This window comes from Mobula hypostoma, chromosome 6, assembly GCF_963921235.1.
Source record: "Mobula hypostoma chromosome 6, sMobHyp1.1, whole genome shotgun sequence".
NCBI lineage: Eukaryota > Metazoa > Chordata > Chondrichthyes > Myliobatiformes > Myliobatidae > Mobula > Mobula hypostoma.
The window spans coordinates 171,619,788-172,138,729 of record NC_086102.1 but is presented as its reverse complement, the minus strand read 5'-3'; the positions used below and the strand labels follow the sequence as shown (position 1 = coordinate 172,138,729).

At 41.6% G+C, this 518,942-nt stretch overlaps 1 protein-coding gene across 1 annotated transcript; it reads right to left on the bottom strand.

Annotated features, from left to right (window-relative positions):
- Window positions 1–86,967: 86,967 nt before the first annotated feature.
- Window positions 86,968–486,915, bottom strand: galnt13 (UDP-N-acetyl-alpha-D-galactosamine:polypeptide N-acetylgalactosaminyltransferase 13). Its single transcript, XM_063052267.1, has 12 exons — window positions 486,480–486,915; window positions 478,945–479,224; window positions 375,913–376,081; window positions 256,163–256,329; window positions 230,305–230,512; window positions 217,148–217,318; window positions 201,268–201,385; window positions 172,207–172,387; window positions 144,205–144,344; window positions 142,234–142,332; window positions 132,046–132,180; window positions 86,968–87,120 (listed from the first exon to the last, which is right to left on the bottom strand). Exons 2-12 carry the CDS (start codon window positions 479,084–479,086, stop codon window positions 86,980–86,982), a joined length of 1,671 nt encoding a protein of 556 aa, XP_062908337.1. The 5' UTR covers window positions 479,087–479,224; window positions 486,480–486,915; the 3' UTR covers window positions 86,968–86,979.
- Between the last annotated feature and the right edge of the window lie 32,027 nt (window positions 486,916–518,942).

Sequence of the window (518,942 nt, the reverse complement as noted above, 5' to 3'; positions counted from 1 at the left end):
TTAAGAGTACTTTGTGAGCGTTGCCCACAGTGTGGGACCTCATTAATGGCAGATGCTTGTCTTAAGTTGTTAAGCGTAATGACAGATGGTTTCAGACTAAAGGCGTCGAAAACTGCAAGATTGTAATTGTCATTCAGGGTACACTCTGCAGCCTGCAGTGTGTATATTATTTAATAAACCTGAATGAATGTCAAGACCGATTATAGGTAGCTACAGTATTCTAAGGATGAATGGCTGCTAATTCCAATGGAAATTCCACTCCTTATTAGAATTCACTTATAATTCCATTTTTTCAATTGATCAGGTAAGATATTGTTTCATTTGAGGGGCAGGGCCTAAAATCACCCCAATTTGTTGCTTATTTGGACACAAGGTCCAGATTAAGAGCAGAAATAAGCCTCTCTGCCTTGTTTTGCCATTCACTAAGATTATGGGTGATCTGATATATTACTTCGTTCATTCCTGCCCATCTACTGGTAATCCTTCACTGCCTTTCCTATCTAACTGCCTTAAACATATTGAAAGGCTTTGACTCCAGTGTTTTGAGACTTTTGACTCACTGAAAGAGAACAAAAAATCATCTCAACTCTGTCATAATTTGTCTTTATTTTTAAGCAGTGGCACACAATTTCCATGGGGAAATTTCCTCTCCACATCCACCATGTCAAAACCGTTCGGGGTTTTATGTGTTATAGTCAAGTCAATTTGTGAAAATGACAACACTCTGTTAGTTTTTTTAATTATAATATGCTGATATGTGAATATTTTTGTCAATTGTGCAATGGAGTACTGATCCCTCTGCTTCACAGTGCCATATCTCTCACTATTTAATTAATATGCTTTTATTGTTTTGTAATAACCTTTGAAGTGGCACTTTTTTAAATCCCTCTGAATATTTATATCCAACAGTGTACTTTAAACGTGACACACGTCAATCTCCAAATATTTGGTCAAGCATGTTTTTCTTTACACAGAAGCCATATTGACTTTGTCTCTTTTAATTTTCTTAGTGTCCTGCAATATCATTATATGAGCAACACACATCAAAGTTGCTGGTGAATGCAGCAGGCCAGGCAGCATCTCTAGGAAGAGGTACAGTTGACGTTTCAGGTCGGGACCCTTCGTCAGGACTAACTGAAGGAAGAGTTAGTAAGAGATTTGAAAGTGGGAGGGGAAGGGGGAGATCCAAAATGATAGGAGAAGACAGGAGGGGGAGGGATGGAGCCAAGAGCTGGACAGGTGATAGGCAAAGGGGATACGAGAGGATCATGGGACAGGAGGTCCGGGGAGAAAGACGGCCGGGGGGGGAGCCTAGAGGATGGGCAAGGGGTATAGTCAGAGGGACAGAGGGAGAAAAAGGAGAGTGAGAAAGAATGTGTGTATAAAAATGAGTAACAGATGGGGTACGAGGGGGAGGTGGGGCCTTAGCGGAAGTTAGAGAAGTCGATGTTCATGCCATCAGGTTGGAGGCTACCCAGACGGAATATAAGGTGTTGTTCCTCCAACCTGAGTGTGGCTTCATCTTTACAGTAGAGGAGGCCGTGGATAGACATGTCAGAATGGGAATGGGATGTGGAATTAAGATGTGTGGCCACTGGGAGATCCTGCTTTCTCTGGCGGACAGAGCGTAGGTGTTCAGCAAAGCGGTCTCCCAGTCTGCGTCGGGTCTTGCCAATATATAGAAGGCCATCTCCCCCTCCCCCTCCCACTTTCAAATCTCTTACTCACTCTTCCTTCAGTTAGTCCTGACGAAGGGTCTCGGCCTGAAACGTCGACTGTACCTCTTCCTAGAGATGCTGCCTGGCCTGCTGCATTCACAAGCAACTTTGATGTGTGTTGCTTGAATTTCCAGCATCTGCAGAATTCCTGTTGTTATCATTATATGACATCTTTTAAGTTAGCTTCTAAAATTTTCTCAGTGACAAGTGCTAATTGGGACATAGTTTTCCTGCTTTGAACAAGCGTTGTTACATTTGCTTATTTTCCACTCTAGGGAAATGCAGTGAAGTTTGGTTAATTAAAACTAGCATACAAGTCATTTCAGTAGCCACATTTTTTAAGATTGTAGAATAACAAGCATTAAGACCTGGAGACTTTCACAGCAATTTGCTCAATACCACTTCCCTGGTGTTTGTAATTTTTTTCTGAATTCCTCACTTCATTCCAGTTTCTGATTTGCATCCAGCTTTGGGATGTTACTTATGTTCTCCAAAGTGAAGACTGATGTAAAATATCAGTTTAATTTATCTGCCAGTACCTTATTTTCCATCATTAATTCTCCAGAATTGCTTTCTTTTGGAGCTGGAGCAATGCTCACTTCAATTCAGAATCAGGTTTATTATCACCAGCTTATGTCATGAAATTTGTTAACTTGACAGCAGCAGTACAATGCAACACATGATAATATAAAAAATAAATCAATCAATTACAGTAAGTATATATGTATATTAGTTAAATTAAAAATACTGCAAAAACAGCAATAATTTAAAAAATGAGGTAGTGTTCATGGGTTCAATGTCCATTTAAGAATCAGATAGTAGATGGAGAGAAACTGTTCCTGAATCGCTGATGTGTGCCTTCAAGGTTTTCTTTCCTGATGGTAGCAATGAGAACCTGGGTGTTGGGGACCCTTAAAAATAGACACCACCTTTCTGATGCACTGTTCCTTTGAGATGTCTTGGATATCATGAAGACTAGTACCCAAGATGGAGATGATTAATTTTACAACTTTCTGTAGCTTTCAGTCCTTTGCAGTAGTACCCCCACCCCCATACCAGACAGTGTTGCAGCCTGTCAAATGCTCTCCATAACATAGCTGTAGAAGCTTTAGAGCAACAAACCAAATCTCCTCCAACTCTTATGAAATATAGCCACTGTCTTGTCTTGTCTTTACAGCTGCATCGATATGTTGGAACCAAGTTAGATCTCAGATACCTTGACACTCAGGAACTTGAAATTGCTCATTCTCTCCACTTTTGATCCCTCTATGAGGATTGGTTCATGTTCCCTTGTCCTACCCTTTCTGAAGTCCAAAATCAGCTCATTGGTCGTACTGACACTGAGTGTAAGGTTGTTGCTGTGATACCACTCAACTTGCTGGCATATCTTGCTCCTGCACACCCTCTCATCTCCATCTGAGATTCTAACAACAATGGTTGTGTATCAGCAAATTTATAGATGGCATTTGAGCTATATCTAGCCACACAACATGGGTATAGAGAGAGCAGAACAGCGGGTTAAGCACAAATCCCTGCAGTGCGCCAGTGTTGATCTTCAGCAAGGAGGAGCTAGTATTACCCACACAGATTGTGGTCTTCCTGTTAGGAAGTCGAGGATCCAATGGCAGAGGGTGGTACAAAGGCCCAGGTTCTACAGCTTATCAATCAGGACTGTAGGAATGATAGTGTTAAACGCTGAGCTAACAGCATTATGACATAGGTGTTTGTATTATCCAGGTGATCTAAGACCGTGTGAAGAGCCAGTGAGACTGCGTCTGCCAAAGACCTACTGTGGAGGTAGACAAAATACAGTGGGACCAGGTCCTTGCTGAGGCAAGAGTTGATTCTAGCCATGACCAACCTCTCAAAGCATTTCATCACCGTGGATATGAGTGCTACTGGATGATAGTCATTAAGGCAGCTCACATTACTCTTCTTGGGCACTGATATAATTGTTGCCCTTTTGAAGCAGGTCGGAACTTCCAACCGTAGCAGTGAGAGGTTGAGAATCTCATTGAATACTCTTCGCCAGTTGGTTGGCACAAGTTTTCAGGACCTTTATAGGTACTCCAGCAGGGCCTGCCACCTTGCAAGGGTTCACACTCCTGAAAGGTAGCCTGACATCGGCCTCCAAGACAGAGATCACAGGGTCATTGGGTCAATTCTTTTCTAGTTTAATTACTTTAGAACCTCATGCCAACTGTTTTCATATCTCTGGCTAGATTAAACTTTTATCCTAATTTTTCATTAATCCTTTTGTCATTTGCTTTTGTATTCTGTCAGATCATTTGATCTACTGTCTATCTTCATGCGTTTATGTTATTATCTTTAACTTGGATACTATCTTTACATTTTGTGATTAACTACAAGTGGCAACTATTTCCATTTGCTCTTCCTCTTCCTCTGTGTTCTCTGAAAAGTTCCTTTACACTCTGTATGTCAACCTAGAAAGCCCCTAGCCTTTGTCAAAGCTGGAGACCAACCACAGCCTCAGCCCAGGTCACCAGTAGGCTCACTCGCCACGGTACCTGACTGGAAACTGAAAGTCGATCTTGGCCAGCAATTAAAGTTCCCTGAGGCTAATATGGTCCTTCTGTCAGAAACCTCGAAGCAGGTTGTGATGGTAGAACTGACAGCTCATTGGGAAGACCGGATGGAAGAGTTGTTTGAATGTAAGAAAGCCAAATACAAGGAGCTGGTAGACCAGTGCCAGAGATGGGGCGCAGGGCAAGAACTGAGCCTATAGAGGTGGGGTGTAGAGGTTTCACTGGCGGCTGACTGTGTAGAACCTACTCTGTCTTTGGCATTATGGGAGCTGCTAAGAAAAGAGCCATCAGGACCATCACGGTGGCTGCTGAACGAGCCTCCAGGTGGCTATGGATCTCGAGGTGTGACCCATGGACCAAAACTGCTGGGACACAAGCCAGGGCCTGATCAACCCTAGGCAAGGAGGGGGGGGGGTGGGTGGTCTTGGTGAGATTGTTTGATGTTGAAAGACACAAAACATCCGATGACCACAGGTTGCATCACTGTTGATATGACTTAGCGCATTCTAGGATGTATCTCAGCATTATGTGCAACTGGGTTTTAATTGACTGATCCTTTAACATAATATTCTTGGAAAAGGTAGCTAATCTATTTTCCTGACTATAAACTACTATATTGGGACATTTTAAAAATAACACTCTGGATATTTTTTTGTTGGCTTGCTAACTGGCTGGATTCTAGTTTGTAATTAGTTGTCTTTCTTTTCCATGAACTGCAATGGAATGGTTTAATTAAGGGTGATCTATTTTTCTGCTCTTCTTTTCCCTCAGAAATTTTGTAGATGCTTCAATTAAAGTTGGCTGTATTGTGATTATGCATATATTTGACTTGGTTCTGTTTAAACATTACTTGCGTACTCTAATCTGAAAAAAAATGCCAAATCATATACTAAATTGCAATGGAAAACAACGTTTAGGACCCAATTCATTCCCTCAGCAGCAATAATTTGTACACATACCTTTTAATTGGAGCAAAGTATCCACCATACCCAAACGCAATAGTATGTTAAAATGTCAAAGTGAGATGAGGAAAAATGCCCAAAGCTGAGTTGAGCTGACGGGGTTTAAGAAGAGCCTTAAAGTCAAATGGAGAGTGATGATTGTGGATGGGGGAAGGAGAGGCATTGAGGGAATCCAATGTATAGGATATCTATGAATGAAGGCATATCCTGTAGTCATGTGTGGTCTGGAGAGTAGTTAGATTGGTTAAGAGGTGGTGTAGATGGAAGAGCTGTTGGAGCTGCAGGAATTCACAAATAACATTGGAGAAGATATAAATATTTGTTTCCTCCATGCCTAGTTTGCCATTAAGTAAGATCACATTTAATAATAGAAAGATCGACAGACAGATACTTTATTGGTCCCAAAGGAAATGACACTGTCACAGTAGCATTACAGATGCACAGGTATACAAATATTAGAAGAGAAGATAGAAAGAATATAAAAAAAATAAATTACTTTAAAATAAGATGTACTGCATTTATAAGTCAAAGATTACAAGGTTGACAAGCTTTCCGAGATCACACTGATAAGATGGTAGTGCAAGAATTACCGTAATATTATACACTAATGAGTGCCCATTCACACTGTCCAGATGAGAAGCGATAGTAGTATTACACAGGATGTCCACAATAGCAGGGTGTGGCAAACAGAGCTAAAAAGAGCTCTGGTAAACAGAGGTTAATAATAGTCTAACAGGAGGGGGTCATCACTTCCCCAGCTATAACTTGACTCATTACAGAGCCTAATGGCCGAGGGCAAGAATGACCTCATACAGCGCTGTTTGGAGCAACGCAGTTATCTTGGTCTTATTACTGAAAGTGCTCCTCTGTTCAGTCAAGGTGACAGGCTGCGGGGTGGGAAACGTTGTCCAGAATTGCCAAGATTTTCCAGAGCCACAGCCTCCAGTGTGCCTAGTTCAACTCCTGCCTTTCTATTCAATTTATTAAGCCTGTTGGCACACCACCGCATAGAGGTTTGTACTGGCAACAACAGACTGGAAGAACATGTGAAGGAGAAGCCTGCATACTCGAAAGGACCTCAGTCTCCTCAGGAAGTAGAGGTGATTCTGGCCTTTCTTGTACACAGCCTCTGTGTTGATGCTCCACTCAAGTCTCTCATCCAGGTGCACCCCCAGGTACGTGTAGGTCTTCACCACAACCACATCCTCACCATCAATAGTAGTAGTGCAGGCTTGGTCTTCCTAAAGTCCCTCACCATCTCCTTTGTCTTACTGATCTTGAGCTGCAGATGATTCAGCTTGCACCATCTGATAAAGTCCTCCACCAGGGCCTTGTATTCATCCTCCTGACCTCCCTTTATACACCCAACTACTGCTGAGTCATTGGAAACTTTCAGCAGATGACATGACTCAGTGTTGTATCTAAAGTCCAAGGTATATAGTGTAAACAGGAAGGAAGCCAATACAGTCCCCTGTGGGGTCCTAGTGCTGCTTATAGCCATGTCTGACCATGGCTTTGAAGCCACAAAAACTGTGGCCTGTCTGTCAGGTAGTCCGTTATCCAGGGTGCAATGGAAGTGCCAACGTTTTTTAATTTTTTTTTTAAATTGAGTGCAATCATGAACAATAGCCAGATCAGAAATGCTGATCAGGTCAACTAGTTCACAAAGAGAACTCTGATAGGCCAATCAGATGGTTCACTGCTGCTCAGCGACAGTACACAAAACAGGCACAAGGGTCGCTAGCCCCGTACCCCAGAAACACACCTGAGCGGTGCGGCAGAGGTATGTGCTATGCATGACCTGATCTGAAAGCATCATGTTAACAGATCGTGTTCACGGTGGAACAGCTTAGTCAAGAATGGAGTGATCAGCACAGATGGACAAAATTATACCTCCATTACCCCTAACATGCATTGAACAGAGCTTTTCCCCCAGCAATGAGGGCTGTCTGGTATTGAAGGTGCTAGAAAAGTTTCTTAAAAATCATGATCCCCACACTCCTGACCTGCTTCTCCAAATGGGAGTAGGCTCTATTCTTCAGGCAGATGACAGCGCCATTGGCTCCTATGTGCTCCTCATAGGGAAACTGCAGGGGATCTAGGACTGATCTGACCAAGGGTCAGAGTTGAGCCAGGACCAGCCTCTCTAGGGTGTTTATGATGTGTGAGGTCAGGACACTGGACAGTTGGTAGTCATTCAAGATGTTCAGTAGGCCCCTCTTGGGTAGTGGGACCACACATGATGTTTCCCACACAGTTGGGACCTTTCCAGTCTGAGACTCAGATTGAGAATTCACTGGAGAACTCCACAAAGCTGCTCAGCACACTCCTTCCGGACTTTGGGGTTCACACCATCCAGTCCCAATGCTTGGGCGTGTGTGAGCTTCCCCAGAGACCTTCTCACCTGCTCAGCAGTGAAGGCGAGTCCATGATGTCTGGGGAGCTGGTAGAAGGTGGGGGCAGGGGGAGGTGAAGATTGGGACAATAGCATTTGGTATGTGAAAGTGTGGATGGTCGCTGCAGGGGAAGGAGGGTGTGTACACAGTGTGTTGTTCATCCATGTAATTTACCTCAATGCTTTTTCCTATACTAAGCCCAACATCCTTCACATCTCAATCCATCAGTCTGTGTTTTGAATGTACAGTAAAAGCTCTGATAGCTATCATATGCCCGATTTAATAGGTTAGTCAAATGTGCCATTTAATAAGATGCATCCTAGATCCAAATGCTAGTAACTTCACCACGTTGGATTGTGACTTGCCAGATAGCTCTGCCTTTGCTCTGCTCAGCCTCTGAAGCTCCACAGCTTTCTTGCACGGAGGATTCCAAATATTACTCACCTATTTTCTGGCAGCAGTTCCATGTAAAGACATAAAAATTATGATAAATTACAAAGTAAAAAGAAGTGCGACTTCTCAGAAATCTAATGGGAGAAGGGTTGTTCCTAAATAATTGCATGTACGTCTTCAGGCTCCTGTACTCCTCCCTGAATGTTGAAGGTCATTAGTGATGGCTGCCTCCACCCTAAGGCCCCACTTCTGGAAGATGTTCTCAGTGGTGTTCTTGATCATAGCCGTGATGGAGCTGACTGAGTTTATGACTTTCTGTAGCCTCTTGAGATCCTGTGCACTGGAGCCTCCATTCATTTATAAAATTGTAAGAGTCTTTAGTAACATACAAAATCTCCTCAAGCTCCTACTGAGGTAGAGCCACTGCTGTGCTTTGCATCTTGTTTTGAGCCCAGGATGGACGCTCCGTGATGTTAACAACCAGGAACCTGAAGCTGCTCATACTTACCACTGCGGACCCGTCAATGAGGACTGGTGTGTGCCCTTCCAATTTCCTCTTCCTGAAGTCCACAATCAATTCCTTGGCCTTGCTGAAATTGACTGTGAGTTTGTGTTAACACCCAAACAACGAAAACACATCTTTCTTTTGTTTAAACAATTTTACTTTCGATGTCTCCACTCAATACCTGAGGGCCGCCACCTTTACATCCCACAATTCCATTCCCACCTCCCACATGCATTCTGTATAACAGGGAGAGTGCACATGCATACTAAATACTTGCACAGTCCAAGAGAACTCAATAATCTCCCATCCTTTTTATGTATGTATTAAAAAATTAAACTTGAAAAAAATTAAGACCATTCAAATGTCCATTAGGATATAGGAATTAGTTCTAACCCGTGAAGTGAATACAATTCTTAAGGAACCAAAATGCCTTCACCAGCACAAGAGCTGGAGCTCCCTTCTCTGTGAGACAGTCAGCTAGTTGTTCCTCTGTAGTTGACCATAGCACGTGATGAATCTTCTGTGCTTGGACAAGTTCTTTGATGCTGCTTATCCCTAGATCCAGCCTCTTCTCTGTAATGGACTTGGTGGATTTAAAGGCATCAACCAAAGAGTAGTTGTCTGTGACTGAAGTTATTTGTAAACTGTTCTTCGTTGGGTAACCATGGACAAGCTCAGAATAGCGTGTGGCCAGGAAAGCAGCATTGTCAACACCTTCAGAAATTGTAAGGATTTCTCCTGCAGCTGTACTTCATACAACTCTTTGGATTCTTTTTGGTTGCCAATAGAGAGGTGAAAATCTTCCCTCTTCTCCCATCAGTACAATAAAATGTCCGCCTGAGTACCTCCATCAGGTAGGTTTCCAAGTGAGGCATTACTGAAGTCAACAAGCCTCAGTGAGCTGTCTTTTCCAAGCTGTTGAAATTTAAGACTACGTACTTTTTCAGATTGAATTCTGCACACGATCTTGTTCGTCTCATGTAACGTTTGTATTGTAGCATTTTTTGTGCTGGATGCCAAGTTGCAGCCGTCAAACATGATATCAGGTCTGCTCTGCCTTGTCACCCATAGAATCTGACCTATCTTTGACCTGAGTTACTCAGCTTCAGTTTCACTGAAGGGTGTTGTGAGTCACTAGAGGATTCTGTGCGGATGATCTGAAGATTCCTGATGTAGCTTTCTTGGTGCAGTTAAACTGCTCCATCAACAACAAGAATGTTACTCTGTACATAGCAGAATCTGTCATGTTCCTCCCGTCCAACCCGAAAGCCTGATTTAGCTGAGGGATAACTCGCGGCAAAGTTTTGAGAGCTTCCCCATGTGAAGTCATCTACATGACAGGCAAGTGTTCCAATCACATGATATCCTGAATCTTACCAGTGAAAAAACAGCTAGAGACATCTTTTCAGTTGCTTTCAACATAATTTCCTTGACCTTTTTATACCAGTAGAGTGATGCATCTGCTAGGCCATACACACACTTTTAGAGTATCCACAGTGTTCCCTCGGTTCTGGCGTCAGGCGAGATTTTAATGTAAATGTCACGTGACAGCTCCATTCCTCGTAAGAATGCAGGTTTTATGTCCATGCAATGGGGTTGCCAATGCTTTTGACGTATCACTGAGGGAGGTAGTCAGAGAGACTCTGATGCACATGTTGGTGAGTCTTTTTGGAGTCCTTTTATGTTCAGTTCCTCAAAACCTCCAGCCACCAGACATGCCTTTGGTATAATCCCTGTTGGGGTTTCTTTCAGGGTGCACACCTATCTTGCAGACACTATGTTTTGGCCAATATCTCTGGCTTCCTCAAACTCTCTATTATTTCTCCAACTTCTGATTTCATCCTGTTTTGCAGATTCAAGCTACACTTCTTCAGTTACTAGGATATCTTCATCTTGACATTTCTCAAATGGTCTAGCCTGATCTATACTTGATTCAATATGAAGTCTGTCTACACATGACATGACCACTGACTCTGCAGTACCAGTAACAGTGACTGGTTCCAGGTAATTCAAGTTGTACCATCTTTTGTTTCTCCCAGTGCCTGTCTTTGTTCATCCATTCAGTACTGTCGACTCTTCTGTAATACATTTTGGCCCGTGTCATATTTGTCATTTGTAGGAGGGTCCTGTGCCTTCTGTGCTCTTCGAATTCTCTCTGCACAACTTCAGTGAAAGCCTTCCTTGATGCATGCAGTGCTGAAATATGTTTCCATCCCACTCACTCCTTGTAGTGCCCACCAGAGTAGGTGGTCTGTCAACCAGTATGGAAGGAAGGTTTATTTCTGGCCCAACACCAATTGATATGGGCTGTAGCCGTGTACATTATGCACGGTATTCTTCACCATTAGGGCCCAGTCCTGGGCTGTGTTCCAATCACAGCCATTGGTTTTCTATACCTTCAACATTATTTCAGTAAGCATTTGATTGTGTCGCTCCAGAAGTCCATCACTCCAAGGACTGTATGCCGCTGTTGTCTTTGTTTCAATGTTTATGTTCTCTGCCATATCTCTGAATTCATCATTATTAAATTCACCACCATTGTCATTGAATACTTTCCAATTTGGGCTATGCACACTTATCCAGGAATGGATGAAGTTTTTTACTATCTTTGAGGATCTCTTTGTATTTACAATGCTGCCAGCACTGAAGCTTGTGAACTCATCAATGATCATTGATAGGATGCAGAAGTGGGCTGAGAAGTTGCAGATGGAGTTCAACCCGGAGAAGTGTGAGGTGGTACACTTTGGAAGGACAAACTCCAAGGCAGAGTACAAAGTAAATGGCAGGATACTTGGTAGTGTGGAGGAACAGAGGGATCTGGGGGTACATGTCCACAGATCCCTGAAAGTTGCCTCACAGGTAGATAGGTTAGTTAAGAAAGCTTATGGGGTGTTAGCTTTCATAAATCAAGGGATAGAGTTTAAGAGTCACAAGGTAATGATGCAGCTCTATAAAACTCTGGTTAGGCCACACTTGGAGTACTGTGTTCTGTTCTGATTGCCTCACTATAGGAAAGATGTGGAAGCATTGGAAAGGGTACAGAGGAGATTTACCAGGATGCTGCCTGGTTTAGAGAGTATGGATTATGATCAGAGATTAAGGGAGCTAGGGCTTTACTCTTTGGAGAGAAGGAGGATGAGAGGAGACATGATAGAGGTATACAAGATAATAAGAGGAATAGATAGAGTGGATAGCCAGCGCCTCTTCCCCAGGGCACCACTGCTCAATACAAGAGGACATGGCTTTAAGGTAAGGGGTGGGAAGTTCAAGGGGGATATTAGAGGAAGGTTTTTTACTCAGAGAGTGGTTGGTGTGTGGACTACACTACCTGAGTCTGTGGTGGAGGCAGATACACTAGTGAAATTTAAGAGATTATTGGACAGGTATATGGAGGAATTTAAGGTGGGGGGTTATATGCGAGGCAGGGTTTGAGGGTCGGCACAACATTGTGGGCTGAAGGGCCTGTACTGTGCTGTACTATTCTATGTTCTATGGGGAGATACCACACACTTTGCTCCAGCTCATGTAGATCTATGGCTACTGTTTCATTGTATTCAAATGATAGTGGCAGACCAACTGCGGGCTTGGGCTTGGGCTTTCCAAACTTTTGGCACGTCTCACAGCTGTCAATTATCTACCTTAGAATGGAAAACTAATCTGTATCTTTGATTCCTGAACTCCTGAATAGTTTCTGAAGTCGATAGATTGAAGCATGTCCAAACTGCTTGTGAAATTTGAGCAATACATTGCATTTCACATCGATGGTCATGTTTTGTGTGACAGACACTAGACACTAGAATACTACAGCACAGTACAAGCCCTTTGGCCCTCGATGTTGTGCCGACCCATATATTCCTCAAAAAAAAACATACTAAACCCACACTATCCCGTAACCCTCTATTTTTCATTCATCCATCTGCCTGTCCAAAAGGCTCTTAAATACCCCTAATGTTTTAGCCTCCACCACCATCCCTGCAAGTCATTCCAGGCACCCACAACCCTCTGTTTTATTAAAACAAAACTTACCTCTGATGTCTCCCCTAAAATTCCCTCCTTTAACTTTGTACATATGCCCTCTGGTGTTTGCTATTCGTGCCCTGGGAAACAGGTACTGACTATCCACCCTATCTATGCCTCTCATAATCTTGTAGACCTCTATCAAGTTTTCTGTCATCCTTCTACACTCCAAAGAGAAAAGTCCCAGCTCTGCTAACCTTGCCTCATAAGACTTGTTTTCCAATCCAGGCAACATCCTGGTAAATCTCCTCTGAACCCTCTCCATAGCTTCCACATCCTTCCTATAATGAGGTGACCAGAACTGAACACAATACTCTAAGTGTGGTCTCACCAGAGATTTGTAGAGTTGCAACATGACCCCTCTACTCTTGAACTCAATCCCCCTATTAATGAAGCCTAGCATCCCATAGGCCTTCTTAACTATCCTATCAACCTGTGCAGCGACCTTGAGGGATGTATGGATTTGAAACCCTAGATCCCTCTGTTCATCCACACTCTTAAGTAACCGACCATTAACCCTGTACTCAGCCTTCTGGTTTGTCCTTCCAAAAGGTATCACTTCACACTTATCTGGATTGAACTCCATCTGCCACTTTTCTGCCCAACTCTGCATCCTGCCTATATCCTTTTGTAACCTTTGACAACCTGCAGCTCCGTCCACAACTCCTCCAATCTTCGTGTCTCCACAAACTTACTCACCCATCCTTCGGCCTCTTTATCCAGGTCATTTATAAAAATCACAAAGAGCAGGGGTCCCAGGACAGATCCTTGCGGCACTCCACTAGTCAGCGACCCCCAGGTAAAATACTTCCCTTCCACTACTACCCTCTGCTTTCTTCCTTTAAGCCAATTTTTTATCTGAACACTGATCCCATGCCTCATGACTTTCTGGATGAATCTCTAGTGGGGGACCTTGTCAAATGCCTTGCTAAAATCCATGTAGACCACATCTACTGCCTTACTCTCATCAATTTCTTTTGTTACCTCTTCAAAAAAACTCAATTAGGCTCTTGAGGCATGACCTTCCCTTCACAAAGCCATGTTGACTATCCTTGAGTAGACTGTACTTCTCCAAGTGCTCATAGATCCTATTCTTAAGAATCCTTTCCAATAGTTTGCAGACCACCGACCTAAGACTCACCAGTCTATAGCTCCCAGGACTCTTCCTATTACCTTTTTTAAACAAGGGAACTACATTTGCCATTCTCCAATCCTCCGGCACCTCCCCTGCAGCCAAAGATGATTCAAAGATCATAGCTACTGCTCCAGTGATCTCTCCGCTCACTTCCCACAGCAATATCCCATCCGGCCCTGGGGACTTATCAATCTTGATGTTTTTAAGAAGATCCAACACTGCTTCTTCCATAATCTCCACATTGTCCAGCACACAGGCCTGTTCTATTTCGACCACACCCTGATCTGAAGCAAAGTATTCATTTAGGACCTCCCCAACCTCCTCCACCTCCAGGCACATGTTGCCTTCTTTATCCTTTAGTGGCCCCACCTTCATTCTTGTCATCCTTCTGTTCTTCATATACACATAGAAAACCTTGGGGTTCTCCTTAATCCTGCATGCCAAGGCCTTCTCATGCCTCCTTCGAGCTCTCCTAAGTCCTTTCTTAAGCTCCTTCCTGGCTACTCTATATTTCTCATGAGCCCCTCCTGCTTCCTGTTTCTTATATCTAACATATGTTTCCTTCTTCCTCATGACAAGTTGCCTCACGTGTCTCGTCAGCCATGGTTCCCTCGCAGGCTCAGCTGCCGCCGGGTGCATTTCCTCCACCAGCTGTGTGCCGCGACCGGCTCCGGGTCGGCTGGGAAGGCCGAGGGGAAGGGTGTGAAACCGCTAAGAGAGACAGTTAGTACTTCATTCTCACATTGGCTCTCAATAATGTCTTTATCTAGAATATTCACTTAGTAATGTCCAGAGCTTGTAAGCTCAAGAGACACTGGCTTTTGAAATATTTTTGCTCGGCATTCTCCATATCCAGTACTGCTTCCGCTTTGTTTAGGGAAGATTTACTCAAGAGTAATGGATGTTCACTGGTACTACCTCTGTTCCTGTGCAACATTTTGTCTGCTCTATTTTTGCAGAAATTTTCACTCTTTTGGTGGAATGTACAATCTTTCCATCTCCAAATTTGAAAGCTTTGTTACTAGGTGTGTCTGAGTTCACCAGTTTCTGCACTTCATTCTGGTTTAGTTCACTTCCATAGCTTTCAAGCCATTTTCCTCCACACTCTGTGCTTGTGCATGTGTGTCAATAACAGCAGATCCTAGAGATTCCATCATCAAAATCTCTGCCTCAGGTGTCTCTGCATTGGTAAGTGATTCCTTCACAAATAATGTGATATAAGCATCTGGGGGCCCGTTTCAAGAGTTAATGTGGGGCCCTACCCCTGCTTCCCAAAAAAGAAGAAAGAAAAGAAGGGAATATTCAAGTTGGTTTGCGTCAATAATGGTATAATTTCAGACTTAAATGTTGATGCATTATATGCACTTTCAGCATAATGGGCAGACAGCTCAACATAATCAAAATAATTCTCTTAATTAAAAACTGAAACAATGACATTTTTTGCTTTGGAGTGAGAAGCCTCGCCCTTTTCAGCAACTAGTCTGCATTGAATGACACTGTGTTAGGTATCAACTGACATAAGAACAGCTCAAACAATTTCCCTCTAATTAAATTAATAACAAAAGCAATGTCATTTTTAATGAAAATTCACACTTTGTTTATTCAATGAACAGTGTCTGAAAGTTAACTACTGGAAGTTTACAACAAACTGCGTCTCGCGCTCTTTCAGTACCACGGTCAGCTCATGTAAGGTCTGGAGAGCGAACAGGAGGACAGTGAGAGAGAGGGGATGCAAGTGGGAGAGAGAAATTACGATATGTGGAAATGCCACCTAATCGGCTATACACATTTTGAGTGAAATACTTGGTTTATTTTATTATTTTAATTATAAACTTTATTTCTGCTAAAAATGTGTTAAAAGACTTACCACTAGAACTTCACCACCCTCCTGTGCTTGAGTGCTAAGAATGCTTTAATGAGCTCTTCTTTGTCCAGCGTTCTTGTTATTTCATGCTCAATTGATATCTGAGCAAGATCTGACAGAAGCCCCTGGAGCAGGGTTGTCCTCAGATGCGTTTTGATGAGCTTTAGCCTCAAAAAACTTCTCTCTCCACTCGCTACAGTCACAGTCACAGGCACTGTCAGCATGAGTCTTAGAGCAATGGTGAGGTTAGGATACAGTTCAACCAGATTGTTGCTGTAAACGTAGCTCAGAATCTGCAGGCCAGTGGTTTCTTTTGCAGGCACGGCACTGACAGCAGCCAACACCTCACGCAAAAGGTCCTCAGCATCCACATCACCAAGTGTCCTCTCCATGTTTACGCAGCTGTCTTTCAGTGTGCAACTTAGGGTGATTTTTTTTCATTTCCTCTCTTCCATAAATGAAGCCAAACAAACTGTAAAATGACTCTTATCAGCTTGAAGCGCTCACTAATGCCTGTGATGGCAGAGCCACGAGTGGAAGGAAACCTTCTGTCTTGTACCGTTCGTCAGGTGCCACTGTCAGGGAAGGAGCTGCACTTTGGGACTCGTACTGGAACAGGCATTTTGGTTTTCTGCTTCGTGCAGTAGGAAAGACCATTGGCATCCCTATCTCTTCAGCTATGTCTCTGGCATCTGTTTGGGCGAATGAAAGGCTGTTCTCTCTGTATTCCTTGAGAAATTTCAGAACATATTCCATCGATTCCCACTTGTGGGCTGTGGAGCAGTTTGCTGGCACAATTCACCTCAGGTAAAACGTTGTACCAGATGATAACAGTCAGCAGGAATTTCCATGACATGATCTCCTGTTCTAGGCCCCTGGCTGCAGATGTGGTTTCACTGTCACCTTTCTGTGTGGCATGTTCAATCAGTGACAGGAGCGCATTGCCAACGTTGGGAAGCTGGTAGCGCAAGACTTTCACACTTTCCACGCGGCACTCCCATCGCGTGTTGGATATGGCCTTGAGGGCCATTGTGACACCTTCTCCTTGAAAAGCTCCCATCTCTGTGTCGATGAGCTGAATAGTGTGTATAGACGTTGCAGCACCCCAAAGAAGCTCTCAGACTCCACTGTTGATTTTGCAGCATGGACAATGACTAGGTTTAGGCTGTGGCTGGCGCTTGGCATGAACAGTGCTTTTTTGTTAATATCTAGCACCCCGCTATTTTTCCCCCACAAATTGCTCCTGTTATCATATGCCTGTCCCTGCATTTTGAGAGGTCTAATCCTAACTTCTCCATATGCGTTAAGAAAACGTCGGTTAGGCCTGCACCTGTTGTGTCAAGCACTGGTAGGAAACCGACAAAATGCTCACTAACAGTAGCATGTGACAATGTGCAGTGTCACAGAGAGCTGCTCTATGTGTGCAGCATCAGTGGTACAGTCCATTATCACCGAGTAGTAATGTGATTGTTTTACTCTCTGTTATCACCTCCAGTGTCTTGTCTTCAATAAGTGCGATGAACTCATTTTGTATGGTTTTCCCCAAGTAGTTTTCAGCAATCTCTTTTTTCTCTGCTCACCTGACATGTTCACTCATCACTGGGTCGAAATCGGCAAGCAGCTCCACCAGACCTAGAAAATTCCCATTATTTAGTTCATGTCGGGTGGAATTGTGGCCACGGAAAGCAAGGTTTCATTCTGCAAGGTGACAGACTGTGGCAATGAACCTCTTCATAACATCATTCCAGTGTTTTTTCCAGCATTTGCATTTCTTGGTACATGCTGTCAATGGCACGGTGCGTTCTTAAGCGCGTTTCCAGCTCACGCCAGCTATCCATGCTGGCACGGTGCGCATTTGACTTCTCATGCTCCTGGAGTGTGAGAGTGAGTCACTCCCACACTCTGAAACCTCCACAAGTGAGACTGTGATTTCGCTTGCCAAATAGGGTACAGCAGAAACAGAAGATTGAATCAGATGATTCTGAGTACACTAACCATGACCTACGAATGGTTTCTCCATTTTTCATCTTCCTAAGATATCAGTCCTTGGTAAAACAATGGCGTGATTGGCTCTGTGGAAAGTTAATGTCCTCTAACTGAATGGGACCTCTCCTAACAATGTCGATCCGTTGGTCACTGGTAATATGCATTGGCCAACGTGCCGGATCGGTCTCTGTGAATGATAGTGGGGCTTTCTCTCTGTCTGGTGTGCTGGTGGCGGCATCTCCCTCACTTGTCTCAGTTGTAGGACTGTCATCGTGATGTGATGCTTGTTCATCAAACAAAGTTTGGTCATCATTATCACCATCTGTTTGAGTAGAATTGTTCTTCTCATTTTCATTGCTCTGATTATCAACATCTCCTGTACCGCTTACACTGTCACTTGGCACTGCAGCCCCATGCTGTGACGATGGTGCAGCAGCGACTGCAGTCGGGGGGCCTTTTACAGATGCTGGACCAAAGAAAGATGTAACTTTTGGGAGACTATTGAGACATTTTGTTTTGTTGTCTAATATTTTCCGTTTTTCAGTACCACTAGGATAGGAGCGTTTCATTTTCCTCTCATTGAAAAGTAACCTTCTTTGCTAGGAGCAATGTTTACAAGTGAAGTAAATATTTTAATGTATTATCTCAGATGTCAGTCAGCAAGCGCCCACCGGTGGTTCGGCTGGCAATAGCAGGAGAATATTGTGGCGTCTGGGAGCTGTGCATTAAATTTTTGCATGTCAGTCGGAGGCCCCTGGGAGGGCTGGGCCCGTTTCAGTTGAAACAGGTGAAACATAGCTAAGGCCGCCTATGTATGGCACTCTTCTACACCTTCGGATTTGTTTATCTGTTAGCCAAATTAGTTCGGTTTGTGTGGACAGTTTCCTGCCCAATGATAAATACAAACGTTTGTACTTTGACATACTGTACATTTCAATCTCTTACCATACTTCTATATTGGATTTATGTCAGATAATGGTACGCTTGCCTGATCCCTCTGGTATCTATACTTGCTATACTCTTGTATCTGCTCAGGGAAGTATGTAGTTTCCTGACTCAAACTAATTCCAATTGCTATCTTAGAGGCCTCTTCAAATCTTTTTCAGTGATGATTTCATGGATGCAAATGCAAATTCTGTGCATGCAGTTAATGCTGGCTGCCAGTCCTTTATGTCTTGACACACAGTATCCAACAATTTAATAGCTAATACAGCATCAGGGAGTTCTATTTCATATTTACACATGCGACTCTAATTTTGTTCAAAATCAGTAATATAATCAGCCATATTTTTATAATTGTCTCTATAAATTTTGCCCAAGTCCAAATATGCCACATAAATCCGATCCTCTTCTTCCTCCAAAAAAACAGTCAGTCTTGCTCCTCATCACCATCTGAGATTTGACCAACGGCAGTGGTGTCATCGGTGAACTTACAGATGGCATTTGAGCTGTGCTTGGCTGTGCCTAACCAGACAGCCAAGGGCATAGAGAAAGTAGAGCAATAGGCTAAGCACACATCCTTGAGGTGTTCCTGTGTTGATGGTCAGTGAGGAGATGATGCTGCATGATTGCAATCTCCCAATAAGGAAATCAAGGATCCAGACGCAGTAGGAGGCTCAGAGGCCCATGTTTAGAAGCTTGGTGATTAATTCTGAGTGATGTCTTCTCATCTCAGCACTGAATGGCCAACCCTATTTAGGAGACTCTGCCCCCTGGATCTAGTCACCCCAGTCCAGAAAAACTATTGTTCTTGCATTCACTTTGCCTCTCCAGTAAATATTTTTCCATGTTTCAATGGAATAATCTTTTATTTCCTCAAAACTCCAGCGAATACTGGCTTAGATTGCTTATTCACTACTCCAAAGACAGTCTCCTCCATCTTGGGTATCAATCTGATGACCCATTATTACATTCCCCCTATGGTAAATTCTTCAGAATATTGCAGATGTGCAATAGCCTCTATACATTCAAATCTGGCAAACATGGATGTATTATACTTGGTCCCCTCCTCTAACTTATTGATATAGATCATAACCAATGAGGACCAAATTCCAATTATAGACAGCAACCACTAATTACATTTCCCAATCTGAAAATAATTCATTTATTTCCAGTGTTTCTGTCCATTAACCAATGTTTAATCCATTCCAGACTCCCGACCCCCTAATTCTTTTATTCACGCTATGGGTGGCACTGAATTGAAAGTTTTCTGAATGCCCAAATATGCTATGTCAACTGGTTCTACTTCAGCTACTCTGCTTGTTATATCTTGGAAGAGATCACATAGATTTACCAAGTGTAATTTTCCTATTTACAAATCTGTGTTATTTGTATTTGTCTCCTATTAACACTTCTTTAGTAATAGATCGGGGTGTCTGCAACACTCTGTGAAGAGCGAAGGCCGTGACAAGGCTCAGAAGTCACGGTCATCCGGTGCAACCAAGGAGACCTTTTATGATGTTTGTTTGAACCACCAGACACAGACTTCTCTGAGATGCAACTGTGCCAGTGCAGTGGCTTTTTCACTTAAAACTCTCCTGCACACGTCTCCTGTCATCATTGGCACAACAGACAACCACCAAGTAATAGATCTCAGCAATTTCCCTACAATCAGTGTCAGTCTCTTAAGTTCATTGTTTCCTGCCTTTATCTGCTCTTCCTTACACACTGAGGTTACATTTACTACCTTTCAATCTGCAGGAACCATTCAGGAATCTACAAAATTCTGGAAGGTACATCCACCATTTCCAAAACTGCCTCTTTCAAAAGCTGGGGCTTCAAGTCCATTAATTTCTCCAATGTGTTTGTTTAATTAATGCTAATTCCTTTTGAGTTCCTCATTACCTATAGACTGGTTCTCCTCCATTATCTTACCAGGTGGTGGAGAAGGCGGGGGAAGGGGCTAGGGAATTGGAGAGAGGTGATGCAGAGGTTATGAGGGCAGAGGAGGAAGAGAAGTGGTGAGAGTGCTAAAACAAGGAACAGCACAAAAAGTGATGGGTGGCGTGGAAAGAGGGGAATGGTTACTGGAAGTTAGAGAAATTGTGTTCAAAGATTCAAAATATAAACCACGTAGATTAGACCTTGCCCAAGACTCAGGTCTTCCGCGCCATCTTCCAGCAGCATCGAGTGTGAGGGGAAGAGAAACTGTTAGAATGCAGACACCTTCCTCTATCAGCAGCAAGAGAGAGGTACCTGTCATCTGTGGGTAGTCGGCGCTGAACACCCACCCACCTTCCACTCTTGTCCTTGTTGGTTTCAATTTTCCTTGATGCTTTAATTGGTGAGAAATAGATTTGATTATGGGCCTGTACCCTGTCTGCAGGCTTCTTGCTATCCAGGCCTCACATTTCACAAGAAACCTCACCAAACCCACTTGGAGATAGCAAAGTGCCAGATCACTCAATTGGCTCAAAAACACACTACCAAAATGGAGATCACAGGCTTCAACAGCAGCAGAACCACATTTGAAAGAAAAAGGAAGACATGAAAGAAGTAGCTTCATGAACCATCTGGAAAATGTTGCCTTTGGTGGCGTTGTTTGCTGGCACCATCTTCTTCCGGTCCTACCATCAGGAGACTACTCAGATGGAATATGAGGTGTTGCTCCTCCAACCTGCATTTGACCCCATTATGATATAAAGGAGGCCATTGACAGAAACTACACTCCTCCCCCATCTGTTCTCAGCTACTACCTGCTAGCTGGAACTCTCCCACCTCACCACCAGCCCATTCTGCTACTGTCCCCTTCCATTTCAGTCCTGAGGAAGTCTCTCAGCCTGAAACATTGATTGTGTATTTCCTTCCACAGATGCTGGCCAACTTGCATAGTTCCTCCAGCATTCTGAATGTGTTGCTCAAGTTTTCTCAGCAGAATGGAATCAGTGGGATAACCTGACAGAAGTATAATGAACAAAGTACAGTACCTATAAAAAGTATTCAACCCCTCTGGAAGTTTTCATATATTGTTTTACAACATTGAATCACAGTGGGCGTAATTTGGCTTTTTTGACCCTGATCTGATTGTGTCAAAGTGAAAACAGGTCTCTATAAAGTGATCTAAATTGATTGCAAATATAAAATGCAAAATAATTTATTGCGTAAGTATTCATCCCCTTTAGTATCATGCACCACATCATCACTGGTGCAGCCAATTAGTTTTAGAAGTAGCATAATTAGTTAAATTGAGATCACCTGTGTGCAGTCAAGATGTTTCAATTGATTGTAATAAAAACATATCTGTACCTGTGGAAGGTTTAACTGCCAGTGAGTCAGTTTCATAGGAAAATTTCCAATTGAGAATTTATGGCTGGACTTGAAAAGAGCTGTTCACTCATGATCCCCATGTAATCTGACAGAGCTTGAGTAGTTTTGTAATGAAGAATGGGGGAAAATTGCAGTGTCCAGACATGCAAAGCTGATAGAGACCTATTCACACAAACTGTGCATCTACTAAATCCTGACTTGAAAGGTGTAAGTAATTATACAATCAATTTTTGTGTTCAATAATTGTAGTCAATTTCAGTCAATTTGTAGAAAATAGTTTTCTCTTTTGACACAGGAGAGTTTTTCTGTTGATCAGTGTCAAAAAGTCAAATTGAATCACAGTTGATTTAATGCTCTAAAGGAATAAAACATGAAAACTTCCAAGAGGTTGAATACTTTTTTTCTATAGGCACTATGAGTGGGTAGATAGTCAGTCTTTTTCCCTGGGTCAAATGCCAAGAGCATAGCTTTAAGCTGAGAGGGAACTATTTTAAAAAAAAGACATCCGTTAGTCTTGCGAGACCATGGATCTGCGCCTGGAAAGTCTTCACTCTCCAGGGCACAGGCCTGGGCAAGGTTGTATGGAAGACCAGCAGTTGCCCATGCTGCAAGTCTCCATGATACCAATGTTGTCCAAGGGAAGGGCATTAGGACCCATACAGCTTGGCACCAGTGTTGTCGCAGAACAATGTGTGATTAAGTGCCTTGCTCAAGGACACAACACGTTCCCTTGGCTGCGGCTCGAACTCATGACCTTCAGGTAGCTAGTCCAATGCCTTAACCACTTGGCCACGTGCCCACACTAAGGGAACTATTATAAATGTACAAACCAAGTTTATTCACACATTGTTGTGAGTGCCTAGAAAATGCTGCTGCGGGAAGTAGTGGCAGTATATACAACAGCACCAGTTTAGAGGCATCTAGTCAGACACATGAGCAGGCAGGATTGGAGGGATAGAGACCATGTGTAAACATATGGGATTACTGTGGATTGGCTATACATTGTTTGCTGAAGGATTCACTCCTTTGTTGTACCATACTATGCTCCAAGCTGCATGGAAATTCCACATATATTTGGTTTTACAGGGTCCCCAGTGATCTTGTATTTTCAATCTTGTTGCATTTCCATTGAGCATATTCTCTGAAGCCAAGGACACAGCAGCAGAAATTTCTACAGATTCCTTTGCTTTTTAGCAGCAAACAGTGTACTCTACAGTTAGCTCTATGATGGAAATGTAGAGTTGGTAGAGATTCCTAGAAGATGTGACAGGAGCAGAATATGTTCAGTAAAGGAAAACAGAAGTTGGAGAGTAATAGAAGATTAAAATGTAGCAGTTTCTTTGGGTTCACCCAGCAGCATTTGGGGTTTTAGGCTTTTGGTTCCTGCATAAAATGCTAACCAGGCAAATCTGGGTCTCCTCCACAAAGTGCTGGAGGAGCTCAGCAGATCAGGCAGCATCTATGAAAAGGAATAAAGAGTTGGTGTTTCAGTCTGAGATCCTTCATCACCACTCCAAAATGGCAACTCCTTATTCTTTCCCATTGATGCTGCTGACCTGCTGTGTTCCTCCATCATTTTGTGTATTACTCTGGATTTCCAGCATCTGCAGAATCTCCTGACTTTATGATTTGTTTCTCCTCCTCTTGTGGTGCTTTGCTACTTCTGATTTACAGTATAATGTTATCACCTTCTGTGACGTTTGGTAGTCAGATGGAAAAAGAATGTGCCTTTATCTGCTTTTGTCTTGAGAAAAGGCATATTTAAGTGGATCAGTTTAAGTTTACTCATTCAGAGTTGTAGACAAAGCATTTTTGCTAACTCAATGTCTTACTGGATTATTTCAGATGTATTTTGCAATCAAGAGTTACTTCCTCTTTCTTGGGTACTTGAATGTGTTCTCAGAGGTACTTGGGGTGGATAATAAATGCTGTCTGAGGAACAGCAAATGGAAGTGAATATGAAGTAATCACCAAAAACAAGTCACACTTCTGATCTTGTGAGGGAAGGAAGATCATTGATCAAGTGGCTTAAAAATTGCTAGGCCAAAGACACTAGCTTGAAGATGTCCTGCAGTGAAATCTTTAGAATGGGGTTTTTGACTTCCAAAGTCCGCAATCATTTGGTGCAGGATATGATTCAATGAGCAGAGTGTTCTCCCTGGATGTTCATTGACCAATTTTACCAAGCCTCCTTGATGTATCACAGTCAGATGTTGCCTCAATATCAATAGCAGTCTCTTGTCTTGTCTCTGGAATTTAGTTCTTTAGTCCAAGGCTGTGATTAAAATCTAGAGTAGAGTATTTAGGCAAACCTAAAACTGGGCGTCAGACAGTAATATACTGTATTTCGTTAGAACATTTTGTTAGTACAGCATACCCATGGGAATATTTCACACTGAATCTAGTGTTACAATTAAATCAGAATTGGGTTTAATACCACCGGATATATTGGAAAAGGGATAGCTAGTTCAGGAGGTGCTTTCAGTGCTTTTGCCAGGAAGTTGGTCATGTAGACTTTGGTCTATCTAATGCTGTGTCTTTATATTCATGAAATTAATAGTATGGCTTAAGACTGCCTTTCGTGATGTTGGATGTCTCACCTCACTGGTTTAGCAATTTTAGCTAAAGCTGGTTTTGGATATTATAGTATTGTAGGACCCACCATTATTGAGGATAGAGATGTTGTTGGACGCACTATTATCTGTTTAAATTGTTTCATCACTATCAGGAAGTAGTTGTGCGAAATGATGACCTTGATCTGATGAAATAGAGTAGGATCATTTAGTTCTGTCTGTTGCACACTGGCTTATGCTAGTTAGCAGATATGTAGCCCTGAGTTTTGCCAGGCTGGCTGAGTTTCAAGAGCCATTCTATATCTGGTACATGGGAACTATGGAGTTTGCAGCTCTCTTACAGGTTACTTTACAGAGCTAAAGAGTAGGTATGTTTATAGTGCAACTAGAACTGACTAGTTCAGTTCTGGGATCACATTTGTGCAGTGCATTTCATTTTTTTTCTGTCTACATCAGGAGTTCCCAACCCTTTTCTTTATAGCATGAACCAATACCATTATACAAGGGGTCCATGGACCCCAGGTTGGGAACTCCTGGTCTTTAGGGAATGGTATCAGAGAAAGCCAGAATAGTGATTTTTTTAAAAAAAATAATTATTATGTAGGAAAAGGAAGCTACATTGGCATGTTGACAAGATAGAGAATGGAATTGGTGACAGAGTAGGATTAGCAAAGTGAATGTAGTTATATTTTAAAAGTAAGTAAGCTTGGTACTGTGAAAGTGCAGAGGCCTTTGGGACAGAGAACATTATAGGCATTACTTCAGGTTTATATAGACTTCAAAGAGATAATTGAATTGAAGATTTTTATTTCAAAATATATGGAGTAAAAATAATTCAAACAGAACCCATTTAAAATCTTAATAGGACCTGTCTGCAATTTTGAGCTGCAAGACTATTGAGGCTTTCTTCAGCATGCAATAAATGTTCACTTGCAATCTGGTATAATGAACAAATACAAATTCAGATCATATTCCAAATTTGATTTTTTTTTGTTTGTTTGAACAGCATGGCAAATTTCATGACACATGTCAGTGATGATAAATCTGATTCTGATTCATAGAACATAGAATAGTACAGCACAGTACAGGCCCTTTGGCCCACAATGTTGTGGTGACCCTCAAACCCTGCCTCCCACATAAGCTCCAACCTTAAATTCCTCCATATACCAATCTAGTAGTCTCTGAAACTACTACACTACTAGACAGTGTGTTTGCCTCCACCACCGACTCAGGCAGTGCATTCCACACACCAACCGCTCTCTGAGTAAAAAACCTTCCTCTAATATCCCCCTTGAACTTCCCACCCCTTACTTTAAAGCCATGTCCTCTTGTATTCAGCAGTGGTGCCCTGGGGAAGAGGCGCTGGCTATCCACTCTATCTATTCCTCTTAATATCTTGTATACCTCTATCATGTCTCCTCTCATCCTCCTTCTCTCCAAAAAGTAAAGCCCTAGCTCCCTTAATCTCTGATCATAATGCATACTCTCTAAACCAGGCAGCATTCTGGTAAATCTCCTCTGTACCCTTTCCAATGCTTCCACATCCTTCCTATAGTGAGGCGACCAGAACTGGACACAGTACTCCAAATGTGGCCTAACCAGAGTTTTATAGAGCTGCATCATTACATCGCGACTCTTAAACTCTATCCCTCGACTTATGAAAGCTAACACCTCATAAGCTTTCTTAACTACCCTATCTACCTGTGAGGCAAGTTTCAGCGATCTGTGGACATGTACCCCCAGATCCCTCTGCTCCTCCACACTACCAAGAATCCTGCCATTTACTTTGTACTCTGCCTTGGAGTTTGTCCTTCCAAAGTGTACCACCTCACACTTCTCCGGGTTGAACTCCATCTGCCACTTCTCAGCCCACTTCTGCACCCTATCAATGTCTCTCTGCAATCTTTGACAATCCTCTACACTATCTACAACACCACCAACCTTTGTGTCATCTGCAAACTTGCCAACCCACCCTTCTACCCCAACATCCAGGTCGTTAATAAAAATCACGAAAAGTAGAGGTCCCAGAACAGATCCTTGTGGGACACCACTAGTCACAATCCTCCAATCTGAATGTACTCCCTCCACCATGACCCTCTGCCTTCTGCAGGGAAGCCAATTTTGAATCCACCTAGCCAAACTTCCCTGGATCCCAAGCCTTCTGACTTTCTGAATAAGCCTACCATGTGGAACCTTGTCAAATGCCTTACTAAAATCCATATAGATCACATCCACTGCACTACCCTCATCTATATACCTGGTCACCTCCTCAAAGAACTCTATCAGGCTTGTTAGACACAATCTGCCCTTCACAAAGCCATGCTGACTGTCCCTGATCAGATCATGATTCTCTAAATGCCCAGAGATCCTATCTCTAAGAATCTTTTCCGACAGCTTTCCCACCACAGACGTAAGGCTCACTGGTCTATAATTACCCGGACTATCCCTACTACTTTTTTTGAACAAGGGGACAACATTCTTCTCCCTCCAATCCTCCGGTACCATTCCCGTGGACAACGAGGACATAAAGATCCTAGCCGGAGGCTCAGCAATCACAATAAGGAATTGTTAATGGTAGATATACAAGTTTATGTAAATAATTATCTTCATAGTTGCCAAATAAAGTCTTGAGTTTTTGACTAGTTCCTGCATCTAGCATTCATATTCTTGACACTGAGCTAATATTTAATAGGAATGGTACTTACTGATAGTACAACATTTGTGGAAATCTTCAGCATAAACATTCTGTGTAGTGCTTAAGCAAGATGAGTACAGTATCTACCTCCCTGAATCTTTGGGAAACCAACAATCTGAACCTACACTGCTTGATACTCCATCCTTCAGGAAAAGTAAATAAATTCTAGACTAGTTGAGTAGAAACCATCCACACCTTCTCCTTTCTAGTGGTGTGTTGCATCTGTCACTTGCCACTGCTTGAAATGATTGAAGGTTTGGAGATTCAGGACGATAATAACATTTACCCCAGCAAACAGATGAGTTTTAGCCAAGTAAGTATGGAGGTTGTTTAGGGAGCACTAGCATGGAGTTCTAGATAGGCTTGTCAACATAGTTCCTTCATCCTACCCTCCTTTTCTGTCTCAATGAGATAAGAGGTGTGAAACACTTAGTCAAGAGGAAGAAGGATGCAAACTTAAGGTTTAGGAAGCAAAATCAGACCGTGCTCTTCAGAGTTAAGGTAACCAGGAAAGAACTTAAGAAAGGACTTGGAAGAGCTAGAAGGGGGCATGAGGAAGCCTTGGTAGGTAGGATTAAGGCAAACCTGAGGCAGTCAACACATCTATGAAGAACAGGAGAATGCCTGGAGTGAGGGTAGGACCGATCTAGGATAAAGAGGGAAACATCCCAAGAGGCAGAGAAAGTAGCGGAGGTCCCTAATGAATACTTTGTTCCATTGTTCACAAGGGAGAAGAACTTTGATATATGTGAGGGTAGCATGGATCATTTTGATGTGCTGGAGCATACTGAAATTAAGAAAGGGGCAGTACAGCAGTGTCTAATATACATGAGGATAGATAGGTCCTCTGGGCCAGACCTGATATTGCCCAAGTTATTAGTGGAAGCAAGGGAAGAGATTGCTGGGGCATTGACCATGGTTTTTGTGTCCTCCCTCAGCACAGGAATGTTAGCTGAGGAATGGAGGATGGCAAATATTGTTCCAATGTTCAAGAAAGGTAATGGCAATATCCTGGGAAATATGGACTCGTGAATCTTGTACCTGTGGTGAGTAAGCCAATAGAGATTTATGAACATTTAGAGAAACATTGTCTTATTGGGGACAATCAGCATGGCTTTGTAAGGGGCAGGTTGTGCCTCTCAAGCCTGACTGAGCTTTTCAAGGAAAGGACAAAATAAATTGGTGAAGGTAGAAGAATGGATGGGGGATATGTAGATTTTAGTAAGTTACTTGACAGCTTCCACATGGTAGGCTCATCCAGAAAGCCAATGAGGCGTGGGATCCATGGGAACATAAATGTGTGGATTCAGACTTGGCTAGCTCAATGTGGGTGCTAGTTGTTCTTAAGTCCATCACCTCTACTGTGGCATCAGCTGCTGACAGAAGCTTGCCAGAGTTCTCAGTCCTGGGCCGAAGGTTGATCAGCCCAGTGGCTTTCGCTTTCATCATATGACTTCGTACGTCTTCTAGGTGAAGATCCTTGCTCTTCCAGGGTGGTGCTTCAGTAGCTCTGAGTTTTTGTGGGAAGGGGTTGCTAGCCCCATGTCTAACCCTTCTCCTTTTCAGCCAAGTTTGGGATTATCCACAGTGGAGGTAGGGATCTTGTAGATAGAGCATATTCTATCTGGACGTCAGTGACATGTAGTATTCCTCAGTAAATGGTTCTGAGACCCCCGCTCTGTGTGCTTTTTATAATGCTTTGGGTAATGAAGTGGAAGTGTGGGTTAGTAAGTTTGCATATAACATGAAGGTCTGTGTAGATAGTATAGAAGGTTTTCATGGGTTCCAACATATAAACAGAATGCAGAGCTAGAAAAAGGCAGTGGTGGGGCTCATCAATGAGATGGCCTACAGAGAGGAGGTGGAGGAGCTCAATGTCTGGTACTAGGCTAGTAACCTCTTCCTTTATACTGACTTCAGAAGAACTTTCACTACTCACATTCCTCTTACATCAGTGGTACAGCAATGGAAACTGTTAACAGTTTCAACTCCTGGAAGTGCACTCCTTGCACAAACTCTCATGGTCCCAGAATACATCCCACACAAACAGAAAGCTCACCAACGCCTCTACTTTCTGAGAAGCTGAAGAGAGCTGGGCTATGCAGATCTATGCTCTCATTGTTCTGCAGGTGTGCAGTAGAGTGCATCCAAACAAGCTGCTTCACTGCACTACTACTACCAGTTGTAGAGCACTCTACAGCTGGTGGTTTAAACAGCCCACAGGATCACCAGCACCAGCCTACCCGTCATAGAGGATATCCAGACAGTAAGGTGTCAGAAGAGGGCCAGTAACATCGTGAAAGGTCCCACCCACTTTGCTCATGGACTCTTTAGTCCCGTTCCCATTAGGGAGCAGACTACAGGGCATCCATGCCAGGACCAACAGACTCAAAAGCAGTTACTTTCTCCAAGTAAAAAGATGAATTAACACCCCCATCCACTAACCCACCCCTCCACAACCCCAGCCACTACTATTTTATCATTTCCAGTCAGTTACCTTCTGTACAGACACACCTATGCCTAGCATCACTTTCATACATACAACCAGTCTATGTATATAAGCTATCTTATGTATTTATTGTGTGTGTTATTGTTTTTTTGTGCTCCATTGGATCCAGAGTAACAATTATTTTGTTCTCCTTTACACCTGTGTACTGGAAATGACATTAAACAATCTTGAACCTTGAAGTGGCAAGGAAATTCAATCTGGAAAAGTGTGAACTTTGGAAGATCGAACTTGAAGGCAGGGTACAAAGTTAATGGCAGGATTGTTCACAATGTGGAGGAACAGAGAGTTCTTGGGATCCAAGTCCATAGATCCCTCAAAATTGCCAGACAAGTTGACAGGGTGGTTAAGAAGTTGTATGGTGTGTTGGCCTTCATTTGTCAGGGGTTTGAGTTCAAGACCCATAAAGTAATGTTGCCGATCTATATAACTTTGTTAGACCACATTTGGGGTATTGTGGTCAGTTCTGGTTGCCTCATTATAGGAAGGATGTGGATGCTTTACAGAGAATGCAGAAGATATTTACTAGGATACTGCCTGGATTAGAGAGCATGTCTTGTGAGAAAAGGTTGAGTGAGCTTAGGGATTTGTCTTTGGAGTGAAGGAGGATGAGTGATAACTTGGTAAAGATGTATAAGATTGAGGTGCATAGATAGAGTGGACAGCCAGTATGTTTTTTTTCCCCAGGGCAGCAATGGTCAATACCACAGGACATCTTTTTAAGGTAAGTTGAGGAAAGTTTAAGGGAGATGTCAGCGAGGTTTCTTATCCGAAGAGATGTTGGTGCCTGGGAAGTACTGCCAGAGATGGTGGTAAAGACCAAAACAATAGGGATATTTAAGACACTCTTGGGCACATAGATGTAAAGGAGGGAAAAGGTTATGGGCTCTATATGGGTGATTGAGCATGGAGTAGATTCATATAGGTCAGCACTACATTGTGAGCTGAAGGACCTGTAACGTGGTATTCTATTCTATATTCAATGTTATGAGAACTTACTGAAGATTATATAAAGTACACAAAACATTGTGCATGAATACAAAGTATTGAAAAACTGCATATGGAGGAAATCTGAAATGAAGAATAGAAAATGCTAAAATATTCATTAGCGTTGTAGGCCGTATCTCGGGAAATGATGAGTTTAAGTACAGAGAAGAAATTAAGAACCTGGTGGCATGGTGTGAAGACAATAACCTATCCCTCAACATCAGCAAGACGAAGGAATTGGTTGTTGACTTCAGAAGGAGTAGCAGACCGCACGACCCATTTTACATCGGTGGCGCGCAAATGGAACAGGTCAAAAGCTTTAAGTTCCTCGGAGTCAATATCACAAATGATCTGACTTGGTCCAACCAAGCAGCGTCCACTGCCAAGAAGGCCCACCAGCGCCTTTACTTCCTGAGAAAACTAAAGAAATTTGGTCTGTCCCCTAAAACCCTCACTAATTTTTATAGATGCACCGTAGAAAGCATTCCTCTAGGGTGCATTACAACCGGTATGGAAGTTGTCCTGTCCCAGACCGGAAGAAGCTGCAGAAGATCGTGAACATGGCGCAGCACATCACACAAACCAATCTTCCATCCTTGGACTCGCTTTACACCGCACGCTGTCGGAGCAGTGCTGCCAGGATAATCAAGGACACGACCCACCTAGCCAAAACACTTTTCGTCCCTCTTTCCTCCGGGAGAAGGCTCAGGAGCTTGAAGACTCGTACGGCCAGATTTGGGAACAGCTTCTTTCCAACCGTGATAAGACTGCTGAACAGATCCTGACCCAGATCTGGGCCATACCCTCCAAATATCCGGACCTGCCTCTCGGTTTTTTCACTACCTTACTTTCCATTTTTCTATTTATGATTTATAATTTAAATTTTTAATATTTACTATCGATTTGTAATCCAGGGAGCGGGAAGCGCAGAATCAAATATCGCTGTGATGATTGTACGTTCTAGTATCAATTGTTTGGCGACAATAAAGTATAAAGGTCAGGTAACAACTCTAGAAAGAAAAGTATGACTTTAGATCAGGGACTTTTTAATAAGACTTTATAGTTATTAATTTCTTTTTAATAAGACTTAAATCCAACAACCTTGAGCAGCATTATCCTTGGCTGTACTCTTAACTTGAATTTTCATATACTTTGCTCTAACTCTGAATCCAATTCATTCTGATCATCATTTAGAAATGGCCATCGATACAAGTTATCACCTTATCTATTGTTAATGTCTTGTATGGTTCTCTTTAACTCCAACAATTTTGAATATGACTCAGAATTATTGAGGTACTTTGGGAGATCAGATGCAAAGAGACGATACACAGTTAGGACCCTTAACAACATTAATGTACAGAGTGATTTTGGGATCCATGTCTCTGTATCTCACTGCAAGTGACCGCACAGGTTGATAGGGTGGTAAAGAAGGCATGTAACATCCTCTCCTTTATTACTGAAGGTACTGAGTTTAAGAGCCAGGAGATCATGATACAGTTTTATAATAGTCTAGTTGGGCTGCATCTGAAATATTACATTCCGTTCTGGTCTCCCTATTACAGGAAGGGTATAAGTTGTTAGGGTACAGAAGAGTTTTACCAGGATGCTGCCTGGACTGTAGAAACCATGTGCTATAAGGAGAAGTTAGACAAACTTGGGTTCTTTTTTTTTCTTCTTGAGCGGCAAAAGCGAAGGAGAGACCTGATAGAAGTTTATAAAAATGATGAGATGCAAAGCAAGGGTAGATAGCTGTTATCTTTATCCCAGGGTCAAAATGACAATGATACCAGAGGGCATTGAGGAAGGCAAGTTCAAAGGATATTTTTAGGACATGTTTTTTTAATACAGAGAATGGTCAGTACTCCAAGTGTTCAGGGGTAGTAGTGAGGACAAATATGTTGGGGCATTTAATAGGCTATTAGGCACATAAATAGAGTCATAGAATAGTACAGCACAGAAACAGGCCCTTTGCCTCATCTAGTCTGTGCCAAACCATTTGAACTGTGTATGGAAATTGTATAGGCAACATTGATTGGTTTTATTAGGCACTTAATTAGTTAGGCATAACATGATCTGGAGGGACCATTCCTGTGCTAAACTGTTCTATGTAGCTCACCCCTGCTATTACTCAAAGGTATGTGTTCACATGTTTATAGGGGATTATTCCAGTCTGCAGTTCCTTTGCAAGTAGCCTAATTTCTGGCATGGACTCCTCATTCTAACATCCCATTGAGCTGTCTGGATTACTTACAACATGCTGGGATGAAAATTTTGATCAAACTTTAGCCAGTGTTGGTTTATTATCAGTTAAGTGCTGAAAGTCAGCTACGAGATATTTTGATGACAGATCCTCTGCACTGTATCACTTGTCTACTGTGATACTGAACTGTGGAGTGCCAGTCAACAAAATATACCTTTTGCATCAGGTCCTGATAAGTGCAGGTATGCGTAGACTTAGTGGGGATACAGAGAAAATGGCTGAACTGTTCTACCATGGTCAACAATTGATTTTGTGCAGTGCTCAGTCTTGTAATGATTTTAAACAAATGTAATGTGGTTCAATTCTAAGTGGTCCTGTTACAGACTCTGAGTTCAGTAGTGGGGTGGTTAGCCAACGGATTCCTAACCTTGTCATCATAAGATTAAAATAAGATAATAAAAATATAAGAACCTAAGGTTCCAGCAGAGTTGCAGACCTGCAAGAGCAGCATAACCTTGTCGCGGTTTGGAGGCTTGCCTGGCTGAATAACCCAGAGAGCTATGTTGGCTGGAATCCGGGCTTTGTGTTCTGGCTCTTGGTAGGGTCACCCATCCCAAACAGGTCAAAGGGTAGAGGCCAGACCAATAGTGGTCCACCGGTCCTCCAGGTTCAGGGGCTCAGCTCAGGGCTAACAACCCTGACTGGTAAAACAAAATCATTGTAGAAACAGCAATGAAAATCCCTTCTACATCTGAGTGCAACGGTATTCCTGAGCCTCCACCTGGGACCTGCATGACTGACAGTAGTGAAAACCAAGAGGAAGCTACTGACATGATGAAGGAAGCCCAGAGCACTGCCAGACAAGGAGGACCTTCATTGCTGCCCTAAATGCCGGTGGTGTAACGGGCAGCAAGTAAGAGTTGCAGATCAGGGTAGAGCAGGGGAAAAAAATCAAGAAGAAAAATAGGTGCTTTGGAATTTGAAAATCTCAATTTAAAAGGACATTGTGGTTTGAGTTGTTAATTAATAATACAAAGGCAGGTTTTCTTTATATTCTGTCTGTGGGATAATTATTCCTGGCAACACCAGAGGATATTAGACTCCATTTAGAACTCCAGTGGGTATTGCAGGAGGATGTTAGCTAAGCAACTGTCTATAGGCCTCGTGCTTTAATACTAAAGGATCGATGTTAACTCAGGAGATGTTGCCACTTAAAGATCTTTAATGAGGTATCTGAAAATGTTGAAGAAAAATTCCACCACACAGAACATTGGCTACATGTTGCAGCAATTTTTTTTTTGATTAGACAGGAAATAGAATGCAGCCAGTTATTCTATTTGCAACTCATTGTTAGTTTATAATTAGTTAGAGGATGCATTTAACCAAAATTAGAAAATAATACGAAGGTTCAGGAGTATACCACAGAGGCTGGATTATTTAAGACATAATGACATGGAGAGACAGCTCAGAAATTTAATGAATCATAATATAGCATACAGTAACAAGCTGATGGCACTGAATTGAAGGAAGTATTAGTGAAAACATAGAACATAGAATAGTACAGCACAGTACAGGCCCTTCAGCCCACAATGTTGTGCCGACCCTCAAACCCTGCCTCCCATATAAGCCCCCACCTTAGATTCCTCCATGTACCTGTCTAGTAGTCTCTTAAACTTCACTAGTGTATCTGCCTCCACCAGTGACTCAGGCAGTGCAATCCAGGCACGCACCAACCACTCTCTGAGTAAAAAAACCTTCCTCTAATATCCCCCTTGAACTTCCCACCCCTTACCTTAAAGCCATGTCCTCTTGTATTGAGCAGTGGTGCCTTGGGGAAGAGGCGCTGGCTATCCACTCTATCTATTCCTCTTATTATCTTATACACCTCTATCATGTCTCCTCTCATCCTCCTTCTCTCCAAAAAGTAAAGCCCTAGCTCCCTTAATCTCTGATCACAATGTATACTTTCTAAACCAGGCAGCATCCTGGTAAATCTCCTCTGTACCCCTTCCGATGCTTCCACATCTTTCCTATAGTGAGGTGACCAGAACTGGACACAGTACTCCAAGTGTGGCCTAACCAGAGTTTTATAGAGCTACATCATTACATCGCGACTCTTAAACTCTATCCCTCGACTTATGAAAGCTAACACCCCATAAGCTTTCTTAACTACCCTATCCACCTGTGAGGCAACTTTCAGGGATCTGCGGACATGTACCCCGAGATCCTTCTGCTCCTCCACACTACCAGGCATCCTGCCATTTACTTTGTACTCTGCCTTGGAGTTTGTCCTTCCAAGGTGTAGCACCTCACACTTCTCCTGGTTGAACTCCATCTGCCACTTCTCAGCCCACTTCTGCATCCTATCAATGTCTCTCTGCAATCTTTGACAATCCTCTGCACTATCTACAACACCACCAACCTTTGTGTCGTCTGCAAACTTGCCAACCCACCCTTCTACCCCCACATCCAGGTCGTTAATAAGAAACCAAACTCTCAAAAATGAATGTAATTAACTAAATGTAAATGCTTTCATTTCAGTTTTGTTTTGAATTGATGTTTAACTCATTGTCTTGAATTATTTTTATGTGGAAGCAAAATGGATTTGGTTTGTATAGTTTACTGCAGCACTGATAAATAAATGAATAGGTCCAAATGAAGATAGAGAGCAGCCGATTAGAGCTCTGTGGTTGCGCAACTACAGATAAACAAATTAAACAGTTTTTAACCACAAGGTAAACGTCTCACTACTGAAAACCAAGACCAGGTAAGAGACAGCTGGACCTTTGCAGAGATCATGTTTGAATATTCAGATGAAATTCTAATTATAAATAGGAAAAAAAATCCTGAAGCGCTTCTGTAATATGGAACATGCAGAATGCTATTACAGCTTAGACCCCTGTTAATTGACAGATAATCTGAATATTTCTAAAAACATATTTAGCAGAAAGATAACTGTTACTTATTGTAATTTGAATGTAAAATCAAAATACCAGAGATGAACCTTAGACAGATGTATCCAAAAGCTACAAATGAAATTCATTTTGTTTTTCCAAATTGTAAAGAAAATTTGTCAGGTATCCTCATTGAAACATTATTGTATCTTGCATTTGAAATATTGAACAATATCTTTTGAAATTTTTAAGAACCTGTAATTTCATGTTTAATTACTCTTAATTTGATAATTAACAGAGTGAAATTATTAGAGCAACACAAACAAAATGCTGGAGAAACTCATCAGGTCAGTCAGCATCTATGGAAACAAATAAATAGTTGACATTTCAGGTGGAGTCCTTTCTTCAGGACTGGAAAAGAAGAGAAAGACACCAGCATAAAAATGCGGGGGGCGGGGCGGGGGCGGTGGGTGCAGGGGAAGAGGACAAGCTAAAATGTAGGTGGTTGGGAGAAGTTGGGATGAAATGAGAAGCTTGGAGATGATAGGTGGAAAAGGTAAAGGTCTGGAAAAGAAGGAATCTGACAGGAGAGGAATGTGTACCACAGATGAAAGAGAAAAAAGAAAGGGGGAGAAAGAAGTTACCAGAAGGAGAGCTCATTGTTCATGCCATCAGGTTGGAGGCTACCCAGACAGAATAGAGGTAAAGATGTGTCTGATGGTAGGATCCCGTTGAAGATGGTGGGAGTTGCCGAGAATGATGTATTGGATGCAGATGCTGATGGGCTGACAGGTAAGGACAAGAGGAACTCTATCAAAGTGACAGGAAGATGGGATGAGTGCTGATATGTGGGAAATGGAACAGAGGTGGGGTGAGGGCAGCATCAGTGGTGGAGGAAGGGAAATCCCATTCTTTGAAGAAGGAGGTCAGAGGGATCAATAAAAGGAAGAGGGGTGTCAGAAATGGACGAAGTGAATTTAAGGGCAGGGTGGAATTTGAGGGCAAAGTTGATGAAATTGTTGAGTTCAGCTTGAGTGCATAAATCAGCACCAATGCAGTTGTCAATGTGGCAGAGAAAGAATTAGGGATCATTACCAAGCAAGGCCTGGAACATGAATTGTTCTATGTAGTCAATGAAAAGGCGGACATAACTGGGGCCCATGGTGGTGCCTATGGTTATCCCTTGAGTTTGGAGGAAGTGGGAAGGGCAGAAGGAGAATTTGTTGTGGGTGAGGAGCAGTTCTGCCAGATGGAGGAGGATGGTGGTGGAGGGGAAGTGGTTGAGTCTGATTTCCAGTTTGAATCGATTGAAGATAACTTTATAAAATACTTCCCCAACCCCCCCACCAATTAAAGAAAAGGCCGTTGTCAAATTTTATTGAAAAAAAGCATTTTGGATTTTGAATTAGCAAAGCTAGAATTCAGTAATAAATTCTACAGTTAGTTTTGTGAATAACTGGTCAATGTTTCCATGTGAAATGTGTGTCTGTTTAATACATGGTTAATTTTTTTTCAATTCCAGTTGAATTGATTGGTGGAAATTTGTTTGTAATCCATCAAAGAAAACAAAATCTTTTTGGCATTTATGTAGGAACTCCCATAACCTGAGATGTCCTAAAACAATTCACAGCCGGTGAGACACACTAAAATGAGATCATTTTCGAAATACAGAACATGAAGCTAATTTACCCAGAGGAAAATTGCTCAAGAATCAATATTTTTATGAAATAATAATCATTTCTTAGTGATGTGGATTCTGTATTGGCTAAGAGTCACTTTTTCCAAAGAGAGCTATAGATTTTTAAGTTTATTTGACGATGGTACTGCTGCCAGGTTAGAGCTGAGTATAATGTCTCATTTAAAGAAAATTACTCTCAGACTAAGTAACATCCCATTCGTGCTACAATGCTATGCCACCTATATTTTTGTGTTCAAGTTTATTTATTTGATAAATATTTTGGTCAGCTCTGCAATATTTGAACTAATCTTGTGTCCGGAAGAAGCTGCAGAAGTTCGTGAACACGGCGCAGCACATCACACAAACCAATCTTCTGTCCTTGGACTCACTTTACACTGCACGCTGTTGGAGCAGTGCTGCCAGGATAATCAAGGACACGACCCACCCAGCCAGCACACTTTTCGTCCCTCTTCCTTCCGGGAGAAGGCTCAGGAGCTTGAAGACTCGTATGGCCAGATTTGGGAACAGCTTCTTTCCAACTGTGGTAAGACTGCTGAACGGATCCTTTCCCAGATCTGGGCCGTACCCTCCAAATATCCGGACCCACATCTCAGTTTTTTTGCACTACCTCACTTTCCATTTTTCTATTTTCTATTTGTGATTTATAATTTAAATTTTTAATATTTACTATTGATTAGTAACCCAGGGAGCAGGAAGCGCAGAAACAAATATCACTGTGATGATTGTACATTCTAGTATGAATTGTTTGGCGACAATAAAGTATAAAGTAAAAGTATAAAATATCTTATTAAATAACTTTCTTTCTAATTGTACTCTTCACTCTAATATTTTGTATTACAAGTTTTCCATTTTTTAATACATTTTATTGCTTGTGCATGCAAACCTGGAAATTAAGAAGTTTCCGTCCTTCCATAAAGTTTCTGTCCACAAAGTATTCAGAGATAGATTTGGCATATTAAAACTTCGTTTTCTTCTTTTGCGTAGCGTTCAGGGCCGCAATGAAGGTCCTGCATCTCTGGTGGCTTTCGCAGCTTCCTCTCTTTTTACTGTCACACGCAAGTCGCAGGTGAGGACTCAGGAATACCGTTACACAGAAACATAGAAGGAAACTTCATTGCTGTTTCCATAACAGTTTTGTTTGACCAGTCAGCGTTGTTGGCCATGAGCTGAAATCTCAAACCTGGAGAATCAGTGGACCACGCTTAGTCTGGCCTCTACCTTTTGACCTGTTTGCCAAGGGTGACCCTACCAAGAGGTGAAGCATAAGGCCCTGACTCCAGCCAGCACAGCTCTCCGGGCTATTGAGGCACAGAAGCTTCCAGGCTGTGACAAGGTTGTGGTCCTCTTGGGGGCATTTTAAAACAGTTCCCTGTTAATATTGACAAAATAATTCAGGGCTGCTCCAGCCACAACCTGTATGACATTATGTTAATTGATCAATTGGCATCTTTGCTTGATTTTAGCTTGTGCTTAATTCATCCAGTCTCTTTTCCAATCTTTATTGCCTTTCTGTGTTTTATTTAGAACCAATTTTTATTTCATGCTTTATGCTGAGTTATGTCATCGGCAGAAATTCTCTGATGACTCAGCAATAGTTGGGTATATAAAGGGAGGGCAGGATGATGAACCCAGGGAGGACTTTGTGAAATAGCAGAAGCTGAATCATCTGCAGCTCAACATCAGTAAGACAAAGACGGTGGTGATGTATTTTAGGAAGACCAAGCCTGCACTGCTCCCTGTTACTATTGATGGTGAAGATGTTGATGTGAGGACCTACAAGCAACCTGGACAACATACTTGAGTGGAGCACCAACACAGAGGCTGTGTACAAGAAGGGCCAGAGCCGTCTCTACCACTTGAGGAGACTCGGGTCCTTGGAGTATGCAGGCCTCTCCTTCCCATGTTCTACCAGTCTGTTGTCATCAGTACAGTCTTCTATGTGATGATGTGCTGGGGCATTGGCATCCACAGGGGTGATGCCAACAGGCTCAATAAACTGATTAGGAAGGCTGGCTCTGTTATAAGAGTCAAACTGGACAAAGTGGCTGTGCTAGAACAAAGGACCCTCTGGAAAATCCTGGTAATTCTGGTCAATGATTCTCACACTCTGCATGCCACTTTCTCTAAATAGAGGAGCAATTTCAGTAATAGACTTGCAACTGTGTTGCTCCAAACAGCACTATATCAGACATCCCACCCTGCAAAAACTCATTTCAGGGAGGTAGCACCATCAATTTGCGGGAGACTTCCGGGAGAGGTGGGATGTCTGCAATAGAGTAGCTCCTTAGCAGCCAGCCAGCTAGTTTAAATAATGTTAGCTATGCTAATGAACGAATGACACCTGTTAAACACACCTCAACATGTCTTTTACAGTCTTAACCGCCACGGGCAATAGAAAAGTCACTGTTGCAAACAGTGCAGCGAGCAACACTCTCATTATTTTTGACCCCTATTAGGCAGGGGTACACTTTAGTGACATACGTTTTATATATATTTTTTTGGACCACTCTGCCATGGCGCGCTCTCGCTCGCTCTCTGTCTCTCTCATGGTCGCGCGCGCGCTCTCTCTCTCTCTCTCTCTCGCGCTCTCACTTGCTTTCTCTCTCTCTGCCTTGCGCACTCTCTCGCTTGCCTTCTCTCTCGTTCTTGCTCGCTCTCAAAAAAATTGATTTCCGTGATATTGTATATAATTTGCGGGTATCAGGGAGCCACCATTCATATGTGGGAGACTCCCGGAACTTCCGGGAGAGGTGGGATGTCTGCTATATGAGGTCACTCTTGCCCTCCACCATTAGGCTCTATAATGAGACGGCCTAGATACGGGGAACTGGTGACCCTCTCCTGTTAGACTGTTGTTAATCTCTGTTTACCACAGCACTGTTTAAGATCTGTTCAGCTTTGTTGACCACACCTTGCTATCGCAGACACCCTGCACAATACAGTGCAATGCTCCCATCACTTCTTATCTGCACAGTGTGAATGTGCATCCATTACTGTATAATATTACAGTAATTCTTGCACTACCATCTTATCAGTATGAATTTGTAGATCTTGTCATCTTGGACTTGTAAATCATGTACATCTTATTTTTAAGGCAACTTAATATTAATTCTTACTTCTCCTCTAATATTGAAAAAGCTGCAGGTCTGTGTGATCCTGTCACTTGTTAAGCAGATTTCAGTCAACCTGGTATACTAATTTAATATCAAGGATGCCAACTTGTAGCTCAAAAACGCACCTCTTTGAATTCGGTGCACAAAAAATAGTTTAGCAGGAGGAAGAAGAAACCTTAGTATTTTTTCATGTTGATGCTAAATGATACCTGAATTTTGTTTCTATTCGGCTAGTATTTGTTGCCTCTAGCATTTAATGCCAGTTTCAGGGCAGAGAATAAATAAGGTATCAATATCTACATAGACCTGATAGTTTAATATGACTTGCAGCTCTCGGAGTGCTTTAGTAACCACCTCTTCTTGAAATAGAGCATCTCACAGAAAAAGCAGTAGATACACTATTTAGGATGAGGAGTAGGAGGAGGCAAAAAGTTTCTCACGACAGTGGCCTGTCTGCTCACAAAGAATGATGCTCGAGGTATTTGCAATTAAGCAAGGCTGTTCTACATGCAATATGCTATGCATTTCAGCCAGAACTCCATGGCTCTGTAACCATTCATTTGAGTATTGACTTGTCATTCATCGCCATACCTGTCTCCTCCCTTGCAAATGCATGCTACGTATTGGGTGCAGCCTTCATGTAAATGCTGGATCAGAACAAATTTTAGCTACAAAGCTCCTGAAACTTGGACGACTGTCAATAAGAAGAATAGTGCATGCTATTCCTTCTCCACCAAGCACAAAATTGAAGCCTTAAATTTATTTGGATTATTAGATCAATTGTACTGAGCAATTTAGAATTTCTTAATGACTAATATATTTGTGCATGCATATCAAGTTATTTCTATAGATAGAATCAATGTAGGTTTTAGGACTGGATAATAAATATGAGGTATGATAGAGCACAGAAACAGGCTCTTTGACCTTCTATGTCCATGCTGACTATCTGATTCTATCTATAGTAGTACTCGTACTTGGTCTGTAGCTCACCGTGTTTTAGTCCCGATGCCTCGTAAAAGTTGAGAGTATCTGCCTGCACCAAATTCTCAGTCTGTCCAAGGTTGCAAAAAAGTGCTTCTTCAGATACCTCTAAATTTCTTCCTCCTCAGCATAAACTATGCTTGCTGGTCTTGGATACAAATGAGAGGAAAGTTTCTATTATCTACACTAAGTAGATAATTTTCTATGTACATATCTCTATCAAGGCCCAACTTGACCTTCTGTGCTTCAAGAAAATAATCATATCCTGCCTATCCAATCAGTCATCATTTAGGAAACATTCCATCCCAGGCTATCTTCTCTGTATTCTCTACAAAGTAATTATGTTCTTCTCTTGACGTGTCAATTAGAAATGCACACATTATTCCAGCTATAACTGAAACAATGTTTTATAAATTTGTACCAATTTGCTCTAATATATTTTGCCCTAGTTAATGAAGGAAAGTATCCTCCTTCTCCACTCTGTTTAGCTGTGATGCCAGTTTTTGGAACCTGTGAATGTACATCATGGCCATTTGTTCATCAATACACTCTAGGGGACAGGTTCACAACCATGTTTATGCCAGGGACCAATATCATTAAGCAAGGGGTCCATGAACTGCAGGCTGGGAACTCTTGCTCTAGAGCCCTGTATATATCCTATTTACATTGTGTGTTTGTGTGTGTGTATATCCTATCTGCACTATACATCCCAAAATCCATTACTTCATACCTTCAGGGTTAAATTGCACCTATCATTACCCTCCCCATTGTACCCAACAATCAGTAATTTATTGTATCCAAGGACTGCCTTCCTATCGACCACACTTCAAGTTTTTATGTCATCTGTTAACTTACCAATTACACGCACTGTACACATATCAGTTGTTAATGAATGTAATTCATCTCTTTTATACACTGTCTTGGGCTTCCGTTCATGAAAGAAATAACATTTCATCATGAGCCTCTGCCTCCTATTACCAAGCTACTTTTAAATCCAATTTGTCAGCCTAGATTGAACCCATAAGCTCTAATCTTTCGCACCAGTCTTCCATATGGGACCATGACAAAAGGCTTGTAGAAGTCCAAGTAAACCACAACAACCATTCTATCATCAACATATTTGGACATAGAACGTAGAAAACCTGCAGCACAATACAGGCCCTTTGGCCCACAAAGCTGTGCCGAACATGTCCTTACCTTAGAAATTACCTAGGGTTATCCATAGCCCTCTATTTTTCTGAGCTCCATGTACCTGTCCAGGAGTCTCTTAAAAGACCCTATCATATCCGCCTCCACCACCGTTGCCGGCAGCCCATTCCGCGCACTCAGTACTCTCTGCGTTTTTAAAAAAAAATGTACCCCGATATCTCCTCTGTACCGACTTCCAAGTACCTTAAAACTGTGCCCTCTCATGCTAGCCATTTCAGCCGTGGGAAAAAGCCCCTGACTATCCACATGATCAATGCCTCTCATCATCTTGTACACCTCTATCAGGTCACCTCTCATCCTCCATCGCTCCAAGGAAAAGAAGGCTGAGTTCACTCTATGTATTCTCATAAGGCATGCTCCCCAATCCAGGCAACATCCTTGTAAATCTCCTCTGCACTCTTTCTATGGTTTCCACATCCTTCCTGTAGTGAGTGCACCTTCTCCCTTGTGACAGTAATTGCATACACTTCTCTTTCCTCACACACTACAACATCTAGCACACTGCTAGTATCTTCCGCAGTGAAGATTGATGAAAAACACTTATTTAGTTCATCTGCCATCTCCTTGGCCCCTGTTATTATTGTTTAGAGACTGATATTTCAGATAAAAAGAACTGTGCATGCGCACCAACTTTAATCGTCTGCTCATTGAGTGCATGTTCAAGTATATCATAACATCCCCCTTTTTATCAAAACAAAAAGGAACAATTGCATTAACAATTAATCTCTCTGAAGTCTGCTTTCCAGTGTACTTTCATGGAATTAACTTACAAAGCATTCATTAATCATGCCTTATGTCTCTTATGCCTGTCAAAAATACATACCACTAATTATTTCCATTTGTATGAGTATATATACAAAATATAAAACATACTAAAATTCGACTTTAACTTCAAACTACACAACCTCAAATAGGACATGGTCCTTCTTTGAGTATAAACATGACATTACAATGCCAAATAGTGTCACAGACTTATTGTTCAATTGTTCATACAAGTATTCAATGTGGGACAAAGTCTTCGAGATATTGTGGCTTTTTCACTGTGTGACCAGAACGAGTTTATACTGTTTTGTCCGAGTCCTGTTGTTTGTTATTTGCATCTTTCAACGTTTGTGTTCGTGATTGTGTTGTGTCATTAGCCTCTGCCAGTGTTTGGCTGTGTGCATTGGATGCGGTAGGCACTCTGTGGTCATTGATCTTGGTTCTTTGACCTCGTTTTGCCTGTTCAATATGTGATTAGCTTTTCAGGCGGTTTCTCAGCCGTCTTTCGTAGATGTGTGCGATTACGTCGGTAGATCCCAGAGGGGGTTCGAACTACATATGAACGCTCATCAAGACGCCGACACACGATTGCTTTCTCCCATTTCTTTTTACCTGGCACCAGGGGTAGCATGCGCACGGTATCCCCTTTGTCGAGTGGGGTAGGATCTTTGGCTGATTTTTTGGAATTGCCGGCCTGCTGCTGGACGCGTTGTTTCATAAACTCACGTTCACATACAACTCTGGGTTCCAGTAAACTCGCTGTTGTAGGCAGGAGCGTGCGCGTGCGGTGATCCATCGAACGCTGGGCAGGACTCGTGCTGAGCCCTTGTGAAGGGGTGTTGCGATGGTCTAGAAGTGCGAGGTAGGGATCTGCTCACGATTTGTTGCTCTTCGTGAGGATCCGCTGCGCAGTTTTAACTGCTGATTTAGCTTTTCCATTCGCTCTGCTATTTCCGGGGCTGCTACACAAGTGCTCAAAATCCCATTCTCGTGCAAATCGCTGACGAGTATTGTGGCCCATTCTCACTAACCACTTGTGTTGGGCTACCATATCTCGCAAAATGAGCTTTCAATTTGTGAATAACGGCTACGCTGGTCGTATTGCAAAGAAGATCTACCTCAAAGAAATTGCTGTAATAAACAACGGTGATGAGGTACTCTTTTCCTTCGAATGTAAACAGGTCGGTACCTATCTTTTCCCACGGCCGAGCAGGTACCACGTGACTCATAAGCGATTCTTTCTGCTGACTCATTTCGTATGTGCGACAAACATCACATGCAGCAGTATATTGCTTGATGTCGCTGCTCATGCTTGGCCAAAAAAGACATTTGTGTGCGTGTCTGAGGCATCCTCTACGCCCAAGTGTGACGAATGAATTCTTTCCTTCATTTGCTTTTGCTCACTTTGCGGTACGATGACACGCTCACCTTTGAAGGTTAAGCTGTCTTGGACTGCGAGCTCATCCCCATAGCTATAGTAAGGTGTGAGTTGCTCTGGTAGCGCATCATGTTCGTTCAGCCATCCACTAATGATTACACATTTCAACATCTGTAATGTGTCATCTTTTGCTGTTTCTATGCAAATCTGCTCTGGACGCTCATCGCGGATTGGCAGGTGCGATAGCATGTTGACTTCGTTGAAGCTGTTCTCCTGGCCTGGAGTACCGCTAACTGCTCGCAATAGCGTATCTGCGAGGTGCATGAGCTGCATGTCAGTAGGTGATGTCGAAGCAGGCGAAAAAGCATTCCCTGTAGGTGCTTTGGTGCCTTCACCAACGGCTTCTTAACTATCATTTCAAGCAGCTTGTGATCGCTGAGTACTTTTGTGAAGCGGCCAAAAGTGTATTGATGAAAACGTACAAGTGCAAAAACGATTGCGAGCATTTCCTGTTTGATTGCTGCGTAATGCGATTCTGTGTCCATTAGCGCTCTGCTTGCATATGCGATCGGACGTCCATTCTAAAGGAGTGCTGCCTCTAGGCCTTTGTTGCTGGAATCACACTGGATGGTTAGCTCTTCCTCAGAATTGTAGTATGCTAACACCGGTGCTTCAGATACCATCCGCTTGATCTTGGAGAGAGTGTTTTGCTGCTCAACTGACCACTCCCGTGCTACATCTGGCTTTGTCAGCTGTCTTATTGGCTCAAGGGTATCTGATAGGCTTGGTAGAAAACAGCTCAGGTAGTTGACAAATCCGATCAATCGCTGCACTCCCTGCACATCCATGGGTGCTGGCATGTTGAGAATGTCAGCGACCTTTTTAGGATCAGGCTGAAGTCCCTCATTTGTGATTAGATGCCCCAAAAAGGGTATCTCTGTCACTCTGAAGACAGATTTGTTCTTGTTGAGCCTGATGGGCTGCCCTGCACAACGCTGTAATAGCTCCTCAAGTTTCACATCATGATCGGCGATTGCCTTTTCCTGCGTTTCCCCTTTTCCGTACACCAGAATGTCGTCTGCAACGCAGATCACTCCCAGTAGTCCTTCCAGCACCTGATGAAGTCTGCGCTGGAAGATCTCTGATGAAACACTGGTTCTAAAGGGGAGTCTGAGCCATCTATACCGCCCAAAAGGTGTGTTGAAAGTGGTGAGCACGCTTGATTCACTGTCCAATTTCACTTGCCAGAATGCAGAACTCACATCAAGCTCGCTGAAAACCTTAGCCTGGTCAAGATCTGGCAAAATGTCCTCTATCACCGGAAGAGGGTAGTGTTCTCTCCTCAGCGTTTTGTTCAATGGTCGACAGTCAGTGCATATACGAAGATTGCCGTTCTTCTTCTCTGCGACCACTAACTGGCTGACCCACCTTGTAGGTTCATGGACTGCAGCTATCACCTTGCGGTCACCAGCTGATCAAGCTCAGCTTTCACTTTCCGCTTCATAGCGTGAGGTAGACGTCGTGGGGGTAACACTGTGGGTTGAACCTCCTCATTAATCTGCAGGTGGGCTGCACCCGGAAGCTCCCCGAGGGCATCATCGAACACCTCTGCATAGCGTTCTTCTGGTGTGCATTGTTTTTCTTTAAGTGTAGATGCATGCACCCGGCGAAAGTTGTCATCGTTGACCTTAATCAGCTTCATTTACTGGCTGGCCCTGCTTCCCAGCAATGGTGTAAAGTTGTGGTTTGTCATGGGGTTAAGCAGTTTCACTCTGCACATCTCTTCTGCATCCATGGTGGTCTTGTTCCACATCATCAGCTTTTTTTGTGCATTGTCTTAGTGTCTGGTCTACTCCCTCCAAGTATTTGTGGGGTAAAATGTTAACGCTTGCCCCGCTGTTGACTTGGAAGTCTATTGGCTTTCCATTGATGAGCGTCTGTGTGAATACGTCATCCTTTGTCTTCAGACTGTTGACCACCAGTATGACGTTGTCGATAAACTCGGTGCTGCTGTCAATGTCGGATTGGTCATTGCTTTGTGCTTCCACCCCGTGCACGGGCTTTTGCTTGCATACCCAGGCAAAGTGATTTCCAACGGCACACACCTTGCACACCTGTCCGTGTGCTGGGCGTTGTTGCTTGTCTCTTGCACGTTCCGTGCCACAGTACTTGCAAGGGTTCACTTTGCTTCTGTGGCTGTTCAAGGTGCCTTTTGCTCTGGCTCCACCACTAGCACTAGCCTTCTGTCCAGGATGCTTTGAACCTTTCTTGTTAGTGCGAGGTTTTATCCCATGGACCGTAGCAGACCTGCGATCTGCAGCTGTACTGAATGCTTGTAGGTATGATTCAGCCATTTCTGTGCTTTTACAGATGTCAATGCAGTCATTGAGCGACAGCTTTCTCTCTTGTATCAGATGTTTTTTGGTCTTGGAGTCATTAATGCCCAGTACGATCTTGTCTCTCAGCAGACTGTCTGACATACACGAGCAAAATTACATGTCTTTGCAAGAGATCTAAGGCTGGCAAGAAACGATTCAAAGGTCTCACTTGTTCTTGTTGCCACTTGTTGAACAAGTACTGTTTGTGTGTCTCATTTTTCTCACTGATAATATATCTGTCAAATGCAGCTAACATCTTTGTGAGGTCTTGGCCTTCAGCCTCATCTGCGAACACCGAACTGTTGTAGACCTCAAGTCCTGATGGTCCAATCGTATGTAAAAATAATGCCGTCTGGTACGCTGGAACTTGTTTGTGCAGTTGTGCTACGACGCTGTAGTTAGTCCACATCTGCCACCATGCCTTCCATCCGTCTATCACTCCGCGGTTGACCGTCACGGCCGGTGGGGGTGGATGCCGCTGACTGGAGGAGGACTTCTGCCCCGACCGTGGTTCCCCGGCACGGGGTCGCCCGCGGGTGCTGGGTGCCGCTGGGATTCTGCTATCTCACCTCCAGGCACTGCTGCTGCATCCGTCTCTATTTGTGGCTGGTTGCTCATCTCGGTCGACATTTTTCTACTCTTACACTCACCCTCTGATGTTTCAGAGTTGCACTATTATTATGCTGCCAACTGCAAGTTGAAAAATTCGGATGCTGCGGTTGACAAACAGCAATTTCCTGAGCCCCACTGCTGCCACCATGTTTAGAGACAGATATTTTAGATAAAAACAACGGCGCATGCGCACCAACTTCAATGGTCTGCTCACGAGTGCATCTACAAGTATATCATAACAATTATTTCTCTGGCCTCATTTTCTACTGGCCCTATATCCACTCTCGCCTCTCTTTTATTTCTACATAATTGAAAAAGCTTTTACCATCCACTTTGATATTGTTTGCTAGCTTGCTTTCATATTTCATCTTTTCCCTCCTAGTGACTCTTTTAGTTGTACTCTGTAGGGTTTTAAAAGCTTCCCAATCCTTTCTCTCCCCACTAATTTTTGCCTTGTTGTATGCCCTCTCCTTTGCTTTTACATTAGCTTTGACTTCCCTTGTCAGCCACGGTTGTACAATTTTGCCATTTGATTATTTCTTCATTTTTAGAACACATTTACCCTGCACCTTCCTCATTTTTCCCAGAAACTCACCCCATTGGTGCTCTGCTGTCATCCCTGCCAGCATCTCCTTCCAATTTACTTTGGCCAGCTCCTCTCCCATACCACTATAATTTCCTTTACTCCACTGGCTATTTCAAGGGCAAAGAGACAATTTCAAATGAGGTTGGAGGCAACGTCGGATGTACGACAACTCTGGCAGGGTTTGCAAGACATTACTTCCTACAAAGCGAAATCCAATAGCATGAATGACAGCGATCCTTCAATACCAGATGAACTCAACACCTCCTGTGCCTGCTTTGAAAGGGAGAATAGAACTACAGCTGCACCCGGTAACCCTGTGATCTCTGTCTCGGAGGCCGATATTTAGCTGTCTTTAAAGAGAGTTAACTCTAGCAAAGTGGAAATTCCCGATGGAGTACCTGGTAAGGCTCTGAAAACCTGTGCCAACCAACTGGCGGGAGTATTCGGGGATGTTTTAAACCTCTCACTGCTAGAGGCAGAAGTTCCCACTTGCTTCAAAAAGGCAACAATTATACCAGTGCCTAAGAAGAATAACGTGAGCTGCCTGAATGACTATTGCCTGATAGCACTCACGTCTACAGTGATGAAATGCTCTGAGAGGTTGGTCATGACTAGACTGAACTCCTGCCATAGCAAGGACCTGGACCCATTGCAATTTGCCTATCGTCACAATAGGTCAATGGCAGATGCAATCTCAATGGCTCTTCACGTGGCTTTAGACCACCTGGACAACACAAACACCCATCCCAGGATGCTGTTCATCAATTATAGCTCAGCATTTAATGCCATCATTCCCACAATCCTGATTGAGAAGTTACAGAACCTGGGCCTTTTACCTCATGCTGCAATTGGATCCTCAACTTCCTAACCTGAAGACCACAATCTGTGAGGATTGGTGATAACATCTCCTCCTCGCTGACAATCAACACTGGTGCACCTCAGGAGTGTGTGCTTAGCCCACTGCTCTACATTCTCTATACCCATGGCTGTGTGGCTAGGCATAGCTCAAATACCATCTATAAATTTGCTGATGGTACAGCCGTTGTTTGTACAATCTCAGATGATGATGAGAGGGTGTACAGGACTGAGATATGCCAACTCATGGAGAGGTTCCGCAGCAACAACTTGGCACTCAATGTCAGTAAGACGAAACAGCTGATTGTGGACTTCTGGAAGGGTAAGATGAAGGAACACATGTCAATCCTTATAGAGGGATCAGAAGTGGAGAGAGTGAGCAATTTCAAGTTCCTGGGTGTCAAGATCTCTGAGGACCTAACCTGGTCCCAACGTATCAATAAAGTTATAAAGAAGGTAAGACGGTGACTTTACTTCATTAGGAGCTTGAAGAAATGTTGGTATGTCAACAAATACACTCAAAAACTTCTATAGATGTACCGTGGAGATCATTCTGACAGGCTGCATCACTGTCTGGTATGGAGGGGCTACCGTACAGGACCGGAAGAAGCTGCAGAGGGTTGTAAATCTAGTCGGCTCCATCTTGGGTTCTAGCCTACAAAGTACCCAGGACATCTTTAAGGAGCGGTGTCTCAGAAAGGCAACGTCCATTATTAAGCACCTCCAGCACCCAGGGCATGCCCTTTCCTCACTGTTACCATCAGGTACGAGATACAGAAGCCTGAAGGCACACACTCAGCGATTCGGGAACAGCTTCTTCCCCTCTGCCATCCGATTCCTAAATGGTCATTGAACCCGTTAATATATATTATTTATGGCCTTTGTACGATTTTTAATCTATTCAATATACGTATACTGTAATTGATTTACTTGTTTATTTATTATTCTTTTTAAATTTTATTATTATTTTTTCTCTGCTAGATTATGTATTTCATTGAACAGCTGCTGCTTAGTTAACAAATTTCACGACACATGCCGATGATAATAAACCTGATTCTGAAATACTGCTACGTCAGACTTTACTTTCTCCCCATCAAATTTCATATTGTAATCACTGCCTCCAAAGCGTTCTTTTAACTTAAGTTCCCTAATCACCTCGAGTTTATTACATAACACCCAATCCAGTATAGTTCATCCCCTAGTAGGCTCAATGACAAATTGCTCTAAAAAGCCATTTCATAAGCATTTAATAAACTCACTCTCTTGAGATCCATTTCCAACATGATTTTTTTTCAACCGACCTGCATGTTGAAATCTCCCATGACTATGATAACATTGCCTTTTTAACATGCCTTTCCTATTTCCTGTTGTAATCTATGGTTTACATCCCAGTTACTGTTGGGAGCCCTGTATATAATAGACAGTAAATTAGTCCAATTAGCTGTGAATGTGGGGGAAGATCCACCAGCCAAAATAAATGAATGGAAGAAAAAAGGATGAGATGAATGGCAAGTAAACGTAGCCAATTCTGATACAAACAGTAAAAAAAAATTAAAAGTTGGAGAACTCTGTATTAATACAGAGTCCTGATGCCTGCAGCATGCTTTGAGGTATTGTTCCTCAGTTTTAATTTGGTCTAATTGTAACAGTGCAATAGGCCGTGGGCAGAAGGATTAGGGTGAGAATTAGATTAGATTATGAAGACATGTAGTCCTCTTTTATTGTCGTTTAGTAATGCATGCATTAAGAAATGATACAGGTGCAGATTTAAAGTAATAGGTAACCAGAAGCTAAAGTTCACTCCTTCAGACTGGGTGAAGTGATCAAACAATCTATTTGTTTTCTGCGATTATAGAGGTGCCACATTGTTCACAATGAATGTGGTATGCGAGTTCAGGAGTGAAAGTGTATCAGTGCCTCACCTGGATATACCCTCGGAATCACTGGTGGTAAAGAGGTAAAATGACAAGTATTTCTCCTGCATTTTATTGGTGAAGTGCTATATGACACTGCATATTAGACAAGAATGGAAGAGCAGACCAGGGAGTCAGGAAGTGAGCAATCCCATGGTAATGCTAGGGGAGTACAGTATGTGTTCTTATTCTAAAGTATGCTACCTGCAAGAGTGTTAAGTAATCAGTCACAGACTGGCTTGGGTACCCAGTGTTCTTTGAATTCCAAACCCAAGAGTCTCTTCTTGCAAGTATCAGAATTTGTACTGCCCCACATTTCTGTAAGGAGTTGCATATAGCTTCCAGGACCCATCTCCCTGTATCCTATATTTCAACAGGACTATCCTGCATTATCAGTCTTACTCGGTCTGATCTACTTCAGGTATTAGAATTGCTGCGTGGTGGGAACTAAACTAAAGAGATAGAGGAAGGGGCGTTTGGCTCACAAATAGAGAAAGCTTGTAGGTAGTGTGAGAGGGAGGATAGGCAGGTGATAGAGAAGGCATGTGCTCAGACCGATGGTTTGCGATGTGTCTATTTTAATACAAGGAGTATCATGAACAAAGTGGATGAGCTTAGCGCGTGGATCAGTACTTGGAGCTATGATGTTGTGACCTTTTTTCCTTGTAGCGACGGAGGATGAGAGGTGACCTGATAGAGGTGTTTAAGATGATGAGAGGCATTGATCATGTGGATAGTTAGAGGCTTTTTCCAGGGCTGAAATGGCTAACATGAGAGGGCAGAGTTTTAAGGTGCTTGGTTAGAAGTAGTTACAGACGAGATGTGAGGGGTAAGTTTTTTTTACACAGAGAGTGGTGAGTGCGTAGAATAGGCTGCTGGCAACGGTGGTGGAGGTGGATATGACAGGGTCTTTTAAGAGAATCCAGATAAATATCTGGAGCTTAGAAAAATAGAGGACTATGGTTAACCCTAGGTAATTTCTAAAGTAAGTACATGTTCGGCACAGCATTGTGGGCCGAAGGGCCTGTATTGTGCTGTAGGTTGTCTATATTCAATATTCAGGAGGGATAGACATGAAAGAAAAGGAGGTGGGGTGGCGTTGCTGGTTAAAGATGAGATTAACGCAATAGAAAGGAAGGACATAAGTCGGGAAGATGTGGAATCGATATGGGTAGAGCTGTGTAATACTAAGGGGCAGAAAACGCTGGTGGGAGTTGTGTACAGGCCACCTAACAGTAGTAGTGAGGTCGGAGATGGTATTAAACAGGAAATTAGAAATGTGTGCAATAAAGGAACAGCAGTTATAATGGGTGACTTCAATCTACATGTAGATTGGGTGAACCAAATTGGTAAAGGTGCTGAGGAAGAGGATTTCTTGGAATGTATGCGGGATGGTTTTTTGAACCAACATGTCGAGGAACCAACTAGAGAGCAGGCTATTCTGGACTGGGTTTTGAGCAATGAGGAAGGGTTAATTAGCGATCTTGTCGTGAGAGGCCCCTTGGGTAAGAGTGACCATAATATGGTGGAATTCTTCATTGAGATGGAGAGTGACATAGTTAATTCAGAAACAAAGGTTCTGAACTTAAAGAGGGGTAACTTTGAAGATATGAGATGTGAATTAGCTAAGATAGACTGGCAAATGACACTTCAAGGATTGACGGTGGATATGCAATGGCAAGCATTTAAAGGTTGCATGGATGAACTACAACAATTGTTCATCCCAGTTTGGCAAAAGAATAAATCAAGGAAGGTAGTGCACCCGTGGCTGACAAGAGAAATTAGGGATAGTATCAATTCCAAAGAAGAAGCATACAAATTAGCCAGAGAAAGTGGCTCGTCTGAGGACTGGGAGAAATTCAGAGTTCAGCAGAGGAAGACAAAGGGCTTAATTAGGAAGGGGAAAAAAGATTGAGAGAAAACTGGCAGGGAACATAAAAACTGACTGTAAAAGCTTTTATAGATATGTAAAAAGGAAAAGACTGGTAAAGACAAATGTAGGTCCCCTGCAGACAGAAACAGGTGAATTGATTATGGGGAGCAAGGACATGGCAGACCAATTGAATAATTACTTTGGTTCTGTCTTCACTAAGGAGGACATAAATAATCTTCCAGAAATAGTAGGGGACAGAGGGTCCAGTGAGATGGAGGAACTGAGCGAAATACATGTTAGTAGGGAAGTGGTGTTAGGTAAATTGAAGGGATTGAAGGCAGATAAATCCCCAGGGCCAGATGGTCTGCATCCTAGAGTGCTTAAGGAAGTAGCCCAAGAAATAGTGGATGCATTGGTGATAATTTTTCAAAACTCGTTAGATTCTGGACTAGTTCCTGAGGATTGGAGGGTGGCTAATGTAACCCCACTTTTTAAAAAAGGAGGAATTATAGACCGGTTAGCCTAACGTCGGTGGTGGGGAAACTGCTGGAGTCAGTTATCAAAGATGTGATAACAGCACATTTGGAAAGCGGTGAAATCATTGGACAAAGTCAGCATGGATTTGTGAAAGGAAAATCATGTCTGACGAATCTCATAGAATTTTTTGAGGATGTAACTAGTAGAGTGGATAGGGGAGAACCAGTGGATGTGGTATATTTGGATTTTCAAAAGGCTTTTGACAAGGTCCCACACAGGAGATTAGTGTGCAAACTTAAAGCACACAGTATTGGGGGTAAAGTATTGATGTGGATAGAGAATTAGTTAGCAGACAAGAAGCAAAGAGTGGGAATAAACGGGACCTTTTCAGAATGGCAGGCGGTGACTAGTGGGGTACCGCAAGGCTCAGTGCTGGGACCCCAGTTGTTTACAATATATATTAATGACTTGGATGAGGGAATTAAATGCAGCATCTCCAAGTTTGCGGATGACACGAAGCTGGGTGGCAGTGTTAGCTGTGAGGAGGATGCTAAGAGGATGCAGAGTGACTTGGATAGGTTGGGTGAGTGGGCAAATTTATGGTAGATGCAATTTAATGTGGATAAGTGTGAAGTTATCCACTTTGGTGGCAAAAATAGGAAAACGGATTATTATCTGAATGGTGGCCAATTAGGAAAAGGGGAGGTGCAACGAGACCTGGGTGTCATTATACACCAGTCATTGAAAGTGGGCATGCAGGTACAGCAGGCCGTGAAAAAGGCGAACGGTATGCTGGCATTTATAGCGAGAGGATTCGAGTACAGGAGCAGGGAGGTACTACTGCAGTTGTACAATGCCTTGGTGAGACCACACCTGGAGTATTGTGTGCAGTTTTGGTCCCCTAATCTGAGGAAAGACATCCTTGCCATAGAGGCAGTACAAAGAAGGTTCACCAGATTGATTCCTGGGATGGCAGGACTTTCATATGAAGAAAGACTGGATGAACTGGGCTTGTACTCGTTGGAATTTAGAAGATTGAGGGGGGATCTGATTGAAACGTATAAAATCCTAAAGGGATTGGACAGGCTAGATGCAGGAAGATTGTTCCCGATGTTGGGGAAGTCCAGAACGAGGGGTCACAGTTTGAGGATAAAGGGGAAGCCTTTTAGGACCGAGATTAGGAAAACTTCTTACACAGAGAGTGGTGAATCTGTGGAATTCTCTGCCACAGGAAATAGTTGAGGCCAGTTCATTGGCTATATTTAAGAGGGAGTTAGATATGGCCCTTGTGGCTACGAGGATCAGGGGGTATGGAGGGAAGGCTGGGGCGGGGTTCTGAGTTGGATGATCAGACATGATCATAATAAATGGCGGTGCAGGCTCGAAGGGCCAAATGGCCTACTCCTGCACCTATTTTCTATGTTTCTATGTTTCTATATTCTATGTAGGTATCCTTGCCCCTTAACAATTGTTTGCCACAGTGACGCTGTCTATCAATTTTACAAATGTGTAGCATCTTCATTATTTTCATTGAATCCCAGTCTGATATGTTTATTCTACAGTTTTAATTAACAAATGTAGCTTTTATAAATCAATTCCTGAATCAAAGTTCCATCACCAATTCTAGACAATTCACTTCGGTTGAGTCCATTATCAATCCCTTAATGTTCTCAGAGAGCTTTACAGCCATTAACTGCTGCTGTGTGCAGTCACCTCCAGTTGTCTTTTCAGGCTACATGGATTGTCCATTCTTCTATTCTGTGATGAATGGACCATCTGTTTTCCAGTGAACCTTAAGTCTTTGCTCAGGGGAAGTTGCAAAAGAGATTAGCATTGCACACTCCACCCTAGCAAGCTACTTGAACTAGAAGCTAGGCATCCTGTTGTCACTTGTTTCTCAATTGATAAAAAAATCTCCACCACCTGCAAGAGCTGTCTTTGAATGTCCTCCACTTGTCTGAATGGACGTAGCTGCCAAAACACCTATGGTCTATCACAGTTCCGTACAAGCAACCCACATGGTAAAGACTGTCTATTGTTTCAGACGGTCTCTTTCTTCTCCAGCTACAAAGTACAATAGCTGCAGGATGTCCAACGAAAATCCAATTTCCCCTGGGATCAATAAAGTATGACTATGTATTGCAGCAAATTATCAAAGCCTTTTCCAGCATTTTTAAAGTGAGACATCAGTTAGATATTCAATGTGGTACACCAATCTGGGCGGGAAATCATGTAACGGCCATGCAACCTCTTTGTTCTAAATAGTCATATGCAATACGATGCTGCAGTTTGTCACCAACAAGATTTATTCACATTCACTCTGATATAATTATCAAGAAACTTTCAGGAATTGAAGTAGATGTGAAAATATGGGGGAAAGTCTTCCCAATTAATATAGTTCATGAAACCATAGGAGAAACTGGATATCTTGAATATGATGCTATCCAGAAGGATGCTTCTCCCATTATTATTATAGAATAGAAATATTGTAGAACAAGTATTAATCTGGTCCCTGGAGTTGGTTGAAGTACAAGGAGACTTTTTGCATTGCTTCTCAGGAAGAGCAGTATCTGGGAAACATGTGGCCACAAATTTGCTTTGGGCAAATTGAAGTGCAAATTTGGGCATGAAGTGGAGAGATAACGTCAGCAGCATGAGTACAAGATGCTCAATGATCAAGGAACGTAGCCTGGTAATAGTCAGAGTCCATTTGACAGATTGATGCTTCTTAAACTCCATATAAGGTCTATTTTTTGTGTCCACACAAAACAAAGCTGGATATGGTAAAGACAGGAAACTGGGAGGTTACAAACAGATTTTTAGCAGTCTCTGCTTCTCCTACAACTAGTATCATGCAAATGACAGGAAATTGATGGCTGTGACCCATTGAGAATATAAGTCAAAAACAACATAATTTCTTGATTAGAACAAAAATGAGAAAAAAAACTAGATGAGAGTGGTTCTTCCTACAAAGAGGTGGGGCAGACCAATAGGACTAGATTATAAAAGCAATAGGTTTCAATGGGTACATTTAATGTCAGACAAATGTATACAATATACATCCTGAAATTCTTTCTCTTCGCAAACATCCTTGAAAACAGGGGAGTGCCCTAAAGGATGAATGACAGTTAAAACATAGAAACATAGAAAATAGGTGCAGGAGTAGGCCATTCGGCCCTTCGAGCCTGCACTGCCATTCAGTATTATCATGGCTGATCATCCAACTCAGAACCCTGTACCTGCCTTCTCTCCATACCCCCTGATCCCTTTAGCCACAAGGGCCATATGTAACTCCCTCTTAAATATAGCCGATGAACTGGCCTCAACTGTTTCCTGTGGCAGAGAATTCCACAGATTCACCACTCTCTGTGTGAAGAAGTTTTTTCTCAACTCGGTCCCAAAAAGGTTCCCCTTTATCCTTAAAGTGTGACCCCTCGTTCTGGACTTCCCCAACATCGGGAACAATTTTCCTGCATCTAGCCTGTCCAATCCCTTCAGAATTTTATACGTTTCAATAAGATCCCCCCTCAATCTTCAAAATTCAAGCGAGTTTAAGCCTTGTCGATCCAGTCTTTCATCATATGAAAGTCCTGCCATCCCAGGAATCAATCTGGTGAACCTTCTTTGTACTCCCTCTATGGCAAGAATGCCTTTCCTCAGATTAGGGGACCAAAACTGCACACAATACTCCAGGTGTGGTCTCACCAAGGCCTTGTACAACTGCAGTAGTACCTCCCTGCTCCTGTACTTGAATCCTCTTGCTATGAATGCCAGCATACCATTCGCCTTTTTCACTGCCTGCTGTACCTGCATGCCCACTTTCAATGTCTGGTGTACAATGACACCCAGGTCTCGTTGCACCTCCCCTTTTCCTAATTGGCCACCATTCAAATAATAATCTGTTTTCCTGTTCTTGCCACCAAAGTGGATAACCTCACACTTATCCACATTAAATTGCATCTGCCATGAATTTGCCCACTCACCTGACCTATCCAAGTCACCCTGCATCCTCTTAGCATCCTCCTCGCAGTTAACACTGCAGCCCAGCTTCGTGTCATCCGCAAACTTGGAGATGCTGCATTTAATTCCCTTGTCTATACCATTAATATATATTGTAAACAACTGGGGTCCCAGCACTGAGCCTTGCGGTACCCCACTAGTCACCGCCTGCCATTCTGAAAAGGTCCCGTTTATTCCCACTCTTTGCTTCCTGTCTGCTAACTAATTCTCTATCCACATCAATACTTTACCCCTAATACAGTGTGCTTTAAGTTTGCACACTAATCTCCTGTGTGGGACCTTGTCAAAAGCCTTTTGAAAATCCAAATATACCACATCCACTGGTTCTCCCCTATCCACTCTACTAGTTACATCCTCAAAACATTCTATGAGATTTGTCAGACATGATTTTCCTTTCACAAATCCATGCTGACTTTGTCTGATGATTTCACCGCTTTCCAAATGTGCTGTTATCACATCTTTGATAACTGACTCTAGCATTTTCCCCACCACCAATGTCAGGCTAACCGGTCTATAATTCCCCGGTTTTTCTCTCCCTCCTTTTTTAAAAAGTGGGGTTACATTAGCCACCCTCCAATCCTCAGGAACCAATCCAGAATCTAAAGAGTTTTGGAAAATTATCACTAATGCATCCACTATTTCTTGGGCTACTTCCTTAAGCACTCAGGGATGCAGACCATCTGGCCCTGGGGATTTATCTGCCTTTAATCCCTTCAATTTACCTAACACCACTTGCCTACTAACATGTATTTCCCTCAGTTCCTCCATCTCACTAGACCCTCGGTCCCCTACTATTTCCGGAAGATTATTTATGTCCTCCTTAGTGAAGACAGAACCAAAGTAGTTATTCAATTGGTCTGCCATGTCCTTGTTCCCCATAATCAATTCACCTGTTTCTGTCTGTAGGGGACCTACATTTGTCTTTACCAGTCTTTTCCTTTTCACATATCTATAAAAGCTTTTACAGTCAGTTTTTATGTTCCTTGCCAGCTTTCTCTCATAATCTTTTTTCCCTTTCCTAATTAAGCCCTTTGTCCTCCTCTGCTGGACTCTGAATTTCTCCCAGTCCTCAGGTGAGCTGCTTTTTCTGGCTAATTTGTATGCTTCTTCTTTGGAATTGATACTATCCCTAATTTCTCTTGTCAGCCACAGGTGCACCACCTTCCCTGATTTATTCTTTTGCCAAACTGGGATGAACAATTGTTGTAGTTCATCCATGCAACCTTTAAATGTTTGCCATTGCATATCCACCGTCAACCCTTTTAAGTATCATTTGCCAGTCTATCTTAGCTAATTCACGACTCATACCTTCAAAGTTACCCTTCTTTAAGTTCAGAACCTTTGTTTCTGATTTAACTATGTCACTCTCCATCTTAATAAAGAATTCCACCATATTATGGTCACTCTTACCCAAGGGGCCTCTCATGACAAGATTGCTAATTAACCCTTCCTCGTTGCTCAATACCCATTCTAGAATAGCCTGCTTTCTAGTTGGCTGATGCTTTTTTTTGCTGGTGGGGGGAGAGGGGATCGTTGCTCGCTGCCGCTTACGCATGGGAGGGAGGGGAGCTCGGCCTGGGGACTTTGGGGTTCTTACGTTTAACTGTCATTCATTCTTTGGGGCACTCCTCTGTTTTCATGGATGTTTGTGAAGAAAAAGCATTTCAGGATGTATATTGTATACAATTCTCTGACAATAAATTGGACCTTTGAACCTTTGTGTCTGTAGTGAGGAGGGCAAATGCAATATTAGCATACATTTCAACGGAACTAAAATATAAAAGCAAGGATGCAATGTTGAAGTTTTATAAAGCACTGGTGAGGCCTCTCTTGGAGTATTGTGAGCAGTTTTGAGACCCCTTATCTTAGAAAGGATGTGCTGAAACTGGAGAAGGTTCAAAGGAGGTTCACAAAAATAATTCCAGGATTGAATGGCTTGTCATATGAAGAATGTTTGATAGCTCTAGGCCTGTATTCACTGGAATTCAGAAGAATGAGGGGTGTCGTCATTGAAACCTATCGAAAGTTGAAAAACCTTAATAGAGTGGATGTAGAGAGGATGTTTCTATGGGGGGAGGGGGAAGAGTCCAAGACTGGAGGACACAGCCTCAGAATAAAGGGGCATACTTTTAGAATGGAGATGACGAGGAATTTCTTTAGCCAGAGAGTGATGAATCTGTGCAACTTGTTGCCACAGGCAGCTGTGGAGGCCAAGTCATTATGCATATTTAAGGCAGAGCTTGATAGATTGTTGACTGGTCGGGGCATGAAGGGATAAGGGGAGAAGGCAGGAGATTGGGGCTGAGAGGAAAATTGGAAATGCTGTGATGAAATTGTGGACCAGGTTCAATGGGCCAAATGGCCTAATTCTGCTCCTATATCTTACAATCTTATAATATCAATTCCAACGTTAGGATGTCAATTTGCAGCACAGTTAATTCTAAAACAGTGGAATCTCATTTAATAACCTCACTGGTTACTTAATTCCTTTTCAGCGTATCTGCCAACCCTGAACTATAAACTCTTAATCTCCTTGGGCAATATTGTTTTGCCAAAATCATCCATATCTTTAAGTCACTGAAATTCTTATGCCAGAACCTTTAAAAGCACAAAAATAGAATTTCTATTCCTTTCTTTTGAAGAACTGGCTTTAGTTTCAGAAATCAGTCAGTCATCAATTTCTTAGGATGCTTTCCCTTAAAATAATGTTACAAAAGGTGTTAATATGAAGGAGCCCCAAAGGGAAGAATGGATTGGCTGTAAAGGAGAGATGGTCGCAATGACAGAGCTGATAGCACCCCCGAGGAAGAAGGAAATGCAAGAAGCCTTTCAGGATAATTGGGTCTTTGAGTCCAGCAACCTAACCTTTGAATATTTCCTAATGCTGTGCAACACACACACAAAATACTAGAGATACTCAGCAAGCTAATTTCCTCCAGTATGTTGTGTGTGTTGCTCACGATTTCCGGCATCTGCAGAATCTCTTCTATCCCTTATTCTGTGCCTGTTTTTTAATCTATGCAGTCCTCTCAGAGAAAAATATGACATAGTGAGAGGATTAATTTCTGACAGACTGCAATGTGGAAAATTCTTCTTTATCTGTAATGTTTTAGCTGATAGTGGTTAGTCTACACAATACTGGGATATATATCTGCAACTCACAAGATGAGGATGGCACATAACAATGACCAGAACAAGATGCCCAGCAGCACATCCACATAGAATGTAGAGCCACATTTCTATTAACTCGAGGGTTATTTAAATCTTGCATCTTCTTGCTCGAAGAAGTTAAATGTGCTAGTAGACCAGAGGTTTTTGGTGCATGCATGAAGTACTGCCGTACATTATCATCTCTCTGAATGGTATAATCACGTGGAATATTTTTTCTTTTTTTGAAATAACAAGTTCAAGTTTAGTGGCCATTCAACCGTTATGAATACCCATGAATACTGCCAAATGAAACAGTGTTACTCTGGAGCCAAGGTGAAAAGCACACTACCATCAATCATTCACAGCAGAAGGCACACATGGGACGTATAAGACAGCAGTAAAATACAGTCACACACAAAATAGTATATAGTCCAAGTCCCTGAGTCCATTAATGTTGCAGCAGTCTGCAGTCAAACGCAATACATCTTGTCTTCTGCAGAGCAAACACTGGAAGGCAGCACCAACTCCAGCATGGAGACCACACCACATTGCCTCCAATGGAGCACGCCGACTCCCATGCCACTCTCCTGGGTGGGTGCAAACAGGCGGCACTGCTGTTTGAGGCTTAGTTCTTACTACGACAGAGACCACGCAGGTCTGTGCCATTTGCCAACTAAACAGTGAATTAGACTTGCAGCATTCCACATTAACAATATCCAACAGGGTCTTGTGATCACAAGAAAAGCAACTAAGACAAACACTCGCTGTTAGGTCGCGCACTGCCTTCACACTCCGGTGCCTCTCAGGCAGCAGTGCGATCTGCACCAAGTCCAGATTCTTCAGTTTCTTTGCCAACGAGCAACTCACTGATGGGGTAGATCAGCAGTACCTTAAATTTTTTAATATCCAATGGGGTCTTGCAATCATAACAAAAAAGACGATAACACCTTTGTTTGGCTCCGTAGAAGACACTGTGTTTGAGTGGCTGACTCAGTCAGTGCTGCCCTCCAGTGTTTGTTCAGCAGAAGACAGGATGTATGGTTTTCATCTGCAGACTGCTGCAATATTAATAGACTCAGGAACTTGGACTGTACTTTTTTTTGTGTGTGACTGTATTTTACCACCTTACTGGAAGTAAGAATTTCTTGGCAATCCATACACTGTTGTTGACTATCCTTTACTCCTGTTTGATTAACAATTTTTGCTTGCTATCCTTTACTCCTGTTTGACTGCATTCTAAGCCTTAGGCCATCAGCTCTAATAGTAAAGTGATTGACTAATCATAATTGGGTTTGTTATCAAAGGTTAATTTATTATCAAAGTATACAACTTGAAATTATTCTTCTCCAGGTAGCCATGACACCAAGAAAAATAAAAGAAAGGCATCATGATCATCAACTCCCAAATGCCTCCTCCCCGCGCAAAAAAAAACAAACAAAAACAGAACAGACAGCTTAGCCCCCAAATCCTTCCTCCCACACAAAAAAAAACTAAATGGAACAGGCACATTGACCCCCCACACAAAAAAATGAGAAAGATCGGATGAAGAACACAGAATATAATAAAAACTATGTCTGAAAAAAGTATATAGTCCAAGTCCACATGCAATAAGCAGAAAACCTGGGGAACACTCTCCGGGCCCAGCGGCAGACTTTCTATCTCCATAGCAGATTGATCAGAAGACAGGCAACCAGCACTCACCCTCCGCACTGGCCTTGATGCTTCATTCTTTCTTGTTGCTTTAATTGGCAAAATGGAGTCAGACAAGAACCCCACAGCCTTCTGACCGCGGAGTTCGCACACGCTGCCTCTGCCTCCCAGAGTCCTCTTGGAGACTGCAGAGCGCTGAAGCACCCAAACAATCTCCAAACTTCTGCATTCGCCTCCATCTTTCAATCTTCCTCATCGCTTTAATTGGCGAAATGGAGTCGAACGTTGGCTCGCAACCTGCCTGCCATGAGGTTTATGCACACTGCCTCTGCCTTCTGGAATCCCCTCGGAGCGCTGGAATACCCAAATGATCTTCAAACAGTTCCATCATCACATCCAAGATGAAAAACAAACTTAAAAGACACGAAAGAAGTGAAATATATGATCCAGAAAATGTTGACCGAAGGAACGTTGTATGCAAGGGCCATCTTGATGAGAAGTCAAATATGTCAAATCACTGTCAAATGTGGGATTTGTTCTTCTGCGCGTGCAGTGCAAAGTTATGAAGTTGTTCTAAGTTACAAAATAAATTAATGCAAAAAGTAATAATGAGACAGTTTTCATGGTTCATGGACCATCCAGAAACCTAATGGCAGAGAGGAAGTGGGCTGTTGTTAAATTATTGGGTGTGGGTCTTCAGGCTCCTGTACCACTAGCTCGATGGTAGTAAGAAGAAGAGGGTATGCCCCGGATGGTGTCACCTTCTTGATGGTTGTGCCTGTGATGGAGCTGACTGATTCTACAACCCTGTACATCCTCTTGGCATTCCTGTGCGTTGGAAGTTCCATAACAAGCAGCTTGTCAGGATGCTTTCCTGAGAATCAGAATCAAGCATATGTCATGAAATTGGTTGTTTTGTGATAGCAGTACGTAAAACAGTAATTTACAGTAAGTATATATATTAAAAATGTAAATTAAATAAGTAGTGCAAAATGAGGGATAAAAAGTAGTGAGGTAGCGTTCATGGGGTCAGTGTCCATGAGAAATCTGATGTCAGAGTGGACGAAGCTGTTCTTGAAACGTTCAGTGTGTGCCTACCTCCCTGATGGTAGCAAAGAGAAGAGGGCATGTCCTGCATGATGGGGGTCCTTAGTGATGGATACTGCACTGTTTTTTGAGGCATTGCTCATTGAAGGTGTCCTGGATGCTGAGGAGGCTAGTGACCATGATGGAGCTGACTGAGTTTACAATTTCTCTGCAGCTTCTTTTGATCCTGTGATGTGCCCCTCTCCCATACTGGACAGTGATGCAGGCAATTAGAGTGCTCTCCACAGTACATCTGTAGGAATTTGCGAGTGTCTTTGGTGACCTACCAAATCTGCTCAAACTCCTAAACTTAATCTGTACTTTAACAAATTTGACAGTGTGGCCCCATCCATCCCACACATGAGCCATCTGTTGTCGGCCCCCAACCAACACATATCCCACTCTCCCCTCCTACCCCTCCTCACAGTCCCCCACCCTGCTCTCATGACTATACCCCTTCCCCACACGAAACCACCACAGTGGGCTTCACAGCTGTACAGGTGAGAAGACAGCTGAAACATCTCAACCCAAGCAAGGCTGCAGGACTGGATGGTGTCAGTACCAGTGTGCTCAAAGCCTGTGCCCCTCAGCTATGTAGAGTAATTTGTCATGTATTCAACGTGAGCCTGAGGCTCCGGAGGGTTCCTGTGCTGTGGAAGACGTCCTGCCTCGTCCCTGTGCCAAAGACGTCGCGCCCCAGCGGCCTCAATGACTACAGACCGGTGGCATTTACCTCCCACATCATGAAGACCCTGGAAAGACTCGTTCTGGAGCTGCTCCGGCCTATAGTCAGGCCAAACTTAGATCCCCTCCAGTTCGCCTACCAGCCCTGACTAGGGGTTGAAGATGCCATCGTCTACCTGCTGAACCGTGTCTATGCCCACCTGGACAAGCCAGCGAGCACTGTGAGGGTCATGTTTTTTGACTTCTCCAGTGCGTTCAACACCATCCGCCCTGCTCTGCTGGGGGAGAAGCTGACAGCGATGCAGGTGGATGCTTCCCTGGTATCATGGATTCTTGATTACCTGACTGGCAGACCACAGTACGTGTGCTTGCAACACTGTGTGTCCGACGGAGTGATCTGCAGCACTGGGGCTCCACAGGGGACTGTCTTGTCTCCCTTTCTCTTCACCATTTACACCTCGGACTTCAACTACTGCACAGAGCCTTGTCATCTTCAGAAGTTTTCGGATGACTCTACCATTGTTGGATGCATCAGCAAGGGAGATGAGATTGAGTACAGGGCTACGGTAGGAAACTTTGTCACGTGGTGTGAGCAGAAATATCTGCAGCCGAATGTGAAAAAGACTAAGGAGCTGGTGGTAGACCTGAGGAGAGCTAAGGTACCGGTGACCCCTGTTTCCATCCAGGGGGTCAGTGTGGACATGGTGGAGGATTACAAATACCTGGGGATACGAATTGACAATAAACTGGACTGGTCAAAGAACACTGAGGCTGTCTACAAGAAGGGTCAGAGCCATCTCTATTTCCTGAGGAGACTGAGGTCCTTTAACACCTGCCGGACAATGCTGAGGATGTTCTACGAGTCTGTGGTGGCCAGTGCTATCATGTTTGCTGTTGTGTGCTGGGGCAGCAGGCTGAGGGTGGCAGACACCAACAGAATCAACAAACTTATTCGTAAGGCCAGGAATGTTGTGGGGATGGAACTGGACTCTCTGACGGTGGTGTCTGAAAAGAGGATGCTGTCTAAGTTGCATGCCATCTTGGTTAATGTCTCCCATCCACTACGTAATGTACTGGGTGGGCACAGGAGTACATTCAGCCAGAGACTCATTCCTCCGAGATGCAGCACAGAGCGTCATAGGAAGTCATTCCTGCCTGTGGCCATCAAACTTTACAACTTCTCCCTTGGAGGGTCAGACATCCTGAGCCAATAGGCTGGTCGTGGACTTATTTCATAATTTACTGGTGTAATTTACGTATTACTATTTAACTATTTATGGTTCTATTACTATATTATTTATGGAGCAACTGTAACGAAAACCAATTTCCCCCGGGATTAATAAAGTATGACTATGACTATAAAGAAACAGATAGCCCCCATTGTGCCTTATATGTAATTGCATCAATATGTTGGGCCCAGGATAGATCCTCAGAGATGTTGATATCCAGAAACTTGAAACTGCTCACCAATGGAGGGGAGGAGAAGATGGCGGCACGACGCAGCGTGCGCGGCTGCTCCAGAATGATAACGTATTTGTTAAGTAGGTACCGTGCACAATCCTGATTTGATGGAGACAGACGTGAGAAGCACGGAGGAACATCTGGAGGAACTTCTGAAATGTCCGCTTCGCTGCCACTGCTACTGTGCGATAGAGAATCTCCGAAGGGGAAGGCCCCAAATCCTCGGCTTTGCCTGTTGCTGGCCGCCGGGGTCAGGGTCGAAGCACTGGGCAGAGATGGTGTTCAGTGTTTGAGGGCTGGTCGGAGGCTCTAAGTTTTCGGACGGACTCAAGAGTCGGCTGTGGTCGGGTGCTTCCAGGGTGCTACATCGGCAAGTTTGCGGCGCTGGAGGTTCATGGCAGGGAGAGTTTTTCTTCCTTCTACCATCTGCATGAGGTGATGGGACTTTCGAGAGACTTTGAGTTTTTTTTTTACCGAGCCCATGGTCTGTTCTTTATCAAATTACGGTATTGCTTTGCACTGTTGTAACTATCTGTTATAATTATGTGGTTTTTGTCAGTTTTTCAGTCTTGGTTTGTGTTGTGTTTCTGTGATATCATACTGGAGAAACATTGTATCATTTCTTAATGCATGCATTACTAAATGACAACAAAAGAGGACTGCATGTCCTCATAATCTAATCTAATCTAATCTTTCCACTTCTGATCCCTCTGACTGGTGTGTGTTCCCTCGTCTTAGCCTTTCTGAAGTTCGCAATTAATTGTTACTGACATTGAGTGCAAAGTTGTTGTGACAACACTCAACCAGCTGATCTCTCACTCCTGTACACCTTCTTATCACCACCTGAAATTCTGCCAACAGCAGATTTCTAGATGGCAGCTGAGCTGTGCCTAGCCACACAGTCATGGGTGTAGAGAGGGTAGGACATTGGGCTAGGCACACATCCCTGAGGTGTGCCAGTGTTAATTATCAGCGGGGTGGAAATATTATTTTCAATCTTCACAGACTGTGGTCTTCCAGTGAGGAAGTCAAGGCTTCAGTTGCAGAGGGAGGTACAAAGGCTCAGTTTTTGGTTTCTTTCAAAGTTCAAAGTAAAATTTATTATCAGAGTACATGCATGTCACCACATATAACCCCTAGATTCTTTTTCTGCTAGCTTAATTAGCAAATCTACAGAACAGTAACTGTAAATAGGATCAAAGGACAGGAAACTGTGCAAATGCAAATATAAATAAATAGCAATTAATAACAAGCAGGAATAACAAGATAATGATTCCTTAAACTGAGACCATCAATTGTGGGAACACCTGAAGTAGAATGAGTGTAGTATTCCGTTTTTGTTCAAGAGCCTGATGGTTGAGGGGTAGTAACTGTTCTTGAACCTGGTGGTGCAAGTCCAGAGGGACCTCTACCTTTAACTTGATGGCAACAGCGAGAAAAGAGCAGGGCCTGCGTGGTGAGGATATTTGATGATGGATGCTGCTTTTCTACGGCAACATTTCGTGTAGATGTGTCTGTAGTTGGGAGGGTTTTACCTGTGATGTACTGAACCAAATCCGCTACCTTCTGTAGGATTTTCTGCTGAAAGTCATTGGCATTCCCATACCAGGCCATAATGCAGCTAGTCAGCACACTTACCATCACACGTCTATAAACGTTCGCCAAGAACTTTGATGACATGCCGAATCTCTGCAGACTCCTGAGGAAGTAGAGGCACTCTCATGCTTTGTTTGCAATTGTGTTTTATGATGGGTCCAGGGTAGGTCCTCTGAGATTGTGACACCCAGGAATTTCAGGATGTATATGTCGAATTATCGGGTGAACAAGTAGTCTTTGGGGTACTGCAAGCCTGTGTCCTTATTGATGCTTCGCTGCACGCTTGAGTGCTCGGTGGTTTGCACCGATGCTATTTTTGCTGGTGGCGGAGGGGGGATTGTTGCTTTGCTACTGCTTACGTGTTGGAGGGGGGAGCTGAGGGGGGCTTTGGGGTTCTAACTTTTAATTGTCACTCACTCTTTGGGGCACTCCTCTGTTTTCATGGATGGTTACAAAGAAAAGGAATTTCAGGATGTACATTGTATTCACTTCTCTGATATTAAAGGTAACATTGAAACCTTTGATCTCCACCTCTTGCCCTCTGATCAGACTCTTGGAATGATTGTGTTAAGCTATGTGCTGTAGTTAATAAACAGCAGTCTGGCTAAAGTATTGGTATTATCCAGGTGATCCAAGGCCATGTTATGAGCCAATGAGATCAAATTTGCTGTAGACCTATTGTAGTGATAGGCAAATTGCAGTGGGTCCAAGTCCTTGCTTAGGCAGGGGTTGCTTTTAGCCATAACCAACCCCTCAGAGAACTTCATCACCGTAGATGTGAGTGATACTGGTCGATAGTTGTTAAGGCAGCTTGCACTGTTCCTGTTGGTCAATGGTGTGATGGTTTGTATGATGGATGATTCTTTTGAAGCAGTACATCTATAGAAATTTACCAGAGTCTTTGGTAACATACATATCGCTTCAAGTTCCTAACGAAGTGAATTCTTCGTGATTGCATCTGTGTTGGGCCTGGGATTGAACCTCCCTGACCTGTTTTCTGAAATAAGGCTAGCAAGAGACTGAAGAGCCAGAACTTTTCCTCAACTTTCAGCATTTCTGTAACCAAGTCATGAAATATTGATGTTGATATGTCTTTGGAAGTTGATCCTAAACATTGCTGACAATTTTACATCTATACTTCTAGAAATCTTGGGGGGGGGGGGGGGGTCTGCAGAATCATCATTGCCATAGTAGAATTTAGAAGCGGTAAGAATGTGATTTACTCCAGCATGTTTTAGTATTTTAAATAATACACCTTATACTCTAAGATATAATAAACTGTACTTGGTTGCAATGAATTTCTTTTTTATGATTTAATGTGAGAACTAGAACTTCATGTTGTTTCCTTACTATCATCTTGAAAGATATTACTGCATAAATTTTAAGGAAAACAGAACACAAGCATTAACAAAATTATGAAATCATTATTAATTATATAATGTTCTGAAAGAAATGTCGTTACTTAATGAGGTTTCTGTTTCCTCAGTAGTATCATAATATTTGACCTGAAGTGCATCTTTGTCTTAATCATTATCATCATTATGCGCCATGTCATGTGATGTCTTTCCATGACCATGACTGTTTTTGGCAAATTTTTCTACAGAAGTACTTCGCCATTCCCTTCTTCTGGGCAGTGTCTTTACAAGATGAGTGACCCTACCCATTATCAATATTCTTCACAGATTGTCTGCCTGGCGTCAGTGATGGCATAAGTAATAGTTGTGATATGAACCAGCTGCTCGTATGAGCATCCACCACCAGCTCCCATGGTGTCACAGGACACTGATCAGGAGGCTCGGCAGCTGCTAAACCTTGCCCGAGGGTGACCTGCAGGTTAGCAGAGGGAAGGAGAGCCTTCTACCTCCTTTCAGCAACACGTCTGCATCCTGTTACTGTTTTGTCTTAAAACTTTGTCAAAATGTTTTCATCTTTTTGCTGGGATGTGAGATTTAATGAACTATTTACAGATATTGCTACACTAGAAAATGTATTAAGTTTTCATGAATATATGCAGTGTTTTATATAAGTAAGTTTTTTATAATGCTGAAAATACCCAACAAATGAGGCAGTATCAGGAGAAAAAATCACCAGATTTCCAGAATCAGTCTTGTGATAATCAAGTTCTTGAAGGAAGAAAGATGCATCACCGTTTTAAATTTTGGGAGGTTGGAAAACTTGCAAGCTGAAGACATACTACTGAATGCAGCTATTAAAATTATGGGCTGAAATAGCAGCAATGCAGATAATTAGGACATTTATTTATGTTGCCTCTGGATGGTGGTACCAATGACCAAGGGTCCACACGATCCAGAACATGCCCTCTTCTTGTTACTACCATCAGGGAGGAAGCAGAGAAGCTTGAAGACCACACTTAATGACTTAAAAGCAGCTTCCTCCCCTCTGCCATCACATTTCTGAATGATCCATGAGCCACGAACACTGCTCATCATTCCTTCCGGCACAATTTTTTTTGGTAAGTTAGAGTAATTTTATGACTTTGCACTGTACTGCTGCTATAGAACAAATTTCACAACAAATGTTACTGCACGACAGTGATAATAAACCAGATTCTGATTAGCCAGTCATCCATTACTGTCAAAGCTTGCCAAACCTTGCAATATACCTGAAGTAACACATTGAGATCATGGGGAGAATATATTGCCGGCAATTTTATAGCTGGAACTAGATTGATAGGAATAGAATCGTGTGACTGTGGTCTGTAGGTGTGGATGACTTTACAAGACAAATTGAAACTCGAGTTTATTTTTAATGTCTTTTTAAATCTATCACTGGTTCAATTACGTTTAGAAGGAAATTCAACGTACAAAGGAGAATCAAATAGTAATACACAACTGGCAATCGAAAGATGACGTTATATACAAACAATTGACCTTGGGGCAATTAAAGATGATACAGAATAAATTATCATTGACATAAGACCATAAGACAAAGGAGCAGAAGTTGGCCATTCGGCCCATCGAGTCTGCTCCGCCATTTTATCATGAGCTGATCCATTCTCCCATTTAGTCCCACTCCCCCACCTTCTCACCATAACCTTTGATGCCATGGCTACTCAGGTACCTCCAACGTCAGCACATTCTTTCGTAAATAAGGAGCCCAAAACTGCCCACAGTACTCCAAGTGAGGTCTTACCAGTGCCTTATACAGCCTCAACATCACATCCCTGCTCCTATGCTCTATTCCTCTAGAAATGAATGCCAACATTGCATTCGCCTTCTTCACTACCGACTCAACCTGGAGGTTAACCTTAAGGGTATCCTGTACGAGGACTCCCAAGTCCCGTTACATCTCCGAACTTTGAATTCTCTGTTCATTTAAATAATAGTCTGCCCGTTTATTTCTTCTACCAAAGTGCATAACCATACACTTTCCAACATTGTATTTCATTTGCCACTTCTTTGCCCATTCTTCCAATCTATCCAAGTCTCTCTGCAGACTCTCTGTTTCTTCAACACTACCAGCCCCTCCATCTATCTTTGTATCATCAGCAAACTTAGCCACAAAGCCATCCATTCCATCATCCAAATCATTGATGTACAATGTAAACAGAAGCGGCCCCAACACGGACCCCTGTGGAACACCACTGGTAACTGGCAGCCAACTACAATGGGATCCCTTTATTCCCACTCTCTGTTTCCTGCCAATCAGCCAATGCCCTATCCACGTATGTCACTTTCCCATAATTCCATGGGCTCTTATCTTGTTTAGCAGCCTCATGTGTGGCACCTTGTCAATGGCCTTCCGAAAATCCAAATACACGACATCCACTGCATCTCCCTTGTCTAGCCTACCTGTAATTTCCTCAAAAAATTGTAATAGGTTTGTCAGGCAGGATTTTCCTTTAAGGAATCCATGCTGAGTTCTGCCTATCTTGTCATATGCCTCCAGGTACTCCATAACCTCATCCTTGACAATCGACTCCAACAACTTCCCGACCACCGATGTCAAGCTAACAGGTCTATAATTTCCTTTTTGCTTCCTTTCCCCCTTCTTAAATAGCAGAGTGACATTTGCAATCTTCCAGTCCTCCGGAACCATGCCAGAATCTATTGACTTTTGAAAGATCATTGCTAATGCCTCCACAATCTCCACAGCTACTTCCTTCAGAACATGAGGGTGCATTCCATGTGGTCCAGGAGATTTATCTACCGTTAGACTATTCAGCTTCCTGAGTACTTCCTCTGTCGTAATTGTGACTGCGCACACTTCTCTTCCCTGCCACCCTTGAGTGTCTGGTATACTGCTGATGTCTTTCTCAGTGAAGACTGATGCAAAATACACATTCAGTTCCTCCACCATCTCCTTATCTCCCATTACAATTTCTCCAGCATCATTTTCTACCAGTCCTATATCTGTTCTCACCTGTCCTTTACTCTTTATATCCAGTACTTGAAAAAGTTTTTAGTATCCTCTTTGATATTATTTGCTCGCTTCCTTTCATAGTTCATCTTTTCCCTCTTAATGACCTTCTTAGATTCCTTTTGTAAGCTTTTAAAAACTTCCCAGTCCTCTGTCTTCCCACTAATTTTTGCTTCCTTGTATGCTCTCTCCTTTGCTTTAACTTTGGCTTTGATTTCTCTTGTCAGCCATGGTTGCATCCTTTTTCCATTCGAAAATTCCTTCTTTTTTGGAATATACCTGTCTTGCACCCTCCTCACTTCTCGCATAAACTCCAGCCACTGCTGCTCTGCCATCCTTCCCGCTAGTGTCCCTTTCCAGTCAACTTTGGCCAGTTCCTCTCTCATGCCACTGTAATTTCCTTTACTCCACTTAAATACCGACATATCGGATTTCAGCTTCTCTTTCTCAAATTTCACAGTAAACTCAATCATGTTATGATCACTGCCTCCTAAGGATTCCTTCACCCCAATCTCTCTAATCACCTCCGGTTCATTACACAATACCCAATCCAGTACAGCCGATCCCCTAGTGGGCTCAACAACAAGCTGTTCTAAAAAGCCATCTCGCAGACATTCTACAAATTCTCTCTCTTGAGATCCAGTGCCAACCTGATTTTCCCAATCCACTCGCATGTTAAAATCCCCCACAATTATCATACCACTTCCCTTCTGTCAAGCCTTTTCTATTTCCTGCTGTAATTTGTAGTCCACATCACTGCAGCTGTTGGGAGGCCTGTATATAACTGCCATCAGGGTCCTTTTACCCCTGCAATTTCTTAGCTCAACCCATAAAGATTCAACACCTTCCGATCCTATGTCACCTCTTTCTAATGATTTAATATCATTTCACATCAACAAAGCCACGCCATCCCCTCTGCCTACCTGCCTATCCTTCCAATACACTGTGTATCCTTGGATGTTCAGCTCCCAGAGACATGCATCGTTTAGCCACGTCTCAGTGATGGCCAAAATATCATACCTGCCAATCTGTAGCTGTACGACAAGATCATCCACCTTATTCCTTAGGCTGCGTGCATTTAAGTTTAACATCTTAAGTCCAGTATTTGGTACTTTTTGCTTTGATTGCACTGCAACTCATCCCAATGGCTGTAAATTTGCCCCATCACCTGCCTGTCCTTCCTGACATCTTTACTGCTCACTATCTAGTAGAATGTCTACTAGATTTATTTCTATTTTCCCTTCCTCTGCTCTATCATTCTGGTTCCCATCCCCCTGCCAAATTAGTTTAAACCCTCCCAAACAGCTCTATTAAACCTTCTCACCAGGATATTGGTCCCCTTCGGGTTCAGGTGTAACCCGTCCTTTTTGAGCAGGTCATATTTCCCCCAGAAGAGATCCCAATGATCCAAGAATCTGAAGCCCTGCCCCCTACACTAGTCTCTCAGCCACACATTCATCTGCTGGATCCTAGTATTCTTGCCCTCGCTAGCAGATGGCACAGGTAGCAATCCTGAGATTACTACCCTGGAGGTCCTGCTTCTCAGCTTCCTTCCTAACTCCCGGAAATCTCTCTTCAGGACCTCCTCCCTTTTCCTATCTATGTCATTGGTACCAACAAGTACCAAAACAGCTGACTGCTCACCCTCCCCCTTCAGAATATTCTGGACCCAATCCGAGACATCCCGTACCCTGGCATCTGGGAGGCAACACACCATCCGGGTATCTCTATCAGGCTCACAGAATCTCCTGGCTGTTCCTCTGACTATGGAATCCCCCACGACTACCGCATTCCTCTTCTCCCTCCTTCCCTCCTGCACAACAGTGCCAGGCTCAGTGCTAGAGACTCGGTCTCTGTGGCTGTCCCCTGTCAGGTCATCCCCCTCAACAGCATCCAAAACGATATACTTGTTGCTGAGGGGGGCAGCCACAGGGGTGCTCTCCACTATCTGGGCATTTTCCTTCCCTCTCCTGACAGTGACCCAGTTTTCTGACCCCTGTAGCCTAGGGATGACTACCTCCCTGTAGCTCCTGTCTATCACCTCTTCACTTTCCCTGATAAGCAGTAGGTCATCAAGCTACAGCTCCAGATCCCTAACACTGTATGTCATAAAGTTAATTATTTTACAACAGTAGTACAGTGCAAGATGTGTATTTAATATTTATGTAATATTTGAGTAATCTTGTGTGTGTGTGTATGTATATATATATGTGTGTGTGTGTGAGTGTGATATGTGAGTGCCTCGCTCTAAGTAAACAGGAAGTTGGACCCACAATTTGTAACTTCTATGCATTCCTTTGAATTAGTTTAATGTTTTGAAGTTACAAAACATAACACAGGACACAAAATTACTGTAAGTTATAAATAAATAAATACTGCCAAAGAGGAATAGTGAGGTAGTATTTATGAGTTCATGGACTGTTCAGAAATCAGTTGGCGAAGAGGAAGAAACTGATTCTAAAATGTTGAGTGACAGCCTTAAGGCTCTTGTCCCTCCCCTCTGATAGAAGTAATGAGAAGAGGGCATGTCCTGGTTGGTGAGGGTGTTTGATGCTGCTTTTTGAAGATGTCCTCCATGTGGTGAGGGTTCTGTCTGTGTTGGAGCCAACCCTCTGCAGCCTCATTTGTTTCTGGGCACTGAAGGCTCCATACCAAGAAGTGATGCAACCAGTCAGAATACTTTCCATCTAACTGGAAATCGGTTAGAGTGTTCGGTTACGTGCCAAATCTCTTCAAACTCCTAATGAAGTAAAACCACTTGCTTGGCTCCTTTATGATTGCATCAATGATTTGGGCCCAGGAATGATCCCCTGAAATATTGACGCAACTTGAGGCTCCCCCTTTCCACTGCTGCACCCTCACTGAGGACTGGTGTGTGCTGTCCTGATGTCCCACAATCAGTTCCCTGGTCCTAAGGTTGTCGTTGTAACACCACTCAAGCAGCCAAACTCTTCCTGTCCTGTACACCTCCTCGTTGCCATCTGAAATTCTGACAACAGTTGAATGATCAGCAGATTTATAGATAGTGTCTGAGCTGTGCCTAACCACACAGTCATGGATGTAAAGAGAGTAGAGCAGTAGGCTAAACACAGTGTTGATTGCCAGTGAGGAGTAGATGTTATTTCTGATCCGCACTGACTGAGGTCTCCCTACCAGAAAGTCAAGGATCCAGTTGCAGAGTGAGGTGCAGAGGGACAGGTTTTGAAACTCATTCGTTTGTTCTGAGGGGATGATGATGTTAGATAACAAATTGTAATTGATAAACAGCAGCTTGGGGTTAGTATTACTGTTGTCTAGGTGCTCCAAAGCCAAGTGAAGAGACAGTGAGATTGCATCCACTGCTGTGGATCCAAGTCTTTGCCCAGGCAAGAGTTAATTCTAGCCATGGCCAAATGTTCAAAGTACTTCATCACAGTAGATGTGAATGCTACCAAGCCATAGTCATTGAGGCAGGTCACCCTACCTTCCTGGCCTTTTGTAACAGGTGGGAATCTCCAACTGCAGCATCCTTGTATACTTCAGCTAGTTGGTTGACACACATTTTCAGAATCTTGCCAGGTACGCCATTAGGGCCTGACACTTTGTGATGATTCACCCGCTTGAAGGAAGCTCTTATGTTGGACTCCGAGATAGAAATCAAAGAGTCTCATCAGATGTTGTATGGATTCGCACAAGAGTAGAGTTATTCTCCCTTTCAAGAAGTGCATAAAAGGTGTGGAGTTCATTGGGGAGTGAAGGATCACTGTGATTTATGCTGTTAAGTTTCTTGGATGTCTGTGAAGAGTAAGAATTTCAGGTTGTAAACTCTGCTCATTCCCTGATTAAAGGTAACCATCTCAGAGTAGGTTAACTGGTTGGCCTAGCATTGTGCGCCGAAGAGTCTGTACTGTGCTGTAATGTTCTATGTTCTAATTGCAGCAAATTTCTAAATGGCTGCTTGTCAGCAACTATACTGCATGAGTCATAAATTAATTCAGTTTTTATCCTGATTTATTATTGGAAAGTAAGCAAGTAAATAAATAAATAAACTGTAACATGGAGTAAGCTGTCCCATCCAACACTCTCGTAGCATAATTTTAGATTATACTACATCTTTGGTATTTCTTTCTTTTCTAACTGAGGTGTGTATCTAACTGAGGTGTGTATTCAAACTAGAATAGCAATTATGCTAGGTTTCACATTAATGCTGTGTTTTATTAAGAGTAGATATGCAATATTATTTTCACACTCCAGATACTGAGCTAATTTCATAAACACTGAAAATGATGGACTATTTCTGCGCTGGTCGACTGTTCCCTCTTTTCCATAGACGCTGCCTGGCCTCCAAAGTTCCTCCAGCATTTTGTGTGTGATTTTTGTCAATATGTATCTGACTGCTTGCCTTTCAGATGGGGAGTTAATTATTGAACATTAAGATAGAAAAGCACAATGTCATACTTGATAATGGCTCAGCCAATGAGAAAATTAACATCAAGGCAGAAATTCCACCTGGATTTTGCTTGCTTGCTTGCTTTCCACAATCTCAAAGAACTTTTGATTGCTGTCCCACAGACTTCCTACTTTAATAAACAATCTGTGATCTGATAGGTGAGGATGGTGTGAGTATTCATCAGCATTAACCATTCTACTTCGACATAGCAGCTTCCTGAATATCGTCGCAATGATATTGATCAGAACCACTGCTTTGGTTGTGTTGCCACCATCTGCTGCACATAACAGTAAAAAATAAGGTTTGCACTCTTGACTTGGCCCCATGAATATAGATGTTGTTTTACACCTCCAGGCATTGGGGAACCAAATGGAAAGAATTGATACTGCATAGCGCAGTGATACTTAAGGTGAACAAAAAAAACCCAGAAATGCTGAAAATCCTCAATAAATAGATAGTATTTTCTGCAGTTATCCATAAACCTGGATGAATCACAAGTTTGAATTCAAATTTAAATCAAGTAACATATTGAAGGATTACAAAGCCATTCTCAATTAAATCTGAACATAAAACTGCCCAGATGTCATAAAAACAAACTGTCTCTTAAAGAAAGGAAATTAAACATTTCAAGGTCAGGATATTATTAGCAAAATAAAAACAGACTGCTGGAGGCACCCAATGGGTCAGGCATTGGACAGTTGACATTTTGGGTTGAAAGCTTTCATCTGCACCAAAAGTATGAGGTGAGGGGAGGGGAAGGGATGGGAGGGTACAAGAGTTGGCAAGTGATAGGTGTATCCAGGATACACCTGGATAGGTAGATAGGTAGATATCCAGGATAGGTAGATAAGTGATAGGCAGATGAAGGAGGGAAAAGTGAATTTAGCAATAGACTGGGAGATGGTAGATGGAGTTAAAGGACAGCAGATGATGGAATTTGATGCAGAAGGAATGTAGAACTCAAAATCTGATTATATTTGGCTTACCTAAATAATTAGTTATTTCCTCTTTGATTACTGACCCTAATATCTTAGTCATACAACATGAAAACAGTTCCTTTTGCTGACTAATGTACTCTATCAAAGCTGGTACTTAGCCATAACCTCCTTACCCTTTCCTCTCTGTGTACCTGTCCAATTATCTTTTTACATTTGTTATTGTACCTGTTTCAACCACTTCCTAAAGCAGTGTTTTCCACATACACACAAAAATCTACCTTAAATAAAAGTTGCCACTTAAAACCCATGCTCTTTAGTGTTTGATTCCCCAATCCTGAGAAAAAGACTGAGAGCATTCACCCTATTAATGCTTCTTGTGATTATTATATGTCAATAAGGTCACCTTTCAGTCTCTATACTCTAAGGGAAATACCCTACCCTATTTCAAGGAGCAGCCTGGAAGACGTGCACCTTCAGGCTGTAGCCCTGTGGATGACCCGAAGCATCGCAGGAGATTGGAACATCAAGATGGCAGTCTATGCTGCTGTTGAAATAAGTGACTCTGCAGACCGTAACATTGAAACAGTGAACTGTTGGTCTCGTCTCTCGCTGTAGCAGAAGCAATACCTCTCATTCCCTCATTAGAGAGAGAGAGTGCCTGTGGCACGTTGATCTGTTGGGATGAATGGTGGTTTTTGATGGACTCCAGATCATGGTCTCTTTAAGGGCTTTGCTATTGCTTGCATGCTGGGAGGTGGGGGCTGATGCTTTTGTTGAGACTGGTGGTGGGGGGGAGGTTGATACTTTGCTGCTGTTTCTGATTGGGAGGGGGAGCAGCAGGCTTTGGGGTTCTAACATTTTCCTGTCATTCATTCTTTGGGGTTTTTCTTCTGTTTTGTGGATGTCTGCAGAGAGTAAGAATTTTAGGTTATATACTGTACATATTCTCTGATATTAAATGGAACCATGGAACCACTTATCCAAGTGTTGACTCACTTGTGCCTTGTACATTTGCAACGTAGCATCCCAGCTACTTTGCTGAATGATTAATGAAGGCCTGTGTGTTCAAAAATCTTATTCACCACCTTGTCTACTTATGACTCCAGTTTCAGGATCTATGTAATATGTTAACCAATTTCTTACTTCGTTTTTGAACAAGGGAAACACCTTGGCCGCATTCCAGTCTTCTGGTATCTTCCCAGAATCCAATGGGCATTGCACATTTTTCAATGATTGAGTCCATTATTTCTGCAGCCATTCCTTGGGTGCAGGCCATCAGGTCCCAGTTACTTATGTTCATCTTTAGCCCTATGTGTTTCTGTAAAACTTAATCCCATGGTTAGGATCTTTAAATGTTCCTCCATGTTATTTGTAATTGACCGATGTACATATTATCTTGCAGATACATGAAGTACCCTCCATTCTGAAGACTGGTGTAAAAAGTTCATTTGACACATCTGTGCTTATGCGGCCAAGAAGAATTTAAATATGAGAAGCTGATAGAATGGGGAAATCTTTAGCCCTGCTGAATTTCTCTCCCTTATTTCTCCCAAGATTGAGTCTGCATTGAAAGACTGAGTGAGTCGGCAGAATATTAACCATGCATGAAACTTGCTAATTCATCATTATCCTTGGTATGACTTTTTTTTAGTAGGTGTGTGATCACCTGAGTTGATTATGATGTTCTGTCTATTGGTGGCTCCTCGGGTGGGTGCAGAGGCCGATCTGGGACCCACATATTCTGGTGCCGTGTGGACACAAGTAAGTGCTAGGTATGGTTATTGGTTGTTCATTCTTTCCTTTCACAGCTGCTGCTTGTTCAGCTTTTTTTTAAAAAAACTTTTTATGTTATTTCTAGGTAAGAATAATCTCTATGTAAGAATAATTATTTTCCAGAGTTCTTGATCATTTCTATCCATATCACTTTGTCGAACCCCATCACTTGATATTTATCAAGCTACTTTTTTCTAAAGAGCTAATTGACACAAGATTAATTGGATTTAGTAAAAGTAAAATTTGTACATTTACATTAGAATGGGGTTTAATTCTCATCTCGGGTCATATTTGAATGTATGTTCATGCTTTTTAATTGATTGTTGAAGTTGAACTACCAGTATGTGCCTGTAATATGTAGTGCAAACAGTCGGGCAAGCAGCATCAATGCTGTGCAAGATAAATAACAAAGTGAAAATGAAAGAAGATTTAGATCTGATAAGGGACAGCTTGTGGGAAAACCTTTTGTCGTTCCTGCTTGCAGCAGTATCCAGAGAATGGAAAGACCTGATTTCACAATGTTGCTTCTATTTTAGTCCTTGTGCCCCACTTCTGAGAGGTGTTGATGGGTCTAGGTGAAAGTGTTAAAAGTGGATCACATTTTAGTGATGTATCGAACATTGGCTATGTAACAGGAGAGAGAGAAGTGGCTGATTGGTGTTAACTATTAAACTGGAGATAGTAACCACTGCAGGCCAGTTTGTTTTACATTCGGTAACAAAAAGAATGGAAAGGGAGAGGGTAAGTTGTTGGTAGGTAAATATTAAAACATAAAGAAAATAAGACAGGAGCATTTGATAGGATAGGATATTTGGGCCTTTGAACCTGCTCTGCCATTGGATCATGGGTAATCCATTTCCCTCTCAATCCCATTCTGCACCTATCAACCTCCGCCATAGATACACTCAATGACCTGGCCTCCACAGCTGCCAGTGGCAGCAAATTCTACATATTCACCACCCTCTGGCTGAGGAAATGCCTCCCCATCTCATTTCTAAATAGATGTCCCCCTGTTCTGAGGCTGCACCCTCTACAGGAAATGTCCTCGCCACATTCACTCTATCTAATCCTTTCAACATTCAATACCAAACAACACTAGAGTGGCTGGCTGTCTGGTGTGACAAGCTATGATGATAACATTCAATAGGTTTCAATGAGATGCCCATTTATCTGAATTCCAATGAGTACTGACCCAGAGCGACCTCCTTTGAACCCTTTCCAATGTCAGCACATCCTTTCCTTGATAAGGGGCCCAATATTACTCACAATACACCAAGTGAGGCCTAATTGGTGCGTTATAAAGCCTTAGCATTATTTTTATATGCTAAGCTTCTCGAAATGAATGCTAACATTGCATTTGCCTTCCTCACCACCGACTCAACCTGTAAATTAATCTCTAGGGAAGCCTGCACAAGGAATCCCAAGTCCCTTTGCACCTCCGATATTTGAATTTTCTCCCATTTAGAAAATAGTCTATGCTTTCGTTCTTTTTATCAAAGTGCATGACCATACACTTCACGACACTGTATTCCATCTGCTGTTTCTTTGCCCATTCTCCTAATCTGTGCAAATCCTTCTGCAACCTCCCTGTTTCCTCAACACTATCTGGCTCTCCATCTATCTATGTATAGCCTGCAAACTTGGCCACAAAGCAATCAATTCTGTTATCAAAATCATTGCTATATGATGTAAAAAAAAACATACAAATCCAAAACCCTGTGGTACACCACTAATCACCGGCAGCCAATCACAAAAGGATCCTTTATTACCACTCTTTGCCTCCTGCCAATCAGCCAATGCTCTAACCATGCTACTATCTTTCTCGTAATACCATTGGCTTTTATCTTGCTAAGCAGCCTTGTGTGGCACCTGGTCAAAGGCTCTTTGAAAATCCAAGCACACAATGTCTACCAATTCTCCTTTGTCTATCTTGCTTGTTATTTCCTCATAGAATTGCAACAGATTTGGTAGGCAAGCTTTTCCCTTCAGGGAACCATGCTGACTTTGCCCCATTTTACCATGTTCATCCAAATACCCCAAAGCCTCATCCTTAACAATTGACCTCTACATCTTCCCAACCACTAAAGTTAGGCTAACTAGCCTGTAATTTCTTTACTTCTGCCTCTCTCCCTTCTTGAAGAGTGTGTGACATTTGCAGTTTTTCAGTCCTACAGAACTATGCCAGAATCTAGTGATCCTTGAACTGCCTTCACAGTCTCTTCAGCTACCTCTTTAGGAACCCTGTGGTGTAGTCCACCTGGTCCAGGTGATTTATCTGCATTCAGACCTTTCAGCTTCCCAAGCACCTCCTCCCTAGTAATAACAACTGCACTCACTTCTGTCCTCTGACACCCTCGCACTTCAGGCTATAATTTCTACCCCACATCCTGGCTACTGTTCAGAGGTCTGAACATAACTCCCACCAGGGTCTTCTTACAATTGTAGTTTCTTAACGATACCCACATTGATTCTACATCTTCCAATCTTATGTACCTCTTTTTAAGGATTTGATTTCATTTCAGCAACCCTCTCTACCTGCCTGTCCTTTTGATACAATGTTTATCCTTGTACGTTAAGTTCCCAACTATAAACTTCTTTCAGCCACAACTCAGTGAAGCCCACATCATACCTGCCAATCTCCAACTGTGCTACAAGATCATCTATCTCATCTACCTCATGCGATGAGGTGGAGGATAAATGCGTGGCTGAGGGATTGGAGCAGGGGGCAGGGATTCAAGTTTTTGGATCATTGGGACCTCTTTTGGCGCAGGTGTGACCTGTACAAAAAGGACGGGTTACACTTAAATCCTCGGGGGACCAATATCCTGGCAGGGAGATTAGCGGGGGCTACTGAGGTGACTTTAAACTAGCATGGTTGGGGGGTGGGAATCAAATTAAAGCGGCTAGGTGTGAGGAGGTTAGTTCACAACAGAGGGATGGGAACCAGTGCAGAGAGACAGAGGGGTGTAAAGTGAGCGTAGAAGCAAAAAGTACAAAGGGGAAAAGTAAAAGTGGCAGGCCGACAAATCCAGGGCAAGCATTAAAAAGGGCTAAGAGAGTTGTAAAAGAGTGCCTGAAGGCTTTATGTGTCAATGCAAGGAGCATTCGTAATAAGGTGGATGAATTGAAAGTGCAGATTGTTATTAATGATTATGATATAGTTGGGATCACAGAGACATGGCTCCAGGGTGACCAGGGATGGGAGCTCAACGTTCAGGGATATTCAATATTCAGGAGGGATAGACATGAAGGAAGGGGAGGTGGGGTGGCGTTGCTGGTTAAAAAAGAGATTAACGCAATAGAAAGGAAGGACATAAGCCGGGAAGATGTGGAATCGATATGGGTAGAGCTGCGTAACACTAAGGGGCAGAAGACGCTGGTGGGAGTTGTGTACAGGCCACCTAACAGTAGTAGTGAGGTCGGAGATGGTATTAAACAGGAAATTAGAAATGTGTGCAATAAAGGAACAGCAGTTATAATGGGTGACTTCAATCTACATGTAGACTAGGTGAACCAAATTGGTAAAGGTGCTGAGGAAGAGGATTTCTTGGAATGTATGCGGGATGGTTTTTTGAACCAACATGTCGAGGAACCGACTAGAGAGCAGGCTATTCTGGACTGGGTTTTGAGCAATGAGGAAGGGTTAATTAGCGATCTTGTCGTGAGAGGCCCCTTGGGTAAGAGTGACCATAATATGGTGGAATTCTTCATTAACATGGAGAGTGACGTAGTTAATTCAGAAACAAAGGTTCTGAACTTAAAGAGGGGTAACTTTGAAGGTATGAGACATGAATTAGCTAAGATAGACTGGCAAATGACACTTCAAGGATTGACGGTGGATATGCAATGGCAGGCATTTAAAGGTTGCATGGATGAACTACAACAATTGTTCATCCCAGTTTGGCAAAAGAATAAATCAAGGAAGGTAGTGCACCCGTGGCTGACAAGAGAAATTAGGGATAGTATCAATTCCAAAGAAGTAGCATACAAATTAGCCAGAGAAAGTGGCTCACCTGAGGACTGGGAGAAATTCAGAGTTCAGCAGAGGAGGACAAAGGGCTTAATTAGGAAGGGGAAAAAAGATTATGAGAGAAAACTGGCAGAGAACATAAAAACGGACTGTAAAAGCTTTTATAGATATGTAAAAAGGAAAAGACTGATAAAGACAAATGTAGGTCCCCTGCAAACAGAAACAGGTGAATTGATTATGGGGAGCAAGGACATGGCAGACCAATTGAATAATTACTTTGGTTCTGTCTTCACTAAGGAGGACATAAATAATCTTCCAGAAATAGTAAGGGACAGAGGGTCCAGTGAGATGGAGGAACTGAGCGAAATACATGTTAGTAGGGAAGTGGTGTTAGGTAAATTGAAGGGATTGAAGGCAGATAAATCCCCAGGGCCAGATGGTCTGCATCCCAGAGTGCTTAAGGAAGTGGCCCAAGAAATAGTGGATGCATTAGTGATAATTTTTCAAAACTCGTTAGATTCTGGACTAGTTCCTGAGGATTGGAGGGTGGCTAATGTAACCCCACTTTTTAAAAAAGGAGGGAGAGAGAAACCGGGGAATTATAGGCCGGTTAGCCTAACGTCGGTGGTGGGGAAACTGCTGGAGTCAGTTATCAAGGATGTGATAACAGCACATTTGGAAAGCGGTGAAATGATCGGACAAAGTCAGCATGGATTTGTGAAAGGAAAATCATGTCTGACGAATCTCATAGAATTTTTTGAGGATGTAACTAGTAGAGTGGATAGGGGAGAACCAGTGGATGTGGTATATTTGGATTTTCAAAAGGCTTTTGACAAGGTCCCACATAGGAGATTAGTGTGCAAACTTAAAGCACACGGTATTGGGGGTAAGGTATTGGTGTGGGTGGAGAATTGGTTAGCAGACAGGAAGCAAAGAGTGGGAATAAACGGGACCTTTTCAGAATGGCAGGCGGTGACTAGTGGGGTACCGCAAGGCTCAGTGCTGGGACCCCAGTTGTTTACAATATATATTAATGACTTGGATGAGGGAATTAAATGCAGCATCTCCAAGTTTGCGGATGACACGAAGCTGGGTGGCAGTGTTAGCAGTGAGGAGGATGCTAAGAGGATGCAGGGTGACTTGGATAGGTTGGGTGAGTGGGCAAACTCATGGCAGATGCAATTTAATGTGGATAAATGTGAAGTTATCCACTTTGGTGGCAAAAATAGGAAAACAGATTATTATCTGAATGGTGGCCGATTAGGAAAAGGGGAGGTGCAACGAGACCTGGGTGTCATTATACACCAGTCATTGAAAGTGGGCATGCAGGTACAGCAGGCGGTGAAAAAGGCGAACGGTATGCTGGCATTTATAGCGAGAGGATTCGAGTACAGGAGCAGGGAGGTACTACTGCAGTTGTACAAGGCCTTGGTGAGACCACACCTGGAGTATTGTGTGCAGTTTTGGTCCCCTAATCTGAGGAAAGACATCTTTGCCATAGAGGGAGTACAAAGAAGGTTCACCAGATTGATTCCTGGGATGGCAGGTCTTTCATATGAAGAAAGACTGGATGAACTGGGCTTGTACTCGTTGGAATTTAGAAGATTGAGGGGGGATCTGATTGAAACGTATAAGATCCTAAAGGGATTGGACAGGCTAGATGCAGGAAGATTGTTCCCGATGTTGGGGAGGTCTAGAACGAGGGGTCACAGTTTGAGGATAGAGGGGAAGCCTTTTAGGACCGAGGTTAGGAAAAACTTCTTCACACAGAGAGTGGTGAATCTGTGGAATTCTCTGCCACAGCAAACTGTTGAGGCCAGTTCATTAGCTATGTTTAAAAGGAAGTTAGATATGGCCCTTGTGGCTACAGGGGTCAGGGGGTATGGAGGGAAGGCTGGGTTCTGAGTTGGATGATCAGCCATGATCATAATAAATGGCGGTGCAGGCTCGAAGGGCCGAATGGCCTACTCCTGCACCTATTTTCTATGTTTCTATGTTTCTATTACGTATACTCCATGCATTCAAATACAGTACCTTCAGTCCTGTATTCATTACCCTTTTCGTTTTTGTTCCTGTTGCACTGCAACCCATCCCACTGACTGAAATTTTGCCCCATCTGCCTGTCCTTTCTGACAGTCTCACTATACAGTACCTATGCTTGTACACCAACTGCCCCATCCTCAGCCCTATCAGTCCAGTTCCCATCCCCCTGCCAAATTAGTTTAAACCCCCAACAGTTCTAGCAAACCTGCCCGCAAGGATATTGGTCTCCCTTGGGTTCAGGTGTAATCCATCCCTTTTGTACATGTCATGCCTTCCCCAAAAGAGATCCCAATGATTCATAAAGTTGAACCCTTGCCCCCTGCACCAGATCCTTGGCCATGCATTCATCTTCCAAATCATCCTGTTTTTACCCTCGTATGCCACATGGCACAGGCAGCAATCCAGAGATTACCACCATGGAGATTCTGCTTTTCATGGAGGTTCTAACTAGCTCCCTAAATTCTCTTTTCAAGATCTCCTCCCTTTTCCTAACGACATCTTTGCTGCCAATATGTACAAAGACTTGTGGCTGCTCACCCACTCCATTTAGAATGCTGTGAACCCAATCCACGACATCCCTGACCCTGGTACCTGTGCATAATCTGTGCAAAAAGGTGAACTGTTCCCTTTGTTGAGAGAAATAAATGGTATATAGTAAATGATTATGTATGGTGGGATCTAGTGACTAATTGCATTAAGAATGCAATTAATGGAAGCAATTTATAAGATGAATACTATGTTGTCCTTTAGTGAAAAAGGGTTGTAGAATAAAAGTAATATGCAGTTCTCCAATTTAACTGGAGTTTGGCGAGGCACACCTGAAGTATCATGTGCAAATTGGTTTGATATGATGTGTTTCCAACCACTGGTGTGGCACATATTGGCAACATTACTAGGGTGAGTGTCTTGTTCCATGAGGACTGACAGGTGAACCTGCAGAAGTATAAGGGGCAATCAGTGAAATTGAGGGGGAGGAAAGGGGAGAGGATAGGAAGAGGGACGCAGAATGAAATGCAAGAGATCAGTAGTAGTTGTGTTCTATAAGCATTCTATATAATTTGTTACATGTTAAAGATTAAAACCATTTTGATTTTTCATATAATTTAATTTCTACAAAAAATGTACAAATAGCTTAATTTACAGCAAAGTATGCAACAGCATCTTGAGCATATTCCCGAAGAAGCAACCAAGTAAAAATGTTATGAATACTGGCCAGGGTTTCCTAGTTGTGGTGTGGTACTAAGTGGTCCTATTCATGCTTTATAGCTTGAAGCAGCATTATTCCCTTTGTTTTCAACCAACTCTAAACAAAGATGAAGCCAGTTACATCATAAACATCCCAAATTTAGACTTAAAGTAGCATCAAACAAAATAAGGATTATTTCACTTAATATCTATTGCTAATAATGTCACTTAAAATATCTGCAGTATGTTGACCCATCAGTATTCACTTGTATAACATTTTATTCATCTAAAATTCTTACGTTATTTCAAAATTGTAAATTAATGTTAAAAATTGTTGGTAAATGCTAACATTTACAACCTCCAAATAGGGATCTCGCTAAAAATATAAAACAGTCAACAATATATTCTGATATTTTCTCATCCAATAATCTATGCTCTGCTGTTTGAATATTCTCAGTAAGTAGTTTCTGATATTTAATTGATATTGAGATGCAATTTGAACTGTTTTCTATACTACTTTGAATATTTGATAAGTTCAGCAATGGACTGTGAATTGTAACAACTCTATCGTTAAATCACTATGATATTGTTATATTTCTTGATAATGTATTGTCACAATAAATCAGTAGTGTAAGCAAGGAAGCAAACAAGATGTTGACTTAATTTAAGGATTGATTCAAACATTTTAACAGTAATTAGATTTCATTTTTGCTCTCAAAAATACGTTTAATTTATTTGAACTATTATTTTTAAGGCATCTGACCACATAGTCTTTCCTGGGTGAATCTGTAATGACATTATTGGGTAATCTGATTTTCAGTACATTTCCTTAGAAGACTGAGGATTTAAGTCAACTGATTCATTTCAAGTGTTTTATAGTATTAGCAACAGCACGCATCATGCTATTTATAGATTGCGATGTGCTTTCTCCCAAAGTAAATGCAAATTAAGTGTGGGCACATGACATGCCATATTGAGATATGAGCAATGCCTAATAGGCTTTCAACCACTCAGACAAAAAGCTTCCAAAATTTGTTTTAGTCACTCAGGACCATCAACAGCCAGGAGTTCATTGTGGATTTTGTATTAAAAGTTGGAACGCCAATGGAATTGATCCATGAAGTTTCTTCCTCCCTCAAGCACTCAGAGTCATGTTGCGGAGCAGCCACTGTTGTGATCGGATTCCACTGCAGTCCCTCATGGTAGGAACCATTTTATCTTCCTCAGATGGCTCATCCAGACACTGGTTACTATTTACGTGCCGTAGTGTAAGTCTCTGGCGGATGGAAATAGAAAGAAGAAACAACCAATGAGCTGAGAAGATGTAAAATCTCCATTAAACTAACTAAATTCATTACAGTGCATTTAACAAAGTCACAAGGAACTTGAAAGGAGGGTTGACATTTGGTACTGAACAACAAAAAGATTGACTGATACATGGCCAAATGCTTGATTAAACAAGGAAATTTTAGCAATTGTCAAAATGATTAAGGAGGAAGTTTCATAATTTTTAGTCCAGAAAGCTGAAGGAGTGGCATCAGTGGTGGAGCTATTCAAAAATGAATGTGTATATTAATGAGTATAGATCTGAGTGAAGGGCTGGAAGACGTTGGTCAAAAATCCTGGATATAATTGAAACGTGAGATTTCAAAATTGGCTGTCATTAGCCTAAGAGCCAAGATAGATCAGGAAATAGGGTTGGAATTTCTGCTGCAATGTTCTGGGCTTTAGACGTTTCAAAAGGGACAAGGAAAGAGGTAAAAAGGGTGGGAATGAGATTAATAATCAGGGATGGTATCACAGCAGGGGAGATTGTCTACAGAATCAGTGTAAGTGGGAGTCAGAAACAGAAAGGAAGCAATCACTGTACTGGGAGTATTCCATAGGCCTTCCAATAGCAACAGGGTCACTGATAAGCAAATCAGTAGGCAAGATTTTGGAAAAGTGCAAAAATAACAGCTTTGTTGACATGGGTGACTTCAATTTTCATAATATTCATTGGCACCTCCTTAGTGCAAGAGGAAAAGATGGGCCATAGGGTTTTAGGTGTGTCCAGGAAGGATTCCTGACACAATATGTGGACAAGCGAACTAGAAGCCATACTAGGCAATGAACCTGGTCAGGTGACAGACCTCATGGTGGTCTATCATTTCAGAGACAAATAACCACAACTCCCTGACATTTGGCATAGCCTTAGATAAGGATAGGAGCTGATAGTATGGGGAAGTATTTAATTGGGGGAAGGCTAATTATGATGGCAGAAAGCAAGTGCTTGGGAATGTAAACTAGGAACTGACGTACTCTGAGAAATGTACAAAAGAAATAGGGTTTGGGGCACAAAGGTAGCTTAGCTGTTAGCTTGACACTACTACAAGGTGGAGCATCAGAATACAGAGTTCAATCCCAGCGTCCTCTTTAAGTTTGTACGTCCTCCCCGTGAGCACGTGGGTTTCCTCCGGGTGCCTAGGTTTCCTCCCACAGTCTAAAGACTTACCGGTTAATTGGTTATTGCTAACTGTCTCTGTGATGAGGCTAGGGTTAAATAGGTGGGTTGCTGAGTGGTGCAGCTCGTTGTGCTGGAAGGACCTGTTCAACGCTGTAACTCTTAATTTTAAAAAAATGTGCAAGTTGTTTAGCGAACACTTATGTGGGGTTGGTCCCATTGAGGCCGGGGAAAGACGGTAGGTGAAGGAATCATGCTTGACAAGAAAGGTAGAACATTTAGTCAGGAAAAAGAAGCAAGTATTCTTACAGGCTAATGTGCTGCAGCTTGATGAGGTTGAGAAAGACAGTGTTGTAACATTTGGAGAAGATTAGAATAAATAAGATATATTGCAGGTGGTATGGCAGTGGGTATGCTAGCGTAATGCTATTACAGCATCAACAACATGGTTTCACTTCTGCTGTCTATAAGGTGTTTGTCCATTCTCCCTGTGAATGTGAGATTTCCTCCCACACTCCGAAGACATACGAGTTAGGTGATATATTTGATGAAGTATGAGGGGTGATTGATAAGTTCGTGGCCTAGGGTAGAAGGAGATGAGTTATTAACTTCAAACTTTCTGCATAATCACTCAAAGAGTTGAACTGCATGTGCCTGTAACAAGAGCTGTATAACTCATCACCTTCTACTGTAGGCCACAAACTTATCAATCACCCATGCTGTGGACACTTTGTGGAGGTCCAAGATCCGTATGCTCCATAACCGCTGGAGTAATTGTGTAAATGTAGGAGGGGACTATGTTGAAAAAATGTGCTAGGTTTTCTAAATCTGACTCCTTCTACCTTAGGCCATTAACTTATCAATCACCCCTCGTATATAAGCTGATAAGAGGCACAGACAGAGTGGACAGCCAGAGACGTTTTCCTAAGGCAAAAATTTTGACTGCGAGGGGGCATAATTTTAAGGTGATTGGAAGTTTTATTTTAACACAGGGATTGGTGTGTCTGCCAGTGCTGGTGGTAGAGGCAGATCCATTAGGGTCATTTCAGAGACTCTTGGACAGGTACATGGATCAAAGAGAAGTGGAGGGCGATGTGGGTGGCAAGGGTTAGATTGACCTTGGAGCAGGTGAAAATGTTGGCACAACATCATGAGCCGAAGAGCCCGTGCTGTGCTGTACTAGTCAATGTCCTGTGTTCCAGTCGTCACATGGGTGTAACCGGAGGCACAAACTCTTTGGGCTGGAAGGCCCAGTTACCACACTCTATCACTAAATCAATAAATAAAAATGTCTCTCGCACCATATGGGATACACCCCAGGTTACTACTGAAAGCGAGGGAAGAGATTGTTGCACCATAGGCATATATCTTTGCATCCTCATGAGCCACAGGAGTAGTAACAGAAAAATGAGGGATTTCCTTTTGCCTCTCTTCAAGAAAGGTAAAAGGAATAATCCAGTGAGTCTTACATCAGTGATGGATAAAATGCGAGAGAGGGTTCTTAGAGATGGGACATACAAGCATTTAGAGAGCATCGTCTGATTAGAAATATTAGCATGGCTTTATGAGAGGCAGGTCATGCCTTGCGAGCCTGACTGACTTTTTTAAGAAAGTAATAAAACAAATTGATGAAGGTGGATGTGGTGTTTAAGGCGGTCAACAAGGTTCCTTGTGGTGGGCTCATTCAGAAAGTCAGGAGGCAGGGGATTCAGGGAAACTTGGCTGCTTGGATTCAGAATTGTCTTGCTAACAGAAGACAGAGGGTGGTAGCAGATGGATCATATTCTGCCTGGAGGTCCGTGACTAGTGGTATTCCACAGGGACCTGCTCTGGGACCCCTGTTCTTTTTATAAACAATTTAGATGACAAAGTGGAAGTGTGCAAGTTTGCAGATGACACGAAGGTTAGTGGTGTTGTGAATGGTGTAGAAGGCATCTGGACATTGACAGGATGCAGAGCTGGGCTGAAAGCTGGCAGATGGAGTTCAATCCAGGGATCCTTTAAGGTTGCCAAGCATTGATGGATGGTTCAGTAGGCATGTGGTATGTTGGCCTTTATTAGCTGGGCGACTGAGTTCAAGAGTCACAAGGTAATATTACAGCTCTAAGTATTGTCTTCAATTCTGGTCACCTCATTATGGGAAGGATGTGGAAGTGTTAGAGAGGATGCAGAAGATGCTGTCTCAATTAGCACATGTCTTATGAGGAAAGATTGAGTGAGCTAGGGATTTTCTCCTGGAAGCAGAGGATGATGGGAGGAGGCTTAACAGATGTGTATAAGATAAGAAGCATAGATAGAGTGGACAGCCAGCGCCATTTTCCTAGGGTGGCAATGGCTAATACACCGGGAGATGCGTTTTAGGTGATTGGAGGTACATATAGCGGGGATATCAAAGGTGCAGTAGGTTTTCTTTTAACATAGGGACAGACATACTAGGGACATTTAAGAGACTCTTACAGAGGCACATGGATGAAAGAAACATGGAGCACTATGTTGGAGTAGGTTAAAAGGTTCTGCACTGAAGGGCCTGTACTGTTCAATGTGCTAATATCAAGCTGACAGATGAAGTAGTAGCAGAATTTTTCATCTCAGCTTTACAGTACTTGAAATGGCAAGTTAAAGGTTATATTTGGAGCCTTTTTAACTGCAGCAGGAAGTTTCATCTGCTATGCTACAGCAATAATACCTAACTGCATTCTGAACTGAATTTGTTCTCTTATTTTAGTTTTCCACTCCAAAAAGTGATCTCAGATTTTTCAGAAAGTATCAAAATATCACTGCAATTAGTGGAGTCCACACGAATGCAGGCCCTCAGACTCTTCAAGTAAGAACATGGTCATGAACTCAATTTTGCTACCTAATCCACACAACCCTTGACCCAAGAAAATCAATCTGACACTTGAAGTGTAATGTCTGAGTCATTCATCATCCATATACAATTAAATATAAAGATGATACACTTACCTGAAATGTATACAAGGTAAAATTTATATATACAATTTCAAAATACTAATATTTAATGGTTATTGTTCTAACACAGCACTAGCAAGGATTTCCGATATTTCTAACATGTTTCAGAATCAAGATAGCTAGACCACAAAAAATGATTTAAGCAATTTTTAGATGCACATTAGAACTGTTTTGATTTGTGTCAAGTGCACTGTGGTTCTGAATGGATGATAAGTCAATGTTTGCTCTTTCTCTGTCTACACGTCTCAAAGGAGCTTAAGAAGTATGTTAATTAATACGCTTCAAATCCCATTTTTCTCTACATCTATTTTTTCCAGATGTGAAATGATTGGAAAACAAAGCTGTGTGCCAAAAGCATACATTCGTGGAATTATCCCAATATGTATCACTGGGAACTTAAAACTGAAGTTTGTGGTTTCAAATCCACGTTGAGAGATTCAGAACAGAAAAATTTACACTGATGCTCCAGTGAGAGACCGAGTGAGTGCTGCACGGCTGGAAGTGCCGTCTTCAGGAATGGATTATTAAACTGTGACCCCATCAACTACTGAGAATCCATACCTCTATTTCTTTTAGACACCTGGCTTTCTGGCAGGACAGCTTCCTGAATATAGACCATCCCCTTGGTGGAAAAAGAATAAAAACTGCAAATGCTGGAAATCCAAAACTTAAAACTAAAACTAAAACACTGGGAAGAGTCTGTCGTTCCGATAACATCTGTTTAGAGAGAAACAGTTAATATGTCAGATCAGAACTAGGAAAACATAGAAATTCACGTTTTAAGCTGCAGACATCAATAAAAGGGATGTCCATGTTAGGGTGGGGAGAAAGGACAAAATGATTGATGCAAGTGGTAGTGATGCTGGCTGAATGAGAGCGAGGAAGAATTTTAACTACAAATGATCTATTTGGAAAAGATGAACATAGATTGAGAAGTGAAATAATACTGGAACTGTGAGATACAAAATATTGCAATTAATCGAAATTTGACCGAAGGGAATCCACTCAACACTCTATATGCCAGGAAGCAACTGTCAAGGGAGAAAGAACTGGCCAGTTCTGATGAAAGGTTCGTAATGCAAAAAATGTTAAATTCAATGTTTCTTTGTATAAGTATTTCTGAATGTCCTTCCAAGACATCTAAAACAGTTCAAAAGCAGCTATTTGTAAAATGTCCTTTCAGAGGGCAGGGCCTCAGTTTCCACAGGCCGCACACTTCTGCATGCGGGGCCCTGTCATTAGTCTGGCATCACAGGCTCTGAGGCTTGGCTTCAGGCCAAATCCACTGACCAGAATCTAATCCACTGATTTGTTTTTAAAGAGTACCAAATATACCAACTGTGCCTGAACACCAAAGGCACGTCTGTACTACAAATCCAGGTGTATTGTGAGAAAGACGATCATTTTTATCAATAGACAAATACCTGAACATTTTTTGATTCCTTCTCAGAATGTAGTGATATTGTGATCAAATTGTCTCCTAAAATTTCCAGAAAGTGAGCTGCACAGAAAATACTTAATAATCTGTTTACTAAGATCTAACAACTTTTATAATAGAGGAAAATTTGCAGAAGAAAGCAATTGTATCTTTCCCCTTATCTAATTTTCTTTCATGTTCCTTAAACTCTACTTTTTGAAGTGTCTGATGCAGGGACATGGCCTGCAAGGTTAATTTGAACATATACATTATAAAAGCTTCATGTAAACTACTGTATTTACACCCCACTAAGTAAATCCGATCTGGTAACAGAAGTACAAGATAAGACTACTAGGACCCAGTGAAGCAAGTAGTAATTAGAAATACAGGTCCATTGCCATAGTAATTAAAGCGTCTACTGAACAAATAGATATTTTTGGCATGAGACAACTAGAAAAGTCTGTGAGTAAGACAATCATACAGGGCAGGTGGTTTTAGAAACTACTGATGATGTGCTTTCTTGCCTTTAGTTTATCAGAAAGTGATAGTCAAATGTGGAAGCACTGGTGGTATTGAGATATTTCTGTTTGACTTAAAGATGGACCAATATACGACACTTTCTGGTAGGTAAATTTTAGTTGCAAAGTTTGCGTAGATTTTGGATTAACATGAATCCTAAGGAAAGATCTGTTAGTGCTTCTTTAATAAAATTTAATGCCTACTATCCAGCTCTGGGAAAAGACTGCTAGTAGATGTTACCACTTGTATCTTAACACTTTGCAATTTGTTAATGTTAAGATTCTGACCACCATTTTTAATTTATTGTAGTTTTAACTTTTATGGCACTATTCATTGTCAGCCAATCATATGACCAATCTTTTATGAAAAAAATCAAGCCACTCTTCAATGAAATGGAACATTGGGAATTTTGCTGCTCAGTGATAAGGCAATAATGTTCTGTTTCAACATACTGGGGTACTTGAGTTACATTTACATCTGTTATTTAAGCTTGTAAAATGTTATAAAATTTTTAGAAAGTTATGGAAATCTGCAGATCCTGGGTCGTCTCCTGCAGATGCAGTCTAAGATGAGTTGTTTTAAATCAATCAGGAGGTGCTTATATTAAAGAAGTCATTTGAATTCCTATGTTGCTAACTAGAATGTCAATCTGAGACTGAAAATGCTGAGTCAATGACATTTTGAATCCCCAAGACATGAATAAGCAAATTACATTATGTATTTTGGAGATTTTTAAATAACTCTTCAGAGACCCAGAAACAATAATTATTGGTGTTGCAACTATCACTAACATCAAATACAAAGTGAAATTTGCCATTTTGACCATAACAGTATGGAATTGGAGAGGGAGTGCACAATTTCACCAAAATGCAAAACTTTGCACTCACGGGCAACGTTACAATTGCAACCTACCCTGTGAAAGCCCAAAACTGCTTGCATAAGGTTCACTGGTGTAAAGCACATACTAATGACACTGAGCAAGTTTCAAGTCATTTTAAATCAGGGCTTCCTAACCTGGGCCCACAAACCCTCTGGTTAATGGTAGGGGTCCATAGCATTAAAAAAAGTTTGGAACTGCTGCTTTAAATGACCCCATGACTTTCTGAACCAACATCCCAATTCTAGAATCTTTATAATGTCTATTAACAGCTAGCTATGTATTGATTTACATTAGCATGTATTAGGTTTGTGCCGTTTCAAAGTCAATTTCAATTGGTCATGAAATATGCTTAGAAACTGGGTGTAATTCAAGGTACAATTCCATGCATATGTAACCTTAAATCTGTTTAAGCACGATTAGGACTATCAATAGAAAGATGCAACAAAGAATCTCTGGCATCTTTAAATGTGCTTTCTGTTCGTATTTCCTATTCTTTGTCATCTCTGTTATCTCAGATGTGTATCAGATTTTGACAGATCCAATGCTTTAATCATCTAGGCATACTCTAGTACCATAAAGCAAATAGGCATAACAGGTGAAACTTCCAGCAGAAAATCTAATATGCATTTCAAAAGAACAAATGAGAAGTTATTCAAAAGGGGGGGGGGGAAGAGGAAATAAATAAAATTAATGAGTATATACATACATTTTTGAAGAAGGCAAAATAGCAAAAAGATCACGGGAAACAAATGTGGAATATTTGGCTTTATAAAATTTAAGGAAAATATGCTGCAACTTTTAAGTCACTAGATAGGCCCTAACTGGAACATTGTGTACAACTCTGAGCAGAACAATTTGGGAAGAATGTTAAAGTTCTATTGTCAGTGCAGAAGGTATTTACTAGAATGGTACTAAAGATAAAAAGGGTTTTTGTTATATGACAGCCATGAAAACCTGGTGTGTTCTCGTTAGATTAGAAAAAATAAACTAGTAGTTGAGCAGGTTTGATGGGGTTTAATTAAGTATACAAGAAGAAACTGTTTCCACTACTGAGAATAGTCAGTAACTTTTGAGATTTAAGGGAGAAGAGTGGGATTGGAATTAGTTTATGGTTTTAAAGAAAGTTATGACCCGGATTGCACAACTTAAATCAGAGTGGAAATATATTCAACAGCAATTTTAATTCTGTATAAGGATGAGGACGGAAGCACTGAAGAGATTTCCATTAAGCCCAAGCTCTGTAACTTGCAATCCTAATGGCACTGTCTCTCCTTATTTTGTTACATTTTTAATTTGGTGGAGGAATCATTTCCCTTGAAGGTCAATTACTTAATAAAGAGAGAAAATAAAAAGGTAATTCGGCAGTTAAGTTTTGATTAATTTTCCTTTGAATAAATACTACTGAAGGATTGTGATCAGGGTGATTATGATGCTTCAAGGATCCCAAAAGGCATGTACAGGTAAATCATCAATAACATGAGCTGTAAATGCAATGTTTCGGGCCGTTACTCAAAAACATATCTATGAAGATGCAAGACCAAATAACATGACATCAACAAAATTTTGAGCCATTAGGAAATCAAGCAAATGGAGTTTGGAACTGCAGACTTCAGGAGCAGAACTGGATTTCACAAAAGCCCAGTGAGAAAAAACATCAGTATTTGGATCTTGAACTATAGAAATCTTAATGGACAATAAATGCAGCATTGAATGCAAAATAATAAGCCACTCCCCCCCAATCTGTTTAACCAGAGGACTAATGTAAAGTGGCAGAAACCTAGAGAACCAGAAAATAACGGTTTCTATCTATGTACCTTATGAGATACTGAAGTGATGACAAAATTTTGTAAATGTATATTTTAAGGTATATTTAAAATATATTTTAAGGCAGTGGTTCCCAATTTGGGGTCCATGGACCCCTTGCTTAATGGTATTGTCGATGGTATTTTTTAAAAAAAGGTTGGGAACCCTTGTTTTAATGGAAGACATGATTGGTAATTTTGTTTAAAATGCATTGTAAAGCAAAGTACCTGTACCAATATTTATGTCCACCAAGAGTCTTGTCCTAATTTATTTCATTTATACTTCTAGTATATCCTTCCATTCTTTCTCTCCGTAATTGTAAATCTGGCTTCCTATTTAATGTACTGTATCAATGTGATCAACTTCATGACACCATACGATCAAGAGTTTCATATTCCACCCTCAGAGAAAAGACCTTTTCCTGAAACACAAACTGAACTTCATAAAGTGCAGATTCATTATGTGCCATGTCATATGACGTGGGTGATCATGGTCTTGTCTATGACTCTCTTAACCAGGACTTGTGATATACACCAGCTGCTTATATAACCATCCACCACCTACCCTCATGGCTTCACGTGACCCTGATCGGAGCAAGGGTAAGAAGGGGGACAAGCTGTTACACCTTGCCCAAGGATGACCTGCAGGCTAGTGGAGGAAAGGAGTGCCTTACACCTCCTTTGGTAGGAATGTATCTTCACCCAGCCACCCAAAGTACAGAAACATGTCTTATTGCTCACTTGGTTCTACTTACCAGTACTTGAACCATAACCTTGGTAATTCAAGTGTTCATCCAGGTACTCAAATATTGTGAGGCCACGTGCTTCCACCATCTCCTCAGGAATTGTGTTCCAGTTCCCAAACTCCATCAAATCCTCCATCCCTCCATGCCAGGCAATATCCTGGTGAATCTCCTCTGCACTCTCTCCACTGTAATCACATCCTTCCTATAGTGAGGTGACCAGAACTGTATGCCGAATTCCAGTGGTTTATAAATCTGTATTATAACCTCCATAGTCTCATGTTTTATGACTCAGCTATTATATGCTGCCTTCACCACTCCATCTAGTTGTGTTAGCATCTTCAGAAATCCTTGGGCCAAAATGCACCATTGTGCACTCATCAGTATTAAATTCCATCTGCCATTTGTTCTACCCATTTTACCAGCTGGTCAATATCTTCCAGTAACCTAAGATTATCCTCTTTGCTATCTGTACCAAAATCAAATATTGCCTTATTTATCATACCTCCATTTACATCCAAACCATTAATGTAGATGCATCAGTCCCTGTAGCACATCACTGTTCACAGCCTTTCAAAAAAAAACCTCCACCATCACTTTCTGCCCCTAAAACCAAAGCAATTTTGGATCCAGTTTGCCAACTGGCCCTGGACCTCATATACTCTGGACCAATCTACCAAATGATACTCCATCAAAGGCCTTTCACAAGTCCTTGCTGACTATATCAACTGCATTGAACTATTGACATATTTTGTTACCTTTCTGCAACATTCAGTCGAATTGGTCAGACAGGATTTCCTCTTAGAAAGCAATGCTGACCACCTTTGACTAACCTCAGCCTTTCTAAGTGTACAATAATCCTAGCCCTCAGAAGCAAGCAAGAGAAAATCTGCAGATGCTGGAAGTCCGAGCAACATGCAGAAAATGCTGGAGGAACTCAGCAGGCCAGGCAGCATCAATGGAAAAAAAGTACAGTTGACGTTTTGGGCTGAAACTCTTCGGCAGGACGGGAGGAAAAAACCCCTCAGAACTTTTTTCTCTAATATCTTCCCTACCAGTGATATTAGGCTTATACACCTGTGATTAATGGGGTTATTTCTGCAGTTCTTCTTCACTATCATCCATTGCCAGTAAAGATGAAAAAACCATCAGAATGCCAGCAATCTCCTCCCTCGCCTCCCATAGAAATCTGGGCTATATAGAAACATAGAAAATAGGTGCAGGAGTAGGCCATTCGGCCCTTCGAGCCTGCACCGCCATTTATTATGATCATGGCTGATCATCCAACTCAGAACCCAGCCTTCCCTCCATACCCCCTGACCCCTGTAGCCACAAGGGCCATATCTAACTTCCTTTTAAACATAGCTAATGAACTGGCCTCAACAGTTTAAACACAAAATAATCTGCAGATGCTAGGATCAAAGCAAGACTCACAACACGCTGGAGGAACTCAGCAGGTCAGGCAGCATCCGTGGAAACGATGAGTCAATGTTTCGGGCCGGAACCCTTCATCAGGACTGAAGAGGGAAGGGGCAGAGGCCCTATAATATGTGCCAAACCCCCTGGATCTTGCATCAACTATATTGCTGATTATCAGAGTTTTAGTGCATTAGGGAAGAGAATGGGGGGGGGGGGGCGGTGCTTGGAGAGAATTTATTTCTGCTGTTGGGCAAATACAGTCAAGGTGACATAGATTTAGAGCCTGGCCTATTTAGAGTAAAATAAGGAAACGCTGTGATAGAAAGAGCACAGTGGGAATTTGTAAGTTTCCCACAAATTGTAACTAGTGCAATGTTAAACTCATTCTGATTAATTTCTGTTATACACTCTTGGATATAAATACTTCGAGTCTCTTTAATGGTACATGGATGTAAAAAAATGGAGAGCTATATAGGGTATATATGGAGAGCATTTTTACTGGCTGCACCACCGCATGGTACAGGGTGAGGAGGTGTGCACTGCACAGGATCAAAACAAACTGCAGAAAGTTGTAAACTCAGTTGGCTCCATCATGGGCAATAGCCTTCTCAGGATCCATTATGTCTTCAAGGAGCGATGGCTCACAAAGGTGGCATGTATCATTAAAGACCCCATCACGCAGGACATACCCTCTTCTTATTGCTACCATCAGGGAAGATGTACAGAAGCCTGAAGGCACACACTCAAAGATTCAAGAATAGCTTCTTCCCCTCTGCCATCAGATTTCTGAATGGACATTGAACCCATGAACACTACCTCACTATCTTCTTTCTCTTTTTTTGCATAACTTATTTAATTTAACAGTATATTGACTGTAATTTTGCTTTTTATTATGTATTGTAATATACTGCTGCCGCATAACAACAAATTTCACAACATGTGTTGGTGATATTAAGTATAATTCTGATTCTGCTTCTGAGCTTAGTCTCGGAGTGGGTTGAGTAGGTTAAAGGTCAGCACAATATCATAGGTCAAAGGGCCTGTATTGAGTTCTATGTTCTATTTACTTGGGGGAGGGAGAAAGGTAGGTGTAAGGGTTTATTCAGTGGCTGGCCACCCCCTCACTGAACTGTAACACAATAGGACTAAATAGCCCTCTCTTGTTTCAATGTTCTTCTGTTTTACCTTCACAGAAGGTTGCAAAGGAAGTTTTTACTTTGCTAATCTTTCAGCATCTTAGGGGCAAACATCCAAGCATAGTGTACAACATGAGCCTGCTGTTAAACTTAGGCCATAGCAAGCACACACACTGGAAATGAAATTTGAAACAGAACATGCTTTATTCTCTGTAACTAATAATTTGTATAGCTGCAGGAAGGCTGCCTTAATATATGTAAATTCTAAGTGTTTTAAATAAAAAGAACAATGTGTCATTTGATAAACAGTGATTTTAAGTCCCATTTTAAGGAATAAAACTTGTCAAACATTAGGAATTGGAGGATTATGGAAAGCAAGCATTTAAGAATGGAGCCAGTCACTCAGAGATTTAGTTTCTGCCAACCAACAGTTCCTAATGTGAATTCTTTCTGCCCAAACATCAAAATATCACTACAAAATACAAAGCACACAATAATTCTATTTAGTACTATAACCACACTTGCTAATCAGCTACAACACAACTTTACAAGAGATTATTAAATTACTGACCTCTATAGCTTATGAAATGTTAAGGAAAATAATCAGTTGGGCTGTAATAAATATTCCTGAATACTTCTTGCCGACTGTAGTTCCTTAGAATCCACATGTGCGAAGGGCTGTCAGTACAGCTCTCTGCAGCTGGAACATACATTCCATTGTCCAGTTTCCTAGCTGCTAAGCATAAGTGGCTAGCTACATGAACAAACAGGTGCTTCTGTGTAACAAGAGAGAAAGTGAAAAGCTAGAAAATGCAGTAATATGATGCAACTCTAAACCAATTATAATGAACAAAATGAATAAGCACAATAGCTTTAGAAGTGTAGAGAACCAATCTGCTAACAAGTTATCTTGTTTAATTAAAAAAAAATTATTGAGATAAAGAATGGAATCGGCCTTATAGGCCCTATGAGCCTAATCACGAGGCAATTTACAATATACTAGCCAGTACCTCTTTGGATTGTGGGTGGAAACCAGGGCACCCAGAAGAAACGTACAAATGTACAATGGGAGAATGTACAAACTCCTTAGAGACAGTGATAAGAATTGAACCCTGGTTGCCTGGACTGTATATAGCTATGCTAACCACTACTCTACTGTGCCACTATGTATTTACACCCAATATTGCTAAGCCAATCAATTTTTCCCTCTAAAAATGGCCTTGCAACACCAGGTGTCTGTAAAGACCATGCTGGGTGATTCCTGGTTTTTGCTTGTGCTTTCGTGATAAACAGAGGGACATGTTTGTACAGAATTGATCCATTTCCTTCACTGCCCCATCCTGTATCTCTCCATGTACCACAGGTAAAACATAAACCCAATATCTTGGGATAAAAAACTTCCTCACATGTTTACAGACCATATGTCCGCTGAGACACAATTCTCTTTCTGGAGGCCATTATACTTCTAAACATGGTGCACAATATTTGCTATATGAGTCCCAGGATGAATTGAGGAATTGGTGTGAGTCAGTAGACAAGATCCTAACACTGGAAAAAAGCACATTTTGCACAGCAGCTAGTAAGTAAAGTTTTGGAAATAGCGGAAGAAAGCCTAGTAAAAATAACAGAATTACATAAGGGAGGGAGGATCCGCATTTACACATAATATTGATCTTAGGAATGCAATTGTCCTTCAGAACCAATTTACCATGAAGCAGATAAAAAATCTCAGAACACTATACAAAATCCTTTATCAAATATGTGTTTAATATTTAATAGTAAAACTTGTGTTACCTGTACGATTGTATTTCCACAGTACCTCTGGATTTTGTGGCATCCCATTACTAATTTAGAAATTATGATATTTCTAACAGCTCATTTACTGCTATCTCATTTGCACTAGACAGGGTACCAGGTAGTTTTCACATATAGCAATTACAAGAAGAACTCCTTAAATGCATAATGATTTAAAACCAATCATTAATTTCTAGAAATATTCCCATTTTCTCAATGAATATATGTGCAATGCATTAAAATATAGTCAAAATAATAAAAGCCCATGTAATACTTCTTATAATTGCCTTACTGCACATAGCTCATATTATAAGCAGTTAAAAGAATGATATTTTGCTGCTGAGGGATTTGTACTGGGAGGGTATTTCACAGAACATTCATCAGTGTAGAATATTTTGGTTTTATTTTGTTATAACTAGATATCCAATATGTTTGCAGGGATCTGTTCCATGTCAGCACCAAGTTTCATCTAAAGTTAGTCTACTTCAAAACACGTGTTCACTGCAGTTGACAGAATACATAGAGGGTCAAATCTTTCTTTGGTACTTACAAAAACAGAGATGAATAAATCAGTGGTCTGTAAGACGATTCATTGGTTAAGAAAATCTGGTTGAATGTACAATGTCCATTATACTGTACCATCCGAGAAAAAAAGTATTTTCCCATGGTTTCTACATGGAAATAAGTTTCGCGGGTGTAACTGTGAACTGAGGATTATTATTTTAGCCATAGACATGCACATTCAATCAAGAGATTTTACATAATGAAAAATAATCTAAAAATTTCACAGAAAATAATTTAAATGAGTTGTGTTGTAAAACATTTAAAACAAAACCCCTTCAATCTAATGCTTAATGTAAAATTAAAAAAACAGAAAATGCTAGAAACACTCAGCAAGTGGAGCATCGTCTATTGAAAGAGTGGAAGTTACAGGTCAAAGTCCATTCTTTAGAATGGTGAAAGTGAGAAGTCAGTTTCTATTTGCAGAGAGGGTGTAGTAGGAAATGAGTTGGACAAAAGGAAAACGCAACAGATTCTGGAAACCAAGAGCAACAGATAAAACTGCTGAAGGAAAACAGCAAATCAAGTAGCATCTATGGATGCTGCACAGCTGAATTCCTACAGCATTTTGTGTCGGACAGAGAGAGGAGAGAGGAGAGAGGCAGGAGAGAGAGAGAGAGAGGGGAAGGAGAGAGGAGAGAGAGAGTGGGGAGAGAAAAAAAAACACCAAGAGCCATACAAAAGCTGTAAAATGCAGGTCAAACCTGAAGCAGAGACTCAAATCAAACTGAAACAGTGGGAAATGCCCCAAAGGTCTGCCACTGACTATAGAGACACAGATAAACTTAATTAATATTCAGATGGTAACAAATACACAAATAAAGTCCTAAAAGACTGCATGGCTTGATGGAAAGTGAGCTTACATTGAGCTTTGGCCTGAATGGAACAGTGAAGGAAGGTCAAATGGGGAGTAGAATGGAAAATCAAAGTAACTGTTAACCGGAAGGTCAGTCTTTACCTTAAAGACCAAACAAAGGAGCAACATGAAGTGATCACCCAACCTTTCTTGGGTACGAACAAAAACAGGCATGAATAAATCAATGCTCTGTAATATGATTCATTGGTAAAGAAAATTTGGTTGAATGTACAATGTCCATTATACTATACCATCCAAGAAAAAAATATTTACCCGTTGTTTCTACATGGGAATGAATATTCCACCCACCCACTGAAGTGATTCCGATGGCCCAGTGAGCGGCAAGTGCAGAGCACAGCGAGGAGGTTTCTCGCAGGTCAGCGATGTTTGTCTAAAAATACGGAAGGGACAAACAGGGCGGCTATTGTTGTGAGTAGGCCAGTGGTGAGTGTAGGAGTATCATGCTTTGGCACAAAAGAGGCATTGGCTCTGGGTAACTTTCTGTTAGGATTCCCTTTTTTTCTTTGTACCTAGTGTAGTAAATGGCCAATGTATATTCTTCATGCCGGATGTTGGAGTCCTGGGTGACCCGTGAAGTGCATCCAGCTGCAGCTCCTTGAAGACCGTGTTACGGATCTGGAGCAGCAGCTGGATGACCTTCGGCTTGTACGGGCGAATGAGGGGATCATCAATTAGAGTTACAGGGAAGTAGTCACCCCTAAGTTGCAGGACGTGGGCAGCTGTGTGACTGCCAGGAGAAATGACAATGTGAATAGACAGTTAGTGCTGAGCACTCCTGTGGCCATTCCCCTCAATGTATACTATTTTGGATACTGTTGGGGGATGACCTCCCAGGGAAATGCCACGGAGACCAGGTTTTTGCCACTGAGCATAGGACATGGTGCAGATGGAAAGAGGGAGAAGGGGGGAGTGGTGGTGATAGGGGACTCAATAGTCAGAGGAACAGACTGGAGATTCTGTGGACATGAATGGGACAACCGAATGGTATGTTGCCTCCCAGAAGCCAGGGTTAGGGACATATTGGATTGCGTCCACAGCATTTTGGAGGGGTGGGACAGCAGCCAGATGTCTTGGTACATACTGGTACCAGTGACATAGGAAACAAAAGAGACAATTTAGAGAGCTGGGCTGAAAGCTGAGAAGCAGGTCCTCCAGGACAGTAATTTCTGGATTGCTGCCTGTGCCATGCACCGTTGAGGGTAGAAACAGAATAATTTGGCAGATTCAGGCGTGGCTGAGAAGCTGGTGCGAAGGGCAGGGCTTCAGGTTCTTGGATCATTGGGACCTCTTCTGGGGAAAGTATGACCTGTACAAAGGTGAACCCAAGTGGCACCTGAACCCAAGGGGGACCAATATTCTCGTGGACAAGTTTTTTAGAGCTGTTGGGGGTAGTTTAAACTAATCAGGCTGAAGGGGTGGGAATTGGAGTGAAGTCAGGATAGGATGGAAGGTAAAATGAAAAGACAGCGTGCAATCAGACTGTCAGGAAGGGCAGGCAGATGACAGGACAAAATTGCAGCCAGCAGGGTGAGTATCAGTGCATTAGGGATGCAGAATCAAAAATGGTAGCAACTACAGTACTCAAAATGTTATATCTCATGCAAAGAGTGTAAGAAATAAGGTGGATGATCTTGTTGCACTTTTACAGATTGTCAGGTATGATGTTGTGGCCATCACTGAATCGTGGCTGAAGGATGGTTGTAGTTGGAAGCTGGAAGTCCAAGGTTACACGTTGTATCAGAGGGATAGGAAGGTGGGCAGAGGGGGTGGCGTGGCTCTGCTGGTAAAGAAAGGCATCAAATCAGTAGAAAGAAAGATATTGAATCTTTGTGGGTTGAGTTAAGAAACTGCAAGGGTAGAAGGATCCTGATGGCAGTTATATACAGGCCTCCCAAAGCTTAAAACAGGAAATAGAAGAGGTGTGTCAAAAGGACAATGGGAGATTTTTAACATGCAGGTCGATTGGAAAAATCAGGTTGGTATTGGATCTCAAGACAGTAAGTTTGTTGAATTCCAACGAGATTACTTTTTAGAACAGTTTGTCGTTGAGCCTACTAGAGGGTCAGCTATACTGGATTATGTGTTATGTAATGAACCGGAGGTGATTAGGGAGCTTAAGGTAAAAGAACCTTTCGGAGGCAGTGATCACAATATGATTGAGTTCAACTTGAAATCTGATAGGGAGAAATAAAGAGTGACATAGCAGCATTTCATTGGAGTAAAGGAAATTACAGTGGCATGAGAGAGGAGTTGGCCAAAGTAAACTGGAAGGAGATGCTGGCAGGGTTGATAGCAGAGCAGCAAAGGTGTGAGTTTCGGGGGAAAATAAGTAAGGTGCTGGATAGATATATTCCAAAAATGAAGAAATACTCAAATGGCAAAATAGTACAACCACAGCCGACAAGGCAAGTCAAAGCTCATGTAAAAGCAAAGGAGAGGGCATACAACAAAGCAAAAATTAGCAGGAAGACAGAGGATTAAGAACCTTTTAAAAACCTACTGTGACGACAAACCAAGTTATCAGAAGATTGATGCTAATGAGAGAGAGATAAGGGAGACAATGGAGAAACGTTCAAAATGTTAATGAGAGAGGGGAGAGAGATAACGGAAAAGAAACACAATTCAGAATATTGACAGACCGGTTGCTTTGAACCTGAACTGTTTGAAGTTTGATGGACAGGCGATACCCCAGCAGGGGGATAAAAAGAACAGGTTCGCTAAGGCATAGGACACCACGAGATCATGAGACCCTGGAAGAGCGGTGTGCCCCCACAAGTTGGTGAGAGTTTGGAGGTCCGGTTCGCGGGAACCAACCATAGACTCACAGGGTGCAAAGGTACGATCGGTGGGAACCTGGTGTGTGTGTCCGCCCTTGCCTGGGTGCTGGGTTCACCGCAGAAGAACGGTCGTATCCAGAACGGAGGGGGTCACAGTTGGTGACCACAGCGGGATAGAAGACATAAAAGGGTCCGCCAGAAAGCGGATAGAAGACACAAAAGGGTCCACCCGAAAGCCAACTGCGAAGAACATCAAAGGTCTGCTTGAATCAAATTTGCATTCCCCCCCCCACCTCTCTCCAATGGCACAACAGCGATTACTGCGAACTGCACTAAGCTGAACTGAACTCTGCGTCATTTAAGACTGATCATTTTACCCCTAGACTGCGATAGAGCTTGGTTGATTCCTATTACCCTAGTTCTGTGTACATGTGTATTTTATCATTGCTAACCTGTTGCATTTATATCCTTACAATTAGAGTACTGTGTTACTTATTTCTTTAATAAAACTTTATTAGTTTCTAGTAATCCAGACTCCAACTAGTGATCCATTTCTGCTGGTTTGGGAACCCAGTTACGGGGTACGTAACATTACAGAGAGCAACTAAAAGAATCATTAGGAGGGAAAAGATGAAATATAAAAGCAAGCTAGCAAACAATACCAAAATGGTTAGTAAAAGCTTTTTCAAGTACATAAAAATTAAAAGAGCTGAGAGTGGATATAGGACCAATAGAAAATGAGGCCAGAGAAATAAAAATGGGGGACAAGGAAATGGCAGATGAACTAAGTGAGTATTTTGCATCGGTCTTCACTGTGCAAGACACTAGCAGTGTGCCAGATTTTGAAGGGTGTGAGGGAAAAGAAGTGAGTGCAGTTATAATTACAAGGAAGAGAAGGTGCTCACAAAGCTGAAAGACCTAAGGGTAAATAAGTCACCCGGACCAGATGAACTGCTTCCCAGGGTTCTGAACGCAGTAGCGGTAGAGATTGTGGAGGCATTAGTAATGATCTTTCAGAAATCATTGGACTCTGACATGGTGCCAGAGGACTGGAAAATTGAAAATGTCACTCCATTCTTTAAGAAAGCAGGAAGGCAGCAGAAAGCAGCCTGACCTAAGCGGTTGGGAAGATGTTGGCGTCAATTGTTAAGGGTGAGGTTATTGTGTATTTGGTGACACAGGACAAGATAGGACAAAGTCAGTATGGTTTCCTTAAAGGAAAATCTTGCCTGATTAACCTGTTAGAATTCTTTGAGGAGATTACAAGTAGTATAGATAAAGGGGATGGAGTAAATGTTGTATATTCAGACTTTCAGAAGGCATTTGACAAGGTGCCACACATGAGGCTGCTTACCAAGCTAACAGCCCATGGTATTACAGGAAAATTACTAACATGGTTCAAGCATTAGCTGATTGGTAGGAGGCAGCGAGTGGGGAAAAAAGGATCCTTTTCTGGCTGGCTGCCTGTGACTAGTGGGGTTCTGCAGGGGTTGGTGCTGGGACCGCGTCTTATGCTGTATATAAATGATTTTGATGATGGAATAGATGGCTTTGCAGATGATATGAAGATTTGTGGAGGGGCTGGTAGTGTTGAGGAAACAGGTAGGGTGCTGTAGAACCTAGACAGATTATGAGAAAGGCCAAGAAAGTGGCGAATGAAATACACTGGTCATGTACTTTGGTAGAAGGAATAAAGGCATAGCCTATTTTCTAAATGGGGTGAACATTCCAAAATCAAAGGTAAAAGGGAACTTGAAAGTCTTATGCAGAATTCTCTAAAGGTCAACTTGTAGAACGGTCAGTAGTAAGGTCAGCAAATGTAACATTAGGGTTCATTTCCAGAAGACTGGAATATAAAAGCAAGGATGTAATGTTGAGGCTTTATAAGACATTGGTCAGACACACATTTGGAGTACTGTGAACAGTTTTGAGCCCTTTATCAATGTGCTGGCATTGAAGAGGGTCCAAAGGAAGTTAACAAGAATGATCCAGAAAACGAAAGGGTAACATACGGGAAGTGTTTGATGGCTCTGGGCCTGTACTCACTGGAATTGAGAAGAGAGAGGGGGATCTCATTGAAACCTATTGAATATTGAAAGACCCAGTTAGATTGGAGTGGAGGGGATGTTTCCAATAGTTGGAGAGTTTAGGATCAGAGGGCACAATCTCAGAATCGAAAGACGTCCCTTTGGAACAGAGATGACGAGGACTGTGGTGAATCTGGGATAAGAATAACCTCTTAACAGCTGTCTCTGGCAATGTAGAATCCATTTCCAGACTGCTGCAGAGGCCAAATCTATAGGTGTAGTTAAAGCGGCGGTTGATAGTTTCTTTATCAGTCAGAGTGTCAAAGGTTACAAGAAGGCAGGAGAATAGGGTTGAGGGGAATAATAAGTCAGACATGATGGAATGGCAGAGGAGGCTTGATTGGTCAAATGGACTTAGTCTGCTCCCATTTCTTATCACTTTATGCTCTAAATATGCCCAGTAAAAAAGTCAAAACCACAGAAGCTGGAAGGAAATTCTGAAAAGGCTCTGCACATTCAGGTCTTTGCACTACGCTCGAATGGAAAGTTAATGATCTGAAACATCACTTCTGTTTCCCTCTGCATGGAAAATGCCTCAGCAGCAGAATACTTTCAACATTTTCTATTTCATTTCACAACAAAACAGGCTTCGATGAATAATCCTCTAACAGACTTTTAGAAACAGATTCTGAACTAAGATAATATGGAATTTACAGTGGTCAGAATTCTATAAGATAAAGTATTCAACAATTTTAAACACTATGTAAGAAAAGTTGAATTTAAGATGTTGGATATTCAGCACGTATTGTAAAAAAGCATAAAGTTGTTACAGTGATATTTTGCATGGACTAGCAGAATCACTAAAATGCAGAAACTGCATGTGTAACATACATTAATTACTGTTTTCAAAAACTATTATTGTAATAAACATCCATTACTGTGCAAAAGTCTTAGGCACTACATATAAATGTAGAAGAAGTATAATTTTTTGTGATATTTATTTAACTGGGGTCTCTTTATCTAGTTTTAGGACACGTGAAGATCTGATCACATTTTAGGTCATATTTATACAGAAATAGAGAAAATTCTACAGGGTTCACAAACTATCTAGCACCACTGTAACAGTCTATTTTTGTAATTCCTTTTATGGTCCTGAACGCATCTTTGATAGAGCACGGTAAAGAAAAATACAGCAAGTAATATCGATCAATATAGAAGCTTCTTATGACCAACTACAGTTAGATAGAATAAATATGCTTAATTATGCTGCATAGTTGCTTCTGAACAAAATATTTATGATTTTGAATAAATTACCTAGAGGTCAACTAGAAATGGATCTGAATAAAATTATCAGGGCATTTAAAAATATAACAATTGATGGAAAAGTGTGCTAAATGTTGTGCAAAATTAAAAGTATTTTGGAACATTGCAAAATCATTCAGGTATTAGGGATGATTTCACAATAAACTTACCTCAAAATCATATTCCCACGTCCCTGTGCTCTATTCATAAGGAAGCATAACAATTTAATCATCTCAATTATCATCACTCTTCTGGTCAGAGACCATCCTTGCTACAAACCTTAAGCAAACCATATTAATTATCAGGGCTTTTGCTGTTGCTTGCATGGTGGGGGGGGGGGAGGGATGATTGGTGTTTCTGCTGGGGCAAGTGGGGGGAGGGGGAGTGTCAATGGGGCTGCTGCTTGTGTGCGGGAGGTGGGCCTTTGCGGTTCTGATGTTTCTATCATTCATTCTATGGGGCTTCTTGCTTTGTGGATGTCTGTGAAGTGTAACAATTTCAGGTTGTATACTGTATACATTCTCTGATATTAAATTGATCTATTTGAATCTGATCAGAATTTCACACCTGCACCACTGTACTCTGCAGCTATTTTAAAACTTAATCCACGTTATATACTAAAAATAAAACATTGCAATTGTTGACTAAAGGATAAATTATAATGATTGGTAGATGTTCCGTGCCTTTTGATATGGCCATTATTTTCATGACCATTATTGTTCTTGGCAAATTTTTCCTACTGAAGTGGTTTTTTCTTTCTTTTTAAATCTTTTTATTGAGTAAGTATACAAAAAAGGTAAGCCATATAAACATTAATACAATGTTAAAGTATAATAAAATTCCAAAAGATAACAATACCAAAAAGAAAATACTACAAACAATGTAATTTAAGCATAAGAAACCAAGATAACATAATAGTATACTAGATTTTATATATATCAATGGAAAAAAAAAGAAAAAAAAAACCCCAAAAAAAAAACCCACCGTGCAACTAACTAAAAGCAAAGCAAAGCAATGGGCTAACTTGAAACCAAACAGAGTTAAACTTAAAATCACGTCCTCAATCCCGACCTCCATTAAAACAGTGAAGAAAAAACAAGAAGGGTAAATATTACATTAAATGAAAATATCGAATAAAAGGTCCCCAAATCTGTTCAAATTTAAATGAAGAATCATAAAGGTTACTTCTAATTTTCTCCAGATTCAAACATAAAATCGTCTGAGAAAACCAAAAAAAGGTAGTTGGAGCATTAAGCTCTTTCCAATGTTGTAAAATACATCTTTTCGCCATTAAAGTAAGAAATGCAATCATTCTACGGGCTGAAGGGGAAAGATTACTAGAAATTTTAGGTAGTCCAAAGATAACAGTAATAGGGTGAGGAGAGATATCTATATTTAATACCTTAGAAATAATATTGAAAATATCTCTCCAAAAAGTTTCCAAAGTAGGGCAAGACCAAAACATATGAGTTAAAGAGGCTATCTGCCCCGAACATCTATCACAGAAAGGATTAATATGCGAGTAAAAACGCGCTAACTTATCTTTGGACATATGTGCTCTATGAACCACTTTAAATTGAATTAGGGAATGTTTAGCACAAATAGAGGAAGTATTAACTAATTGTAAAATCTGCCCCCAATCATCCACAGAAATGGTAAGCCCCAATTCCTGTTCCCAATCTACCCTAATCTTATCAAATGGAGCTTTCCTAAGTTTCATAATAATATTATAAATCATAGCCGATGCACCTTTCTGACATGGATTAAGGTTAATTATCGAATCTAAAATATATATAGGAGGAAGCATTGGAAAGGAAGTAAGTATAGTACTTAGGAAATTTCTAACTTGTAAATATCTAAAAAAATGTATTCTTGATAAGTTATATTTATTAGATAATTGTTCAAAAGACATAAGGGAACCATCTAAAAATAAATCCAAAAACCGTAAAATACCCTTAGTCTTCCAAGTTTGAAAAGCGCGATCCGTAAAAGAGGGAGGAAAAAATATGTTACCTAAAATAGGAATCGCTAACCCGAATTGATTAAGATCAAAAAATTTTCTGAATTGAAACCAAATGCGCAAAGCATATTTAACTATCGGGTTAGAGACCTGCTTAAGACGTTTCGAATCAAAAGGAAGAGAGGAACCTAAAATAGAACCAAGTGTATAACCCTGAACAGATTGTAATTCCAATGCTACCCATTTAGGAATAAATAGTATGTCCCGGTCAAGTAACCAAAATTTCATATGTCGAATATTAATAGCCCAATAATAAAATCTAAAGTTAGGTAATGCTAAACCTCCATCTCTCTTAGCTTTCTGTAAATGTATTTTACCCAGTCTCGGATTCTTGTTCTGCCAAATAAATGAAGAAATTTTAGAGTCAACTTTATCAAAAAAAGATTTAGGAACGAAAATTGGTAATGCCTGAAACACATATAAAAATTTTGGCAAAAAAAACATCTTAACTGCATTAATACGACCAATCAAAGTTAAATATAAGGGAAACCATTTAGATGAAAGTTGAGTAATATGGTCTATTAATGGTAAAAAGTTAGTCTTAAATAAATCTTTATGTTTACAAGTAATTTTAATCCCAAGATATGAAAAGTAATTATTAATCAATTTAAATGGAAATTTATAATATAAGGGAAGATGTTTATTAATCGGAAAAAGTTCACTCTTACTAAGATTTAATTTATAACCTGAGAAAAGACCAAATTGTGCTAATAACTCTAAAACAGCAGGAATGGATCTCTCAGGATTAGAAATATATAAAAGTAAGTCATCAGCATAGAGTGATAATTTATGGGACTTTAATCCCCGAGTTATCCCAGTAATATTTAAAGATTCTCGAATAGCAATTGCAAGAGGTTCTAATGCAATATCAAATAATAGGGGACTAAGAGGACAGCCTTGTCGAGTACCACGAAAGAGAGGAAAAAAAGGTGAGTTTAAGGAGTTAGTACGAACCGAGGCTACAGGGGAGTAATATAACAGTTTAATCCAGGATATAAATTTCAAGCTAAAATTAAACATTTCAAGCACCTTAAATAAATAAGGCCATTCTACTCTATCAAAAGCTTTCTCGGCATCTAAAGAAATAACACACTCAGGAACATTTTGTGAGGGAGTATAAACGATATTTAACAATGTACGAATATTATAAAAAGAGTAACGACCTTTAATAAAACCCGTTTGGTCTTCCGAAATAATAGAAGGAAGTACTTTTTCTAGTCTATTTGCTAATAACTTAGAAAAAACTTTAGAATCAACATTTAATAAAGATATTGGTCTATAAGATGCACATTGAGCAGGGTCTTTATCCTTCTTTAGTATTAAAGAAATTGATGCTCTATTAAAAGATTCCGGAAGTTTACCAAGTTTCAAAGAAGCCTCAAAAACCTTATAGAGCCAAGGAATCAATAAAGAAGCAAAACATTTATAAAATTCAACGGTAAACCCATCAGGGCCAGGAGCTTTCCCCAGATTCATAGAAAAAATAACATTCTTAATCTCATCCATTGTAATGGAAGTATCTAATAAAGAAGACATATCCTGTGAAATCAGAGGGAAGTCTAACTTATCTAAAAAATCATTCATATATTTAGAATCTCGAGGAGACTCTGATTGGTATAAAGAAGAATAAAAATCACAAAAGGTTTGATTAATCCCCACATGATCCAATATCAATCGATCATTTTGGTTATAAATCTGATTGATTTGAGATTTAACATAATTAGATTTCAATTGATTAGCCAGCAGCTTGCCAATTTTATCACTGTGAACATAAAAATCACTTCTTGTTTTCTTTAATTGGTTTACAATCGAGGACGAGAGTAATAAACTGTGTTCCATTTGAAGTTCAGTTCTTTGTTTGTATAGCTCCTCAGAAGGAGCCATAACATATTTCTTATCAATTTCTTTAATCTTGTCCACAATTACCATCTCCTCCTGCTTCTGTTTCTTCCTCAAAGCAACGGAATACGAAATAATCTGACCCCGAATATAGGCTTTAAAAGTGTCCCAAAGAGTGTTAACCGAAATATCTTCTGTATGGTTAATTGTAAAAAAAAAGCTCAATCTGTTCATTCATAAAATTAACAAAGTCCGAGTCCTGAAGCAACAGCGAATTAAAACGCCATTGTCTATTGTTTGGTATATTGGCCATAATTTTAATAGAAAGCTTAAGTGGAGCATGATCCGAAATGGTTATAGAATCATAATCACATTTAATCACTGAAGGAATGAGACGAGAATCAATGAAAAAATAATCAATTCTTGAATAGGAATGATGAACATGTGAAAAGAAGGAAAAATCTTTTTCCTGAGGATGCAGAAAACGCCAAATGTCCGTCGACCCAGAATCAGAAAGGAAAAAATTAATCAAATTTGCAGATTTATTAGGTAAAGTCCGTAAAGGAGCCGAACGGTCCAAAGCTGGAGATAAACAGGTATTAAGATCTCCGCCCCAAATCAATGAAAACTCGTTCAAATTCGGAAACTGATCAAACAATGATTTATAAAATTCCGGACAATCCATATTAGGAGCATAAACATTAACCAAAACTACTTTTTTATTAAATAATAAACCACTAACCAATAAAAATCTACCATTCGGATCAGAGATAATATCCTGTTGTATAAAAGTAACTGAGGAGTCTATAAAAATAGAGACGCCTCGAATCTTAGCATTGGAGTTCGAATGAAATTGTTGGCCCTTCCAAAATTTGAAAAAACGTAGTCTGTCCCCCCTCCGTACATGGGTCTCTTGTAAAAATAAAATTTGTGCTTTAAGTCTCCGGAACACTTTAAAAACTTTTTTCCTTTTAATAGGATGATTAAGACCATTAGTATTCCAGGAGACAAAATTAATAATAGACTCCATAAATCCTAAAGTCAACCCATAACAAGGAGGATTGACAATAGGCGCGACCCACAGACCCGGAGAGGAAACAGAACATACAAAAGATACCGGGGAAAAGGACGTAACCAATACTTCAATAATGTATATAGCCCAAAGAGAAACAAACTAAAACGTGAAGCCCCTCCCACCGCCCCCCACCCCAGGACCCCAAGGCGAAATCTAAAGCAGACCCGCCAGAAAGAAGCAAGCGCTAAAACTACCCCCATGACTTCCGGTATACGCTCCCTAAAAAAAAGGTATAAATATGAAAAGGATCAGCTAATTGTAAAACAGTAAAAAAAATAAGTAAAAAAAAAGTTAGCTCAATTAAAATACACACAGAACAGAACAAAAGCCGGAAAGTATATATTAAAAAAAAACCACAATAAACCTCAAACTCATGAATAGACACAGCAACAAAAAAAATAGGATTATTAACATAAAATGATTATAAAAAGCAAAACAGAATAAAATTTAAAAAAAACTACAAAATTTAAGGCCGCACAGGAAATACGTAAGATGACAAAAGGGAAGTAACCACCCAGAATCCCCTGGGAAAAGAAAGAAATGACGCAGTTAAAAAGAAAGTTTAGCAGCCATATTAAGAAATCGAAAGTAAACTTTTCTGCCCAAATAGGGCACAGAAAAGTTAAAACCAACCAATTCACAGCCTCCGATCAACGGAGAAAATTAAAAAAAGGCAATTAAGATGTTGAAGATGAAAGTTGATCCAGATAACTCTGGGCATCCGATGGAGAATCAAAAAAACGAAGAGCTCCATCTAACATGCGAATCCTTAGACGTGCAGGGTACAGCAGCGCTGGTCTTAAATCCATCTTATAGAATTCCGACATCACGGATCTGTAACGGACCCGTTGGTCCCAGATTGGTTTACTGAAATCTTCCACGAATCGGAACCTAAGATCCGAAAAATCAATGAAACCTTTAGATCGAGCGAATCGAAACAGTCTCTCCTTGTCTTGAAAGTAATGAAAACGTAAGATAACATGCCTAGGTCTATCTGACCTAGACGAGTATGATGGGATTCTGTGAACACGATCCAGTAGCGGTGGTTGGTCAGGAAATACAGTAGGGAATGCATCTTTTAAAAGTTGGGAGAAATATTTCATAGGGTTGTTAGCTTCCACGGCTTCCCTGACGCCAATCATTCGTAAATTCTGCCGTCGCATTCTAGATTCCAAGTCAGAGTTTTTAAAAGTCAAAAAGTCAAGTTTCTTCTTCATTACATTAATTGTTTCTTCGACTTTCCCCATCTTAAGCTCACTTTGTTGCGCGGATTTTTGAAGACCAGATATAGCCGACTGATGTTCCGCAATACATGTTTGCATCTTATCAATTAAATCGGCAATTTTCTGGAACTTAGTTGAGATTTCCATATGAATCAGGTCTTTAACAGAGCCCATAATTTCTGTACGAATCATCTCCCTAACAGAGGTTGAAATTTCCCTCTGAATTAACTCCGATATAGCTTCCAAAGTCACCGGTGATTCAGTCGGAGGGAGATCCGTAGCTTTCGGTTTAACCGGAGGTTTACCATCCTTGCCGTCTTTCCCGTTCTTAGACATAGCCGATCTCAGTATCATCCAATTGTCAGAGAATTCAGTTTAATTCAAAGTATTGTAAAAATTGATGCCTTAATAGTTAATTAAAGTATAGCTGACCATAGAGAGAAAAAACTCAGAGGTAATGGAGCGAGTCAAGAACGCGACTTCACTCCATGAGCGCTACCGGAAGTCCCCACCCTGAAGTGGTTTGCCATTGCCTTCTTCTGGGTAGTGCCTTTACAAGACAAGTAACTCCAGCCATTATCAATATTCTTTAGAGATTGCCTGCCTGGCTTCTATGGTCACATAACCAGGACTTGTGATCTGCACCAGCTGCTCATATAACCATCCACCACCTGCCCCCATGGCTTCACGTGACACCAATCATAGGGCTGAGCAGGTGCTATACCTTGTCCAGTGGTGACCTGGAGGCCAGCAGAGGGAAGGAGCACCTTATACTTCCTTTGGTGGAGACGTATCTCCACCCAACTGCCCAGGATTGGTAGATTACCTAAATGAAAATATCATACTAACAGCAGCTCCATTGACCATGATTTAATTCCCTTATATTTGTCTGTATATGGTGAATTTGGTTAACTGGGAAACATCAGGACCAGTACATTTTGGCACAGTTAAGCAGCTGCCCAAATTTTCTAATGTTTCATGGAAATAGTAAAAATGGTATAAAAAAAGATAAACTACTATATAACTGAGTAACAAATTATATATGTAAATGAAATACAGAACAAAATAAAGCATTGTCAATACTACTACAGTGCTATAAAACTGTGCATTAGTTCCTAATAGTTATTGACGGAGGAATTCATCCATTGTACACTGTTGTGTTCCTATGATTGACTGTAAATAAACAATATTAGTATGGCCACCTAGTGTAGATAATATACTTTATACTTTATTGTCACCAAACAATTGGTACTAGAACATACAATCATCACAGCGATATTTGATTCTGTGCTTCACATTCCCTGGATTACAAATATTAAATATTATAAATATTAAAAAATAGTTAAAATGAGTAAATATTAAAAATTTAAATTATAAATCATAAATAGAAAATAGAAAAATGGGAAGTAAGGTAGTGCAAAAAAACTGAGAGGCAGGTCCGGATATTTGGAGGGTATGGCCCAGATCTGGGACAGGATCCGTTCAGCAGTCTTATCACAGATGGAAAGAAGCTGTTCCCAAATCTGGCCGTACAAGACTAGACAGCCTTTATACAATACTTCAACAATTGCATCCAACAAATTTTCACTTTCATTAGAACATTCAAGATGATTGTTGATACATTCAAATTTTTCGTAGTTCCTAACTTGTTGAAGTAGTGAAATCATTTTTTATTTTCACTCCCGGCAGTTTCTGCCACCCCCAATCCTGAATGCTTGAAATCACAGTAAGCAAAACAATTCTGAATTGTCCTACTGCTTATTTTTTGCCAACTAACAGTGACAAAATCACTGCTTTTTGAACAAAAAGACACGCAACTGATGCTATTTAAAAACTGATCACTCCAAGCATTCTGTAGTGTCTAATGGCCCCACAAGTGCATACAGCTGACACGAGTTAGAGACTGTTTGGCAACAGTCTCCTGTCCCAATTGAGTGCCATTGTGTCTCAAATAAATGAAGGGAATCCTGGCTATTTTCTCAATTAGCTTTTGTTCTTTAAGAATCATCACAAACAAGCCGCTGTCCCAATTAACTGATGACCCAATACACCAGAATCCACTGTATTTGTAAGATTTATTTAAATATATTGATACTATTAAACTCAATATTTAATAGTAATTACTCACTTCTCTGTGTCTGTGGTCACACAGAGAAATACAGTGCTTCTTTGGAAGATGGTGTGTTTGCCTTATAGTACAATACACATTTCAAAACCAAAGCAGTGTGTTCTGAGGAACAGGGAATGGGCCTATTTCTTTACACATTGATAAAATTCCCCTCTGCTTTTGTCCAAATTGTATATTTAGGAATCAGTTTTATTATTTGATATTTAAAAATTTTACATGTTTAATAGTTTACAAGAATTTCAAAGCATCTAGTTGCATTATTTAACTAGTTAAAGATATTTACTTAATTTTGTCCAAAATTCACAAGCATTTCTTGCGTTTACGAAATAAAGACAAGAAAAGAACAAGCCATATATCTCATCTAGACCATCATCATCATCTTCATCATCATCATCAGGGGCCAAGCCCAGATTGAGCTTTGGCTGCCAAGGCCCACACACTCCTGTTTCAGGTCAAGTGGATGAATTCATTGGTATTCATTTCCAGTTCTCTGGCTGCTGTCTCCATCATCATTTGGCTTTGTCTTCCTCGTGCTTTCTTCCCTTCAATCTTTCCCATGATTACCGTGCATTCTACCTCCTCTTTCCTAATCACATGTCCAATGAAGTTACGTTGCCTCTTTCATGATCTCATACATTATTTCTCTTTTTGCGCTTGCTCTGTTCATGACATCCTCGTTAGATATTCTTTTAGTCCATGATATTCTTTGCATCCTCCCCAAAAACTACATCTCTGCTGCTTCAATTCGTTTCCTCATGTTACTAGATAATTGTCCAACATTCTGATCCATATAACATTACTGGATAAACCTAACATTTCAGTACTCTGAGGCGGGTTGTCATGCCTAGTTTAGTATTGGTCATTATACTCTTCATTCTCGTAAAGGTGTCTTTTGCCATCCCTATTCTTCTTTTGATGCCCAAGTCACATCTGCCATCTGATGTCACCCAGCTTCCTAAGTAGCAAAAGTTCTGTACTTGTTTTATGTCTTCCCATTTATTCTCAGCCTACAGATAGGATTCCCCTTCTTTTTGGTTATCACCATACATTCTGTCTTTTTGTGATTGATAGATAGATCCATTTTTGCACTTTCTTCAACAACTATATCAAATTAAGTTTTGTAGTTCTTCCTCCGTACTTGCAATTAACACAGTGTCATCCGCATATCTGAAATTATTGATGTTTTCACCCCCAACTTTGATTCCCAAGATATCTCTTATATTTTGTGATATTGTTTCACTGTACACATTAAACAAATCAGGGGAGAAAACACACCCTTGTCTAACACCAACAACACCCCCTTATTAGCCAAGAAGGCACAGCAGAGTCTCCACTTTCTGAAGTTTGAGGCATACAAGCCCTGTTCTCAACCTAACAGCATTCTGCAGGAGTACGATCGAGAGTGTCCTGCCTGGCTGCATCATTATATGACACAGAAGCTGCATGGCCTTGGACCACAAGACCCTACAGAGGATAGTAAAAACTGCTGAGAGGATCACTGGGTCTTGCTCCCCTCTATTTGTGACATTTACCAGAACCGTTGTATAGAAAGGGCCCAAAGCATTGTTGAGGATCACCACCACCCACTCCACAATCTCTATGACCCACTAACATCAGGATAGAGGTACAGGAGCATCAGGGACAGGACTGCCTGTCTGGGTAACAACTTCTTCGCCCCAGACTGTGAGACTAATGAATACCCTGCCATCACCAAGCTCTTGTCACTCGGACAGCAAGGTGCTTGCTGTAGTCTAGACTGTTTACCTGTGCTGCATAATTCACTTGCATTTTGAATTATACTTTATTAACTTATTTATGGTAATATTTTGTTTTATGTGCTATGAGTGATACATGAGGTCTGGAGGAACATTGTTTCATTCGGTTGTATGTATGTCCAGTCAGATAACAATAAGCTTGAATTTGAAGTTGATCAGTATAAAATGACTATCACAAAATACTTTTTTTTTTCCACCCTAGGATCTTGATAGTACAAAGCTGCAAAGGGTCATGCTCTTTCATTTGAATGTTATTTTGCCTTTTATTAATCAAGTGCCCTTTACGTTGCTCTCTTGCAGCAACTAATGCTATATTATTTCTTGTTCCAAGAACATTTAGTTCAATAACCTATAATTTAAACTCCCCTTTCTTTTGAAGAGCAATCCAATTTCTATTTGATGCCACACGCACACGTCCAAATAAAAAATTGGGTGGATTTCTTTTATTTTGGTCAGAACTAAATATATCATGAACAATCACCCATTTGAGATGCTTCCTGAGGTAACTATCATTTCCTGGAGTACAACATCAAAGAAACTTACTCAAGCCATAAGCACTTCTGACATAAAGCAGCAAATGGGAGTCTGCTCTAAGTCAGACAGAAATGGTAAGATTTCTGGAATAGATATTCATAACCAAATAAATTTTAGTTTCCATAGTAACACCAGGCCTGCAAAGGATCTAAACTTGTTTCTAGGGCCTAAGCTTCTTTTCAACACTTACTTGGATGAACTGCTTTGTGTTCATCAAAAAAAAAAGGATGTGAATGCTGGAGAATGGAACATTTTCCTATTCAACCCACGGTTTTTCAGACATTTCCAGCTTAACTATCAATGTGAGTTGGAACTGAACCTTCACATTTACACAAATTTTAGCCTTAAAATATAGTACAATTATCTGTCCTACTCCCATGTTTTCTTTAGTTGAATTAGTTCCCAATTTCTCTGTTAATTTTGGCAAAAATTGAGCAGTTTTAATGCCATGAAAATGCCTTTTTCAAACTGGGTAAAACAAAAGAAAATGACATAACTTTCATTGCTGTTCACATTTCTGTGTATGATGCAATTGAACCTTGATGTAAAAACAAATTAATAAAAAAATCCACCGTCACTTTCTGCCTCCTAAAACCAAACCAATTTTGGATCCAGTTTGCCATCTGGCCCTGGATCTCATATACTCTGGACCAATCTATCAAATAGTACTCTATCAAAGGCCTTACACAAGTCCTTGGGGACTATATCAACTGCACTGAACGATTGACACATTTTGTTACCTTTTTGCAACAGTCAATCAAATTGGTCAGACAGGATTTCCTCTCAAGAAAGCAATGCTGACTATCTTTGAGTAAACTCTGCCTTTCCAAGTGTAGAATAATCCTAGCCCTCAGAAGCAAGCAAGAGAAAATCTGCAGATGCTGGAAATCCGAGCAACACACACAGAATACTGGAGGAACTCAGCAGGACAGGCCGCATCAATGGAAAAGAGTACAATCAACATTTTGGGCCAAGACCCTTCATTAGGACTCCATGTAATAACTCAGATCTTATTAGGGAGCTTAATGTAAAGGAACCCTTACGAGACAAGATCATAAGGTGCAAGGTGTTCACAAGGCGCAGGATTGATATGTCCCACAGAAGAAGTTGTTCTCAAATGGCAGGGCTAGGTATCTGTGGCTGACAAAGGAAGTTAAGGACAAGGAAAGGACATATAAGGTAGCAAAAGTGAGTGGGAAGCTGGATGATTGGGAAACTTTTAAAATTCAACAAAAGGCAACTAAAAAAAGCTATAAAAAGGGAAAAGATGAAGTATGAGTGCAAACTAGCCAATAATATACAGCAGGATACTATAAGTTTTTTCAGTTATATAAAGAGTAACAGGCAGGTGAGAGCTGATACTGGGCAACTAGAAAATGATGCTACTGAGGTAGTAATTGGGAGACAAAGGAATGGCAGATGAACTTAATGAGTACTTTGCATCAGTCTTCACTGTGGAAGGCACTAGCAGTGTGCCAGAGGTCCATGTGTGCCGGAGAGCAGGAGTGAGCATCATCATTATTACAAAGAAAAAAAGTTCTAGGCAAACAGAAAGTTTTAAGGTGGATAAGTCACCTGGATCAGATGGACTACATCCCAGAGTCCTGAGAGAGGTTGCTGAAGAGATAATGGATGCATTGGTTATGATCTTCAAAGAATCACTTGATTCTGGCATGGTCCCAGATGACTGGAAGATTGCAAATGTCACTCCACTATTTAAGAAGGGAGGAAGGCCAAAGAAAGGAAATTATAGGCCAGTTAGCCTAACCTCAATGGTTGGGAAAATTTTTTCAGCCAGAGAGCAGTGAATTTGTGGAATGCTCTGCCACAGACTGCGGTGGAGGCCAAGTCCGTGGGTATATTTAAAGATGGAGGTTGACAGTTTCCTGATTGGTCAGGGCATCAAAGGATATGGCGAGAAGGCAGGTGTATGGGGTTGAGTGGGATCTGAGATCAGGGATCAGCCATGATAGAATGGCGGAGCAGACTCGGGCTGAATGGCCTAATTCTGCTCCTATGTTTTATGATCTATGTAAGACTACTGTGTCCTAATTGAAAGGTTCAGGCAGTTCCTTGGAACAGATATAGCAGTGCAGTGCAGTAGAGTGAAATAAAGATTTCAATGATGGAGTATTTTTCAGTTGTGACGTAAGCAGGTCAGCAATAGGACTCCTGTCCAAAGGCTATCAGCTGCCTTGTATTGAGCTATCAGAGATCAACAAGTGCTGTTCCGAGCTGCAGACTGTGGAGGAAATGCAATGAGTTATGCCAGGATTGCATCTTTGAAAGAGGCTTCAGCATTGTTGGAGGATTTCCATCGACATAGGTGCACCACAAGGCTGTGTGCTTAGCCCCCTCTGCTCTACTCACTTTACACGTATGACTGTCAGGCTAAGCACAGCTCCAAAGCCGTATCTGAGTTTGCCGACAACATCGCTGTCATTGGCCGAATCAAAGGTGGTGATGAATCAGCATATGGGGGTGGGGTGGGGTGTCGTGATTGAAAATCTGGATAACAACAATCTCTCACACAGCATCAGCAACACCAAGGAACTGATTATTATCTTCAAGATGAGCAGCCCAGAGGTCCATGAGCCAGTCCTCATTGGGAAATAAGAGGAGGACAGGCAGCGAGTGCCCCCACTTCCTTAGGAGTTTACGAAGATTCAGCACGACATCTAACATTTTGACAAACTTCAATGTGTAAGGAAATAGGCCATTTCCTGTTCCTCTGCTTTTCTGAATTCCCCTCTTCTTTTGTGGAAATTGTATTTTTAGCAATCAGTTTTATTATTTGATATTTAAAAAATTTACATTTTTTCTAGTTTACAATAATTTCAGAGCACATAGCTGCAATAAATAGTTGAAGATATTTACTTAATTTTGTCCATAATTTGCAAGCATTTAATGCTTTTATGAAATAAAGACATGAAGAGAACAAGCCAAATATCTAACCTAGATCAACAATACCTCCTCATTAGTCAAGAAGGCACAGAAAGCAGTGTCTCCACTTTCTGAATACGAAGGGCCTGAAGCATCACCACCACCCACCCCACGATCTTACTGACCCACTAACATCAGGATAGAGATACAGGAGCATCAGGAACAGGACTGTCTGTCTGAGTAACAACTGCTTGCCCCCAGGCTGTGAGACTAATGAATACCCTGCCACCATCGAGCTCTCATCTTGCTGCTGCCATCAGGAAGGAGGTACAGGAGCCTCAGGACGCACACCACCACGTTCAAGAATAATTATTACCCCTCAACCATCAAGCTCTTCAAGCAGAGGAGATAACTTCACACGTCCCATTACTGAACTATTCCCATAACCTATAGGCTCATTTTCAAGGATTCCTCACCTCATTTTCTCAATATTTATTGCTTATTTATTTGTTATTATAATTTCTCTTTGTTGTCTTTTACACAGTGGTTGTTTGTCCGCCCAGTTGGGTGCAGTATTTCATTGATTCTATTATGGTTCTTGGATTGACTAAGCATGGTCGCAAGAAGACAAATCTCTGAGTTGTATATGGTGACATGTATGTACTTTGATAATAAATTTACTTCGAACTTTGAGATGTGCCCTAGAATGACCAGTAGCATTTACAGAAGTGTTAATTGATATCAGTTTACTTCATATGTGCAACAATTCAGTTGCTTTCCATACAAAACAACTGCACACTACATCACTAAGAAAAAAATGTAAAGAAATTAGCACCACCAGAGAGCAGTTTACAATTTAGGTATACAGTACTGTATTTGTTGCAACTGATGTATAACACTATACAAGAGAAAATAATTTTTAAATCCAGAATGAAACTTGGAGGCAACATTATGTTCAAATATCCAGTGATAAAAATAAATAAAACAATAACTTATTTAAAATTTCAGCACGTTAATATGAACCATAGATTACCCTATCAGTATTTACTAGATGACCAGCCCAAAACTGAATATATTTAATGATGTACATCTATCGCCATCTGCTGGTTGACTAAAATATTTCTGTTTGATTGGAACTAAATGCATTGTTTATTGCAGCGGTCCCCAACCACCGGGCCGTGGACCGGTACCAGGCCGCAAAGCATGTGCTACCGGGTCATGAGAAAACGATAGGAGTCAGCTGCACCCTTCCTCATTCCCTGTCACGCACAGTTGAACTTGAACATAGGGTTGCCAACTGTCCCATATTTGCCGGGACATCCCGTATATTGGGCTAAATTGGTTTGTCCCGTATTTCCCCTGCTAAGGTAGAGTGTTCCTATGAAACCTTTCGTGCCAAAATGGCGTAAAGCGAAGAAGCAATTACCATTAATTTATATGGGAAAAATTTTTGAGCATTCCCAGACCCAAAAAATAACCTAACAAATCATACCAAATAACACATAAAACCGAAAATAAATAACACTAACATATAGTAAAAGCAGGAATGATATGATAAGTACACAGCCTATATAAAGTAGAAATAATGTATGTACAGTGTAGTCAGGAAGATGAAGGCAAAACCGATATGCGGGGAAAAAAATTGGCACGTACGCGCATATGCACACAGGTGCCCACGCAAGGCTTCATGGTCATGGTAGTCTTTCCTGGGGTAAGGTGTCCCTGGATTTGACTGCTACTTTTGTCCTTATTTGGGAGTGGGAAAGTTGGCAACCCTAACCGTAAAAAACATGTTGAGGTGAGTTTAACCCTACTTGAACACTCCCCCCTCCCCCCAGGGTCGGCCAGTCTGGAAGAATATTGTCAATATTAGACCGGTCCGCAGTGCAGAAAAGGTTGGGGGCCCCTGGTTTATTCTTCCAAAATAAATTCAAGGAATGCAATAGCGGCCCGAATTTTGATGGAAAAACAAGTTGGTAATTCTGAATGAATTAACTAAGGCCAAGAGACTGGATTGTTGGGGTTCTAAACTAACAAACAGTATCATCACAACTGCACTCCACACGGAACACTTGCAGCGCTCAATCCTATGGAGTTTCTGCAATATTTAGACGAGGGAAAATTAACTCTTGGATCCTATGCCAAGTTAGATCTAGCACGTGATCATTACTGCCATCAGTTTTAATGGGAATCATTCAGAGAATAAGAAAACAAATTATTCCTTTTTGATGAAGCATTTGATTTTTAATTAAGTTTAATATTATTTTTGCTAATTTTGTAAAAATAAAGACAAAATTAGCAAAAGTCATCTTAAAATTCTTAATTAAAAATGAACAATTAAATCTCAATAGTTTTAAAATTATGAATGTCTAACACTTGTCTATGAATTCTAAACCTTATTCTGTGAAGTGAAGAGTGACAGAGCAGCCCAGCCTCACAAACTATAAAAGACACACAACTACCGCATTCAGTCACTGGGCTCGCCCGATGAGAGGTGGCGAGCGATGCACGTCATTTATGCATCCTTCTTCCAACTTCTCTCTGACAATGTGTATCTTCCCTCTTATTTACTAAACTTCCTTTCTCTTTTCCCTCTAAATTAATTATTTCATCAGATGCCACAGTAAACCTATCACCCTCTTTTAATCTTTTGGATGAATCTTTGGTTTTCTGGATTTCCCAACTCGAATTTTTCATACAGAAATAAAGGCACTGAAACAGCTTTTTGGCTGCCACTCTATCCTCATGATAATCCTTTCTCTATCCTCTTCAGTACAACCTGGGTAGAATGTGGTGAGGACGGGGGGTGGGAGATGGACTTTGCAAGTGTTCATGATCTCCAGTGTTACATCATGCCACAAGGGAAGACAGAGCCACAAACACAGTGCCATTCAGCACAGAAACAGGCCCTTCGTGCCACCAAATCCACCACATTTCCATGGACAAGTATAGTTCTTCACTCCTTAGTTAGTTGTCCCTTCACTCAGTCCATCCCTGCTCCTGGTTCACCTCACTCAGTCTACTACGCCATCAACCTTTCAAGTCTGCAACCACCCTGGTGCCTTCCATTCAGACTTTCATCCCACCCTTTCACTCCAACCAGCCGGGTGCACACCCAATTTACCGGGTCATCCTGTTGCCTCTGGGCTTCTTCCTGCTGCTCACTATTTCTGTGCCCTCGTAGTTCATCTTCACTTCCACTGCCTTCTCAGATTTTCAAACTTCACCCTACCTGGTATGGTAGCTCACTGCTCTGCCAATCTTCACATTGCTCACTCCACTTCCAATCGGCTTCAACCTGTGACCGATTATTGTTGCACATTCCTTGGTTTATTGCCCCTACTCCTGGTTCACCTTCCATGCTCCACCAGGTTGACACTCTGTCAGGTCCCAATCTGTTGCTATTTTATGAGGAAATAACAAGCAAGATAGACAAAGTGGATTTTGTGTACTTGCTCTTTTAGAAAGACTTTGACAAGGTGCCACACATGAAGCTGCTTAACAAGGTGAGAGTCCATGGTATTACAGGAAAGATACGAGCATGGATAGGAGATTGGGTGACTGGCAGGAGGTCAATAAAGAAAGAAGATAAAGAAAGCCTTTTTGGGTTGGCTGCTGGTGACTACTGGTGTTCGGCAGGAATCTGCATTGGGACTGATTCTCTTCACATTATATGTCAATGATTTGGATGATGGAGTTGATGGCTTTGTGGCCAGGTTTGCAGACAATACAAAGATAGGTAGAGGGGCAGGTAGTGTTGAAGCAGGGAGTCTGCAGAAAGACTCAGTTTGGGAGAATGGGTAAAGAAGGGGCAGATGGAATATAATGTATGGTCATGTATTTTGGTAAAAGGAATAAAGGTGTAGACTATTTTCTAAATGGAGAGAGAATTGAAAAATCAGAGGTGCAAAGGGACTTGGGACTCCTCATAGAGGATTCCATAAAGGTTAACTTCCAAGTATAGTCAGTGGGAAGGAAGGCAAATGCAATGTTAGCATTCATTTCATGAGGATGAGAATATAACAGGATGCAAGGATGCAGTGCTGAGGCTTTATAAGGTGTTGGTCAGACTGCTTTTGGGAAAATTGCAAGCAGTTCTAGGCCCCTTATCTAAGAAAAGATGTACTGGCTTTGGAGAAGATCCAGAGGAGGTTAACAAGAATGGTCTGGGATTCAAAGGGTTAACGTATGAGGAGTGTTTAATAGGGCTGGACCTGTACTCATTGAAGTGTAGAAGAATGAGGGAGGTTCTCTTTGAAACCTATCAAATACTAAAAAGTCTTAGATATAGTGGATATGGAGAGGATATTTCATATAGCGGGGGCAGTTTAGGACCAGAAAACACAGCAACAGATAGAGGGAATATCCATTTAAAACAGAGATAAGGAGGAATTTACTTAGCCAGAGGTAGTGAATCTATGGAATTTGTTACCACATATGGCTATGGAGGCCAAGTCATTGGGTATATTTAAAACAAAGGTTGATAGGCTCTTAATTAGCCATGGTGTCAAAGGTTACCAAGAGAAGGCAGGAGAATGGGGTTGAGAGGAATAATACATCAGCCATGATAGAATGGTGGAGCACACCCAATGGGCCGAATAGCCTAGTTCTGCTCTTTTGTCTTACACGTGTAAGCGCTGGTTAAGATTTTCACTGCTGTGCTGTAGGTATTTCATTTTAGCAATCTATAAGAGCAGTCTGTTTGGGTTTGAGCTAAAGATAAGGGGTAATGATGTTCATGCTTAGGAATGTAGTATCATCCAATCAGGACGGCGGAATTGGGAAAAGGTTCTTGAGAATGCTAGGCGGAGAGGTTTCTGTGACAGTCACTGGTGTGGGTTGTGGTCTTTTTGGCAGAAGCTGGGAGAAGGTAGGAGGGAAGATGGCCGAGGATGACATCCCCGTTGCACAGGTGCTTTGTGCAGATGAAGAGCTTCAAGGAGGAAGGACGAATCCTCCCACAGGGGAGCCTGTTTGTTCAAAATTGATTTCAAGTGACATTCGGAAGGTGGTGTGTACTTTCACACAGACTGTGGGTCCAGTGTGTCAGATAAAGACAACTTCAAGATGAGCTCCAACTTATGTTCATATTAGCTATAATGGGCCCTTTTTATTTTTATTTTTTTCTTTTCCTACTAACTGCTCAATTAAGCTGAAATTTGTAAATATACTTTCTTTATAATTGTATGCAGTGCACTGTCTGTTATTTCTTGCTGACGGCTAATTGCAAGTGGGCAGCATTTACACAGTATTCACACAGACCGGGGTTCGTGTGGGCGAAATACCCCAAACTCCTGGGTCTGGTGGGACCCAAGTCATATCGGCCCTGGATGTACAGAGTTTGAGAAAGGTGATTTTCTCACCGCTGAGTCCAGTAGCTGTTAGCGAGGGGCTAACAAGCCGCATCTCTGGAAACGCCTGGTAAAAAGGGATTTCCACATGTTTCCACATTAAATTTTTCTCCATCTTAACACAATTGATGCCTTTGTAATTTTAAATCCACTAATAATCCACCAATCTGATTTTATTGATACACTTCATCAATCTTTCAGCCTTCATTTCCAGAGACAGTATTACAATTTTCTTTTTCAATGATTGTTTATACCTATTTCAATAAATAAGATGATCTCATTCTTCATAGGATCACTGTCCTTCATTTCTTCCTGATTTCTCATGGTCACTTACTCAACTTTCCAAGGTCCCTTACCTCCTACCATCAACCACAGGTCCATGTTCCACATCTTCCAATTCCTATGCTCTTCCTCCAACTTTCCACAACTCCTATTGCAGATTCTCCATGCTTTAGGTACACTTCATGCAGTTCTTTCTGCAGATCTCACTGAACCATATATAATCCTCCGATTTACTTTCTCTCTTCATGCGAAAAATTTGATTTACTTTCTCTCTCCATCTCCTTGCAACATCTGCTTAATCTTTTCTTTCTATACTTGCAATATTAACAGTTTCACATTTTCAATCCAAAATTGTAATCCATCTCCACCTCCTTCTCCCAAGAACCTTTTGCATTCTATCCCTACCTAATTCATCCATTTAACCCCTGTGCTCCATGAACTAATGGATTGTTACCAAGAGTTCTGACTCTTTTCCCTTTCCCCTTTTCCTTCCTAGCACTTATTCCAATTCCAACGTGCTCTTTCCCTTTGCTTGCCCTTCTTTCCCCTCTACATTTTGCCCCTTTCCATCCTGTCTGCTCAAATTCCTTTTTCATCTCTTACAATGCTTTTCACTTCTTTCCTCTCTTCTGTCTTTTCCCTCTATCTAATCCTCACTCCCTTTCTTCTTCTGTTCATAACTTGCTTCAGCTAGCTGACTCTGAATCAATTTGTTCTGAAAGGTTAGTGTAATTGTATTCCCAATGTCCTGTAGCTTAGGACATTAGCTAATATCTAATTCATATTTAAAGAAATGATATTTATACACTTCTATTTTCAGTCTGATTTTCCTACTGCCTTAGCATCTTGAACTTCTTAAAAGTAGTTTGTGAAATTATCACTTATAACCTGCCCCCCCCAACCTGCTCTGTTCTCTGAGTCTCACTCAAATTTTTCGCATGAAGAGAGAAAGTAAATAAGAGGATTAAATATGGTTCACTGAGCTCTGCAGAAAGAACTGCATGAAGAGTACCAAAAGAAAGTGTCAATATGATAATAACCAGGATACAAACTACAGAAGCACAAAGCAACAGAAAGATCTAAGCTTTTTCACATTCAGCTGATCAGATGAATGCAGTGGAGGTTTACCATATCTCAGTGAGAACTGTGTCAGATTCACTGTAAGGGGCGCCATGGTAACGCAGTGGTTACATCTCACGGCGCTCCTGAATTTGGAGTTCAATCCTGGCAGCGTCCGTATGGAGTTTGCACCTCCTCGCTGTGAGCACGCAGGGATCCTCCAGGTGCTTTTGTTTCCTCCCACAATCCAAAGACACACTGCTCAGTAAGTTAAATGATCATTGCAAACTGTCCTGTGATTTGGCTTGTGTTAAATGAGGGTGGGGAAGAGGGCCTGGGCAGTGTGGCTTCTTGGGCCACAAGGGTCTGTTCCTTGCTATATCTCCAAACAAATGAATCAAATAAGCAAATAACTTGCAGCAAGATACATCTGCTTCCTCAGGAACCCTATATCTAACTATGAAGGTCATGGCTTATGTAACTATAATTATCTTCAGCAATGTTCTCTCTATTTTTTTACGGCTACAAAGACCAGCCATTGCTCGAAGCAGGAAATTTTTACACGGCCTGAAAACTGCTCAGCACTTCAAATGTCTTTGTTTGTAATATGCATACTTTGAATACTTAGAACGAAAACTGAAAGATCACATACTTTTGATTTTATTTATTGTATAATGAAATACAGTTGTTGTTGTTGTTCCTTTACACACCTTGTGGTGCACCAGGCGACGCTCTCGCTGTTTCTGTAGCGTTGACTGTTTTTTTACGAGGCCGAGTTGGCAGCTCAATGCTCAACCCAACACAGATGGGAAGTGTGCAGGAGGCCAGCTGGATTCGAACTCAGGAACCATTCGCCTCGATGTCCAGTGTTGATGTCACCACACCACTGGCCGGCTAATGAAGTATAGTACAACAAAGAACATTTTTCACATCTTGTAACCCTTTTCTAGCTGCAGCCAATTCCAGCTGCGCAGCAACAAGGACGGCACACGGGGGCATTTCCGTTACTGCCCTGCTTACAGGGAACAGTGATCTTCAGCTGAGATTTCCAAGAACGTGATCCATTTTGAGTTCCTCCTGATGATCCTCACAACCACGAGACCTAATTGTCAGTCATATATACCCCACATGATATCAAGAAACTGTTGTGCAACAAAACACAGCAAAGGCAATGTGCAGTAACAGCATCTCTACTGGGTGCTGAGAGTTTGTCACCAGCCTTTGACGGGGTAATAGCCAATCATCATCTTCAATAGGGGAACATAAACACCCACGTTTGATTCACCATCTCCATAAACACCCATGTTTGGCCTTCAACAGTATTATCATTACCAACATCCCTATTTTCAACAAAAGAACGAGCTAGCATTGGGCCAGAACCTTAACCTGTCACAGAAATGCTGCAGCTATGAGTCTATGCATCCTATTTCTCAGTTCTTGACTCTCCAAACTTAGTTCACTTTCTGCACAGCACAATTCCGGTCAAACACAGAATACCCCACGACTTCTCAAGATGTTTCCAACTACACTCAAGAAGCTCAACAGCATCTAGTACAAAAAAAGCTAGCACCCTGCCAACTCCCTCCATCAGCAGTGACAACGATTGCAGCAAGCACCATCTAAAATAGAAACAGCAATACCTCTTCGACAAGGCCCATCAAGCCCGCAGAATTTTAACTGTGGAAAATTTATGGAACATCAGTAACAGGTGGCAGCCCCTACAGGGCATATATCTTGACTTTCATTGTTCAGCCAAAATCTTGGAACTCTCTATCCAACAAGTCTGCGAGAATGCCTTCACTACCAGCTGCACCACAGTACAAAGCCACAGCCCACCATCATTTTCTCAAGGGGAATTAGGGCAATTAACTATAAAACGCTAATCTTGGCAGCTGTGCCTACATTTCCTGGATGGATAATCTCATAGAAAAGCCAATCAAAAGGAAGGGGACTTCTATGAAGAAAATTGGGACACTTCCACAGGAAGAAGAAAAAATATGCAATCAAGTGGAGATTTTGCGGTTAAGTTTCTGTTTAATTTCCATATGGAACCAAGCATAGGGGCGCCTCCAACCCGATGGCATGAATATCGATCTCTCCTACATAGAAAAAAAATCTCTTCCCCTCCCCTCTTCTTCTATTTCCCATTCTGGCCCCTTACCTCTTCTCCTCACCTGCCTATCACCTCCCCTTTCCTTTCTCCCATGGTCCACACTCCTCTCCCATCAGATTGCTTCCTCTCCAGCCGTTTACCTTTCCAACACAACCTGGCTTCACCTATCACCTTCTAGTTAGGTTTCTTCCCTTCCCCCAACCTTTTTATTCTGTCATCTTCCCCCTTCCAGTCCTGAAGACGGGACCTGGCCTGAAATGCCATCTGTTTGTTCATTTCCATGGACGCTGCCTGACCTGCTGAATACCACCAGAATTTTGCATATGTGTTCCATACAGTAAAAATAATTTCTTTAGTTTGACAGTAAACCCTATAAAACATTCTTCTGAGAAATTCTTCCCGTAAAACTAAAAACAGTTTAACAGCTGCTAAAGCTCAGTTTAATTGAAGGCTATTGAGATACAGCACAAAATGCTGCTCTTATACTGTACTCCCTAGTAACGGCTGGGGATGCATTTCCAGAGATCTCTTTGTTGTACCTATTTCCTTAGCATGTGTAATCTTGAAATTTAAAAATCTTTTGTCCACGTCTAAACTCAAGCTTATCTCCTGTGCTCAAGGAGACAACATTATAATAAAGTAACTAATTTGTGAAAGAGATGGTGGAAATATTGTGATTAATAATATGACCTCTATTTAGTCCAAATCTCATAAAACATCAGGCATACCTGTAATGTTTAAACAGTTTATTGATCCTAGTTGCATGGTATAATTGATTTGAAATAGAATGGAAATATTTTACTTAACTGTCAGCAAAAAAAATCAATAAAATGCCATTCAAGTGACATTTATTGAGTTACAGTGTGGAACAGGCAAGCCACTCCATCCAGCAATCCTCGATTTAACTCTAGCCTAACCACATGACAATTTACAATGACCAATTAACTTACCAACTGGTACGTCTTTGGACTGTGGGAGGAAACTGGAGCACCCGGAGGAAACCCACACACTCACGGGGAGAACATACAAACTCCTTACAGGAAGCGACGGGAATTGATCCCTAGTCACTGGTACTGTAAAGAAGTGTGCAAACCACCACACTACACAACCATGCTGCACCACAACGCAGTAGTTCATCCTCCTGAGGAATTCCTTTTGCTTTTCTCTGCATTGAATCACTAATGCTTTAAGATGATAAATGTAGACTCTTGAGCACACTTTATAAACCATGGCTAATTAATCAATAACCTACCTGTATATCATATTCCCACAACTGGTTCCCTCTCATGTGATGGCACTTAAGCATTACAACTGGGCCATTAAGCCTAGACACATCCAGACACAGATCATCCGTCCTGATCTCTTTATCTGCTGTATAGGAGAATACCTGGAGGGAAAGGAAAAATTGTATAAATAATACACATGAGCATACAAAGTGTGAAAAAAGTGAGTGCGATAACTTCCTGAGCTTCTTCAATACGATTGACTGTAACCTCAAATACAAAGACTCTTTCCACCCCAAAGGTGCAACCAGGGATCAAATAGATGTGAGAAACAGCACCTCCTAATCTGTCTTGGTGGTCTCCAACCTGACGGCAAGAAAATGAATTTCTCTATCAAGTAACCACTCCCCTCTATTTCCCCCTCCTTGCTTTTCCTCATTCTTGTGGTCCTATTGCTCATCACTTCCCCTAATGACCTGCCCAGCACCTCCCTCCAGTTCCTCACCTCGATGGGCTGAGTGGCCTAAATTCTGCTCCCATCTCTTAAGGTCTTTCACCTCCTAGCTGCTCACATTATTGCCTTCCACAATGTCATTCCCCCACCCAACCATCTTCCTTCTCATCCATGCTGATCTATCACTAGCTTGCGCTCCTTCCCCTCCTATTCTGAATGCTGCTCCATTCCTTTCAAGTACTGATGAAGTATCTCAACCCAAAATGTTGACCATTCACTTCCCTCCTCAGATACTGCTTGACCTGCTGGGTCCCTGCAGCATTTTTTGTGTGTGTAGATCAAATAGATGTTAAAGATCCCCTGCAGGAAAAATGGAATGGTTGTAGGTAGCAGGTATTTTGCCACTATAGGAAACCTGAAACAAGGAGGAGTTGTTTCCCTACCTAAATGACTTTGTTCACCCTAAAAGAATAACAGCACTTCTGCAATAGTCCACAGTATTCCTTAAGGCCTCTACTACCCCATACTTGTTCTCATTCTAATTTCATCTTCCTCTACCCAAGGACCAAATAGATTGACCTATTGAAAATCTGGCTGATGTAGGGTAGGAATCATTAAACCATATAACCATATAACAATTACAGCACGGAAACAAGCCATCTCGGCCCTTCTAGTCCGTGCCGAACGCTTACTCTCACCTGGTCCCACCGACCTGCACTCAGCCCATAACCCTCCATTCCTTTCCTGTCCATATAGCCATCCAACTTTACTTTAAATGACAATATCCAACCCGCCTCTACGATCCACACAGCTACCACTCTCTGAGTAAAGAAGTTCCCCCTCATGTTACCCCTAAACTTTTGCCCCCTCTCAACTCATGTCCTCTTGTTTGAATCTCCCCTACTCTCAATGGAAAAAGCCTATCCACATCAATTCTATCTATCCCTCTCATAATTTTAAATACCTCTATTAAGTCCCCCCTCAACCTTCAATGCTCCAAAGAATAAAGACCCAACTTGTTCAACCCTTCTCTGTAACTTAGGTGATGAAACCCAGGTAACATTCTAGTAAATCTTCTCTGTACTCTCTCTATTTTGTTGACATCTTTCCTATAATTCAGTGACCAGAACTGTACACAATACTCCAAATTTGGCCTCACCAATGCCTTGTACAATTTTAACATTACATCCCAACTCCTATACTCAATACTCTGATTAATAAAGGCCAGCATACCAAAAGCTTTCTTCACCACCCTATCCACATGAGATTCCACCTTCAGGGAACTATGCACCATTATTCATAGATCCCTCTGTTCTACTGCATTCTTCAATGCTCTACCATTTACCATGTATGTCCTATTTTGATTAGGCCTACCAAAATGTAGCACCTCACATTTATCAACATTAAACTCCATCTGCCATCTTTCAGCCCACTCTTCTAACTGGCCTAAATCTCTCTGCAAGCTTTGAAAACCTACTTCATTATTCACAACACCACCTATCTCAGTATCATCTGCATACTTACCAATCCAATTTACCACCCCATCATCCAGATCATTAATGTATATGACAAGCAACATTGGACCCAGTACAGATCCCTGAGGCACACCACTAGTCACCGGCCTCCAATCTGACAAACAGTTATCCACCACTACTCTCTGGCGTCTCCCATCCAGCCACTGCTGAATCCATTTTACTACTTCAATATTAATACCTAACGATTGAATCTTCCTAACTAACCTTCCATGTGGAACCTTGTCAAAGGCCTTACTGAAGTCTATATAGACAACATCCACCGCTTTACCCTCGTCATAATATCCTAGTAACCACTTTTAAAAATTCAGTAAGATTTGTCAAACATGACCTTCCCGTACAAATCCATGTTGACTGTTCCTAATCAGACCCTGTCTATCCAGATAATTATATATACCATCTCTAAGAATACTTTCCATCAATTTACCCACCACTGACGTCAAACATACAAGCCGATAATTGCTAGGTTTACTCTTAGAACCCGTTTTAAACAATGGAACAACATGAACAATATGCCAATCCTCCAGCACCATCCCCGTTTCTAATGACATTTGAAATACTTCCGTCAGAGCCCCTACTATTTCTACACTAACTTCCTTCAAGGTTCGGGAATATCCTGTCACGATCTGGAGACTTATCCACTTTTATATTCCTTACAAGTGCCAGTACTTCCTCTTCTTTAATCATCATAGTTTCCATAACTTCCCTACCTGTTTCCCTTACCTTACACCATTCAATATCCTTCTCCTAGTGAATACCGAAGAAAATAAATTGTTCAACATCTCCCCCATCTCTTTTGGTTCCACACATAGCTGTCCACTCTGATTCTCTAAGGGACCAGTTTTATCCTTCACTATCCTTTTGCTATTAACATAACTGTAGACTCCCTTTGGGATTTATTTTCACCTTACTTGCCAAAGCAAATTCATATCTTCTTTTAGCTTTTCTAATTTCTTTCTTAAGATTCTTTTTACATTCTTTATATTCCTCGAGCACCTCATTTACTCCAAGCTGCCTATATTTATTGTAGATATCTCTGTTTTTCCGAACCAAGTTTCCAATATCCCTTGAAAACCATGGCTCTCTCAAACTTTTAACCTTTCCTTTCAACCTAACAGGAACATAAAGATTCTGTACCCTCAAAATTTCACCTTTAAATGACCTCAATTTCTCTATTACATCCTTCCCATAAAACTGTCCCAATCCATTCCTTCTAAATCCTTTCCCATCTCCTTAAAGCTAGCCTTTCTCCAATCAAAAATCTCAACCTTGAGTCCAAACCTATCCTTCTCCATAATTATATTGAAACTAATGGCATTGTGATCACTGGACCCGAAGTGCTCTCCATCACCTGACCTATCTCATGCCCTAACAGGAGATCCAACACTGCCCCTTCTCTAGTTGGTACCTCTATGTATTGCTGCAAAAAACTATCCTGCGCACATTTTACAAACTCCAAACCATCCAGCCCTTTTACAGTATGGGCTTCCCAGTCTATGTAATCTCCCACAATCACAACCTTGTGCTTACTACAAATATCTGCTATCTTCTTACAAATTTGCTCCTCCACTTCTCGCTCCCCATTAGGTGGTCTATAATACCTTCCTATAAGTGTTACTACACCATTCCCATTCTTCAATTCCACCCAAATAGCCTCCCTGGATGAGCCCTCTAATCTATCCTGCCAGAGCACTGCTGTAATATTTTCTCTGACAAGCAATGCAACACCTCCCCCTCTTGTCCCACCGATTCTATCACACGTGAACAACAAAATCCAGGAATATTTAGTTACCAATCACACCCTTCCTGCAACTATGTTACACTAATAGCTACCACATCATACTTCCAGATATCAATCCTTGCTGTAAGCTCATCCACCTTTCTTATAATGCTCCTAGCATTAAAATAAATGCATTTAAGAAATTTTCCATCTCTTACTCTCTGTTTATCACTAACAGTGCAAACAACTTTACTATTTTCTTTTTCTTCCTTCTCCCCTACATCTGTTCCTACACTCTGGTTCCCCTCCCCCCTTGTATCTAGTCTAAATCCACTGGAGCCTCTCTAGCAAACCTACCTGCAAGAATATTTGTCCCCCTCCAGTTCAGATGCAGACCGTCCCGCCAGAACAGGTCCCACCTTCCCTGGAAAACTGCCCAATTATCTATAAATCTACTCCTACACCATGTCTTCAGCCACGTGTTGATCTGCGCTATCTTACTATTTCTAAACCCGTCTGCATGTGGCTCTGGTAGCAATCCTGAGATTGCTATCCTGGAGGTCCTGCCTTTAACTTAGCGCCTAACTCCCTAAACTCACCTGTCAGGACCTCCACACTCTTCCTACCCACGTTATTGGTCCCTACATGGACCACGACATCCGGCTGCTCACCCTCCCTCTTGAGAATACTGAGTACTCGATCTGAGATATTGCAGACCTTAGCACCAGGGAGGCAACAGACCACCCGGGATTCTCGATCTCTTCCACAGAACCTCTTATCTGTCCCCCTAACTATCGAATCCCCTATCACTACTGCTTTCCTCTTTTCCCTCCTTCCCTTCTGAGTTGAGGGTCCCGTCTCGGTGCCAGAGATGCAACCACTGCAACTTATCCCTGGTAGATCGTCCCCATCAACAGCATCCTAAATGATATACTTATTATTGGTGGGAACGGCCACAGGGGTGCTCTGCTCATTCTGTCTATTCCCGTTCCCTCTCCTGACAGTCACCCAGATATCTGTCTCCTGACTCTTAGGGGGTGACTATCTCCCTGTAACTCCTGTTTATTTCTGCCCCTGCCTCCCAAATGATCCGAAGTTCAGCCAGCTCCAGTTCCCTAACTCGTCAGAATTATTGTAAAAGCTGAAGTCCAGGTTTTAATCTGTATCATACTCTGCACTTAGCTTATGCCAGGTGCTGGAATTGTTTCCACTAACATAACAGATGGTTTGTGATATTTTACTTTCAAGAAATAAACATTTTAAAAAATGCAAATGTATTTCTTAAATATTAAATTGTGAACATCAAGCCAAGTGTCATTTGGTGCCAAAATTATGTACTGCTATTTATTTTCAACAGCTGCAGCCTAATTTGAGACGGTATAAAACTATTTATGAATAGGCCTGACAGCCCACACGTTTTTATGTTATTTATGCAGGTCACCTAATTCAATGGCATAAAATCAGCAAAATGTTATTTTGCCCTCAATAACCCAGTTGATTCTTGATACCTTGCACTGGTTTCGAAGCTCCTTTTATTCAACTGCCTTTTCATAATAAAGTGAGGACAGCTCATCAGAACAGACCAAAAGCCTAACTGTGAAGCAGAAATTTTGCCAGACGAGCCTTGTGCAATGTCAGCAATTCCACTTACTTTGCATTTTTAACATTACCCCAAATGCCTAGTGTTTTACAAGAGTGTAGCAGACAAAACATTGTTGCCAAGCAACTCAAGGAGATTTTTATTTTGGATTATTTGTTCAAAGGATTTGGACATTGATGAGAAACCCAACATTTATTGTCAATCATTAATTTTCTCTGAAGCTATTTCAGAGTCAACCAGAAGTCACATATTGGCCAGAGCAGGAATCTTCTTACCCAAACAACATTAGTGAAACAAATGGGGTTTAGTTAGATGATAAAGAATGCATTCACAGTAACCAATATTGAGACAATCTCATTCTTTATATAAAAAAGCACTTTAGAGTAATTACATAAACATTTTATAGAAATGCTTTTTACCAAATTGATGCTTGCTGATATATCAATTTAACAAAGAGAGTTTCAGCATTAGTGACGGGAGACTGCACGGGAACTAGAGAAACACCGTCTGTAACTTCTTCTGGAGGTTAGGTGACACTAAGGAATATAGTAAGATGGGGCCATAGACTTGGTTGGATCTGTGGCATGGCTGGCAGATTGGCAACTAAAATTACCGTGAAAAAAGCCATCCTAACTTTAATAATGATTGAGAGCCAGGATTATCTAAGAACCTAGTAGTAACAAGTTGTAATGATCATTATATGATAAATTTGACATCAAGTTCTGAAAAGTGGAGAAAGTCTAAAGTTAAGATTTTAAATTAACAATTTTTGAAGAAATGAAATTAGCAGAAGTTGTATTTCTCTGGGAAAGCTGTAGAGGTGAAGAACTGAGATAAGTAGTAACAAGTTCCAGCTAAAAGAAATAGATTATACAAATGCAAGGAAATGTGGAAGTCTAATATTCTGAGTGATTTGAAAAGAAAGGATAAAAATAAAGAAGGATAGCAAGAAAGTAATTAGGGACTATAAAAAGAATGACATCAGGGAAAACAAATCTCCAGAAGATGATAGTCTCCACCCGAGCCAGAGGTGTATAAAAGCAGATGGATGAGCCCACTGAAGATGCACAGTTCATAATTTTCCAACTATCTTGATTCTGCAATTACCGCTTTGCTTTCAATATTACAAAATTCAACACATTTAAGGAGGGAATAGAAGAGAAACCATGTAAATACTGGTGAAAAGGATTAAAATACTGATTTGGTCATTGAGTTTTCTTTACACTTTTATGGATTTCTCAACAGGGAAGACAAATTCGATTTGGAGAGAAGTATCTTCTGAATCCTAACCACTTTTTGGGAGTTTTATAAGAGTCTTACTGGTATATTAGATTCAGAGATCACAAATATGATTATGAATAATGTATCAAGCAAGGGTACATGTTCCCTTTGCTCGTGAAATACTTTCTCCATCTACAACTTAGAGATTATCAACTACCATGCAAAACATTCACTTTAATGTCAAAATGTCTTGGTAAAATAGGCCAGTGGAACACTGCATGCAGCATATAACTGAGGAAAAGGTAACAGGGGCAAGACCAATGATGTTCATTGAGTTGATCTTGAAATTAGATTGTATTCCATTGTGCTTAATAAGAATTGTAAATAGAAACTAATTGTGCTGTATTCTGATGAGACGGGTTCAGTGCTAGCTCGCTCGTATTAGATTAATAATTCACTCTTATTAGGTATGGAAATACCAATGCCCTGAACAGAAATTCCTCCAGTAAGTAGCGAATACAGCCCAGTCCATTGTGGCCACCCTCCCCACTGAGCACATCTACATGAAATTGCAGGAAAGCAGCATCAATCATCAGGGACCCTCAGCACCCAGGTCATGCTCTCTTCTCAATGTTGCCATTGGGAAGATGATGCAGGAGCCTGAGGACTCACACCACCAAATTCAGGAACAGTTATTAGCTCTCAACCATCAGGCTCTTCGACCAAGCGGGTTCGCCACTCAACTTCACTTGACCCACCAATGAAATGTTCCCAGAACCGATGAACTCACTTTCAAGAACTCTTCATCTCATGTTCTCAATATTATTCATTGTTTATTTATTTATTATAATTTATGTTTGTATTTGCACAAGTTGGTGTTATTTTTCATTAATTCTATTATAGCTATTATTCTATTATGGATTTATTTATTAAGTATGCCCACAAGAAAATGTGGATGGAGACATCTATGTACTTTGATGATAAATTTACTTTGAACATTGAAGTGAATATGAATTGTTTCTACGACATGCAATCAGACTAGCACATTGAAGATTATACATTCTTCATAAAGATTTAATTATTATTTGAAAGGCTAGCTAACTGGATATCAGAATTTCATTTTCTAGAAGTTACTTTTGAGAAAATATTTAAGCTAAAAAATCCTGTAACTACAAAAAGGAAAAATAAATGATGTACGAAACATGCTATTTTTTAGTACAATATGTATTGTATATCATGCTGCTTGTAAAGCCACATGCATTCTGGAATTTTTGCAATTCAAGCTTTTGGCACATTGGGCTTCATAAATCAAAATACTGAGTACAGGAGACGGGATGTTTTGTTGAAATTATACAGGACATTGGTGAGGCCTAATTTGGAGTATTGTGTGCAGTTTTGGTTACCTATCTTCAGGAAAGATGTAAATAAGGTTGAAAGACTCTGTAGAAAATTTACAAGGATGTTGCTAGGAGTGGAGGACCCAAGTTATAAGGAAAGTTTGAATAGGTTAGGACTTTATTCCTTGGAACCTAGAAGATTAAAGGGTGATTTGATAAATGGAAAAAAAAATTATGAGGGGTATAGAATAAACAGGGTAAATGCAAGCAGGCTTTTTCCACAGAGGTTAGGTGGGACTACAAATAGAGGTCATGAGTTAAGGGTGAAAGGTGAAAAGTTTAAGGAGAACATGAGGAGAAACTTCTTCACCCAGAGGGACAAGAGAATGTGTAATGAGTTACCCGTTCAAGTGGTGCATGCAAACCTGATTTCAATGTTTAAGAAAGGTTTTGATAGATACATGGATGGTAGGGATGTGGAAGGCTATGGTCTGAGTGCAAATTGATGGGAATAGGCAGTTCTAATGGGTCAGCAGGGGCTAGATGGGCCAAAAGGCCTGTTTCTGTGCTGTACTTTTCAATGGCTCTAAATATTAAACAGGAAATTAAAAAATTTAGATTTTGCACGGTAATGAAGTGCTGGATTATCAAAATTTGTTATTACCAAATACTTAACACTCGTTAAAGATGCCACTAAATAACAGAATCTCTGAGATGCTTTTGCTTTGGTCACAAAGTTGTCCAACAGAAAATAGCATGATGCATATGAATCTGTAATCAAATCAATCTGACAATTGTTACCAAGTTCATTCCACTTATTGCAGAGAGAATTTAGACTTGGTAACATCCCAGAGTAGGCTCTAAAATTAAGGGTGTCAGTGTCCAACACTATGCATCTTACCAGCATGAAGCTTTGATAAGCATCCTATTTTCAAATCCTCATATCTTAGCTCTTAATATTAGCAGCATTATCTGCAGCCCAAAGCAAACATTTTCAGTCTGTTAGGAGAGATATAACACCCAAGTTGCCTTGATAAATCAAGCTGGCTGATAATGTTACAAAAAAATCAGCATTATGGATTATTTTTCAATTATTCTACTGAATTCAGCTCATCTCTTGCTCTCTGTGTTGTTGCCAGACATTATGGAAAATCTCTGACTTCTGCTTACAGTGTGCCGAAGTCCAGGAATTACTCACGGATTGATGCAAGACCTAAGCTGAGATCCTGAAAATTTCAACAAGAAGTTGAGGGAAAAAATGCAAGGTGGAAAATGTACAAATTACTTTTTTCAAACTTTCTTTGGTTTGTCTCTAAATTTTAATTTCATTGTTTTCATTAACGGCCTGGTTCAGATTTAATCTCTGAACACTAGAGACATTCAAACCACTTCCGGCTTTCCCAACTGGTGGAGCTCCATCTCTGGCATCGCTTGCTGTCAGGGGCCTAGCTGGATATCACACAATTAAAAGAGCTGAACGCCAGCAAGGTCAGCCCCATGTCCACTCTTGGGAGTGTGAGTGTGCAGACACTATCTAGGAGAGGGCAGGGGGAATTTAGTCCAATATCCAAAGCCCAGCTACCTAGAGAGTCAGACAGCAACTGTGGAAAGAGAAACTGAGGTAACGCTGCAGGTCTGGTAAAGGATCTTTGATCTGAAACGTTAACTCTATTTTCCTTTCATAAGCACAAGAAACTCTACAGAAAATGCTGGAAATTTGAAGCAATACACACAAAATGCTGGAGAAACTCAGCAGGTCAGGCAGCATCTATGAAAAAGAATAAACAGTCGACATATCTATTTCAATGATAGTAGAAACCATGAAACTAACGTAAATTTAAATAACAGTTAATACTATACTATTTAACTGCATAAGTTTTGAGTGGCTTATGCTAGGCTACTGCAAACAATCCAATAGACTCGTGATCAAAATAAATAAATTTAAATTTCACAGCTGCAGAGGTGGGATTTGAACTTCGTCTAGGATTCCAATTGCTGGTCCGAAAACTCACAAATATATGACTATTTTTGAAATGCATTTCCCTTTTCTGTAGGTCCCCTTTGGATCTTCACATTTAGTTCCCAGTCTGCTTGTAACCCTACCACCTGATTATGTTTAGGATCAATACTGATGAAAGGTCATTACCCTGAATAGTTAACACAATTTTACTTTCTTTACTGCATTTTCTATTTTTATTTCAGCTTGTTAATTTGTCCTCCAGCTGAAGAGTAAATCAAACAATAAACCTCTAACAATATTGTGCCGTTGATTTTGAAAGTATACACAAACCCCTCCTCTTGCCCGGTTTCCTGCCCTGCTTACACCTCCCCACAAATACAATAGATATCTTACCTGGTTTCCCCCCATGCCGTGGCAATTGAAGATGCCAACCTTTTCATTCTCCTTCCGTCCCATGTTATCGAGGCACTGGTTTGTAACGACATTCCTAATCTGGGAATAACCAGATAATATGGGTTATAACAAGAACATGTATTTGCCAACACTGGAACTTCACGCTATCTAAAAGTGAAATTCATATTTTATATACCCAGCTATACAACTGCAATATACAGGAATAAACATATGAATTTCTTCTCACTGAGTCATTGATGCATGAATTAAATTCTAATCTAAAGCAATTGATACATTTATTACAGTACAAATATAATGATAAAGGTTACAATTTAGTAAATCAAGGATAATTGTTGTAAAATGATACATCATGTGGGGTGCTTTGGCTTCTGAATTCACTTTTAAACCTTGGAATTTACATGGATTGTGTTTTACTTCATTCTTTAACCACAAGAATAAGTTCATAGAATTACTATAATACCAGCAGTGACTATTTGGCCAACTTAATTAATGCTGGCTCCCAGTACAACAATTCTTCACCCCGATTCCCTATAGAACTAGAAAACACACTCAAGGGCCATTTTATTAGGTACAGAAGTGGAACTCAGTGTCGTCCTCTGCTGCTGTAGACTGTCCACTTCAAGGTTCGTTGTCACGTGTATTCAGCGATAATCTCCTGCACACCATCATTGTAACTCGTGGTTATTTGAGCTACTGTCACCTTCCTGTTAGCTTGAACCAGTCTGAACATTCTCCTCTGACCTCTCTCATTAACAGGGCATTTTTCCCCACAGAACTACCATTCACTAAATGATTTTTTTTTAGTTTTTCACTCGATATTCTGTCAACTCTAGAGACTGTCGTGCGCGAAAATCCCAGGAGATCAGCAGTTTCCGAGATCAAGTGACCGCAACTCAGTGCATAAAAGCATGCAGACAGCGTCAAGTCGTTCAGTTGTTGTTCTGACTAAATATCAGACTGAGGAATAAATGATCTAAATGGCTTTGATCATAAAATGATTGTTGGTGCCAGACTGGGTGGTTTGAGTTATCTCAGAATGGTGATGACAGGTAAGGACAAGAAGTACTCTGGTACCCCAAATAGTCCTTGCAGTTGAGACAGTACTCCACCAACAGGTCTGTCAGTATCACCTACTGCATCCGGTGATCCCAGTGCAACCTCCTCTACATCAGTGAGACCCAGCATAGATTGTTGAGTACCTTTATTCCGTCTGCAAAAACCAGGATTTCCTGGTGGCCGACCGTTTTAATTCCACTATGCTTTCCCAACATGTCAGTCCATAGCTTTCTTTACCGCTAAGGTGAGGCCACTCTCAGGTTGGAGGAACAACACCTCATATTCCATCTAGGTGGCCTCCAACCTTACGACATGAACACTGATTTCTCTAACTTGCTGCAATATCCACAATTCCACCACCACCCCGCCACCACTCCTCTATTCGCATTCCTTATTCTGCCTCCCTTCTTACCATTCTTTTCTCTTGCTCAGCACCTCCCTCTGGTGCCCCTCCTCCTTCCCTTTCTCCCATGATCCACTCTCCTCTCCTATCAGATTTCTTCTTCTTCAGCTCTTTACTTTTTCCACCTATCATCTCCCAGTTTCTCACTTCATTCCCAACCCTCCCCGAACTACCTACCTTCTCCCTCACCTGGTTTCACCTATCAACTTCTGTACTCCTTCCCTTCCCTCCACCTCCTTATTCTGGCGTCTTCCCCTTTCCTTTCCAGTCCTAATGAAGGGTCTCGGCCCGAAACATTAGCTCTTTATTCCTCTTCATGGATGCTGCCTGTTTGTTACATTCCTCCAGCATTTTGTGTGTTACACTGGATTGCCAGCATTTTTAAAAAATTTTAAATTTTTAAAAATGTATTATTTTTCTTTACTTAATTATTAATTGAAAAAGGCTGTTACAGATGATTAAAGGGATCGGAAGTTTCTTCAGATTCCTACCTCACCAAGTAGGTAGTAATGCCTTGGGATCTGGGAATCAGGATAAATATTTTCCAAGTACCACGAGAAAGATTTACACTTCAGTCTTTCTCTTAGTTGTCTTCTGGCTGACACATCTCCGTAATCCACTTTAACAACACCTGGAATTGTAAAGATACAGATTGCATCAAGCTACAGGAATTGGCCTAAAATCGTTACTCCCATCATGGGCATATCCGTGTCCCACAACCATATCATGTAATCTGGAAGAAATACACAAGATCAGTCAAGTTGTGGAATAATAAACAAGGTGGAAATTTGGGTTAAAATATGTGAGTTCACAAAGCAAACAAGTATCAGAAAATGGAAAACAGGAGACTCAACACTTGACCTTTTACCTCTTCCTTTCCCACCACCCAGGGCCACAGACAGCCTTTCCAAATGAAGCTGCAATTCACTTGCATTCCTACTGATCTAATGAACTTGATTTTTTTCAAAGTACACTGAGGAAGCCCAACACAGAATGGTGACTGCCTTTTGGAGCACCATGCATTCAGTCTGCAGGTGCAACCCTGAGCTCCCTGTTGTTGGCCACAGATCGAGGAACAGCATCTCATCTTCCAGCTGTGCATTTGCAGCCTTCAGGATCCAATATCAAATTCTACAAATTCATACAGCATATTTTCAGAATCAGGTTTACTATCACCGGCATATGTTGTGACATTTGTTAACTTTGAGGCAGCAGCACATGATAAATATTGAAAAAAAAACTGAATTACAGTAGTGTACAAATATATATTAAATAGTTAAATAAGTAGTGCAAAAACAGAAATAAAAAGTTGCGAGGTAGGGTCCATGGGCTCAATGTCCATTTAGAGGGGAAGAATCTGCTTTGTCCAAGGCAGTGGAGTTAATTCCACAGCTGGAAACAAACTGCTACAGGTGATGGGTGTTAAGGGGCAGGCTCTCTTCAGTTTTTAACATAGTTTCTGTGGCTTTTGTGAACAAACTTGAAAGGAAGATGAAGGAGAGCTTCTCTATTTTCAAGAGGCAAGGAACCGTCAAGGCATATTGCCAAGTTATAATGGGAACGGGCAGCATTTGTCACAGCATGAGGAGTCAGGCCCAAGCCCATGGATGCAGGTAAATTAAATTTTGTCTTCACTTCAGCGGTCAATTCAATAACGCCTTTCCAAATGCCACTGCTCAGAAAATGCACTGCAAGCTTCAAGTATTGCACAATTCCATTCCCACCCACTCAAATGCCAATTATCTATATATCAATGAAGATTCTAAATGAACGGCCTCATGCACACAGCCCACAGTATGCACACATTGCCAAAGACTCAATTATGACAGGCATGTCATTCTGACACATTGTACAATACTAACTAACTCACTTCACTCTCACCAAGAGGGCAAGGTGACACAGAACCAATGCCAGAAACAACTCACAGTAGTGTACTCCAGTCACTAAGCTCCTCATGGAACATGCATCAGCAATAACAGGGGCAGGGGCTGACAGTGAAACAAATACGTGAAAATATTATGACAAGCTTCTGCCCAATCCCACTCCTCTAACACATTTTTTTTCGTCAACACACAACTGCTTTTGATTTTCAAGCTGCAGGTGCAGGAATATTCCTCTTAACTACCCTAGAGTCCACAAGGATCTAAATAGCACTGCTCCCAAAAGACAAGGATGAGCTACTTGGCTAGGAGAAGCAGAATAGGAGAGCACTCTGTCCTTGAGTGGTTTGCATGGACCAGCTCAGAGCTGCCCTTTTCTATGCATTGCTCAGAAGTAGGATATGCACATTTAAGGGTAATCAGCATAAGTGGGGGGAAAAAAAACATCCAGGGTGTTAAGCTCCTCAGCTGGTAAAGTTATAGATAGTTTCAATGGTTGAGAGTTCAGATAAAGACATTGGTAATGCAGCGGGCTATAGATGACAGATGGAAATGTAGAGCAGGGTGTAATGTTTAGCCTGTCTGTAAGCTTGTGATATCGGTCAAAGAGTAGTAGAATAATTCATCTTCAATCCTGCACGAGGTCTTGCGCAGTCTGGAACCGTGGATAGCTGTCAGCCTGACAAGAACACTGGGAGGCCTATCATGCAAGGTCAGTGTTGCAGCTTCCACTGCAGCACAAGCCAACGCCAACCAATAACTGGGTGCTGGAACAGACGCTCAGACCTCTGTTCTGGGCACCAGCACTGGAAGAGGTTCTGAGTATGCCTCAGCAGACGTCCAATGAACCGGTGAGGCAGTGCTCCAAGGAGCAGTCGTGGTCCACTGCAACCACAACCAACTCTCCTCTTTCATATATGAACTCCAGCCATGCTGCTCTGGATAGAAACAGCAGGAAAGGCAAAATCTACAAGCGACAGCTTCTAAAGAAGAGCACAAGGGTGAGTGGTCATGTTTTGAAGGATGATATTGACCAATGGTTCTCAACCACCAGCCCAGTCAGCATAGTGATCCCACCCATGTGACATACTATGCGTTAAATAAAAGTTTTGCATGGGTTCACATTGACGAATTACAGTTTTCAAAATACTGAATTTCATTTCCATGACATGTGGTGGAGGGGGAGAAATCCCATTAGATTAGTCACAGAGGAGCATAATAATTTCCTTTAGAATCAATAAATTATCGATCTATCTAGTTCTCCAAAGTATCCACATTCCACACCCATCCCCCACCTCCCTTCCAAACAAAGCAAGGATATTTGGAGTCCTACTGGGAAATATTAACCTCCAGAGTTCCAACTTCTACTTAATGAATTCATTTTACTTTTTTCCAGTGAGATTTAATTGGATACATCAACACTATATGCTGTTCTAAATGAGTATCTACTGCTTGAATTAGAGTGCTAAATCAAGAGAGTTAATGATAATTACAAGGTTCAAATTCAGCAGTGCACTTTCAGTGGGTTATTTTGTTTATGCTAATCAATTTGTGCTAACAGATAATTTAAATTTAGGGCTATATCAACAGTGCAAAGCATGCTGAATTGAGGACCAGGAATGAAGGTAAAACTACTGATGTCAGCTAAAAGGCATCAAAACAGGAAATGAGTATTGTGATGTTACAGCCATCAAGTTTACCACAGTCAATTATCATCAGGAGAGTAGAACGTGCATCAGTAAGGAGCATCAAAACACTATGACATTCCCTTGACCACCATTGCAATCGGCTGAATACAGAAATTTCAGTCCTGATTTGTTTTAGTATTTTAGAAAGTTAAATCCTAGAGGCCCTCCAGCCCGATCTACAATTCAAGGCATTATACACAGAATCATCCAGCATAGAAGCAGACTGTTGTGAGATGCCCATCTGTAATCCAACCCGGTTTTCAGCACTCCATTCACTGCCGTTTATGCAATGACTTTCTGTTAGCCTACAGGGTATTCAACCTGAATACTTACACCTGGCTTTCTTTCCATGGGTGCTGCCTGAATTGCTGAGCGTTTCCAGTGTTTTTTGTTTTTATTTCAGATTGCAGGTTTTTGAAAATTTTCATTCCCACCTTTTCCCCATATCTCTCAAAGCCCTTACCCAAGAGAATTGTAATAATCTCAATATTATAACATAACATCCTCAGGCTTTTGAGGAAGCAAAAGTTCATATTTCCATTTGGTACTTTAAAATGGTAATTTTTACTCTGATAGATTTGCTTTAATTTTGTGGTTATTGTTCTTTCTCAGGATTTCACCATCAGAAGAAATAATGTCACTGTAGATCTTTCTGATTAATATGCCTCGTTTTTAGATCACTGTTTAGAATCAATCTGACCTAATAATTTAACTCTTTAATCCTCAATATCAGTCTGGTGAACCTGAGGTATAACCACTCCACAACTACCTCAATATTGCCAAGTCTGAACAGAGCAGCATAATTCCTACCTAGTTGAGCTAACAATCAATGCTACATTAGATTTTACAACCAGCTACTTTTCAGTAATCCTTCCCTTACACCCAGAACGATAAAGACACTTAAAGGGTCAAGTACCCTACTGCCAATATTGAAGTAAGAGAATTCTAACAAATAATGCATGACAGCACCAAACATCTTTATGCAACTGGGAAGCATCTCTCATTTTATGCAATCATATCCAACTGCGTAGCATCACCCATTTATTTGAGGCCACCGTCAGTGCTTGAAACGTATGAGGGGTGATTGATAAGTTCGTGGCCTAAGGTAGAAGGCATCAATTTTAGAAAACCTAGCACATTTATTTTTCCTACATTTACACACTTAGTCCAGCAGTCGTGGAGCATACAGATCACTTCTTTGTAGAAATCGGTGTCTTGGACCTCCAGAAGTGGTCCACAGCAGGGGTGATTGATAAGTTTGTGGCCTAAAGTAGAAGGAGATGAGTTACTAATTTCAAACTTTCAGCATTTTCACTCAAAGAGTTGAACTGCACATTCATGTAACGAGAGCTGTGTAACTCATCTCCTTCTACCATAGGCCACAAACTTATCAGTCACCCCTGCTGTGGACCACTTCCTGGAGGTCCAAGATGCCAACTTCTATAAAGGGATCCGTATGTTCCACGACCGCTGGACTAAGTGTGTACATGTAGGAGGGGACTATGTTGAAAAATAAATGTGCTAGGTTTTTTAAAATTGACTCTTTCTACCTTAGGCCACAAACTTATCAATCACCCCTCGTAATTAATGTTGCACCAAATGAACTGATGAATGGTGAGTTGCTGGTTGTGCGCTGTGCTGCACAGTGATTTGCAAGGAGGAAATTGGTGTGCTTCTGATTCAGTGTTGGTGTAGTGTGTTATGCTGATATTGCTCACAGTGAATTCTTCAGATTTTAGACAAGTGTTTCCACCAAGTCACAGTACAGATGTAATATGTCTTACTCCAGTAATTTTCAGGAATGACTGAAACTGTTCTGCAACAAACTGTGGTCCATTGTCATTGACTAAGTCCTCTGGAACACCAGTCCTTGAGAAGAGGCTTCTCAACACATCAACATCGTGGAAGCTGTAGTAGAGTTTCTTGGAAACACTTCTGGCCACTCTGTAGCTACATCCACTACTACCAAGAAATTTGCATCCATGAATGGTCTGGAAAAATTCTCATAAATCCTCTGCCAGGGCAATGCAGGCCATCCTCAGACATTGAGAGGCAATGTCCTTGGCAAGCTGCTTGATCTGCTGATCTGTCTCAGGGAATCAGACAAGCTTTCATTCATGAGCCAACACTTGCATTTTGATGACAATTAGATGACCTCCAACACTTCAGCTCTCAGCTGGAATGGTACAACAACTCTCATTCCCCATGTTAGGCAATCTCTGTCAAGGGCAGGTTCATTACGGTGCTGGTAAAAGGGGCAGGGGACTGGGATTTCTGCTGCACATTCCAACATTCATGCTGCTGCTGTAAGTGGAACACCCTTCTGTGGATTGAACATGGACACTAGTAGTTGGTGATCAGTAATGAGGGTAGACTCACTCCCATTCAAGTACTAGTTGAGATGCTTTACACCCCAAATGAGACTCAAGGCCTCGCTTTCAATCTATGCATAATTCTTCTCTGCAGCGGTAAGGGAACATGATGCAAAGGCTGTGGGGCGTTCACTTCCATCACTCAAAGCATGTGACATGACTGCATCTATACCATAAGGCAAAGCATCACCGGCAAGCTTCACAGGACGATGCTAATCTCAATGTGTGAGTACAGTGTCTGACATCGCCATTTCCTTTACCTTTTAGAAAGTTACCTCACACTGCTTTGTCCATTGCCATTTCTTCCCAATCTGTAGTAATGAATTCAAGGGGTGAAGCACATTAGCCAGGTTTCCCAGGAACCTGTTATATTAAATGACAAATCTTAAAAAAGGATGCAACTGTGACACTTCCTTAGACCTTGTTGCATCCAACATTGCATGAATTTTCTCAGCGCATTTGTGTAAACCTTGTTCATCAATGGTGTGACTGCAGTAAGTGATGCTTGGCTTAAAGAATTCACATTTCCTGTGGTTGTGCTCTGAGCCCATTATCTTCTAATTTTTTTAACACCGTCTTGAGATTTTGGAGATGTTCTTTGTCATCCTTACCGGTAAAATTATGTCATCTGGGTAACACTGAGTGCCTACGCAGCTTCGCAGCACCTGGTCCATAGCTTTCTGCAAGAGTACGGATGCTGATGCTACTCCAAAAATTTGATTTCAGCAATAAAGCCCTTTGTGAGTGTTTATTGTGAGAAACACTTTGGAATCTTCTTCCATCTCCATTTGTAGTTAGGACTCAGCTAAGTCCACTTTGTTGAGGTGTTTCCCTCCGGAAAGATTTGCAAAGATATCCTCTATCATGCGTAGAGGGTATTGATCTATTTTCAGTACTGGATTGATAGTGACTTTAGAATTATCACAGTTCCTGACAAGCTCACCCTTCCTGACTACTGGGAGCTCTGGCATTACCCATCGGTTCCACTCAAACTCAGAAAGAATTCCTTCAGCCTCCATGCGATCTAGCTCACTAGCTTCTTTATCAAGGATGTATAAGGAACCGGACAGATTTTGTAAAATCTGGATGTGGCATTTTCATTTAACACTATTTTACCCTTGATACATTTGAGTTCTCCAATGCCATCTTTGAACACTGCTGTGGCACCATCCATTACCTTTCTTAATTCACTTTCAGTTGACTTTATTGTAGAGGATGTGACATGCTCATAGGTCCCTAATCAAGTTGTAATTGTAATTATCTCCACCAATCACATTCCCAAAATGCTGGCCCTCCTGTTTTTGTCACATATAAACTCAATGCGGCTTACTGGTTGCTGCATTTCACTGTTATAAATGTTACTCAAGATTCAAAGATTCAAAAAACTTTATTGTCATTCTAACCGTACATCAGCTCTGCAGGGCAGAATGAGACAGCGTTTACCAGGAGCAGTGCAATCATAACATAACAAACGCAACACTAAATAATAAACATAACAATAAATAGTAAAACACAACAACCACATGTCAGTTAAAATCAAGTTATAAGTGTCCAGTGCAAGTTAAAAGTGTCCAAAGCAGAGTCAGGTAGAGCAGCTACTTAGCAGTCTGACTGCCTGTGGGAGGAAGCGGTTTAGTAGCCTTGTGGTTTTAGTTTTGATGCTGCTGTAACGTTTGCCTGATGGCAGAAGAACAAACAGCTCATGGAGAGGGTGTGAGGGGTCTCTAATGATGTACTGTGTCTTCTGGAGGCATCTACTCTGAAAGAGGTCTTGCTCAGAAGGTAGGGAGACCCCAATAACCTTCTCTGCTCCCCAACCACCCTCTGCAAGGCGTTTTTGTCGACAGCACTGCAGCCGGAGTACCAGGTTATGATGCAAAAGGTCAGCACACTCTCAAACACGCCTCTGTAGAATGTAGTTAAGATGTTAGTGGGGAGTGATGCTTGTTTAAGCTTCCTCAGAAAGTGCAATCTCTGCTGGGCCCGTTTCACAATCCCAGTGGTGTTCCTGGACCAGGTGAGATTGTCCGAGATCTGCACCCCAAGGAACTTGATGTTCTCCACTCTCTCCACTGTGGAGCCGCTGATGCTGAGGGGTGTATGCTCAGGCTGAGACCGTCTGAAATCAGCGATTATCTCCTTGGTTTTGGTGACATTAAGCATCAAGTTGTTATCACTGCACCAGCTCTCTAGGTGTTTGACCTCCTCCCTGTACATTGTTTCATCATTTTTGCTGATGAGCCCCACCACTGTGGTATCATCAGCAAATTTAATGATCAGGTTCTCCTTGAATCTGGCTGCACAGTCATGTGTTAGCAGTGTAAACAGCAATGGGCTAAGCATACAGCCTTGTGGGGATCCAGTGCTCAACGTGATGGAGTCAGAGATGTTCCTGCCAACACGGACTGACTGTGGTCTCTCTGTCAAGAAATCCAGAATCCAGCGACACATGGCACTGCTAAGGCCAAGCAGCGACAGTTTCTCCACTAGGCTCTGCGGGATGATGGTATTGAAAGCTGAACTGAAATCAACGTACAGCATTCTGGCATAAGTGTCTTTGTTGTCCAAGTGAGAGAGAACTGTGTGCAGTGTGGTGGATATTGCGTCCTCTGTAGAGTGATTTGGACGATAAGCAAACTATAGAGGATCTAGCGATGAGGGGAGGCCGGCTGTGATATGAGGCTTGACAAGCCGTTCAAAACATTTCATCACTATGGGGGTCAGGGCGACGGGACGGTAATCATTCAGACAGGCTACAACTGATTTCTTTGCTACAGGGATGATTGTGGAGGTCCTGACGAAGGGTCTCGGCCTGAAACGTCGACTGCACCTCTTCCTATAGATGCTGCCTGGCCTGCTGCGTTCACCAGCAACTTTTATGTGTGTTGCTTGAATTTCCAGCATCTGCAGAATTCCTGTCGTTTAGGATGTGTAGTCAGTAGCTCACTGATGGCTTCATGTAGGCCTCCCAGTGCTTCGTTACCATTAGCCTTAGCATTGGCACTGGGAGCTACGTAGACAGCTGCCACAAGCATGATGGTGAATTCCCTCAGCAGATAGAACGGCCGGCATTTCACAATGAGAAATTCAGCCAGCGGTGAGCAGTGTTTAGCAGCTACTGTAGCGTTCACACACCAGTCTTCGTTTATATAAATGCACAGACCTCCTCCTCAGCCCTTACCGGAGCTAGCTGCCTCTCTGTCCGCACGAAACAATGCCATTCCCTCTAGCTGTACTGCCACGTCCGGTATGTTGTCATGGAGCCAGGATTCCGTTAAGACATACACACAGCAGTCTTTAAATTCCTTGCGTGTTTCTCTCAGCAGACGCAGCTCATCCAGCTTGTTGTAGATGGAGCAGACATTTGAGAGCAGGAGGGACGGTACCGCTGGCCTGGTGGTTACCGGCCTTCTTACCCCTCCTCTGTCTTCTCTCACAGCGCTTTCACTTCCTCCTCCCTCAGGAAGCAGCCGGCTTGGTGGCGGATAGTAGTCCGTAGCGACGTAAACTGTCCATGTCACACCAGAACTCGTCAGTTTTCCCAACATAGTATGCCCTGATGTTAACGAGCATATTCCAACTGTATGTTATGCGTCTAGGACAAACAGAACAAACACTAGATACGCTTATCACTCCCCGAGGGGCCGCTGCGTCCATGCGCCACCATCTTTATTCCCACAGGAATTTTTTTTTGCCAGTACAACTTTTTAATTGGATATCTTCAGATTTCAGTTCAGTATCTTTGAAATGGCATTGAAACTCATTTAGTAGGATGACTGAAACCACGAAGCAGGTGTCCAATTGCATTTTAATTAATTTGCTGTTCACTTCTGCTGTAAGCAATATTGCTTGCTCCTGTTAGTTTTCACATTGTAAATCTCAAGGCAGCTCAGTCCCTGCCACGCTCATCATTGTCAGATTTTTCTTCATCATCTGGTCTTCCTCTGATGCCATTTTCAAGGAACTATGTACTTAAACTCTCCATGTCTCTGTTACCTACAACACTTCCCAGGGCTCAACTATTAACTGTGAAAGTCTGAGCCTCAATTATTGTCCAACAATGCAACACCCTATACTTATGCAAATTAAACTCCATTTGCCATTCCTCGGCTCATATACCCAGCTGATCAAGAATTCTCTGTAAACGCAAAAAATCACCTTCACTGTCAACAACAACATCTACTTAGTTTTATCAGCAAACTTACTTACCATGCCTTACACATTTTCATCCAAACCGTTGATATAGATGATAAACAGCAATTGTCCCTGCACCAGGTCCTGGGAAATGCTATTAGTCATGGTCCTCCAATCTGAAAAAACACCTTCCACTATCGCCTTCTGCTTTATACCAGCAAGCCAATTCTCCCTGGATCTCACGTGACCTAACTTTCCATAACAGTCTACTGTAGCTCCTGCCAGCAATGTTAGAGGCAATCATACAGGAGAGGTAGTCTTTAAGGGGAAGCAAACAAGAACCAGCAATAATGGGCTCTATGGAATGTAGCATTTGCAAAGACTCGTTTGCTGGTTGTCTTGGCAAAGGCATATCACAAATGTACTTTTTTTCGGATTGTCGAAATGAGCAAAACAGGCACCAATTTCCATCTATCTGTAACTTGCCTTCGTGATCTATCACAGATCTCATTGTCCAGTAAACTAAATATCCATCTCATTTTAGAATCCTGCTCTCCTTAACTTAGAAAAAAGCAATTTTCAGTTTTATGAAGTGTGAAACATAAAATGGATGTTCAATTTATAACACCCCTTTGAAATAATAAACGATCCAGTGTTCTGAAGAACAACATACTCCAAATTTTTATGTTTCGCATATTTTAAAGCACTTCTCCTTTTTCTTCAAGCTCTAATCAACTTAACTAATGAGCTGCATCAATGCAAATCTTCTGCAATTATTTCATTCTCCTTAATCGATATCACAAGTGTTTCTAGTACAAGCTAGATAATATGATTTCTTAACATACAAGGGGGATTTCAAAAAAATACTATTAGCTTAAAAATACTGGAAATTACTAGGACTTATTGCAGAAATTTTTTGGCTAGCCCTTACTGTGATCAAGTCACTACCGATGACAGTATGATTATACACCATATTTTCTCAAAATCTGCTCGCAATTTCATTTTTGCTGAATAGTGTTTTCAGAAATTACCAAAAAAGGGTACAAGTATACGGGAAGTAGCATGACTTCATGGCTGCTGGCCAAAGGTCAAGCTGAATAGGCCACTGGGTACAGATATATGGCATTTATGCCAGTCTTATTCAAGTATAGAATATTCAGTAATGTCACTTTTGGTTCCAAATAAGAAAAGCAACAGATTAATATCTGGTAAATGCAACCATTTGATTGATATCTGGTAAATGCAATCATTATCCAACAGATTGATATCTGGTAAATGCAACCATTTGATTATCACTGCGTATCAAACTGCGGTTACGAAACATCAGCCTAAATTCTTAGCTGCTTGACAGCAATGGGTTGTAAGGTCTTCAGAATACAATTTGTCTTTGTAACCTTAAATTCCATAACCCAGCAAAAAAATTGCTTAAAACCACCGGGCCAAGTACAGTTTATTCCACTCCCCAAATAAGCAGTCATGAGTGAAATGAAAACCTGGCTGTTTCTACAAGGCCCAAACTTTACAGATGAAACCGACCAATTCTTTAACTATGCAGCATTCACTTGTTTTGTTTTTAACCAGAGCAGGAACTTGGATTATATTTAATCCTTTGAGTGACACTTGAGTCTACATCCTGTTGACTCAGAATTTCAAAACTGATATATGGGGTGAAGGCAAAATCATAAGAAATTTATTTCACAGCAAATCTGCCTCTGGGACAATATACAGTTGACTGATTGCATTAACACCAACAACAAGCACAGTATTTCAAATATGAAGCAACATACATTTTACCTGCATTACCACTAGCTTTCACTAGATGGAAACGAAGAACTTTTATCAAACTCGTACATCACAACTTCATTTGAAGTCTAAGAATGATCTTGAAAGATGTTCATGTTTTTCATCAGGTCCAAAATTAATTTTTCTAGGTTTTTGCAATGATATTGTACAGATTGAGCTACTTTGCCCAAAATATCTAGCACCAATTTTTGCATGGCTCCATTCTTAACTAAGAGCTTTATAAGTCCTTAATGAGCCCTGGCACTCCCGAGGGCTGTGTGCTCAGCCCACTGCTGTTCACACTGCAGTGGTCGGCCTTATCAAGAATGGTGACAAGACAGAGTATCGAGAGGAGGTGGATTAGTGTGAGAACGACCCAAGCATGAACATGGAGGAGACAAACGAAATCATTGTAGACTTCAGGAAGGTGCAGATGAGCCATCCCCCTCTGTGAATACGTGGCTCTTTTGTAGAGAGAGTTAAGTGCACCAAGTTCCTGGCAGCTCATTTCACAGATGACCTTAGCTAGTCCCTTGATATCACAATGATAAAGGACATCATATTATATGTTCGCAGGTTTCACAGACCATAGATTTCCTCAGAGATGCTAGGATTAATCTTCCAAGATAACTTTGCCAAAGTTATATTGGAACTGATGTCTGCCTGCATCAATGGAATTTTTACAGTCATTCTCTCAAAGCTTGGACCTTGGGGTAGCAGTAACTACCAAGGGAATACTTGGCTATTATTCAACTAAATCCAATAACATCATGTATCTGCTCCACGCCATCTGCCAAAAGCAGAACTTCCTAGTGGCTATACATTTGAATTCCAATTCCCATTCTAACATGTCAGTGCATGGCCTCCTCTTGTGCCAAGATGAGCCAAGAGAGGAGGAGCGACACCTTATATTCCATCTGGGTAGCCTCCAGCCTAATGGCATGAATATTGCTTTCTCCTTCCGGTTTAAAAAAAAACATTCTTCCTCCCCCTTCCCTCTTCTTCTATTTCCCACTCTGGCCTCTTACCCCTTCTCACCTGCCTATCACCTCCCCATGATGCCCCTCATCCTTCCCTTTCTCCTATAGTCCACTCCCCTCTCCCATTAGATTCCTTCATCTTTCCTACCCAGCAGGTTTCACCTGTCATCTTCTAACAACCCCCACCTTTTATTCTGGCATTTTTCCCCTTCCTTTCCAGGCCTCTGAAACAGGGTCTCTCAGATGCTGCCTGACTTGCTGAGTTCCTCCAGCATTTTGCATGTGTTGCTTTGGACTTCCAGCAGCGGCACACTTTCTCCTGTTTATCATTTATCTGGGTTCCTTTTACAAATCCTGTTGCTATATTCCTTTGGAGACCTTTGACCTTAGAGTCTTCTTTGCGCTACTAAGTTCAACTGTATGTGCCACAAGGTTCTCCTCTCAAAATCTTATGTAAACCACCATCCCTCGCCCAGCTTTTACTTCACGTTTAGCCTTCATCCTTCCACACAGCCAGGTAAGTATTTTAGAATCCAGCATTCCCTTTCTCCTCGTTGCAGCACTAGAAGAAGGTGGTTAATAGCAAATTACTGGCACGATGCCGATCTGAGTATTGTATTAGAATGCTTAACATAATGTGTATAATCAATGCAGAGCTGAAACATACACTCAGTGGCCATTTTATCAAGTACAGAAATGGAACCCAGTGTGGTCTCTGCTGCTGTATTCAATACACTACAAGGTTTCAGTGGTGTGCTTTTCTGCACACCACTGTTGTAACACGTGGTTATTTGTGTTACCGTCACCTTCCTGTCAGCTTGAAGCAGCCTGGCCATTCTCCTCTGCCCGCTCTCATTAACAGGGTGTTTTCACCAACAGAGCTGCTTCAACACTGGATGTTTTTTGCTTTTCACCCCACTCTCTGTAAACTCTGCAGACTGGCAGGTGGGAAAATCACAGATCAGTTTCTGAGAAACTCATGACAGTCTCTAGAATTTACAGAGAATGGCGTAAAGTGCAAAAAAAAATCCAATGAGCAGCAGTTCTGTGGGCAAAAATGCCTTGTCAGAGAAAGATCTTCCAGTTTAAGCTGTTGTTGGTGAAGCTCAGGGACAGCTTGCTGGTGACAAGTAAAACAAAGAAAACAACTGAATACTTCCTTAATAACACTTTTTCTGATAAAAGATCACTGCAAACACAAGACTGTAACTGTTCTGAAGTTTCGAAGATGCAGGATGACTGTGGCGCGGTGTGTATGGGCAGAATCAAGGCAGTGTGGTCCAGGCTGGGGAGCAGGGAATGCGCCAATGTTTGACTGTTCCCAGAGCGAACTTGGAGACAATTCGATTCAGCAGAACTGAGGCAAGGCTGGCAGAGGTGATGTGCAGTCAGAGGCAGCAGGGCCTGGACCCGGGCCTGAGAGTGAGGAAAGACCCAAGGTTTGATCGATTATTGAAAGAATTGGAAAGGTTGGGTACGAACCGAATTGAGGGGGTGGAGCACCGGCCCAGGAGCGTATTGAGTTGGCAGGGTCTGGACCGAGAGCAAGGTGTGGATGATTTAAGTGCCAGGCCAGATTGAAAAGGACAGTGTGACGGGACTAGAGGCAAGGGATGGGCCAATTCAAATCACTGCTCTGCAAGGTGTACTCATCTCCTTGTTGAACTTCTACTCGTTACTCTGCGAGGTACTCTCATCTCTGCACTGAACTGTGGCTGTGGCCTGCTAGTATCCGTGCAAACTCACCTTTGTGAACTTCAGTTCAGAATGCTATTTGCTTACTGCTATCCTTTGAACAGCTTTTTTGTCCTTTTCTTTCTCTGATCATTGGGTGTTTGATGGGCTTCTTCTGTTTTAATGGGTTTGATCGGGTTTCTTTGTTTTGTAGCTGCCTCTAAGGAGACAAATCTCAAGGTTGTATAAAAAATATACTTTGATAGTAAATGTTCTGTGACTTGAATTCTGGCCAGACTGGTTCTAGCTGTGAAGAAGCCTACAGTAACTTAAATAATCATGGATTACAACAGTGTTGTGCAGGTGAGTATCTCTGAATGCATAACACATTGAACCCTGAAGTGGATGGGCTATGGATCAGTGGCCATTTAATAGGCATCTCATGCATGCAGTCTACACGTTCTTCTCATCAAACTGCATACCCCACACTTCCCTATACAGTACTCTATCTGCCACTTTCTGCCCAAACTCCTAATCTATCCAAGTCCACGTTGCAGATTGACTGCCGCCACATTAGCATTTGTTGCACTTTTGATAAAATCTGCAAACTTCCCGTAACTACTATACCTAGAGTGTGAAAAGACCGTCCACATCCCTAGATAGCCAAACAAAAATATGCATGCATCAATTTAAAATAAAAACAATATTTTTTGTTACAAAGCAGATGAGTAAAATTTCACTGACATCAATATCATGGAGGCAAAGTCCAATCCACTGATTTAAGTGCATGTAATATTTAGTACCAACAACTGTGACGAGATTTCAGCTCTCTGTTTTAAGAAGTTATGTCCATGAGTACTTCAGCATATACTAAAGTAAAACCATAAGAACTGAAGAGAAAAATTCAATTATATAGCTATTGATACAAAGGGCCCGAAACATGGTTGGGGATCCCCATCCCTATCCCACAATCTCTTTGACCTACCACTGATAGGAAGGAGATACAACAGCATCAGGACTAGGACTGACAGACTGGGTAACAGCTTCTTCCCCCAGGCTGTGAGACTAATGAATACCTGCCACCACTGAGGTGTCTTCACTAGGACAGAGAGCTGTTTACCTGTGCTGCACACTACATGTATTTAAAATATTTTATCAACTTATTTATGGTAATATTTGTTCTACGTGCTGTGTCTGATATGTGTATTGTGGGAGCACTGTGGCCCGGAGGAACGTTGTTTCGTTTGGCTTCATATATGTACACTCACATGACGATAAACTTGAACATGAGGCCTATTTAGGGTAAAATAAACACAGCTAATTACATTCAGATTAAGAATTTTCCAACTATTACATATTATTATAAATACTGCACAGGGTCACAGAGGATTACAGGCTTAGCCAGCCCCATCATGAACACAACCTTCTGCACCATTGAGGACGTCTTCAAGTGGTGATGCATCAAGAAATTGGCATCGATTCTTAAAGACCTTCAACACCCAAGACATGCCTATTTCTCGTTACTACCATCAGGGAGGAGGTATTAGAGCCTGGAGACCCAAACTCAACATGTTTTAAGGCAAACTTCTTTCCCTCTCTCTTAGATTTTGCTTTATTTATTGACTTTAGTAACTATAGTCATCTTTATGCCCTGCACTGTACTGGAAAATCAAAACCAACAATACTTCACAACATATGTCAGTGATGATAAATCTGATTTCGATTTTGAATTCACTACCCCTCCACCCCCCCCCCACACACATATATCTGGAAACTAAAGTAAAAGATGTTTACTCCCAGCAATTCTATAGTAGCACCCATCTCCCTTTGCCACTGTTTTATTGATATGATACCACTGCTTGATAAAAGCTTACAGGTCTAAAAATAAACTTAACTTAGCCAGCACTCCCAAGCAGCTAGAAATTAGAATTCCACATTTTCAGCAGTCTTTGTGAGAAGAGAGAGTATAAATGTATAAAGTGTAACTTGTTTAGATTAGATTAGATTACGAGGACACACAGTCCTCTTTTATTGTCATTTAGTAATGCATGCATTAAGAAATGATACAATTTGTTCCTCCAAATTGTTTAATCTTCTGTGACTACATTATTTGTTGAAATATATTGGAACATTTAGGAATTAACTTTATTTCTACAAATTAGAAACTTTCTTCACACTATCCAGGCCTCCAAACAGCTCCTTCAGGTCGCCAAGCCTAAATTAACATTCACTACTCCAATCTTCTAAATTCTTCAAGTCCAGAACATGACCCATCATGAACAGTTGGAGAAAGGTAATTAGATAAATTGGGGATAAGACTCAATGAGCACCCCTTATTCGTTAACAGTGAAAGCTCAGTGTGCTAGAGTACAGGTGCCAAAGGTCAAGAGTTTGCAACTGTGTTTACCCAAGAAGACTATTAATGTTTCTTCCCAAAGTCCCAATCATCAGCGTATGAGCTTCACTCACACCCAGAATTCCATGTGATACCATGAAACAGTTATGGCAGAGAACAGGAGCCAAACTGAACTGACTAACAGACAGCCACTCGTTTGTTCGCTTGACTCAGCTTTCTGCTCATGCTTGACGGGATTGCAAAACCACAAAGAGCTAAAAATTGTTATTGGATTCACTATTAAATCCACAAAAGGAGCAGTAAAGTGCTGCAGTTCCTACCTAGCCCCTTAGCATTACAGCAGAAACAATTAGCAGACAAACAGAAACAAAGTTCAAAGTAAATATATTAAAGTGTATATATCTCACCATATACTACAGCAAAGTTCACTTTCTTGTGGGCATTCACAGCAAATACAGAGAAACACAGCAGAATCAATTAAAAACTGCACACAACAAGATGGAAAAATAACCAATGTGCAAAAGACAATATACTGCTAATACATAAACAAAACAAACAATGAAATAATAACAAAGAAATAAGCAATAAATATCGAGAACATGAGATGAAGAGTCTGGAGGTTATTGGAACAGTTCAGTGTTGGGGTGCATGAAGCTGACTGAAGTTATCCCCTCTGGTTCAAGAGCCTGAAGTTTGAGGGGCATTATCTGTTCTGAACCCGGTGGTGCAGGGCCTGAGGCTCCTGCACCTCCTTCCCGATGCCAGCAGCAAAAAGCGGGCATGGCCTGGATGGTGGTGGTCCATGATGATGGATGCTGCTTTCCCGTGGCCGTGCTTTTGTAGATGTGCTCATTGTGGGGAGGGAGTTACCTGTGATGGATTGGGCCGTGTCCACTACTTTTTGCAGGCTTTCCCATTCGAGAGCGTTGGTGTCCCCATACCAGGCCGTGAGGCAACCAGTCGGTATACTCTTCGCCACACATCGAGAGAAGGTTGACAAAGTTTTAGATGTCATGCCAAATCTTCTGAAAAAGTAGAGGTGCTGCTGTGCTTTCTTTGTAATTTAAAGTTCAAAGTAAATTTATTATCAAAGTACATCTATGTCACTACATACAACCCTAAGATTCATTTCATCTATGGAAGTTTCAGAGAGTTTTAGATGTCATGCTGAATCTCACAAACTCCTAAGGAAGTAGAGGCACTGCCAAGCTTCCTTTGTATTTTCACTTAGCTGCTGGGCCCAGGAAAAACCCTCAAAAATATAATAGCGAGGAATTTAAAGTCTCTGACTCCCTCCACCTCTGATCCTCCAGTGAGGTTTCCTAGTTTCCTCCTCCGGAAGCCAATAATCAGTTCCTTAGGCTGATAGCACCGCTCAACCAGATTTTCAATCTCCCTCCTATGCTGATTCATCACCACTGCTGATGCAGCCTATGATGGTGGTATCATCAGCAAACTGGAATATGGCATTGATTAGCCACACAGTCTTAAGTGTAAAGCCAGTAGAGCAGGGGACTAAGCACACATCCTTATGGTGCCCCTGTGCTGATGGAGATTGTGGAGGAGATGTTGTTGCCAACTCGATGTGACTGGGGTTTGCAGCTGAAGGAATCAACGATCCAATTGCACAAGGAGATATTGAGGCCAATGTCTTAAAGCTTGTTGATTAATTTTGGGGGATGAAGGCAATGAAAGCTGAGCGGAACCCAGGACAGATCCTCTAAAATAATACCACCAAGGAACTTCTGCTGAGCCTCTCCACCTCTGATCACCTGATAAGGACTGGCTCTTGAACTTTCGGCTTCATATTCCTACAGTCAACAATCAGCTCCTTGCTTTTGCTGACATTGAGGTGAGGGGTTGTTGTGGGCACCGCTCAACCTGATTTTCAATCCTCCTTATAAGTCAAGATGGCGCTAAACGGCGACTCCTTTGCTTGCCGCTTCGGAAACAGCTCTATCTCTATCTTTGATTTCTCTTTATTTTTCCTTTTCAAGGTTCTTTTGAAGACACTGACTTGGAGTTACACTCTGACTTTAGTTCTTTGTGGGAATGGGACCTGATCCCAGAGCCTCACAACCAGCCGCTTTTTGATATTCCAAGGCCGTGGCCTGGAAGACTAGTGCACCTTCAGGGTGCCGGATCTTCATGGCTCTAAAGACGGGCTGCTTCAAGGCCGGTGCTCCTGGCTGAGGCGTCGCGGGACAACACAGAACATCGGGAGCAGCGGGTTAGCTGCAGTGGGCTGTGCGTCCAGAGACCTGAGCCCTGGGGCCAACTCTCTGGGCGCAGAGCTCGGGAAAAGCGATACAACAGACTTTTAACATCATAAATCAGTGAGTTGTTTGTTGTCTCCCCTCTCTCTGTGAAACAGGGACATCTCTTTTTCCCATGTGTGTGTGTGTGTGTGTGTGTGTGTGTGTGTGTGTGTGTGTGTGTGTGCATTGGGGTTCTAACGTTTAACTGCCATTCATTCTTTGGGGGCATTCTTCTGTTTCCATGGATGTTTGCAAAGAAAAAGAATTTCAGGATGTATATTGTATACATTTCTCTGACATTAAATGTACCTAGTGATCCTATTGATATGCTGATGCATCACAACTTTTCATTTGGCCGAAGACAGTGGTGTCATCAGCAAACTTAAATGTGCCATAGGAGCTGTGCTTGCCCTTACAGTTGTAGTCATAAATTGAGTAGAGCCCAGGGTTAAGCACATAGCCTCGTGCGGCACCTGTGCTGATGGTGATTGTGGAGATGTTACTAATCGTGGGCACGTGGCCAAGTGGTTAAGGCATTGGACTAGCTACCTGAAGGCCATGAGTTCAAGCCCCAGCCGAGGCAACGTGTTGTGTCCTTGAGCAAGGCACTTAATCACACATTGCTCTGCAACGACACTGGTGCCAAGCTGTGTGGGTCCCTTGGACAACATTGGTGTTGTGGAGAGGGGAGACTTGCAGCACAGTCAACTGTTGGTCTTCCATCCAACCTTGCCCAGGCCTGTGCCCTGGAGAGTGAAGCCTTTCCAGGCGCAGATCCATGGTCTGGCAAGACTAACGAATGCCTTTACTTTACTCTGTTACTAATCCAAGCTGACTGGGGTCTGTAGTTAGGAAATTGAGGATCCAGATGTCCAGGGAGGTCTTAAAGCCTAGGTCCTGGAGCTTATTGACTGAGAAGATGATAGTATTGAAGGCAGAGCTGAAAAGCATCTTCTCAATCCAGATGTTCCAAGGTTGAGTGAAGACCCAATGAAATGGCATCTGCTGTTGACCTGTTGTGCCGTTAGGCAAATTGGAGCAGATCCAAGCCACTCCTCAGGCAGAAGTTGATATGTTTCATCACCAACCTCTCAAATCATTACATCACAGAAATCTTGTTGTCAACATATGTCGCTTGGTTTTATGTTGTAGGAGTTGATAGCATTCAAGCCAAGCCACAGCTATCGAGCATCCTTCTATGATTCTGGTTTGGTCTGGAATTGCTACTTTGCACGTGAGACGGCTTTCCTGAAGCTTTACCTGGACCTCTTGTGTTTTACTTGGTCACCTGACCTGAACGCCACGGACCTGGCCCTCAGCAGGTTGCAGGTCTCTTGGCTTGTCCAGGGCTTCTGGTTGGGGGAAATACTAAATGATTTTGTGGGACACACTCATCCACAACTGATTTTATAAAGCCTGTGACACCCATGGCACGTACGTTCAGCGGAGCTTAGGAGAGATAATGGCACCTAACAGCGACTCCTTCGCTTGCATCTTTGGAAACAGCTCCATTTCCACCTTCAATATCTTTATTTTCTCCTTTCAGGGTTCTTTTGACAAACAGGCTTTGGCTCTTTGCGGGAATGGGACCTGTTCTCGGGGTTCCATGACTGGCCGTTATTTGACATGCCAAGGGTTTGGCCTGACAGTCTTGCTTGTGTTTGGAAGCCTAAGATCTCAGAGCTCTGGAGACGGGCAGAACGAGGGTCGGTGACACGGCAGGAGACTCCTGTGTTGTCGAGGAGGCCAGAAAATGGTTCGCCGTTGGCCTGAGGACCTGAGGTCTTTGCGATCTTCAGACACAGAGCTCGAAAAAAGCGATGAAACGAACTTTTAACATCGCAAACTAGCGGGTTACTGTTATGTCTCCCGCTCGCTGTGAAAATGGGGGACACCTCCCTCTCCCTTACCAGGGAGAGAGAGAACCTGTGGTTTGTCGAATGTCAGATGAAATGCAAAGCCTTTGGTGTAACTTTGGTCTGTGCCTTTGCTATTGTTTAGCACACGCTTGGGCTCAGTGATGGTACCAATGCTCTTTATTTTTGCTGGTGGGGAAAGGGGGTCGTTGCTTGCTGCCGCTTATGCGTGGGAGGGGGGAACTGGGGAGGGGGCTTTGGGGTTCTCATGTTTAACTGTCATTCATTCTTTGTTTTCAAAGGATGTTTGCACAGAAAAGCATCTCAGGATGTATATTGTATACATTTCTCTGACATCAACTTGCACCTTTGACCCTCTGAACTGACTCGAAGCCGTCCCATAGCTGCCCCTCTGTCCCTCGCAGCCATCTCCTTGATGAGAAACGGGCAGGGATTTCTTCAGGCAAGCCTGACTGAAATTGCTGGCAATGATCTGAAAGGCATCGGGGTAGGATGCTTCTTGTTTGCTAATTGCAGTGCTCAGTACATCAAGGGCTTGCTTAATACCTGCCTTTGGCAATATGTAAAGCAGGAATGCCTCTCAAAGGCAGTTGTGCTATTTTAGTTCATTTTAAAATACTGACAAATATAGGGAGGGATCTGTAGGAAGATGCATTACAGATTATGGAGATTGTACTAAGAGAGGACAGCTTGGAGGGCTCATCCACCATGACCGTATAGGAATAACTCAGGAATAAGAAAATTGCAATCATCATGATGAGGCATGCAACACAGCTCAGCACATCACGGAAACCTGCGTCTGCTCCATGGGCACTTGTCTATACTTCTCACTGTCTCAGTAAAACAGCCAGCATAATCAAGGTCCCCACCTTGGTCATTCTCTGGTCACGCCCTCCCACTGGGCAACCCCATTGAGAATCATGAAAGATTTCTTTAAACATTAACAAATATATTAATTTATTGTCCATTTTATCTGAGCAAAATTCACTCCTCTTTCTTATGTAATTCAGTTTAAGATTCAAAGTTTGAACAGATTTATTTTTTTCAAAAAATTAAATTTAAAGTTCTAACACATTGTGATGATCATATTTTTCCCACAAATCCTTTACCATGGGATTACTGTGGGATTGATTTTCTCACGTTACACACTGCTTTACTTTGCTCCTCTCAGAACTTTGCACAAGGACTCCCAAGTCCCCTTCTGCCTCAGATTTTTGTGTTTTCTCTCCATTTAAATAAAAATCTACCCTTTCATTTCTTCTACCAAAGTGCATGCACAAACACTTCCCGACACTGTATTCCATCTGTTGTTTCTTTGCCCATTCTCCGAATCTGTCTAATTCCTTCCGTAGCTTACTTCCTCAAAATTTGCAGAAACCCATCAATTCCAACATCCAAATCATTATTGTAAAATAAATCAGTCCCAACACAGGCCCCTGTGGATAACTACTAGTCACCGGCAACCAACCAGAAAAGGCTCCCTTTATTCGCACTCTTTGCCTCCTGCCAGTCAGGTTATGCCTCTGTGCCTTGGGTTAAAGATCTAAACTGGGTGGCGGGAGGAGGGAGGATGCTGGAGAGTGAAGTCGAAGGCTAAGTACAAAGAATAGGAGCAGTAGGAACTGTATTGGGAACAACATATTTTGTGTCCAAAGGCCATTTGTGTGAATTCCTAAATAATACGGCAACGAATAAACATTTCTTGGGCTTGCAGCTAGCTACAGGTATCAACTATAACCAATATTTCAATGACAAAACTCTACCATCTTCATCAGAGATGATGCCTGGGCATGTCTGGTCTGGTGGTATTTATATACTCGTCATCCATCCCTCCTGATTGGTTAGTCCTTATCCAATCAGGTTTCCGCTGTCCCACCTTGTTTACAATCAAATTCCAGTTCTTACTTAGAGTGACTTTCATCTTTGTTAAAATTCTATTTCTCTAGTTTCATTTCAATGGCTTCCTCCACCAGCCATCGGCTGAGCACAGTAGTTTTGTGCCGTCAAAGTCAATCCTGTGGCCATTGCAAATGCAATGTTCCACTACCGTCGATTTCTCTGGGTAACCCAAATGGATACACCTCCTGTCCTCCTTGATGCGGGTTTCCACCGTGCATCCCATCTGGCCAATAAATGCTGCTCCACATTCACAGGGAATCCTGTAAACGCCAGTCGTACTGAGTCCCAGCTCATCTTTGACCAGTATAAGCTGTGATTTGAGTTTCTTTTTGGGTTTGTGGGTGGCATTAATCCAGTATTTCTTCAGGAACCTGGCAACCCTTCCTGAAACTGTGGAAATATAGGGAAGACAGGTAGTAGCAATGGGTTCCTCCTTGTTTTTAGGTTTCCTGGTTTTTCCGTCGGCCCTTGTAATGACTCAGTTGGTTTTCTTCACCTTGTAGCCCTTCTGTAGGAACGTCGTGCATAATCGTCTTATTTCCTCATGGAAACTCTCTGGGTCCGAACTAGTTTTCACACTGTTAACCAAAGTAGAAAGAACCGCTCTACGTGGGGAGGAGTGACGGTGGCTGCTATTGTTGAGGTATAAATCCGTGTGAGTGGATTTCTAATGGATGCTATGTCCAAGGCTACTGCCTGGTTTGTATCATATTAGAATATCCAGGAACGGGATGCAACCATTCTTCTCCATCTCCATTGTAAATTGAATGTTTGGATGTCTGCTGTTCAGATGGTTGTGGAACTGTTGGAGTACCTGGAGTCCATGAGGCCACAGTAGATGTCATCGACTATCTGAAGAAGCATTTGGGGGCAAAAGGGCAATGAACTTAATGACTTTTCCTCAAAGTCTTCCATGTAGAAATTAGGAACAGCAGGCGACAAGGGCAATCCCATAGACACTCTCTATTCACAGTAATTCCCGTTATATAGGAAGAACTTCAAAGAGTGTGTTCAAACAAGTCACTGGTACCCTTATCAAACCTTGAACAGAGAAGGACCAAGCTGTCTTCATGGGAACTCTCATGAACAGGAACCCTATATCAAAACTGACCATTATGTCCTCCGGATTCAGCTGGTTGTTGGTTATCGTTTTAACGAAGTCGGTTGAATTCATGATAGGAAACTCACAGCCCCAATAAAGGGAGATAGCATGGTTATTACTACCTCACTAAGGTAGTAAGTCAGAGAATCTATCCCACTGACGATAGGACTCGGGGGGAACCCTCCTTGTGTATCTTAGGGAGCCCGTAAAGTCTTGGTGGTACCAGCACCTGAGGCAGAATTGTCTTGCATATGTCTGCTGGCAGTCCGCATTTCTTCAGTAAGGCAGAGGACATCCTGACAATCGAATCTGTGGGGTCCCTCTTTAGAACTCTGTAGGCGAGTTCATCCAGATCTGTTGGACTTTCCTGTGGTATTCTTCCGAGGAAATAAGAACTGTTACATTTCCTTTCTTTGCTGGTAAAATCATGTTGATTGTGCTTCGCCATAGTGCATGGAAGGCCAGTCACTCTACATTTGCACTGTTCGGTTTCGGCAAAATGACACATTTGAGGGCCACGTAGACCTCTATCCTTAACTCCGCCACAGTACCCGGTGGTAGTTTGCACATTGTTTGCTCTACAGCGCCAATGTAGTCCTGATAAGGAGTAGCACTGGGGACCAGAGTGATACTTAGCCCCTTGGCGAGGACCGATTTAGTCGCCTTATCGATGCTTCATCTGGTTTGACCAATGACAATCATGTCTGGGTCCAATGGGGGTGGAATGAGCGCACTTTGTTTGGATAGTTTGTTGTATTTCCTGACCTCCCTCGCCACGTTCCCTCGTGAAACTAGTTCAACTTGTGCAGCGGTGGACGTGTCGATGTTCTCCCAATCTCGGGGAGACAAAAGGGTTGACAATTCCAGGTGAAGAGACAGTTGTCTATTCATGTTCATGTCCAGAGCGGATCTAATACGCTCCCTAATCTATGCTTGGCTAGCTCATTGTAGAATACGTTCAGCCACCAGAAAAACCACCACGGAACACAACCTCAAGAACCTACGGATGATGTCCTTCTCCCGGCATCTCAGAAGGAAGGCTAAAGAACAAAGAAGCTTCGATTTCTCTTTATACAGTGACAACCATTTCATTGGTCTGTCTACTGCTGTTATACTGCCATTCTCCCATTATCTAAACTCCAACTGTTCTGAGGGAGATCAATACAGAAGAAATTGATACAATTGCTGGGAGATGGGAACCAAACTGAAGAGATGGAGGAAGGGATGGTTGGCTCACAATCAGAGAAAGCTTGGAGACAGTATGAGAGGGAGGATAGGCAGCTGAGAGAGAAGGGATACGCTCAGACTGATAGTTTGACATGTGTCTATTTTAATGCAAGAAGCATTATGAACAAAGCGGATGAGCTTACAGCCTGGATCAATACTTCGAGCTATGATGTTGTGGCCATTACAGAGACTTGGCTGGCTCAGGGGCAGGAATGGTTACTTAGAGTGCCAGGTTTAGATGCTTCAGAAAGGACAGGGAGGGAGGCAAGAGATGGGGGTGTGGCACTGCTGATCAAAGATAGTGTCACAGCTGCAGAAAAGGAGGAAGACATGGAGGGATTGTTACTGAGTCTCTGTGGGTGGAAGTTAGAAACAGGAAGGGGGTCAATAACTCTACTGGGTGTTTTTATAGCCCATCCAAAAGTAACGGGGACAAGGAAGAGCAGATAGGGAGACAGATTCTGGAAACTGTAAAAATAACAGTGTTACCAAGGTGAGAAATTTTAATTTCTCAAATATTGATTGGTATCTCCCTAGAGTAAGGGGTTTGGATGGGGTGGAGTTTGTTAGCTATGTTGAGGAAGGTTTCCTGACACAGTATGCAGATCAGCCTACAAGAAGAGAGGCTGTACTTGATCTAGAATCGAGAAATGACCCTGGTCAGGTGTCAGGTCTCTCAATGGGACAGCATTTTGGAGATAGTGATCAGAATTCTATCTCCTTTACCATAGCATTGGAGAGGGATAGGAACAGACAAGTTAGGAAAGCGTTTAATTGGAGTAAGGGGGAATATGAGGCTATCAGGCAGGAACTTGGAAGCATAAATTGGGAACAGATGTTCTCAGGGAAATGTTTGGCAGAAATGTGGAAAATGTTCAGGAGATATTCGTCTGGCATTCTGCATAGGTACGTTCCAATGAGACAGGAAAAGGATGGTAGGGTACATGAACCATGGTGTACAAAAGCTTTTGAAAATCTAGTCAAGCAGAAAAGAAAAGCTTACAAAAGGTTCAAAAAACTAGTTAATGATAGAGATCTAGAAAATTAGGAGCTTAAGAATGAAATTAGGAGAGCCAGAAGAGGCCATAAGAAGGCCTTGGTGAGCAGGATTAAGGAAAACCCTAAGGAATTCTACAACTATGTGAACAGCAAGAGGATAAGACGTGAGAGAATAGTTTAGGGAGATAGGCGCCAAGTTAAAGGACAGGACCTACAGGATAGCAATCTCAGGATTGCTACCAGTGCCACGTGCAGGCAGGTTTAGAAATAGTAAGATAGCACAGATCAACAAGTGGCTGAAGATATGGTGCAGGAGGGAGGGTTTCAGATTTATAGATAATTGGGCAGTTTTCCAGGGAAGGTGGGACCTGTTCCAGCAGGATGGTTCACTTCTGAACTGGAGGGGGACAAATATACTTGCAGTTAGATTTGCTAGATAGGCTCCAGTGGACTTAAACTGGATATAAGGGGGGAGGGGAACCAGAGTGTAGGAACAGATGTAGGGGAGAAGAAAGAAAAAGAAAATAGTAAAGTTGTTTGCACTGTTAGTGATAAACAGAGAGTAAGAGGAGGAAAATTTCTTAAATGCATTTATTTTAATGCTTAGGAGCATTATAAGAAAGGTGGATGAGCTTAAAGCATGGATTGATACCTGGAAGTATGATGTGGTAGCTATTAGTGAAACATGGTTACAGGAGGGATGTGATTGGCAACTAAATACTCCTGGATTTAATTGCTTCAATTAAATAGAATCAGAGGGACAAGAGGGGGGAGGTGTTGCATTGCTTGTCAGAGAAAATATTACAGCAGTGCTCTGGCAGGGTAGATTAGAGGGCTCGTCTAGGGAGGCTATTTGGGTGGAATTAAGGAATGGGAAAGGTGTAGTACTCCTGCCCTTCCCTCTCCTGGCTGTTACCCACTTATCTGTCTTCCTCAGGCCTCATTGTGACTATCTGCCTACAGCTCCTATCTATCACTTCCTCACTTTCCCTGACCAGATGAAGGTCATCGAGTTGCATCTCCCTGAGGAACTACAGCTCAAAGCACCTGGCGCAGATGTGGCCGTCCGGGAGCCTGGGAGTCTCCCGGACTTCCCACATCTGACACTGATTACAGAACACTGGCCTCACACACATTCTTCTTGTCTGTATTCTGCACAGGTAACCTACCTCGCCTTGACCCATTATCATCGAAGCCCCGTTGAGCCAAAACTTTCCTACTCTGTTTCCCTCTACTCCGTCGCCCGCTCCTCCGACGCACGCTCTATAAAGCTGTCTCCTTTTAAACTCTTCTCATTGTTCTCACTGTTTGATGTCCACACCCTGATCAAACTGCTGAAGAAATAACCCTTCTTGATCGTGTGGATAGTCAGTGGCTTTTTCCCAGGGCTGTAATGGCTATCACAAGAGGGCACAGTTTTAAGGTGCTTGGAAGTAGGTACAGAGGACATGTCAGGGGTAAGTTTTTTTACGCAAAGTGGTGAGTGCATACAATAGGCTGCAGGTGATGGTAGTGGAGGCAGATACGATAGGGTCTTTTAAGAGACTCCTAGATAGGATGTGGAGCTTCAAAACATAGAGGGCTATGGGTAACGCTAGGTAATTTCTAAAGTAAGTACATGCACGGCACAGCATTGTGGGCTGAAGGGCCTGTATTGTGCTGTAGTTTTTCTATGTTTCTACGTCTCTCTCAGTACATATATTGGAACAAGAGAAAACACAGCCTTGATACATTGCATTGTAGAAGGACAGCTCTGTTCTACTGATCTTTACAATAAATACAAAATGTATTCTGTGCATAAGGAACTGTGATTGCAAGTGAAGCAGGTAAACCTGCTCATCAGAATCAGATTTAATATCACTGGCACATGTCATGAAATTGGTTAACTTTACAGCAGCATAACAATGAAATACATGATAAATAACAGTAGAGAAAAAAGCTGAATTACATTACGTATATATATGCTTATCAAATAAATTAAGTTAAAGTAAGCAGTGCAAAAAAAATAAAAAAGTAGTGAGGTGGTGTTCATGGGTTCAATGTCCATTTAGAAATCAGATGGCAAAGGGAAAGAAGACATTCCTGAATCACTGAGTGTGTGCCTTCAGGCTTCTGTACCTCCTTCCTGACGACAATAACAGTGCGAAGAGGGAATGTTCTGGGTATTGACTTTTACAATATAACCAGCTTTCAGAAACAGTTCATGTAAAAAACAGTTCTAAAATCTTAAGCCTGGCCATATCAAACCAAAATGAGTGAGAGTACCTGGAGATATAATGTAAAAGAAGTCTTTGAAGTCATCCATCCAGACCTCTGCCAGTCGCCGATTGTTCTTGTTAATTACATGCCCCGTACCACCAGGAAATGTATATGGAGTTGCCTTACGGAACACATGCCCAACATGAGAACATGTAATAATTTCCAAGGAACCACCACACTGCCATATCTGAGGAACAAAGGAAGATTTAAATTTTATTTGATCACCATCAGTTCACTTAAATCACCCATGTAAATTCAGATCAGAACATCAGTGGGGCTGGGCCTCATGATGCAATTTTATCAATACATTTAGAATCAAGATATGTTGCTAAAGCAAACAATCAGTATAGCTGTGAATATACTTATACACACATACAGCCCCCTTGTTCAGACATGGGTATGTTCAATGGGATGTTCAACATTTAAACTTTAAACTGTAAGAAGTCTAAGCATGTGTCATCATATGAAGATCCAAAGTTCAAAGTAAAATTTATTATCAGAGTACATACATGTCATACATCCCTGACATTCTTTTCCTGAGGGCATAGTAGCAAATCTATAGAACAGTAAATGTAAACTGTAAATACGTTGCCTGGATTGGGGAGCATGCCTTATGAGAACTTGGCCTTTTCTCCTTGCAGCGACGGAGGATGAGAGGTGACCTGATAGGGGTGTACAAGATAATGAGAGGTATTGATCATGTGAATAGTCAGAGGCTTTGTCCCAGGGCTGAAATGGCTAGCACGAGAAAGCATAGTTTTAAGGTGCTTGGAAAAAGGTACAGAGGAGATGTCAGGGGTAATTTTTTTACTCAGGGACTGGTGAGTGCATGGAATGGGCTGCCAGCAGTGGTGGTGGAGGTGGAAACACTAGGGACTTTTAAGAGACTCCTGGATGGATACATGGAGCTTAGAAAAATAGAGGGCTATGGGAAGCCTAGGTAGTTCTAAGGTAAGGACATTTCGGCACAGCTTTGTGGGCCAAAGGGCCTGTATTGTGCTGTAGGTTTTCTACGTTTCTAATATCAAGAACTATAAACATTAAAAGAACCCTGCAAATGAAGGTACAAATAAATAGCAATAAATAATGAGCATGAAATAACAATCTACAGTAACAGAGTCCTTGAATGAGTGTAGCTCTCCCCTCTCGTTCAAGTCACTGATGGTTGAGGGGTAGTAACTATTCCTGAACCTGGTGATGCCAGTCCTGACGTACCTGTACTTTCTACCTGATGGCAGCAGCGACAACAGAGCATGATGTATTTGGCTGAATCCACTACATTTTGTAGGATTTTCTGCTGCAAGGTGTTGGTGTTCCCATACCAGGTTGTAATGCAGCCAGTCAACACACTTTCCACCATACATCTATAGAAGTTTGCCAAGATTTATAATGACATGCTGAACCTCCGCAGACTCATGAGGAGGTAAAGGCGCTATCGTGCTTTCTTCGCAATAATATTTTTATGATGGGTCCAGGTACAGGCCCTCTGAAATAATGACACCCAGAAATCTAAAGTTACTGACCCTCTCTAGCTCTCATCCTCTGATAATTACTGGCTCGTGGACTTCTAGTTTCCCTTTCCTGAAGTCTACAATCCATTCTAAATTTCCTGAACAAGAGACAGGGTGCAGTCATGGAGATTTTACGCAGTGCAAATGTGGGTTTTCACTTCTCAAATCCTGTACAGGATCGTATACCCCATTTATTTCTGTGGTTTTTGTAAAGTAATTGGGAGACAAAGATGAAGGCTTGGATGGCAAGTTTAGTGGAGGGTTGAGCATTGGAAGCCAGATATGAGTGGAATCACCTAGGTAACAATGGCAAACTTGAGGTTTCGAGCAGTGCAAGTGCCAGGGTAGAGGTGAATGACGTTACTGAGGTACAAAGAAACAAAGTTTAAAATGTGCTCCAAAACTCATCTCAGCATTAAGTGCACAATGAAGATGGGGAACAGTCTGATTCTGCCTCAGGCAGATGCAGGTAACAAGGAAAGATTTCACTGCAGGAGGTAAAACAATATTCGCAAAGTGTTGGGAATGCCTGCTCTGCTATTAGTAACAATATAGTAAGGAGATGGAGTTGATGAAGTGAGAATCAACGAACATCTGGACTTGAAGCTCTATTTCCTGATGATGTCGATGAAGCCAATAAGAGACAAAGCCTATAGGTAGATTCTCATGGGACAAGACAGAGCAGATAAATGTAGAATGAGGAAGTGAGGTTTGACTAGTAATGCTCTAAGTATGCTAAAATATTTTTTATTCTTTCGTACTTCCCCTCAAATATTGGTATATTTGTATATCTGTGCAATTGTAATGCTATTGTGACACTGTAATTTCCTTTGGGATCAATGGAGTACCTATCTATAAGAAAGGAGTATGCTGTGATCAACCATGCTCGAGACTATAACCAGGTAAAAGGATGATTGCTTCCCTTTTTCACAGTCACATTGTATCACATTTATGACTTCAATCAGATTATTCAGCACTTCACCGGGAAAGAAACCCAATTTGACAGACTTGAACATTCAGTTCCCTTTGATCTTCCATTTCTGGCACAGAGTTTGGGGAAAATACTATTCTCTTCACACACAAATATAAATGTGTCAATTGAAATTAAGATGTTCTGTTTTTGTTCCAAATCTATAAATGAACTCAGCTACTTTATGAAATATACTTTCATTCAGCAACTTTTTACCCTTTTTTCTTCAACATATTTGCAGCTCTTACAATAGTAAGCAAAAGATTTTCCAAACATCATCCTGCTTATCAAACATTTTCATAAAACACGAACTCTTATGTCCAATTGTATAATTCATGTAATTTATATCTTTTTCTTGGGTCTCTACGCTGTGTATGTGAAGCTGCTGTAAGTTTTTTTACTGCACCTGCGCATGCATATACTTGTGCATATGACAACAAACTCAACTTTGATTTTGAGTTTGTTATGAAATAACAACAATAATTATCTCACCCTTTTGAAATATTTTCTATGTAACTGTAAAGTAATGAAGTAAACCATTTATTAATGAGAATGGCTTACTGAGAAATACACATTGTAATTTCCTTCTACCACAAAACTGACTTCTTTTGGATCCATGCTGCAGATGTATTGCACAATGCCTTCATTGAGAAATGCATGAAAATGCATGTTAGTAAAAGAAACAATGGTGCGGAGTATTACTAAATAAGGAGAAGATTCAAACATTAAACATGCAGAGGAACTTAGCAGTCCTCATGCAAGACTCTCAAAAGGTTAATTTACAGGTTGAGTCTGTAGTAAAAAAGGCAAATGTAATGTTGGCAGTTATTTCAAGGGAAATAGAATATAAAAACAAGGAGATAATGCAGTGGCTTTACAAGAAACTAGGCAGGCCACACTTGGAGTACTGTCAACAGTTTTTGGCCACATACCTCAGAAATGATGTGCTGTCATTGGAGAGAGTCCAGGGGAGGTTCATAAGGATGATTCCGTGAATAAAGGGGTTAATGTATGATGAGTGTTTGGCAGCTTTGGGCCTGTACTTACTGAATTTAGAAGAATGCGGGGGATCTCATTGAAACCTACCAAACGTTGAAAGGACTAGATAGAGTGGATGTGGAGAGGATGTTTCTTATGGTGGGGGTATCCAGAACTAGAGGGCACAGCCTCACATTTAAGAACAGAGGAAAGGACGAATTTTTTTTTAGCCCGAGAGTAGTGAATCTGTGGAATGCTCAGCCTAAAACTGTGGTGGAGGCATAGTCCATGTGTATATTTAAGGCAGAAGTGGATTGTTTCCTGATCAGTCAGGGCATCTAAGGATATGGCTAGAAGACAGGTGTATGGGATTGAGTGGGATTTGTGATCAACCATGATGGAATGGCAGAGCAGACTCAATGGGCTGAATGGCCTGATTCTGCTCCTTTGCCTTATGCTTTTAACAAGAGTGCTACCCAACACGCCTATTACAACTGCATAGATTTTCTGCACTGCCATAACTGACTTAACTTCCAACAGTCTCGATCTCAAATCTCTTCCCCTATAATCAACATGACTCCCTTTCCACACCATCTCAGAAGTGCCAAAATTTTCTTCCTTTCACTCTCAGCAAATTCCCAGTCGCTGACGTACTATTCCAACCTCCTGGCTACCAAGACTGTGCATAAGACCATAAGACATAGGAGCAGAATTAGGGCATTCGCCCCTCCCCACCCCCAATGAGTATACTCCACCATTCCATCATAGCTGACTTATTATCTCTCTCAACCCCAACCTCCTTCCTTCTCCCGATAACCTTTGACTCTCTGATTAATGAAGAACATATCAACCTTTGCCTTAAATATACCCAATGACTTGGCCTCCACAGCTGCCTGTGGCAATTAGTCACACAAAGTCGCCACCCTCTGGATAAAGAAATTTTTCCTCATCTCTGTTCTAAATGAACGTCCCTCAATTCTAAGACTTCCTCACTATAGGAAACATCCTCTCCACATCCCCTTTATCCCGACCTTTCAATATTCGATAATTTGAAATGAGATTTTCTCCCCTTGTTCTTCTAAACTCCAACAAGTACAGACCCAGAGCTATCAAACGCTCCTCGTAGGTTAATCTTTTCATTCATGGGCTCATTCCAGTGAACATCCTCTGATCCTCTCCAATGCCAGCACATTGTTTCTTAGCTTTGTCATCCAAAATTGCTCACAATACTCCAAGAGCAGTCTGACTAATGCCGTATAAAGCCTGTGCATTGCATCCTTGCTTTTGTATTCTAGTCCTCTCGAAATGAATGTTAACATTTCATTTGCCTTGCTAACCACTGACTCAGCCTGCAAGTTAACTTTTAGGAAATCCTGCACGAGGACTGCCAAGTCCTCCTGCACTGCTGAATTTCCTCCTCGTTTAAAATGCTGGAGGAACTCAGCAGGCCAGGCAGCATCTATGGAAATGAATAAATAATCAACATTTCGGACTGAGACCCTACATCAGGACCTGATTTTCTCGTGTTTGCGGTGCTACGCCTTTATTCTTTCCAGCAAAAGGCATGACCATACATTTCCCTAAACTATATTTCATTTGCCACTTCTTGGCCCATTTCCCCAATCTACCCGTCCTTTTGCAGACACCCTGCTTCCTCAACAATACCTGCCCCTCCACCTATTTCCATATCATCTGCAAACCTAGCAACAACGCTATCAATTCCTTCATCTAAATCACTGACATGCAACTTGAAATGAAGTGGTCCCAACACCAACCTCTGCAGAACATCACTAGTCACCGGCAGCCAACCAGAAAAGGCCCCCACTCTTATTCTCAAACTTTGCTTCCTGTCTGTCAGCGAATATTCCAGCATCTTTCATGTAATTATCAAGGGCTCTTATTTTGTTAAACACCCTCATGTGCAGCACCTTGTCAACGGCCTTCTGATAATCCAAATAAACAACACACACTGACCCTTCTTTTTCTATGCTGCATGTTATTCCCCCAAGGTATTCTGACAGATTCTTCATGTAAGGTTTCCCCAAAAGGAAGCCATACTGGCTTTGGCCTACTTTATCCTGTGCCTCTAAGTACCCTGAAACCTCAAATTTATTATTAGACTCCAACATCTTTCCAACCACTGAAGTCCGGCTAACTGGGCAATAATTTCTGCTTCCCACACTTCTTAAAGAGCGGAGTGACATTTTCAATTTTCCAGTCCTCAGGAACCATTCCAGAAACTAGTAATTTTTGAATGATCATTACTAATGCCTCCACAATCTCCTCAGCAACCTGTTTTGTAACCCTGGTGTGTAGTCCATCTGGTCCAGGTGACTTGCGTAACTTCAGTCTTTACAGCTTCCCATGCACCTTCTCCTTAGTAATAGGAATGACACTCACTTCTGCCCCAACAAGCTTGCATTTCTGGCATTCTGCTAGTGTCTTCCACACTAAAGTCTGACACAAAATAACTTCCTTAAGTTCCCCCTCCATTTCTTTGTCTCCCATTACAACCTCTCCAGCGTCATTTCCTGGTGGTCCAATATCGACTCTCGTCTCTTTTTATATATCTGAAAAGCGTTTTGTGTCCTCTTTTATAGTAATGGCTAGCTTACCTTCATATTTCATTTTTTCTCTTTCTATGGCTTTTTTTTAAAGTTGCCTTCTGTTTGTTTTTAAAAGCTTCCCAATCCTTTACCTTCCCACTAATTTTTGCTATACGCCCTCTCTTCCGCTTTTACGCTGTGTTTGACTTCCCTAGTCAGCCACGGTTACCTAAACCTCCCTTCAGATCATGTCTTCATCTTTTGGATGCATCTTTCCTGCACCTTCCAAATTTCCCCCATAAACCCCAACCATTGCTGTTCCGCCATTATCACTGCTAGTGTCCCCTTTCAATCACCTTTAGCCAGCTCCTCTTTCAATACCTCTATAATTCCCTTTACTCTACTGTAATACTGATACATCTGTCTTTATATTCTCCCTCTGAAACTGCAGGGTGAATTTTATCATGTTCCAATCACTGTACCCTGAGGTTTCCTTAACCTCAAGTTTCACAATCAAATCTGGGTCATCACATAATACGCAGTGCAGAATTGCCTTTACAATAATTGGCTTAATCGCAAGCAGTTCTAAAAAGCTATCTCATAGTCATTCTTCAAATTCTGTCTCTTGGGATATAGCACCAATCAGGTTTTCCTAATCTACCAGCATATTGAAGTCCCCTGTGGTTATCACAACTTTGTCCTTTTTACGTGCCTTTTCCATCAGTTGATTATTTAAGGTGTTATAGCCAGGGGTGATAATGGGGACAAGTTCCCACTAACTAATAAATGCTCCCAATGGTGTGTGCCTCAAATACACACTTCATCTAGTTCTATACCAAATGCTCCCTCCTTAGCCCCATCACTCTAGTTCACAACCCCCTGCCAAATTAGTTTAAACCCTCCCCCAACTGCTCCAGCAAAGCTGCATACAAGGATATTGGTCCCTTTGGGTTCAAGTGTAACCAATTGTTTTTCTACAGATCATACCTTCTCCAGAAGAGACCCCAATGATCCAAAAATCTGAAACCTTGCCCCTTGCACCAATTTCTCAACCCCAAATTCATCTGCCAAATCAGCCTATTCTTATCGCCATAGTCATGTGGCACAAGAAGCAAGCCAGAGATCACTACCCTGGAGATCAGGATTTTCTGCTTACTTCCCAACTTCCTATGTTCTCTTTTCAGAAACTCCTCCCATTTCCTACCTATGCCGTTGGTACCAACATGTACCAGGACGTCCTGCTGTTCATCCTCCGCCTATAGAGTGCTGTGGACCTGATCTGAGACATCCCTGTCCCTGGCATCTGGGACATAACATATCACTCAGATGTCTTCTTCGTGTCCACAGATTCTGCTTTCTGCTCCTCTAATTATGGAATCCTCAATCACTACTGCAGTCCTCTTCTTCCCCCCCACCCCCGCCCGCTTCCCTTCCGAGCCACAGAGCCAGGCTCTGTGCCAGAGACGAAGTCACACTGGCTCTCCCCATGTGGGGCGCTTCCCCCACTGCCCCCCCTAATAATATCCAAAGCAGTATACTTATTATTGAGGGAAGAGCCACAGGGATACTCTGCACCGGTTGCCTATTCCCTTTCCCTTTCTTGACAGTCACCCCAGTAGCTGCCTTTTGCAACCTAGGGGTGACTACCTCCCTGAGGCTCTGATAACTGGCAATTATTATTAAAACAAAGTAGAACCTCCCTCCATGGACTTTACAGAACATAGTTTAGGTCTCACAGTCAAAGTTCAGACAGGCTGCACAAAAGATTTATGCAAATGTGACCAGGGCTAAAGGACTTCAGTCATTCATAGAACTAAAGAAGCAGAGGTCATTCCCCTTAAATCAGTGCAAGTGTAAATCAATAATATATTCCATAATCTTGAAGAGCTTTGATGGAGTAAGTGAAAAGGACTGTTCCACAGGTAGAGGAATCGATATTCTACAGTCAAGGATCTAAGGTGCCTGGCAGAAGAACTAGAATGAAATGAGTTAATGAGTTCATGGTCTAAAATACTCTGCTTGGAAAAGTGCTGGAAGCAGATTTAATAACAACTTTTAAATCTAGATAATATATTTGTAACTAAAATCTAATTTCCTGGGGGAAAAACAAGTGGTATAAATAACTGGATAACTCTACCAAACAGGAGCAAATATTTTGTTCTATGCTCAGGTATTATAGCTGCATCACAGAACAAAACTCAGCTTATTTCTTTATTGAGTCTTGTCCTATACTACCATTAAGATGTAAAGACTTATAGTTCTAAACTCTTTATATAAATATACTTTGCAGATCAGCTGCTTCGCTAATCTATCAGTTTCTGCCAATGTTTGGTTCCAACTTCACAAATACCAACATGTCCATCTTCTACCAGCATGGCTCCTTCCAGAATCCCTCCTTGCTTCCTCTCCACCCCGCCTCAATGTCCATTCCCATTCCAACACCCCATTTTACTAGTCTAAAGGATTAATTTTTTGGCGGTCAAGAGATTCTTGGTGGTTAGTGACAGAGATATGTACAATCACTCACCACTTTAAATTTGCCTAGAAATCCCCAGCAGAAAAATAGCTTCATAATTTGCCCACCCCACATACTCGATCGGTGCTTTAAACCATGACAAAGATAATACAATTCAAGAAAATCCAGAAGAGAAGAATAACTAAATGATGGGAAATAAAAAGCCTGTATGCCAATAATCACAATATATTGTTGCACAGGAACTGAGTAAACCAAGCTGTATCTGGTGCACATTAGAGATGGTGACATCCGTTAGTCTCGCGAGACCACGGATCTGCGCCTGGAAAGTCCTGCTTCAGTCTGTGTTAGAGCAGCATCTGTTGTGGCTGTAGAGGCCCACACGGGAGTGACAGTCTTGGCTGCAGCAACTGGACTTGAAGGCGCTGTCCTCCAGTGTTGTCTTGGTGCTGTTTTTCCGACGACTGTGCTTTTCTTCAGCAGCAAGCCTCAGCTTCTCTTCTCCTCTTTTTAGACCTCTGCGTAGTTCCAGCCTCCAGTGAGAGCGATCGCTTGCGATGTCCTCCCACCTCTCGACGTTCGTTTCCAGTGACTTTATGTCTCTCTTGCAAACGTCTTTGAAACAAAGATGGGGCCGCCCTTGTGCTCTCTTGCGGGAGGCCAGTTCCCCGTACAGCAGGTCTTTCGGGATCCTCCCGTCTGACATGCGGTGTATGTGGCCCAGCCAGCGGAGACGGTGTTGTTGGAGCAGGGTGAAGAGGCTGGGTATCCGGACACAGGCCAGGACCTCATTGTTGGTGACTCGGTCAGTCCACGTGATGTCCAGGATGCGTCTCAGACTGCGAAGGTGGAAGGCGTTGAGATGCCGCTCTTGTCTGTAGTAGAGGCTCCAGGTCTCGCTGCCGTAAAGCAGTGTGCTGAGGACGCAGGCCCTGTAGACGGCAACTTTGGTGTACGTCATCAGCTTTCTGTTCTCCCAGACTCTCTTTGTCAGCCTGGCGAATGTTGAGGCTGCTCGTCAGATCAGTCTGCTGATCCCAGGGTCTAGGGAGAGGCTGTCCGTGATGGTGCAGCCAAGGTATGTAAACTCGTGAACTACCTCCAGCTCGTAGTTGTTGATGGTAATGGCAGGGGGGTGCTCAACGCATTGGTTTTCTTCAGGCTGATGGTCAAGCTGAAGTCCTGGCAGGCTCTTGAGAAGCTGTCCATGAGGTGTTGCAGTTGCCCTCCAGAGTGTGTTGCCAGTGCCGCGTCGCCTGCAAACAACATGTCCCTGATGAGTACTTCACGAACCTTGGTTTTTGCCCTCAGCCGGGACAGACTGAACAGCCTCCCGTTCCATCTGGTGTGGAGGTAGACACCATCCGTTGATGTTCGAAAGGCATGTATCAGCATGAGTGCGAAGAAGATGCCAAACAGGGTGGGGGCAAGCACACAGCCCTGCTTCACACCACTGCGGATGTTGAAGGCCTCCGAAGAAGAGCCGTCGAACTGAACGACGCCCTTCCGGTCTGTGTGGAATGACAGAACTATCCTGAGGAGCCTCAGGGGACAACCAACCCTGGCAAGGATTTTGAACAGGCCGTCTCTGCTCACAAGGTCGAAGGCCTTCGTGAGGTCAATGAAAGCGACGTTGAGTGGTTGTCTTTCCTCTCTGCATTTCTCTTGTAGCTGTCGAAGGGAGAAGATCATGTCGATTGTGGAGTGTTCTGACCTGAAACCGCACTGAGACTCGGGATATACCCTTTCAGCTATTTTCTGCAGTCTGTTCAGAACCACGTGGGCGAAGACTTTCCCAACGATGCTCAGCAAGGAGATTCCCCTGTAGCTGTTACAGTCGCTTCTGTCCCCTTTCTTCTTATATATGGTGACAATGTTGCAGTCTCTCATGTCTTGCGGCACTGCTCCCTCTATCCAGCTCTGGCACAGTAGTTCGTGCAGGTGGTTCAGCAGGCCACATTTGATGGCCTCTGGTGGAATGCCATCCAATCCTGGTGCCTTCCCAGTGGGCAGGCTGTCCATGGCTTTACTCAGCTCTTCGGCAGTCAACAATGCATCAAGTTCCTCCATGACAGGCAGGCATTCCACTGCGTCTAGTGCGCTGTACAAGATGCTGTTCTCTCAGGAGAAGAGTTCAGAGTAATGCTCCACCCATCTCTCCATCTGCTTGCCTTTGTCGTTGATGGTCTCGCCTGTTATGGTTTTCAATGGTGCTGTCTTGCTCTGGGTTGGCCCGATGGCTTTCTTGGTCCCCTCGTACACTCCACGGATGTTGCCTGTGTCAAATGATGACAGAATGCATTTGCATAGTTGTAGCCAGTAGTCATTTGCACAGCGGCTGGCTGTTTCCTGGGCCTTGCTTCTTGCTGTCCTTAGCGCTTGCAGTGTTGCCTGAGTGGGGTGGCGTTTGTGCTCTAGTAGTGCAACACGCTTCACCTCGATGACAGCGGTGAGCTTACTTGAGTTCACTTCAAACCAGTCCTGTGTCTTGCCCCGCTTCTTCCTGAAAGCCTTGAGTGCAGTGCTGTGGATAGTGTCCCTGAGAGAGTCCCATCTCTGCTGAGCATCTCCTTCTGATGGGTCTGCAAGGAGAGCATCCTCCAGTGACTTGATGAACTCTGCAGCTTTTCTGGGTATTGTGTCTTACTGGGATCGATGCGCTGCTTGCCTGGAGGCTTGGCGCAGTATCTTCTTCAGCCGAAGTCTGACCTTGCAGCAAACCAGAGAGTGATCCATGTCGCAGTCGGCACTCTGAAAGGAGCGAGTCATGAGCACGTTTCTCAGGTGACGGCGTCTTGTGATTATCAGGTCCAACTGGTGCCAGTGTTTGGAGCGGGAATGCCACCAAGACACTTTGTGCTGAGCTTTCGTCTGGAAGTAGGTGTTGGTGACACACAATTCGTGGAGCATGCAAAGCTCGAGCAGTTGTTGCCCGTTGTCATTCATGCTGCCAATCTCATACTGCCCCAGGCCAGGAGTCGTGGTTGGCACCCACTCTGGCATTGAAGTCGCCAGGTAGCAGCAACTGTTCCTGACTTGGGATCTCCTGTATCATCACTGAGAGCTGGTCGTAGAACTTGTCCTTTGTGTCTTGTGCAGAGTAGAGGGTTGGGGCATAGACGCTGACAAGGTTGACAGGCCGGTCAGATGTGTGGAGTCAAAGTGAGAAAATCCGCTCTGTCCGTTTCTCGCTAGGCTCTACCATCTTCAGCAGCGAGTTCTTCACGGCAAAGCCGACCCAATGCTCTCTGGTCTCGTCTGAGCCCTTCCCCTGCCAGAAGAAGGTATAGTCTCTTTCACATAGGGTTCCCGATTCTGCGAGACGTGTCTCTTGGAGCGTTGCGATGTCCACTTGGAGTCTCGACAGTTCACTGTTAATCACTGCTGTCTTACGTGTGTCGCTGATCTCGCGAAGGTCATCTGATATACCAGCACATTAGAGAAAGCCAGTAATAAGGGATAAGGGTAGGGTGATGGACAGATGTAATCAGCTTCTGAAGGGATAAGGGAACCAGTGGGTGATGGCATGTATTTAGTTCTACTCATCACTTTCCTTCCTTACCAGATTCCAAAATCTGCAGCCCTTTGCTGTCTCCCTTATCTCATTCCAGCTTCCATCTCTCTTTCTCCACCCTCTGCTCCCCAAATCTGGCCATCACCCCCCTCCTCTCCTGATTTCACATATTGCCTGCCAGCCATGCCCCATCTGCCTCACCCCTTTATGCTGACTATCGCTCCACTACACTCTCAGCCCAGACGCAGTGTCTTGACCTGAAACCCTCTACCACCACAGATGCTGGCTGACCGGAGTTCCTCCCGCATATTGATTATTTAGCTCCAGATTCCCATATCTTTAGTCTATTGTGCTTTCACTTATATAGTAGTTATCATGATAAAATGGCACAGGATATTGTAAAGCTTTGTTCAGACAAAATCTCACAGCAAGCCACGTTAGCAGGTGTTAAAACAGGTTAGCAAAAAATTGTGCTAATGTTCCACTAGGCACTATGCAAAAATATCCATTGGTCTGCAATGGCTGCAGTGTACACCATTTTCAAAATTCTATCAATTATTCCACTAGACTATTACAGCAGCACATCCACATGCATACCTTGAAAAACTGAGCCTTCAGGTACGTGACAAAACCAACCCTTGAACATCTCCTTCCAAGTCACACACCATTACTGGCTTGGAGACGTATCACTGTTCCTTCAGTGCTGTTTTGTCTAAATCCTAGAATTGCCTCCTCAGAATTGTATTACTACCTTCTCTTGCAGGTAGTAACTTGCTGAAGGCATTTGGAGATGGGTAATAAATTTTGGCTGTGCCAACAAAGGTCAGACGTTAGAAATCAGTGAAAAAAATAGCAGTTTTCTATAACCTGTAATGTTACTTTCATCACTTACCTTTCATATTTCTTATTTATTCAAGGGATGTGAGCATTGCTGGAAAGACCAACATTTATTGGAGAAGACTACATGCCCTGAAAATGTACAGTAACTGCAGCAGGTTATGAGAGATATATAAAATTGTTAGGTACAATGATTCCTGGAAGGAGCCAAGCTTCTTAAAAGTTATTGAAGCATCCACCAATTTAGGAGTAATTTGTCCCTTTCTTGACTTCTGTCCAGCAGATGGTACAGAGGTTAGTGGATATTGAGGATATTAATTCAGACCTTCTCTTGCAGCAACAATAGTGAACTGTGTATGTCAATAGTGGAGGACTCTGTGGTGGTAGTGCTACCAGCTGGCAAGGGCAGCTGATTAGAAACTGTCTTGTTATTAAAGATAAGTATGTGTGTGGCACAAATACTAATTGCCACATCAGCCAAGGTTTGGATGTTGTTCAGATAATGCATTACATGTGAACAGAATGTATTATTATAAAAGGAACTGAACACTGTGTCCAATCACCTGTGACCATCACCAGTTCTTCCAGAGGATCCCACAGGATTTTAAAGCTTTGGAATTGTCTACTCTGGAGAGGTCCAGAGAACCGTGAATGCTGAATCACTGAATATGTTCAAACAAGGAAGGTATTTTTGGTTGAATCTGGAGCGAATGGGAAGAGGCAAACGAGGGACCAAAATCAGATGAGTCACCACACTGAAAGACTGGGCAGGATTGAGAGACCATATGCCCTACAGCTGCTGTTAATTTCTACACTTTTAATTCCTTATTTCACAAGCCAAGGTTCTCAGAGTCAATTACTTTCAAACACACATCAAGTGCTATTATCTCTGTGGAGTTCTTCCCTGCTTGGCAAATCCATTGATACATGAGGAATCTGGGACTCAAGTTGAAAGGTTGGAACAGATTATGTCAAGCTGCTTGCTTAAGATGCACGCCATACCTCTCTCAATTAAAGTAGAAACCACAGATGTTGAGTAGGGTTGGCAGAACTCTATGTGCCTTTGCTGTAACTTAGCCAGTACCTAAGTTAATGCTAAGTTGTCTGTCTGATTACATTATTGCTTTGTGTAGCAGTCTGATACAACCGATTACATTAGGCTTGGAAACTAATCTATTGAGTTTTTCTACCTATTCTAGTAATAGTAAGCTACAATTACTAGCTAAGTACTGTACAAAAATGATAAAAATAAAATTATAATGTTGCTAATGCAGCACAGTGGTTAGCACAACGCTTTACCGTACCAGCGTCCGGATTCATTTCCCACCACTGTCTGTAAGGAGTATGTACAAGCTCCCTAAGATCGTGTAGATTTCCTCCAGGTGCTCTGGTTTCTCCCCACAGTCCAAAGATGTAGCAGTCAGTAGGTTAATTGGCTCGTGATTAGGCTATGGTTAACTGCATAGCAATGGAAGACTGGAAGTTGGGGGGAGGAGGAAGGGAGAGGGAGGTGAGGAGGGCAGGTAAGAGGGAGGACAGGAGGGAAGGAGGGAGAGTAAGGGAGGAGGGTAGGAGGGGGCAGGGTAGAAGGGAGGAAGGGTTGGAGGGAGAGAGGGAGGAAGGGTTGGAGGGAGTGAAGGGAGGGAGGGTTGGAGGGAGTGAAGGGAGGGAGGGTTGGAGGGAGGGAAGGAGGCAGGGGTGGATGGATAGAATGGAAGTACTTTTTAATCTTTCCATTTAGAATTTCCCTCAATTTTCATCATTTCATTTCTGTGCGTCTAGAAAATCAAAAAGAATGAATTCATTCTTTTATCAGCCTGTACTGATTATGATCCCAGAGATGAAGATTTCCCTCCTTAAAGGACATCAGAGAATGAGATAGTGCTTGATGATGTGCAGTAATTGCATAGTCATCCTATTACAGTGATAATGAACCTGATTTCAATATCATTGAAGACAGATTTAATATGCTGATCTTGATTTCTACATCTCAAAAGATTACTTGCCTAGGCCTTTAGATAAATAATCTAGACATTATCAGGGTTATTATCAATATCAACAATTCTGTTAATTCAGAGCCTCTCCTTCAAACGAGAAACAGAACGTTTCTTAATATGCAACAAATGTTACTGCATGGTAAAGCCTTCTGGGTCTATGTTTTCAATGAACATTTTAAATATCTGATTCTCCAAGCTCCATGGGTAGAATTGTGAATTCATTCTTTTAAAAGCCAGTACTGATTATGATCCATATTTATTATTAAAAGCATTTACATTGATGCTTAGAGCCTTATTAGATTTTTGGTTTATCCATAGACAGCCATCCTTTCAGCTCTGGATATAACTGTACAAACTGACTCAGTACTTTTGCAATTGTAAGGAAGTAGTGTGATCAATCATGTCCTCCCAAAATCTAAGAGGAAGAAAATTGAGCGCAAATAGATAAAAACAAAGATTGCAAAATAGTTGTACAAAAGCACTTTCAACACATTTTTGGAACCTTGCCAGACCTTTCCTCAACCTTTGTAATATTTTTGTCTATACTTCCTCAAAGCATCAATACAATTTTCATCCTTTCTTATGTTTGCCGTTAATAAACTTTAGAAACTGGAGTGGAGGCAAAAGATTAACACTGAGGTATCCAGTGTTCACTGCAGCAGTTAAGGATTTATCAATATCCAAAACACAGGGCTGTATAATCCTGAGTGTAGCCACATTGAACCTGGGCACTGCATTGAGTTCAGGGTGTTTCTGAACAACATGACCTGTGAGAATTGATGCATTTTGTCCATATGCTTTTATGCCAGCTATACCTTATACATCTGTGATCATGATTAAAATAATAAGGGAATGAAAGTTGTTTATTCTTTATTGTATTTATTAATATTTAAAAATTACTTCAGTTAAATTATTTTTTTCTACTAATCATTTCTTAATTATTTATTTTTTCAACTAATTCTCATGTGTCTGATCCATAGATCCACCAAGACAGCCTGTCAGTGTTGGCTCAAGCTGTGATCCAAAGTTCTAGTCACCACCATGGTCCACACTAGCTCATGGAATAGGTGCTGGAACAAAACTATTCCAAAAGGCTGATGAATCTGTGAAGTAAATGAGGCATGGGCCAGTTTCTGCATGATCCGGCCCATTATAAGTTTGTGTATTCAGTCAATGAATTTGACAAGTAAGTAAGGCTATCCCTTCCCTCTAGAGTGCTCTAAATGTTAGACGTCAGCCTGCTTTACATCAATTTGTCTTCTAAAAGCATGAATTTTTCAAAAAGCCAATTTGAGCTTTTATTGTATTATTGTCCATTTATTATTAAAATAATCATTAAAATAGTGTGACTCAAATTATGGCTGAAAGCATTACTGCTCAGACACTTCACCCACGGACAAACAAACATTAACTCATTTCTCTGCATATTAGGGAAGTCATTTCCAGATCACTTAGCACCTACCAGAACCTGGCCTGGAGCCACTTCCCGTGAACATAAATGATATTTTCCAGTCAGCATCAATTGGGCAGTTCATGTTTACTCCACTGTCCACAGGGTACAAGACAACAGGAGGAGGAACCGGTCAGCAACCTCAGAAGCCTACCCCGTCGATCAATATGATCATGGCAGATCTGTTCCAGGCCTCATCTCATTCATGCCAGTTCTTCACAGTCCTCAATCCCCTGGCGTGTCAAAAAATGTGCCCACTTCCTCTTCAAATATTAAGTATTAAAATATGACCAGCTCTCTTTCGTTAACTTCAGTTGAATGTTATTTGCCTACTTTTATTGTTTGCGCAATTTATTTTTCTCCTCTCTGCACATTGGATGTTTAACTGTCTTCTTTTTTTTTGTAATGGGTTCTTTTGGGTTTCATTGCTGCCTGTAAGGAGATGGGTCTCAAGGTTGTATAATGTATACATATATTGATAATAAATGGACTTTGAACTTTGAAATAATCTCTACATTCCTAGAATAGAGAATTCTAGACATTTACCACCATGTGCAGGATGCTCCAATGTAATTCAGTTTAACATTATTATTCTCTAGTCTTGCAATGAGGTCCTCCTGTTCAAGAAGTCTTCCATTAATGGGAACTTCTTCACATTAACCGTCAAACACCCCTCCCCCCCATTAAAATCTAATATGGTTCAGTCAGATCATCCCTCATTCTTCTATATTTGAAATAGATACAAATCCTATTTCTTCAGTTCTCATATAGGACATTATTTCATCCCAGAATTAGTCGAGTCAATCTCTTTTGGACTGGCTCCAAGGTTAGCATATCTTTTCATTAAAAAACAGGAGCAAATTTGTGAGATGTATCCTGACCAATACCATATAGAATTGTAACAATACTTCCCTATTTTAGATTCCAACATTCCTGCAATCAAGGCCAATAATGGCATTTTGCCTTCCTAACATATTGTTGCACCCGCTTGTTCATAGTCATAGTCATACTTTATTGATCCCGGGGGAAATTGGTTTTCGTTACAGTTGCACCAGAAATAATAAATAGTAATAGAACCATAAATAGTTAAATTGTAATATGTAAATTATGTCAGTAAATTATGAAATAAGTCCAGGACCAACCTATTGGCTCAGGGTATCTGACCCTCCAAGGGAGGAGTTGTAAACTTTGATGGCCACAGGCAGGAATGACTTCCTATGACGCTCTGTGCTGCATCTCGGTGGAATGAGTCTCTGGCTGAATGTACTCCTGTGCCCACCCAGTACATTATGTAGTGGATGGGAGACATTGTCCAAGAAGGCATGCAACTTAGACAGCATCCTCTTTTCAGACACCACCGTGAGAGAGTCCAGTTCCATCCCCACAACATCACTGGTCTTACGTATGAGTTTGTTGATTCTGTTGGTGTCTGTTACCCTTAGCCTGCTGCCTTAATTTTTTTTGTGATTTGTATATAAGAATACTTGATCCCTTTCTACTCACCTGCAGCCTTTCTCCACCTATATGACCCAATGCCTTTTGATTCCTTTAAAGAACTGCATGACCTCACTCTTTTCCACCCTAGGATGTCATAGCCATAGAAAAGTACAGCACAGATACAGGCCCTTTGGCCCATCTAGCCTGTGCTGAACTATATAAACTCTCTACTCCCATCAGGGAACATAGCCCTCCATACCCCTTCTATTCATGTACCTATCCAAACTTCTCTTAAATGTTGAAATTGAGGTCGTATGCACCATTTGCACTGGCAGCTCATTCCACACTCTCATGGCCCTCTGATGGAAAAAAAGTTTCGCCTCATGCTTAAACTTTTCACCTTTCACTCTTAACCCATGATCTCTACTTGAAATCTCACCCAACTTCAATGGAAAAAGCCTGCTTGCACTCACCTGATTTATGCTCTTCATAATTTTATATATTTCTATCAAAACTCCCCTCAAACTTCTATGTTCCAAGGAATAAAGTCCTAACTTATTCAATCTTACCTTATAACTCAGATCCTCCAGTCCCTGCAACATGCTTGTAAGTTTTCTCTGTACTCTTTCAACCTTATTTACATACTTAGGTAGGTAGGTGACCAAAACGACACAGAATTTTTTGTTTGTCACATTTTCTCCACACACTCAACCTATCTATATATCTTGTTACAATGTGCAAATATCCTCACGACCACATTCTCTCCCACCTATTTTCAAGTCATTGGCAAACTTGCACCTTGCACTCTGCCCCACCTCCAGACCTTTAATGTAAATCACACATAACGTGAAATTCAACGACTAAACCTTGCATTACTTCACTTGTTACATCCTTCCCAATTGAAAAAGGTGCATGCTGGAAAATGGCACCTCGGTAAAGAATTAGTTACCTAAAGATGCAGACAAGATTGCTCTGGCTGAAGGTTGAGATCAGTGAAAATCCAAACCAAGTTATCTCAAGCATTCTAGTTTGAAATGAAGTGTAACAAGGAGCTGTTCAGCATCATGTAATGGTGGTGGGGGTTGAACGTTTAAAACTCTTGTAGTTTTTAAAAAATTTTGTTTAGAGTACAGTCTGTTTTTAAAACACTGCCAACTTGGGGTACCAGGACCAAAAGATGACAAGTAATTTAAGATGACAATGAGAAGATGGTCTTTCTCTCAAGCCAAACAAGCTCTCCTTTACATCATTAAACCTATTCCTTTTGGTCTATCAGCATCTACTTGCCCCAGACCAGTTCTGACAACTCCATCCCTGACCCTAATGGAACTTCTATGATCAGACCTTAAACGCCATGACACCATTACCATCTTTCCATAAGTGGCTAACTGTACGAAACAATAGAGGGCAATGAACACAGAAAGAAATAAAACAGTGCTGAGCAGAACCTGGCAGAAAGTCAGGTATAAAGAGGACATTGGCTCCATACATGCATTGCAATGTTCTTCGGAGCTGTGATCTCACTTAGCACAGATTAAACTCTGTAGCATCAAAGCCTCAGAACAAGTTTATGCTTATTTGCACACTCAATGGTTAAGTCAAAAATATGAAGCATATTACCAAGGGGACATTACTTTGTGGATCCAGAACTTGCTTGCCCACTGAAGGCAAAGAGTGGTTGCAGACAGGTCATATTCTGCATGGAGGTCGGTGACCAGTGGTGTGCCTCAGGGATCTGTTCTGGGACCCTTTCTCTTTGTGATTTTTATAAATGACCCGGATGAAGAAGAGGAGGGATGGGTTAGTAAATTTGCTGATGACACGAAGGATGGGGGTGTTTTGGATAGTGTGGAAGGCTGACAGAGGTTACAGGAGGACATTGATAGGATGCTAAACTAGGCTGAGAAGTGGCAGATGGAGTTCATCCCAGATGAGTGTGAGGAGGTTCATTTTGGTAGATCAAATATGATGGTAGAATATAGTATTAATGATAAGACTCTTGGCAGTGTGGAAGATCAGAGAGATCTTGGGGTCTGAGTCCATAGGACACTCAAAGCAATTGTGCAGGTTGACTCTGTGGTTAAGAAGGCATACGGTGCGTTGGCCTTCATCAATCGTGGAATCGAATTTAGGAGCTGAGAGGTAATGTTGCAGCTATATAGGACCCTGGTCAGACCGCACTTGGAGTACTGTGCTCAGTTCTGGTCACCTCACTACAGGACGGATGTGGATACTATAGCGAGTACAGAGGAGATTTACAAGGATGTTGCCTGGATTGAGGGGCATGTCTTATAAGAATAGGTTGAGTGAACTCGGCCTTTTCACCTCGGAGAGACGGACGATGAGAGATGACCTGACAGAGGTGTATAAAATGATGAGAGGCATTGATCATGTGGATAGTCAGAGGCATTTTACAGGGCTGAAATGGCTAACACGAGAGGGCATAATTTTAAGGTGCTTGGAAGTAGGTGTAGAAGAGGTGTTGGGGTAAGTTTTTTTTTTACGCAGAGAGTGGTGAGTGCGTGGAATGGGCTGCCGGCAACAGTAGTGGAGGCGAAAACGATAGGGTCTTTTAAGAGACTCCTGGATAGGTACATAGAGCTTAGAAAAACAGAGGGCTATGGGTAACCCTAGGTAATTTCTAAGGGAAGAACGTGTTCGGCACAGCTTTGTGGGCTGAAGGGCCTGTACTGTACTGTAGGTTTTCTATGTTTCTATATTAATTGTGATGAAAATCCTTAAAATACTGGCGACAATCTAGAAACATAGAAACATAGAAAATAGGTGCAGGAGTAGGTCATTCGGCCCTTCGAGCCTGCACCGCCATTTATTATGATCATGGCTGATCATCCAACTCAGAACCCTTCACCAGCCTTCCCTCCATACCCCCTGATCCCCATAGCCACAAGGGCCATATCTAACTCCCTCTTAAATATAGCCAATGTACTGGCCTCAACTGTTTCCTGAGGCAGAGAATTCCACAGATTCACCACTCTCTGTGTGAAGAAGTTTTTCCTAATCTCAGTCCTAAAAGGCTTCCCCCTTATCCTCAAACTGTGACCCCTCGTTCTGGACTTCCCCAACATCGGGAACAATCTTCCAGCATCTAGCCTGTCCAAGCCCTTTAGGATTTTATACGTTTCAATCAGATCCCCCCTCAATCTTCTAAATTCCAACGAGTACAAGCCCAGTTCATCCAGTCTTTCTTCATATGAAAGTCCTGCCATCCCAGGAATCAATCTGGTGAACCTTCTTTGTACTCCCTCTATGGCAAGGATGTCTTTCCTCAGATTAGGGGACCAAAACTGCACACAATACTCCAGGTGTGGTCTCACCAAGGCCTTGTATAAACTGCAGTAGTACCTCCCTGCTCCTGTACTCGAATCCTCTCGCTATAAATGCCAGCATACCATTCGTCTTTTTCACCGCCTGCTGTACCTGCATGCCCACTTTCAATGACTGGTGTATAATGACACCCAGGTCTCGTTGCACCTCCCCTTTTCCTAATCGGCCACCATTCAGATAATAATCTGTTTTCCTATTTTTGCCAGCAAAGTAGATAACTTCACATTTATCCACATTAAATTGCATCCGCCATGAATTTGCCCACTCACCCAACCTATCCAAGTCACCCTGCATCCTCTTAGCATCCTCCTCACAGCTAACACTGCCGCCCAGCTTCGTGTCATCCGCAAACTTGGAGATGCTGCATTTAATTCCCTCATCCAAGTCATTAATATATATTGTAAACAACTGGGGTCCCAGCACTGAGCCTTGCGGTACCCCACTAGTCACTGCCTGCCATTCTGAAAAGGTCCCATTTATTCGCACTCTTTGCTTCCTGTCTGCTAACTAATTCTCTATCCACATCAATACCTTACCCCCAGTACTGTGTGCTTTAAGTTTGCACACTAATTTCCTGTGTGGGACCTTGTCAAAAGCCTTTTGAAACCATCCAGAAGCTGTTACTGTGAGATAACAAGGGTCAGAGCAGTCTCTATTTCCTGAGGAGACTTAGGTCCTTTAACATCTGCTGGACGATGCTGAGGATGCTCTACGAGTCTGTGGTGGCCAGTGCTATCATGTTTGCTGTTGTGTGCTGGGGCAGCAGGCTGAGGGTAGCAGACACCAACAGAATCAACAAACTCATTCGTAAGGCCAGTGATGTTGTGGGGATGGAACTGGACTCTCTGATAGTGGTGTCTGAAAAGAGAATGCTGTCCAAGTTGCATGCCATCTTGGACAATGTCTCCCATCCACCACATAATGTACTGGGTGGGCACAGGAGTACATTCACCCAGAGACTTATTCCACCGAGATGCAACACAGAGCGTCATAGGAAGTCATTCCTGCCTGTGGCCATTAAACTTTACAACTCGTCCCTTGGAGGGTCAGACACCCTGAGCCAATAGGCTGGTCCTGGACTTATTTCCTGGCACAATTTACATATTTACATATTACTATTTAACTATTTATGGTTTTATTACTATTTATTATTTATGGTGCAACTGTAACGAAAACCAATTTCCCCCGGGATCAATAAAGTATGACTATGACTTTGTTTCAAAGACTTATACATTTCTAAGATTCTTTCGTGTCTTTTTTCGGACATGCAATAGGCATTATTAAACACTACTTCTAAGGTTCTAAAATAGTACAGGTCCTAAGTTATTGACTAGATAGGGATCTAAATATTTACATATATTTCACTATAACATATTTATGCATGCATTTTCACCAAATAACCTTCACTTTTTAGATAATTGTGGTCAACTGGAGCAACCATGGAAATCAAAGTATTAGTGGTTAGCCTTGGGTGTTATTACAATGTCATGCATAGCTGTTCCTTATTTCATGAACTGCCCTTTCTCAAACAATTCTCTTCCTTTAGTCAATGGTCAGCTCTTTTGTTTTGCTGATGTTTCTATTTTCTTTCTGTACTCTGACTCACTACTATTTGAGAAACAGCCCTCAATGGTGTATCATCATGGAAAGAGAGCCAGAGCAGAATATTGCCACACAGTCACCAGTGTACAGGAAGTAGAGATGGGCAACTAAGGCCACAGCCTTGTGAAGAATTCTTAAGGATGAGCTTATGGAGTACTTGGTGACACAGGATAAGATAGGACAAAGTCAGCATGGTTTCCTTAAGGGAAAATCTTGCTTGATGAACCTACTGGAATTCTTTGAGAAGATTACAAGTAGGATAGGTAAAGGGGATGCAGTGGATGTTGTATATTTGGACTTTCAGAAGCCCTCTGACTAGGTGCCGTACATGAGGCTGCTTAACAAGTTAAGAGCCCATGGTATTACAGGAAAGTTATTGGCATGGTTAGAACTTTGGCTGATTGGTAGGATGCAGCGAGTGGGAATAAAAGGATTCTTTTCTGGTTGGCTGTCAGTGACTAGAGGTGTTAGCAGGGTCAGTGTTGGACCGCTTCTTTTAAAGCTGTATATGAATGATTCAGATGATGGAATAGATGGCTTTGTTGCCAAGTTTGCAGATGATTTGAAAATTGGTGGAGAGGCAGGTAGTGTTGAGGAAACAGGAAGGCTGAAAAAGGACTTAAGACAGATTCAAGAATGGGCAAGAGACTTGGAAAATGCACAGTCATGCACTTTGGTAGTAGAAATAAATGTGTAGACTATTTTCTAAATGGGGAGAAAATCCAAAAATCTGAGATGCAAAGGGTCTTGGAAGTCCTTGTGCAGATCACCCTAAACATTAACTTGCAGGTTTAATCTGTGGTGAGGAAGGCAAATGCAATATTTGCATTCATTTCAAGAGATCTCGAATACAAGAGCAGGGATGTGATGCTGAGGCTTTATAAGGCACTGGTAAGGCCTCACCTTGAGTATTGTGAACAGTTTTGGGCTCCTCATCGAGGAAGAAATGTGCTGGCATCGGGGACACTTCAAAGGCGGTTCACAAGGATGATCCCAGGAATGAAAGGGTTACCACACGAGGAACGTTTGATTGCTCTGGATCTTTACTCACTGGAATTTAGAAGGATGAGGGGGTATCTCATTGAAACCTTTCAAATGTTGAAAGGCCTAGACAGAGTTTATGGGGAAAGGCTGTTTCCCATGTGAGGGAGTCTAGGACAAGAGGGCACAGCCTCAGGATAGAGAGGCATCCATTTAAAATAAATATACAGATAAATTTCTTTAGCCAGAAGGTGATGAATTTGTGAAATTTTTTCCGACAGGCAGCTGTGGAGGTCAGGTCATTGGGTGTATTTAAGGTAGAGATTGATAGGCTATTGATTGGCTATGGGTCAAAAGTTACATGGAGAAGGCCATGGAGTGGGGCTGAGGAGGAGGAAAAAAGATCAGTTGTGATTGATTGGAAAAGCAGACTCAATGCACCAGATGGCCGAATTCTGCTCCTATGTCTCATGGAATTATTGCTAAAAATAATCATGGAAGAGGTGTTATTGCCTATTCTTCCTGCTTGCAGTCTGTTGTTCAGGAAATCAAGGATCCAATCCAGTTGCATGGGAGGTGCTGAGTTCCATGTCTATTGGATGAGCTTGCTTGGAATAACACGGATTGAAGGCTGAGTTGTAGTCCATAAACGATAGTCTGACATAGGTGTCTCTACTGTCCAAGTGCTACATAGATAAGTATAAAGCCAGGGAGATGATGTCTCCCATAGATCTGTTTTGTTGGAAAGTGAATGCAGTGGTTTTAGTTTAGTTTTATTCTCCCATTCAAAGAATTCATAAAAGACATCGAGCCCATCTGGGAGTGAAGCATCACAGCCATTCATGATGTTAGGTTGGCCTTGTAGAAAGTAGTGGCCTGTAAACCCTGCAAAAACTGACATGCATCCGATTCCATCTCAAATATCAACCCAAATTGTTTTTTTGCTCTTACAACAGCCTTCCTTATGTCGTACCCGGACTTCTTATATAGTTCTGGATCACCAAACTTGAAATCTGCTGATCAAACCCTCAGCAGACTACTAATCTCTTGGTTCATCCATGGCTTTTGGTTTGTATATATGTCTGGTATGTTCTCGAAGGCACACACTCATCCACACAGGTCTTGAAGAAGCTGGTGATAACGGAGGTGTATTCATTCAGATCTGAAGATGAATCGTTGAAAATGGTCTAGTCCATTGACGCTAAGCAGTCCTGAAAAGCTCCTCCACCTCCCTTGACCATAACTTCTTTGTCTTCACCACTGGTACTGTGGTCTTTAGTCTCTGCCCTGACGCCGGGAATAGAAGTACACCTGGGTGATCGGACTTTCCACTGTATGGGTGTGAGAGGCCATAGTTAACATTCTTGATGGTTGCATAATAGTAGTCACGTCTGTTGGCTCCCCTGGTTTCACATAATGCTCCCCCCAAGGTGTGCGCCTTTGTGCGCACACTCATCTTTTACTTCTAGCGCACAAAAAGTAATTTAAGCAGTGCACAAAAGGTTGCAACCCTCCACCTCATTGGCGTGTTAAGAATATTTCACAATTACACACAATCACATCTCCTTTTCCAGCTTCTGATGCAGACGGTGCTGACAATGTAGAGTTTGCGATGATTTGTCTGCAGGTTTTAGAACTGGCTTATGTTTCTATTGAAGAAATTATTGATTCACTATGTCAAATACCAAAGAAGCAAAGAACGTGAAGTGCAAAAGAACTGCTAGCTCACTTAAAGTGGAATGGCTTAATGAAACAGTAGAAACTGCTCCACTGAGAGCTCATGAAGTCAAGAACGTGCAGCTACGAGAAATATTTATGTATAATCCAGAAAATGGTGTTATCTGTGTGTATTGTCACGATGCAAAAGTTGCTGGAGAATTTGCATGTGGGAAAAAGTGGAGTGATATTTGGAAACTTGACATTTTAAAGCATCATTTAGCAAGCAAATCATATATAGATGCTGCATACATGCTACAGGCCTTCCTTACCTGCTGCAGGCCTGCTATGTATGATTTTTGAGGGTGCACATGTTCAAGAGCGAAAAAGATCGAACCCAGAAGAGATCAAAGTTCTTTTTGACAATATTTTTCCAGTTGTTAAAATGATTACCTCTATATATAAAATTCAGTGCAAGCATGCTGTTGTCATTGGGCAAAAAATTGCACACCACAAGATTCTTGCGCACACTATTTATTACAAATTAGAGGGAGCATTGGTTCCACAGGTGATATGTTGATAGTAATTGTTCAGGGCAGATAAGATCCTCAAATTAAAACAGGAAGAGGTTCAAAATGTCTGCAAATACCCCCACCAGTGGTTCTGCTCAGGATCTAACAACACAGCAATGGACACCATCTGGGCAGATGTTTTCCACGGGTTCACTCCCCAAAAGACTGATCTTACATCTGCACTGGTGACTATGGGTTCAGGTGTATTGGAAGCTGTTAGTGTGGTGGTGATGTTCCAAACCCCTTCTGTTGAAAGCGTGCAGAGAATGCGGTTAGCTCATTGGAACGAATGCACAATTGTCAGCGATGCTGCCCAGCATTTAATTTGCTCACCGCTTACAGCAGATAGGCCTGCCACAACTAAGCACTAGTCTTGGACTCTGTTTTGGATTGGTATGGCCTTGGCAGATCTGGTAGCTGAATATCCTGAAAAACGAAACCCAATTTCTTGTACGTTGGGGGGAGGGGGGTCACCTGATCTAGAAGCCATGTATTCTGTGTAATGTGTTTATGTTTATTATGGTAACTAGTCACAGGAGTAGTGGGGGGGGGGTGTTAAAAGTGAAGGGAATAACTTATGTATTCTTGCTTATTTCATGGCAGTTTGTAGCTTCGGACCGCAGAGATCATATCTTTGCAGACCTACAGGAATAATGTTCAATAGTGCTTAATTGTATGTTTGCTAATTGCTAATAAAAGATTGAAATAGGGAATTCGACTCTTTATAAGAATCATTGGAGCTGTGGGAACGTCATGCAGGCATAACAACTCTGTGGGGTCACAGGCTGGCACAAGTTGTTTTGTTTTGATTTTGGATCAATTTTTGCCACTACACCTGAGTTAAACGCCATAGTCCCAGACTTCATCGGGCAGTGGATTTCTCAGTTTATCCATGGGAAGCTGATTGTCCACTTCAGTACACAGTCCAGCACACTTACTTATGAAGTTTGTGACAGTGGTGACATATTTATCTAGGCAGGCACCTGAGTCTTAGAACATGGAGCAGTTCACCGACAAAAAGAAGTCACATACTGCTGAAGTTCATCTATTTCACCAGACTGACTGCATGACTTTCTGAACGGGGCCCTCACTTTTCAGTGTGGGCAGGGCGGGTCAGTATGTATTTGGCTGTGCAGCAATGGTCAAGGATGTTTGAACCCCTGGTGCGACAGGAGACATGCTGTGGTAGTATTTTGGTAATGTACTCTTGAAGTTGGCCTCGTTAACATCACCAACAATGGTGAAGGGAACCTCAGGATATCCCGTTTGAAGGTCATTGAGATCAGGCCACACATCTGTCTGTTGTGAATTGTAGACTGCCATCAGGATAATTTAACATGACAGGTAGCAGAGGCAACCATCAGATATTGCAAGCTGCGGGAGCAGGAACTCACCAGGACTATCTCGTCTGAGCACCATAGGCGTTGATCAGGAATCAGAGCCTTTCACATGGGACTTTTCCTGAGGATGCAGTACGGTTCATCTGATGAACTGTATGGTGCAGTCAGATGTAGCAGGTGTAAGCTTTGTTTCAGTGAGTCAGAGCGCACATCAGCCCAACGGAACAACAGACACAATGCTATGGAGGGGATTAAGCAGTCAACATTTTGGGCCAAGAGCCTTCATCGGGGCTGAAAAGGAAGGAGGAAGAAGCCAGAATCCGAGGATAGTGGGGAAGGGAGAGTGCCAGCTGGCAGGTGATCAGTGAAACCTTGTGAGTGGGAAGGTGGATGGTTGAAGTGAGAAGCTGGGAGATGATAGGTGGAAGAGATAAAGGACTGAAGAAGAGGGAATCTGGACAGATGGGTGGACCATGGGAGAAAAGGAAGGAGGAGGTACACCAGAGGTGTTGAGCAGATGAGGACAAGGGGTAAGAGAGAAGCCAGAATGGCGAATGGAAGAAGAAAGGAAGGGAAGAGGGAGAAATTATCTTAAGTTAGAGAAATCAATGTTCATGCCATCAGGTTGGAGGCTACCCAGATGGAATATGAGGTTTTGCTCCTCCATCCTCAGAGTTGCTTCATCATGGAAGTAGAGGAGGCCACGTATCAACATGTCAGAATGTCAATAAGAAGCAGAATTAAAATGGGTGGCCACTGGGAAATTCTACCCTTTGTGAAGGTGCTCAATGAAGCAGTCCCCAATCTTCGTTGGGTCTCATCATTGTAGAGGAGGTCGCACAGGAGCACCATGTACAGTAGATGACCCCGACAGATCCACAGGTGAAGTGTCGCCTCACCTCAAAGGACTGTTTGGGGCCCTGAATCGTGGTGAGAGAGGAGGTGAAGACACAGTTATAGCACTCCTCCAGCTTGCAGTCTCTTCTGATAGCCATTTTCATTTCTATCAACGTTATACAACGCTACTTCTTGTCCTACAGAAAATTTAACTATTCTGAAAATAGAACTAGATATGCTTATTTTCATATTTCCAGGTTTCTAATATCACATATATTAAGTACCATGACAGTTTGCAGATATTTTCCATCTGCATTGACAGGTGAATTACACAAGGTAATGTACCCTGTACTATAATGTTTGCCTATCTGCTCTATCTGCCACTCTTTCATTCATTCTAAACACCAAAGTTCATCTGATTCACACAAACGACCTTCCTGAGTTCAGTGTCTTACTCCTGATCAAGCTGCCACTTACGCAACTTTAACAAATGTAAATGAGATGCAAACGTTGAGAAAAATACATCAGTGGGTGGCCATGACTGACTTATTCAACTGAAGAAAGCACGGCTCTTAACAGGCAACAGTGGGTATTATCAAGTTTTTGGAGGATAATTATTAATAGTCTCTTTTGTGGCAACATTATCTCACTTCCAGAAACAATGCAGCAGTATTAGAGCAAAGCTTCATCAAGATAATAGGTTTCTTCATTATTTGAAATGCCAGTTACAGCACACATATAACTCAGCAAATGCCACCTGTCACATCTTTTCAATACCAGAATGACAGAAGATACGTCCAGCTGATGAATGACCAAGGGCGGTGAATCATGCAGGTCAAAGCCCAGTTTCCTGTCACAATGCTTTCATTCGGCAATTTTCCTCTTGCACAAATCCAATTGCCAACTGTGCAAAGGGCAGCCAGTGACAACATGGAGACACAATGCTCATTAATATTCATATATGTAAAATTATGCGTTATATGAATGCAAACATCTGAAATAACATGGAAGGTTCACTCACCCTAAATGACATCTCCAGATTCTCTCCACCCCATATATCCATTCCTGCATCATAGGTTCCAATTTCTTCAAAATAATTCCTGTCTATTGCAAACAAGCCTCCTGCCATGGTTGGTGTCCTAATGGAAAGATAAGGAGTCATATTTAAATCCAGCACAGACAACAGCAATTCGTGGTGTATATATAAGACTTATGAACAAAGTATTTGTGAGTCACTTAATATTAATAATATAAACTTCTGAAGGGTTTTTTTTACATTTGTTAAGTTTACTGATGCTTAGAAATCCACCTTTACAGCAAGAATTTTCTACTTCCTGAACTGGAAATGTTGGTTGAATGTGTGTGTCTGGTACAGAGAGTGTGCAATTTAAGGATTATTAGCATATACATTTAAGTTTCTTACTTATTTCACTGGTATTAAAATATTTATTTAATTCACAGCTATTTTCCACACATCTTAAAAATAAATACTACATGTCATGAATAAAACATCTAATTGCTTAAACTGATTTCAGAGTGGGAGTGGGAGACTGGTGGACCTGATGTACTAAAAAATCACAATGACACTGATTAGAAGTTTGTAAGAAGCCTGCAAACACATTGCCATGATTCACCAGCCATCATCTTGGACGGTCGAGAATATTTATGCTTCCCCCCCAACCCCCCCCCACCCAAAGAACAAGAAAACTATCCTATCTAAATAAGAAAGGCCTTTAAACAATGCATTTGAGGTACTTTTTTGATTTGTATATTCTCCATGTAGAAGCATAGCAGTAAGATTCTCATATCATTTGCAATAAACACAAATTGTTGAAGGAACTCAGCAGATCAGGCAGCATCAATGGAAATGAATAAGCAGCTGACAGTTCAGGCTGAAACTCTCCTTCAGGACTGGAAAGGAAAGGGGAAGATGCCAGAAAGAATTTGGATTTCCAACATCCGCATTTGTTGGAACAGACAACTGATAAAGAGGTTTAGTTGTAGACAAAATTGATTTGCACATTCTAGTGTGATCCTTGAAATTTATTTCAGCTTAGAAAATGCAATTGAGAAGCATGTATGTTTCTACAAATCAAATACTGTACTGAAATATTCACCTGTTCAAAAAAATCACATCAGGTGACATTAAATTCCAGGAAAATCTCAAATAAAGCTCCCACGATTATTTCTACTGCATTATGAACTTCACATATGAAAAGTTTCCAATCTACACTCTCCATTTTGAGATATTGGAAGTGAAATCCTATTTAGAGGATATGGCATCGAGATTGGTTAGTGTCTCCAAAGCAGGAGATGCCTTTTGATCAACAAGCAATTTCTGGCTTAAAATTATTTGGAATTATAAAACTTGTTTAGGGAGTAGAAAATTGTGTTTGTTATGCAGCCAGTGGAGTTAAAATCCAAGGACCATTGCCACAATTGCAATTGATACTAGCTAGTATCTTCCATCTAAACGGAGAGAATTTTCCAAATGATCACTGGTACTACCCTCCCTGTTCCCATCAAAAGATTCTGTAGAAAGTTGACAAATATAAAACAGGTCTTCCACTGTGATCTCATGAATGTTCAGCTCACTTAGAGGCATCATCAGTGACTCATTATAAGAACTCTCCAAGACCCAGAAGCTCACAAGAAGTAAAACTTTCAGCCACACACTTGATAATATGGAGAGGCAGGAAAGGGTTGATGATCACCAAATGGGGAGCGAGAATTGGAGGAGATAGCAGATATTTGTAGTAAGCACAAGATTGTGATTGTGGGAGATTTTAATTTACCACACATAGACTGGGAGGCCCATTCTATAAAAGGGCTGGTTGGTTTGAAGTTTGTAAAATGTGTGCAGGATAGTTTTTTGCAGCAATACATAGAGGTACCAACTAGAGAAGGGACAGTGTTGGATCTCCTGTTAGGGGATGGGATAGGTCAGGTGACGGAGGTTTGTGTTGGAGAGTACTTCGGGTCCAGTGATCACAATGCTATTAGTTTCAATATAATTAAGGAGAAGGATAGGTCTGGACCCAGGGTTGAGATTTTTGATTGGAGAAAGGTTAACTTTGAGGAGATGTGAAAGGATTTAGAAGGAGTGGATTGGGACAATTTGTTTTATGGGAAGAATGTAATAGAGAAATGGAGGTCATTTAAAGGTGAAATTTTGAGAGTACAGAATCTTTAAGCTCTTGTTAGGTTGAAAGGAAAGGTTAAAAGTCCGAAAGAGCCATGGTTTTCAAGGGATATTAGAAATTTGGTTCGGAAAAAGAGAGAGGTCTACAATAAATATAGGCATGGAGTAAATGAGATGCTCGAGGTATATAAAGAATGTAAAAAGAACCTTAAGAAAGAAATTAGAAAAGCTACCTTTGATAAGTAAGGTGAAAATAAATCCCAAGAGTTTCTACCATTATAGCAAAAGGATAGGGAGGGATAAAATTGGTCCCTTACAGAATCAGAATGGACAGCTATGTGTGGAGCCAAAAGAGATGGGGGAGATTCTGAACAATTCCTTTTCTTTGGTATTCACAAAGGAGAAGGCTATTGAATTGTGTAAGATAAGGGAAACAGGTCGGGAAGTTATGGAAATTATGATGATTAAAAAAGAGGAAGTACTGGAGCTTTTAAGGAATATAAAGATGGATAAGTCTCCGGGTCCTGACAGGATATTCTCTAGGACATTGAGGGAAGTTAGCGTGGAAATAGCAGGGGCTCTGACAGAAATATTTCAAATGTCACTAGAAACAGGGATGGTGCCAGAGGATTGGCGTATCGCTCATGTGGTTCCATTGTTTAAAAAGGGTTCTAAGAGTAAACCTAGCAATTATCGGCCTGTGAGTTTGACGTCAGTGGTTGGTAAATTGATGGAAAGTATTCTTAGAGATGGTATATATAATTAGCTGGATAGACAGGGTCTGATTAGGAACAGTCAACATGGATTTGTACGTGGAAGATCATGTTTGACAAATCTTATTGAATTTTTTGAAGAGGTTACTAGGAAAGTTGATGAGGGTAAAGCGGTGGATGTTGTATATATGGACTTCAGTAAGGCCTTTGACAAGGTCCCACATGGAAGGTTGGTTAGGAAGGTTCAATCGTTAGGTATTAATATTGAAGTAGTAAAATGGATTCAGCAGTGGCTAGATGGGAGACACCAGAGAGTGGTGGTGGAGAACTGTTTGTCAGATTGGAGGCCGGTGACTAGTGGTGTGCCTCAGGGATCTGTACTGGGTCCAATATTATTTATCATATACATTATTGATCTGGATGATGCAGTGGTAAATTGGATGAGTAAGTATGCAGATGATACTCAGATAGGTGGAGTTGTGGATTATGAAGTAGGTTTTCAAAGCTTGCAGAGAGATTTAGGCCAGTTAGAAGAGTGGGCTGAAAGATGGCAGATGGAGCTTAATGCTGATAAGTGTGAGGTGCTACATTTTGGTAGGACTAATCAAAATAGGACATACATGGTAAATGGTAGGGCATTGAAGAATGCAGTAGAACAGAGTGATCTAGGAATAATGGTGCATAGTTCCCTGAAGATGGAATCTCATGTGGATAGGGTGGTGAAGAAAGCTTTTGGTATGCTGACCTTTATAAATCAGAGCATTGAGTATAGGAGTTGGGATGTAATGTTGAAATTCTACAAGGCATTGGTGAGCCCAAATTTGGGGTATTGTGTACAGTTTTGGTCACCGAATTATACGAAAGATGTCAACAAATTAGAGAGAGTACAGAGAAGATTTACTAGAATGTTACCTGGGTTTCATCACCTAAGTTACAGAGAAAGATTGAACAAGTTGGGTCTTTATTCTTTGGAACATAGAAGGTTGAGGGGGGACTTAATAGAGGTATTTAAAATTATGAGGGGGATAGATAGATTTAATGTGGATAGGCTTTTCCCATTGAAAGTGGGGGAGATTCAAACAAGAGGACAAGAGTTGAGAGTTAAAGGTCAAAAGTTTAGGGGTAACATGAGGGGGAACATCTTTACTCAGAGAGTGGTAGCTGTGTGGAACGAGCTTCCAGCAGAAGTGGTTGAGGCAGGTTCGATGTTGTCGTTTAAAGTTAAATTGGATAGATATATGGACAGGAAAGAAATGGAGGGTTATGGGCTGAGTGCAGGTCGTTGGGACTAGGTGAGAGAACGAGTTCGGCATGGACTAGAAGTGCCGCGATGGCCTGTTTTCGTGCTGTAATTGTTATATGGTTGTATCATTATACACTTGGCAGAAGCTGAATACAATCCCAACATCACTTGTCTGCATCAGGGTTAGTTTGATGAAAACATTGCAAGAATTCAAGGGCAGCTTGAAACAAATTTACTGCATATGGAAAGATGACCATATGAGCCAAAGTTAAACAGGTTCTGAGACACTGGTTATTCTTGAGTAGTCATTATCATTGGTCTTGAATTCTAGGGGCCTGAATTACTGATTTGAAAGCAGAAGTTCCAATGGAATCAATGGTCCAAATACATGGAAGTGCGTACAACTGACACCTGATACTCTTATCTTTCAGCAATGGCAACCAAATGCCAATCTTCCATTTGTGGGATTCATCTTAACAGTGTATCAGCTAAAAAGATTAAATCGGAGGAAGTGAATAAGAGATTAAATTGGAAGGAAATTTATCAGAAAGCATGATAAATAACTTCAACCAAAGGGAATCTAGCCATCTGTAATGGTTGTGGGTTTCAATAGCACAACTGTTGCAGATATCCACAGCATCAATATTGCACAAATATACAAGTACAATGGCTGCACAAGCAGGTCAAACGCTGTGTAACTTCAAACAAATAACTCACCTTAGTGCTCCCCATGGTATGAGAAGGCACAGGTCAGAAATGTGATAGAATACGAGTGTGGCTACAAATCTCAAGAATCAAGGCAGCTAGTAGCCCACTTGTTTAAACTGCAGGTTTTTGCAAATAAAATGGCGTGAGACTTTTCATGTTTAAAGAAACCTGCAACAGCTCATTTATCGTACTGCAAACACTGAACACAAAGCACAGCAACAGAGACTCACATAATTACATCTTCATGTCAGACCAGCCTCTTGAAGTGAACCCCAACTCAAATGTCGGTTGTTGTGACTTATGTACGTTTTCACCGATGACGTTACCCTACACAGGCTCACACCCACCCTCCTCCTCAGAATTCACTAAAGGCTGCATTGTGAGTCTGTCCAGATCTCAAATGAGTTGCCTGGCATGGTTCCGAGGTTCCATGGGTGGAGGAACCACAGGTGCCTTTTGCTCATCCAGAGGCACGTTGACAGGCTCATGGTCTGTTGTGACAGCAGGGGCATGGTAGTGGAATCCTCCAAATCTTGGTGGGTCAATTTATGGTGATCTACTGAAACGCATTCAGGTTTACCCCTCTTATCGATGATAATAGTCTTTTCTCGCCATTCCAAAATGTGGAACCGGACATCTGAAAGGGGCCTAAGAGGATGTTGGTGTGAATCATGGCAGACGAAAACAAATGAGCCGCCATGATGGGCGGTAGGAACAGGTTTAAAGGAAATGAATTTACTGAGGAGGGTGGAACGACGCTGAGGGGCCAACCAGGCAGTCATGGCATCAGGAATAAAATCACCTGACAGTCATAACCGCTGCCTGTATACGAACTCAGTCGTGGACGAATGAACATGCGTGGCCATCGTCGATGCTCGAGGGATGACCTCTGGCCGCCTGGTAGTACAGCCAGCCATGGTAAGGAGATGTATGAAACCAAAGGGTGTGGCAGGGGGGAGACGACGACCTACAATGTCCACACCAACATGGTTCACATTGACATGGTCAAACCATCACTCAGGCATCTCAAAAAGTGCAAATGGCGCATGAGCATGATGGATAAATTTAGCCCACTGACGTTCCACACAGGCTGCGCTCCAATCATGCACGTCCTTTCTAAAGCCGTGCCAGACAAACCACTGCAACCAACTTCCGTCAGTCCTTCCAGCCCGGATACAAGAGGCCATGCACGGAGTTAAAAACAGTTTGCATCCAGTTTGTGGGCATGATGTGCTGAGGGCAACTGGTTGAGACATCGCACAGGAGAGAAACCTCAGCTTCCCTGAACTTAATGTCAGCCAACCGCAGGCCCACGATTGCTGTTCAGTAAGCCTGAACCTCTGCGTAGTTTGGTCGGCTGAAATGCCGGCATAGTCAGGCCCTGTGTGTATGGCCTCAACGGCCAGCTGTGAGAGGCAATTAGCCCCCACATGAGTCATCTGTTGTCAGCCCCCAACCAACACATATCCCATTCTCCCCTCCTGCACCTCCTCACAGTCCCCCACCCTGCTCTCATGACTATACCCCTTCCCCACATGAAACCACCACGGTGGGCTTCACAGCTGAACAGGTGAAAAGACAGCTGAAACGTCTCAACCCAAGCAAGGCTGCAGAACCAGATGGTGTCAGTACCAGGGTGCTTAAAGCCTGTGCCCCTCAGCTATGTGGAGTACTTCGCCATGTATTCAACCTGGGCCTGAGGCTCCAGAGGGTTCCTGTGCTGTGGAAGACGTCCTGCCTCGTCCCTGTGCCGAAGATGCCGCGCCCCAGCGGCCTCAATGACTACAGACCGGTGGCATTGACCTCCCACATCATGGAGACCCTGGAGAGACTTGTTCTGGAGCTGCTCCGGCCTATGGTCAGGCCACACTTAGATCCCCTCCAGTTCGCCTACCAGCCCTGACTAGGGGTTGAAGATGCCATCATCTACCTGCTGAACCGTGTCTACGCCCACCTGGACAAGCCAGCGAGCACTATGAGGGTCATGTTTTTTGACTTCTCCAGTGCGTTCAACACCATCCGCCCTGCTCTGCTGGGGGAGAAGCTGACAGCGATGCAGGTGGATGCTTTCCTGGTGTCATGGATTCTTGATTACCTGACTGGCAGACCACAGTACGTGTGCTTGCAACACTGTGTGTCCGACAGAGTGATCGGCAGCACTGGGGCTCCACAGGGGACTGTCTTGTCTCCCTTTCTCTTCACCATTTACACCTCTGACTTCAACTACTGCACAGAGTCTTGTCATCTTCAGAAGTTTTCTGATGACTCTGCCATATTTGGATGAATCAGCAAGGGAGATGAGGCTGAGTACAGGGCTACGGTAGGAAACTTTGTCACATGGTGTGAGCAGAATTATCTGCAGCTTAATGTGAAAAAGACTAAGGAGCTGGTGGTAGACCTGAGAAGAGCTAAGGTACCGGTGACCCCTGTTTCCATCCAGGGGGTCAGTGTGGACATGGTGGAGGATTACAAATACCTGGGGATACGAATTGACAATAAACTGGACTGGTCAAAGAACACTGAGGCAGTCTACAAGAAGGATCAGAGCCATCTCTATTTCCTGAGGAGACTGAGGTCCTTTAACATCTGCCGGACGATGCTGAGGATGTTCTACGAGTCTGTGGTGGCCAGTGCTATCATGTTTGCTGTTGTGTGCTGGGGCAGCAGGCTGAGGGTAGCAGACACCAACAAAATCAACAAACTCATTCATAAGGCCAGTGATGTTGTGGGGATGGAACTGGACTCTCTGACGGTGGTGTCTGAAAAGAGGATGCTGTCTAAGTTTCATGCCATCTTGGTCAATGTCTCCCATCCACTACATAATGTACTGGATGGGCACAGGAGTACATTCAGCCAGAGACTCATTCCACCAAGACGCAACACAGAGCGTCATAGGAAGTCATTCCTGCCTGTGGCCATCAAACTTTACAACTCCTCCCTTGGAGGGTCAGACACTCTGAGCCAATAGGCTGGTCCTGGACTTACTTCCTGGCATAATTTACATATTACTATTTAACTATTTATGGTTTTATTACTATTTATTATTTATGGCGCAACTGTAACGGAAACCAGTTTCCCCCAGGATCAATAAAGTATGACTATGACTATGACATTATTTTTCCCCTTGATGTGTTGTATAAAAGTTGTGAACTTTGACATGTAGGCCAGGCGGAGCTGTTGTCATGCAGAACAAGGGACAAATATTTTGGCCATCATGTGCACGAGATGTTTGGGGTCAATGCTGTGAAATAGCAACCCTCTAGAAGACAATGAAAATAGCAGATGGCCAGACAAAGACCGAGAACCTCAAGGTCATACATGCTGTTCCTTTTGGAGCTGGGCTGTAGAAGGTGAGCAGCTGCCAGATGCCTCTGACCAACATTTGTGCACAGCACCCACAGCATAGTCTGAAGTGTCAGTACTAATGGCTTTAAGTGCATTGGAGTGTGGGTGCACCAGAAAGGTCACATTGGAAAGAGCTTGTTTGGTATCATCAAATGCCCTGGTCATGTCCACTGAGCAGTCAAGCATGTGATTAGGGTACTGCATTTAATTGCACTATACAGGGGGAGGATAATTTCAGCAACTTGCAGAATGAAGTGATGATAGAAATCCACCATACCTAAAAAATCCTGCAGAATTTTTGGTAATGCAAGGCGGTGGGAAATCCATAATAGTGGCTACTTTTGATGGGGAGGGGTTTTGCACCTTCCGCAGAGATACGAAGGCCAAGGAAGTCAATGGCTGACAACCCAAACTGGCATTTAGCAGGGTTGATAATCCACCCGTGTTGGCTTAAGCACTCAGAAGTGTGTGGAAGGAGATACTTGTTCAGATTTTGATGTACTGCTGACAAGTATGTCATCCAGGGAAGCATAATGAAAGTTGAAGTCTTTTAATAGAGTTCATCCGCTTGGAAAGTCTGTGCGGCATTTTTCAGCCCAAACAGCATGTGCAGAAATTCAAAGAGGCCAAATGGGGTTTTCACAGCTGTTTCAGGAATGTCCTACAAGCACACAGGTACCTGACGGTAGCCCCTAACTAAGTTGACTTTGGAAAAAATTAACTTTTCAGCTAAATGTGCCTAAAAGTCTTGGATGTGTGGGACTGGGTAGCTACCGGGGGTGGTGACCTTGTTAAGGCGGTCGATGATCGACACATGGGTGACAACCACCATCGGACTTAGGGACCATATGGAAGGGCAAAGCCCAGGGATTATTCAGCTGGCATACAATGCAAAGTCTTTCCATATTGGAAAACTCAGCCTTTGCAGTTGCCAGCTTTCTGGGTCCAGTCTATGTGCGCAGGCATAGACTGGCAGGCCAGTTGTGGATATGTGGCACTTGACCCCCATGTTTTGTGACTGTAGTGGAGAATGTGGGGTTAGTGAAGTTTGGGAACCCGCCCAGCGGTCGAGTAAACTCATATGCAGAGGTGCACGTGCTTGACAGAGTCATTGTGGGGAATTTACTCAGGGAACAAGATAACGAGCCAAAGCCAGCAGTTCTTAAGATCAACTAACAGCCCTTGGGCACACAGAAAATCTGCACCAAGCAGAGGTCTAGCCACTTTAGCCAGGACAAAGTCCGATCTGTAACGTCACCCACTGAAGCAGAGCATCACCCGTCGTGTCCGGTAAGCTTCAGCGCTCTTTGCCTTCTCATCAATAGGCGATGCTGACAGCACACTCAGTTGGGCACCTATGAAAGATAGGAAGGGCTGCCCTGAAAGGGTGTTCATATCCCTGACAACTGGAACCCACGGTATTCACAGACGCCCGATGTCCCGGTGTGCTGACACCGTCGAAGCTGCAGTGTGGTCAGCACTTCCTAGCGTACGCACCAAAGCGAGCCTGGTAAAAACACAGACTCTGTGTTGTCTTGTTTCTCAGCTGCAGACATGCTTATGTTGTTGCACTTGCTGACCTGACATATTGAGGCAGTGGAAGGAAGAGGAATGATCCACCCCTGCCTGACTGAGTACAGACTGTGAGCCATTTTTGTAAGCTCCATATAGCGCTTTATGGGTGCATTAGCGAGGGCTAGGTGAACTTGATCAGGCATTTGCTGCTTGAAGAGTTCTTTAAAAATTAAACAAGGAAGGTGATTTCCCAGGAGAGACAGCATGTGGTCCATTAACTCCAACAGCTTAGCATCCTGAGGCTGTGCAAGGAGCACAACTGTTTGGCGTGCTCAGACTCCAATAGTCTAAAAGTCTGTAAAAGGTGAGCTTCAGCAATCGGTATTCATCATGATCAGGTGGGTGTTCTCACAGCTGTGGAGGTGCTGAGCAACACTGCCTCTTTTTAAAATCTGTTCTCGTCCACGGTGATTTCTCGCAGCACGAAATGGGCCTCGGCCTGTACAAACCAAGCAAAGGCATTTTGCTCTCAAAACTCCAGCAGTTTCAAAGCAACTGAGTTGGCTGACATGTTCAATAACTCTGGAATCATCAGGGTCACCAACATAGGTTTTTGCAAACAAAATGGCGTGAGGCATTTGAAGTTTAAGAAAAAACATAACAACTCACTTAATTTACTCCAAACACTGAACACAAAGTGCGGTAACAGATAATTATGTCATTACGTCAGACCAACTTAATGTCAGTGGCTGTGATTTATACACATTTCCACAATTACATTACCCTGCAAAACATTCACTCCCTCTCCCACTGAGGGCATTGTGGACCCTCTAAAAAAATGCACTACAGTCACTTGCCATGGCTCCTCCAATGACATTCAAGGCCACAAAATCTCTCTACCAAAGGCACAATCAGCAGCTGCAAGAGAACAGCACCAGAGGTACCGTACTCCTACAGTCACATTCTTCCACACTTGGGAATATACTGCTATTCCTTCATCATCACTGGACCAGTATTTTGGAAGTGTTAACTCAGAACTGTGAGGCCCCTGCAGCACAATTACTGAAGCAGTTCAATAAAGTGGTTCATAGTATCTTTCTCATAGGAATCCAGGGATAAGCAATAAATTCTAGCTTGCCAGAGGCACCCAAATCTGAGAAATATATAAAACCAAATAATAAAAGACAGCCAAAGTAAGGGAACAAACAGGACTTTGATCTAATCACTATTACAAAGACATGGCTACGTGGTGAGCCAAAGGCCTTTACGTATATTTAAGGTAGAGCTTGATAGATTCTTGATTGGTCAGGACATGAAAGGACACAGGGAAGGCAGGAGCTTGGGGCTGAGAGGAAAATTGAATCAGCCACGATGAATGGCAGAGCTGACTCAACGGGCAAAAATGGTCTAATTCTGCTCTGATATCTTATGATCTTATGCCCCAGGGTCTTGCAGTCACAAAACAATAAGTAAAACAGAAAGCTGGACTGTGGAGTGGGGTGCAGAAATAGTGGTGCGCTTGTGGTACTAATAATAGAAGATAATGGCATGCGTTGAATGACTTAGAAAACGGAATGAATAAGCTTGGATATAAGACATAATAAGAGAATATAGATAAGAATAATATCTACATTCCTAACCAGTTAGAGGATTAGGAAGACCGAAGAGGACTTTATAGTAACTACTGTATATTGCACCAATATTAAGCAACTTAAATCTGCAGCTATGAACAGTTTTAGGTGATAGCATGGAGGGTGCATTTAACAAAAGTACATTTCAGACTGTTTTCCCATCACAATCCATGGAACAAGTCAGGAAATCAAATATTTTACATTCTGTCTGTTACGTGAAATAAGTTAATTATTAATTGAGAGGTAATCTAGAATTGGTAAAATCAAAATATGACAGAATTCAGTATCAACCTTAAGAATGAAGTAATGAAGTAATGAAGTTGCAAGTGTTATCAAAGTCGCTAATAACAGCCTGTCTACCTGGGACTGAATTAATACATTCCTCCTCATCTTTTTTCTTTGATCCATCCAAAGCATTTGAGGGAGTTAATCTCCTCCAACGGCTATCCACTGTCATTCTAGCTGGCTGGGGTAGGGTGCGAACAGGCAATTGTGACATAATCACCCCCATTTCCTACACATCCATGCCTTCCATCTGATCTCAACACGAGGAATTGTTCTCTGCTACATTCTTCATCTTGACACCAGCGTAACAAAAACAGAGCACTGGTTTCCTTGTGACCAACCAGCATCTTCTATATCCTTAGAAGAGGGTATTTTCTCCAAGTGGACACTAGGAAATAGACCTGAAACGAATGTGGTTTACTTCCCCACCAACTCATCCCTTTCCTTGGCATGACTGTAAATTATGTCAATTACAATGTCACATTAGGCCTTTAGTGTACACAGCACACCCATTTACCCTTCTCTATCATAGCCCAACTTTGCACCAATTTTAGCTCATTTGCAAGTGAACCCATCATTAATTCGTTTTGCCATTTCTACACATGAAGACTTGTGACTGACTTCCCTTGTTCTGCTCTGCATAAACATTGAGTCAGAAACTCTACTGCTTGAACCTTAACTGGCACCACGTTCTTTTCATTCACTAACACTCCATTCATTCACCAGCACTGAAGATACAGTAAAGATACCAGAATCTGAACATTTCAAGTAAAAGGAGAGGGCATATTTAAGGATAGCATGTTCTGGAATCACCTGATTAAAATTCTCAACATATTAAGAGGAATTAATTGAGCAAATAAATAATGAACTATTTCACCTGGTTACCAGCCTGGACTAAGAGGATACCCAAAAAAACATCACTTCTACACAGAGGGGTAATAAAAATCTATAGCTTACTTTTCCAAACAGTAAGGGATGCTACTTATTCGTTGCATTTTGTAGCTCAGATTTAACGCTATATAAATGAAGAAAGGCTTTCTTGTGGAGTTAGTTCACAGATATGCTATGAGCTGGGTTGACATCCCCTGTTTGTCACTGATGGGGGACAGGAGGAGATTCACAAACTGTTGCTGACCCAAAGAAGAGTCACATTTTGCATGAGCGTCTAGAAATTTCCAACATTTGTGCAGCAAAACGCTGGACATTTCTTTTAGGAGTTACATGCCACAAATTCTATTTCTCTCATCACAGATTGACTTAACAGATGGCATTTCATGTAAAATGACAGCTTACCCTTTCAAGAGTAAAACTTGTTAAATACAACTGTTACACGGTTTTGTAATTGAGTCCTAACCTTTACTAGAAAAGGGAGAAACCAGGAAAATAAGATTGCTCCCTGTTACTATCTACACATTAATAATGCTGAGATTAATTCTGAACACTGAATTTTAAGCAAACGCTAACACCTCAGGGAGGGTGATGGTGAGAAGCGTCGGAGTTGTGTCAGGGATGTAGTACTTCAGTAACAGGGAAAGCCAGGGAGGTGAAGGGTTTTACTCATGCATTCGGAACCATAAATAGCTTTCAGGAACAAACTGCATCTCCTAGTGGTAGGGAACTCAGTAATTAAAGGCCCTAGATTTAAGACAATGAGCAAGAAGCAGATCAGATATGTGGAGAAAGTGTTTCAGAGAGTGTCCTCATGTATCATGCATGTGTAGTGTAAGAGTGGAGGAAGTCTATTGAGCAACAGGCCTGATCTTGTCCAGGTGTCTCAACCAGAGTGGATACCCTTGGTCCTCCAAGTCTCCGACTCTAAACAAATCCAGGGGCTGATCACACACTTTGCTGGCCTGAAGAAACATTAAATCTTGCAGCATGGTCTGAGCGACAGCAAGGCTTCCAGCGAGAAGCCTTGTCCCAAAGCTGCCAATGAAAGCTTTTTCAGATGTAAGAATATTGAGTGATTTTATTAGTACCAACCGTATCCAAGTCAACCCATACACAGGAAAGTTCCAAATAAATGCCGACTATCCTGGTCAACTCTGCCTCTACTATCAACTAAGATCCTGCACAATATTTTCTAAAGGGAATTAAATAAAAGTTTGAAGCTGAATAAATGCAAAACTCAGAATGAAACAAAATAGATTCATGAGTCAAATGTCCTTCAATCCTCCTTTAACATGTTACATTGTATGGTTATGATTTGTATCTGGTGATGAACATTCACCTCACGGAGAAGCCCTTACTACAACAAAAAGTGCACTTTGAAGCTACATTGGTACATCCAGAAGTCAAGAAAGGTCATTGTTTCCTTTTATTGGTTCGGTGGAACACACCATGGCTCTTGATAGAATCAGAATAGATGCTATAGGAACAAGAACCATGGGGACACGAGACACTACAGTGATTGGAATCTGAAGCCAAAAAGAACAACTTCTAATAAGATGGCAATTTGCTTGGTCGCAGCAGCCTCTCCAGGTCCAACAGAAGGTGCAATGTGCCTTTAATGTTTTTTCTTGCAATCACAGGACCTTGTTGGACACTGGTAATATAAAATACTGCAGGTCTGGTCCATTAGTTCATTGGTGAGACCGATAGCAGGAGAGATACATGGCCTTGGTTATTGTGCGGACCAAGCCCTCATACTGCAACGTAGCCTGCTACAGCTACCCAGAGGAGGAGTCGTCTGAGGCGGTGTGGGACAGAACAGGGCTGTGGTGGTTATGCAGGTATCCCTGCTGGGTTGGGGGCTGGCCCTTGCAAGTGGGGGGCTCTCCCATTGGGCTACTCTCCAGTAGTCCCTTCCTGGAAGACAAGTTGGATTGCCTTTTGTCTGCGGCTGATCCAGAGCTAAATGAAGAACTGCTGTGTGCTTCAGCGGGACCTGCTGAAGGGTCTCAGTCCGAAACTTGACTGTACTCTTTTCCATTGATACTGCCTGGCCTACTGAGTTCCTCCCGCATTTTGTGTATGTTGCTTTGGATTTCCAGCATCTGCAAATTTTCTCTAGTTCCTAATCTACCCAGAGCAGATTCAAGTTCCTAAATGTCAGTATCTGAGGATCTACCCTGGCCAAAATATTAATGCCACCACAAAGATGGCAAACCAGCGGCCTTACTTCATCTGGAGTTTGAACGGGTTTGGCATGTCAGCAAAGATCCACGCAAATGTTTGCAGAGCATTCTAATTGGTTGTATTACAGCCTGGTACGGAGCCTCTGATGTGCAGGATCTAAAGGAGCTGCAGGGGTTTGTAGACTCAGCCAGTTTCATCACGGAAACAACCCTACCCAACATCAAGGCCACCTTCAAGAGGTGGTGCTTCAAGAAGGCAGCATACATCATTAAGGACCCTCACTCAGTCCAGTCTGAGACATTTCTACCACTAGGGAGGTGTAAGAGTCTGAAAACAACTTACAACATTTTAAAAACAGCTTCTTCAGATTTCTGAATGGCCCACGAACCCACGAACCCACAAACACTACTTCATTATTCCTCATTTGCATTACACGCAGATATTTATTTTTGCAACTTATGGTAATTTTTTATGTTTTGCACTGCATTGCTCCCATGAAGCAATAAAATTCACAGTGATAATAAACTTAATTCTGATTCTGATGACCTCCCGTAAATTAAAGCCACAGGTCTCAATCACAGCATTAAGCATCGTCACTTTGAACCTCTGTCCTCAGGAGCTCTGGTTTAGACCTGGAGACCAGGAATATCTGACATTACTTTTGCTTTGTTGCATTAGTATCCAACAATAATACAGTCATACTTATATCTAATGATGTTGAATCAGGATGTGATATGGAATGCAGCATGAAGAACTGTCCGAAGTTTCTCAGCTCATTAAGATCGATAGTTAATGGAAGAAACGATGACCCTGAAGCACAAAAAACAACTTGGCCTAGATGCTCATTCAGTTGCTTCTTGCTCCTTAATAGTACTGGCTGCTTCATCAGATGTTCTTTCTTATCCCACAAAACATAACACCTGCCATCTACTCAGAAATTGCATGTATTAAAGTGTTGTACACAGAATAAATATTGCAAGTACTTGATAAATTTAACACTGACTTCATTCAATAGTCAAGAAATGTACCAAAACTTTATCTAAATATCAAGTCTGCATGCAGAAATATGTGCTGCAGATTCTCTCAAAGAAAATGATTAATCAATGAATACTGTTTTATTGCATACTCAGTGAAACACCTTCTCTGAAAAGCTTCAATCACCCACCTCCACACTTCAAACTTCAAAGATTAATATATCTTCAACTTAATTTATTATTGTGTTATCTTCCTCCAGTACTCACCGAACAGAAATCGTTCTGTCCCCTTTTCTTCGGTCCATCTCTCTCTGAGGGACAGGATACCAGCGGAAGTTCAATTTCCAGTTAAATCCACCATATGTCATATCAGAACCAGCCATGTATTCAAAGGTATCATCACTAATTACGTCGATAATTGGGCATACCACTGTTTTTCTGCATAGGAAAAGAAGCTGCAATTAAAGGCAAAGATTTTGAAAACCACCATTTTATTCAATACCCTTTACAGCTTGGTCCACTCAAAATACTCTTGCTCATGCCTCAGTAGGTAGCACTTTTGCCTTTTGGTCAGATGTAAGATCATAAATTTCTTTCTTCAGATGAACTGTGAATCTGCAGTCAAATCTGCTCTGTCTAATATGTGAAGATTCTGTAGCACTATTTCAAAGTGTAGGAAATGTTTTCCTGTACCTCAGCCAATGTTTATCCCTCAAGCAACCATACTTACATGTTTCCTCCAGGAGGTGGGCAATTAAAAATCGGCTGACCCACTTCATGTGTTAAAAAATTGATCTCATTTGAAAGTACTTCAATGACCACAAAATCAAATGGAGTGTCCTTAGGTTGTGAACGTTGTTTTATAAATGCAATTTATTTTCTAATAATGTTTTTAAGAACAAGTGAAAAACACAAGCAAAAGTAATTTTAGGAAAATGTTACAAATTTTTTCAGCAATCAAATTTTATACTCAATAATAAAACTTTGCCACAATCCAATCTTATCTCTTAATCTATTTTGATTCAGCTGATTACAATACACCATAGTTAACCTTGTTAGCTTTAAAGCAAACCACGGCTTATATTACATTCATGAGATTACCAGTGAAATGGAAAAAAAAAGGAGCTAAACTTTGCATAGAACTTAAATACAACCATACGCAGGTAATGTATTAAGACAGCAAAAGTTTATTTTTCATCACCTGAAATTTGTATCTCTTGCAATTACCTATTTCAATATTTTCCATAGTATGTAGAAAATCCTGTGATCAACCCAAGGTATAATAATACACAAACATTTTGTTTGAATACTGAGAAAAACACAAGACAGATGGTGTTTCACATTGACTGACTTGCTTTGACAAAATGATAGCCATATCGTGGTCAACTGTCAATAGTGCATTACACCACTTTACTGAGACTTAGATTTATTTATTATTAAGCATATGTGCATAAAAACATACAGGGAATTTTGTCATTTGCTTTATCAACCAGCACGATCTGAGAGTATGCTGGGAGCAGCCCACAAGGGTCATGTCACATTCCGATGCCAACTAAACATGCACACAATGTTCAGCAGAAGAACATGCAGTCGACATACAACAAACAACAACAGCAAAACAAACCCAGTTCAGGCCATCTCCAGGCCTTTGGCCCTGGACTGGCACATATTGGGGCTCTGGCCACCAGACTCATCAATTTAGGGATTTTGACCTCTAGATTTTCCAGCCTTTGGGCTTCAAACTCACTGATCACTGACCTCTAACCTCAAGACCTGCCGATCGACCTTAGGCCTTCAATCCCAGAATTCACTGACCTTGGGCTTCCGGCCCTTGGACTTAATGATATCAGAGATCACTGGCCCTCATTCTTGGGGTTCACAGACCTCAGGCTTTATTCAGATTTTAGATTGTAGACTTTAATGCACATTATGCTTTGCACAGTGTAAGCAATAGAATATCAGTCCTCTAAGGCCTTGAGCAAAGCCAATGCAGGTCTCTCGTCAGGCTTTTATCTATTGAGAAACAGCGCAGAATAGCCCTTCCAGCCCTTTGAGTCATACCATCCAGCAACCCCTGACTTAACCCTAGCCTAATCACAGGAAAACTTACAATAATCAATTAACCTAGCAACCACTATTTCTTTGGACTGTGGGAAGAAACTAGAGCACCCAGAGGAAACCCATGTGGTCACGGGGGAGAATGTAGAACTCCTTACAAGCAGCAGCAGGAGTTGGAAATTTTAAAGGCACTGTTTCCATCTCATGAAAATCTTCTCCAGCTTGTGTGCCTACACTAATATCAAGTAGCAGTCCGACTGCCTCCACATAATCCAAATGTATAACAATATGCCAATAATTCTAATTTAAGATGAGATTGAAGTATCAAAGACACAGACTTTGCCACCAATGACAAAAAGTTGTGTCTTTGAATGAAACTTCATTCATGTTTGTGAATCAGACAATGAGTTATTAAACTGTTTCTATTACCTCCAGTTTTCCAAATGCCCATATTCAAACCTACAGTCCTTGTGAATACAATCCAAAGACCAAAACCTGAAAGATCAAAGCTTTTGGGAATGCATCTTTCATGAGATATTTCAGATTGCTTACAAGTCACATTAGTTCTCTAAGCTGTAATGGTGTTGCTGAAGATCAAGCCCATGGCTCCAGAAGCAATTCAGCTGTTTCAAACAACAGTGAAGGATATGCTTTTTCTCCTCCATTCATGGTTTTTTTTTCTAAAGAAGGTCGCAGTACTATGACAGATATATGAAAGAGCAATATTAAATAGCCAAGTCATGGAATGGACTCGAGCATTTCAGTAATACACCACCACTCCCTGTTCCTTTCGACGTCACAGTCAGACATCACTACATCCCATCACCTAGTTTATAGTGGTGCACAAGTATTCAGCCTCTCAGTTCTCAGGCCATTACACTTGTAAGTTAGTTTATTATTGCCAAGGAACAGTGAAAAAATCTGTGCTATATACCATCCATACAGGCCATTTCATTACAAGGTAAAGCAATAACAGAATTAAGTGCAAAGTGTTACAGTACAGAGAAAGTGCAGGGCAGGTAGACATTAAGGTGCAAGGTTATGAGATAGTGTGAGATCAAGTCTATCAACGTCAATAGTATTATAACAGAAGCTGTTCTTGAGCCTTGGGTACATGCTTTCAGACTTTTGTATCTTCTGCCCAATAGGGAAGTTGGAGAAGACAGCACGTCTGGAGAGGGAGGGAGTCCTTGGAAGGGAAATGAGTTTGGGTGATGTGCTGGGCTGTGTGCACAAGTCTCTGCAGTTTCATGGTCAGACGAGTTGTCATGCCAAACCACGATACATTCAAATAGGATGCTTTACATGGTGCACCGATAAAAATTGCTGAGGGTCAAAGAAGACATCTCAAATTTCTTTAGCCTCCCAAGGAAGGTGCTGGTGTGTTTTCCTGGCCATGGCATATATGTGGTTGGTGATATTCATACCTAGGAAGTTGAAGCTCTCAACCTCAACACCATTGATGTAAATAGGAGCATGTGAACCTCCTCCCTTCCTGAAGTTAATGGCCAGCCCTTTTGTTTTACCGGCATTAAAGGAATGATATTTGTCATAAAACTATATCAGTAGACTCGCAACCTCTTTCTTGCACCGTTTCTTTCATCGTTATTTGAGATGCATGGGTGGTGACTTTCCAATCCCTTTTTGTTTAAAATATGTACAGAATGTGTGAAGCCCATTGGGTAGGTATGTACTGTTGTCAGCAGTGCAACCAATTTCTTTTTGTAGTCCATTATAACCCTGCCACAAATGATGGCTAGACTAGGACTCTAGTTAGGACTACCATTGTCTCTTTGAATCCTTGATAGATCTGCAGAGGTTGCATCTTGATACCTTGTGAAGGTCAGCATCACCAGATCTGAATGTTGCAGACCAAGATTTCAATAGGGAAAGGATCTCAGTTCATCCATTGTTTCTGATCTGGAAAGACCCAAGTTACCTTCTATGGTACAAAGTCCGCAACACACTTGCTGATGAGGTCTGTGACGGTGGTGACAGTCTCATCCAGGCTGAGTGTGAGTCCTTGAACATGGTCCAGTCTAGACCAGTACTGAATGATTTTCTGTACTGGAGCTGCACATTTCAGTTTCTGTTGGTTATCAGGGAAAAGAAGCACGGCCTGGTAGTCTGAACCTCCAAAGTGCGGGTGGGGGGGGGAGGTAGAGTAGCTCAGCAGGCATTTTTGATGGTTGTTTACAAATGGTCAAGTATGTTTGAGCCTCTGATGGGACAGGAAAAATGCTGGTAGCAGTTTTGGTACACACTCTTGAACACATTCTTGGCTTGGTTGAAGTCATCGGCAGTGAACAAGAGGGCCTCCGGATATCCTGTTTCAAGCCCACTGACCACAGAGTATAGTTTACTGACTGCAGCCTTCCTCTGCCTGGCATGGAATATAGACTAAAATGATTACTGATCTCTGTGTCACTGGTACAGATCCTCCTTAGCTTGTGCTTGCTAACAGCTAGATAACCTCATCTTCATCTTCTTGACTACCTGCCCTTGGTGAGCAGCTGCAGGATCTTCACAGAGTGTCAGCATCACAGCTGCGGTGGCAACTCTCACATACAAAAATCAATCACGTTATTTCACGTAAGGATTTCCAGAAACATGCTGATCTTTTTACGTGCTGTGTCTCTCGACTGCAATTGCATTTTCTGTACTGTCACCGTAGTCGCTCTGGACAACTACAACGACCCAAGAGTCAACACACTTAACACTAGAGAAGCAAGGCAACGCTGTAGAGAGTGAGAGCGACAACAAGAACAAGCCGCAGCGAGCTTGAGAGAATTGGCAACAGGCAGAATGAGAGGTGGACAGAAACAAGATCCAGCCCTCAGCTGTGCATCGTCTTCACTACCACCCCCTCCCATCTCCATGAGACTGAGAACAAGTGGAGTCCAGGTCAAACACCTGGGCTCAATCCAGGGTTTGGTGTGAATCGGAGCTCCCATTCCAACCACAGATTGAAGGTCATGCTGATTTTGTGATCATTACTCTAGCACCAGGTAGGATGGAAATAGGCTTTGTCCCTGGGTCTTCTGTTCTGTCTGGATACACATCTGAACTGGAATCAGCTCACATCTTTCACTTTGTTCTGAAACTGACTCCAGTTCATCTCACAAATCGCCAGAAACTCAGATCAGACATCTACAGAAAAGGAAACAGTTAACATTTCAGGTCCAGGAGGTTGTTTCTCCAATAACAATACATAAAGAGAAAGTGAGGAGAAAGGCCAGAATGCAATACTAGCCCCTCTTCTCCCTTAGGGCTCCTGCTCCTATCCCGTTGCTGTACCTCATATGAACAAAAATTCATAATGTTGAAGATCAGCAATGGATGCTGCAAAGTTACAGTACGTGCAGGGGTGCAGTGCTAGCTGGAGCACACCGGAGCGCGTCTGGCACCCTGTTAAGAAAAAAGCCGAAATAAACAAGCTAATTAATTAGGTGCTGCCCAGGGTGATTTGAGTATCTCAGAAACTGCTGATCTCCTGGGATTTATACGCACAACAGACTCTGGAGTTTACAAAGAAAGGTGCCAAAAACAAAAAAAAATCCAGTGAGTAGCTGTTCTGTGAGTGAAAACATCTTGTTCAATCCACTTGCTGGACGTTTTTTTGTTTTTGGCACCACTCTTTGTAAACTCCAGAGTCTGTTGTGCGTAAAAATCCCAGGAGATCAACAGTTTCTGAGATACTCAAATCACCCTGGGTGCCACCTATTTAATAAGCTTGTTTATTTCAGCTTTTTTCTTAAAGAGGTGCTGGACGCGCTCTGGTGCGCTCCGGCTATTACTGCACCCCTAAGTACGTGACACTAGGATACACACTTAGCAGTCGTGGGATGAATGATATTGGAATGCACAAGACACTAGAAATGAAAAACTGCAAAGACCAGAGGTCCAGAGGATCAGAGGATTGGAGAAGAATACAGACAGCGAAGAGGTTGAAACACAGGGATGAATTTAAATGTATATGACTAGAGGTTTTAAAAGCAAACGACTATTTGGGGACTTTCCAAATATACTGGAATTCTATTCCATCTTAATAGATCATATAAAACAGTTCAGCCCAAAAATTAAGTTTTCAATTATTCAATTAACTACAACTTTTTAAAATGCTAACTACACTATTACTCAAGGAAGGACAGAACATAAACAAGGCAAAGCTGCAAGCGGCAAGCTCTCTTTTAAATTCTAACTTTGCTGATTGAACAACGTCATGCAGTTTCTGCAGGGCTGCACTAGTTCTGCCAGCCTAAATTCCCAAAGTACATAACTGGGATGAGGTACCAACAAAATTGAAGTTCAAATTATGTCTAATATAAATGAAGTCTCCTTTGAGTCACGTACAGATCATCCTGATAGAGCCGGGTCCTACAAGAAAACTGGCACCATTCCCACCGTGCAGATCAGATTTCTACTCATTCCAAAAGGTAAGTGAAAATTAAAGAAGAACTGCAGATACCTGAACACCAAAACTAAAAACATAAAATACTGGAAAAAAACTCAGCAAGTCAGCCCTCATCTGTGGAACAAGGAACAAAGTTAACACTTCCAATCAAAGACGCTTGGAGAAATGGAGTCAGAACTCATTCTGATGAACGGTCTTTGACTTGAATCACCAACTGTTTCTCTTCCCACGGATGCAGTCAGACCTGCTGACAATTTCCAACATTTAATAGTCATAGTCATACTTTATTGATCCCAGGGGAAATTGGTTTTTGCTACAGTTGCACCATAAATAATAAATAGTAATAAAACCATAAATAGTTAAATACTAATATGCAAATTATGCCAGTAAATTATGAAATAAGTCCAGGACCAGCCTATTGGCTCAGGGTGTCTGACCCTCCAAGGGAGGAGTTGTAAAGTTTGATGGCCACAACTGCACTCATAATAGAAAGTCAATCTCAATGACTATGCTAACCTACTGGCCTTGCTAATAGAGCTTTAATTTATTGAGAAATTAATGTATCTAAGGATAACAGAGAAATAAAATCAGAAAGAAACTAAGCATTCAAAACATTTTAAAATATAATTATTGTTTTTATGCCAGCCGGTGGTGTAGAGGCATCTGCACCAGACTTCAAGGCAAGTGGTCCCAGGTTCGAATCCGGCCGACTCCTTGCACACTTTCCATCTGTGCTGGGTTAAGAGTCAAGCTAGTAAATTTGCCTCATTATAAAACAGACAAAAATGCTAAAGAAATGGGAAGGAATGCTGCCCGATATGCCACAAGGCATGGTAAGCAACGACAATAGTTATTATGCTGAGTGAGAAGCTCTTCTTTTTAATGGTTTAAGACTTCACACACTTTCAACAGACAGATGACGGGAACACTGCCAGATCTCCCATAATAAAATTGGTTCTAAAGTTTTTTTTTCCTGAGGAATTGGCTAAGGTCTGATAAATTCCATCTTCAACAAATGCAACTTCTTGTCCGTGATAAAAAAAAATGAAAACTGGAAAAATAGCCACTTTTCTAGAATTTTCAAATGATTCCAAATTTAAATAACTATCAAGACCATCCCAAGGAAATTTCAGTTGCACAGTGAATGCAGTGAATAAGAATCCCAACCCCAAATGCATATTGAGAATAGGTATTGTCAGTGAAAGCAAATTCACAGCAATAAATTCTTTGACTAGATTCTATGATCTACTGCAACCCTAAACAAAGAGCCACGTGAAAAGCAAAAAAGAAAAAAATCCTAAAATTTAACTGAAAATTGGCAATAAATCTTCTATAAACTCAAGGTTGAAGTCACTACAAATTATGGTCATGTTTGAACCCATCTCTGTATCAAGCATTTTCTAATCTACAATCACAGCAGCTCTTGAAAACTATATCAGTATTTAATTAACATTTTCCCTTTACTAGAATATCTAATAAAATTTCTTCATTATTAGCTACCCACTATCCACTGTCCAGATAACGCTCAATGAAGACTTAATCGTCCTCCACAGTAATACTGCAAAAAAAGATGGATAAGTCCTTGGAGCCAGACAGGATATATTCTAGGTTACTACGGAAGATACCTCTGTGCCCCGGCGATGATCTTTGCACCTTCACTAGCCAAGGAGTACTACCAGATGATTGGAGGATGGCAAATGTTATTAATTCAAGAAAGGGAGTAGCGATACCCCTGGAATTAGGGACCAGAAAGTCTGACTTCAGAGGTGGGCAAGCTATTAGAAAGGATTCTTATTAACAAGGTTTAAGAGTATAATCGAAAACATGTGCAAGTCTGCAGAAGCTGGAAATCCAAAGTAACACACACAAAAGACAAATTTCCTCTTGCCAGCACTTGGCATTCTCACCCAGTACCTATTCTCTGCTATCCAGCACCTATTCCGCTTCGAATTCATCTGAGGACAATGAAGCAATATTACTTCCCAGTCCTGAAGAAGGGTCTTGTCCCAAAATGCTGACTGTTTATTCATTTCCATAGGTGCTGCCTGACAGGAGTTGCTCCAGCATCTTGTAACACGCACAAAACGCTGGAGGAACTCAGCAGGTCGGGCAGCATCCATGGAAACGAACAGTCAACATTTCGGGCCAAGACCCTTCGTCAGGACTGAAGAGGGAGGGGACAGGGGTCCTATAAAGGAGGTGGGGGGAGGGTAGGAAGGAGAAGGCTGGTAGGTGCCAGGTGAAAAACCAGTAAGAAGAAAGGTCAAGGGGTGGGGGAGGGGAAGCAGGGAGGGGATAGGCACGAAAGGTGAAGGAGGAATAGGGGAAAACACAATGGGTAGTAGAAGGAGGCGGAACCATGAGGGAGGTGATAGGTAGCTGGGGGAGGGGGCAGAGTGAATCTGGGATAGGGGAAGGGAGTAGAAGGGAATTACCAGAAGTTGGAGAAGTTAATGTTCATGCCAAGGGGCTGGAGACTACTCAGATGGTATATGAGGTGCTGCTCCTCCAAACTGAGTTTGGCCTCATCATGGCAGTAGAGGAGGCCATGTATGGACATATCCGAATGGGAATGTGAAGCAGAGTTGAAATGGATGGCAACTGGGAGATCCTGTCTGTTGAGGCGGACGGAGCGGAGGTGCTCGACGAAGCGGTCCCCCAATCTGCGTCGGGTTTTTCCGATGTAGAGGATGCCGCACCGGGAGCACCGGATGCAATAGATGACCCCAACAGACTCACAAGTGAAGTGTTGCCTCACCTGGAAGGACTGTCTGGGGCCCTGATTGGTGGTGAGAGAGGAGGTGTAGGGACAGGTATAGCACTTACACTTGCAGGGATAAGTGCTGGGTGAGAGATCCGTGGGGAAGGACATGTGGACCAGGGAGTCGCGGAGGGAACGATCCCTGTGGAAAGCCGAGAGGGGTGGAGAGGGAAAGATGTGCTTAGTGGTGGGGTCCTGTTGAAGGTGGCGGAAGTTGCGGAGGATAATGTGTTGGATCCGGAGGCGGAAGTTGCGGAGGATAATGTGCTGGATCCAGCATTTTGTGTTGTTGCTTTGGATTTATGAGAATTTTGAAAAGACTAGTCTAATTCAATAGACTAGTTCAATTCTATTCAGGAATAATCCAGTCTGTTCTCTGTTCGTCCATCACTGTCTGGTTTGGATCAGCTACCAAACAAGACAAGAATAGACTCCAAAGAACCATCAGGGCTGTGGAAAGGATTATTGGTGTGAAGCTGCTCTCGATCCAGGACTTATATGCATCTGGAGTCAGGAAGCGAGCAAGCAGCATCATTGTAGACCCATCACACCCTGGACATCACCTGTTCCAACTCCTTCCTTCTGGTAGGCGCTTTAGTTCACTGTATGCCTGGACAAATAGGTACAAGAACAGTTTCTTTCTGTATGCCATCAGTCTTATGAACACTTGAATTTTAGTCTATTATAAACCAAGTCCACCTCTACATAAACAACAGGAATTCTGCAGATGCTGGAAATTCAAGCAACATACATCAAAGTTGCTGGTGAACGCAGCAGGCCAAGCAGCATCTATAGGAAGAGGCACAGTCGACGTTTCAGGCCGAGACCCTTCGTCAGGACTAACTGAAGGAAGAGTGAGTAAGGGATTTGAAAGCTGGAGGGGGAGGGGGAGATGCAAAATGATAGGAGAAGACAGGAGGGGGAGGGATAGAGCCGAGAGCTGGACAGGTGATAGGCAAAAGGGGATACGAGAGGATCATGGGACAGGAGGTCTGGGAAGAAAGACAAGGGGGGGGGCGGTGACCCAGAGGATGGCAAGAGGTATATTCAGAGGGACAGAGGGAGAAAAAGGAGAGTGAGAGAAAGAATGTGTGCATAAAAATGAGTAACAGATGGGGTACGACGGGGAGGTGGGGCCTTAGCGGAAGTTAGAGAAGTCAATGTTCACGCCATCAGGTTGGAGGCTACCCAGATGGAATATAAGGTGTTGTTCCTCCAACCTGAGTGTGGCTTCATCTTTACAGTAGAGGAGGCCGTGGATAGACATGTCAGAATGGGAATGGGATGTGGAATTAAAATGTGTGGCCACTGGGAGATCCTGCTTTCTCTGGCGGACAGAGCGTAGATGTTCAGCAAAGCGGTCTCCCAGTCTGCGTCGGGTCTCACCAATATATAAAAGGCCACATCGGGAGCACCGGACGCAGTATATCACCCCAGTCGACTCACAGGTGAAGTGATGCCTCACCTGGAAGGACTGTAATATACCTCTTGCCCATCCTCTGGGTCACCCCCCCCCTTCTTGTCTTTCTTCCCGGACCTCTTGTCCCATGATCCTCTCGTATCCCCTTTTGCCTATCACCTGTCCAGCTCTCGGCTCTATCCCTCCCCCTCCTGTCTTCTCCTATCATTTTGCATCTCCCCCTCCCCCTCCAGCTTTCAAATCCCTTACTCACTCTTCCTTCAGTTAGTCCTGACGAAGGGTCTCGGACTGAAACGTCGACTGCGCCTCTTCCTATAGATGCTGCTTGGCCTGCTGCGTTCACCAGCAACTTTGATGTATGTTCCACCTCTACATACACAGGTATACCTCATTGTATACAGTTCACGATTATTTGCATTATTGTTTTTTTGCTTTTTGATTCTGTACAGCGAGAGCTCAGGGAAACCGGCATCAAATTCCCTGTATGTGTCCACATACCTGGCGATAATAAAGGATTCTGATTCTGATAATTAGGGATATTCAGCATAGCTTTGTGAGGGGCAATTCATGCCTCACGAGCCTCATTGAGGATGTGACAAAGCACATTGATAAGCACATAAGAACACAAGAAACAGGAGCAGGCATCTGACCTGTCGAACCTGCTCCGTCATTCAATATGATCACGGCTGATATGGCCATGGACTCATTTACACCTACCCAGCTTTTCCCCATAACCCTTAATTCCCCTACTATGCAAAAATCTATCCAACCTTTTCTTAAATGTATTTACTGAGGTAGCCTCCACTGCTTCATTGGGCAGAGAATTCCATAGATTCAACACTCTCTAGGAAATGCAGTTCCTCCTCATCTCCATCCTAAATCCTACTCCACTGAATCTTGAGGCTATATCCCCTAGTTCTAGTTGGTGATGAAGGTGGATGTGGTGTAAGTGAATTGTAGTAAGGGATTTGATAAGGTAGGCCCATTCAGAAAGTCAGGTGGCATGGGATCCAACATGGCTGTGTGGGCACAAAACTGGCTTGCCCATAGAAGACAGAGAGTGGTATTAGATGGAGCATATTCTGTCTGGAGGTTGGTGACCAGTGATGTCCTGCAGGGATCCGTTCTGGATACCTGCTGTTTTTGATTTGTGTAAATGATGAGACGAGTAAGTGGAAGGATGGGTTACTAAGTTTGCAGATGGCCCAGAGATTGGTGGAGCTGTGGATAGTGTGGAGTGTTGTAGGTTGCAACAGGATATTGACAAGATGAGCTGGCTGAGTAGTGGAAAGTGGAGTTCAACCTGAAAAGTGTGACGAGATTCATTTTGGAAGGTCAAATTTGAAGACAGAATACAGGGTTCTTAGCAGTGTGGAGGAACAGAAGGATCTTGAGGTTCACATCCACAGATCCATCAAAGTTACAGAGCAATTTGTTAAGAAAACGTATGGTGCATTAGCCTTCATGAGTCAAGGGCTTGAGATCACAGGCCACGAGGTAGTATACAACTCTATAAAACCACAAAAATATTGTGTTCAGTTCAGGTTGTCTCATTGCAAGAAGGATGTGGAAACTTTAGAGAGGGTGCAGAGGAGATTTACAAGGATGCTATCTGAATTAGAGGGCATGTTCTATGAAGACAGGTAGTGTGAGCTAGGGCTTCGCAGTGATGGAGAATGGGAGATGACTTGATAGAGACGTACAAGATGATAAACAACAGAGACAGCGTGGATAGTCAGAGTCTTTTACCCAGGGCAATAATGTCTAATATAAGGGGGCATACTTTTAAGGTGATTGGAGTAAAGTATAGAGGGGATGTCAGAGGTAAGCTCTTTGCAAAGAGAGTGGTGGGTGCATAGAATGGCCAGTTTGGGATGGTGGTAGAGGCAGATACATATAGGGGCATTTAAGAAACTCTTACATAGGCAAATGCATGAAAGAAAAGTAGAGGGTAATGTAGGAGGGGAAAATTTGATTAGCATCATCACCAAAGGGCCCACATTGTTCCACTGTTTGTTATATGTTCTAAAACATCTTCACTGTGCTTCCATTTATGTAATTTTATCCTGAGAGCCTTACACATCAAAATTGAAAAATCTAAATAAGAATTTAGTTTTGCTCAGAGGGCAAATTAATGACACTATAACAATATGAAGAATAAGGTTAATATTCAACATTTATAGCTTTATTTTGCCGTACCATTTATCAAAACGTTCTGTCAAACGCTCTATTATTTCAAGGACATCAATCATGCATTAAACTTGTATTTTTCAGTTTCTGCCTACCTTAGACACACATATTGATGTCAACTCTGTGATCATCAGCCTCTCTAGAATTTTAACTTACAGAACTCTACTCTGAAGTATAATATTGCCCTTTATGCAACCTGTTCAAACCAGATAATGCTAACATGACAAAATCCTTCAGATATTGTGCAATGACTGAGGCTTATCACAGGAACTAAGATAGAATTCCATTAAATAAAGGGATTGCAAGAGGCTTCAGATAAGTGCAATGGTACATTTCAAGTGTTCGTAAACTTAGAAAAATGACTGAGGCTGTAAACAAAACTTATTCCTATATCAGGACCTGAGATCATTCTGTAATTGCAAGCACACCTGACACCTTTATGACTTTGTAAAAGTAAAATCAATTTTTCTGACCTGTGGGGTAATAACATGAGATCAAACTCAGAAATGCTTTGGAATTAAATAATCACACAAATGGCATATGTTTTATCAATTTCTAATACAGATATCAATACAACATACCTGTTTTCTTTTATTCTCGCTAGTAGGGGCTCAAGCCAACCAACAGTGCATTCACAGTGTGCATCTAGAAAAGTAATGACCTGCCCTTTTGAAGCAGCTGCACCCCGAAGTCTGGCACGAATCAAACCCGATCGTTGCTCCATCCTAATTATCTTCACTGGAACTTGCAAATTCTTAACGTAATTCTCCAAAGGTTTCTTCAAAAAATCTGCAGAGAAGTGATTCATAGCTAATTTACTCGACAATTAAAAAAAATCTGAAATATAAAATTTATTTTGTGGAACTTTTGCCTAAAAACAGTTTCTTTTGAAAATGGGAGCTGAAACATAACGTGGAATCAGGTGCATTAAGTGATGTGTTGTCATCTGTGTAAAACAACAGATAGAATGGCACTTTGTAGAAAGTTGTAAGACCGTGGATTTCGGTTAATTAGGAAACACTGGGACCAATATATTTTGACCCAACTAAGCAGCTGTTCCAATTAGCCAAAGTTTCACAGAAATAGTTAAAAAGGTATTAAAAAAAACAAACTACCATTTAACTTAGCAACAAGTTATATATTTAAATAAAATACTTAAGAAATTAGAAAACTATCAATACTACTACGGTACAATAAAATGCAAACACGAGGAAATCTGCAGATGCTGGAAATTTAAGCAACACACATCTAAGTTGCTGGAGAACGCTACAGGCCAGGCAGCATCTACAGGAAGAGGTACACTCGACATTTCGGGCCGAGACCCTTCGTCAGGACTAACTGAAAGAAGAGCTAGTAAGAGATTTGCAAGTGGGAGGGGGAGGGGGAGATCCGAAATGATAGGAGAAGACAGGAGGGGGAGGGATGGAGCCAAGAGCTGGACAGTTGATTGGCAAAAGGGATATGGGAGGATCATGGGACAGGAGGCCTAAGGAGAAAGAAAAGGGGGGGGCGAAACCCAGAGGATGGGCAAGGGGTATAGTGAGAGGGACAGAGGGAGAAAAGGGAGAGAGAGAAAAAGAATGTGTGTACATAAATAAATAACGGATGGGGTACGAGGGGGAGGTGGGGCATTAGCGGAAGTTAGAGAAGTCAATGTTCATGCCATCAGGTTGGAGGCTACCCAGACGGAATATAAGGTGCTTTTTCTCCAACCTGAGTGTGGCTTCATCTTTACAGTAGAGGAGGCCGTGGATAGAGATATCAGAATGGGAATAGGACATGGAACTAAAATGTGTGGCTACTGGGAGATCCTGCATTCTCTGGCGGACAGAGAGTAGGTGTTCAGCGAAACAATCTCCCAGTCTGCGTCGGGTCTCGCCAATATATAGACAGCCACATTGGGAGCACTGGACGCAGTATATCACTCCAGCAGGCTCACAGGTGAAGTGTCGCCTCACCTGGAAGGACTGTCTGGGGCCCTGAATGGTGGTAAGGGAGGAAGTGTAAGGGCATTTGTAGCACTTGTTCTGCTTACAAGGATAAGTGCCAGGAGGGAGATCGGTGGGGAGGGATGGGGGGGACGAATGGACAAGGGAGTCGCATAGGGAGTGATCGGGGGGGGGGAGGTGGCGTTAATGCTCCACCTCCCCCTTGTACTCCATCCTTTATTTATTTATATACAGACATTCTTTTTCTCTCGCTCTCCTTTTTCTCCCTCTGAGTATACCCCTTGCCCATCCTCTGGGTTTTCCCCTCCCCCCTTTTCTTTCTCCCTGGGCCTCCTGTCCCATGATCCTCTCATATCCCTTTTGCCAATCACCTGTCCAGCTCTTGGCTCCATCCCTTCCTCTCCTGTCTTTTCCTATCATTTTGGATCTCCCCCTCCCCCTCCCACTTCCAAATCTCTTACTAGCTCTTCTTTCAGTTATTTCTGACGAAGGGTCTCGGCCCGAAACATCAACTGTACCTCTTCCTAGAGATGCTGCCTGGCCTGCTGCGTTCACCAGCAACTTTGATGTGTGTTGATGGTACAATAAAACTGTGCATTAGTTCCTGATAGTTATTGAGGGAAGAATTCATCTGCCACATTATTTTGATTGACTATAAATGAATGAAATTGTTGCAGACACCTACTGTAGATAATGGACTGCCTTCATACAATACTGTGCTCCAAACTCTTCATTTTCATTTGTAACATTCAAGATGATTGACAATACCTTCAAATTCTTCGTAGTCCCAACTTGTTGAAGTAGTGAAGTTGCTACATCTTCGCTTCCAGGCATTTCTGTCATCTCTAAGTTTGAATGCTTGAAACCATAGTACGCAGAGCAGCTCTGCTTATTTCTTGCCAACTTTCAGTGACACGTATCACTGTGCTTTGAACACAGGCATGCACAACTGATGCTATTTGAAAACTATTTGTTCTAAGCGGGGTAGTGTCTCATGGCCACACAAATGCACACAAATTACACTAGCAGTTTCCTGTCCCAATTAGGTGGCATAGTGTCATAAATAAATGAAGGGAATGCTGATGATGTTCTTGATTAGTTTTTGTTCTTTAAAAGTTGTCCCAAATAAGTAACTCCCGATTAACCAAAGGACCAATTAAATGAAATCCACTGTACTTTGAAAAGACCTATCAGCGCACCTTGCATTCCAAGTGTTTGCTACGAATCTATCTCAGTTTCCTTTGTAAAGTGACAAAACAGGGCAAAGTTTAAGGCCAATAATGGAGGGCAACAAAAGCATTAAGAAAACAAGAAAGAAAATGAGGTACAGCAAGATTATACATAATACCAAATTTCATCTATAACAGCCTATACATTGAGGAATAAGAGACATTAATATAAGGAATAATATATTTCCTTTCTAATTATAATGATCATGATATGAGACCGTAATTGAGACTCTTTTGTGTGATTGGTTAAGAATTCATGATCAACACCAAAGCATGAGATCTAAGGTTTTCATTCTACTTTTTGACATTTTAAAAAAAAACTTCGTTACTTAAACAAAAGACAGTAACTTTTTATGCAATTTTTACTCAATGGTAATGTCCTTACTCAATTAGTTCTCACTCAATAGCATACTCAATCATATTTTCTGTTTTTTGGAGTTAGTGCTATACAAGTTTTAAGAACAAAATTGCTTTCTTTCCTTTTAAATCTTTTTATTAATTTTTCCAAAATCATTAACAAAATAACAATGTTGATAGAAAGAGATTGGAATAATCTTAATGTTAATAAACATATACAGAAAAGATTTCAGATAACACAGGTATAATAGACTTCCAAACTCATGATGTAATTAATCATAGAGAAAAAAAAGAAATAAAAAGAAAAAAAATACAAAGAACCCCCCCGCCCCCAGGGAAAAGAAAAAAAGCACTAAATACTAAAGTTACTGTGCTCGCAATACTAGTTCTGGCCACTTGTTTACCTTAACTCTTCACTGTTCCACTCTAACCCATACCAACATGTTTCTTTACTGCCAAGGAAAACTGGAAAAACATTTCAAGAATGTAATGTTCTCCACTTCAGTTGATTCCTTTGTCCAAATATTATATGCTCTAACAAAATTCAGCATAAGGTGTTGATCTGGTGCCCTCTTTAACTCCCTTCTTGAAGAACATACGTATCTATGGCTCTCATTATTTTATAAATCTACTCAGATCTCCCATCAGCCTCCAGAGAAAAGTAGCTATGTTTGTTCAACCACTCCGTTACATGCGTCTGCAGTATGTGCCCCTGCTTTCGTTGACTGGTTACTGTCTTTTTTACAGCACTGCTGCACCTGTCTTCTTGTCAGGACTGCTCGAATTGGGATGCGGAGAGCAGAATTTAAAGATTTTGTCACAATTTTGATTAGATATTTGCATTAGCGAGCAGGTACACGGGTGTTTTTAATAATGTGACCACTGAGTGTATATTGAATAGGATGCTCCAAAGGGTCCTGCCATTTAATGTATATGGTTTCCTCTTACTTTTGGCCTCCAAAAATGCAACACCTCACAATTGTCAGGATTAAAGTCTACCTGCAATTTCTCTGCCCATATCTCCAACAGATTTCAATCCCACTGTATCCTTTAACAACCTTCTTCATTAGGACACTACTAGTTACAGACCTCCAGTCAGGGAAACACGCTAATGAAACACCCCTCCTTCTAATCTACCAAATCCCCATGGTTTCCATGTTTCTCAATCTTCTGGATCAGACCACGATGAGGGATCATGTCCAATGCTTTACTAAATATCATGTCAGCAACATACACTGCCCTGCCCTCATCAATCATCTTCATCATCTCTTCAAAAGAGTTCAATTAAGTTCTTAAGACATGGCCTGCTCCAAAGCCATGCAGACTCTCCCTAACAAACCCATACTTTTCCAGATGCAAAAATAGCCTATCCTTAAGAATCCTCTCCCATAACATTCCCACCACAGATTTCGGACATACAATTTGCTGTATTATCCCTGCCATCCCTGCTATCCTTCTTTAAAAAGTTCAGGAACAGTTATTACCCCTCACCCATCAGGCTCTTCAACCAAAGGGGAGAACTTTACTCAACTCTACTTGTCCCATTACTGAATTCTTCCCAAAACCAATGGACTCACTTTCAAGGAGTCTTCCTCTCGTGTTCTCGATATTTATTCCTTATTTATTTATTATTATTTTTGCTTTCTGTTTGTATTTGCAGAGTTTATTGCCTTCTGCTCTTGAGTTGGACACCCAAATTGGGCAGTCTTTCATTGATTCTGTTGTGCTTATTATCCTATGGATTTGCTGAGTATGCCCACAAGAAAATGGATCTCAGGATTGTAAATGGTGACATATATGTACTTTGTAATAGATTTATTTTGAATTTGAACTTTTAAAAATTAGCTACTCTCCAGTCTTCTGGGATCTCATCCGGGGCTAAATAGGATACAAATATGTCCATGAAGGCCCCAGCATTTTCTCCTCGTTTCCATCAGTAACATAGGAAAGAGCCCCATCAGGCACTCGTAATTCATCCACCTTAATGTTCCTCACCAGACAAAACACCTCCTCCTTCTTATTCATGCCCACGAATACGGCCATACTCCACAGAGATTTCACCACCATCCTCAATATCCTTCTCCTTGGTTGATACTAATGCAAAGTCCTCATTTAGTACCCACACTTCTGGCTCTAGGCATAAATCCCCTCTTTCGTTCTTGAGTGATTCTAACTCTCCCCAGCTACCCCCTTGTTTTTTTATTTGTAGTTATAAACTGCCTGGGAGGTTTTATTTTGCAATCTTTTACAGTCTTCTTTAATATTTGTGTAAATACTTGATATGTTTTGACATCATGCTCCCCATGCCAATGTAAAAAAATTAACCTAAGATGACTAAGAACAGCGGAGAGCCCTGATCTGTTCTAACAGTTCATTAATAACACTGAAGTTTTGAAAACAAAATAATCTTCATACTGACCACTGCACAGCTACTATACTGGAACAAAACCTGAACTAATATACTTATGCAGTGTGGTTCGTGCTCAGCATCAAACTCCCAGCTTCCCTCTGAAACAGCTGAATGAGCCAATTTTAACTGCTGCATTGAAACAGAAAATACAATACAAAACTAGCATTGACCTACACAACTCTTTCAGACTCAACATTACTCTCAGCCTAGCTGACACTGAAAAGTCTTCCTCACAAATATATGTGGTTTGAAATCTAAATTCTAAGAGCATTCCTGAACTGCCTACACTCGCTGAATCACAAAGTGCAGATCATGTGCCTGATGCCTCCATCAAAATCTCTTGAGCATATTCTGTACCACAAGCAGTCAGATAACCTACAGGTAACAGTGCAGTGATTTACAAGCAGCATGGTGCTTGCTAGGAGTCTTCAGAATTAACATGAGACCCCATTAAGTCTCATGGCCTAAGGTCAGATATGAGCAACATGTTTGTTCCACTGATATAACCATATAACAATTACAGCACGGAAACAGGCCATCTCGGCCCTTCTAGTCCGTGCCGAACTCTTACTCTCACCTAGTCCCACCGACCTACACTCAGCCCATAACCTTCCAATCCTTTCCTGTCTATATATCTATCCAATTTAACTTTAAATGACAACATCAAACTAGCCTCAACCACTTCTGCTGGAAGCTCATTCCACACAGCTACCACTCTCTGAGTAAAAAAGTTCCCCCTCATGTTACCCCTAAACTTTTGCCCTTTAACTCTCAACTCATGTCCTCTTGTTTGAATCTCCCCCACTCTCAATGGGAAAAAACCTATCCATGTCAACTCAATCTATCCTCCTCATAATTTTAAATACCTCTATCAAGTCCCCCCTCAACCCTTCTTGATTGCCGACCAGTTTCCTCAGCTGATGAATCAAGAAACATTGGATTCTCATTAATTGGGGCAGTTGATTATTTGGGTCAAATCTGAAAGAATAAAAATTAAACAAGAGAATAGCTGGGATTCCCTTCATTTATTTGGGATCCTATGCTGCTTAACTGGGGCAGAAGGCTGTTGCCGATCAAGTTCATTACTTCAACAAGTTAGGAACTATGAAGAATGTGAAGGTATTGAGAATCATCTTGAATATTAGAATGAAAATGAAGATTTAGAGGATGAAATCATCGATAGCATTGTATGAAAGCTATTGGCACTAGGTGTCTGCGCTGATTTTGTTCATTACGTAACTGGATGAATTCTTCACTAGATTAGTATTAGGAACTAATATAGTTTTATAGTACTGTAGTACTATTGGTAGTGTTCTAATTTGTTCTGTATTTCATTTAAGTAAATAACTTGTTTCTCATGTTTAGTTTTTTTTATACCTTTATAACTTCAGCTTAATGGGAGAGCTGCTTAATTGGGCTAAAATGTACTAGTCCCGAAGTGTCCCAATGAACCGGAATCCACCATACCTCCACCTTGAGTAACACTTGGAAGAAGCATTGGGAATACTAGGAGAACAGAATCGGAATGTGTCCCAAGAGGGAACTAACTTCAATACCCAAAACCCACCAGCGCTAACTGAGCTAGCTGCATGCTGAAAGACATCGCTGCCAGACTGACGCTGTGGCAGAAAATAAATGAACCAATACAAGGAGGTTGGCTGCCAGTGACTAGTGGTGTTCCGCAGGGATCGGTGTTCGGACCCCTTCTTTTTATGCTGTCTATCAATGATTTAGACGATGCAATAGATGGCTTTGTTGCCAAGTTTTCAGATGATATGAAGAATGGTGGAGGGGCAGATAACGTTGATGAAACAGATAGGCTGCAGAGGGACTTAGACAGATTAGGAGAATGGGCAAGGAAGTGGTAAATGAAATATAATGTTGGAAAATGCATGGTCTTGCACTTTGGTAGTAGAAATAAATGTGTAGACTATTTTCTAAGCAGGGAGAAAATCCAAAAATCTGAGATGCAAAGGGACTTGTCAGTCTTTGTGCAGAACACCCAAAAGATTAACTTGCAGGTTGAGTTAGTGATGAGGAAGGCAAATGAATGTTAGCATTCATTTCAAGAGGTCTAGAATACAAGAGCAGGGATGTAATGCTGAGACTTTATAAGGCATTGGTGAGGCCTCACCTTGAGTATTGTGAACGGTTTTGGGCTCCTCATTTAAGAAAAGGTGAGCTGGCATTGGAGAGGGTTCAGAGAAGGTTCACAAGGATGATTCCAGGAATGAAAAGGTTATCATTCGAGGAACGTTTGGTGGCTCTGTGTCTGTACTCACTGGAATTTAGAAGGATGACGAGGGATCTTGCTGAAACTTTTTAAATGTTGAAAGGCTTAGATGTGGAAAGGATGTTTCCCATGGTGGGGGGAGTCAAGGACAAGAGGGCACAGCCTCAGGATAGAGGGACGTCCATTAAAACAGAGATGCAGAGAAATTTCTTTAGCTAGAGGGTGGTGAATTTGTGGAAATTATTACCACACGCAGCTGTGGAGGTCAGGTTGTTGGGTGTATTTAAGGCGAGCTTGACAGGTTCTTGATTGGACACGGCATCAAAGGTTACGGGAAGAAGGTGGGTATGAGGAAGGGGAAAAAAGTATCAGCCATGAATGAATGGCAGAGTAGACATGATGGGCCAAACGCCTAATTTTTCTCCTGTGTCTTATGGTCTTAATCAATTTGGCTTCCTCCTCACTCATTTATTCATTGCAGATGAATGTGTCCGTGGCACTGCTGGTAGAAGTGACAATGCTAAATATTTGTGGAGATGAAGTACCCTTTTTGCATCAAGGGATTGTGTTTACTGTGGTAGTACAAACGTGTTAAATAACATAGAACCAAAACAGATCTGTCAGCTCAAAACTGAAAATGCTTGAGGCATAGTGGACCAAAGGCAGCAACAAAGATGTCCACAACTATCAGATCAGCACACTCTACAAATTATAAACACATTAGGGATCAAACCTGGTTCAAAGTGTAGAAGGGCATGCTCTTGTTAACCAGCTGTACCAGAAAATAAAGGTGACAACCTGGTGAAGCACAACACAAGACTCTGTGTTCACTTCCACTTTCAACACATCAGCAAATGAGGTCATCCATGCCCACATAAGTTCGGATCTACACGACATGAATGCATGAACTGATACATGGCAAGTCATATTCACAACATGCAGCTGACAGAAAAGCAACAGCACCAACAAGTGTGAATGTAAACACTACCTCTCAATGACATTACCATCACTATTTCACCACTAATACCCTGAAAGTTGCCAGCCGTTGGTGTAGTGGCATCCACACCGACTTCGGGGTGAGTGGTTCTGAGTTCGAATCCGGCCAGCTCCTTACACGTTTTCCATCCATGCTGAGTTGAGTGTCGAGCTAGCAACTTGGCCTCACATAAAACAAAAATGCTAAAGAAACGGCAAAGTTTGCCACGCGATGCGCCACAGGGTGTGGAAGGGAACAATAGCAACATCCCAAAGGTTACTAGTGACCAGAAAATCAACTATAGTACCATAGCTATAAAGCAGGCCAGAAGCAAGGAATATTGTTGTGAGTTACTCATATCCGGATACACTAAATACTTTCTGCCATTTGAAAGTCACAAATCTGCAATGCAAAGTTATTCTTTCCACATGTCTGGTTAACAGAAACTTCAATATCACATCAGGGAAAAGAGAGACATTACCTGAAATCCCTGTTGATTGGAAACTCTCCCACCTTTCTAAATATTTGTTTCCATTCTTACTGCAGTATATGGATCAAAAACAGGATGAAAACAGCCTGGGCTACTTCCTGAGCCACAGCCTCTAACAACGAGCAAGCTAAGACCAATAGTTGCAGGGAAAACAACACCAGCTGCAAATTCCCTTGCAAATAAATATTTCGTGACCTGGAAATATAACACCGTTCCTTCATCATCAATGAATCTACATCCTGGACCTCGCCATGTTAAGCGTACCCTCACCAAAAGGGCTTCAAAAGTTCATGGTGGTACCTCAAGGGCAATAGGGAAAGGGGAATAAATACTGGTCTTCCCAAAGAAGCCCACGGCCTGAGATATGAGCTATAAAACAGGAAGTGACTTCATATTTCAGCTGCTCATTGCCTCCGTCACATCATGAATTCAGCACTAAATTATGTGCATTGCTAACATCAGAACTTGCGGTGTTATGTATGAAATAGAGTGAACTGGACAGGTTTCGGTTCTTGACCATTAGAGCATGAGATATAGGAGCAGAATTAGGCCATTTTGCTCACTGGGTCTTCTCCACCATTGCATCATGGCAGATCCATTTTCCCTCTCAGCCCCAATCTCTTGCCTTCTCCCCATATCCCTTCATGCCCTGATCAATCAAGAATCTATCAACCTGTGTCTTAAATATACCCAATGACTTGTCTCCACAGCCACCTGTGGCAACGAATTCCACAGATTCACCACTCTCTGGCTAAAGAAATTCTTCCTCAACTCCGTTCTAAATTGACAATATTGATAGGTTTCAGTAAGATCTCCCCTCATTCTTCTGAACTCCAGTGAATACAGGTCTGCAGCCATCAAATGCTCCTCATTTGCTAAGCCTTTCAAACCCATAATCACTTCTGTTGACACTCTAAAAGGAGACGTTTGTAAGTTTAGCTTTATGGCTGGAGGATAGGGAAAAGTCAGAGGTAGAAGCTTATGCCAATTGTAGCTAATAAACTAAGTATGATAGGCAGACAAGATGTAGTTATTCTCCATGGTTTTGGAAATCCCTCTACGTACAGATCCAGCAGCAGCACCTCAATCATATAAACCCTGAAGTTTAGAACCGTCACGGGATAGCTACTGCTGCCTCCAATCATGCACCATCTTGTCAGGTGCAAGAGTAAACGTCGTACATTGTGTTTGGAGATGTTGGCAATATCTGCCAGCACGTGCAAGATGTGGCTTGAGTCTTCCTCATTTAGCAGTGTCAGGTACAGTATGCAAGCTGAAGTGAAGCTCGAGTATTAACTCCAAATTGTAGATTTTTTTTTATATAAGCAAGTCATGAGGTTTGGTGTCAGGAGGTGTTTTTGAGATGAGGGATATAGTTGATGTGATAGAGGATTTGAGTATTCATTCATTGACCTTTTCATATAAAGTTATTGAACTTTACATGGCAATGCATTCAAGACCTGAGGACCTGTCTGCTGGCTATCTAGTCTCAATGCCTTCATCGTGAAGTGGTTTTCTGATGGGTATCCTGATCCCCATCTTGTTCATTCCATCTCAACTAAAACCTCCAATGGAAACCTCTGGACCTGACTCACTGTCAAGTTCTGCAATTCTCCAGAATTTCCTGGGAGTCAACATTAATTCCATAAAGTTTACCAGTCACTGTTTCAGACACAGTTCATCTTTCCAGTCTGCACTAGAGTGACATTGGCTACTCACAAGATTGACCCCTGTGTTGTGCTGTATTAAATTTTATAAAATATTGAATGGTTATCAATTGGAGCTGTTCAGACTCTCTTTGTGAGCAAGATGTCAAGATATCTATACAGGTTCAACACTGTATGTTAGTTAACTGTTTGCTGATAGTGGCTAGATTTCTTCTGGCCTCAGATACAGTGGCATCAGGATGTCTGTTGATGAACACCAGTTGTTTGAATGAAAGAGACTATGCTGAGTAAGTGCCATGAGAACAAAAGATCAAGTAGTTTGTCTCTGTATGTCTCGCTATGCTTATGGATTGAAACCCTATTTATTGAGGCACCTTTAGCTCTGTTCTTGGGACTTCAGCTAGACCTAGGGATCACGATCGTCGTTGGTTAGGACGGACCCAGGGGGGTTTCCTGAGTTGGAATTCAGAGCTCCTACAACAATACCAAAAATCAAGTCTCCTGATGACAGCAGCAATCAACTGAACACTTGATCTCTGAAATCTTTGTAACTTACTATGTAGCATTTTGTGTGGTTCACTTGTGCTTTCAGTTTTATAGTGATAAATCAGGCTTAGGTAACTTTGTTGTGCTTGTAAGTAAATTACAGAAACATGTTTCCTGGCCACTTGAATTGTTTGGGTATTTTGGGTCTGATCAACCCAGCCCATTACACTTAGGCACTGCAAGCAGGGTCCAGGAAAATGTGGTGGTGGACAAGCAAGTCGCACGATACCAGAGCCGGGTGTTACCAAGTCTCCAGATGGACAAATAACTCTGAGGGTTTTGGATCACTGGCTAAATTTCTGTGTAAATTGGGTCCTCCCTGATTTTGGGAGAAGGCATTTGCTGAATTATGTAATGTTAAGCTTCCATGTGCAATATTATAATGTCTTAAGCATACAGCTTTTCCCTCTAAGAGGGGTTGTTTGCCTCAGGTAGGGTGGATTTTTATGACTGCATTACAACAATTAAATGCTGAGAAAGTTGAGCTCTCTGAGGAAGTTTCACAACTGCAGTGTGAGTTGGCGTACTTGAATTCTCAGAACACTTTCTTAAATGAAACAGCATGTACAGCACAAGAATGCACTTTCTGGAGTCAAACGAGCTGCTGTGGCATGTAGATTGGCTAACATAATGCAAAAGCACCATATTCAGTGCAGTTGTATGACAGTGGATCCTGCCAAGGTCCAACCTATGGTCCTGCAGGATGACTGGCATCCAGATATCTGGGACAGGGATATCTGGTATTTTGATTCTTCGGATGGGGACAAGAACAGTGTAATTGAGGTGCGACCCACAGACATGCAAAAGGTAAAGAGGATTACTGGATTGCTGATGAAAAACATCAAGCCCTAGCAGTCATCTGTATCACCGCTGAAACCACCATTCGTAACCACACTATCGCTCAGCTACAGGATTTAACCCAAAGGCTGTGTCAGCGGCCAAGTGAATCCTTGCCCAGCTGGCTCACCTGCCTATGGGATTTAGGAGCCTCCCAACTGTTTTTTAATGAGTCAGTTAGGGTCATTAACAATGCTCCTTTGGTCTTGGCCGAATTGCAGGCTGGTCAGGCCGACACAGCTGAATGCTCCCTGTGGGCAGTGGTTATACAAGCTGTTCATGCTCGCTACCCTGCCTCTTTGGATTGGGATACATCTCCTCGTCCCTGGAAAACCCCTCTAGAGGCCTTTTCCCACCTCCGTGTTATGCAACGCAATCTGTCACTTATAATAACAATGCCTTTAACGTCCCTGAGGCTCTCCCCTTTCCCCTTGGCACATGCACCCAACTGAGGGAATGGGACCCTCACAGTGGAAAGGCATCTTGCTGTTAAGGCCAGCTGAGGGTTGGACTCTTGCAGAGACTGGAGCAGTCTAATATTCCAACTTGAAGGGTCAGAGGTACATTTGGAATAGGTGCTGGTTAAGGCTGCTTTTAAATGCCGGCAGCAGCGAGGCAATCTGAATGTATGATGAATGGAACTAAGAATGCTCCAAAGCAGCCGAAAGCTGTGCCAGCAATTGTATCAGCAATTGGTATCAAAGAGCTCCTCTTCCCATCTTGGTAAAATGAAATGTTTCTGTCCCTGCTAAATGATCATTGACAGTGTACCTACTGGTGCTCTTTATGTTTTACACTGTCAGCATTGTGACCCTGATGGATTGCATTCAATAGCCAAGATAAAGGGACTGGTCACCTTTCTGGCCCTTACATCAAACTGCATTGTTATCCCAAAAGGCAGGATGTTCCCTGGCTGTATCCCGACTTGGGTGAATTGGACCCTAGATGGTGGTTTACTGAGTGTGTCACTTAGGGGTAGGGCCAGGGCTCCGGGACTTCCGCTGTTGCTATGGCAACTCATATTTCCTGCGTTCCAGGAGACATGAGGCCATACGTACCAATTACACTTTGGTGGTCACACGGCGTTAAGCAGTGGTGAATCGGCCTGGTGGACACTGGGGCTGAGGTTACCTTATTAAATGGTCATCCATAGCTGTATACAGGGGAGTCTGTGTATATGGGATATCAGTTATGGATGCTGTACAAACAAAGGTCTGCCTCGCTATTGGCAGTTCCCATGCTCATCTCCCGGGCTCCTGAAAACATTATGGGAATTGATTTGTCAATGAGAACTTCTATATTGATACCCTTTGGAAAATTTGCTTTTGGTATTAGGAAGGTATCTATTCTGGTTCGAAAGTCAAAGTGGGAACTTGCCATCATAAACAGTAATTGCCAGGCAGTATTGTATTCCAGGAGGGTATAAGGAAATCGATGAACCAGACCAGTCCCTTTTAAACGCGGGGGTTCTTCATCCTGCCTCATCCCCTTATAATAGACCTGTTTGGCCAGTTCAGAAACCTGATGGTTCATAGAAACATAGAAAATAGGTGTAGGAGTAGGCCATTCGGCCCTTCGAGCCTGCACCACCATTCAGTATGATCATGGCTGATCATCCAACTCAGAACCCTGCACCAGCCTTCCCTCCATACCCCCTGATCCCCGTAGCCACAAGGGCCATATCTAACTCCCTCTTAAATATAGCCAATGAACTGGCCTCAACTGTTTCCTATGGCAGAGAATTCCACAGATTCACCACTCTCCGTGTGAAGAAGTTTTTCCTAATCTCAGTCCTAAAAGGCTTCCCCTCTATCCTCAAACTGTGACCCCTCGTTCTGGACTTCCCCAACATCGGGAACAATCTTCCTGCATCTAGCCTGTCCAATCCCTTTAGAATTTTATACATTTCAATCAGATCCCCCCTCAATCTTCTAAATTCCAACGAGTACAAGCCTAGTTCATCCAGTCTTTCTTCATAGGAAAGTCCTGCTATCCCAGGAATCAATCTGGTGAACCTTCTTTGTACTCCCTCTATGGCAAGGATGTCTTTCCTCAGATAATGGGACCAAAACTGCACACAATACTCCAGGTGTGGTCTCACCAAGGCCTTGTACAACTGCAGTAGTACCTCCCTGCTCCTGTACTCGAATCCTCTCGCTATAAATGCCAGCATACCATTCGCCTTTTTCACCGCCTGCTGTACCTGCATGCCCACTTTCAATGACTGGTGTATAATGACACCCAGGTCTCGTTGCACCTCCCCTTTTCCTAATCGGCCACCATTCAGATAATAATCTGTTTTCCTGTTTTTGCCACCAAAGTGGATAACTTCACATTTATCCACATTAAATTGCATCTGCCATGAATTTGCCCACTCACCCAATCTATCCAAGTCACCCTGCATCCTCTTAGCATCCTCCTCACAGCTAACACTGCCGCCCAGCTTCGTGTCATCTGCAAACTTGGAGATGCTGCATTTAATTCCCTCATCCAAGTCATTAATATATATTGTAAACAACTGGGGTCCCAGCACTGAGCCTTGCGGTACCCCACTAGTCACTGCCTGCCATTCTGAAAAGGTCCCGTTTATTCCCACTCTTTGCTTCCTGTCTGCTAACCAATTCTCTATCCACATCAATACCTTACCCCCAATACCGTATGCTTTAAGTTTGCACACTAATCTCCTGTGTGGGACCTTGTCAAAAGCCTTTTGAAAATCCAAATATACCACATCCACTGGTTCTCCCCTATCCACTCTACTAGTTACATCCTCAAAAAATTCTATGAGATTCGTCAGACATGATTTTCCTTTCACAAATCCATGCTGACTTTGTCCGATGATTTCACCGCTTTCCAAATGTGCTGTTATCACATCTTTGATAACTGACTCCAGCAGTTTCCCCACCACCGATGTTAGGCTAACCGGTCTATAATTCCCCGGTTTCTCTCTCTCTCCTTTTTTAAAAAGAGGGGTTACATTAGCCACCCTCCAATCCTCAGGAACTAGTCCAGAATCTAATGAGTTTTGAAAAATTATCACTAATGCATCCACTATTTCTTGGGCTACTTCCTTAAGCACTCTGGGATGCAGACCATCTGCAGGATGCAGATCATGGCATATGACCATTGGTTATTGCAAGTTAAAACAGATACAACCACAGCTGGACCAGAAGTTGTGACACTGATTGAGAACTTTTCTAGTGGGACTGACAGTTATTATGCTGTTATTGATTTGGCTCATGCTTTCTTCTCCATGTCTATTGCTCATAGACCAGTTTGCTTTGACATCGAAGGGTACTTAGTACACCTTTACAAAGCTTCCACATGGATATGTTCTGGGTGCATTTTCTGGTATGTTTTCTTCATGAAGAGAAAATAGAAATATACTCTATGTCTTTAGATATGTTAGCACCTACAGAAACTCGTGGCACTGCAAAATCAGATGGCATAAATGGCATATAAATGCCAAGCACAGAAAACTTTGATTTAAGCCTAGTTTGAAGAGTAGAAGTAGATTAGTTGCCTTATCTAACTCAGTTTACAGTTTATACTTAGGTAAATATCTGTTTTCATCCAAACAAAATGATACTCCGAGTTTAATAGTACCACATGGAAAGAAGATTTAACTTTTAAAATAAATTCTAAAAAAGCCTAGATTTTCCACTTTGGTTGAAATCTTGACAAAAGTTAAGGCAATGCTCAAATTGTGCTTATTCATATGGAATGGGTTGACAATAATATCATTTAGAATTCACCCCGATCTAAAAAAAAATCAAGATGAGCTTCAGTTGTTAGAGACATGTCAGATTAGGAGCTTGTCAAAGAGGGAATAGTTTATCATGTTAAAGTATTATTATACATCTCCATTCACTGGAAATTGGAATCTTCCAAAATAGTGATTTAGAAGTTCAGCATTATGGATCCAAGTAAAACTCATCAAGTCTGTAAGAAGGCAGACAGCCCTTTGGTCCACTGGCTGATGCATCTGCCCATAGTGCTGTCATGAAATGTCCCCAGGAGGAAGAGTGTGCATAAAACAGAATAGATTGCAAGGAATTCATGCGCAAGAAGTGCAAAGGTCAATCAAAGCCGAAGACAAGATCCCATTTGTGCTAAACCTGCCAGGAAAAAAATATTTGCATTTTTTCTCAAGTTAGGTAAAGTAAAGGGAACAGATCACATCTTTCTTCCTGCAACAATCCCTCAATAAACAAGTTTATTTTCTGTTCATGCCAAGAAACAAAGATTCAGGTTTAAGGCTGGCCACAACCTTGATACACATTTAGATGGTTCTTGCAAAGTTTTGCATTCGTTTGTTTGGATTTCAAAGTATTTTCAGGTTATTTTTCCAACAACTTCTGACCTCAAACGCATTTTAAGTGTCCTTGTTTGCCAACGGTGTCTAGAACATAGCAGAAAATCCTTCACATCTTTAGCATGCTCTTGGTTTTGTTTGTAATACTCTAACTAAAGTCTAGCAAATCATTTAACACAAAGATAATTTACCAGTCTATTAATTCAAAGGCTTGGAATACCAACCAAAATAATACAGTTCAAATCCCACCAAAGAGGCTATGCAATTCAAATTCAAATTAATGATTAGAATTTAAAAAGTAGTAACAATATATCTTTTTTATGTACTTTATATTTTACACTATTGGGCCTAGTTGTGACTACAGGACTAGCAATATAGCAGCTTCTTGGGATGTAGCATGAAATGTTTAAAGAAGGACCAAGGAATTGAATTCCAGTGTTTAGACCAGTGGTCCCCAACCACTGGGCCGCAAACCGGTCCCGAGCCGCGAGGAAACGATATGAGTCAACCGCACCTTTCTTCATTCCCTGTCAGGCCCACTATTGAACTTGAACGCACTCGAGGTCATTACCCACGCGAGGTCATCAGTCGGGTATTAACCTGCAACTACTTGATGAGTAAAAAACAAACGCTGCTTGAGAGTTTCTTTGGAAGAGGTGGTAGAGGACATAAAAGGCTTAACGATGATGATAACGCAGAGACAGCTGAGGCTGAGACTGCAAAAAAAAAGAAAGCTTCCTTCAACAGAAAATACGACGAGTCGTACATAAAAATATGGCTTTATGGTGACCGGTGACTCGCACGCTCCAAGCCCCCCGTATGTGATATGTGGAGACAAGCTGTCTAATCAGGCAATGAAGCCCTCAAAACTGCTTCGAAACCTTGAGTCCACGCACCCTGCACTTAAAGACAAACCCGTTGAGTTTTTTGAGCGGAAAAAACGTGAGCAAGCGGGACAGAAGCAAGTGCTGAGAGCCACCATCTCCACAAATGCTGCTGCTCTGAGAGCGTCGTACTTAGTGGCTAGCCGTATTGCTAAGGCTAAGAAGCCTTTCACTGTCGGTGAAGAATTGATTCTGCCTGCTGCCGAGGACATGTGCCCTGAACTGTTGGGAGAAGCTGCAGCTAACAAGATGGCACAGGTTTCTCTCTCAGCTACCACAGTTTCAGGGAGGATCGAAGCACAGTTGTTGGAACGGCTTAATGAGTCTGGTTTCACTACCCGAGTCAAAGAGGTTGCTCCTGAATGCCAGTCTACACACTCTGACACACACAGGGAAATGCTGGCTAGCCGAAAAATGTCACCTGATCTTAACAGCGTATTGAGTGACGTTGTTAAAGTTATCAATCACATCAAAGCAAAAGCCCTTAACTCACGTCTGTTTGAGCAGCTTTGCGAGGAAATGGATGCAGAGCGCAAAAGCCTTCTCTTACACACTGAAGTCAGGTGGCTATCAAGGGGGAGAGCCCTGGCCGGTGTTTTTGAGTTAAGAGAGCGGCTACAGAGATTTCTTTCAGGAAAAAAGTCACCACTGGCAGCCCACTTCAGTGACGAGGAGTGGATAGCAAAACTCGCTTATCTGTGTGACATCTTCAACCTGCTCAATGAACTCAATTTGTCACTTCAGGGGAGAATGACAACTATCTTCAAGTTGGCAGATAAAGTGTCTGCTTTCACAGCCAAACTGGAACTGTGGGGACGGTGAGTGTACAGGGGAATATTTGACATGTTTCCAAAGTTAGCTGGGAATTTGGGAGACACTGAGGCTCACAGCTGGTGCGCGAACACCTATCTTCGCTGTTGACAGAATTTGAGTGTTACATCCCAACCGCAAATGACCCAAGATGTGCAAAGGAATGGGTCCGTGACCCATTTGTGAATGTCCCAGGTGAATCATCCATGTCAGCGCGGGAAGAAGATCAACTCCTCGAGCTTGCAAATGCCGGTGGGCTGAAAAGTATGTTTGACGTAACATCTCTGCCGACATTCTGGATCAAAGTCAAGGCTGAATATCCTGAGGTAGCCACGAAAGCACTGAAAACATTGCTTCTATTTCCAACATCATATCTCTGCGAAGCGGAGTTTTCTGCAATGAATGCAATGAAAACTAAATTGCGGAATAGACTGGACAGAAGGAAACCTCTTATGACTTATAATTGACTTATCACTATATTTATGCGAGGAAAATATGTGCTGTGTATTTGATATTAAATTCGTTAGATAAACCCTTTTAGAAAAGAAATTGAGTGTATTAGCCACTGATGAGTGACTTATAGTTGACTTATCACTTATATTCCAGTCGTGATTAAACGCCCACCCCCCCATCCACCCCCCCTCCCCCCAGGTCCGCAAGAATGTTGTCAATATTAAACTGGTCCGCAGTGCAAAAAAGGTTGGGGACCCCTGGATTAGACAACAGTAACTGTGCTTGAAAGGCATGACTTGACATCAAGCATTAGTAACTCTGGTCAATGGGCATCAAGGAGAGAATAAATCTGATATCTGAAGTCATATCTTTATCAAATAAGGAAAAGGCAAGCACTATCATCCAGGACATTCTGTGCGCCAGAGACCACGAGGAGCCACTGAATTGTACATTCTTGTGAACGAGATTTGAAAGAGCGAGCGGGGCCTGTCGGGTCATTCTGTGTGTCTGAGATTGTGGGAAAAGGGTCAATAGAAAGAAGTTAGGTTTAAGTGGTGCGGCCATTGCGAAAGTTGGACAGTGTTAGAGTGGCGAGCTTAAAGCTTTGGCTCAAAGGGGCATCGGCAAAGAAAGGCGGGGGCTGTAGACAAATTTTTTCGTAATTTTTGGTCTTTCCTCCTTTTTTATCCCCACACAGTTAGAGCAGTGGAAATGCCAAGCAGGATAGTGGAATGCTCCACCTGGAGGATATGAGGAGAGACAGACCTCTAGTATCTCTTGATGCTTACACCTGTGAGAAGTGCATCTAGCTGCAGCTTCTTACAGACCCCTTCAGGGAACTGAAGCTGGAGCTGGATGAACTCAATGACCATTCAGGAAGGCTGAGGTGTTGATTAATAAGCAATAGAGGGAAGTAATTACACCTAAGGTGCAGGACACATGTAACTGCATGACCATCAGGAGGGGAAAGAGGACAGGCAATCAATGGCTCAGAAGGGAAGTGGGAGAAGAGGCAAACTGTAGTGATAGAAGATTCATTGCTTGGGGAGCAGACAGGAGGTTCTGTGGATACGAATGAGATTCCAGGATGGCATGTCGTACCCCAGCTGCCAGGGTCAAGGACACCTCACGTCAGGTCTGTAGCATTCTTAAGTGGGAGGCTGAGCAGCCAGAGATAGCAGTCCACATGGGCACTAATAGCCTAGGCAAGAAGGATGCGAGTTCATGCAGAGTTCAGGGAGTTAACAGAATAACTTACCAGATCCTTCAGGGATGTGATCTCAGGACTGCTACCTGTACCGTATGATAGTGAGCCCAGAAAAGGAAGATAATACCGTTTTACATGTGTAGAAGGCTATAGTGCAAGAGGGAGGGCTTTAGATTTTTGGATCATTGGACTCCCTTCCAGGGAAGATGGGACCTATACAGACGGAAAGATGTGCATTTGAACAGGAGGGGGAATAATATCCTTGAGGACAGGTTTGCTAGTGCAGTTCCAGGGAGTTTAAACCACCGGGATGGGAACCTGAGTGTCACGGCAGAGAGTGGAGTGGTTACAGAGAAAGATGTTGTTAAGCCTACATACAAAGTCAGTAATTGAAATATGGGAATAATGCTCTGACTTATGTCTACCTCAATGTAAGTAGTATTGTAGGTAAAGGAGAAGAGCTTAGAGCATGGATCAAAACATTGAATTAAGACATTGTAACCATCAATGAGACTTTGTTGCAGGAGCGGCAGGACTGGCACCTCTATGTTCTGGGGTTCCATTGCTTTAGACGTGATAAAGCAGGAGGGATTAAAAGGAGAGGGGTGGCTTTACTCGACAGGGAAAAAGTCACGGCAGTGCTTGGGCAGGACAGACTGGAGAACTCGTCCACTGAAGCTATATACGTGGAACTGAGGAACAAGAAAGTTATGACCACATTGATTGGATTATATTATAGAACACCAAATAGTCAGCAGGATCTTGAGGACCAAATTGGTAGAGAGATAGCAGACAGTTACAAGAAACATAAGGTAGTGATAATAGGTTATTTTAACTTTCCACATGTTGACTGGGACTCCAATACTATAAAAGAGCTGGATGGGATAGAGTTTCTCAAATGTGTTCAGGAAAGTTCTAACTACAGAGACTGCGAGAGTGAAAATTCTAAATTGGAGAAAGGTCAATTTTGATTGGATCAGAAACAATTTAGTAAGGGTGGACTTGGACAGGTTGTTTTCTAACAACGGTGTGCTTAGCAAGAGGGAGGACTTCAACAGTGAAAGTTTGAGATTACAGAGTTTGAATATTCCTGTCAGAATAAAAGGCAAGGCTAACAGATTTAGGGAAGCTTGGTTTTTGAGAGACAGAGGCTCTGGTTCAGAAGAATAAGGAAGTGCATAGCAGATAAACGCAGCAAGGAACAAATAAGGTACTTAAGTACAAGAAATGAAAAAGAATATTTCAGGGAAATCAGAAGGGCTAAAAGAAGGCATGAGGTTGCTCTAGCAGACAAAGTGAAGGAGAATCCCAAGGGTTTCTACAGTGTAGGGAAGTCTATAGTCATGTACTTTGGAAGAAGGAATAAAGGCATAGACTATTTTCATAGACTATAAACAGGGAGTAAATTTAGAAATCAGGGATGTAAACAGACTTTTGGGAGTTCTCATGCAGGATTCCATCAATGCTAACTTACAGGTTAAGTTGGTTGTAACGATGGAAAATGCAATGTTAATTCATTTCCAGAGGACGGGAATATAAAAAGCAAGGATGTAACACAGAGATTTTATAATGGCATTGGTCAGACTACACTTAGAATATTGTGAGCAGTTTTTGGCCCCTATCTGAGCGCTGCCATTGGAGAGGGTCCAGAGTAGTAGTTTAGGAGCATATATTGGCTGGAGTTTAAAAGAATAAGAGGGACCTCATTGAAATGTATCAAATATTGAAAGGCCTAGATAGAGTGGATGGGGAGAGGATGTTTCAGATAGTAGTGCAGTCTAGGACCAGAATACAAAGGCATCCCTTTCGAACAGAGATGAGGAGGAATTTCTTCAGCTACAGGGTGCTGAACCTGTGGAACACATTGCCACAGGTGGCTGTAGAGGCCAAGTCATTGGGCATATTTAAAACAGATGTTAACAGATTCTTGTTTAGTAAGGGCATCTAAGCTTACTGGAAGGGGGCAGGAGAATGTGGTTGAGAAGGATAATATATCAGCCATGACAGAATGATGGAGCAGACTCGATGGGCCGAATGGCCTAATTCTGCTCTTAAGTCTTATAGTGTATTAAGAGAAAAAGATAGCAAGGGACAAAGTTGGTCCTCTTAAAAATCAGCATGATCATCAATGCATGGAGACAAAGGACACGGCGGAGATCTTAAATGGATCTTTTGTATCTGTATTTAGTCAAGAGACAAACACAGTCTAACGAACTGAAGAAAGACAGCAGTGAGATCAAGGATGGTATACAGATTACAGAGGAAGCAGTGCTTGCTTTCTTCAGGCAGATTATGGTGGATAAGTCCCTAGGCCTGATAAGGTGTTTTCTCAGATCTGTGGGAGGCTTGTGCACAATTTTCAAAACATCACTAGCCAAGGGTGTGGTACCGGATGATAGCAAATGATTCATTGTTTAAGAAATGTCTAAGAATCAGATGGAAAATGATAGACCACTGAGCCTGAATTCAGTCGTGGACAAGTTTTTGAAAAGTATTCGAAGGGACTGGATACATAAGTATTTGGCTATTCGAGACATTATTAGGTGTAGTCAACATGAGTTGTGCATTGTAGGTTGTGTCTAACCAATCTTACAAAGTTTTTTTGAGAAGGTTACTAGGAAAATTGATGAAGTAAAGACAGTGGATATTGTCTACATGGGATTTAGCAAGGCCTTTGACAAGGTCCACCTTGTATACCGTCTAGGTAGTCTCCAGCCCCTTGGTATGAACATAGAATTCTCCAACTTCCAGTAATTCCCTCCCCCCACCTTCCTCTATCCCTATTTCACATCACCTCCCTCATAGTTCCGCCTCCTTCTGCTACTTCGCATTGTTCTCCTGCCAATCACCTCCCTGCTTCCCCTTCCCCACCCCTTTGTCTTTAAAATTACTGTTTTTTTCAACTACCAGTATTCTTCAAACCCTCCCCAAAATTCTTCCTTCAGTCCTGACGAAGGGTTTCGGTCCGAAACGTCGACTAATCTTTTCAACTGATGCTGACTGACCTGCTGAGTTCCTCCAGCGCATTGTGAGTGTTCCTTTGACAAGGTCCTACATGGGAGATTGGTCAAGAAGGATCAGTCACTTGGCATTAAGGATGATGTAGTAAATTGGATTAGACATTGATTTCATGAGAGAAGCCAGAGAGTGGTATTAAATGGTTGTCTCCCTGGGTAAAGGCCTGTGAACAGTGGTGTGCTACAGGGTACAATGCTGGGGCCATTGTTGTTTGTCATCAATAGCAATGATCTGGACAATAATACGGTGAACTGGATCGGCAGATTTGTGGATAACACCAAGACTGGCAGTGTAGTGGACAGCAAGGAAGGCTCTCAAAGCATGCAGTGCGATCTGGACTAGTTGGAAAAATGAGCTGGAAAAAACGCAGGTGAAATTTTAAGCATCACATACAAAATGCCGGGGGAACTCAACAGTCAGGCAACATCTATGGAAATCAGAATCTGAATCTGAATCAGGTTTAATATCGCTGCCGTATGTCATGAAACTTGTTGTTTTGCGGCAGCAGTGCAGTGCAATACACAATAAAAAACTATAAACTGCAATAAAACATATATAATATATATATATATACACATACACACACACACAGTACTGTGCAAAAGTATTAGGCACATATACAAAGCTCTGGTGCCTCAGACGTTTTCATCATACTGTACTAATTAAATGAATTGTGCTGTACTGCTGCAGCAAAATGAAAACATATTTCATGATCTATGTGAGTGATGATAAACCTGATTCTGATATGGGTCTCTATTGTGGACTGAGAGTGGGAAAGGGGAATCATGGTTGGGAAAAGGGGGAGGAGCAAGAAGCACCAGAGAGACATTGTCCATTCAGAGATCTGATGGCAGAGGGGAAGAAGCTATTCCACGTGTCAGGCTGAAACCCCTCTTCAGGACCGGAAGGAAGGGGGACGAAGCCAGGATCAGAAGATAGGGGGAGTGAAAGGAATATATACTCGAAGATGATAGGTGAAGCCAGGTGGGTGGGTGAGGGGAAATATCATGGGAGAACCTGGGAGAAGATAGGTAAAAAAGGTAAAGAGCTGAAGGAGGAATCTGATAGGAGAACAGAGTGGACCATGGAAGAAAGGGAAGGGAAGGTGATAGGCAGGTGAGAAGAGGAGAAGCCAGAGTAGGGAATGGAAGATGGAAGGGGAGGTGGATAAATTACCAGCAATTACTGAAATTGATGTTCATGCCATCAATTTGGAGGCAACATATGATGTGTTGCTCTTCCAACCACTGACACGTCAGAATAGGAACAGGGATTGAAATTTAAATGGTTGGCTACCAGGAAATGCTGTTTGTTGTGGATGGAGCAAAGGTGCTGCACAAAGCAGTCCTCCAATCAAAGTCAGGTTTCAGCTACGTGGAGGAGGCCATGTCGGGAGCACCAGATATACTATACAACGCTAAACAGATCTGCAAGTGTTGGTTCACCTTAAAGGATTGTTTGGGGCCTAAATGGAGGTGAGGGAGGAGCAGAATGGGCAGCTGTAGCACTTCTGCTTGCAGAGATAAGTGCCAGGAGGGACGAATGAACAAGGGAATCAGAAAGTGAGCACTCCCCATGGAAAGCAGAGAGTGGTGGGGAGGGAGGTAAGGATGTGTTTGGTGATAGGATCTTACTGAAGACGGCAGAAGTTGCAGAGAATGAGGCTCAAAGGGTGGCAGGCAAGGACAAGAGGAGCTCTATCCCTGTTAAGGCAGTGTGAAGATGGTGGATGTCCAGGGAAGTGAAGGAGATGCAGGTGAGGGCAGCACCAATGCGGAGGAAAGGAAACAATGCTGGAATTTAATGCACACAAGCGTGCGGTGTTACACTTTAGGAGGACAAACAAGAGGAGGTCTTACAAGGTGAATGGCAGGGCCTGAGGAGTGCAATAGAACAGAAGAATCTGGGAATACAGATCCGTAATTCCTTGAAAGTGGTGTCATAGATAGATAGATAAGGTCGGAAAGAGAACTTTTGGTATATTGGCCTTCATAAATCAAGTTTTGAGTACAGGAGATGGAAGTTGAATAAGATGGCGGTGAAGCCTAATTTGATATCACTAAGACCAAAAGAGTACAGAGAAAATTTACAAGGATGTTGCTGGGCCTTAAGACCTGAATTATAGGAAAAGTTTGAATAGGTTTTCTCCTGTGGCATAGAGGAATGAGGGGAGATGCGATAGAAGTAGACAAAATTATGAGAGGTATAGATAGGTAAACACAAGCAGGATTTTTCGTTGAGGTTAGGTGAGACGAGAACCAGAGGTCATAGGTTAGGTGTGAATTGTGAAATACTTAAGGGGAATATGAGGAGGAAACTTCTTCACCCTGAGGGTGGTACGAATGTGGAACATCAAGCTCGAAGAGCCTATTATAAGATAAGACAACCAAAAGACAACACAAGATATTATATTTCAGTTCAGTCATTCTTGCTTTGATGAAATCCAGATCCTTTTTAACTTCACTTCTACCCCTTCCATCATGCTTAGCAACTTTGAATACGAATATAGAGTCAGCATGAAAAGAATCAGAGCAAATACTGGAAAATAGGACTTTTTTTAAGGAAGTTCCTGTTTAACAATTTGTATACAACATTAAACAAACATTTCTGTTGAACTTCGAAAGGAACAATAGAATATGGGTCAATGCAAAAGCGGGCACTGACACAGAACTACTGGACATCTACTTAAATTATTGTACAGTTAGCTGCAATAAACCCGTTAATTACTTTTTAAAAACTGCCAATATGCCACTTCATTCTAACTGTAAAATCTATAAAAGAAAGCTAACTATACCTTTTATCCTAAAAAGAGTTGGTCACATTGCAAGGTTAATTAGTTTTGATCCTAACTACTTTAGTTTAAGGTTTGGGGAGAAAAAAATGCTTATTTTTGTATAATATACACTGCAAATACAATATTTAATGTTGTCAGAAAAAGCTCATCTTCACATTTTAAGTTTTCTTCAGGATCAATTTTTTTTAAATTACAATTTATTTGAAATTTACAATGGTATTCTGTGAACAATACTTACAGACAAGTAAAGGGAATTGTTTTTACCTCTCTCACTGTCATCATCCACGAGAATAATCTCTGCAAGGACATTCTTTGGGGAACGAATAATTACACTGTGAACCGTACGAAGCAGAGTACTCCAGGCTTCATTATGAAAAACAACGACAACACTTGTGTCTGGAAGATCATCTTGATAGACTTTTGTCTTGCATCTGAATGGAAAATGCATAATAAAATAGTTATAAACTTTTGCTTGGAGTCATAAAGTCATAGAACATAACAGCAGAGAAACAGACACTTTGGGCCATCTGGTCCATGCCTAACTATCAATCTGCCGAGTGCCATCAACCTGCACCCGGACCGTAGCCCTCCATATCCCTCACCTCCATGTACCTATCCAAATTTATCTTACATGTTGAAATCAAACCACTTCTACTGCCAGCTCATTCCACACTCTTATCACCCTCTGAGTGAAGGTCCCCTTAAGCATTTTACCTTCCATCATTAACACATGACCTCTAATTGTAATCTCACCCAACCTCCGTGGAAAAAGGCTCTATGCATTTACCCCATGTATATCCCTGATAATTTTGCATATCTCTATGAAATCTCCCCTCATTCTCCTAAGCTCAAGGGAGTAAAGTCCTAACCTATTCAGCCTTCCCCTACAAGTCCTGGAAACATCATTGTAAATTTTCTCGGCATTCTTTCAAACCTATTTACATCTTTCCTATAGATAGGTGACCAAAACTGCTCCCATTACTCCAAATTAGGCCACACCAACATCTTAAGCAAGTTAAACACAACATCCCAACTCCTGAACTAAATACTTTGATCTATGAAAGCTAATGTGCCAAAAGTTTTCTTTATGACCTTAGTTACCTGTAAAGCCATTTCCAAAGTATTAAGGATCTGTATTCCCAGATGCCTCTGTTCTACCTCACTCCTTAGTGCCCTACCCTCACCGTGCAAGTCCTACTTGAAGTACAATGCCTCACACCTGATGGACTTCTTCACTGTTCACTACTGTCTACTACGTCCAATCCTGGTGTCATCCACAAACTTGCTGATCCAGGTTACTACACATTATCATCCAGATGGTTGATACAGATGACAAATAACAACAGATTCAGCTCCAATCCCTGTGACACACCATTGGTCACAGGCCTCCAGTCAGAGAGTTAAGCATTTACAACCACCCTCTGGTTTCTTCTGCAAAGTCAATGTCAAATCCAATTTACTATTTCATCTTGAATGCCACATGACTGAACCTTCTTGACCAAACTAATGGGACTTAGTCAAAGGCCTTGCTGAGTCCATGTAGATAACATCCACTGTCTTGCCTTCAACAGCTTCCCTGATAACTTCCTTGAAAAACTTTATACGATTGGTTAGACACAACTACCATGCACAAAGTGATTTTGACTATCCCAAATCAGTACCTGTCTATCTAAATACTCATATATCCAGTCCCTTAGTATGCCTTCTAATAACTTACCTACAACTGATGTCAGGCTCACCAGCCTATAATTTCCCAGCTTATTCTAAGAGCCATTTGTAAACAATCGAACAATATTAGCTATCTTCATCTCACCTGTGGCTAAGAAGATTTTATGTACCTCTGCTAGGGTCCTATCAATTTATGCACTAGCCTCCCACAGGTCCAAGGGAACACCTTGCCAAGCCCTGGGGATTTATCCAACATAATTTGCCTCAAGACAGCACGGACCTCTTCTATAATCTGCATACCGTCCTTGACCTCACTAATGTCTTGCCTCACCTCTATGGATTGTTGCTGTCCCGAGTAAATACAGATGCAAAAAATGCAATTAAGATCTCCACCATCTCTTTTGGTTCCATGCATTGATAACGGCATTGATCTTCAAGTGGACTAATTTTGTCCCTTGCTATCCTTTTGCTTTAATATAGCTTTAGAAGCTTTTGGGATTCTCCTGATTTCTTTCTTAAGTGTTCTCTTGCATTTATTATACATACTCAAGTACCTCATTTGCTTGTCCCTGCCTATACCTGCTAGGCACCTCCTTCTTCTTAGCAGGACCCCACTATCTCTTGAAAATCAAGGTTCCCAAATCCTGTTATCCGTTGCCTCTTAATTGGGAGTGTACATCCAGAGTCACCCCATCCCTATTATAGAAGTTAGATGACAAAAGTAACCTCTCATATCACAAATTAATAGTGCGTATTTTGCCGATCTTTTAATTTTGGTCACAGATGGTATCCAGCTGCTTGCTCTTCGCTTGGACTGAAGTTGTCAGACAGCATAATTAATAGAGCTCAGCAGTAAACATTACTTTGCTTCTGGTCCTTGGTGAATGGAGGCATTATGGCTCACATTAACCTGAATCAATATAACAGAGCCTGCAGATGCTGGATATCCACAGCAACACACACAAAATGCAGGAGGAACTCGGCAGATCAGGCAGCATCTGTGGAAGTGAATAAACAGCTGATGCTTCAGGCCGACACTCTTCTTCAGGACTGAAGAGGAAAGGGAAATACACCAAAATAAAAAGGTGGGGAGAGTGAAAGGAGGATTAGCAAATACATGATAGGTGAAGCCAGGTGGGTAAGAAAGGGAAAGGGCTGGAGAAGAAGGAGTCTGAGAGGAGAGGAGAATGGACTATGGGAGAAAGGGAAGAAGGAGGGGCACATGGGAATGATAGGCTGGCGAGAAGAGGTAAGAAGACAGAGTGGAGAATAGAAGAAGAGGGAACGGGGGGGGGAGGGGGGAGGAAAAAACATGACCAGAAGGAGAAATAATGTTCATGCCAGTAGGTTGGAGGTAACTTAGACAGAAGATGAGGTGTTGCTCTTCCACCCTGTGAATGGCCTCATCGTAGCAAAAGATGGAAATTCTTGACATGTCGGAAGGGGAATGGGGATAGGAGTTAAAATCGTCGGTCATCAGGCAAATTCTGCTTTTGTTGATGGAGCAGAGGTCCTCAAAAAAACAATCTTGTTGCCTTTGCAAAACAACAAAATAAATAAAGCAAACTGTGCAAGATATTAAAATAGGGACTAATTTAAAATATAACATAACAAATTCTGATCAGCATTTTATTTTAGATGACATTTTTCATTTGATAATGAAAATGTGCTTCAGATAATGCTTTCCAAGATCATTTAATTAATTGCAAGGTTAATGAATAAAGCCAGCATGTTAAATATTTTATGAAAATAATTACTGAAATCGTTTTTACAGAATTACAGAATAAATTGCTCAATACATTTTTACCGCATATCATTTACAAAGATGAACTTAATTGCAATGTAACATCAAGCAGTCCGCTCAAGTTATTCAATCAAGTTAGTGACTTAGAAGTCCCCATAATTAGATTGGTTATAACAGAATATTTCCAGGGTTATATTTGAAAAAGCACTACTTCATATACTAAAATATGCAAATGTTTTACAAATTACTAAATTCACTTAGCACAAAGACAATGTAGCTAAACAATTTGTAACAAAGCAAAAAACCTGAAGGATAAAGTATTTTCTATTCTGCTGATGCATAGATAATCACTGTAAAATTCAATTAAATTGCTTTAACATTTTCATTATAATTGCACTATTAGTATTCTTTGTATTAATAACGCCAGACAGCTCAGAAATACTTGAACATAAGGAATGCATCAACACTGCAGAACTGAATTCTGCACAGCTGTCCAGCAGTACGAATGCTATTCATTCATTGTGAATTAACCTCCTCTCTGAAAGTAACAGAATGGCAGAATGAGGCCAATGGAAAATCCAAGTTAGACCAAATGCAGCGGGCTATCTCCAAAGGCCTTCCTTTCCAAAAATTTTCAAACACCTTTCCGACAGGAAAATTGTCCAAAAACAACTATAGTATCAATCTAGGGATACAGATTTAATGTTTTCTGTATGATGCTTAGATAGATTATCCATTTTTAACATATAACTGTTGTGGGAATGCTGCTTGTCAAAATCCAAACATGACTTCAGCAAACATTTGATTCTCTTGACAGATCAAATTTACAGGTTCATGTTCTAAATGGCTATCCTTCAATTCTGAAGTCGTGCCCTCTTGTTCTAGACTCCCCTACCATGGGAAATAACTTTGCCATATCTAATCTGTTCAGGTCTCCTAACATCCGGAATGTTTATATCAGATCCCCCCTCATTCTTCTGAACTCCAGGGAATACAGCCCAAGAGCAGCCAGACGTTCTCCATATGGTAACCCTTTCATTCCTGGAATCATTCTCATGAATCTTCCCTAAACCCTCTCCAATGTCAGTGTATTCTTTCTAAAATAAGGAGACCAAAACTGCACACAATACTCCAAGTGTGTGGTCTCATGAGTGCCTTACAGAGCCTCAACATCACATCCCTGCTTTTATATTCTATACCTCTAGAAATGAATGCCAACATTGCATTCGCCTTCTTCACCACCGACTCAACCTGGAGGTTAACCTTTAGGGTATCCTGCACGAGGACTCCCAAGTCCCTTTGCATCTCTGCATTTTGAATTCTCTCCCCATCTAAATAATAGTCTGCCTGTTTATTTCTTCCACCAAAGTGCATGACCATACACTTTCCAACATTGTATTTCATTTGCCACTTCTTTGCCCATTCCTCTAAACTAACAAAGTCTCCCTGCAGGTTCTCTGTTTCCTCAACACTACCCGCTCTTCCACCTATCTTAGTATCATCGGCAAACTTAGCCACAAATCCATTCATTCCATAGTCAAAATCATTGACATACATCATAAAAAGCAGCGGTCCCAACATTGACCCCTGTGGAACTCCACTGATAACCGGCAACCAGCCAGAATATCCAGTATACTGCAGATGTTTTCCACTGTGAAGAATAATGTAAAATACACATTCAGTTTCTCTGCTATCTCTGTGTCTCTCATTACAATATCTCCAACATCATTTTCTATAAGACAAGTAGAAGACCCTGAATGTACCTGTTGCAGGTGCTGTTGTCAGATTGCCATGGAAGATGGGAGATTCCACTCCTCCAGCTGACCAATCCCAAGACTGGATAGATACAGCATAAGTTACTTCCTTCTCAGGCTTTGGTCACTGTGAATGGCAGGTTAAGTCCCTCAAGCTTTTCTTGGTTTGGTTTGTTTAATTAGGAGATACTTGCCAAAGTGGCAATCTGGATACAAGTGCTGGAGTCCCTGGAGCAGAAACAACCTGAAGTTCTGACACATTTGTGAGACAGCCAGCAGCAATGTTATTCCTCACAATTTGTACCAACAAACTGAAGAGTAATGTCTTTGTGGTCACCTCTTTATCTTGAAGAAAAAGAAACAGTTCATGTTCAGGAGATCCTTTTCATTGTTCATGGAGTTGCATCATTACAGCTCTTACCAAACCAAAAAGGGGTTCCCAAAGGACTGCTGACATCCGCAGTGTTATCCTTTTGAGTTTTGGCAAGATTTTAGGGGTAACATGAGGGGGAACTTCTTTACTCAGAGAGTGGTAGCTGTGTGGAACAAGCTTCCAGCAGAAGTGGTTGAGGCAGGTTCGATATTGTCATTTAAAGTTAAATTGGATAGATATATGGACAGGAAAGGAATGGAGGGTTATGGGCTGAGTGCAGGTTGGTGGAACTAGGTGAGAGCAAGAGTTTGGCACGGACTAAAAGGGCCGAGATGGCCTGTTTCCGTGCTGTAATTGTTATATGTTATATGGTTATTTTCTAAAAAAAAATTCTCAGCAAAATGCTACTGTTTTATACACTGTAAAACAAGTGCAGTAAAGTATGATTGGAACTTCAGCAAATGCTTAAACCTTCTAAAATTCAAGATATACTGTAAATTTGTACGAGAACATAAGCAACAGGAGACGTTGACTGCACCATTTTCTGCACCTGCTTCATTATTCAATGAAGTACAATGCAGTAATTGGCCTTGACACCAATTGCCCACCTGCTTCCTGTCATCCCCAAATCATTACCTCTGCAGCAGATCTTGCATTGCTCTGGAATCGTTTCAGCATGACCTCTGGCACAGCCTTTTCCACAGGATCCCAGCTCCCAGCACAGAGCATCACTGAGAATGTCTCAGCCCAGGCAACCTACTGCAACTGAAAAACAGCTTTACCAGCCAGTGGAGTCCTATCCTTAAGCTCGCCAACTAGCAAAGCCTTCATATGTAACTATTTTTTTCAACATTGTTCAAACTCAGTTCATAACACTTAGAATATTTTTTAAAATACAGTTTTTTGATTTACTTTTGGTACACAAAAAACAGTTTCACACAAAGTATTATTTAAAAGCTTCCTTAAATAAACAACAAAAATCTAACCATCTTTCAAGCAGCTGATGCTTCTGATTCATCTGAATGGGACAAACACACTGAGCAACCAGATGTTCAAGCCTTGAAGCTGGGAAGCCTACACAAGATTAGCTTGTCCTTGAGAGTTCATTGGTACATCACTAGGATGTCCCAGCCAGCAGATGCTGCCACCAAATTAAGCTCAAAGGTGTACCCAGATGTGCCTTTGTGTAACCACTGATTTACTTAGGGGATGCATATTGGCTTCTAATTTCATCTTCAATACACAATGATTCTGCATTTACATCTGCAGGGTGCAGTATTCCAAAGGTTCACAGCCCTCAATGTAGATATTCTTCCTCAATCGTCAAGGCCATACTTTACTTTAAAAACAGAACCACATTTTCTTGATTCATTCCCCCCCCCCCCCGCCGGGGGAAACATTCATATGGTACCTACAATGTCAGTCAATTTCAGAATGTTGTATGGTTCCATAGGTTTCACCTCTCTTTCTTTACTCAGAGGGCGGTGACAGTGTGGAACAAGGTGCTATTGAAGTGATGGATGCGGGTTTTCAACATTGAAGAGAAATATGGATAGGCACGTGGATGGGAGGGGCACAGTGAGCAATGGTCCAAGTTCAGGTTGATGGGACTAGACAGATAAGTAGTTCAACTCAGACTAGATGGGCCGAGGACCTGTTTCTGTGCTGTCATGTTCTCCCATTCTATGATTCTGACACCTAAACTCCAGGGGAGTGGATGGAGTGAACAGGACCGACATCCTTGGAAACAGGTTTGCTAGAGCAACCCAGAGAGTGTTTTTAACGAAGTCGGCTGGGGGATAGGAACCGAAGTGATAAGGTTGAGGATGTGGCAGTTGGTATAGAAGTCAATGCAGTGTGTTTTGGGACTGAGGAAGGAAAGGCAGATGATAGGGCAAAATTGCAGTCAGTGAGATGAGATGAAATGTAATAAGGTGGCACAATTGAAAGGGGTGATGAATAGAGGACTATATACTTGAAAGCATGAAGTATATGGTAGATGATCTTGTAGTGAGGTTAGAGATTGGCAGGTACGTCGTTGTAGTTACCAATGAATCATGGCTGAATGAAGATTATAGTAGGGAGCTTAACATCCAGGGATACACATTGTATTGACAGAACAGATAGGATAGGCAGACCTGGTGGGGTGGCTCTGTTGGTAAAAGATGAAAGCAAATCCTAATAAAGGGGTGACATAGGATCAAAATATTTGTGAGTAGAGTTAAAAAAACCGTATGGATAAAAAGGCACTGATGGGATTACATACAGGCCTCCAAACAGTAGCCGGGATGTAGGATACAAATCACAGCAGGAGATTAAAAAAAGCATGTAATAAAATAAATTGGGAAAATTAGGCTGCTGCTCGATCCCAAGAGAGGGAATTTGTAGAATGTCAACAAGATGGCTTTTTACGATCAGCTTGTGTTTGAGTCCACTGGAAGACTGGCTGTTGTGTAATGAACCACATTTGATTAGGGAAATTAAGATAAAGGAACCCTTAGGAGGGAGTGATCATAATATGATAGAATTCACCCTGCAATTTGAGAAGGAGAAGACAAAGTCAGATGTATCCGTATTACAGTGGAGTAAAGGAATTCCAAAGCATGAGAGGGCAGCTAGCCAAAATTGTTGAAAGGGATTCCAGCAGAGCAGCACTGGCTGGGGTTTCTGCAACAATTCGGAAGGCGTAGGATAGCTACATCCCAAAGATTAAAATGTATTCTAAAGGGAAGATGAAGCAACTGTAGCAGACAAAGGAAGTCAAAGACAGCATAAAAGCAAAGAAGAGATGGCATAAAATACAGCAAAAATTAGTGGGAAGTTAGAGGATTGGCAAGCATTTGAAAAACCAACAGAAGACAACTAAAAACCATAAGGACGAAAAGATGAAAAATGAAGGAAAGCTAGCCAACACTATAAAAGAGCGTACCAAAAGATTTTCCAGATATATAAAGAGTAAATGAGAGGAGGAAGTGGATATTGGACCACTAGCAAAAGACACTAGAGAGGTAGTAATGGGGGAAAAGAAACAGCAGGTGAACTTCTAAAGTTTTTTGCGTCAGTCTTCAGTATAGAAGACATGAGCAGTATGCCAGAAATTTAAGAGCGCCAGGGGCAGAAGTGACTGTAGCTATTACTAAGGAGAAGCTGCTGAAAGGTCTGAAGGTAGATAAGGTAGGCCAAAGGAAGTATGATTTCCTTGGGGAAACCTTGCCTGACAAATCTTTTGGAGTTCCGTGAGGAAATAACAGGCAGAATAGACCAAGGTGAGTCAGTGGATGTTGGTTATTTAGATTTTCAGAAGGCCTTTGACAAGGTGCTGTACATGATGCTGCTTAACAAGAGAAGAGCCCATGGTATTACAGAAAAAAATACTAGCATGGATAGAAGATTGGCTGATTGGCAAGAGGCAAAATTTTGAATAAAGGGAACATTTTCTGATTGGCTGCCGGTGACTAACAGTATTAAGACCATAAGGTATAAGAATAGAGTTTGGCCATTTGGCCCATCAAGTCTGATCTGCCATTATGGCTGATCCAATTTTCCTCTGAGACCCAATCTCCTGCCTTCTCCCCATATTCCTTCATGCCCTGACCAATCAAGAATGTACCATAAAGACTCGATCTTCCCAGCTGCCTGTGGAAAAGAATTCCACAGATTCACCACTCACTGGCTGAAGGAACTCCTCCTCATTTCTGCTCTAAAATGACACCCCTCTACTCTAAGACTATGTCCCCAGTCTTAGATTTTCCCAACATTGGAAATATCCTCTGCACATTTCCTCTGTCAAGGCCTTTCACTGTTCAATAGGTTTCCATGAGGTCACCACTCATTCTTCTAAATTCCAGTCAATACAGGCCTGAGACATCAGATGCTTTTCATATGACAAGCCATTCAATCCTGGAACCATTTTCATGAACCTTCTTTGAACCTTCTCCTGTTTCAGTACACCTTTCAAAGATAAGGGGCCCAAAACTGCTCATAATACGCCGTGAGACTTCATCAGTGCTTTACAAAGCCTCAGCAGTACTTCCTTGCTTTTATATTCTAGTCCTCTTGAAATGAATGCTAACATCACACTTGTCTTCCTCACCAATGTCTCAAACTGAAAATCAACCTTATGGGGAATCCTGCACAAGGACTCCCAACTCCCTTTGTGGCTCAGTCTTTTTATATTTTCTCTCTCTTTAAAAAATGGTCAGCCCTTTCATTTCTTCTGCCAAAGTGTATGACCATACATTTCCCGACACTGTTATTCCATCTGCCAATTCTTTGCACATTCTCCTAATCTGTCTAAATCTTTCTGTAGCCTCTCTACTTCCTCAAGACTACACGCCCCTTTAACTATCTTCCTATCATCTGCAAACGTTGCCCCAAAGCCACTAATTTTGGGAAGGCCCCAAATCCTCGGCTTTGCCTATTGCCGGTTGCCGGCGTCGAAGCGCTCAGCAGAGATGGTGCTCGGTGTCAGAGAGCTGGTCAGGGGCTCGAAGTTTTCGGATGGACTCGGAGTTGGACTGTGGTCGGGTGCTTCCAGGATGCTGCATCGGCAAGTTTGCAGCGCTGGAAGCTCATGGCAGGAAGAGTTTTCTTCCTTTAACTGTCTACATGAGATGATGGGACTTTCGAGAGACTTTGAGACTTTTTCTTTACCGTGCCCATGGTCTGTTCTTCTATCAAATTATGGTATTGCTTGCACTGTTGTAACTATATTTTATAATTATGTGTTTTTTGTCAGTTTTTTTTAGTCTTGGTTTGTCTTGTGTTTCTGTGATATCATTCTGGAGGAACAAATTGTATCATTTCTTAATGCATGCATTACTAAATGACAATAAAAGAGGACTGCGTATCAGAATCATTAGCATATAACCTGAAAAGAATTGGTCCCAACACAGACCCTTGTGGAATACCGCTAGTGACCAGCAGCCAACCAGAAAAGGCTCCATTTACTCCCAGGGGTATTCCGCAGGGATCAGAATTGGGACCACTTCTTTTCAACAAATATATCTCATAGAAACATAGAAACATAGAAAATAGGTGCAGGAGTAGGCCATTCGGCCCTTCGAGCCTGCACCGCCATTTATTATGATCATGGCTGATCATCCAACTCAGAACCCAGCCTTCCCTCCATACCCCGTGACCCCTGTAGCCACAAGGGCCATATCTAACTTCCTTTTAAACATAGCTAATGAACTGGCCTCAACAGTTTGCTGTGGCAGAGAATTCCACAGATTCACCACTCTCTGTGTGAAGAAGTTTTTCCTAACCTCGGTCCTAAAAGGCTTCCCCTCTATCCTCAAACTGTGACCCCTCGTTCTAGACCTCCCCAACATCGGGAACAATCTTCCCGCATCTAGCCTGTCCAATCCCTTTAGGATCTTATACGTTTCAATCAGATCCCCCCTCAATCTTCTAAATTCCAACGAGTACAAGCCCAGTTCATCCAGTCTTTCTTCATATGAAAGACCTGCCATCCCAGGAATCAATCTGGTGAACCTTCTTTGTACTCCCTCTATGGCAAGGATGTCTTTCCTCAGATTAGGGGACCAAAACTGCACACAATACTCCAGGTGTGGTCTCACCAAGGCCTTGTACAACTGCAGTAGTACCTCCCTGCTCCTGTACTCGAATCCTCTCGCTATAAATGCCAGCATACCGTTCGCCTTTTTCACCGCCTGCTGTACCTGCATGCCCACTTTCAATGACTGGTGTATAATGACACCCAGGTCTCGTTGCACCTCCCCTTTTCCTAATCGGCCACCATTCAGATAATAATCTGTTTTCCTATTTTTGCCACCAAAGTGGATAACTTCACATTTATCCACATTAAATTGCATCTGCCATGAGTTTGCCCACTCACCCAACCTATCCAAGTCACCCTGCATCCTCTTAGCATCCTCCTCACTGCTAACACTGCCGCCCAGCTTCGTGTCATCCGCAAACTTGGAGATGCTGCATTTAATTCCCTCATCCAAGTCATTAATATATATTGTAAACAACTGGGGTCCCAGCACTGAGCCTTGCGGTACCCCACTAGTCACCGCCTGCCATTCTGAAAAGGTCCCGTTTATTCCCACTCTTTGCTTCCTGTCTGCTAACCAATTCTCCACCCACACCAATACCTTACCCCCAATACCATGTGCTTTAAGTTTGCACACTAATCTCCTGTGTGGGACCTTGTCAAAAGCCTTTTGAAAATCCAAATATACCACATCCACTGATTCTCCCCTATCCACTCTACTAGTTACATCCTCAAAAAATTCTATGAGATTCGTCAGACATGATTTTCCTTTCACAAATCCATGCTGACTTTGTCCGATCATTTCACCGCTTTCCAAATGTGCTGTTATCACATCCTTGATAACTGACTCCAGCAGTTTCCCCACCACCGACGTTAGGCTAACCGGCCTATAATTCCCCGGTTTCTCTCTCCCTCCTTTTTTAAAAAGTGGGGTTACATTAGCCACCCTCCAATCCTCAGGAACTAGTCCAGAATCTAACGAGTTTTGAAAAATTATCACTAATGCATCCACTATTTCTTGGGCCACTTCCTTAAGCACTCTGGGATGCAGACCATCTGGCCCTGGGGATTTATCTGCCTTCAATCCCTTCAATTTACCTAACACCACTTCCCTACTAACATGTATTTCGCTCAGTTCCTCCATCTCACTGGACCCTCTGTCCCTTACTATTTCTGGAAGATTATTTATGTCCTCCTTAGTGAAGACAGAACCAAAGTAATTATTCAATTGGTCTGCCATGTCCTTGCTCCCCATAATCAATTCACCTGTTTCTGTTTGCAGGGGACCTACATTTGTCTTTATCAGTCTTTTCCTTTTTACATATCTATAAAAGCTTTTACAGTCCGTTTTTATGTTCTCTGCCAGTTTTCTCTCATAATCTTTTTTCCCCTTCCTAATTAAGCCCTTTGTCCTCCTCTGCTGAACTCTGAATTTCTCCCAGTCCTCAGGTGAGCCACTTTCTCTGGCTAATTTGTATGCTACTTCTTTGGAATTGATACTATCCCTAATTTCTCTTGTCAGCCACGGGTGCACTACCTTCCTTGATTTATTCTTTTGCCAAACTGGGATGAACAATTGTTGTAGTTCATCCATGCAACCTTTAAATGCCTGCCATTGCATATCCACCGTCAATCCTTGAAGTGTCATTTGCCAGTCTATCTTAGCTAATTCATGTCTCATACCTTCAAAGTTACCCCTCTTTAAGTTCAGAACCTTTGTTTCTGAATTAACTACGTCACTCTCCATGTTAATGAAGAATTCCACCATATTATGGTCACTCTTACCCAAGGGGCCTCTCACGACAAGATCGCTAATTAACCCTTCCTCATTGCTCAAAACCCAGTCCAGAATAGCCTGCTCTCTAGTCGGTTCCTCGACATGTTGGTTCAAAAAACCATCCCGCATACATTCCAAGAAATCCTCTTCCTCAGCACCTTTACCAATTTGGTTCACCCAGTCTACATGTAGATTGAAGTCACCCATTATAACTGCTGTTCCTTTATTGCACACATTTCTAATTTCCTGTTTAATACCATCTCCGACCTCACTACTACTGTTAGGTGGCCTGTACACAACTCCCAGCAGCGTCTTCTGCCCCTTAGTGTTACGCAGCTCTACCCATATCGATTCCACATCTTCCCGGCTTATGTCCTTCCTTTCTATTGCGTTAATCTCTTTTTTAACCAGCAACGCCACCCCACCTCCCCTTCCTTCATGTCTATCCCTCCTGAATATTGAATATCCCTGAACGTTGAGCTCCCATCCCTGGTCACCCTGGAGCCATGTCTCTGTGATCCCAACTATATCATAATCATTAATAACAATCTGCACTTTCAATTCATCCACCTTATTACGAATGCTCCTTGCATTGACACATAAAGCCTTCAGGCGCTCTTTTACAACTCTCTTAGCCCTTTTTAATGCTTGCCCTGGATTTGTCGGCCTGCCACTTTTACTTTTCCCCTTTGTACTTTTTGCTTCTACGCTCACTTTACACCCCTCTGTCTCTCTGCACTGGTTCCCATCCCTCTGTTGTGAACTAACCTCCTCACACCTAGCCGCTTTAATTTGATTCCCACCCCCCAACCATTCTAGTTTAAAGTCACCTCAGTAGCCCCCGCTAATCTCCCTGCCAGGATATTGGTCCCCCTAGGATTTAAGTGTAACCCGTCCTTTTTGTACAGGTCACACCTACGCCAAAAGAGGTCCCAATGATCCAAAAACTTGAATCCCTGCCCCCTGCTCCAATCCCTCAGCCACGCATTTATCCTCCACCTCATCGCATTCCTACTCTCACTGTCGCGTGGCACAGGCAGTAATCCCGAGATTACTACCTTTGCGGTCCTTTTTCTCAACTCCCTTCCTAGCTCCCTATATTCTTCTTTCAGGACCTCATCCCTTTTCCTACCTATGTCATTGGTACCTATATGTACCAGGACCTCTGGCTCTTCACCCTCCCACTTCAGGATATCTTGGACACGATCAGAAATATCCCGGACCCTGGCACCAGGGACTTGGATGGAGTTGATGGCTTTGTGGCCAAGTTAGGTGGGGGGCATGTAATGTTGAGGAAACAGGAAGTCTGCAGAAGGACTAGGGCAGACTGGCAAACTGCGCAAGTAAGTGGCAGGTGGTATATAGTGTCGGGAGGTGTATGGTCATGCACTTTTGCAGAAAGGAATGAAGGCATAGAATTATTGTTTAAATGGGGAAATATGTCAAAAATCACAGGTGCAAAGGAACTTGGGTGTCCTTGGTTAGTCTTGACGAAGGGTTTCAACCTGAAACGTCAACTGCACCTCTTCCTAGAGATGCTGCCTGGCCTGCTGCGTTCACCAGCAACTTTGATGTGTGTTGGGTGTCCTTGTGCAGGATTCCCTAAAGATTAACTTGCAGGTTGAGTCAGTGGTAAAGAAAGGAGATGCAATGTTAACATTCATTTTGAGAAGACTAGAATACAAGAGCAAGGATGTGATGCTGAGGCTTTATAAGGCATTTGCCATACTGCACTTGGAATATTGTGAGCAGTTTTGGACCCCTTAATTGAGAAAAGATGTGCTGGCATTGGAGAGAGTCCAGAGGAGCTTCACAAGAATGATTCTGGGAATGAAAGGGCTAACGTAACTGGAGCATTTGATGTCTCTGGGCTTGTATTCACTATTATTTAGAAGAACTGGTGGGGGGAGGGGGGGCGGGAATCTCACTGAAGCCTATCGAATATTCTAAAGGCCTAATCAGAGTGGATGTGGAGGGGATGCTTCCTATTGTGAGTGAGTCTATGACCAGAGGGCACATCTCAGAATAGAAGAATACCATTTAGTACAGAGATTTGAAAGAATTTCTTTAGCCAGAGCGTAATGAACCTGTGGGACTCATTGCCATGGATGTCTTTGTTGGCCAGTATTGAGTATAGTTAAAGCAGAGGTTCTTGGTCAGTCAGGGTGTCAAAGGTTACGAGGAGAAGTCAGGAGAATGGGGATGAGAGGGATAATAAATTAACCATGATAGAATGGTGGAACAGACTTGATGGGCCAAGTGGCCTAATTCTGCTTTTACATCTTATGGATCTGATAGAGAAGAAAAATGAGGCCGGAACAATGACATGTAAGAGATTACAGTTGTTAGAAGTGTAAGAGAATGGAAGAAATACCCAGCAGCATCTGAGATGAGAGAAAACATGTGGATTTGTACATTTAGCAAACACCACGAAAACCATTTATTACCAGTTAATGACTTTTCATCAAAACTAGCCTGGTCAGAAGATGTGCTGTTTCTCAAGCTTACAACATTGCAAGAGAACACAGACAAAAACCTGAGCAGGAGAATTGGACTGACAATCCCAACAACTTGGTGGACACACCAGCAGACCAAAGACAGAGACCACAGAAACTCATCTTATGTTCACCTAGATCTCATCTCTCATCCAATCCAACTGTTATCCACGACATAGAGTTCAAGACTTCCAAAAAATATATATATAGTTATCTCTGGTACCAAGCGGACTGATCAGACTCTATCAGCAAAAAAAAGTCTCTCCTGTCTTCTTCTAAATTCACCTTTCTTCATGATATTTTGTGGCTGTGTATTCTAGATAATTACAGAGACACATACAGTACCCAGAAATACTGCACCCTTTTTTGACAATGACATTAAAGCATTGTCAGTCTGTTGTCTCAGGTGAGCATTAAAAAATCCTGCGGCACTTCTTTGAAGAGCAATTGAGTGGTCAGTGTCCTTACCAATAAACATCACTCTTTAAAAGTTACTAAATTAGTTCCTCACACTGCAGTCCGTGGGAAGTTACATAAACTGGCAGCCACAGTTACTGCATTCCAAAGAGTGACTAGACTTCAAAACTATATTTATTCACACAGTGATTCAGAGCATTCTGAAAGAGAATGAAAGATGGATTTCTACTTATTTTCTTATGCATTTCTCTATTCAACATTCTCTTCTGCTTTTGGCTTGCTCTTGCACTTGTTTGATTAATATTGTTTTCAGCTGGCAAGCCGGCAGATTTTGTCTTTTCTATTTACAAAATATAATATTGGAAGAGCATTGGATGAGACAGCATGAGCATGGAAAAGATCTGATAGACACATTAACAAGCCAAGACCAGATCTCTAGAGGTACATCAACAAGAAATTTAAAAGTCATAAGAGCTACAGACACAGCATTATGAGGTCAGAAGTTCATTGGTGGTTACATATTCATCAATTCCACTTAAAACTCCTCAGAAAATGAAGCAGCCCGAAATCTGCATCCCATAAGATCTAGACAATATTCAAGCAGCTGGCAGATAATATTTGTGTGCAATATATCAGGTAAGGGATAAGATAGAGATAAGAGAGAACATGCGCGCTATGGTGATGATAGACCTGATTCTGATAAGGTTCTCTATTGTGGGCTGAGAGGGGAAAAGGGGCAGGGAGGGGGGAATCATGGTTGGGAAAAGGGAAGGGAGTGGGGAGGGGGCAGGAAACACCAGAAAGACATTCTGTAATGATCAATAAACCAATTGTTTGGCATTGCCTGGTGTCTCAGAGCTGGGTGTGTCTGCACCCGCCTCTGCCAACTGTCCCACATCCCCCCACTCATCCCCACCCCGGGGTTCTCCACCCACACCATTCCCAATATCTTTGCTCCCACCAGGTTTACAAACTCTCTCTCCACTCCACCTTGACAAATACAGTACTGTGCAAAAGTCTCAGGCACCATATATATATATATATATCAGAATTTTGCACAATACCATATAATAGAATTATCATTATCAACATCCTAACCAGAAACTCAACTGAACCACCCAAATATATCTGAGCTTACAAGATCGTTTGGAAATTGGATCCCTGTCAGTAAATGAGTCACTTCCTACCTCTCAAGTCCTTTCACCAGCTAGAACACAAGTCATGTCTACAACGAATAACCTTGCACTTGTTTAGCTGGGTGCCACTTCAACAATTTCAAGAACCTCAGCACCACCTAGGAGAAGGTATTCTGTATGAGTGGCATGCTAACAAACACCTTAAGCATTAAATCCCTTGACAGACTGCACATCATATGTGCCCTCTATAAAACATACCACAGTTACTCACCAAAGTTACTCCAACACCCTCCAAAAAAAAGTCTCAAACACCAAGAACAAAGGCAACTGAAGCTAGAAATGTCACTACTTATAGGGTCTACTCACCACATACCATTCTGACTTGAAAACACATCATCATCCCTCCCAATGAAATATTAGAATTGACTAGAGCATCACTATATGACGACCTATAGCAGAAGCACAGTCCAGTTAAAGGTGATGACCCATTACTACACTCTCTCATTCATTTAAGAATGGGCAAGACTGCAGTACTTGCTAATGGTCCCAACCTGATAAATGAAGAATAAAAATTAAAAAAAACACAAATTGGATCAAGTCACTGGAGAAGCCAAGATATTGAAATAATCAGTGAACAGAATACAAAACTGGAGGTCTCGAAAATGAAAGTGAACATGAAAGTTCAAAAGATGCATAAAGCTTTGTGTGTGTGGCTCATAAAAGTGTAGATGATGACAAGTAGAAAAGATCAAGCACCTGAACTACATGAAGCATTCTCAGTAATACCCAAAGCAAAGTACAGATTTGCTATTTCCTTAAAAGACAAGATTTATCCAAACAAGATTAATCTTTAATAGCCAGAATTCTCAGGGCTACCTTGGATGGTTGCCAGCAAGAGTGAAAGTAAAGATGAATAATAATGTCTTAATTCATTTTTGGCAGGAACAAAGCCAAGCGGACCACACCAAACTTAAATATTTATATACCGTACAGGAATTAATTAGAAAACTACAAGAAGTTCTTTTGAATAAATTTATGAATGTGCTATAATATGGTAATACTTTTGTTCCATGTAAATCATACTTCTATCATTCAATTCAATTTTTAAAATATTTCTCAAGTATATTGGAGCAAGAGGCCGAGAGAGGAGGAGTAGGAATCTCAGAGAGAAGACTTTTCTTTTTTTACACACTGCTCGAGGAAAAGAGGCTAGACCGCGCAGGCGCATGACGTAGAGCGCCAAAGGTTTAAAAAAAGACCACCATATACAGCGGGCAGCGGAGTGAGAGGGAGCAGAGTGGGACGGCTTTGGCTCAACAAATTTTGGCGTAAACAGGCAGAGGCGAGGGTAGGTTCCGGTAAGTTTTGTTTTGTTTGTTTAGAGTAGAGAGAATACCAGGTAAGATGTTGGAATGCTGCTCTTGCAGGATGTGGGAAGTCAAGGAGACCACCAGTGTCCCTGACAACGACACCTGCAAGAAGTGCATCCAGCTGCAGCTCCTAACAAACCGGGTTAGGGAACTGGAGCAGGAGCTGGATGACCTCCGGATCATTCAGGAGAATGAGGTGTTTATAGATAGTAGCTTCAGGGAGGTAGTTATGCCAAAAAAGCAGCACACAGGCAATTGGGTTACCGTCAGGTGAAGGAAGGAGAAAAGGCAGGCAGAGCAGGGTTCCCCTGTGGCCATTCCCCTCAACAACAAGTATACCGATTTGGATACTGTTGGGGGGGATGACTTACCTGGGACAGGCTGCAGCAGCCGGATCTCTGGCACTGAGTCTGGTTCTGCAGTGCAGAAGGGAGGGTGGAAGAAGAGGAGAGTGGTAGTGATAGGGGACTCGATAGTTAGTGGTACAGAAAGGAGGTTCTGTGGTCGTGACAGAGACTCCCGGATGGTTTGTTGTCTCCCGGGTGCCAGGGTCAGGGATGTCTCTGATCACGTGCACAGCATTCTGAAGTGGGAGGGTGATCAGCCAGATGTCATGGTACACATCGGTACCAATGACATAGGAAGAAAGAGTGAGGAGGTCCTGAAGAGTGAGTATAGAGAGCTTGGCAGGAAGTTAAAAAGCAGGACCTCGAGGATGGTAATCTCAGGATTGCTACCTGTGCCACGTGCCAGTGAGGGTAAGAAGAGGATGCTCTGGCGGATGAACACGTGGCTGAGGAACTGGTGTAGGGGGCAGGGTTTCAGATTTCAGGATCATTGGGACCTCTTCTGGGGCAGGTGGGACCTGTACAAGAGAGACGGATTACACCTGAACTACAAGGGGACCAATATCCCTTGCAGAGAGGTTTGTTAGTGCTTTTGGGGAGGGTTTAAACAACAAACGTAGATTTGCAGCGGGATGGGAACCAGAGTGCCAGAGCAGATAATGGAGCAAGGGTGAAAATAAATGATGTTAAAAGTTCATGCAAAGTCACAAATAGAAGGGTTGTGTGTGGTGGTAATAATCTTCTGAGATGTGTCTATTTCAGTGCAAGGAGTATTGTGGGGAAGGCTGATGAGCTGAGGGCGTGGATTGACACATGGAATTACAACATTATATTAGTGAAACTTGGCTACAGGAGGGGCAGGACTGGCAGCTTAATTCCAGGGTTCCGATGTTTCCGACGTGATAGAGGCAGAGGAATGAAGGGTGCGGAGGTGACATTGCTAGTCAGGGAAAATGTTACAGCAGTGCTCAGGCAGGGCAGATAAGAGGGCTTGTCTACCAAGGCCATGTGGGTGGAGCTGAGAAACAGGAAAGGTATGACCACATTAATGGGGTTGTATTATAGACCACCCTATAGTCAGCGAGAATTGGAGGAGCAAATCTGCAGAGAGATAGCAGACAACTGCAGGAAACAAAGTTGTGATAGTAGGGGATTTTAATTTTCCACATATTGATTGGGATTCCCATACTGCTAAAGGTCTACACAGGTTAGAGATTGTAAAATATGTTCAGGAAAGTTTTCTAAATCAATATATAGAGGTACCAACTGGAGAGGATGCAATATTAGATCTCCTATTAGGAAACGAGTTAGGACAGGTGACGGAAGTGTGTGTAGGGGAGCACTTTGGTTCCAGTGATCATAACACTATTAGCTTCAACTTGATCATGGATAAAGATAGATCTGGTCCTCGGGTTGAGGTTCTAAACTGGAAAAAGGCCAAATTTGAAGAAATGAAAAAGAATCCAAAAGGCGTGGATTGGGACAGGTTGTTCTCTGGCAAGGATGTGATTGGTAAGTGGGAGGCCTTCAAAGGAGAAATTTTGAGAATGCAGAGTTTGTGTGTTCCTGTCAGGATTAAAGGCAAAGTGAATAGGAATAAGGAACCTTGGGTCTCAAGGTATATTGGAACTCTGATAAAGAAGAAGAGAGAGATGTATGACATGTATAGGAAACAGGGAGCAAATAAGGTGCTTGAGGAGTATAAAAAGTGCAAAAAAATCAGGAGGGCTAAAAGACATGAAGTTGCTTTAGCAGTCAAGGTGAGGGATAATACAAAGAGCTTCTACAGGTATATTAAAAGCAAAAGGATAGTAAGGGATAAAATTGGTCCTCTTGAAGATCAGAGTGGTCAGCTATGTATGGAACCAAAAGAAATGGGGGCGATCTTAAATGGGTTTTTTCTGTCTGTATTTACTAAGGAAACTAGCATGGAGTCAATGGAAATAAAGCAAACAAGTGGTGAGGTCATGGAACCTATACAGATTGAGGAGGAGGAGATGCTTGCTATCTTGAGGCAAATCAGAGTAGATAAATCCCCAGGACCTGACAGGGTATTCCCTCAGACCTTGAAGGAGACTAGTGTTAAAATTGCAGGGGCCCTGCCAGATATATTTAAAATGTTGGTATCTACGGGTGAGGTGCCGGAGGATTGGAGGATAGCTCATGTTGTTCCGTGATTTAAAAAAGGCTCTAAAAATAATCTGGGAAATTATAGGCTGGTAAATTTGATGTTGGTAGCAGGCAAATTATTGGAAGAAGTACTGAGAGATAGGATCTACAAGTATTTGGATAGACAGGGACTTATTAGGGAGAGTCAACATGGCTTTGTGCATCATAGGTCATGATTAACCAATCCATTACAGTTTTTCGAGGAGGTTACTAAGAAAGTGGATGAAAGGAAGGCAGTGGATGTTGTCTACATGGACTTCAGTAAGGCCTTTCACAAGGTCCGCATGGGAGGTTAGTTAGGAAAATTCAGTCGCTAGGTACACATGGGGAGGTAGTAAATTGGATTAGACATTGGCTCAATGGAAGAAGCCAGAGAGTGGTAGTGGAGGATTGCTTCTCTGAGTGGAGGCCTGTAACTAGTGGTGTGCCACAGGGATCAGTGCGGGATCCATTGTTATTTGTCATCAACATCAATGATCTGGATGATAATGTCATAAATTGGATCAGCAAATTTGCTGATGATACAAAGATTGGAGGTGTAGTGGACAGTGAGGAAGGTTTTCAAAACTTTCAGAGGGATTTGAACCAGCTGGAAAAATGGGCTGAAAATTGGCAGATGGAGTTTAATACAGACAAGTGTGAGGTATTGCACTTTGGAAGGACAAACCAAGGTAGAACATACAGGGTTAATGGTAAGGCACTGAGGAGTGCAGTGGAACAGAGGGATCTGGGAATACAGATACAAAATTCCCTAAAAGTGGCGTCACAGGTAGATAGGGTCGTAAAGAGAGCTTTTGGCACATTGGCCTTTATAAATCAAAGTATTGAGTATAAGAGTTGGAATGTTATGGTGAGGTTGTATAAGGCATTGGTGAGGCCGAATTTGGAGTATTGTGTACAGTTTTGGTCACCAAATTACAGGAAGGATATAAATAAGGTTGAAAGAGTGCAGAGAAGGTTTACAAGGATGTTGCCGGGACTTGAGAAACTGAGTTACAGAGCAAGGTTGAATTGGTTAGGACTTTATTCCCTGGAGCATAGAAGATTGAGGGGAAATTTGATAGAGGTATATAAATTATGATGGGTATAGATAGAGTGAATGCAAGCAGGCTTTTTCCACTGAGGCTAGAGAAGAAAAAAAAAACAGGGGACATGGGTTAAGGGTGAAGGGGGAAAAGTTTAAAGGGAACATTAGGGGGGGCTTCTTCACACAGAGAGTGGTGGGAGTGTGGAATCAGCTGCCAGATGAACTGGTAAATGCGGGCTCACTTTTAACATTTAAGAAAAACTTGGACAGGTACATGGATGAGAGGTGTATGGAGGGATATGGTCTAGGTGCAGGTCAGTGGAACTGGGCAGAAAAATGGTTCGGCACAGCCAAGAAGGGCCAAAAGGCCTGTTTCTGTGCTGCAATGTTCTATGGTTCCATACATATTTGGGCCTTAAAGAGCAATTTGGGACCCTATTTAAGAAAGAATATGCTGACATTGGAGAGGGTTCAAAGGAGTATCATAAAAATGATTCTGGGATTGAAAGGCTTGTCATATAAGGAGTGTCTGATGGCTCTGGGCCTCTACTCATTGGAATTCAGAAGACCGAGGGGTGAACTCATTGAAACCTATGATTGTAAGGCCTTGATAGAGTGGATGTGGAGAGGATGTTTCCTGTGATGGGGAAGTACAAGACTAGAGGACATAGTCTCTGAATAGAGGGGCATCCTTTTAGATTGGAGATGAGAAGGAATTTCTTTAGCTAGAGAGTGGTGAATCTGAGGAATTTGTTGCCACAGGCAGCTGTGGAGGCTAAGTCATTGGATATATTTAAGGCAGAAGCTGATAGATTCTTGATTAGTCAAAGCATGAATGGATACAGGGAGAAGGCAGGAGACTGGGACTGAGAGTGAAATTGGATCAGCCATGATGAAATGGCAGAGCAGAATCGATGGGGCAAATGGCCTAATTCTGTTCCGATACCTTACAGTTTTATATTACATCATGTATACAGTACACTCACTTGTCATTCAGCATTTCTCTCTGGAGTGCAATGTCAATAGCTCAAAACACATAAATGTCAAGTTTAAAATGAAAAATTATTGTTCTCTTCTACCATTACTGAGATTAAAGTTCTCACCAATCAATATTGTGTTCTGGAGTTGTTTTACAAAGCAGTTCAAGATGAAGGCATCAGATTTATCAATAGACAAGGCATTTTGTGGCAGTAGTGACAGAGACTCAATTGCTCAGAATACTTCTCTCAATGGTCTTAATAAGAAAGCCCGGGGTGGGGGGGGCAGGGGATTATAACTTTATGAATGTTATGCATTCTGGATTGAATGTTCATTAAGATGTCTGTGAACAAATAAGCAGAACAAATTACATCGGTTCAAGAAGTTGCAGCTAGACTACCCTCACTAACATTGTGTGGAGGAATGATTTAGCTGAGCAATATGCCTTGTAGGATATGACCTACACTTGAAGGAGATCAATTCAAAACTAATTAGCGGAAATAATATTAAATTGAGTGAGCAATCAACCTATAGAACAAGACCCCCAGAGATTAATGGAACCAATTAGTATTGATTGATTCAAATGTAAATTAGATAGATTTCTTTCACAAGATAACATTTTCAGTGACAATGGCCTAAACACCCTTAGGGACTGCTGCCCATATTTACCAATCTCCAAAACTACATTACTCTGAATCCACTGGAATAATCTTGCTGGGTCTGGAGGAACTAAGGCCAAGCAGTGAGGCCAGGGATTTCAGTGATTTTAATGGGTAGTGTAGGCAGGCCATAAACAGACCCACCCACTGAAATTCCCATGTTTGACAGCCAGAAAGCTCCAGACCAGCTTAATCTGGCAAATTTGACATTCTGGAAATTAAAAAATATGAAGCCAATAGAACAACAAACTTACAATAATAAAACATTTCAGAACAAGGGGTCATAACTTAAAGATGGTGGGAGGAAAGTATCAGGAGATGTCAGAGGCATTTTCCTTTTACACAGAGAGTGCAGGCGTGTGTTACGCACTGCCAGGGGTAGTGGTACAGGCAGATACATTAAGAACATCGAAGAGACTCTTAGATAGTCAAAATGGAGAGACAGGCAAAATTAGATGAAAGACAAATGGCCGGCTATGTGGGAGGGAAAGATTAGATTGATCTTGGTGTAGGTTAAAGGGTTGGCACAACTTTGTGGGCCAAAGGGCCTATATTTTTTTTATGTTCTATCATGAAATAATTACAACCATCAAGGCAAACACAAGTTGCTAAAGTAATGCAGCTCACCTTTCTCTTTCTTATCTACTTCACAGTTGTATATTTGGTATCACCATAAAGCTCATGCAGCAGCAGATCTAACCTGACGCTGGATTGGGGAACAGATTCTCCAACTAGTGAGGGAATCTCTATCAGCTCCTGCCCAGCTATCTGACTGTGCAGATTTCAGTGGCAGAGCATTCCCAGAACAATCAGCTTGTATGATCAAGACTGCTATGTTTAAACATGAGTCCCAAAAGTTATCATTTTATTTATAAACGCCAGCAAAATCCAAGGCTAAATAATTTGGGGTGTCTATTGTGTGCTTGAGAAGGAAAGGTTACCTTGGATCAGCTGAAGGGTAATGACTGCTCCTGAAACAGGTAGTATGGGACCAAAGGCTCTTGTACTTTCTCCATAATGGTAGCAATGAGAAAAGAGCATGGCTGGGTGGTGGGGGCCCTTGATGATGGATGCTGCTTTCTTATGGCAGCACCCTTCATAGATGTGTTCAGTGGTAGGGAGGGCCTTTCCAGTGATGAACTGGCTGTATCCACTATTTTGTAGGCTTTTCTATTCTTGTGTATTGGGGTTTCAACACCAGACTGTGATGTAACGAGTCAGGATACAGTACTCTCGACTGTGCATCTAGAAGTTTGTCAGAGTTTCAGATGACATGCTGAATCTGCACAAACTTCTGAGAATGCTGCTGTGATTTCTCTGAAATGAATGACAACATGCTAGCTTCAGGACAGATCCTCTGATATGATAATGCCCAGGAATTGAAAATTACTGACCTCTCCCTTTCTAATCCCCTAATGAGCACTGGCTCCTGGACACCCAAATTTCTTTCTCTTAAAGTCAATAATCAGCTCTTTAATTTTGCTGACATGAAGTAAGAGGTTACTATTGTGGCATCACTCAACCAGATTTTCAATCTCCCTCCTATATTGGTGATTTGTCACTGCCTTGGATTCGGCCAACAACAGTGGTGTCATCAGCAAACTTGAGCATGGCATTAAGCTGTACTTAGCCTCACAGTCATAAGTATAAAGCGAGTAGAGCAAGGGGCAAAGCACACAGCCTTGAGGTGCACCTGTGCTGATGGAGATGGTGGAGGAGATGTTGTCAATCTGTACTTACTGGGGTCTGCAAGTGAAGTAATGGAGGATCCAGTTACACAAGGAGATATTGAGGCCTAGGTCTTGGAGCTTATTGATTAGTTTTGCAGAGATGATAGTGTCAAATGCTGAGCTGCAGTCAATGAAGAGCATATATATATATTTTCACTGTTCAGAGATGTTCCAGAGCTGAATGGAGAGCCAATTAAATGGCATCTGCTGTTGACATGTGACTGGTCACAACATCCCCACCTCCCGCCTTTTAAACTTTTCCATCACATTTGCTTCTACCAGCTCTCCTGGGATTACGTTTCAGGCACCTAACATTTTGTTTAAACCACTTGCCTCACGGTTTTCTTTAAATTTTACCCCTCTCTCCTTAAACCCATGCCCTCAAGTATTAGACATTTTCACTCTGGGGGGAAAAAAACTATCAACCTTATTTATGCTTCTTATAATTTTATATATTTTTACACCTATATTGTCACAATTATTGTTTAACATGCCATTACCACAAAGGCAGAAGTAACCTCAACGAACCTCAAGGAACCAAAAAAGTAGATGACTGTAGGGCAGTGGATTTTTTTGTTTAAGCTTTAGCAAGTTTCCCTGCAAGGACAGGCTGCCTCCCCCTCAGAAGAGATCCTGATGAATCCCTGCTCTCTTCACCAGCTCTTCACCCACATATTCATCTAGCCTACCCTTCCATTTCTGACCTCTCCAACATGTGGCACCAAATATCCAGAGATCACTACCCTCCAGGACTGACTTCTTAGCTTCTGACCTAATACCCCATACTCATTCTATAGGATCTGATCCCTCACTCTAAGTACATTATTTGAATTAATATGTGTAACAATCTGACTGTTCACTCTTGCCTTTAAGAATTTTCTGCAGCTGCTAAAAGATATCTTTGACCTTGGCACATGGGAGAAAATACAGCCACAAAATCCCTATCAAGTCCCCTATCCCTATTACCCTGTCTAACTCTACCCTTCTTCTCTGAATCTCAGAACCACTCACAATGCCAGATACCTGACTACTTCTGCTAGCTCCTGAAAGAACTTCCCCCTCAACAGGATCCAAGGGGTTATATATTTTAGTGAGGGAAGTCAAAAGGACAGGCAGGATGGTAGAGGAGGTGGCATTGCTCTGTTGGTTTAAAAAAAAATGAAATCAAATCATGAGAAAGAGGTGACACTGGGTCAGAAGGTGTTAAATCATTGTAGATAGAGCTAAGGAACTGCAAGGGCAAAAAGACCTTGATGGAAATTGTATACAGACCCCCCCAAACAGCAGTAAGGATGTGGTCTACAAATTACAACAGGAGATTAAAAATGCACGTCAAGCGTGCAATATTGCAATTGTGATAGGGAATTTCAATATGCAGGTAGATTGGGAAAATCAGGTAAATCAGGTTGGTGCTCAACTCCAAGAGGGGGAATTTCAAGAATGCCCACAAGATGGATTTTAGAGTAGCTTGTGGTTGAGCCCACGAGAGGATCTGCTATTCTGGATTGGAAATTGTTCAATTAACTGAAGTTGATGATAGAACTTAAGGTAAAAGAAACATTAGGGAAAAGTGATCATAATATGATCAAATTCACCCTGAAATTTGGGAAGGAGAAGCTAAAGTCAGATGTATCGGTATTACAGTGGAGTAACGGGAATTAAGAGGCATGAGAGAGGAGTTGGCCAGAAATGATTGGAAAAGAACACTGGCAGGGATGACGGCAGATCAGCAAGGTCTGGAATTTCTGCAAGCAATTTGGAAGGCACAGGATATATACATCCCAAGGAGGAAGAAGTACTCTAAAGGCAAGATGACACAACCATGGCTAACAATTGGAATGAAGGGAGCTTTTTCTGATTGGCTGCAGGTGACTAGTGGTGTTCCACAGGGGTCTGTATTCAGACTGATTCTTTTTATGTCACATGTCAATGATTCTAATGACGGAATTGATGGTTTTACTGAAACGATTACAGACCATATAAAGATAGGTGGAGGGACAGATAGCTTTGAGGAAGTAGAGAAGTCACAGAAGGACTTTGACAGATTAGGAGAATGGGCAAAAAAAGTGGCAGATGGAGTATAGTGTCAGGAGGTATACGGCCATGCACTTTGGTAGAAGAAATAAAAGGGCTGACTATTTTCTACAAACATTTGTAAATGGACAGAAAATACATAAAACAGAGGCACAAAGGGACTTCGGAGTCCTTGTGCAGGATTCCCCGAAGGTTAATTTACAGATCAAGTCTGTAGTGAGGAAGGCAAATGTGATGTCAGCATTCATTTCAATAGGACTAGAATATAAAAGCAAAGATGTAATGTTGAGACTTTACAAAGAACCAGTGAGGGCTCACTTGGAGTACTGAGAGTAGTTTTGGGTCTCTCATTTTAGAAAGGACGTGCTGAAACTGGAGAGGGTTCAAAGGAGGTTCATGAAAATGATTCCAGGTTTGAATGGCTTGTTATATGAAGTGTGTTTGATGGCCCTGGGCCTCTACTTACTGGAAGTCAGAAGAATGAGGGGTGACTTCATTGAAACCTATTGAATGGTGAAAGGCCTTGGTAGAGTGGATGTGGGGAGGCTGCTTACTTTGGTGGAGAGTCCAAGACCAGTGGACACAGCCTCAGAATAAAGTGGCGTCCTTTTAGAATGGAGATGGAGGAATTTCTTTAGCCAGAGAGTGGTGAATCTGTGGAATTCTTTGCCACAGAGAGCTGTAGAGATCAAGTCTGTATGTAAATTTAAGGCAAAGTTTTATAGATTCATGATTGGTCAGGACATAAAGGGATACAGGGACAAGGCAAGAGGTTGAGGCTCAGAGGAAAAATGGATCAGCCATGATGAAATGGCGAAGCAGACTCGTTGGGCCAAATAGCCTAATTCTGCTCCTCTGTTGTATGATCTTAGTCAAATGGCACCTGAGCCCATTTAACTGCAGTGCCCAGTTCCAATCAGTCTGCAGCGTCAGTCACGACCTAACCTGTGGTGAGCCCAAATCCGAGAGACCTCACCACCAGTGTTCTCATTCTTTTATACCGGGTCTCTTCTCTCCACCACGACCCTGGGTTGATCCTTTGTCCAAGTTGACCCATCAAGTGACTGTTGCCTCAGGCACCTCAGGTTCAGATCTGCAGAGACAATACCTTGGTCACCTAGCACGCAGGTCACCCTTTCACCACAGATCATAGCAATTGCTCCTTGCACTCTCGGGCTGACATTTTAGGATTCTTACTACACCATTCAGGCTGTTTAGCCATTTCAGCTGCTCTGTCCAATCCCACACCAAAATGTCCTCAACCTTCATTGTTACAAGGGTGAGCCCAATACAATCTAGAAGACTACTTCATTTTCTGCCTGGATTGTTTATGACCCAATGGCATGAAGTTCCCAATTTCAACTAACCGTTTCCTTCTGAGATTTCCCCCCTCTCTCCTTATCCACTTCCAGTCCTTCCATTTCTGTTCTCTTTCCCATGGCCACTTCAGAGACAATGGCAAAAACCAAAGCTTCCTTTACTTTCAAAGATGGTCATATCAAACTTTTGTTACATTAGCTTAGCTGTCTGGACAACTAGGGAAAAATTCAAAGGCATGAGATGACTGCAGATAAAAATCACCAGAATACACGCAGTGATAAATTGGTTTGCTCTTCTAACAGCAATGGGGATTGAGAAATGCTATAGAATATTACAGGTCTGGAAAGTAACACAAATGTTGTTTTCATCTGAAAATGTGTCAAAGACAGGAGGACACACTTTATTGGCAAAAGAATCAATGATGACACATTAAGCAGCACATGTAGATAACTTGTTTATGATTTACAATCTACATTAATAACTTAAATGAAAAGGCAGAGTGCACTGCTACCAAACTTACTGATGACACAAAGGAAGGTGGAAAGGAAGGTGAGTATGGCTTGCAAAGGGATAATGAAGCCCTGTTAGATAAAGTTAAAAAAAATGTAGTCCTGAGGAAGGCGTCACAGCATCTTTACTTTCTTAAAAGATTAAGGAGTTTGAGAATGTCTAACAAACTTCTACAGATGTACTGTTGAAAATGTCCTGACCAGCTACAACACGGTCGGGAACAGCAATTTGAACATGCCAAAATACAAGAAACCGCAGAGAGGAGTGAAAGCAGTCCAATACATCACGGACACATCTCTCCTTACCATCAGTGATATCTGCATGAGGCACTGTGTCATGACAACAACATCTATCATCAAAGATCCCCACCCTCCAAAACATACCATCTTCTTGCAGCTATAATCATGCATGAGGTGCAGAAGCTTGAAAATTCACATCGCCGAGTTTAAGAACAGCGACTTCTCTTCAACCAGCTGGCAAAACCGTAACCACTTCCTCAGCACAGCAATACTCTGACCACTTTAATGGACTTTGTTTCTCTTACTGCTCTAATTTTGTTCTTCCTTGTAAAACTAATGTATAATTTAGGCTTACTTTGTATGTTTCTTTCTAAATGTTCTATTTCTAGGAGGAGTTTAGGAAGATTAAAAATGTGATAACAGCACACTTGGAAAGCGGTGAAATGATCGGACAAAGTCAGCATGGATTTGTGAAAGGAAAATCATGTCTGACGAATCTCATAGAATTTTTTGAGGATGTAACTAGTAGAGTGGATAGGGGAGAACCAGTGGATGTGGTATATTTGGATTTTCAAAAGGCTTTTGACAAGGTCCCACACAGGAGATTAGTGTGCAAACTTAAAGCACATGGTATTGGGGGTAAGGTATTGGTGTGGGTGGAGAATTGGTTAGCAGACAGGAAGCAAAGAGTGGGAATAAACGGGACCTTCTCAGAATGGCAGGCAATGACTAGTCGGGTACCACAAGGCTCAGTGCTGGGACCCCAGTTGTTTACAATATATATTAATGACTTGGATGAGGGAATTAAATGCAGCATCTCCAAGTTTGCGGATGACACGAAGCTGGGTGGCAGTGTTAGCTGTGAGGAGGATGCTAAGAGGATGCAGAGTGACTTGGATAGGTTGGGTGAGTGGGCAAATTCATGGTGGATGCAATTTAATGTGGATAAATGTGAAGTTATCCACTTTGGTGGCAAAAATAGGAAAACAGATTATTATCTGAATGCAAACAACAGGAATTCTGCAGATGCTGGAAATTCAAGCAACATACATCAAAGTTGCTGGTGAACGCAGCAGGCCAAGCAGCATCTATAGGAAGAGGCGCAGTCGACGTTTCAGGCCGAGACCCTTCGTCAGGACTAACTGAAGGAAGAGTGAGTAAGGGATTTGAAAGCTGGAGGGGGAGGGGGAGATGCAAAATGATAGGAGAAGACAGGAGAGGGAGGGATAGAGCCGAGAGCTGGACAGGTGATAGGCAAAAGGGGATACGAGAGGATCATGGGACAGGAGGTCCGGGAAGAAAGAGGCGGGGGGGGGTGACCCAGAGGATGGGCAAGAGGTATATTCAGAGGGACAGAGGGAGAAAAAGGAGAGTGAGAGAAAGAATGTGTGCATAAAAATGAGTAACAGATGGGGTACGAGGGGGAGGTGGGGCCTTAGCGGAAGTTAGAGAAGTCAATGTTCATGCCATCAGGTTGGAGCCTACCCAGATGGAATATAAGGTGTTGTTCCTCCAACCTGAGTGTGGCTCCATCTTTACAGTAGAGGAGACCGTGGATAGACATCCCATTCTGACATTCTGATTTAGAAGATTGAGGGGGGATCTGATTGAAACGTATAAAATCCTAAAGGGATTGGACAGGCTAGATGCAGGAAGATTGTTCCCGATGTTGGGGAAGTCCAGAACGAGGGGTCACAGTTTGAGGATAAAGGGGAAGCCTTTTAGGACCGAGATTAGGAAAAACTTCTTCACGCAGCGAGTGGTGAATCTGTGGAATTCTCTGCCACAGGAAACAGTTGAGGCCAGTTCATTGGCTATATTTAAGAGGGAGTTAGATATGGCCCTTGTGGCTACGGGGATCAGGGGGTATGGAGGGAAGGCTGGGGCAGGGTTCTGAGTTGGATGATCAGCCATGATCATAATAAATGGTGGTGCAGGCTCGAAGGGCCGAATGGCCTACTCCTGCACCTATTTTCTAGTTTTCTATGTTTCTATTAATGGCACCTAAAGGTGACTCCTTTGTTTGCATCTTCGGAAACAGCTCTATTTCCATCTTTAATATCTTTATTTTTTACTTTCAGGGTTCTTTTGAAGACCCTGACCTGGAGTTACACGTTGACTACGGTTCTTTACGGCAATGGGAACCACTCTTGGGATTTCACAACTGGCCGTTATTCGGCACACCAAGGGCTTGGCCTAAAAGCTCAGTTCGCCTTCGGAGAGATCAAAGGTCAGTGTCCGGGCACTTCCGTGTGTCGTGGGAGATGGAAGGTCTAAGGCTGTGTGTCCAGAGACCTGAGATCTTTGGGCACAGAGCTCGGAAAAAGTGACGCAATGGACTTTTAACATTGTAAACAAACGAGTTGCTTGTTATATCTCCCCTCTCACTGCGAACCAGAGACACCTCTTTCTCCCTCATTAGGGAGACAGAGAGCCTGTGGTATGTCAAATACTGGGTGTACAAGTAGTCTTTGGAGTACTGTAAGTCTGTGTCTTTGCTGTTGCTTTGCACACACTTGAGTGCTCGATGTTGGGTGCTGATGCTTTTTATTTGCTGCTGGGGGCGGGGGGTTCATTGCTTGCTGCCACTTACAGGTGGGAGGGGAGCTGGGGGGGTGACTTTGGGGTTCTAACATTTAACTGTCATTCATTCTTTGGAGGCACTCCTCTCCTTTCATGGATGGTTGCGAAGAAAAAGCATTTCAGGATGTATATTGTATACATTTCTCTGACATTGAATGTACCTTTGAAACCTCATGTTATGTGTTTGCAATGGTGCTGTAAGACCAAGGGACTGATTTTAGACTCTAGGAGAGGGAAACCAAAGGTCCACCAGCCAGTCCTCATCAGAGGATCAGAGGTAGGAAGGGTCAGCACCTTTAAATCCCTGGGTGGATCTGTCCTGGGCCCAGCATGCATGGACAATCATGCAGAAAGCACAGCAGTGCCCCAGCTTCCTCAGGAGTCTGCAGATATTCAAGCATGACATCTAAAATTTTGACAACCTTCTATAGATGTGCAGTGGACAGCGTTTGACAGGCTGCAGCATGGCTTGCTATGGAATCATCAATGCTGTTGAATGGAAAGTACTACAAAAGGTAGTGGGTTCAGCCCAGTACGTCACAGGTAAAGCTCTCCCAATCACTGAGCACATCTATATGAAACGCTGTTGTAGGAAAGCAACATCCATCATGAAAGACCCTCACCACCCAGGTCATGCTCTCTTCTCGCTGCTGCCATCAGATGGAAGGTACAAGAGCCTCACAGGTTCAAGAACAGTTTCTACCCCTCAGCATCAGGCTTGTGAAGTAAAGGGAATAACCACACTTACTTGCCCCACCATTGAAATATTCCCACAATCAATAATCTCACTTTAAGGACACTTTATCTTATGTTCTTTAACCAATTTCCCCCGGGATCAATAAAGTATGACTATGACTCACTAATTATTGTTATTTATTTACATTTGTATTTGCACAGTTTGTTATCTTTTGCATTCTGGTTGATCTTTCATTGATGCTGTTATAATTACTATTCTATAGATTTACAGAGTATGCCCGCAGGAAAATGAATCTCAGGGTTGTATATGGTGAAATATATGCACTTTGATAATAATTTTACTTTGAACTCTTCATTGCTCCTGTGCAATCAGGCACTTGTGCCTATGATAATAAACTTGACTTTGATTTTATAATATGGGGAAGTAAATGGTAATCCACGTTGATATAAGGCACAGAAAAACAAAATATCGCTTCAATGGAGAATGCCTGCAGAACCGAAAGCTCCAAGTGCCCTTAAAGCTAAAGAATATTGTTGGCAGCAGGTAATCAGGAAATAAAATAGAATGTTGCTACTTTGCGCTAGTTGTGTTGAGAGCAATGATAAAGGAACGACCCTACATCTATACATGACTTTAGTAGAAGCATGACTAATGCACAGGTGGATAGTCCTGGTCTCCACATTTGGGGAGGAGCAGATGTGCACTGAAACCAGTTTACAGAAGGGCTTATTCTGTAGATTTTTGGAATGAAGGAAAATTGATCAAAATGGGCCTATACTGCACATTGGAGATAGAAAGAATGAAAAGTGATCACACCTGAATGTCAGATTATAAGATGTATTGACAAGACATGTCTTTGGACAATGTTTGCCCTCCTGAAAGCATACACTGTAGTAATCAGTTAACTAATTACGTTCTTGGGATTGTGAATGTATGTAATTCTGTCCCCCCTGGTGTGAAAACTGAGCTACTGAATGCATTCTAAGCACAGATAGATAGGTAATAGGGGTGATAAAGGACTATCAGGACTGGGTAGGAATATGGGGCGAAGGCCAAGGTCGAATCAGCCATGACCTCAATGAATGGCAAAGCCAGCTCAAGAAGTTGTGTGGCCCAATCCTGGTGCTTATGTTTAGTCACAAATTTGCAAAAAGGATTACGTTGATCAGCGAGAGAAAAAGAATTGCAGGGTGACTGGGAACATAAAAAGCAAAAGCCTCTAAACAGATTGCTTTTTAAAAAACATGTCACGACTAAAGCTGGGTTGAATGCTTTCGTTACTGCTGTAACAACTTTATACTTTAATATTTATCAGCTACGGGTATAATTGGCTGATGGAACTGCATCCCCGAGCTGAATATTCATGTTCCAACTAAAATTCCAGACCTGTCAAAGTCAAACAGTGGGTGAAAGGCTCAACAATCTATAGCAAAATCCATTTAATGTCACAATTTCAAATTATGAAATAGCGATTGGTATGATTTTTACATTTCCTTGTTGAAATATAAATCTGTTCATTAACTCAAGCTTCAGATGTCAAAATCCATAAAACATATTAATTACAATACTGAATTTGAATACTAAATATCTTTTCACAGGTAGCTTTGATTTGATCCATATTTGACTGAAAACAATATGTCAAAAATCTGCCAAGAAGTAAGATAACCCTCATGAGGTCATTATCAAATGATGGAAAATCATATCCTTCAAGGAGCTTCAGATAATGCAAGGTTCTCTGCCCATTCCAGACCATTCAGCAATTGTTCAAAATTAAAGAATATAAAATCGTGATTTTTTTTTAATAAAAACGCAGTTAAGTAATGTGAAAAAGCAGTGCCTAAAGCTTATAAATACATAATACCAAAGCTGAAGTAAAAGTGCTGCATGATTCAAGAAGGAATAAATCCCAAGATCCTTAAGAATATTCGTCCCGCTGCCAAGTTTTTCAAAATGAAAAGACGTCAAAGAGGAAGAAATGTGTCTGTATAACCAATGTTAATCACACTGCAATAAAGCTGTGCAGAATCAGAAAGCTTGAAATATTGAATATCAGTTCAATGTTATCAGGAAGCAGTGAGCATCAAAAAGAAATCAGATGCGTCTCATCTGTCAGAGGGGGAACCAACTGACTGGCAAGATCAGCTTCCCTTAAGGAGAAAAGCTGCTCCCGGGGAGGAAAGGGAAGAGCACGGTATTTTTGTGAAGGTGCAACTCATTTCTTCAGTGAAGTGCAAGTGACACTTGGGAGAGGGCAGAAAATGAACAACAAACTTTCTATTCATTTTTACTGCAAAATGAGGCCAGAATCAACCATAAAATGTTAGAATTATTAAATCACAGAAAAACATTCAGCCTATCGAATCAATGTCAGCTTCTTATATATGATTTTTCCAGTATCATTCCCTCTTCTTTTCCTTTAAGCTCTGTAAATATTCTCTCTCAAGTGCCTTTGCAATTCCCTTTTGAAAGCACCATTTAACACCACTTTCCCAACCCTTACTGGAAGTGAAGTCGGTATCCTAACTCGTACATTCTACCTAAGAACTTTGACTCACATCTTCTCCCCTTTGCCCAAAATTTCTGTGTTGGTGAGACCTTCACTCCAATTACCTAAAAAAACCATTTACAACTTTGTACCATTTATATCAGGTGTCCTCTTTACATCCTTTGCTCCAAAAAACACAACACTAATTTCTTTCTGATCTGCTGATAGAAATCCCCCAACTTTGGACCCACTCTAGTAATTCTGAGCTCTCTCTGGGATCTTCACATCCTTCCTATGTTGTAGTGACCAGAATTATTATAGATACAGCTGAGCTAGCTTTTGCAAAACTTCAACACAACTTCCCTGATTTGGCATTTCTACAGGTTTCCCCCGCCATCCGAAGGTGGAGCATTCCTATGAAACGGTTCATAAGCCGAAATGTCGTAAAGCGAAGAAGCAATTACCATTTATTTATATGGGAAAAATTTGTGAGCGTTCGTAGACCCAAAAATAACCTACCAAATCATGCCAAATAACACATAAATCCTGAAATAACAGTAACATATAGTAAAAGCAGGAATTATATGATAAATACACAGCCTATACAAAGTAGAAATACTTTCCCACAATCATTACTGCACTGTTCTATGTAGCTAAAATCTCGCGCAAGCGCTGTTGGCAAAAACACGGCGCAAGCGCTCTCCAGTAACCTTTAAGCTATGAAGCTACCAAATAACATGTAAAAATACACAGCCTATATAAAGTAGAAATAATGTCTGTACAGTGTAGTATCACTTACTGGAATCGGGAAGACAGCGCCGAGCACACTGATGATGGTGTGTTAGGCTGAGTCGTTGCAGGTTGGGTGGCTCAGTGGCCCCCACCCTCCAGGCTGCCGACAGATACATTGCTGCGAAGCACGCAGGGGTCCAGCGGTAGCCGGGAGGCACACAACACATCTTTAAGAAAAAAGCCAAAATAAACATGCTAATTAATTAGGTGCCACCCGGCACGTAATTGTCGGCCCAGATCAGTGCCGATTTCCCATTGCGTTGTCTCTGATCTGAGCCGACAATTACGTGTCGGGCGGCACCTAATTAATTAGCATGTTTATTTCGGTTTTTTTCTGAAAGATGCGCTGTGTGCCTCCCGGCTACCGCTGCATTCTCCGCAAATCGCGGGGTGCTGGGACACTGGGGTGTCATCTCGTTGTCTGTTTCCATTAGAACAGACAGCTCATCTTCTCCTATGACTGCCCGCCTCGACGTCGAAGGTCGAGGTTCGTCGTCTGCTGTGGTTGATGCGGAAGGCTTGCTTGACTGCTAGCCTTGCGCATTTTTCTATCATACAGTTCTTTGTAAGGACTCAAACCATGCTGCAAATATCCCCTAAACCTAAGTACCCTTCCAAAATTAAAGTCGTACTTTATCATTGCAGCGAAAATCTCACACAGTTGCTTCACGTTCAGTTCCTGGACGACTTCACTTTCTGTCCGTTCATTGCTGCATTCAGTTTCAATTATTATCCTTTCCTCTTCCAATTGCATCAGCTCTTCATCTATCAGTTCTTGGTCATGAGATGCCAAAACCTCTTCAACATCATGTTCGTCAGCTTCCACAAGCCAAACTCACTTAGTCCTTACTTCGTTCACCACGATCGAAATGCTTAATTATATCTAGTTTTACGCTAAGTGTAACACCCTTACAAGCTCTTTCAGGCTTTTCCGATACCTTAGAACTCATCTTGCAAACCGCTGCTCACAGGCATGTGTTTAAGCAATGCTGGCTAGAATGGAGTTCTGAATCCGGGGGAGAGCGGCTGCTCGGGGCGCGTGCTGCCTTTTATCATGCGCTGATTTTTTCACGTGCTGATTTTCCCCGCGCGCTGCCTTTTTGTTGTAACAGTGAAAACACCTTCTGAAAGCGAAAACAGGGTACTAATGTAGGTCTTTCGTAACAGTGAGGTTTTGTAAAGCGAACGTTCGAAAAGCGGGGGCACCTATATTTGAGTTATACCATAATTTATTACTTCCAGATTTACTACAGCGCTTGTTAACTTTTCAGTTTTTGTGGTTTTCCGCACTATTATCTTTCCTATTCATTTTCCCATAAATCACATTATTAAAAAGTGCTCACTGTTCTATGTTTTTTCATAATTTTGAAATACTATTGAGCAGGATGAGCACTGCATATTGACTGTAGATGTTTCCCACATAAAGAAGCCAAATTTGCTGCGCTATGGCCCCTAAATGTATTTGAAAACCTTCTTCCAATTTCCATTCCTCCTCCTTACAATACTGACGTCTTAGCGTGATGATGAATGTGTATGTGCAAACTCTACAGTGTGTAGGCGTATGTATTATCAGAAAAAAATGAGTAAGTTGCTCTACATTTTGCAAACAGAATTGCATTTCCATTAAGAATAATCACATTTCTGCTGCGTGATCATCTGCAGACGATACTGCATTTAAGTTTCCAAAATATGAAATAAGATTTATATTCGGCAAATATTACGACATTTAGTACATGCAGCATTTGATTAGCTATTTCCAATCAGCATACAAAACATTTTAATTATATTTCACCAGTCTATTCTGAACTATTGAGACAGTACTTCAAGCTAAAGATTGGAAGATCCACTTGGATATGCAGGTTTTTATCCACTTAATTGAGGGGGTAAGCTTGGGACTCTCAGAAGTAAATACTAGCCACAGGGTTGCCACTCTGCATCTGCAGACTCCTCATGGAGTTCATTAGTACAGGGCATATCCTCTGATATCCCAGCACTTTGCTGGATAATCTGCCTGCTGTGCCTCTGCCAGATCGGCACCCAATGAAAGAAATGGGAAGAAAATGCTACCGAAATGAATTTGCTTTACCCCACGCACACAAAATGCTGGAGGAACTCAGCAAGTCAAACAGCATCTATGGAGGGCAATAAACAGTTGACTTTTCAGGCCTAGAAGTTAGAGAAATTGACGTTCATGTAACTTATGCTAATTTCTTCCTCCTCCCTCCTTTTTTCTATTTCTCATTGTGGTTCCCCTCTCACTACTTCTTTTCTCCTCACCTCCATCTGGGTCCTCTTCTCCTTCCCTTTTTTCCATGGTTCACTGCCCTTTCCTATTAGTTTCCTTCTTCTTCAGCTCTTATTTCTTCCACTTATCCCCTCCCAGCTTCGTACATCATTACCTCTCTCTGCTAGCAATTCACCTTCCCCCACACTTGTCACCTGACAGCATATTCTCCTTACCATACCCCCAACCTTCTTGTTTTGGCGTTTGCTGCCTTTGTTCCCAGTCCTGATGAAGGGTCTTGGCCCAAATCATCAACTGTTTCTTCCCCTCCAAAGATGCTTTCTGACTTGCTGAATTCCTCCAGCATTCTTTCAGTACATTACTCAAGATTTCTAGCACCTGTAGAATCTGTGTTTATGCTTTACCCATGTTGCGTGACAGGTAATTGTTTTCAATCTGCATCTACACTAAAGCCAATAATGTAAAACAATTTAACTTACAAACTATTCCAGAGAATTTTCACTTACATGAACTATAAAGTCCTTTCAATTTTTGCTGTGTCACAAGTTTATCTATTATCAGAGCGCAGCAGAACTGTTTCACAACCGTGTTGAACTTGGTATAAATTGGATGTGAAGCTACAAACCAACCAAGCGTGATACAGGAATATAATTTCTTCACAAAGCTGCCTGCAATTGTGCTGTTGCTGCAGGGTTAGTGCAAAGGGAACTGACTTAGCACCTCCGCTAAAATGATGAATATAAATGCTTACTTGACACTTTTCAATTAGAAGATTCAGTTCTTGCAAAACTATTTGGTTGCATACCATCATGTGTTGCATTTTAGCCTTTTAGGTTTAAATAATTTGATTTTTGTGAATTGGTTTTAGCGGTATTTCCAGTGTATTTGAATGCTTGTGATTGTCAAGGGCAGATACTCAATTTCAGTCTCAGTTTTGACAGCTGTTATGTTAACTTACAATGTAAGAATTTTATTTTTAATTCACATTTTCTATTTCTAACTAAAATTATTTCTCCTGTCTCAATAAGTATTGTTGATATACTGTATAAGACCATAAAATATAGGAGCAGAAATAGGCCATTTGCCCATTGAGTCTGCTCTGCCATTTCATCATGGCTGATCCAAACCCCTCTCTGTCCCAATCTCCTGCCTTCTCACCGTATCCCTTCATGCCCTGACTAATCAAGGGTCTATCAACCTCTGCCTTAAATATACCCAAAGGCTTGGCCTACACAGCTGACTGTGGTAACAAATTCCGCAGATTCACCACTCTCAGGCTAAAGAAATTCCTCCTCATCTCCATTCTAACGGGACACCCCTCTATTTTGAGGCTGTGTCCTGTGGTCTTGGACTTTTCCACCATAAGAAACATCCTCTCCACATCCACTCTATGGAGGGCGTTTAACATTCAATGCGATCTCCCTTCATTACTCTGAATTCCAGTGAGCACAGGCCCAGAGCCATCAAACGCTCCTCATATCCTGAACCTCCTTTGAAATTTCTCCAATGTCAGCACATCCTTTCTAAGGGGCTCAAAATAGCTCACAATACTCCAACTGAGATCTCACCTGTGCCTTATAAAGCCTCAACATTACATCCTTGCTTTTATATTCTAGTCATCTTGAAATGAATACTGACATCTCATTTGCCTCTCTAACCACTGACTCAACCTGCAAGTTAACATTTAGCGAATTCTGCAAAAGGACTCCCAAGTCCAATTACATGTCAGATTTTTGAATAATCTCTCTCTATTTAGAGAATCGACCACACTTCTATTTCTTCTACCAAAGTGCATGATCATGCACTTCCCAACACTGTATTCCATCTGCCACTTCTTTGCCCATTCTCCTAATTTAAGTCCTTCTGTAGCCTCTCTGTTTCCTTAACATTACCAGTCCCTCGACTTGTCTTTGTCACATCCTCAGACTTGGCCACAAGACCATTAATTCCATCATCCAAATCACTGGCATTTTATAATGTAAAAAGCGGTCCCAACACATAACTCTGTGGAACACCACTAGTCACTGCAGCTAACCAGAAAAATGTCTCTTTATTCCCACTCTTTGCATCCTGCCAAACAGCCAATGCTCTTTAGAGCTAGTGTATTTACTGTAGTACCATAAGCTCTTAACTTGTTAAGCAGCCTCATCTCTGGCACCTTGTCAAAACCCTCTAAAAGTCCAAATACTCAACATCCACTGATTCTCCTTTGCCTCTCCTGCTTGTTATTTCTTTTTTTTAATTCAAATTTTTATTATTATTTTTTCTTATTTTACAAAGCAGCACAGCATATCACAGAGCAGATACTGTACAGCATATTTACACAGCCATCCCATGACAGGAAAACAAATAAAACTTAGAGACAGAAGGAAGTACTAATTTAAGTTTAAATTAACATAAAACCAAAATTGATCCCACGCGTCTTACACTTTTCCCTCACTGTTAATTCTTCCCAACACGTGTTCATGTGATGAGATCTTAATCATTTCCTCAGTCCATTCCTTCACAGTGGGACAGCTGAGTTCTTTTCCAGTTTTGCAATATAATTCTTGCAACTGTGATGAGACCCACCTTTAAAATAGTAAATTTGTCATTGTTTACATTAGGTATCATTGTCCTATCACAGACATCCCACCCGGCAAAAACTCATTTCAGGGAGGTAGCACCATCAATTTGCGGGAGACTCCTGGAACATCCGGGAGAGGTGGGATGTCTGCAATAGAGTAGCTCCTTAGCAGCTAGCCAGCTAGTTTAAATAATGTTAGCTATGCTAATGAATGAATGACACCTGTTAAACTCACCTCAACATGTCTTTTACAGTCTTAACCCACCATGGGCAATAGAAAAGTCACTCTTGCAAACAGTGCAGTGAGCAACACTGTCATTATTTTTGACCCCTATTAGGCAGGGGTACACTTTAGTGTAGTCTGGGGTGACGTACGTTTTATATTTTCTTTTTTTGGAACACTCTGGCACTCTGACTTTTTTTGGAACTCTCTCGCTCTATCTTGCGCTTGCTTTCTCGCTCTCTCTCTCTTTCTCACGCTCTCTTGTGGTCGCTCTCACTCGTGCTTGCTTTCTCGCTCTTGCTCTTGCTCTCGCTCTCTCTCTCACGCACACGCACTCTCTCATGGTCGCTCTCTTGTGCTTGCTTTCTCACTCTTGCTCTCACTCTCTCTCTCACGCTCTCTCATGGGCGCTCTCACTCACGCTTGCTTTCTCGCTCTTGCGCTCTCTCTCTCTCTCTCTCGTGGTCACTCTCACTCGCACTTGCTTTCTCGCTCTTGCTCTAGCTCGCGTGCTCTCTCTCTCGCGCACACGCTCTCTCTTGTGGTCGCTCTCTCGTGCTTGCTTTCTTGCTCTTGTGCTCGCTCTCTCACTCTATCTCAAAAAAAACTGATTTCTATGATGTTGTATATAATTTGCGGGCATCAGGGAGCCACTATTAATATGTGGGAGACTCCTGGAACTTCCAGGAGAGGTGGGATGTCTGCTATCACCCAAGAGACAAAGCCATGGGCACAAGGGCAGTGTGGAACCCAACCAATTCCCCAACAGATCAAGAACTTTACACCAAAATGGACGAACCATGGAACACTCCCAAATCATGTGAAAATATGTGCCCACCTCATTTTTACATTTCCAGCATAAATTATCAACAATCCCCATTTTGTGTAGTCTAGTCCAGCATAAATTATCAACAATCCCCATTTTGTGTAGTCTAGTTGGTGTCCAATAATATCTGTGTACTGTCTTATACAGAATAAATTTCCCTCCCTCTTCCCTAATATGTCTACCCACATTTGATAAAATATTTGACAACTCATTATCTTCAATATTGCTTCCAAGATCCTCCTGCCATACTGCTTTGAGATTGTTACACGATTCACCCACAGAGTGCTTGAGCATGTTATAAAACACTGATGCTTTGTGAAATTCCTGTGGTAATGTAAAGTATTCAGTTAAAGGGTTACTTTGTGGGTCACCGTTCTTAAATATGCTACTAATGCAATGTCTTATTTGTAAATACTTCCAAAAATTCCCTTCATCTACAAAGTTATATTTTCTCTACAAATCCACATATGACATAAAAATCCCATTCTCATCGAGATCACTGACTGTATTTACACCTTTAATCTTCCATTCTTTCCAGGACACCATTCTTTTCCCAATGCATATCTCAGGGTTATTCCAGAGTGAGGAGTATAACTGATTTAAATGTGACATTCTACAGGCTTTATGAATTGTACTCCACACACTCCTTGAGTGAAATAGTATAGGATTTAGATTAGTCTTGTTTTCCCACATATTGTGAGAGGATGTTAAGGGGTGAATGTGGTGCAGCCAGGCTCCGTTCTATAATTACCCAATCTAAATCAACATCAGCCGTGTCCCAGTGTTTAACTAATCTGGTCATTTCAAAGGATAATTTATATGCCCTGACATCTGGTAGACTGAGCCCACCCATGTCCCTGGACATACACATCTTACTCACTTTAGTTCTGGGATTCTTCTCATCCCATAGAAAATCACCGATAATTTTGTTGTATTGCTTGTAGATCAAATCAGATATATTTAAAGGAAGCATTATAGAAAGATAGTTAAACTGAGGTGCTATGACCATTTTAACTACATTGACTTTACCCCAGAGTGACAGTCTCAGTGACCCCCACTTATCCAAATTATTTCTTATCCTACTCAATAATGGATCATAATTTAAAGTAATTATTTCATCCAAATTCTGACAGAGTTTGACCCCTGGATACTTCATTCCAATTGGCACCCATCTGAAATTAAACTGAGATACTGAATTTGAATAACACAATTTTGACATTGGCATAGCCTCAGATTTATTGCAGTTGATTTTATAACCAGATACCTCAGAATATATGTAATTGAACTGTTTTCATTAGTAGGGGTAAGGAATTAGGAGGGTCACTAATCAGTAATAAAATATCATCAGCATATAGCATCAGCTTATGATCCTTTCCGCCTCCCTTCACCCCTCTAATATTTGGATCTGCTCTAATCATGATGGTTGACGGTTCCAAAAAAAACCGTAAGTAACAGTGGGGAGAAGGGGCAGCCTTGGCGTGTACCCCGTGAAATGTTGAAAAATGGGGATATGATACCATTTGTAATAACTGCAGCCTTAGGGTTTTTATACAAAATTCTCATCCATGATTTAAAGACATAGCCAAAACCCAAAGAATGACAAGGCTGTGGTTAAAAGTCTCCACCCAACCCTGTCAAAGGCCTTTTTGGCATCCAGGGAGATGGCAGTAACTGGGATACTACTTGGGGAGTTCAGCCATGTTACGTGCAGTAATCTCCTTAAATTGTCATTTAGAGATCTGCCCTTAATGAAGCCAATCTGGTCAGTATTAATTATAGATGGCAATACTTTCTCTAATCGTGAAGCCAGTATTTTAGTCAGTATCTTACAGTCCACATTAATTAAACTTATAGGCCTATAATTGGAAGAATCTATTGCATCCCTGTCTTTTTTTGGGATCAACGATATTAATGCTTCATTAAATGTATGAGGTAAAGATTCCAAATTAAATGCTTCTGAATAGATTTTTGTTAGAATAGGAGCCAGTATGTCCAGAAATTTCTTATAATATTCAACTGGAGATTTGGAGATTTCCCCATTTTCATAGCTGCAATAGCCCGTCTGACCTCATCCTCGGTAATTGGGCCATCCAAGGACTCAGCTTGTTGTGGGGGTAATGTAGGCAATTTTATGTTAGCAAAAAACTGATTCAGCTCCTCCTCGTCATGATTAAACGGTAATGCATATAAATGTTCATAGAACTTGTATAAAAATGTTCAAGGACTTCGCTTATTTCTTTAGATGATGACACTAATGTATCCTCTTTCTTAATTACAGGTATAACACTATTCATATTCTGCTGCTTTAAATATTGTGCCAGCAGCTTACCAGCTTTGTCACCACCTTCGCAGAAACTTGTTTTTACTCTAAATAATGCATATTCTGCTTCTTTGTTATATATATTATTTAACTGGAATTTCAAATTGCACAGTTCTTTGTATAAGTCATCAATATATTGTCTTGATAAGACCCTTGCCAATGTGGTTATTTCTGCTTCCAGATTTTTTTATTTGCTCTATACTATCTTTCTTTCTTTTAGATGCTTGTGCTATTAATTTTCCTCGTATACGCCTTGGATGCCTCCCATACCAAGGACAGCTTTACTGTGGTCCCCACGTTCAATTCAAAAAATGAAGTCAGATCCTCAGCCAACTTATCACTGAAATCCTCATCTTTTAACAGCATAGTATTCATTCGTCACCTACCCCTCCTTCCCCTTTCAGTATTTAATCAATTTGAATTTCAACCGTTGCATGGTCTGGTAATGCTGTTGGGCCAATTTTACAGTCTATCACCTGTTCTACAATGGAGTTGGATATTAGAAAAGAACCTGTTCTAGAGTAAGATTTATGTCGATGAAAGAAAAATGTATATTGTTTTCCGGATGGATTCACCAATTGCCATATATCCACCAGACTGATATCCTCAATGTTGATGTAAGGCAGCCCTGTCCCTAGGTTCTGGTGATGTCTGAAATTTGCTTTTATCAATAACAGGGTCCATGACTTGGTTAAAGTCTTCTGCTAAAATTATTTTTCCTTCCTTGGTACCTAAAATTTCATTCACCTTAAGAAAGTCTGGGTCTTCCTTATTAGGTGCATATATGTTACAAAGTACTACTTTCACCCCATTAATAAGTGCATCTATACAAATTATCCTGCCTTCCTTGTCTTTAAATTCCGCAAGCAATACAAAACTAAGTTTTTTGTTAACTAAAATCATTGTCCCATTCTGTTTGCTATTAAATGATGAATAGAATACCTGGCCCACCCAATCTCTTCGAAATTTCAGTGCTTCAACATCTTTAAAATTTGTTTCCTGGACAAATGCAACATCAATTTGTTTACCTTTAAGGTATAATAAAATCTTTTTCCTCTTAATTGGATCTCCACACCCATTAATGTTCCATTATATGAAATTAACCATTTTCATGTCCTAAACTTCATGCACACATGTGCAAAGATATACAATGATCCAGATGGCTGAGTCTGGAATGCAATAAAATGAAAACTTCAGAAAACCTGTACTCTATCCCCATGCTCAATTATTACCAACTAACACTGCAAATACTGCGCTCTCAAACAAGTAAACAACCAACATAACCCAAAAACATAGAAATAATATATTCCTGCCAGATTAACTAACAAATAAAAACAAACAGGCAGGATAAACTCCACAAAGAAACAGAAAAGAAAGTACCGTGCCAGCTGGTAAGCCAAGTCCTAATCAGACCGCTTTAACCAGCTCCCCACCCACCCTGTTATACCTAAAAAGTTATCTCTACCTATTACTGTGATCATATCCTGTCTCTCAGTCAATGCCAGCGCCGCAGTTTTCTTGAATGAATTTCTCTGCTTCTGCAGTAGTAGTAAAGAACTTGTTCTTTCCTTTCCACATGAAGCGTAGAACTGCTAGATAAGCGAGTGTATACCTCACGCTGACTTTTTGCAGCATTTTCCGAGCCATAGTAAATACCCTCCGTTTTTCAGCCAATTCTCTGGACATATCTGGAAAGAATGAAACTTTGCATCCCTCCCACTCAACTCCTCTCTTTGCTTTGGCCTCTTGCAGCACTTTCTCTCTGGCCAAAGAACGCAAGACCGTATTAGGACTAGACTGGGGGGGATCCTCGCCCGGCCTAGGAGCCGAGGCTCGATGCGCCCTCTCAATCTCAAACTCTGCGTTCAGTTCGATGCCAAATCCTTCGGACATGATTCTTTGCACACACTTAATCAGACCGCCCATTTCCGCTCCTTTAGACCGATCAGCCTGACGTTGTTGCGTTTGCTCCTGTTCTCAAGCTCCTCGACACGGTTCCACAGCAGGTCCAAGTGTTTATTATTCTGTTCGCTGGCACCCACCAGTTGCACAGTGGTGTCCTCCACACTGGAAAGGCGGCCCTCGGCTTCCGTCAGCCTCTCTTGAATGGCATTGACGGAGTTCTTCAACTCCGTTGTCGTTTCCTTAATCCTCGATACAACAGCAGCCACCACGAGTAGAGTGGAACTCATACGACTAACCTCAGCCAGTAAATTTTACATGTTGGAGCCTTGGTCCGTCTGTGTCGTTAGCGTGTCTTGAACTTCGGATTGTGGGCTCTGTCTTGTAGCCACGCGGCTCATTGTAGCGTTCTTAGAAGGTCTTGACATCGTACAGAGTTATCTCACAAAGTTGTTATTAGCACTTTTAGTGAAGAAAACAAACAGTTTCTAACTGCGGGACAGCTGTATCCGGAGAAGGCGGGATAAATATGTTCTAATCAATATAATTTCATGGTGGGTTGTCAGAGCTCCGCTAACATGTGGCCATCTTGCCCAGCGCCCACGTGACTCTCTGCTTGTTATTTCTTTGAAGAATTCCTCCAGATTTGTCAGGCAAGATTTTGCCTCAAGGAAACCATGCTTTTATGTTGGCTTTGACTTCTTTTGTCAGCCATGGTTCTGTCATCCTACCTCTAGAATACTTCTTCATCAGGATGTATATAACTCATGCCTTCCAAATTGCTCCCAGAAACTTCAGCAATTGCTGCTCTGCCATCAGCCCTGCTAGTGTTTCCTTCCAATCAATTCTGGCCAGCTCATCTCCTACGCCTCTGTAATTCCATTTACTCCACTGTAATACTGATACATCTGACTTTAGCTTCTCCTCCTCAAATTGCAGGGTGAATTCTATCACATTATGATCACTGTCCCCAAAAGGTTCCTTTACTTTAAGTTCTGTTTCATTGCATATCACTCAATCCAGAAAAGCTGATCCCCTAGTGGGCTCAACCATGAGCTGCTCTAAAAACTCATCTCATCGGGATTCTCGAAATTCCCCCTCTTTGAATCCAGCACCAACATGATTTTCCCAATCCCTCATGACTATCGTAACATTGCTTTCTTTTTGACCTGCATTTTAATCTCCTGTTGCAATTTGTTGACTACATCTTTACTACTGCTTGAGGGGTCTGAATACAACTCCCATCAGGGTCTTTTTACCCTTGCAGTTTCTTAGCTCTACCCACAGCGATTCTACACCTTCAGATCCTATGTCATTACTTTCTAATAGTTTGATTTCATTTTTTTTACCAAGACAGCCACGCCACCCCCTGTGCCTACGTGCCTGTCCTTTCGATACAATGTGTATCCTTGGATGTTCGGCTCCCAACTATAATCTTTTCTCAGCCACAATTCAGTCATGCCCATAACATTACACATGGCAATCTGTAACTGTGCTAAAAGTTCACCTACCTTATTCCATATACTCCATGCATTCAACTTCAGTTCTGTACTCATCACCCTTTTCGATTTTGTCCCCCATTTACATTGCAACTCATCCCATTGACTGCAATGTTGCCCTATCATCAGCCTTTCCTGCTAGCAGTCTTACTGCACACTACCTATGATTGTGAAACAGCTACCCCATCCTCAGCATTATCACTCCAGTTCCCATCTCCCTACCAAGTTAGTTCAAACCCTCCCGAACATCTCTAGCAAGTTCCTCCAAGGGTGGATTGTTGACGTCCTTGCAGACAAGATCACTAAAATGATCTGAACATCAAATTATAAAACACTTTCAAAAGTTACTGAATAACCCATCTAGCTAGAAAAAAAACTAATTTTATATCTGTCAAGAATTATATTTGTCCATTCCACGGAGTGTCTTCCAAAGATATAATACAAAATTTTGATTGTTTTATTGGCGATTTGTTTAAAAAAAATGGTGAAACCTACTTCAGAAACTGGTGTTGGAATGCTTCAGTGTAACTAGCTGCTCAGCTGAACATTACAAATTCCTTTTTGCTGACACATGCAAGAATTCAAGTTGGGAAAGGTGAAATCCACACCACAGAAATTATTATATTTTGCTGGCAGTTTTCTTCAAGGTTACCGGAGAGTACCATCACCTTGTTGCTAGTTTGAAAGTTGTTTTTTTTTTATAAAGCTGGTCCTCCTCTAGCAATTTCAGGACGACCTTCACACTGTCAAGTCTCGAGAGATGAAGTGTTGTTTTTGCTATTTTAAATATTTTTAAAATTTTCATATACTATTTTATGTTTTTAAGTTTAATTGCTAGTTGTTCGTACGATTTGAATCACTGAACAAAGGTTAAACTAACATCTTGGATCACAAATCCATCTAATCAAAGCAGAGAAATGTCTGTCAATTTAGTCTTGGGTTGTGGGGGTGGGGAAGGTAGGGAATCTACTCTTGACAGAGCCAATTCCTTGCAATTAGCTGAGGCTGTGCCGTTAAGCTATTGGACTCTACTCCAACATACCAGATCTTGTTGGATCACTCGCTTTTTTCCTGCTTTTCGTACATCGCACCCCCCATCCCCATGTTCCGGGCATTATTTGCACTTTCCTCCAATCTATCTTTTATAATTATTGTCAAATCTTACCCTATACTCCTTTCTGTCTGAGCTTTTCCTTATGCTGTTCTGTTTGCTGAACAAGGTTTAAAAGTAGAGATTAACATCCTTTTTTTTTTAGTTTAAGTGGACACTTTTCAGCTTTTAGTAGTACAGTAGAATCAGAATCAAAGCCAGAAGTAGGTACCACCACTCAACCACTGAACAAAAGGGGCCATCTACACTCGTTGCCCATCCAGTGAGATGTTCCCACAACGAATGATCTCAGTTTAAGGACTCCATCTTGTTATTTCATAGTCTCCTTATTGATTGCTATTTATTTATATTTGCATTTGCACAGTTTGTGTTATCTTTTGCACTCTATTTGATTTGCATTGATTTTGTTATAGTTACTATTCTATATATATTTGCTGAGTGTGCCCACAGGAAAATGAATCTGAGGTGTGGCATATATGTACTCTGATAATAAAATTTATTTTGAACTTCTAATATCACTGGGATATGTCATGAACTTTGTTGTTTTGTGGCAACGTACATTGCAACACATAGTATTGAAAAAATGCTAAATTACAATCATAAATATACAGTATGTAAAATATTAAATAAATAGTGCAAAAAGAAAGCAAAAAAAAAGATAGTGAGTTCATTGAATGGGTCCACTGCCCATTCAGAAATCTGAAGGTAGAGAGGAAGAAGCTGATCCTGAAATGCTGAGTGTGTCTTCACGCTCCTGCGTTTCCTCGTTGATGAGGGTCCTTGATAAATTTCTGAGACATTGTCTTTTCAAGATGGCCTCGACGCTGGGGAGGAATGCCCATGGTAGAACTGGCTGAGTTTACAATTTTCTACAGCTTCGTCCAATCCTGTGCTGTGGCCCTCCCCCACACCAGCCAGTGACACAACCAGTTAGAATGCTCGCCATGGTGCATCTGTAGAAATTTGCGTGTCTTTAGTGACATACCAAAGCGCTGATGAAATATTGCCTCTGTCGTGCCATCTTTGCAACTGCATCAAGATATTGAGCCCAAGATAGATCTTCAGAGATGTTCAAAGTCAAAGTAATTTTATCATCAAAGTACATATATGTCACCATATACAACTTTGTGCGCATTCACAGTAAGAAACACAATAGAAAGACCACCTCCAACAGATTGGACAATGTCCAAAAGCCAACAAACTGTGCAAACACAAAAGGAAAAGTAATAATAATAATAATAATAAATAAGCAATAAATATTATGAAATATGAGATGAAGATTCCATAGGTTGTGGGAACAGATCAGTGATGGGGCAAGTTATCCCCACTGGTACAAGAGCCTGATGGATGAGGGATAATAACTGTTCCTGAACATGGTGGTGTAGGTCCCGTGGCTCCTGTACCTTCTTCCTCATGACAGTAGCAAGAAGAGATCATGGCTGGGATGGTGACAGTGAATGCCAAGCTGTAAGTTTTCTTCACTGTCCTAATGTTCCAAGGTTGAGTGAAGGGTAAATACAACGGTATCTGCTTTTGACCTGTTGTGATGGTAGACGAATTGGAGGGGATCCAAGTGACTGCTCAGTCAGGAGCTGATATGTTTCTCACCAACCTCTGAAAGCATTTTATCACAATGGATGGAAGTGTTACTGGATGATAGTCACTGAGGCAGGTCACCAGGTTCTTCTGAGGCACTGGTATATTTGAAGCCTGCTTAAAGCAGTTGTGTATCTCAGACTGCTGTTGGTCCCAAGATGTTGACCCCCAGGAAGTTGAAACTGCTCACGCTTTCCGCTGCTGATCCCTCAATAAGGATTGGTCTACGTTCCCTAGACTTCCCCTTCCTGAAGTCCACAATCAATTGAGATGCAACAGCACTCAATCCGCTGAACTATCTTGCTTCTATATGCCTCCTCATCACAAACTGAAATTCTGCCAACATTAGTTGTGTCATTGGCAAATTTACAGATGGTGTTTGAGCTGTACCTAGTCACACAATCGTGGGTATAGCTGGAGTAGAGCAATGGGCTAAGCACGCACCTTTGAGGTGCACCCGTGTTGATTGTCAGCAAGGAGGAGACGTTACTTCCAATTCACATTGACTGTGGTCTCCCGATGAGGAAATCAAAGATCTAGTTACAGAGGGAGGTATAGAGAATGAGATTTGTGAGCAGAATCAGAATTAGAATCACGTTCATTATCACCGGCATGTGACGTGAAATTTGTTAACTTAGCAGCAGCAGTTCAATGCAATACATAATCTAGCAGAGAAAATAAATAAATAAATAAAATTAAAAAAGAATAATAATGAAAAAACAAGTAAATCAATTACGTATATGGAATAGATTTTTTAAAATGTACAAAAACAGAAATACTGTATATTAAAAAAAAGTGAGCTCGTATCCATTTAGGAATCGGATGGCAGAGGGGAAGAAGCCAGTCCTGAATTGCTGAGTGTGTGCCTTCAGGCACACAACATTCCTACCAACAGGCAGCCATCAGTGGAAAGTCATCAGATTTTGCAGGAAAAGGTAATACATCATTAAACATTGAAAACGAATGGTTCACATTTAATGAAATTGATCCGAACTCCTTCTTTCACAACCAAATTAACATCTAATAGATAGTGGAGGTAGTACATTTCCTGTGATTCAATGTAACATGCAATTTCACATTTATATTTGGTATTCCTTCAATACAAGAAAGAAATATTCTCCAGCTGCTAGTTCTTTTTATCGGCTTTCAACTAGGTAAAAGAATATAAACTGAATTATCTTAATTTCACAAAATCATGATTGGCATTTTCCCACACAATGGGATATTGATTAATGCAAGACATTCTGCAGATGCTGAAAAACTTGAGCAGCACCCAAAAATGCTGGAGGAATTCAGCAGGTCAGGCAGCATCTAAGAAGGAAAATGAGCAGTCAATGCTTCAAGCCAAGACCCTTCATCTGAAGTGATAGAACATAGACTAGTACAGCACAGGCCCTTCGGCCCACATTGTTGTGCCAACCCTCAAACACTGCCTCCCATATAACCCCCCCCCTTAAATTCCTCTAAATACCTGTCTAGTAGTCCCTTAAATTTCACTAGTGTATCCGCCTCCACCACTGACTCAGGCAGTGCATTCCACGCACCAACCACTGTCTTGAGTAAAAAAACCTTCCTCTAATATCCCCCTTGAACTTCCCACCCCTTACCTTAAAGCCATGTCCCCTTGTATTGAGCAGTGGTGCCTTGAGGAAGAGGTGCTGGCTATCCACTCTATCTATTCCTCTTAATATCTTGTATACCTCTAACATGTCTCCTCTCATCCTCCTTCTCTCCAAAGAGTAAAGCCCCAGCTTTCTCTGATCGTAATCCCTACTCTCTAAACCAAGCAACATCCTCGTAAATCTCCTATGTGCCCTTTCCAATGCTTCCACATCCTACCTATAATGAGGCGACCAGAACTGGACACAGTACTCCAAGTGTGGCCTAACCAGAGTTTTGTTCATTGAATTTTTTCATAACTCTGCTAATTGAACTAAAAATATCTCAGCTTAATCATCTTTACAGTAAACCTATGTCCCCAAATATTCCCTTTAGTTAAAAACTGAGGAACTTTTTGCAAGGTTAGTACACTATTAAAGGCAGAGTGTAATTGAAACTTAACCTCGTACCGCTAATGAAGTTTGTCCATTGTATTTTTAAATATAGTACTGTTTTAAAGACTAGGTAGTACCAGTGTTTAAATATCAAAATGTCTCAAATGCAAGCCAAGATCATACAAGCCAGTTTGATTGCTCTTCTTACATCTTTAATCTGTTTTTTTTAAATATCCAGACTACAACATCCCTACACTCAACAAGTTTTCCCTTTAAACTTCCATGTTTAATTTATATTCCAACTTTCAATTTTAGCACCAAATATAATGCATGGTATTGTTATATTACACCAAATCTAAAAAACAATTCATCTGCAAATTTCCATTTGTAATTTTCTTCTCCTGTTAAAAATTTACTGCGTCTTCCAGTATATCATCTGCAAAATGTGTTAGCCGAAATTTGTATTGTATAGTTTCACATATTTAGCCCCTTGCTCAACTTGAGCAATACATAAAATTGTTCTAATGGTCCTCTTCTATAAAACTCCCTGCCACAAATATCTATGCAATTTTTGTTTTAAAGTAAAACAAAGCCAAATCTTATTGGCTGTGGTCAATGATATCCCTACTGAACCAAGTGATGAGTATGGATTTCTCTCTTCAGGATTCAGTGATATCAACTTGTCCTTAGAACCAGCTCAGTCAAAAAAACAATGCCTTCTACATGACTGGACTCTTTCGATTTTGAGTTTTACATCCTGTGTTTATACAATACGTTTTTTTTTCCACGGGTGGGTGGGTGGGTGGGGGGGGGAGGTTGATGCTATTCTTTGGACGAGTTTCATGGTTTTCTTTGTTGCATAGCTGTTTGTGGGGAAGACAAGTCTCAGCGTTATATACTGCACAATAAATGTACTCTGAATTTTTGATTATGCTACGCTTTGCAATGACAGGTGCGTGAGCTAAAATTAGCCCTGTCCAGGAAAAAGTAGAAAAATCTATAACCAACATCATACACAAAATGCTGAAAGAACTCAGCAGGACAGACAGGATCCACAGAGCTGAACAAACTGTCGACGGCTCGGGCCGAGACCCTACTCCGGGACTGGAAAGGAAGGGGAAAATGCCAGAATAAAAGGGTGGGAGGATGGGAAGGAGGAGAGCTAGAAAGTGACAGTTGAAGCCAATTGAGGTGGAAAGTTAAAGGGCTGGAGATGAAGGAATCTGACAGGAAAGGAGAGGGGACCATGGGAGAAAGGGAAGGAGAGGGGGCATCGGGGGAAGTGCTAGGCAGGTGAGAAGAGGTAAGAGGACAGAGTGAGGTATAAAAGAAGAGGGTACACGAAGGGCTTTTTTTTTTAAATATACCAGAAGAAGTGGATATTCATGCCATTAAGTTAGAGGCTACGGAATATAAGGTGTTGCTCCTCCACCCTGAGGAGCAGCTCTTCATGGTACAAGAGGCCATGGCCCAAAATGTCAGAATGGGAAGTTCCCAGTGGCCAAATATTTTAATTCTAATTCCCATTCATAGTCACAGTCATACATTATTAATCCCGGGGGAAATTGGTTTTCGTTACTGAGGATGCTGAGGATGTTCTACGAGTCTGTGGTGGCCAGTGCTATCATGTTTGCTGTTGTGTGCTGGGGCAGCAGGCTGAGGGTGGCAGACACCAACAGAATCAACAAACTCATTCGTAAGGCCAGTGATGTTGTGGGGATGGAACTGGACTCTCTGACGGTGGTGTCTGAAAAGAGGATGCTGTCTAAGTTGCATGCCATCTTGGTCAATGTCTCCCATCCACTACATAATGTACTGGGTGGGCACAGGAGTACATTCAGCCAGAGACTCATTCCACCGAGATGCAGCACAGAGCATCATAGGAAGTCATTCCTGCCTGTGGCCATCAAACTTTACAACTCCTCCCTTGGAGGGTCAGACATCCTGAGCCAATAGGCTGGTCCTGGACTTATTTCATAATTTACTGGCATAATTTACATATTACTATTTAACTATTTATGGTTCTATTACTATCTATTATTTATGGAGCAACTGTAACAAAAACCAATTTCCCCCAGGATTAATAAAATATGACTATGACTATGACTATGACTATGAATGGGAATTAGAATTAAAATATTTGGCCACTGGGAAGCCAATGAAACTAAAGACAGAGCCTGTTAAGTTGCAGTGAAAGGAGACATGGAAAGCCTGTTTTAATTACATTGTTCAGCAGTTGTTGAATGCAGAACATCTGGGGAGGAGAATAACAATTTCCGGTTGCTATTTATTAAGTTCAGTATTAAATCCTAATGACTGCAAGATGAGATGTTGACCCTGAAGCATAATATGCATTATTGGAGCAATACAAGATATCAAAGATAGAGGTTAGAATGCAAAGGGGCAAGGTATTAAATTGATAGGTGAGTAGGAGCTCAGGGCCAAAAATTGAAAAATGGAGAAAGATAATTCAGAGGTGAGCACCCAATTTCATCTTTTTTTTTCAGTGCAGACATTGCTACATTATGAGCACTGAAGGCTACAACACTAAGTTTAAGTGAAATGCTGTTTCACCTAGAAGGCCTTTTCTTGTTTCAGGATGATGATAAGGGAAGAGGTCAAAGGAGAGCATTGCATCACCCGTATTGGCATGGTCACTGCTGTGAGGAATGTGTGGTCGAAATAATGAATCTTTTAAATGAGCAACGTGTCTGTTGCTGGAGTCCTGTTGGAGATAACAGAAATTATAATCCACTAACCTTGAAAAGTTGAGAATAAAGGGAAACCAACCACTGTTCCCTTTGGGAGAAGAGCGAGAGAGAGCATGAATATGAGAAATGGAAGAGCCAGTTGAAAGTCCTGTCAAATGGAGTAAAAGCTGTAGTTGGGAAAAAAAGAGGGCATCTTCGTATTGAATACAAACTTTACAGACACATAGACAGGAAAGGGAGGTCAGGACAACAGGCACCAGTCCTCACTGAGGGGTTCAAAGTTCAAAGTGAATTTTATTATCAGAGTACATACAGGTCATCGTATAAAAACCCGTAGCAAATCCATATAACTCTATAGAAATCTACAGAACTGTAAATAGGAACTGTAAAATGTAAACGAACTGTGCAAGTGCAGATAATAAAAAATGAGCATGAAATAACAAATAACAGTCCTTAAAATGAGTGTAGTTATCCCCTTTTCTTCAAGAGCCTGATGGTAATAACTGTTCTTGAAACTGGTGGTGCAAGTCCTGATGCACCTGTACCTTCTACCTGATGGCAGCAGCGATAACAGAGCATGGCCTGGGTGGAGAGGGTCTTTGATGATGGATGCTGCTCTTCTAAGGCAATGTTTCATGCAGATCTGCTCAATAGTAGGGAGGGCTTTACCCGTGATATTCTGGGCCGAATTCACTATCTTTTGTAGGACTTTCCACTCAAAGGCATTGGTGTTCCCATACCAGGCCGTAATGCAGCCAGTCAGCACACTTACCACTACATGTCTACAGAAGTTTGCCAAGGAGTTTGATGAAATGCCAAATCTCCACAGACTTCTGAGGAAGTAGAGGTGCTGTCACAGTTTCTTCACAGTTATATTTATATGATGGGTCCAGGACAGGTCCTCTGAGATAGTGACATCCATGAATTTAAATTTACTGACCCTGTCCACCTCTGTTGATTACTGGCTCAAGGACCTCTGTAGAATTCAGTAAAAGAATGTGCTAGTTGGCTCTACTTGCACTGTCAACATTCATTTATACTACTTGATATCATCAAAGTTTGCTGAGACTTCTTTGTTCTACAGGACTGTTGAGTTGCTGATACTTGACTACACTTGAAAAACATATGACAGATTCTTCCGATGAACAGCTCTCTGCCAGTACTGGAAAGAGATTCAGAAGTTGCTTGATCACTACTGAGATGATACTTTTGGAGATGATTTAGCCCCATCTCTGTCCCAATCTCTGGATTGCCTTTTGATGATATTGTACCTTGGTCTCAGCTTTTAAGATTACATTCTTTGGTCAGTTTAATGTATTTGTCCATGCTCTCATTGTCCAAATCAGGTTGTTCCAAATGAGGCCTCAGTCATTCAGATGCAGGTCCTAAAATCCTACTGGCACCAAAATGCATCAACTTGATTTACCATGGAGCTAAAGAATAGAGGCACAGATTTTGCTCACTGCAATATTATCTAAAAGACCTTGCTTTCTCATTAGATTAAGGGGTCATCAGTGAGGATATTAATTGTCAAGGCGAGGGCAAACTGTCTGTTCTGTTCTAATTTGCACATCGAACCCCTATTCTCCAAATCCAAGTTCCTTATTCAATCTAATGTTAAATATTGTCCACTTCAGGGCACTTTCTTCTACAATTATGGGAAGCACTACTTTCCAATCACCTTCAAGCAGGTAATCTCATTTCTTCCAGCGTTTGCAATGTCCCTCCAATGTATAACACAACCTAACTCTGTTAGCGGTATGCATCCGAATGTTACATCTCTGTGTACCTTGCCCCATTGCTGAATTTGCTGTAGTGTTCATACACATTACAACATCTAAGCATCATCTCAATGGCAGCTGTAAGCTTATCGAATCTTTTGGTATATTGCCATTCAACATGTTTTCCTCAACATTAGCATCTTGAATTGCATTCAGAGAACTTCTCACAGTATTCAGAAGGAATATTTCCATGGACTGCAATTTTGTGTCAGCAACATCCTGTTTATTTCTAGGAAATACGTATTATATTACAAAGATAAAAGTAGGCCAGAGATAATGTGCTCTCCATGACATGTAACGGGCTCCCAGCTTCACCAACCACACACCCTCTGGTGTTTCCACCTCTCAGGCTCTCATTGTGAGCTGGTTCCCTGCTGAAACAACTCAGCACAACATGACAAGGTCCTGGAGGAGAAGGTACCACCTGTAATTTTGACTAATCTACACTTAGTACTGATAGAACTGCTTCACATATTTGTTGCCACTTACTTCAAAAGCTATACATTATATTACCTTCTAGAAAAGTCTTGCTTGTGTATTCTTACAAGAGGCAGACCCATCTCATCCCTTAAATCATACATTCAACATTCACAGTAAGAGCTGAAATTACACCATCTTTTTAAAGCCCTTTAGACTAACAACATAATCCTTAATTATCTCTTTTAACACTAAATTTGTAATGACACACACTCAATGTTTTAGGAACAGCTTCTACCCCTCTATCAGATTTCTGACCAGACAATGTAACAGCTCACGAACACTACTTCACTATTTTTGCTCTCTTCTTGCACTTCAAATTTCATTTATTTTTTCGTTATACTTCTTATTGTAATTTTTCATATTGTTATGTATTGCACTATTCTGCTACCACAAAACAACAAATGCCCTGACGTAGTTCAGTGATATTAAACCTGACTCTGATTCCCAAATGTTTTGAATACCGCTGAGTTGAGATACGTCTTTAGTTTCTCACCATCTCACCAGAAACGTCCAGTACACTCCTCGGTGGCAATGACCAGTGTCACCGAAGTGTTATAGTCCAACCATGCCAAGAATATGGGCTTTGCCCTGCTCAAAGGTCGCTGTATGTTGCTCTCTTATATTGCCAGTAACATTCATCTTACAGAAATCATGAATCAGAATCAAAATACTTCTATCATTTCTGATATATGTAATGAAATTTGTTATTTTCTGGCAGCAAGACAGTGTAAGACATAGAAAAATCACTATAGTTACAATTAGAAATAAAATAAACAGTGGAAAAGAGGAAAAGTGTGGTCATATTCATGGAGCATTTCGATAACAGGGTGGTCAGGGAGGGAGGCGAAAGAGGTGGGGGCGTAACACTGCTGATCAGAGATGGTGTCACAGCTGCAGAAAAGGAGGAAGTCATGAAGGGATTGTCTACTGCGTCTCTGTGGGTGGAAGTTAGGAACAGGACGGGGTCAATAACTCTACTGGGTGTTTTTTTTATAGACCACCCAATAGTAACAGGCACATCGAGGAGCAGATAAGGAGACAGATTCTGCAAAAGTGTAATAATAAGTGTAGTAATAATAATAATTACAGTGTTGTCGTGGTGCGAGATTTTAATTTCCCAAATATTAATAAGAACATAAGAATATAAGAAATAGGAGCAGCGGTAGGCCATCCGGCCCATCGAGCCTGCCCCGCCATACAATAAGATCATGGCTGATCTGTCCATAAACTCAGCTCCATCTACCTGTCGTTTCCCCATAACTCTTAAATCCCTTGCTATGTAAAAACCTATCTAACTGTTTCTTAAATATATTTAGTGAAGAAGTTTAGTAAGTTGATGGAGAAGATCCTGAGAGGCAGGATTTATGAAATTTGGAGAGGCATATTATGATAAGGAATAGTCAGTGTGGCTTTGTCAAAGGCAGGTTGTGCCTTACAAACCTGATTGTATTTTTTGAGGATGTGACTAAACACATTGATGAAGGTAGAGCCGTAGATGTAGTGTATATGAATTTCAGCAAATCATTTGATAAGGTACCCCATGCAAGATTTATTGAGAAAGTAAGGAGGCATGGGATCCGAGGGGCTATTTCTTTGTGGATCCAGAACTGGCTTGGCCACAGAAGGCAAAGAGTGGTTGTAGATGGATCATATTCTGCATGGAGGTTGGTGACCAGTGGTGTGCCTCAGGGATCTGTTCTGGGACCCCTTCTCTTTGTGATTTTTATAAATGACCTGGACGAGGAAGTGGAGGGATGGGTAGGTAAATTTGCTGATGATACAAAGGTTGGAGGTGTTGTTGATAGTGAGGGGGGCTGTCAGAGGATAAAGCGGGACCTCAATAGGATGCAAAACTGGGCTGAGAAGTGGCAAAATAGAGTTCAACCCAGATTGCTGTGAGGTGGTTCATTTTGGTAGGTCAAATATGATGGCAGAATATAGTATTAATGGTCAGACTCTTGGCAGTGTGGAGGATCAGAGGAATCTTGGGGTCCAAGTCCATAGGACACTCAAAGCTGCTGCGCAGGTTGACTCTATGGTTAAGAAGGCATACGGTGTATTGGGCTTCATCAACCATGGGATTGAGTTCAAGAGCCGAGAGGTAATGTTACAGCTTTATAGGACCCTGGTCAGACCCCACTTGGAGGATGAGAGGTGACTTGATAGAGGTGTATAAGATGATGAGAGGCATTGATCATGTGGATAGTCAAAGGCTTTTTCCCAGGGCTGAAATGGCTGGCATGAGAGGGCGTAGTTTTAAGCTGCTTGGAAGTAGGTACAGAGGAGTTGTCAGGGGTAAGTTTTTTGTTAACACAGAGAGTGGTGAGTGCGTGGAATGGGCTGCCAGCAACGGTGGTGGAGACGGATACGATAGGGTCTTTTAAGAGACTCCTGGACAGGTGCATGGCGCTTAGAAAAACAGAGGGTGATGGGTAACCCTAGGTTATTTCTAAAGTAAGTACATGTTCGGCACAGCATTGTAATCCAAAGGGCCTGTATTATGCTATAGGTTTCTATGTTTCTATAACCAACAGGCGAGGGAAAGAAGCTGATCCCATAAATTTGAGTGTACAATTTTCACTGATGATAGTAATGAGAAGAGGGCATGTTCCAATTGGTGAGGGTCCTTAAAGATGGATGCCATCTCCTTCAGGTGCTGGTTTCTGAGGATATCCCCGATGGTAGGAAGGCGTGCCCAAGACTGAGTTTACAGCTCTCTGCAGGTTCTTCCAATCCTGCACATCGGAGCCTCCAGACCAGACAGTGATACAGCCAATTAGAATGCCAGCAACGGTGCATTCTACATGGTACATCTGTAGCAATTTGATAACAAACCTCCTCAAATTCCTAATGAAGTACAGCTGCTGGTGTGTCTTCTTTATAATTGCATCATTATGCTGGGCCCAGGATAGCTCCTCTGAGATATTGATGCCAAGAAACTTCAAGCTGCTTACCCTTCCCACTACTGATCCTCGTGGGTGTTCTCATAACTTCTCCTTCTTAAAGTCTACTATCATTTCCATGGACTTGATGATGTTGGGTGCAAGGCTGCTATTTCGACACCACTCAACCATCCAATCTACTTCACTTCTGTACACCTCCTCGTCATCATCTGAAATTCTACCATCAATAGTGGTGTCACTGGCAAATTTATAGAGCAGTGCCTTACCACACAGCCATGAGAGTAGAGAGAATAAAGCAGTGGGCTAAGCACAGTGAACATATCCAAACACTCCACATAGATAAATGCCTCTTGCTTTTCATCATATTGTTTGAGGTTTCGTCGATAGAAAGGACATCATTAAGCTAGAAAGGATGCCAAAAAGATTCCCAAGGATGTTATCAGGACTGGCGGGCTTGAATATAAAGAAGAGTCTAGATAGGCGAAGGGCATTTACCCCTGGTGCAGAGGAAGCTGAGGTGGACCTTATAGAGGTACACAAAATCATGAGACATGTAGAAAAGGTAGATACTAATAGTTTTCTTCCTCAGGCAAGGAAGTCTAAAATTAGAAGGCATAGGTTTAAGGTGAGAGTGGAACGATTTAGAAATGATCTGAGGGTCAACTTTCTCCACACTGATGGTTTTTAGATCAAACTACCAGAAGAAGCTACCATTTTACCCTGAACTCTTCTGAGTATACTAATCCTATTTTAGTTTCTAGCAATGTCTACTGGCACTCTTCTGAAACTTTTCAAACACAGCCAGACAACTTTCCCTGGGAGACAACTTATTCTACACCGATGTTGAAGTAACCTCATTGTGACTGAGTGCTTTAAGCAAACAAATCCTTTATATGCAGTAGGTCATCTACAACTGAACATCAAGCAATAATACAAACAATGCAACAAGATCTATCCATGTGACACATACTAAAGACAGTCATTTACACACCCTAATTTTAAGTTTGGGTGGCGGGGTGGAGATGTGTCTCTACCAAAGCAGGTGTAAAGCATTCTTCACCTCTGCTAGCCTGCAGGTCACCCTTGGCCAAGGTGTAGCACTTGCTTAGCCAGTCCTCCTCCGCCCCAGTCAATGTCACGTGAAGCCCTGGGAACAGGAGGTGGATGGTCATACGAGTAGCTGGTGCATATCACAAATTCTGGTTATGTGACCATTGACGCCAGACAGACAATCTCTGAGGAATATTATTAATGGCTGGGGTCACCCATCTTGTAAAGACACTTCCCAGAAGGCGGCAATGGCAAGCCACTTCTGCAGGAAAGCTTTCCAAGTACAATCATGGTCATGGAAAAATCACAATCACTTGTGTCATACAACATGGTACATAATGAATGAAGGAATTTTAAATCAATCTATTCCCTTAGCAAACTTTGGAATTTCAATTCTTTCTCTTAAGGTTTTCTTCCTTAAAGTATTCAAAGCCTACCAGCCTGCCTAAGCTTATCCAGTATCACTTATCCAGTATCTACTCGTCTATCTACTTATCCAGTAAACACGAGGAATTCTGCAGATGCTGGAAATTCAAGCAACACACATCAGGTTTCAGGCCGAGACCCTTCATCAGGACTAACTGAAGAAGGAGCTAGTAAGAGATTTAAAAATGGGAGAGGGAGGGGGACTCTTAAATCTCTTACTAGCTCTTCCCAGAGATGCTGCCTGGCCTGCTGAGTTCACCAGCAACTTTGATGTGTGCTACTTATCCAGTATCTACTTACAAAGACTAGTGGAGAAACTGTCGCTGCTTGGCCTTAGCAGTGCCATGTGTCGCTGGATTCTGGATTTCTTGACAGAGACCACAGTCAGTCTGTGTTGGCAGGAACATCTCTGACTCCATCACACTGAGCACTGGATCCCCACAAGGCTGTGTGCTTAGCCCATTGCTGTTTACACTGCTAACACATGACTGTGCAGTCAGATTCAAGGAGAACCTGATCATTAAATGTGCAGATGATACCACAGTGGTGGGGCTCATCCACAAAAATGATGAAACTATGTACAGGGAAGAGGTCAAACACCAGACAGCTGGTGCAGGGATAATAACTTGATGCTTAATGTCACCAAAACCAAGGAGATGATCGTTGATTTCAGACAGTCTCAGCCTGAGCACACACCCCTCAGCATCAGCGGCTCCACAGTGGAGAGAGTGGAAAACATCCAGTTCCTTGGGGTGCAGATCTCGGACAATCTCACCTGGTCCAGAAACACCACTGGGATTGTGAAACGGGCCAGCAGAGATTGCACTTTCTGAGGAAGCTTAAACAAGCATCACTCCCCACTAACATCTTAACTACATTCTACAGAGGCGTGGTTGAGAGTGTGCTGACCTTTTGCATCACAACCTGGTACTCCAGCTGCAATGCTGTCGACAAAAAAGCCTTGCAGAGGGTGGTTAGGGGAGCAGAGAAGGTTATTGGGGTCTCCCTATCTTCTGTCCAAGACCTCTTTCAGAGTCGATGCCTCCAGAAGACACGGTACATCATTAAAGACCCCTCACACCCTCTCCATGAACTGTTTGTTCTTCTGCCATCAGGCAAACGTTACAGCAGCATCAAAACTAAAACCACAAGGCTACTAAACAGCTTCCTCCCACAGGCAGTCAGACTGCTAAATAGCTGCTCTACCTGACTCTGCTTTGGACACTTTTAACTTGCACTGGACACTTATACCTGATTTTAACTGACAGGTGGCTGTTGTGTTTTACTATTTATTGTTATGTTTATTATTTAGTGTTGTGTTTGTTATGTTTGATTGCACTGCCCCTGAGAAATGCTGTCTTATTCTGCCCTGCAGAGCTGATGTATGGTTAGAATGACAATAAAGTTTTTGAATCTTGAATCTTCTGTCAATTTTACTCAATTAGACTTTTGTAAAGTGCCTTGAATCACAAATGCAGTCTATGCTATCACTGTCCCCCTCTTCTGCAAACAACCTCCTCCCTCCCTCCCCACCCCACAATATTCAACAGAACAGCTGCAAAAAATAAATCAAGAATACTCGGAGGATATGCATGGCCCTCCTGGTTTGAATCTTTTAAATATGTTTAAAATTTCACCAGCAACAAATGCAAGGAATGGTTGATTATTTTCAATAACTCTTCAAAGCTGCTCTCCTGTTCCACTTTGAATAATAGAGGCCTGAAGAAACATAACTCACATATAATTTTCAGTGGCTGGGAAACCATTATCCCATTAGAAAATGAAACCTACCAAAATCACTGGAAATTTACCAAATAAATCACTTGGTGACACTTCTAATATTTGAGCCAGAAATTATAACTTGTATTACCTTAAACATCCACGTATTATGCTGCTGAAGAGTTATTCAGTAAAACAATATTTCACCTTGAAAGGAAACTATTAGTATATCAATTGTCACTTGTTATATACACCAGAATAGGGAATTGCAACCAACAAGCACAAGCTGGAGGCAAACCACAAATGGGGATCTATGAAATATTATACTATTCATATAAAATTTTCCTTTACAGCAATGCATCTCTCCATTCTTCTGGAAAATATAAAACTGAGAAAATTGGTTATAACAAGTCTGGTTGAATATAAAATTGGCTGTCATATTTGACATGCCCCAAGGTAATGTAGTGGACAGGACTCAAAAAAAAACCACACACCTGCCAAGAAGCTTTCTAGAAAAATTAGTTCCTCTAAATTTGTCAAAATCAGGTTTAATATCACCAAGGTATGTCGTGAAATTTGTTGTACAATGCAATACATAATAATAAAAACTGAATTACAGTAATATACATATACATACACACATACATAAAATGAACAGTCACACACATGCACACACCACACATTACATTAAGTAGTGCAAAAAGAGAGAAAGAAAAAGTATGAGGTAGTGTTTTAGGATTCAATGTCCATTCTGATGGCAGAGGGGAAGTTGAGTGTGCGCCTTCAGACTCCTGTACCTCCTCCCTGATGGCAGCAATAGGAAGAGGGCATGTCTTGGTTGATGAGAGTCCTTAATGATGGATGCTTCCTTTGGTGTTTTAGTACTTAATGCTACAAATACAAGTTCACAAGTCTAATGAAACAGAGGAAATTCTGCAGATGTTGGAAATCTTAAGAAACACACACAAGATGCTGGAGGATCTCAGCAAGTCAGGCAGCATCTGTGGCGGAAAATGAACAGTCAACGCTCTAGGCTAAGACGCTCGAGTACAACCATATAGGAAGAGGTCAGAAGCCAGAGGTGGGGCGGCGGGCGAGGGAGGAGCACAAGCTGGCAGGAAATAGGCGAGAGTCCAGGTGGGGAGGATTGGTGAAAGGGGATGATGCGAGAAGCTAGGAGATGACAGGTGGATGACGAAAAGGGCTGAAGAAGGAATCTGGTAGCTGAGGGTAGTAGACCTTTGATAGAAATGGGGAGTCAGAGCTGGGTATAATGATGCAGGTCATTGGGACAGGGGAGCGGAAGAGAAGGAGAGAGGGCCACCAGAATGAGGAAAAAGAAGGGAGTTGTTACCAGAAGTTCAAGAAATCAACATTGATGCTCTCAGGTTAAAGCTAACCAAGACAGAATATGAGCTGTTGTTCTTCCAACCTGTGCCTGCCCTCATTATGGCCATGGGCAGACATGTCAGTCTAGTAATGGGAAATGGAATTGAAATGGGTGGCCACCAGATTATCCTGGCTACTACAGCATACAGAGAGAAGGTGCTCAATGAAAAGTCACTCAACCTGTGTCGCGTTTTACCAACGTGGAAAAGACCACACTGGGAGAACCAGATACAATAAATGACAGGCTTGTAGGTGAGGTGGAAGAACTGCTTATGGCCATGCATGATTGTAAGGAAGGAGATGTTGACACAGGTGTCCAACTTTTAAGGATGAGGGATGATCTCTCCGTCTTTACCTCCAAAGAAAGATTACCAATCAATACCTTTTACAATACCTTGACTTTACCCCTGCTCTCCCTGTCACTTGTAGGAATGCTCCTCTCTTCTCTCAGTTCCTCCACCTCTATCATATCTGTTCTCAGGACGAGGCCTTCCATTTCAATAAACTCAAAGTATCCTTCTCTTTCAGAAAGTGGGTTTTCCCTTCCATCACAATCAATGCTGCCCTCACCCATATCTCCTCCATTTTCCTCACATCTACCCTCATTCCATTCCTCTGACATAACAGGGATAGGTTTTCTTTGTCCTCTCCAACCATCCATTTCAATTCCACTTCTCATTCCCATACCAACATGCCTGCCCAGAGTCTCTCTACCTTCATGAAGAGGCCAGACGCAGGTTGGAGGAATGACAGCTCATATTCCATCTTGGTCATCGCCAACCTAATAGCATTGATATCAATTTCTCTAACTTATGGTAACCTCTCCAGTCTATTTTCCCTCATTCCAGTGGCCATCTCTCTCCACGTCTTCCCCTCCCACATCCTCATGATCTGCCCAACATCTCCGCAAGATTCCAAATCCTCCAACCTTTTTATTCAGGCTTCCGATCCTATCTTTCCAGTTCTGATTAAAGGTCTCGGCTGGAAATATTAACTGTTCCTTTCCTTCCATAGATGCTGCATGACCTGCTGAGTTACTCCAGCATGGTGTGTGTACTGTCTAACCAAACAATGCTTTCTATATCCACACTGCTCAAAGGGGAGTCTGAAGTAACTATTATTCCAATGGGGCTTTTGGAAATTTACAGCATGCAAATGGACAGAAAACACCCCGGACAAGCGGACCCAAAACACCCCACACAGACGTGCAGAAAGCGCCCCAGACGAGCAGACAGAAAGCGCCCCAGACGAGCAGACAGAAAGCGCCCCAGACGAGCAGACAGAAAGTGCCCCAGACGAGCAGTCAGAAAGCGCCCCAGACGAGCAGTCAGAAAGCACCCCAGACGAGCAGTCAGAAAGCACCCCAGACGAGCAGACAGAAAGCGCCCCAGACAAAAAGACAGAAAGCACCCCAGACGAGCAGACAAAAAGCACCTCAAACAAGCGAACAGAAAACACCTCAGAGAACAACCCCTTCAAGCCTTTAAAATATTAAAATATCCCCAGTCGGAGTTCCTCGCTAATGAATTGGCATAAGTTATGAAACAAAGTCCTACAGTTAGCATTTACACTGACACCATCCAGCTCAGGGACAAGGTAATCACAAAATAGAGCTGGAATTCTCTACTCAAATAATCCTCGATGACTCTAATTTGGGCAACTGAAAAGTAGATTAACATTGGACAGAATAAACGTTACAATGCTTACTCCATTCAATATTCCTGATTCCAGAAATTCTGTTACATTATTTAAGATTTGCTATAAATTTCCTTTAAATTAAACCATGTCTATTTGGTCTTAATTTAGTTTAAGTATAATTCAAATGCAAATATCTTCCATATTACAATATTTAGAGATAGAGTATAGAGCAACTTGCTGAAACAGAAAAAACTGCTCTAACACAATAGTTACTTTCGCTAAAAACCTTACATTATAAAGTCATATTAGAACAGAACAGGCTGCAGATGCCTTCAAAGCACAGATTTATACCGGTTTTCTCCAGATGAGATCCTCTACAACAATCCAGCATGCATAATCCAAACATTCTTCCCTATTCCATCAATAATAACCACTTTGTGTAATGGAAGCACATTATAGCAGGTATTTATATAAAAATATATATAAATACACACACACACACACACACACACACACCTTGCACTACAATTTTATCAGCGTGAACTTGGAGATCTTTTAAATCTCATCGTCTTTGACTTATAAATCTTCTACATCTTATTTTTAAAGTAACTTATTTTTCACTCTTTCTTACCTTTCTAATATTTGTATATCTGTGCACTTGTAATGCAAGTGTGACACTGCAATTTCCTTTGTGATTAAGTGTGTGTGTATCTACACTCACACACACATGAAAAGTAGTTATGATATGCATCCTTTATAAAGCATACCAGCTTCAATAAACTAAGCAGCATGAGAACAACAGAGTTAAACCAATAACTCAATAATTTCTGTTCAGATAGAAAACAATGGGAACACTCACCGACTCAAACATAACCTGCAGACAGATAAAAAAAAGGTTAGCATTTCAGTTTTCAACACCAAGAATAGTTACAGTCAGTGATGTTCTGTCCTTCAACGGCCATATCCAGCATTTTTGGTGAGGTGTGACTCCTGTTCACTTCTACAATTGAGCTCTTTAATCCATATTTGAACTAAGACTGGAGTAAAACCCATGCCAGCCATGTGCCAGTACTGTTTAATAAGCATTGTCAATGAAGGCTTCCATCACTTTGTTGATGATTGTGAGTAGGCATATCAGCACAGATCTGCCAGATTATATTTGTCCTTTTTGTGAATAGGATGTAACTGGGCAGTTTCTGAGATGTCAGGTAGATGTTAGCATTGTAACTGTACTGGAACAGCTTGGATAGAGGTGTCTGCTTGGTCTGAAGTGTAGGTCTTCAATACTGCAGCTGCTCTCATCCATTTAGATTATGAAGACACGTAGTCCTCTTTTATCATCATTTAGTAATGCATGCATTAAGAAATGATACATTATTTCCTCCGGTGTGATATCACAAAACACAGGACAGACCAAGACTGAAAAAACTGACAAAACCACGTAATTATAACATATAGTTACAAACAGTGCAACAATACCATAACTTGATGAAGTCCATGAGCACAGTAAAGTTCAAAGTTTCTCAAATGTCCCACACCTCACGCAGACGGGCGGGAGAAGGAAGAAAAACTCTCCCTGCCATGCCAACCACAATCCGACTCTGAGTCATCCAAAAACTTTGAGCTCTGATCAGCTCTCCGACACAGAGTACTGAGCGCCATCTCTGTCCGAACGATTCGACCTCCTTCTCGGTCGCCAAAAGCAGGCAAGGCCAGGGATTTTGAGGCCTACCCTCCAAAAGATTCCCGACCACACAGTAACGACAGCAGCGAACGGGCGTTTCAGAAATTTCTCCAGATGTTCCTCTGTGCTTTCACATCCATTCTCCATCAAATCAGAATTGTCCACGGCCCCTATTTAACAGATATGATATCATTTTTCACTGGAGGGCTGCCCACACGCAGGCGCGTCGCCATCTTCTCCTAATATAGATTTAAACTAATTAATTGGAGACTGGTTCTAAATGGTCAGAATCCTGGGACGATTTAGGCTTCTTCCCAAGATTCTGACCATTTAAATGTTGTGCCAATTTATCAATGCCACTGAGGCAAATGCAGAACTAGTACTATTTTATCTCCCAATACACCAACAAAAAGGTTGCCGTAGTTTTATTATTTCCTATGATGATACAGATATCCCTAAAAAGACATTCCAAAAGGCTACCTGATTCTTATTCTGTACAGCCAGGTGGTAGAATTATACATAGTACAAACGAAGCACTTGGATGCCAACATTTCAGCCCCCTAAAATCATTGCAGGAACTCAGAAACTTCAACCCAACCACCTGAACCATTCTATCAATACCTTCCCTTCAATTTTTGAACTTTTTTTTGTAATTGCTATGAATCACTGGAAATTTAAATGGACAAGCCATGCAAGTAGTGACTATCAGCAGGTCAGAGGGTAGGTACCCTGCAACTAGTTCATCACTTCCAAACTTGTCAGCTTTTTCTATCACCCACTAGGCAGAAATGAGGAATACAACACACTTGACTGGAAAAGCACAGGGAGGAGCTAAGATGGTGCCAGAAGATGACTTCTTCAAGTTCAACTGGGAAACTTCTCTTTAATGTCTCTTTTTCCCTTTTCAAGGTCACTGGGGTCCAGTCTGAGTCTGTGATCTACAGCTGCACTCAAACTGCAGTTCTATATGGCGGTGAGTTCCTGCTTCTGGAGATTACCCAGCGGCCTAGCGTTTTCATTATCTCCAGGCGGAGCCTGGAAGATGTGCCCCTTCAGGGTGCTGACTCAGAATGACTATGGATGACTCAATTCCTCACTGGCATAGCCAACTAGAAATTATGGAGATCAGAGCAGCCAGACAGCAGGTGCAGCTGTCAAAGGTGTCTGTCTGTCTGTCTGTCTGTCTCTCTCTCTCTCTCACACACACACACACACACACACACACACACAGAGTGTCAGGGGGTGGAGAGAAGAGTTAGCTAGTTCTCGAGTTGGGTGAGCTCAAGTAAGCGTCGCTTCAGATTGTAACATCAAAACAGAGATCTATTGGTCTACCTCTTGCTGCGAAAGGGTAACACCTCTCTGTCCCTTGTTACTGAGAGGCAGAGAGCTCACGGGATGTCGAAGTGCTGGTTTATGGACTGCAATTTTGTTGGGAGTGTAGATTATGGGCTACTTGGGGTGTTAATTGCTAGGTGGGTGGTGGTCGCTGATGCTTCCTGCTGAAACAAGTGGGAGGAGGGGGCCAGGAAGATGGGAGCATTGATGCTTTTCTACTGCTTGTGTGTGTGGGGGGGGGGTAGCCTTTGGGGTTTTAACGTTTTTCTGTCATTTACTCTTTGGAATTTTCTTCTGCTTCATGGATGTCTGCAAAGAGTAGAAATTTTAGGTGTACACTGTATACATTCTCTGATATTAAATGAAACCACTGAACCAACCATCCACGGCAAAAGGGACGACTTGACTGGAACCTCATCCATCTGATTAGACACTTATTCCCTTCCTCACCGGTGCGGAGAAGCTGAGATGTGCACCATCTGCTAGATGATGTGCAGCAACTCAGCAAAACCTTGTGAATCACAACACGTCCAAAACCTATGATATCCATCAACTTGAACAGCAAGGGCAGCTGGCAGGGGTATCAAGCAGACTGCCATGTGAGAAAATAGGGAAAATTTATATGTGTATTTTTCACTATGGAATTTTATATTTAGTTAAAAGAAAAGCATGTTTATTGCTGTGTCTTTCACGACTTTTGAGCATGCCAAATTAATTTATATTCACCAAAGTGTTTATAAGTGCTGATCACCGATAGTTCTAAAGAAATCCAATTCCTCCTTCATTGATGCTGACTGATATGTCAGCCCTATCAGCACATCTGAGGAGAACCAGCCATCTTCGGTGACATCGTATCTAATTTATTCATTACCAAAACCAAGCAGGGTACCACAGTTGCAATATTTTTGGTAAAATACAAGTGACAACTGAAAAACAAAATTTGTTTTTGACTTTCACCATTAAAGAGAAACATTTGCAGGGAAAAAATGCTGCTGAATTCAAATGTTCCAATTATCAAAATCTGCAAGCATGATTTAAATGTCATATGATCATCCACACCTGTTCGTTTGGCCACACAAAACTTGTGTATTACTATTCTCTCCCACATGAAGTCCATTTATCCATTATTCCTGTCTATGAAGCAATGTGATTCATTCAAGCGTCTCAAATTTTAAGTTCCAGTGAGTACATGCATGCAAATCACTCATTAGCCTAAAACTTCCAAGCAAACTCCTTCAAAACTACTCTGCAGCATAACCTCTTTCTTCCTTCACCACTGGTGGTCATACACGCAGCATTCAATTGTAGAATTTCCTCCCTAAACTATTTAGTTTCCCTTTTTAAAACTTGCCACTTAAACAAACCACTAGTCGACTCACTTAGTTTCTCCTTCTTCACTCAGTGCTCCTATTCCATATGATTCTATGAAACAAAAGTTGTTACCTTAAAGGAGCTGAAACATTTAGCTTTTTGTTGCAAGGTTCACTGCTTCAATGTATTACCAGTAAATAAATCGAGAGTTTTGATCTCTTCACACTTACTCTGTTAAACCAGCTTGTTATTTTACCCAGAACACCCCTATTTGCCAGCTAACTTGGTGGCTGGTTTGGGCGCAGCTCACAGATGCAGCAGTGGCAGCACAATTCCCTGACACTCAAGCTCAAAGCACTTGGCAGTCAAGGAACTGGGTTGTTAGAGCTGCTCTGGAGGGCAAGGTATTATGGGTGCCAGAAGCTGCCATTAACTCCAGCAATGTTTAGCTTGGCTAACTTGTAGATACAGAGATAGTAGCAACTTGGCTGTAGGGAATCAAATAAATCATAATGTTACTAGTCCAAATGAACTAGGACTGACTTGCGTTAAGTTTACTGAAACTTATTCCCAGTGAAGCATAGGCCATTGATGACCTCCTGACTCCATCATCCAAGGTTAATAGTATGGTTGTTCATCAATGTTTCTGTAGTTCCACTGTAGAGGGGATTGTCCTATGCAGTTTCACCAGAGCCCTATTGGTTGGCCTTACCCAGTTCCATCTCTCTCGATGAGGACATAGGGCTGGACTTTGAGAGGCTTATTCATACTTAATTATCCTTTTTTTTATTTTGAACCGATACCAATGTTGATATGTAGGATATTTGAAATTGTGGATCTTCATCACTTTTTATCTCTAAACTGAAGTAATGAGACCATAAATGCCTTGACAAAATCTGCAACATGACTTTGTAGTAATGTATTATTTTATCACTGGTAAAAAGCTCCTCTGTTCTTCAGGTGGATATTTGAAAGCAAAGGACAGTACCATTATCATGGAAAAAGATGAGATTATGAACAGATGGACTGAGTATATTCAGGACTTGTTTGAAGACGATCGAGGCGAAAAACCAGAAATTAAGAAAAACGCTGAAGGTCCAAGTATTTTAAAATCTGAAGTTCGTAATGCAATAAATAAGATGAAGAAAGGAAAGGCAGCAGGTCGGGATGAATTAGTAATAGAACAAATTATCGCCCTTGAAGATTATGGAATTGAAAAACTTACTGATTTAATCAATGACGTTTATGAGACTGGAATAATACAAGATAAAAAAAAAATCAGTATTTATCACTCTTCCTAAGAAACCTGGAGCAATAGAATGTGAATTACATAGGACCATAAGTTTAATGAATCATATTACTAAGGTACTTCTAAGAATTTTGATGACAAGAGCTAAAAGTAAGATACAAGCTGAAATAGGCAAAGAACAATGTGGTTTTGTGAAAGACAAAGGTACAAGATACACAATATTGATGTTAAGAATACTATCAGAACGAGCTATTCAAGTGCAAAAAGATTTATTTGTTTGTTTTATCGACTACACAAAAGCACTTGATAAAGTGAAGCACAATAAGTTATTGGAAATATTACAGAAAACTCCAGATCTAGATTCGAAAGACCTCTGCCTATTCAGAAATCTGTACTGGGAACAAACTGCCGCTGTAAGAATAGATGGAGAAGTAAGTCAGTTTACGAAAATCAAGAGAGGTGTTAGACAAGGGTGTGTTTTCTCCCCTGATTTATTTAATGTGTACAGTGAGACAATATTACAAAAATAAGAGACGTCTTGGGAATCAAAGTTGGTGGTGAAAACATCAATAATTTCCGATATGCAGATGACACTGTGTTAATTGCAAGTATGGAGGAAGAACTACAAAACTTAATTGATATAATTGTTGAAGAAAGTTCAAAAATGGGTCTATCAATCGCAAAAAGACAGAATGTATGGTGATATCCAAAAAGAAGGAGAATCCTATCTGCAGGCTGAGAATGGGGAAGACATAAAACAAGTTCAGAACTTTTGCCACTGAGGAAGCTGGGTGACATCAGATGGCAGGTGCGACTTGGACATCAAAAGAAGAATAGGGATGGCAAAAGACACCTTTACGAGAATGAAGGGTATCGAAGAGTATGCTGACCAATACTAAACTAGGCATGACAACCCACCTCAGAGTACTGAAATGTTACGTTTATCCAGTTATATTAAATGGATCAGAATGTTGGACAATATCTAGTAACGTGAGGAAACGAATTGAAGCAGCAGAGATGTGGTTTTTGAGGAAGATGCAAAGAATATCATGATGAAACGAATATCTAATGAGGATGTCATGAACAGAGCAAACAAGAAAGAGAAATAATGTATGAGATCATGAAAAGGCAATGTAACTTCATTGGACATGTGATTAGGAAAGAGGAGTTAGAATGCACAGTAATTATGAGAAAGATTGAAGGGAAGAAAGCAAGAGGAAGACAAAGACAAATGATGATGGAGACAGCAGCCACAGAACTGGAAATGAATACCAATGAATTGATCCACTTGACCCGAAACAGGAGTGTGTGGGCCATGGCAGTCAAAGCTCAAACTGGGCATGGCACCTGATGATGATGATTATTTTATCACACATTGCTACTCAGATGAAAGCAAATGAGAAATTAAGTGCCATTTATTTGTAGTGAACGTAAATTAATTTTCATTCAGATGATTTCTCATTGGTATTTACAGAAATACTAAATTTTACTATGTATAACCCTTTAATAGGATTTTCATGCTATAAATAGATCTGAACACCATCAGTAAGCAAATGACTTTCATAAAAGTTTAATGAAATATCATCTAACTGTAAAATTAATGATATTAAATGCTTATTATATTAATGAAGTGCATCTTGTATTGAGTAACTTAAACAACTATATTAATCCCTTCAGAGGAGTAAACAGAATGCTCACTTGTAGGGAGTAGCTAAAATATTGGTCGCACTATCTCATGAACCAGACAGGAGATTCTGTGGACATAAACAGGACACCCGGATGCTATGTTGTCTCCCAGGTGCCAGGGTCAGGGATGTCTCAGGTTACGTTCACATTTTGGAGAGGGAGGGGGAGCAGTCAGATGTCTTGCTACAAATTGGTACCAATGACATTGGAAGGAAAGGCAAAGAGGTCACAAAAAGAGATTTTAGACAGCTAGGTAGAAAGCTGAGAAGCAGGACCTCCAGGGTGATAATTTCTGGAATGCTGCCCGCGCCACGCGCTATTGAGGGTAGAAACAGAATGATTTGGCAGAGATTGTGGGGGCATTAGCAATGATCTTTCAAAGATCACTGGACTGCGGCATGGTGCCAGAGGACTGGAAAATTGCAAATGTCACTCCACTCTCCAAGAAGGAAGGAAGGCAGCAGAAAGGAAATTATAGACCAGTTAGTAAGACCTCAGTGGTAGGGAAGATGTTAAGAGTTAATTGTTAAGGATGAGGTGATGAAGTCTTGGTGACACAGGACAAGAGAGCACAAAGTCAACATGGTTTCCTTCAGGGAAAATCCTGCCTGACAAACTTGTTGGAATTCTTTGAGGAGATTCTTTGAGGAGATAGATAAAGGGGATGCAGTGGATGTTGTATTATTGGACTTTCAGAAGGCCTTTGACCAGGTACCACACATGAGGCTGCTTACCAAGTTAAGAGCATATGGTATTACAGGGAAGTTCCTAGCATGGTTAGGGGATTAGGTGATTGGAAGGAGGCAGTGAGTGGGAATAAAAGGATCCTTTTCTGGTTGGCTGCCAGTGACTAGTGGTGTTCCGCAGGGGTTGGTGTTGGGACCACTTCTTTTTATGCTGTATATCAATGATTTAGATGATGAAATAGATGGCATAGTTGCCAAGTTTGCAGATGATACTAAGATTGATGGAAGGGCAGGTAGTGTTGAGGAAACAGGTAGGATGCAGAAGGATTTAGACAGATTAGGACAATGGGCAAGGAAGTGGCAAATGAAATATAATGTTGGAAAATGCATGGTCATGCACTTTGGCAGTAGAAATAAATGTGCACACTATTTTCTAAACGGGGAGAAAATCCAAAAATCTGAGATGCAAAGGGACTTGGGAGTCCTTGTGCAGAGCACCCTAAAGATTAACTTGCAGGTAGAGTCTGTGGTGAGGAAGGCAAATGCAATGTTAGCATTAATTTCAAGAGGTCTAGAATACAAGAACAGATTTGATACTGAGGCTTTATAAAGCACTGGTGAGGCCTCACCTTGAGTATTGTGAACAGTTTCGGGCCCCTCATCTGAGAAAATGTGTGGTGGCATTGGAGAGGGTTCAGAGGATGTTCACAAGGATGATTCCAGAAATGATAGGGTTATCATACAAGGAACATTTGATGGCTCTGTGTCTGTACTTGCTAGAATTTAGAAGGACTCGGGGGATCTCATTGAAATGTTTTGAATGTTGAAAAGCCTACACAGAGTAGATGTTGAAAGTATGTTTCCCATGGTGGCGGAGTCTAGGACAAGAGGACACAGCCTCAGGATAGAGAGGCATCCATTAAAATACAGTTAACTTTCTTTAGCCAGAAGGTGGTGAACTTGTGGAATTTATTACCATGTGCAGCTGTGGAGGCCAGGCCATTGGGTGTATTTAAGGCAGAGATTGATAGGTTCTTGATTGGACACGGCATCAAAGGTTATGGGAAGAATCCTGGGAAATGGGGTTGAGGAGGAGGAAAGAAAAAAAGATCAGCCGTCGTTGAATGGTGGACTCGATGGGCCAAAAGGCCTAATTCTGCTCCTATGTCTTATGGTCTATTAGCATGGAATGAAGTATTAACAAGGTCTAAAAATAGCATACAAACTTCTGATATTCTCTGCTGTCTTTTAGCATAGAGGATAATTTGATTCCACTCAAACTTTGTGGGTTCTGAAGTGGCTTTTGAGGCCAATACAGGTACTATTAACTCTTTCACATTTGGAGCAGGTGGTGTTTATTAAACTGGGCAAGGTGGTTGGTTTGTGGAGTGGTACACTTCTCCTGCCATTTCCTGTGGAGTTAATTGCCTTCTTAATCTTCCTATCATTCCCAATCCAGTCTCGGTTCCTCTTCAGAGAGAAACCCAGAGTTTCTTTATCGATGCCAATTATGGGAATTTCAGAGGCCCATAAGCTGTAAGCAATCGGCTGCTCTGATGGGCTGGGAATTGACAGGTTGCCAGTGAGAAGTCTTAGAAGAGCTCTGTTTTTGGGTTCCTTGAAAGATTCAACATTGATCTTCTGCAGTTCTACTTCTGTTGACACATATGATTTATGGCCCACATTGCAGAGGAAAATAAATTGGAATAAATGATCATCATCCATCCATACTTATGACACAGTTTCACAGGCACCTTTTGTGTTCCCTCACTTGCAAGATGATAACAATCTCCACAGATCCCCACAGGGTATGTTACCAAAACAACTTCCGCTTGCTACTCTCATAAAGAAGCGTGTTCGTTATGACAAGCTCTTGCCCCAAGCATTTCAGCAGAAGAGATCTGCTGCAGTTAAGCCTTGCCAAATACAACTTGCCAGAAGATTGGAACTTGTCCCACCCTGGCATTTAGCTCATCTGGAAGGAGCAACCTCCTTTTGGGATGCAGACCAAGATTTTTCAAGTTTGGCTCAAAGTATTGAATATTCGAACCAGCTAGAGTCACAGGACCTTCAGTAGCTCTGGGTGAGCTGTCATTGAGGCACTTAATTAGCTCATGAATTTTTATTGATAATTCTCATTTTGAGTAGGAGCGCCTCTTCTGAATTGTTTGATCAAAAGGTTACCGTTTTGCACATTCTTCAAACAGGCCATGTCCTGTCTGATGTGTCTCACTCAGTGTGACAATATTCAAGCCTTCCTGAGTTATGGTAGCAGGTAGTTAACGTTTCTCACTATGAAGATCCTGACATTCCAGGTGCTAAATTATGCTATGCAGCAAAAGTTACCTGTACATAGATCTTTTTAATGTAAGGAGCACCAGATATCACATACTATTACTGTGTACCTCTTTATATAATTGAGGTATAAAGTTTCAGCTTTCCAATCAGGTGCTGAGGAATGATTGTGTTGAATGCTGAACTGAGGTCTATAAACAGTATTCTAACGTATGTGTCTTTTTTGTCCAGGTGGGTAAGAGCCAGGCGGAGGGTGCTGGTGATGGCGTCGTCTGTTGAGAATTATGGCATTTAAAAATAAGTCACCCACTTGAGACAAGTTGCGGTGAAATTTTTGTGATAATTGTGACTCTTGAAATAATCTTCCTTGCAGTGGAAGCAGCACCTTTAATTTTTTTTTCAAAACGCAGAGGTAGATAGATTTTTCGTATTTAAATATTGGTTACTGTGGACAGGTGGAAATGTGGAATCAAAGAGTTCAGGGTTAGAGGAGGCAAGTGAAGGTAAAGTAAAAATGGTGAAACAAGCTCAAGGGACTAAGTGGTCACCTTCAGCTCCGAATTTGTATTTTATTTAATTTTAAATACAGTTAAATTCATTGGTTTACATGAAAAAGCAGTTACTGAAAATAATCCTTATTTGAAAATGGATTCTGCATTTTTTTCTCCCCCTCAGCAGTTCTCTCATGTTTTGCAGTAGTACAATTCCATGAATGTTAGGCAAGTCTTTGATCATTTTCCATGACAGGCTACATAGTGAGTATTGGCTGAATATTCAGTCTCAGAGTGCAAAGCCGACAAATCACAAAGTTCAAGTTTCAAAGTAAATTTAATAACAAGGTACATATATATCACCATATACAAGCTTGCAGGCAATCACAGTAAATATAAGAAACACAACAGAATCAGTGAAAGACCACACCCAACAGAATGGACAACAACCGATGTGCAAAAAAAACTGCGCAAATACAAAAAGATAGAGAAAAGGAAATAATAATAAATAAGCAACAAATTATCTAGAACATGAGATGTAAAGTCCTTGAAGGTGAGTCCATAGGTGGAGGAAACAGTTCAATAATGGGGCGAGTGAATTTGAGTGAAGTTAACCCCTCTGATTCAAGAGCCTGATGGTTGAGGGGTAACAACTGTTCCTGAATCTGGTGGTGTGGGTCCTGAGGCTCCTGCACCTTCTTTCTGATGGTAGCAGTGAGAAAAGAGCATGACCTGGATGTTGAAGGTCCCTGATGATGGATACTGCTTTCCTGTGTACAGACGTCAATGGTGGGAAAGGCTTTACCCATGATGGACTGGGCCATATCCTTTTTGTAGGTTTGAGTACTTTTGTACTGTCTTGATTCACTTGCTAGCTGTCAGCAGGGGCCACTGACTGATCAGCTGCAGGAATCATGAATGAATTTTTCCCTGCTCAAATATTCTCCCTGCTGCTTTGCTGAGACAAGCCATGTCAGCGCAAATCAAAGATTAAGCCAGGAGATCCAGCTCCGAGATCTTAGCTTACTTATCATGTAACTAGCTACGCAATTGAGAAGTCAAAGATTCACTTCACTAATTGTTGGTATAGACAGGAACTTTGAAATACAACTGAAAATAGGCATAAATTAATCATTGCAGCTAGATGGAGATTTGAGATTTATACACTATGCAAGTATACGCAGTATACTAAGTTGAAAGAAAAACAAGTAAATTCCTTTTTAGATTATGAAGACACACAGTCCCCTTTTATTGTCATTTAGTAATGCATGCATTAAGTGATACATTATTTCCTCCGGTGTGATATCACAAAACACAGGACAAACCAAGACTGAAAAAACTGACAAAACCACATAATTATACTTATAGTTACAACAGTGCACAATACCATAACTTGATGAAGAAAGTCCGTGAGCACAGTAAAGTTCAAAGTTTCTCAAATGTCCGACATCTCACGCAATCGGGAGAGGGAAGAGAAACTCTCCCTGCCATGCCAACCACAATCCAACTCTGAGTCATCCGAAAACTTCGAGCTCTGATCAGCTCTCCGACACCGAGTACTGAGTGCCGTCTCTGTCCGAGCGATTCGACCTCTTTCTCGGTTGCCAAAAGCAGGCAAGGCCGGGGATTTTGAGGCCTTCCCTCTGAAAGATTCCCGATCACACAGTAATGACAGCAGTGAACGGGCATTTCAGAAATTTCTCCAGATGTTCCTCTGTGATTTCACGTCCATTCTCAATCAAATCAGAATTGTCCACGGCCCCTATTTAACAGATACGACATCATTTTTCACTGGAGAGCTGTGTGCGCACCGCGCGCTGCCATCTTCTCCTCCCGCCAGTGTCTTCACCCAGAAAAATTATTTATTCATTTATTGAGATACAGTACGGAATAGGTCCATCTGGCCCTTCAACCAACACCTCCAGCAACCCTCAATTTAACCCTAGTCTAATCACGGGACAATTTACAATGACCAGTTAGCCCACCAGCCAGAATGTCTTTAGACTGCGGGAAGAAACCGGAGCACCCGGAGGAAACCCATGCAGTCAGGGGAAGAACAAACAAACTCCTTACAGGCAGCAGTGGGAATTGAACCTGGGTCACTGGTACCACAAAGCATTGTGCTATCCACTACGCTACCGTGCTGCCTCACCAGCCCCCTCCCCCGCCACCTCCAGTGCCTCCTGCTCAGAAAAAAGGAAGTAAAAACACAGCTGCTACATCGCTTGTGGTTATAAGGGAAAAAAGTGGCTATTGCTGAATTTAGGAGACTAAACCAGAGCAGTACACTCAGAGAGCTAGACAGGTTGGGGACAAGGAAAATGTGACAGGCGGTGGTATTACATTGTTCACAGGCATCAAAGGTCCTTTCAATTGATGTAATACCAAACTTGCTCTTCTTCCAACACAGTACATTGCATTCATTATCATCTCCATCCTCTATGATGGAGAAACAGAGGGAGTGACCGTTTTGCAGAATAACTCAGTGGTGATCTGAGCTTCCAAATGCCTGTTACTTTAACTTTCCATCTCCCTGTCACTCTGATATTCACCTTTGGTTATCTACACTGCTACAAAGCTCACAGTAAGCTTGAAGAACAACATCCCACTTTGCAATTTGACAAATTGCACACTTCAGTAGTGAAAATCGAATTCGTCACTTTCAAAATAAAAAATTGTCATTCCTCTGCCACATCTCCCAGCAGTCATCTTTCTGTTTTCAAATGCATTCATCCAAGAAGGCGAGAGCAATGCCACCAGACCTTGCTCTTATATCTTCTAAGTTATGGAAAAGTTACTTGCTGTTGGACATGAGCTATTGCTGCAAATTCCCAGCTCTGACTTGCTCTTTAAATCTATATGCATGGCTTCTTCAGTTGAGTTTTCCGCCATTGCTCCATAGCTCTGTATTGAATTGACTTTATTTCTTCCATCCTTCATATACATGAGTAAAAATCTGTACGTTACGTTTCCGTCTAAATGTGCAATGTGCAATTTATAATAAATATTATGTACAACAGGACAGTCAATATAACATAGAAATACAATTGTAAAGCAGTCCTGGAACCTGTTGGTCCTGGCTTTTATGCTGCAGTACCATTTCCCGGATGATAGGAGCTGGAACAGTTTGTGGCTGGGGTGACTTGGGTCCCCAATAATCCTTCGGGCCCTTTTGCACACCTGCTAATGTTGATGTGATTTCCTTGCAAAATCCCTAAATGAATCTGCTTGTACCAGGATACAGGCTATGAGCTCCAGGTCAGACCCCTTTCTGAAGGCAATTCCCCCACCCCCACCCCTGCCAATACCTGTTGTTCTTTCCTCACTTTCATTGTATTTTCCCTGAGCCTCAAAGAATTTAATGATGGGAACAGCTTCTCTGTTTATTAGCCAACACAGGCTTTTTAATTATTTAAGTATGTCTGAATTAAGTGAGGATCTGCCGCAAATCTCATTATAGTACACGAGGAAGACCCCAGCTGTGATTCACTGACTATGGTCAACCTAATCTCACTCTGTCACACATCTCCAAAAAAAAAAGGTCGTCTTTCTTCCCTTGATCGTACCAGTCTCGTCCCAACCCTATCCATATCACTTGGTTGTATTTTTTGGCTTTCGCTCCTTCCAACTGCTGGTGACCATCTTAGAATTGTGGATTTGGATGGCTGGTTTTTCTTCCTGCCAAATGAGCAGCCTGTCAATTTGGCCAAGGATTTAGATGGGTGATCAAAAGATTATAATAATGCTCTCATAATCAGATTTATTATCACTGACATATGTCATGAAATACGTTGCACTGCCAGTGGGTTCAACAGCAAATGTCTGTGATTTGGACACTTTCTCCAGCTATTGTTCCCATAAAGTTCCCACACTCTGCCTACAAGAAACTATTAATCAATGGCATTCCTCCAGAATGCTCTGCTCAGAACAAATTGCTAGTGAGTCAATGTCTCCATTGATTTTAAGCCTCTAGTCACTGCTCACACAGCTGATTTTAAATTGGTTTCAATGATTCCTGTGTGGAGTGGTTTGCCTACATTGAACACCTCTGATAATCAATTGGAAGCACTTACAAACCAACTGGGATATTAAATACCATCATCCAATAATCAGAAAATTGAGACTCCAGGATCTGAAATCCAACACAAGATTTAAACAACCTTGAACTGTGTGCATGCAGATCAAACAAGGTTTGCCGACCTACTGAAGCATCAATAACCCACTTGTACAAGTATAAGAATGTAATTCAGAGAATATAAAATAGTTCTTTGCTACCTGTGTCATTAATGTTCTGACATTCATATCAGTTATCAAATGGATTCCAAAGCCCATGCATACAGCTGCATGTTAATCACATACATACAAAATATCTGTATTTCACACTGACAATTACTAATTTCGTGCCAAGTCAAGCTTATCGGTATCTGCAAATAAAATTCAGCATAAGCTAAGCCGCTCCAGTGACAATGCTAGTGTGATTGAAAGTGACTTCAGTTTTATATAATTTGTCAGCAATTATCAGCACGACCAGCAGTGGTCTCTCGGCAGCAGGAGCTGTAGGAAGAAATGGAAGATAATACTAAGGAAGAAAATAATAAATTTGTGGAGAGCCAGGGAAGTTGCACACCATTTCAATGAAGAAGAAAACATCAAGGCAAAGATGTGAAGTCGACAATGACAAAGGAAGAAATAGGTAACAATAAGGAGAGGGATACAGAATACTAGCAGAACAGAAAGGACAATGAAGGCATTCAGAGGTATTAACTGGAAATGACAAGAGAATTGTTCAATGTGGGGACAGGACACGATGACAACTTGCACAAAAGGGTCGAAATTGAGTGTTTGGACTTAATAAGGAAGAATTATTTTAAAAAAAGCACAAACACCTGAAGCTGTTTGCATGATTTCTGTGCTCACGTGAGCCTTATTGTTATCTCCAGTTTGAACTGGAAAATTCCTTTTCATTGTTAACATCTCTCCATTCATTTGTCTGTTGATGTTGTTACGTACCCTGTAACAGGGTTGCCAAACAAGCAGAAATGGAACGCTCGTTGGAGTCAGTGATTACTAGGAACTAATAAAGTTTTATTAAAGAAATAAGTAATACAGTACACTAATCGCAAGGATATAAATGTAACAGGTTAGCAAAGATAATACACACATATACACAGAACTAGGGTAGTGGGAATCAACCAAGCTCTATCGCAGTCTAGGGGTAAAATGATCACTCTTAAGTGAAACAGAGTTCAGTTCAGTTTAGTGCAGTTCGAAGTAGTCGCTGCTGTTGTACAGTTGGAGAGAGAGAGGGAAAGAGAGAGTGGGAGATGCAATTGGTTTCAGGCAGACCTTTTGATGTCTTCACAGCTGGTTTCGGGTAGACCTTTTGATGTCTTCTAATCCCGCTGTGGTCACCGACTGTGACCCCTCCGTTCTAGATACGATCATTCTTCCGTGGTGAACCCAGCACCCAGGCAAGGGCGGACACACACCCCAGGTTCCCACCGATTGTACCTTTACACCCTGTGAGCCTCTGATCGGTTCCCGCGAACTGACCCTCCACACTCCCACAACTCCTGTGGGCACACTGCTCTTTCCAGGGGTTTCGTGGCGTGTGTCGTGCCTTAACAAACCTGCTCCTTTTATCCCCCCGCGGGGGTATCACCTGTCAATCAAACTTCAAAGAGTTCAGGTTCAAAGCAACCGGTCTGTCAATATCTGAATTGTGTTTCTTTCTCATTAATCTCTCTCTTCTCTCTCATTAGCATTTTGAATGTTTCTCCATTGTCTTCTGTTATCTCTCTCACTAGCATCATCCGTCTGGTAGCTCTGCTTGGTGTCACACATGACAATGTTGACTATAGTACTGAAGTCTATCAAGTATTTGCAGAGGAACAAAGGCATCTCGTCAATCGGTATGTAAGCAAACTAAAAATGATCTCAGATTTCTAGAATATAAATGTAGCTGATTATCATCCATTAAAAGAGGATGGTTGGTGTAGGAGCCATGTATCTATTCTTTACCTGCACTGTATTCAGTTTTGAATGGTTCTTATCTTTAATATAGTAACTAGTCACATAAGTGTGGGGGTATGGTAAGCACGAAGGGAGTAAGTTACGTATTTGTGCTTTGTTCATGGAAGTTTATAGCTGGGTGTTGACAGATGTCGCATTTTTTGTTGGCCGCTCAATTTTGTTTAAGTTTCATCTCTTCAAGATTGTATGTTTGTTAATTGGTAAGAAAGAATCAAATACACATCTTCATCTTTTGGAACAATCATTATTGGAGCTGAGGGTTCATCAGACAAGTACACGAAGTTGGTGGGGGTCGCCAGCAATGGCAATTGGTTTGGTTAGATTTGACCACTACAGTTGGTTTATTCTTGTGGAAGAAGTGGTTAAGTTTTGTACGTTCATTAAAACTTTCCCACTGCAATGTTGCTCAGCTTACTCCAAAACTCTGATGCCTCCATATAGCATATTAATACTTAAGTAAAGGGACAAGTTCCTCTGAAGTGAACCGAGTAGTCAAACTTCATGCAGGGCAGCTTTGAAACAAAATTCAGGAATTGTGCATTGCAGGCACAACATTTAATACTCATGCTGATGGCCTTTAAGATGTGATGAACTGCCTCCTTGATCTGCTGCAATCCTTTATCTGAAGGTACTCCCACAGTTAGATTTAGAGCTAGTGAAAAAGATTGGGATATATTTCTACGTCAGGATCTTCAGCAACGTGAGGTTGCAGAAGTGGAGGTGGAGATGACAGAAGATGCTGCTTTCTTTGATATTATTTATTCAAGGGATGTGGGCTTCAGAGGCTGCCTGCAGTTAATTACCTGCCCCTTAAGAAGATTGCCATAATCTTCCTTTTTGAATAGCTACAATCCTCAAGGTCAGGGTAGATGCACAAAGCAGATATCTTGTATCCATTGCTCTTCTCTTTCGTGGTGGGACAGGTTGTGAGTTTAGTAGCTTTCATCAGCATAGCCTAGTTGGGTAACTGGAATACATCTTGTAGATAGTATAAACTACAGCCACTGGATACTGGAACAAAGAGCATAATATTTTGGATGGTTGACAGAATAGCAACTAAGCAGGTTGCTTTGTCTAGGCACGTGGCCAAGTGGTTAAGGCGTTTGTCTAGTGATCTGAAGGTCGCTAGTTCGAGCCTTAGCTGAGGCAGCGTGTTGTGTCCTTGAGCAAGGCACTTAACCACACATTGCTGTGCGATGACACCGGTGCCAAGCTGCGTGGGTCCTCACAGGGAGGAGGGGCTATCCCCCACGGCTAGACGTTTCCTCTAGCTCAACCCAGGCTCATCTACTAGAGACCTCAGCCTTGGAATCACACCTTCATTGCCTTTTTTTTAAATTATTCGCATTTCTTGGTTCTTATTTGTTCAGGGAGTAGATCGATTCAGGCTACGTCCACACTACGCCGGATAATTTTGAAAATGCCAGTTTCAAGTAAAAACGACAGGCGTCCACACTAAACTTTTTTCAAAATATCTCCGTCCACATTAGGCGGATATTTGGGAGAATCTCCTCCTACTGGGCATGCGCAGGACAAACAGAAAACAAGCAAAGAGGAATTGGTATACTTAGTACGCGTTTGTCCAGTTACAGAGTAGAAAATTTTAAAAGGAATTGCTCTTGGCTCTCGCGCAGGAGGACTTAAAACTTAAAAAAAACAAATACTGGAACGTATGGAGGCAACCGACAGGGAGTTCTTGGACAGTATGACCCAGCTGACGACGAACATTGAAAAACTGACTAACTCTGTTGCATTAATAAAGCACCTTGTTAAATGTATAAAACATGTCTGCGTCAGCGTTATCTTGTATTTCCATACAATGTTACATTAGACTGTTACACATCTATTGTCAGAGAAGTACTTGCAAAATAGGTGAACCACCTTCATACAAGCAAGGACAGAAAACAGGGCGAAGTGAGTATACTTATCTATTCGGTAAGCTATGGGTCAAAGTATTTGGTGAGTACATTTCTAACCCTTCTGGCTTCAGTCTAGTCCGTCTGTTCTGAAATTGTTAGGTGGTGGCGTTCAAGAAAACAATGAACATCTGTTCCGGCACGTCATGACAGTGTTTTTAAATAGTCAAAAAAGCTCACTTTACAATTTAACTCTCACGCTGTTCACACTGACCGCGCGTTATAATAGCTTGCGCAGTACCAAGCAGAAGCAGAAAAAAGCATTGTTGTTGTGTTGTTGTGGTGTTGTCATGACAACATTTTTAAATCTCTCCGGTTACCCCGCACACACTACGCCAGATATTGAGTGTTTTCAGATTTATTCACTCTGGAGAGTGTTTTCGAAAATCTCCGTTTTCGGGGGCTGAAAACGCCGGCTCAGTGTGGATGGGAGGGCAAAACGAAGAGAAAAAGCTTCGTTTTCAAAATTTTCTGGCATAGTGTGCACGTACCCTAAATTTTATTCTGCTAATTTCAATGATACATTGACAGATAAATACACATGGCTAAGGACAAAGTAAAATTCATTTCTTTTAATGTCAATGGGCTGTTAAATCCAATCAAACGCAGTAAAATTCTAACCAAAATGAAAAAAGAACAAGCCCATGTAGTATATTTACAGGAAACTCACTTAAGTGATAATGAGCATGGAAAACTAAAGAGAATGGGCTTCACTAATTTATTTTTCTCCTCATATAAATCAGGACATAGGAGAGGAGTTGCTATTCTTATCTCAAGCTAAATTTTGAAAAAGTATTCGAAATGGGAGATAAGGAGGGCAGATATATTCTGGTAAGGGGGAATATAGACGGAAATTCAGTTACTCTGTTGAATATATACGCACCCCCAGGAAGTGATATTAGTAATTTTCTGAAAGAAACTAATATTATGGTAACGGAAACAGGAGGTCTCCTGATAAGTGGGGGAGACTTAAATTTACAATTACAACCTAAGTTGGACTCTTCCAACAGAAAAACCTATGAAAAAAAATCCTTACATAAGAAAGTTAATACATTTTTTGAGGATGTTGGTCTAATTGATATATGGAGGCACCTTTTCCCCGACTGAAGGGATTACACTGAAGAGAGATGATATGGATGCGATGCGAGGTGAGGATGTTGATACAATAGCTATCACTGAAGAGGTAGTGCTGAGCAAGCTTGTGGGCCTGAAGATAGGTAAGTCCCCTGGTCCTGATGGAATGCATCCCAGGGTACTGTAAGAAATGACAGAGTTTATAGTTGAGACTTTGGTGATAATTTACCAAAGTTCTCTGGACTCTGGTCACGTCCTAGCTGATTGGAAGAAGGCGAATGTCACGCCACTGTTCAAAAAAGGCTGTCGGCAAAAGGCAGGTAATTATAGGCCATCTGTAGCTGGGAAAATGCTTGAAGCTATTGTTACAAACTGTAACATTTTAGAAATAAACCAGCAGCAAGAGATTTCACTCTGATTCGGGTTTTAATGTTAAAACCACTATCTTTATTAGTATCTACTTATAATATCGTAACTTAGCCAAGATAAACAAATGCTAACAGTGTTATGTTGTATATGTATGTAATATAACTCCCAAACTATTGAGCTCGGAGGAACAAGGCTTAATGACTTGAGATGGTAAAGTAGGAAAGTTCAGTTCATCCACACAAGGAATGATGAGAAAGAGATGTTTGTTATCCAAGCTGAAACATAGAGAGAAGACAATTACATCGAATTTCACAGGTTCCACGACGGTAGTTAATAGATATCAGTTGTCGAAGATCCTCTGTCGAGCCTTTCCAAATCCACATACGAATTACCACCAGAGTGATCTGTCACAGGGATGTCGTCTTCAAAGGGGTTACCACATAACATACACAGGCAAGGGTTAACTTCGAGTGGTCCCACAGGACATTCCTTAATCCACTCCTATGGATTATGCAAAGTGACAGCCACACATTCGATGTGCACTGCATCGATGATCAACCCACCCTTGTGGGTATGGCAGAGTTCCAAAACCCCGGCTTCGACAAACTGGAGCTGCTACTCCTTTCCAGGTTCCTCTCCCCCCCACCCCCCACCCCCCGACTGTGTCCTTGTTTTAAAGGTAAACACGCTGCGAGTCAGTCAGTGAACAACATCATAGTCCTGCCTCACTGAAGTGCTCTTTTAAAAGGACAGTCCACAGTAAACAAAACCCGTGGGTTTGTAACACTATCATTAAAGGAGAAATAGCAAGGCATCTGGAAAGAAATGTATCCATCAGGCAGATGCAGCATGGATTCAGCAAAGGCAGGTCCTGTTTGACAAACTTACTGGAGTCCTTTGAGAATATAATGAGCGCAGTGAATAGAGGGGATGGATGTTATTTACTTGGATTTCCAGAAGGCTTTTGATAAGGTGCCATATAAAAGACCTATCCACAAGGTAAGGATGCATATAGTTGGGGGTAATACATCAGCGTGGATACAGGATTGGTTAACTAATAGAAAGCAGAGAGTTATACATGGGTGCTTTTCTGCTGGGCAATCAATGGTGAGCAGTGTGCTCAGTGTTCAACACAATCACATACTCATCACTAATTATCAAGCTTCAAAACAGGCCTCTGTACTTCCCTCTGTAACTGGATCCTTTACTTCCTTACTGGGAGACCACAGACAGTGCAGACCAACAATAACATTTCCTCCTCACGAATAAATCAAGACAGAAACACCTCAAGGGATCTGTGCTTAGCCCACTCTCTACTCTGATGACTGTGTGGCTAGGCACAGCTCAAATGCCATCTATAAATTCACCAATGACACCACTGTTGGCAGAATCTCAGATGGCAATGTGAAGGCGTACAAGAATGAGAGAGATTCACTAGTTATGTCGCAACAACCTTGCACTCAATGCCAGCAAGACGAAGCAACTGATTGTGAACTTCAGGAAGCAGAAGTTGGAAGAGCACATTGAGTGGAAGTGGTGGACAGCTTCAATTCACTGGGTGTCAATATCTCAGAGAATATAATCCAGGCAAAACACATTGATGCAATCACCAAGAAGGCATCTCAGCAGCTCTACTTCATCAGGAGTTTAAGGAGATTTGGTACATTACCAAAGACAGGTAAATTTTCAGAGATGTACTGTGAGGATCATTCTGACTGGTTACATGAGAGCCTGGTGTGGAGCCTTCAATACACAGGACTTAAAAAAGGCTGCTGAGAGTTGTAGACTCTACCAGCACCATCACAAGAACAAGCCTCTCCACACCGAGGACATCTTCAAAAGGCAGCGCCTAAAGGCAGCATCCATCATTATGGACTCTCACCATCCAGGACCTGTCCATGTCTCACCACTGCCATTAGGGAGGAGGTAAAGGAACATGAAGGCACACAGTTAATGTTTTAGGAACAGCTTCTTCCTCCGCCATCAGATTGTTGTGTGATCCATGAACTCTACCCCACTATTCCTCCTTTGCGCTATATATTTTATAAAGTAACTTATAATATTTCTTTGTATGTCTTGCACTGTGATTCCTTTAAGGTTGTCAGAGTCAGAGGAAATAGTAGGGATAAGTTCCCATGACCTATTAAATGCTCCCAATGGCTTGTGCCTCAAATAGCTTGTGACAACCAAGTTCAGCTCCTGGCTTTGATGTGTGGATTAGCCACTAAGCACGGAAGAACCTGACAGGAGAAGGAGAAAAGGTGGCCCACCTCATCAGGCAGTTGAGTCTCATCAGCCATGGTTGGCAACTCACCTAGGAGAAGAAAAGCTCTGACGTCTGCTGCCTTAAGGATCTGCAGAATATGCTACCTGAACACAAGTCATGGCTTGATCAACCACGGCTGGGTCACCTGGGTGAGGGTGGCTGATGATGAAAAACCCGAAACACCCAATGACTCCAGGCTACATCACTGACGATGCGTTCGGAGCATCACCAGATGTATTCTTCAAAATAGATATGCCACGCCCTCTGTTATTCTGCATTCATCCCTGAACCTGGTTGATCCACTAGCTCATCTGTAATCACAGAACACAGTTGGTCCTTTTGTTTGGTCTGTCCCCTTCCCCCACCCCATGGTGGAATGAGACAGCATGAAGATGTATTAACATGATATACTAATCATCTTCACAGATGATGACCAGACCTGCTGAATATCCCCAGCATTTCCTATTTTCAGCAAGTTTAATTAGGCGAATAATATTCCTCTACTAGAAGATGCATCTTCAATTCAAGCAAAATTACAATCAAGAGAAAACAACATCCAAGGAAGAGGCTCTAAAAACATTTAATCCTGCCATCTAACCAGTTGATTTATGCAGATAAACTACAGCTTAGTGAAAAAGTACTTTCTCAAATGCTGCAAATTGGTCTTTGTTAAACTGCTCACTGTCAGTTTAAAGAAAAAGATTAGAAAATAATTCAATTCATGTCCCTCTCCAACAGCCAATCCCTTAAATGATCAGGACATAAAGCTTTCCCTCAAATTTGTTGGGCAACTATTGCTTTATAAACCAGTGATCAGTAAATGTCTGAGTGTGAGGTGACAGAATTTCCCACTTAACAACTTAAAAATTGTAATAAATTATCACACAAGTTAATAGGAGTAATTAAAAAAAAACATCTTTTACGTAGATTGTTTGATGTTAAATAGAATGTTTCTCCTTGATGTCTTGGGTCAATGACAGCATTTCACCCGTTGTGTGACAAACATTATTACTATAACATTTTATTTCATTTTCCAAATCAGCCATCCATCACTGACTGGAGCTATTCAATTCCAATCAAGATCAATTGCAGACATATTTATTTTGTATATTTATTCTCATTGTCAGGTTATCTCAAACTACAGCTGGTAGAAACAATTATATCTCATTCAAGACCAGATCCAAATGTATAAAAGACTGTCTTGCTGGCATTGTACTGCTTTGCTCCGAGAAAATTGGATAGCTTCAATGATATCAATTATGTTCAAATTACCTTTGATTAGTAAATTAAAAAGTCATTTACCTTAGTGTAAGTACTGAAATAACAAGTTTTTAAACCTTCAATGGCATTACTGATAAAATACCCTTTAAGTCCAATTTGTGGATCATAATGCTAAAATCAACTCTACTTCATAAATGTGTTTTTACATGCATAATAACTAAGCATATGATTTGGTGGCATATTTTCTGATATTTTCTCATTTCAAACTTTTATTCTATATTTTCCATAAAATTTTCAAAATACTGTTTGTACTGCTTTATGATTTTTTTTATTTTCAGTACATGGTCATTTCAATATTACAAACATAAATCATTATTTCCATTCTAATATTCTTTGTTTCTCAAATATCATTACTTCAAACTATTTTTGAGGAACATTTGAATAGTTCCTCATTGGAGATGCTTTGTTGTGATCAACAGTCATTTAGCACGAAGCCTAATTAAAACGCATCTAATTTGGAAATTAATATCAAACTTAGAATGAATCACTTAGTTTCAATTATTAATACTATTTCATCATTGGGTGTCCATTATAGACCACATTCCTGCGAGCAAAAAGTAATTCATAAAAATCTTATTTCTGTATGTGTTTCTCTAACTAACCACTTGGTCTTTGTAAGGAAAACACCCAATTGTAAAAATAAATAAATATATTGTAAATTAATTTCATTTTTTCCATTTCTGGTCATCTTAACTCCACCTTAAATCAAAGTTTGAACAAAAATTCTGAAGTTTTCTTCACAATATTAACTTTTTTTCTAAATTGCAGTATGTTTGTAAGCTGCTCATGACTCCCCACAGTTCTCCAAATATCTTCAAGTTAAATTGCATATTAAGCCATTAGAAGTTGTTGGCTCCTGGTTAGTCTAGTACAGTCCAACTGAGTTTTAGAGTGAATTGAAAACAAAATGGATTCATTTCAGAATGGAAATGAGTGATCTTCAGTGTGTGTGTGTGTGTGTGTGTGTGTGTGTGTGTGTGTGTGTGTGTGTGTGTGTATGTGTGTGTATGTGTGTGTATATATATCTATCTATCTATCTCACAGGAAAGAGTTTTATCACATTTATTTATGTTGCCAAACTAATTTATTCTATTTAAATAATAAGCCGTTCCAGCCAAGCAAGCCACATCATCTAGCAACCCACCTATTTAACACTAACACTAACCTACTCACAGATAATTAACTTTCTCTTCGGCTGTCCATCGATTTCGATGTTGACTATGCTGAGAGTTTAGTCTCTGCAGGCACGTTTATGGGCCACAAGATCAGCATTAGATCGGCACTGTCTCCCACATCAGTTGCATTTGTGATTTGACCGGTCTAGCACCGAATGTCTGCGTTCATGACCTGCTTTATATTTCTTCTGCCTTTTCTCCTCGATAGCTGGGATTGACTTCTTGACAATGCAGTGCCAACTTCTTCTCTCCAAAGCATCCTGTTGACATTCAGGTCAGTGTTCTTCATGCGGTGCTTGAGCACATCTTTGTAGGGCAGCTTCTGACCACCATGCTTCCTCTTTCCTTCATGTAGCTCGCCACAGAAAACAGCTTTGGGCAAACGATCATCGCTCATTCTTGTGACATGACCAGTCCAACGCAGCTGAGAAGCTGTAATGAGTGATTCTACGCTGACTGTCCCAGTACGTTTGAGCACCTCCGCATCTGGTACCCTCTCTTGCCACTTGATGTGTAATATTTGGCAACTTGATCAAGTTGTTTCATGAGAACATGTCTGGCAAACTATCTATCAGAGGAGACGTCAGCGAAGCCCTCACCATCAACCATGTTGTAAAACAGATAATTAACAATGACTAACTAACCTACTAAATGGTATGTCTTTGGACTGTGGGAGGAAACCATAGCACCCAGAAGAAACCCACACTGTTCAATAAAGAACGTACAAACTCCTTGCAGATAGTGCCAGAATTGAACTCCTAGCTCTGGAAGTCCCTGAGCTGTAATAGTGCTACACTAACCACTATGCTATTGTGGCTCTCCTCAGCCTCCCTCAACATTGCTGATGAGCAGAGGGATCCTGGGGTCCAAATTCCTAACTCCCTGAAAGTGGCTGAACAGGTTGACAGAGTATTTAAGGAGGCATATGACATGCTTACTTTTATTAGTTAACTCACCGAGTTCAAATTAAAGATGTTATGCTGCAGCTTTATTAAACTCCATTTAGGCGACATCTGGAGCATTGCCTACGGTTCTGGTTTCCCAATTATAGGAAGGAGGTCAAAGCTGTGTAGACGGTGCAGAAGAGGTTTAGCAGGATGCCACCTGGATTAGAGGGTATGTGCTATCACAAAAGGTTGGGCAAACTTGGGTTGTTTACTCTGGAGTGGTGCAGGCTGAGGGGAAATTTGATGGTGGTTTATAAGATTATGAGAGAAATAGGATAGATACACCATCTTTTCCCCAGGGTTACAATGTCTGAGGGCATGCATTTAAGGTAAGAGGGGCAAATTCAAAGGAGACATGAGGGGCAAGGTTTCTTTTCATAAAAAAGAAAACAGAATGGTGGGTGACTGTAATGTGTTGCCTGGGGTGGTGGAAGAGCCCAGGGACTATTAGGCACTTTTAAGAGAGGTTTAGATTGACACATGAATGTGAAGGAAATGGAAGGATATAGATAGTGTGAAGAGACATTTGACTACTAATTTAATTGGTTTTGCACAACATTGTGGGCCAAAGGCCCTGTTTCTGTTCTATGGTCTAACAAGAGATAAAAGATATTTTTATAAAGTATTTTTAAGCATATGCAGTATTTTAAAAACACAATGCAGAAGGTTAAGAGAAGTGGTAATTTTATCATATGAATCTTTGTTAAAACTATCAAAAAGCTTTGACATCTTACATCTAAGTTGTGATCTGGGCTGTAGAATAAACTGTGGAAGGGGTTGGATTTACTGCATACTTCCAAAATAAAAAATGCAGCTTTCATTTGTCAGCATAGGGACTGTGCTATAGTTTCAAATTTCTAAATTCGGCTAACCAATGCTGTTATATGTGCACACCTTACTAACCAAACGCAAAACACAACTTGCCTCTCGGTAGCTTTCACATTGTAAATCTCAAGGATACTGGTTACCTAGTCCCATGTCACTCACATCATTATTAGATTCTTACATAGAAACATAGAAAATAGGTGCAGGAGTAGGCCATTCGGCCCTTCGAGCCTGCACTGCCATTCAGTATAATCATGGCTGATCATCCAACTCAGAACCTTGTAGCAGCCTTTCCTCCATACCCCCGATCCCTTTAGCCACAAGGGCCATATCTAACTCCCTCTTAAATATAGCCAATGAACTGGCCTCAACTGTTTCCTGTGGCACAGAATTCCACAGATTCACCACTCTCTGTGTGAAGAAGTTTTCCCTAATCTCAGTCCTAAAAGGCTTCCCCTTTATCCTCAAACTGTGACCCCTCGTTCTGGACTTCCCCAACATCGGGAACAATCTTCCTGCATCTAGTCTGTCCAATCCCTTTAGGATTTTATACGTTTCAATAAGATCACTCCTCAATCTTCTAAATTCCAACGAATATAAGCCTAGTCGATTCAGTCTTTCATCATATGAAAGTCCTGCCATCCCAGGAATCAATCTGGTGAACCTTCTTTGTACTCCCTCTATGGCAAGGATGTCTTTTCTCAGATTATGGGACCAAAACTGCACACAATACTCCAGGTGTGGTCTCACCAAGGCATTGTACAACTGCAGTAGTACCTCCCTGCTCCTGTACTCGAATCCTCTTGCAAAAATGCCAGCATACCATTCGCCTTTTTCACGGCCTGCTGTACCTGCATGCCCACTTTCAATGACTGGTGTATAATGACACCCAGGTCTCGTTGCACCTCCCCTTTTCCTAATTGGCCACCATTCAGATAATAATCTGTTTTCCTATTTTTGCCACCAAAGTGGATAACCTCACATTTATCCACATTAAATTGCATCTGCCATGAATTTGCCCACTCACCCAACCTATCCAAGTCACCCTGAATCCTCTTAGCATCCTCCTCACAGCTAACACTGCCGCCCAGCTTCGTGTCATCCGCAAACTTGGAGATGCTGCATTTAATTCCCTCATCTAAGTCATTAATATATATTGTAAACAACTGGGGTCCCAGCACTGAGCCTTGCGGTACCCCACTAGTCACTGCCTGCCATTCTGAAAAGGTCCCATTTATTCCCACTCTTTGCTTCCTGTCTGCTAACCAATTCTCCACCCACACCAATACCTTACCCCCAATACCGTGTGCTTTAAGTTTGCACACTAATCTCCTGTGTGGGACCTTGTCAAAAGCCTTTTGAAAATCCAAATATACCACATCCACTGGTTCTCCCCTATCCACTCTACTAGTTACATCCTCAAAAAATTCTATGAGATTCGTCAGACATGATTTTCCTTTCACAAATCCATGCTGACTTTGTCCAATGATTTCACCACTTTCCAAATGTGCTGTTATCACATCTTTGATAACTGACTCCAGCAGTTTCCCCACCACCGATGTTAGGCTAACCGGTCTATAATTCCCCGGTTTCTCTCTCCCTCCTTTTTTAAAAACAACGTGGAGATTAGTGCTCTTTTTGAAACTGCAACTTGACACTTTATCTTTTTCTCTTCACTGTGCAGTCCACTTATTTTTGTCTGCCCAGCATGCTCTTTATGTGCGGCCTAGTTTGTTGCATTTTCTACAAGTTTCACCTTTAAACATGCATTGGTCTGGTGAATGGGAGCCCGTCACAATGGTCATACCGCTTGTTTGGCCAGGCAGGTTTCTATTTAGACATTGCAATTTTGTTCACACTCACTTGCATCCCTGGCTGCTATTTCCATTGATACAGTGATTTTGTTTTAATCTGAGTTGTGTTTCAGTTAAGAGTCATTTTTGAAAGCTTTCTTAAAAAATTCCACAAACTAATAAATGACCTCTCAGTGCACCATGAAGCTCATCACTGAACTGACAATGCTTGGACAATCTCTTCAATTCAGCCACATATGTTGAAATGGACTCACCTTCTTTTAAATTCAGCTTATTGAACCTAAGGTGTTCTGCAATCAACAATGGTTTTGGCTCTAAATATTCCTGCATTATGTTCACGATATCAGCAAAGCTAATTTCGACTGCTTTGGCTGAAACAGTTAAGGTCTACGCAGGCTGTATATGTTTCCACCTACTGCAGTTGCAAAACTGGCATTGAAAGCATACTGACTGGCTGTATCACTGTCTGGTACGGCAACTGCACCAACCTTGATTGCTGGCAACTACAGAGTGTGGTACGGACAGCCCAGCACATCTGTGGATGTGAATTTCCCTCCTCTGAGGACACTTACAGCAGCAGGTGCAGAAAGAAGACCTGGAAAATCATCAGGGACACCTGTCACACCAACCATAAACTGTTTCAGCTGCTTCCGTCTGGCAAATTCTCCTGCAGCATTAAAGCCAGGACCAACGACGACAGGACAGCTTCTTTCCACAAACGACTGGACTTTTACGTTCACATCTGTACATTGCAACCGAGTCATAACGCAAAGATTTTTACTCCCACACGTTCTGAGATGGAAGCAAGATTTAAATAATTTCTAATTCTTTTCATTGACTACCTCATTCGCTTCAAAATACTGCTCAATTTGTTCAGTATTCATCATCCAGTTGTTTTATTTATTGTTATCACACGGTACTCATTGTTTATGAACCCGTGAATTTCTCAGCTTGCTACCTTTTTTCAAAAAAAAACTCAACCATCTTTTTCCTCTTCAAAAGAAACATATGCTGCACTTTGTTCTATTAACCCAAACAACTTACTGCACTTCAACAGGTAGGCAGTCATCTCAAGTTAGTTTGAAAACAGCCTCGTCACCATTGTTATGTTTGTAACTCCAAAAACTAATTGAAAGTAAAACACAGCAGCCCGGGGTTTACACCGTGTACTTGGTTACCTTTCTTTAGTGAGGCATGCACATATGATATGGTTGTGTAATAACGTAGGCCATTCACATACTTCTTACATATAACCCATATTGAGTTATGTAAACAAAGATTGCCCAATCAAAGAGTATTTACAATATTTCTGAAATATTCAATACACCTCAAATGCCCCCAACGTTCTCCTCCCCTCCACACTCAACTGTCTACCTGGTTTTCAGCTCCCTTTGTTCACCTGTCCTATCCTGTCCCCACCTGGTTCCATTTACCTATCATATTCTATCCATCTGGTTCCCCTGATCACCGACCAGCTTCTGTGCTAGCTCTCCCTCAGTGTTCTATCCAGTCCTGAAGTCGAGGTTCAACACAAAATATTGACTTACACTTGACCCATTGACTTCTTATGGTGTATTCCATTACATTCTCAGCTGCATCAGTTTTCCCTCGTTAAATTAAGTTGCTAGTTTGAATCCAGATGTAATCTTGGGAAACTTTAGATTTTAAATGCAAAGTATTGATAAGCATAAGTAACATGATTATGAGATGTAAATGGAAAAATTCAAAATAATGATAGTTTTTATGATACTAATGATAACCAGCTAATGATTACAGAAACACACAAATGCAGATTTGCTGAACAATACTCAAATCTCTAAATAAAACATTGTAGCTTTTGTTTTCCAACATCTTACCGGACTGGATTATTCTGCACTAACAGCAGACAACAATAATGGAATAATAATGGGGGAAAAGAATCTCTCAATATTGTTTACATCAAGGCCTGTCTTAAATGGACAGATAATCAATACTTTTCTTGTGATTTCCAGATTGCAAGTCTTAATTACATTTTCAAACTGAGCGCTCAACAACAGGCCAGAAAACTCAAAGAGAGTGCAGCATGTTACCCTGAAGAACTTCAAATGAGGAATCCACACCCCACTCCATTAATATCTCCTTTGTTCACACAAATTCAGACAATTCTGTCAAATGCTACATCTTTTGGAAATTTAAGTGTTTAACTAACACACGGATTTAACTATCCACAAGGATCAGTTCTAGGACCTCTACTTTTCGTGATTTTTATTAACGACTTGGATGTGGGGGTAGAAGGGTGAGTTGGCAAGTTTGCAGACGACACAAAGGTTGGTGGTGTGGTGGATAGTGTAGAGGATTGTCGAAGATTGCAGAGAGACATTGATAGGATGCAGAAGTGGGCTGAGAAGTGGCAGATGGAGTTCAACCCGGAGAAGTGTGAGGTGGTACACGTTGGAAGGACAAACTCCAAGGCAGAGTACAAAGTAAATGGCAGGATACTTGGTAGTGTGGAGGAGCAGAGGGATCTGGGGTACATGTCCACAGATCCCTGAAACTTGCCTCACAGGTAGATAGGGTAGTTAAGAAAGCTTATAGGGTGTTAGCTTTCATAAGTCGAGGGATAGAGTTTAAGAGTCACGAGGTAATGATGCAGCTCTATAAAACTCTGGTTCGGCCACACTTGGAGTACTGTGTCCAGTTCTGGTCGCCTCACTATAGAAAGGATGTGGAAGCATTGGAAAGGGTACAGAGGAAATTTACCAGGATGCTGCCTGGTTTAGAGAGTATGGATTATGATCAGAGATTAAGGGAGCTAGGGCTTTACTCTTGGGAGAGAAGCAGGATGAGAGGAGACATGATAGGGGTGTACAAGATATTAAGAGGAATAGATAGAGTGGATAGCCAGCGCCTCTTCCCCAGGGCACCACTGCTCAATACAAGAGGACATGGCTTTAAGGTAAGGGGTGGGAAGTTCAAGGGGGATATTAGAGGAAGGTTTTTTACTCAGAGAGTGGTTGGTGCGTGGAATGCACTGCCTGAGTCAGTGGTGGAGGCAGATACACTAGTGAAATTTAAGAAACTGCTAGACAGGTATATGGAAGAATTTAAGGTGGGGGGTTATATAGGAGGTAGGGTTTAAGGGTCGGCACAACATTGTGGGCCGAAGGGCCTGTACTGTGCTGTACTATTCTATGTTCTATGTTCAACACCCAATCAGAATGGTTACTTTTTAAAGAGCATTATTCTAATTTAAAGACAATTTCGTCGGAACTGGAAGTTAAGATGTCAAGCCAATGAGGTACAAACAACCTGCTGGAGGAAATCAGTAAGCTGAGCAGGAAACTTCAAAGTTCAAATTAAATTTATCAATATCCCGTGAGCATGATGTAATTGTGAGCTTGATGTAATTATCTTGTGAGCATTATGTCATTATCCCATGATGGGCATGATGTAATTGTCTCATGACCATGGGGCGATGTTACAACACAGCATTTAACCAAAGCCCACCAATGTGACGCAGTTCTCATTTTTATTTGTAGTGCAACGTTGTTGTTGCCATTCGGATGTTTGGAGACGCCACCAGTTTTGTTTGTTGAACGTTTATTTTTCCCTTACAGTCCAGTATCGGAGAGTGAAGACATTACCACAGCTATCCGAGCAAAGGATTGGGTAAAGTTCATGTCGTTCAGAGTCTTGGGAATGATCGACCTTTTTGAATTCGTTTGGGAATTGTGGCCTGAACATTTTGAGTTAAACCTCTGCAAGGTCGGGAAGGTTTATGCAGTGACCACCCTCCAGTTAAAAGGTCTGTTCCTTTATTTCTTCGTGGTTCCTTCGGACAAGGCATCTCTTTGCTGTGATCAGCAGATTCGTCATTACTTCGAAGGAATCACTGTTTCAGGGAAGTCTCTCCTTAAAGACTGTATAAATTACATGGACTTTTGAATTTACCACTTTAAGTCTGTGCTTGGATGAGAACTCATTAAGAACCATTTATAAGTTTGATTGTTTGTTCGATATAGTCGCCTGTTAACTTCTGGTTAAGTTAGTCGTTCGTTTACTTTTCGATGTTTTGAGCAGAGGTTAATAAATGCCATTGTTTATTTTATAAAGACTCGACTCAAATTCACCTCTGTTGCTGTTGATTTATAACAAAGTACATATATGTCACTTTATCCAACCTGAGATTCATTTTTTCTTGCAGGCATTACAATAAATCCAAAAAACACAATAGAATCAATGAAAGACTGCACCCAACAGGATGGACAAACAAACAATGTGCAAAAGACAACAGACTGTGCAAATACAAATGAGAAACTAACAATAATAAATAAGAAGTAAATACCTAGAATATGATAAGAAGAGTCCTTGAAAGAGAGTCCATAGGCTGTGGGAACAGTTCAGTAAGGTAACGAATGAAGTTGAGTGAAGTTATCCCCTCTGGTTCAAGAGATTCAGGGGTAATAACTGTTCCTGAACCAGGTGGTGTAGGTCCTGCATCTCCTGTACCGTCTTCCTGATGGCAGCAGTGAGGACAGAGAATGGCCTGGGTGGTGGGGGTCCCTGATGATGGATGCTGCTTTCCTCTAACAGTGTTCCATGTACTTATGCTCAAGGTGGGGAAGGATTTACCCGGGAAGGACTAGGCCATATCCACCGCATTTTGTATGATTTTCTGTTTAAGGGCTTTGACGTTTCCATACTGGGCCGTGGTGCAAATACTCTGAACAACTTTTTTTTTTATTCCTCTCACTTGCTACACATCAAAGGTTTAACTGTAAGCACTTTGGCACCAAACTGACTCTGGCACCTCTCTCCAATTGTTTCCTTTGCATTTTGCACATTATTCAATACTTCCACCGAATGTTATATGATGGCACCATCTGTCACATCTTGTCCTCTCCATTCGTTCCAGGCACTTGACTATAAGCACTGGAAGCGTAACACTTCTGCGTATAATTCCTGCCTCCCTCACCACCCTTCAAGTTCTACCAGATGAGGCAGAGATTTATAGTTACCTCTTCTATTGCATTTGATGCTCATAATGTGGCTCCCTCAATATCAGTGAGACGAAGCATGGACTAGGTGACGATTACTTTGCTCAGCACCTGCACTCTGTCCACCTTGAGCTCCATTTCAACTCCCCAACCCATCTGTCTTCACTCTTTGCCACGGCAGGGAAAAGTCAAGTGCAACCTAGAAGATGGTATCTAACAATCCACCTTTGCAGTCTACAGCTGCCATCACACTTCCCAATTTCAGGGAAACACATTTCTCTCTCCTGTTGATTTCCACGTTCTCTCAGCACCCATTACCCAGTTTCTATCCCCTTCTCCATGAGTTTCCATCTACACATCACTCACACACTTAGCATTAACTCACTTATCCCCTGCCCCACTGGTACCATTTGCCCATCTTCCCTCCACCATCACCTTCCTTACACAGATTCTGCAGCCTTTTATTGTCTGCACATATAATATTCTAACTCTAGCCTGCCTCCCCTACCTGGTTCCATCTGTCTGTCATCCACCTCCTTGCCTAGTTCCATCTATTACCTGCCAGCCCTGCTTCAATCTCCCCCACACCTCTTTATACCAGTATCTCCCTCTTAGCCCTCAGCCCTGACGCAGGATTTTGACCCAAAATGTTAACTACCCCCTTTCTTTCTAACCCATTGAGTTCTTCTAATGGTTTGGCTTACTGTATTTTCTCTCTAAACCGGTAGACAATTGTACTAAAATTGTAATTGTAAAAATAAAACCAAATGGGCTCTAGGTGGTAGATGTGAACAATGCCTCTCAGCCTTGTTAACTTTATGTCATCCTCCTCACAATCACCTGGAAACCGGTGTCAAAATTCAGACACCCACAGAGCAGACAAGCTTCAGCTAACTTATTTTGCTTCTGACATTTACACAGCTCCAACTCGTACAGCACACTCAGCAACACTACAACTTCAGCATTATAGTCATGAGAAAGTGCGTGCCACCCAGAACCCCTCAGGTTTCAGCAACCTCCCCCACAGGGCAACAGGAAGAGGCTGAGCCGCTGATTGGAAAAAATGAAAGCAAATGGTTCGATGAGTAAACAACCATACTTCTGAAACTGAAAAGCTTGACCCAAATTCAGTTGCATGCACTCGTGTGTTCAATATTATCAATAACATGACACTTGTGTGACAAATCCACCACCAAAGGTCCTCACCACCCAGACCTGCTCGAGTCTCACTGCTGTCATCAGGTAGCAGGTACAAGAGCCTCAGGACTCGCACCACCAGGTTCAAGAACAGTTACTACTCCTCAACCACCAGGCTCTTGAACAAAAGGGGATAACTACACTCATTTAGGGACTCTTGTCTTGCCACTTCATGTTCACTATTTATTTATATCAGCATTTGCAGTTTATTGTCCATTGTTTATAGTTACTGTTCCATAGATTTGCCAAGTATGCCCACAGAGAAAGAATTTCAGGGTTAGGTGTGACATATATGTACTCTGATAATACATAGAACATAGAAATCTACAACACATCACAGGCCCTTCGGCCCACAATGTTGTGCCAACCATGTAACCTACTCCAGAAACGGTCTAGAATTTCCCTAGCACATATCCCTCTATTTTTCTAAGCTCCATGTACCTATCTAAGAGGCTTTTAAAAGACCCTTTTGTATCCACTTCCACCACTGCCGCCGGCAGTGCATTCCACACACTCACCACTCTCTGTGTGAAAAACTTACCCCTGACATCCCCTTGGTACCTATTTCTAAGCACCTTAAAACTATGTCCACTCATGTTAGCCACCTCAGCCCTGGGAAAAAGCCTCTGGCTATCCACACGATCAATATCCCTCATCATCTTATACACCTTTTACATTTTACTTGGAACTTTGAAATTTCCACCATAAACCAAGCACAAAAGTGCCAGCCTAAACCAAATCTACTTCTAGGACCCAGACTTTTCCTTAGGAGCCCTCCTTCTCCTCTCTCTATAAATGACAATCTTAGACTTAATTTGAGGGCCATTTCTCCCCCTCTCCACCATCAAGCTGCACTGAGCAGAGTGCCCGGCAATTCATAGCATTTATAAATTCATTGAAAGTAACTGGATAAATAGCTAAACTATTTCTACTGATGGTTTTTGAAGTTAAATAATCTTTTTGAGCAACAGAAAGAGGCTATTTTTTTTAGTCAAAATGCCGAAGGGTTTTACAACTCACATCTAAATGACAAGTTTTGTTTGGAACGGGCTAGTGAGCCAGGCAGTAGTTTTGCTGGGAGAAAGGATAGATTTCCTTTTTTGGTCGAACTACAAAAAAAACAATGAGTTACATTTTCACATTAAAGCAATTAACAAGCAAATATCATACTCAAGGATCAAAGGAATCAAAGCAATCAAAAGCAGAATTATACATCATTATTTTTCAACTTCGTCACTCAGGTTGTTAATTCTAAACAATCACTATTATTATTACTCCGATTCTTCTATCCTCTACTAGCTCTTTGTAGAGCAACTCAATCAGTTCTAATCAATAATTCATTTATCCAATTCCTTTTTCAAAGCCACTTGGGTCATCTATTCAGAGAAATAGTTTTTTTTCTTCATTTGCCTTTGATCAATAATAATTTCACCTCTTCAGTCAAATCTCTTCTCATTGTTATAACACAGCCCCAGTCTGTCATACTTACATACACAACTGAAATCTTTTGCCCCAAATATCATTAGAGGAAGACTATCATGAACTTTAAGAATTTTACATCCTTTTTAATTATGGTGACTATAACGGGTAAGATATGTTAGCTATGGTCAAACTATGATTTTATAAGGATTCAAAGAGGACCCCTGTTAATCTTTAAAGTTCAGAATTCCTAATGTCAGCAAAGCGACCACAATAATGCACTTTCCCAATGTCGGTGTAAAGAAGCACAACTGATTCTTGGTTCAAGCCTCAGCATGATTCAGGCAATGTGCTCAGAAGACCCTCACATACCAAAATCTAGGAAATCCAGTGGCTGTGTATACTGGAGCCATGTTGGCAAGCAGTAATGTAAACAAAATACTAGAACTCACTGGCAAGTCTTACCAAGCAGAAATTCACAGTGAAGATCAGCAAGCATTCACATTACCCAATGCTCTGCAGCCAGCTCGTTACTTCTCACGCAAAAAATAGAGCAGCTAAAGATGGCCTCATTTAAATATTTCAATGAAACCTGCTGGATCTGGTGGTGGGAGGCTAAAGGTTCAAAGGTTCATTTATTATCAAAGTATGTACAGTTGAAGTCAGAAGTTTACATACACATAAGCCAAATACAAACTCAGTTTTTCACAATTCCTGACATTTAATCCCAGAAAACATTCCCTGTCTTAGGTCAGTTAGGATCACTACTTATATTTTAAGAATGTGAAATGTCAGAATAATAGTAGAGAGAATGATTATTTCAGCTTTTATTTCTTTCATCACTTTCCCAGTGGGTCAGAAGTTTACATACACATTGTTAGTATTTGGTAGCATTGCCTTTAAATTGTTTAACTTGGGTCAAACGTTTTGGGTACCCTTCCACAAGCTTCTCACAGTAAGTTGCTGGAATTTTGTTCCATTCCTCCAGACAGAACTGGCCTAACTGAGTCAGGTTTGTAGGCCTCCTTGCTCGCACGTGCTTTTTCAGTTCTGCCCGTAAATTTTCTATCAGATTGAGGTCAGAAAATGATGTCATGTCTGGTTCATCCTTGGGAACAATTTCCAAACACCTGAAGATGCCACGTTCATCTGTACAAACAATAGTACGCAAGTATAAACACCATGGGACCACGCAGCCGTCATACCGCTCAGGAAGGAGACACATTCTGTCTCCTAGAGATGAACGTACTTTGGCGCAAGAAGTGTAAATCAATTCCAAAACAACAGTAAAGGACCTTGTGAAGATGCTGGAGAAAACGGGTAGACAAGTTATATCCACAGTAAAACGAGTCCTATATCGACATAACCTGAAAGGCTGCTCAGCAAGGAAGAAGCCACTGCTCCAAAACCGCCATAAAAATGCCACACTACAGTTTGCAAGTGCACATTGGGACAAAGATCTTACTTTTTGGAGAAATTGTCCTCTGGTCTGATGAAACAAAAATTGAACTGTTTGGTCATAATGACCATCAGTATGTTTGGAGGAAAAAGGGTGAGGCTTGCAAGCCAAAGAACACCATTCCAACCGTGAAGCATGGGGGTGGCAGCATCATGTTGTGGGGGTGCTTTGCTGCAGGAGGGGCTGGTGCACTTCATAAAATAGATGGCATGATGAGGAAGGAAAGTAATGTGGATATATTGAAGCAACATCTCAAGACATCAGCCGGGAAGTTAAAGTTCAGTCACAAATGGGTCTTCCAATTGGACAATGACCCCAAGCATACCTCCAAAGTTGTGGCAAAATTGCTCAAGGACAACAAAGTCAAGGTATTGGAGTGGCCATCACAAAGCCCTGACCTCAATCCAATAGAAAATTTGTGGGCAGAACTGAAAAAGCATGTGCAAGCAATGAGGCCTACAAACCTGACTTAGTTACACCAGTTCTGTCTGGAGGAATGGAACAAAATTCCAGCAACTTATTGAGAGAAGCTTTTGGAAGGCTACCCAAAACATTTGACCCAAGTTAAACAATTTAAAGGCAATGCTACCAAATACTAACAAAGTGTATGTAAACGTCTGACCCACTGGAAAAGTGATGAAAGAAATAAAAGCTGGAATAATCATTCTCTCTACTATTATTCTGACATTTCACATTCTTAAAATAGTGATCATAACTGACCTAAGACAGGGAATGTTTTCTAGGATTAAATGTCAGGAATCGTGAAAAACTGAGTTTAAATGTATTTGGCTAAGGTGTAGGTAAACTTCTGACTTCAACTGTATGTAATATACAACTGTGATTCCTCTTCTCCAAATACCAAAGAAACAAAGAATAACCCAGAAGGAAGCTCACAGAGAAACAGGAAACCCAACACCCACCTCCACAAAAATAGAACGGCCACAACCCCCTCCCCCTACGTGAAAGGAAACAAGAACATTGGCACCCAAAAACCCCACTCCCCACACAAAGAATGGGTGAAAACACAGAATATAAAAACCATAAGACTGAGAAAGTCCATAGTCCAAATCGATAAACACAGTACCTTGACTACATCCTCCAACATCATGGAAAAAGAGACAAGGCTTGAGTGCACAGGCCTACCCTCCGGGCATAGCAATTGACCACACAGTCTCCTCCAGCAGCAGAGGGATCAAAAAGGCAGCTAGCTAGCACTGATGCATCTTAGAGATTTCTGTGATAAATGTGTAGTGTCCAAATTTTCTGCACTTCATTACTCAAGAACTTAAAATAAACTGCTCATTCCTACCTTTGTGCAGTTAATTATTTTTAATTCTGATGTATATAAAAGACAAACTACATATTCCCTCTAACTCAATTACCTAAAAGCCTACCATGGCTGACCACACAAAAAAATCATGCTGACTTGAGAGCACAGAATTGCGGTGCCTGCAAACTGCTTCCCATTAAGTCACAACATATGGAAATCCTAACTGTAGGATTGTATATTTAAAACCAATACTATTTCAAGCAAAATATTTTCAAGATTAGTTGCTGAAAAAGTTCAAGCCCACTGCCAGATTTCTCTGTGAGTCAGTAGCACACTAAAGTTAACTCCCTAGAAATGCTTCTGGCAAACCAGTTTCATCTTTATTTTGTCAAGATTAAATTGTTGAAAGAATGATTAAACAAGCCATAGATCCAAGACTGGAAATAGTTTATTTTTATCAGGAGATTACTAAAATCCTGAGGCAAGCATGATATTCCCTGGCAAACTGATTACCTAATATGTGTCACCACTAGTTCAAAAAGTAATAAGGAAAATGTAGGGCTCAGCAAGTGCAAGAAAGGCAGCATTCTTAAAAAGTAACCTCAATGTTCTTCTACTCAACCACACAGCTAGCACAATTTAAGCGTAGCTAATGATTTCACATGCTACGTTGGAAAGCTAATCACAAGCTGCAAGACTAACTTTTAGAAAACCTATTTGAATGAGCAAGTCTTATTGTTTTTGGATAGAATCTTGGTTAGTCTGAATCTAGTGTCATATGTATAGTCCTCCCACTTTACCCAAGAAAGAATGGACATACTAAAAGGAGAGCCCAGCAAAGATTCTCACTGCACTGGTTCAATGGGTGGCAGGATTGGCAAACGAGAGATTTGTCTGGAGTGCATGAGAACGAGAGGAAATCTCATCAAAGCGTGGAACCTTGACGAGCTCGACGCCAAAAGCTCAGATGACTAAGCAGTCGAGGACTAGCAGCACAATTTCAGAGCAAGAGGTGTGTTGGTGCGCGACCACATGCATGTGCGTACGTATGTGTACATGCGTGTGCCTACGTGTGTACATACATACGTGTACATGTGTATCCAGCACGGGAGAGGCCTTTCCAGACCTTCAAGCTGCGCAGTCCAGCAATTTCCCGATTTAAACCTAGCCTAATCACGGGACAATTTACAGTGAACGATTGCCCTTCCAACGGAGACATACTTGGACTGCGGAGGGGAAACCAGAACATCCAGAGGAAACCCACACAGTCACAGTGAGAACGTACAAGCTCCTTACAAAAAGCAGCAGGAGCTGAACCCGGGTCGCTGGTCATACGCTAATGGTTGAGATGTGGAGAAATTCCTCGGGTTGTGAATTTTTGGAGCTTTTTAAACCAGAACACTGTAGAGGCTCAGATGTGTTCAGTCAACACACAAATCAACACACGTATGGAAATTTCAGAGAATTGGGAGCGTGGGGAAAGTGCTATATAATGGCACTGAGGTGGAAGATCTGCTCTGGTTGTAATGAACGATGGAGGAGGTCTGAAGGGGTGATGTACTGCAGCTCTTCTTTCTCCTGAACTTGTGATGTATGGATGAATGTCCATGAGCATGTAGATTCTCAGGTGGTTCATCGCCTCTCAGTGTTTTTCTCCTCTGGATACTCCTCCTTCCCGAAAATACCACAGATCATCTACTCACAGCATTCTGATATGCAAAGTTAAGCACTCCAGCTCTGAAATACTTTCAGTAATCAGAAAACTTGAAGCTAATGATCCAACCTAACAGCTTGGACGATGCTGGTTTCTGTCTTTACCAGCTTTACAGACAGCACGCCCCCAATTCTTACCACACTTGGTAGAAAAGATATCCCCCACCTCCTTTATAATCTTTATATCAATTACTTTAAATCCTTGCCCTTTGGTTTTTGACCACTCTACTGTAGAAAGTTATTGCTTCCAACTACATCTTCAAGGCGGCCCAAACATTTTATTTACCACAGATGGTCTCTCTTGCCCATCCCTGTTGTAATGAAAATATCCATGCTTCCAGTTTTGGCAACATCCTTGTCAATCTCTTCTACGTCATCTCCAGTGCATTCACATCTTTGGTGAAAAATGATGATCAAGACTGTACACGGTACCCAATTTGCGGCCTAGCTCCATGCTCTTACATTCAGTGCCTCAGTTCATAAAGGAACACATCAAGTATATTTTTTTCAAATTAGTTTAGTGACTAGCTTTAAGAATTTGTGGGTGTCAGTGACAAGGTCCTTTTTTTTCTACCCTTACCATCATTCCATTCTTTGTATATTCTTTGCCACCTTGCAGATAACCAAATGCACTGCACAATACATTTGATTAAGTTCCATTCTCCATTGTTCTGCCTAACTGACTAGATTTTGTGGTAATCAAAAGGTTTCCACCTCAAGCAAGTTTAATTTGCTGCTCCCTTGGACCCCAAGGGCTTTAACTTTTCTGAAAATCTGCCTTCCATGTAAAAATGTCATACTTGCAAAAAATTCATAAAGGCTCCATTAAATGTACTGCCTTCACCAATTCCCTTGTTACATCTTTAAAATTTTTCAAATCAAGTCACTCAGGCACAATCTTTTCTTAAAAATCCACCCTAATTCCCCAGAATCAATCTGAGCCTTTCCTTGTACTGGACTCCTATAATTTGCCTCCAACCGCAGTTAAACAGAGAGGCTTAAAATAACTTGCTTTGTTGCCAATTCTTGTTCTGAACAATAGCAGAATATTTTTTATGTTTAGAAATGGAGTGCTGAACAGACCCTACCAGAATCAGAATCAGGTTTAATATCACTGGCATATGTCATGAAATACATTGTTTTACAGCAGTCATACATTGCAATACATAATAATAAAACTATAAATTACAACAGATTAAAATTAAATTAGTGCAAAAAGAGAGCAAATAAAAACTGATGAGCCACAGCACCTAGCAACGTACCTATTTAATTGTAGCCTAATTTTCTGGCACTAGTTCTGAAACCAGGCAGAGCTGTTAACTTTCTCCCTTACTTCTTTTCAACGATGCGCAATTCCTTAATATTGTAACTATTACTATATTTGTCTCATCCAATATTTCACACTCATTCACCTTATTGTTCCTCTCATTTGTGAAGAGACAGGAAAACAGGATCAGACCAACAGGTCGCTCATCGACTTAAATGATCATGACCGACCGATGGCCTCAAATCCTTTTGTGTGCCAGTTCTGCGTAACTCTACAATTAAACACTTTTCAAATATTTATCCAACCGTACCTTAAATACATCTGATGAGCTGACATCCACCACTCGCAGGTGCAGAGAAATTCAATACCTTCTGAGAGAAGAAACTTCTAAGCACCTCAGTTTTAAATGACTGTCCCCTTATTTTGCAGCTATGTCCCCTTGTTTTGCAACTCTTACACTGTTGAAAGTACATCAGTATCTACCACTTCAAATCTCCTTGATGTAGGGTTTTGACCCAAAATATTGGCAATTCCTTTCAACCAACAGATGCTACTCGACAGCCGAGTTCTTCCAGTAGATTGTTTGTCACTCCACATCCCTGCTTCAGGACTGAAGAGAAGATTTAAAATTTCTTCAAGGTTGGCACACACCTCAAAGAGACTTCACAGAGGAGCAGCAAATCATGAATGCAAGCGAATCTGCAGATGTTGGAAATCCCAACACATATGGCAAGATGGTTCGGTCTGAAACGTTGTCTGCTTATTCATTTCCATGGATGCTGCCTGACCTGCTGAGTTCTTCCAGCATTCTTATGTGTTACTATGGATGTCCAGTAGCTGCAGAATCTAGTGTTTTTAGTTCAACCCACGCAGCCTATCTAACATTACATCCCTACTTAGTTATAATTGCTTGTTTATATATTGCCCCTCTAATTTTATTCCCCTTATAAATCTTACCTGATTCACCAGTGTTCTTCTAGACAATAAACAATAGGTGCAGGAGTAGGCCATTCGGCTCTTCGAGCCAGCACCGCCATTCACTGTGATCATGGCTGATCATCCACACTCAGTATCCAGTTCCTGCCCTATCCCCATAACCTTTGATTCCGCTATCTTTAAGAGCTCTATCCATCTCTTTCTTGAAAGCATCCAGAGACTTGGCCTCCACAGCCTTCTGGGGCAGAGTATACCATACACCATTCTCTGGGTAAAAAAGTTTTTCCTCAACTCCATTCTGAATGGCCTACCCCTTATTCTTAAACTGTGGCCTCTGGTTCTAGACTCACCCATCAGCAGTAACATGCCTCCTGCCTGCACCGTGTCCAATCCCTTAATAATCTTATATGTTTCAATAAGATCCCCTCTCAACCTCCTAAATTCCAGAGTATACAAGCCCAGTCGCTCCAATCTTTCGACATATGACAGTCCTGCCATCCCAGGAGTTAACCTTGTGAACCTACGCTGCACTCCCTCAATAGCAAGAATGTCCTTCCTCAAATTTCTAGGGAAGACATCTGTTGTCCTTCCTTGGTCTTACACCTTATGCAAATCTAGATCCAAAAATGAGGTTAATTTTTAAATCAACACGCACAAAATGCTGGAGGAACTCAGCAGGCCAGGCAGCATCTATGGAAAAGAGTAAACAGTCAATGTTTCAGGCGGAGACCCTTCATCAGGACTGGAAAGGAAGAGGAGAAGTCAGAGTAAGAAGATGGAGGGAGGGGAGGAAGAAGTTTTAAGGTTACAGGTGATAGATGAAACTGGGAGAGGGGGATACATGGCTGTGGTAGTGGGCCTGGGTGAGTACATGGTTGAAGAGTCAAAGAGCAGTCGAGATTACAGAGGGAGCAGTGAGAAGGGTTTCACTGAACTCCCATTGAAGGGAAGATTTAAACTTATTCAGGACAGACATCCCTCGAAGTGACTTTGCAGTAGTAGTAGTATTTGTATCACAAACACGAGAAAATCTGCAGATGCTGGAAATCCAAAGAAACACACACAAAATGCTGAAGGGACTCAACAGGCCAGGCAGCATCCGTGGAGAAGAGTAAACTGTCGACGCTTCGAGCAGAGATCCTACATCAGGACTGGAAAGGAAGCGGGAAAAGTCGGTGTAAGAAGGTGGGGAGAGGGGAACAAGCACAAGCTGGTAGGTGATAGGTGAAACCGGAAGACGGGGGAAGTGGCTGTGGAACTGGGTATGGGCAAGTACACTGAGTTAGCATGTTCTTTGAGGTCTTGAGTTCAAGTATAATTAGGAATGGATAAATGTCAACATTTCTATTCCTGGCCAGATTTACAAAATAAAATAAAATCAGGAAGCATCCTAAATTTCCCAGAATGTATGTCCCATGTTTGGTGTGTCCTGCCATTCCTCTATTATATTAGTCCAAGTTAAAGTCTAGACAGCAACTCTTCTCCCCACTAAACTAAAATCTTGAATGTTTCACTCTGTAAGTGCAATACACCATGGAACTGAAATCTATAACATACTGACACGCATTAGCAAAGTCTTCCTGAAGTTTTAATTGCTGAGATCCAAAGACCCATGTCAGCTCCTATTGACAGCAATTACCTGGTAACCAGTTCTAACTTGCCACTGAATTAGCTGGACAAGCAGATAATTTTACCATCAATTAACAAAGCAAAACAAGTAAAATATCAACAGCAAAACAGAACTAAATTTTAATAAATCAATCCCCAAAGCCCACAAAAATCCATCCATTTACCAAAATCACATTTCAAACTCTTTAGAAGCAGTGCTCTGTGGAAATTGGCTTTATGCCACTCCTAATGCACTAATGTTTAATAGGTTTAATATGAAGTAAACATGTTAAATATACATCGGAATTGAAAATCCATTATGGAAAACTTTAGAAATTATAAAAGAGAATTGTGATCGGTTGTCTGTACTTGCAGTATTTCATTCCCAAGAAATGTCTCATATTTTTGAGTTCTAATTTTAAACCATGCCTCATGACAGTAAATTTCAAGTAATAACTGGAGGGGTGGGTGGATTAAGAACTGGGGTGGAGGTTGTATGCTGAGAGAAATGATATTGGAATGCCAGTCCTCAGACAGTGTTATGGAACCAGGACAAGCAGTTTGGCCGTTATTTTTTCAGAAATACATTTTTGTTAATATTTTTTAAGACAGTTCACCAGACGGAGAGGAATAAAATGGACAGAGAAAGCATTGGCTTAACTGCTCAGTGCCAAGGTGTCCTTGAATCTCGAAAAAATATCACACCAAATATTTTGCAGATCTATGCCCCACCATTCCTGATCAACCACCTCAGCACGAAGAGAAAAATTATATGAACTTTGTGTAATTATCCTATATGGAAAAATAGATAGCATCAGATGAAGAATCTGACAAAGGAAAGAAAAGAAATGGAGGTCTATGGGGGAGGGAAGGGTTAGATTGATCTTAGTTGATTAAAAGCTTGTCATAACATAATGGGTCAAAGGGCCTGTGCTATCCTATGTTCTATGACATGGGTTATGTTAGGGTGTGTTCTGGAGTTATGGATTACAGCAAATAATAATTTCAACAGCAACCAGTCTTCAGATCTGAATGTGGATCATAGATGGAGTTTAAAATGCAGCTCAATAGTGTTCTGGAGCTGCAGAATGAGGTCAATTGCAAATCAAGAAACACACCACCGACCTATGACTGCATATACACGAATGCTGCTCAGAAACAAAGGTGATTAACATTTATTTTGGGAGTTTAAAGTGTTGGTATGAAGATGAATTGTTTGAAAATTATGTAACTCAAAGGAAGCATTGTACATACATTGTGATTATAGAATTGTCCTGCAGTTACCTTTGATCTTTAGCATATAAAAATGTCATGTAATATTGGATCAGGGAGCCTTTTTTTTTAGATTAGATTATGAGGACACTCAGTCCTCGTTTACTGTCATTTAGAAATGCATGCATTAAGAAATGATACAATGTTCCTCCAGAGTGATATCACAAAAAAAACAGGACAAACCAAAGACTAACACTGACAAGATCACATAATTATAACATATGTTACAACAGTGCAAAGCAATACTGTAACTTGATAAAGAGCAGACCATGGGCACGGTAAAAAAAAGTCTCAAAGTTCCGATCGACTCCCGATAGTCCCGATAGCAGGCAGCAAAAGGGAGAAGCCTCTTCTAAGAGTGTCTCCAGTATGATGCCTGCTTGTTCTGCTGAACAAAGACTTCTATATTCACAGCTTCAGTGTCTCCTGGCGACTTCAATCAATGTCACAACAGGCTTAAAGAATAACTATTTCTCCCTCCACAGATCCTGAATGATCCATGTACCCCAACTTTGTATGTGTTTTTTTAAAAATTCTCATCTGCAGTTTTCTTTACAGATGTAGTCAGAACCATCTCCTGTCCTGACTTTCAGTTCACTTATCAGCATCAAAAATGAATAAATATATATATGCAGAAAGTCTGAAACTAATAACTCACCAGGGGTGATTGATAAGTTTGTGGCCTAAAGTAGAAGGAGATGAGTTATTCACTTCAAACTTTCTGCATACTCACTCAGAGTTTACCTGCATGTGCATGTAGTGAGAGCTGTATAACTCATCTCCTTCTACCTTAGGCCACGAACTTATCAATCACCCCTGCTATGGACACTCTGGAGGTCCAAGATCTGTAAGCTCCATGACCGCTGGACTAAGTGTGTACATGTGGAAGGGGACTATGTTGAAAAATAAATGTGCTAGGTTTTCTAAAATTGTCTAAAATTAACTAATTTTCTAAAATTGACTAAAAATAAGCAGACAGTAGCCCTACATTTTGAAATACTAAGCTAAGCATATAGGAACTAAATTGGATAACCAAAAATAGACGAGAGCCTGTGATGCAATGAACCTGCAACTATTATTATGAGAGCTGCACATCAGTTTAGTGCTGCTTGCTTGTGAATGATTTCCGTGTCTAAACTGTTAATTGGATATTCATATTAAATTACATATTTAAAACAATGCCAAATAATTGGCAACATTTACAGCCAGCTTGCACTTCTTAAAACTAGCCTGCTTTGTCAAAATCTCCCCATTTTTCTTATATCAGCTTTCTTTAAAGAATTGGACTCCATAATATTGTCTTATATCTGGAAGTATAAGAATCAAAGGATATCGAAAATTCATTTACAAAAGCCCAAGTCTGACGGAGGGCTGGGATTACCTGTATTTAGGCACTATTACTGAGCTGTCAGTGCCAGGGCTTTAATGTTTTGGCAACAGGGGGCTCCGGATAACCTAGCCCCGGGGCTCCCTTGTGGCTATGTATGGAGTCTAACTCCATTGTCAATTCCTCCTTGCCAGCCATGCTGTTCTCTAAGTTAGAGAAGCCTGGGACTTCAAAAAGTTTGAGTTTTGTTTTGAAAAATTCCATCAGAATTCTAAATCAGATTAGGAGTGTTCTGAATTTACCAGAGACCTCTGTACAAACACCAATTTCTTTCAATCACTCCTTTCTACCCTCATGGTCAGATAAAACCTACCATGCTTGTAGGGAGTAGGGTCTAGTTTCTATTGAAGACCTGTACATAGAGGGACAGTTTGCAACATTTAGTCTGCTGAAAGAGAAATTTGAGCTGCCTCATTCACACTTTTTTCATTACTTACAAATTAAACACCACATTCAATGTAAGATTTGTAATTTTGAAATCCTTCCAGGGAAACATATGCTTTTTGATATTTTAAAGAACCCTCCTGACTCCAGGCATCTCATTTCTAAGTTTGTATGTTTGTTTGATAATTGCACTGTAGCGTCTACTGTGAAGATTAGAGACGCCTGGAGAGAGGAGTTGGGCATTGAATTATCTGAAGCTGCCTGGGATAAGTGTTTGTCTATGATACAGGCTTGCTCTGTTAGCAGCAGGCACCAACTGATCCAGTTTAAAGTTGTCCACCATCTCCATTACTCTAAACTTCGATTGCACAGGATTTACCCTTCTATCTCGCCAATGTGTGATAGATGCCAAGGGACGGAAGCCACGTTGTCACACACCTTTTGGTTTTGCCCATTACAGACTGGATTTTGGTCCAAAATATTCGACTGGTACTCAAAGGCCTATAAAAGATCTTTCCCCTTGGAAGCTGGTCTCACTATATTTGGCTGCTCGCAATCTACTATTTGTTTCCCTGCAGCCGTACAACAGTCTCTGATGCTGGGGATGATTGTTGCCAAAAGACTTATCTTGAGGGAATGGAAATCACCTTCTCCCCCTTCCTTTCGGAGATGGATGGTTGATATGATCTCAGTCATACAGGTGGAGAAACTTAGGTTCTTGAGAACCAGCTCAATTAAAAAATTTTCGGCTATCTGGGATCCATTTCTTGCCTACCTGGACGAGGCCGGGGGCAGATGAGCAATTTCCCCCAAGCTGATTTCTCACGGCTCTCGTTTGAGATTTAATGTTTAGTATTTTTGAGCAATTTCTACAATAGGCATCCCTCTAATATTATGTCTCTTTCTTTTTTTTTGCTTATTTATTTTTATACATGTCTGAACTGGTATGTTCTTGTTGATTTCATTATTTTTTGGTTTGAAAATTTTGAAAGTATTATAAAAAACACTAGCCTGTAGCTGAAGGGTATATTGCCTGACTGGGCTGAATAGCTGATAGTGCATGAAAGCTGAGAGATACAAGTATAGGCTTAATATAGTTCTGTCTCTGAAGAGGAAGCATGGCCAGAGGCATGTCACAACATCTCTCAAGCATGCTCTGCTAATCAATATTCAGATGGCTAATTTGACTTTGGTCTCAACACCATTTTCTCATTTGTTTCCAATAATGCTCAATATTCCAAGAATTTATGTCAGCCTTCAATGTAGTCAATGGCTTAGCCTCCATAGCTCCGAGTTCCACACCCTCAGAACAAATTTCTAATCTCCATCTTAGATGACCGGAACTTTATTCTGAAACTATAAATTCTCGGTCTAGGTTCACTACCCTCATTCACATCCCTCATCTCACCATCATGTAGCATGTGAAAGATTCAAGTGTAAGATTAATTCCAATCACCTGGTTGTACCTCTACTCCTGGCATACAGGCAGAGACTAAAGAACATAGCACCAATACTGAGGACCAATGAGGTATGGTCAAGAAAGATAGAGGAGCGTTTACAGGACTGCTTTGAGTCGATAGACTGGACAATACTCAGGGACTCATCTTCAAATCTAAATGAATATGTCATAGTTGTCAGCCACTTCATCAAAACCTGTGTGGATAGTGTGTGCCTTCAAGAACATACCAGACATATCCCAACTACAAGCTCTGGATGAACCAGGAGATTCAGTCTTTTGAGGCTAGATCCGCGGTGTTCAAGATCAGTGATCCAGAACTATGCAAGAAGTCCCTGTATAACCGACAGAAGGCTATTTTAAAAGCGAGAAAACAATTCCGATTGAAGTTCGAGACAGAATCGGATGCAGGTTAACTCAAGCAGGGTTTTCAGGCAAGTACTTCCTACAAGACTGAATTTAACATCATGAATGGCTATGGTACTTCACTCCCAGGTGAGCTCAATGCACGCTTTGAAAGGGAGAATAAAACTACACCTGTGCGATACCCAGCAGAATCTGGTGATCCTGTGATCTCTGGCTTGGAGGCTGACAGTAGAACATCTTTCAAGATGGGTGAACCCTCACAAGACACCAAGCCCAATGGTGTACCTGGTAGGGCAGTGAAAACCTGTGCCAACCAACTGGCAGGATTGTTCGAGGACATATTCAATTTCTCACTGCCACAGGATGACAGTCACATCCAAGAAGAGCAGGATGAGCTGCCTCAACCACCATCACCTAGATGCACTCACATAGAAACAAAGAAAATAGGTGCAGGAGTAGGCCATTCAGCCCTTCGAGTCTGCACCGCCATTCAGTATGATCATGGCTGATCAACCAACTCAGAACCCTGTACCAGCCTTCTCTCCATACCCCCGATCCCTTTAGCCACAAGGGCCATATCTAACTCCCTCTTAAATATAACCAATGAACTGGCCTCAACTGTTTCCTGTGGCACAGAATTCCACAGATTCACCACGCATTGGGTGAAGAAGATTTTCCTCATCTCGGTCCTAAAAGGCTTCCCCTTTATCCTCAAACTGTGACCCCTCGTTCTGGACTTCCCCAACATCGGGAACAATCTTCCTGCATCTAGCCTGTCCAATCCCTTTAGGATTTTATACGTTTCAATCAGATCCCCCCTCAATCTTCTAAATTCCAATGAGTACAAGCCCAGTTCATCCAGTCTTTCTTCATATGAAAGTCCTGCCATCCCAGGAATCAACCTGGTGAACCTTCTTTGTACTCCCTCTATGGCAAGGCTGTCTTTCCTCAGATTAGGGGACCAAAACTGCACACAATACTCCAGGTGTGGTCTCACCAAGGCCTTGTACAACTGCAGTATTACCTCCCTGCTCCTGTACTCGAATCCTCTCGCTTTAAATGCCAGCATACCATTTGCCTTTTTCACCGCCTGCTGCACCTGCATGCCCACTTTCAATGACTGGTGTATAATGACACCCAGGTCTCGTTGCACCTCCCCTTTTCCTAATCGGCCACCATTCAGATAATAATCTGTTTTCCTATTTTTGCCACCAAAGTGGGTAACTTCACATTTATCCACATTAAATTGCATCTGCCATGAATTTGCCCACTCACCCAACCTATCCAAGTCACCCTGAATCCTCTTAGCATCCTCCTCACAGCTAACACTGCCGCCCAGCTTCGTGTCATCCGCAAACTTGGAGATGCTGCATTTAATTCCCTCATCCAAGTCATCAATATATATTGTAAACAACTGGGGTCCCAGCACTGAGCCTTGCGGTACCCCACTACACTACCCCAGTACATCTCCTTTGATACATAATAATTAAAAAATGATTATGTATTGCAATGTACTGATGCCGCAAAACAAATTTCATGACATATGCCACTAATATTAAATGTGATTCTGATTTGGATGCCCAGTCGTGGGTGGACCAGATAGCAAAGACACATTCACTCAAGTGCCAAATCACACAGTGGAGGATATGATTCTGCACAGAACAGGTAGCTGCAAACTGAGACGGTCCTGGATGCCACAAAACAATACCACTATCAAGAATATTGCAGGTGCTAGCTCAGAAAGCAAAGGCAGGAAAGTCCTTTTGCAGAGGAATTCAGTGGAGCAGGTTAGAGAGCAGCTAAAAGGCAAACACATCACAAAGCTAAATGTCATTGGATAGTTTACCAGAAAACACAGAAAACTTCAAACATCTACAGAGTCTGACGCAGGGTTTTGCACAGAGCTTGGAGTCTAGCTTGATAGTGGTGTCCAACTCCATCTACAAATTTGTTGACCCAATCAAAATACAGCATCTAATAGCTAGATGTTGCAGTTTGCAGTGATATACAGGCAGAAATCACCGAATGTCCGGGTGCCATCATGACCGTGAATTGCAATATTCAAAACAACTGAATGATCATGAAGCAATTCCTCCAGAGGATTGCTGGCAATTCCAAGCTCAACAGGTCTATGGTACACAAACATTCATCCTCCCATTCAAGCAACACACACGAAAAGTTGCAGCAATGTGTACTATCTACAAGATGCACTGCAACAACTCACCAAAGTTCCGAAGGCAGCACCACGACCACTACCATCTAGAAGGACGAGAACAGCAGATGCCTGGGAACTCGACCACTTGGAAATCCCCTTCCAAGTCACTCACCATCCTGACTTGGGAACATATTCCTTCACTGTCACTGGGTCAATATCATGGAATTCTCTCCCTAACTACACTATGGGTGTACCTACACCTCAGGGACTGCAGCAGTTCAAGGCAGCACCTTCTCAAGGGCAACTAGGGATGGGTAATAAATGCTGGTTTAGCTGGCGACGCCCACGTCCCGTAAAATGAATAAATTTTAAAAAAACACAAAATGCTGGAGGAACTCCGGACAGGCAGCATCTATGGAAAAAAGTACAGTCGACATTTCAGGCAGAGATCCAGGTTTCCAGCATCTGCAGATTTTCTCTTCTTTGTCATCTTCCCATCCATCCCAGTTCATCAAAGCAATTCACAGCCATGATGGTGACAGTCAATATTCAGTGATTTCTGCTTGTGTTGCAATGGAAGTTGAAATACATTGCTAAGGTATTTTTTTTGCACACACAAAGTCTGTTTGATCACATATCAAACTTCACAAAGCAAACTACTGAAGAATAATTGAACCATGTTAAAGACCAGCATAATGGACCTCTTTGATAAAGGCAATTATTGTTTCACACTTTTAATATGCTAAAGTTACCTGACACCTCTTAGCTCATGTTCCAAATAGCAGGTCTTAATGTCTGCAGGTATACACTACTTCTTTCACAAAAGTGATAATGGTTTGGTCCATTGTGAAAATGTCAGCACTTTTCTTTTCCTTTTCAGGGGATTCCTTTTTCTTTGTAAAGGGTCAATGAAGAAGATGGATTTGGCTAAGATACTACCCTGTAGAATCGGCTGGGGTGATTTAACTCAAACAGCCGCTGTTATTTTCATTTGAGCCAGGTACAATTCCAATGATACAAACGTTCGCTCTTGAAGTTCACTTATTTCAGTTTCATCAGGATCTGGTAAAATTCAAACAGAATCAATGCATTTTGAACACACCGGGCTGACACATTCTTCTGCTGAGATCCTTTATTCTTCTCTATGTTCTAGCAACCTGCCTGTTCTTGATGGCTTTTACCCATCCTTCCAGTTGTTCAATATTCATTACGAAATTATAATTCGTACACTCAAGCCTGAAAACAATTTCTATATCCAGATGCCTTAATCTCAGGAACAAATTCTTTTGGCATGTGCCTCACCACTCCATGAGCCTTTCTGCAACTTGTAATTATAGACAACAGCACAGTTGAAATAATCAAATTAATTCGCTAGCAGCTAGCCTGAAAACGGACAAATGGGGAGGGGTGGAGGGAGGGTGTGTATATGCACGCGCGTATGATTCCTCGTGCTGTTGTGTTCTAAGATTTTCACAGAAATAATCAAAGAAAGGCAAGTCTGTGCTAAATATTCATCACCATCAAAAGAAAAATTGTTGCTCAAACATCACAATGACTTTTCTTTGACCAGGGAGAAGTGTTTTTAAGTGCAGCCTATATATTTTTGAAGTACAGAACGACACAACTCCATTCTAGCCCTCACATCGAAGTTGCTGGTGAACGCAGCAGGCCAGGCAGCATCTCTAGGAAGAGGTACAGTCGACGTTTCGGACTGAGACCCTTTGTCAGGACTAACTGAAAGACCTGACGAAGGGTCTCGACCTGAAACGTCGACTGTACCTCTTCCTAGAGATGCTGCCTGGCCTGCTGCGTTCACCAGCAACTTTGATGTGTGTTGCTTGAATTTCCAGCATCTGCAGAATTCCTCGTGTTTCCATTCTAGCCCTCTTCTTTTCATTCGCACAATATTCTTGTATGGCTGAATTCCATAGTTTTAATTCCTCACTGAAGAGCAGAGGAAACCCATTTATATGGCCTGACTACATGATGACTATGTACTTACCAAAAAGGACATGAGCACATGAAACTCTACTCATGTGAAACATGGCCAGTTAACAACTCAGTTAAAGGTGGCAAAACTTATTAATCCTATTCTGCCTAATTTTTAGCTGGCCGGTGGTGTAATGGCATCAGCACAGGACTTCAGGGCCAATGGGCCTGGCTTCGAACCCAGCCAGCTACTTGCATACTTTCCATCCATGCTAGGTTAGGCACTGAGCTAGCAACTCACCCTCAATAGAACAAACGAATGCTAAGGAAACGATAAAATAGGCCACCCGATGCACCATAAGGTGCGAAAACGAACAGCAAAGCTCACTAATTAATTTACTCCGCACACAACTTTAAATCACTGAACTGTTCTGCCAAGGAAATCTGATCTTGATGCAAGTATGAGTAGCTTAGATTATAAGTGTGTCCACATTTTAAAGGAATTATGATTTATGTTGTCATTTGTACATCATTTATAACAGAAAACCAATACAGTGAAATGCGAAGTAGACTTACCCTTCCAATCTCACATCTGGAAGAGTTCTATTCAGTGCAATCATGTCACTAGCCATGAGATTAAACTGATTGATTTTGAACAAATCTCTCATTTTCTCCTGATCTTCTTTAGGAATATGGACAGCCTTTCCCATTTCACCCGGACCTTCTTGTGTTCTGGATATGACAGCTGGAACACATAATGAAAGTCAGAGCATGAAATACAAAACATATACATAGACACAGCAGCATAATTTGCTTTAATCTAAATATATATCTATACAAATATTCCATCATAAATGCCATATTTTTCACACTAAACAGATATATTTCATGTCAATTGTAAAGCATAACAGAGTACAAATTCAGAGATAGGACTTCAGTAAAGTATTCCACTCCAGGTCATACAATTTGCTTGATCTGCAAGACCATTACAAACAAGAGGGTGTCAAGAACCAGAGGTTCTTTGGAAACAAATGTCTAGGAAGTAATATACTAGAGGAAAGAACAGAGAATAGACACATTAATAAATGGCAAACACCAAAATTCTGAAATTACAACAGAATGCTGGAAGAAACCTCTGGAAATCAGACAGCATCACTGGAAAGAGGAAATTATCATCACCCAGGACATGCCTTCTTGCCAATGCTACCATCAGAAAGGAGGTACAGGAGCCTGAAGGCACACACTCAATGATGCAGGAACAACATCTTCCTTTCTGCCATCTGATTTCTGAATGGACATCGAACACTACCTCACGACTTCATTATTTTTATTTTTGCACTACATAATTATTTTATATATATATATATATATATATATATATATATATATAATACACACACATATACATACACACACTTACTGTAATTCAGTTTTTTTTCCCCTATTATTATGTATTGGTTTGTACTGCTGCCCCAAAGACAACAAATTTTGTGACATATGGCAGTGATATTAAACTTGATTCTGAACACTTCAGATCCAGGATGCTTCTCCAGAACTGAGAAAAGCAATATACTGAAAAGTAGAATAGACAGCCCTCAGTTCTGATAGAGTCTGAAGACCTGAAATGTAAGTAGTGATCCCATTGTCCAGCTGTGTTTATCTGCTGTGAAAACGTCAAATAAGAAACGGGTGATGTAACAGTGGTGTGCTGTGCACAAAGTCACCAGAGCGCCACTGAAGCTAGTAGATACGGAAGGGTTTTATTCAACAAAATGAGCAGCAGCCATCACATTGAGATCCTTTTGGAGTAACAGGCCTGTTTGAACCAATATTACATGACATGTTATATGCTAAAGATCAAAGGATAATTCTATGGTTACATTGCATCTACAATTCTTCCTTTGAATCAGATACAACTTTCACACTTCTTTCTTTGCTTTTACACTTCCTTCTTCGCACCCACACTCCAGACACCCAAAATGAATATTAATCAGTATTGTCTGGCTTTCAATTAATTGGAGTCCACAGCTCAAGGAAACTATTGTCCAGGGCTGCATTTTTAATTTAATCTACACTCCATGTTCAGGTCTAAAGATTGGTTGCTGATATTAATATTTTGCTATATATCCTACCTCCAGAATACATTCCAACAGTAACAATGCAAATTTATCAGGAAATTGTCTGCGTTCATGATTCCTACATCTTCTTTGAAGATGGGGAAAATTTGGCTAAAATATACTGACTAAATTAATGCTAATGTTGGATTACAGGGTCAAAGATTTGAATCATCAAACTATGCTGCAACGATGAAGTCAGTCACCATTTTCACAATTCCATGCTTACTACAGGAGTCTTGTGGTGACGGGGTGTCAATTGATTTAGAAAGTCCTAACAATTTATGAAGGTAACAGTACATGCCACATAACAAAAGTGACGCCATTTAAAGGATTATTTTCATATTCAAATGTGTAAGGGTAGTATTGTACATTCAAAAATATAAAAGAATACATAGTCATACTTTATTGATCCCGGAGGAAATTGGTTAAATACATTAAAAAGAATATAAAAAGCATATCAAACTATAAAAATGAGAATGGAATTTTGAAATGCTTAATTGATTATAAATAGACTTTGAAGTAAGCCAAGTCTGGAAAAGATGTGGTTAAGTGCATCTTTTCTATTACCATACTTAAATTAAGCACAGAATTTAATTACTAATAAGCTGCTAAATTTGGTAATCAAAAGTAATTCAGTAACAATTCAACTAATTTGTTTACTTCCCTCTCATCTTCTCCCCACCCACTACCAATTTTAAGTTTTTCATTAACAATTGAAAAATCATAAAATACTGTTCTACATTCTAACTATTTTATCACCACAAAAACAATTAACAAAACTTAAACACATGAAATTCTGTAGATGCTGGAAACCCAGAGCAACATAGAAAGTGCTGGAGGAACTCAGCAGCTCAAGCAGCATCTATGGAAATAAATAAACATACCACATTTCGGGTAGAGGCCCTTCTTTAGGACCAAAAAGGAAAGAGGAAGATGACTGAATAAAAAGGTGGGGGGAGGGGAAGGAGGATATCTAGAAAGCCAGGTGGATGAGAAAAGTCCAGGGCTGGAGTGAAAGGAATCTGATGGGTGAGGAGAATAAAAATATTTGGCCACTGGGAAGTTCTGCTTTTGGCAGATGGAGTAAAGGTGCTCCATTTGCCAAACTAAGCTTATTGATCATAGTTACACATTTTTAAAAATCAGATGGTGGAAATCTGTAGCATGAGCTATGTCCTTCTTCTCTGCTGCTTTACCTGCTGAGAGCTTCCAACTTTTCTTGTGGCAATATAAATGGATCTGAATAGATTTACTACTAAATCTTGTTCAAAGAAATCCTTTCTACAATCCCCTGCATACCATGTTTTTGCAAGATGGGATGTCAGTTTTTGCAAGCTATAATTTATATTTAGTACAAATATACTCAGTGGATACTTTTATTAGATACCTCCTGTTCCTAATAAAGTGGCCGCTGGGTGTATGTTCATGGTCATCTGCTGCTATAGCCCATCGATGTGTTGTGCGTTCAAAGATGCTCTTCTGCACAGCACTGTTGATTATTCGCGTTACTATCACTTTCCTGTCCGCCTGAACCAGTCTGGCCATCCTCCCCGACCTCTTTCGTTAACAAGAATGGCTGCTTACTGGATGGTTTTGTTTCTCACACCACTCTCTGTAAACTCCCGAGACTGTTATTATGGTCTTATGGACCTGTGCATGAAAATCCCAGGCAGTCAGAAGTTTCACATTTCTTCCCCATTCTGATGTTTGGTCTGAAAAACAACTGAACCGCTTGACCATGTCTGCATACTTTAATGCAATGAGCTCCTACCACATGTTTGTCTAATTAGATATTAGCATTAACAAGCAAGTGTACCTAATAAAGAGGCCACTGATGGTAAATACTCATTAAAAATGCAACTTAAAAAATAATCAATATTAGCATTTAATTCACAATGTATTGCAACTACTACAACGATTGACTTTTAAGTCATCAGGATTTAGCCATTTTGGACAGTGAGCAACTGCTGGAGGTGACACTGAATTACTCCATTGGACATGTTTTTCTCCAAAGAGGCCTCGGGACTTCTTCCTGGTGTTGCTCAATATGCAGAAGCAGCAATTTTGGTAAAGTAAGGATACTCAGAGACAATCCAGTTTCCTTGTCTATACTCAACCTGATGTCATGTGACACATCCTTTAGTCTGCATACCACAACGCTGCCACATACAGGTTTTGCCCACTAAAAGGGCAAGACAAATTCAGAACCTAATGGAGAGGCCTAGATTGTTATTTGCAGATAACAATGATGGGTTGTTAATGAGGAAAAAAAAGCATGCAGATGCTGTAAGCTTGACAGAAAAACAAATTGCTGGAAGCAGTCTGCATGTCAGGCAATACCCAAGGACAGAGCAACAGCTTCCAGAATTGTCTGCTTTTACTGCCATGCTGCTGCTTTAATACTTTGTGACATGTTTCCAATTTAGTCACCTGTCCACAGATATTTACAAAGTGAACTTTGCCAGATCAAGTGGACTGGAAGCATTGTTGCCATGTCACAGACATCCCCACCTCTCCGGGAAGTTCAAACTGTTTGTATCAAGTAGGAATTTGGAGAAACAAGAAATTAACTTTTATTGAACATTGTGTTTAATAGCATAATGATGCTGATGCTTTGCAATAGTTCAACTAAGCTAAAATTGTTTTGTTGATGATTTTCATTTGTGCTCATTGACTGAGGCTGCTTGCTTAAGTGTCCAAATATAATCAACCAGCATTGATAGATTCCAGTTGACCCGATACATTTCTGCATGACCGCAATGTCCTAGTGAAATCATTCACAATGCTCATTAGTGACAGTGCCAAGATTTGTAGGAAAGAAGTCTAAATGGGAATGCAGAAAATTAATCTTTTGTAACATGTTGCACCTCACGATTTTGTATACTTGAAGCATGTTGTCAACCAGCTGCAAGTAGTTTGGTGCTCCATAGTTGCCAAGAAAGTTTTCAACAACATCATTGAATGCCATCCACGTGATTTTCTCTGATCTCACTAAAAGTTTGTCAAATTGCCTGTCATCGATGTCCTGTTTGACCAACAAAAATGCTTTCCTTAATCTTAGCATCAATTATTCTGGGAAACATCTGTCTCAAAAATCAAATCCTTCTAAAACCTGTCCTGCCATGCAGCATCCACCCTGCCTAAGCATGCCTGAACGATAGAAAACTTCTCAGCTTACATTGTGGGCAACTTTTTAACTGACTTGAATCATGAATTGAGATAACAAAGAGGTGATCTTTTTTAAATGGTGTATGATAGGGAAATTTCATTGGCATTTTCATGATCAGCAGCCCAACATCCATAAAATACACCCAAAAGTATTCAGGAAGCAAAATCTTTGTTGTCCAGTGTTATCTCACAAAGCTATAAAGTGAAAAGAAATTGCTGGAAATCTATTTTCACAGGCATTATGCAGGTGGTAAATTTGGGTATAACCACATCAGGATGGTCTCAGAATGCAAAAATGGATGATCATGTGCTTTGTATAGTTAGTCAAATTTGAAGAGTTGGTTCTTTTAAATATAATAATCATAACAACCGAACAAAGGGTTTCAGTTACCAAGGACTGCAGTTCACTTCACCTAAATCCAAAGCAAATGCAGTCAGATGGCATTTAACAAACAGATTGATGGAATGCACCATATGGTACAAAATGAATACATTCACTATACTGCGCCAAATCAGTGAACAGGATAAGAACTGCAATGAATATTTAAGTACATCTTTTGAATTAAATCATGTCCTTTCACTTTGTATTCACTACAAAGAGGGCCACCAATATTAATAAAAGGCTGTTTATTTTTCCAACCATAAATCGTAATACACTACAAAACATAATCAAACATGTTGTTTCATGAATCAAATAAAATCATAAGGATAAATGATTTTCCATTGGTACAATTGTGTATTACGGTGCTTCTTTCAAATGGAGCAGTTATCAATTCAATATCAATTAGTTTCAACGTATCCAGGTTAAAGAGGAAATGTGTTACTAGGAATCCCAGAATCTTGTCACTTTAAAACAATAGAATACTTATTGCCTCATTTTTATCTGTAAGGACATATCTTGTCCGATAACAGTCAGCAACTATACAGATGTTAATAATTTAACACTTCACATCTATAAAACAAAATTTCAATCAAAATTACTTCTGATTGGAGTACAACAATTGTAAAACAGCAAAAGTATCAAAACATGGAAAATAGATTTTAGAAATGAAAATAAAGTACGAGTGAAGGAAGCAAAAATCTTACCTAAATCTTCTAAAGGAAATCAATTAAACTGCATACCACAAACACAAATTGCGTAAGAACATAAGAAATAGCTCAGGGTTCAAAGAGATTTGTTTCCTTTCAGGCAGCTGGCAATAGGAGCAGGAAATGGCAATTTAGCTCTTAGGGATATTCTGCCATTCAGCAAAATTTTAGTTTATCTTTAACTTCACAAATGTTCTAATCCAAAATTCTACTGACTTGTTCTGAATAAACTAAATGTTCCACTGCCCTTGGGTTTGAGAATTCCAAAGCTTCACCACCCTCTGGAAAAACTTCTCATCTCAATCCTGAACAGCCCACCAATTATTCTCAAATTCTAGCTTTTAGTTCTACATTCATTCACCACAGAAAACATCCTTCTTGGATTTCACCTGCTGAAACCTGCTCGAAGTTCCCACGTTTCAATGAGACGTCTTTCATTGTTCTAACTACCGAACATGGGACAATTCTTTCAATCTCTCCTCGCATGACAAGCACATCATCCCTGGAACCAGTCGACAGAGTCCATGCTACTCTGTTGGAGTTGGGTAAGTGGAGCAAGTTGTGTGAATGGTGGAATATTTGGATTATTAGTTTAGATTTTTGGCAATAACAAATGCAGCTATTGTAACTTGCAACACCAGCATTAAATATAGAAATCCAGATGTTGCTTTTGGGAATAATCTCCTCCATGTTGCAATCCTCAGTACTAGACTTGAGACAAATTATTAGCAGCATGTCCTTTGAATATTTAGCCATTGGTTCCTCACGAAATATGACTGAAAACATTTTGGAATAGTCCACCATGAAATTTGTTGCTTTGAGGCAATACAGTGCAATAATATTTAATAATGTCAGATCGTAGGAATAACATTAAAATATTTTGCTTATTTTACCTTCTTTGTTACTTTACCTTCTGTATTTTCCAATGCTCCCCACCACTTCGGTTTTCTCCATACAAATTAAATACAATTGAATATTTTCAGCATTTTACTTGCGAGTTGGACTCTGCAGGTCTGAGGATTTCGCAATCTAACTAGTTTAAGAGTCTTCCTGTTGCTTTCTCTGTGCACAGATGCCACAATCCCCTTGCAAAAGACGGCAAGCCAGATGAAGCATCGACATGTGGTGAATTGGGTTACCAAATGTCCTGTATTGAATAGGTCATGGTGTATCTCTATTTTTTTCCATGCAAAATTGATATGGAATACCAATTTTCCAATGAATTCAATAGGAATTATGTAGGCAGAACAGCAAATTCAGGAGCAGTTACTAATGTCAAACAGTTTAGTCATAATCATGCTTTATTGATCCTGGGGGAAATTGGTTTTTGTTACAGTTGCACCATAATTAAATAGTAATAAAACCATAAATAATTAAATAGTAATATGTAAATTATGCCAGGAAATAAGTCCAGGACCAGCCTATTGGCTCAGGGTGTCTGGGTGTTACTTTAACGACTGACGAGTATGATTGAATTTTGCATTCAGATGGAGGATGAAATAGTTAGATCTAAAACTAGTGTATTATGCTTGAACAAGGGAGAATATAACAGGATGAGGGTGTTGTTGGTTAATGTGGATTGGGAGCACAGGCTATTTCGTAGGACAGTTGAGGAACACTGGAATACTTTCAAAGAGATTTTTCACAATGCTCAACACAAGTATATTCCAGTCAAAAGTAAGGACAGTAAGTGTGAGGAGAGCCAGCCTTGGATAACTAAGAAAATAAAAGATAGTACCAAATTAGAAGCTCATGTGTACAAAGTCACAAAGAGTAGTGGGAGACTGGAGGATTGGGAAAACTTTAAAAAGCAACAGAGAACAACTAAACAAGAAATAAGGAAAGGGAAGATAGAGTATGAAAGTAAATTAGCACTAAATATAAAAACAGTTAGCAAAAGCTTTTGTAAATATATAAATCAGAAGAGGGTGGCTAAAGTCAACGTAGGTCCCTTGGAAAACGAGAAGGGGTAATTGATATTGGGTGATAAGGAAATGGCTGAGGCACTGAACGACTATTTTGTGTCAGTCTTCACGGTGGAGGACACGTCTAATATGCCAAAGAACGATGTTATGGACGAAATGGGAGGTGATGACCTTGATAAAATCACTGTCACTAAAGAGATAGTGATGAGCAAACTTGAGGGCCTGAAGGTAGATACGTCCCCTTTTCCTGATGGGATGCATCCCAGGGTGCTGAAAGAATTGGCGGAGGTAGTAGACATGTTGGTAATCATTTATCAAAACGCTCTAGACTCTGGGCAGGTCCCGGCGGACTGGAAGACAGCAAATGTCACGCCACTTTTTAAGAAAGGATGTAGGCAAAAGACAGTTAACTATAGGCCAGTTAGCTTAACATCTGTAGTCGGGAAAATGCTTGAAGCTCCCATTAAGGAAGAAATAGCGAAACATTTAGAAAGGAGTGGTTCCTTTAGACAGACGCAGCATGGATTCAGAAAGGGCAGGTCCTGTTTGATAAACTTACTGGAGTTCTTTAAGGACAGGATGAGTGCAGTGGATAGAGGGGAACAGGTGGATGTCATATACTTGGATTTCCAGAAGGCATTCGATAAGGTGTTGCACAAGAGACTTATAAATAAGATACAGATGCATGGAGTCGGAGGAAGTGTATTGGCATGGATAGTGTATTGGTTAACCGATAGAAGGCAGAGAGTTGGTATTAATAGGTGTTTCTCCGGTTGGCAGTCTATGGTGAGTGTCGATAGGCCGGATGGCCTACTCCTGCTCCTATTTCTTATGTTCTTATGACTACATTCGAAGACTCCAGGTTGACACAACAGCTGAACACTGCAGGTAAGAAGTCAATTACTCTCAACTGCCCAAGAGGACAGCTGATTTGCTGAGCATATTATACAGACCTGGATGCCTCTTGTCAATCGCCTAGTCCTCTCTTAGACCATAAGACAAAGGAGCAGAAGTAGGCCATTCGGCCCATCGAGTCTGCTCTGCCATTTTATCATGAGCTGATCCATTTTATCCTATTTAGTCCCACTGCCCCGCCTTCTCACCATAACCTTTGATGCCCTGGCTACTCAGATACCTATCAATCTCTGCCTTAAATACACCCAATGACTTGGCCTCCACTGCTGCCTGTGGCAACAGATTCCATAGATTCACCACCCTCTGACTAAAAAAATTTTTTCGCATTTCTGTTCTGAAAGGGCGCCCTTCAATCCTGAAGTCATGCCCTCTCGTACTAGACTCCCCCATCATGGGAAACAACTTTGCCACATCCACTCTGTCCATGTCTTTTAACATTCAAAATGTTTCTATGAGGTCTCCCCTCATTCTTCTAAACTCCAAGGAATACAGTCCAAGAGCGGACAAACGTTCCTCATATGTTAACCCTCTCATTCCCGGAATAATTCTAGTGAATCTTCTCTGTACCCTCTTCAACGTCAGCACATCCTTTCTTAAATAAGGAGACCAAAACTGCCCACAGTACTCCAAGTGAGTGCTCACTAGCGCCTTATAGAGCCTCAACATCACATCCCTGCTCCTATACTCTATTCCTCTAGAAATGAATGCCAACATTGCATTCGCCTTCTTCACTACTGACTCAACCTGGAGGTTAACTTTAAGGGAAACCTGTACGAGGACTCCCAAGTCCCGTTGCATCTCGGAACTTTGAATTCTTTTCCCATTTAAATAATAGTCTGCCCGTTTATTTTTTCTGCCAAAATGCATAACCATACACTTTCCAACATTGTACTTCATTTGCCACTTCTCTGCCCATTCTTCCAATCTATCCAAGTCTCTCTGCAGACTCTCCGTTTCCTCAGCGCTACCGGCCCCTCCACCTATCTTCGTATCGTCAGCAAACTTAGCCACAAAGCCATCTATTCTATAATCCAAATCGTTGATGTACAATGTAAAAAGAAGCGGCCCCAACACTGATCCCTGTGGAACACCACTGGTAACCGGCAGCCAACCAGAATAGGATCCCTTTATTCCCACTCTCTGTTTCCTGCCAATCAGCCAATGCTCTATCCATGCATGTAACTTTCCTGTAATTCCATGGGCTCTTATCTTGTTAAGTAGCCTCATGTGTGGCACCTTGTCAAAGGCCTTCTGAAAATCCAAATATACAACATCCACTGCATCGCCCTTGTCTAGCCTACTGGTAATTTTCTCAAAAAATTGTAATAGGTTTGTCAGGCAGGATTTTCCTTTAAGGAATCCATGCTGAGTTCTGCCTATCTTGTCATATGCCTCCAGGTACTCTGTAACCTCATCCTTGACAATCAACTCCAACAACTTCCCAACCACCGACGTCAAACTAACAGGTCTATAATTTCCTTTTTGCTTCCTTGCCCCCTTCTTAAATAGCGGTGTGACATTTGCAATCTTCCAGTCTTCCGGAACCATGCCAGAATCTATCGACTTTTGAAAGATCATCGCTAATGCCTCCGCAATCTCCACAGTTACTTCCTTCAGAACACGAGGGTGCATTCCATCTGGTCCAGGAGATTTATCGACCTTTTGCCTGTTCGGCTTCCTGAGTACTTTCTCTGTTGTAATTGTAACTGCGCACACTTCTCTTCCCTGCCACCCTTGAGTGTCCGGTATCCTGCTGTCTTCCTCAGTGAAGACTGATGCAAAATACTTGTTCAGTTCCTCTGCCATCTCCTCATCTCCCATTACAATTTCTCCGGTATCATTTTCTATCGGTCCTATATCTACTCTCACCCGTCTTTTACGCTTTATACACTTGAAAAAGCTTTTAGTATCATTTGCTAGTTTCCTTTCATAGTTAATCTTTTCTCTCTTAATGACCTTCTTGGTTTCCTTTTGTAAGGTTTTAAAAACTTCCCAATCCTCTGTCTTCCCACTAATTTTTGCTTCCTTGTATGCCCTCTCCTTTGCTTTAACTTTGGCTTTGACTTCTCTTGTCAACCACAGTTGCATCCTCTTTCCACTCGAAAATTTCTTCTTTTTTGGAATATACCTGTCTTGCACATTCCTCATTTCTCGCATAAACTCCAGCCACTGCTGCTCTGCCGTCTTTCCCGCTAGTGTCCCTTTCCAGCCAACTTTGGCCAGTTCCTCTCTCATGCCACTGTAATTTCCTTTACTCCACTGAAACACCGACACATCAGATTTCGGCTTCTCTTTTTCGCATTTCACAGTGAACTCAATCATGTTATGATCACTGCCTCCTAAGGGTTCCTTCACCTCAATCTCTCCAATCACCTCCGGTTCATTACACAATACCCAATCCAGTACAGCCGATCCCCTAGTGGGCTCAACAAGCTGTTCTAAAAAGCCATCTCACAGACATTCTACAAATTCTTTCTCTTGAGATCCAGTGCTGACCTGATTTTTCCAATCCACTCGCATGTTAAAATCCCCCACAATTATCATAACACTGCCGTTCTGACAAGCCTTTTCTATTTCCTGTTGTAATTTGTAGTCTACATCCCTGGAGCTCTTTGTATACCTTTAATCTTTCAATCATTTTGCCAATCTAGTTGCAGCCATTAACCAATTCAACTGGATGACTTCTATAACTTATCCTCATGGCAACCATGACATCGCCCTATCAGAGCCATTTTGGGAAGATAATCCAGGTAGGATATTCACAGTGGGGCCCTGGGGTCTCACTGGGGTCAGGACGAAGGGTCTCAGCCCGAAACGTCGACTGTACCTCTTCCTAGAGATGCTGCCTGGTCAACTAAACACATTCCCAATTTAAGTCATTCTGACAATTACAATCATGTCTTCAACTATCAGCACTGTAACCTCTTTAACCTCACTTTATTTCTTGGCTGTTTAACCTTATGGTTATCTTTCCTAATATCTCTGAACGACTCAGATAAACCTTGGGAATTTAATCACAGTATTACACACAGAGAACACTGGAGGAACTAAGCAGGTCAGACAGCATCTATAGGAAAAGAGTAAGCAACCGACATTTCAGGCCAAGACCCTTCTTAAGGACTGCGAAGGAAGGGGGAAGATGACAAAATAAAAAAGTGGAGGGAGGGGGAAAGAGGCTAGCTGGAAGGTGAAAGGAAAACCCAAGTGGGTAGGAAAGGTCAAGGGCTGAAGAAAGAATCTGATAGGAGAGGAGAGTGGACAATAGGAAAAAGGGAAGGGAGGGAGGACACCCAGGGGGAAATAACAGGCAGGTGGGAAGAGGTGAAATGTCGAAGTGGGGAATAGAGGAAGGGGAGGAGTGGAATTTGTGCACCAGAAAGAGAAATTGATATTTATGTCACAAACAACAGGAATTCTGCAGATGCTGGAAATTCAAGCAACACACATCAAAGTTGCTGGTGAATGCAGCAGGCCAGGCAGCATCTCATGAAGAAGTACAGTCGACGTTTCAGGCCGGGACCCTTCGTCAGGACTAACTGAAGGAAGAGTTAGTAAGAGATTTGAAAGTGGGAGGGGGAGGGGGAGATACAAAATGATAGGAGAAGACAGGAGGGGGAGGGATAGAGCCAGAGCTGGACAGGTGATTGGCTCCATCCTTCTTCTCCTGTCTTCTCCTATCATTTTGGATCTCCCCGTCCCACTTTCAAATCTCTTACTAACTCTTCCTTCAGTTAGTCCTGACGAAGGGTCTCGGCCTGAAACGTCGACTGTACCTCTTCCCAGAGATGCTGCCTGGCCTGCTGCGTTCACCAGCAACTTTGATGTGTGTTGCTTGACATTTATGTCATCAGGTTGGATGGTACCCAGACGGAATACAAGGTGTTATTCCTCCACCCTGAGGGTGGCCTCATCTTGGTACAAGAAGCAGCTATGGATCGACACATCAGAATGGAAACGGGAATCACAATGTTTTCTAACTAAATCATTGCTGCTATAACAAACTGGTTACACTGAGATTTGAAGCATTCTCCCAAAACAAATTATCACCATAGCGATATCATCTATAAAATATATATTTTTACATAGCTTATCCAATCTGCCCAATTTAAATTGGAGTTCTTAACCAATTCTTTCAGTAAGTGATTCAGAATTACATTGCCCTCTCCATGTTAACCCACTAAGCTTTTCATAAAGGTGATTTATGGTCCTTTAATATGCAAATTATAAAATAATTAGAATGAATTAAGTGAATTAAAATTAGGCAAATTCAAGGAAGAGCAATTACTGTCCTAACACATTAGTTCTGTGCATACTGTACAAATTAATCCACGGTGGCATGTGGCAACATTTTAATATCAATAAACCGAACTCAAATACACTCTGCACAAGTTCCAACATCATCTACGCAGTGTAGTCAGATAAGAAAATGTTTGTGCACAACAGCAGCATCAGTGAGTGAGTACTACATATTGTCATATCACTGGTGAGAGAATGTTATCACTCCCTCCCAGAGGATGAGGCAAGTTCACTTTGTATACAAAATAGCCACTGGCGTGTTAATGACATTTACACAGGGCCTTTCATAGTCTCAAAGGTGTTCCAAAAGACTTTAGAGCATATAAAATACAGTCAGTGGTAATGTAGGAAATACAGTAATGGCCAACATTAATAACCTCAGTAGGTCTATTTTAATGAAGTCAGTTAAATATTGGATATTGGTGAAGACACTGGACAGAAATTTCTTCAGGTTCTACCTCAGTCAGGAAATGTCTGTGAAAAGAGAATTAGAGCTTAAATGTTTCAGTTCAAAAACACAGCGACTTTATTTTCTCCTGAATTTCACATGCCCCCAGGCACACTTAATTATTCAGCCACCACCACTTGTGTAATTCAATACCTCCTGAACTCAACTTTATCACAGATTTTCTCTTTGGTTCTTTCTGCTTTTCCCCCTTTCTACAATTCAAAACTTGTTTCAGTTCTACCCCTTTCCCATGGACATGATACTGGAAATCAATTTCTCTTGCCACGTGCTGAGCATTCCCAGCATATTGTATGTTTTACAATTTTATTTTTTTTACATCTATCATTCAAGTAGGTTTCAGGTTGTGATGGATATTGACTGCTCAGCTTGCTTTCTAAGCACGGCAGTAGCCACTTGAAAGGCCACAAACAGTTGCAATTAAACTTCCAACTAGTATGCTTTGTTAGGTTCTGCTCATAAATTCAGGAGTTCGTCTTCAGTCTTAAAAAGTAAATGGTATGCAGTGATCAGTTGGAGTTAAAACGAATTATTATCTACAGGCCAACACGAGAAAGTCAGCAGATGCTGGAAATCAAAAGCACCACACTCAAAATGCTGGAGGAACTCAGCAAGTCAGGCAGCGTCATGGAGAAGAGTAAAACAGTTGTGTTGTTTCAGGCCGAGACCTTTCTTCAGGACTGAGAACGAAAGGGGAAGAAGCTCGAATAAAAAGATGGGTGAGGGGAAGGAGGCTCGCTAGGAGGTGATAGATGAAGCTGGGTGGGTGGGAAAGGTCAAGGCTGGAGAAGAAAGGATCTGCTAGGAGAGGAGAATGGACAATAGGAGCACAAGATGGCAGTGAAGGCAAGCTCCAAGGAAGGATACATGGCCATGATAGCAGGTCTAAGTGAGCACATGGTCGAAGAGTTGGAGGGCAGCAGAGATCACAGAGGGGGAGCAGTGAGACAGTGTTCCACTGAAGGGAAGAATTAAACTTCTTTAGGGTCGATATTCCTATAAAGTGTTCAGGGTAACAGCTTTGCAGAGACTCTGTCTGTAGAACCAAATGCTAGCTCACAACACCTAGTTTATAACTGCTTGAGAGTGCAGTATAGAGGTTTAATTTGGGTTATTTCATACAGACAACACTAACCAAGTGGCTTAGTTCAAGGAAGTTTGCAGACCAGATAGATATCATCTAGCATGTCAATAACTGATGTGTGTATGGCTGGGAGGTTTATGTACTCAAGGAAGGAAGTTTTACAGCATTAGCGGGCATCTGTCTCCAAGATGCTTTTAGACAATTTGTGTAAAAGGGATATCTGAGAAAATATCATATGTGTGGCCACCCAAATGGAGGGAAACAATATAAATGGGGAGGCACAGTAGCATAGTGGTTAGCACATCCCTTTACAGTTCCAGCAACCCACAATTAATTCCTGCTCTTGTCCATAAGCAGCTTTGTATGTCCGTGACCTCATGAGTTTCCTCCCACAGTGCAAAGACATACAGGTTGGTAGGTTAATTGGTCATTGTAAATTGTCCCGTGATTAGGGACAAATTGTCCCAGGGTTAAGTAGGGGATTGCTGGGCAGCAAGGCTCGAAGGGTGAGAAGTGCCTAATGCTCTGCATCTCAATTAAAAATATAAATAAAATGTAGAGAGCAGTTCATGCTTATTAGGTGAAACGGGGTAAGCAATATCAAGAAACTATGGAAGAAACATGGGGTGAACTACAATCCATTCCTCTGGCTTTGATTTCTGCAATGGACTATTCGTTTGTCTGCAAATCATGGGTAAGCCTTTTTAGTTTATAATGTGTTTTGGAAATCCTTTGTCCTTTGTGTTACAGAAAAGCTTTGTGTTTTAGAAATGGTTTGTAAATGTTTAAGATAGAAATCCTCTGAGTTTTAAATATGCTTCAAGAATTTTGTGTGGAATTAAATATCTATCACTGAAAATAAATAAACTGTTAAAATATTTTGTCAGCTGGAGGTATTTGTACCCCCCATTTGACAATAAACTGGACTGGTCAAAGAACACTGAGGCTGTCTACAAGAAGGGTCAGAGCCGTCTCTATTTCCTGAGGAGACGGAGGTCCTTTAACATCTGCCGGACGATGCTGAGGATGTTCTACGAGTTTGTGATGGCCAGTGCGATCATGTTCGCTGTTGTGTGCTGGGGCAGCAGACTGAGGGTAGCAGACACCAACAGAATCAACAAACTCATTCGTAAGGCCAGTGATGTTGTGGGGATGGAACTGGACTCTTTGACAGTGGTGTCTGAAAAGAGGATGCTGTCCAAGTTGCATGCCATCTTGGACAATGTCTCCCATCCACTACATAATGGGCTGGTTGGGCACAGGAGTACATTCAGCCAGAGACTCATTCCACCGAGATGCAACACAGAGCGTCATAGGAAGTCATTCCTGCCTGTGGCCATCAAATTTTACAACTCCTCCCTTGGAAGGTCAGACACCCTAAGCCAATAGGCTGGTCCTGGACTTATTTCCTGGCATAATTTACATATTACTATTTAACTATTTATTGTTTTATTACTATTTATTTATAGTGCAACTGTAACTAAAACCAATTTCCCCCGGGATCAATAAAGTATGACTATGACTACTATGTATCTTCTCTTTGGTAGGGAGAGAGAACCCATCACTTGAATAGTGGCAGTTGGCAGCGAAACATACCAGGGACAATAAACAGTAAGTGAACTAGTCCTTGAAGACTGGATAGTTACAGTACAACCCTCCTTTAGTGAGAATACGCGTGGCTCTTTATATCCATAAGGCCTAAGGTCTTAGTCTGAGTTTAGAAATTTGCTGTTATCAAGGTAAAATTTACCATCAGATCCAAAGGACTCTCAGTTTTCAAATTGGATGAAATGTCTTTACAAAGAAGTCAATGACCAATGGACTGTAATAATTTAAGAATATATTACATTAACCATTTTATAATCACGCAACAAAAACTAAATTTATAATTTTCCAACTTTGTCTTTCTAGCTACCAATCACTGAAAGACAGCTGCTTAACATTTCAAGATTAGATAATGGAACTCTCATTCCCTAAAGAGGCATCTTACTGGAATTTTAAACATTTCAAATACAATATATCCAAAAATAATTAATTTCTCGAATAGCTTCCATTTCCTATATATAGTACAACATGGATGAACTCAAGTCATTAAAGTTTGGTTATGTGAGGCTCTTGCTTTGAATGCATTGAGGTTATTGCCTGAACCTCTAACTTGTGATTTAAACGATAGATTGCTAAGCTCCTCCACAGGAAAAGTACAACAATGCTAGCCAAGCTTTCACAACTGAAGTACATGTCTGGAGTACTAAAGATGTAACTTTTTGTTCAGATTTGTTCTCTAATGACAGGAAATAAATTACAACATAGCCTTAAGCCCATTATTGTCCATTGAATTAAATTCAGGGTGAGGAGAAGGAAACAATTTTTTTCAGGTCAAGTGAAAGTTCTTTGAAATGAAATATTAACCCTTCCTTTCCACATATGCTATCTGGTCAGCTAAGTGTACCCTGTATACTCCATTCTTCTTTCAGATTTCCCATACCTACAATTTTTATTTTCAAGAAAACTTCTACAGATGTGCTGTGGAAAACGTGCTGACTGACTGCATTACAGCCTGGTATGGAAACACCAATGCCTTTGAGTGGAAAGTCCTCCAAAAGGTAGTGTACTTGGCCCAGTACAACACAGGTAAAGCCATCCCAACGACCTGCATGAAACACTGCCATAGAAAAGCAGCATCCATCAAAGATCCTCACCGTCCAGACCATGCATCTTCTCACTGCTGCCATCAAGTAGAAGGTACAGGTGCCGCTGGATTCACACCACCAGCTTCAAGAATAGTTACTACCCCTCAACTGTCAGGCTCTTGAACAAAGGGGGATAACTACATTCCTTCTACTTCTGGTGTTCCCACAACCAATGGTCTCACTTTAAGGACTATCTTGTTATTTCATTTTTATTATTTATTGCTGTTTATTTATATCAGCATTTGCACATTTTGCTGTTCACTGATCCTGTTTACAGTTACTAGTCTATAGATTGCTCAGCAGGAAAGAATTTCACGGTCATATGTTGAGACATGCATGTACTTGGATAACAAATTTTACTTCTAACGCTTAATTGGCTGAAAGGATGTAATCTCAGAATCAACATTAACATCACCTGCAAATGTCATGAAATTTGTTTTGTGGCAACAGTACATTGCAATACATAGTAATAAAAACTATTAAAAAGATAATAATTATATACAGAAAACTCAAATAAGAAAGGGGGAAAAAACTGAAGTTGTTGTTCATGGGCTCATCGGCCATTCAGAAATCTGATGGCAGAGGAGAAGAAGCTGTTCCTGAAACATTGACTCTACCAGTGGTCACCCTGACTAACCTTTGTTTATAACCATATAACAATTACCAATTACAGCACGGAAACAGGCCATCTCGGCCCTTCTAGTCCGTGCCAAACTCCTACTCTCACCTAGTCCCACCGACCTGCACTCAGCCCATAATCCTCCATTCCTTTCCTGTCCATATATCTATCCAATTTAACTTTAAATGACAACATCAAACCTGCCTCAACTACTTCTGCTGGAAGTTCATTCCACACAGCTACCACTCTCTGAGTAAAGAAGTTCCCCCTCATGTTACCCCTAAACTTTTGCCCTTTAACTCTCAACTCATGTCCTCTTGCTTGAATCTCCCCCACTCTCAATGGAAAAGGCCTATACACGTCAACTCTATCAATCCCCCTCATAATTTTAAACACCTCTATCAAGTCCCCTCTCAAACTTCTACGCTCCAAAGAATAGAGACCTAACTCGTTCAACCTTTCTCTGTAACTTGGGAGATGAAACCCAGGCAACATTTTAGTAAACCTCCTCTGTACTCTCTTAATTTTATTGATGTAGTCATAGTCATACTTTATTGATCCCAAGGGAAATTGGTTTTCGTTACAGTTGCACCATAAATAATTAAGTAGTAATATGTAAATTATGCCAGGAAATAAGTCCAGGACCAGCCTATTGGCTCAGGGTGTCTGACCCTCCAAGGGAGGAGTTGTAAAGTTTGATGGCCACAGGCAGGAATGACTTCCTATGACGCTCTGTGTTGCATCTCAATGGAATCTTTCCTATAATTCGGTGACCAGAACTGTACACAATACTCCAAATTTGGCCTTACCAATGCCTTATACAATTTCAACATTACATCCCAACTCCTATACTCAATGCTCTGATTTATAAAGACCAGCATACCAAAAGCTTTCTTCACCACCCTATCCACATGAGATTCCACCTTCAGGGAACTATGCACCATTATTCCTAGATCCCTCTGTTCTACAGCATTCTTCAATGCCCTACCATTTACCATGTATGTCCTATTTTGATTAGTCCTACCAAAATGTAGCACCTCACATTTTTCAGCATTAAACTCCATCTGCCATCTTTCAGCCCACTCTTCTAACTGGCCTAAATCTCTCTGCAAGCTTTGAAAACCTACTTCATCATTCACAACGCCACCTATCTTAGTATCATCTGCATACTTACTAATCCAATTTACCACCCCATCATCCAGATCATTAATATATATGACAAACAACATTGGACCCAGTACAGACCCCTGAGGCACACCGCTACACACCGTCCTCCAATCTGACACAGTTATCCACCACTACTCTCTGGCATCTCCCATCCAGCCACTGCTGAATCCATTTTACTACTTAGATATTAATGCCCAACGATTGAACCTTCCTAACTAACCTTCCGTGTGGAACCTTGTCAAAGGCCTTACTGAAGTCCATATAGACAACATCCACCACTTTACCCTCATCAACTTTGCTAGTAACCTCTTCAAAAAATTCAGTAAGGTTTGTCAAACATGACCTTCCATGCACAAATCCATGTTGACTGTTCCTAATCAGACCCTGTCTTTCCAGATAATTATATATACCATCTCTAAGAATACTTTCCATCAATTTACCCACCACTGACATCAAACTCACAGGCCGATAATTGCTAGGTTTACTCTTAGAACCCTTTTTAAACAATGGAACCATGACATTTGAAATATTTCTGTCAGAGCCCCTGATATTTCCACACTAACTTCCCTCAAGGTCCTAGGGAATATCTTGTCAGGACCCGGAGACTTATCCACTTTTATATTCCTTAAAAGCACCAGTACTTCCTCTTCTTTAATCGTCATACTTTCCATAACTACCCTTCTTGTTTCCTTTACCTTACACAATTCAATATCCTTCTCCTTAGTGAATACCAAAGAAAAGAAATTGTTCAAAATCTCCCCCATCTCTTATGGCTCCACACATAGCCGTCCACTCTGATTCTCTAAGGGACCAATTTTATCCCTCACTATCCTTTTGCTATTTATATAACTGTAGAAACTCTTGGATTTATTTTCACCTTACTTGCTAAAGCTGCCTCGTATCTTCTTTTAGCTTTTCTAATTTCTTTCTTAAGATTCTTTTTACATTCTTTATATTCCTCGAGCACCTCATTAACTCCAAGCTGCCTATATTTATTATAAATCCCTCTCTTTTTCTGAACCAAGTTTCCTATATCCCTTGAAAACCATTGCTCTCTCAAACTTTTAACATTTCCTTTCAACCTATCAGGAACATAAAGATCCTGTACCCTCAAAATTTCACATTTAAATGACCTCCACTTCTCTATTACATCCTTTCCATAAAACAAATTGTCCCAATCCACTCCTTCTAAATCCTTTCACATCTCCTCAAAGTTAGCCTTTCTCCAATCAGAAATCTCAACCCTGGGTCCAGTCCTATCCTTCTCCATAATTATATTGAAACTAATGATATTGTGATCACTGGACCCAATAAACACTGGACCCCTGGTTATTGGATTCATTGTGCAGTAACACTCAATAGGAATTTTAAATCTGTAGACTAGTTGTGACGTACAGCTAAACAAACACTAGATTCATTCTAAACAGAATAATCAACTGCCATGAATAAACAGATTAATGCCATCAACAAATACGAGCTGCCACTGCAAATACTGCTTAACCAATGCATTCTAGCTTCATCACACTTCAAACATGAATTAAGATGAAAATGAGGTTTAACTTTTTATTCACATAGAGTTGAATTTCATGTATGAAGATCTATGATGTAACCTTTAAACATTTTTTCTTGATCGCTCTACTGCAGAGAGGGGAAACTGCCTTTTTAGCAGTGGTGAGATTGCTCTGCTACAGACAGGAAGAATCTCTGCATTTTGAATGTGGTCTTGGACTGTGGACTTTTTTCTCCCCCAGTCTTATAGGTATTTTTGGATTCTGTGTTTTTCACTCAATCTTTCTGATTTTATTTGTGTGCAGGGAGGGGGAAATGGGGGCTGATGTGCTTGTTCTGTTTTTGTTCATTTTTTTGTGTGGGAGGGAGCAGATCTGAGGGTTGATGATCTTGCTGCCTTTTTTCCCCCCTTTCCTGGCTTCATGGCTATCTGGAGAAGAAGAATTTCAGAGCTGTATACTTTGATAATAAATGAACCGTTGAACTTGAAATATTGAATGTTAAAATCCCAGGGAGGATCTAATATTTTAACTCTTTATAATCAATATGGATGCCATGAATTGCCTTCCAATTTGAAGAATATGATTCCAGAAATATACCTTCAATAGTGGTGTCATAAGCACAATGGACTGCCACAGGATTCAGAAGGAACTAGCAGATTCTGGGATTGCCATATTTTGCTCTGCGCTAGGAAACCTGAGAAAGGGCAGATCGTATTTCCAGGGCCATAATTCTCCTTAGCATAACAGCAGCAAAATGCAGAGTAGAAATCCACTTCCATTTTGCAAATGTGTACTTAAAAAAGTAAAAGTCAAGATAGGCAATAACATGTTTTTCTTCTATGAATTCAAGTCTGGACTATTGAGGCTATGTACTCAGCAGTAGTCAGTTTTAAGCAAAATGAAATTTCAATGCATCTATTTCACAGTTAATAAGTACATAGATCTTGTATTGAATGCTTAGCACAATGAATGGGTATTTTCTACAGAATCTCAAGGGATTATAATATTGTATGGATTTTCGATTTTGATGAAGCCAGAATGTTGCTAGCTAATAAATTATGTATTTATTCCACCCACTAAACCAAACAACTTTCATAATAATGTGTAAAATTTTTTAACAGTTTTTTGTTAATTCATGCATGAAATCACGACAGACTACTCAGTGCATTTTCATGCTGTTACATAATGTATAGTTGTCAGTTTAGTCATAATTTTGCAATGTATTTGAGTTGAAAATAATCATCCATGCAATTAATATCATTTTGCCTCATTATGGAAAATTACTCAGCTATGAAGTGAACAGCAAATGTCACTTACATGAATAATTTGAATTTGGATTCCGTTTAAATACCTTTGTTCAGCAAGTGCTGCAAATTAATTCAATTCAGACTTTGCTCAAAGCACTTCTGAATAAAAAGACTTAAAATTCCTTGCAGAGTAGCAGTACCTGCAGAGTATCCAAGATGTTAAGAGTAAAATGACAACATTTGAATGGCTGATAACTAAACAGAAAGTACTAACCCTCCCCAGCTTTATCTACATAATCCCAGTACTACACACTTACATCCGCTGAAGTGGACAAGTGAAAGCTAATCTAAAATTGAAGAGGAAGGTGTTGAAATCATTCATTCAAGGTACTGTAACAATTAACAACAGCCGTCCATAGGAGATAGCGTGCACCATAATATTTGAACACTGCATTGGAGGTCTTGGTTGAAGACATAGAAAAGAGATACATTTCTATCAAGCAGTGAAATTCCAAAACCATGGATACGAATTTAACTTCTTTCAAAACTGCAAATAACTGGAGTAAAAGAATGGATCATTAAATACTTAATGTCACCAAGTATAGCACTACACTTAGCCATTGTTCAATTCATTACATTCTCAACCACGCTTATAAATCATGAATACCCAATTCCTACATTATACCTAGCCCATGACTGTGTGGCTAGGCACAGCTCAAGTGCCATCTATAAATTTGCTATGATACAACTATTGTTGGCAGAATCTCAAACGAGAGGGAGTACATGAGGGAGATATACCAGCTAGACGAGCAGCGTCGCAGCAACCATCTTGCACTCAACGTCAGTAAGACCAAAGAACTGATTGTGGATTTCAGAAACGGTAAGACGAGGCAACACATACCAATCCTCAGAGTGATCAGAAGTGGAGAGCAATTTCAAATTCCTGGGTGTCACCATCTCTGAGGACCTAACCTGGATGCAACATATTGATACAGCGATAAAGGCAGCAAAATAGTGGCTATATTTCATTAGGGGCCTGAGGAGATTTGCTATGTCACCAAAAGTACACACAAATTTCTAATGTACCATAGAGAGCTTTATAACTGCCTGCATCACTGTCTGATATGGTGGGGGCAGGAGAGGAGGGGGGCTACTGCACAGGATTGAAGCAAACTGCAGAGAGTTGTAAAATTAGTTAGCTCCATCATGGGTGCTAGCCTCCGTAGTCTGCAGGACATCTTCAAGGAGCGGTGCCTCACAAAGGCGACATCCATCGTTAAGGACCCCACAATCCAGGTCATGCCCTCTTCTCATTGCTACCATCAGGAAGGAAGTGCAAGAGCCTGAAGACACATACTCAATGATTCAGGAACAGCTTCTTCCCCTCTGCCATCTGATTTCTGAATGGTCACTGAACCCATGGAACACAACTATTTTTTATAATTCCATTACTTAGCTATGTATTGCACTGTACTGCTGCCACAAAGTTAGCAAACTTTATGACATATGCCGATGATATTAAACTTTATTCTGATTCATCTCACCCTCATGCACTCTGTCTGAAACACAGCTGTTCAACTTTGGCAACTGCATTTTCTAACACATTGAATGACGTACTTTCTCTGAAAGACGACGTCAGAAGCAGCAGGCATGAACCTGGGGAAGTCTGGTATGTGAACAATTTTTTAAAATTTTTATGAAAGAGACAAAGGGAATTGCTGAAAATATCCACAAGGCTAAAACAATTGAAGATGAAAGTACCTGGATACAAATTTTCATCTCGACCCATTTCTCATCTAACAGCCGTTTGACCAAGAAACTAATAAACATATATTTTCTGCCATTTCTTCTTTGCCACAACTGACACTAGTCCTTTTCCCCATCAGATACTCAAACTATACCATATCCAAGAAGAGAAGACAGAGCAATTACATTACATAATAGTAACCAGCAGGGAACATGCACACACACAAATTAGTCCACACAGAGTCAGGATAGGCACATGGTGAGATGGGCAAGCTTGTGTGAACTGTAAGCAGGGGACAATGCTGCACTTGAGATTTTCAATAATAAATTCAGTGGCAAGGCTTCAAAATATTGTGTTTTCTTTCAAGTGTATTTTGTAAGCACAGAGCAGCAATTTCCATTCAAGCCATACAATTACACCAACAGTCTATTAATCCGACAACTACTTTATTTGTGGTAGGTTGCTGGGTTAGAACACAAGGACATAAGAAAAAGGAGGTGTAGGTGATCTCACCCTTCAAGCCTGCCATAACGTTCATTAAGATCACAGCCAAATTCCTCAACACTGATTTCCTGCATTGCCTCGATATCCTTCTACTTCCTAAATATCTAGTTATCTAATGAACACTGTTTTGAATTAACTCATTAGGCAGCCTCCACAGGTGGGGAAATGAAGAATCCTCAAAGATTCACCACCTGATTGAAGAAACTTATTACCTCAGTTTCCAATAACTAATCTCTTTTTCTGAGACAATAACCCCATCGAATACAAGCTTTATCCACTCAGTTGCCTTCCTTACACCACACTCTATATTGACCCCTGAAATCAGTCTGGTGAATCTTCACTGTCTTTCCTCCACAGCAAACATACACCTTCTATTTAAGGAAACCAAAGCTATATACAACATTGTGACCAGTCTTAACAGTGCAGTATATAACTGCAACAAAACCTCTTCATTCCCTGTACTCAAATCTTTCTGCAATAAAGGCCAACCTGCCTTTTACTTTTCTAACTGGAATTGGTTTGTTATTGTCTCATATACTGAGCTACAGTGAAAAGCTTGCCTTGCATATTATTCATTATACAGCGCATTTTGATAGTATGAGGTAAATCAATAACAAATTGCAAAATAAACAACAGTAACAGAGAAAGGGCAGAGCACTCAAACAATGAGTTGCAAGATCGTTATGAGGTAGACTGAAGTCAAGAATCAGGTTTAATATCACCAGCATATGTCGTGTGTCCAATGGTTGCTATGATGCATCTGGTGTGGTAGTGTAGTGGGGAGTGCTTGTTGCTCTCACTTTGAGCTCCCAACACTGGCTACCAGTCTGGTGAAAAGGAGGATGGAAGGCGCAAGGCATTCCTTGTCAGCAAGCTTCGTGTAGTGCCTCCTCGCTGGTGACTCAGGGAAACTGACCTCCTTTCAGACTCAGGTTGAACTGGAGGACAGGGAGGATGTCTGGCCCCTGCACGCACAGTGTACAGGCCCACTGGCATGTGGATATGCCCTGGTGCTCATGAACTAGGTCCCTTGTCATGAGTAAATAGCCCCACTGCCTTGTGGGCAGCCTCGGGAGAGATGAAGACTATGGGAATAAACCCAGACAGAAAATCCAGAGTGAAGCCCCCTAAGGCAGTTGGACATTACTGAAAATTGCTCCTGCAGCCAAACGGGTGCCAAAAGTATTACACCATAACATTTCCTTTGGAGTAGACGAGTGAGACCAAGAGAATTTCTTGATGACTTGGCATCGCAGGATTTCCAATACCTTCCTCCCAGGCTTGTGAAATATCACCCATTGTCCTTTGAGACAGACGGATGCCGTCACGATGTGAAATTTGTTAACCTAGTGGCAGTAGTACAATGCATACATGACAATATAGAAAAAAGTAAATCAATTACAGTAAGTATATATATATATAATAGTTTTTTAAAAAGTGCAAAGAACAGAAATAATGTTCATGGGTTTAATGTCCATTTAGGAATCGGATGCTAGAAGGGAAGAGGCTGTTCCTGAGTTGCTGAGTGAGAGCATTCAGGCTTCTGTACCTACTTACTAATGGTAACAATGAGAAGAGGGCACGTCCTGAGTGGTGAAAGTCCTTAATAATGGACACCACCTTTCTGAGACACCACTCCTTGAAGGTGTCTTGAGGAATCCAGCTTATTGTTTATTGTACTGGCATGTCAGCCTCAGTGCAGCTTTGAACATCATCACTCAATCTCTCATCATTTATAAAATAATTTACTTGTGTATTTTGATCACCAGACTAGATGACTTCTCAATTTCCCCCATGTTATATCTTCTACTTCATCAGTGGCTAGATCTCTCATAAGAATTGTTACATCTGCTCCCTTATTGTATTTCATCTAGCTTAATATCACCAGCAAACTTGGAAACATACTAGCTGATCCACTCAATCAGATTGCTAATGAACACTTAATAGCAACAGCTTCAAGCTCTAGTCCAAAGTATCCCTCTATCAACAACATGCCAACCAGAAAGAGATACATTTACTCGCACCATTTCCTTTCAGTTCAATAACCAATTCTTTTTCCACATCAGTGTAATACCATTAATTCGATATGCTCTACCTTTGCTGAACAACTTATGTAGGACCACGTCTAGCTGACTCTTGCTCTGTCGCAGCGGGCTCTCTGGGTCCAAACAAAGGCAGAGGATGTACAATTACACTTTTTTTGAAATGATCACAGCACACTGCTGGATATTAAGAACATCAGGTCCTACAGGCCGACTCCATCAGTGAGTTGTTCGACAACAGTAGAGCTAGACTCGTTGCATACCGCGTCACCTGCTACAGCCACCCAAGGAGGAAGTCATCCGAGATGGTGCATGGTCCGGCAAACGGTGCAAGTTATTGTCTTGGATGTTTTTATTGTATCTGCAAGGTCCTACTGGACATTGGCAATGTAGAATACCGCAAGTCCGATTCACTGGTTCATTGCATGATGCAGCCACCTAGGGGAGGAGATACCAGAGACTGTGGAAGGCTGGGTTTGCAGGCTGGCCCCTCCCATCAGTCACCCTCCAGTGTTCACTCAGTGGAAGATAAGTTGGATTGTGTTCGCCTGCAGCTGCACCAGAGCATGAAGAACTGTGTGCTTGCTCTTGCAGAATCATGGCTCCAGGATAACATCCCATGCATCAGGAACTTGAACTATATATTTTTGTGACTGTACGTTTTACTGCTTTCACAGTTATATGAGCTGTATGCATCTTGCACTGGGTGTGACTGTTGGTACTGTATTTTGTAGCTAGGCCCCGGAGGAATGCTATTTTGCTTGGCTGTATTCAAGTGCATGGTTGAATGACAATTAAACTTGAACTTAATTCCAATAAATTAAGCATTTTCTTTTCGTCCATCCTGTTATTCTTTCAGGTATTCTAATTTTACATTCATTACGATTACTAGTATTCTCTTTACTGCTTATAACTGGTCAGTGGCTACCCATTCTCTCTTCTTCCCTAGCTTAAATAATAGGATCTAATTTACTACCCACAGGAACTTTGTGGAAAAATCCAGAATCTACAGAGTACTTTGGAGATGATAACCAGAGTCCATTCACCATCTCTACAGTGTAGAAGGAAAGGGTTCAATTGGCTTTTAGTCTCACTGATTTCTCTTTTTTTAATGAGAAAAACTTTAGTGATTTCCTTCCCTATTCTAATAGAGACCCTTGGTCCTCCAGTGCTTCAGGTAAATTTCTGTGTCTTCTTTTATAAAGCCAACATCTCATTAGAATTGTGATAATTCTTTGACTAAAAAGAGATGCTAGGAGCTAAAGGACAAAAGAACACAATAAATGCAAGTCATATGGTCAACATATGGTCAGTGTTTATGAGAAAATAGATTTGTGCCAAAACATCTATTTTGACAAATGTATTTTTGATTATTTACATTTCAAACGAAATACTGAAGACAAGTTCCTATTTGAATAATAATCATTCTACAGCACGCTGGATATTTTTAATTTGTTACAAGGCTAGCACTCGACTGACACAGGCAATTTCTCGGCAAAAGAGGAAACCTCAGTTTTCCATGCAGCTTAGCTCTCCATTCACTTTCTATGGACAATTTGCATTTTGAAACATCAAAGAGTTTATAATGCATGAGATATGAGAATATGATAAAATTATATTCAAGAGAACACTGCACCTGGGATGCAACACAGCAAAGATCAAGCTATAGTGCCTGTTGCCAGCACTATACCAGCATGAGAGCTTAAGATGCATTGTACTGCAAGTGCTGCCTCAGAACAAATTTCACGACATATATTGGTGAAATTAAACCCGATTCCGAAACGTTTAATCAGCTGATATGCATAAAAATATCTATATTAGCTTCTTGGTAAAATTCTTAATTTAAAGACCAGAAATATGAAACAGCAGAAAATGCAGTTTATATCACATTACTGACAATATTAGCACTTCACTGGTAAAAGCTTGGGCTGATAAGTGGCAATTAGCAGTTATGATGTACAAGTGCTTTATAATAACCGTCACAATTGAATCAGAATCAGGTTTATTATCACCAGCACGTGACATAAAATTTGTTAACTTAGCAGCAACAGTCCAATGCAATACATAATCTAGCAGAGAAAGTAATAATAATAAAAAACAACTTATACAATAGTCAGAGGGTGGTGAATCTATGGAATTTGTTGCCACGGGCAGCAGTGGAGGCCAAGTCATTGGGTGTATTTAAGGCAGAGATTGATAGGTATCTGAGTAGCCAGGGCATCAAAGGTTATGGTGAGAAGGCGGGGCAGTGGGATTAAATAGGATAAAATGGATCAGCTCATGATAAAATGGCGGAGCAGACTCGATGGGCCGAATGGCCTACTTCTGTTCCTTTGTCTTATGGTCTAACAAACAAGTAAATCATTTACATACATTGAATAGATTAAAAATTGTGTAAAAACAGAAATACTGTATATTAAAAAAAGTGAGGTAGTGTCCAAGGGTTCAATGTCCATTTAGGAATTGGATGGCAGAGGGGAAGAAGCTGTCCTGAATTGCTGAGTGTGTGTCTTCAGGCTTTTGTACCTTCTGCCCGATAGTAACAGTGAGAAAAGTGCATGTCCTGGGTGCTGGAGGTCCCTAATAATGGACGCTGCCTTTCTGAGACACTGTTCCTTGAAGATATCTTGGGTAGACAAGTGCCCAAGATGGGGCTGACTAGATTTACAAGTTTTACAACTGCAGCTTCTTTCAGTCCTGTACAGTAGCCCCTCCATACCAGACAGTAATGCAGACTGTCAGAATGCTCCCCACAGTACAACTATATAAGTTTTTGAATGTATTTGTTGACATGTCAAATCTCTTCAAACTCCTCATGAAGTACAGTCGCTGTCTTGCCTTCTTTATAACTACATCAATATGTTGGGAGCAGGTTAGATCCTCAGAGATCTTGACACCCAGGAACTTGAAGCTGCTCACCCTCTCCACTTCTGATCCCTCTGAGAATTGGTATGTGCTCGTTCATCTTACCCTTCCTGAAGTCCACAATCAGCTCTTTCGTCTTACTGACGTTGAGTGCCAGGTTGTTGTTGCAACACCGCTCCACTAGTTGGCATATCTCACTCCTGTACGCCGTCTTGTCACCACCTGAGATTCTACCAACAATGGTTGTATCATCAGCAAATTTATAGATGGTATTTGAGCTATGCCTAGCCACACAGTCATGTGTATATAGAGAGTAGAGTAGTGGGCTAAACACACACCTGAGATGCCCCGATGTTGATTGTCAGTGAGGAGGATATGTTATCACTGATCTGCACAGACTGTGGTCTTCCGGATAGGTAGTCGAGGATCCAGTTGCAGAGGGAGGTACAGAAGCCCAGGTTCTGCAACTTCTCAATCAGAATTGTGGGAATGATGGTATTAAATGCTGAGCTATAGTCGATGAACAGCATCCTGATGTAGGTGTTTGTGTTATCCTGGTGGTCTAAAGCCGTGTGAAGAGCCATTGAGATTGCAGCATTAGGCAAATTGCAATGGGTCCAGTTCCTTGCTGAGGTAGGATTTCAGTCTAGCCATGACCAACCTCTCAAAGCATTTCATCACTGTCCATGTGAGTGCTACCAGGCAACAGTCATTTAAGGCAACCCACATTATTCTTCTTAGGCAGTGCTATAATTGTTGCCTTTTTGAAGCAAGTGGGAACTTCCGCCCGTAGCAGTGAGAGGTTGAAAATGTCTTTGAATACTCCCACTAGTTGTTTCGCACAGATTTTCAGAGCCTTACCAGGTACTCCATTGGGACCTTCCACCTTGAAAGGGTTCACTCTCTTTAAAGACAGCCTAACATCGGCTTCTGAGACAGATCACAGGGTCATCAGGTGCAGCAGGGATCTTCACAACTGTAGTTATATTCTCCCTTCCAAAGTGTGCATAGAAGGCATTGAGTTCATCTGGTATTGAAGCATCGCTGCCATTCATGCTATTGGATTTTGCTTTGTAGGAAGTAATGTCTTGCAGATCTTGCCAGAGTTGCTGTGCATCCGATATCGCCTCTAACCTCATTCACAATTGTCCCTTCGCCCTTGAAATAGCCCTCCACAAATCATACCTGGTTTTCTGGAACAGGCCTGGGTCACCAGACTTGAATGTCACAGATCTAGCCTTCAGAAAACGACGTACCTCCTGGTTCACCCATGGCTTTTGGGTTGGGAATATACAGTAATTCTTTGTAGGCACACACTCATCCACACAGCTTTTAATGAAGTCGGTAACAACTGCAGCATACTCATCCAGGTTCGAAGATGAATCCCTGAATACAGTCCAGTCCATTGATTCAAAGCAGTCCCATAAGTGCCCCTGTGCTTCCCTTGTCCATACCTTCTTGGTCCTCGCTACTGGTGCTGCCGTCTTCAGTCTCTGCTTATGCTCAGGGGGTAGAAGTACCGCTAGGTGATCAGAGTTCCCGAAGTGAGGGCGTGGAATAGCACAGTAAGCATTCTTGATGGTGGTGCAGCAATGGTCCAGTGTGTTGTTTCCTCTGGTATTGCAAGTGATCTGTTGATGGTAGTTGCTTAGTGATTTTTTCAGATTGGCCTAGTTAAAATCTCCCAAAGCGACAGTGAAGGCATTAGGGTGCGCTGTTTCACGCATGTTGATCCCATTGTTCAGATCATCTAAAGCCTGATTGACATTGGCCTGAGGTGGAATGTAAACTGCTACCAAAATGACCCCAGAGAACTCCCGTGGTAGGTAAAAAGTACGGCACTTTACTGCTAGATATTCCAGGTCTGGTGAGCAGAATTGGGACAGCACTGATATATTTGAGAACCAAGAAGAGTTGATCATGAGGTATATTCCACCACCTCTGCTTTTGAGAGACTCAAGAGATCTAAGACCACTCATTAGATCACCAAGTCTGAAATAGCCATGCCAGGTACAATAATGTGACTAACCAGAACATTCAGTATGTCAACCATTGTGACACAGAATCCACACAAAGCAGGCTCGAAGCTAGCATTCTGTATTGTGTAGTTCATTTCAATACTCATTGAGCTGCCATCAATGACAACAGAATGCCAATGACAATCAGTGGCAACAGAAGGATAGATCTATAATTTTTCCAATGCATTCTGAAACTATTTCTACAACCTACTCAATTCGATAATTTGAAGAATTTGTTTAATTAATTGTGTAACAGTGTTTGATGACAACTACCTTATTCCTAAACTCCAAATAATTTGGAAGGTGCTTCACCACATTATCATAATAGCTCACCACTCATTGGCATGTGCCAGAATGACTATTATCGATTTGACCGGCCAAATCACTCCAGAACAGTCTTCAGTGTGAGAAAGGGGGGAGAATGAATTTCATACCATTAATACCTGCTACACATCTCTCTTTAATGCTGGATAAACATAGATGAAGCTTGTAATATAGCTCGACAAGAATCCCAACCAACACTGTACTTGCTAGGCATGTACATGGCAAATGAAAACTTAATTCATCTGGAAAAACCTAGTTTTTAAAAACACAAAATACTTTGAAAATAATTCTCCATAGAAAAATTATTCTCCATTCTGTCAATCAGAAGGCAATAACAATGAAGGAGGGTTGGTTGCAGAAAGAATCATCCACTATGATGAGCAAAGTCGAGAGAATACATCAAATAATTTCAAGGGTGCCTTTGATTAGTGCAGAGAATGCTTCTCTCATGTTGTAGGTGAAGGAAAAATGTTCATTTACATTTGGCTTATTTTCTAAACTGGCTTGCCAACAATGAACATACTCCTTAAGGTCTTGTCAGGCCCAATTATCTTGAGTGATATTTGGTCATGTAACTTTTGATCTCCAAAGTATAGAATTGCATTAAATTTTCAAACATTATATCATTTACCTTAGATAAGTGACTCAGTATGAAGCCTTTTTGCTTTGCAAAATTCAAAATTTAGAATTACATAAGTTGCCCCATGATCTATTAATTCAGCGTTAGAAGTATTTAAGAATAAGCATTACTTAAAAATTACTTTTGTTTGCATAGCTTTAACTTTTTTGAGACACTTAACTTTAACTCACAGGTCATGGATGATGTTGTAAGGGCCAGTACTTGCAGTGCATCTGCAGACACAGCACTCTCTGAGGTGAAAGTATTCCCACCTTCCTGCTGTGGGGAACTTGATCCAGAGTCACAGAAGAGAGAATGACATTCAAAAGTGTGCCTTTAATTTCGTTTGTAGTTGCTGTTCCCAGATACCTATCACTCTTATGTAATTTGGAAGACAACATTGAAGCCACTTAACTGAGAGGAAGACTGACCTAGCAATAAAGACTTCAGTGGCCCGGGAGCAGACAGAGAGGAGGAAGAAATCAGAGACCTAATAGAAATTGGAAGGAGAGGCAAGCGAAAGATTTGATATTCCAATGGATCAAAGAACTTGGGTCATAAGGCACAATCACGAAGGGAAAGAGAAATTTAGAGGATTCCAGAGGAAGAGATGAGAAACTTTGTTGGGGAGATCAGGTAAGTGAGAAATGCGCTGTTGGAAATGTTGAGAATTAAGAACCAGAGTTATTTCAGAAACTGATGAAACAATAACCGCTCAGGATTGAGTTCTTAAATTCATCATTTTCAACATTCTTGATACTGTACTACAGAATAACACTGTTCTATTGCTTTCATCTATCATAATTTAGGCTGCTCCATTTTAGTCCATGTTATTACTTTACAGTGCACTATTTTCCACAAACACTTTTAAAACAAGACAACTCAAAATATTTCCATTATTCCATGGGTGGTACAGTACCAGATTTGTTACTGCAATGCCTTACAGTACCAGTGACCGGGGTTTAATTCCCGCTGCAGCCTGCAAGGAGTTTGGTTTCCACCCACAATCAAAAGAATACATTTGTTAGGTTAATAACAAATGTTAATTGTTCATTGTGAATTGGTCATTGTAAATTATCCCGTGACTAGGCGAGGGTAAAATTAGGGGACTGGTGGGCAGTGCAGCTCAAAGGGCCAGAAGGCCCTATTCCACGCTGTATCTCAATAAATAAAGTACATTTTTCTTCAGTACTTCACCTTCATAAAACTGAAACATTGATTCTCCAATAAGAAATAGAACATTGCTGTTCCAAAGCTAGATTTATTTTAGATGTTCCTGTAATAAACAATTTGCCCAGACTATTTCCGCTCCGTCTCCCGGAATTAGTCCTTACTCTTAATAATTTCTCCTTTGGCTCCTCCCACTTCCTCCAAACTAAAGGTGTAGCTATGGGCACCCGCATGGGTCCTAGCTATGCCCGTCTTTTTGTTGGCTTTGTGGAACACTGTATGTTCCAAACCTATTCTGGTATCCGTCTCCCACTTTTCCTTCGCCACATCGACGACTGCATTGGCGCTGCTTCCTGCACACATGCTGAGCTCATTGACTTCATTAACTTTGCCTCCAACTTTCACCCTGCCCTCAAGTTTACCTGGTCCATTTACGACACCTCCCTCCCCTTTCTAGATCTTTCTGTCTCTATCTCTGGAGACAGCTTATCTACTGATGTCTACTATAAGCCTACTGACTCTCACAGCTATCTGGACTATTCCTCTTCTCACCCTGTCTCTTGCAAAAACGCCATCCCCTTCTCGCAATTCCTCCGTCTCCGCCGCATCTGCTCTCAGGATGAGGCTTTTCATTCCAGGACGAGGGAGATGTCCTCCTTTTTTAAAGAAAGGGGTTTCCCTTCCTCCACCATCAACTCTGCTCTCAAACGCATCTCCCCCATTTCACGCACATCTGCTCTCACTCCATACTCCCGTCACCCCACCAGGAATAGGGTTCCCCGGTCCTCACCTACCACTCCACCAGCCTCCGGGTCCAACATATTATTCTCCGTAACTTCCGCCACCTCCAATGGGATCCCACCACTAAGCACATCTTTCCCTCCCCGCCCCCTCTGCTTTCTGCAGGGATCGCTCCCTACATGACTCCCTTGTCCATTCGTCCCCCACATCCCTCCCCACTGATCTCCCTCCTGATAAGTGGAACAAGTGCTACACATGCCCTTACACTTCCTCCCTTACCACCATTCAGGGCCCCAGACAGTCCTTCCAGGTGAGGCGACACTTCACTTGTGAGTCAGCTGGAGTGGTATACTGCGTCCGGTGTTCCCAATGTGGCCTTCTATATATTGGCAAGACCCGACGCAGACTGGGAGATCGTTTTGCTGAACACCTACGCTCTGCCTGCCAGAGAAAGCAGGATCTCCCAGTGGCCACACATTTTAATTCCATGTCCCATTCCCATTCTGATCTCTCTATCCACAGCCTCCTCTACTCTAAAGATGAAGCTACACTCAGGTTGGAGGAACAACACCTTATATTCCGTCTGGGTAGCCTGCAACCCAATGGCATGAACATTGACTTCTCTAACTTCCGCTAATGCCCCACCTCCCCCCGTACCCCATCCGTTATTTATTTATATACACACATTCTTTCTCTCTCTCTCTCCTTTTTCTCCCTCTGTCCCTCTGACTATACCCCTTGCCCATTCCCCCCCCCTACTTTTCCTTCTCCCTGGGCCTCCTGTCCCATGATCCTCTCATATCCCTTTTGCCTATCACCTGTCCAGCTCTTGGCTCCATCCCTCCCCCTCCTGTCTTTTCCTATCATTTTGGATCTCCTCCTCCCCCTCCCACTTTCAAATCTCTTACTAGCTCTTCCTTCAGTTAGTCCTGACGAAGGGTCTCGGCCCGAAACGTCGACTGTACCTCTTCCTAGAGATGCTGCCTGGCCTGCTGCGTTCACAAGCAACTTTGCTGTGTGTTGCCCAGATTAAGGTTCAGGACATAATGGACTACACCATGTGGCATTGCTGGTTTCGCTAATCAATTCGGCATTTCCTAAGACTGACAAAGACCATTACTTCCTTAACATCCTTTTTGTGGGTGGTAGCCAGCACGCATTCATGGACAAAGACTTCCATCCAGATTCATTGTACGTGCCATACTTTATTCAATCTGTTGGAGAACAAAAGCTCTCTCATCTGTTTTGTTATTACTCACCCCAGTTTGGATGCATTGTGCTGGAGAAAGCACCATTATAACCATGGAATCAAGAAGAGTCTTAGCCAGAAACATCATCTTTTCCATAGATGCTGCCAGAGCTGCTGAGGTGCCCCAGCATTATGCGTGTGTTGTTTTGGATTTTCGGCATCTGCAGAATTTCTAGTGCTAAACTTGTTGCGAGGAGCTCAGGAGGAATCGACACTGGGGTACTCACAAGTATCATGCTACCTGGGTCATCACAAATTAAGGGGACTCGGAACATACATAAATACGAGGAAATCTGCAGATGCTGGAATTTCAAGCAACACACATAAAAAATGCTGGTGAACACAGCAGGCCAGGCAGCATCTATAGGAAGAGGTACAGTCGATGTTTTGGGCCGAGACACTTCGTCAGGACTAACAGAAAGAAGAGCTAGTAAAAGATTTGAAAGTGGGAGGGGGAGGGGGAGATCCGAAATGATTGGAGAAGACAGGAGGGGGAGGGATGGAGCTAAGAGCTGGAAAGTTAATTGGCAAATGAGATATGAGAGGATCATGGGACGGGAGGCCTAGGGAGAAAGAAAGGGGGAGGGGGGAGGCCCAGAGGATGGGCAAGGAGTATTGTGAGAAGGACAGAGGAATACATGCCCTTACACTTCCTCCCTTACCACCATTCAGGGCCCAGACAGTCCTTCCAGGTGAGGCAATACTTCACCTGTGAGTCGGCTGGGGTGATATACTGCGTCCAGTGCTCCCGATGTGGCCTTTTATATATTGGTGAGACCCGACGCAGACTGGGAGACTGTTTCGCTGAACACCTACGCTCTGTTGGCCAGAGAAAGCAGGATCTCTCAGTGGCCACAGATTTTAATTCCACGTCCCATTCCTATTCTGACATGTTCATCCACTGCCTCCTCTACTGTAAAATGAAGCCACACTCAGGTTGGAGGAACAACACCTTATATTCCATCTGGGTAGCCTCCAACCCAATGGCATGAACAATGACTTCTCTAACTTCCGTCAATGCCATGCCCCACCTCCCCTTTGTACCCCATCTGTTATTTATTTATATATACACACATTCTTTCTCTCTCCCTCCTTTTTCTCCCTCTGTCCCTCTGACTATACTCCTTGCCCATCCTCTGGGATTCCCCCCCTCCCCCTTTTCTTTCTCCCTGGGCCTCCTGTCCCATGATCCTCTCATATCCCTTTTGCCAATCACTTGTCCAGCTCTTGGCTCCATCCCTCCCCCTCCTGTCTTCTCCTGTCATTTTGGATCTCCCCCTCCCCCTCTCAAATCTCTTACTATCTCTTCTTTCAGTTAGTCCTGACGAAGGGTCACGGCCTGAAACATCGACTGTACCTCTTCCTAGAGATGCTGCCTGGCCTGCTGCATTCACCAGCGATTTTTAACTGAACATACATACTTATTCCTTAAACATACTTTATTTTACTTGAGCCCAAGGAGAACAGCATTGCCCCTGTCACCATACTGTTTTGAAGTCTGAACATAGAAATATGATTTTTAAAGAGAACTGCCAAGCAGTTACAGATATTGACCATTTGGTAAACTATATACGTTTGAATTCCTTACTTATAAGATCAATCACCATTCACAATACAGGTGTTAAAAGTCAACAGAAACTACTACAAGCTGACAGCTGATGATATACAGTATCTCTCCCTCTTTCATCTATCCCTGCTTGGACTGTGGAGACGGAGTTCATTTTGTATGTAGTTTGTTTTCATGAACATCACTTCCTGTACATAAGCTATTTTGCTTATATCATTTCCTGTGAGTGTTAATTTGGATTTCAACTTAAAGCAACGGAAAGATTATCTATCGCCATCCACTCTTATTTGCCCTTGAAAGAGCAATATCTGAGTCTTTTGTTAATATCAGTAAGCATCTAGTAAATATATTTTGAAGGAAATATGTTTAATCTCTTATTCAGATATCACTGCACCAGAAGCTTAGATGGATCCTTCATTGATCCCAAAGGAAATTAATGACACAGCAGCATTACAAGTCCACAGAAATAAATATCAGAAGCAAAGTTGAAAGAATAAAAAATAAGTTACCTCGAACAGTCTAACAGAAGAGGTTCATCACTTCCCCAGACATAGGTCTTATCGAGCCTAATGGCAGAGAGTAAGAATGAGCTCATACAGCTCTCTTTGGAGCAGTGCAGTTGTCTTAATCTATTACTAAGAATGCTCCTCTGTTCAGCCAAGATGGCATGCAGAGGGTGAGAAACATTGTCCAGAATTGCCAGGATTTTTCGGAGGGCCCTTTGTTCTACCATAGTCTCTAGTGTGTCCAGTATGACTCCTATATCAGAGCCAGCCTTTCTAATCAAGGATGATCCTAAACAAGGCAGATGAATTTAGAGTGTGGATTGTGACGCCAAACCAAGATATCAGACGATTGATGCTAATGAGAGAGATAAGGGAGACAATGGAGAAATGTTCAAAATGTTAATGAAAGAGGAGAGAGAGATAACGGAAAAGAAACACAATTCAGAATATTGACAGACCGGTTGCTTTGAACCTGAACTGTTTGAAGTTTGATGGACAGGCGATACCCCAGCAGGGGGATAAAAAGAACGGGTTCTCTAAGGCACGGGATACCACGAGATCACGAGACCCTGGAAAAGCGGTATACCCCCACAAGTTGGTGGGAGTTTGGAGGTCCGGTTCGCGGGAACCAACCATAGACTCACAGGGTGTAAAGGTACGATCGGTGGGAACCTGGTGTGTGTGTCCGCCCTTGCCTGGGTGCCGGGTACACCGCGGAAGAACGGTCATATCCGGAACGGAGGGGTCACAGTCGGTGACCACAGCAGGATAGAAGACATAAAAGGGTCCGCCCGAAGTCACCTGTGAAGACATCAAAGGTCTGCCTGAATCAAATTGCATCTCTCTCTCTCTCCAACAGCACAACAGCGATTACTGCGAACTGTACTAAGCTGAATTGAACTCCGCGTCACTTAAGACTGATCACTTTACCCCTAGACTGCAATAGAGCTTGGTTGATTCCTTGTTACCCTAGTTCTGTGTACATGTCTGTTTTATCATTGCTAACCTGTTGCATTTATATCCTTACGATTAGAGTACTGTGTTACTTATTTCTTTAATAAAACTTTATTAGTTCCTAGTAATCCAGACTCCAATGAGTGGTCGATTTCTGCTGGTTTGGCAACCCAGTTACGGGGTACGTAACAGGATCAATACATGGAACTATGATGTTATGGCCAGCACAGATGTCTTGGATATCTCAGGGGCAGGAATGACTGCTGAGTGTGCCAGGTTTTAGACATTTCAAAAAGGACAGGGAGGGAGGCAAAAGAGGTGGGGTGTGGCATTGCTAATCAGGGATAGTAGCAGAACTGCAGAAAAGGAGGAAGTCATGGAGGGATTACCTACTGAGTCAGTGTGGGTGTGAGTCAGACACAGAAAGGAGGCAATAACTCTACTGTGTGTTTCTAAGAGATCCCCCAATAGTAACAGAGACATCGAAGAGCAGATAGGAAGGCAGATTCTGGAACGGTGCAATAATAACAAGTTTGTTGTGATGGGAGGTTTTAACTTTCCTAATATTGATTCGCATCTCTTTAGAGCAAGGAGTTTAGATGGGGTGGAGTTGTTTTTAAGGTGCGTTCAAGAAGGTTTCCTGATGTAATATGTAGAAAAGCTAACTAGAGGAGACGCCATACTTGATCTGGTTTTGGGAAATGAACCTAGTCAGGTGTCAGATCTGTCGGTGGGAGAGCAGTCTGGAGGTAGTGATCACAACTATCTCCTTTACCATAGCACTGGAGAAGGATAGGAGCAGACAATTTGGGAAAACATTTAATTGGGGTAGGGGAAATATGATGCTATAAGGCAGGAACTTGGGAACACAAACTAAGAGATGTTCTCAGGGAAAGGCACAGCAGAAATGTGGCAAGTGTTCAGGGAACATTTGCTTGGCATTCTGCATAGGTATGTTGCATTGAGACAGGGAAAGGATGGTAGGGTAAAAGAACCATGGTTTACAAAGGATGTGGAAAATCCAGTTAAGAAGAAAACAAAATGCGTTTGTAAGGTTCAAGAAACTAGGTACTGATAGAATTCTAGAAAATTACAAGGCTGCCAGGAAGGAGCTTAATAATAAAATTAGGAGAGCTAGAAGGGGCCTTGAGAAGGCCTTGGTGAGCAGGACTAAGGAAAACCCCAAGGCATTCTACAAGTATGTAAAGAGCAAGAGGATGAGCTGTGTGAGAATACGACCAATCAGAAGTGATAGTAGAAACGTGTGCATGGAGTCCGAGGAGGTAGCGGAGGGACTTAATGAATACTTTGGTTTAGAATTTACCAGTGAAAAGGATCTTGGCAATTTTGGGGATGACTTACAGTGGACTGAAACCACTTGAGCATATAGAGATTAAGAAAGAGGGTGTGCTGGATTTTTGAAAAACATTAAGTTAGATAAGTCACTGGGACTGTTTGAGATATACCCCCAGCAACCGTGGGAAGTAAGTGAGGAGACTGCTGAACCTCTGGTGATGATCTTTGCATCATCAATAGGGACAGAAGTAGTACTGGAGGATTGTTGTTCCCTTGTTCAAGAAAGGGAGTAGGGATAGCCCAGGAAATTAGAGACCAGTGAGCTGACTTCAATGTTGGGCAAGTTGTTGGAGAAAATCCTGACAGGGAAGATTTATGAGCACTTGGAGATACAATCTGATTAGGGATAGTCAACATGGCTTTGTCAAGGGCAGGTCATGCCTTACAAACCTGATTGAATTCTTTGAGGATATAACAACACATTGATGAAGGTGGAGCAGTGCATGTAGTGTATATGGATTTCAGTAAAACATTTGATATGGTTCCCCATGCAAGGCTCATTCAGAAAGCAAGGAGGCATAGGATTCATGGAGACCTTGCTTTGTGGATCTAGAATTAGCTTGCTCACAGAAGACAGTGGTTGTAGATGGTTTATGGAGGTCAGTGACCGGTGGTGTTCTGCAGGGATCAGTTCTGGGACCTCTCCTCTTTGTGATTTTTATAAATGACTGGCTGAAGAAGTAGAAAGGTGGTGATGACACAAAGGTTGGGGGTGGTGTGGATAGTCTGGAGGATTGTCAGAGGTTACAGTGGGACATCGATAGGATGCAGAACTGGGCTGAGAAATGGTAGATGGACTTCAACCAAGGGTGAGGTGGTTCATTTTGGTAGGTCAAATGTGAAGAGAGAATATAGTATTAATGGTAAGACTCTTGGTAGTGTGGAGGATCAGAGCGATCTTGGGGTCCGTGTCCATTGGACACTGAAAGCTCCTGCGCAGGTTGGCAATGTGTTTAAGGCGGCGTAGGGTATGTTGGCATTCATCAACCATGGGATTAAATTCAAGAGCCATAAGGTAATGTTACAGCCATACAAGACCTTGGTCAGACCCCACTTGAGTATTGTGTTCAGTTCTGGTCACCTCACTACAGGAAGGAAGTGAATACTATAGAGAGAGTGCAGAAGATATTTACGAGGACGTTTCCTGGATTGGACAGCATGCTTTGAGGACAGCTCGAGTGAATTTGGCATTTTCTCCTTGGAGCCACAGAGGATGAGGGGTGACCTGGTAGAGGTATACAAGATGATGAGAGGCGCTCATCACACGGATAGTCAGAGGCTTTTTCCTATGGCTGAAATGGCTAACACGAGGGGGCATAGTTTTAAGGTGTTTTTAAGTATGTATAGAGGGGATGTCAGGAGGTAATTTTTCCACACAACGAGTTGTGGGTCCATGGAATACACTGCCAATGAAGGTGGTGGAGGGTTGTTTAAGAGACACTTAGATAGGTACATGGAACTTGGAAAAATAGAGGGCTCTGCAGTAGGGCAATTCTAGGCAGTTTCTAGAGTAGGTTACATCATCAGCACAACATAGTGGGCTGAAGAGCCTTTAATGTGCTGTAGATATCTACATTCTATTAAGCCTGTTGGCATAACCCATGTTGATGCCACTGCTCCAGCACACTACTGCATCAAAGAATGTACTGGCGACAACAGACTGGTAGAACAAGAGAGGTCGGCATACTCCTAAGGACCTCAGTCTCCTCAGGAAGAAGGGGAAACTATGGCCCTTCTTGTACACAGCCTCTGTGTTGGTGCTGTACTCAAGTATGTCATCCAGGCTCACCCCCAGGTACTTGTAGGTCCTCACCATCAAGAGTAACAGGGAGCAATGAAGGCTTAGTCTTCCTAAAGTCTATTGCAATCTCGTTAGTCTTACTAATTTGAGCTGCAGATGATTCAACTTGCACCAGGGCCCTGTTTTCATTCTTCCATACTCCCTTTATATACCCAACAACCGCTGAGTTGTCGGAGAATTTCTGCAGATGACATGACTCAGTGTTGTATCTAAAGTCTGAGGTATACAGGGTAAACAGGAAGGGAGCCAATACAGTCCCCTGTGGGGTCCCAGTGCTGCATATAGCCTTGACTGATACAAAGTTCAGAAGCCACACAAACTGTGGTCTGCCAGTCAGATACCCCATTCTCCAGACTACAATGGAAGTGCCAACCTGCATCAAATGGAGCTTTTCCCCCAGCAATGAGGACTGTATGGTATTGAAGATACTTGAGAAATCAAAAAACATAATCCTCACGGTGCTGTCCTGCTATCCAAATGGGAGTGGGTTCTGTTGAGCAGGTAGATTACAGCAATATGCTGCAACTGCAATATGCTCCTGGTAGGCAAACTGCAGGGGATCAAAGGCTGATCTGACCAGGGGTCAGAGGTGAGCCAGGACCAGCCTCTCCAGGAACTCTTAACATGGCATAGTTGTGGAGGAATGTTTCATGTGTGCATTACCTTGGTTAAAACCAGCTGTAAGAACAATCGGCAATATTAGCATATTGAAGTGTGTGTGTAGATTCTGTATCAATATGTACACATTTTGCTCAACTTTCTGCAGTTTCACAAATAAGAATTTATTACAAGCCCTGAAGGAAGCTTCTGTTGAAAAGGTGTTTAAATCACTGAGTAGTTTTGCATATCTGCACTGCAAGGGCAGTAGATGGACATTATGTTAACCCTTGCCTTCATGCAACTTCCACACCTGTACCATTTAGGGGCCACCTTGCAGTACACTTCAGAAGGTTAACTCTTTATTCTTGTCTGTAAGCTATAATGCAATCTAGCATTCAGAGGCATAGTTATATATACAGATTAAGTTTGAACAGGCAAAGACATAACTTTTTTTTAAATACTGGCATCGGAAAATGATTGGGTCACTCATTTCTTGGTGCTATTTTGTGTGATTTTGATTGGGGCAGACTGGCTCTACAGCCTCAAATTAACTAACAATACAGTGTTAGATTGAACTGAACTGAGCTAAACTGAATATACCTAGACAGATTGAATGATTTGGGATTTGGTTTTTTATATTCTGTGTTTTTTTTGGGGGGGGGGCGGGGTTTGCTATTTGCATGATTTGTTCTTTTAGGTGTGTTGGGAGCCTGATGTTTTTCTTTGAACGGGTCTTGTTTCCTCATTTTGTGGCTGTGAGAAGATGAATCACAGGGTTGTATAATGCACACATACTTTGAGAATAAATGTACTTTCAATCCATCTCTTCCTACTTCTATTCCATCAAGGTTATTCTCCGGGACCCCTAGCATGCAAATTCTCCTCAGGTGTACTCATTTGACCAATATCAATGAAATATGACGCCCAATTCCTTGGATCTACAGTGTATCCAAGCTGCATAACCTCTTCCAACTGTGGATGGAAAAAAAGCAGACCTCCCATTTAAGTCAAGCATGATGTTAATTCATTATATTATGCTGCTACACGGAACTCCTGTAAATCCTCAAATAAACATAAATGGAGCTTTCCAACCTTCCAAGTTCCTGCAGAAGATTCAAGTGTGACAAATTGCGTAGTTAATGTCAATGGTACAAATGCCATACGCAGCCTGCAGGGTACCATTTAGCATATTTTTATGAATGATTATATTTCAGGGACAAACTTTGTCCTATCGCCTTAAAATTGTTGGAGCACTACAAAAATGATTTATGGTTCAATAGGCCGGAGGGAACATTTCTGAAACAACAGCATTTATTATGTCTAAAAAGTAGCAAGGAGGAAATGGTATATTCCCTTTATGCTGCTCAGCACATGTACTGCATTTTTTTTTTAAATATCCCTTTGGCAAAAAGAAAGAAATTCTTCCTTTGAGTTTAAAAGTGAACATTGCTAACAGTGCAGTTATTGTACTAACATAAACAGTCCTAAAGCTCTGTGAATAATTTTTAGAGCTGATTGAAATTAATCCTATTAATGGCAGTCAGTGCAGTTAAAAATACACAATTTCAGCTTAAGTATTTCTGGAATTTGAGAAATTATCAAAGGTAATCAAACGTAGTTTGTGTAGAGGCTACTTCAAAGTACAGCAAACTGAATTTAAAAGATTTAACTTTGCACATAATAGTCTTTATAGTTCTGAGATAAAGCTTTTTAAAAAGTAAAGACAAACTTATCTTTGTCATTTGATTAAAAAACTAAAATACACATAACAATGTTTAAATTTCACACATGGACTAATTATACCAGTTGACACATTATGCTGACATGTTAGAAAAGCCATGTATGTAGGTTCTTCTAGAAGAGAAATCACTATGCTATAGCAGCATTGTTTCAAAAATAAGAGAATGGCCCATTGCCAACTTCTTGGAATTACAGAAATGTTATTAATCAAGTGGAAATTCATCCTTTTAAAGCTGTTTTGCTGTTTCAGTAAGATGACTAATGCAATGCAAAAGGTAATTTTAAGAGTAGAATAATAATACTCAAATCTCTATCACCAAAGTCAGCCATCATTTTTAACCTCCATGGTCCCGCTGACCCAGAACCACCCACTAACCGTACACCTCACTACATCTAAAAGAAACAAGAAAACAAAGAGCAATATTTGTGTTTCCACCTCCTTACTTTCACTAACCAGTAAACAATGTTAGGCCAAGAGTGAACAGCATGATGAAAATGAAGTGCGAAGTTCTACAACACTATTTTGCTGGCAGTCACTAGAAGCTGAAGTTATGTCACCTGTAAATAATTCATTGAAATCTGTGCATTGTAAAGTAAGTCATCTTTAAATATTTTTAAAATAACTAAATATTACACAAACATGCAATTCATTTTACTTCAGCTTTATCGGACAAAAAGCTGAAAGGCTTGCAACAAATGAATTTAACCAAACTAAAAATGATCAATCTTTCCACATAAACACAAGGAAATCTGCAGATGCTGGAATTTCAAGCAACACACATAAGTTGCTGGTGAACACAGCAGGTCAGGCAGCATCTCTAGAAAGAGGTTAGTCCTGACGAAGGGTCTCAGCCCGAAACGTCGACTGTACCTCTTCCTAGAGATGCTGCCTGGCCTGCTGCGTTCACCAGCAACTTTTATGTGTGAATCTTTCCACATAGAAGGTTTTACTTTTAGTTAAGTATGACTTTGTAACTGGGATGGATATTTCACAGCAACATTAAAATGAATGCAACAATGCATTGCAATATAGAATTGGGGCTCCATCCATCAAAAATGGAACTTTCCAGTGACCAAACATGACAATTCGAATTCCCATGCCCACTCCAACATGTCAGTCCATGGCTTCCTCTTGTACCCCCTCACAGTGAAGGAGCAACACCTTGTATTTCATAAGACCATAAGATAAAGGAGCAGAAGTCCGCCATTTGGCCCATCGAGTCTGCTCCGCCATCTTATCATGAGCTGATCCATTCTCCCATTTAGTCCCACTCCCCCACCTTCTCACCATACCCTTTGATGCCCTGGCTACTCAGATACCTAGCAATCTCCGCCCAATGACTTGGCCTCCACTGACGCCCGTGGCAACAAATTCCACTGATTCACCACCCCCTAGCTAAAACATCTGGGTTGCCTCCAACCTGATGACATGAATATAGGATTTCTCCTTCCAGTTAAAAAAAATTCCATCCCCTCCCCTCTTCCTCACTCTGGTCCCTTACCTCTTCTCACCTGCCCATCAGCTCATCTGGTACCCCTCAACTCCTTTCTCCTATGGCCCACTCTCCTCTTCCATCAGATTCCTTCCTCTCCAGCCCTTTACCTTTCTTCCCCGCCTGGCTTTACCCATCATCTTCTAGCTAGTCCTCTTTCCCCGTCTACCCACCTTTTTAGTCTGATGTCTTCCCTCTTCCTTTCCAGTCCTGAGGAAGGATCTCTGCCTGAAATATCGACCTTCTGAGCTCCTCCGGCATTGTGTTGTAAAGAATGCATTCATTCTGCTGCAATATTTTTAACTTCATAAAATACACAAAGTGCTTCCAATGAACTGACTTTGCATTTCAGTCAAAGACCAATTGACATTCTTTGGCATTATTCATGGAGGTCAAAGCTTTCAACATGAAAATAATACCATACAGAACAATGGTCGCATGGAAACCAGTAGCACAGGGGTAGATGCTTCAAAACTTGTGGCACTTCAATGTCTGAAGTCCTCAGTATAATGAAAAAATATTTCTCAATCTTCACCTGAATGAAAACCCCACCGATCTAGAAATTTCAAAAGAGCCTTAAAATGAAGTGCATGAGGCACAACAAGGCACAACTCTCAGTACATCAAACCTTGCTCTCACACTTTCCACCACTTCAGCAGCAGACTGAGATGAAGGAATTCAGCATGGGGCCGGGGAAGAAGGTCACAGGAGGATAAGAAAAATGAGGCAGCACACCATGACAAGTTTGTGACTAACCATCACCCTCCCAACCATCTTTCAATATCCACCTATCCGAACTCACCTTCCTTGCTTGCTTGGCAACCTGCTGACTTTCTATCAAGCACCTTTGGACAGGAACCCCCTCCCCATCAGTAAAAGCAAAATAAGACTCTGCAATTAAAAACCAGATGTTTATGAAACCCATTTCTCCCCCAGAATTTAGAACAGCCTCCACTTACTGCAAGCAAATTTACCTCACATCCAAACTCTCAGTTTCAGGCTCAGGTGGCACATCCATGGGTCATTTCCTACAAAGGCCTGCTGGGACATACTTCTGCAACTGGAGGCAACTGACAGCTCTTCTTTTCAATGACACTAACCTTTGACCTACCTGCTCTCAATTCAGAAAGGACTTATGCTGTGATGCAAAGATCCCTGAACATACCTTCTACTAGCCAGAGGCAGAACCACAAGGATGTCATGGGTTTAATATCACCAGCATATGTCGTGAAATTTGCTGTTTGGTGGCAGCAGTACATAATAATAAAAAATTAAGTTGCAATAAGTATATTAAAAAATAAATTAAATGAGAAAGAAAAAGTCAGGACTGCTAGGGTGTCAAGAAGCACACTTGCACCTGCAGGCCAGGAAGGAAGCAAGTGGGCTAACAGACTGTGCTTATTCTTAATCTCTCTGTGACTATGCTTACCTTCTGTTCCTGATTGAGAACGTGCCCAGGATTACCCATCCATTTCCTCATCCGGCATGGTAAAAATCAGGAAGGCTCAGTTCTGACAGCCTGTTCACTCAGCGCAGCAGGCTGGTTGCAAAAGAGGTGGGGAGAGAAAAAGGAGAAAGTCTCAAATTCCTCCCCTCATTTGCCCCTCGCACCCATCTTCAACCTTCCGAATGCTCTTAGCTCCAAACTCAGGGGGCTACCAGACAAAATTAACAGGAGCAAGGAGCTTCAGAATGGGCAATAAATGCCTGCAGAGCCAGCTATTTCTAGATTCTGTAAATGAATACATGTTGCAGTAGCACAGGATGTCGGAGACCAGGCCTCGTGGGCCCAATCCATCAGAGTTTACTGAAAGCCTGCAAAGAGAAGGATTGGGATTGAAAACTTAAATTTAGCAAGTGAAAGACATTTGGGTACAACTCAAACTCAATGGGAGCAACCAGCTTGTATGCTTTGGGACAGAATCAACCACTTGTAATCAGAGAGATTATGTATGATGTAGGCCTCACCAACCAGCTTGGCCTTGCCTTCCCTCAGGAGACTGCACACAGGGTGTGCTTATGTGCTAACACGGAGCTAGGGTACTCCAGTCTTTGGAAGATTTTCTCCAATGGCCTCAGATCTCAGGTGAGACACAAGATACTGCAGGAACTCAACAGGTCACACAGCACTGTGGGAGGAAATAAATTGTTAATGTTTCGGGTTGAAACTCCATATCAGGACTAAGATCAGAGATCAGGAAATATAGTTTGGCACATATTTGAAGAGCCATTAATCAACTATGACCCCCGATGAAACAAATAACTGGAATTTAAAACCTACGGCCCATAAATTGTTCGCTTGTGAAGTGCACAGTAATCTAAATGTTTCTTTATACAATCTGGTGAGCAGCCAAAATATCTTGAAGATGGAGAGGAGCCAGCTTCCTTAACTGCAGCAGTGACCTGTGAAGGAACTCCAATATTACTCTGTAGCAGCTCTAGATCCCCCTGAACCAGAAGTGCAGATCGACATGTCAGAGCTGCAGCTAAAGGAAGTCAGAGAGATCGTCTGCAAAGCAAGGGCAAGCTCGGCTCCAGGACCAAGTAGCACCTCATACAAAGTGTACAAGAATTGCTCCAAACTCTTGCTGCATCTGTGGAAGATCCTGAGAATCTTCTGGAGAAGGGGGAAGATCCCAGAACAGTGGAGAGTGACTGAAGGGGTGTGGATCCTAAAGGAGGAAAATGCCACCCAGATAGACCAGTTTTGCATCATCTCCCTACTGTGTGTCGAGGCGAAGTTCTTCTTCAGTGCCGTTTCCATTCGGCTGTGTACCTACCAAGCAAAGAACACCTATATTGATACATCAGTCCAGAAGGGTGGCATTTCAGGGATGCCGGACTGTCTGGAGCATACCGGTGTGGTGACACAGCTCATCAGGGAGGCCAGAGAGAACAAGGGCAACCCGTCAGTGTTGTGGCTCGAGCTGGCAAATGCACACGGCTCCATTCCACACAAGCTGATGCAGCTCACACTGACCAAATATCACGACCCCAGCAGAATCAGAGACCTTATCGCTGACTATTACAGCAACTTCACGATGAGGGTCTCTTCAGGAGCAATTACATCAACCTGGCACAAGGTGGAGGTTGGCATCATCACAGGGTGCACTATCTCAGTGACAGTGTTCTCCCTAGCCATTAACATGCTCACTAAGTCTGCTGAACCAGAGTGCAGAGGGCCCAGAATGAATTCCACTCAACGGCACCCACCTCTCAGGGCATTCATGGATAACCTCACAGTCACCACAGAATCAGTCCCAGGCTGCCGGTGGATTCTGCAAGGGCTCGAAAAGCTGGTGGAGTGGGCCTGGATTCATTTCAAACCAGCCAAATCAAGACCGATGGTGCTGAGGAGAGGGAAGGTGGAGAACAAGTTCTGGTTCAGCATCGCAGGCACAGCCATCCCAACCATCACAGAAAAGCCAGTAAAGAGCGTAGGCAAAGTTTTTGACAGCTCTTTAAGGGACACAACATCCATTCAGGCAACCTGCACCGAGTTGGATGGCTGGCTGAAATCTGTGGACAAGTCCGGCCAACCCGTGAAGTTCAAAGCCTGTGTGTATCAGCATGGCATTCTTCCCAGAATTCTGTGGCCCCTCCTCGTCTATGCAGTTCCGATCTCAACAGTCGAAACCTTGGAGAGGAGGGTTAGCAACCACCTCAGGAGATGGCTGGGGCTGCCAAAGAGCCTGAGCAGCATCGCACTCTATGGACACCACAACAAACTGCAACTGCTCTTCAAATCCTTGGAGGAAGAATTCAAGGTAACAAGAGCCAGAGAAGTGGTACAGTACAGGGATTCAAGTGACCCAAAGGTGGCTAGAACAGGGATCCAAATGAGGACTGGCAGGAAGTGGAGGGCAGAGGAAGCTATTCAGGAAGCAGAGACAAGGCTGTGTCACAGGAGGCTGGTGGGAATGGTCACACGAGGCCAAGCTGGGCTAGGATTCTTTCTAACTCCCCAAATGGACACCAGAGGGAAGGAAAGACACCACCTAGTTCAGGAGGAGGTGAGAGCAGTAGTGGAGGAGACGAGAGCCTGCAAGGTGGTGGGAATGAAGCAACAGGGAGCTTGGACAAGATGGGTGTTGTGTACGTGGCCTGGTTACACAACAATGCTATTAATAAAAACGCTAGAGACGGGAGCCAAGTTTCATGGTTCCTTACTGGCAGAAACCGAACTCGGCACACACGTACAGATCAATACGCATCTAATAGCGCATGCAACGACGTGTTACTAAAACATAAAGTAGTCCCTTATTATACTGTAGGCTATACGGTACAATGGGACAATGCGGTTGAGAGGAAAGTGACATGGGCTGAGCTTTGGAAAGCCGAGCCACAACGCATCCAATTTCTCATCCAGGCAGTGTACGATGTACTTCCAAGCCCATCAAACCTGCACACATGGGGCAAGGCAGAGTCATCTGCATGCCCACTGTGCTCCAAGCGAGGAACCTTGGAACACATCCTCAGCGGCTGTGCAAGGGCACTTGGTGAGGGACAGTACCGATGGAGGCATGATCAGGTCCTGAAGACCATCACTGAAGCCGTCAGCGCAGGAGTTGAGTGGGTGAAGCGGTTCTGACCCTCCAAGCAGACCATTGCCTTTGTCAGAGCTGGGGAGCAGCCAATACCGGCCAAAAGAACATCTGCAGGTATTCCGACCTCTGCAAGGGACTGGCAGTTGTTGGTGGACCTCGAACGGCAGCTGAAGTTCCCCAACCATATCGCAGCCACCACCCTGCGACCAGACATTGTCCTTGTGTCTGAGTCCACCAAGCAAGTGGTGCTGTTGGAGCTGACCGTCCCATGGGAAGATCGCTTGGAAGAGGCCTTTGAAAGGAAGCTCTCCAAGTACGCAGGACTGGTCAGCAACTGTCAACAGGCTGGATGGAGAGCGAGGTATCTCCCAGTGGAGTTTGGATGTAGGGGTTTCACAGCCCGTTCTTTAGCCAGAGCCTTCAGCAATTTGGGCATTGAGGGAGAGAGGAAGAGGACAGCCATCCGCAGTACGACTGATGCGGCAGAGAGGGCCTCAAGATGGCTGTGGCTCAAAATAGGGGAGCAATGGAGTCATAAGTGGCTAGCCATCTGGACACAAGCTGGGGTCTGATCAGCCCCGGCTGGGTCACCTGGAGGAGGGTGTATGATGTTGAAAGACCCGAAACACCCGATGATTCCAGGAACATCACTGAAGATGTGTCCAGAGGCATCAGCAGATGTATGTACACAGTGTAGCAGCTCTAGAAATTACAACAAATGAACAATGATATATTTGCTACAGGTCAGGACGAAATGTGAATTGCACATCACCTTGCTGATAATGAGTTCACTTGCCTTTTCCCATCTCATGCTGTGGAAAAGCCTTCACACAGTTTTCTTATTCATAATGAAAACAAAGACAGTCTTCCTCACCACCTCTCTCCTTTCAAAACCCGACTCTTCACCTTGACTTGCTGCAACTTATCCATTCTGATTTTTCCTCACATGCTGTACCATACTAGCACATGTACTGCAATAATTTTCTAAGCACAAGGACAGAAGAAACTACAAAATCTTAGTGAAGTACAATTTTTTTTTTAAAAAAGACTTCTTTCAATATCATGAACACCAGGATCAAAAAGAGGTTTTACTCCTTTTCAAGTTTTTGTCCTGTGTATTGATTTTACTCCTCCCACCTCAGTAAAAATACAAGTCGTTTATTCAATTTAATCACATCCAAGAATTGATGACCAAATTTATTCCCAAATACTGTACTTCTGTAGTAGTGCAATTGAGTTGAGTATGATGTTCTAAGGGGTTATTGCCTTATTAGAGAATGAGTGTAGATGACTGTTTAACATGAAGATTCTTCAAGAACATTATCAAAAAAATGTACAAATTCCCTAATAAGAATTAATAATTACAATCTTGAAATTTGTTTGTTCACAAGTAGCCACAAAGCAAGAAACCCAAAAGAACTCAAGAAAAAAAATTAAAATAAAGATGACCGAAAGTCAGTGTGCAAGAGAAAGAAAAAATACACAAATCACACAAACAATTGAAGCAAATAACAACATTCCCTACCAAAACTGAGTCCTCAGATCTGGACCCCGGTGTAACCCAGGGAACATAAAAACATAAGAAACAGAAGCAGGAGAAGGCCACCTGGCACGTCAAGCCTGCTCCACCATTCAATAAGATCATGGTCGATCTGGCCGTGGACTCATCTCTAAAGAGTAGGCCCAAAGCCTCACTTATCAGTTCATCATATTAACAGGCACGGAGCACAGCAGCTGGGGCAGTCTTCATAGGCTCAGCACTATGGGGAGAGGAGTAACCATCATAAAAATCAAGCAAAATCTGCTCTCGCCCCAGATCCCAACACACTGTCTTTTCAGTCTATCTGGGCCAGCATTTAAATTGGAAAAAAAAACAATGGAACAGCGAGAGGCTCTGGCATCCTGGAGAGAGGAGAGAATATTTCAGAGAGCAAGTGAAAATAGGCTTTGACCTACTGTGTCACCTGAGTCAACCTTTATGTAGTCACGGGGCACATGTCATCACGTGACCTCACATCGGCAGGAAAATCACATCAGGTGACCTCCAAAAAACCATTACATCATTCTCACAAAAAAAACAGATCTCCTTGAGCATGTAACAGTATAATTAATAGAGAAAGTTAAATTTATTTCAAGATACTTACTACAAGATTGAAGACAACATGATTCAACTGCTTTAATACTGAAAAAGATCAATAAACTTCTTACTAGATTAGAACAAGGATTATAAGGATATGGAAATATGCACTCACACTGTTCTCCACTATTGACATTTTGCAGACAGTTGTGTTGAATAACAAATGTCAGATGTTTCCACCCAACAGTACTTGCCAGTAATTCATAAACAGTGCATTTAATAGCATACAGCAGACCATCATAAGACGCAAGAGCTGAATTAAGGCCATTCAGCCCATCAAGTGTGCTCTGCCATTCCATCATGGCTGATCCCAGATCTCATTCAACCCCAGTACACCTGCCTTTCATGCATATCCTTTGATACCCTGACTGAAAAGGAAACGATCAACTTCTGACTTAAATACACCCATGGACTTGCCCTCCACGGGAGTCAGTGACAGAGCGTTTCACAGATTCACTACTCTCTGGCTTAAAAAAAAATTCCTCCTTACCCCTGTTCTAAAAGGTCACCCCTCAATTTCGAGGCTGTGCCCTCTAGCTCTGGATAACTCCACCATAGGAAGCATCCTCTCCACGTCCACCCTATCTAGTCCTTTCAACATTCGGTAGGTTTCAACGAGACCCATCACTCTAGGAAACCAGCAGATGTGGATTAGAACAAATCCCAACTAAAATATTGTTTTCTCATCATGTATTAATGAATTGATACAATATTAAAATGATTTAGTTTGCAACTATAACTCATGGAACAATTAGTCACTGTCAGTACCTGCCAGTTAATTGGTTGCACTTGGGATACACAGTAAATCAATATGCTTGGATTTAAAAAACCCTTGGATTAAAAATTGGGAACTCTTCCCAACTTTGGTTAGATCCAGGCATCATCTACATCAACCTTTCAACCTTTTTGCCCTGGAGGAACCTTTGAAAAAGTGTTCACGTCTCAGGAAACCCCTACGTAAAAATTATTATATCTGCAACTCATGATACGTTAGCATGATCAGCAAGTTGTAGAAATAATAATAATCCAAAAATAATTGTCAATGCTCTTTTGAGTAGGGAATAAATTTTTAAGCCAACCTTTCTTGGGGAGAAAAAAAAACAGGTAGTTAAGCTCAGCTTGCCTTTCTTGAAATTAATCTCTTCCCCTTCCATTAATTTTTAAAACTCAAAAGGCAAACATAGTAAATTTTTGTCAAATAACTGGCTTAAGACAAAATGAGATTTAATTTTTCTAAAGGTAGGCTTGTTAGAATAAAGGTTGTAAATTGATTTTAATTAATGCTATTTTCAACATGAAAATTTATTGACAATGTGGAATAGTAAAGTTGCAAAAAAACCATAAGCCAAAGCAATATGAATAAAAATATAGCCCAAGACAAAATTTTATATAAGACTTTTTCTTACTAAGTGGCATGATCAGGCTCAAATATAAGCATAGCATGTGAAACCTGTGCTTGCTTTTTGCTGCACAAATACTCAATTCTGGGCTGAACTTGAGATAAGCACACACAGATTTCACCTTCAACTGAAATGAGACAATTTCTCTCCTTGCTCTTGATGCTTGTTAAACAAGAAAAAGCTTGCTCACACATGTAAGAAGTTGAAAACTGCAGCAAAATGTTCATTGCTTTCCTATGTATGGCAGGATATTCTTCTTTCACAGAAATCCGGATCTTGTCCAAGTGGTGGTCAGTAAATCTCACCTTGAGTGCATGATCAGTGTGCAGCTCACAAAGTTCTTCCTCTTCTCTCAAAGTCAAGTTCTCAGGCTGAGCAGAAGATTCAGAGAAAGGGTCCCTCACCCAGTCATACACTTGTGTTGAAAGGGAGGAAAAATACTGTTCAATTTTGTTCTACAGTTCTTCCAGGTGGTTTTCAATAAGACTCGAGACTTCTAAAAGAAGGATGGTGTGCAACCTGGACAAGAAGGTCTCCTTGCTGCTTCTGAAAAAGCTGCACCAACCAACTGACAGGAGGGTCAAGGATTTCGCCAGTCTCTCATGGCTGCAGTCAGATATCCCCAACTGCTTCAAGAGGCTGACAATCATAGCAGTGCTCAAGAAGAGCAGGGTGAGCTGCCTCAATGACTACTGCCCAGTGGCATCTAATCTGATGTGCTGCTTTGGAAGGTTGGTCACGGGTAGAATCAACTCCTAACTGGACCCGCTGTCATTTGCCTATCACCACAATAGGTCTGCAACAGATGCCATCTCACTGGCTCTCCAATCGGCCTTGGGCAACTTGGACAATAGCAATACCTATGAGCAGGCTGCTTATTGACAGCAGCTCAGTGTTCGACACAATTATACCCTCAGTTCTAATCAACAAGCTCCAGAACCAGGACCTCTGTACTTCACTTTGCAAATAGATCCTCTACTTCCACACGGAGAGACCACAGTCTGTGCAGATCGGAAATAGCATCTCCTCCTCATTGCCAATCAACACTGGCACACCTCAAGGATGAGTGGTTGCAATACTTGCTGTACACACGATTGTGTGGCAAGGCACAGCTCAGATACCACCTATACATTTACCATTGACAGCTACGGTTGACAGAATGCAGATGAGGCAGCTTACAGGAGCAAGGTACAGATAAAAGTACTATCTTGGATTGTTTTAGTGTAAAACAACCAGAGGGTAACAGGCACCAACAGAATCAACAAACTCATTCGTAAGGCCAGTAATGTTGTGGGGATGGAACTGGACTCTCTGATGGTGGTGTCTGAAAAGAGGATGCTGTCCAAGTTGCATGCCATCTTGGACAATATCTCCCATCCACTACATAATGGACTGGCTGGGCACAGGAGTACATTCAGCCAGAGACTCATTCCACCGAGATGCAACCCTGAGCGTCATAGGAAGTCATTCCTGCCTGTGGCCATCAAACTTTACAACTCCTCCCTTGGAGAGTCAGACACCCTGAGCCAATAGGCTGGTCCTGGACTTATTTCCATCTGGCATAATTTACATATTACTATTTAATTATGTATGGTTTTATTACTAATTATTTATGGTGCAACTGTAACAAAAACCAGTTTCCCTCAGGATCAATAAAGTATGACTATGAAACTAAGGTTATGGTTATGCAGGTTGGTTCAAGAAACAAATGGGTGAAAGAAGAGCCTGTTCTCAAACCTCAGGCTTCTCTATCTCCTACCTGATGGTAGCTGCAAGAAGGTGGCATGACCTGGGTGACAAAAGCTCTTTTCTTAAGGCAGCAATGATGGGGAGGAATGTGCTCATGATGTACTGAGCGGAGATCCTATACTCTCCGCAGTTTCCTACATTGCTGTTATTCAAATTGCCACACCAGATCATGGTGCATCAGTCAGAATACTTCCCACAGCACATCTGTAGGGGTTTGCTAGTGTTCAGTGGTATGTGAAATTCCTTAATTTTCTAAGAAAGTAGAGAGACATGTGCACCTTCTCTTTGTGATTGCATTTATGTACTGGGCCTGGAAGATGTCACTCAAAATGTCACGGCCCAAAAATTTGAAGTGCTGACTCACTCCACCACCGATCCCCCAATGTACACTAGCCTATGCTCACCCTACTTTCACCTCCTGAAGCCAGCAATTATTCCCCTCCCCCCCCCACACTGACATTAAGACTTTGTGCTGCTGCACCACTAAAAAGCTGTGGATAAACCAAGAGTTTTGTCGTCTGCTGAGGGCTAGATCTGCAACATTCAAGACCAGTGACCCAGAAATATACAAGATGACCCATGGAAGGCTATTTTAAAGGTGCAAGAACAATTCCGTCTCTAACCTGAATCGGATGCACGTCAGCTCTGGCAGGGTTTGCAGGCCATTACTTCCTACAAAGTGAAACCTAACACCATGATTAGCTGTGATGCTTCACTCCCAGATGCGCTGAACACCTTTAATGCACAGTTTAAAAGGGGAAAAACAAAACTACACCTGTGCAAATCCCTGCAGCGTCAGGGATGACCCTGTAATCTCCGTCTCAGAGACCTACGTCAGAACATCTTTCAAGAGGGTCGACTCTCAAGGCATCAGGTCCTGACAGTGTCCTGACAGAGCTCTGAAAATCTGTGCCAAACAACGGGCAGAGTTTCAGATGGAAATGAGAAGGCATGTATGAGCATGTTAGATCAGCTAGTTGAATGGTGCTGCAGTAACAATCATGCACTCAATGCCATTAAGACCAAGGAGCTAATTGTGGACTTCATTAAGGGAAAGTTGAAGGAACACACACCAGTCCTCATGGATGGATGAGCAGTAGAAAGGGTGAGCAGTTTCAAACCCCTGGGTGTCAACATCTGAGGTTCTATCCTGGGCCCAACATATTGATGTAATTAAAAAGAAGGCACAACAGCAGCTATGTTCATTAGAAGTTTGAGGAGAATTGGTATGTCACCAAAATACTTGCACATTTCTACAGATGTACAAGGAAAGTATTTTTACTGGTTGCATCATCATCTGGTATGGGGTTTGAGAGGGGGGGGAAAGCACTGCAGAGAATTGCAAAAAGCTGCAGAAGGTTGTAAACTCAGTCAGCTCCATCATGGGCACCAGCCTCCCCAGGATCCAGGACACGGCATCAATCATTAAGGGACCCTTCACCAAGGACCCTTTTCGCATTGCTACCATCAAGGAGGTACAAGAACCTGAAGACACACAGTTGACACTTCAGGAACAGCTTCTTCCTCTGCACCCTCAGATTTCTGAATGTACAGTGAACCCATGAACACTACCTCAGTATGTTCCCCCCTCATTTGCACTTATTTTTATATATATTTATTGTCATTTATAGTTTTTATTACTATGTATGTAATGTACTGCTGCAACAAAATAACAAAATTCACATCATATGTCAGTGATACTGAACCTGAATCAGATTCCCTTTCTCCTCTGGTCCCTCTCCCGCCCCATTAGATTCCTTCCTTCTCCAGCCCTTTACCTATCCCACCCATCACCTTCCAGCTTGTCCTCCTTCCCCTCCCTGACCTTTTTATTCTGGTGTCTTCCCCTTTCCGTTCCAGTCCTGATGAAGGGTCTTGGCCCAAAACGTCGACTGTTTATTCATTTCTATAGACACTGCCTGACCTGCTGAGTTCCTCCAGCATTTTGTGTGTGGTTTCCAGTCACAATAATACAGCAGGCCTGGCTTATAGTTACAACCAATGTTAGCCAACAGTCAGAATACGTATCAAGGTGTCCGACTACCAAGCACAATCCATGCTGGTACACATGGCTTCCAGAGTACATAGATGTCACTGTTTACACAATGAAGTTTTTGCTACCTCGAGAACACTGATGCAGAACTGACTCCATCATGCGTCTACTTTGTCTCTGCCAAAATATTCCTTACAAAATTTAGTAGATATGATATTTATTCCATCTCTGAGCCTCAAGCCAGCAACACTCCATTTCCAAGAATGTTATTATCTTGTGGTTGGCAACTTATGCCTGGACATTTCCAGTGGACAATGTACTCAGGGTTTCCAAATCTGTTACGTAGTCTGTGGGAGGGCCTTCAGTCACAGTGTGGCAGAAGCTGTCATGGCTGCATAGAGAGGTGCAAGTCTGGTCAGCATCGGAGGAGGAAGGAAATCCCTGTTCTTTGAAGGAGGACACCTCTGATGTCCTGAAAAGGAAAGCCTCATTTTTGGAACAGATGCAGTGGAGACAAAGGAACTGAGCCAAGGAAATGGCATTTTTATAGGTGACAGGGTAGGAAGAGGTATAGTCAAGATAGCCGTGGGAAACCTGTCGAGTTAGAAAAGATGCCAGTAGATAGTTCGCCCCCAGAGATGGAGACAGAGAGAGGGAGGGACAGAGAGACAGACAGAGGGAGGGACCGAGGGAGGGACCGAGGGAGGGACCGAGGGAGGGACCGAGGGAGGGACCGAGGGAGGGACCGAGGGAGGGACCGAGGGAGGAACCGAGGGAGGGACCGAGGGAAAGGGGAGAAGTGCCAGATATGAACCAAGTGAATTTATGGGCAGGCTGGAAGTTGGAGGCACAATTAATAAAATGAACAAATTCAACAAGAGTGCATGAAGCAGCAAAATGTAGCGCAGAGAGTGTTGGGGAGCATTACCAGGGAAGGCTTGGAACATGGACTGTTCCATGTAGCCAATGAAGAAGCAGGCACAGCTGGGCCCCATGGCTACCACTTGAGTTTGGAGAAGGTGGGAGAATCCAAAGGAGAAATCCACCACCTTCAAAGGGATCCTCCTATCAAATACACTTTATTCACTTGGATCACCACATCCTTGGATCAGCTGGACAATAGTAATACTAAAGTCAAGCTGCTATTTATTGGCAACAGCATTCAACACAATCATACCCTCAGTTCTAATCAATGACCTCCAAATACCTGGCTCCTGTCCCTCCCTCTGAAAACAGATTATTGACTTGCTCAGCAAGAGACCACAGTCTGTGCAGATTGGAAATAACTTCTCCTCACTGAGGATCTACACTGGCACCCATTAAGGATGCGTGCTTGGCCTACTGCTCTACTCTCTCCACTCACAGGAATAGGTGGCAAGGCACATCTCAAATCCCATCCATAAATTTGCTGACAGAACAACTATTGTTGGCAGAATTTCAGATGGTGACAAGGTGGTGTACAGGAGCAAGACAGACTAGCTGGTTGAGAGGTATTGCAGTAAAAACCTTGCACTCAACATCAGTAAGACCAATAAACTGATTGTGGATTTCAGGAAAGGCAAACTAAGGGAACACACAACAGTCCTCATTGAGATGTTCTGTGGAGAGCATTCCAACTGGTTGCATCACTGTCTGATATGGGGTGGCGGGGGAGGGGAAGCACTGTACAGGACTGGAAAAAGCTGAAGATGAATATAAACTCAGTCAGCTCCAACATGGGCGATGGCCTCCCCAGGATCCTAGACACCTTCAAAAAGAAGCATTATTAAGGATCCCCACCACCAAGGACATGCCCTCTTCTCGCTGCTATCAAAGTGGTGGTACAGGAGCCTGAAGATTATACACTCAATGTTTCAGGAACAATTTCTTCCCTTTCACCATCAGATTTCTGAATGGACAAAGGACCCATGAACACTTCCTCAGTATTTCCTTCTTTTTGTATTACTTATTTAAATTAAATTTATACTTACTGCAACTTAGTTTTTGTTTGTTATGTGTTGCAATGTACTGTTGTCACAAAAGACTTCATGACATGTGGCATTCCACTGCCATACCTTGCTTCTATGATTCATCATCACCTGGAATCATCCAACAATAGTGGTGTCATCAGTGATTTTATATCAAGCATTAGAAATGTGCTTAGTCACACAACTGTATGTATACAGAATAGAGCAGTGGGCTAAAAACTTAGCTCTGTGGTTCATGGTCAGCAAAGCAGGGATGATGTTCCCATTCCTTACTGATTAAGGTCTGCTGATGAGGAAATTGAGGATCCAACTTCAGAAGAAAGTACACAGAGGCACAGGTCTTGAGACTGATGATATAGTGGCATGGGTTAACTCTGTTCAATGCCAAGTTGAACTGCAGCCTGAAATATCTGTTCCTGGTCTCCAGATGGAGCAGTGCAGAATGAAGAGCCATTGAATGAAGGGAAATCACATCTGTTAACACAAGGAAATCTGCAGATGCTGGAACTTCAAGCAACACACATAAAAATTGCTGGTGAATGCAGCAGGCCAGGCAGCATCTATAGGAAGAGGTACAGTCGACGTTTCAGGCCGAGACCCTTCGTCAGGACATCTGCTGTTGACCTATTGAGGAGGTAGGAAGACTGAAGTAGATCCAGAAGTAGGAGTTAATTCACCCTATAATCATCCTCAAAGTACTTCATTACAGTTGGTGTAAGCACTTCCTGATGGTAGGCATCGAGGCAGGTCACTGCTTTTCTTGTGCACTGGTATGACAGGCGCCTTCTTAAAGCTGGGGGAGGCGGGTACAACAGTCTTCAGAAGTGGTTGAATATTACAGGAAAGATATTGGCATCAATAGATGCTGGCTGACTGGCAGGAGGCAGAGTGGAAATAAAGGGGACCTTTTCTAGTTGGCTGCCAGTGTTCCACAGGGCTCTGGGTCAGAAACTCTTCTTTTCAAATTATATTTCAATGATATGGATGAAGGAATTGATGACTTTGTGGCCAGGGAGTCTGCAGAAAGAATTGGGACAGATTAGGAGAATGGGCAAATAAGTGGCAGATGAAATAGTGTAAGAAATGGGCTTACCCACTGAAAGGATGTCAGTCTCAGAGACTGAGAATACCAGTTTATCTGGAGAGGTGTAGGGTTGTGTGGCTGCGTCAGAGTTTCCCTCATCAAGGCAAGCATAAACAGCATTGAACTCATCATGATGAGCTATTGTGTCTTACATTAACCAACCTCACCTTGTAAGAATTACTATGCAAGCCACACCTGTTGAGATTCCAGTTGAGTGCAAAATTGCTACTTTATCCTCACAGTGGCCTTCCAGATGTCCTACCTGGCCTGCTTGTGTAACTTTGGTTTGCCAGCTCCAAGTGCTGTAGATCTAGTCCTCGACAAGTAATAAATCTTTTGTTCATGCAGGGCTTCTGGTTGGAGAAGCAGTCCCTCATCCCTCTTTCCCTATCTTGTTCACCAGAAGGATGCTAGGAGGGGGATCTGAAACCAACAAGATTCTTTTGAGCAACACACATCAAAGTTGCTGGTGAACACAGCAGGCCAAGCAGCATCTCTAGGAAGATGTGCAGTCGACGTTTCAGGCCGGGACCCTTCTTCAGGACTAAATGAAGGAAAAGTTAGTAAGAGATTTGAAAGTGGGAGGGGGAGGGGGAGATCCGAAATGATAGGAGAAGACAGGAGGGGGAGGGATGGTGCCAAGAGCCAGGTGAGGCAGTTCTTCACACAAATCCATCAGCATCATTCATTGCACACCATGCAGCCTCCTCTACTTCTGATACAGATTGGGGCGGGGGGGGGGAGGGTGGGATTGCTTAATCGAACATCATTGTTCTGCCCACCATAGTCAGGATTTCCCAGCTGCCAGAAACTCCAATTCCTTTTGCCACCCCCTCACCAGTATTTCTGTCCTCGGCCTCCTTTACACCAGCTTGAGGCTAAACACTGATCAAAGGAACAGCGCCTCATTTTCAATCTTGGTCATCTCCAAACTGAAGCCACAAACTGACCCCTTTCCCTGCGCTCCCCCCACATCCCACTGGCCCCATCATCCTATCTTTCTCCCATCCCCAGCCTCTCCATGTCCATCATTCACACACTCCTTTTCTTCCCCTCCACTCCCATTCCCCTTCTCCTTTCAGATACCTCCTTTAGCCCTTTGTCACTCACACCTATGATCTCCAAGTTTCTAATATCATTACCATTCCTCATTTGCCTATCACACACTCAGATGAATTGACGTATAACCTACCAGGCCTTGCTTCACTTGTTCCCTCCAAATTTTTTTGTCAAGTACCATCCATTTCCCCTTTTTTCATTCCAATTCTTTTGTAGGGTCTCATCCCAAAATGTAAACTACCCATAGATACTACCCGGCCTGCAGAGTTTCTCCAGCTTTTCATCTGCTGTTAACATTGGTTAGATTCAGCAGTAGCTGTGGAGTATGCAGTTTTATCAAAAACTGTCATTGTAATGGATAGGAACAACAGTCTCTCTCTATTGAAGTAGCATAACTGACTCAGTATTTCCAGCACTTTCTGCATTATTCTGTTTTTCTTGCACCTTCGGCGTTTCACCTCTGGAATCTGAAAAGTAAGATGCTGATACATAAAGTTTATGGCTTCCTTTCATACTATAAGACAAATATTAAAAGATTTCTTAAGCCATTCCCATTTTCATCTAATGTGCATCAGTTACATCTTTAAGTAGAGAAGTGCACCAGTAATCACTTACTGAATTAACGGAAACATTTTTGTGCAACTTCTACTGGCTATACACAAAATGACTGCTTTGTCACAAGATTACTGCAGATTTAAAACAAAGTAGCAGCTAATACACTCAATTCACAGCAAGAATGTTATGTTCTGCAGTGCACAATACTATTATTGGCTTGGAAATATTCAGTTCCAATATTGTCTGAAAGCCAATATTGTCTGAAAGTAGGAAAATGTTTTATTTCGCAAACTAGTAAGCAAGAAAATAGATGTAAGCCAATCTGCTCTTTGCACTTGTTCTACCATTCAATGCAATCATGTCCAATCGTCTATATCAAGAACAATATTACCGTGCTTTCTCCATACCCATTGATGCCTTGTGTTTATAGATCTATCTCATTCAATATAGTGGAGAAATAATGGAGGTCAAAAGAAGAAATACCCTTTCATCTCAGTCCAAGCAATTTTAAACTCGTGTCTTGAGCTGGTGACCTGTTTCTCGAGTCCACAAACAAGGCAGAGATTCTCCCTGCACCCAGCCTGTCAAATCCTGTAAAAAAATTTTATACGTTTAAACAGGATCTCAGCTTCAGTAAATAAAATCTGTCTGACGCAAGCCTTTATCTTAGGCAGATATGGTCCTTATGTGGGAAAATGGGATTAATGGTGGTTGGGATGATGAAGAACATGGTGATGCTTGAGGAAGTTGGAAAGGGAACAGCAAAGATTCACAAAGATGTTACCTGGAGTGGCGGGCTTGAGTTATAAGGAAAGGCTTAACTGGCAGCCACTCTGCCAACGCCCCTACCCCCCAGAGCACAGGAGTTCGAGTAGTAAACTTAAGGGAATATAAAAACATGAGAGTAAATGAGGTGGATGAGGGGGTGCCCTCATTGAAACCTATTGAATGTCAAAAGGCCTCAACAGAGTGGATGTGGAGAGAATGTTTTCTATGGTGGTGTCTAAGACCAGAGGACAGTCTAAGAATAGAGGGGCATTGTTATAAAACTAAAATCAAGAGGATTTTTTTTTTAAGCCAGGAAGTGGTGAATCTATGGATTTCGTTAGCACCAGCAGCTGTGGGGGCCAAGTCTTTAGCTATATTTAAGGCAGAGCTTGATAAATTCTTCATTAGTTGAGGCACAAAAGAATACAGGGAGAAGGCAAGAGATTGGGGCTGAGGGGGAAAATGGATCAGCCATGATGAAATTGTGCAGCAGACTACGGGCCAAATAGGCCTAATTCTGCTCCTATGTCTTATGGTCACAACATTTTCCCTAAGGTAGGAGTGCCTAAGGAGAAGGGAAAATTTACAAGCTATTCCATTATACTCTACATCTATACCCTTGCGGGACATTTCTGATGCACTATCAATTACTCCAAAAGACTGGAAGTAGAGTAAATACTGAAGGGCTTTTATTAACAGTAAATGGACCAACGTTCATGCTGAGTATCTGTCCTGGACTGAGGGAGGAGCAGTGACACAATCGCCTTTATTCAGGGGTCTGTGGGAGGAGCCACAGGAGCAGTCAGCAGAGGGGCGTGTCCAGGCATGTCCAGACAGGTAACCCAGTTACAACCTATACACATGGTTTACCACAGTTTGAAGTTTGGAAGGCACTGCTCAAGAGATTGGTGGTGGCAGGGATTCTCAACATATTTCAGAATCCGCATGAGCAGGAATTGGGAAAGCACTGGTAAATAGAATTAGTATGAACGCATACTTAGTGGTCTCCATGGGCAGGGTGGGCCAAAGAGTCTGCTTTTGCTTTGAAAACAAATAATAGTTTCACAAAGTATCTGTGCAGTAGTAAGGAATGGTCTGACAATTCCCAATTTATGTTTCAATGCTGAGAAGACAAAAACAGTTTATTTGAAAGCAACACTGGGCTAATCTAAAGCTGGAATTTGGAACCTTATTTTATCTGGAGTTAACAGACATACCAATTTTTAAAAACTAATAATCAAGTAAAGGAAATCATTAGCTAATAAGTATTATATTAGGATGGTAAAAAGGTTGCATCTTCCAGTAAAGCATTCGAGTTGGAGACCAGCAGCAACCCTATCAACTGCATCCGAAGCATATACAACTCAAGCCCAATTAGTTTACTTGAACCACTGGAGTCTAATATGCAATGCATCAAGAAGGGGGAAGATTACAGGTACCTTTGATCCAGGAGGCAGAATATTTGCAATTTACTACTCCAAAAGCTTCTGAATGTACATCCATAAAGTACACTCAGTGATAAAGAACAATAAATTACTTGAGCCTTAAGGGAATCGAATGGTCTGAATAACGATACTCATCTATAATCTTAGAATGTTTCAGATACCATAAAGCCTATTCCTACTGCCCCTCTGATCATCTAACTTATTTGGCCATCAATCACCAAGCATTCGATCTTCGGAAGATTTCCTTCAAAAGAAATCCTTTCCCTTCATATCTAATTTTTTTTTTAAACATCACATTTCTCCTCAACCCATAGTCGTCTCATTTAAAACTGCAGATACTGTACAAATATGCAGTGACTAAGTTCAACAGCACTCCTCCATATCTCCAAATCACTTTTGTGGCAGACACCTCAGAAGGCCAAGATGACAACTGCTGCATAAAAGTGATTGTCAATGCTCTTAACTGCTCATTGGCAACTCACATGCTGGGGGTGCACTAACTTTAACAACGTCATGAGGCTGTTCCTTCCCACAGCGAGTAAGTTGATTTAAATTTGAAGCAATTTTAGAAAATGCTAAACTTGTGGATTCACACAATCATATGAAATCAACCATCAGCCCAGATGTGTGCAGTGGATAATTCTGGTCCTTTAAATAGCACCCGCCTTTACTTCTGCTAAGACACTGCACTCCAAAATGGCAACATGCTCGCTAATGTCACGATCTGTGCATTCTGCATTCTTTTAGCAGCCATTCATCTCACTACACAAATGTATGTATTGGAACTCCAACAGGACTTGGTTCCCCAAAACAGGTTCAAACAATACCAGTTTCCTAGAAATCTTTAATATCAGCATTGCTGGATCTGGATCCTTTGGTAGTTCAATGCATTTCCTACATTACCTTATTAGGCAAAACTAAACCAAACCAAAAACAACTGCTGCTAGCGTGCGGCCACAAAGGAGTTGTTATATTTGTACAAACAGCCTTGAGCTCCAACGAAATGCTCATTCCAAAGGGCCTAATTCTTTATTCAATCCTTTATTAGCAATGAACAAATATAAAATCTTGAACCAATGAACTTCAGTTTACCATGTAAGATACCCATTACTCAGCAGTCAGCAAAAGATACGACCTCTGCTGTTCCCAAGCTACGAACTGCCATGAAATAAAGCAAGAATACGCAACCTATTCCCTTCACTTTTACCACACCCCCTACTCATGTGGCTAGTTACCATAATAAACACACAACACAGAATATAAAGCAGATAGAGAACAGATACATGACTTGTACAGTACTTACATTGGGAATGAGCAAAATTATTTAACAATATTTTGTAAGTAGCAATGAATAATTCCATGTTTTTGTTCTAGAATATCGAACAATGGAAACTTTAATGCATACTTTAATAGCATGACATCAACCTGTATCAAGTACAGAGGGGAAAATGTTGGTTTGAAAGTAAACTACTTCAGCTATAGTCAACAATGCACGATTCCAGCAGGAGGAAGTTTGTGTTACTTAATGAAATGTACTGTAGTCTTTGTTCACTGTTGAGCTCAAATACTTTATAATCTTCTGAAGAAAAGAATATTGAATAGTACAGCTGCAATACAGACCAAAATTAATGAAAGAAATGCAGTCTCATTTTATGAATCATTGGCTGAGACATGACAGCAAATCTTTATGTTTTTGTTCCAACTTAATTTTTGCACATTACATAAACCCACCCACTGCCATCCAAACTTGGTTATTATATGGGTTGAGGCAAATTAATATTAAAATGTGTGCAATATTACTTGATAATGCAATAAAGCAGTCATTTTTAAGTGTGGTCAGAAACGTCAATAGTGCAAAATTCAAAAATAAGAATTTCTAGAAAATAATCTGAAATCTTGTTAAGCCCTGTACTTCATATACTTCCCAATTATTTGTGGCTGCCCACTTGTATTCTTTTTAACATTTGGCAAAAACTATTGTATTGTAAATAAACAAAGTAATATATAAACTATCATTTCACTGCGAACATGGACAGGATTTCTGTTGCAAGAAATGCTCCAATCATAGTGATTTATTAAAACTCCAAGAAGATCCTGTCAGTTAATGCCTGAAAATCGCTGCCTGATTTTTAAAATTCATCTTGAGAAACCTGGCACGTGCTTGCTATCATTTTCTTTCACAGATTGGCAAAGACTTGCAAAATCACTACAATACAAAATTTGAAACTTAATTAAAACAGAATGAGGTTAAAACAGCAAAAAAAAATTTACCTTTCAGCATGACAATTTTCACTTACTCCACGAATGAAATACACAAAATATAAATGCACCAGGCACTCATTGGTGTGGGGAAAACGATTCAGATAGCAGACCAATAAGTAAAAACGAGCATGCAGCAGTTAGGTAGCTTTGACTTTTAGTAAAGGAAGATGGTATAAGAGTGGGGGTGGGGAGAGGCGAGAGGCGAGAGGGAAGCATCCATAGAGGGAAATTAAAAAAGATGAACGCCTTTATAACATGCAGCATTACATTATAATGCCTGTTTCTATATATGGAACAAAATCCAGATCATGACTTTGTACTCACATTGAAAATGTGTTCATATCATATGGAAATTCTCACAACAATACCATCATAATCTCTGTTAACTGCTGGTCTGTTGCTTTGCAGCACTTACTGTATATGATATCAGTTTTCTAAAACATAAATAACTGAACAACCATCTGCACTGCTGATAAAACTGTGCCAAAACCAAATGGTATTTAGTAATGGAGAATTGATTTGCATATCCTATTATTGATGCTGAACAACAAAATGAATCCATTTACATGAAAACGCCAGAGACCCAACTCATCTACTGGCAATGTATAATATCCCTGGATCTGTGCCTATATCATTTAATAATACAAACATTATCAGTCCCTATTTAAGTACCGTCTCCGAACAACTGGGCAGCAGAAATAAAGACTCCAGTAAAGGAAAACCTAACTGTTTAACCTGGCAACCTTACAAAAAAAAAGCTTCTACTAAAGAACTTCCAGATGTGATTGCCAACTTAAAAACTTGTGGCATTTGGCTGATTTTCAGTTTGCATGTTTAACATCAAATCATAAGTTTTCAACAATGATGGGGAATTTATGTAGATTGTAGCATCTCCGCCAATTCTTCACAAGAGAAACCCAGTTCATCTGGTTAACTCTTCCTTCACTCACAGCACTATCTCTGTTCTGGATCCAGCACCCAAGTGCCATTACAAAGAAGGGACGGCAGTGCCTCTATTTTCTTAGAAGCTTGCAAAGATTGAGCATGTCATCTGAAAATCTGACAGATTTCTATCAATGCACGGCGGAGAGCATACAGTATTGACTGGTTGCATCACGGTCTGGTATAGAATGACCTTGAACTAAAAGTCTACGAAAAGTAGTGGATACAACCCAATTCATCACAGGTAAAGCCCTCCCCTCTGCAGAACACATCGACAGTGAGTGCTGTCGCTGGAGAGCAGCATCCATCTTCAATGACCCCCACCATCCGGGCCATGCTCTCTTCTCATTGCTTCCATCAGGGACGAGGTTCAGAAGCCTCAGGGCTCACACCACCAGGTTAAGGAACAGCTAATACCCTACAACCATCAGGCTTCCAAAACAGAGTGGATAATTTCACACACCCTGACACTGAACTGACTCAACTCATTATCAATATTATTTATATACCTTTTTTTTCCTTTTTGTATTTGCACTTTGGTTTTTGTCTGTTTTTGTTGGTGCTTTTTTGCATTGATTCTATTGTGTTTTGTATTTACTATAAATGCACACAATAAAATGAATCTTAGGTAGCACAAGGTGCCATATATGTATTTAAAGTAAATTTATTATCTGAACTTTATAATTTCTTCCTCCACCCTGCCAAAATTATACTTTGAATGTACTTCATCCATTCCTTAACACAGTTGGGTATGGATAGTTACCTTTTATGTTTAAAAAGAACCCTCAATTCTTCCTTATTGCTTCGCCAGTAACCAAGTATTTGGTCTCCTGTTACTGACTTTGCTCCCAGTAATAACAGTTTTCTATTATTTAATGAAGTTATTTAAACCTATCAAATTGCTATCATAGTCCATCTGCAGACTGGCATCAGTTGCAACATTACTGACGAAATGCATTACCCACAGTTTCGATTTTGGTGGAAGACTTTATTCTTGAAACCAAGCATGGTAAGAACAAGAAGATTTCACCAAGGAATATCTACTGCTATGCTCCATTTGTTTAGTAGATAGTCATCCCACTTTTGATTAAACTAAAATTTAGTCAAGCAGTCTTCTGTATGAGTCAGATAGATGTTAATTTCAAGCTGCAATGGAAATTAGAAAGTGAACAATTTTTATACATAGATCTTTGACACCACAACTGCCTCACATGCAGCACCTCATCAAATGCCTTCTAAAAATCCAAGTAAACACAATCCACAGACTCTCCTTTGTCTATCCTGCCAAAAGATTTGTCAGGCAAGATATCCCCTTAAAGAAACCATGCTGACTTTCGCCTACTTTATCATGCGCACCCAACTACCCTGAAGTCCCATCGTTAATAATGGACTCCAATATCTTTCCTACCCGATTACAGCAACCCACCCACATGGAATTCACAAATTACTACGAAATAATCTTGGGTACAAAATAAACAATTGTTCTTATCAAGTTTGTGGGAAAAGTAAATTTCCCCAACTGGTATTTCTTCATGTATGCACATATAACAGGTTTCTGTTCCAGAAAATAGAAATACAGATAATTTCCTTGGTGCATACACATGCATCTTCCCCTCAACCTCGAAATATTGGGGCAGATTGTATTTGTTAATGCAGATTCAAGGTCTTCACCATCACCTTCTGCACACCTGCAGGTGGTCGAAGCAAAATTATGTGACAAATACTTACCATTGGCAATTGACATTAAAATTAAAGATTAGATTTATTTTCTTCATCTTACCGTAAATGATTAATAGTGACACAAAACCGAAGAGAGATGGATTGGCATAATTTCAGAAGGAACAAGCATCCAGCAAACAAAATTATTTTGTTAACATTCTTCAATAGTATCAGGAAACAAGTACGGGGGGGGGAGGGGGCACGTTTTCTTCAGCTTCATTAAGGATTAGTAGTTTTCCTATGTGGCTATTTTTCCTCAATAATTCTAATACAGAAAAATTCCTCCACCAATTGGTCAAGTACTTTTCTCAATCTCCAAAAAACTGAATGAAAATTGAAAATCAGTAGTACCTAGGCATGTAAAGTGAAATTCAACTCCCGGCATTCCTGTGAGTAAAATAAGTTTTTGTCATTCCTGCAGCCTTGCATAGTGAATGCATGGTTTAAAAAAATTGTATGAAGTACTGATTGGAAAAGCAGAAGACAAAGGTTTACTTGACCACTGAGCTCAACCATGGGACTTTCTCTGATAGAACAAGGGATGCATCCAGACCATTTGAATGAGGGAAGAGGCAAGACACTTAAATCCTCCAACAACCTGATATCCAAAACATCATTGCACTCATTCTGACACTCCTACTGAATATCGTCTGCTCCACACAGATGACTGGAAACTGTGGTTTTCCAATCAAAGGCAATGCCACAGAACTTCTACAACAAAATAAAGTGGTAAGATGGCACTTCACAGGTGACCTCTGATATTGCCTTCAGTTCTGCAGAGGATTTGCATTTTCCACACACACGCATATCATCTTCTGTGCCAAGTATAGACAAAAAAATTGCTCCCTCAGTGAAAAAACTGCCAAAAGCTTTTAAAGTACATTTATACATACTCTCTTATAAATATAAATAATGGTTACTTTCATTTTCAAAGACTGCAATGAGAGTGTGGCCCCAAGTGATCTGTCAAACTGAGAGCTACAATGTTCTACTTTCCCCAAATAAAAATCAATAGTTCTATGTAGATGGAAAGCTAAAAATTTAACTTTTCACAAATAGCCAATTTCTAGCCTGAAACATTCCAACAAATAAACAGAATTCTAACTAGCAATGTGGACTAAAGTTCTTGTTTTTGCTGGATTTTCTTTCAAAAAAGTAAGTAATACCTCCACCTGTAATGATGCAACAATGAGCGATATCTAATAAAAACATTTTCTTCCTCTGCCTGACACCTTAACTAGAAGTGAAGGTTCTGATGATATACACAAAATATGACAACAGCATCTCAAAAAATCTAATTTAATTAACGTGTCTGAAAGAAACCACAAAAAAGTAATTAAAATCAAGGCAAAATAACTTTTCAACTTTACTAGTGAGCTTGGCATCCACAAATGTACTAAAATTAATGAAGATTCGTGGGCAAGGTTATTTTGAAATACTCACACTAAAGGATTCAAAAAATATGAATTATACATACTTTCAGAAATCTAATTCAACAGCATCTCTGACAGCAATCTCTAATCAAGGTCATTGGTATTCAATGATCATAAAAGACTACACTCAATACAGTTGACCTGGGAATTTGGCAACTCAGCTGTCACATTTGTTGCAACACACATCAAAGTTGCTGGTGAACGCAGCAGGCCAGGCAGCATCTCTAGGAAGAGGTACAGTCGACGTTTCGGGCCGAGACCCTTCGTTAGGCCCAAAATATCGACTGTACTTCTTCCTAAAGATGCTGCCTGGCCTGCTGCATTCACCAGCAACTTTTATGTGTGTTGCTTAAAATTCCAGCATCTGCAGATTTCCTCATGCTGGTGTCACATTTGTTTTATTTTTATGTAAAGGTAATGCCAGACACTCCCTCAAATATAATGATGTGCCATTCATTACCGCAGTTGGATCTGACAGGATAATTGTGTCAATTATATTAATTTATTAGTATAGTTGTTTCCAGTAGAGGTTCACTGAAATGTACAGAGATGTTACTTAGAATTTAATTCTAGCATGAAGTTGCTATAATAGCTTTGTAGATTTTTCATGGATTCCATTACTATTAGCTGCACTAGGAAAAACAAAACTAAAAGTTGGAAGTACTCAGCAGATCAAGCCGCATCTGTGGAAAACGATTCAGTTAACATTTCAGGATCCAGAGCATTCAGTGTTGCTGATAAATAGACTGAACTCCCACTAACAGTTCTGACACAAGATCTCAGATCTTCGATGTCATATCTATTTATCTTTCCATAGATGCTGATCATACAATATCTTCAGTATTGTTTTTATTTCATATTCCCAGAAGATGCAACTTTTTTTTAAACTTTCATATACTGTCTATTGCTCCTGTAGTTTCACTTCAGTAATGTTCAATTTGACTGTCTCATTTACAGATTTGGATATGAAGTAAAATGCTCATTTACCTTTGAAATATTGTGGAATACTGGTTCATTTACCTTCTCCAACATATCTACGTATCAAATTGGATAGTTTATATATAGGCATCCATTAGTCTCGTGAGACCATGGATTTGCGCCTTGGAAGGTTTCCAGGGCACAGGCCTGAGCAAGGTTGAATGAAAGACCGGCAGTTGCCCATGCTGCAAGTCTCCCCTCTCCACGCCACCGATGTTGTCCAAGGGAAGGGCATTAGGACCCATACAGCTTGGCACCGGTGTCGTCGCAGAGCAATGTGTGGTTAAGTGCCTTGCTCAAGGACACAACACGCTGCCTCAATTGAGGCTCGAACTAGCGACCTTCAGATCACTAGACCGACGCCTTAACCACTTGGCCACATGCCAACAAACTGGATAGCCTGTCCTTAAGTAACTATTTTTCTAAAACATCACATTATTGGTATGTATTGGAAAAAGCCAGTTTAGCAAACTTCATGGAAGAGAGTTTTAATACTTCCACTAACAATTGAGAACTAGAAGAACAGGTTACACTCCAGCATAATTATACTGGTTCAAGGCCACTGCATTCAGAGAAAAGATAGTTTAACTTCAGATCTCATGTCAGGTAAGCCACCCACTACAGGCAGAAGCCTAGTCATGCAAAGTGGTCATTTTAAGCAAAAGGTCTGGCATCCAACTCATATTGTGAAAGTGGGGATATTTGCTGCAGAATTAGCAGCCACAAGTTCATTTGTCCTGTGCTCAATCATTAGATCTTGAATTTCATTTGTATAGTCAATCACATTGGATATGTTGGCTTAGAACTGTAGAATCTTCAGGATTAAGATGGATTCAAATTTCTGGTTTAAGATGGCGCTACCAAGAGAAGTCAAGGCAGAGGTGTTGTGATGATGCAGAACTGGCCTAGTTGCAAGTTTGGATCGCTCTGGGCACCCAACCGATTTGAAGAAATCGAGAGTGGCTTTGGGCTGGATGGCAAAATCTGGGCCCACAGTGCGTCACTGGGCAGCATGGTCTTGGCCTTGTGCGTTTCGCGTTTCTTTGGCCCTACTCCATACTATTTGGATCTAAGGACTCATTTTGGTTCAGAATGGTGTTGCTTGTTTCTATTGTTTGTATGATTTGTTTTTCCCCACTTTCTCTGTGAATCAGGTGTTGATCTGTTTTTTAAAATTGGGTTCTTTCGGGTTTCTTGCTTTGTGACTGCCTGTAAGCAGATAAATCTCAAAGTTCTATAAGCTATGCATTCTTTGATAATAATTGTACTTTGAAACTTTGAAACTCATGAGTCACAGTTAAACAACAGGCTCTCTGGCCCGTTTCCATGCCAACCAAGCTGTCTACCTGAGCGAGGGCCAATCGCCTGTGTTTGGCCCATTTGTACCTGTCCAATTGTCTTCTAAACATTGTAATTCTACCCATCGTCACCACCTGGCTGCTCATTCCATGTTTCTGCTCTGGACAAACTTGCCTCTCTGTTCCCCTTTGAATCTTTCCCTCTGACCTTGAACCCATGCCCTCTCATATTAGACTACCCTACCTTCAGATAGTGAATTTCTGCCCTACCTATGCCCTCATGGCTTCATAAACTTCCTACACTCAGGAAAATAGTTCCAGCCTATAAAGTCACTCCTCACAACTCAAGCCCTCCAGTGCTTCTTCTCTCCTAACAGCAGAATCAAGTGCTTCCTACACACAATACACCCAAGTGCAGTCTCACCAGTGCTTTATTTCTTTTTGTTTAAAAAACAACTAACATGATGTCCCAACACCTGTACTCGGTGTCACACACAATGTAAGCAAGCCTTCTTCACTATCCTTTCCGCCAGCATGCCTCTTTCAGGGAACTATAAAATTGTAGAAGTCACTATTCAACACCACCCCTCAGGGCCCTGATATTCAACTGCCCTGGCTTAATTTTCCAAAATGCAATACTTCACACTCATACAAGTTAACATCTATCTGCCATTCCTTTGCCCACTTTCGCAGTTTATTTCCCAATGCATCCTTAAACAAATTTCCTGATTGTCCACTATATCATCAATTTTGATCTTAACTGTATTTTACTGAACAGAGGAAAATCAGCAAACAACGAGTAGCAATAGCCAAACAACTTTCACCACTTAGTGGCAACTGGCTCCACCATAAGAGTGAATCACCAAATCCAACCCAAGGATCCACTTCTTCAGCCAAATGGTCACCAACATCAATACTGATAATAAAATTAACCGTCTTTAATGTGCCAGCATAGTCTTTGTTCAATTGAGGAACAATATTCAGGTCAAGACCTCAGGTCCAACAAAATTGCATACTAGGCAGCCTTTAAACATCCTACCTACTGCATAAAGGTACCAGAAAAATGTTGGCTGCATTTTCCACAAAATCCTCTCGGTGATCCAGAAGGATGAGCAAACCAGTGCCAGGGTATTCTCCCAGCCCAAAAAACCCCAGAATAACACACTGGTTACTCGCTAACAGCAACGTTGGGTAGCACATGTTCCAGATGACCAAAATAGATGCTCTACTCTAATTATCACTGGAACAGACTAGCCGGCAGATGAGAGTTAAGGATCTGTTTAAAGAAACGCATCTCCCTGCTGACTCCTGGGAACCTCCAGCCCATAACAGAAGGTGGAGAAGAAACACTGAATGATATTGAGGACCTGAAGCAGTTACATTGAGAGCACACAGAAGCCTTGTGCAGGCAGAAGGAGCAGACCACCCAACAAAGGTCAGAGCCAAGTAGAGCTAGAAATTCATTAACGTCAGCCTTTAATGCATTCAGGACCATTCAACATTCCCAGACAACAACACAACTTCAAGAGGTAAGCCTCCAGCAAATACAAACTACATTCAAAACCAAGCTGGATTCCGATATGCTAATTAATTCTTATTGCACAACCACCTTGATCTCGACTTTTCGATAAATGCATATATTTCATTGCAACTAACACTTAACATCCTGCAGATTGGTCAGCATTTCCTTTGTCAATTCAGTGCCCTTACATACAAACCCCAATCTCATCTGACCTTTCTTTTCAGTCACAGTTATATTCAAAGTACAGTTTTGTTCATTTTGTTAAAATGCATTTTAGGAACCTCTTCCTCCAGATATTTACCTGCATTGCTAACTTATCTTTGTTACCCAATTATCTTCTTCATTTGAATTGAAAACTTGCTTGATCTTTCTATTCTCAAGCTCAAAACAGTTAAGAGCATATAAACTTAGCACTTCACTCTCTGGCCACCTTACTTCCTAAACCCTCAATCTGTTCTGAATTCATTCCGGACTAAGAACTTGGAGCAGAATTAGGTCATTTTGCCCATCAAGTCTGCTCCACCATTTCATAATGACTGATCCATTTCCCTCTCAAACCAATTCTCCTGCCTTCTCCTTAACCTTTCATGCCCTGAATCCATCAACCTCCACTTTAAACACACTCAATGACCTGGCTTCCACAGCTGCCCGTGGCAATGAATTCCACAGATTCACCGCCGTCTTGCTAAGGAAATTCCTCACCTCCATTCTAAATGGACATCGCTCTAATCTGAGGTTGTGCCCTCCGGTTCCAGACTAACCCACCATAGGAAACATCCTCTCCACATCCATTCAAATGAGGCCTTTCAACATATTTCAATGAGATCACCCCATCCTTATTCTTTCAAATACCAGCGAATATAGGCCCAGAGCCATCATACACTCCTCACATGACAAGTCTTTCAATCCTGGAATCATTTTCGTGAACCTTCTTTGAACCCTCTCTGATGTCAGCACATCCTTTCCTCGCCGAGGGGCCCAAAACTGCTCACGATAGTTCAAGTGAGGCCTCTCCCGTACCATGCAAAGCCTCAGCATTACATCCTTGTTTTTATATTCTAGTCCTCTCAAAATGAATACGAATACTGCATTTATTTTATCCATTTTTCTATCCAAGACAGATTTAGTGTGAAAGCAAACTCTCAAGGAGTCCATATTAGCAGAACTATAGCAGTAATCCATTTGTTTTTGGTGTTATTAACCAGTATTATTTGAAAATCACAGCCTCGGCAAATTGACAGACCAGGATAGTACCCTTGCTCAGTTCTGCACTGGATTCGTATCATGATATTAAAGGATAAACTTACCTTCTTTCCAGGTACAAAAGCTTTTACACATAGTTGCAAAGATTATTTTATTTTCATCCCAGCATGTTATGCCCTACAGCTTTCCCTTAAATGATTTGACAAAAAAAAACGCACTTTCTCAGCTTTACTATCAGTGCCCATCAGCTCCCTCCTCACCTGATTCCACCTATTGCCTGCCAACTCTCCCCTTTGGACTGGATAGCTCTCCCCTAAACTATCAATCCCGAGGCTGAACCTTGACCCAAGATAGTGACCATCCCTCCACCTTCACAAATGAGTTGCTCCAGCAGTTAGACTTTGGAGTCCAGCATCTCCTAATCACAAGCCAATTTAATTCCCAGTATTTGTATTAGTAAAAAAAAAAAGATGGCAGTTGTTGACATTTCAGAAACATCTCTTCGCCCAGCATTCTAATTAGGTCACCAGCTCTCTAGCCAGGCACTGAAACCCAGAAATACTTGATATTTGCAGTTACCATTTGGAAGCTCATGCAAATTTTGTGCAAAGACTAGAATTACTGTTCCGTTAAATGTGTTGTGGACATGAGGTCCTGCAGATAACGACTGATGTGACACTGTGTTGTTTATTAATATGGCAGGAGCTTTTTAGTCTAGAAAAGCTAGAAAGTAAGCTGACATTAAGCAGCTAAGTACTGTTAAATCTGTTAAATGAAGACTGAATTATAAGCGGCAGAGAGTACTGGTGCAGGAAGACAGAGCAGGAGCAGTTGCCCTTCATTAACTCAGCAGGTATTCACAAACAGTAAGAAAAGAACGCTCATCCCTTCGAATCGAATGCATCATTCATGGCTTAACTCAACTCCGTACACTATCCCATTTGCTTCAGCTCCCATGGTATCAAAGACACTGTCCTAAATTAACTAACTATGCAGGCACATCTCTAGATCATAGAGAATTCAGCAGATTTCCAAACCTTTCAGTGAAGGTGATCCACTGTTCTAATTAGTTGCTCTTTATTACAATATTACAAGCTTTTTTAGAAAAATATTTACTAATCTTGCGTATTTTAACGCGATACACCTTCAGGAAAACAAGCTCCATTACTCCCACTCTCTGAACAAAGTCTTAATTCTAAAAAAAATTCAAACCTGATGCACTTTCTCTCCTTAGGCAAGGCAATCGTCCAGGTGCCATTGACCAAGGTCATACATAATTGTACTAAATCATCAAATTTGTACATCAATTCCTTTGCACTAAAGGGTAGCATACAGCCTTACAGGCTTCAAATCAAATTCAATATTTTAAGGTAACTCACATTGTTTATATTAGTTATGATCAATATCCATTTGTAATACTAGCTGAATTCTGGTCTCTCCAATGACACTTTGATCTACAGCTCTGATCTGCATTTCAGAACTTTGTCCATTCTCTTCCCCACCACCACTTTCACCAGATATAGGCCTCACTTAACTATCAACCAAATATACCCCCTTCAGATATATTCCCTTTGTCCTATCCATTCCTACCCCACTCTTCCTGTAACAACTTGTTTTCTGATTTCCAATTCTAATGAAGAATCAGATTCAGAGTACACAAACAGGCCCTACAGTCCACCATGACAACGCCAACTATCAAACACCCTGTAGAAGCCACGTATCCATTTTATGTCTGTCTGTTTTGTATTTTGTGTTGCACGTTTGAGTAACTTGTCACGTAGGTTGGGGTGTGGTAAAATGAGTATAGTTGCATATTTACACTTTGACAGTGAGCTTAGTTTCATCTAGTTGTAAGTTACAGGCAGCCAATGAAGGATTTTTCTTTTGTTGACCACTTAGTTGCACCAACTTCACTATGTTACTTAATTTTATTTACAACCTTCATTATATTGCTAATTTAGTTTTGTTAGATTTTATCGCCTTAAGACCATTCATCTTTGCTGGTTTCACAATGAGGGATCAAACATACTTTCGTCGACTTGGAACTCAGCTACTTTGAACCGCATCATACTCAGTCTCTCAAAGGTTTTGGTTTGCTTTTAAGTAACCACTACACGCACATCCATACTAATCTTATTTCTCACTCAGCTTAGATGCCAGGATGCTTCAAATACTTATCGAAATACTTAAATGCTATGTGTGTACCTAGCTACCCCAACCTACAGTATCATGCAACATATTCCCAGTTCCAACAATCCTCTCGTGAAAAGAGTTCTTCCCCAAAGCCGCTCCAGATGTACAACCCTTACCTTTAAAGCACCATTCAGTCACTGACACGTCTGCCAAGAGGATAATCTTTGTAGCCGATCTATTGCTTTATATCCATTCACCCTTCAACCTTCTATCCTCCAAGGAAAGCAGACCTATCCGATTTAGTCTCTTGAAAAATGCTCCCACCCGGTCAACAGCGTCCTCTGCACCCTTTTCAGTGTAATCACGTCATTTCAATATAAATCAGAATGCCACAAAATTACTCCAGTGGTGGTCTAGATATTGCTTTAATAGTTTTATCATAACCTTCCAATTATAATATTCCATACCTGGATAATGAAGGCAATTATCCCACATGCCTTCTTAACTACCTTATCTAGCTATCCTGAAACATTCTGGAACAAGTATACCAAGAATCCTCTGTTCCTCAGCACTTCAGGGTCCTACATCTTAGCCTCATCAGTTCTTCCAAGATCTAACATTTTTCATTTTTCAGGATTTAATCCCATCTATTTTTACCTTTGCCCATCATATCACACATTATCTCATTAATGTTAAGTTTCTCTTTCCACGTGTAATCCGCCAAGGGTTTCTGGCATTTTATTTCTTATTTCAGATTTCCAGTGTTTGCAGTTTTTCATTTAAGGCTTGACCGAAGACCACTTGTTTTCTCTAACTGTTCAGTGTCACTCTGCAAAATTCCCTCAAAAAGTAAACCTGCTTTTCTCTTCAGCATACCCAAGTGGACAAATTCACAAGCGTCCAAATTACATCCATTCTTGGCCATCATTCAGAGTGCCCACACTCTTGCAGAACCTCCTCCTCATTTACTTGACCAAAATGAGGACTCACTGACACTTAAAAAAATTCTTGGAGGACATGACCAGCTAGATGCAGAGAAGATGTTTCTGCTGGTTGAGGAGTCCAAGAGAAGGAAGCACAGGCTGAGAGTGAGGGGTAGTGAACAGAGTTGTCTTCACTCAGAGGAAGGTGAACCTTTGGAATGCAGCTGTGAGGGCTCATTGGTGTTCATTCAAAACACTGAATATTAAGAGAATTGAGGACTGAAAAGGTAATGCTGGAAAACAGCTGAGGTAGATGATTGCTTTTTTATTTGAAAGGATGGAAAACAAGCTCAAAGGGATGAATGGGTAACTGCTGTTCCTATTGTTTTTACTGTATACCGAAGCAGGTCAGGGGGGAAACCTTCAGGGAAGGAAATAGAATTACTTTTCAATTCAATAGCATTTCACTAAATTGTTCATTGTTTTGCTTCACATCAAAGGTCACTGGCTGAAATATTAACTTGGCTTTTGCCTCGATCCTTACCCAGAAGCTGCTCAATTCTAACACTTGCTGCTCTCATTTCTTAAGTAGATGCATCAATAGCTGACGGACTGGATATGTGCGTGTATCATACACAACACTACATATACTTCTTACCACAATTTACAGTTTTTATTATGAATTGTAAGGCACTGCTGCCCCATTGCAACAAATTTCATGACGTATGCCGGTGATATTAAACCTGATTCTGATTCTCACATAGGAAGCTCTAATTACCTTGGGAACAAATTGCCATTATTTAAAGACACTGAAGAAATCCTCTATTCAACTCTCACGCCCTTCCCTGCTGCACATTTCTCAGACGCTTCATCCTGTTCTACCGCATCTTTCTGCAGTGACATCCATGTCCTTGTGCAATCCTTCCTTCCATCAGGATCCAATTTTCCCAGGTTCTTTTTTAATTCCATGGACTCCTACCATTAACCGAGGGGTCCAAGAGCACCCCCGAATTATCCAATTACCTCTTCAATGTTGCTCATCAGGAACACTATATTTGGTCTGCTGATTACCAGGAGACTTAATATCACGGGCATGTCATTAACTTTTTTGTTTTGTGGCAGCAGTGCATTGCAATACATAATAATTAAACTAAAATAATTAAATGAGTAGTGCAAACAGAGAGGGGAAAAGCATTGAGGAAGTGCTCGTGGGTTCCTAGTCCATTCAGAAATCTGATGGTAGAGGGGGAAAAAGCTGTTCCTGAAACATTGAGTGTCTCTTTCAGCTCCTGTACCTCCTTGATGGCAGCAACGAGAAGAGGGCATGTGTTGGGGTGATGGGGGTCCTTCATGATGGATACCACCTTTTTCAGGCATCTCCTTTTGAAAATGTCCTTGAAGCAGCAGAAGCTAGTGCCTATGATAGAGCTGGCTGAGTTTACAACTCACTGCAGCCTTTTCCAATCCTGTGCAGTAGCCCCTCCACACCAGATGGTGATGCAAATATAATACATGTGTGGAAACGTGCAAATGTTTTTGGTGACATACAAATTCTCAAGCTCTCGATGAAATACAACCACTGTTGTGCCTTCTCTGCAATTGCATCAATATGTTAGCTCAGCATAGATCCTCAGGAGGCGTTGACACCCATGAAGACTGATGTGTGCTCCCTCGACTTACCCTGCCTGAAGTCTACAATCAATTCCTTGATCTTACTGACATTGAATGTAAGGTTGTTTTTGCAACACCATTCAATCAGCTGATCTATCTCACTCATGTACACCTCCTTGTCACCATCTCAAGTTCTGCCAACAATTGATGTGTCATCAGCAAATTTATAGATGGCATTTGAGCTGTGCCTCGCCACACAGTCATAGGCGTTGAGAGTGGAGCAGTGGAAAAGCAACATCCTTCAAGTACACCATTGTCGACTGTCAGTGAGGAGAGGTTATTTTCAATCTGCACTGACTGTAGTCTCCTGGTGTGGAAGTCAAGCATCCAGTCGCAGAGAGGTGCAGAGGCCCAGGTTTTGGGGCTCTTTGACTAGATCTGAGCGTATGATTGTGTTGAATGCTAAGCTGTATTCAACAAACAGCAGCCTGACGCAGGTATTGCTATTGTCCAAGTGATTCATAGGCAAACTGCAGCAGGTCCAGTTTCTTCCACCCTCTCAAAGCACTACATCACATCTTGGATCATATTAGCAAACACTACAAAAGTACCAGGAATATCAAGAAACTTTGAAAATTCTGAAAATAACATCAATGCTTTTCAACACCCATAACAATGTACCTAAAATATAGATCATGTCAAAGCCTTGAACAAGAAACCACTACAAAGCCCATACAATCTCAATTCTCAGGAAGGCTCTTAATGGGATCTTATTCCTCAGAAGTAATTCTCCACTATGCCAGAATCAGTTTTATTATCACTGACATATGTTGTGAATCTGTTTTGCAGCAGCAGTGAAGTGCAAATGTCTTAACTGCTTAAGGGATAAACAAAACAAACTGGGAAAAGTAATTTGGTTCACTGATGTACAGTGGATTCTTATTTAGTCTGTATTCTATGCTTTCCAAGTAACCTTCAATATGGACCTTTTAAAACAAGCAGATTTATTTTGCTGGTCCTCAGCACTGAAGGAAGTTGTTAGAAAGATCACACCGGAGAGGCAGCACGCAACCACCAGGCTCTTAAACCAAAAGGGTTAATTCAGTCAACTTCAATTGCCCCAATGAAATATTTCCAAAATCTATGGACTCCCTTTCAAGAACTCTTCATCTCATGTTCTCAACAGTTATTTCTTATTTTTTGGTATTTGCACAATTTATCTTTTGCACACCAGTTGTACACCTTAAATTGGCACTGTCTTTCATTGATTATGTTATAGTTACTATTCTATGATGGATTTATTGAGTACGCCCAAAAGAAAATAAAGCTCAGGGTTGTTCATGGCAACATACACGCATTTCAATAATAATTTTACTTTGAACTTCATATTCAAACTCCATTTACATGCTTCTCTATAGAACAGTTTCTGATTAATTTATTATTAAATATTAATTACCAGCAGAGCCAATTCATAATTGAATTAGTATACGGCATATCCAATTTAACAATTATAAGATCATGTAATCTAAAAAGATAATGGGTGCAGTTCAGCATGTTTACAGGAAGTGATCTCTTGCCATGAAAATAAATTCAAACTCCAATTTCAGGTAAAGATGGATTTTAAAGACAATATGGCTTAGCAGGAAAAAAAAATTGTACTATTGGTTTAGGAATCAATATTGTTATATAGGATCAACATTAAAGCCCTTTAGTATGCATTGACTGCCAATGTTTAATATGAGGCATATTTATTTTTCTACCAATAGTCCAGTATCTAGTCAGAACTTTTTCTAACATCCTGCACAACTTAGTGGTGCTATTGAATCCTTAACTAAAGAAGACACTATATGGGCCAAGTATCGTTGCAATTCTGTCTAAACAATTAAGTAGAATCACTTTTTCCACAAGGATTTTTTCCAAGTCATAGTTACAGAAGCCAGATGTGGAACAAACAGCTTGAATTTCATTTCTTTGGCTTATGATATTATCTAAATATATCAATTTGATCACAGCTTTGTACTTCACTGCCAGCTGTTTCATAGCCTTCTCTCCATTAATATTCAGAAAATGCAGGAGAAGCTAACCTGCATCATTGTGCATCTTAAATTTAAAAGGAAAGGGAGACAAATTGAACAGCCCCCAAAAACAAACTCAGAGAATACAGTGTGCAATTTACGTGACCCAGTTGACTGCAGTGTGGTCAACGTGCCAACTGACTGCTGTCTGATCATTTGATTTAAATTAAAAACAAAAAATGTTGGAAATGCTCCAATATCTGAATGTCTTCCAGATTCCGTAAACACTAGCTGCACAGTTGATATGCACCAGTTAAAGGAAGCTAACACTGCGAAAAGCTAGCCTGAACCTCCTAGAAAGGCACACTACAAAGCAGATACAAGCAATCTTGCAGGAAGTTAACCCTTGAGGATACAATGAATGCCAGAGGAATACAGTGAAAAGCATGAGAATTTAGCTTATAGATACTGCACTTGAAGTTTGTCTGTGGGAGGAAAATATGAGTGTTATATCTGGATAGGCAGACCCTAAAGGTTAATAGGAAGAATCTATCCCCAAGAAAGATCGACAGATGCATCTTCTTTTAACTTCCAGCCACGTTTTCTTCACTAGCTAACAATCAAGCAAGACTCAAACCAAGCACTTAGGAGTCTTGAACAAATGTTCTCTCAAGCAAAGGCTGTACAGGTCACCTGAAGTGGAAGGGGGGGGGGGAAGAGAAAGGGGAAGTATGACAAGCATCTATATTAAGTATAACATGGCAACCCTGAAGAGATGCAGTGAGCAACACCAAGAACATTGATGGTGACATTCCAATGCTGAATTTACTACACGACATCCATCCTTTTAATCCCTTAAATATTTATTGAATTGACTCACAACTTTACCATGATGTTATTGTTGTTTCAATAATCACTGTGTAATCCAACCAGCACAGGAAGACAGTAAGATCACACCATAACTTGATTTCATATTCTCAATCACTCAGCTGAGAGGATCACATTAAATCAGTATCAGCCAGTAAAGTGGTACGAAACATCGAATGTTTATTTCCCTACATAGATGTCGCCAAACCTGCTGAGTTCCTCCAGCATTTTGTGCACGTTGCTACAAATGACTGAAAGCCAAGTACTGGCTTACTAGCAACTGTACCTTATACAAAAGCTATAAAAGACAACTAATTAGCATTCTGAAGTTCTAAATCAGTGCAAGGTAAACTGTGACCATATTAGATAGGAACTTGCAAAAGTTGATTGGAGCAAGGCAGTATACTAGAGGAAATGAGGACAAGGAGACATGAGACAGTTTTGGCAAAGACCAAGGAGTACACAGATGTATCTATAATTTTTTTTAAGTGTAACTAGGGACAGAATAGGGCTCTCAAAGACCAAAGTGGACATTATGTATAGAGCTGCAAACACTTCCAAGGAAAACAGCACTTACGTAACTTGCAAAGTTGTGTGTTATTTTGGGACCAAAAAACATGAAGACTAGACAACAGGATAGAAATTCTTTATGACATTTCAGTTTAACTGGATATACATTTAAACAGAAACTACAATGTACAGATTAAAAAGTTGGCAATTATTTGACAAAGTTATGTAACAGCATTAAAATGAGGCATTTACAACTAGCTATTTTGCTTACTATGCATTGTTCCGACAAAATAAAAAGCTAGAAAATTGCTTTGTTTTCCATGGGGGAAAGCAGCCTTGCTCTCTTATCAGTGAAACAAAGCCATTTGTTGTCATGGTAAAATGTTCATTTCTCCCCATTTCAAATCAGCAAGAATCTGAAGCCCTTCTTTCTGCAAAAGCAGCCAGCATTTTTTCATAGCCAAGAACATTTGTCAGGTTGCAACGTATGATGCACTTCACTTTACTGACTGGGTTATTCAGTGATCAAACCTAGTGGGTGCAGAATTTCCAATTTACATCCGATTCCAAAGTCTTGCATTTTGCAGTTGCATGACAGGCAGCTCCAAAACTAGGCAATAAACATACTGAAAACCAGATAGTGCCATACTACATCATATTTGCAGGTATTAACATTTTTTAGAGAATTGTATTCAATAAGATGCAGAACGCATTTTGCTATTTTCCCCAGGAAGAAGCCCATCTCCTACGCTGCTGTATTCTAATAATCATTATTTACCATTGTCAGATTCAAGCGAACTCAAAGTTCTAAGTAAATTTTATTATCAGAGTACATCTATGTCACTAGATACAACCCCGAGATTCCTTTTCCTCTGGGCATACTCAGCGAATCTATAGAATAGTAACAACAACAGGATCAATGAAAGATCTACCAGAGGGCAGAAGACAACAGACTGTGCAGATGCAAATATAAATAAATAGCAATAAATACCAAGAACATGAGATAATGAGATAGAGCCCTTAAAACGTGATCATTGGTTGTGGAAGTATCTCAACGATGGAGCAAATGACTGCAGTTATCCTTTTTATCCAACAGCTTGATGGTTGAGGGGTAGTAACTGTTCTTGAACCTGCTGGTGTGAGTCCTGAGGCTCTTGCACCTTCTACCTGATGGCAGCAGTGAGAAGAATGCATAGCCTTGGTGATGGGGATCTCTGATGAATGATGCTGCTTTCCTACAACAGCATTTCATGTAAAGGTGCTTAATAGTTAGGAGGGCCTTACCTATGATGGACAGGGCTAAATCCACTATCTTTTGTAGAATCCTCCATTCAAGGGCACTGGTGATTCCATACCAGGCCATGATGCAGCCATTCAGCACACCCTCCACTCAGCTGGTTGACCAAGTGATCCCCCAATCTATGTCAGGTCTCACCAACGTATAGGAGACAACACAACAGATTCGCATGTCAAGTGTTGCCTCATCCAGAAGGACTGCTTGAGGCCTTGAATGGGGGCAAATAACATGTTTTAACTTGCACAAAGAGGAATGCAAGTTCTTGACATCAATCCATTTGTAAATTCAACACTACTGAATGTCTGTTTAGTGACCAGTTGGCCATGTTAGGCAGGCCTTAGTGTTCACACACCCACAAATTCAAAAAACAGTCACCGTGTTTCAATCTCTCTCATGAAAAGAGATCAAGTGAAGAAGGGAAAGGTTCAAAGATGTCCTTACAGGCTCCATAAAGACAATATCCCCCAGTGACTCTGGGAATCTCTGGCTTATAATTGCCCAAAGTAGAGAAGGAACACGCAGGGTAGAACATGTGGGATAGAACAGAAAAGCTAAAGATAAAAGCTTTGGAGCACATAAAACCCTTGTGTTAGCAGAACCAGGGGTTTACTACCTGGCAGACCACCCACACGAACTGCCTTGTTTTTCCAAAGAGTTTGTGGCTCCCACATTTGCTTCAACAGCAAAACTCCACTCGCTTTACACCTATGACTGTGTGGCCAAGTACAGCTCCAACACCATATACAAGCTTGCTGATGACACCACTGTTGTGGACTGTTTCAAAGGTGGTGATGAATCAGCAAACAGGATGGAGACTGAAAGTTTGGCTGAGTGGTGTAATAACAACAACCTTGCATTCAATGTCAATAAGACCAAGGAATTGATAGGAGACTTCAGGAGAGGAAAACCAGGGGTCTGCGAGGAGCCAGTAATCATTGGAGGATCAGAGATACAGAGGGTCAATAACTTTAAATTCCTGGATGTCTCTGTCTCAGAGGACCTGTCCTGGTCCAGTCATATAAATATAATAGTGAAGAAAGCGCACAGCACCTCTACTTCCTCAGGAGTCTGCAAACATTTGACATGTCATCAAAAATCCTGGCAAACTTCTATAGATGTGTGGTGGAAAGTGTGTTGACTGGCTGCATTACAGCCTGGTATGGGAACACCAATGCCTTTGAGCAGAAAATCCTACAATAGGTAGTGGATTCGACCCAGTACATCATGGGTAAAACCCTCCCAAACTTTGCACAAGTCTACATAAAATGTTGCAGAAGGAAAGCAGCATCCAAAGATTACTGTTATATGGATTTGCTAATTATGCCCACAGAAAAAGAATCTGAGGGTTGTAAACGGTGACATGCATGTACTGTGATAATAAACTTAACTCTGAACAGCGTCTCAAAGCTCAAAACAACTAGAATGAAAACAAGTTATTGTCAATTCCGCAGGGCTTCCCAAGAATGCAAATTAGACTTCCATTTAATCATTCTCAAATAAAATAATTTATATAAATAAATAAATTGGACTGTAACCACTGGGTACAAAAGGTGATTTTAAAATATGCTTTTAAGGAGAACCGATGAAAAAATAAATAATAGGAGTGATTTATAGACCTGGAGGACATAAGGTGGATGAAAACATAAATACAAATATTGTGTATAAATACAACAATCGATCATTTGCTCCAATTAGTCTATTTCTGCAATCTTTGTTCCATTTTATTTACATTCAACTTTCACACCACAGGTTTATAATCTGGATATTTCACTTCTCTAAATCAGCTCCCCATTGTCCGATTCAATCCTGCTGGGAAGGCGAAGTGAGGCACAGTAGTCGTGGGAGGACAAAGGTACGTGGAAAACTGTCAGCAAGCAAAACTTCGTGTTGAAGATCAAGTATGCCTGAAGATGCCTGCACAAGTTGTCTGATACAGTTGGCATACAGGATGTTTGCCATCAATAGCCGGGATGTCGAATACCAGAGCAGTAGGGTTTTATTGCTGTTTTAGAAAACTGCAAGCCACGGTTGGCATATTATATACAGTTCTCATTGGCGTCTATACATGAATCACGAATTCATGTACACGTGATAGCATTGGAGAGGATGCAAGCAGAATTTGAGATAACTGCCTGATGGAACATTTCAGTTGCAAGGACAGAAAGGAGAAATCTGTTTGAAGATAAACACCTGAAGTTGCCGGGAAGGGAGCCTGATCCAAAATAATGAGTTTTAATAGAATGAATAGTAGAAAATCATTTCCCAGAATTTATTCATTTATTAGGATACAGTGTGGAATAGGTCCTTGCAGCACTTCCAGCTGCACCACCCAGCAAACCTCTAATTTAACCCTAGCCTAATCAAGGGACAATTTACAATGACAAATTAACCTACTGACCTGTACATCTTTGAGCTGTGGGAGGAAACAGGAGCACCTGGAGGAAACCCACATGGTCATGGGGAGAATGTACAAACTCCTTAAAGGCAGCGGCAGGAATTGAATCCGAGTTGCTGGTACTGTATAGCATTGTGCTAATCACTACGTGATCGAGCTGCTTGAAAAGCAACAAAACTGAGGACTTCATGACCATACCCCTTCACACGCTTCTCCTGCAAAGATGGTGTTCCCTTTTCTCAGTTCCTTCATCTCAACCACATCTGTTCCCAGGATGAGACAGAGGCGTCCCCTTTTTACAAAGAACTTCTCCCTCCACCATTGATGCTGCCCTCACCCACATCTCCTCTATTTCCTGCACATATGTTCTTACTCATCTTCCCGCCACCTTAACAATGATAGAGATCCTCATCCTCACCTACCACCCCACGAGCCTCTGCATTCAACGCATCATTCTCTGCAACTCCCACCATCTTCAATGGAATCCTACGACCAAGCACATCTCTAGCTGCCTCCTAACCCTCTGCTTTTTGCAGGGATTGCTCCCTTTTCCATTCATCTCTCCTCACTAATTTCCCTCCTGGCACACATCTCTGCAAGCAACTAAAGTGCTACGCTTGCACATTTACTTCCTCCCTCACCTCCATCCAGAACCCAAAAACAGTAGTTCCCGGTGAGGCAACTCTTCACCTGCAAATCTGCTGGGGGATGTCTACTGTATCCAGTGACACCAATGCTGCCTCCTCTACACTGAGGAAACCAGACGCAAACTGGGGGACCGCATTGTTGGGCACCTCCACTCCATCCCCAAGAGCAGAATTACCCAGTGGCCAACCGTTTTAATACCTTTCCCCATTCCGACATGTCAGTCCATGGCCACCTCTTTTGCCACAATGAGGCTACTCCCAGGTGGAGAAGCAACACCTCATATTCCATCAAGGTAGCCTCCAACCTGGTGGCATGAATATTGACTTCTCCTTCCAGGTAAAATGTTTCCCCTCCCCCTTTCCTCTTCCTCTATTCCCCACTGTGCCCTCTTACTACTTCTCCTCAGCTGCCCATCTCTCCCTGACACCCCTCCTCCTTCCCTTTCTCCCGTGGTCCACATTCCACTCAGATTCCTTCTTCTCCATTCCTTTACCCTTTCCCACACACCTGGCTTTACCAATCACTTTCTAGATAGTCCTCCTTCCTTTATTCTGCAAACTTTCCCCCTTTCTTTCCAGTCCTGAACAAGTGTCTCAGTCTGAAGCTTCAAATGTTTATTCACTTCCATAGATGCTGCCTGACCTGCTGAGCTCTACCAGCATTTTGTGTATGTTGCTCTGGATTTCCAGCATCAGCCAAATCTCATGTTTAAAACTAGAAGGTTTAGATTTCAGACAAGGATCAAGTCTAGAGGGCCCTGGGGCAGGAACTTTCTGGAGGATAGCTGCTGTCTGGAATGCACCTCCTGAGAAGTTTGTTACAACTTTAAAGATACAATCTGATGAGCACCTGAATTGTCAAAGCACAGGATATGGGCCAATATTGCTCGTGAATGGGATAAGTACAGACTATGGTGGACATCAACATAGTGGACCAAGGACGCGTTTCTGTGATGTGTTATTCTGCGACCTTATCATAGTACCTTCTGCAATCACAGGAGATAAAACACTGCCTTTTCATATCCTCCATTCCCTCATTCAAGGCAACAAACATACTTCTATGTTAAGTAATGATTTACTTCTTTCCAATTTGGAATACCAAATCTGATGCTCATAATGTGATCACTTCTTCACTGGGACAACTAAAAGCAGATCAGGTGCCTAACTTCCTTGCAATCTGCAAAAATGACCAATGGCTTCCAGCGTCCCTTCACTTCAATTCCTCACCTCACTCTCACTGACTTAGAAACATATAAAACCTACAGCACAATACAGGCCCTTCTGCCAACAATGCTGTGCCAAACATGTACTTACTTTAGAAATAACCTAGCGTTACCATAGCCCACTATTTTTCTAAGTGCCATGTACCTATCCAGGAGTCTCTTAAAAGACCCTACTGTATCCACCCCCACCACCGTCACCGGCAGCCCATTCCATGCACTCACCACTCTCTGTGTAAAAAAATTTACCCTTGACAACTCTATGCCTACTCCTAAGCACCTTAAAACTGTGCCCCCTCGTGTTAGCCATTTCAGTCCTGGGAAAAAGCCTCTGACTATCCACACGTCAATACTTCTCATTACCTTATACACTTCTATCAGGTCACTACTCAACCTCCGCCGTTACAAGGAGAAAAGGCCGAGCCTCCGGCATTGTCCTCGCCTCCAACTTATGGCTGAGTCTTGTCCTCAGCCTCTAACACTGATCCAGCAATTGAAGCACCACACTGTCTGATGAGATACATAAATGCCTTCCAAAATTTCAGATAAGCACTTGCAGCATTAATCTTACAGATTTTCAGAATTTCTTCTGAAATTACAAATTAATTCAGATAACTGCACTGCATTTTCAACTCAAAGCTTTAACTGTAAGAAAACCATACACTGCCACCTTTTAAATTTCTCTAGCTAACATCCGATCCCTAGGTTTGTCTGTGCCTTCTCTTACCTGCATCTTAAAACAAGATCAAATATATATTTTAGTATTCCCAATTCTGATGAAAGGACATGGACCTGTTAGGTCAACTCCACAAGTGCTACCCAATTTTTTGAGCATTTCTTTTTGATGTGGGCTCGGGCTTATTTCCAAATGGAAATAATCTACCAATACATGCAGTATTAAAGGAAATGCTGCCACGAGAGCATTTAACTGCTCAATTGAACATTAAAAATGCCATAGCATTTTTAAAGATGAACTAAGGAGCCTCCTTAAGTTTATTACCAACAATTACCCTCAATGAGAACAGTCTTCATTAGAAGCGCAATCAACTTTGGTGAGGTAGGGAGGAATACTGCTGGGTGTGAAGAGCTCTGGGATCTCAAAAATCAGGAAATGCCTTATAGTGAAGGCAAGTTGTGTCTTTTACTGGAACTACATTTTACCTTCATTAATCTGGCAGAATTTGTAAACTGGTCAAATTCATATTGGCTCTTGCTCACCATTACATGAATGCAGAAAATATGATCAGCAATACTCAAACCTTTCTATCCCGATTATAATTTTACACCATCCAAAGGTAACGTAATATTCAAGCAGTCAGCAAACATTTTTCAACTGACAAGACTCTTAAATATAGTCTCAACAAGAAAAATGTTTCCCCTTTGTCTGCATCACATAAATCTTAAATGATGCTGAATTTATATAATACATGGCAACTTATATAAATAATCCGAAATGCGACGAGCTTCTCCGAAAATCCAGTCATCTACCTATTTGAAAGTGAAGTTACTAATGTAAAACTTCTAATCAATCAAGGCAATTTTGGGCCCCCTTTGTAGTAACCATGGCAAACAGGATGTTTAACTACCTTTGTATATCCTGAGCTTTTCACATCTTTATCATCCACGGAACTAATCTCACTTAACAATGAAACATTCTGACAGCAAATATTTATAATTTACATCTAGAAGTAGATTACAGTACTCTGAAATTCAAAATCATTGAGACTTGAAAAACCAATGGGGGAAAAAATGCAAAAAAAAACATCTGGTTTCTGCATACATCTAGTCTCTATGCCCCATGTCCCAGAATACTATGCATTCACTCAAGTTAAACCAAGGAATTATTCGTGTGTGAGAATACTGCAAAGTGTAACAACTGTCATACTTGATACAATTCAAATAGAGTTTAGAGCCTTAGCCTTTTATAACCTTGAAATCCGATTATCTCGGACACAGTTCTTTACCACATGTCAAGCATCTAGACATAAAATATTTAAGAGTGCCTACTTGGGATTTTGAAAATTCAGTTGCAATGCCTGCATCCAAATAAACCAGGAAGTTATTTAAGTACACCTCTGGAATTTGAAAACTTTTGCCATAATTAAGCTAGGCCCATGCACAATGCAAAACAAAACCAAGCTTTCAAAATTAAGATACCCATCACAGCTCAGAAGTACAGGATTTAGCAGTGTTAAACCTCTTGGAACTCCTTTATATTTATGTAAATAATATAACTGAAATTTTATGTCTTATAATAAAAGCATTACATTAACCATCTGTTTAAATAGTACATTTTATTCTGTGCACAATAGGCATGGTTTGAATGATAATTTTATGTAAAGCATACCCATTACCAATAAAGGGATTAGCTTATAATATTAGAGGAAGTCAGAAGAGAATCCAAGAATCTGGAGGACTCCAAGCTCAAAACTGAATATTTTAATAATGAACTCAAAAGTAAAGGAGATTAAATTTCATGCATATATTTGTTACACAGCAAATTTAAATTGAAGACATTAAATAAATCTGGAATTTAAGTAGTTTTTCAGTGGCATGAAAGCACGAAACTGGCATAGAAACACACCTGCTTCACCATTACCCTTCAAGGATGGAAAACTACTGCCCTTACTCATTCTGACTGATATTGTGACTCCACATCAACCACAGTGTTCAGTTCTGAAATGGTGCCTCAGTTCAGCAGCAATTATTGATAAAACTGCACGCCAATATTGTCAGCAACACCCACATTCCTCAATCAGCATGCAGTTTTGAAAATGCATCATGGAAGAATCAGACTCCGGTAAAGCATAGAAAATCAGTTTTCCCATTGTCAATACAAAGTTTCAGTGCAGCAATTAACTCCCACATTTTCCCTGTAATCTGACAAACTATTTCCCTCAAATGTCAACCCAACTCCTTTTGGAAGCACTTGATCAACTCAGTTCCAAATGATGAAACCTTGGTCATGAAGTTTCTGTTACATTCTAATAGGACCACACTTTAAATATTGTGATACCAAATCTGTAAACATCAGGTAGGATACACCAGCCATGGATTGAAGCTTCACTGCATTCTGATTGCTTCCTGGAATGGATGAATTGCCCTATAAAGGAAGATTATGCAGACTATTTCCATGTTCTCTGGACTATCTTCCATTCATTTCTCAACATCTGTTCACTACTCCTGCAGCCATCTGCTAACAGGGACAGATTTTCATCCATTAAATCAGGGGTTCCCAACCTTTTTTATGCCATGGACCCCTACCATTAACCGAAAGGTCTGTGGAACCCAAGTTAGGAACCCCTGCATTAAATGTACATACATGGGTCATATTCCATCTGCTTCTCCCTCCCCCCCAAAAAAACCATTTATAGCTTATGGCATTTGACAAGCTCCATCATGGGAGGCTCATCCAGAAGATTAAGATGCATAGGATTAGTTGCTTGAATGAGATCACCAGAGAAATAACTGGTAGATACAAAGCAGCTTCTTCATTCAACAAATCAAAGTACAACAGGCATTATATGGAGCACTCACAACATGCTGGAGAAACTCAGCAGGTCGGGCAGCATCCGTGGAAACGTTCAGTCAATGTTTCTGGCCGGAACCCTTCGTCAGGACTGTAGAGGGAAGGGGCAAAGGCTCTATAAAGAAGGTGGGGAGAGGGTGGGAAGGAGAAGGCTGGTGGGTTTGATGTGAAAAACCAGTAAGGGGAAAGATAAAGGGGTGGGGGAGGGGAAGCAGGGAGGGGATGGGCAGGAAAGGTGAAGAAGGAATAGGGAAAAAACACAATGGGTAGTAGGAGGCGGAACCATGAGGGCGGTGATAGGCAGCTGGGTGAGGGGACAGAGTGAAACTAGGATGGGGGAAGGGAATTACCGGAAGTTGGAGAATTCAATGTTCATACCAAGGGGCTGGAGACTACTCAGACGGTATATGAGGTGTTGCTCCTCCAACCTGAGTTTAGCCTCATCATGGCAGTAGAGGAGGCCATGTATGGACATATCCGAATGGGAATGTAAAGCAGAGTTGAAGTGGGTGGCAACCGGAAGATCCTGTCTGTTGAGGAGGATAGAGCGGAGGTGCTCGACAAAGCGGTCCCCCAATCTGCGTCAGGTTTCACCGATGTAGAGGAGGCCGCACTGGGAGCACCAGATGCAATAGATGACCCCAACAGACTCACAAGTGAAGTGTTGCCTCACCTGAAAGGACTGTTTGGGGCCCTGAATGGTGGCAAGAGAGGAGGTGTAGGGACAGGTGTAGCACTTGCGCTTACAGGGATAAGCGCCCGGGTGGGAGATCCTTGGGGAGGGACGTGTGGACCAGGGAGTCGCGGAGGGAACGATCCCTGTGGAAAGCAGAGAGGGAAAGATGTGCTTAGTGGTGGGGTCCTGTTGAAGGTGGCGGAAGTTGCGGAGGATAATGTGCTGGATCTGGAAGCTGGTGGGGTAGTAGGTGAGGACAAGGGGAACTCTGTCCCTGTTGTGGTGGTGGGAGGATGGGGTGAGGGCGGAAGTGCGGGAAATGGAGGAGATGCGGGTGAGGGCATCATTGATGACGGCAGAAGGGAAACCACGATCCTTAAAGAAAGAGGACATTTGAGATGTCCTGGAAAGGAAAGCCTCATACTGGGAGCAGATGCGGCGGAGACGGAGGAACTGGGAATAGGGAATGGCATCTTTGCATGTTGCAGGGTTGGAAGAGGTATAGTTGAGGTAGTTATGAGAGTCAGTGGACTTGCAGAAGATGTCAGTGGACAGTCTGTCTCCAGAGATGGAGACCGAGAGATCAAGAAAGGGGAGAGAATTGTCCGAGATAGACCAAGTGAACTTGAGGGCTGGGTGGAAGTTAGAAGTAAAGTCGATGAAATTGACGAGCTCAGCATGGGTGCAGGAAGCAGCACCAATGTAGTTGTCAATGTAGCGAAGGAAAAGTTGGGGAGCAATACCAGAATAGGTTTGGAGCACAGACTGTTCCACATAACCAACGAAGGGGCAGGCATAGCTGGAGCCCATGAGAGTGCCCATAGCTACACCCTTGGTCTGAAGAAAGTGGGAAGAGCCAAAAGAGAAGTTATTAAGTGTGAGTACCAGTTCCGCCAACCAGAGGAGGGTAGTGGTGGTGGGGAACTGGTACTCACACTTAATAACTTCTTTTTTGGCTCTGATCATTTCCACGGATGCTGCCCGACCTGCTGAGTTCCTCCAGCGTGTTGTGAGTGTTGCTTTGACCCCAGCATCTGCAGATTATTTTGTGTAGGCATTATATGGAGACGCTTTCGGTCGAAATGTCTCACTGGCCCAATGTGGGGCTCGATATTTTACGTGCCAAACATTCAAGGACAACTCCACATTTACAATATATGGACAACGCTTTCTTTAAAAGCACATACAACCTTCACACCTCCCGATTCGCATCCACACCACAAACATCCAAATGAATTTTAATCAGCATTATCTGGACTGGGACTCATAGCTTTCAGGAACCCATTGTTCAGACCTGCACTCCAAATGAAATGCACAATACATTTTCAGAGGTGAAGACTGGTAGCCAATATCAATTGCTAAATGTACATGTCCTAAACCCAAAAATCACTCCAACAGGATCCAAAATAAACTGGTTATTTGGACTCAGAATTGGCCTACCCAAAGACGACAGAGTGTAGTGACCAACAGGACTTAATCTGTGACTAATGGTGTACCACAGGCATCTATCCTGGCACCTCAATTGTTTGTGATTTTTAAATAACCTGGATGAAAAGTTTGCAGATATGAAGATCGGTGGTATTGTGGATAGTGAAGAATAGTGGCAAAGGATACAGTGAGATACAGATCAGTTATAGATGAGGACAGAAAGTGGCAGGTGGAGCTCAACCTGGCTAAATGTCAAGTGGTCATTTTGATTCAGAATTGGTTTGCCCAAAGATGACAAGAGTGTACTGATCAGTGGGACTTCATCTGACTCAGGGGATCAAATGTTAAAAAAGCGAGCACACTATTTATAAAAAGACCCTGAACAGTGTTAACGTGCAGAAATCAATGAAAGTGGCCGCTCAGGTTGATAGGGTGGCAAAGAAGGCATATGATGGGCTTGCATTTATTAGCCAATAAACTGAGTTCAGGTCAGGAAAATGTGTTGCAGCTTTCTAAAACACGATTAAGACCATATCTGGAGTTTTGCATTCAGTTCTGACTGCTCCATTAAAGGAAGGATGTGGGGACTTAGGAGGGGATGCGGGAGAGGCATACCAGGATGCCGCCTAGATGAGAATGCATGTGCTGCAAGGAAGAGATTAGACAAACTTGGGTTATTTTCTCTGGAGCGGCAGAGACCGAGAAGAGAACCGTTAAAGGTTCATCGATGCCTCTCAATCGTGTACAGCAGACAGTTGGCATCTTTTTTCCCCCTGGGGTTAAAATGTCAAACACCAGAGGGCATGGATTTAAGGAAAAAGGAGGCAAGTCCAAAGGATATATGCAGAACAGGTTTTTGTTCAACATACACAAAATGGAAGGACATGGATATTGTGTCGGCAGAAGGGATTAGTTTTGTTGGGCATATAATTACTAAATATCTGGACCTGCCTCTCGGTTTTTTTGCACTACCTTACTTTCCATTTTTCTACATTCTATTTATGATTTATAATTTAATTTTTAATATTTACTAAATTTACTATTTTTAATATTTAATATTTGTAATCCCAGGAGTGGGGAGCGCAGAATCAAATATCGCTGTGATGATTGTACGTTCTAGTACCAATTGTTTGGCGACAATAAAGTATAATTTATTTAGTTTACTCAACATTGTGGGTCAAAGGACTTGTTCCTGTGCTGTACAGGTCTATATTCTTAGTTTTCTGAATCCTTACCATATCTGCCATCCAAATCTGCATCAATAATCACAGATTATACTTGATCCCACTGTCTATACATGGAGGACTCTGCATGATTCCCCGCAACAATTCACATAGCATTGCTTCCAAATAAAAACATGGGCCACTTTATTAGCTAATGAAGTGGCCACTGAGCATATTCATGGTCTTCTGCTGCTGTAACCCATCCATTTCGAAGTTCCACATGCATTCAGAGATGCTCTTCTGCACAGCACTACTGTGAAGAACGGTTGGTTGAGTTACTGTCGCCTTCCTGTCAGCTTGAATCATTGTTCTCTGACAAGGCATTTTTACCCACGGAACTGTCACTCACTGTTTTTTTTTCCATTTTTTTGCATCATTCTCTGTAAATACTAGAGACTGTGTGAAAATCCCAGGAGATTAGCAGTTTCTGAGCTAGTCAAACCACACTACCTGGCACAATTACTCCACAGTCAAAGTCGCTTTTTTCCCCTCCCCATTCTGATGTTTCGTCTGACTAACTACTGCACCCCTTCACTATGTCTTCACGCTTTCATGCATTGAGTTGCTGCCACATGATAGGCTGATTCACCATGGATCCCATGCATCCTCATCTTCTAGATGAGCCTCCCACGAGGGACCTTTTCAAACGCTTTACTAAAATCCATGTAGACAACATCCACAGCTCTACCTTCATCAATCATCCTTAACACTCAATCAAGTTAATAAGATACAACTTGCCCCACACAAAGCCATGCCAGCTCTCCGTGAATAGACCACGGTTTTCCAAAAACTCATAAATCCTGTCCTTGAAGAATTGTCCAGCAACTTCCCTACACTGATGAGAGATTCTATGGTCTAGAATCCAGTATTATCTCTGGTTTCTTTCTTGAATGGGACATAATTAGCTACTTGTGAGTCCTCCAAGACCTTACCTATAGCTAGAGGGGATATTGGTTAAGGCCCCAGCAATCTCTCCTCATGCCTCTCTAAATAACCTGTGGTATATCCCATCAGGTCCCAGGGACTTATTCACTTTAATGCTCTTTAAGAGACCCAACACTGTCCTTCACATTCTTCTCCTTGGTAAATGTGAATGTATTCATTAAGGACCACAGCCACATCCAAGCAAATCTCCCTTATCCTTGAGTGGTCCTACCCCTGCCCTAGTTGTCTTCTAGCTCGTGATGCATGAATAGAATGCCTTGAAATTCTCTTTAATCTCCCTAAGGACTTTTCATGACCGCCTCCTGGGTTTCTTACTTCCTTTCTCGAGTTATTTTCTGGCTTCTTTATAATCCTCAAGGACTGTTTGACTCTTGCTTCCTAAACTTAACATACTTTTCCTTTCTGACTAAATTCATCATGTCTCTCTCAATATCAGAATCAGGTTTATTATCACTGGCATGTCACATGAAATTTGTTAACTTAGCAGCAGCAGTTCAATGCAATACATAATCTGGCAGAGAAGAAAAATAATAATAAATAAAATAAAAGTAATAAGAAACAAGTAAATCAATTACATATGATTTTAAAAACATGCAAAAAAAGAAATACTATAGATTTTAAAAAGTGAGGTAGTGTCCAAAGATTCAAGATTCATTTAGGAATCAGACCGCTGAGGGGAAGAAGCTGTTCCTGAATCACTGAGTGTGTGCCTTCAGGCTTCTGTACCTCCTATCTGATAGTAACAGTGAGAAAAGGGCATGCCCTGGGTGCTGGAGGACCTTATTAATGGGCGTTGTCTTTCTGAGACACTGCTCCCTAAAGATGTCCTGGGTACTTTGTAAGCTAGTACCCAAGATGGAGCTGACTAGATTTACAATCTTCTGCAGCTTCTTTCAGTCCTATGCAGTAGTCCCTCCATACCAGACAGTCATTCAGCCTGTCAGAATGCTGACAAATAAAGAAGTTTTTGAGTGTATTTGTTGACATGCCAAATCTCTTCAAGCTCCTAATAAAGTATAGCCACTGTCTTGGCTTTTTTATAACTACATCAATATGTTGGGAACAGATTAGATCCTCAGAGATCTTGACACCCAGGAATTGAAGCTGCTCACTCTCTCCACTTCTAATCTCTCTATGAAAATTAGTATGTGTTCCTTCATCTTACCCTTCCTATATCCCAGGTTCACTTACCTTGCCATCTTTGTCCTTCTTTATGACTGGAACATGCCTGTCCCATGCATTTGGTCTTTAAATGCTCTCCATATGTCATATGTGGACTTGCCAAAAAACAATTGTTCCCAATTAACTCTCTTTAATTCTTGCCTAATGCACCTGTAATTTGCCCTGCTCCAATTAATAATCTCCCGCAATCTGTCTTCATGATACATGATTCTTATCTATCATCATTATGTGCCGTGTGTATGATATAGACAATCGTGGTCTTTCACCATCCATGGCCATGATTGCTCTTGGCAAATGTTTCCGTAAAAGTGGTTTACTATTGCCTTCTTGTAGGCACTATCTTTACAAGACTGATGACCCCAGCAATCGCCAATACTCTTCACAGATTGTCTGCCTGGTGTCAGTGGTTGCACAACCAGGACTTGTGATGTGCACCAGCTGCTCATAGGACCATCCATCACCTGCTCTCATGGCTTCACCTGACCCTGATCATGGGTAAGCAGAACTTGACCCTTTCCCCAAGGGTGACCTGCAGGCTAGCAGAGGGAAGGAGCACCTTACACCTCCTTTTGAAGAGATGCATCTTCACACCACTATCCCTATCTATAGCTATCTTAAAACTTAAGATAGTCAGTGATTTTAAAAACGTAAACACGAGGAAATCTGCAGATGCTGGAATTTCAAGAAAAGTTGCTGGTAAACGCAGCAGGCCAGGCAGCATCTCTAGGAAGAGGTACAGTCGACATTTCAGGCCGAGACCCTTCATCAGGACTAACTGAAAGAAGAGCTAGTAAGAGATTTGAAAGTGGGAGGGGGAGATCCGAAATGATAGGAGGGGGAGGGATGGCATCAAGAGCTGGACAGTTGATTGGCAAAAGGGATATGAGAGGAAATTACACATGGGGAGCAGCTGAACACCTACGCTCTGTCTGCCAGAGAAAGCAGCATCTCTCAGTGGCCACACATTTTAATTCCACATCCCATTCCCATTCTGATATGTCTATCCATGGCCTCCTCTACTGTAAAGATGAAGCCACACTCAGGTTGGAGGAACAACACCTTACATTCCGTCTGGGTAGCCTCCAACCTGATGGCATGAACATTGACTTCTCAAGCTTCTGCTAACGCCCCACCTCCCCCTCGTACCCCATCCGTTATTTATTTATTTATATACACATATTCTTTCTCTCTCTTTTTTCTCCCTCTGTCCCTCTGACTATGCCCCTTGCCCATCCTCTGGGTTTTTCCCCTCTCCCCCTTTTCCTTCTCCTGGGCCTCCTGTCCCATTATCCTTTCATATCCCTTTTACCAATCACCTGTCCAGCTCTTGGCTCCATCCCTCCCCCTCCTGTCTTCTCCTATCATTTTGGATCTCCCCCTCCCCCTCTCAAATCTCTTACCAGCTCTTCCTTCAGTTAGTCCTGACGAAGGTTCTCGGCCTGAAACGTCAACTGTACCTCCTCCTAGAGATGCTGCCTGGCCTGCCGCATTCACCAGCAACTTTTGTGTGTGTTGATAGTGATTTTGTGGTCACTGTTCCCCAACAACTCACCCACTGAAAAATCAGTCGCCTAGCCAAGCTCACTGCCCAACACCAGGTGCAGTGCAGCCCCTCCTCTTATTGGACTATCTACAGATTGATTTAAGAAACCCTTCTGGATGCACCTAGCAAATTCTGCCCATCTAAACCTTTTGCCCTATGCAGGTCCCAGTTTACATTAGGGAAGTTGAAGTCTTTCATGAAACAACAACCCTATTATTACAACCTTTCCTTAATCTGCCTGAATATGTGAAATATTCTGAATCTTCAGCCTTACTGTCCCTATTAGTAACACCAAGCCTTTTTATTTGGTGTAATAGAATTATCACTATAATTTTAACCATGTGTGGAGCACTTATACTAATTTTTGTGCTTTAAAATGGGATATGTGTTAACTTATCAAATGTTCACCTTTAGTCATTTAAAGTAATAACATTATAGCCATTTCCCAATTCAACACAGGCAACTCACACCTTCACAGTTTAGATTTAAGGCAGTCTGAAGTAAATCAGTGCTTTATAAAACTGTAACATGATAACAAAGAAGCATATTTACAAGATTAAATAAAGCTTTTCATTTCACAATAGTTCAAAATTTATTTTCATTTACTGTTTTAGAAAACTTCAGATGGGCCATGAATTTGTCCTCCACAATATTAGAAGTAAAGCCAAAAACATCAAAACAAATGCATCAAATTTGAAGTTTATTTGATTTAATTCAAACTGATTTAATTAACTCTTCCCCACTGGAGGGAGTTTCTCTCGCCAGTGAAGCGAATGGAGTTGTTGAATCTGCAAAAAGGCAAGCAGATTGTGCAGTGCAATGATTGAGAAAATACAGGAAATTGGAACTCCATTGCTGCATCCTATGGGACGTTTAATGTCACAGTGACTCTTCCCAAAAAATTTCTGCAACACTTTGTTATTCGATGCCTCCAATACCCCAATAGTACCAAACCTGGTGTGGTAAAGTATCTCCAAATTTTGAAATGTTACTAGCTAAAATTATTAATGAATATCAAATAGCAGTGGTGTAGCATTGAATTGGAGAAAGATACAATACACCAAAGCAGATTTGTGCATTGACAACAGATACTGTACCCTTGAAGTTCAAATGCTTCATCTGAACTCATCCTGCTTTTCACATTATTACACTAATATTTGCCTCGTATTCAACATTGTTTCAGTTACAGATTAATTTAGATGGAGAACTGCAAGTGCAGGAAATAGTACATAAGCATCCACTTTGTTTTAATGTTTTATTTGTGGCAAAAAGTATCAAAAAGTAGTGCAAACAATAGCAAAACAAACTGAGGTAGTGTTAACGGGTTCTTTGTCCATTTAGGAAATGATGAGAGAGGGGAAGAAGCTGTTCTAGAAACATTGAGTGTATACCTCCTCCTCCTCAATGGTAGCAATGAGAAGAGGGCATGTTCTGGATGATGGCAGACCCGAATAATGGATCCAGCCTTTTCCCCTGATCCTGTGCAGTGGCCCCTCTGACAATGATGCAACCAGTTAGAACACTCTCCACAGTACATCTGCGAGTCTTTGATGACATTCCGGTTCTCCTCAAATATAGCCACTGCCGTGCCTTCATAAGGCATACTGCACATCTCCTGCAAGATGGCGGCACGTTCAGACAGAATAACTTTTACAGGACCAACCAAAGGTGTTGATTTTTTTTAAATGCATTTTTATGATTGCAAGACTCTGCTGGGCATCAAGAACTTAAAGTTCTGCAGGTCTACCCCACCAGCAAGTTGCCTATCAACAGAAAATCTGAAGGCCTGTACTTGGTGCAGATTGTAATGCTGCCTGTAACGAAGAAGAGTTGGTGCGTGAAGGCAGAGTGCAGTGTAACAACGAGTGATCGCCTACATCGCTCCTCTTGTGGTTGCAAGACGCTGTTGGACATTGGTAATGTGGAAAGCTGTAATGTTTTATGAGGTGAGCAGTGGTGCAGATGGTGGGGGAGCTGTATGGCCTCAGTTAAAGCGAGAACTAGGCATCAGAAGGCAATGTTGCCTGTTTGCAGCCGCCCAGGACAGGGGTAGAGTCCACCGGAGTGCCTGAGGCAGTATGGTACAGCATTCACGTTAGAGTCGGTGCAGCCCTCCAGCGTTCGCTCGAAAGATACATTGTGTTCAACTGCAAACTGTGGCAACATTCGTGAACTCAGACCATTTTTGTGTGATTGTATTTTACTGCTGTCTCATGTGCTGTGTGGGTTCACTTGTGTTGTTCACCTTGGCCACGAAGTAACATTGTTTTGTTTGGCTGTATTCATAGATGGTTGAATTATAATTAATCTTCAACTTCTTTGTAATTGCATCAATATGTTGGACCCAGAATAGATATTCAAAAGTTTTGACACCTAGGAACTTGAAGCTGCTCACACTTCCCACTGATGATCCCTCAATGAGGACTGGTGTGTGCTCCCTCAACTTACCCTTTCTGAAGTCCACAATCAGTTCCTTAGTCTTATTGATGTTGAGTGCAATGTTGTTTCAACACCACTCAACCAGCTGATCTATTGAGCTCTTGTATGCTACCTGTAGTTCTGCCTACAATAGTTGAGTCATTGGCAAGTTTATAGATGGTGTGTGAGCTGTGTCTAAAGAGTACAGTTATGGGCTAAGCACACATCCTTGAGGTATACCAGTGTTGATTGTCAGTGAGGAGGTGTTATTTCCAATCCACACCGACTGTGGTCTCCCAGTGAGGAAGTCAAGAATCCAGTTTCAGAGGGAGGTACAAAGGCCAGGCTTTGTAGCTTCTTGATCAGAGCTGAGGGTATGATTGCGTTGAACAACGAACTGTAAACAACAAACAACAGCCTGATATAGGTATTGCTATTGTCCAGATGATCCAAGGACAAGTGAAGAGCCAGTGAGATTGCATCTGCTGTGAACCTATTGTGGCAATATAGGGAAATTGTAGTGAGTCCAGCTCCTTGCTGACGCAGGAGGTGATTCTGGCCATGACCGATCTCTAAGATGTCATGGAAATTGTGCTTTTTTTCTCTAAAAGATAAGTGTTTTACCAAAACAAGTTTGCAATTGCAAACAAATCGTCTCCCATATCAAATCCAGTCGAGGTTTCCAAAAGAGGCAATCATATCCTGCTCCAAGTAGGAACACAAGATTGAGAAAGAAAACAGGTTTATCTGCATTTTCAATCAAGCTGAGCTTAGAATTCATTCTTTCAAATTGAAATTAAATTCTCCCACCTGAATGTCCAGATAAATGTTTACTGAAAACCATTCTCAAGTGTTTCAGTATACTGGACACCAGGAAGAGTTCAAGAGATTCCACATCCACTGGAACGCATATACTTGCAATAAGCTCCATCAGATTTACAGATAACATTAATGAAGACCAAAACAATTCCATTAGATTGATTTAGCTCAAACCTGGCATTTTATAAAAAGTTTTTAAAATGCTGCATTATAACTGCAAGTAGTAAGTAATTTGGTTTTGGCAATCAATTTAATAACTTCCCAAAACACAATCCAAATCAAATTTCTATTTTGTTTACATAAGTCAGAAAAACAACAGTTTTTAAACGTGCATGCTCCAAGAAGCACCAACACCAGAGGGTCAAACAGGCAATGTTAATGTGACATTAGTACCTCTGATTTGGTGCAATGTATTCACATCAAAGATTATTCTCTTTTTAGAATATGATCAACATTTGAAGTTTAACATTGCAAATTCCGGCTAAAGGAGTCACGTTAGAAACAAAGCCCTCTCATATCATACATTTTCAATATTCTAAAATCAGTTATTCTGCATTTGGTGGCAAGAGCACTTACCTCTCAGGGCAGGCAAGAGAGATCGATCTTTCTTATCGTCACATTTATTGCAGTCACTGAAGTAGAGCAGTAATATGACATCCAGAAGCACCCAGATCAAAGATGTGGCCAAGACCACCTTGCAACAAAGTAATCTTCGCATAATTAATCGACTCTTCTCTGTGAATCACAGCAATCATGAAGTGTGTAGCCTTGCTTCCTCAGCTAGAGAGATCACAGTGCGAAATGGAAGGTGGCCATATGAGAAATCCCATTAGCTGAGAGAACATGCTGAAGGTTGCTGAAACAGAAAAAAAAGTGTTTGATTATTAAAATAAATAAAATTTATAACTACGCACTTACATGCAGTTCTCTTCAGCAGAATTGTGATGTTTTTTGAACATCCTGGTCATGAGATTTCACCAACCTTAATCAATCTGATAGAAGATCCAGAAGACTGGAAGGTGGCAAAAGCTATGTTTTTTTTAAAACCAGGAGGGAGGGTGGCTAATTATTTAGAGATACAGTGCAGTACAGGCCCTTCTGGCCAACAAGCCACGTTGTTCAGAAACCCACTTATTTAACACTAACCAAATGACAGAAAAATTAACAATGAACAATTATCCGACTGACTGGTAGGTCTTTGGACTGTAGAAGGAAACTGGAGCTCTTGGGGTGAAAAAGGGACAGTCACAGGGAGAACATGTGCACGCTTTATAGGGAGCACCGGAATTAGACTCTGGAGACTTGAGTTGTAATAGCATTGTGCTAACCGCCACATTATCACCAAGAAAGGTAGGAGGTTAATTCTGGAATTATCCAGTCAAGCCTGATTGAATTCTTTGAGAAAGTGACAAAACAAAATGATGAAAGTAGAGCAGTGGACATGGTGTACATTGATTTTAGTAAGGCATTTGACATGGTTCCCCGTGGTAGGTTCATTGAGAAAGTCAGGAGGCATAGCATCCAGAGAAACTTGACTGTCTGGATTCAGAATTGGCTTGCCCACAGAAGTCAGAAGATTGGAGTAGATGGAGCAAATTCTACCTGAAGGTTGGTGATCAGCGGTGTACCACTGTGATCTGTTCTGGTAACCCTGCTCTTTGATTTTTATAAGTGACTTTGATGGAGAAGTGGAAGGGTGGGTTGCGGATGACACAAAGTTTGGTGGTGGTTTGAATAGTGCAGAAGGTTACAATAGGTCACTGATAGAATGCAGAGCTGAGTTGAGAAGTGGCAGATGGAGTTCAATCCAGAAAAGTGTGAAATAACACACTTTGCAGGGTTGAACTTGAAAGCAAGTACAGGGTTAATAGCAGGATTCTTAGCCAGGGGATTCTTGGGAATCACATCCACAGATCCCTCAAAGTTGTCACACAAGTTGTTAAGGTGGTTAAGAAGGCATTTTGCAGCTTGGCCTTTATTATTTGGGAAATAAAGTTCAAGAGATTGAGGTAATGTTGCAGCTCTATAAATCTAGTTAGACCACACTTAGTGTCCTGATGAAGAGTCTTGGCCCAGAACATCGACTGTTTACTCTTTTCCATAGATGCTGCCCGGCCTGCTGAGGTCCTCCAGCATTTCGTGTGTATTACTTTGGATTTCCAGTATCTGCAGGTCTTCTTGTGCTTGGAATATTGTGTTCAGTTCTGGTCCCCTTATTATCAGAAGGATGTGGAAGCATTAGAGAGGGTGCAGAGGAGAATTAACAGGATGCTGCCTGGGTCAGAGAGCATGATTAATGAGTATAAATTAAGTGAGCTAGGGCCTTTCTCTTTGGAGCAGAGGGTGAGTGGTGACTTGATAAAAGTGTACACACTAATAAGAGGCATAAATGAGCTGGACAACCAGAGACTATATCCAGGGCATAAATAGCTATGTCTAGCCATGTCAGATGTTTCGTTTAATTTTATATCTACATATACGCCCACACACACTCACTTGGACTGTGGATGCACTGCCAAGGTGGTAGTAGAGGCAAGTACTTTAGGGACATTTAAAGGCACAAATAGGCGTGTGGACGAAAGAAAAAATGGAGGGCGAGATTGATCTTGGAATAGATCAAAAGGGCAGCACAAGCCTGTACTGTACTTTTCTATGTTCTATCATAAAACAAAGCTCCACTATCAGAAACTTTTAAAACTTTGAGATAAAAGGAATGCTGGACCAAAATTTAGCATTGATTATCTTCATATACATGATCAAGGACAACACTCCCTATTTTTGAATGTGCAGTGAACTAGAACTGTGATACAATACACTTAAAAACAGAGTGGAACATTTTTAGACCACCCAAGGGACAAAGTAAAATAAACCAGAAAATTAATAAAAGAACACAAAATGTCCAAGCAATCTTACTACCTGAATTGTTTACGTGTTACAGGCATCTCAGCTTTCTTCTTAACCCAGACAAATTAAAATTTATACTCAAAAACAGGCATCAGCTGATGGTTATCGCTACCAAATCATTCGATGGTTTTCATATTTGTAGACTTGTGTAATCTATTGCTATTGTGACAGCCTCAAATCCTTCACTTGTATCTTAACTGAGTCCTACAAACCAGTCAACCACGTACTTCACATACAATGGTTCCTACCTGAAAAACAAATTTTAAACTTTTCATTCTTGTTCCCGAATATTATTTTCATCCTGCATACTCTCGCTTTCCTAATCTTAATAAAGCTTCTCGATATCTCTGCTAATATCTCCTTATATAAATTCACCCGGTAACTGTTCTAAGAGATGCTTAGACACACATTTACTCCCTTAAAAGGGTGTGTAATAAATTCAAATTGGTTTGTTCTTCTTGTGTCCTTTCGGGAAAAATAGCACCACCTGGTGTCACAACATTTTAACCAATCATTGATCCAATTCACACTGATTCCAATACACTTCAGAAGTTTATAGAGAACCGTGAGTAAACGGATAGATTTTGATCAATATGTGCGTAAGGAACTCGTTAAAGAGTTTCTGATGAAGCATATTAGAATTTTAAATTTTCTTAAAAAGCATTATTTAAGCTCTGCAATTATAAACATTGCAACACAGCAAAATATACCTGCAAGTGCCAACTGTGAAAACCTTTAAAAGAATGTTTTACAAATTTCTCTGCCATTGACAAGTCATTTGCTCCAGGTTGCAACTCCCAGTCCAGATGAATGAGGTCCAATAGACCTTTTCCTCAGTTTCCCACCACAGCAACTGCTCTACCTCCTACAGAAAATACCTGCTGGATGAGCCACTCAATCACTTGCATAGGAAAATCCAAGTGACAGCTTATAAACAGGTGCTTGCTTTCGATTTTGCACTTTTCAATTAGGTGGCATAGTGGTGCAAAGGAAATTGCTGTTGCTTCATGTCACCAAGGACAGTGATAGATTGTGACCTTGGGTAATTTATGTGAAATGTCCAAGATGCAGTTCCTTCGTCCCATCCCTGAGTGTTCCCGATTCCCCCCCCCCAAAGATATGTTGATAATTGCCATTTAATGTAGGTTAATGGGAAAAGGCTGTAGAGAAAGCAGGTACAAGAATGAACATGTTGGACGAGTACAGAGAAATGAGGTAAATGGTTCCATTGAGATTGTTCCTATAGGAGCTACTGAGAGTCTGAAATGCTGCATGTCCTCCTTCAGCGTTAAAACAGAGACAAGATGTAATCTTTTCCTTTCTACCCAAGGGAGACCAAGTTCAGAACCAGTCTACATTTCAGGGATACTTTTCAATCTGCCTCTTGACCAGCTGCAGCATGTTAAGCACTGATTGCACTCACTTCACAGAACTTCCAGTCAAAGAGCCCAAGAGATTTAGATCATTTCATCCACAAGTTCTCATCCCAGAAACAAATCTTTTTCTATCATATGATAGACTGGATCAATTCCATTTTGAAGCAAATTCAAACTACCATATTTAACAGCGCTCTATAGGCCTAGTGAGGATTCAATCTTTGCTATGTCTCACAGGAGAACAATTTTGGACTTTACAGAATTGCAATAAAAATTTAAAGACATAAAAGCATTCAAGTAGATTTGCAAGGGTTTAAACATATTGGTTTACCAATATATCACAAGCCAAGCTAGAAATCTTCAAATGCGTGGATGTAGCATTTGGAGTAAAGAATATCATTACCAAAACCTTAATCAGAAACCTACAGTACTCTGCAGACTATTTAGCCTCATATATATAGCTAGGGTACAGAAGATGTTTGCACAATACAATGTATTGTACTGTGCTGCTGCCATAAGAAAAACAAATTTCATGACATATGTGAGTGATGATAAACCCAATTCTGTTATGGGTCTCTGTTGTAGACTGAAGTGGAAAGGGTGCAGGGAGAACGGGATCATGGTTGGGAAAAAGGGAGAGGGGAGAAAGCAGGAAGCACTAGAGAGACATTCTGTAATGGTCAATAAACCAGTTTTTTTTAAATCAAATGACCTTGTGTGGAGTCTCAGGACTGAGTGTGCCTGACCCCAACCATGGCAGTTCTTCTCTGCCAGCTGTCCCACCCCCCCTGCCACAGCACTCCACACACCATTCCCAACACCCTTTGCTCCTGCCAGATTTACAAAATCACCTTCCACTCCACTGACAAATACAGTACTGCACAAAAGTCTGGGGCACCCTAGCTGTATTTATGCATCCAAGATTTTTTGCACAGTATTGCATCTGGAATTATTAGGTGCAAAACAGGATGGGACAACCACACTTTGACCCAAGCCTGTCCCTCCATTATTCTGGGTGGTTGGAGTTGGTGGTTTGATAGCAGAATCATAGGTCTGATAAGGTACAGTTAAAACATTTATTCCTCAGCATTCATTTACTCAGTGCTCAATCACTGGCTTCACTGTGCTCCAATAATAGAAAACTGCAGCAACACACAAAAAGCCGGGTGAACTGAGCTAGCAAATCGGACAGGATCTATCAAGTACAACCTTTCACCTGGACTCTAAGGTACAGCAGCTGGTGTATGCACTACCTACATAGCTTTGTTCAAGCTTTTTAAAAATGTATCACAATTTTTACCATCTGTGTTCAAGTGCATTTGAAAAAATCAGTGAAACATATGGCTAAGTGTAAATGGGGATGCTAGGGAAATTGGCTCCAACAGGGAACTGCAGCTTGACCATTTTATTTTGGGCTTCTGTGGTGGATTGAGCAACATCATCCTGAAGATTTAACTCTTAGGATCTTTTGGTTTACACTGTAACAAGATTACATACAATTGTAAGATTTGAATTTGAAGATTTTACACCTGTGCCGTAAAGCATTGCAGTAACCACGACACCACTGTAGAAGAAACCGCTGGTTGAGGGCCACACGCAGTGCTGCCTCGAGGTTTGCTGAAACGTGTTCGCACATCAATATGTTCTTTTCCACTGAGTTATTATTGAAATCTATTCCACAATACACTCTTAGCAGTGTGGACAAACAGGGATCTTAAGGTCCAAATCTAAAGATCCCTCAAAGTTGCTGCACAGTTGTTAGGTGACTAGGAAAACCTATAGTATATTGGCCTTAGTGAATTAAGGAATTGAGTTCAAGAGCCACCTTTATGTTCTATCTGATGAGACCACACTTGGAATGTTGTATTCATTTCTGGTCACCTCGTTATAGGAAGGTTGAAGAAGTTTTAGAGAGTGCCGAGGAGATTTAATAAGATGCTGTCTGGATTAGAGAACGTGCTATTTGAGGAAAGGTTGAGTGAGCTAGGGCTTTTCTCTTTGGAGTGAAGGTGGGTGAGAAGTGACTTGGAAGAGGTATACAAGATTATGAGAGAATGGACAGCCAGCGCTTTTTTCCCAGGGCGACAATAGCCTATATCACAAGGTATTCATTTAAGGTCAGCTAAGGGAGATATCACAGCTTTTTTTTTGAGTTTTTTTTAAAGCAGAGTAATAAGTGCCTGGAATATTCTGTTTGGGGTGGTGGTAGAGGTATATACAATAGAGATGTTAGTTAGGAACACCGATGAAAGAAAAATGGAGGTGTGTGGAATATGTAGGAGGTGGAGGTTAGATCGATCGTGGAGTGCATTTATGTAGGTCGGCACAACATTGTGGGATGCAGGGCCAATACTGTACTGATCTTATATGATTTTTCTAAATACAAGTCTTGCACAGCTCATCACATTTCTCAAATGTGCAATATTTAGAAAACTGCAATAAACTGTACATTATAATTTAAAATATTTTATGTTCCTTCTCAATTTTATGCAACTTTTTCCCCATGAGGGTGGTTAAAGGGCAGAGATGAGCTTCAATTTTGAGTGATCATTGCTTATCCTCTGTATTCTTCCAGGCAAGTCATACTGGAGCTGTTTCCCACACTCCAGCCTCAGGCACGCAGCACTACAGAATCTCGCCAAGAATCATCTGAGAAATCTAATTGTGATTTTTAATAACATCATGCAAATTATGTAGTGATGTAATATTTTAAATTCTATCACTGCATTATTTATCCTTCACCACTAACTCGGTTTCTGAGAGTCTAAACAACCCGATAGAAAGAGCTTGCAAATATGAAAAATGTTGCAAACCTCATTATTTAAAAGTTTCATTTGCACCCAGTTCCTCTATTCTGTTTAATATTTGACCCACCGGAGTGCCTACTAACTTGCATTCTGCACCCAAGCTTAAATACAGGGGAACAAAATGCCAATTAAATCGCGTCAAGCAACGGAAAATTAAAATCTCTCGCTCTGGGTCGAATAGCATACCCACAAACTGGACTGTTTGCATTAGATAGAAATACTTCCAGATGTGCTTCAAACTAAATGCGATGGCTGAAACACAAAATGTCAAAACAGAGAATTGTCATCGGTAGGAATAAAAACGGAAATAGTTTACGACTGTTAGATAATGGAGTTGCTGTACACTGCTCTAAATGCATCTTATGTCTATGAAATTTGTGGAAGTAATAAAAATGAGCATGGGCAGGAAGCAGCGCCGTCGCTGCGTCTCCAGTCGAAGGCTGTAGGATGGTGGGTTTTCGTGGAACCGAACAACACGAACCTAGAGACACTGACCAATGAAACATTTGTCAGACGTGTCTCAGACTATCAAACCACAGTAAAATTAGTAAGCATGCACTTCCCCAGTTAAGTTCTTGTCTGAATGCATGATTACACCGACAGAATCATCTCATGATAGCAAGACCCGTCGGGTTAAACACGCATAGTCCCGCGAACATAATTCTAAATATGCAATGCAGTTGCCTGCTGGAATATCACATGGGGAAAGTTTGTTTGATTCCATCCGTCGTTTAAAAGCGGAGGGAATTCACTGTCGCATTACCTTTGCATTCGCCTTAGGGGGAGTAAAGACGACGTTGAAGGATATTGTGGAATGGTAATGTTTGCCACTATTTAAATTCAAAATCGACTTGCTGAAGCTCAATAGGAATTATTGCATAATCTCTTTTCCATTTTAACTCGTTCAATACTTCTTTCTTACTGTATTAATGAAACCTCTTAAAAGGCAAGACCCATATACGATCTTCTAGAAAATATTAAGCACATTATAACGTTCAGAAGTCAACGGACGGATTGTACTTACATAACATAATAAAGGCGAATGCTGGGCTCCTTGCTCCAATCAACTTGTTGCATTCTCGACCCTTTAAGCAGACACGAATCACTTGTCACAAGCACATAAAAGACAATTGTAGTTTAAAATTAACCCAGTGAAGACTTGCGGAAGTGTAATAGTAAGGTGACGAGAGATGCTCCTGTTATTCTACTGCAACTGCGCGGCTGTGGTTTCGCGACTAGGAACTCAATTCTGCGGCTCCGCCATCACTTTCCTGTTTAGTTTGACCTGGACCTTCGCTGCTCATATGCATGTTGCGTCTGTGTGTGTTTTTTTTAATGGGGGGGCTGCTGTTGATTGCAGGCGAGTGAGAGTCGCCGACCGCCGCCTCAGACCCCAGGTGCCAGTTGCTCGGTGCAGCACCCAGCTCACGCCGTTAGCGCTCGCCGGCCCGCAGCTCGACTCCGCGGCAGCCGTCATTCACAACAATGCCGCGGGAAGTCCCGCCTCCTCCACCGGACCAATCCCATTGGTTGCCTCCCTCCGCTTTAATTGTCGCGATTTGATAGGTTCCCCAGAGAACGTTTCGCTCCAGCTCCGCCTTCATTGGTCGGAGGGCAGGTCAATCACGTTGAAGTGGCCGGTAGGCGCCGGAGGGTGAGGGGGCGGAGCGAAGAGCTGCAGTCCCTGGAGAGGGCGCGCCGCGGTGAGAGCGGTGCAGGAACTGTCCCAGGTGCTGGATGCCTGGCTCCCAGCCTGACCGCTTGGTCGTGGCTGCTCTGCAATAGATAAACCGCATCATTTCGCGGACAGACTCCTTTCCATGAGCAGGACAAACTTTGCATTGCATTGAACTATTTCATAGAATAAATAAAAGCATAAGAATTGGACATATTGGGAGAAATTTGCCCTTCAAGCCTGCTCGAGCATTCATCAAGATTATGACCTGATCTACCTCTGTGTCTTTTTCCAGCACTAACCCAATATTTTTTGCTTCCCTTAACACTAGCGATCCTTGTCTTGAATGAACTCAGTAAGCTCCCTGGCATAAAGAACTGCAATCTCCTGCCCACCTAGTGAAGAGATTTCTCCTTCCATCAGTCCTACTACGAATGTGATATTGAACGTGAATATGAATGTTCCGGATTCTTCGGCCAGAGGAAACATGCACTGCATCCACCGTCTGCCACTCAATAAGCACTGTGAAGTTTCAATTAGATTGCTTCTCATTCTTCTAAACTCTAGAGATTCAGGCTCAGGCTCCTCCATATCTACTGGTTTTCATTGTTTCGTGGCAGTCTGTGGGGAAGACAAATCTCAGGGCTGTACACAGCATACATACTTTGATAATAAATGTACTTTGAATCATATAAGGGAAGTCCTATGCTAGGTAGCTATATATATTTTGCTGCACTGGTGTGTTGGTTTTCGATGACTTGCACATAAGAAAAAAAATCTAGGTTCCTTGAAAGTCAAAATGTCCTATCCTGTCACTGTTGTAAAAAATACTCCGCTTTTCTACTCTGTGCACCAAAGTGAATGACCTCACATTTTTCCTTATTACTGTATATTACATCTGTCGCATTCCTATTGACTTTTAATACTTATCTTGAAGCCTTTTTACATTCTTTTCTTGACTCACAATCCCACTGGCATTGTCAACAAACTTGAAAATTAGTCCCAGATTGTGATCCTTGGCAGTTTCTAACCAGTCACAGCCAATACAAGAAAGGGCCATTTGATTTCTCCCTTTGCCTTTTTCTGTTATATAATGCACTGTTAATGTCAGTGTATTATCCTCAATTCCATTGGTCTAATCTTAGTCGTCCTGAAACGTCGACTGTACCTCTTCCTAGAGATGCTGCCTGGCCTGCTGCGTTCACCAGCAACTTTGATGTGAGTTACATCAACAATAAATATATCACATGCACAGGTTCCATTTTACAAGGGACCCCAATACATCAATCAAACATGATATCACAGTCATAATTCCTTGCTGGTTCTGCTCACTCCTATCATTCCTTTCCTGATGTTTTGTTATGACATTCATTATAATTTTCAATGTTCAATTATCAATTGCAACATTTTCATTACCACTCAGATTGGGTAGCAGATTCACATCTGCTTCTTTCATTTCAGGATTCCCGTATTCAGTATATTTTGCTTTTACATAAAAACACTGTGAAATGGTTCATTGCAATCAGTAAGAATATAGGAAGACAAGAACTTGAAATGATCAATCTTTGACCAATGGAAACAAAAGAAATGAGAGGATGCTTTGAAAGCTCTGCTAAAAGAACAGCCATTCAAAAACTTACTGAATGGATGAACAAAAGCAGGACCAAACATTCTTATTCTTCTGCCTTTGTGACAGATTTATGGAGTTGACAGCCTGGGGACATCATTTAAACCTTAATCAAACTTTACAACTCCTCCCTTGGAGGGTCAGACACCCTGAGCCAATAGGCTGGTCCTGGACTTATTTCATAATTTACTGGCATAATTTACATATTATTATTTAACTATTTATGGTTCTATTATTATTTATTATTTACGGTGCAACTGTAACGTAAACCAATTTCCCCCGGAAATGACTATGACTATGACTAAACCACGTCAGTGTGCATACAATATTGTGCACAATTCCAAGTTCCACATTTTAGGAAGGATCACAAAGTTTCTGTAAGTTGCAGTGTAGATTTACTACTGTGATACAAAATTAGAGTACTCCTTCACTATGGTAAAATAAAACCTGAGAAACTAGAAGTATTTTCCAAAAGCAGAGAGTTTAAAAAGCTATCTGTTAGAGATATTCAAGATCATGAAAGAGCACGGAGAGTAAATAAGGGAACCTTTCCATTTCACGTGAATCAGTCATTAAGGAGAAAGTACAACACAGTTAGAATTGATGGTGGACTAAAGTATTATGAATTCAATGAACTTCAGATATTTATATAATTTCAATCATTCCATTTAATATATGAGAAATGTATATAATACACATCCTGGAAATCTTGTTCTTCACAGTCATCCAGGAAAACAGAAGAGTGCCCCAAAAATGAGTGACAGTAAAAATGTTAGCATCCCAAAGCCCCCCTCCCACACACAGACTGCAACAAAGCAATAACCTTCCACCTCCCCACTTACCCCAGCCAAAAAGAAACAGCACCTTCCACCCACCAAACAAGCAATCGCAAAGCACCCAAAATAGACCATGATTTGCAGTACAACAAAAACTAATCATTCACCCCAACAATTCAACTCCCTCCACAATAAGTGGACAGAGAGGTGTCACCCTTTTACAGTGAGAAGGGAGGCATAACAAAACAACTCACTGATTTGCAATGATAAAGTCTGCCACATCGCTTTTGTTCAAGTTCTCTGATTCAAGAATCAGCAAGAAACTCTCCCCCACCAACGAGAGAGAGAGAGAGAGAGCACATGAATCGCTGAGCACAGAGTCTCCGACAGCTGATCCACTGCTTCTGATGTTTTGTTTTCTCCCTTGACACTTCAGTCAGTGACGCTGGCATAGTCAGCTCATCCACACAGCCATGAAGCCTCAGAGCCCCAGAGCATTGCTCAGCTTCCAGGCTGCATCCTTGGGATTTCAAAAAGCAGCTGGATGTGACCCCTGGGAGCGGTTCCCACCACCACAAAGAACAGAACTCTGGGTGTAACTGAAGGTCACCTTCTCCGACAGAACTCCATCCACCCTGAAAAGGAAAAAGAGAGACATCAAAGGTAGAAATTAGGCTGGTTCTGCAGGTGAGCTTGAAGGAGTTGCTGTTAAGCACCATCGTAGCTCTGCCCTCCAGATCCCAGAAAGAGGCAAGGAAAACAGCGATATGGCTGGTTATGTTGTTCAGGAAAGCAGCATCCCCCCATCAGCACACACACCACCCAGGTACTGCTCTCTTCTCACTGTTGCCATCAGGAAGAAGGGCAGGAGCCTCAGGACTCAAACCATCAGGTTCAGGAACAGTTATTACCCCTCAACCATCAGGCTCCTGAACCAGTGCATATAATTTCACTTGACTTCACTTGCCCCATCACTGTAATGTTCCCAAAACCTAAGGACTCTTCATCTCATGTTCTTTATATTTTTGCTTATTTATTTATTATTTTATTTCTTTCTTTTTGTGTTTGTCACAGTTTGTTGTCTTTTGCACACTGGTTGAACGCTCAAGTTGATGCAGTCTTTTATTGATTCTCTTATGATTATTTTTATATTATAGATATATGCCAGCAAGGAAATGAATCTCAGGGTTGTTTATGGTGACATATATGTACTTTGATAATAAATTTACTTTGAACTTTGGTTATGTGAAATGGAATGAATTAGGGGATATTTAAAATAAAGCAATCAAGTGTCTGAAGTCACTGAATTTAACTTTATTGGATACTGCTTTGCAATGACATTAACGCTAATGCTGTAGGTGGTATCTAACTACCCCAGCTCAGAAATGAACACCTGATGCCATAGACTTCAGAAGAGTTTCACTGCCCATCTACCCAACCCAGGTGCGAGGTTGGATTGCCCCAAGTTCTGAGCCGATTTGGTGAGATTGAGAATGGCTTTAGGCTGTGAGGCCAAAGCCTTTTGCTGTGCCAGGCCCTAGGTCCTAGAGCGAGGCACTACCTGATGTTTGGATAATTTAAACGTAAGTGCAGATAGACTAGAAGTCTGAGTGTCAGGAACGGAGGCGGTGGTCAGGCTGATTTCACTCACTCTCCCGCGTATGTCGGACAGACTTCGCTCACTCTCTCCTCAGCACTGAAGTTGTGAACTGATGTGGCTGCTGTGCCTTTTTGCCCTGCTGGTGTGATGAATTGGGAACAAGGCTTGGGCCCACTCGGGCTGTTTTGAGAGCAAATCAGGGAACTTAGTCTGGTTCAGCATGTTGTTCGCTTGCTTCTATTGTTTGCATGTTCTGTGTTTCCCTCTCCCCCCCTCCCTCTCCCTCTCCCTCTCCCTCTCCCTCTCTCTCTCCTTCTCCCTCTCCCTCTCCCTCTCTCTCTCTCTCTCTCTCTCTCTCTCTCTCTCTGTCTTTCTTTCTTTCTTTCTTTCTTCATGCAGTGGTTTTTGGTCTTTTTTTAAATTGGGTTATTTGAATATCTGGTTTTGTGGCTGCTCGTAAGCAGACAAATTTCAAGGTGTATATTTTATACATCCTTTGATAATGAATGTGCTTTGAATCTTTGAGTTTCATCTCTATTATTTTGTACTTTTTGTTCAGCTACATCATCCTCTTTAATAACTTTATCCCAGTGTTATAAACTTCTCTAATCTTACTTCATTGTTTGTTTGCTTTGCCTTTACTCATTTTACTCTTTGCTCTTCCTTTTCATTCAAGGTTTAATCCCTATGTCCCATCACTAAACTGTTCCCACAACCTATGGACTCACTTTCAAGGATTCTTTATCACATGTTCTCAGTATTTATTGCTTCTTTTTTTTTTGTATTTGCACCGTTAATTGACTTTTGCACACTGGTTGTCTGCCCTGTTGGGTGTGGTCTTTCGTTGATTCTGATGTGGTTGTACTGCCACCACTGAGGTGTTGTAACATCAGCTGGACAGTCAGCCAAACTCCTTTCAAAAATGACATGAGAGTCATGATGTAGCATCCCAGCTCCTTGGGTTTATTGGAGACTCATAAGTGTGGCATAGTGAATAAGGGGTGAAGCTGAAAAACAACAAAATACAGTGCAATTACCATGTTGTTCCACTCACATAAGTAAATATGCACAGGTAAGTAAGAACTTAGTTAAGTTTCCTGCAGGTAAATATTATAAGATTCCAACCAGCAAATACTATGGGTAAATAGTATAAAAAACCATTAGCATCGTGATTAGTTTCTAATAAACTCAAAATAACATACTATTCCAGCAAAATCTTTTTGGTGCCTTTAGATTAATTTCTAAACAATATAACATCAACTTACAAGCAATGCTTCTGCTGGGGAAACAACAGGATGGCTTTAGATAGAAACGGCTTTAGCTCCTAACATAAACCTCTAGCCTTCTGCCATCTGATGTGCTTTCCCACTTACTATTACCTGACTGCACAGGAATTTACCTAATACAGACCTGCAACTGCATGTTTCAAAATAAAAGCTGGATGTGCTTAATCACATGGAAAGACACAAATCAATTGCCCAAAGGATAGAACAATGGTTAGTGAATTTATTGAGTATGCCCACAAGAAAATGAATTCCTTGGCTGTAGTGATGTATATGTACTTTGATAATAAATTTACTTTGGACTTGAGCTTTGATTTGTGGTGGCTAGAGATAAGCACAGAATGTTGATAAAGCTAAATTAAACAAATGTTGGATATCTGTATTAATCCACATTCTATTCTTCTGGATCTGTATTGCGAAATTCTACTTATATTTTCAATTAAATTATTTCATAATCTTGAAAATGAAAATAATCAAGCTAACATTCACATCACTTCATGATTTTCTTTGTGTTAATTTCAACAAAACAATTTTCCTATCTACAGTATCACTACTACTTCATATTTTTAATCTGGAAACATTTTCTTTCTCCACATTTCTCCAGTCTTTATAGCCACTGAGACATTTTGTGGTTCTTCCAGTTTTTGCCTTCTGGCATTTGGATCATTATCATCAATATATTCTAGTTGGTGTACCATCATTACACCTTCTGTAAGATCCCAGTCACTCATCAGCCCATCCTAACTGACCTCCCTGGTCCAAGTTATTCACTTGTTCATATCCTTGCCAATAATTGCTACTACTGCAGCCACAACCAGTCCTACACTCCAATTTACATCCTTCTGTCTGTCATTATTTTTATAGGCATCACACTAACTTCTTTTGACTTCACCATGGGAAGTCTTGAAGTTAAACCAAATCATCTTTCCCACTTGCTATCAACATGCTTTTTCTTTGTAAAATTGACTTCATACGATTTCACTAGGCATTTAATGAACCACTAGGCATTTAATGAACCACTTGGAACCCCAAACTAAAGCAGCCTTAAACTGGAAATTGGCAGGAATTAAAACAGCAAATGTTGATGTTCTGTTATAACTGCTTATTTTCTTGCCAAAATCTGTTCTCACCCTTAATATTCGTAAAAGGAACCTGGTGAAAAAAACATGTACCCAGCATACAAGTCATTACAAAAGCAATCTTCTCAGTAAGAATCAGAAAGAAAAGATCCAAAGCCACTTCACTGTAAGCTGTTTCCATACCTGGCAAAGCTTTGCTACACATTTCCCACTTGTTGTTTTCAGTCTTTATTATTTACTGTTTTTATCAATGAACTATCAGAAACTACTGTTCAGAAAACCATTTCAAACTTATTTTTGAATAGAATAGTAGTGAACATATTTCAGGTTTTGTGTGGCAATGAAAACCATTGCTTACTCACTGTTTTAAGGATTAGGATTATTTAAATGAAGATTTTCATCTAGTATTTTTCCTGTTAATATTAATGGAAGTCCTTTTCCACACAAAGTCTGAAATTACTTCCTTTTCTCTCAATCAGTGCAAGTACTGACGATATCAAAATATGTGGTTCACACTTTTGCTAAACTGTATATTCACCATTTTGTTAATTTCATTCATTAATGTAATTACAAAGTATTTCTCAATACTATTGTTTAATCCAGAAAATTGAAGTGAAGGTAATATGTTCCAAAAAGGCTGTTTATTGCCAATGGTTCTGAATAGTTTATGCAAATTTGAAATTGTACTGTAACTTAATAAAGGTATTCATGCATTTAGTTTAAATTAACATGTTCTCAATTGAATTACCCATTAAATAAAACTATGTGGGCACTATAAGCGCTTATCTACTAACAACACTGAAAACAATTTTAGTTATAATGGTTTAAAACAACCTGCAAACAATTCATCCTAGGTGTACCTCCTCCAAAGCTTCCAGATAAGCAAGTTAATTATCAAGACCTTTCGTCTGATTTCCCCTAAAGCCTGCACATCTCTCCTCTTTATTCTCCACCTCTGTCAAAGAATCTTTCCAAATAATCTTCCACTGATCAGCTTAGTTCCTTTCCTTGTTTCATTTTACTCTGATCTTAATGTTCTATTTCCTATAAATATTCTCAGTTTTTATAAATATTCTCATTTTTAATTACACTGCATGAATAATAATTTATGTTCCACCTTTCATAAACTTATTTTCCTCCTACTCACCTGTAGTTATCTTTCGCTTGTTGTGGTGGCACCATCCTTGCGTTGGTATTGCAAAGAGATCCACAAGGAATATTGTGTACAGTTCAGGTCATCTACTTATGGAAAGAATGTCACTAAACTGGAAAGGGTGCTGAAAAGATTCACAAGGATGTTACTAGTTTTGGCAGGCTTGATTTAGAGAGAATGAGCTAATTTTCCTGGGAGCATTGGAGGCCAAGGGGTGATCTCATAGAGCTGTATAAAATCAAGAGGGGCAGAGATTTTTTTTTTTTATCTTGTGATGGTGTTTTTGTTATCACTGTGGTTTTGGAGTCCAGTCTGGTAGAACTGATGAAACAGTTTATATAATGGTCAGTCCAGTGCATTGTCAGAACCTGTTATGACACAAGTAAGGCCAACATAGAGACATACAGAACAGGAGCAAACTCTTCAACCCACACAGCCTGGACTGACCATCAAGCATCCATTTCCACCAATCCCATGTTTTTCTTTGCCCACTCTTGTCAACTCTGTCCAATCTACCACACATCTACACACTAGGGACAGTTCACAGTAGCCAATTAACCTACCAACCTGTGGATCTTTGCAACTGGAGGAAGTCCATGTGGTCACAGGGAGGACATACGATTTGCCTACAGACAGCACTTGACTGAACCCAATCACATATTCTGTGAAGCAGTATCTCCATTGGTTTTACTATTGACAATGTGATTCGGGTCTTACAGACTGTTGCTCTTAAAATGACATGAATTAAAATTAAAATTCATGTTGCTGAGACTTCAGGACCTGAGTTATGGGGAAAGTGTGAATAGGTTAGGACTTTTTTTCCCTGAAGCGTAGGAGAGTGTGGGAAGATTTGATAGAGGTATACATGCAGGCTTATTCCACTGTCATTTGGTGAGATAGAATTAGAAGTTAAGGGTGAAGGTGAAATATTTAGAAACATAGAAAACCTACAGCACAATACAGGTCCTTCGGTCCACAAAGCTGTGCCGAACATGTCCTTACCTAAGAAATTACCTAGGGTTACCCATAGCCCTCTATTTTTCTAAGCTCCATGTACCTATCCAGGAGTCTCTTAAAAGACCCTATCGTATATCCACCTCCACCACCGTCGCCGGCAGCCCATTCCACGCACTCACCACTCTCCGCGTAAAAAACATACCCCTGACATCTCCTCTGCACCTACTTTCAAGCACCTCAAAACTGTGCACTCGCGTGCTAGCTATTTCAGCCCTGGGAAAAAGCCTCTGACTATCCACACGATCAATGTCTCTCATCATCTTGTACACCTCTATCAGGTCACCTCACAGCCTCTGCCGCTCCAAGGAGAAAAGGCCAAGTTCACTCAAGCTATTCTCATAACGCATGCTCCCCAATCCAGGCAACATCCTTGTGAATCTCCTCTGCACCCTTTCTATGGTTTCCACGTCCTCCCTGTAGTGAGGGGAAAATGAGGGGAAACTTCTTCACTCAGATGATGGTGCAGGTGTGGAACGAGTTGCTGGTGAGTGTGGTGGATGCAGGTTCAATTGCAGCATTTAAGAGAAATTTGAAAGAGTGCATGAGTGGGTGGGCAGCGATTCAGGAGTGGATTGATTGGACTAGGCAAAATAATGGTTTGGTAACCCATTGGCACTGTTGACAGTGCAACGTGAGTGAACAGAGTTTGACTCTAACCTCCAGTACTGTCTGTAGAGTTTGTATGTTCTCCTTGTGACTGGATGGTTTACCTGGGTGCTCCAATTACCTACTGTATTCCAAACACCTACTGATTGAAAAATAGAGCTGTGAATTTAATATTTCGGTATTATTTGAGTAATATTGTAAATATGTTGTTTGATTAAGCATCCCTTGTTTAAATAATTCATTATGAGTTATATGCAATAGTACATAAATGGCTTACGTCAACACACCACTACGTCGTATGTGCGCACTTTCATTAAAGTAAAGATGAATTACGACAGTTACCTCCCGGCTCCCTTGTCTTTGTTTCAATTAGTTTCATGTTTTGGAGTTACAAAACATAACAGCAGCAATGAGGAAGTTTTAAACAAACACGAGACAGCTACCTACCTTTTGAAGTACAGCAAGAGGGTCGAGTTTTTTTTTTTAAAAACGCAACGAGAAATGGTCAACTTAAATAAAAAGAAGTGGTGAATGAGCTCAACTTAACAAAAAAGGCAGAAAATGGGAAAATTCCTGGGTTCATAAGCAATGAGTACCAGGTGATAATAATCACATTTTCTTAAAAAAGTAGAAATGGCTGGCTACATTGAAAAGATTGACATGTTTGACTGCACAACAGAAAACTAGATTTTGTATACTGAGAGACTAGTGCTGTATTTTACAGCAAATGAAATAGCCAATGAGAAACAAGTTCATTTTGTTGAGTGCATTGGGTTAAAGGCATACAGATTGCTTAGAAGTTTGAATGTTCCATCTAAACCTGCCGAAATGAGCTTTGCTGGTATCATGAAAGTAATGTAGGGAGATTTAGAATAGAAACCATTGTTGATTGCAGAACACTTTACGTTTCATAAGCAGAATCAAAAGGAAGGGATGTCCATTTCAGCGTACGTTACTGAATTGAGGAAGCAGTCTGAGCATTGTCTGTTCGATGATGAACATAATGATGCACTGAGAGATCATTCAGTTTGTGGAATCTTGCAAGAAAGCATTCAAAAACAGTTCCTAACTGAAGCACAGCTTACATTTAAAAGAGCAGTTGATATTCATGTTTCAATTGAAACAGCAGACTGAGGCAAAATGAGTTACAATCAGGAATGAGAATGAATGTGAACAAAATTGCAATGTCTAGAGAGAAACAGGAATTGGCCAATCTAATTATGTTACCATTGTGGCAGGGGCACACGCTCAATAGGCCATGGCAGGTTTAAAGATGAATCTTGCAGAAAATGCAACGAAGTAGGCACGTTGGGCAGACAAAAATAAATGGACTACACAGGGAAGGGAAAAAGATAAGAAGTCAAGTTGCAGTTTCAAAAAGAGCACTAATCTGCACACTGTTGATTAAAAATCTGATAATGATGAGAGTGACACAGCCTTGAGATTTACACTGTGAAAACTAACAAAAGGCAAGCAATGTGGCTAACACCAGAAGTGAAAAGCGAATTAATTGAAATGGAATTGTACACTGCTTGGTTCTCTCAATCATTTTACAAGAAGTGTTTGAATGGCATTTTAAAGATACTGAATGGAAGCCTGAAGATTTCCAACAAAGAACTTACATGAGAGAAAAGATAAATTCTATGTGAATGACATTTGTAACAGTGAGATACAACAACCAACAAGCCTCATTGGGCTTGTATGTGGTAGAAGAAGGAGGGCCAGCATTGTGGGGACATGATTGATGGAAATAATTATAACTTGATTCGAAATCCATCCACCAATTGCATAGTGATCCCCTGTAAGAGAGTCAACGGAAAGTGAATTAAGGAAGGTACTGGATGATGCCACAGAAGTGTCAAGGATGGCTTTGAAAAACTCAAGCGTATCAAAGGTAAAGCAGTGTTAAATGAAACTGCCACACTCAAGTTTTACAAAACCCTTCTGGTCCCTTATACCATCCATGATAAAGTAGCGGGTGAGCTAGACACCTAGAGGTTCAAGGAATCCCTTCCAAAGTTGAGTGGAGCCCATGGGCAATGTCAGTGGTCCCAGTAGTCAAGAAGACTGGATCTGTCAGGATCTGGGGTGATTTTAAAATCACCATCAACCCAGCACTGAAAGTAGATCAATACACTCTGCCCAGGATAGAGGATATCCTTGCAAACCTTTCAGGAGGGAAACACTTCAGCAAAGTGGACTTAGCTGGGGTCTACCTACAGACAGAAATAGAAGAAGAGTCCAGTGTTTCTCACCAAAAACACTTACAAAGGGTTTTATCGCTATTATAGGTTTAGTTTTGGAGTAGCATCTGCACCTGCATTCTGACAAAAGCTGTGAACCAGTTGCTGTAACTCTGTCCAGATACTTAGTCTTATCCGGATGACATCATTGTTACTGGTAAGGTTGATAAGGATCATCTCCAAACTCTCAACGTAGTGTTAAAAAGAATAGAAGGTTAGGCTCAGAGCACAATGTAACGAGTGTGAATTCTTTAAACCATGTATCACATAACATGGTCACACCATTGATACACAAGATTTGCACAAGATTTACACAATTGTGCTGACAATATTCAAGCAGTGGTGGATGACTCAAAGCCAAAGGACATGTCACAGTTGTAGTCCTATTTAGGATTTGTCAATTACTATAACAGGATCCTGCCAAACCTGGCCAATGTGCTCCACCTCTGGAACACATTACTACAGATCGGGAAGAAATGGCAATGGACAAGGCCGTGTAAGGTGGCTTTCCAAAAGGAAAAGAAAATGGTGACATCAGACACTGTACTCACACATTGTGATGCACATTGTTATCCACATCATCTAGTGAAGCTTGCCTGCGACACCTTGCTTTATTGAATAGGTGCAGTTATGTCACCTATTATGAGTGATGGAAGTGAGTGCCCCATAACCTGTGTATCATATTCCCTTACACGAGGAATTCTGCAGATGCTGGAAATTCAAGCAACACACAAACGTTGCTGGTGAACACAGCAGGCCAGGCAGCATCTCTAGGAAGAGGTACAGTTGACATTTCGGACCGAGCCCCTTCGTCAGGACTAACTGAAGGAAGAGCTAGTAAGAGATTTGAAAGTGGGAGGGGGAGGGGGAAATCCAAAATGATAGGAGAAGACAGGAGGGGGAGGGATGGAGCCAAGAGCTGGACAAGTGATTGGCAAAAGGGATATGAGAGGATCATGGGACAGGAGGCCCAGGGAGAAGGAAAAGGGGGAGGGGGGGAAACCCAGAGGATGGCAAGGGGTATAGCAAGAGAGACAGAGGGAGAAAAAGGAGAGAGAGAAAAAGAATGTGTGTATATAAATAAATAATGGATGGGGTACGAGGGGGAGGTGGGGCATTAGCGGAAGTTTCCCTACCGCTGCTGAGAAAATTTATGCCCTGATTGAAAGAGGGGCCTTGAGTCTGGTCTGGGATGTAAAAAATTTCAGCTAATACTTATATGGGAGGGAGGTTACCCTCATTACTGACCATGAACCACTAGTGTTCATTTTCAGTCCACAGAAGATTTTCCCCTCACAGGAGCAGCACAAGGGCAGAGATGGGCTCTGCTTCTTGGAGGACACAATTACAAACCTGAATTCAAAAGGACAAGAAATAATGGAAAATGATGGATCATCCCGTTTACCCTTGGAAAAGGAAATACCTGAAACATTTACAAAAGAGGACACCCCTTTTGATGTATTCTCCCTATCACAAATTGAAAGTCTTTCGATTACAGCAGAGGTTATGTACAGGGAACCCATTAAAGACCCCACACTGTCTCAGGTCTACATGGCCACCCAAAACGCCTGGAATGTGCAGCAGAAATCTCAGTTCCCCCATTTTGTGAGCGCCGGAATGAACTTATTCTTGAAAGAGGTTCCCTCATGTGGGGATTGAGGGTTGTTGTCCCATGCAAGATGAGAGCTAAGATGCTGGAGGAGCTTCATGCTGGGCATCTAGACATGGTCAAAATGGAAGCATTGGCTTAAAGTTTTATCTGGTGGCCTGGGATTGATCAGTGGATTAAGCAGCTGGAATGCCAACATGTTGAGAAGAAAGGTGTCCAGAGCTGTCAGAACCATTGGTAATCGTTTTCCAGTGTTCTATAGATTCAGGATCAGTTCCTGCGGATTGGAGGGTAGCTAATGTTATCCCACATTTTAATAAAGGAGGGAGAGAGAAAACAAGCAATTATAGACCAGTTAGTCTGACATCAATGGTGGGGAAGATGCTGGAATCAATTATAAAAGATGTAATAGCGGCATATTTGGATAGCAGTGGCAGGATAGGTCTGAGTCAGCATGGATTTACGAAGGGGAAGTCATGCCTGACTAATCTTCTGAATTTTTTGAGAATGTGACTATGAAAATGGACACGGGAAAGCCAGTGGATGTAGTGTACCTGGACTTCCAAAAAGCCTTTGATAAGGTCCCACATAGGAGGTTAGTGGGCAAAATTAGAGCAAATGGTATTGGGGGTAGAGTACTGACGTGGATAGAAAATTGGTTGGCAGACAGGAAACAAAGAGTAGAGATTAATGGGTCCTTTTCAGAATGGCAGGCGGTGACTAGTGGGGTACCGCAAGGCTCGGTGCTGGGACCGCAGCTATTTACAATATACATTAATGATTTAGATGAAGGGATTAAAAGTAACATTAGCAAATTTGCAGATGACACAAAGTTGGGTGGCAGTGTGAAATGTGAGGAGGATTTTATGAGAATTCAGGGTGACTTGGACAGATTGGGTGAGTGGGCAGATGCATGGCAGATGCAATTTAATGTGGATAAATGTGAGGTTATCCACTTTGGTGGCAAGAACAGGAAGGCGAATTACTATCTGTATGGTGTCAAGTTAGGAAAAGGGGAAGTACAACGAGATCTTGGTGCCCTTGTTCATCAGTCACTGAAAGTAAGCATGCAGGTACAGCAGGCAGTGAAGAAAGCTAATGGCATGCTGGCCTTCATAACAAGGGGAATTGAGTATAGGAGCAAAGAGGTCCTTCTACAGTTGTACAGTTTTGGTCTCCAAATTTGAGGAAGGACATTCTAGCTATTGAGGGAGTGCAGTGTAGGTTCATGAGGTTAATTCCTGGGATGGCGGGACTGTCATATGTTGAAAGATTGGAGCGACTGGGGTTGTATACACTGGAATTTAGAAGGATGAGAGGGGATCTGATTGAAACATATAAGATTATTAAGGGATTGGATACGCTAGAGGCAGGAAACATGTTCCCATTGTTGGGGGAGTCCAGAACCAGAGGCCACAGTTTAAGAATAAGGGGTAGACGATTTAGAATGGAGTTGAGCAAAAACTTTTTCACACAGAGGGTTGTGGTTCTGTGGAATGCTCTGCCTCAGAAGGCAGTGGAGGCCAATTCTCTGGATTCTTTCAAAAAAGAGTTAGATAGAGCTCTTAAAGATAGTGGAGTGAAGGGATATGGGGAGAAGGCAGGAAAAGGGTACTGATTGTGGATGATCAGCCATGATCACAGTGAATGGTGGTGCTAGCTTGAAGGGCTGAATGGCCTACTCCTGCACCTATTGTCTAGTGACCACTCCCTGCGGTCCCAGAGTCATCTCCAACAACCATCATGGAGAAGGCCCCAGAACCTGAGGTTGTTTAACAGCCACAAGTCCCACCTGGCAAGCAGAGTAAATCCCCAGCCTCTTTTTCAGGAAAGAAATTATAACACAAAAGTAAAAAGTCCTCCACAGCGATTAAGTTTTTAGGCCTGAATGAAACAATAATAGGACAATTTAAAATTTACTATGCTCTGGATATCTATATAGTAGTTGTATTATATAATATACTGATTTTATATATATATATATAGATCGATGACTAGAGAGCAGTACAATAAATATTTGAGTTGAGTTGCATTCTATATTGAATTGGAGTTTATAGCTAAGCAGGGAGGAGTGTGGTGTACTTAATATTTCAGTAATACATGAGTAATACTGTAAATATATTATTTGATTAAGCATTCTTTGTTTAAATAATTCATTATGGGTATATGCAATAGTACCGCTTACATCATCACGCCACTACATCATATGCATACACAATACTTAGAGTAAAAATGAGTGTACAGAATTTATCTCCCAGCTTCCTTGTTTCCCTTTCAATTAGTTTCATGGTTTGGAGATACAAAACATAACCAATGGATTATCCTGAGGGTAGTCAACCATTAGGTGAATCGGATATAGGCTGCAGTTAAAAGACATATGAGGGGGAATAAGTTACAGGAAAATAACTGGGGAGGTGGGACGGCCCTGATAGCTGGCAATAGGCTCAGTGGGTCAAATAGCATTCTTCTGTGACATAAGACCATGACATAGGAGCAAAGTTCGGCTGATCCCGGATGCCATTCAACCCTATACACCTGCCCTCTCAACATATCCCTTGGTAGCCTGACCATTCAGGAACCTATCTGCTTTGAATATACCCATGGACTTGGCCTCCACCACAGTCTGTGGCAGAGCATTCCACAGATTCACTAATCTTTGGCTAAACAAGTTCCTCCTTACTTCTGTTCTAAAAGGTCACCCCTCAACACAAGAAGATATATGAGAAATCAGAATCAATGTATCAGCTGATAATTATTAGTATTGTCATGGAAGGACTAACACATTATAAGTGGTATTTCATGATGGTCTCAGATCATCTCTTTTTCTGCTGAAAACCAATCCATCCCAATCCCTCTTTCTGGAACAGACAATTACAATGCACTACTGGCCGTCATCCATCTCCCTCTGCCCATAAATCTTAGCTCATCCAATACTCTGCCCTTATCTCTGGGAGTACAATGAAATGGGGGCTCTAGTCTAGTCTGCTAATATTTTTTAATTAGTATAACAGTAATTGTTTAGCTTTTGTTAATTTGGAATTTTTAAAAGATCTACTTCTAAATAAGCTTCTGGAAATGTGCTGGAAATCTGACTAGAAATGATGAGCTGCCCATTCTTGGTGCGATCCTGTGGTCAGCCTAAGAATCAATTGTGAATTATGAGATTACAGGTAAATTGGGCCTAGTGGCCCACAACTTGCTCCATGTTAAAATTCCTATCGTCCTGACCTGAAACTTCAGGTCAAGAGTTCAAGGCTCAAAGTGAATTTTATTATCAAAGTACATAAATCTCACCATATGCAACCCTAAGATTCATTTTCTGCCTGCCTACTCAACGAATCTATAGATTACTAACTTTCACAGAACCAATGAACGACTGCCAAACTAGGGCTGTCATCCAGAGTGCAGGAGACAAATGCAAAAGTCCATGAGTTTGCTCCTATTGCCGGTTATAAACTGAGTAATGACTGCATCATTTATGGAAAGCATTGCCTTCTGTCAGGTAAAGGGATGCAGCAATACATATACTCATGTTTAACTGCCTGCAACTGCATGGCACTTCACCATTGCAAAGGAGGGGAAGTGTACGATGTGTGCTGTACATGTGTTTTGATAGGGTTGTATAACTGGATGTGTGTACAAGCTTCACCTTGCAGCTCTATGAAGTCTATCGATGGAGTAGAACATCTGAATCCTGAGAGAATGTGCTGATTGATAGAGACTTGAAACAGGTGGGAGTTATCTATTGAACAGTTTCTATAGTTGTGGTATATTTAACTTAAAAGTTCATCCACAGATCACTGGCATAAAATCTTTGAATGTCTTACAGCAGATTCTTGGAGTTGCATTCCAACCATTGACTGTCATGACCATTTATTCATTTTGCTTTCTGAGTGTCTCTCTGGAGAGTTTGCTCCAAATGCAAAATCATTTACTTCAGGTGCATTCTGAAAAGATGTCTGCAAATTCTGTTTCATCTAGCTGATATTGCCAATCTGACAAGACTTAAAAAGATATTGATATTGATTGATGTAATTCCTCAGCTTTGAAGTATGACCAGAAGACAAAACCAGCAATATCTCGAGTGTTGTTTGAAATTAGCTTTAAGATTTATAAAGACAATAGCATTTAACAAGTCACAGCATATTCTGAGAGCTTCAGATGTGCACAGAATTTCTTTTTAACCTGGGCTGTATGACAATTAACTGATCTAATCTAATCCGATGTTACATACTTTCATAAGAAATTGCTTTAAAACTTACACTATTGACTAAAAACCAAATTGATGTTCTGTAATTCTAGAAAATGCTTGAAATAACATACAGTTTATTCACTCCAGCTACAGTATTTATGCCCCCTGCTGTACATTCAGCAATAAATTGTATTTTAATTAAAGTACCAGACATTGTGTGGATGAATCACAGAAAGTCATCGAATGATATCAATGAAAAATAGATACAATTCACACACTGTACCTCCCAGTTAAATTTTTAACTGATAATTTGCTTATTAAACTTAGTATAAATTCACATCAGTATGCTGTTCTTCTGTGCTCCACTGAGAAAGGAAGTAAAAAAAAAATAGACTAAATATTTGCTTTAAATATTGGTCGATTAAAAAAATAGCCTCCTTTGGGGTTTAAGGAATATGTTTTCTGTCATACTAACTTAAATGTAAACCTTTTTATGACATGTCTTCAATCTATCAGTAAGAATGTCAGTAAACTGAAGTTGCCTTTCACTGCAGGGTGAGTACCGACAAAAAGAAACCTTCATCTTATAATTTCATGCTGTGCCATTGAAACACATCTTAACATAGTTAAATAATACCAACTTGATATGAAACAAACAGCCCAGATATAATTCTATTCAGTGCTGTTGAACAAAGCCCTGGGCTGCGGTTCCCTTCATTTATCTTTGCCCGCCATGGTACTGTTGTGTATCTCTTCTGTCTGAGAGTTTGGCCCTGCAACACATGCATTCCATTGTCCAGGGCAAAGTTAATTAAATATTTTCTAGCTCCTGAGCACCTAACTGGCAACAAGGATTTTAAAAAGTAAATAAGTCAATTACAGTAAGTATGTATATATGTGTGTGTACATTAAATAGTTATATTAAAAATAGTGCAGAAACTGAAATAATATAAAAATTATAAAAATATAAAAAAGTGAGGTAGTGTTCATGAGTTCAATATCCATGGACATTGAACCCATGAACACTACCTCACTTTTATATTATTTCTGTTTTTGCACTATGTTTTATTTAACTATTTAATATACGTATATGTACTTACTATAATTGACTTATTTATTTTTCTCTCTATTATCATGTATTCCATTATATCAAGTTTCATGACATGTACTGGTGATGTTAAACCTGAATCTGATGCTGGTTTTATGGCTCAGAGCCATATCCCATTTCTAAGTGACTGAGAGAATGGAATTCATAAATAACTGTAGGAAACCCTCGCACATTAGAAAATAAAGACCAATGTTTGAAAGACTACCAGTTCTTGACTCAATACTGAAAGCTGAAATTCCATGATGATTTTGAGGAGGTATTTATGGCACAAATAAGACAAGAAAGGAAGGAGGACTGAGTACCTAATAAGAAAGTATTGCAGCAAAATAGGAAGAGTTTGCAAAGGCAGTCAATGACATCTCTATATTTCTCATTCTGAAGCAGAGTATTTCGTACTTGGTCTAATATATACAGTACTGTGCAAAAGTCTTAGGCACATATACATCGCTAGGGAGCCTAAGGGTTTTGCACAGTTCTGTATTTGTCAACGTGGAGAGCAAGTTTGTAAATCTGATGGGAGCAAAGGATGTTGGGAATAGCGTTGGTGGAGTGCCGTGGGACAGGTGGCAGAGGAGGAGTGCCAGGGGTGGGCGGTGGCACAGGTGCAGACAACTGCAGCCCTGCAACACCAGGCAAGGTCATTTGACAGCCAACACTTGGTTTATGGATCATTACAGAATGTCTGTCTGGTGCTTCTTGCTCTCTCCTCTTTCTCCAAAACATGATTCCCCTCTCCCTGTCCCTTCCCACTCTCAGTCCACAATAGACGCCCATATCAGAATCACTCACGTAGGTCATGAAATGTGCTTTTCTTTTGTGCGGTACAGTGCAATACATAAAATTACTACAGTAATGTACAAAAACACCATGCAATATGTAAAATTACTACAGTAATGTGCAAAGGTCATGAGCACCCTAGCTATATATATGTGTGCCTAAGTCTTTTACACAGTGCTGTAGATTCATACAGCATGAAAACAGGAGAACCAGCCCAACCCATCCACACTGACCATGGTGCCCTCTGGGCTAGTCCTACTTGCCAGTGTCTAGCCCATATCTCTCTAAACCTCTCCTAACCATGTACTTATCTAAATGTCTTTTAAATGTTGTCCTTGTACCTGCCTTAACCACTTCCTCTGGCAGCTTATTCTATATATTCACCACTCTCCGCATGAAGAAATTGCCGCTTAGGTCCATTTTATATCTTTCAACTTTCAATGTAAGACAATGTCCTCTAGTTTTTAGTTCCCCTTCTGTGGAGAAAAAAGACCACGTACATTTATGATTTCTAGAGCCCTCATGGTTCTATTCCCCCTCTATAACGTAACCCCTCAATTTCCTATATTCGAAGGAATAACGCCTTAGCAAGCCCAACCTCTCTTTAACTCAGACCCTCCATTCCTGGCTACATCTTTATAATTCTTCCCTGCACTCATTCCAGTTTAATGATGTCTTTCCCTCAACAAAGTGACCAAAACTGTACACAAAACTTCAAGTGCAGTCTCACCAACATCTTGTGCAACATTAACGTCCCAACTCCTACACTCAGTGCCCTGACCGATGAAGACCTGCATGACAGATGTCTTCTCCCCCACTCTGCATACCTGTTTATGGTGATTTCAGTGAACTATGTATTTGTACTCCTAGTCCCTCTGTTTTACAAGACGCCCCAGAACCTGACTGTTCACTGCAGAAGGTCCACTGGGGTTTGACTTCCAAAATGCAGAATTTTGCATTTACATGAATTGCATGCCATTTCCCTATCCTGGTCAATCAGGGCCATCTGTAATGCTTGATAGCCTTCTTCATTGTCTTCAGTACTCTCTATTTTACTACCATCTTATGAATCATGCCTTGTAGTCATCGTTCAAGTCATTTGTACAAATAATAAACACAGAGCTTCCAGCACTGACCCCTGTGAGGCCTCCAGTCTCCTTTTCCTTCCTCAGACAAATGATAAATCATCTGTGATGCATAATGTTCAAAATCTTAGTGTTTCTGCAAGGTAATATTTCCCCAGTCTATTTACTCTCGTCAGGAATCCATTATCTTGTTGATCTGGCCAGGTGGGTCTTTGTTGTACGCTTTATTACAATGTTCTGCCGTGTTGCGCACACTTGATTGAATGTGGTAATTAACTATCACTGTGCAGAGCACTGCTGATCCCCTGGACAAAATAACCAACTAAAAGCAGACTGAAAAACAACTTGCAGTAGCTTCTTAAATAATGGAGAATCGTGTTGCGCACAATCCTGAGTAGGTGAAAGCCCTTTCTGCTGATATAGATCAGTGGGTGGTTGAATGGAGCCTTTATTAACACACGGGTCCATCAACAACACTCTGAAATCCAGCTCCTCTGCAAAAGCTGACTGAATAGTCTCCCTCTGCTTCACATGGTTTGTAGGATGAGAAACAAATTATGGTGCCCATGAGACTGGGGTATTTTTCACCAGCTTGATTCAGCGGTGCACTGCAAAGTGATTCGATTTATGCCACCGAGGTCCAGCAATATCCCAGGCATTCTGAGGCAATTGATACTGAATCAGCAACACGCACTGAACCAAATCATATCACCAAGTTAAATATGATGTTCTACACGTTGAAGCTTAGTAATATGCTTGGGCATTTCGAAGAAGAGGAGGAGGTGGTGTTAGGTCTCTTAAAGAGCATTAAGGTGGATAAGTCCCCAGGGCCTGAAGGGATCTACTCCAAGCTGTTGAGAGAGGCAAGCGAAGAGATTCCTGGGGCCTTGACAAATATGTTTGGGTCCTGGAGGATTGGTGAGTAGCTAGTGTTGCTCCATTGTTCAAGAAAGGAACTGGGGTAATCCTAGAAACTATAGACCTAGAATCTATGGTAGGAGGTATTTAGGTTGTTTTCTCTGGGGTGGCAGAGGCTGAGGGGAGAGCTGATAGAGCTTTATAAGATACGAGAGGTATAGATCGAGTAGACAGACTATCCTTCTCGCTGTGTTGAAATGTCTAACACCAGAGGGCATACGTTTAAGGTGAGACTGGGTATGTTCAAACGAGATGTGAGGGGCACGTTTTTTTTACATAGAGAGTGGTGGGTGCCTGAAATGAGCTGCCTGGGATGGTGGGAGAGGCAGATACATTAGAGACTTTTAAGAGACATTTAGATAGGCAGATGAATATGAGGGAAATGGAAGGATGTGCACATTGTGTAGGCAAAGGGATTGGTTTAGTTGGCCATTTGATGACTAATTTAATTGGTTCAGCACGGCATTGTGAGCTGAAGGGCTCGTCCCTGTGCTTCATTGTTCTACATTCTATCTTCTCACTTCAAGATATTAGATTTGAGGAAGGCTGATTTTCATGTGAAAAGTGCAGAAAATGTCCACATATCAGACATGTAAATGAGTAAAGTCGCAATAGAGCAGAGCGGGGTTGTTCCAAAATTAACTTCCTGCAATACCGGGATAAGTTTTATCCCGAGCAATCAAGAAGTCTAATTGACAAAAATTAACAGCTCTAGACAACTAAAGACAGAACAAGATAAAACTAAAAACTACGCAAAAAGACAAAATTGCTACAGATGATAACAGGTCAAAGGCACAAAGAGGAGCAATGGTAAAATAAAAGAACACAGAAAAGGAATATAAAATGTAATAAAATAGAGAAATCATACTTAACATAAACACTATATTGGGAATAGAGGTAATGGACTGCAATATCAATGTTACTTCAATTGCCTGAACAGCCCAAAGTGATAAGATTTAATTAGTTCTCACAATCTAAGTCATATTTGACAGAACAGAAAACACCTGAACTTAGTTCTTCCTGCATTGATTTCATCCAAAGTTAGTCAATTCCATCATGGGCGCTGAACCTCTGCAGTATCCAGGGCATCTTCAAGGAGTGGTGCCTCAGAAAATTGCTGTCCATCATTAAGGACCTCCACAACCCAGGACATACCCTCTTTTCATTACTGCCATCAGAACGGAGGTACAGAAGCCTGAAGGCACACACTCAGCAATTCAGGAATAGCTTCTTCCCCTCTGTCATCCCATTTCTGAGTGGACATTGAACCCATGAACACTACCTCACCACTTCTTTATTTCCTATTTTTTGCACAACTTATTTAACCACTATATATATATATTTACTGTAATTCAGTTTTTTTTCTCTCTATTATCATGCATAACATTGTACTGCTGCCACAAAGTTAACAAATTTTACAACATGAGCCTGTGATATTAAACCTGTTTCTGATTCCTTCACCCCGGTACAGTTCCTCCTTCTCCAACACTTATGATGTCCTAGTTCTGACAAGTTCTCCTTTGTGATGGATGTGCAATCCTTTATCACACACTAACCCAACATGAGGGCCCTCCCCCTCCAAATTGTCAGTCACTGGGTAGAGGCCCATTCTATTTACTTATTTAGACACACAGTGCAGAACAGTCCCTTCTTGCCCAAAGAGCTGCTCCACCCAGCAACCCACCTACTTAACACTAGCCTAATCACAGGACAATGTACATTGGAAAAATTAACCTCCTAACTGATAGATCTTTCGACTGTGGGAGGAACCAGGCCACCCGGAGGAAACCTATGTGGTCATGGAGAGAGCATACAAACTCTTTACAGATGGTGCTGGAATTGAACTCCAAAGTTCAGAACGGCCCAAGCCTGTAATGCCGTTGTACTTGCTGCTGCACTACAACGGCGCACCCAACGTGTTCCACCTGCTCCTCTCCATCAGCATACCCATTCAGCTGACTGAACTCGAAAGAGGAGGCTTCTCTGGCTGGCTGCTGCTAACTAGTGCGTTCCACCAGGCTCAGAGTACAGACCGCTACTTTTCATGTTCTATGTTAATGATCTGGATGATGCAAATTGATGGCTTTTGATCAAGCTGGCAGATGATACAAAGGTAGGTAGAGGGACAGGTAGGGTTGAGGAAGCAGGGAGTTTGCAGAAGGTCTTGGAGAGATTAGGGCAACAGTCAAAGAAGTGGCAGATGGAATACAATGCCAGGAAGTGTATGGTGGTGCACATTGGTAGAAAGAATAAAGGCAAATACTACTTTTTAAAAGGGGAGAAAATTCAAAAATCAGAGATGCAAAGGGATTTGGGAGTCCTTGTGTGGGATTTCCTAAGGGTTAACTTGATGGTTGAGTGGGTGTTGAGGAAGATAAATGTGATGTTAGCATTCATTTCAAAAGGACTAGATTATAAGAGCAAGAATGTAATTCTGATGCTTTATAAGGCATTGCTCAGATCACTCTTGGAGTACTTGAGCAGTTTTGATTCCTTATCTAAGAAAATATGTGCTGGCATTGGTGAGGGTCCAGAGGAGGTTCACAAGAATAATCCTGGGAATGAAAGGGTTTAATTTATAAGGAGCTTTTGAATGCTCTGGGCCTGTACTCCCTGAAGTTTAGAAGAATAAGCGGGGATCTCATTGAAACCTGTTGAATATTAAAAGGCCGGGACTGAGTGGATCTGGAGGGGATGTTGTCAATCATGGAAGAATCTAGAACCAGAGTTCTAGATGTCCCTTTGGATGATGAATTTCTTTGCCCAAAAGGAATAAAGTTCATTGCCTCAGACGGCTGTGGAGGCCATGTTATCGGGTATAGCTAAAGCAAAGGCCAATAGGGTCTTGACCACTGGTTCAAAGTAGGTTCAAAGGTTATAGAAAGTAGGCAGGAGATGGATGTTAAGGGGGAAAATAACTAAGCCATGATCAAATGACAGAGCATATACAATGGTCCGAATGGCCAAGTTCTGCTCCCAAGTCTATGGTCTTATTCTCACACTGAATATAGTTTTCTTCACCTTTATCACTTTCTTTAGATCCAAGCTGTAACTATTGGTGCCTGCATGGGCACATGTTATGCCAGTCTTTTTGTAGCATACTTGTATTCCTGTTTATGTCTCTCTTTCAACTTTTTTTTCTGGACTAGTAATGACTATATGTATGCTTTTGCCTTGATATGGTCCTTCTCAGACTCTTCCCTTGCCTTTCTAAATCTATCTGCCTCCAATTCAGGATATGGGATAGACATTGCCATTACAAGCCTAGAATCCCACAGTTACTTTGACTATAATTCCTCCTGCACTGTCTTCTGAAATGACATCATTCACTTTTCCCAGATTCTCCACCTCCATCAGATCTGATCCAATGATGAGACTCCACAGAAATGCCTCTGAGGAGTTTTCCTTCTTCTTGAGTCATTGCATCCTCTCCACCATAACCTACAGAATCCTTGACACGTTTCTTCTGGTTCCTTCACCTTTGTGCTCAGTCACTCTCCTCCTGGACAGAGTAAGTTCTCCTGGTCCTCACTACCAAATCACCAATCCTTGAATTCAACACATCATCATTCACAATTTTATCATGAATTCACCAACAAAAACATTTCCCCTCATCTTCCCTTTCAGTATTTTGAAGGGTCTGTTACTTTTGGTGACGCTTGCTGGCCCATTCTTTTCATCCCCAATGACCACTTTCTTAAGGCGCTCCTCTCCCCTTCCTGTAATTCAGGAACCTTAACAGTGCTTCCAACTGAAGCAATGACTCTCTTGTACTTCTAATATACTACATTTGATGTTCACAATGTGGTCTCCCCTATAATTGAGAAACCAAATGCAGATTGGGTGACTACTTCATAGAGCACTGGCTATCAAGGCCTTAGGAATTAACTGAGAGCTTTCTGTTGCCTGATACGTTAATTATCCATCCCACTCCTACTCTTACCTAACTGTCCAATGCCTCCTGCATTATTACAAGGAGGTCCACCACAAGTTAGATAACAGCTGTTATAAGGATCATTCCTTATAATAATGATCAGAGAGGCACAGAGAGAATCTGTAATTACTGACAATTACCTTTCTTGCCTGAACTATCAAGCACACAAACTCATACACTCGCTAGGTTTCCCAGATCCCTGAAATAGTCAAAGAGTAGAAAAGGTAATACCTGGGCAAAGGAGTTAGATTATGAGAACACTCAGTCCTCTTTTATTGTCATTTAGAAATGCATACATGTATTAAGAAATGATACAATGTTCCTCCAGAGTGATATCACAGAAAAACAGGACAAACCAAAGACTAACACTAACAGAACCACATAATTATAACATATAGTTACAGCAGTGCAAAGCAATACCATAATTTGATAAAGAGCAGATCATGGGCACAGTAGAAAAAAAGTCTCAAAGTCCCGAGTCGATCAACTCCCAAGTCCCCAATAGCAAGCAGCAAAAGGAAGAAACTCCCTGCCATAAACCTCCAGGCACCGACAACTGCCAATGCATTGGAAGCAGCCGACCACAGCCGACACTGAGTCTGTCCATCCGAAAACTTCGAGCCTCCAACCAGCCCCTCCGATACAGCCTCCCGAGCGCCATCCTCTTCCGAGCACCTTCGACCTCGCCCTGGTCACTGAAACAAGCAAAGCCCAGGATTCGGGGTTTTCTGCTCCGGAGATTCTGGTTACCACACATCAACAGCGGCAGCGAAGCGGGCATTTCAGAAGTTTCTCTGGATGTTCCTCCGTACTCTCACGTCTGTCACCATCAAATCAGAATTGTGCACAGTCCCCTACTTGACAGGTTACAGATATTATTCACTGGAGAGGCCGTGCACACTGCATCGCACCGCCATCTTCTCCTCCTCCTCCTCCTGCAAGTTGATCCTTGCAGTTCCGATTCTCTCTCCACATGTTCCACACAGGGTCGCTCACCTTGTATCTGCAATGGTTGATCTTTGAAGTCTTTGCCTTTGAAACCCTCTGCTTTATATTCATTCTTTATCAGTTCAAATGTTGCATTTCAGCATCATTTACTATGGGTAATCTGACTGATATTAACAACTGTCTATTGGCTCTAGTCCAGGCCAGTATCCATTTACTGTCCTTCTGCTGCAAGTGACAATTTGTAATTTATGGCTCCTTGTTCTTAATCAGTCACCAAATCAGTAACTAGCTCAAATCATTCAGGGCATACCCAGACTCCAACTTTCATAAACCTGAATGTTATATCTAATCAAAGAATGCCTCACAAATAACTTCTTATTTGGAAATAATCTCTTGTCCAGCACATTATCTGGAGCATTATTGTGTCAACTTTAAAACATTAATGAAGCCAAGCAACTTCCATTCACAAAATGGAGGATGCAGAGCAGCTTCACAAAATGGCAGCCTCCATCTCCTTTGACCTCATGGCAAGAACAGATGATTAGTTATTCAACTTCCACTATCCTTGATTCATTCAAATTCATTGATTTGTAGACTGTAGTTCTTTCTGGCCAACACAGCACCTGATCTTCCACCTGGGCAGATTGCAGCCTTTTGGACTTGATCATGAATTCAGGCAATTCCTTTCTCTGTCTTTGACAGAACTGACCAAGTCCACTATAATCATCCATCTGCATTATTAATTCTGTTTTTCAGTTCTTTTTTCCTTCTTCTTCAAATTGCTCCTTTTACCTTGTTGATCAAATGATCCCAGCAATTCATCTTTTATCGTCACAGCAACTCTGCCTAAATCCAGTGAGAGATATTCTCTATATTTATCCATCCTCCTCCAGTTCCTCTACAACTTAAAACTAACTTGCTTTCTCTCTTTACCAGTTCAGATAAGGATCTCTGATCTGAAGTATCATTTGCTCTTTCAAAGATTAGCTTTCTTTATCTCACGTACATCAAAATATCGAAACATGTAGTGAAGCATGTCATTTTTGGGTCATCAACCAACACAGTTCGAAAATGTGTTGGGGCAGCTCCCTAGTATTGCCATGCTTCTGGCATCAACATAAAAATACTATAACTCATTAGCCCTAATTTAAAATTCAAAGTAAATTTATTATCAAAGTGCATATGTTTCACCATGTACCTCCCTAAACTTCATTTTCTAGCAGGAATACTCAATAAATCCAATAAATCCAATCCAACTGAAAGACTACACCAACTGAGCATACAACCAATGTGCAAAAGACAAAAACTGTAGAAATAAAAAAGGAAAGAAATATTTATTTATTACTTACAGGATGTGGGCATCACTGGCTAAACCAGCACTTATTGCCCTTCTGTAGTTGCCCTTGAGAAGGTGGTGATGAGCTGCCTTAATAGTAATAATAATAAATTGGCAATAAATATCAAGAACATGAGATGAAGAGCCCTTCAAAGTGTTTCCATAGGTTGTGGGAACATTTCAGTGATGGAGCAGGTGAAATTGAGTGAAATAATTCCCTTTGGTTCAAGAGCCTGATGGTTGAGGGGTAATAACTGTTCCTGAACCTGGTGGTGTGAGTCCTGAAGCTTCTTTATTTTCTTCCTGATGGCAGTAGTGAGAAGAGAGCATGACCTGGGTACTGGGGGACCCTGATTATAGATGCTGTTTCCCTGGAACAACACTTCACGTAGACATGCTCAATGGTTGGGAGGGCTTTACTGTGATGGACTTGGCAGTATCCACTACTTCTTGTGGATTTTCTGTTCAAGGGCACTAATGTTTCCATACCAGGCTGTGAAGTAGCCAGTCAATGTACTCTCTACTATGCATCTCTAGAAGTTTGTCAAAGTTTTAGATCTTCGCAAACTCCTAAGGAAATAGAGGCACTGTGTGCTTTCTTCATTATTGTACTTACATGCTGGACTCAGGACAGGTCCTCTGAAATAATAACACCCAGGAGCTTAAAGTTGCTGATCCTCTCCACTTTTGATCCCCTGATGAGGACTGGCTCATGGACCTCTGCTTTCCTCCTCCTGAAGTCAATAATCAGCTCCTTGTTCTTGGTGACATTGAGTAAGATGTTATTATTGTGGCACTACACAGCCAGATTTTCCATCTCCCTCCTATATGTAGATTTGTCACCACATTTGACTTGGCCTACAATAGTGGTATCATCACCAAACCTGAACATGGTATTGGAGCTGTGCTTAGCCACACAGTCATAAGTGTAAAGTGAGTAGACAAGGGGGTAAGCACATTGTCCTGTGTTGCGCCTGTGCTGTTGGAGATCGAGGAGGAGATGTTGATCTCAATCCAAACTGACTGATGTCGGCAAGTGAGGAAATTGAGGATCCAATTGCACAAGGAGATATTGAGGGCAGGGTTTTGAAGCTTATTAGTTTTCAGGGGAAGGTAGTACTGAATGCCAAACTACGAGAGGTGATTGATAAGTTTGTGGTCTAAGGTAGAAAGAGATGAGTTATTAACTTCAAACTTTCTGCATTATCACTCAAAGAGTAGAACTGCAACTGCATAATGAGAGTATCTTGGGCCTCCAGGTGGCCAACAGCAGGGGTGATTGATAAATTCGTGACCTAAGGTAGAAGGCAATGAGTTACACAGTTCTCGTTACATGTACGTGTAGCTCTTTGAGTGAAAATGCAGAAAGTTTGAAGTTAATAACTCATCTCTTTCTACCTTAGGCCATGAACTTATCAATCACCCCTGCTGTGGACCACTTCTGGAGGTCCAAGACGCCGACCCCTACAAAGAAGGGATCCGTATGCTCCACGACTGCTGGACTTAGTGTGTAAATGTAGGAAAAATAAACGTGCTAGGTTTTCTAAAATCGACTCGTTCTAACTTGGGCCATGAAATTATCAATCACCCCTCGTACAGTCAACAAAGAGCATTCTGATGTATGCATCTTTGCCATCCTGATATTACAGGGTTAAGTCAACGAAGATCCAATGAAATGGTATTTGTTGTTAGGCAAATTAGAGCCGACTCAAGTCACTTTTCAGGCAGAAGTTGATAAGTTTCATCATCAACCTCTCAAAATACATCAGCACTGTGGATGTAAGTGGTGTTACTGGACGATAGTCAGTGAGGTAGGTTATCGTGTCCTTCTTAGGCACCAGCACTCCTGCGTCTTTTGGAATCTGGGATAAAGCGGAACACCTGAAGAAAATCCATTTGGTAACAAAGAGAATCTGCAAACTCCTTACAGACAGTGGCAGGAATTGAATCCCGATTGCTGATTGTTAATGCTGTAAAACATTACACTAACCATTACGTGTTTGTCACAGAAATCACCCTCGCCTCTATGAACCAGGTCTATGCACACTTCTTGCTGCCCTAGTAAAGCAGCCAGCATAATGAAAGACCCCACCCAACCCAGGCTTTCTATTTTCTCCCCTTTCTCATCAAGCAGAAATTACAAAAGGCGGAAAGCACATACTCCAGACTCAAGGACAGTTTCTACTCCACTGTTATAAGACTATTAAACGATGTCCCGGTATGATAAAATGGACTCTTGTCCACTTTGTTTTGATATTTACCTGTACTTTCCCTGTACTTATTACACTTTATTCTACATTTATTTTGTTTTACTTTGTTCTACCTCAATGCAATGTGTAATGATCGGATCTGATAAACAGTATGCAAGACAAGTTTTTCTACTGTATCTTGGTACATGTGACAAAATAAGCCAATTCCAACTCATGATTTGGCCAGTAGGTGGAGTAATAGATTTGTAAATCCACAGAATCAAGCGTCTCCCTTCTTCAGAAGCAGACGGTCAGGATCAGGAGTGATTTGCTTCCTTCTGGCTTTCTGAGGCAAATAGCGGAATCTTCCACACATGGGTCCGGGGTGGTGGGCAGTTTGTGGGGTGATGCACTCTTGCCGCTGTTTATACTTGGCTTCTGTGTGCTCATTACGCATGGACCTGAGGTTTTCAATACCATCCCAATTGCTCCTTCTCCACTTTGCAGAGTCATGAACCAGGAATTCCCAAAGATCAATGGGGATATTGTGTCCTTCTGCACTAATTCCTATTATTGCAACCAGTGATGAAAGACACAAAAGATTCTGTAGATGCTGGAAATCTTCAGCAACATAGCACAAAGTGTTGGAGGAACCTAGCAAGTCAGGAAATATTTCCCACTTACAGATGTTGCCTGACTTGCTGAGTTCCTCCAGCATTTTATGTGAGCTGAATCAATAGTTCTCCCCACTGATCACAAAATCTTGCCTTGGATTCCATTAAGCCAAACTGACTGAGTAGACCACAACCAGAGTCAACAGTGCAGGTAGCATTGTGCTGGATAATGAATAAGACTGAAGGACTTTAGTTGCTGGCAAAGTGCTAAGTAAAAATCAATAAGTATATTCATATTTTAGTCATTCTACAGTAAATGAAACAAAAATTGGAACACTAAGTGACTTGCAGAATCTGGAAATCTAAACTAAAAACAGAAAATGCTGAGAGAGCTCAGCATGCCAGGTCACATCTGTGAGAAAGGAAAAAGTCAACATCTCAGCCCATTAGAACAGAAAAATTATAAGTTACATCAAATTAGGAAAATAGTTGAAATATCAATTATAAAAAAATACAATGACATTTTTATTCCTCCAATAAATCCATAATTTTTAAGTGAGTGCCTAAGAAAATTAGATTATATAACTATAAAGTTAAGTTTACAAACCAGCAATATTAATTGTAATTAATAACAATTTGCCGTGTTGGCGCATGGCAAAGTGGTTATGGTGTCGGTCTAGTGATTTGAAGGTCGCTAGTTCGAGCTTTGGCTGAGGCAGCGTGTGTGTCCTTGAGGAAGACACTTAACTACACGTTGCTCTGCGACGACACAGGTGCCAAGCTGTATGGGTCCTAATGCCCTTCCCTTGGACAACATCGGTGGCATGGAGAGGGGAGACTTGCAGAATGGGCAACTGCCAGTCTTCCATACAACCTTGCCCGGGCCTCCGCCCTGGAAACCTTCCAAGGCGCAAATCCATGGTCTCACAAGACCGATGGATGCCTATAGATAGAATAATTTGCTAAATTATTTTAAAAGTTCATTCATTCCTAATCAACAATACTTAATATTTAATTGTTTTTATTGGTGAGGAAACACTTCAAATAGATTATTTGTGATAGGTGTTCATGTAAAGTTTACAAAAGCCCGTAAAGCTGGGATTGTGGTTGGAGATGTGTATGTGTGTGTATGGGGAGGGAAGGATGGGTGGGAGGGGGCAGAGTGAGGAATGTATTATATCGCTCACTTCAGCTTCCAGACGCATGTTTAGCAACATCTTAGTGAACAGCAGGTATACAATGATAACAAAACACCATGACTGATGGAAATATCAAATCAAAACAATATTAGAAATACTCAGCAGATTGGAGAGAAGTGAGCGTAAATTATTAGACAGAAGTGAGCGTAAATTATGTCAATTTGTTATCATTATAATTGTAGACTCCAGGCAAATGTGTTAGGTTTAGACCCACATTTGTCAAACTAGAACAATAGACAAGTGAATATTCTAGAGGTCTGTGATGCTTAGAGTTACGCTTGTAGAGTAGGGGAAACTTGTGTCAGAATACATTCTGACAAGATAAACTGCATCCCTGGTATTTCTTTCCTGCAGGGTTCTTCGAATATTTCCCTAAGTTCATGTGGTTTTTTTTTCGTTACTTTCCTCACCCCTGTTTTTTCTGTGTTTATGTTGTGTTTAATACCAATACTTGTTAGGTTTTCTTTATTAGGTCTTCTATTGTCCCATGGCAACATTGCCAGAGCTGATTGACCATCC

Excerpts from the sequence above, each read along its gene's own strand:
- galnt13 (XM_063052267.1), bottom strand. The coding sequence starts at position 479,086 with ATGCGAAGATTACTTTGTTGCAAGGTGGTCTTGGCCACATCTTTGATC. Across the intron at positions 172,388-201,267 it reads ATCTGGAGATGTCATTTAGG|ATATGGCAGTGTGGTGGTTC; the intron begins GTGAGTGAACCT and ends TTTGTTCCTCAG. Across the intron at positions 87,121-132,045 it reads TGTGGGAATATGATATACAG|AGACTTACACTACGGCACGT; the intron begins GTAGGTTATTGA and ends TCCATCCGCCAG.